This window comes from Athene noctua, chromosome 7, assembly GCF_965140245.1.
Source record: "Athene noctua chromosome 7, bAthNoc1.hap1.1, whole genome shotgun sequence".
Taxonomy (NCBI): Eukaryota; Metazoa; Chordata; class Aves; order Strigiformes; family Strigidae; genus Athene; species Athene noctua.
The window spans coordinates 61,760-637,630 of NC_134043.1; the positions used below are offsets into that span (position 1 = coordinate 61,760).

General features: G+C 42.4%; 8 protein-coding genes and 1 long non-coding RNA gene across 54 annotated transcripts; 4 read left to right on the forward strand and 5 right to left on the reverse strand.

The window, feature by feature from the left end:
• Positions 1-1,595: 1,595 nt before the first annotated feature.
• MARCHF7 (membrane associated ring-CH-type finger 7) lies at positions 1,596-26,009 on the reverse strand. Of its 5 annotated transcripts, none has more exons than XM_074910156.1 (11): positions 25,872-26,009; positions 20,289-20,490; positions 14,946-15,104; positions 13,317-13,488; positions 11,580-11,747; positions 9,473-10,267; positions 9,151-9,304; positions 8,773-8,942; positions 7,465-7,574; positions 6,146-6,259; positions 1,596-2,489 (listed from the first exon to the last, which is right to left on the reverse strand). In XM_074910156.1, the coding sequence occupies exons 2-11, from the start codon at positions 20,433-20,435 to the stop codon at positions 2,253-2,255; spliced, it is 2,226 nt and encodes a 741-aa protein (XP_074766257.1). In that variant the 5' UTR covers positions 20,436-20,490; positions 25,872-26,009; the 3' UTR covers positions 1,596-2,252. The 5 variants fall into 5 exon arrangements, with proteins under 5 accessions (XP_074766257.1, XP_074766255.1, XP_074766254.1 ...); XM_074910155.1 differs by adding an exon at positions 4,329-4,377 and having other exon boundaries at positions 2,322-2,489; positions 9,151-10,267; XM_074910154.1 differs by having other exon boundaries at positions 9,151-10,267; positions 20,289-20,445.
• Positions 26,010-62,024: 36,015 nt separating this feature from the next.
• On the forward strand, positions 62,025-215,160 carry BAZ2B (bromodomain adjacent to zinc finger domain 2B). 17 transcript variants are annotated; one of them, XM_074911482.1, is made up of 37 exons: positions 62,025-62,053; positions 104,163-104,205; positions 140,008-140,163; positions 150,358-150,519; positions 152,094-152,287; positions 158,463-158,669; positions 159,329-159,727; positions 162,017-162,626; positions 163,909-164,205; positions 166,526-166,586; positions 167,132-167,240; positions 167,514-167,615; positions 173,534-173,744; positions 178,646-178,738; positions 178,847-178,908; positions 179,483-179,548; positions 180,280-180,345; positions 180,988-181,032; positions 181,277-181,309; positions 182,496-182,561; positions 187,768-187,908; positions 188,681-188,935; positions 189,708-189,922; positions 191,344-191,418; positions 196,509-196,752; positions 198,485-198,547; positions 199,908-200,052; positions 202,766-203,430; positions 203,989-204,265; positions 204,442-204,597; positions 205,060-205,220; positions 206,102-206,412; positions 206,800-206,935; positions 208,557-208,703; positions 211,292-211,551; positions 212,270-212,413; positions 213,673-215,160. In XM_074911482.1, exons 3-37 carry the CDS (start codon positions 140,010-140,012, stop codon positions 213,824-213,826), a joined length of 6,486 nt encoding a protein of 2,161 aa, XP_074767583.1. In that variant the 5' UTR covers positions 62,025-62,053; positions 104,163-104,205; positions 140,008-140,009; the 3' UTR covers positions 213,827-215,160. The 17 variants fall into 17 exon arrangements, with proteins under 17 accessions (XP_074767583.1, XP_074767587.1, XP_074767584.1 ...); XM_074911483.1 differs by lacking the exon at positions 62,025-62,053 and adding an exon at positions 62,922-63,119 and having other exon boundaries at positions 104,163-104,209; XM_074911480.1 differs by lacking the exon at positions 62,025-62,053 and adding an exon at positions 62,922-63,119.
• Positions 215,161-217,566: 2,406 nt separating this feature from the next.
• Positions 217,567-242,811, forward strand: WDSUB1 (WD repeat, sterile alpha motif and U-box domain containing 1). 9 transcript variants are annotated; one of them, XM_074911417.1, is made up of 11 exons: positions 217,567-217,589; positions 222,216-222,637; positions 225,867-226,051; positions 229,188-229,280; positions 230,100-230,193; positions 232,307-232,340; positions 233,927-233,967; positions 234,055-234,161; positions 235,038-235,217; positions 238,912-239,052; positions 241,543-241,636. In XM_074911417.1, the coding sequence occupies exons 2-11, from the start codon at positions 222,240-222,242 to the stop codon at positions 241,608-241,610; spliced, it is 1,341 nt and encodes a 446-aa protein (XP_074767518.1). In that variant the 5' UTR covers positions 217,567-217,589; positions 222,216-222,239; the 3' UTR covers positions 241,611-241,636. The 9 variants fall into 9 exon arrangements, with proteins under 9 accessions (XP_074767518.1, XP_074767519.1, XP_074767513.1 ...); XM_074911418.1 differs by lacking the exon at positions 241,543-241,636 and adding an exon at positions 240,896-240,998 and having other exon boundaries at positions 217,568-217,589; XM_074911412.1 differs by lacking the exon at positions 241,543-241,636 and adding an exon at positions 240,977-241,450 and having other exon boundaries at positions 217,571-217,589.
• Positions 241,603-326,502, reverse strand: TANC1 (tetratricopeptide repeat, ankyrin repeat and coiled-coil containing 1). Of its 7 annotated transcripts, XM_074911404.1 has the most exons (27): positions 326,067-326,502; positions 323,932-324,054; positions 302,903-302,977; positions 289,584-289,787; positions 281,447-281,548; positions 279,095-279,216; positions 277,984-278,173; positions 273,648-273,905; positions 270,139-270,264; positions 267,898-268,179; positions 266,890-267,041; positions 265,380-265,611; positions 263,966-264,132; positions 261,360-261,967; positions 259,897-260,005; positions 259,561-259,683; positions 258,464-258,700; positions 257,660-257,845; positions 256,753-256,831; positions 252,516-252,649; positions 251,887-252,010; positions 251,591-251,766; positions 249,566-249,698; positions 248,622-248,713; positions 246,413-246,559; positions 244,872-244,972; positions 241,603-244,095 (listed from the first exon to the last, which is right to left on the reverse strand). In XM_074911404.1, the coding sequence occupies exons 3-27, from the start codon at positions 302,961-302,963 to the stop codon at positions 242,820-242,822; spliced, it is 5,421 nt and encodes a 1,806-aa protein (XP_074767505.1). In that variant the 5' UTR covers positions 302,964-302,977; positions 323,932-324,054; positions 326,067-326,502; the 3' UTR covers positions 241,603-242,819. The 7 variants fall into 7 exon arrangements, with proteins under 7 accessions (XP_074767505.1, XP_074767503.1, XP_074767502.1 ...); XM_074911402.1 differs by lacking the exon at positions 323,932-324,054 and having other exon boundaries at positions 289,584-289,784; XM_074911401.1 differs by lacking the exon at positions 323,932-324,054.
• A 927-nt stretch (positions 326,503-327,429) lies between these two features.
• On the reverse strand, positions 327,430-358,208 carry DAPL1 (death associated protein like 1). 4 transcript variants are annotated; one of them, XM_074911424.1, is made up of 6 exons: positions 358,013-358,208; positions 347,485-347,546; positions 345,738-345,874; positions 340,856-340,943; positions 336,888-336,951; positions 327,430-327,687 (listed from the first exon to the last, which is right to left on the reverse strand). In XM_074911424.1, exons 2-6 carry the CDS (start codon positions 347,520-347,522, stop codon positions 327,676-327,678), a joined length of 339 nt encoding a protein of 112 aa, XP_074767525.1. In that variant the 5' UTR covers positions 347,523-347,546; positions 358,013-358,208; the 3' UTR covers positions 327,430-327,675. The 4 variants fall into 4 exon arrangements, with proteins under 4 accessions (XP_074767525.1, XP_074767523.1, XP_074767524.1 ...); XM_074911422.1 differs by lacking the exon at positions 327,430-327,687 and adding an exon at positions 335,081-335,336 and having other exon boundaries at positions 358,013-358,201; XM_074911423.1 differs by lacking the exons at positions 327,430-327,687; positions 347,485-347,546 and adding an exon at positions 335,081-335,336 and having other exon boundaries at positions 358,013-358,198.
• On the forward strand, positions 344,776-356,140 carry LOC141962819 (uncharacterized). The gene is made up of 4 exons (XR_012633990.1): positions 344,776-344,811; positions 345,758-345,843; positions 355,493-355,577; positions 356,082-356,140. It is a non-coding gene; the product is annotated as an uncharacterized LOC141962819 (long non-coding RNA).
• An 11,615-nt stretch (positions 358,209-369,823) lies between the features above and the next one.
• Positions 369,824-454,357, reverse strand: PKP4 (plakophilin 4). Of its 3 annotated transcripts, none has more exons than XM_074911411.1 (22): positions 454,071-454,357; positions 437,832-437,965; positions 425,282-425,394; positions 412,293-412,327; positions 407,581-407,712; positions 407,237-407,427; positions 406,028-406,586; positions 402,981-403,172; positions 401,284-401,422; positions 398,938-399,070; positions 395,599-395,812; positions 382,086-382,269; positions 380,700-380,817; positions 380,038-380,229; positions 379,727-379,900; positions 378,752-378,902; positions 376,491-376,686; positions 374,980-375,064; positions 374,758-374,875; positions 372,285-372,416; positions 372,013-372,086; positions 369,824-371,423 (listed from the first exon to the last, which is right to left on the reverse strand). In XM_074911411.1, exons 1-22 carry the CDS (start codon positions 454,117-454,119, stop codon positions 371,175-371,177), a joined length of 3,564 nt encoding a protein of 1,187 aa, XP_074767512.1. In that variant the 5' UTR covers positions 454,120-454,357; the 3' UTR covers positions 369,824-371,174. The 3 variants fall into 3 exon arrangements, with proteins under 3 accessions (XP_074767512.1, XP_074767511.1, XP_074767510.1); XM_074911410.1 differs by having other exon boundaries at positions 369,825-371,423; positions 398,938-399,066; positions 401,280-401,500; positions 407,587-407,712; XM_074911409.1 differs by having other exon boundaries at positions 369,825-371,423; positions 401,284-401,500; positions 454,071-454,356.
• An 11,986-nt stretch (positions 454,358-466,343) lies between these two features.
• Positions 466,344-541,189, forward strand: CCDC148 (coiled-coil domain containing 148). Of its 7 annotated transcripts, none has more exons than XM_074910411.1 (16): positions 466,344-466,476; positions 481,997-482,038; positions 483,782-483,863; positions 488,703-488,824; positions 493,821-493,924; positions 494,504-494,586; positions 494,675-494,913; positions 495,170-495,265; positions 495,357-495,538; positions 503,089-503,227; positions 505,311-505,517; positions 522,161-522,301; positions 530,289-530,407; positions 536,381-536,498; positions 538,952-539,092; positions 540,951-541,189. In XM_074910411.1, the coding sequence occupies exons 3-16, from the start codon at positions 483,809-483,811 to the stop codon at positions 541,095-541,097; spliced, it is 1,893 nt and encodes a 630-aa protein (XP_074766512.1). In that variant the 5' UTR covers positions 466,344-466,476; positions 481,997-482,038; positions 483,782-483,808; the 3' UTR covers positions 541,098-541,189. The 7 variants fall into 7 exon arrangements, 6 of the variants coding, with proteins under 6 accessions (XP_074766512.1, XP_074766513.1, XP_074766515.1 ...); XM_074910412.1 differs by having other exon boundaries at positions 482,000-482,038; XM_074910414.1 differs by having other exon boundaries at positions 482,000-482,038; positions 488,740-488,824.
• A 3,150-nt stretch (positions 541,190-544,339) lies between these two features.
• Positions 544,340-551,031, reverse strand: UPP2 (uridine phosphorylase 2). Its single transcript, XM_074910415.1, has 7 exons — positions 551,006-551,031; positions 550,279-550,396; positions 549,198-549,356; positions 547,232-547,346; positions 546,402-546,611; positions 545,081-545,227; positions 544,340-544,611 (listed from the first exon to the last, which is right to left on the reverse strand). Exons 1-7 carry the CDS (start codon positions 551,029-551,031, stop codon positions 544,439-544,441), a joined length of 948 nt encoding a protein of 315 aa, XP_074766516.1. The 3' UTR covers positions 544,340-544,438.
• Positions 551,032-575,871: the final 24,840 nt, after the last annotated feature.

A 575,871-nucleotide genomic window follows, 5' to 3' on the forward strand; every position in this document is an offset into this window, starting at 1 on the left:
CAAGGGGTTTTCCCCAATTAGCAGGGACAACTGGCCAGCTGCACCACCCAAGAGTACTACTGCCAAATAGATCAGCTCTGAAGATCCCCTCTGATGAAAAGTTCATAAAGTGAAACTTCCTCGAGAAAGGTTTCTGTTTGGTACAGTCTCTTTCTAACTGATTAATGAAGTCAAGATTACACACTGTAGGGCAGTGGTCCCTGATCGCTCAACTCAGCTTTCAGAGGACCGGGGCTCTGAATCCATCCTCAACAAAAAACACATCAGCTAACCAGGATATTCCTGCAGCTGCCAGGTTTCTCTTCAGGTCCACCTGGGAACAACCCGACACAGCACCAAGCTGTGACCAATCCCTGTGTCCCTAAACCCAGGGCAAGAACCGTGCCAGCCTGAGAGCACCAGCAGACAAGACAAACACGTGCCTGCACAGACCCCGGCATCAGCACGTCTGTGCTTTGTGCTGACACGGACACACACGCACAGACCCACGAGGGCTTGCACAGGAAGATGGTCCCACCGACAGATCTCTCAAGCACAGGCCTATGGAAAACAACAAATCCTGGCTGCTCCCAGCCTCAACCCTTCTGCAAGGCAGAGCTCTCCTCCGTGGAGGCAGCTGTGGGGGGGCAGCAGAATTCTTCTCAACTACTGCATTCAGACCCTCTGCTCCTCACCGCTTCCAGCACGATCCTCCCCATGTCACTCCTTCTGTTGCCCTGGAGCTCCACAGGGCTGCAGGACAAGGCGACAACTCAAACAAACCAAATTTGTGTGTGGAGCTGCAGCTACTTCAACTGCTCACCTCCACGTAATGCTATTTGCTACAAGGACAGAACTTCAAGTCATCAATTTCTTAGGCTATCAAAGCTCACACCTGGAACTCTAAATGTACTGAGCACATATGAAATACTGTCTGCTTCACTGTATGATGTTTTACTAAGCTATACCAACTAACTCAGAAAGGATTACACTTTTTTTTTTTTAAGCCTGAATTCACTTTCTTCAGAAATGAGTTAGAAACTTTTTCACGTATGCCTGGACCTTCACTTGAACATCTGAAAGACAGTTGTATTTCAAGTGATTGCTGGAATGATACTTCTGAGTGTTGGCACTGAATACCCACTGCCTAAGGTTACCAGAGTATGCACAGAAATGTGCAATTTCCTTAGCAATCCATTTTCTTTCCAGTCTTACACATGACAGGGCATCTCATGAAATGCTAGCCACCATAACTCAATCACGTGAGTTCATTTCAGCTGTTAAGGCACATCTTTCTTATAAAAAGTTTTACATACTGTAATAATAAACTAAACTCAAGGTGTAAGATACTACACTCTTTGCAGACACAGAGTTGCTGTAGTAATTAAACATAAATATTTATAGCAAATACAGATCAAATACATGTATGACAATTTATTGTACCACCATTCATATAAAGCATTTCAATCCAAAATGGTCAGAAACAATCTTAAATATCTGCATAAGAATTTACAAACATTAGTAAAGATATAACACGGACTATAGCTTTCTAAGTTTTCAAGTGTAAGTTCTGGTAGAAATCCATGTTTAAATAAAATGGACAATACCAGCAGAGATGCATACCTCTATCGTCTTTATTTATAAAGAAGTGACAACACTAGAAAACACATTGATAGCCAGTGCTCTGAACAGTGAAGGTGGGATCTAAAAAAGTCTGATTAAACTAAACAACCTTAGGTCTTTATCAAGTTGCATATCTGCCGGGAATGCTGAAATGCAAGAGTTTACACCTGCAGTATTCCATAATGGAACAGCCACATAATATCAAATATAATCTCCAATTTCCAAACCAGTACATAAAAAAGCCACCACTAACACTAAGTATCAGAAGACTACTGCAAGTTCTTATTGCTTTTTGAGTTGAATAATCTTCAAATAAACCAAACCCCAAACAATCTCTACAGTATCTTGCTCATCCTCCTGTTCATTCATTAACACTGGAAGCAATCAGTTATTATATGATGCGGCGACAGAGGCATTTAAAAAAACCCAAACAAAACCTATTTAAGTATATTGACATCCCACCCTCCCTGCCCACCCTCACCCTGAAACCCACTATAACCACTTAGTGCCAGTAGAGGAGCAAAACTCGATAGACAAAACCAGAAATCTGACTACAGTGATAAGGAAACAAAGGGAGATACAGCTTCCTTAAGTATTCAAAATCTGATGTCTTTCAAAACAAGGGAAGTTGCTTTAAGTGTATCTAATCTTCACACATGCTGAGTAGTTCTCAAGTCCACTGAGTTCCACTGTGCAGCAGTTAATTTTGAATTCAACAATGCTTCAAAGAGTACAGTAACATTCAACACGCTTTTTACTAAGGAGAAGAAAAACCCAAATGCATGTCGATGTTGTTCTTGCCAGTTCAGCATTTCTGCAGCAATTCCATTTGTCTCTTGCAGTATGAAAGTTCTAACAGCTTCAGTCTTCAGAGTCATCCTCAGAAGCTGTTGGAACAACACAGTATAATCAGATCTGCAAAATTAAGGCACTTCAAGATGAGCAGTGGAAATAAAAGTGATTTTGTAATATTTAATATTACAAACCTTGTGTAATTACAGAGCTTAATTTTTAATGCATCTCATGTCTGAAAAATACAGCATTTTCAAGTCAAAATCTGACATTACAAGATGCAATGTCCTCCTGCTGTTCTTCCTCACAATAAAAGGAAGAAAACTTAATTACGCCAGAGATTCAACTTTTATGTAGTTTTTACAGTGGCTAATTCCAACAGTAGTCAGAGGAGAATATATTCAATCCATGACAGCAGCACGTAAGGAAAAGAAACCACTCACAAAGTTAACAATTTGGAAACTAAAGTATCTAGAAAGGTTCAGCAGTCTAAACAAACAGAAAGACTCTTAGAAAAGTTTCTTTTTATATGTATGTTGCTTAACGCAGTTAAGTCAGGCCTACTTGGAAGCAGCTTGTCTCTCTGTACCCATTCTTTCAGCATATGCAAAATGAACATAAAGCCCACATATGCATAGGATTTTGTTGTTGCAAGGTGAATTAAGAGACAAATACACACTTGTCAACTACGATTAAAAAAGCCAGTATGCACATCTACAATAGGTTAATAAAGTGGTAGCTTGTCCGTAACAGGAATTTCATCTGTCCTCTTAAGCAAACTCTGCAGTCAAAAAAGTATTTACACTCATGCAACTTGTTCCATCTCTCAACACCAAATGAAGCAAGGTCTGTCTCCTCACTTCTCCAGTTTTTAGAAGAGATATATAACTAAGGTAGCATCAATAATAAATCTAAGTATTCCTCACCTGCAAGTTAGATAAAACCTGAACCAAATACAGATTACATTATGGTGTAAAACGGCACTAAGATTTTCACTCTAATAAGAATACACATAACTTAAGAATAATTTGTGAACTCAAGTCCACCCTTGTCCATTCTGAATGCAGAAATCATCGACTGCTCCTTGAACTAGAACTTACATCACCTCCCCAATTCCTTATTGTACCCCCAATATGTTCTATGCACTGAGAATTCATACACAAACTTTGAATGCTGACATTCACATGCCCACTGGGAAAAAGAAAAAAAAAAAAAAAAGGCAGATCAACTACCCTTCTCTGCCTATTCATCATGCCCAGAAATAACACTCAAATTCAGGATACATCTATCAAAAGTCAGCATACAGTTTTGAATGTAAGCAGACTGAAAAAGCCATTAGGTGAAAAGCAGGCTAGTCTTTTGTGAAAATTGTCAACTGTTACATTTCATTCCTGAAGCAGATAGCTCTGATCAAGGAATACACACAACCAGAAAGTGTGTGTGGATAGAAAAAAATGAAAGAGGAGAAGAGGGAAAAAAAGAAGGGGGGGGGGGGGGCAAAAAAAATCCAGAAGAGGGAGAAGAGGAAGTGGCAAGGAAAGTATGGGAACTGAAGTACAGTGAAATTCAACTTTAAATGTTTCTTTTCCACTAGGACTCATGTACAAGGCTACAATCCGAAGGTCACCACCAATTCCTTAACTACCTAGTAGTAGAATTACAACCATCAAACCGTAACTAGTGAGGAATCTTGTTATCACTTGCAGAAAACACTTATGTAGTCTAAATAACTGTGCTGTTGGGAAATTAATCATGGAGAATTAAAACCAGTTCTCCCTTGGAATAATTCTACTGATAATGGAAAAAGCACTGTTGGGTAAAGTAAAATTTTAGGTAATTAAGTTTGGTATTAGGAATCTTGGCAAGGAGGATTGTACTCATTTAACTTTCGAGTTGATCTAATGGGAGGGGAGGGGAAGAGGGGAAGCACCTACTTTCAATATCTTCCATATGTGCCTGAAGAGTTCTTGCAAGGTTAATAAACTAGAAACAAGGCAGAGAGAAAGTAGTTTAAAAGTTGCAAAGTTATCTGCAGAAATTTGCAACACGTTAGCAAAGTTTTCTTCACTTTTTCCATCCCAAAGCTTCATCCCAGATGTCGGTTATCCTAATCCATTTGCCCACCTTACAGAAGTCAATGCAAAATTTAATACAAATCCCCACGTTAGACTTCAAATTGCTATTGCACAGTTATTTCACCTTCCACTCTCTATGTCAAATGTTTCTGGTAGCAGTTTGTGGCATCATCTTCATGTTCTACTGTCTGTAAAACACATGAATTTTGCAAGTAGCACACATAAACAAGTGCCAGTTTCATGAAAACTGTTGCCATAAATGGTAATGCAGAGAAAGATAATCTGTAAGGACTACATTATTTGGGTCCCTTTCATTTACTTCACTTGACAAAACAGAGCCCTCTGAACGAGGTTAATGAAAAAAAATGCATAAATACACTTAAGATTTTAACTGTAAATAAAAAGTTTAAGAGCAGGATTACTATTAGGCACATGGAATCAGAACCAAAAATCCCTAAGAATACAAGTTCCTTAAGCAACTTTGAAAGTCTCAGACAGGTGTTTTTCTCTGGTTCAGTGACAGTCCAAGTACTGAGACACAGCAAATAAAATAAAACAGAAATTTAACGCTACAGTTTCCATACAGTTGTATGCTCGGTATCGATCACACATCAGTGCTCTCACGAGTTGAAAATGTAGTGTCACACAACTGTGTAATGCTGCCTCTGATGAGAAAACAGTAAACACACCTTACTTCTGCAATACACTCAAGCTAATAACCTGTACTGGAAGCTGGCTACTATTCAGTTACATGGTTTTTATTTCTCTACACTTGCAACAGAGAAGACTGGACATTTCATTTGTGCATCATGGAATACAAGCTGTGCATTACATGTGCACTGAAAAGAGGACCACTGTTCTAATATAGTAAGAGATTAGAGCACAGTTCTGCCTCTACCCCAAAGGCCTAGTACCTTCTAGCAACCATTCCAATAACCATTAGACAAGCTTAATATTGACAATTCCTTGTCTATAATTAAACAAAAAAAAAGAGCAGCTTTTCAAAAGCTCAGTTGACAAAGAGCACTAATTCATTATCTAGTATAAAATGAACATGTAGAATAAAGGATTTCTGAATGAGTCACTATGCAGAAATAAAACTTCACATGATGATCTCTTACTGATCAAATGTGTACTTACTGCAGTTCTGAGCCAAGCAATTTAAGTGACAGGAATAAAGTCAAACACAACTAAGAGTTTTGACTAATGCCAGAAAATCATACTATAGCTAGTCAGTGTCCAAACACAATATTCAAGTACATATTTAGGCACAACCCTGCAGACAAGCACTGCAAGGTCTAGACCTCTGCAATGTAGAGTGGCATAATGAGAAAAATTAATTGAATAAAATAGTCCAACTCTCTCAACTGCATGTTTTGTACAGAGGGAGGTTAACCTTCCAGTTTTGCATCAATTCACAATAATCATGACAGCACAAATGCAAAGCAATGAATTACCAAGAACCTTGACAAAAATAATTTTGCAACACAATAGCTCCAATAAAGCAGTACATTCAGTTTCAAATTAAACATGGTGTCACTGCCTTGACAAACCCAGAACATTTTAGACCTAAATTTGTTGAATAAACATGCTTCTTGCTTATGTAGCTCGTAGGTCACTCAAGTTCCAAGCAGTGTGCATGAGCAATTCCTGCCATAATATCACTGCATACTTACTCTGACACGTGTGCTGGCCTCACTTGCGGTTCCTAGCATATCAGAAAAGCGCTGCTCACATAAGTGTAACAACACTACAAGGTAGAGACCGGAGCTGATAAATTCATAGTCTGCCTTAAAGAAGGTTAAAAGAAACATTCAGAATGTCAGTGATGCGTCTGTATATACAATTAAAGAAGCAGAACAAAAATTAAATTTTACTGGAAATATTACATATTTGATCTCTAGTTGTTCCAAGTATTATAGTATTATATATAATAGCGAGTATTATACTGATGGGGAAAATAAAGTTCACTAGTTGCTCTACAGTGGTCCCAGTGCTTTACAGAAAGTTAAAAAAAGGGAAACGTAAGAACTGTCCAATGTTACAAATATTTTGAGATATTTTCTCCTGCTAAGCTAAACTTTCAAAATGCTACTGCTGAAGTGTTCATTTAGAGCCAATTCTTTAGGAGAAAGTTTCAAAGCTCTTATTTCTATCAAAGTACAGTGACAGCAACCAACAATCAGTAGTGCTAAAACGTAAGACAATGGCACTCTTGAGACAGACTTTTCAGAGTCTGGCCCAAGTGACAGGAACTAGAGTACTAGGGTAAGAGCTTACTCTGAATAGTAAGAATATTAGAGGTTGATGTTTGGCTCCCAAACTGGTGTCACTTTGTATTTACTTTCAACTTCTGAGCTAGGCAAATTTCACCTGTCTTTCTATGTTCACAGAATAAGGAAAACCCTCTGAATAAAGCTGATTAAAATAACACCAGCTTTTCGTTATTTATTCATTTTTAGATATGACACAACCCAGCAGTTCTAAAATAATGTATTGTATGTAACACTAATGGGCCTTTACTTATTTTTAATTTAGTAAAGACTTGAAGGAGCAATGGGAAGCTGTTATAAAAGAGTTATTCTATCACTGTAATGACACAAAAGAAGTTTCTAACGGTAGAACAACCACTTTTTTGTGTTAAAAAACAGCTAAAAGCAAAGACCATTCATGACTTAATCTGAAATTCGATCCAATCATACTAATACTCCCACTACACATCTGTGGCAGAGACATGGGACTGCAAAGCTAGATGACAGATCTGCAACTAAGGAAAGATTAAGAGATGTATTACACTTACTGAAAGCTCAGCTATAAGAAGCACAGCAGGAAGATAGAACTTGTCTGAATATTGAGGAGAAAAATTTGTTCCATGTTGACATTAGTTTATGTGCTTAACAGTTCTTCTGAAAAGGAGATGCATTTTCCTTCTCTAAAGGAGAGCGCCCTCCCAGCACTAAACCAACACTTACCAAATTAGGCAAAATATACTAACTTGTTCATTTGCATGTGCCCTATAGAGTTCATGAATGTCAAAGTCTTCCAGATTCAGATGCAACTTCTCCTTGCACAGCTCACAAGTTGTTACTGCTTCCAAAGAAGAACCTGGTGGGGAAAGGCAGAGGCAAGTCAGTTTCAAATTGCAACATCATCGAACACAATTATACAAGCATTGGAAAGTGTAACTAATTCTTGGCTTTACTTTGCAGAGCAAAGTTAGAAGAAAAGAAAGCCTCTAATACAAATGTAGTGACTACCTGCTACTCTCAGAATTTAAATGCTATAGAACATTTATTCTCTATCCAACTCCATGTATTTTGCCTCTCATTCATTCTGGACACCATAGGCCTGTTACTGAAGTTTGGCATAAAAATCACTGCTTGGGCTGTTTGAATTCTACAGTGTAATCCAAATTTATATAACAGTAGTAATAAATATACTGGAATAGCTTGAAGTTATTGCCAGAGTAATATTTTGTCTTAAAGTACCAGGTTTAAAACAAGCTGCTCCATAAGCAAATTTATGGTGGATTTATGTTTTATATAGTTAAATACTGAAAATTAATTTCTGCTAGGGACTGAGGCTTCTAATACATCCCTACTCTGATGTGGCTCCTTCGATACTGAGTAAAAAAGTAAACAGATACTAGCACCTTCCTTTGATAAAAAGTATTCTAGATCTTCGTGCCTTCTACAAAGCCACCTATTTTTAAGCCTTAAAAACACTACAGATAACTTTTCATAAACTGGTCAGTTAATTTATCACAAAACCATTTGTACAGTATGCTACTTCTGAAGCATTTCTTTAAAAAAATTCTGTGTGCACTTTGAAGTAATTTTTTGAATAAGAAGTTTTAAGTGTCCTGAACAGAAATTAGATCTTAAAGAGATTTAAGTATAGTTACAAAAGAAAAATATTTTTGGATTTTCAAATTCCTATCACACTGCTACAGTCAGCCTGGCTATAAATCTCTTATAAACTACAACCACATGCAGAAGGAAGGGTGGGGAACAAACTCAAAGTGGTAGAGTAGGTCTAAAGCTACACTTCAGCAGTGTTACATTTTTATCTATTATCTCAGCAGACAATCCCAAAAACGTAATTCCTTGAATGATAAATACAGTTCTTGGAACTACTTACATAAGAAGCTGCACAGACACACAATACACCTGCAAGTGTCACACTGCTGTTTGTCCCCAGCTGCTTGTTTTTCAAATAAATACCCTAGTATTAGTAAGAGTACTCCTCCCGTTAAGCCTCCCAATGTAACTGGAAGTCTACGTCGGTCTAGAGTCTGCTTTACCTGAATTAATCTTGGACTGCAGCCATTTTTTCATGCACTCCTGGTGAACATACTGCAGACTTCCAGTGCATTTGCATGGCTCTATCAAAAGGTTGTCAGAACTTGCAGAAGACATCTGACAGATTCTGCATAAGTCACCCTCTTCATCTTCAGAATCTTCTAAAAGCAGGCTGCACAGAAAGGAATATCAACAAACACTGACACATTTCATGTAAGACTTTTTATAAAGACAATTCCATTTGAACTGTTCTCAAACCTGTAAGGATTATAACAAGTTTCTTTCTCTGAAGGAAAGTTTCCTTTTAACATCATGGTTACATAAAAACCTCATGTTAAGTCAGGTACATCTTATTATCTCAAAAGAACATACTAATTTACCTCTCTTTAATTTTCTGGAGTCTTTCTGGATCTCTTGAAGGTGGTATTTTAGATTTGCCACTTTCTTGACCATCAGACTGATTCCAGCCAGAGGGAATAATATCTACAGTTATCATAAGATTGTCAGACAGACTGCTTCCTAATGTTGGAGGCACTGCAAAGCGAAAGAGAGAACCAGGCAGAATTCCAGAACTTCTCCTACTGTGGGCTGAATCTGGTGGGGAGGCAGTAGCTGTAGGAATACCAGATACTGCAGGTGTTGGTGGTCTGCCAACAGAAGCCCGAGGAGGGCTATCTGATGCTTCAAGAGAAGTCTCCTCACCTGACTCTCTTCTTCTGAAGACATGTTGTGATCTAGCAGTTGTATCAGAGGTAGAGATCCTTGCGGATTCATCTCTTCCTTCTCTTCTTCTTCTGGAAAAGAGAGGCGTACATCTGTTCCTCAAAGATGATGACAACCAGGATCCTGTGCTCCTACTTTCAGAGTCTGGTCTGTAACTTTCTCCATCCGAATCAGAACTATGATTTTGGGAAACTCCTGATAAACCCCATCTTCGTCTAAGAAAACTAAAGCCCTGAGAAGCTTCAGATGTCTGAAGTCCTGGAACTTCTGGAGTTGCAGCTCCATTACTGCTTGACAGAGTAGAAGCTTGAACTCTTGGGAGCACTGTTGACCCTTCAGAGCCTAATGATCTTGTATGCAAAGAGTCTTGGCTAGACCTTCGAGAGAAAAATGTAGATGACATACTAGATGCTAAACGAGACAGCAGCTGTCTGGTTGTGCGCCTCCCTTCACTGTCAGCTGCAGGCTCATTCAATGACCTCTGAGAAGACAAAACCCTTTCAGAACTACTTGAGGAAGGAGTTTCATCTCTAATGGCAGTAAGAGAAAATGCTGGCTGTGTGCTCCTCTGGGGAGATTCCAATTCACTTCTCCTTTGTCTTGAAGAATAGCTGGATCTTGAAGAGCTCACGTTAGAGTCTCTGTTGAAAAAAGATGGCTGATGATCAGAAGGCAACTGGCGGTTCATGGATGCATTCAGCCTCAAAGTGCTTAACGAGTTCTCTTTTGGTCTTGCTCCCTCTGCATATGAAGAGGCGTGCCTGTCTTGAAGATCTGTTACAGAAAAGCAGAGGAAAGTACTATGACAAGATGTGCTGTAGTTGTTATTTTCCAGATAAATAACTAAAGTGTAAAGGCAGAAGTTCATGATTTCATTATCTTTACCGAAAATTGTTTCAGATTTGGCAGTTAGATCCCAGTACAATACTAAGTTTAAATTTACTCACCAGAACTCTAAAGTTAAACTGAAACCTAGACTGGCTTCAGTCTCGTAAATCCATTTGGAATGTAACACCCCCAAAAGTACAGTTCCCATCTATTACAACAAGCTACTGTTATTCTTCTCATAAGAACATCAAGAGCTGCAGTTACAAACGCTGCTGAAAGGTAGAGTAAGATTACTAACTTTGGGTACCAGAAATTGAATAGTATATAAATTAGGTGTGTATCTTATTACTGTAATGTTTTAAACCAATAATTCAAAAATAAAAAGAATACACTAGAAATACTACTGTTCCACTGCTTCATCCCAAAAGGCTTATTTAGCTATTGTTCCTGCCAAAGAAGAGCAACAACTAATCTAGTTCACGTGTTCAACTATGCAACTGGCTTAAGCATGATCAGACTCAACCATTTTGGTTTAGTGATCTCATCTGTTCTCCCTATTACCTTGATTACCTACAGTAAATTAGATAACTAGCACCACACTTATGTCCTCCCTGCTTTTCAAGTGTACATTTGATCGCTCCATGCTTCCTTCCCAGTGGCCTGCAAGTTGAGGGAGGCGGTTCTTCCTCTCTACTGCTGAGACAGCTGTAAAAGGCTACAACACTGTGAATAGAAAGTGAAAATCACAGTGCAGAAGTCTGTACTAGTCCTAGCAGTTACCATGGAACAAACCTCTCGCCTCATGTAAAGTATGTGTTTATTCATTTTTATTTTCAGTGGTCTAGCAGTTTTCCTTAATAACCACTCCAGAACCCAAATGGAAAGAGAACAATACAATACGGGCACCTCCTTGAAAACCCTTTCCTGAGTGAAATTAACATTATTTCTGTTCCCATACCTAAATACAAATAGATCTTAACAAGAAAAGAGGCTTACTGACTACTCACATAGTCACAGTGGCAGACACCAATACCATTTTCTTACAACTGAATGCACCTACAAGTTAGACCATTCATACATCCATTGATGGTTTAGCCGTTGCATGGCAAGTGCCCAACCAACTTTATTTAAAAGGATACCTTAAAATCAAATACATCTGCTGGCTTTCTGTTTTGAAGAAAATACTAAAAGAACACATGAAGAAACTAACAGACATGCAACCTATGGGTTTACAAGCTTTCAGCTGTACAATACATACATGTTGAAGATGAAAAGTCACTATTTCTGTAGCTGTGATCCACCAGGTTATTAACAGACAGATCTGTTCTTCTTTCTAACTCTGTTCGTTCTCTCACCAGCTCAGTTCCAAGTGAGCCAAGCATCACTGATGAAGATCTAGGGATCCTACTGTACCTCCAAGGGGAATCTAGGAACAAAAGGTAAATAAATCTCTAGTTTTTGTAGTAATTTTAAAATCCATTAAAGCTGGTGTTCATGCATGCATTCTGGTTATAGCACATCATGGGTGAGTTTAACAATACCACTAAGCTGATGAAGTAGCCACCTGCCAACACAAAGCTAAGCACCACTCTGCTGATGTTGGCACTTATTTACTCTTGCCATGAGTTAGTTCTGAAAGCTAAACTGGAAAAAAGTAATAATACTTTTGTGAAGAGTCAGACCCATTAACACTCACTCATACAGAGCAGGATAAGGAAGCATCTTGCTTCCTAATGGTAGCTAGTTATTAAATAAGCTTCACAAAATAGCAAAACAGCAGCTTGAGACTTAGTAAATGCTGCCATTCTAATGATGCTTCTTAAATATTCCTAAAATTCATTTTCCAGAAAGACGGTTAAAGCTTAAATCCAGCTTAGACACAACTTTAAGAACAATGACTAATAATACTGTTCTTGCTCATACTGCAGAGCAAAACAATTCAGTTTAAAAAGGGATCTTGTTTTTTGCTAACAGCTTCAACAACTAGAGGGAACTTCAGCTGTGAACAAAAAAAAAAAAGTGTTCTTCAATGGCTCTGAAAAATCCACCCTGATGTTGTTTTACTGCTAACTTAGAAACCCAAATTTAAGCATTCATTGGTCAGCAGTGTAATGACTAACCAATCTAGAAATGAAAAGACAGACAGTCCTATAACATGAGAAGGGTTAATGGTGGTCGTTTTATTAACAAAGAGCAAGAAAGGATCAACAAGACCAGGTTTTGAGCAAGAATTTATTAACTTTTCTTTGAATGGCTATGTAGTTCCATAGGCAGATATAAAAAGTACACTGATGCACACTCACAAGGGTAATCTGGTTCTAATGGTCTGTTTCAAAACAATACAGAACTATTTTCAATAAAAGTTTTTGACCATTATTTCCTGACCTTTAGACTTCTGTCAGCATACTGCTTCACTGACATTTATTCAAGTATCACATACTTATTAACAGCTTTAATGAAAATCTCCATTCTTCCTGAAAGAGCTCCTAGTAGAGAATGTTTCTTTTTGCCTGGTCTATAGAATGAGTTTAGGCCTTGCTAAGAACTCTTTCTTCACAGAGCTGTAACAACAGTGCTCTAACCAGCCATGACACCGCACTTCTTGGAACACAGAGCTAAGTAACATGAAGATTTCCTTTCTGCTATCCCTGGCGCACACAGGCTCACAAACACAATTTGACTCATGAAATAACAGCAGCTGCACTCATCCTTTCCTTGTAATCTTAACCAATTAAGACATATCTGAGCCATGAAGTTGAGCGTTACTGCAAATGCAACAGGTATAGGCTGGGTTTTCAAAAGACCATGTTAACAGCATTCTCAGTACTTTGGACACTGCTATCAGTGTGAACATACTCTTCTGTTAGGCATAGGTTTTAAATATTTTACAATAATAAAAGCATATTTCAAAACACGTATTTTAAAACTTGATAAAACCTGATCTTACTACTCTGACAATTTTCATGTAACTCACCTCTGTTTATCAACCTCTCACCTGAAAAGGCAGTCAAGCCATTACTTCTCACAGAAGAGGTAGATGTACAAGATAGCTTAGGTCTCTTTGAATCACTATCTCGCTGCTGGCTATGCAGTCTTGAATATGCTCCCTGAGTTCTCTCAGACTCACCATAACACCCAGATGTAAAATGAGAAGAAGATGATGTAGACTGAAATAACATTAAAAGATAATATTAGACACAGTATTTCAGATTTACGTATTCTGAACAAAAGTGTACATAGACTCACAAAAATTGTAAAGAATAACTTTAAGATGCAAAACCTTTTTATTTAAGAATAGAATGTGCTTGTGCTCTTGATCAGTATGCCCATGTTTACTCAAGATAATTCTACCAACAAAAGCTGGTTTCTGTTACAATCACCATTATTTTTCCTTTATACATGTGTGGCTTACAGAGGAAAAGAGATATTCCTGACTTGCAAAATGTTATAAATATGACCAAATATGGCTTTACAGATCTCCAAGGAAACCTAATTTTTCTGTCCAGAAATGGCCCAAACTAATCAGTTTCATTTTATTTAACAGTTTTAACTAATCCAGCTTGTTTTTTACCAACCTAAAAATATACTTAGTTAAGAAGTTAGCTCCAGCTTCTAGTAAGCTGTTTAGACCAGATATATTTTGATTACAATAAACTCAAGTGCAACTCTAAGAGTTCAGAGTAAAGAATAAGTACAAAACAGGTTTTGGAAATTAGTAAAAAAAATATGGAATAGCCTATGAAGTTGTTAGTCTGGTTACTTGCAGACAAGGCATTAATTTTCTATTTGAAATCTTCTGATTTCGTTATTTGATATAAAAATCTTGAGCTCAATCAAAAGACCAACTGAGCTGTCTGTCCACCTAGAAAATATCTACAACCAAGATCCTATAAGGATCAACCAAATTTTAGTAGATGTTATAGTTGTTTTATTTTGTTACATTTTTTACTAAGCTTATGCCACTACTTTTCACTCTTTAAGAAGTATCTAAGTATTTCTCTTATCCCATCATAAAAGTCAGATGGGAAGACACAGAAACTAACATGACAAACCAAATACAAAGCCAGGTTAATTTCCCTCATGAATCATCTGCTTAGCACTTAACTTAGCTTTTAATCATTTGCTCTGATAAGTGGAAGTTTCAGAGTGTCTTCTGCAACGTTCACTTGCATTTGAGCTTAAGAGAAAAAATAACAGGAAAAAAATGTATCATTTTGAAAACTCTACAGCCCAACTTAACTAGGTATGTAGGCCACTTACGACCACAGACTCCATTTGCATTTCAACTATACATTGAGACACCTACCATGACTTGCCCTGAAGGCCAGCAACTCCACTCAAGTTTCTCTCTCTCCACACCACTTACCACAAATACCCAAACATCTTTCAGTTTGAAAGTGAGCAGAATTTTCACTTGTTCATCAAGCATCTACACAGCTTGCTGCTTTCCCCATTGTAATATTTCAACTGCAATTGAAAGTGTTTCCCTCCAACTTAACTTACTAAGATCTACTTATCTAGAACCATTACAGGGAGCCCCTCGTAGCAGCTTTTCAGACTGGGAAGGCTCAAGTAAAATCCTGATTAAAAAACCCATAAAGTATTACACATTAACATTTCTCACCAATCTGCTTCTGCTTCCCAGAAATCTTCCAGAATGTGGATGATCAAGTGTCCCTGAGTAGTGAGTGGGAGAGGATGTCGTAAGCTTCCAAGGAGTTTCATGGGTGTCTCTTTCTCCAATTCCCCAGTCTCTACTGGAACTATTCAATACACTGGATTCCTGAAGAACAACATGCTTATCATACTGAGTTAATTTTGAGTTGCAGGATGTGTATCTGATCTGAATATTGAAAATGCAGGGAAGTGGCAGTACTAACAAATCCGGAAACCCTTCATCAGAAACCTCAAGGGATACCCAAGAAGAAAGGAAACAGGCTTAAGAGAAAAACAGTGACAAAAGGAAAAAAAAATCTAGATTACTTTCTAGCAATTATCAGTTTCTTTATCTGTCCTCTTGTTTGACTGTGGAAAATAAAAAGTTGCAATGTAGGCTTTTGAGGTATTACACTAACTTAAGATACTCCAGCAACAGGGCAGAATTAAGGACCTCACTTTCAAATGATAAGAAAAACCCCACACACAGAAAAAGTCTCCACAACAAAGAAAGTGCCACAGCAAAAGTGGCTTTTCGGTCACTGAAGCCACCTGTCTTGTCCCGGTCAACAGTTTTAATACAGCAAAAAGTAGGTACAAAAAGTGGGGAAAACCAAGAAAAATCATGTTTTGGGCCTACTAACAGATAATTATTTTTACATAAGGAGCATAATCTGTCCTAGTAAAATAAATGAGACAACTGTGATGGTTTGACTCTGGCTAAATGCCAGGTATCCACCAAGTCGCTCTATCACTTCCCCACCCCTTTTCCCCTTGTTTCTCAACCGGGCAAAGAGGGGAAAGAAAGTAAGATAAACCAACCCTTGTGGACAAAACAAAAGCAGTTTTAATATAAGCAAAACGAAGCAAAGGTCCACGTGCGGAAGCAAAACAAAACAGATTTATTCTCTACTTCCCATGAAGAGGCCATGTCGGGCCTTCTCAGGATCAGGGCTCCCATACGCGGAGTGGTTGCCTCGGAGGACCAAGGGTGACCCCACCCCCTTCCTCCTTTCTCCCAGCTTTATCCTGAGCAGACGTCATGTGGTATGGAATATCCCTTTGGTCGGTTCGGATCAGCTGTCCTGGCTGTGTCCCCTCCCAAGATCTTGCCCACCCCGTCCCACTGGGGGAAATGACAGAAAAAACCTTGGTGCCATGTAAGCACTGCTCAGCAGCAGCCACAACACCAGGGTGCTGTCAACACCCTGCCAGCTCCCAGCATAAACCACAGCACCGTGAGGGCTGCTATAGGGGAAACCAATTCCAGCTCAGCCAGACCCAGTACAACAACAAATGTAAACTATGTTATCAAGTTATTATTCCTTAAAAAAATCATCATGCTACTGCAAATTACACAGTATCTTCTCCAAGTCTTAAACACTTCCCTTCTACCACTGGTTAAGTTTTTACGTCTCTGCAGTCTATCCTAATAATCCATCATCATGCTATTGGTAGGGAAGGCTTGCAAATTAGCTATTATTACTTCCAATTGCATTTCATGCAGGCAGCAAAAATACACTTCCATTTGCCACTACAAAATTGAATCTTTTGTGTCTCTAAGTTTCTTATAAATCACCAACACCAAAGGCCATCATAAAACAGTCAACACCACTGTGTACAAAACCACTTTGGGCTTAAAAATTAAGGTAAGTAGTTTTAGTAGCTGATTTCAGACAGTGCAAAAATACTGAATCCACAGTTTGATACCCATAACAAACTATGACTGGCAAAACAGTCCTGCAAATAGATGTTGTTACCTGCATTGCCTCAGAACAAAGTGCTCAAATTATCTGAAGTCTGATGTCTGCAGGGCAATGACTGTAACTGTTCTGTGTTTTCTCTTCCAAGATACTCAGGAGCTCTAATCTTTACCTTTGCTACACAAGCAAGTTTCTAATAATGAAACTGGGTACCATTTAACATACAAATCTGTCTATCTTTAAGAGAACCTAAGGGATCAGGTCCTACACTATTAGTTTCACTGAATTTCAATGAATAGATGATAATTAAGACATTGCAATTTAACTTGCTCCACCAGAGTAATAATTGAAATTAGTAAAATTAATAGAAATGACAGAAATCAAACCATTTTATTACAGCTAAGCAGAGTTTGAGATTTGTCCATCCTCTTTCTATGAGCTATTAATACAACTACAGTAGTTTGTCACTATTTCTTAAAAGTTGTGGTATTAGGATTTAAAAAGCTGAAGAAATATTTGTGCTCATCATTCCCAGAAGCTAAATTAAACTTGAAAACAAAGTATCAGCAGGTAAACTTGCTCAAAGTCTCAGTAGGATTCATCAGGTTTCTAAATTATTTCATGTATGGATAATCTCCCCTTGGGCACAAGACTACAAAACTTTAAGATGAAAGTAAAGCTCTCTCAAAATGTTCTTAGTATAAGCCATACCTGCAGACTTAACTGGTTTTGAAATACTTGCCTTTCCTTTTTTCTAGCTGTTACAGATTCTGAAGATCCGCAAATTTCATCTTACTTTGGGTGTATGGATCACTACAGTAAAGACCTTAATCCAGGAACAACACACACTAGCACAGCACTGACAGTCCATGGAACTACACCATCTACCCTTCTAAAGCCAACACAGATTCTGGTAGCTGTGCCATCATGGCACTGTGCTCATTTCTCTGAAAGATGGCCCAAGGCCAAAATCAAAAGAAAACTAGCCACTTATTGGGTATCAAAAAACTGGCTTTAAGAGAAAGTAGACGATCAGGCACAGTGTCAGGAAAGCTCAACCTAATTGCTGTATCTGAAACTAAAAAACAAAACAAAACAAAACACTGTTTGCTTGCTTTCTTCAGCTCAGTTTAAGGATAGTTAATATCCCTTGTCAGAACTTCACAATTAAAGCATTACAAAAGGTATTCTATTTTTCATGTCTATTTTCAGTAGGAGAAAAATGTAACCAGGAAAACGTTGAAAACAATTTCATACATCCCATTTGACCCTATCTCTCCATTAAAAAAAAAAACCAAACACCCAACAAACTCCCACTTCATTTCTCATGAAATGGTTTACAACATTGTATCGTTAAGCAAAGGAATATTTTTTTCATACCATTACACTAATTTTATTTTTGTAAGTCACTTAGAAACACTATGTCACATACATCAGATTAGTTTACAATTAACCTGCTTGTTACACCTCCTCGTGTAAGCAGAGGCTACTACCCAGACTAGTCTCAAAAGTTTAATCACATCTAAGAATTCATACCTATATAAAAAAATAAAGAAGGGGAAGGACAACAAACCCACCCAAAAGAAACCTTTTTTAGCCCTAGTTGAAACCAAATACTCAAAGTTTGACTGCTCTGCCTCAAAAAGTTTTTGAGTTAAATTATAATCAAGTATGGTCTCTGGCTTCAGAAATGACTTTATATTAAAAAGCCAAGTCTCCAAGTTCTCTTTCCCCTATTTACACCCAAAGCACTACTCAATCATACATCTGTCTCTTATAAATGACAGATCTTTTAAATGATTTGGAACTGAAGCAGCTTTTAATGTTTTAAGGTAGACTTCTTAATAGATTAACAAAGCAAAAAGGCCTGCCCATTCCATTCCTATCTGACTGGACTTAATCTTATTTAGACTATTTGTTTCTTCTTGCCCCAGCCACTTGTAATCTTAACCTGCTAGCAATAATGCAATTTGCTCCTACCATCTCTAAGTACCACAAGTTAGTCAAGAGAGAGTGCTTTCTTATGCTTTTATCCCTAAGCACTAGTCTTGTGTGACAACCTCGCAGACTACCTTCTAGGAAACGGAGTGGAAAGAAGGGATACAACATTGTCTCTATACAATTATTCTCCCCTGCCTTTTAACTGAAACACATTGTAAAGATCACTCCCCAGACAGAAGCACTGTGCTCAACAGGAAGTAGTCAAAAAGATAATATGCAGTACAGTGAACACACTGCATTTCATGTAATAAATGAAATAATGTAAAGTATATAACTTTCTGGTGTTATAATTCCATAAAAGCAGTAACACATCTAACTTCATACCACTAGTTCATCTCAAACTCATCTTCTGATCAACAGCTTTCAGTGTGGTATGCAAACTGTGTAGGTCCATAAATCCGTACAAAAGAGTAAGGCTACCTGATTTGCTTTTGCTGAGCAGCCAGCCAGTGAAAAATGTGTAGGAATCCAAAACCAAAAATGACCGAAGACTACCCTTAGACACTCCCTATAGCCTATATGCTAATGACCACGTGTACACTAGATATGGCAAAATATAACGCATATACATATAATTGTGCTAAATATAATTCATGCTCTATTACTTGTAAAACTGTTTCTGGAAAAGGCATTATATAATACAGTGACCCAGAAAGCTTGTCAGCAGGGACCAAACTCATAACCATTTTACGCAAAAATATGACAGTTAATCACTGAGTTAAGTTTCTGCAATTTCAAAGATCAAGATGGGCTTAAACATTTCTGGGCACAAAATTGAGGTGAGAACTGCTGACAGGAGCAGAAACAAAAGAATAAGAGAACTGAGCCAGTCAGCCACCTGTTATTTCCAAGTGCCCCAAAAAATTTCTGAAGTGGTTTCATCTCTACTTCCCATAACACTCTTCCAAAATGAAAGTACCTGCAGAGTGTGACTTCTTGTTCTTGAGCATGGCTCCCTTCCCCCACAACAGCGATTTGGTTAGTGTAAAATGCTGCAGGGGAAATGTCAAAAGTCCTGTCCACTGCGCACAAAGCCTGCCTGCACTGACATCCTGACACAGTATGGTGTAAGCCTAAAGGTCCGGTTCTACCTTCACAAAATGCAAAGTAGGTGCTGCAGAGCAGTACAGCCTACCGTCAACTCTTAGAATGTCAACATATTCTGTACTTTCTGCATCACCCACACATGAAGATTGTAATGCCCTACACTCCTCAAAACCCAAACAAAAACCTCACTCACCTCCTCTCAGAAGAAAACCCCATTTGCCCAGGTTTAAGACTGCAGTGACTACTGCTGAAAAGAGATCCATAGTACCAGGATGCCCCTCATTCACCAAACAGCTGATTTTTACAAACAAAAGCAAGTAAAGATGGCAAACCTAGAACTACCAGTTCGCACTGCAGAATACCGTCACTGGCCTGGTAATTAAACCCTTCCACTGTAGAATTAATTTCGGGTTTTATTCACAAATGCAAGGCCCTGGGTGGGACTTTTCCTTACATTTCCTTTTTTCTTTCCTTTGTGTGTATCTGGGTTTTAGAGTTTCCCTTGCTGTAACACAGGCATTAAATTAATTTACACTTTACAGAAAGAGACAAAACATTACCTGGTATCCAGGTTCTAATCTCCGTGAAGATTCTCTTGCACTATAGGCACCAGCTAAACTGTTTCCAGTCAACGTTCTAGATCCTAGCGAAGAGCTGGAAGCCTGAACAGATATCCTTCGAGGAATTCTTGAGGGTTTTGACTCCATTCTTTGTATCCTGTGCAAGGACACACTGGTTATTTTTTCTTGTAGAAGCAAGGACCTACAGACAAAACATGCACAAGTAATTCTGAGTGTATCATAAATATGACTCACACATACAAATATTTACACAGCACTTTGGTCTTACTGTGCATCAGTAAGATGGGGAAATGAGTTCTTATCCTAGTTTTTGTAACACCTTATTTACATTTTCTCCCATTCCATTGTAGAGAACTAGAAACATAGCCCCTTTTGCTATTCTTATTATTATATTACAATATATTCTTGCTATAATATTACAAGGGGAACTCTCTCAAGAACTCTGCAGTACTGTATTAACACAAAATCAGCCAGGATTCAGGGAAAGAGTCCTCAGATTTCCTAAATTCATGTATTACATTTTTGTTAATCAAGTACGTCTCAACACTTGCAGAAACTACACTCAGACTTACCCTTCAGGGTCAAAACTATGAAACTTCACCTTCCCATGAAAAAAACACATTTGCAGTCTACCTGCCTCAAAGAAATATTTAACTTGTCCAAAGCTAACTCCCATGAAAATTCATGTATACAGAAGAGGACATGTGGTCTCACAGGTATAAACATAAATCCACCTTTGTGTCACTGAGTGTTTATTTGCTCTTTTGGTATTTCTAGGCATTTCAAAAGAAACATTGGTGCCTTTTCCACTTGAGAAGCAATCCCATAGTCATTCCTGTTCTTGAAAGGATATCTTGGCTTAACGCTGCTCAAAAACTCCAAACAGATGGCTAACTCATTTGCTAACATTCACAGATTCTTCGTCCTCAGGGCGGTACAGACAGAATCAGACCACAAAAGGTAGCTCTTAAAAAAAATTTAAGAGAACTGCAGTATTCTCAGTGGTGTGGTGCAGGAAGAGTAGCACGATAACTAACAACTCTAAAACAGATGGCCGAGACCTCCACTGGTACAGGGTGATTTGCGGAAGCGGTACAATCTAGTTTATTTAACCATTTTTTATTCTGGCTTAACCTTCTGAGAATGGGAATAAACTATACCATAAAAAAAAAAGTCATCATCAGTAAAGCACTTTTTTTCCACACATCAGCCATGCCCATCAGTAACACAAATCAGTGACATGCTGCTGCATCAACCCCTATGTACCTCATGTCTGGCCACAGTTTCAAGTTCACATGCTCCGGACTTTTAATCTTAGCTGAAAGTCACACTGCATTACATATTCTCCTGGTGAAAGCTACCTTGTACAGACCTCTACTGACTGAACAGCTGAGGTTACTTTAATGGAAGGGTTTTTAACCACTGTTCTGGTGTGTTCAGTTGCTAGCTTTACAACGCAGGTCACAACACGATGTAGCCTAAATGCTTTATCTTGCAAGTAAGACTTCTTTTTTTAATTTGGAAAAAAAACCTGTAACATAAAGCATACCAAGTTTAAGTGAATGTTTACTTTCATGTACAAAAGAGCTACCGGGTTGTATTACCAAGAAGCACACCAGCTTCTAAGACCCTGCTTCAGACATTAGCAACCCATTTGCTTTTTCCAGAGATGTCACCAGTTAAACAAAATCGGTTCAGGAATCTGAAATTCTCACTGGTCTGATTTAAGATTAGGAACCTTTAATAACGAACTTGTTAAACCTCCCAGATGACATTTAAACTCCTAAGTAAACACTGAGCAACTGTATGCAATTCTCAAAGTTGTAAATACATCCATATCAGTAAGAATGCTCTAAGCAATGTTCCAAAGTACAGAAGAACACTGTCAACAGTGGAAGTTTAACAGAAATTTGGTAAGGACAAATCTAATAATCTAAACTACACCACTTCAAGTGGATCATTTATGCATAAAATGTAGCAATCATATTTCTTCATATTTGTAACATTAGATAAGACACTGTAATGACGGTTAATTTAAGCTTTAGATTAGTCTGCCATAATGTGCACTGCAAGTCTAGTCCTTGCCTGAAGCTGCACTGGGTAGGAAAAGTAACTATGCAAACTGTGAATCTAAATTAATGTCACAGTAATATAGACTAGGGTGTATGGTAGACTGGACAGCTGTAGGTCTCAATGAGATCTGACATCCAAAGCACTGTTTATCTACATTTTACCCTGATACAAAATATAAGGGACAGACACACAGAATAATGGATGCAATTCTGTGCTATTAAGTTACTTGACAAAGAGCACCAGCATTATCACTTTTGTTATGAATCATTCTGCTTCTAGATCACTTTGCTTCAGACAGGTGTGGAATCAGATTAATTAAATAACAGACACAGACTTATGTACAATATACAGATGTTCTAGAAGAAGGGATGGAAGCTCCTACCAGTAGATATTAATGTCCCCACAAACAAGAGAAGACGACAGAAGTGTAAAAAGTTATGAGAACTTCAAGACTAAATTAGAGATCATCTAACACTTATAAAATTGCTTATGTACCATACAAAGAACAGACAAAATAAGACCATTCAAATAGGAAAGGACAGGGTAGTATATTGTGGCCAGCTATTTCTAGAAGCTGAAATGGAGTCCCAAGATTAGCAAATTGCTTCTACAAACACACATAAAAAGCACAGGACTAATTTTCTCCTCCAACAGTAACCCCAAGAGGGCATTATCAATCAGCTTAATCTTGTAAATTAGCACAGGTTGTGATTTCAACCTGAATATTCCAGGATACTACCTATATAGTATTTTCTTTCTCCAAGTAAAGAAATCTTGCAGAAACTATACACAAAAAGGTGCTAAAACAAGATAAAGGCGGCATGTTTGAAAATTCAAAATTTAGTATGTCAGTTTATGCATACATATGATTAATTTCTTTAATACAACCATACATTTTTTTCTGTAGTCCTGGCCTCAGTCAGCAAACAAGAAGGATCAGCTATAAAGATGAATCAAGAGTTGTGCAAGAACAGGCATTTGATAAGAGCAACCCTGCCTTGTTTGATGCAGAGGTGGAAAGATACTGAAAAAAAGGCCTTAGGTTCTAGGCAAAGAACTGCTCAAGGAAACTGGATTTTATCTTTGCCTTTCAACAAAGATTCAGTGACATGAATCCTGTTATTCAGATTCTTTTTTAAAAAAGCACAAGAGCTCTTCAATTTCTGGGCATTCAAAATAAAATTTAGTTGTAATCCAACTAGCAGAAATCATGAAAGCCTCTATCTGCAACTGAAGTCAATAGAGACATGACTTGAATATATCACAGATAAAACTAGATACTAGGCATCTCAACTTTGGTAATCAACACTAATAAGGAGTCTTCTGGTGTTTTGGGGTTTTTTTGTCCAGAGTTCTTTGAAAACCATTTTAAGCACTGCACCTTGAAATCTGGAGAAGCAACTGTCTTGACAGTTGCCTTTAATACACACAATACATACATAAGGCTTACGTTGATCATGGTAACACAATGAGGTGGTCAAAGTGAACATGCTAAGCTATCACAGAACACAGCACAGAGCAAGACAGAGATCTCACAATTAAAAAAAAAAGTTATTAAAGCCACAATACTTGTCCACAAGGGGAATATTGTGGGTTTATAGGATATTTTAAAATGAGAATGGTTCCCTTTTACAGTATCAGCATCTTAAGGGTTTGGGGGTTTTTTGAATGACTGCAAAGACACCCAAATTAAAATGTAGAACATTTTGTTTACCCACACAGGAATTCAACAAATCCCAAGTGGTAATTAACATGATGTAATGAGTTCCAAAATGACAAAGCAGTCACCTCAATTTACACAGAAGGTAGTGAGGCCAAAAAAATACCTACATGACTTCTGAGGAACAAATAATAATTAAAAAAAAAAATCCAAGTTGCATTGCAGTCTGAACTGATTTAAAAGCCTGCTGTTGCCACAAAGGAAAAGAACACCTTACTCGAATACACCCGCTGTGTCCTTCAAGGAGCAACCTCAACACACTATCCTGGCAAAACACTTCTGGATTTTCCATCATTTTGACACTACTCACACTGGTATCCAACAACAGAGAAACAAGAAAGGGAACAGCAGGCTGAAAAGCCCTCTTTCTCATCAAAGCAACATTTCATCAGCTCATACATGTCACACAGTTTAGCAATCAAAACCTTATGGAGAAATATGGAAACAACTCTTTGTGTCTCCTGAAATACATACAATGTCTCGTGAGACTTGGTAAAAAAAAAGTTCTGAAATCAAACTTCAAAGTTGTACCTCAGAAACAAATGACCAACTTGTAACCAGAGGTGGAGATGAACAGCCTATTTTGAGTACACAGCTCAAATATCCTGCACTTCTTGCTCTGTCATCCCTCCAACTACATTATAAAAGATCAACCAGACCAACAGCCACGGATAGAGATAACAAGAGATAAAAAAATCCAAGAGGTCTTTGCAGGAAAGAAGTGAAATCTCAAAAGCTAAAAATAACACAAAACAACAGATACTTCAAATAAAAACCTCTCAGTCCTCTCTTCTGTCCTGACCCTCTCTACTGAGAAATGAGGGGCAATCTGAGGCAGTCATCCACGCTTCCTATTAACAGCTTAAAGCATTCTTGTACCCTCCATCAGTGAGAAGCACACACTTCACTCCCAGCTCCTAAATTCAAGTTTTTTACCTTGGAACTATGCGATAACACTTCTACCTACGGCTTGAGCTTTTATGCCTCCATGTTTTGGTACGGTTTGATACAAAACAGTGCACAAGACTTCCCCTCGAGCCGCTTGTGATCACGTGTCTTCCTCAGTGTTTACTCACAATCGTGTTTTTCTGACAAACAAGATGGAGATCAGGGGCAATTCTCTCAGTCTGCGCAATTCTTTGTTCGGGGTATTTTCTCAACGTTCGGTCAAAGACTGGCAAAAAACTCGCCAGCCTCTCAGGTGTCCCATGAGCATGAACAATACTTACAACCGCCGACCGCCTGCCCACGCCGAGCAGCTGCCGCCGTGACGCGGGGCCGTTCCCCGGCCTGCAGCCCGCAGGCCCCAGAGCGGGCCCTCCGCAGAGCCGCTGAGGAGGGCGCGCTGCCCTCCCGCCCAGGCGCGAGGGGAGAGGCCCGGCCGGCAAGGCTCAGGCTGCGGCCCGGAGGCTGCGGCCCGGAGCCCGCGGCCGCTCCCCGGCCAACGCCGAGCGGCGGCTGGCGCCAGGCCGACGGCAGCGCCCAGCGCTCTGCCCCAAGCCCGCAGGGCAGGGGCTGCTCGGAGGGAAGGGAGAGTAGAGCAGCGGAGGGCGCCGCGCACCACCGCTGCCGGGGAAGGCGCGGAAGCGGGCGGCCGTTAGAGCTGCTTCGCGGAGAAGAGGGCGGCGGAGCCAGGCGCCAGCTCCGAGACAAAATGGTTCCCCCCAGCCCTGGTGCGGAGCCGCCGGCCCCGGCCCCGCACACGGGCGCCGGCTGGGCCGCACGGGGACACCTTCCCCTCCGCGACACCGCCGGCCACCGGTACTCACCCTCACGGCACAGCCCTCACGACGCGGACATTCAGGAGCCGAGGAGCCAGCCGGGCCAGGCCCAGAGGCGGCCACGCCAAGCCTGCCACCTCTCCCCGCAGCACAATGGCGACAGCGCCGAGACGGCCGGCTGTCAATCACCGCCCGCACCCCGCCCATGCTGGGCTCCCGCGAGAACTGCGGCGGGAGCAGACTGGGGGCGGGGCCGCGGGGCGGGAGGGCGGACGGGCCTGGCCCTAGCCGCGCAATTAGCCCTGCTGCTGGCCCTGGCCCTGGTTCTGGCCTTGGCCCTGGCACCACAACTAGCCCTGCTTCTGGCCCTGGCCCTGGTTCTGGCCCTGGCCCTGGCACCACAACTAGCCCTGCTTCTGGCCCTGGCCCTGGTTCTGGCCCTGGCCCTGGCACCACAACTAGCCCTGCTTCTGGCCCTGGCCCTGGTTCTGGCCCTGGCCCTGGCACCACAACTAGCCCTGCTTCTGGCCCTGGCCCTGGTTCTGGCCCTGGCCCTGACACCACAACTAGCCCTGCTTCTGGCCCTGGCCCTGGTTCTGGCCCTGGCCCTGGCACCACAACTAGCCCTGCTTCTGGCCCTGGCCCTGGTTCTGGCCCTGGCCAGGCAGGGCGGCGTGGCAGGAGCCGGGGGAGCAGCCGCAGGGGGCCTGTGTTTGCACACAGCGAATGGTGCCACAAGGAGACCCAGGGTCGCATTTAGCACTGCTCAATTCAGCCACAAGAGATTAAAATTGTGGCACTCTGCAGAATAAAGGCGATCTGAAAAATCCTCATATTAAAGACACAATTTCTTTTCCTTTTGGGGAGAAACATCCCAAAAGCCACAGTTTGAATCAACTTTCAAGTTAAACTTTCAGCCTTAAAACTGCAAACTGAGGTTTTGTGTTTTCTTCCTATGTTGAATAGCTTCAACGTTATTTTGTAAATAAATCCACCATATCTCATGAACAGCCATACATAGCCTGGATCTGATTTCAGTCCCCTGAAGCACATGGTGGGGTGGGAGTATTGGAGAAAGCCTCAACTGCAAAGTGATGGAAATGCCATTGACCTTATTGTATTCAGACTTCAGTTTTGTCCTCTTGAAAGTAATAGACATTGGCAGACGTTTTTATTGGAGGGGAAGATTTTGCATGACTTATGAAATCAGGAGACAATCTTATCAAATTCTGAAAATGCCAAGCCTTCGCAAAATCTCTATCATAAAGCAGTTACGGTTTCCAGTGTCCCTGCCCACTACAGAATATGGCAGAGATCTGACACTACTGTGTTATCTGAACCAGACTCTTAAGAAGACACGTTGTGTTATTATCATGGAGTCTAGGCTTCTGTCACTGCAGTCACAAGTCTCAGTATTTTAGTGATACAATATCCATCTGTCATCGGTCTACAGCAGGGCTTTCCTGAAGCCCATTACCACAGTGAGTGTCCTAGCTGTTGCAAGTCAGATAAAACGGGTGTGCAATAGTAGCAGGCTAGCCATTCTTTAAGGGAGGAAAAAATTTTTTTAAAAAAAAGAACAATCCAAAACACCAAAAAACACAACCGGTCACCCTGGCACAGGCCTACAACATATACAAATTCAGTGTCTGCATGCCTAATAGCTCTGACAGATCTGGGATGCATGAAAGACCAGCCAGGCTGGTTAGAATTTAGCCAGGTGTAATCTCTAAATTACAGGACAGTCCTATGTTTAGCAATATCCTTGATTCTGTTTCCCATTCATGCTTTTAAGTGTATTTTTCCATAGGTTTGGATTGTGACTGGTTTTGTTCACTGATTCTCTTCCATAGAGAAGTGGTGGACCAAGTACTAGTGAGTTGGAGATGAGGACAAACGGCTGGGAAGTGCTGTACACAGAGAGAGATGCAACGTTCAGATGCAAACTGAGAGAAAGGATGCTGGGTTTTTGCTGATGGGCATGTGGCCTTTCACCAGCATGCCCGAAGCAATGCATATTGGACTTGGAAAAATCTTGACTATAGCAGCCAAAAGCAGGCTGCTGCGCCTGCTAACACCATTTATTTGGCATATGAGTCTCCAGGGAAAGAGGGCAGCTGGGAATGGACTTCATGAGTCATTCCAGCAGTAGCAGCTGCCCTTTTGCCTGGTTAGCTTAACTTAGAGTTAGATCTACATTAAATGTCAATCAATCCTTAGAGGAGGCATTCTGTCTTTTAGTCATGCACAAATCAATTGTAATTCACAGATGGAGTAAAATGACTGTATGAATGTAGAGGACAGAGCATCAGCCCTCCTGCAGCCAGAACAGATCATGGCCACCACTAAGAAAGTCCATTATGCTTTTTTTTTTTTAAAAGCAAGTTAAAAGATAAGCAGGGTACGGTCTGTCCAATAAAAAACTTAAGAGATCTTCAACTCAGTCTCACTATCATCAGAAGAGGATTTACTAAGAAGTGCTAAGAAAGATGTTACACCATTCAGTGCATAAGCCCTGTCCAATGCAATGCACAATTTGTATTACTCGAGGGTTGATGAAATACCCTTTTTATTAGCCATCTATGAGCCATTTGTTGGCCATACTATTGTCACAGCTTTGTTCCTCTTCTTAGAATAAAAAAAAAAATTACACTTACACCTAAGATTATAGGCTTGCAGTTTTTCTTAATCTGCACAATGGATCAAATATCCACCCTGTAGTATTGTAACACTACGTAAGTAAATTAATTACAAATATAGAAAATTGGGAAAGGTTAAGATGTAATGATCAATGTCACCACATTGCACAAAGACTTCTCTACATTGTGAATCATTGCTAAAATGGTACCATCTAATCAGCCTGGAATACAGTTTGGGATTTTTCTTAAGGAAAATGTCAAAATGTTGGGTGACAGGGGCTGAAGTCACAAAAGCCTGTGTAATAATGCGCTTGTAAACAGCAAAGCAGCAGGTTTAGAGTACATCTGCTTCATCATGTTCTTTAACCATATGAAGAATACGGAAATAGGCAGATTCAAGTCAGATAGTTATTAACAGAGTTACTATCCCTGTCCATTCTTATATCCTCTCACAAAAGCTGTTTTTTCACAAATGACTGAACTTTTCATAGAATCTGTCCTTAAGTGGATCATAGTCTGAAATTTTAAGATTATCTGAAATTGCTGTTGTCTAGTTGCCTACTTTTAATCTATCCATGTTAGTAAGTCATTCTTAAGTAAAAAGCACTTCTAATAACCATCTGAAGATAGACACTTCCCAAAGAGTTTTCATAACATTTCTGACCAGACTGCAAGAATTTTATTAGAGAGCACTAGTTTGGGGGGGGGGGTGGGGGGGTGGTGTTGGTGCAGTTTAGATTGTACCTTGAATATTCGTTGTTATGAAGGGCTTCAGGCAATACCCTAAGCATTTTGACCCTCTCCTTTCAGTGAGAAATGCCACCAAAAAGGTCCCAGATCAATAAAAAGTTTTTGGATGTGGCATGTGTTCACATAGATCATCCCAAATATTACAGTAACCATTCATGTTTGTAAAGTTGGGCACAGACAAGACAACACACTTCCATGGATTGCAGATATTGTGTCCCAGAAAGAGGAAAATGCATCCTTGAGTCAAAAGTCAGTCCACTCCACACTTACTGTGAAATACAGTTTTTTGGAATACACCATCTGCTGTGTATGTGTAGCTAGACTGCAGAAGAGGAATAGATTGAAGAACTTGCACACAGACAAAATCAGGGCAATCTCAAAGCATCCTTTTACTGTGTTTTTTCTGCATTGAAGAGTTACTTTAGGTTATATGTGGACTTGGTTGTGGGTTGGTTTATTTTTTTTTATCAGCTAAAACATGTACTATGAAGATAGTCCCTACAGCGGACTCTATACAGACTCCAAGGGCTATCTTCAACTAGTTTAAACCTTGCCTTTTGTGGCTGGACGCTAGGTGCCCCCAAAAGCCACCCTATCTCTCCCCTCCTCAGCTGGACAGGGGGGAGGAAATATAACAAAAGGCTTGTGGGTTGAGATAAGGACTGGGAGAGACCATTCACCAATTACTGTCATGGGCAAAACAGGCTCTATTTGGGGAAAATTAATTTAACTTATTAGCAATCAATTCAAAGAAGGGTAATAAGAAATAAAACCAAACCTTAAAACACCTTCCCCCCATCCCTCCCTTCTTCCCAGGCTTAACTTTACTCCCGATTTCTCTCCCTCCTGCCCCCAGCAGCGCAGGGGGCAGGGATGGGGGCTGTGGTCAGTTCATCACCCCTTGTCTCTGCTGCTCCTTCCTCCTCGGGGGGAGGACTCCTCACACTCGTACCCTGCCCCAGTGTGGGGTCCCTCCATGGAGACAGTCCTACATGAACTTCAGTGTGAGTCCTTCCCATGGGCTGCAGCTCCTCCCGAACTGCTCCAGCATGGGTCCCTTCCATCGGGGGCAGTCCTCCCAGCAACAGACTGCTCCAGTGTGGGTGCCAAGTCCTGCCAGCAAACCTGCCCCAGCGTGGGCTCCTCTTTCCACAGGGCCACAGGTCCTGCCAGGAGCCTGCTCCGGTGCGGGCTTCCCGTGGGGCCACAGCCTGCTCTGGCGTGGGGTCCTCCCTGGGCTGCAGGTGAAGATCTGCTGCACCGTGAACTTCCATGGGCTGCAGGGGACAGCTGCCTCACCATGGTGCAGAAAAACCCAGGTGGCACTTTATTGCTTAACCCAGGGTAGAGCAGTGGAAATTACTCCTTTGAAGATGGAGATGTCTTTGCTTATTGATATTTAGGAAGAAATTTTTGCTACTGAAAACTTACTAAAACTTGGATGGCCTTAAGATACCTTTCTATGTGTCTAAGTTACAAGAATCAAAGAATTGCACAAAACCAACACATACATATACATAAATATAAGGGGTGAAAAAAGTTTTTGAACAAAAATAATAGTAATGTAAGATTTTATTGAAATCTACCTGAGCTCTGTTACTGAGGATAGTATGTAAGTAGGGTGAGGAGTATAATACGTTTTACTCCTGTGTTGATGAGAATGGACTGGAATCCAGAAACAACATAATTATTGTTATTGTGTTATTGTGACTAATTTAGTGTTAAAGGAGAGAAGGAAGTGGGAGGAGCAAAGCATCAGGAATTTTGAATTGCATGGGCACACAATAGGGGATCATTGTGCTTTTCCTGTAATTGAAATACAGGCAATAGAGTTGTCTCTCTCTCTTCCTCTCAAGATAACAACTTGAATTTATTTATTTTCCTTAATTTGTATTATGTCCATCATTTTTACAGGTAGGAACAAATAACTGCAATTAAAACAGAAGACATTTTCAACTCCTGGCAAAACTACACCTCTCTGTTGCTCTTGCTATATGGTTGTGTCCTGGTTCAGCTAGGATAGGGTTAAGTTCTCCCCAGCAGAGAGGGGGAAGGGATCTCCAGCTGGGTTATTCATACCATGCTGATGTTAGGTCTGGGCAGGAGCATGGGAACTTTTTCCTTTGTGGCTTTGGTCATGGGGAGCATGGGGCTGTCTGTATCTATTGCGGTATTTCTCTGTATATCTTTTGTCTTGTTCACTGTTATTGCTGTTTATTGTTGTCATCATTGCCACTGTTGTTGTTCAGATTGCTTATTACACTGTTGTATTAAATTTCTTCTTATTTTAACCGGGGGTTTGTGCCCTACTTGTGTCCGAGGGTGGGGGAGGGACAATGGTAACGTGTTCTCCGGTCCCAGCAGGGCCTGAACCACCACAGGTTGAAAAGATTAATGTCCCTTTCTTGAGGCTCAACTAAGAAAAAGTCAAAATGAACAATTGCATATTGCTGTGCACTTAATAAGGCCAGGGTAAATCTCTTCTTTTTGTGCCTAACACAAATGGGAAAATAAATATCAAGACGATTTTACTTAATAAATCAAGTGTAGAAATAGGAACATAGTCCTGGCTTCTACTGTCACATGTACCAGAAGTGTATTTCACCTGTTGAAAAGCTACTGAACTACTCTCTGGCTGCCTGACTTTCTTCTGCTTTATGGTATAGATGTGTTAGATAAAGGAATGTAACTTTAAAAAATATGTATAATTACTGATCTAAAATGAAAGGGCATGTACATAAATACAACAAAGGCCTAGTTAGAGTTTACCTGATAACAAGTGATTTGCACAAAAAAACAAAACACATTTTCTATTGTGTCCATTTCATACTAGCTTAAGATAAAGAAATTGATGGAGAAAAGGAAAGGATTTTGTTCTGACCAAGGACAGGGAGCCACTGGTCAGCAGAGATGGAAAGGAGAAAGAGAGGTGGTAAAGTCACACTTGTGCTTTTGGTGTGTTTTGGATGTTTTTATCAGGCCTCACAGAGAGAGGATTGGAAATAACAAGAAGACAACTGAACTGCTGGGGTTTCAACCCCAAGCCCCCAATTCAAGTTGACATCTGGGTGATTCCCCCAGCCCTTCCCAAAGGGGGGGGAGTTTCCCTTCAGGCTCCCCCCCAGGGTGGGCCGGCCTGGCAGACAGAGCCATGGGGTAAAGGAGCCCCAGGGGTCCCGCAGTGAGTAACCCAAGGTCAGGTGTCCCACGCAGGGATCACAGCTGGGACCATTGCAGGAGGGGCAGTGTCTGTGTGTGAGGGGGATGCCCTGGGCAGAGTTCCCTGCTGGGGAAGGACCTCCCGCCTCCCTGGGACTGGGCTCCAGGCAGGTCTGGCTTTCGTAAATGCGGGCTCTGTAGAGACTCATGATGTGGCTTCCCTTGGTCTAATGTATTTGGCTTGTTGACCTGGTTGTCTCCCATCCCTTCTCTGGGAGACTCTATTTCACTGTTTATTGCACTCAGTGTTGGTTGTGCAGTGTTGCTGTTGGGATTGATGTTGATTATGTATAACCTGATAGGCCTGTTTGTACCCCCAGCGCTCACCCATGTACTGACCCTTCTGTGTCCAGTACAACCTGGTTATTGGTTCATCTTGATGCTGGCTGTGGCCTTTATGCCAGGCCTGGTAATTGGCAAAACAACAACATAGACAATGCTGGAAACAGATGAGGGAGTTAAGGTGCTCCCTGACTCCATAGGATACTTGGACAGCAGGAGGCATTTTTTTGCCTTTTGTTGAGTTTGTCACTGATGTGCTGATATGCACTATCAGTATTTCCCTGCCTGTGATACTGGACACTCAGTGTTTGTGGGAAGAGACACCACATACCAGGCTCGTAGCCCAGAGCTGATGCTGACACACATCTTCCATCTTAATTTTTATGGTGATTGATTATTTTATCCTCACAGACTGACATTACAAGATATCTTTTCCTTCTCAGGTGCTGTTAAGGGTCAAGCAATATCATAACTGGTTTTAATGCATCATGGGGTTTTTTGAGAATGTGCTATAGGCAAGTCAACTGATGAAGGCTTCTGCATTCATCTAATTTAAATTAATTTGAGGGAACCTCAGACAGCACATGATGATTCTAGCCATGGACTCCTGAGTGCAGTATGCAGTCCCAGTGAGCAGGTCCAGCCTTTCCTTCTGCTCTCTCCTACTCTGTGTGCTGAAACACAAAGTTGTTCTGACCTCCATATAAATGTTCTCATTCATTTTTATGTCTCCCAGTGGAACAGGCTGCCTACAGCACACTGCTATTATATGCTGATTCAGGATCTGCTTTTTGCCAGTGCTTTATGTGAGGTCAATATAATTTGCTTGTATTTGGCAGCAGAAAAAACATGGTTTCACACTAGATAACCCTAAAATATTTTCTTACTTTATAATGTGCCTGTTTTGTGCACTCATCACTTTTTGGAAGAGTGCTCAGCTTTGCTGTTCCTTTCCACAATCCCACTCTCCCTCATCAGAGCCCAAAGCTGCAGGCTGTTGCATGACTGTTAAAAGTAATGCCAGGAAGAGGGAGCTAGGTGTGGGAGTGGGGCTGTGCACGCGCTGGAAAGGACATTTATAAATAAGAGACATGGGTGTTAATATTTATGGTGACTAATGATGGGAAATACTAAGGGGCAGCATACCTATGCAATTGCATTTCACATTGTCTGTTATGACTAGTAAAGCTCAGTACGCTTTGCATGTAAGCAGAGCTATACCTTAATCTGTTTCTAAAAAATGAATATGACTAAAATAAAGACGCGGTGTGTCCTAGCCCCGGCACAATCAGGCATACCATGCTGCAGGGCCAACCTGATAGTTTTGAACAAAACCAGCATCCAGTGTATGTTCCCACAGGTGTACTGTAATAATGGACAGTACCACAGCCTGTCGAAGACCATCATAGGTGCTAGCTTCTGGGTAAGGTTGTGGTCTTATGGAGTGCTGCTGGTCTGTATCAGCACTACCTCTGGATCTCATGTGGCACAAGGATTGCTAGATAACTCTGTCCCACCACTTGCAAGCTTTTGATCCTTTCAATTTAAGTGGAATTCCAAGGATAGAAATGTTGGAGATGACTCTACATCTATTATCATTCCTTTATATTAATGGTGTTCCAGCTGTACTGTTCTTAACAGTTTGTCACTCAGTCACTCTCCTAAGTACATGAAGGAAGCAGTGGTGGTTATTATCTCTGTCTTTACTTAAAAAACAGCATCACTATGAAGCAAAAAATTTAGCTTGCTGATCTTGCAGTTCTTCCAGCGTTATCCCAGTGCAGAACACACAAGGAATTTTGGCACTAATTCCATTAGAGAAACACTTGTAAATACTGCAGTCACATTTCCAACATTTATGTTCTACACCTGTTTTTCTGAGAGAGAGCAAAATGCATATGAGTGTGAATGATGAGAAAAAAGAATTCCTACAAATTGAATATTTGGTTGCTGACACAATTTATTGAATTACTTTTTAAAATATGCAAGTCTTCAAGGGCATATGCAAGAGAAAATAATTTACCAAATACTTTTCTTATTGATTCAGTGTTAATTAAATGTTAGCTGTCAGCTCTATAATATGACTCCACACATATGCCCTCCTCATTTGAAAAAAGGGGAATATAGCCTTGCTGCTCACTCCAAAGATCGTTTGGAGTGTTTCAAATAGAATGAAAAATCCCCTCTGAAATAACAAGTGCAGCAAACTCATAGGGCTGAGACAGAGGTAATTTTCTTCAAAGTAGCTTGTATGGTCCTATGTTTTGGATTTGTAATGTAACGCATGTTAACAGAAATGTTTTATCGCTGAATTGTGCAATCTTTATTCCTCATCCCCACTGCACCACTCATGGGAAAGGAGGTAGGGTCAGAACAAAGGAGTAGAGTCGAGCCTGGGAAGAAGGGGGGTGAGAGGAGGGTGATTTTCGATTTGGCTTTGTTTCTCACTATCCTTCTCAATTTTAAATTGGCAATAAATTAAATTAATCTTCCCCCAGTCAGTTCTGTTTTGCCCCTGATGGTAATTAATAAGTGAACTCCCTGTCTTTATCTCAAGCCACGAGCTTTTTCATCTTATTTTCTCCCCTGAGCTGTTGAGGCTGGGGAGTGGGAGAGCAGCTTAGTGGGCATCTGGCAGCCAGCCAAGGTCAAACCAACATATAGACACTGCTGGAAACAAGATACTGGCTCAGATATGCTCATTTTCTGACCCTGTATAAGCAGACTTGTAAGTAGGAAAGGTGTCAAGCTAAATCTCTTCCAATTAAGTTGGTCCTTTCTTGCAGTGTGAGTTTGATAGTGCTCCTGGCAAGATGGCTCTACATCAACCTGAAGAGAGGTCTCTGAATTAGACTGGATAGTTGCTTGATGAAAAAAGGAGAGTAGAGACAAATGAGACATAGCTGTCACATAGCAAATATCTTTACTGTTCTCACCTTGTCTGAGGTTATATGACTGGAGATTTCAGTACTGCACATAGAAAACACCAAGCTATGGAACAATCTCTTGACATGGTGAACTCAGAATTCCATCTAATTTTGCTCAGGTCGATGTCTAGAAATATGTAGGTGCTGAATTTGAATTTTGTACATCTGGGAGTAGGACTCAAAAGCAGAAACAAAATTTAAAAGGCAGCTAATCTCCTGTGTTTGTCTGTGGGTGACTGTGTTTTTTCTACTGTCATTTTGTAGGCACTTGCTGTTCTGCCACTGTAAGTAGCTAAAGACATGGCCACAGATCTCCAAAGTCTCTTTGCATGCACAAAACAGGCTACTTTAAGTCCTCTAATGATGGAGATTTGATAGCATAACTAGCACACAGACAATACATTCACCACAGAACACATTAGGAATTTAATTCAGTGGGAGAGAGGTAGAAATCTCTACTGCTTACAACATAGCCAAATGATTAGCTAATTTTATTAGTGCAATGCATGTGCCCCTAAATAAATCTGAATCTTATCGCTTGGAAGGTCTGAACCTGAAATCAGAATCTATAGTTAGTGATATATGGCTTTTTCATTTAAGGCAAGCTTGTGTGAAACTTGGTAAGTCTGAAACAAAATCATTAGATTATTTCCTTCCTAATTCTGTATCTAAGACCATTGGGTGTCTTGTATGCAGTGCCTTAGATAAAGAGGGATTCATTTATGATCATACTGCCTTGATCTGGAAAAGGTGAGTTTGTGTTAACTGCTTTGCAGTTATTGTAGTACATCCAGCCCTTATCCACATGCTTAAAGGAAGGGGCAGCTGTTAATACCCTTCCCTTCTTTCTTTCTGTACAGAGTCTCAAAGATCATTTTTGTCCTCTCCTGCATGCCAGGCATGTGTGTGATCTGGCAAGGTTCTGAAAGCTTTGGGCTAGTATCTAAGCAGTGGTGGACAGGGGAGAGGGCTAGGAAGATTACCCAGGATGTGCTCTTGCGAGCGAGGTAGCATGTTCCCACCCTGCAGATAACATTTTCTTGGGTTTTTTTGGCCTAATTCTTAGGAAAAATGCACAGTCTTTACTGAATACAGGGCCTATTGCTCCTATTGTGTTCCATTTAGAGGCCACATGTCAGTGACTGAGGGCTATGTTCTTCATCCTGGAAGTCAGGAGCCAATATTCAGGAATAACTAAATGCAGGCTTCTCCTATTTCACATATATCTTAACTTCATATTTAAAACTTCTTTTTTTAGGAAAAGAAGAATTTCTTTGTCTCCCATAGGTTCATGTGGTTTATTTCTGTTTCTTTCTTCATTTTAAATGTAAAATACAATATAAATGGCTTCCATTTAGAAGTTTTGGGTTTTGGTTTTGTGACTAATAAATTGTTTTTATCCAACCAACCTCTCTAGCCTGAATAACAAATATATAACAACACATTCATCAAATAGAATAAGAAAAATCAGATCTTATATTTTTAAGCATATTCTGAATACAGTTATTTAGCACTTTTTAAGCTTTTCATTATTAAAGCTTATGACTACTAACAAACCTATTGCTTCCTAAAGTAGAGAGGGGAGGGTTTGGCCACAAGCTGTGAAAATAAGAAATCATCACAGCTAGAAGTATCTGCTTTCTTTGTAAATGCTGGGTAGATGGGAACTAAAATGTTAGTGAAACAGAGTGAAACAGTCACATTTTTCAAACCACTGTTCAAATTATTTGTATTGTTAACATCAAAACTGTTAGTGTTTTGACTGCTGATTTAGCTGTACTTGGCAGAAAGTCATAGAAAGAAAATGCATGGCAGACTATTAGCATTTTCACTTCTCACTAAAGATGTTAAAGTCTAAAAATACGGCCAGTAACATTTTATTCATAAAACAACAGAATGTGGGAGAAAAGGCTTTTACAAGAGGAGCAGCTCTTAACATGCTGAATAGCAGCTGGTAGAGGCCTATTTAGAAGACTTTTGTGTGAATACTATGCTGAACAAAATGTAGAATTTCAGCTGTTGTTAAATGCAGATAAAGGTCAGAGATCAGTATCTTCAGAAATGATCATTTGCAGTATTTCTAACTTCCTCTATGCACAGGAGGGATGGGCAATGCAAAAAAACAGACAAGTCACTGCAAAATAAGATTTTCTTGGCAACCTGGAGGTATTTACTGCTCCTATAAAGACCAGCATACAAATGGGTTTGAAGTTTAGACACAATCAGCTGTTGGAAAAGAACTGCAGTATAGTATTTGTCTTGCATCAGCTGGCTGCTAGGGAAATATAATCTGTCATTTTTTTTCTAGGAGGTTTTCCCTTCATTGCTGGAGCTCTTTCTTAAGATTTTATACTTAGAATTTGTCAACTTCATTCTTAGTTATAACCATTTATAGATTTAAATAACGCTACAGAACGTGTAGTTCATACATATTAACAGACCTGTCCCACTTGCTTTTATTATAAAATGTATGTAAACATTCCTACCCATACTGCTGTAGAAAAGGAATTGCACTTATGGTAGTGTATTTACCATCTATTAAAAAATGAACATATGTATTATGTTTTGCATTATTTGTTTGTTTTTTTCATATCCTCCAATGAATCAGATACATGTTTTGGTTTTGACCTGTGCAGATACTGACAACTTATTGTGCTCTTCACATTCTAGTAAAAACGAGTAGTGCATCTAGTATCTGCTAGTGGAGTGATTACTGATATATTGCAATTGGCCCTGCAGACTTCATTCATATAAATAAGCTTTGTATATAAAACTGACAATTTAATATTAAACTTACATTTACAGGTATTACTGATGTCCTCTGTAGGACAGCCTGTGACATCCAGACTTAGATCTCTAGCCTGATTATCAAGCAGCTGCCCTTATATGCCGTGTGGTTTATAGAGCTTATCACAAACCACAGAGGTTAGCATACTCATAAATCTTTGTAATGCTAGAGGTTAAGAGTACCAAAATACTAAATTGCATTGATATGGACATACTGGGTGTACCAGCAGTGTGTTCATAAGTTTGCAATAGGGACTTGGGCTTAGACACTGTTGTGGCATATTAAAATGTATGGTTTATAATTTATTGTAAGCATACTGGTTTTCTCTGGAAAAAGTTTTGGGTAGCTGTTTTCACTGGTTTGAAAATGTAGCCTTGTTTTTACTCACTGATTACTTTGAGATCTTGCCACTCTACTGGACTAATTACAGTAATTTCTTTATCTTGCAAAGACTGAGAAGCCTACAGTCAGGTTGCTTGTATAACATATACTGTGTTTCTCTTTTCCAGTGAGACCTGTGCAAAACTAGAAAGCAGTTTAACTTCCTTTTTTCAAGTGTTAATGTTTTTGTATAAATGCACCAAAGCTTAGTTATAATTAATATCCATCTAGTATACTTATGATCAACAAAAATATAACAAATTATTCCAATCCATCTTAAATATTTTCAAAGAAGCATTTATTCAAAGTTAAACTGCTTAGGATTAACTTATGATTATGATGGTAATTTAAATACATTTTAAAATTGAAAATGTACATCAGAAGCACTTTATGGATATTCATGGAAGTGCTTGCAAATAGTTCTGCGTGTATTGCTTGCCTGCAGAGCACCAAGTAAATCTATCGCTTAGCACGTAACACCAATTACATCTAGGGGTAGCAAAATTACAGTTTATTTTGGGTTTCAGGGAAGACATGATTCCTCATGTAAGCTGTTTCAGAACAGATATGGTTTAGTACAGGGCTATTATACCCTATTTTAATCTATGTTATAGCATTAGAATTCTGTTTCATGTTTCCCTTCAGATGAAGCTCCCTTCAACACAATGGGCTTTGACATGAATCAAAACAGGCAGAAGGAAAGATAATTCTTATTTCCTAAATGTCCACTTTTATCCCAGTGGAGCTTTTCTGGTTTTAAGGCAGCTACACAATAAAAGAATTACAGAATGTAAACTTGTTTTAGCAAACTAGAAATTCACACCCCTCTGAGTTTTCCTTTGGGGTCATTTTCAAGACCCCAAAGACTGGGTGGGGAAGCAAGGGGTGACGCTAAAATACTTTTGCCCTAGAACAAATAGGAAGATCCATCCATGGCAACTGATGCTGTTTGTCTGATCTACCAAATTCCATTTTTACCTGACATGACACTCTTGCAATTCACAGAAGCTTTCTCCTAGATTAATGAGTATCACTGTTGGGACATCTACTTTCTGTAATCTTTCAAACATTTGCCCACATCAAGATCCTTGCAACTTTGACTGAACTGTCTTTCAAACATTTGCCCACATCAAGATCCTTGCAACTTTGACTGGACTGTTTTTGGTATACTGAGATTCAGCATGTTCAGGCAGATAAGGCTTTTGTCCTGGATTTAACTTTGGCCAATCTTTTGGCAACCCAAACTTGAATTTCATTACTAAAACATGCTGAAAAGTGATCGCTTGTTGCATAAAAAAAATGCAGTCTGTTCCCTTTAATCACATCTCCATTCAGTGATCATGGTTTTATTGTTCTTCCCCTCAATTTTGTCTATGTGCATTACTCCTCTCCATCCAAAGGATTAGTTTCATTCGTTTGTTTCATTAGTGAAAGAAGAATTCAGTCTGCTGCTTGTAATAGTTTTGAGACTGAATATCAAAGTGATCTTGGATAGAGGGAGGATTGTTTGCTACCGAAGTTTCTTTCAGAGCTAGATGTGAATTTTGCCATGAGCTAATTTCAAGAGCTATTTTACTTCAGTAAATATTTATGTATTGAGTGGGAAGCAAACAAGATTTAGGTATACAATTGAGAAGGAAGTATCATTGTAATCAGGTCAGAGTCCACATCCCTCTCACTATACTCATTATAATGTCTTTTGCTTTTGTAGCTTGTACTGCTATTTCTAAATGAAGGTAAAAAATTCTCAAAACATACAAAATCTGCAAACATAACATAACTCGATGTTTTATGTCCTCCTCTGTATCCACCTAAGAACAAATCTAAAACCCAATAAAAATGTTATTGCAAAATGTTGATTAATTTCTCTTTCTCCAGAGGCTCAATTTCAAACTAGAGAAGCCATAAAAAATTTACTTGCCAAGCTATTGGCTACTAGCATGTCACTTCTTCCCTGCAATCATAGCACATTCAGAATCCCACGTGGAGTGCATTTGATTATGGCGGTGTGATTGACCTGCTTGCTTATGAATACCACTAAACATCATCTTTCATGCATGCATCTATTCTTCACCTTGATTAAATGCAGAACCTCAGAATACTTTTGGAAACAAATTTATACAAGCTAGCATTTGCTTAATGCAGTGTCAATAGCTTGAAATGTGATTTAACTGACATCATCCTGTAGCTATGGATGTGTTGAACTGTATTCACAAAACAGGAATGCAGTTTTGTTTTGCAGAAACCTTATGACTAACTATAAAAGTGGATTAGGTGCTACAATGTATATTTTTTTATATAGATATGCATATTTCTGCTGAGCTTTTGAAGTAACATATGTTGATGCAAGGTACAAGGTCCTATGCAAACCTGCAGAATAATTTATTGACTTAAACCAGATGAATCTCTTCTAAATAAGAATTTAAATGGTTTTCACCTTTTTGGAGCAAAGACTTAAGACATCTTTACAAAAGGGGGCTGCACAGGAGAAAATTCTCTGAATGTGGTAATGGCAGACACTTTAAAGCACATCTGAATCAAAACAACAGACCATTACAAGAGTTATTATAATTAAATACTTCTCAATTTGTAATACTGGTGCAATGTGTTGCTTGTTATATGTAAGCAGTGGTATAGATGTACAAAAGCAAGAGTTGTGGCAGCTCTGGGATTAAGAGTGTGTTTTAGGGCTACATGAAGTTACAGCAACAGTCACTTTGACATTGCGACCTATGTCCTATTTTAATGTTTCTCAAGACTACACCTGTGCTTGGTCTGAATGCTGGGGGTGGAAGATGTGCAAAGTATTGAGCTAGGACCTACCCACAGGAACAAGTTCTTGGAGCTAAAGAAGGTCCTGCTATTTGGTGAGCTATGTGCACCCTGGCAGAGGGCCCAGTCTTGGACCATGGTAAACATTAGGTGATGTCTCCTAATTTAAGCCTTTTCCCTTTTTCAATGTAAGCCAACTTAACCTCAGGTATGGCTAAGGAGCACTCATGGCTCGTTAGGATTGCTCATCTGATACACAGTTAAATTCCAGTAATTTGAGCTTCCATCTTCTTCCAGGTGTCCTTACGGTGTAGCCCAATGGTACCACAGACTGATCTGTACTAGCATTGGCAGGGTCCTTTCTTCCTGCATAGCCGCAGGCCTGTTCAAAGGCACAAGTACTTGTACAACCTAGTGATGTTCTGGTTCAAGGACCAGATCTGGCCATAAGCTTTTTACTATTTACTGTGTTAACTGTCTATCCTTAGGCTGGTTTCATGGGCAGCTGAGCTCATCTAGCTCATGCCTATCAAAAGGTCATCTCATTGCCTTTTCCCTCTGCCTGTCCTTGCTCATCCCCTTTCCTGCTCCTCCTCAGCTTCTGACTCTCCACTAGTGGATACTCACAGATCATACCCTTCCTTTATACTGATCCTCCTCTGTGATTCTTATGTGTATGAATTTATACCACTAAACTGATGAAAACAATCTATGTTGGCAGGGGCGGGGATTGTTTTCTGTCACTGAAATTGAAGTCAAAGTCACAATACAAGATAAGGGCAAGAGTTAATAGATGGGAGTTGGGAGGAAAATGAGTTGAATCGTATCTCCCTTTTTTCTCTGTAGTTACCTGCTAAATCAGCCTAAGTGTCTAATAGAAACACAGCCTTAAACTTATTTCTGCATTTAAGGTAATAATGTAAAGGGATCAGTGATTAGGTAGTATTGGACTTAATGACAAATGAGATAAAGTATCAGTCAGGTTATAGTAAAATGGATGGATATCTTAAAACAAAGATATTGTATATCTAAGTCAGCCAAAAGACTTAGCATAGGATAGATTATTTCAGTTGGAAGGGACCTGCAAGGATAATCTAGTCCAGCTGCCTGACCAATTCAGGTATGAGCAAGTTAAAGCATGTTATTAAGGGCATTGTCCAAATCCCTCTTCAACACTGACAGGCCAGGGGCATCGACCCTCTCTAGGAAGCCTGTTCCAGTGCTTGACCACGCTTTTGGTAAAGAAATGGTTATGATTGTCAAGTCTGAACCTCCCCTGGAGCAGCTTTGGACCATTCCCAGGCGTCCTGTCCCTGGATCCCGGGGAGCAGAGCTCAGCACCTCCCTCTCCACGTCCCCTCCCCAGGGAGCTGCAGAGAGCAATGACATCACCTCTCAGCCTCCTCTTCAAAGGAGACAAGCCCAGAGTCCTCAGCCACTCCTGACAGGACATTCCTTCCAAGCCCTGTCACCAGCTTTGTTGCCCTCCTATGGATGCATCCAGGGACCTTCACATCCTTCTTAAATTGTGGGGCCCAGAACGATGCACAGTATTGAAGGTGAGGCCACACCAACGCTGACCACAGCAGGATAATCGTCTCTTTGGGCAGGCTGGTGATGCTGTGTTTAACCACCCGAGGACGCAGTTCACCCTCTCAGTGCCAGGGCTGCCGGCTCCCACTGAACTCCTGCCGACCACCAGCAGCATAAGTGCTAGCACCCCCAGTTCATGTAAGACCTTGGTGAACTGCTTTGAAAGCATAACATAGCCATTCATGCTGGAACACAAAAGGGAATTAAGAAAACAAATTCAAATACTCAGAGTCAGAAACCCTGGAAACATGCCATTTAGGCTAAACAGAAGAATGCCAGATCATTCTTAAATAATGTCAAGTCACCAAAAATGCAAACCATGACCTGGATCTATAAGAGGAGTTAAGTATCTAACACAAGGATTGCATCTTTTTGTGGTCAACTGACCCCCTGCCTAGGAGAGGTAGAAATGGAGTTCAGTCTCCTGGGGAAACTTGTATCTGTTATGGAATGTCTTTCCATTGCAGTATTGGCTGGGCTGTGCATATGAGAAAGTGAGGAGGGTGTGTCCTGTCAGTGGAAGCTGTTATGCAGAAAAGGTTAAAAAGAATTCAATATCCATGAAACCAGGAAATAAGATGATGTCTTTTAAAACATTATTGCCTTTTCCACTAGTAATCAACATGTTCACATATGCATAACTGATTTTGTTTTCACAGAAACACATTCTTCTGAATGAAAAGATAACTATTACGTATAGATTTTCACATGGTCTTAACCCCAACAGCATGTAAAATAAGTAGACAGGAAACAGGGCACAATGAGAGCATACTTCTCACAAGATAGACGGGAATCTCAGCAAAAGGTCATCACGTATTTGAAGACTGAATCCTAATCCATATGTACAGGAGACCAGTGTAAATATGGTTAAGATGCAAGTGCTTAAAGACTTCTAAATGCAAGATTCTCTTTATCGGGTTATCCTGGGAAATAAATTGCGCATGTACATTGGCAATTCAGTAGATGGCACCCTTTCCTCTGAGTAACTTAAGTACAAATGTCCTGTGCTGTAATGGGGATAGCATTGTTCTACAGGTGATAGGCTATTTTTTTTCTCAGTTTGGATCTCAAATCAAGATCCTCGGCATTTGTAATTACATATTCTGAATGTGATCATTATTTGCAAGAGCTAAAATATTGATATTGTGTGCTCCATATATTGTCATTTGGGAAGTGTAAGTCCCTGTCTTTTTGCAGTTTCAGATTTAACACTCTTCCTCTTTGTTTTAAATGATCTATAATGTTGCCGTATATTGTTAAATAGATGTTGAGTTCCACTTCAAGTTTCAGTTAGCACTGAGTGACAGGATCCTTATATACAGTTTGCATCTTGGCTTGTTGCAGTTATAAAATATTTTAACTCTTCAGGATGAAAATTGCTAAATATCTGTAAAATAATTACTGCTGTAATAGAGATACTGCAAAGCACGAATACATAAAATGCATTTAGTTTTAAGTGGAGTTTTCAAGTATAAAAATAAGAATATAGCCAGAAACAAATAAGGAGAGTTCTAAACATACAGGCTGTCAACTACATTAAATCAATCGGAAATGTTTAAGACCGCTAGGTGGGGTTGTAAACAATATTGTATTGATGTTTGGTAGATTTGTTAAATTTTCGCTGAAACTACACACTGCCGAAAATGTAATCTCCAGGAAATAAAGAAAGCAGTAGTACACTAGCAAAACAGAAATAAGGCTTTCAAAATATTTTTTTTGCCTTTAAAATACCAAATCCCATATGTAGGTAGAAGAATGTTTCTAAAACACACTCCAGGCTCAGTGACTCTATTGTGTAATCACATAATATCACATTGTGCTTTTTTTCCTCTTTTTGTATCTCAGTATCCATTTTCCTCACCGATGTGGCATGGTTTTTTCCCCTTTGTGGTAATAGTTTATTTGCACCAGTTGACACAGTAACACTGACTGGTGAAATCAGAAACTTTGTGCTGCAGTAAAAATTGACTTTGATGTGCTCTTCCTATTTCTTTTTCCTCTGGTGAGGAAAACCATTCAGATTTCAGTAGGATTTGTTCTGAAAAGCTACACACTGAAGCAATTTTATAACTGCATTCTTATTGATTAACTATATCCCAGAGATGTACGAAGAGGGGCAAGACCACACAGCAAGACAAACTGTACCACCCCAATCCTCATACTCTCAAACTGCTTTTAAATACCCTTTGTAAACTGCTTTGTTGCAAGACATTATGCTGCTTTGTTGTGTAATTTATGCGCACTTTTTGAATGTAATGTGAGAAGGACAAGGTCACTTATTACATTACTGAAAAGGCTGAGTGTATATTCTGGGAATAAGTTATACTCTGTAATTTTTGAGCACAGCCATTGAATCTTCTGATAAATGTACTCCTTTTCTTTATCTCCCTTGTAAATAAGGCTTGCATCCATGTCACTGCGTGCACAAACACGAGTCTTGTTTATATGTTATTATCAATGTTAAAGATTCTTTTTCTAATATATTAGACTTTCTATTCAGCTACAAACATAAAGGTTGAAGTTATTTTCTTTTCGCCTTCTGCGTCTCAGTCAATTAAACATTGGTCAGCTTTGAAATCAGTAATGGATTTTTTAACTGTCTCCTGCTTCATCTTCAAGATCATCTGTCTTCTTAGCTCAGGCTATAATAAGAGTTTAGCATAGTGCTGAACAAGTAATACTATCTGGAATTTAAATAATGTAAGTCCAGTAAGAAAAATATTTGCATTTGAGGAAGAGTGGGTTGAATTATGGATTATTGCTTATCTGTGACATTAAAAACCCTGGATTTGATTCTAGCTCCAGAGAGGAAAAAAAAAGGGTCTGACAAAACGAAAGCTTATATCTTAAATTTTTTATAACATAACTCAGTCTACTTCTATTTACTGTGCAGAATTATAATATTCTTATGCTAATATATACTTGACATAATTAAATTTAGAATGTGTTTTGTTTGGAATGTGTCATTTAGCCTCTGCATTATTGTCACTTAAGATAAAGAACAAATATGGTAAGAAATACTCATAGTTTCTCATAATGTAAGGCACATTCATGGAATTAGTTAAATAACTTAGTATCTTTTATTTGATATCAAAACCATAGGTTCTTTTGTTTGCCTTAATAAATAAGCATGATTGGCAGTTTCATATGAAGAGATAATGCAGGGGAAAAGAGAACACGTGATTTTAGTTCCATCACCAAGCTCTGAGCTGCAAGTGAGAAGTGAAAATACAGTACTCCTTTAAAATAATCAGTCTGCATTTATCAGTGCTAAAATAACTAGTTAAGGGTAATGTTTACTTTATGATTAACAGTCATCCAAGCAGTTACTCAAAACAAATATATGCAATTAACATTGATTATGGTCCTGAATCCAAACAGTTGCTGACCTTAAACAAAATAAAGAAAAAAAATGACCAGAATAGGGAAACTGAGTTTGCATATTACACCCTCCCAGCAATTTTTTCAGAAATCATTTAGGCAGTTCTAGACTTCTAAAAGTCTAGAGCCATCTGAAGATTTTCACAGGATTTTTAAAAGTCCAGAAGAAACTGATGTTCAGAGCCTTGGGCTCATAGGTGCTTATTTGATTGACATAATATTAAGTGCTTTACAAGAATTCAAATTGGTGTTTTCTGTCTTAGACTAAAATAAAGGTTATATTGTGGCTCTCCAAAGATTTGTTTGCTAATAGGCTTGGTGCTTTTCACTGTGTCTTTTCATCAGATGGGTCGTTATCATCCTGGCCTGAGATACTTGTGACAATGATCCCTAGAAGCATCAGTGGGGAGCACTGTGCTCACTGTCACCTGTCATTGCATGGAAGGACACGGCGGGTTTGGCTGATACAGCATTTGGAAAGAAGTCCTGCACTGTGAGGTAAGTCCACTGCCTGTAGAAGGCTAATGCTTATGACAGGATTGCTTCTGAATGATGGAGGAAAAGGTGAAATATGACAAGAGGAAAAATTAACCACTAATACAGTAATTCACTTAATGATAGTCTACTTATTCCACCCAATGTCTGTTGCACATATCTTTCTGAAGTTAGTAGAATTGTTCACTGTGTTCTTTGCTTCCTGTGTTGTGTATATGTAGTGACTGATTTGGGAGTCCTCCAAATATGAAATGGGGTACTTCTTTAACATTATACTTGACCAACTATTTGTTTTACTTTTTTGTCCACTTTTGCCAAATATATGCTTTTTTCCACTGGTACTTTCTGATGAGAAAAAGGAGTATTGTGTTGGAGCCAACAACCCAGGACTCATGAGAAACTGTCATTACTGTCAAAGCACAAAGAACAAACAAACATGAGAAACTTGTATATTTACCTTGTGGAAGCATGTGGTTTGCCTGCCTTCTTCCTTTCTCCTTGTGCACAGCTGCCTCCTGCTGCCTTTCAGGTAAGGTTCACTTTCAGCTCCTCTGTCATCCCTGGTTATCACCTTCTTTTGGACTTGAAAAAGATAGGAATAATTGTGTAAGTCATTTACCGGTTGCTTTTTCTTTCACACCTATCTATCTAATGCAAACATTTAGCATACATAAATTCCAGTGTTTTGTTAGAGACTTTTTGTAAAATCCCAGGAGTAGATGTGCCCAGGCCTGATGGGTAGGGTGTAATGGAGGTGTATTCTCCAAGGCAACAAGTCTGCGTCTCTGCTTACCCTGTAACTGGAGCCACTGTGACCCCTGCATAGGTTACAGTGCTCTCACCAGCATGGTTGGGACACATAATTCTAGCGTGAGGCTCTAGGAAATGAGCCTCATACAAATGCCCTGTCAGCCACATTGTTCAGTATCTTGACCAGTTTCAACCCATTTTGAAAGATAGATAGAAATCTCAGTGATAACTGTTCCTGTTCTGAAAATCAGTGGCTGTACAGAGGCTGCCAAAAGAATAGCAGTCATTTCAGTGATAAACCCAGGGTGCATGGGAGCAGAGAGACTTCTAAATCTGAGCCTGAACAGACAGAGAGACATTGCTTGCTGAGACAGTGGTGCCCAGTGGAGATCCTGGGAGAGCAGTAAAAGCAGACAGCAAGAAAACTTACTGGAGGTATCAGTGGCTGGATTTCTCCAGGCATGAAGGAGAGTAAAATGAATTAACACTTTCAGGAAGGAAAAGAATGGCAGTTGCATATGCTGTATGTTCTGGTTGGAACAAACCCCCTGGCCAGTCAACACTCATATGGATTTGCATTATTATAAAACGTGGGTCTCCTGCCCTGGAAAGGATATCGAAGGGGTCCTGGGATACACTGGACTACAGTGGTAAAAGAGGAGTCAAAGGAGAAAAAAATCCACAGAAATACTGCTTTCTTGATTCTTCTCTTCACTGAAAACTTGTGTTTTGTGCAAACATAAACATTCAGGTGAACAGTTTTGCTTTTAGGAGACCAGTAAACGCAAATTAAAATAGCTCTATGACTAGTGGAACTAGCAAATCTGAGTTTCCTTTCACTCTTCCAGAAGGCCATATTACAGCTTTTTCTGTAGTTAACAAAAGGTTAATATGAGATAAGACATTAAATGAATGCATGGGTTATTACATAGTTTTTAGACTAAAATCTCTATTTTTTTAATTCAATTTCCTTTAACAAGTTGGATTTTTAAGTGAGACATCAGTTTATGGTAAACCAAATGTTTTATTTATGAAGAAAAAAATACTCCTGAAATTAGTGACAAAATAAAATACATTCTCCACCTTTTTCACAAAGTGAGGACTTTGAGAAAATATTTTCAATTTAATATGCCACACTTACAAAGCAATATTAATAAAAATCACCTTTGGATTGAGACGCATGAGTAAAATCATTCTGTCAGAAATGGCAGCATTCTGAGAGCAGGAATCTTTAATGAAAGTACCTCTTCAGTCATAGGTCTCAAATTGCTGCTGTGTAATTTTAGCAATGGCAATACACATCAGATTACAAGGAGATATTTTACACAAGTCTTCATATGTCCATTACTGCATTGACCATAAATCAATTGCCCTGTTTGAAAGCAAGAGAAGTCAAACTACAAAGCCAGATTATGTTGGCAATTGCTTGTGTGTACAAAATGAAGGACAAGAACCTTCTACTTCTTGTACTGAAGAAATGCACACACTAGGAAGGCACATGAGGAATTTATCAAATCAGAGGCAACAAGTAGACTAATGATTTTACAGGTGAAAATTAATCTGGAACAGGTGCAGACATGAATTTAAAGTAGATTCTTTATAATACAGTGATTAGGCCATTCATAAGACCTTGTTTATGTGACAGTTTATTCTGGAATAAGTAGTCCTGACCTGGCATACCAGTTTATATGTATTACATATTATTTTCTCATTTTTCATATGTGGCCTGTTGGCATACCTGTCTGCTAAGTTTGGATGCTCAGATCAAGCACCTGTGTTTTGTGAAGATCTTTGCTCAAATGACAGCTCTAAATTTATGTCAGTTGCAGTTGTGAATACCTTATACTTTCAGAAAACAGGTGGCCAAAGTGCATATTTAGGTAGTGAAGATTAAATATTGACCAGCTCTGAAAATTCAGTTTAAGGAAAAACATTTAGTGTCAGAGGTAGAGATAGAAAGCCTGCTCTCCAGTGTCGTGGTAATTTTCCTTACCTTAAAGACCAACAACTCAGTATTTCATTAATTCTGTGTTCCAACTCCTGCAGCAAATGAACCAGAAATTCAATGGACGACTGCCTTCTTTGTGTGCAGCCTCGATACTCCACTAAACCACACTAAAATAATAATCTCAGGAGCACAAGGAGACCAAATGGATGTCTCACATGCAGCTTTAGTTCTGTTTGTTCTTAACTCAGAGAACTTTTCTTTGCAGTCTTGACAGTATCTTTTTATATAACGGCAAAATGTAAGGCCAGTGAAGAGGTACATGACTATTTCTATAATATATGTACATTTTTGGTCCTTAGGCCTGCTCAGCTCATAGATGATTGACATTTAATAGCTGTCAACTTTGTGGTCCCTGACAGGAAGCTAAATCTGAGATCTCTGTCTATTCAGTTTACTGAAAAATTTAAACCAATAGAATGGGAATAAAAGGTGTCAGTTCTCACTGCTCCCCTCCAAAAGTCTGCTCTTTCGTTCTTCTTTTACAGCTGCCACCCGGGATTTAGGAATCCAGACACTTCCTCCTTGGCCATCCACTGTCTGTTGCACTGGAGTGTTATTACAGGCATACACATCAGTATATAGTTGTCTTTTGTGATGAAGCTCATGTGCATATGAGCAACCCCAGTACTGTCCTCTGGTGTGGATTTTCAAGCATCCATGAAAGAGGAGTATTTGGAATTGTAACTTTCTTAGGTCAAAAAAAAACCCCAAACCAACAGCTCAACAGATGGTGGACAATTGTCCTTACTATTCTGCATGCATTTTAATACATATAAGTATATAAATAAAGCTACAGAATGTGAAGCCAACATAGCTGCACTTAGAATAAATCAGATTGAAAGGGATCTCATGAACACCATCTGTATTCCACTCAAGAACATATGGGCAGGTGTGGAAGAGACAATTTCCAGGGCTGACTGCATCAAGCCAGCTCTTCAAAACCTAAGTTTTTAGTGAAGTGGCTAGTTGTGCTGTGTTTTCAGCCTAGCTTTATCTGAAATCCAACTAGTGTCTGGACTTTAGAGCAAAAACCTCATTTTTCAACTTCCTCAAATGGTATATCAAGCTTAGGCTTGTTAGACCAAGGAACCCACCCCCCAATTTATTTTGATTCTATATACTTCAGTGCACATAGAAGACAAGAAATCTATAAATGCTGATGACTGCAAGAGAGGAGATCAAGGTAAGTCCTGACAACCTTAGAAGGTAACTTAATAGCTAGTAGTAAATACCTGCTGGTGTGCTTATAGAACTCAGACTTGTACAAAGGGACATAGTGTCAATCAATACAATTAATATTATGCAGCAAAAGTAGGGCAAAGAAATCAAAACTCAGATTTTTTTTTTCAATTAATTTGACTTTAGACAAATTGGTGGAAGATAGGATGGCTCAGAGAACTAAACTAAGATCTTTGACACTGGAGAAAATAAAACCCCCTATTTTCATCTGAACTCTTCAGTAGAGGGAATGGAAAAATATTAGTAAAAACCAATGCATAGCTGAAGGTCTTAGAGCAGAAGCATACCCTTTTGTACTGTGTAAGATGGAAAAATAATGCGTGGTAAGAATAGGTTCAGAAATTCAGTGTTTCCTTTGTAAACATGTTTTCTTAATAAATGCCCCATGGAGGAAAAGACAGACTATTGAGGCCTTTCTTAGTGATGGGTTTCAAGTATAGCTACAGGAATTCTTTGCCAGCATCTAGATCTCTTGACAGTAGCACTATAATGATACTATTAAGGTTAGCTATTGAGGTTGTCTGAGACTTACCTTGATCTTCTCTCTTGCAGTCATCAGTATCTATAGATTTCTTGGCTGCCTTCTGTGTGCACTGAAGTATGTGGAACGAGATCATTTGAGGTTAGTCTGCGATGGGAAAATCACCTGTTGTTGGCAATTTGTCCTTACTCTTAAACAATGTTCAAGACTGGACAAACTTGTTGAACTGCCTCTGCTACCAACACTGATTTCTGACAGCAGATAATATGTCTAATAGAGATCAAGCCTTTTTTATAATTCTTTGTCATTGGAATTCTTCATTCAGTTTCCACACTGGTATCTCATAGGAAGAAATATTCCTCTTCTTCTCGATGTATTGAGAGAAAAAGATCCAAAACTAGCTTGGTTTTCTTCCTGTAAAATTTAAGACTTGCACACATGATTAGACCAGAGGCATTATTGTTACCTTTACAAAGACTGTGTTTACATTGACTATGTTAAAGCTCTTGGCTTCATAGTTCAGACTGCATCTACACACAAATACACATCTCTTTTCAAGTTAAAGCTTATATATTTGACCCAAAATGTTAAAAAATGTTTCAAGAGCCTCTTGTTCAGATACCGTTAACAGGAGATTGAGAAGAGTTTCTGCCATTACCTTCAATACTTTTACTGTAGATTTCCATACTAGAGCTATGTCCAGCAGTGAAAAAAGGTTAAAAAATATGCCTTGTCTTGCTTTTAATAGTCCTTTCATAAAAGATATAGTCTGTTAAGAAGCAAGTACACTTACTCACCTGCATGTGCAACTGCTTTGAAAAAGAAAATGAGTCTCTTTTTTTCCATCTAAACTGTGTGTTGATGGCTGCTCCTTTCCTCTGTTGTCTGCCTTGATTCCTGTGTGCACATATGCTTTTACCTACTCTAAACATTCACATATTTTGCATTAAGCATTTCACTTGCTGTTGCCTAACAGTTTTTATGTACATAAATTGACTCGTTCAGAACCACCACCCTATTTGACACCTGCACACATTTTAAGCAAAGGAGCATAAACTGGATTTCACTGTATTTAGAAGAATCCTTGCCCATGAGTGAGATAGGTGAACAAATTGTACAATAAACCACTCCAGCTGAGCATGAGGTCGCCTCCAGTCAATCTTACACTAGCAAAACACAACTTCAAGCTTCAAGTTTAATAACCAAGGTGGGACCAAAGAGTTTTCAGGCACTTAGAGTCTGGTCTGGTAGTGAGAGCACAATGTCTGGAAAAGCGAGGATCAGTTAAGTATGGAGCTGTCTGTCGGTTCTGCCGCCATGCCACACTGTACAAGCAGGAGGCAAGGCCGTGCCTCCCCCCTCACATCCAGGCAAGCTGCTATGGCTGCCCAATTTAAACTCAGGGTGGCCAGTCACCATCGATGTTACTGGATGGCCAGTGAACGTGCAGGCAGCTGCCCCACCACCCTGCTCCCTTGGCAGGGCTCTGTACTGTACCTGGCCGGAGAGGCCCGAGCGTGAGGGTGAGTGGGCAGGCGAGGGCCGCCATGTGAGGGCTGCTGGTGAAGGCCGATGTGCAAGGGCCACCCTGCAGTGCGGGTGTGTGTGAGCCGCACGAGGGGCCGTGGGGCCCTGTCTCCTTGTGTGATGGAACTCACATCGGTTTTTGTGAACTTGCAGTGGGCCTTGTCTGGGTGTGCATGAGTGTAAGGGAAGACGTGGACAGCTGGGAGGCAGCCGGGCCTCAGGGGCAGTGAAGGTACCGAGATGCTCCTCAGCTTGATGCTCCATGTATGCTGGTGTAGGTCCACAGAAACCCAGGCTGGCTCTAGTTTGTGTGCTGTCTTTAACAGCTACAAATCAAAAACATGGTGGAACATGGGCCATGTTTTCTCTGGTAAAATCAGAGGAAAAACTGCAGGATCTAGGAATTAACTCTATTTGCTCTCACTTTTTTTCTTTTAATAGCTGTTTAAAGTTTTTGCTAAACTGCTGAAGGACCACAGAAGAGGAGACTGAATTTAGTATATATAGCTTATGAAAAATGCTGGGGAAAGCATCGAGGTTATTTTTATTTTGTGCATTTTATGAATGTATGCAATCTCTTATATTATCTGTCATGCAGCTGTATTTATATTTGCTGAGTATGATTTAATGTTGAAATTCAAGACCAGACACTTGGAATGTTTGGGTTGGGTTTTTTTGGTGTTTCTCTGTTTATGTTAAAATATAATGACATGCAAAGCATCAAAGGAATCTTTACTGACTTCCTTGATCAAAATGTGATCAGAAAACTAATGTTTAGAAGTTAAAATTTGGATTGACACACCTAATTTGAGAACAGTATCTATTATAGCCATAGAAAGTTCAAACATGCTATACTTTTCCCACTTACGAGAATTCTTATGTGCTTTCACAGAACCACAAATTAGTTGCTTTACCATGCCAGCAAGTGCTTTAGGCAAGGTTTTGTCACAGAGCTTTGCCAAAAGCTCTCTGTAGGAGGTAGTAATGAATTTAAGAATCACAGAATCATAGAACAGTTTGGGTGGGAAGGGGCCTCAAAGCCCATGCAGTGCCACCCCCTGACCCGGGCAGGGCCACCTTCCACCAGCCCAGGTTGCCCAAAGCCCCGTCCAACCTGGCCTTGAGCCCTTCCAGGGAGGGGGCAGCCACAGCTTCTCTGGGCAGCCTGTGCCAGGGCCTCATCCCCCTCACAGGGGAGAATTTCTGCCTTAGATCTAACCTAAATCTCCCCTCTTTCAGGTCAAAACCGTTCCCCCTCGTCCTATCCCTCCCCCTGATGACGAGTCCCTCCCCCCGTTCCCGCAGCCCCTTTCAGCCCTGGGGGCCGCTCTAAGGTCTCCCCGGAGCCTTCTCTCCTCCAGCTGAACCCCCCAACTCTCCCAGCCTGTCCTCACAGGGGGGCTCCAGCCCCCCCAGCATCTCCGTGGCCTCCTCTGGCCCCGCTGGAGCAGGTCCGTGTCCTTCTGCTGTTGGTGCCCCAGAGCTGGACCCAGCCCTGCTGGGGGGTCTCCCAGAGCGGAGCAGAGGGGGAGAATCCCCCCCTCGCCCTGTGCCCACCCTGCTCTGGGTGCAGCCCAGCACACGGGGCCTTTCTGGGTTGCCAGCACAGGTTGCTGGCTCAGTCAGTTTTCCACCCACCAACCCGCCCAAGTCCTCCTCCTCGGGGCTGCTCTCCAGTCCCTCCTCACCCAGCCTGGATTTGTTCTGGGGATCGCTCTGACCCCTGGGCAGGACCTTGCCCTTGGCCTTGTTGAACTTCATGAGGTTTGCACGTTTCCCCCTCTACAGCCTGTTGAGGTCCCTCTGGATGACATCCCTTCCCTCCAGCGTGTTGACTGCACCACACAGCTCGCTGTTTGTGAACTTGCTGAGGGTGCCTCAATCCCACTGTCCATGTCCCTAACAAAGCTGTTACACAGCGCCAGTCCCAACCCTGACCCCTGAGGACGTCGCTCATCACTGCTCTCCACTTGGACATTGAGCTACTGACTGCAACTCTTTGAGTGTGACCACCCAGCCAATTCCTTACCCACCAAGTGGTCCATCTGTCAAATCCATGTCTCTCCAGTTCAGAGGCAAGGATGTCACGTGGGACAGTGTCATAAAACCCCTCCAAATTTATGTAGTTTTAACTTTCAGCAAAGGAAGTTAGTATAACTTGGGGGAAGAGGAGAGGGAAAAAGGTAGCAGGAAGGCTAAGATTGTGAAAGTTTTGAGTTATCAATATGTGTATGCCAACTTTCTACTTTTCTAGTTACAGTAAATAGCTTTTTGTTACAACTGTCTGCATAAGTTCCCCCCAAGTATATAACAATATACCTAGGGCGGTTTAAATTTTCATTAGAAAAGAAAAGGTCCTTTTTATGCTTGCTTCCATATCAAGAAATTTGAGTTATTTGATGTATGAAACAGTATAAAATTTCCTTAATACATGTTTCAATCCTTTCAGAAACACTTTTGAAAAATATTAAAGTTCTGATAGAGGCAATAATAATTTCTAGATCTGTAGTTCAGCACTCTGTAGTTGTGAAAGAAGCCTGATCTGTATTTGGGTTATGTTGTGCCATGCATGGTGATGATGTTCTGAGGGTTCTAAGTGAGTGTGAAGAGTTGAGAAATCAAACTGATGATGCAGAAAATGTGCTCAGATTAAGAAACAGCAGATTAGCAAGAGCTTCTGAAGGCATGAAGATATCTTAAACATTTTTTTTTTAAATGGCAATAGTTAGTATTGCATTCAGGAAGAATACTCCTGAACTCTTCTACAAACTGTATTATTATAAACCAAACTCCTAGAAAACCATGAGTTTCTGGAATGTGTATTTCTTTACCAAAGCACAACTAGACTTAGTACCAAACTTTTTCTAAAAATGTTTTGTCTAGTGTTTGGAAGGTTGCACTTCGTCGGACTTAAAATCACAAGCTTATGATTTCAGCTCTTTGTTCTGTCTACCTCAATCCTTGTCTATAAAAAGGGTATAAGCATTAGCAGTTTTTAGATTTAAGGGTTACTGTTTGTGAGACAATGAAGAAAGAACATGTAACTGAAGGATCATTATATAATTTACCTTTGAATCTAGCTCTCATCTAAAATGGGGATCTAGGGGATATGATATAGGGAAAAATGAAATATACCAACTGGTTGATGCTGTTATGCGAAGGACATTATTTGAACATTACACCCATGTAATCCGTATTTCTTTCACTTAATGATATTGTTGGAAAAGCCATTATGCCAATGGCTGAAGAGATGAGTCAGAGCACTTTGACGTATTGCATACTTTGTCTTAAATTACTTCACCAGTTATTGTATCCACCATGTTTAATCAAATCAATGAAGTTATCTGCAATGATACAGTATCAGATTAAGTTAAATAATTTTCTGGGAAGAAGTAGTTAATAGAGGCTTTTGTAACTGAAAGGTACCAGGAATTAATATGATCAAACATACATGTGTATGCTGGATTAATGTTTTGGGTTTGTTTTTTTTTTTCCTTTGAGAAGATGATTTTGTAAATTCATCCACCTTACCCTCCAGCTTAGCTTTCTTGCACTTATTTTGTTTTATGTATTTTCTATTTTATGGACGAATCACGAAGTTCTTAAAAGATAAAATAGTGTTTATAATGTGTTTAGCAACATTAAGGACAGACTAAGAGAAGAGCTAGAAACCCAAGAATCTGGCGTGCATGACCAAAGGCAGTTTGCACCTCAAAACTAGAGATTTTTGAGGCACCAGAGATTTTAATCAAATAAAATTTGACCAGCATGCATCTCTTTAAAAAAAGAAAATCAAAACACCAAAACCCAACCAACCAACCAATCCACCAGCATCTCTGTTGTGTCACAGTATTGGTGAGTGTGGTAAAGAAATTGTGCATTATTCTCTTTTAATATACTAGAAATCAGCTCAGTGATATGTATAAATTCAATGCAGCTTTAAAGGTAGCCAACTGCATAGTATTTTGTGGACAAAACTATTTAAAGTACACTAAAGGTAGCTTATCTTTAATAGCCCAAGTGCAACTTTAATTTGTTTATACTAACAAAATAATTTGTCATAGCTTCTTTCGGTGCTTACTGTACCATATATGCAGTAGTAATATGCTGTGCTTTCAAATTAAGTTCATGGGCAATTAATGAAGATCTTGCTGATCTTTTTGCAAGAGTTCTTAATCCTTGTGACCTGGCCAGATTCCAAGCTGGCTAATTACATAAGGTTATTTCCTGCTTAGCTATAGTTTAATAAGAGATGCCATCACTTCCTGTCCTAAACCATTGTGTAGTTTTGTCTGCTGTGTAACAGCTGTTGTACTTCGCCCCGAAAGAGCTTCTTCTCACTTGTGGGTGTAATTACTACAGATCCACACTAAATTTTGAGGTGGGCTTTTTTGTATCCTTGTGGTTAAAGAAGTAAAAGGAGGAAGAAAAATCACACTACATCCTTCAATCACAGAAAACACAGCTTTAATTTTGGTCCAGAAAAGAGAGCTTCATAGACATAAACAAAATTAACCAAGCCATTTTATAAGGTATTTTGTAGACTTATGCAGGGAACTGCACTGGATGAATTAAATGGATTTGCAAGTTAGTATTTCCCTGTCTTATTTCTTATAAAAGACTTAGAAAAAAATGATACAAAGCCCCCACTGACTTTTTGGTTTTCATATACCTCTTTTAGTCACTTTATTTTGCAAAGATTTTGATAGAACAGTGTGTGCTCTCATGGTAATAAAAAATTTTCAGTACCTTACCTGATAACATTGCTACTGGTGAGGCTGGTGTTTCTCCTGTCAGATAGAAACAAGTATCCTAAGTCTCTTCTAATGCAGAAGTATTTTATTACCTGGCTGAAAAATTTAAAATGAGCTTATTTTCCATTCATTCCATGGGTCAGAATTACATCCTGGATATCTGGCCAAAAGAACTTGCACTTGAAAGCGCTCTAGTACTTAGAATCAAATGTTGGTTCTGAGTATAAGACAGAGACATATATTTTAATTGTAAAATGGAATAAGAATACCAGTATAGAGGGGACATAGTGAAGAATGTTTTTTTATCTATCTACTTTTAAAGGGTAAATAGTCTAATTGTTTAGAATGAACTGACATTGGTTAATAAAAATACTATTTTTGTTCACATTTGGGGCTTTCAGATGGGAGAAGACATGAAAGAGATGCTGGAGGAGCTACAGGAGGCAAGGCTCGAGTATGAGTGTTAAAATGGGGTTGGCAGAAGAAATCATAGATTTCTTTAGCTTTTAATAAGAGCAGAAGTACCATTTAACAATTGAGGACTGAAGGGAAATAAAATAACTTGTAGCTAATTTTGTCTTTCACAGTGAGATGTGTCATAAGAGGAGTGCCCTGTCCAGTAAGTGTATTTGGTAAGTTGCCTGCCACATAGGCTGATGCAGGAGCTTCTCAGGAAAGATCTTTAAGCTTTGATAGTACATGTGAAGTTGGAGTCTAGAGTCTCTCCTGTCCTCTGGAAGTTCTTATTTTGGCCCTTGATCAGATCATCTGACTTCAAATCTGTATTTTCTGCAAACAGTTATGGCTTTTCTTCTGGAGATTCATTTGCCTCAGCAGCACCTTTGCAAAGCTTTAGAAGAAAAGCTACCTACATGCTGATTTTGAGCAATTAAACATCATTTCTCAGTGGAATCAACTTAATGGGGAATACATCAATCCAGTGGCAAAGCTATTACATTTGTTTCATATTGTTTATAAACTTACTTGTGCTTTTAGAAATTCCTTGGCCTTTTGTACTTCTAAACTCTTTCATTATAGTAAGAAGTGGATCCTCATTTGACCACTCCAGGATAACATCATAAAACCACGAATGTAGGAGCATAAAGCCAGGAGTACTTAGACATGTTAACTTATATAAATAGCCATCAGAGAGTGATAGTATAATCTCAGCAGTGCTGACAAGTACCTGTGATTAGAACAAACCTCCTAAACACAGTAAATTCAGCAAAAAGGCTATGCTTTTAACTAGTTTACGCTGTTACAACTTTTGGACATAATGTTTTAAAGCATAGATTGCACAACAAAATTGAATGACATATTAATTTTTTCATGAAAATCGACCTTAATATTTTTTATTGATAGCATACATTAAATGCTAACTGTTCCTACCCATCATCAGAGTCCTACTAACCTTGCAAAAACTGTGTTATTTTCTCTTTGATGGTAACTTTCGGCTGGTTCTTACAGTGTGTCAAATCCATCTTAATATATTTTATAATAACAAGATACATTCTTTGCAAACACTACTCCAGGACATCTGTTAATGGAAGTTTGGTACCATTTCTAGCCTCTAGCGAATACTGAATACGTAACGTTTTAAAACACTTCCAAAGCCTTTTTGTTTGTTTAGGTGGATAAGAAGGATAAACCACATTACGAGATCAGAGTCTGGATATGTTTGTGTGGGTTTTACCTTTACTCAGTGACCTTAGAGCGTAGCCCCACAAACAGCTACAAATGAAGGGCTGTAAACCTGTGCTGTTAACCTGTGAACAGGGGTGGAGAAGAGAGGAACCTCTTTAACTGGCTTTGCCTTTGGGGAGATCATTACAGTGAACGCCACCTACATAGTCTCATAGGAATTTTAGGCTTGACCTTCCAGACTTTTATGTATGGTATGTAAATGCTCCTAGTGACATCAGTATAATTATTCAAAAGTGTAAGGTTACATGTCTGTAAATGTGGACCTTACTCGATTTTATTTCTGTTTTCTCCCAATTCAGCAATTAAGTTTATGAATGCATTGGTGGGTGCAACTAGTTATAGCGATATTAATGACAGGGTCAATAGGCATCGCAGAAAAGACAGAAGGAACTACAAAACAATACTCTGACATGGTATATTGTGGGGTTTTTTATGGCACTTACACTAGAAACCTGAAAAGAACGCAAAGGCTAGCTATATTTGTAATTAATTCATCACACAAAGCAAGCAAAAGAAACAAGAATCCTATTTTTGTAGTGTACATGCCGCAGTTTGAATTTGCATTTTTCAAAATTGAGAATTACAGCTTTAATATCGCCTGGGGGAGAACAGCCAAATTTGAAAGCTAGGAACCCTTCTGATGTAATAGTTAATCACTTTAAATGCATCAGTAGCATCCACTAACAACAGCTTCTGTTGAATAAGCATATTAAAACAAAGGAATTGTTAATACATTTTTAAAACCTTAGTAAGTTTTGCAGTAGTAAAACTAATTTGTTTGTGACCAAAGGAAAACCAGTAAGCTTTTAAACATTTTTTGGTGCAGACTATAAAATACTATACAGTTACCTAATACTATTTTAAATTATTGACTGAAGGGCAAATTAATATTCAGTGCAATGAGAAAGATATTGTTCCTATTTTGATGTCAAATATATCCCAGTGGTTTAAATTTGGATAGTTGACTGAACTTTGTGAAGAAGTATGCGTTGGGGCCTGTGGTTCTGTATTCAGGTTGATTAAATTCCGTCCTGCCGAGCATTACAGAAAACAAAGATTATGTAACATTGTCCAACCATACATGTCTATTTTTCATAGGATACTATGGTTTGGCTTATTAACAGAAAAAAAAAAAAAAAAAAAAAAAGAATGGTTAATTAGAGTAGTTGTAATAATAATAGATACTAGAATTTATTTTAAATGTTACAAGCAGACATATTAAATATGTACATAACAGCCAATAAATTTGGTAGTGAATTATCTAAATCCACTGTTTGTTTCCCCTTATAAAATCCTGTTATCTCCTCAGTGACAATATTGTTGTCTTGGAAGATGCATGAGTTTTTGATGCATAACATTCTGAGCAAAACAGCTATTTCACAGAAATATTTATTGTACCCATACTCATTCTTATCCCACACTCTCTTTTCAAGACCTTTATTAGTAAATTTTGAGGTTAGAGAGGTACTGACCCAATCAAACATGTACAGAGCTTGGCCTCCGAGTTAATTAAATACGGGTTAATAACATATTATAAGGAAATCATTGTCCTTATTACAGTTATTAGGTAGTTAGTCAAATTATAGCTTCAAAGGAATGCAGAGCATGGAGAACTCAGGACTAAATTATGCATTTGAACCTTAGGCCAGCTTTTACTGTTGAGACCGTTTGCTGCTAAAAGAAATTGTGTGTCATTGAAATTAAATGCCTTTCTGGGGATGGAAGGTTCCAGTTTTTAATGAAATTACTGAGTGTGGTGTAGTGAAATGATTAAAATCTGTATTCCGGGAATGTGGCGGACAAAAAAATCAATAAATCCTAGCAAACCTTTGCTGCTGGATGTGAATCCTGGGAATGAAATAAACTAGCACAAAAATAATAATTAAAAACATATCGGCACATTAATGTATTTAGCATGAGTCTCACGAGACATCATCTTCACTAATTTTTAGCATACATTTTACTGAGTAATGAGCAGCTTTCTCTTCTCATATCCGTATTAGGCAGCATTTTTGCCCTTCCCCCAGTGTTCCTGCATTGCAATCATTGTGCTTGCACTTATTATGTTACAAATGACCGAGGTAAGGCTGACATTCTCATTGCATGCAAAAAGAGCTAGTCTGCCAAGCTTTTTTTTCCTAATGAAGCAGCTTTGTGAAATCTCCCCATGTGCTAATACTAATGAAGATCCCCCAGCACAATTAAAATCACAGCCAGTGGCTGAAGAGGAAACAGAAAACAATGGCATCTTTCTACATATGCATATTTCTTTATGCTGAGATCAGCTTTATCTAGAAATAACGTTGATCTTTAAAACGCTGGTATGTAGCGTTTAACACGGTTAGCCAGCTGTAGATATTCTTGCATTCTGCAAGTACGATTTTTACTAGCTCCTACTGAAACCGCTTGGCTTTTCGTTGCGCCGCGGTGTAACTTTCCATCCCCAGCGCTGGGTTTGCAGGGAGCAGTGCTCCGGCGCCGGAGCGTACTTTAACCCTGCCCGAGCCCGAGGCGCTGCCAGAGGAAGAAGCAAGAGGCGGGTACGTGTGTGCGGCTGGACGGGAGGGCTGCTGGGGGTAGCGGCACGGAGGGAGGAAGGGCTGCTCCGGGGAGGCGCAGCTTTTACTTCTTCACAAATAACCTGTATAGGCTGTTTCAGCCGAGGCGAGAACGCTGGTAAAAGACGTATTTAGAAAAAAAATGTTGTGTCCACGGCTGGTGAATTTTGATACTTCCCTGTAACTTTAATTCCCCTGACCCTTGGTGCCCGTTTTACTTGGATTTTATTTATCTAGTTCTAGAGCATTAAAGTTGGACGTTGCTTCCAGTGCGAATTTCTGATTTGCTAGGCTGCTTTAAAATGTCTCCTCTTTCGGAAATGGGTCGCCTTTCTTTTTTCCCCTTTTCTGTAGACGGCTATTGTTTGTACCGCAGATTCTTTGTTGCTGTGTTTTTGCTTTTTTTTTTTTTTTTTTTTTTTTTAACCTGAGCTTAATCTGTAAGAATTAATTTACGTGCTGAAGGCGGGCAGCCGTGCTTCTCCCCCGACCGATAAAGTCCTCGCTAAAGAATGACCGGACGCGGACTGACATCCTCTCGCCGCCGCTCGGAAGACACGAACTGTCGGTAACTTTTTCTCGAGGAAAGACGGCGGCCGGGCGCGAGCGCGGGGACTGCCCCGCTCCTGGCGGGGGCGGCGCGGAGCCCCCGGCGCCCCCGTCCCCCCGCCTCGCGGCGGCCGCCCGCATTGTCGGGGCGCGGAGCGCGCCGTGACGTCACTCCGGTGGCGGCGGCTGGAGGAGCGCTGAGCAGGGACCGGCTGGGCCCGGCGCGGGGCACTGCGCGCGCCCGCCCCCGCGCGCGCCCCCGCCCCCCCGCGCGCGGCGCTGGGCTGTGAGGAGCGGCGGGAGCGGCCCGGCCCACACCCCGCCCCCGGCCCGGCCCGCCGCCCCCGGAGAGCGGAGCCGCGGCGAGGCGAGGCGCGCTGCCGCACGGCCGAGGTGAGTGCCGGTCGCTCCGCGCCGAGCGGGCAGAGTGGTTCCCTCGAGATGAGCCGCTAGAGCGTCGCCGCGCTCCGGCCCCCCGCTGCGGGCCGCCTCCCCGCCGGTGCGTATCGCCTTTGTTGTGGCGGGCCGGCCGCGGCCCCGGGCGCCGGTACCGCCGCGGGGCCGTGCCCGGGGCGGGGAGGGGGGGGCGGCTCGGGCGGGACGGGCTGGGTTCCGCCGGTTTTAAACTTCGCTCATGGCGGCCGGCCCGTCCCTCGGCCGGGCGGCGCCGGTCACGTCCCCGCCGGCGGCCGCCCGCAGCCGCCGGGGCGGCTCTTTTGTGTGGCGCGGTGCGCTCCGCGTCGGCCCTCCCGCTGCTTCTCCTCCCCCGCCCGCGCTCCCGTGGCCGCCCCGGGGCTGCTCCGCGCTGCCCGCCGGCGGGGGCTGTCAGGCGGGCCGCGGTGCGCCGGCCGGCCGGCCCTGCGCGGGCGCGGAGCGGCGCTCGGCGGGGCCGCGGGGAGCCGGCGGGAGCGTGCGCGGCCTCTCCGCGGGCGCCCCCAGCCCTCCGCGCGCCTTTGCGCGCCCGAGCGCGGAGGGGCAGCGCGGTAGCGGGGGGACGGGCCGGGAGCGGGCGCCGCTCTGCTCACCCGGCTCGCTGCGGGCCCCGCTGCCTTTATCTTTTGTGCGTGTTGCTTCCTTATAAAGAGAAACAAGCAGCTGCAGCCCTGGGCCGAGTTGTTGAAATTTATCCCTTTGTGTATATTACAATATCCTCCATTTTTCTGCCCTCTAAACAACGAGCCTTTCGCCATCTTGGGCAAATTTTTATTCCCAAGTCTGTCCGTCTCTTTTAGGAGGGAATGAGTGGAAATTCTGAAAGTCCTTTTGGATGAGACTCAAAGTTTAGGAAATGTTACAGGGACAGTGACGTCATGTAAAGTTTAAGGGGAATTTTTCCAAGAGTGTGTTCTTTCCCCCGGAATTCCTGATCTCTAACGTGCTGTAAACCGCACTTTAAAGAGAAAGGTTCCTAGTTGAGATTGCACATTCGGGGAACGTGAAGAATATTCTTCTTTATCTGGTGTCAGGTTTTGGGTTATTGTCCGTCCCCCCCCTCCCGTCCCCCCCGCGTTTTTTTTTTTTTTTTTTCATCCTGGCCTTTAGTGTTTAATACGTAATGCTGGCTTAACTGTTTCGTTGTTTAAAAAGAATTTCCAAAGTTCTGATGTTAAATAACGAATCATCTGGATATTTGCAGATTTGTTTTTTTTTGTTTTTGTTTACAGAACGTAGTAATCTGACATTAAGTTTACATGAAACATTGGGTACAGAATCTTCCCTGAGGAATAAACAGTTTCTACTCGGGATGAGGAACATGGAAATAGACAGTTGTTCCATTTTTAAATGACATATTGGAAGCAACAAACTTATTCAGCTATATTGTTAAAAGGTTTCGCTCAGAGACTACCTATCTATATGTTTGGGTTATGTTCCAGATACTATATAATGTAAGTGGCAAAATGTAGTTACCATGCTAAACTCATTTCAAAAAAAAAAAAAAAAAAATCTCTTTACCTCTGGCTATAAGCTCTGTGTCAGCTGTTGTGAAAAGGGAAACAATAAACGGTACTGTTCTGTTAATTTACTTCTCAATTGCGCTTTTGTTTTTTTAAATCTCATAAAAGTTTTTCTGGTCACATGATATTACTTAGTGAAACGGAGGGTGCTTGATAAGGAATAACTATTATAGGTAGAGTTCTGGCTTTCCAGTCTTTTTCCTATACTCGTCTTACTTGCAGCATATTTACAGTCACACTAAGGAGAACATGAAACTGCCTGTATTTAATTTGCATTTTCTTTGTCTTCAGGGTTGGGAAAAACATTGACAACAGTTAACATAGAAAGTAATAGGAATAGGCTGTTAGTACATCAAGACTTTTTTTTCTACCCAAGTCAGTATTGAATGATGGGCCGAAAGCGCCCATGTTATGTTGGAACAAACGTCTGATACTTACCTGGGCGTGTGTGTGGGGGTGGTTGGTTTTTGGTTTTTTTTTAAATGCATCAGAAAGTGTGGTTGTATTGAGTATTTGCCAGCTATGTGAATATTAGGTAGATGAAAATGTTTAAATAGTTGAAAGCGTGTACAACAGATGGTTCTAAATTATACATGCAACAAAGGTCTAGAAGATTTGACAGGTTATAAATGGTGAGCAACAGAGGATAAGTAGTTTCAGAAAATGAGAGTGTATGTGACGTCTCATACCTATAATAAACCACGTACATGTTTTTGTCACAATGCTGCAAAATCAATAAACTACATAATATTAAGAAAATGGCAGCCAAGGTAATTTTTGTAAAGTGTGTATAGAGGAAGCATTAGGAGTTGTTAAGGGATCTCTTTTGATGTTGAAGAAATTTTATGTTTGCTTCAAGAAGGAGATATTTATTTTATCAAGGATAGTACGAATTCCTTGCAAGCAAAGGATTATTAATACCAGGTAGTGATGAAGTTCTTCAAAAATAAAACTGATGGGTAAGAAATGTTTCTTCAGAGGATCAGGCAGTGTTCCCTTTTTACTACTGACCCAAGGTCTGTGTGGAATGGCACAAAATAAAGTTTTGTGACTAATGTATACTGAAAATAAACTAGAATTGTACTGCTGTTTGTCATCCTATTTTTTTTAATTAAAAACCACTGTGCTGTGTTCCTTACAAGTCAGTCTTCTTGGAAAAAGCAATGTTTTTAGGATTCGTTCTCGTAGATTATTGTAGGTTGTCAATAACATTGTAAAATTATTTGAATAGTGTTAGGGGAAAGGTAACTAAATACGTTCGTTTACCTTTTGGTGAGAAGTAGTTGATTTTCATGAACATGTAATAAGATGCTTTGCATTTTCAAAAGACAAATTAGCAATATGTTTGTATTACGGAGAGAAGAAGCATTGGTTGACCACTGCAGTGTATTTGTTTAATCTTTATACTGACCTTATGATAAGAACAAAGTGCAACAAGAATGATTTTTTTTAAAATCATTTTGGGAGACGCTGAAAATGCAAATAAGGAAGTAATGGAAGTCTTTCTTCTTAGGTCCTGTTGCCCTTTTTCTCATTTTCTTTGTTTGCATGTTTATTATAGAACTGCAGTGTAAAGGAGCAGATGTTTTGCAAAACATCCTGATGTGTTGCTTTTTCTTATGGGAGTGCATAACTGTTCCTTCTGATGCATCGACTTGACAGCTGGTTGATTTCATGGAACTGCTAAGAAGCCATTAGTGGTGTCATTGAATTGAAACAGAACAGTCACTCCCAGCTTGAACTGCAATTGTTAATGTCTTTGTTGCTACTTTTCTGTTCCTACACAAGATGTGGAATATCACAGTTGTAAAGAAAAGGAAGTTTGAGCGCTCTGTCTCATCTCACTGAATTAGGGAAAGAAGGCATTAGTACTTGACTGCTTTTAGGTTTATAATGTTCTTATAATGGCATATTTGGGATTAAGAGATTTTAGCTGTTGGGAGGTACATTTAGCACAACCGAAAATGCAATTTGCTGCACACACACCCCCTGATACAGTAAGGGCGTCCCACGGTTCAGATCGCTTCACTGTGATTCTACCCAGTCCCTAGTGCAAGTATCCTTAAATACAACCAAATAATTGTTTTGTTTGTTTGGTTTTGTTTAAATCAGCAAACTTTATTTAATAGAGGATTACAGAAGAGTGGTGCTTTGTGTTTTCATTACTTAGATTTTGGCCCAGTGAAGATTCTCAAAGTCTACCAGTGTTTCTTCCAAGTGTTCAACTTTTGAGTTAATTTTGTTTTACTACAGTACTTTCAGTAAATTATGTCATACCACATTATAAACTAGTTTGTGACTGTAAATTGCCATCAGAAGAAACATTGTGACATAGGTGTCAAGGACAGCAGTGGTTTTTGTGATTGTTGGATAGTTCACAACATCCTGAACATTGACAAAATGTAGTAAATATGTGTTGGTCAGCGTATTTTAAAGAAACTGAAAGTTTGTGGTGAAGATAGCGTAATGCAGAATTCAAAATTTAGGTACAGATGATCTTTCCCACCACATCAAAGGAGGAAATGAAACATCCTCTTTGTGGCTGACATTTATGCTCTTTAAAAATCTTTGGTTATACTGCTGCACCTTAAGACTATTTTTATTGTATTAGTTCTGTGTCATGGTAGAATGGAAGCTGATCTTTGTTTTAAGTGAGTGGTAGGGGTTTGGAGTTCTTCCCAGCTGACTCTTTACTGATGAGGAACAGAAACAAGGATACCGTATTAGTCAGATTAGAGAAAATAGATCCTCCCCCACCCCACTCACCCAATTTTTGCCAGCTTTTTTTTTTTTTTTTTGGGGGGGGGGAAGGAACAAACAAATCACCAAGAAGTCACCAGAAGATTTGCATAAGGGAAATAGTAGGGTCACATTAATATATTTACTTCTGTTTCTTAGTTCTTTTATGAAGGTGAGAATGTGGTAGTTTCACTGTAAAACAAGCTAGGACGCCGGTGCACAGGATTTAGTCTTTTACCAACATCGCTAGAAGTTGATGGTGGAGGTAGAAAGAAAAGCTGTATTCACTGACTCATCTGTAGTGTGCTGGGTAGATGTTTCCTTGAAAACTGAAATGCGTCGGTTGTTATTCTGCAGAGAATAGTTCCACGAGTAGCTACGCTGAGTGCTTAGTCGTTAGAAGAAATTGGAACCCTGTTTTCATCCAGTCGCTGCAGAAGGGCCAACCAAGAGGCAGTAGTATTTTTCTGTTACTTTGTTTCTTAATCGTACAATTTTAAGTTAAAAAAATATGTAGAACATTTAACCCAATTAGCACAGAGTTTCACATACTAGCTGTGTTAGTTCTAGCTTACTCTTTTATCTCTTTATTGCCCTAAATTTACAATTATATAATGCCGTGGTCTTAAGCCATTCCTTAAAAAGAAAAAAAAAAATCAACGTGCTTTTTAAAGTCTGATTCAGAAGTTCCCTTGAGATTTAAAAGGAAATACAACAAATCCTAATTTTACAGTATCATTTCGATTTTTGTTTATTTTTTAGGGGAGGGAGGAGAGAATGTGATTTATTTTATTGTGGTATTGGCATTTAAGAGACCACCAGGTGAAAGAAACACTCGCAGAGAGTGAGGAAGTCTTATGCTTGTTTTGGGTTTTTAATGTAGCAACAAGGAAAAGAAGATACAGGGTTTTTTCCTACTTAGTTTAGCAGAATTAATTTATGCATTTTACAAAATTCCTAATACCAGTTTCTTCTCTTTTTATGTGAATGTTTTTCAGATCTGTGGGGAAAAGACAGATATGAAAGACAGTATACACTTTTAAAGCTTACCTAGTGCCGGATGATCTCTCGGACATAGTCTCCCGAAGTACGGACTTTCAGAAAGCTGTGCTGGGCTTGTCAGCGTCGCGTCCTTTCAGAAGGATGATGCCTGTTGCCATTAATGTGCAATCTCTCCCATTGCCTTCCTGCTCACACCCATCAGGGCCTCCTGAATGTCTTGTTTTCTGTGTCTAAAGGACATAAGACTCTCTTTTCACTTGATGTAGGTCAGGCATTGTAAAGAGCTGAATGGGTTAAGCCTTGGTAGTTTGCGAAAAGAGATTGCAGAGATTTTTCTAGCCCCTGAGGGAGGAATCACACAAAACCTTAAAATTCAAACTACTAAAAATGTAAAGGCACCATCTGAAAAATTGGTCTACCCGATGGACTGTTTACATTAGTAATTGTCCCATTGAAATCAGTGGGAATGCTGAGTATAAAGACTTGTCTCGGGTAATGTTTGCAGTATAAAACCTTGGAAAAGAAGATAGATTTAGAAATAATACAGTGACTGTCAGATGTCTTCTTTTTGGAGCCTCACACAGAACTTACTTCTGCTCTGGATTTGTTGGAAGGGATAATGAAGAAGTTTAATGTTTGAATAATGGAGAAGCGTAGCAGTATTTTCTTGCAAATTACAGGAAGAGTAAACTAGGTTTTCTTCAGAATATTTATTAAAAACGGTGATTTAAAGGCACTAAATACTCTGCCTAGCTGTTCTTGAGCTTGAATCTCAGTCACAAGACTGTTGGACAAGAAGCTAAAGCTTTGAAATCTTCTAGGAAGTATTTTTTTCCTTTGCTTTTAATATGTAGCTAACTTTTTTGGGATCATGACCCTATTTATTAATACATTTGTATTAATGAATTAATGTTTTTCTAACGCTCATTCTTTAGTAAACAACGCATTGCATTTTATCAGATACTTACTTTAGAGCGGTGGTGTGGGGTGTCCAGATATAATCAGCAAAATAACCCCAAAAGAAAACCACTTCGACAAAAATTATTGCAGTGGGCCATCAGATGTGTAGGGATGTAATTGTGTGCATTTTGCCCCATTTTCTGTTCTTAACACTTTTCCACAAGCATGCACTCATTAATCAAAGACAGGGTGCTCCTGCTGAGGGCAGAGAGGTCCATCAAATTGGCAGCCAGTTTGGTGTAAAAAACAGTGTACTAAAGTTCTTAATGTGCTAGGACATAAATAAATCTAAGGTCTTTGTATGCAAACCCTGGAGGTTAATACTGTATAATTCAGTGTCCTGTCTTTGTTTTTATGATTGATGTTTTTAAGGGTTTGAAGCTTGATGCAAGCCTTCAAGCAGGTCAGGGCTGACCCTCTGATTGGCTGAAGCAAAAAAGCCTTAGCTTGGCAGAGGGGCTTTTGTGTCCTCTTGTGGATATATTTTTTTTTTTTAATTTTTATTTTTTGACTGGGAGATCATCGTTGTATTGCCTGAGCTGTTACAGGAAAGTTCTAGAGATTGACAACCCCTGCTGTGATAATGGATTTAGTGCATAAAACGCCAATAGTTTGGTCCTATTTGTCCTGAAGCTTACTGCTATTTGTATCCTTAACAGAACTAACATGTAGAACAAGCGAAAACTACTGGGATTTCCCTGTAGAAATAGTGCTGGGATTTGGCTTTAACATGAATTGGTTGCATATTCATAATTTAAGAACAGCTGGTTACAGCAAGCACATAGTCATTTGCAAGCTATTATAAACCATTCTACTCACACATGGAGTTTGTGCTTGAGCTTTTTTTTTTATTGATCTACCTGCATTTGAAATCTGGTCACTGCAGCCACAGAGGCCTTTCATTTTAGCTGTGCTTGCATCATAGAACAGCCTCAGTATTAAATACTTAATTTTAACTAAATGCTGAATAAAATTATAAACTGAGCTTTGAGGAAACAAAGTGTAAGGGTGAGCAGTGACATACATCTTAAATACAAAATCTTTTTAGTTTTTTAGGCTGCTTTACATAACATCAGCCAACCTTTATAGTCCTTTGGTAGCTTTTGTTGTTCTGAATAAGAAGTCTTTGTTAGATTTACCCAAGGTTACATTGCTAAGACAGTAGTTGCTGAAATCTGTGGTTTTCATGTGTGGTATGCCCAGTGTTTCTGGAGGAAAATCCAGAAGTATAAAATGTGGTTATATTACACAAAATGATGGTGTAGTAAAATAGTCGTAAGCACAGTCTTTCTGAGTATCACATGGAAAAAATAATAGATATATTGGAAATGACTGTACTCTCACATGGCTAAGCTTATCTGTCATTATAATGTGAAAAATGCATACTTAAGAAATATTGGGTATTAATGTACAGTATAAGCTGTGTTAGTAAAGTGGATTTCCCCCTACCCCTCTTCCAGTTTTACTTTCCCAGGTTAGAAATAAAGTGAGGTATTTCCACTAGTTTATACATTCAGTTTGTTAACTTTACTGTATCTTTGCCCTAGTGACTGGAACTTCCGAAAGGAGAACTATAATGGTGACTATGAAAATCAGTTTCCCAAACATCCTTAGTTCCTGTGGGAATAAAAGGGAGCCCAAAATGCCCACGTTCCATGCATCATCTGATCCAGTATGTTGTAAGTTACTACCTCATAACCTGGCATGTAGATAGAAAGTATTATTGAGGAAAGTTGTAAATGAATTCTTACTTCATATGTATGGATCCAGGAAGATGGGAAGCCATTAAGGAAGGTTCCTTACTGTGATAGTCAGTTAAAAATGTCACACATACATGCCTGAACGAGAGTCTAGTTTTTCAAGCTGTATCAGTTGATTTAGTAAAAGATATTATCACTCCCTACAGATGTGGTCTTTTCTAAGTAGTTGCAGCAATTTTAAAAAGTCTTAACCATAAGAAATGTAAACCAGTATTTTTTCCATTGCGGCTCTGATAATTTTTCATCCTTGGAGTTACCCTTAAGCATCTCACTCCTTCTCTTCAATGCTGATGAAAGAGCTAGATCAGAGATAATAGTTGAGACTACAACTGTGTGGTTTAGGAGAAAAGTGAGGCAGTAGAAAAGAGTGCTCCACAGTCAGATCATTTGGGGACCCAACCTCTGCAACAGCTGTAACGCCAGAATCAAGTTCTTTATAGCACAGTTGTAAGAGCTTTCAAAGCAAAGAAAATTCCTCCGTTTTGTCACTTACAAAGTCTGATATTGGAAACAATAGAGTCCCCTTTTGGCTCTTTTGGGAAATTATCTTAAGTGGGACTCTAAAGAAGGAAATGGATGCTTCCCCCTGCTCCCCCCCCCCGTCTATTTAGTAATCATTGATTAATCAGACAACAGCAGACAGTGATTTTTTTTTTTTCCACCATTTTTCCAATATAGACCATGTCAAAAAGCTACTGTCCCAAAGAAAGTCTGAGAAATAGGAAGAAAATTGGGATTCAAAGTCTTGATTAAAGACAACGAAAGGGTGTCGATTATTGGAAAAAACCCCATAGTAATGCGTTCCATCCATTCTTTATCTTTCTGGCAATTTAGTAGGGAAAGCACTCAGATTTGATCATTCCTTGAATGTATTGGAGAAGGGTTTGGAGGATAGGGTTTAAGCAAAGTAGGTGGATGTTATACACAAAACAGGGATGTCCCAAACTGCAGAGTCTTTGGATGGCATACTGGAGGCCTTCTGTTTGCCTTGTTTGTTTTTTGTTTTTAATTTGTCAACAGCTACCAAATAAAGGTTTTATATAGGTTACTTGCTACTTAATGCATGTTGTAAGAGTGTTTGGAGAAGTAAAGTTTAGAAAAGGGAAAAAAAAAAAAAAAGGCTTAAGGAAAGAATATATTCCTAAAATGACAACAGTTACTGAAGGCGCTTTATTGTTTGGCATATAACTGTGATTTTAGCACTGTATTTTTCTGCAGTTGTCATCTTTTCTTTCCTTGAAGTGCTTTTCAAGCCTTGTTCTGCCTCTGCCCCCTCTCCCAAAGCTTAAATGTATAGCAAGTCGTCTTCATTGTACCAAATGTATTTTTGAACAAGACTGGGGAGTATTGATTCCACAGTTGAGCCAGAGGGTTAGTTCTGAAGGTTTTTTGTTTTTTTGACTGCATGAAGAAGCGTGTGCATCATGCAAAGGAGTAGTCAAAGGGCATGTGGGAAAGGAAGGAACTCAATGTAAAAATAAAGTGCACTAGTAAGTGCAATCAGTTATAAAATACCCTTTTTCTCCTAGCTTTAGGAACTAAAAGGAACAGATTATGCTAGGTAATTTTCCTTTTATTTCTATGTATGAAAGATACAGTGCAGTTTGGAATAACTTCCTGGGTTTTTTGAGAGATATTTTCTGTGTGTCAAGCTGTTTCTGATTATCATTGAGGTAAATTTATAATCTTTTTGACTCTTGCAGATGCCAGTAAATTTTCAGTGTTAATAATAATGAAGTTACGGATATACAGCATGTTGCAAAGTTTTTTGTGTTGATATAAGAGGTTTATTCAGAGTAGCGTTTAAATGTAGCCTACAGTCTTTTGCCGTCATGGAAGTATGTATTTTGAGACATATGTTAATAGTGTAAAGACATTATAATAATAGACATGTAGGGGGGACAACCATTTTTCATTTCTTTGCTTCTAAATGCTTAAGTTATATAACTACTGTAGTTTTGGTATCTTGTGATGTGCTTAAATACATAAGGAATCATCTTGTGGAATGATTTGTGTTATATGTTGTAGGAGATATCTGAAATGCAGGTAACTGGAATCTCTAACACACGTGGTAAAGCTGAGTTACTTATTTTTGCTTCATACATTGACCACAACAGAACTGGCCTGCATTCTATTAATTTTATAAAACTTGGACTGAGAGAAAGGTTCATTCTTTAGTGTTTGTTTGTCCCTGTTGCTTCCAGTGGCATAGGCAATAATATAGATAATTTAAGTGCTAAGATAATTAGGTGATGTGTATAAATCTTCATGTTCATTATATTATGTTCTATTTATACACAGAATCATCTTCTTTAGTTTAGCAGCCCCTTAGAAGCATCTGTTTCCATATAGAATTTGAGTGATTCATAACTCAGTAAATAATTTGTACTCTTCTGCAAAAGTTTGCTTAAATTTTAAAGAGCTATTTGAGTGTGAAATTTCAAGTCTGATTCTTTATAATAGTTACTTTAGATTTTTTTTTGAAAAAAAACAACCCTCTAACTTCTGGGGGAGACCCCTGACAGAAAAGGTGATCCAGGAATAGTAAATCAGTATTCTTGGGCTGAAAACAGCACTGCGAGTTTTAATATGTTGTTTAGCAAGAACTGCTGATTGTGGAAAGCAGTGACAAACACTTAAACATATAGGTTTTTCAGAGATGTTTCAGACGAATGTTTGAGGTATATGGTATTTGATTTTTAGAAGCAAAAGTTACATTTTATTATGTTAGGATTTGGTCAGCCTGGAGGTGCACAGTGACCACTGTTTCAGTATAGCATTAGACAGATTGGTAGATACTTCTTGCCAGGCCAAAAGAAATAAAGGAGCAGTTTAGAGAAGTTACCTGTGTTATTTACATATGTTACTTATAATCTCAGAATGTCAAGGGTAGAAATGAAGATTCATGTATCGTTTTTGTATGTACAGTGATCTAGTACTGTGTTGAAAGGTTTCTCTGGCTTGGTAAAAAGGCATAGTTGCTGGTATGACTAATTGGCACCTTTTTTTTTATTCATATTTTTTAATTCTAAAGTTTGTGATGGTATACTTGGAGGAAAAAAAAGTAGGATGACAAGTAAATGACTTGTGAATTGTTTGCCTATGTTATTAGCCATGGAAAGATGTTCACAGAATCAGTTAATGCCTGTTTTTCAGGTCAAAACTGTTCGAACCTAAACTGTTCCCCTGAAAAAAGGCCTTTTATTTTGTCTGTCTTAAATTTCTTGAAAAGACAATTATTTCTTTTGCAGTTGGTGTGGTGATTGGGTCTGTCTAACTCTGTAACCTATCCCATTGCAGTATTATAATGAAGGTTAAGACACTTATTTCTTGGACATGCATGTTAACGTTTAGGTACAGAAAAATGGAAAACTGTCTCTAAAATATTACACTACATAGGAAAAGAGGCATCAGATTGCTTCATGTATATACCCAGTTTTGTAAGATCATTTCACTTTGAGCATGAATTCACCAAATGCTTTATAGATATTTGGTTTACTGAAATTCTGATTTACTGAGTTTTATTCTGGAAAAGAAGCAGCCGTGTGCAGATTAAAAGAAGTTAACACTAGTTAAGATCTTTTGAACTGTGTTTACAAACAACGTACTTTAAATTCATGACACCCATATTTATTTCTGCTACTTAGTAGTTTGTGTTTACAACAAGAGATATCAGATTTTTTGATGGCTTGGTTACAATGCAGGGTATTATTTTTTAATAGGATGTGATTTGAAAGGACCTTATAGGGTCCAGACTGAGTTTATCTGTTAATGAAAAAAAGTTTTATCATTGTGAAAAAAGATCAGACTGAACTGGAAGAATCTCGGGAGACAAAGTGGCTGCATGAAATTAGTCACTGATAAATTTGAAGTAATGTATATGGAGCAGAGGGAAGCAGGGAGAATAACGTGAACTAAACATGCACAGTGATAGGTTTTAAATTCATTACCTGCCATTAGATAAATTGGAGTCATAATGCATAGTTCTGCTAAAAACATTAGTTCAGCAGCAGTCACAATGCAAGTTTGACACAATACTGGGAAGAAAAAAAAAAAAGGACAAACCAGAAAACATCTAGGACATTGTATTAATTCAGGTCACCCTGTCAAGTAGAATAAAGAGCAAATAAAACTGAAAGGAATCATCAGTTTTGGAACGTTTTCCATATGAGATGAGAGTATATAGAAATCTTCAGCTTGGGCTATGACAAGTGCTATAAAGTCATGCTTGGAGTAGTAAAGTAAATAGAAAACAATTTTTTAGCATTTCAGATATGACTGAAATACTGGAATGAAAATAACCCAGTGAAACATAGTTTGTTAATATGAAACAAGAAGTAGTGCTTTTCCCTTGATGCTGGCTTAATTTGTGGAATCATCCTTGGATGCTGCGGAGAGCAAAATTGCAAGACTCTTAGAATGACTAAATGTATTAATGGAATATGTGTTTATCAGTGACTGCTGAACATGGTGATTGAAATTCAGTGTTAGATTTGTCAGAGATTCATACTTCTGGTTTCTGAGAGAAGCATACATACCTTTATTCTTTCTCAAAATGTTTATTACTTGTGTAGGCGGACCTTTATTCTAAGTTAGTTGTTCTTAATTTTGGTTTTGTTGATATTTGATTTTTTTTGTGTCTTTGATAATTTGTGTAGTTGGAATAATAAGGATGCCAAAATATGAAAATTCTTTTAAGATTTAAATTAATATAGAGGTTTCTTCGTTTTGTATGAGAGGGTTTGAAAAGAAATCATCTTTGGTTTGTGACTGCTCACCACAGATTTTTCAGTCATCACTGATTATCCTGTCCTTTGTTCTTGGTTCCTTACAGTGCTCTTTTTGCATTGAGTTTGTTAATGTGAATTCTGCCATTAACATCATGTAATAGAGAATAATTTTATATACTGTAATTTTAAACTTACAGGCTTTTTCTATATACTTTTCCTTCCCTGTCCCTGTGTGTGTATATTTAGTCTTCAGGTATATCAGGGGTGATATTTGTAAATTCAGCCTTTACTACCCCCCCCAAAAAATATTTTTTTACCTTCTCTTCAGCTCTAGGAAATTAATTCTGGGGAAGAGGATATTTTCATTCTCTGTCTTGAATAAATTCTCCTAACACTGTATCTGATAAGATGAACCTCATACATTTCTAAAATAGTCTGGATCTCAAATATTGTCAAAATTGGAAAAGAAGGGTTGAAGATAGCACATTCCATACCTAGTCCCTAGTCCTAATGTATATGTTTTCCATGCATAAGAAACAGTCTTGAACCAACTGCATGTTGCAGTGTTGCTTATATTAAATATATATTGGTGTATGTAATCCTCTTTCAAGTGAACTGGAAACATGGGGGCAAAACAATAAGATCCTCATAGGTTGTAGGCTATAACCTATTGTTAGCTTCAGCAGGGTGAAAAACAAACCAGGAGTTGCAGATCAGAGTTGAAAAGCATTCAGAAGGAAAAACTGTCCAGGAAATGGCAGAGTTAAAGAACAATGTGTAGACCAAAGTAATTGCTCATTTTGCCATGTTTTACTGTCAGAGACATGATTAAAGTTTTGTCCAATCAGCAGCCCATTCTGTTTTCTCTTGAGACAGTGGCCAAGGATAACAGTGACTGGGTAGTACTTACTGAGAATACTTTGGATTTCATCTCTGGTGCTTGTGGCAATTCCGGGCTGAGCTGCACAAAATAAAAAAATGGAAAGAAAACAAGCTATTTCTGTTCTGAAATAAGCCTGGGACAAGCTCATTTGTTATGGTGCCAGATATGCATGAGCAAATAGATGACAAGTGTGTATGGCAGTATATATGTATGCTCTTACATGGGAAGGGGGAAGAAGGATTTTACTGGATGATGAAGAGTTTTCATGCTGTGCAGATTCTTTTATAAATGAAGAGTTTGATGCTTGAGATCATACTTCTGTGGTTATTTTCGCAGACTGTTTTTTGACTTCTAGCACAGGGCCTCTAATGTTGTAATTTATAGTTATCAGCATTTTGGAGTACAGAGATATCTCTTTTTTTTTTTTTTTTTTTTTGTGAAATAGCATTTCTACCCTCAGCTGTTGTTTGTCCTTTTTATTTTATTTGTTTTTCCTGATGCCATATCAGTTGCCATGGGAACAAAAGCAGAACTGGAGAACCAGCAGCCACCAACTGAACTGTCTGACTTAGTTTCTCCTTTTCTTTCCATGGGAACAGATGTTTTAGAGGGGAGGATAAACTACTTAAGTTACTCTGGCAACTTCTGCTTTACCTTTTTGTGACTCATCTGACTTGGAAAAAAAGCACTTGAGAATGGGGATTTTGTTATGGATGTGGCGAGAAGGCCATGAGTAGTCAGATTAATGGGTCGGTAGAAGATAGAATTGAAGAGCTGCTTCATTTTTGGATTTGACAAGTGATTTAGGTGTTTGATACATAATTATGTTGTATCTTAAATTGTGTATGTTTCCATTAAATCCTAAAACGGAACACTTTGGGCTATAGTCCATGTATCCATAAGTGCGTTTGTCACTGATTTAGTAAACGTTTGGTAGATGCAAATAAAATTCCATTCAGACCAAACTGCACAGGTGTCTTGCAAGAAAAATAACAGGTATTTTTGCCAAATAAAGCATTCTGAAAAACAGTGACAAGCCATTAAAACAACTCCTTTGTTTTTGAAACTTTGTGTGAACAAACATTTGGGCTATGGACTGGATTCTTACAGGCCTCAACTGTTAATCCTAGACTAATTTTACTAATTCTTAGAGCATTGACTTCATTGTTCTATTCTAAACTTTAAAAAATATTTTATTTTTAGTTTAAGAGAAGTTTTGAAAGTATAGGCTGTTCAATGCATTTGAATAATTGTTATATTTGAATATTTCTTTTTGATGACTGGAACAAATCCTTTGTCAGTTTTAGAAAATTTAAGCTTTGGATAGGGTGTAGGTGTTTGTGCCTGTGTATTAGCATATGTAAATATTTGGACCACAGAATTACAAAATGCAACATTTTCAGTGTGCATAAGGTGTAACAATTTACATATTTGAAGTAGAAATTAAAGCACATACTAGAAAAATAACAAGAAAATCCAGTTTTGTAAATTTGGAATTCTGAATTTGCCTTTCAAGTGTTAAAGTCCTAAGCCATCTGAAACTGTCAGAGGTGCTGGTATGAGATTTTTACAAGGAAGAGATTTTTGAGCAGAACTTTGCAACAAGTTGTTAGAGTTTTGTTCAAAAAGGGAGTTTTTATTTTTTATGTACAAGAAGCTCTTATTTAAAAACATCTGCATGTCTTGAATATACTTTAAATATGTTTTTATGAACTTTCTGAAAAGGTCTTCAGCATTGAACAGAATTTTAGGAATGGAAATAATGTGAAACTACTAGTAAAAATATATAAGGTGCTTAGAGGTTAGTTACATGGCTAATACAAGTTCTTCCTTTTCACTGGGAAAAAAGTTGTGGTAGCAGTAAACAACAAAACTGCTATGTGAAAAGTACCAATTTCTTACGAGTTATGACCTAAAAAAAAATCCAGGAAGACAAACCACAGTAGCTATCAACTCAGTATGTTGCTAGCATTATATTAAACGGAAATGAAAAATGTCGTATCCTAAAAACTTCACACAACATGGCGAGTAAGTTGCACTTAAGTTTGAGCTAATGTGTTTGGCTGGAGTGATAAATAAAAATGTTGAAACTACTCGTGTGCTGTGGGGCTTACAGTAGCTGAGGCATAGAGTTTGCATCTGGTGAAGGGAAGGCCTGTTGTAACTTGTACATAAAAGAAGGCAGAAAGAGGCCACCTGTGACATACAGTTCTCAGCCTGTTTTCCCTCTGGATCATCTGTGAAAGGAGAACATTAAAAACATATCAGAAACTGTGTAAGGATGTTAGTCTTTCTGTTTGCTTTGTCTTTTTTGAGTGGAGCAGGTATAACCTAGCAGTGCTGTCAATGTGAACGACATGGTACTAATAAAGAGAGCATTTTGGGGGGTAATTGCTCTCTGAAATGCAGCTTTTAAAATAACAGTATCTCAGAATTATACTTGCTAGACATTGCTCCTAATAGAAAACAACATTATTTTTAAATACAGAAGCCTGATCATCATAAATGGTCTTAACTTTAAGTTGGCCATTCTGTACATGAATATACTGCGTTTAACTTTCGTTATACCTCTAAGAGAAATAGCAGTACTAGAAATGTGATAGATGGGTAATTCTGAAGTGTTGAAATAGATTTTGCTCTGGTGCAACAAAGCTTTTAGTTTGTTTGGCTTTGTTTTTTTAGTTACTTATTGAGAGATTTGTAGCTTCAATATCACAATGCTATTTTTAAAGAAACTTTTTGGATCTTACTTTAAAAGTGTCTTCTTTTGGTTATGCTAAATTAAACAAGTGCAGTCTGCTTATGAGCTTAAGTTTGTCTCTAATTCATATATATTGTGAAAATTAAGGTCTCCAGTTTGTCAGATATGATTGTTTTCTGAATGGAATGTGTACAGTTGAAGCAAAACTGTTCTAATGCAGAGGACTGTGAAGTGAAAGTGACCTGATGCAGAGTGCTTATTAAGGCTAATGTACTGGGTTAACATCAGTTGTAAACCTTGATTCAACAAGAAGGTGTGCATTTATTCACAAATTGTATTTCAGTAAAGGATCTAAACCAGGGAAGGCACCCCGCTGGATCTGTTGTTTGTGAACAGAGAAGGACTTGTGGGTGATGTGATGGTTGGAGACTGTCTTGGGAACAGCGATCCTGAAATGATAGTGTTCAGTTCTCAGGGGAGTGAGGAGAGGGGTCAGCAGAACTGCTACCTTGGACTTTTGGAGGGCAGCCTTTGGCCTGTTTAGGAGCCTGGTTGCCAGAATCCCTTGGGAGGCAGCCCTGAAGGGCAGAGGAGTCGGGGAAGGCTGGACATTCTTCAAGAAGGAAATCTTAAAGGCACAGGAGGAAGCTGTCCCCATGTGCTGAAAGAGGAGCTGTCAGGAAGGAAGACTGGCCTGGCTGAACAGAGAGCTTTGGCTGGAATTTAGGGTAAAAAAAGAGAGTTTATGACCTTTGGAAGAAGGGACAGGCAACTTGGGAGGGATATAAAGATGTCCCGAGATGTGCAGGAAGAAAATTAGAAGGGCCAAAGCCCAACTAGAACTTAATGTGGCTACTGCTGTAAAAGACAATAAAAAATGTTTCTATAAATGCATTAGTAACATAGGGAGGGCTAAGGAGACTCTCTATCCTTTATTGGATGCAGGGGAAAACACGGTGACAAAGGATGAGGAAAAGGCTGGGTGTTTAATGCCTTCTTTGCCTCAGTCTTTAATAGTAAGATCAGTTGTTCTCGGGGTACCCAGCCCCGTGAGCTGGAAGGCAGGGATGGAGAGCAGAATGAAGCTCCCGTAACTCAAGGCGAAATGGCTAGTGACCTGCTACACCACTTAAACACACCCAGGTCTATGGAACCACATAGGATCCACCCAGGGGTACTGAGGGAGCTGGTGGAAAAGCTCACCGAGCCACTCTTTGTCATTTATCAGCAGTCCTGGATGACTGAGGAGGACTCAGTTGCCTGGAGGTTAACAAATTTGATGCCCATCTACAGGAAGGGCCAGAAGCAGGATCCAGGGAACTAAAGACCTCTCAGTCTGACCTTTGTGCCAGGGGTGGTTACAGAGCAGATCACCTTGAGTGCCATCACGCAGTGTGTACAGGACGACCAGGTGATCAGGCCCAGTCAGCATGGGTTTATGAAAGGCAGGTCCTGCTTGACAAACCTGATCTCCTTCTGTGACAAGGTGACCTGTTTATTGGATGAGGGAAAAGCTGTGGATGTTGTTTACCTGAACTTTAGTAAAGCCTTTGACACTGTTTCACACAGTATTTTCCTGGAGAGACTGACTGCTTCTGGCTTGGACAGGCGTACTGTTAACTGGGTAAAGAAACAGCCAGAGGCCTGGGCCCAAAGAGTGGTGGTGAATGGAGTTAAATCCAGTTGGCAGCCAGTCACAACTGGTGTTCCCCAGGGCCCAGTACTGGGGCCAGCTCTGTTTAATATCTTTATCAATGATCTGGACAAGGGGATCGAGTGCACCCTCAGTAAATTTGCAGGTGACACCAACTTGGGTGGGAGTGTTGAGCTGCTTGGAGGTAGAAATACTCTACAGAGGGATCTGGACAGGATGGATCAGTGGGCTGAGGCCAATTGTATGAGGTTCAACAAGGCTCAGTGCCGGGTCCTGCACTTGGGTCACAGCAACCCCATGTAACATTACAGGCGTGGGGAAGAGCGGCTGGAAAGTTGCCTGGCAGAAAAGAACCTGGGGGTGCTGGTTGACAGCGGCTGAACATGAGCCAGCAGTGTGCCCAGGTGGCCAAGGCCGCCAGCAGCATCCTGGCTTGCATCAGCAATAGTGTGGCCAGCAGGACTGGGGGCCTGGTCATCCCCCTGTACTCCCCACTGGTGAGGCTGCACCTCAAATACTGGGTTCAGTTTTGGGCCCCTCACTTTACAAGAAAGACATTAAGATTCTGGAGTGTGTTCAGAGAAGGGCAATGAAGCTGGTGAAGGGTCTGGAGACGAAGTCCTGTGAGCAGCGGCTGAGGGAACTGAGGTTGTTTAACCTGGAGAAAAGGAAGCTGGGGTGAGACCTTATCATTCTCTACAATTGCCTAAAAGGAGATCTCTTCTCCCAAGTAACGAGTGATAGGATAAGAGGAAACAGCCTCAAGTTGCACCAGGGGAGTTTTAGATTGGGTATTAGGAGAAATTCCTTCCTCGGAAGGGTTGTCAAGTGCTGGAACAGGCTGCCCAGGGAAGTGGTGGAGTCCCCGTCCCTGGAGGTCTTTAAGACATGTAGATGTGGCACTTAGGGGCATGGTTTAGTGGTGGCCTCAGCAGTGTTAGGTTAATACTTGAACTCTGTGATCTTGTCCTTTCCAGCCTAAATGATTCTATGATTCCATAAAGGTTCTTGTTTAGTTGTAATTGGTATTCCTTGAATTGGGGCCTGAATCTGCTAGAAGAAAACTTAAGCAGTATATAGAACCTCGAGTGACCCCACTACACGAGTTTACCATCAGATGTAGGGCACGTATCATAACTCAGGTGCAGCTAATTAAGTACATCTTAATCCTGAATAGATTTAAGTGTGTGCCTGCGTTCATAAACAGGCGTTGACCTGCTGACACTTAAAGGAGCTAAGCATGTAAAACTGTTTTGCAGAATCTCAGCCTTGAATTACTCAGTGACAGGGCTTTTCATGGTTTCAATAGTAACATTAATGCTTGTTTAGTACCTGTAGTATTTTGGATGTTTCTGTCTTCAGAACATAATAATGTACACTTTTTCTCATCAAAAATTATCTGTCTTCAGAAGGGCTGACTTTGTCTTGTTTAGGCACCTGCTTGAAAGGATCCCCTGGGAGACTCTCCTGAAGGGTACAGGGGCCCAGGAAGGTTGGGCGCTCTTTAAGAAGGAAGTGTTAATGGCTCAGGAGCAGGCGGTCCCCAGGTGCTCTAAGAGGAGCTGACGCCAGAGAAGACCACCCTAGCTGAACAGGGAGCTTTGGCTGCAACTCAGGGAAAAAAGGAGAGTTTACAGCCTTTGGAAGAAGGGGCTAGCTACACACGGTGATTACAGAGAGGCTGTGAGGCAGTGCATGGTGGAAATCAGAAGGGCTGAAGCACAACTGGAAATTAATTTGGCCTCTGCAATCAAGGATAACAAGAAAAGTTTTTATAAGTATGTCAGTAGCAAAAGAAAGTCCAGGGAGAGTCTCCATCCCTGCTAGATGCAGGAGGAAATATGGTAACCAGTGATGAGGAGAAGGCTGAGGTGCTTAATGCCTTCTTTGCCTCAGTCTTTAATAGCAAGGTTAGTTGTACTGATGAAATCCAGCCTCCGCAGCCGGAATACAGAGACTGGGAGAACGACCCCCCTGCAATCCAGGAGACAGACAGTGACCTGCTGCATCACATAGACATACACAAGTCTATGGGACCAGATGGGATACACCTGAGAGTGCTGAAGGAGCTGGCTGCGGTGCTCACCAGGCCACTTTCTATCGTTTACCAGCAGTCCTGGCTGACGGGGAGGTCCCGACTGATTGGAAATTGGCCAATGTGATGCCCATCCATAAGAAGGGTCAGAAGGAGGATCCGGGAAATTACAGGCCTGTCAGCTTGACTTCGGTGCCCAGGAAGCTGATGGAGCACCTCATCCTAAACACCATCATGCAACACATGAGGGACAACCAGATGCTCAGGCCCAGTCAGCATGGGGTTATGAAAGGCAGGTCCTGCCTGACAAACCTGATCTCCTTCTATGACAGAGCGACCTGCTTATTGGGTGAGGGACAGGCTGTGGATATAATTTACCTTGACTTTAGCAAGGCTTTTGACAGCGTTTACCACAGCTTTCTTCTGGCAAAAATGGCTGCTCGAGGTTTGGACAATCGCACACTTCGCTGGGTAAAAAACTACTGACTGGACGACCGGGCCCAGAGAGCTGTGGTGAACGGAGTTAAAGCCAGCTGGTGGCTGGTCACGAGTGATGTCCCCCAGGGCTCAGTTTTGGGGCCACTCCTGTTTAACATCTTTATTGATGATCTGGACGAGGGGATGGAGTGCCCCCTCAGTGAGTTTGCAGAGGACACCAAGTTGGGTGGGAGTGTTGTTCTGCTCGAGGGTGGGGAGGCTCTGCAGAGAGACTTGGATAGACTGGAGCGATGGGCTGAGGCCAGCTGCATGAGCTTCAATAAGGCCAAATGCCGGGGGCTGCACTTGGGCTACAACAACCCCCAGCAGCACTACAGGCTTGGGGAGGAGTGGCTGGAGAGCTGCCAGTCAGAGAGGGATCTGGGGGTGTTGATTGACAGCTGGCTGAATATGAGCCAGCAGTGTGCTCAGGTGGCCAAGAAGGCCAATGGCATCCTGGTTTGTATGAGGATTAGTGTGGCCAGCTGGGACAGGGAAGTGATCTTGCCCCTGTACTTGGCGCTGGTGAGGCCGCACCTTGATTCCTGTGTTCAGTTTTGGGCCCCTCACTACAAAAAGGACACAGAGTTACTTGAACATGTCCAGAGAAGGGCTACAAAGCTGGTCAAGGGTCTGGAACACATGTCCTGTGAGGAGCGGCTGAGGGAACTGGGATTGTTTAGTCTGGAGAAGAGGAGGCTGAGGGGAGACCTTATCACCCTCTACAGCTCCCTGAAAGGAAGCTGCGGAGAGCTGGGTTTGAGCCTCTTTAGCCTAGTAGAAAGCGACAGGACAAGAGGGAATGGCCTCAAGCTGCGCCAGGGAAAGTTCAGACTAGATATTAGGAAGCATTTCTTTCCAGAAGGGGTTGTTAGGCGTTGGAATGGGCTGCCCAGGGAGGTGGTGGAGTCCCCATCCCTGGGAGGGGTTCAAGAGTAGGGTCGATTTGGAGCTTAAGGATATGCTGTAGGTGGGAACTGTGCTAGGTGAACGGTTGGACTAGATGATCTCCAGGGTCCTTTCCAACCTAGATGATTCTGTGATTCTATGATTAGATTTCAACAGTCTTTTAATTTCATTAACTGATACTGTCTTCACTATGAAAAGTGTTTTACGCCACTTACACTGAATCACAGTAGTGAAGAATGTAGGCTCTAAATTCAGGCTGTTTTCTTCTGGGCAGATTCCAAGTTTGAGCATTTTGGTTTTGTGTTTTAAACATAACTATCTTTTCTAGACACAGTCATCAGAGAAAGGAGGAAAGTATCACATGTGGCTGCTGATCCAGTGAATATGATACTGTTTTGAGTATGGTAGTGTCTTGTACTTAAAAGTTTTGTTTTGGTGCATGTACACTATTCACATTGTGATCTTAGTGATGTGAGGTACCATCCCAATTAAAAAGCTGCCTGTGATGCATAGAATGCCATTGGTTAAAAAATGAAACACGCTTTCAAATACTGATTCTACTTAATGTAAATTTTTGAGAATCCTTAGTTACTGTCATGGATCCAGAGCCTTGTTAGCCTTGGAGCTGCAGATTAACTTGTATTTATGCACTTTTATTATACACAGAGATTGAACTCAAATGTTGTTTATGAAATGGAACAAGTAATTTCTGATAAAACTCAACTGCATCTATAATGCTTCTGGTTACTCCTAATTACCCAGGAGGTTCCTTTGTGGCTCTTTTCTCTTCTAAGTACCTGTTGTCAATGCATGTAAAATTTTATGACCACACTGTGTCTGTTCACCTGTTTGTCCATGTGCCTGTCCAGTCCATGCAGTAATTTCTGTTTGCCATTCATTTTCAGCCATAACTGCAAGTAGGCTAGACATTCAAAGGCAGAGTTCTACACTGTTGTGAAAATAGTCACTGTGTTGAAGATGCACAGATTAGACCCTTCAAATGAGGAAATGATAGGCAGCGTTAGTGTTACTTCACCCCTGTGCTGAGCGGTTCTCTGATTCCTCAGCGTGTGCGCGCCATCCACCCAGTACATCTTCACTGTCATCACTGTCCTTGCCGAGTGGGTAGTTGCAGTGGGCTTGTATTCCTTGGAGACAATCTGGTGTTTATGGCAGTAGGAAAACACAAAGGACCATCATAGGAACACTGCTCATAGCAGAGTTTTTTTTTTCTGCCACCTCAAAAGTATCATGCACATAAGGAAACCTGTAGTAAAAAGCTTTTGCGTGGTACCTTCTTATGTGTTCTGTGTGTGATAGAATGTGGATAGTGAAGTTTACTTTTTGGATCAAAATTATGTTTTCAGAATAAATTCAGTGTGATTTCAATTAAAGATGTTGGTCACTTTTAAGTAATGTAAATAGAATAATGTTTATGTATGTAAGTACAAGCAAGAAGCAACCCAGTTATTTCTGTTGGTGAAAATACCTTAGAATCGTTCCCATGTGCACATGTAAGTATTTCTTACTGAGGATGCAGATATGCTAACGCAAGTCATGCTAATTTGTTGTTAATCTTTTCATTCCAGTGTTACATGAGAGAACAAACATTTGCATTGATGTGTGAAACGAAGACTTGCCTTTATGAAATGCATGCACATAATACACAGTTTTCCAGAGCTTTCATTTTAGTTGGGCGTTTTCTGGAACCATAGTCTGTGTGCCTGACAGTGCCCTGTGAAACAGGCTGTGCACATGGTTAGCTGATGGACAGCTGATGGCAGTTTCATCAGTAATAGCCGGATATGCCATATTATTTGGTCAAATGTAAATGAAAACCATAGGGTTTTAAGTAGTACTATTAGTAGTGACTATTTTTTAACGCAACTGAAGGGGTTTTTCCCTATTTTTAAATTTTAATATCGTGGACTGGATTTCAATATTGCAGTAGATCATACCTGATTCACTTCCATACTGTAAGCCAGATTAGCAAGAGTCAGACTTGTTTGTCAGGAATTAAAAAGCCTGCACAAACAGCTGCTTTATTGTAATATAAATCACACTGGTTCATACATGTGGCAATAATTAACTTCTGTTGATGTTAGAAAAGAAGTCATCATATCATTGCTGAAAAACAGGTTTCAGTATGTTTTGACTCAGCTAACAGAAGTTAGGTGCCACCAGACCAGTATAAATCAACTAATTTTGAACAGCAGAAGTGTAAGACAGCATTTTCTTATAGGACTTGAACAGAAGCTTTGCTTTTAAAATAAGACATTTAAGTTCCTTTTTTAAAAAAAATTGAATATTTTGCCTATTGCGACCAATGAAATAATCAGAAATTGCATCTTTTAAAGACTGGGGTCTCAGGATGATTAATTTTCAACTTCCCTGTTGCTTGCTTTCCTGGTTATTTTTTAGGGGCCACCAAGAAGCAGTCAGGGGTCAGGTTACCGAGGGTCTGTAGATCACAAAATGAAAGCAAGCACGTTAAGTTTTACAAGAAATTGATACCTTGACCATCTTTCCTTCTAAATAAACGGTAGTTTCTATTCCAGAGTGGATTATTGCTAATTCATTTTAATATTTTTTGCCTGACATATTCAGATATTGATTGATACTTAGGGCAATATTTGAAAAATGCTTAGCATTTCTATTGATACTTTTGTTAGAGGCGGTTTGGACTCCATTAGTAGGAGAGTTAAATTAGTGCTAAACAGTGGTGGAAGTTTCATTTTTTTAGCTCAAACTTCAGCCTTTAAGAAATGAAGAGACAAGGATATTCTGGTAAAAAACACATGATACATTCAGACTTCACCTGCAGTGGTCCCTTCCACTGAGGTGTTAGTGCCCTTTCTTTATAGTATTTTCTCTTTCAGTCAGTCACTGGGCAGACAACTTTCTTCTACAGGTTCAAAAGTTATCTTGTCAACCTTTGTCATAGCTGAAACCTGAGTCAAAACTGTGTTCTTACCCTGAACCTGAAAACTCACAGACCAGAAGAAAGTACTTGGAAGCTTGTTTTTGCCCAGAAAGAGTAGGGAAGCAGAAGGAAAATAATCTGAAACACAAAGCTATTGTTATTTGCAATAGGTAGCCATTAATAAAGTCCTCAGGCTTCCTGTAATCCATGCTGCTGTTTGCTTATCATCATCAGAGGCCAGACATTTGTTACTGTACTAGAATGATGCTAGGATAATGAATTTAATATATATGAATGGTTTGAAGTAAAAAATTTATGAGTACTATGACACTAGTTCCTTATTTTTAGACTTTATTTTCTGTGTATATAATTCACCTTTTTTTTTTTTTTTTCTTTTTTTTCTTCTCGTGTGTCCAAGATTTATGTCATCACTTCAGCAAGTCTTGGCTCATTGGAAGGGAGAAGGGGAAGTATAGGGAGAAACACTGACACTCCTGGCAGTAGAGTCCACCACTCCTACCTAATTCTCAGTTTTCTTTTAACTACTAAGAGGTTAAATTACTAGCTTGCTTTATACCTCCAGCTTCCAGAGGTGTCTTGTAGTTGGTTGTTTTGGTGCTGCAGCACTGTCAATGTTTTTTCTTCATTAATATCGTGGAACTATGTTTTCCGGTAGTATGGAGAAACATCTGCATGCAGTTTCTGTTTCTTTGAGCCTAGTTATGATGGGTCTTCGTGCCATGAGAGTTATCATAATTCATAAGTTGTTACCGTAATTCTTTATGCCATTTCACTGTTTGACAGCTAAATTCATGCTGGAGGACAGAGGTGAAATGTGTTGGAAGTGCAGAGTTCTGTGTCTGGTTCTGAGGTCATTAATACGGGAGAGTGAGCTACTGAAGAGTCCAGTAAATGGCCATTAAGGTGTTAAAGGGACCGGAGCATCTCTCCTGTGAGGGAGGGCTCAGAGCTGGGACTGCTTAGCCCCGAGAGAAGCCTCAGGGGAGTCTCACCAAGGCATATAAATACCTGGAGAGAGGGTGCAAAGAGGACAGAACCAAGCTCTTTTCAGAGGTGCGCAGTGACTAGACAAGGGTCAGTGGGCACAAACTGGCACACAGAAGGTTCCCTCTGAACGCCAGGAAATACTTGAGGGTGACTGAGCACTGACAGAGTTGCCCAGAGCTGTTGTAAAGTCTTCTCATGGACATAGTCCAAAGTTGTCTGGACACAGTTTTGGGCAACTGACTCTAGGTGACTCTGCTTGAGCAAGGGGGTTTGACAAGATGACCTCCTTTTCAATCTCAACCACTCTTGTGATTCTGTGTGTCACTTGTTTCATATTTTAGGAGGTTTTTGTGAGTTGTTTAGACTAATTGTGTGAGTTAAACTAATTTTGTGAGCTGTTTAAACTAATTTCCTGTCAGCACATGCAGAGTCATATGTCTTGACCAGAAGAGTAGAATATTGCTATGGTCTTGAAGTAACGTATTCTAAAATTCTGAGGTCTTTAAGTTTCATTGAAATAAGATGCATGAGGATTTAAAGTGCAGTCTACTCAATGTGATCTTTAAAAAGATAAATTTCTGTTGTTATTTCTTAGTTCATACTGTTTTGACAGTTAACACATGATGTGGTGAGTGAAGAGGACTGCATGGAAGTGTGCCTTAAGGAAACCGACACATGTGGAAAGTACAAAATGGCTTTTCTTGTCCTGCTGTTGTATCATGTTATGAGAGAATGACGACACAGGTGATCTTAGTAACTTTGTGATAAACTGTGAGAGAGTACAGTGAAACCTGAGCATTATAGGGTTAAACTTCAGTTCTTTGTGTTGCTTTTCCTCACAATAATAAAAATGTTGTACATTGACAGAATGGAGCTACAGACAAGGAAGCTGTTTATTTTGTTTAGGCACAGATAAAGTTGAATGGAAATAATTGTCGGTTTTCAGGGAAAAACAAAGGAGCTAATTTTAATAAAAGAAAAATCAACCCTTTTCCCTCCTCAGATTTTGGGTAAGGGAGAACTTGGCAATGTAAATATATGCAGTAATCCATCAAAGGCAGAACTGAAGAACTTGCTACTAAGTTTATAATAAAATAATTACCAAGTCCAACTAAGGGTAAATCACTTGTACCTGCTTTTTTACCTTAACCAGGCATTACAGAGCCAAGCTATAAATGACACTATTGGCATAAATTAAAACAGTGCTTATCTTCTCTTTGAGAGAAGGAAAATATTTTCCTTTTACTGGGAATATAGTTGTTGCATATCTGTCAGTGCTCCTGTAGTGTGTAAGACTCATCTAGCTGACTCCTCTGTTGTCTGATTACTGGCTTTCTCAGTGCCTACATTTTGCATGCTAGCAGGGAGCAACGTAACTTCTCTATTCCAGAATTTTGTGTGGTAGTCTCAGCTGGAGGGTCTTCCTCAACTTTCAGGTTCAGGGAAATGAACTTTCTGTAGCAGGGCTCTGTGTTTAGGAACAGACTTCACCCACTGATGTAGCTTTTTGTTCAGGTAGCGTCTTACACCTGTACTTACCATGTGATCCGATAGATCAACTAGGTATGCCAGTCATGGCTCACATCATGTGTCTTGACAGTTGAGGGATGACTCAAGATGTCCATGAGTACTATTGTTTTTCTGTGATGCAGACTTCTATATTGCCTTTGATACAATTGTTTGCACATTGACCAATTTGAGGCCATTTATTGTTCCTAAAGTGTAATATGTTACTTCAAGTCACTGTTTTAATTTGATAAAATATGTTAATGAGTTTCATTTTTTTAATGTTTGTAATTCTACCTTTTAATAATCACTCTCCATTTCTGCAAATATGAAGATAGAAAGGGTGGTATGTAAACATACTGTGATTTTGAAAATTAGAAAAACCAGTGTTTCCTTTTGTTCTCTGCCATGCTGAAGTTAGCTTGCCAACTTCAGTGCCATTTTTGGCAAGGTAGTAAACATCAGAAACTACTTTCTTAAAAAAATAAAAATGTCTGTAATAACCAAACCTATTTTTTATATCTTTCGCTGATTGTTTAAAAAAGTAATGCTGTCTTTGCTCTACATAGGAAACGTACTGTATGATCCATTATCTTGTAGTTTTCACTGGTTAATAAGAACAGTGTTCCAATATAAATGTAGTAGAGTGATGTAAACCAATAAAGTTTACGACAAGATTTTTAATTTAAATCAAACGTTTTATTAAACACTATTAAACCAGAATGAAGATGCAATATTTGAATCACAAATGGGGTATTTTATTATCACAGCTGCTTCATATCCTGATATATTTTTCTCACTATCTTATATTACTAGGTATTTGTTAATGGCATCTCCCAGGACAAGGCTATGCAACTAAGATTGAGCATGTGCTGCTTCTGCAATAGTGTAAAAGCAGCAAACTATGTGGTTCTCAAGGACAGAATTGACGAGTATGCATTGTGAAATACAGAAGAGGCAATGTGATATTACTGTCTAAGGACTATGCGATATGTAAAATAAGTGTTACTCTGATCTGTTTGGTATGACAGGTGTCAATGCGGGAGCCTGTGATTGTTATCTTGGAAGAAAAAGCTAGAACTGAAATCTGGAGGTGTTTGGCCTACCGCAGAGCGTGTGTGTGTGTGTTTGAACATTGTATTATGCTGTCTTGGTTTGTGGATAGATGGAAACTGTTGGTCCCTGTAGGCAGAATATTCCAGTGCCTAAAGGTGTTTCACATTTGTGCTTAAAGAAGATAATGTTATTTTGGACAAGAGTGAATTAGAGTTACAATAGATTGTTGTTGTTCCTTCATACATATTTGTAGGTAAAAGCTGTCTCCATTTCTGTAATAGTCATATTGTTAATTGTCTATTTGTGACTTTTGTTTTATGAAAATGCGTTAAATCCCACCTGCTTTGGGTCATTTAATTTATTTAGTCTGAAGATTATTTTTTTTAATATGTATCACACATCAAGAGAACAGTTTCAGGTAACAGTAAAACGCACCTTTGTTTCGGCCTCAAAACCAGTATTTCTGCATTAGGTCTAAATTAACTCTTCAGTGTCACACAGTATGGGTGGTCTTTTTCTCCCACAATACCTCAGGCTCTAAATGGCAGGTGACAGGTAGGGCAGATGTAGATGAGATCTAAGGCAGAAATTGTTTCCTGTGAGGGGGGTGAGGCCCTGGCACAGGCTGCCCAGAGCAGCTGTGGCTGCCCCCTCCCTGGAAGGGCTCAAGGCCAGGTTGGACGGGGCTTTGGGCAACCTGGGCTGGTGGAAGGTGGCCCTGCCCGGGGCAGGGGGTGCCACTGCATGGGCTCTGAGGTCCCTTCCCACCCAAACCAGTCTGGTATTCTATGTACGATTCTGTGAGAGATTGTTTAAGAAAACCATATTCATAAGGATTTATATTTATTTCTCTGTCTGGTTAATACAGATTTTTTTTTTTTCCAATTTGGATTGATTTTTCTAAAAAGCAGGATGACGTCTTTTTCATCAGTGTGAAAATATAGAGACAAGATCTGATGCAAAGGATGTTTAAATGTAGCTATACTTGATAACCAACTAATTTCCAGTTCCATTTGGTTAACCTGCTTTATCTTGCAGCTGCTAATTGCTTTTATTAGAGAAGGTACAGGCTGTTTCTGTTTGTCACATCAGAAGGAGCCCAAATTTCAAATTTTGGAGATCAAACTACTTTATCTGTTAAGGACCTGGGAATAAGAAAGAAGTAGCTTCTTGTTATAGTTGCAGGAACAGGAGTCTTGATATTTACTTGTGTACTTGATAGGTTTCATTCCTAATTAAATTATATGTGTCACACCTCACCTAACCATGTGTTACCAGGAGATTTCAGTGTTGGGAGACTTCAATAAAAGTGACTTAGTGACCTTTTAAATATGATGTCTCAACTTTGTGCTGGCTGTCATAGTAGACACATGTAATAAAGGTACCTATATCAGTGCAGAGAATTTGCAACAATTAAAATTACTTCAAACTGTTGTATTCACAGTTGTAATAACTATAATAATAATAATACTAATGCTGCAACGAATTGTCACTTTGTTCTTGTATGCTTTTTCCTCTTTTTACTTGCACTGTGTTTTTAGTCTTCAATTAAGTAACCTAATTTATTAATTTTAAAAAAAGGCCATTTCCCCTTTCTCATAGGTTTGGGGGTTTTGTTATTTTCTTCCCTTGACTGGCTTTTTAATCCTTGTTTTCTCTCTCTTTTCCCCAGCTGTGTTTGTGTCTGAGCAATTACTGCTTTTTTAATTACTGTGCAGGTTTCCCTGAATCCTGGAAAATGCAGTGAAGTTTTGTTTCTGACCAGGGCTTCTGGCTAATGGAGCAATATGCAAGCCAATTAATGTGTCTTTTCCTCAGACAGGAGCAGCTACTTGAATGCTGCAGGCGCTTCTTCCTGCTCCCTCCTTGTTTGCTGGAGCTTACAACATGGCAGAGCAAATATGCAGTCTCAAGGTAGTGGTCAGTCTCTAAACAGAGGATAAAGTCCCTCTTAATGCACTAGTACTCAGACTGTCTCTTGTTCAGCTCCAAATGAATGTTAAGGGATGAAATGGCGCTTTGCTATAAGAACTTAATTCTTGTCGCATTTTTCTTTCTTCTTCCACTGATGATGATGGCAGGAAGAGGAACAGTATTGTATTTTTACTGACAGTGTTCCTTTCTTCAATTTATACAGGCATGGTAGAGTTGTTAATCAACATGTTCCCACTTGGTTAGAGAATGGCCTTGACATCATTCTTGTTTATCAAATGTATGGAAGTGACACATGGAGGAAGTTATATAGAACAGCCAACACTTTTTTTGTTGTAAGTGTGCTTGCTGATCCCTGTAAGTGCTGAGTCAGAGAAAAATTCTATCGTGTCTGTAGGATGTGGGAGTCGATGAAAACTAATTAAGTGATGCAAACACCTTTCAGCACTTTTCAACAAGCTTTGCCAAGAGATTGGTTTTTCACAAGTTGTGAATCCTGATCAAAATACCTAATCATGATGTAGACCTTCTTGTCATTGCTGACATCATTGGTTTCATCCATCATAACAGTGAAAGGTCCTGATGTGGAAAGGTTCATGGCCTAACAGCGTCTGATGTGCTGACAGAGCTGTGACAATCCATGCAGCTTTTGTTCCTTCCAAAGGGATTTTTTTTACTTAGTAGCTGAGTCTAGGAATCTCACCTTGTCAAGCTGTGTGAAATGGTCAGCCATCTGACTAAAACCAGTATCTCAGCATTCTGAACTTTTTCACTTTTTAGCTTGAATTCTGTTTCGGTGAGAGGATAACAATGCTATAAAACTGGCATGTTTTGCAGACAAACGTTTTACCTGAGAAATGCAAAAAGGACTTACTCTGAATTATTTTTTAATATGACTGAACTAAACAAAGCCTCAGATGAGTAGTTAAGCTTTTGTGGCCTGTTGCACTGAAAGAGAAATAAGCACAGAGGAGGATCCTCTTTGTTCTTCACACAGTGTATATAGAGATTTTGAGCATTTGGAAATCAGCCTCACCACTCCTGGAGGTATTTAAAAGATGTGTATGTGTTGTGCTTAGGGACATGGTTTAGTGGTGGACTTGGCAGTGTTAGGTTTACGGTTGGACTCGATGATCTTAAAGGTCTTTCCAACCTAAATGAGTCTGTGTAAGTGGATCCGTATACCCAGAGAATTGAATATGAGAAGAGTCTCCAGGTGCATAGATCAAATTACTTGAATAAAAGAATACAGAGGGACTGTGGGCTAGAAGGCTCAGTCTTGCCTTTTGGGGCCAATTCATAGTTCCTGTGTGCAGTGTTCTAGCAGACAACCAATGCCTGTATTTTCTCTACAACAGAGAGGAATAGTCTGCCCACTGTTAAAAAAAGCAGGGACTGTAATTGATCAAAGGGTTTGTGTGTCTTCTGCTTTCATAAAGCAGTGCTAGTGTACTCACAACAAAAATGTGGCTTCCTGAGCTTAGGACACTTGTCATAAAAATGGACAGCTCCCATTTTCTGCTGTTCAAAAGATGATTTCTTAGTACAATGATGATTTAGTACAATGATGATTTCTTAGTACAGTGAAACTGAATTAACATTTCTTACCTTCATTCCATTTTTACAAAGTTAAGATGTGTGTAGTTTCTTGCCACTTCTAGAATTTTGTCTAATGTAGGTGAACAGTGGTTAGTTCTCTGAGCAATGATAAAGTAGTAGTGTGAGAAAACTATGTTTGTTTTTCTCCTTTCAAATAATGGAATGAGGGATGTACACTTGCAAATGAGTAAAAGAAACAAGAAGATCTTAGATTTTTGGTCTTAAGCTAAAATTAAGAGACTCAGTAGCAGTTGATACTACTGGAGACAGGTCTGTGGGTTTTTTCACATCCCTGCCTCCAGCTGCATTGTACCTGTTTAGAAGGTACAGCAAGAGCTGTAAAGAACTTAATCAATAAGCAGTTCTGCATGGCAGCGGCTGAGCATGTGACTGCTGTCTGTATTGGCCAGTACTCGAGTGATTGCTGAGGTGAACGTGGCATCTCTGGACGTTAGGCTGCTGGTGCTGTGGCTGTAACAATTCTCTTACATCCTTGTTGCACTGGGAATGCCCTGGTAAGGCCTCATCTGGAATACAGTGTATTTCTGTTTTGTTCCAGAAGGATTATTTGTGTTCAAAATACTTGAAACTATAATAGGTGAGAGCACACACTAGGATTCGATGGTACTTTGGGGAGTTACAGAGGGCTTGAAAGAACTTAGACTGGTTTAGTTAAACAAAATTAAAAACTGAGAGCTTGCATACTCCTGCCCGATGGGCCACAAACTCCAAGAAAAACAGTGTAAAGAACACAAAAATTGTACAATACAAACAAAAGGCATTAAGCTGGTGAAGAACAATTTTAGGCATAAAACCTGAGGAACGTAAAGATGGGAGAAGGACACCGAATTTTAAGATGGCATTTGATCCATTATGAGAAGGATTGCATCGTGTGAGATAGGAAGGAAGTAGATTTGATTCAGGAAGTCTCTTCCAGTCGTGTGCAATTAGTAGACTGATTTATAGAAGGGGGTGGGGGAAGAACTGCAAGCAGGCAAAACCCAACTACGTAAATCTTTTAGAAGAAATTAAATCCAGAACCCAAGCTCTTAGGGAAAGCATTTGATTTCTAGTACTGAAACATTCCTTGTACTGACTGATGCCCAGTCTTTGCTAGCACGGATACGCACATTGCTGAAATCCGTTGCTGAAATACTGAACTCCTGTTGAATTATTGGTTTCTGAAGTCGTAAGGAATAATTTTGCTTTGGCAGATAAAAATTTTCCTGAAACTATATAATATAATATTTGCACAAAGCTTCCATTGTTAAATGTGCTGTCACAGCAGAGATTTTTTTTGGTTGCTCTTTTGTTCTAAATCCGTATTTTGATTATTGGTTCTCCACACATTAGTTCATCAAAGGAGATAAAAGCCTTTAACTAATATTTCTAAAAATATGCGTGGCTTTTTTATCAGCTTACTTTCTTAAAACTGTGTATTTTAGGGCCATGACTTCTCTTTTCTCTTCCTTTCAACTATTCTAGTAGAAGGGTTTTCCAAGAGGCAGGTTGTCATGTGTTAGTCTTTAATAGGTGTTAATGACTTTTCTGCTAAGACTTTTAAAAGTATGAGTAATGGCATATCTCCTCCTGCCAAAGAGAAACTTGCTTAGTTTTTTTCAAATATTTATGTAAGTTTTAGGGGACAAGTGCCCCCATTTTATCAAATGTTCTTTCTGTGAGGTTTTCAAGAAATACTAGTTATAGATGTGAACAGAAGCATGAAACAGTTTGAGGAAGTTTCCTAATCTCACTTCTTCAGTCTTTTATAATGCTGTAACTTTGTTAGCTCTCCCATCGCAGTAAATTTACAGAGCAGGCAAGTCCTGAATTACTAATGAAAACCAGGAACAACGTAACCTGAAAACCCATGTTCTTTCAACCTTTGCAATATAATTAAAAAGGGCACCAAGTCCATTTTTTAAGACAGGCACATCGTTTGCAGTATGTTTGCGCTGGAGAAAGAAGCAAATTGTGGTCAAGAAAATGTCTTGCTTTATGAAAATCGCACAGTTTTTGCCGCATTCTGCAGTGCTTTCGGATTCTAAGTTTTGCATTCATTGAGAAGATGCCATTGCCAGAATGTAAACGAGTTATTCTAGTCTTGCTTAATAAAAACCACCTTGCGAAGTGATAACAGTAACAAAGGTGGGAATTCACCCCGCCCTGTCTTTCCACTTAAGTCAAACTCCAATTAGCGCCATTTATATGGTAATATTCAGCACGGGAAGCTTCCTTTTTCTTTACTTCGTACACAGTAGGGAAATAATGCAGGACAGAAAGATTAGGTTACGTTAGCGTTGATCACGAAATCTGAAAATCTTTCCTGTCCCCGTGAAGTGTCCCATTGCTGCAGCCAGGAGCAGTTGCCCCCCGCGTGTCTGCGGCGCGGGCAGGGGCAGGCTCTGCGCCGCCCTGCCGCGGTGCCGGGGCTCAACCCCGCCGGGCCGCTCAGCCCCGCGCAGCGCGGCGCCCCGCGGCGGGGGCGGCATCGGGCGGGGCCGCCAGAGGCCGCGGAACGGGCAAAGCGACCGCGGGCGTCGAGCGGCCTGTGCCGGGGCGGGCCAGCCGGGCTCCATCACGCCTGACGGGGCCCGGGAACACAGCGTGCCCCGTGCCCCTTCTCTGCGGGAGGCAGAACAGCCCTTGGCTCTGGGTAAGCACTGGCCCGGCAGGAACGAGAAACATCTCCCTGCTCCCAGCACACAGCCCCGTACCAGCCGCTGTGAAGAACATGAACTCTCCCCCAGCCAAAACCAGCACGTATCGGGAAATACAGAAGAAAAAGTATAATCTCCTTTTATACACACCCTACATTTTCTGTTCTTTCAAATATTCAGCTTCCGTCTGTCTCCATTCAGTGTGGAATGTCGGCTGTTTCTGCCCTTTCATTCTCAAATTGCTTTAGGATTTTGTTTGTGTTTAAGGATACTTTGCTTTATGCTTCGTAATAGTGCTAAAAACAACTCTAAAAAATAAATCACAACAAAATGCTTTTCTGTTGGGCTTTGTTAGTGGAATAACTGTGAGTACTAAAAGGGAAAAGAAGAAACTATTTGCAAGGACTTACCTTATTGCATGATTAAGTAGCAAACCCTGAGCTTTCCACGTTCGTGTGTGTGCACAGTTGTGTCAATGAAGAGAATATTTAGTCGGAAAGAATTTTCTTTGGTCCTTTTTATTATTTTTTTTTCAGTTGGATGGAGAAGTGGTCGTGTAACGTCCTTAAGTTCATGCTGAATTATAGCTTTGCTGTTGAGTTTTAGCTTAGTTTTCCACTCAGGATAGTACTTGTATATCTAAGTCACCAGTTTACTCTGCACCTTGGACGCTGGGGCCAAAACCAGTCTGTGTGCTTTTAATCAGGGAGCAGAAAGATACTGAAATATGTAAGGAACATACTGTTTATAAAAGTAGATGCTTCCTTTGTTTTTAGTTTCAAAATTTAAAGCTTCAGATACACATATCTGCAGCAAACCATATGGTTTTTCAAATCTCACAGTCACTTGTCTTAGTCATATTTTCCCTAGTTTTGCCCTATAAAAAAAGTTGGGTCTTTTGTAAATAATGATTTTTGTTGCTGTTTTGTTTGTTTGGGGTGGGGTTTTTTTTGGTTTTTTTTTTTTTTTTTTTTTTTTTAATGAGGTTGGTTTTAGCACCTTCAGTAAATATAGAAATTTGGATTCTTATTCTTATTTGGTCTTGTGCTGAGATGTTGCTGTATGAACAGTTCCACTGCTGTGGCTGCATCCTGCCCCTGTTTTGCACTGGATCGTGGCCTTGCGCAGCTGAGTGAAGGAAGGGTCAGGTGAATTGGTCTGTTGGGAGATGTGTGTGTGTAAGTAGACTAAGGTTGCTTTACCACGGTACATCTCAATCCCTGCTACCATTGGTGTGTCAACAGAAGTGTGACTAAACTGCTGAGCATGCTGCCAGCAGGTTCAGGCTGATTTTGATAGCCTCAGAAAGAGAGGGTTTGTTTAGAAGAAATTCTAACCAGAAGCAACAGGATGAGAAAGAGGAAAAGAGTACATTAAAGTGAAGTACTGTTGGTTAAAATTTATAAGTGGGTAAGGGAATGATTTTGGAAGACAGAGAATCTGGTTTTCCTGAAAACTTGTACAAAACTTCAGGGAGCTACTGTGTTTGCAGTGGAAGCAGTGCACGCAGAATCCTGAACCGTTTGGACTGGCTAACTTAGGTGTTGCTCACGGTGTAGCGACAGTAGTGTGCGGTTTCTGGGGCTGAAGAGAAAAGCATTAAATACTTGAAAATTAACTGCACTGTGTTGTGTGCTGTAAGATGATAGTTGCATTGTTTAGTTGAGTTTAACTTTGGCTGAAAACAAACCATCACAATGGGGATTGCAATGTAGATATATCCTATTTACAGGAGAGTCTTTTGCCTCTGAAAATCTGTCAAGTGGTGTGGTAGATCTGTTTTGTTTTTACCCTTGATTTTATGAGTTAGATGTCTTTCTACAGTTAAATTTCACACAAAGCAGCCTGCACGTTGTGATTTTGATAGCCCAGTTTAAGTTTATAGGGTACAGATGGTGTGGGGTTTGCGGTGCCCACCACTATGTGCATTTCCTATATTGTCTTATTTAATGCTCCTTGTGATATTAAAGTCCTCTATCTGTTCTCCACCACTGACTCGTGTTTGCTTTTAATATGCACCTGTCCAGTAAGGTCTTGGAATGCGAACCAAAAAATTATCTTACTACTGAGTGCAACTTCCTTTTAGGAAGAAATGTGCAACTGTATTTACTTGGAGGGTAAAGAGTAAATGTCTTTTAAGCAAAGCAGGTTTATTATTTAGAGTTTTCCAAGGGAAAGTGTGAAATAATTGGATTGCACCGTTATTGGCTCTCTTAGGAGGACGAAATACAGGGTGCTGGAAAGAGGGGAAAATACTAATTCTGTTTCATATGTAATCTTCAAATACTTTTAAAAGTAAAGTCAAGTTAATTCAGTGTGTGATAAGTGTATGTCTCATGCACAGGTGAAATGTACAGGTGATAGCAAATGTAGAGGTTCCCTGTGCTTAAAATAAATCAATGATTAGAGTTACGAAAGTATCTGTTCTGCAACTGCTGTGAAGCAAGAGGAGCATCATTTTTGTTGACATGTTACAGGGTGGTGAAATGCCATTATTGAAAGGACAGTGTATGGCTGAGATTTGCCAAGGCAACAAAAGGAGGGAGATTGAGAAGTCCTACAGAAACTGAATAGGAACTAAATGAAAAAATGGCACTTGATGGGACAATGGTGACACAGTTTTAAGACATTAATTGTCCTCTCATGTTTAAGAAAATACTGTAACTATTGTGGAATTAGGCATACATTTAAAACCAAAGAGAAGGATTTCGAAGTAGTGGAGTTATGAATGCATTCTATATAACATTGTTTTTGTATTTCTATCACAAGATTAAAACATATTTAAAGCCTAAAGTACACTGTTAAATCCTAGGACTTTGGGTTTTTGACTGGTGCCCATCTTGGTTTTAAAAACAAAAAGTTTTCATAGAATTATTTTAAGAATAAAGTAAATACCTGGGAAGGTTAGCTATGTCTATATAAAAGTGCCATTATCTTTAAGAAAAATTCACAAGGCAGATTCCAATCCATTCCAACACATGAGCTTGTAATATTTCTTTGATGCTGGGGCAGGCAGGGTGTGGTGGGAGGGATGTCTTCAACATGTAACTTGCTTCTCCCTTTCAAAGGAAAAATAATTGCTATGCGTATTTTTGAGCTCTTGGAGCACTGACTGACCGTCTGTGGTGAGTGCTACTAATGTACTGAGGTGGCCTTCTACATACAGCAAGTGAATAAAACTCCAAGAATGAAGCCTTTAGTGTTTGGAAAGGTAGTAAAGGGCCTCAGTATTACAGCCTCAGTAATACAAGACAATGCATTAGATATGCTTTCCTTTACTGATGAAGAAAGGACAGTAGTGTTTGATTAACTTGGTAATTTGCTTATTGCAAATATGTACAGCATATGGGAGAGAGAGCCAGGGCAGTGTGTGATGCATTTTGTATATGTTGCATTGTATTTGCATTTGTTTGTTTACCTGAGTAAGAAATGGGAAGTTAGATTCATTCTTACATAAATGTAATAAACAACCCTGTTTTTGTTCTTCAAAAACTGAACTTATTTGCTTAGGTTTACAGCAGTTGCATCAAAATGCACTATTTTTTTTCCCCTTGGAGAGTATTAGATACAGAGGAGATCTGTCAGTCAATTGTGTGAGATACAAAACGGTGCAACTGAAGTTAGTTTTGGCTTATCAGAAAATAGTAGTTAAGTTTGTACGTATACATCTAGACAGATTTACTTCCTCAATCGCTAGAATTTTTGGATATGGACCATCACTGAAGTCTTGGCTATGTGCAGTTGACAATGTTTGAGGAAGAACACTTGACCACTGAATTAGATTAATTCAAGACTAATACTAGTTTTATTACCTGTAATTTTGAATGTACTGCTAAAATTTTCCTGCGAGTACGGACTTTTTATTTAGCCTAATGAAAGTATGTGATACTCATACGCTCATATATGCTGGATGATCTGCATAGTACCATATAATATTTTAAGGGAGGCTGTGCTCCTGTATTTCCGTTAAGTTTTTCAAGAAAGGGATTAAGAAATGACCCTATCTGCGTACCCTAGCACCTGCTGCTGGTACTGCACAATTGCGTGTTTTCTGCTGCCTTCCTCTCTTGGTTTTTCATTCTCACATCTCTCAAGTTGTTTCCTGATGCCTCTGCTTATCTATCTCGCTCTGATTTCATGTTCAGTCTCTCCTTTCTAAGCTTAGATTTGACAACCCTCCTACCCCACCCCTTCCCTCGGGTAGCTTCATGCCTCAACTGCCTATGAAAAGTACTTGACTTTTAGCTCATGTGAGTACACAGGTATTCAAGGTAGGAATGGACATCGAACATGACCTCTAATAACATGGGTGCCAGAGTATAGAAGGTTGAAAACTCAAGGTGGACTGAAATGTTTATTGCACCATTTAAGATTACAAACTGACTTTAGTAGGTCTTTAGTCAAAGAAAACTTAACAGGAATGTACTTTGTTGAAATACATTTTACATTGCTATCTGGAGTACTGTGTGCAGTATGAAGCTGTGAGAGAGCTCCAGACAGTACGAAGTGATTTTGCTTATGCACGTGGCTAATGTTGAAATTTTTTGCTTTGGGAATAATTCTTAACGCATGCAGACCTTGAAGTATTGGAGCTATTGTAAAGCCTGTTTTTAAAACTGTTACTTGTTTTTACTTGCAGTTGCCTGTTCCAATTGCAGAAACTCCTTTGTTTACAATTTTTTGTGTTTCTAGTAAAGTTATAGAGGGTTTTCCAAGTAGTGACCCTTGTCATGTATTAAGGATAGAGAAAAGATGAAAAAACCTCCTCTCTCTTTCCTCACTCCTTGGTTTACGTACTGCATCCGGTGAGCAGATGAAGTATAGAGAAGGCAGCAGCTGGTAAAGATGTGATGAAGCAACAGATTGTCAGAGAGCATCAGGCTGAGTCTACTACTCAATTTTTTCTCACATTTCTTCTTTTTTGGAGAGTTGTTACCCTGGGGAAACACGTAGACTGCTTTCTGATGTGGTTGGATCCTTAAGGATCTGGGTAACTTTCCTATAGAGAAACTTTTTCATCTAATTGGACTGTGCTGAGGGCTGGGGAAGCTGTGACAGTGCGGTACGCTCTGTGTGCTTCTCAGGTGGTTGGTTCTCATTCCTTGCAAATGGCAAGCTGGAACTTTAAGAGCTGCTTTGACTGTCCTCAACTCCATGAACCTTGTCCCAGGGTCCAGGTTTTGGTGGGCTATTTAATTCCTTCAGGACTCCTGAAACCTAGCAGTGCCACAGGTAAAGATGTAGTCAGAAGTAGAACATTGGTGCAAGATTCTAACAGGCAGCAAGTACTGAGCTAGTGTAGGGAATACCTTGTTTCCAACTTAGAAGAAGAAATACCACTTTGTTATCTACCTTCTGAAGAGACAGTTCAGGGTTCTAGTCAGCCAGCAGCATGGTTGAGAGTAGCAAAATACATACTTTCTGAAGGTTTTTCTCTCTCCAATGCTTTGCTTCCACTTTTAAAATGGTGTAGTTACTGTGTCATATCAATTTCCCTCACTTCTCTTTCTTGTTTCTGGTCTAGTAGGTTGGGGGGTTTTTGGTGTTGTCAAAGCATGGCAGTAGGGTAGAGAAGGGAAACAGTAATGTTTGGTTTCTCCTTGGGAGAACAAACATGATTCCTTTCCTCATAGGTTGATGATGTTGCCACTGGCTGTTATGAGGAACGATTTGTTCCTGGCTGTCCTTTGACAAGGGAGAAAAATACCTGTTGTTTTCCTGGTCAGGCCTGGGAGTGTAATTTGACAGTAGTGGCCATAATAAACAAAAAAGCTATTTTTGGTGTTAATGCCCACACGTTTACAGGTTGTAATTTAAAATGAAATTTTAAAAACTATGGCTGTTGTTGATGTAATTACCTACGTAGATTTAAATTGTTACTTAGCTTACCTAACTGTAAAAGAAGTTCTTGCTCATGCAAATGGCTGAAGTTCTGTTTGTTTAAATTTATGAGTATGTTTTCTTTACAGAGATAGGCCAGCTTTATGCTCCGTTCAGTGTGGTGCTGTAGAAAAAAAAATTCTAGAGTAAAAACATCCATTCTTCTACACAGTTGTTTTTAAAAAAGTGTTCAGTGTAAAATAAAAGCCCCAGACAAACCAACAGCAAAAAAACCCCTGAAATGCCATTTTAGCCTAGCATTTTCTATATGTAGGCAATTATGCGTATTTGCTTAATTAAAATTGTCTTATCAGTGTAGCTGAAGAGAGCATCCACAAGCTTTCTATAGCAAGTACATGTTTGATGCTACACAAGATATTTTTAAAAGATAAAAAATTTCACTGACTCTTTATTAGTCTTCAGTGAAAAGAAAAATAAAAAAAATTAGAAAATCCCAACAGTATCAGATTTCTGCTACTGTCGCAAATAACATTGTCCTGAGATGGTTGTATTCTGTTGCATCTGTTATGCTGTTCTCTATTTCCTATACGGTGTGTATGAACTGTGTGTTTAGAAAAACTTGGATCTATCCAGGGGAAAGAAGTTGGGAAGAAAACAATCCAAATGAGTGTTCAAAAATTATTTTTAAATTTTCATTGAAATACGTGTGGGTTTTGTACTGGCATAGAGATGCTTTTAATTCTTAAAGCATGAGGAGAATTTGAAATCCTCATGCTAGAGAGCATCAGTAACGGAATGAAACTCTGGCTTTGTATAAACAAACCTGAGAATTCCCATTGATTTCTGGGAGACCAGAATTTCTGTTGCATTTTAATAGAAAGATTCATTTGACTTACTGTGTACACCAAAGGAGAACACATTGTACTATATCATTCACAAGTTAGTAAGTGTAAAATGGGTATGTGTATTTAAAGAGCTGGTTGCAAACAAAAGAAGTGTGATTACATTTAAGTATGTGGCTTAAACTGTTCTTGTTTTAGTGGCTTCATATCTGGCTGTGCCAAAGAATTAGTGTTTTCAGTACACTGGAAATACTTCACAGATACGTCTTTTTGAGAAATTTTACTGTTCTATTTGAAGTGTCTTTGTCCTTGTAAAAGTTACTTGATGAAACGATGACTCAGCTGATTATTAATTGTTTTCTGTCTGCAGGTTGCAAAACAGCAATGTCACAGAACTGACCACATTCATCACAGTAAGTAAGCAACAGCAATAAGCATTCTGATAATTTTCTGAGAAGCCTGAATCATCTAGGGAAAAGGAAAATGTTCTATGCTGTATGGCTTAGTGCTAAATTCTGCATCTCGGTCCTGATTTCAGCAAGACATTAGGCACAGGCTTAACTGAGACTTTTAGATTCTTAGTCCACGTGTTGTAACACGTGTGCAATTACTTTTGTGACTTCAGCCTTAACTATGGAGTAGGTCTTTAATAATTAATATCCATAATAAGTTATCATTCTTTCTGCATTTCTTTTCATGTAGGCTTGAAATATAGATATGAGAGAATGTAATTTTAGTGTGTTGCATGTTTTCACTATACCTTGAGTAGTTTTGATGTCTGATGTTATACAGTTAAGGAAATATTTAAAATAAATTGAGAGATTGTACTGAGAATTTTGATTCCAAAATCAATTTTAGCAACTTTGAAAACTATTTTGAATAGCCAGAACATGTGTGATATTTTGCCACGTGATGAACATGAATTATCTTGTTTTATTAATAGTGTACTAGACTATTAGGAAATGAAGAATTTAACATTCACATCAATTTGTGTGGGTTTTTTTGGAATAACTAAAGAAAAAAAAATGTTTGTGTCTTACTCCAGTACTTTGCTTTAGACAAAGTTAACAGTATAAACTAGATAGAGGTTTAAACAGAAAGTCTGACTGGCTCACAGATGCAACTTTCAGGCATGCTTTTTAACTTCTATTGTACTTACTGTCTCAGGTACATAAAGTAAGAGATGAAAATTTGAAATAGATTTGTAATAATTTGTCAAGGTTACTATTTTGGTGCTCCTCACATTAAACATCAATTCTTTATACACTTGTGATAATATACCCTGAAAATAACAAATAACATACTTAAATTTGTGAAAACTTATTGTAAGTTTGTGTCCAGTAATGAGATATGCCTTATTTAGATTCCAGACACGATATTGTGTGATAAAGTGGAGTCTTATGTTTCAGTAGCGACCTTTGTGCCCTCTTCCCAGAGGTAACTTTACAATCAGTAAAGATAAAGTTTGCACTGACAATAGGAAAAAAGAAAGGCTAAGTGAATCATTTTTGCATGCTGGTTACAGTATTTTTTAAGATTAAATTTAAAAGGCTCAGTTTTTAGAAGTACTACTTCTTCAAGTGTACAGTTGCATACTTTCTGTACAGAGAAGCTAATTAAAACCACTACGTGTGACTTACTACAGTATTTACGGGAATGGTAAGAGCACCAACATCTGCTGAATTCAGAGAACAAACAGGTTCCTATGGAGAGAGCAGATCTATTAAATAGGAGGGATCAAGTGAATTAAAGGTCAACAGAGCAGTTTTCTCATGAACACATTGCTTAGCAGGCAGTGATATGAGAGTAGGTAAGGGCGGGAGGTAAGGTAGCCTGCTATTTTAAAGTGAGGAGCAGCAATCTGAACCAGCTGGAAAAAAAAGGCAGAACTAGGAAAGTGATTAAATAATTTGCAGTAATAGACAAAAATAGGAAGACTGTATCTAGGATTTAGAGTTTACTGCAGGCATCAGACATTGTGAGACTTTCTGTAATACAGTAGTGTACTGCCAGATTCTGTAAGGTGAGCCAGTTTTAATGAAAAAGCTTTCTTTTCATAAAAGCTGAACCCTGTTGGTTTTTTGTTAATGAGGTAACTTTTTTTTTTTTTTTTGGGGGGGGGGGGGTGGGGTGTCACAAATGGAAAGTGAAAGACTGCTACCTTCCTGGCCCCCCCTGTGTCTGAAGAGAGACATCGGAACTTCCTAGATGCAGTTTCCAGTTTTGCAGGGTGTAGGGTGTAGTATCTAATTAGAGTTTTAAACATCACCTGTATCTTGGGCTTTAAAAAGGTAAACCTGCTATCTTTCTGACTTGTGAAATCTTGTTTAAAAAAAAAAAAATTTAGTCCTTTTCCTTTGGAAGGAGACACAGTCCTGAGAATACAGGTACATAGAAACATGAAAACACCCATTGCTTAAGTTAAAATTTCCCTCTGTTTTTTAATGAACACTCACGTGTTTTATGAGGATTCCTTCCTCCTTAATATTTTGGGAGTTATTACCCACAAGCAAGTCCAGATCCTGCTTTGAGGGGCAGTTTTCCCCAGACCTACAGCCACAGAATAAGAGCTGCTAGCTGGCTGCAGCTGGCCTGGGTTACTCTGGAACAATCAGGATGGATACTGAACAAAGAAGTACCTTACTAGAATGAGAAGAACGGTCCGTAAATGGTCGAGTTGACATGCATAACTTTTCTTCATTTAAATATGTGATTTGTAGAAGAACAGGGGGAATTCATAGAAAGATACAGCGGTTTTGATCAGTTTTCCCATAGGCCTTAAAAATTCAAGGGAAATAATATCCAGGTTTTTCATCTTTTCTCTCAACAAGCTTAGTTTTTAAGGCTGATGATTTGTACTAACTCAGTGTACCAGTTTATTCTGCTTGTGTGTTTATGGCCCACTGTAAGTTAATCCTTTTGTGAGGGATGAAAAATGTCAAATCTCTGAAAAAGAAACAGAAACATATCCTTAGTCATCGCTAACATTTTTGTGGGTACAGTCAATTCTTTAGCCTACAGAACATACTTTGTTATGAAGCAATAACAACCCTTCCATCCAAACAAAGAAACAGCACTTCAATATGCATTCTGTTGTAACAAATAGGTTGCTCAAGGGAGAGCTTGAAAAGATAAGGAAAAATGGCAAGTAATAATTCCTTGTGAGTTGTGGGTTTTTTACATTTGTTTGTGGGGGGTGGTTTTTTTGGTTGTTTTTTTATGCTGTTGAAGTCATGCAATTTTAGATAAGAGGTTCTCAAGGATACTAATTTCTACTCCTAAATTACAAAATTCTTTTAATCCTTAATGATGGCTCTTTTTTCATTTGTTCCAAAAGGTCATGGTGGTGAATTCTAACAGTAACACTTTACCTGTGGAAGCAGAAATACTGCAGAATGTTGACGGAGAACTTGAAAGTTATGCAGATAATGGTTTCTAAAAATTTTCTATATGGTTGTAACTAAACAGTTTATTAAAGGCTATAATTAAACTTAAGTGATTTAAAAGTAGCAGCTCAGCTGAGCAGAAGACTGAACAAAAAGAGAGTTAAGGTAAAGTTAAGAGAGGCCTCAGAATTCAACCAAAATTGTGATGACAAGTTATGTTTATGAGAGATGTTGCCGTTACAGGAATTCTAGAATTGGTGAATGCTGCAGTTAGCAGAACGATCTTTGTAGGTGACATCTACACTCAAGTTTTTTTCCATTTGTGAGGGGGGCAGGAAAAAAAAAAAAGAGCAAAAAAAAGAGCAAATTAGAAAAAGATGTTAAAGGATTTGTAAATCATGCTTTCTACAGAAAGTAGAAGTAAGGATTTGACGGGTTTTGAAAACCATCCAGTTTATTTTCACAGTGACGAAATATGCATTAGCCTACTTTGAATTGGTGACTAGGAGTGTGAAGGTGAACAACAACAAAAAAATGTGTTGAGCTTTTTTACTGTCAGGCCCAGGAGAAGATACTGTATGTTTGAATTATTGATTCTAAAATATAGAAGCAAATTGCCAGGAAAAGGAATTCCCTTACCTGAAACTGAAGTGTATGTAAATAGTAGCCTGTTTGCAAAGGAAGTAAAAACATAGCAGACTTGCAGAAACATGCAAGTTACGCAAACATCTTGCTTTTTATTTTTTTAAAACCATGTGCTTTATCACTTGTCAGCTGCTACGTCTCAGAACAAAAGAAATTGTACAAAAAATGTGACTGTTCAACTGTAAGTGAAGTTTGATAAGAAGTTTGGGAACTGACAACTAATGAGAAACTATTGATAACAAATGGGAACACAGTGTACAGAGAGGTAAGGGGGAAAGAAAGAAGAAAAATTTGGTGAGTAACAAACATAGTTCCATGCTTTTATGGCAATACAAGTGTATCATTAGCTCCCTCCCTGCAACTGTTCCCATTCTTCTTGTCAGAAGTTAGCTTAAGTATCTAGATACGTAGCTGTATTTGCCTTTTTTCATCATGTAAATACTCAGGTGCACTTGCTTATGGAAAAGGAATCTTTGGGTTTATATTTTCCCCAAACAGTTCTGGGGTCACCAGTACAATGAAGACATGACCTGTTAGAGCAGGTCCAGAGGAGGCCACAACATTGGTCCAAGGGCTGGAACCCCTCTGCTGTGAGGACAGGCTGAGAGAGCTGGGGGGTTCAGCTGGAGAAGAGAAGGCTCCGGGGAGCCCCAACTGCGTCCTCTCAGCGTGTAAAGGGGGAGCATAGGAAAGACGGAGAGAGGCTTTTTACAAGGGCTGGCAGTGACGGGACAAGAGACAGTGGTTTTAAACTGACAGAGGGCAGATTTAGATGAGATCTAAGGCAGAAATTGTTCCCTGTGAGGGGGGTGAGGCCCTGGCACAGGCTGCCCAGAGAAGCTGTGGCTGCCCCCTCCCTGGAAGGGCTCAAGGCCAGGTTGGACAGGGCTTTGGGCAACCTGAGCTGGTGGAAGGTGGCCCTGCCCGGGGCAGGGGGTGGCACTGCATGGGCTTTAAAGATCTCCTCTAAACCGAACCATTCTGTGATTCTATGAAAACATGCTGTTTGTTGCTTGTAGTAATAGTATTTGAAAAGTAGCAGTTGGCTCTTTTGACAGTGTATGTACATTTGGCAAGCTCAGAAAAAATACAAAAGCTTTCAAAGCAGCCCATCCACCAAGAAACATGAGAATTTACTTCCTTCATACATCTGTAACACCTGCAGATTTAATTATATCTTTGCTTCAGTATAATAACAACAATTAACATTGACTAAGAAACTAAAAATAATACGATTTTTACAGTTTTATGTGCTTACAGTAATTATACAGCGTGTAAATAAAAGGCAGAAGGCAATTATGCCTTTTTTCTATTTATTTTTGCATAGTTATTTTTAGAAAATAATGTCATTCAAAATTTGAAATAAAAGTAGTTTATTGCTGTATGTTGCTGATTTGTCTGCAAATATGGTCATTGTGTTTGTACGTGTATATGCTTGTATATGTATGTTTAGATTTATTTATCAAGGCAAATTAACATGCTAGATAAAACAATTATGGCAGTAAAATTACAAAATGACGTGAGGTTTCAAGGTAGGAATTAATAAATGGTACTTTTCCCTGCAGACTACCTAGCTTTATTACAGTTTTTTTCTAAATGAATAGACTACGTTTGTGTTGTATTTTATAGTAGGAAGGCAGTTTTAAAAAACAAAACAAAAAACCTCACTACTGACACAACTGCTGTAACAGTTATTCCCAACTGTTTTAATGCTGCTGCTGCAAACCAGATTTAATAATGATTATTTGCTGAAAGGGTTAAAGAGCAGATTTTGATTATGTATTGTCAATCCATGATTAGCATCTGTTGGGAGGAATAAGTGGTTTATTAAGCTTTACTGTACAGATGGCAACTGGGGGAGCTCGGATGTAAATTGAATTTTTGGTAGTATCACTGTATTGTTAAGACCAGCTGGTTTTATCTTTGTAATAGCAGTGATCTGTTTTCACAAAAAAGTGTTTGTGTTGTTAACAGTTACTTCAGAAGTTTAAAAGTTCAGAAATATATCAAGGCACATGCTTTGGCTTTCTTAAAGAAGTGTTCTTAGCATTTAAATACAAAGCTTTGTCCACTTACGGGAAATGAGAAATCATTTTTTTCTAATTCAATTTCAGAGTCTTAGTATACAGTAGCTCTGTAATTTAGATGCTTAGATTAAGAAGACATTTCTAGTCAACTTTTGAAAAGATAATTTTCCATATCTAAGTTGATGCAACCTTATTGTTTGAATATAAGTTTTCAGGGACTTTTCTGCTAGCTACTCTGAGTATTGTGTTCCTGTTTCAACTAGAAAGCTGATTTTAGTACAACTTCACCAATTCACCACAGTAAAGCTCCAAAAAGTGTGGTCTGGCTAAAGGTTATAAATTCAAGGAGGGAGGTGTGTTGTATGCAGGTTTTTTTATTTGCTGTTACCAGAATTCATAATTACTGTGAATCATTTGATATTTGGTTATATTCTTAAAGTCTTAAAAACCCTTAGGCAAAACTAAATTCAATTTATTTAATTTCTTTTCTGATTTTAAGGTAAGTAGCAAATCCTGTGGTAATAAAGAAAACTTGGAAAAGTGAAATCGAAAGAGTCAAAACTGAGAAGGCAACTGGGATCCTTAGTTAAATAAACAATGAGTGTTCTTTTATTTTTAGCTTGACAACTGGAAGAGCTTAGATGTGTGCTTTGTGAGAAACTGATGTGAAAACAGAACAGCTTAGTAACTGGAAGCAGCATACTGATCAGCGTCTCTCTTCAACCATGTGTGAAAGGCACAAGGCCATGGCTTCTTGATTTGTGGTTGTAGCTCTGTTCTTCTGTTGCTTGTAGCATTGGTAGTCCGTAAACCGTTTACTAATTTGTCTTAACAGTGGGTGGATAAGAATAAAAGATTTGTTTCAGAATTTTTTGCCTAGCTGGATGGGTTGGGGGCAGTAGTAGAAAGGCCCTTGGGGTTCTGGCAAACAGCAAGCTGAATATGAGTCAGCCCTGAACTCTTGCAGCAAAATAGGCCAACTGCATCAGTGGGGTATGTTAGCCAGAGTGTAGGCAGCAGCCTGAGGGAGGTGATTCCCACTGTCCCATCTGCCCTGGAGACCACATCCAGAGTGCTCCCTGTATCCGAGTTTGGGGGTCCCCAGTACAAGGAAGATCGAGACATTCTTCAGTGAGTCCAGTGGTTGGCTGCAAAGATGTACAGGGAACAGGAGTTGCAGGACAGTACATGTGTGTGAGAGAACTGGAATTGTTCAGCCTTGAGGAGGCTCAGGGAAGCTAATGGTTATCTTGAGCTGCCTAGAAGGTATTAGAGAGAAGAAGAGTCAGACTCTTCTTGGAACTGGAAAAAGAGAAGAGGCAAAAGGCACAAATTATGTGGAGGGAAAACTTGTTTAGATAGAAGGGAAAAATTCCTGAGAATGAAAGTTGTTGAACTTCATGAACCGGCACCGTGCGCTGGCAGCCCAGAAATCCAGCCGTGTCCTGGGCTGCATCGAGCACGCGTGGCCAGCGGGGCGAGGGAGGGATTCTGCCCCTCTGCTCCGCTCTGGTCAGAGCCCACGTGCAGCACTGCCTCCAGCTCGGGGGCCCAGCACCAGACAGACGTGGAGCTGTTGGAGTGGGGCCAGAGGAGCCCACGACAGCGACCGGAGGGCTGGGACCCCTCTGCTGGGAAGAAAGGCTGAGAGAGCCGGGGGGTTCAGCTGGAGAAGAGAAGGCTCCGGGGAGCCCCGGCTGCGGCCTCTCGGCGTGTAAAGGGGGAGCAAAAGAGACACAGGGAAAGGCTTTTTACCGGGGCCTGTGGTGACAGGACAAGGGAGAGGGCGGGTGTAGGTTGGGTGTGAGGAAGAACTTTTTCTACCCTGACAGGTTTGCCCAGAGAAGCTGTGGCTGCCCCCTCCCTGGAAGGGCTCAAGGCCAGGTTGGACGGGGCTTTGGGCAACCTGGGCTGGTAGAAGGTGGCCCTGCCTGGGGCAGGGGGGTTGGACTAGATGATCTTTGAGGGTCCCTACCAATCTAAACTATTCTGTGATTCTATGAAACACTAAAATGGGCACTCAGCCTGAAAAATCTGCATCTTGTTTACTGGACAAGGCTCATGGCATCTTGATAGAACTTCAGAGTTAACCATGCTTTGAGCAGGAGATGGGGCCAGATGACTGCTGTAAGATTCTTCCAGTCTAAACAACTTTATGATACTGGCTTAACTAGGAAGTTCTTTATTTTCCTTTTCTTCCTCTTTGTCTCTTTACTCCTAGGATTTTTACGCAAGGAAGGTAAAATTAGAAAGAGGGAGTAGCATCAAGGAATTATTGAGTCAAGTCAGTGCTTCATAGCAGGCAATACATGGTAGAAGACAGCTGCCGTTATGTAAGACTGAGAGGTATTGGATTTCTGACAGTGATTGGTGCTTGGTTTTTCCCCTGGCCTTCCACATCCTCAGTGAAATCTTTCTTAGAGTAGTGCTGTTTCTTAGATGTGTCCATGCCTGAATACCTTATCTTGGTCATCTCCTTAGCTCTGCTGCACTGTAGTACATCCTCTCAAGGATACGTTCCTTTGCTTTTCTGTTGGGCCTGGTTTTCTGCAGTTTGGGAACAGTTGCCTTAAATCTGGATGCAGCATGGTGCCTGTCTTCAGGTCTGACTCTTAGGTGCAAATTGTGAACAATGAAGTGCTGGTCTGTATTTGACTTGAGACAGTATGTGTCATGCAGATGCTCCCTTGTATTCTGTAGTTTGCTGACCTACTTTAACACCACTAAAACCCCAAATTAGCTAGTGGTAAGGAGGAGATGGTTAGGGATAGTTCAATTGCAAATGAGGTAAGCAACAACTGAAATGTCTCTGATAGCAGATGGAAAATTGAACAAGTTTGCTGGGGATTGTTTGTTTGTTTGGTTTTGGTTTTTTTTGGGTGAGAGACATGATATGAGAGTGTCAGGTGAGTACCTGTAAGTCATAAAATAAACATGTTGGATATGCAGCTGTGTATATCTGATCCTACCCTTCTTACGACAAGCACAAAGGTACTGCCTGAACTACTTCAACCTTATGCTGCAGCCTACCCAAGTCCTAGCATGGTTTAGCCAGGGAGATTCTAGGGGGCAATGTATTGTGGAGGATGAAGAGACATTTTTTCCACATGGATTTAGAAAAATCTTCTTGGCCTAAATTATGCTTATGTTCGAAATATTTAAAGCAGCCTGAACAAAGTGAATAATGGGCAGAGAGCACGTAGAACACATTCAATTTATCAAGTGTCTGACAGTATTACTCTGTAACAGGAAGAAGTAAAGACAGACAATGAGAAGAAAGGTTGGGAGGCAAAGTTGAGATTATAAAATATGTACTTTACAGGTTTTACAGAGTACATTTTTGTAAAGTTGTGTCCAAGTTTTGTGTAGTCTTCAAATATTTTGCTTCTATGTATTTAACATATTGAGGGTTTATATGGCAGTAGTTGGACATTTAGCTGTGTGATCATACCTGCTTACGTATATATATGTGTAATACAAAATTATTTCTCCTGTGGTCCAGTTTCACTGTAGAATCAAGCTGCAAGTTTGCATGCTTAAAAATTACTCAAGAATACTAACATCTACCTGAATTTCAAGACTGCAAAAGTTGCTATCAATGAATGCATTCATTAAAGTCATGTTGTGATGAGCCTGATGATGGACTGTATATTCTCAAACTCGGTGGAGAGTGTGTGTATGCGTATACATGTGTGTGGATACATGACTATATATATTAAAAATTGGTTTTATCAGTCCATGTATAATTGCTTTGTCTCAGGACCTAATTATTTAGGTATTCATTCAGTAAGGCAAGATTCTCTTTCCCTTCTTGACCCAGCTCTAACCTGGACTTTTTTTTTTTTTAAATCAGTTTGCATATATGTCAAGAGATGTAGAATTGAATGTAGTTTTGTTGGTTTCAGTGAAGCTGTGATAATTTATTCTGCATGGTGGTCTGTAATAAGGATCCTACTGGACATGTTTATTTGGAAAAGAAAAAATGAATTGATGCTGTGTGCATGCATGTTATGTAAATACAGATTTTTAAATGATCAAATGTTTTCTAACTGTTTTTACACGTTTTGTTGATACTTGAAAGGTTTCTTGTTTAGGTTTTCCAAAGGTAATTTATTTAAAACAAGCACAGCAATGAAAAGGATGTATGTAGAATTTGGAGTTTTGATATTCTTGCACAGTTCAGAGGAGGTAAAGCAATGGTATGTTGGAGCAGAGCTTAAATGCATATCAGTTGAATAAAGCATGGGTTTAGAGCTTGTAGAGGGGTTATATGTATCATCTGTTTTAGATGTATTGCAGAGGTGATGTCAAGGTGAAAGCAGACTTGCAGAATGGTTGGAAATCATTGATATTCTGACTCTGAGGCTGTAAATGGCTCTGTGGCAGATGGAGTCTTTGTCAAGGAAGAAAAATGGCAGCTCTGGAACATCATAGATGTTTTTGCTTAGCAGCTCAGCACATAGGCTGTGACCTTCCAGTGTTCAGGAGTTCCTCCTGTGCTTTAATAAACTGTCCTCCACTTTTATTCCCTAAAAGTAGATAATAGTAGTCATCATAATTCAGTACAATTTGGGGTATTTCAGTATGAAAAAACATAAGCATGTTTTATTGCCAGATTTTTTAAAAGTAAGCCTTGAAGGACACTTGCAATTTCTGCATGAAGTGTCAAAAAATAGCTTTTAACTACGCGTTGTGTGTTACTGAAAATAGTTGTGTGTTTGTGTGCACAGATACGAGTACTAGTGCAGTGCAGTACCAAAACTGTGTATGTGAACTGTTGGTTGTCTGGAATATGATTTTAAACCACAGTTTAACACGGACAGTGTTAATTTTTAGAATATGTTCATACTGTGGCTGTCTATATCTGTGTGATTTATTCCAGCAAAATACAGAATTTTAGTCTGTATATTGAAGAAGCTAATTCTGGTTAGTTCAGAAAAGATCAATATGGTTGATAAATTCACTGTTATTTCTGAATTCATTTTTTTTCTTTGTTGATAAAAATTCAGGTATCTTTTAGCACCTGGCAGCATCTAATTCTGTGTACTGTTGATACAGTTTCATCCGTGTTCTTGTATGAGGTTGAGTCTATATTTACAGAATGAGGGTTCACTTATCTGTAGAGTAACTGGTTTCTGTATTCTCACTGCTATTAACAAATAGTTCTGTAAGTTGTGAACTTTGATGTCCTGTACTTAAGATGTATGCATGGTTGTCTGGTGTCAACAGTTATGTACCAGAATGACATATTTCATGTGTACAGTAGATTTGGATGTCTTAGAGTCTTTCTCATGTAATCGTTTGAATTAGGACTGTGTCCTTTAACAGTTCTCTCTGTTCTTAAGTCCCATATACACTGGTTTGATCCCTAATAAAATCCACTGATGTCAGTTGTAGTATATGGGCTTCAAGAGCCTATAACATCTTGTAGAAGATGCTGAATTGGACAGTTGACCTATATTACAGGGTAATAAGTAATTGTTAAACGTGCAGGCATTTCACAACTATCACCTGCCAGCCATACTCTTTAGCCTACTTGACAATTGTTAGAATTATAGAAAGCAATCGCTGTTCATCACAGAAGAAAATGACCCAGCACTTCCAGGGGTCAAGGTTGTTGCATTAGAGTCTCTTCTTTTCAAACCCTGGAGGTTGTTTGGTCTTTGCTTTTAAAGGTGAGCCCACTATAATCAAATGTGCCTCTACCTGTTCAGTTGCAGTCATTTTACGATGTAACGTGGATGGCTTCTTTGCAGAAGGACAAATGCTTTGTAATTGAAACAGAAGCACTTTTGATGGTGTGTGATTGAAAATACTCTTTTTACATCTTTTTATTAGGACATTGTAATGCACACGAGGGTAAGGCTGCTTCATATGATTTATGCCTGGATGTTTGTGTCATGTAGCCACATATGTTTAAAAGTGAGAGAGGCCATGTGTTACATGGTTTCTGCTTTCAAAGCTCTCAGTGACGTAAGTGCGTGTTAACTTAAAAAGGAAGAATTGGAGCACATATGAAGAGAGTTTATGGAAATTCTTATGCTTTCAATTACTTACCTAGATCATTACGTGCAGTGTCTTGATGGTGTTCTTCCTGGGTTGTATAGTGATGATTTGATATGACTGGCTCCAGGGATGGTTAAGTCCATTTTCAGACATTTCATTATTTTCCTCCTCTGTTTTTCAGTGGTCTCTTATGCCTTCTGTTTCTTTGGTGTTGTGATGGCCATCATAACTTAGAATGACTGAATGACTTCCTTATGCCCTCAAGATAAATGAGAAAATAAATTGCAAATTATTTTTATTTATTCCATAAGAGTTCTGAATGCAATTTTGGTATGCTAAAAGTAACTAACTAATTGGTGGTTTGTCTTCATGGAATTAGAGTTAGTTGAAAAAGAAAGAAGAAAACCAGACCCCACATACAAGCAAAAACCCCAACCCTACCAAACAAGCCAGCAGATGTTTATTTTTCTACTGTTTTGTATTAGGTTTTGATATGACTGTGGAGCTTATCAACAACAACGCTAACTTGATGGTGCCATTATAGTAACAATATCTCATTTATATTATTTCAATTCAAAAACTTCTGTAAAATGAGAACAGTGCAAAAATTTAGTGGGCTGTATGATTATTTTGAATAGTTTGGGGGTGAATTCAAAACATAGGTTTGATAGCTGGGCGTGTAAGTAGGTTGCTTTTTGTCTACCAAGTATAAGGCAGCATATATCCCACAAAACTGAAATATGGTATTAGCATAATGAGAGAAAAATGTCTTTCAAAATACTTTTGTAATGTTTTAGTTTTTATGGTCGGCTCTGAGTAGTAGAATAAATAATCCCATTCAGTATTCATCTGTTGTTCAGTAAAGTGTTTTGCGTAACTGATATGTATGCTGCATGCTTGTACATACTGTTACTGAACTTCCTGGATTGTTCTACTTGGTTTCACGATGATTTTGCATGCAAAGCAATTACACTTCTATTTATGTAATGGTTCTAAATTCTGTTCCTGTTTAATCATTACATAAATAGAGGAAATTTTTTAAAAAAAGATGTTTTTATATTCTTGTACTAATTGGTGTGCAACTTTAGCTGTGAAAGTATGGTTTGTTCCAATTGACACCCAATTTTTAGTAGATATTCCTGCTGTTTTGCAGAGAAATAAAACTCCTTTGTCTCCTTAGCACTCATTGATTTTTTTTTTTATTTTTTTTTCTTTCAAGGCTACGTTAACAATGCTGATAGAACCCATGTAATTAGAATCTATGCTTAGCAATAAGTAGAGAAATAAATTTTGTAAACTAAAAAGTGTTGTACATACAGTGTTAACAAAATATTTTGCAATATTGCTGTACTTGAAGCAGTGAAACCAGAAGGAGGACAAGATGCTGAAAGGTCGAGGAAAAATGAGAGAAAGAACAAACGATGCAAAAAGAAAATGACACTGAGGTCTTGGTTTAATACATATGTATTCCAGGTTGATGGCTGATTTCATTAGCAAATCTCATTGTTATGCAATGTCTGTTCTTCTGCAGCAAAATGAATATTGTATTCTCAGAGGGTCTGTGAGTGTGTGTATGTGTATATTATGATGATAGATAAAGAATATATATTTATAGTTGTTCTAACCTTTTAAAACTTCTGAAAAATCTTTATATTTTCAATATATTTTTATGTTTAAATTTTCCAATAAAATGGTAAATCGATGGTTATTTTTAAGGAAAATAGCAGTTTAACCCTCCTTCTCTGTTCTTTTCTTTGCCGTGTTTGCTACCTATGCAATCTTTTTCCCAAAACATTAAGTTTGACAGAGTAACAGTTAATACTGAACTTACTGTATCAAAAATCAAAATGTAACTATAAGAATATTGGTTTCTAATGCTTTTATAAAGCTGATAGTAACATATATGGAGAACATTGAAACAAACATCATATTGGTCTCAATTCACTATATATTTTAATAGAATATACTGAAAAATATTGAAAAACTTGATTGTAAGATACATCAACTTTATTATTAAATGACATGTTTTGGTACATAGGACAATGGTTCCTTAAGATACTGGTGTGCTTTAGTTTCTTTTGTTTCCAAGTTGCTAGTTAAAACTATGGTTTCTGTAATATTAAGACATTTTGATAAATGCAGTAATGAGAAGGAATGTACAAGATGGCTTTGATGGAGGAAAATTAAAATGCACTGAAATTATTTAAGTCAGGTATTCTTAATGCTCTTTCAGAATTTATTCTATATATAAACTTTGTGGGGTCAAAATCTAGTAGCAAATGTATGAAATGCTACTAAATAAACGGTAATCCGGGATTTTGAATAGTTTTGTGATTAGTTCTAGATAATGAGCCAGTGTGAAGAATCCTTTTGGGCACTGTAATAATGTGAAGAATAAACTAGTTTTTTGGGTTTTCATTTGAGTGACTTTTACATGCCATGAAACAATTCTGTTCTTATTAGGGTTTTGTTAGAGATGTGTTTAATAATAGTAGAATATGGCTGGCTCTTTCTGGGTAATAATTCTGTAGTAGCTCGTGTGTTTATTCCAATTCCAAAATGCTATTTTAAGGATCAAATGGATAGATGAAGTGTCCATGTGTTTGGTAAATAATTCAGTGAGGACCGAAGGGCCTTTAAAGTGAAGCTAAATCATGAGCTGTATGACCAACATATATGACCAGAATATGCAGGAGGTAGAACAAAGAGGAGATTGCAGCCTCTCTTTTCCCCTGGGAAAGGCAGCCTCTTTCCCTTTGCTTTGGTGGGGCTATAACCAGTACAAGGGTGCAGATGACTTAGTGTCACCTGATGGGTTTTGGCAATTGGTTGGTTTAGTTGGTTTTGGTGGCAAGAAACGAATGAAATGAGGTAATCTGTCTCTTGCTGCATCTTAATGTTTTCAAATGAGGAGACCAATTTCAGTATCTGGTGTTATGCTGTGTAGTACTGGAACCCAAGAATGGTCTCTGTGCAGTAGCATACGTGGGGGAAAATGATACCGAGGCTTGTGAATGTTGTCAGTGTCTAATCTATAGGGGCACGAACAGGACTTGCTTTGGTATGCCATTGTGTGAAGGTCTCTCAGGAGTAAAAGGTGCTTGAGACTTTTGGCACAGGCAGAGTATGAGGAGGAAAGTTGGTTGTTTGGTGGGTCCGTGTCTGTCTCCCCCTCTGTAGTTTGTAGTTTAGCTGGAGGTCACTTTTATTAACTTGTTAATTTTTCTGGAGTGAAAAGATGATTTAAAACTTCCAGTGTTGCACCCCAGAAAATCACTTCTGTGAGTAATGAACTCTGTCCCCTTTGTCCCCCCTTCTTACTTGTCCATGTGGCTAGTGTCAGAGGATTCCAGCTAAAGTTTCTAGAAGCAAAAGGTAGAGTAATACTGCATGTGAAACTTTTAGAAATAAATGTGTTGATTGAATGCACTGCTGAGCTGACTGCAGGGAGTTCGTACTCTTGAAAACCGTTGCTGCAGGTTGTATTCACAGATGATGCTGGATTGAGGTGTTGTGTATGTATTCATAAATGTTTCCTGTTTTAAGCAAGTGTTTCTGCTGTGAAGTAATCTGTATTTCTTGTAGCAGTTTTGGTATTTGCATTAAGGCATGATGCAAAATCAAGATCTCTGGCTTTGCAGACATTCGCTAGAGGTTGCATAGAGATTACATGTTCTCAGGTGAGTGTAAGCAACATTCATGGCTTAACTGCTTTTATATTTCTTTATCACAGGATAAAAAATATGAAGTTCTAAATAAAAATTTTTTTTTGTAATAGAGCTTCTCAAATGATACAGGTAGTTCTAGATAGGCTCAAATCTCTCTTGGGGTTGATGCTTGTTTTTTGATGAGATGATTCTTGCACTCTGTAGTGGTATGAGTCTTAACTTTTTGAAATGCCTTTGGCAGGAATCACAGCCCAAACTGTTTGTTTATTTATTTATTTATTTTTAAAAAGCGGTGTTTTCAGGATTTTGCATTTTCCTTGCATAATTCCCCTGGGTGATGTTTGAAATCCCAGTAAAAGAACACTTAAATATTTTACTCACTGTTACTGTATGTATTGTTTTTTAAATAGCTTCAATGTATTTATTTATTTTTCAACCCCAGCATTTATAGCTAGACCCATATTCAATACTCAGAGAGAGAATTTGCTATATAGAAACTGATTATCTTATAAAAAAATAGAAAATAAAAAAATAAAAAAAACCTTCCAGAAAGGCCGTAACTGTGTGGGCTCCAGAGCTTGATGCTGAGCCATTTTATGAGGGCAACTGCTGATGTGTATTTAAGGCATAGCTGGAGTAGTTATTTGTTATATCATATGTTTCAGTATCCTGTTAGGCCTGTTTTATAAACGTATTTTTTTCTTGGAGCTGAGGTGTTGGACAGCTGCATTTTAGTACCCTGTAGAACTTCTGTTTGAGAACATCAGTTTCTGAACCTTTACTTACTCTCTTGCTGACTAACAGGGAGGTAGAGGGTTGTAGTTCAGTCTAGTTAGCTCCTCTAATGGTTGCACTGGTAGAAAACAAATCCCTGTTTTTAATATTTTGTGCAGACTGTTGCTGGGCTAGGGTCTCATTCGACCTGGAGTTCAGAAAGTAACCGTGGACCTTCTGTTTGGCTGTTTCCAGTGTCATCTTTTTGTTTCCCCCTTCTACATTTCTATCTTAATGCAAAACAGCTGTTCTACAGTATTTTTCATGTTGTGAACAGTGTGGATTGAAATAATTTTAGAAAAATCATCACTTATGAGCTAGTGTTTTAACATGTAGAACTATTGTACACGATTCTCCCTGAGTCACCTAAGATGGAAATTCATTGTGGCTGTATTTTAGTGTGCAGATTTTTGGAATTAAGAGTAATTCCCAAATGGAGACCTTAGATCATGGTCTCCTAAACCTTATTGTGAGAACTTGTTTGCAATTACACTACTACCAAATTTATCCTGATTAAGTATAACATACATTGCTTTTTAATACTGTTAAGGGTGCTGTGAAGAGTTCTGCTGATACTCCTTGACTTTGCAGAAGGCTTTTCTCATTTGGTGGTTTGGATTTCTGCTGTTTTAGTCAGAAACATTATATATTGTTTGAGAAGACGGGTTTTTGTAAGATGAGTAACAATAGAAAACCAGATTAATGAAATGCTGAAGTTTAGATGTGGTTTTACTTGAGAGAATGAGTTATATCCAAGTGTTTGATTAGGAAATTGTGGCTGTACTAATAACATCTATAATGAATACAGCTTGCAAAAGAGGGGGGTCAGGTTATTGTTTTGGTTGCAGAGGTCCCTCTTATTCATGTTCTTGTTTTACCTTGTTTGGGGCATTGTGATGGCAGAATAACTCATTGGCACAAGCTGCATCTTGTAGCAGGGTTGCTGTTACAGATACTCTCTTTCATACTTCATGATTTTTCAAGTAAGGCTTTCTGTATTTTTTTTCCTCACAGCTTTCCTTTGTTCCTTTCTTGAGCTTAGTGTGAAAAATGGCTGCGGTGTATTTATAACATCATTATTAGAAACTTCTTTATTGTTCTGTTCCTCGGTTTGTTTCTTCAGAGATGTTACTTTGGTGTATTCCCTGGGTTGTCCTGATTCCTGCATGCTGTGGAGTTTCCGAGAGGGAGAATTAATGGATTGATCCACCCTCTACCCCCACCTTTGCATATTTTCTCTAGTATGCAAATAATCTTTTATCTTAATACATGCTAAAGTTTAAGTCCTTGTGCTGTTGTTTTAGGGCACTGTAGCAGTTTGATTTGCATCAACCTGTTGTGTATTGACGGTTTTTATCCCTTAAAGAAATTCTGTCAGTGGACCAGATGCTTTATTCTAGTTGCTTGGGAGTAGCAAGCGTTTTCTACCACTAGTAAAGGATTTTTTTTTTGTTGGGGAGTTGTTTGTTTGGGTTTTTCATGTTTTTAATTTCCATTTTCATAGTACCTAGGACCCTCCAAGTTCCACTATGAAAATCTGATTTTCAAACTGGAGCTTGTTAAAATTAAATTTTGGAAAGAGTATAGGTAGGAAACACTAGCTTTTCTCACTGGATCACTGTCATGTGTCTAGTCCTTATGTGATTAATTTTTTTGAGGATGAAAAGCGCCGGGCAGCTGGGGGGGGGGGGGGAAGTTTGAATTTTTTTCTTTTAAACATATGTTCAGTAAGTTAATTGTGATCATTTCTGAATATTGTTAGATTTCTTTAATTGTGCTTTTTTGGAAATTGATGCCTAAATTCTGCACACGGTGATTAGCGTTTGTTTTTCTCAGTTTCAGGATTTTGCAGGGTTGATTCAGGTTATTCTCGCATAGCACTTTCTCATACTAAAACAACTTTGTGAGCAGTTTGTTCTGATTGTGTCGGTGTGCACGTAAGCGGCATTGAAAAGAAAACATTTTTCTTGAGCTTGGCTTAAAAGAGAAGAAAACAAAGTATGGCACTGATGGCTATGTAACGCTGTGGAAAAAATGACCTCGGCCGTTGAGTTATTTTCAGGTTTGGTGCCACCTTCTTCCTGACGTCAGTGCCGCACGCCGTGGGGACGGCGCCGGCCCGTGAGCCGAGTGCTCCACCTGCCTCGCGCCTGTTTGCCGGGAACCCGCGGCGCTGCGCCGCAGGAAGTGCTGTTTGACCCGCTCCCCAGTATCCCATTACTGTAATTGCTAATCTCCGAGTCAGACAGCCATGTTCTGGGGGAACCCGGAGGGGGGGGGTGTTCAGATGCGTCCTCGCACACAGCGCCGTAAACGCCTGCTTGAATGCCGTGCGCAGGGCAGCTTCTGACCACAGACGTTTGGCGACCTGTGGGCTCAGCAAAGCTCGGGCATGGTAGCATGTGTTTCTTCTTCCTCCTTGACTGAAACACACCCCCCACCCCCCCCAACCCAACAACAAAACCACGGCTTGTTGTTTTGGAGTGCTGTCAGTGCTCTGTAGCGACAGGATCATGGCTACTTCCTGATTAAACCACTCTCCACAGTAAGCTGTTAATGTTCTCTCTTCTGTAATGCCAAGTGCTCAGTGCTTTTATTTTCCTGTGCCTCCTTCCCTTTCTCCTTCCCTTCCTCTTCCCCAGGTTAATAGTTTGAAATGTTTATAGATTGAAGAAAGAATATATAGAGTTGCAACTCTCGATTTTTTTGATATTGTCAGATAGACAACTACAGCTTTTTTGTAATGCTTATCTGATAGTAGTAATGAGCAAATATATCTGATTTGTATGAGATTTAAAAAACCCCATTAAAATCTATTTAGGTGTTAGACAACTAGTATTTATGAAAAATTGTGAATACTCATTGGACAAATAAAACGACAAAATACTTCAGTTTCACACACATTCTGCATATTGGAATTTCACAGCTTATTTTTATTACTTGTTGAACTGTTTCATGTCGAACATAAACTTAGTTTTCAAATAAAACAAAACAGCCTTTTTGTCAGGTTTTCTTATATGTATAGGAAAAGTTGTGCTGTTTCTATATTTATTATAGTTGATGAGTTATTTTTACTTCAAGTAATTTCTTAGCTCCTGCTGATGAGGACTAGGTGGGTGTGACAGCTGCCATGCAGCACATAGGTCCATTTTTATTTTGCTCAAGAGTACCAGTCTAACAGATTTCACGTTGTAAAGGTATGGTTGAAGTGTGCTTTTGGTCTTACTCTGTTCTGTTAAATGGGTCTACAGTGATTTGGTTTGGTTTTTTTTTTTTTTTTTTGTTTGTTTGTGTTTTTTTTTAGGGTTGGTCCGTTAAGGTTGCTAGTATAAATGGCATAGAATTCGCAGCAGTATTGTACATGCTATGATAAATGGTACTGAAGTTCTATACTAGATAATATCAATGCATGTTTTTTGTTTTGAAAAAGTTTAGAAAGGTGCTAAGTCAAATTTTGCAGTTCCACTATAAATTCCTATTAAAATAATATTGTGCTCTTGGTACCAAAGACGACTTGTCCTTTGTGGTTGGTTTGTTGGGGGTTTTTTGTTTGTTTTTGGTTTTGTTTTTTAAGATAATATGAAACAAACTTGTAGTGAAGTTTGAACCGAAATCGTTGTTGCTTTTTAAAATGTCCACTTTTTCTATTATGTCTTACTATGGAAATAAAATTAAGTACAGTTTCATTTATAACGGGAGGTACCCAGTGTGTTGACAGATACTGGAACGGAAATGGAAATCTGGAGAAAAAATTATTATTTAGTTAAAAGAAACAGATATTTTCATAACACATTTAATAGATATTTTCAAATTAAATAGCCATTATTAAAGAATTTGTGAAGTAGACAGCATATATAAGAAATCTGTGTTTGTTTCTATTATGAGAAAAATGAAGTAGGTGAGGAATAGAGACAGTGTTCCTTCAGCTTGGGGTAGGAGGAGGTTTTTGGAGATGCTTGACCAGTTAGTTCACATTTATATGGAGAGAGAAAAGGATGTGGATGATAGAGTGGCTGGAGTGTGTAGATACAGGTCTATTTTGAGGCAAACAAGCCAGGAAAAATGCCATGGGGAAGAAAAGAAGAGGCATTCAACCTACCTTAATTTGTTTAAGGACTCCTCAGGTGGTGGTGAAGACCTGGTATGTGGAAACTGTTGATCTCCACTGTTTTTTACCCCAAATACCCATGTATTCTGAGGATTACTGAGGAATGAGTGCCTGTCAGCATTCTCTATGAAGCTATGACCTCTTCATGTAGAGAGTATTAACTGCAAAATCAAGGTTCCACGGGGTAGCCGTAGGTACGCCACCTCCTGTACAAGCCCCTTCACACTGGCTGTTTCATTTGGAAGACTGGTGACCTGGAGCACTATTCTGTACTAACCCATTTTACAAAACAAGATTCCATTAATTTTTTTAACATTATATTGAACTGCTCCTACTACAAGATGAAATTATACATAATTTCATGTTCTGAAGAAGTTACAATAATGCTTAATATTGGCAGTGCCTAAGGAATGTCCTGATTTTGGGTGTCAGCAAAATGTACTTGCACTCCCTCCTTCTCTAGCTGGCTTGTTGTACCCCTGGTCACTTTTTCCCAACATCCTACAATCCTGGTGTTTTAAAAATGTTTCTCTTGCTTCTTTTTAAATCTTTTTGCATATTCCATCTCTGTAGAGGTTCTTAAAGTTTGGTCTCTCATCTGAATTCCTTGGCTCAAAGCTTTGGTTTGGCTTCCTTGACAAAACTCCATTCCTGTCGAACAGGAGGGACAGCCCTGATGGGTGCTGCTGGAGCTGCTGGTTTGTGGGCTGCCTTTCAGCTCACGTCACTTCTGTGTCCCACGAGGGGAGCTGCAGTCAGGGGATACAGCTGCTCTTGCAGAGAGGGACAGATCCTAACGCAGGGTGTGGCTGTGGGCCCTTGCTGTGCACGTCTTGTTGCTGTCCTCTTGATGTGAATGGTGTGTGGCAGGAGCTGGGGCTCTGTAGGCTTCCTGCTCCCGCACCCCCAAGGAGAGCTACGGCTTTGTTACTCAGATCATGAGGTACCAGCTTGCCTTTGCAGACCGTCTTCGAATTCTAAAAGTATGGTTTATGGGAACACTGTGTATCATTGTTAATCTTTGAATGATTACCAAGCTTTGTCAAGAAAACAACATCTGATACAGCTAAAATGGACTCCCGTGTTTTAACTAGTATTCTTTAATAATGTAGGAAAATGTCGTGTTTAACATGCGGCTTTGTTGGAAGCCTGAAATCTAGATACGTATTCTGACACGTACTTTTCTTTTTGTAGATGGAAATATGGATGGTTTATTGTTGTCTTTCTCCCAGTATGGGGAAATAAAAATGCAATCTGTCAGGTTTTTTATGTCTAACCACTTCCTTCAAGTGTGTAAATAACAGTGAGATGTCAGATTTGCATCTGCTTGGTTTGTAAGAATAATATTTGTGAATGGAGTCAGCAAGGATAGTCTTCTGACATGGTAATAGCTGCCATGGCTTCTGTTGAGGCTTGGTTTTATGTCTTTGTATCTTAAGAACCCCATTTTTATTCCTTCTAGTTACTCTGTTTACCTAAACTTCAGTGGACTCAGGATTGTTTTGCTTAAGTGTCTTAATTTTTTTAAAGTTCATAATGCCTTAAAACTGGAAAAAACAATGAACAACTAAGCTAAGAAAGGTATTTTGGAAATGAAGGTGGATGCCAATGATGAAGTTGACTTAAATTGATGTCTAGTATGGCACAGAGTACTTCCTTCTAGAACTGGTTCTGCGTTTCGAAACAACTACATGAGTGGAACAACATGAAAATGTGGAAACCATTTTGCTGCCTCAGACTATCAGTGGGAACCATTGCATTCCTGCTAGATGACACCACAAGGTGCTTTAAGAGTTCAGAAACGAGGAGTTAGTTCCTCAGTGATTTCTTTTAGTCAAGGTGCCAAAACTCACTCAATGACATGAGAGGCTGATAGACTTCTTCACTGTGATATGGGCTAAAGCTAGTCTTTGCTGGCTTTGGAGAACTGAATGTACAATTTAGATGCTTGTCTCTTTCTTTTTTTGGTTTAAATGTAAAACAGTATTAATGTTAGAATAATGAGACTGAAGCTTGGTGCTATTCTAAAACAAAATCAGGACCCAGTGCAAAGCCTGAGGCTGGTAGAGGTGCATGTTCAAAAGATTAGTTTCTCCTGAATGGTTTTCTGGAAGTCTGACTTAGTATCCAAGGACTCCATGCTCATCAAGAGTATGCTGGTTGGTTGTTTTAGCAATTGTTAAAGGGGTAAAATAGCATCTTAAATTCTTAGGATGAAAAATCTTAACAAGTAGCAGCTAATGCAGACTCTAGACCATATATTATGGAGTTTCATTAAAATCCTTGCCCCATCTTACTCGTTGGGGTATATGACTATGCTAGTCTGCAAGTTTAGGACTGCAGGGTAGAGGAATCCTTTTCTCTGCGTGTTAGTTCTCTGAAAGTTTTATGGGGGAGTGCCCATGAGCTAGTTTGGGTTGGTTACTTTGACTCCTGTGGAGTTCATACACACAAATAGATTTGTAGTTACTTCTTCCTAAATTATCTTCCCCTTAGCTTATGCTTTTAAAGTTTAACTATTTGGATTGAAATTTTCTCTGCCCACTTATTTTTTTAATGTGCTTTTTTCCACAACATGAAGCTAAATAATACGTTGTTTGTGGTGAGGTTTTTTGACCGTTTTTGTATATGTAAGAACAGATACAACATTCGGTTTCGCAGAGTTAGCCTTCTTTTTAGTGCCTTCTGTCATTCTTTGGCAAAGATGGGTGAGGTTCAGTTATGGAAATATTAACCAGCATGTTGGGCACAAGCACAAATTTTAACACTCTTGAATTTCAGTAAGTCCCAGACAAACCTGTTGCCATCAAAGGTTCAGCAGGGCACTTCCTTTATAAGTTTTTCTCAAGTTCTGTAGGGGCCTGTAATTGGAGCTAAGCCTCGATTTTGAGCTTGAGGAGATGAAGCCTGTCTTTTGGAACCATGGGAAGAGGTGTGCAATACAATGGCTAAACTGGAACTAAGTTTGAGTGACAAAAAGTCAGCAGAAAAGCAGAAACTGTGCTTCTGACAGATTGAAAGTCAGGTTTTAGAAAAGGACAAAAAAAAGGCATTGACTTCAGCTGTCCCAGTTTTGAACTTCTTGGCCACAGTGTGTATTTCTCTTTTGTATTTTATTTGCCATTTAGTTCTGTAATTGCTCTGAGACAGTTCTTAGAGTTAAAATGCTTGAAGTTACTAACTTGTGCAAATGCACCGCTTCATGTTTATTCACAGGAGATGAAGAAGCAGATTCTGAGAGATGAAGAAGGAGATTCTGAGATTGGAAAGAAAAGGTTTCTTGAGCTATTAAGTAGAATTTATTTAAAATAAATACGTAGATAGCCAGAAAGATGGTTGTATGTTCTAGGGATTTTCCTTAATACAAGGGTGAGTTTTAACAGATATTTTAAACACTAAATATCTCTTCAATTAATGTAATGTTTTGAGACCTGCTATTTTCATAAAATACAATGCTCATTAAGAACACAGAAATTGATTAGAAAATTGTAGATGAACCGTATAATGGTCAAGAATACCCAGCTGCTAAGCAACACTGCTTTGTCCTGTTTGACTTAGTAATAAATGCCATTATATAATACTAATGAAAGCTCATGTTGAGGGATACGTACATAAACATTTGATTTCAGAGTGTAACTGTTGATTTAGAATACAGTCTGCACAGATTGCTTTTCTTCTTTTATCTAGTTGATTTGGTGCTAATAATGCAGTTGTTAATGTATTTAAATACAGCTGAATTGGAAGTTTCTTATAATTCCAGGACTTCTACAAATAGTAGAAGAGACAGGTTTTTTTTCTTTCAAACCTGACTCTCATTCATGTTTAATCAAAATAATAAATTTGGGAGTGTCATGGCTGTTTCTCCTCCCCCCCCCCCCCCTACTAGCACCACCCACCTCTTTTGGAGTGTTAGGCTAAAAGGGTTTTTTTCTTGGTGCCGTTTTTTTCAGTTGTAGAGCTGGCAATGGAAAACATTTTACATGATACTAATTACAGTTACGATGACAGGAATTTTTATGAAGTATAAAAGTAAAATGCCAGTAAAATAATTTGGCAATAGGCTTTCAGAACTCATTACAAGAAATCTAATTTTAGTTTCTTGAAGGAGCCCTTAACTTATCTGTTATTTGAACTCCAGTTGAGCATGCAGTGCAAAATTTGGATATTTTCACCTTAATGTGGCATTAGTTTGTTTAGATGGTAGGCTGTTGTATACTGTGCACACAACTTCATAAACACACTGAGCCCAAAATAAGAATTAAAAAATAAAAGTAGTTCACTCAGTAGATCACTTACAGTAGCTAGCTACCTTAGATACTTGTTTCTACTTGTGTTTAAAAATAAAACACTTAAGTTTCAGTCAAGTGTCAATAACATTGAGACTTCAGTGAGTCAATTAGGTGTTTGTTTAAAAATAGCTTATTCTGCTAAAATAGTCAGGTTTAATTAAAAGTGCTTCGCTGAAGGAACACTTGCTTTAATGTCCCAGTCCTTGCACAGCTGCTCTTCTGCTGCATAAATATCGTCGGGTCAAATAGAACAGAACAAAGTGTTGGAGTCTTATTTTATCCTTTTTCCCAAGCTGTTTATCTTGAAAAGCCAGGTACACAATAGCTCCTAGTAATCCTTCCCAGCTGTTCGTATGACAGCGCAGGAAGCTCTCCTTGCTCCTTCAGGCCTGCCTGGCCGCGGTAAGCCGAGCCCGGCGGCGGGGCTGAGCAGGGCTGGCCTGGCCGCGGGGCTCGGGCCTTGGCGCCGGGCCCCCGGGCCCTCTGCGGCCCGCGCTGCCGCCGGCCTGCGCCGCGGGGACGGGACAGGCCTCCCCCTCGGAGCGGGGTGACGGACGGGCGGCTCGGCCTGGGCCTGGGCCTGGGCGGTGGGGACGGGACAGGCCTCCCCCTCGGAGCGGGGTGACGGACGGGCGGCTCGGCCTGGGCCTGGGCCTGGGCCTGGGCGGTGGGGACGGGACAGGCCTCCCCCTTGGAGCGGGGCTCCCAGCACCCACGGTTGCAGGTGGCGGAAGCAGAGGCTCCTGGCGCCAGTCGTGGCTGTCAGCGGGCGGGACACCAGGAGTTCCCCGAAGGTGACTCCTGGAGAAATTTCCTGCTAAAATGCCCTGAAGAAGCGGCCTGGTTTAACGGCTGCAACGATTGCTCTGCCTCTGTCAGCTGCCTTGTTTGCTGCACTGTCGTAGGCAAGGCCAGGAAGCTGTAATATGGTTTATGGAGCTGCATTATGGATGTGGCTTTCGCGTGTTTTCAATTTAATTTTAAAAGAGATTAATTTGTAATCAGTGTTCTTTTCACTGTTATTTAGGATATGTAACTATGGATAAAATAGACTGGCTCTGAGGAAGGATTTCTGTGCAGAAGGGGCTGTTGGGCGTTGGAATGGGCTGCCCAGGGCAGGGGGGAGTCCCCGGGATACCTGGAGGGGTTGAAGAGTCGGGCTGAGCCAGCGCTGAGGGATCTGGGGGAGTTGGGAACGGTCAGGGGGAGGGTCATGGCTGGGCTGGAGGAGCTTCAGGGGCGTTTCCAACTTAGACAATTCTGTGATTCTGTGAAAAAATTATTCTTTATGCCCAACTGAAATACAGTTTTCATTTTTCAAACTTGCTTTTTCCTTCCTTCCTTTTAGGGAAAGATAAGGAGAACAAAATCGGGAGGTGGACATGTAACCAAGTGGCATATATCTAGATATTAACATTAAAAAGATTAGAAAGCGCTGTCCTAAACCCCTGGTATGTCAGGTACTGTTACTTTGTAATAGCTAGAAGTTAATTATGTGCTTTCCTTCTTACCATTCTCAATGGTGATATTTACTAAGCTAAAAAATGTTGACTGCAGGACACTGCTGTGTCATAAATCTTGGAAAAAACTTGACAGAGTTATCCTGTGAGTGACTAGGTTAAAAGTATGATACTGATTCTCGTTTAACTTCATGAGCAGAGACTTAGAAGGAAATAGCATTTCTCACCTGGTTCTTACAGAATAAAGTGTATTTAGACTCATCACTGAAGGGAAAATATCTCAGAAAAAATCAGGATATAGGATATAGAGGGAAGATAAACTTTTTTGTTAGACATCTGTTTAGGTATGTAATTATTGGCGATGAAGGCAATTTTAGGACATGTTAGTGTCACAGGCACTTCAGTGAAATGACTCTATGCAAGCCAAAAGTAAGTTGGAAAAGCCAAATTCAGTTCTTCATATATGTAGAACTTTCCAGCACCTGAATGACCAGAGATTTCAGGCAAATTGGAAAAGGAGGTAGTGTCAAAAATTGTCTGGATCACAATGACTTTAAAGTAGTATTAATTTGGTAAAAGGTACACATCCTAATCTAGAATATGACCCTGTTAAACTGGATTACTTTGCTGGGGAAAAAGTTTTTGGTGCTTTCACCATTCCAACAACTGAGCTGTTTTTTTCATAGCTGGCCTGGCATGTCCTCTGAAAATTAACACCTTGGGGAGCCTCTGTTGGTGTTAATGAAGCAAAAGGCATTTACTGCAAGGCCATGTTCTTCCCTTTATTCCTTATTCTTACTGGACCATGATTTTATTGGACACTTGGAGGGAAAACAGTAACAGAAGAGTTCAGTTAGCTGTTCACACAATTAAAGTACAGAACAACCCATTACTGCAGTTCGTAGCAGCAGGTCCCATGTGTTAGTGGTGTGAGGCCCAGGAACTTTCTCACCCGAAGTTCCCAGTATAGGATATCTGTCTTTTACTATTAGAATGTCTGATGCTTTTAAAGTAATGACAGTGAGAATTTGAGACAGATAAATAAGGAGTAACAGTTTTTATTTCATGCTCCTGATTTTAATGGATTTGTCTGCCACAGGGGTGTTCAGACCTTTCCTCTTCCTTCCTGTTAAAAGTCCAGTCAAAACAATTCTTTGTGTCAGTGGTATTATTTTGGCCCTCAAGTTTTGCTGCTTTAAAGACCTGCTCAAGAAGTGTATCAAAAGAGGCTGTGCTGCTGCACTTCACTGGTCATTCTGGTACCTTAATTTCTAAAATGACATTATCCTTTGTTGTCCCTTCGTGGTAGGTGAGGAAAAGGGTAATAATACGAATGTGCATTGATACTTCATGAGTTCTAAATGCAGTACTTCACCTCTGCGATATTTTGTGCATAAGTAGTAGTGCATAGTTGAATGAAAAGATCAGCTTGATAGACATCAAGTAAAAAGTTCAGATGCCTAATGACTGGTAAGCAAAATAACATGGAGTGTATCACTGGGTAGTTATATTCAGGAGTGCCTGTTTCAGATATAAGTTTTAGATAGGAGCAGGGAAGGTAACCAAGTGATTCTCAGGAAAAGAACCTGAAAAAGTCCAGTTGTTCAGCTTAGGTGAATAGAAGAACAGGATATGAATAACCACAAAAGTAGATGATGGTGCTTACTCTCAGGCGTAGAATGCTAGACTAGGTAGTGGCCAGATAACGTATTACTGACTAGTCCTGTTTCTCTTAATAATGTTTGGGGGCCTGATGCTCATAGTAGTGGGAGCCCTAGCGCATGATCAGGTTTGTCAGACAAAAACAGAGCAAAATTAACTCTTCTCCTTAAACATAAATTATGCTGCCATGTCAAGGAACACATTCTAAGGCCCAACTGTTGTACACCCCTCATTTGAGTTACTTCCTTGAGATTTTCTGTAGGAAGCCTACTTACACATATTCTGGGTTTAATTCAGAGTTTTCTTGATTGTAAGCTGCAATGCAACAGGTGTATTGACAAAGCTGCCAACAGGGAAGCAGTGCATTGTCTGTTTAGCTCAGACTGCAAAATTACCTGATTATCAAATGACTGGATAAACTGGGCATAAGACCATTTTGTAGCTCAAAATTAGAGGAAATAGAATGATTAACACCTTACTTTTTGAATGCAGGCAACAAAAAGTAATATAAAATGGGCTTTCAGGTAACTGAAATACTATGAATAATGTCTACACTTCTTCATCTTCATATTCTGATTATTTTTGCAGTTATCCCTGGAAATGGCGTTTTTGTCTGATAGAGCCAAATAGTAATTTCTGCAAAAAGCATGCTAGTGAAATTGTTTACTTGCAATTTATTTTCTGCAGTCCTTCAACACTTACTGATTTTAAAACTACTACTGGCATAGGATTTCTAATGTGGGTTTCAGTTAGCTGTTTGAGAGCTACACTAAAAAAGAATTTTTGATATATATTTAAAAAAACATATTTAGTATTGGTATGCAAAGATTGAATAATACTTTATGGTTTTAAAAATTAGAAGTAGCTATAGATACAGTTTGGTCAGTGCCCTCTCAAACATAGGTAATAGTATAAAATGCTACCAGTCTTGCTTCTGTAGAGCGAGATGTAGTAGTACTGGAATCTAGTGCAGATGAACCAAGTATCAAAATTTCATAATCGTGATATTAAAAAAAATAATTCTGTGGGGAATGAAAGATTAACTTTTTACACAGAAACTGGAAACATGTTTTAAATCTGTTTAAGATGAACTATCATGCAGAAAAAGAAAATCTTTAAAAACTGCTATTTATCCCAAGTCAGTATAAAATACCGCAGTGATGCATTACAACAACGCCAAGTGCAAAAGAAAGCTGGAGAGGGACTCTTTATCCAGCGGGAGGGATAGGATGAGGAGTAACAGTTTTAAACTGACAGAGGGCAGATTTAGATTAGACATAAGGAACGAATTCTCCCCTGTGAGGGGGTGAGGCCCTGGCACAGGCTGCCCAGAGCAGCTGTGGCTGCCCCCTCCCTGGAAGGGCTCAAGGCCAGGTTGGACGGGGCTTTGGGCAACCTGGGCTGGTGGAAGGTGGCCCTGCCCGGGGCAGGGGGTGGCACTGCATGGGCTCTGAGGTCCCTTCCTACCCAAACCAGTCTGGGATGCTGATTTTTTTTTTTTTTTTTAAATTTATTTTTTTTTCCTCAGAACAGAAAGGTTTGTAGAATGTCAGCTCTGAAGTGATGAAACGTTTGTTTCAGTTTGATGACAGAATCTGGTGGAATTGTCTCTTGTGGGCACTTAACAAACTGATGACAGAGAATTCTTTCATTTGGATGTTCTTCAGATACTTTTATTTCAGCCTCTGCGGTCACGATGGACTCCAGGCTCTGCATCAGTTTTAGGTAGTGCCAATATTTATTTCCCGTTAGAATCTGCTTAGAAGTGTTGGAATACAGACATGTAGTGCTGTTGTCTCCAGCTCATGAGCTATGGCTCTGTGAGACTTAGTGTTGTCTCCACAAATTGCACCCTACCGTTGTCATCCTGTTATCTAAAGTGTGAATCAAGCAGCTCATCTTCTTGAGCTGGACAAATTGCACAGCTTATCCAGTCTCAAAAGTAAATTATATGATAGGGTCCTTTTCTTGGCACCTGATAGAAATTTGCTGTGCTGCAAGGAGTGGCTTGTGCAGATTAATTGTACTAGCAGGCCACTTCTGTAGGGTGAGTATTCCTGATTGAAAGTGTGTAAGAAGCTATCTCCACTGATCTGTTTTCATGTGCTGAGGGTGGTGGTGTCAGCTTTTCCTGTCCTAACTCAACATAGAAGTGAAAATAACAGAAGATGGAGGGGTGCTTACTCGAAGTAAATAGTGACTGCTAAACATATGTGTGTGAAGTTGATAACCCCATAGAAATAATAATAAATAGCTATACCAATAAGAATATAATATACATTAAAAAATTAAGAATTAAAAAATACTACAGATAGATTTGACTTTATTTAAGTCATACTCAGTGTTGATATTCTGGGTTTGAAATGTTTATTTGCAGTAGGTTTGGGTCACTTCCACGTTGACTCCCTGCAGTGCTGTGCTGGCTGGTATGGCTGTTCCCTTTTTGTGGTTCAAATTGGATAGATTGTATTTCTTGTCCTGCATTGTGCCGCTTTCAGGACTGTATTGTGAGATTCATCCAGAAGTGAGGATCATAGAGGATTGTAATTTACCCCGACCTGTGTGCCCCTTTTCCCTCCATGGAGTGTAAAGTAACCGAATTACAGTGCCCTCTGTCATGCATAAGTAATTCTGTCTTTACCATAATCATGAAGATCAGGAAGTGTGTGAATTCAGAAGTATTTGAAGTGAGGCTTATTTCTAACTAAAATTAACAAAATTACTTGTAAAATAGGAGAAAATAAGATTTTGAGTAACAACTTAATTCACGTGTATCGTTTAATGATGAGATTTATCTTGTCGGATGGAGTCAAAACAGATGCGTTTTAAAAAAGTCCTGTTTTATCCTGAGTCTATTTAAAATGGCCACCACGTGTTACCAGATAGTAGAATGGCAACTGGTTCCCTCTTCTCGTTTCCTTTTTTGCCAGGCCAGCCCTGACTCACTTATGCCCAGCCTAAGACTTGGATCTGCTTTTAAGTGGCTTTTAGTAAATCACTTTATGTGGGTAAAGACTGTTAAACATTTGTGGAATAGTGATGTGATATATTTGTGAGTTCATTAATATTTTCACTGCTATGGATTCTGATGCAATAAACAATGAGTTGTTATACCACTGATTGAATCTGGCCTGGTATTAGACCGAGGAGGCTATAAAAGTTCAAAGCCTAATGCAGGAATGTACCGTATCCCTCGCAGAATGTAGCTGACAGTAATGTATTAAGGTTACTTGTGGATAGAAGCGTCTTTGTAGTTGGTATGATACCGAAGAAACATCAGTCAGTCTTGGTGTTGATTTACTAAAAGAAGTTTTATTGTGGTGGTTGGTTTACTAAAAAAAATTTGATTGTGGTGGCTTTTTCTCCTAGAGAGTTTTATGTAAGTCTTGAAAGTGACATAGTTACAGTGAAGTTTTGCAAAACTTGGAAAATTTAGCATTTAGTCTGGTTTTTAAGGCTTGTACAGCATTTGAGACATGTAAAGTGAATCTCATTAATTATGTTGACATTATCTCAGATGCCTAAACCTTGTAGCAGTAGTAGAGGCATGTCTATGTCCAGACCTTGTCACTAGGGAGGGACCATCACCGGGAGCCTCCTGTGTCCGTAGGCGGTCTGTAATGAACTGCACCCCTTCTGGGGGTGCTACACTTCCTACTCCATGAGGTTTAGGTCAGGGTGCTTGCTTGCTTTGTGTATTTTCTGGCACACCGCTGTGTGTACACCTACTCACTCCTCCCTGGTTCTGTGGCCTCTGTGACATCAGGGTGCAGAACCCGTGGATGTCTCTTGGCCTGCTGGGTGCCCCCCAGCACCCGTGCTCTTCATTTGCCTCCTGTGTGCTGACCTTTTGGGGCTTTGCCCTGCTCTGAAGGAGAACAAGTAGAGGTTAAGTTTCACTTCGTAAAATAAAACTGCATTTCAGATTTGTGATGAACTCTGTTGTGCTGGACTGTCTGCTCTGAGAGACAGTGGTGTGCTTCCCTTCAGCAGCTGTAAGATCTTCAGCATTAGAGCGCTCATATTGACTCAAGAAATAGTCATGGACTGGCAATAATATGATACAGTGCGATTAAATGCCTTGCTGTAAGGCAAGAGAACACCAGATGTTGTGGGACTCTTCTCCAGTTGGCTGTCAAATCGTTGTTACAAATTTCCCTTTGTCATTGAAGAAGTGTATTTTTTACCCCTGCACTTTGAACTTCTTTTTCACTGTGTTTAGAGGCAATCATTGAAATAGTGAAGCAATACGTGGGACTGTAGAGTTTAAACTGGAAGTTGGAGGTAAGTCTACTGGTTAGATTTTTTCAAGACCCACTTTATAGTGTTCATGCATCCAAACTAAAATTGGTAGGATGCTGTTACATCCTGCTCCCTGTGAAGGGAGTTGTTAAAACCTGTTTTAAGAGTAATAATTTTTTTTCTATGTTAGCATACATTTCAGCAAAGGTTTGAGCATGGAGTTGGTAATTTAAAAAAATTTCACCTTATTAAATGTGAGAATGATTTGTTTTCTTTAGTAAACCTTTACTTATTTTTAGTGTTCCTATTTTTATTAAAGATTAGTAGTTTTTCCCCCTTTTTTCGGAAGGGACAACATTTTCCTTCTGTAGAGCTGCATGTACTTCCCTTTGTTCCTTTTTAATGAGGGGGGCTGCTTTCTGTTTTCATTGGGTTCAGTTGCATCCATGATTATTACTCACTATGGAAAATTCTGGGAGAATGGGACTTCTTGAGGAATCAAGGGAAGCCTTGAGAGGAGCTGGCAGAAATCACTACACCTGGAAAATAAAAAAATTGTCATTTTTTTTCTAGTTTTACTTACTCAATTTTTCTTACAAACAGAACATTTAAAAGCAGTCATGAAAGTTCATCACGAGTATCAACTGGCAAAATACACTAAAATGGAGCAAATGTCTAATTTATACTTGAGGCTAAAAAGAATATGGATCTGCTGTAACTGGTATGGACTTTTTTAGTCACAGAACGCATTAGGTCTACAGTATAATTATTGCTGATCCTGACTAATGACTGTTTCGGGGATTATCTCTTTTGGAGTCAGCCATCTGCTGTGGTTAGAGTAATTAACTAAACATAATTAAGGGTTGACTTAGTTTGAAAGCAAAACTGTGTATGTCTCTAGGAAAAGAATATAATTTCTTCAGTTCAGAATCATTCAGAAATACCAATATTCCAGTTTGCTATTAATGGCTTCATAAACAAGCAGCTGAATTGAAGGTTGAAAATGCAACCCTCCCCACAAACTTGAACAAAAAGAGTGGAGGGGGGGAGGAAGGAGGGGAGCCTTGAGAGGGCAGTTTATTACTGTTCTCCCAGTTCTTATTTGATGCTGTATTACCAATTCAAACAGATGGCTTATGTCCGTTAAAAGCTTGCAAATATAGCTAAATTTACATTTCTGTATTAAAAAAATACTGATTTATCAAGGATATCTTCCCATTTGTGACAGAAATATGGATTGCTTATCGGTGGTTCTTAACTGTGCTTATTTCTAAAATACATCAGATAGTAGAGACTTACTTTAATGCTGTATTATTACACACAACATGTCAGTAATTTATTTTTTTTTAGGAAGGAGAGTTCTGGATGTTTTTGGCAGGAAACATAAGTAAAATACAAAGTTTCAGTCCTAAATTTTGAATGCAGTGCATTAAAGCTTAGAAATAACTTCCCTTTTACAAGTGATTATTGTAATAATACCATTATAATGTGTTCCTAATTTACCTTTTGCCATCCGTATATACAGTAAATTCATTGTGGCCATACTTAGAACGATGAATACCAAAATAAAACAAAATGATCAGTTTTTGTACAAGGACTACCTGTTGGCCTCACCTAAGTTCAATCTTCAGAGTGTCTTTAAAAAAAATGTGCTTTGTTATATTAATTTATGTCTATTGATCTTGCTATACGTACTAAAGATAGTAATTTTTTTGTAGTGTCAATTCATGTGTTTACAAATGCTACAGACAAATCTGTAGCTACAGATTTAAATCATAATACTAATCTATTAATTAGTAGCACTGGGAATAATTATAAAATTTAATGGACATAATGGAACATTTAAAGTCTAAAGTATATATTGTATTTTCCAGTGACCCGCTTCCACTTAATAGCAGTTTATCTGAATTACATTCACAGATTACTAAAAATCTATGAGGTATTCTTTAACTGTGGATAGAAAATGTTTAATTGGAGAAGAGTGTGTATTTAGGAGTCCTGAATTAAAAATGTAAAATGTTTAATTATATTATGCTTTGATAAATTCTCTGAAGGAAATAGTTTTTGTGATTTCTACCATTGTTCTGAAAGAAAAGTATATAGCTTTCATATGCAGTGTAGTAGTAGATCCTTTTTTGTACCATACCAGTGTAAATAGTTGATTTTTCTTTATTTACAGAAAAAAAATTCTGCATGCATGAAAATACATGTGTTAAATTGGGCTGTAAAGAATAAAAGTAGTGAAGTCTTCTGGTGGTTGCAGTTTGTGTAAAGGATAGGCAGTTCTATATGGTATGCTATAATTCCCTTGCTAGCAGAATATTCACTTCAGGAAAGTAGTATCTCTGGTTCTGCTAGCTAGCCGAATCTAGAGACTTTATCCAGTGCATAGAAATTGCCACACACACAAATTATTAGAGATAAGGAATTAATTATTCAGTTAAAATGGGCACAGTGTATCTTCCAGGTATTTTGTGTGTTTCTCCATGATTTCTGCATTTGTATTTCCTTTGGCTTTTTAAGATTCATTTTTACTGACTGAGAGGAACCAAGGATACTGCATCTTTCTGGAGGAGTAGATAACAGTTTTTATGCTGGCTTCCCAAATGAGTATTTGGGAGGTCGCTGTCTAACATAACTTTGGATCAGAAGTGTTGTTTAACACATTGGTTTTATAAATTGATTCAAACAGAATTTGGAAAAGTGTGTCTCCCTTGTGTACTTGGCATTCTGTTCTACAGAAACTGGGAGTGAGATTTTATAGCAACTGTTTGATGTAGGCTTAGTGCTTGGCCTTTCTTGGTGTTTGGCCTCCTCACATTTCAGCGATAGCTCCGAGAAGGGTGTTGTCTCAGGCTGAAGGAGACTCCAGGACAGGAACCGGTTTCTCAGGAGTTTCCCTGTTGGGAGTTAACTGTGCTTAGTCTCGTTTGCTTTTGAAATAATAAAGGGACTCTGGGAAGATTTCTTCCCCACCTTATTTATACTCTGATCCTGACTCACTCAGTTCTGGCAGATTGAGTCAGATAGTCTTTTGACTCTGCTACCATTATGCTTAGACATCACTTGCTTGGTTGCAATTATTAAGTATTTGAGAAACTACTTCTAAACAAGTAGTAGTTTTAATAATAATGGTACTGTTTTTTCCTTAAAAAACACATGCTTGTTCAGTGAAATAAGTGTGGTAACTTTTGATTTAGGCAATTCATGGCACATACAAAAATACCTTATTTTATATTAAGAGCTCTTCAGGAAAAAAAAAAAAAAGTAGCTAGCAACTTCTAGTAGTTCTTATATTTATACTTTCTCACCATAATTGCTGGGTCTTTCCCTAAATTAAGAGACCAGATACGGACTTTTTGGGATGCATTACAGGTTGTGTAAAGCTGGGGTCTGTCAGGGAGCAGCCAGGGCAGGGCTGCTCTGCAGGGAGGGACGAGCTGGCAGTCGGGGGTGATGCAGGCAGTTCCCGACCCTGGCACAGCCCCGCAGGGTCTGAGCACTGTGCTGGTCACGGGTCCACGGTAGGCAGGCGTCTGCCAGGCTCCGGTCGGGAGATGAGGAGACCCGAGCTGATGCCGGCCTGGCGGGAAGCTGTAACTAACTCCAGCCAGGAGGTGTGGGGCCAGAGCGGGCCCAGAGTGGCTGAAGGTGCCAGCCAGTGTCGAGATGGAGCTCTGGAGCAGAGGGGGTGCGGGGTGGTCCCAGGTGGGGCTGTGGGTATTCCAGTGGAAATGTGACGTAGCTCTCAGCAGCACTGCTGAATTCCCCTGCTGCTGCGGGGGTGCTGGCCTCCCCTGATGGCTGGGTGCTCTTCATGTCCTGGGCCTCGTGTGCAGGTCTCGAGTCGAGGGCAGATCCTGAGACGGGCTCACACAGACGCTCTAGTAGTCCCCTTGTGATTCCATTTCCTGCCATAAAGACACACATTTATCTTCTCTCTTGTAGATATGGAGTCTGGAGAGCGGTTAACATCATCGTCAGCCTCCTCTACTGCAGCTGCTTCTACTCCAGCGTCTTCTACACCATCTGTGGCTTCAGCAGTATCGAAAGGCGGCCTTTCCCCTGGAGCCGCGTCACTGAGTTCCACAATCAACACATGTGGTAAAAAAGACTCAATTATACATTGCAGTGTGATTTTAGTGTTTGTCAACCCTCGTAATTACTACTACAAGTCAAATATGATAAGGTTGTACAGACACATCAAAGAAAAATGTTTGGGGTTTTTTTTGCTAAGCAACATTCATATATGAATACATTTTACATAGTAATTGTTTACTGAAGGAATTAATTTAAAATTGCCTATTTCAAATGTGGAAGAAATTTTCAGTTTGCAGAGCTGCCTTAGAAGCAAGGATCAAGTTAATGATTGATCTGGCAAACTCTGTGCCACTTTCAAATTAAGATCTAATAATCAACTTCTTAAATATACATAATGTTCTCAACATTCAAGCCCAACCCCTACTGTATTTTTTGTATCTGGAGGAATAGTTTATTCTGATGGAACTTGAGATTGAATAGGTGAATTTCAAAATGTCAAAGTCTTAGATAGTCTTGACTGATGTGAAACATCTTGGCTTGAATCAGAAACTTATATCAAAGATTTCTTCATGCAAGAATCTCGTTTTTGTGAATCAAACTCATATTTCAATTGAATGATGCATATGTCATCAACAGAACAAGAAATGTTAAATAACTCTTTCCTGCAGTTTCTTTCTTCACTTTGGAGAACAGATCATACACATATTTTTTTGTTAGCCTGGGTACTACTGATTCTTATAAGATACACAGTAAATAGGAAGTTTTTAATCTTAAATTCATGCTAATCCACTACTTTAAACTTGTTTCTTGCAGTAGAGTGATCCAAGCATATATTCTCCAAAGTGAAAAACTCTTCTGCCCTGATACTATAGGACCAGTAGATTCTGAGTGCCTACTCCAGCCTGTTTGTTCATTTGCAGCTTCCTTGTGAAGAAAAATAGAAACCAGAATGCCCGTTTATTTTAATCACTCTAAAACAATCTAGAAAAGTTCTTAACTAAAACCAGTCTAGAACAAATAACCGTGTGTTTTATTTTTCTGTACCCTGCTATAAATTCAGCTCCAAAATACTTTTATGGCTGTATTCATTAGCCCATGCCAGTTGCAGTGGTTTTCTGTGGTGGTTCCCAGAATGTAGCAGTAGTTCATTTACATATGACTATAAATGTACAGCCCCAAACTGAGGATTTCTGTGACTCATTTACTATCTCTTGCTGCCTTTGCTTTGTTGACATTACAGCGTACAACTTTGTGTCCCCTTGTAACATTGTGTGTATATATAGGAGGCATATTTGGACTAGCAAAATACAGTATGACTAAAACAGATGAATAATGTACTAAAGATACTAAACTGTCAGTTTCTTCATTACAAAATCCAGCTAGTCCTTTTCTTACGTAGTTTTAAAAAATTTTATTCTCAACTTTTTAAAAAAGTTTAATTTCTTTCTGATAGCTAATAGTTACAAAGACTGATAGTAATTCCCAGTATTCATGGGTTGTTTCCTTTAATGGTCAGATCCTTTGCCTGGCTGCATCTGATCTTTAAGAATGTATGTATTTTCTCAAGGACACTTAGTATTCCTAAAACCAAGCTGGAATGTAGTTTACTATCAGTACTGCCTCATCAGTTTTATTTACGAGTATATCCATTTCTCTGCCTGGCACAGTACACTCTGGTTACTTCTTGGATCCACTGTGGAGAGGTATACACTGTGTTAGAGAAACTTCACAGAAGTGTTTATGCTGTCAACCAGCCAAAGAGTGTTTTCCCATGAATGACCTATGGCTGGAAAGGCAATTTCACTGAGTCAAAACTTTCTTGAATTTACAAGATGCTGTGTAGTCAAGACAGACTAGTATCATAGCCTGTTCTCAGCTGAATTGTTCTTCAAAACAAAAAACTAAAAAAAAAAAAAAAAAAACCCTAAAAAAAAAAATTAATGTCTGTCAATCTCAATCTGATATTAATTTATCTTCACATTTTAAAATGAATTTCTCTAGCATCTAATAATTGTTTAAGAATGAACAATTATTCTTAGTGAGAGAAGGTAAAGACATCTTAATATATGCATTAGATTAGAGAGGTTCTTTTTATTCCGATTCACCTATTTATTTTCTTTGCAGCAATCAATAGTCTATTAAGTAGTCTCTGCAATAAACTTGATTGCATACCCTGTCAGGTCCCCATGATGCATGGTGAGTTAGGTCTCGAGTCTGTATGCCTTGCTAGGGAGATTACACTACAAATAAATTATTTTGGCATACTCCCAGGTCAAACAGACAAAGCACCTGTGTGAAACCATTATAGAATATATCACATACTGTTAGTTTAATTGGTTAATGCAGCACTAGTTGCTGAATAATTGAAGCATTCCAATCAAGTAAACAGATACTTTACCTGCTTTCTTCTTACTTACCCATTGCTGAAAATAAGAAGGTGCATTGGAAAAGAAGATTGACTCTGGAAAGAGGTTTAATTCACTCGCTGGAATGTTAGCAACTTTGGAAGAATATAAATCAACAGCCTTTTCTCACATGAGTAAATGATAGGATAATTCAGTGTTTGTGTTTGAGGGGCAGTAGCACCATCATGGGAAACTGTTCAAAGCTAAACAAGGCAATCTTTCTGTTTTGATATTATCAGACCTGGAAGGCTCTTTAATTTCAAAATAAGGATGTTCATTAACTTTTTATAAAAGGATTTTTTTTTTTTTTTTCCCCAAACAGAAGCTGCTTCTATCGGAGCAAAAACCTTCAGTCTTTTTGGAGTCCACTATTTCTCCTTAAATGAGACCCAGAAAAATTTTAAAATTGTGGACATAAATGCACAAAGTCACAGGGATGTTTTAATTGGAAAAGTCTGTAATTTTCCACTTAATTTTTCCAATTTATAGTAACAAAGATTTTATTTTTTTTAACACCAACTATTTCTTTGTCTCAGTCTTTATATAGAAATGACATTGTGGCTCCCAAAATAAATGTTGAGAGAGAGCTGATTTAGTGCCTAAAATGTAAAACTGCATAAACAAATTGTGGTGTTTTTTATAGTCCTTAGTTTTGTCAAAATTTTCATCTGAGGCTTGTAGGTATTTATTGTCTTCTGGAGATTTTAAGGATTCTGAATGCTAAGTGACAATAGCAAAATTGAAATAGATACATGAAAACAAAATGGTGGTTTACGGTTTGTGGAATGTACAACGATTTCAAATGTTGAGGGAGGATGTGATAAGAGTTAAAGCGATGCAGATGTTCAGATTAAGAACAAGGGTGTGAACAATAAATAGTAGAGTACAACTGCCAGTTCTGATACTGACAGAATACCCATAATGTTATACACTCTATGTCACAAGTTCTCAATTTTTAGAAATTATGTTGATAGTCAGTACATCTTAATTTTAGTGTCTTGTGTACATATAATTAAGAAGCAGTCTCTAATTTAATTTTTATCAGTAATTCTTTAAACATGATACCAGCCTTGTTTAGACTTCCTGCTTCATATTACTAACTTTATAGGCCAGAAGCTGATTTCTTTCTCAAGTGTTTTGACTGCACAGTGCAGTGTGATCCAGGTAGGGGCTAAACTTTCTTTGTTAGGGTCAAGACTATGAGAATAATATGTCAGATGTTAAAAAAAAAAAAAAAAAAAAAAAAAAAGTTGAGGTTACTGAAGAACATAAAAGCAGAAATATGGAGAAAGAAGGGGTGGGGAGAGAAAGTACTTTAGTAGGTGTAACTCAAGTACTTACATGTTTTAAAATTTTCTCTCATCTGATATTTCTTTTAAGTACTACACAGCTGAGTGAACAATTTTGAGTATTGTTTGGCCATGGAATTTAGTGTTTATTTGTAAGGAACAGACTTAGTATAACACTGAAACAGAACACTGAGCAACATAGAACAACATTGAAAGACTATTTCAGTGCATTGCTCTTTGGGTGTTAGAGGTTAAAGGAAACCATTGTATTCCAGCACCCAAATAATTTCATTTTAAACCACATTAAGGACTTAAATTAAAGCAAACCTCATTGAGAGTTGCCATGTGATTGATAGTTAAAATATGGCTTAGTAGATCAGTGATCTGTGTATGTTCCTTGTAGTCTTACTCCTCAGAGTTAATAATCTGCTGTGTTTGTGCCCAAATTATGTATCAGCTTTCTCAGTAGAGTGCAGTTCTGTCAATCCCTTTTGAAAATTCCTTCTTTTTTTTAAAAGAAAATTAGTCAAGTCAGCTTCTTTTTAACCTATAATTTATGAAGGAAATTTAAAGGTGTAGTCCTTGTGATTGCATTCAGGTTTGTTACCTGTGTACTTGCTTCTGTGAGAGCATATTCAGAGTTTATTAAAATGCTAATTTTGTGTGTGTGTGTGTTGAAGTGCTTTAATGAGTTAGCTAGTGTTTTGCTCTTCGTTTGAGTTAAGAGGTATCTTTGATGTTTCTCTATTCAGATGAGGGGTTTTGTGGTTCAAACCAACTATAAGAGTGGATGATTATTACTTATGTGTATATATAAACCATTCCCAGCCTTTTCTGTGCCTTTTACACTGAAGGACGTTCACCACTACTATGAAAACACCCATACAAGTAGTTTGGAATCGTGCATATGAGGCGTTTAGATTTAACTCCTGTTGGGAGGCATGTAGAAGGCAAACTTTGCTAGCACTGTAATGATTAATGAACAACACTGAAAGGAGGAAAATACACAGTAATTTCTGTCACCCTAAGCAGTTCTCTAGGTTTGCTGTGTAAGTTGGAACGTCCTTAGCATTGTTTAGCAATGCCATGTTATTTTTGTATTTCTGCTGCTTGGAGCACTGATGCTTTGTATTTTAAGGTATTATTTACATATTTATTCCTTTTTAGCTCTTTTGAAAGCCTTATATTGCACTGTGAAGTTCATTAATATTAACACAGGCATTCACAGTTATCACTCCTTGTTACTAAGAGACCAGTGTTGTTGAAATATATGTTGCCCTTGTGGAGTAATGCTTTCAATCATTTATCTGTGTAGTGGTTAGTAGAATTTCAAAAGCTGTGCTCAGAAATATTTAACCTATTTGAAGTAAGTCAAGACTGTTAAGGAGCGTGTTTAGTATGAAATTTTGCTATGCAGAGCATGTCTACAGTAAGTAACTTGAGCAAACGCTAAAATAAGAAAACTAAAGAAACACTAGAATTGCGAGACAGACTGTTAATGTTTTCATCAAATAAGAAAGAGGAAAAATGTCATTACAGTTCAGTTTATTGGTTCAAGACTTTGCTTTCCTTTTTCCTTTATGTTTTTCTTCTGTGTTTCTACATGCATATTTAAAAATTGATGGATTTTCTTTTCTGGACACACAGGATAATGGCTTAGGTAGCACACAGTGTGTTTTTTTAAAAGACCATAATTGTAAGATACTATAAAGTTACCTACTCTTTTGGGGGTGGGGTGGGGTGTTGTGTGAGGAAGGAAGTTGATAAATCTACCAAGCTCAAAGGATGTTTTAACTTGACCTACCTTCAGGGTGTCGTGAGACACTGCAATGCATTGCTACTCATGAGCACCGTTAAGAATCGCCGCTGTGGTCTGTGAGAAAGAAGCAAGGGTTATTTAAAAAAAAAAAAAAAAACCTTCACAAAAAAGTATTGTGATGTTTCCTAATTGAACTGTGTAGGAGATGGTAACTAAAATTTAGTATTATTACTTGAATATGGACATCAGTTGTGGAAGAAGGTACAGAAATGAGGTTTGGGATTTTTTTTAATGTGATAATTTTCTGAGTGAGGTTAAAGACATTTCAACTAAGTTCAGCAAATACAGAACTGAAATACAGTGTTTTTAAACTCAGATTGAAAGTATAAAGAAATAGTCACTATACACATCACCTGCAATAGTTAGTATCGGTGAAATAATGTGCAAATCCTTTCTTGTTTTGGAGGAGAAAAAAAGGAAAAAAAAAACCCACCTGAACCAGAAATTTGAAATCAACAAGAGGAATTTTCCTGGACTCTCTATGTATTATTTTGCTTTGTAGTTGCTAATAAATGAAAAATCCTAGTGAGTTCCCTGTGTTCATAACACCTAACATGATGAGATACTGCAGTCAGGAGATTGTTCCAAAATTATCCATTATATACACTAACACAATATTAGGAATAAAAAAAACTAAGAGGAATAGAATTAACAAACAAGGTCAAGTAGTGGTTTCAGTGTACAAAGATCTCCAAAAGTGTGGTCAGTTTGCAAAGGCCTTTGATAGTAAAGTGAGTTTCTTGGAAAACAGGGACTGTTTGGTCTTTCTTATGCTTTTGCCTCTTTTTTTCTTCTTTTTTTTTTTTTTTTCTTCTTTTTTTTTTTTTTTTTTAAATGGATATTCCTCCAACAAGAAATATGAAGGTGGCACGATAGAGGTTAACTGTTGCTAGATGAGCCTTTCCTCTAGGATTTCTAGGGGGTTTTTTGAATCACCTTTCGTTCAGTTCATTTCTACAGATAGAATTGCTCGGTGTGTTTTTGCTTGTATTGATGATTTTCTTGGAGAGGTGAAAAATATCTTCCATCTTCTGTTAGTTTGTCATTCCACTTTTGCAGAGGGATGAAGCCATGAAAGTTTTGATATATGAATTTTTAAGGTGAAAGCCTGGCAATGGGATAATGGCATTCTAATAAGAAAAAAACTAATCAACTGTTAATAACCGTAGTCAGATTTTTGAGATAATGATGGAATGTACTCATTGCTTATAGTCTGAAATGTGTGTTTTATCACAGTGGCATGACTGAAGACAGTGTTGAAGGTGGCATAGGTCTTGTGTAATACATTTGTTTCTTTATGGGAATGTGGAATACAAAATGGTTGCTAGGGGATAATGAATTGGATCGGTACCCGCCCTGGAAAGTTTTAAATAAGCACTGTGACTGGACCTGTTGACATTTTCATTGCTGCATGTAAAAATTTCTGTACTTCTGGCAGGAGGTTTGAAAAACAGTGTAAAATTTACTGAAATGATTTCTTCAGAAAACATCTTCTTGCCACTGTGTAGAAGACATTGTGGAACTCACTTGCTGTAGTCCACCTCTGCTGTCATTTGTCATCTAAGCAGCAAGATAATGCTCTCCACTGCCCACCCCCAACAAACAGTGCCTAGAGGGGGGTTATTTTCTGCCCCTCTTCAAGAAACGTGTTTAGAAAAACTCAAGTGGTGCTATTTCTGTGCTAGGGAAAAGAGGTGAGTTGTTAGGTGGGACACTCCTTGCAGTGAGAGACTGTTTACACACGTGAATGAGATTCCCTCCAGTGTGTGTAGGCTGAGTCTTTGTAGTTCAGTAAAACATACCACAGAGAAGGTCAAGCTGGTTAGGCTGTAACAAGTGATATCACTGTGCTGGTGATCCCACAGGTTAATTAATCTGGCTGAGAAGTACAGTAAATTGGCCTTCTGGAGCTTCAGCCTGCATAGCTAGAGTGCTTCTGTCAGAGCCTTGTTTGTTCAGAATTACCCTGGGTCTCTGCATACCTGTAGATGTAGATCATTGAAGAGTTAAGCCTGGAAAGGACTTCAGGGGGTCATCTAGTCCAGCGTCATAATCATAGCAAGGTCAGTGTCTGTCTTGTTTTTGGGACCCCAAACAGTACAGGGTGTTTTAATGCAGTTTGAAGAGCACTGAATTAAGAGGGATCCTGACTGCCCCTGCTCCTGGAGCCTAGGCTGCTGCTGACCACTGCTGCCAGGGCACAGCGCTGGCTAAGGCATGGCTTCGTGTTTGAGTCTCTTCTGCAGAGCTGTTCCCCAGACAGTCAGTCTCCAGCCTCTATTGTTCCAAGGGCTTATTCCTGCCCATGTGCAGGACTTTGCTTTTGTTCTTGTTGAGTTTCAGAAGATTCCTGCCAGTCTGTTCCCTCATCCTGTCTAGGTCCCCCTGGATACCAGCCCTTTCCTCAAGTGGGTTGACTTGTCCCCCCACTTTGATGTCTTCCACAAACTTTGTGAGAAAGCATTCTGTTTCCTACTCTGGGTCATTGATAAAGGTGCTAAACAAGACAGGTCCCAGGATAAAACCCTGCAGTACTACACTTGTGACAGGCATCTGGGTAGAGTAGAGCCCATTAGCCTTTGAGCATCCCACTGTTTTCTTACCCATCTAGTTGTCACTTCATCCAAACCATGCTATCCTAATTTGGATTAAATACTGTTATTGGGAGACAGTATTGAAAGACATGCTTAATTAGAGGTTAATGACATGAACTGTTCTCCTCTTGTCCATAAACCCAGTAATTTTATCATAGAAGGCATTCTGCACATGTCCAGGAATGTGTCCCTGCGTGGTTCGTACAGAGGGCTCACTGCAGCGTTTAGCATAAGTGACTGATTTGTAGTTCCTTTGATCATCCTTTTGGTGCTTTTTGAAGATGGGTGCAGCATTGGCCTTTCTCCAGTTGTTGAACACGTCTCCTAACCCGCATGACCTTTCGAAGATGTTAGAGTGCGACCTTGTCCTTGCACTGGCTGCTTCTGTCCTTGAATCAGATTACAGCAGTGGCTTGATTTGACTAGAAATGGTGACAGGTACATGCCAGTTGTGAGAGTTCATGGTATGTCCACTATATGCAGTCATAATGGGAAATTAATCATCGTGGTATTGCTGTATATATATATATTCATGTGTGTATAGGAATGGAAGGTATACTCACAAATCTGATGAGTTAATCAAAAAAAAGGCAAAAACCCCACAGTGTTTTAACAGCTTTTTTTGTATGAGTCAACTGTACCAAAGCACTTAGCATTGCTACCCTTTAAACACCTTCACAGAGCTGTATGGCCGGTGTAGGACCTGGCCAAGACATAACATTGCTTCCATGACTTGAATTATTTAATGTGCATTTGCTTGTTAAATTTAGGTTTTATGTTTCTAGCCCTTGTCACAATGGCATTTATGTGGTAGGTTTCTGATTCTTCTGCTTCTTTTAATGTGATGTCATTTCTGTTTTGATTGGTGGTGCGTGGGGAGAGTTACTTTTAAGTTTGGAAGAGATTTTTATTTCCTGACAAAATATTGCTGCCCCCCCCCCTTTTTTTTTTTCCAAACACACACATTTTCTCACATAAGATCTTTCAAAAGTTTCTTTCCCTTCAGTGGGATTTGAAAGGTTCTTTAATTACACTTTATGTTTTTTTTTCAGTCGTTGAGTAAATAAATGTGTTACAAAAAGATGTAGCTACTGCAGCAGATACTATAAAAGAAGACTGTGACACTTTTAAGAAATTCCTCTATGCAAAGTTGCACACCATTTCTCTGACAAGAGCAGTGCACTGGATATTTGCCTCTTAACATGGCTGTTTAGGCTCAGCAGTGCCTTATAAAAAAAAATATAGGTAGTTTGATCTTGCAGAGTTTCAAGAATCTGCAGAAAAGGATTACATAAGGGTTGCATAAATGTTCTAAATAATTGCTGCTACAGTAAAGAACTTTAAAAAATGAAAGTTGTAGGAACCTTATCAACTCCTTTGAAGTTCACTGTCCTGGGAAACAGAAGTCAATAACCATTTAAGATTAAAGTTTAAAACAGCAACAAAGCCAAAAAGAGTATTAGATTGTTTTAAAAATAATAAATCTTTATTCCTTGTTCAACCACTTGAATTTATGTAACAAGCAGCACTGAGCAGCCCTGTTTCTGGTTGTGAAACAACCTTTTTTAATAGGGATGTTACAGAAAAAAAGTAGAGACTGCTTTTTTTCCAGTCCAGTATCAAACCTCTTAGAGTGGGTATAGAGTTACTGCAGAGCAGCTAGAGATTAAATAGGCCATTTAATGGGGAACTGCTTCAGGTGTGTTTTTCGATGGGGGGCCTTGGAGTATTCCAAGACTGAGATTGCGGAGGTGACCAAAGCTGTTGTATTTTCTTGTGGTTCTGATGTAGGAGGACTGCTGAGGTAAGCATGAGTGTTCAAGAGTGACCTGTGAATATTGCTCCTGTATATGAGACCAGCAGTTTCATTTTGGGGTGATCACTGTCACATAACTTTCTATTAAGTATTTATTTTCAGAATGCGTTTAAATAAAACTGCGTTAATCTTTACCAGAATGGCTTTAATGAAATAAACCCAGAATTGCTGCAGGAAATTCATGTCATTTATGAAGTTCTGAAGTGTTGTGTTTTCTTCTTACTCCTAGTTTCAGTAAATCTGCTCTAGGTCATGCACAGCAACATGCTTACATAAATGTTTAAATATGTTGTTAGAACAACTGAAGTTTAGTTTTGTTTTCTTTGCGGTGCAGAATGGTGGCGAACAGCGGACACACACTCTCGTCCCGGGGCAGCTTTTTTCCCACCGCTCCTGGGAATTCCACCACTGTTTGCACCTCCTGCACAGAGTCATGATCCTGCTTCATTCCACCCAAGAACTACAGGAAAAAATAGTCGGAGCAGTATAGAAAAAGGTAATGGCTAAGGTTGTAGAGGGAATAATTGTATTGAATTTTTGCACGTGCAGAAAGATGCCGAATTTGAACATTACCTCTCATTGTTTATTCCTAAACAGTTGATTCTGTTAGCTGAGCATGAGACATACATAAGTATGGGCTTTCAATACCCAAATACTCTTTCTACTAATAATTTTCCGTCCCCTCTTTTTCCTTAGATAGTTTGTCTGGGACTGAGTAGTAGGGGAAAGATTTCTTTCAAAGTTTGTGGTTTGATTTAGGAGGCCACCTGCTTCCATAGTGAGTACCGTTCCTCTCTAGACAAGAAGCAGTCACCAGGTAATTATTTGTCGGGGGGGGGGGGGAGGCATGGAGGGAGGGGTGGCTGCAGCTACAGGATCTCAGTGAAAATAGCTCAGTGATGTTGGAACGTTTACTTGCATTTCAAACCAGTATTTAATGCAGCGGTATTGCACACCTTTAGAAGATGTAAAATACATTTGCTTGATGTTGGACACTCGGTCCGTCCAGCTTGGAGGGGAGGAGGCTGAGGGGTGACCTGGGGGCTGTCGATGGCTTCCTCACGGCAGGAAGCAGGGAGAGGTGCTGGTCTCTTCGCTTGGGGGCCCGTGACAGGACGCGAGGGGATGGTGTACAGCAGCATCAGCGGAGGTTCACACGGGGTATTAGGAAGATGTTGTTCACTAAGAGGGTGAACAGACTTGCCAGGGACGTGGTCATGGCCCCAAGTCTGTCTCTGCTCAGCAAGTGTTTGGGTGGTGCTCTTAGATCTGTGATATAAATTTGAAGTTCTCCTGTGTGGAGTCAGGAGTCAGACTTAATGATCCTTGTGGATCCCTTCGTACTCAGGATATTACATTCTATGTTTTACAAAAAAAGCTGCATTTTTTTTTTAAAGAGTTTTGGTAGATTTTAGGACCTGATACGTGTTATAAGACCAATCTAATAACAGTCCTGGGATTGCAGAGTAGCAAGTTTGTGTGGTTAGGGGTATTTTCTTAGGAAACAGTAGTCGTCTTGACCAAGAAATAAGCAAGGTTGAATGTGGATGTTGTTTCAAATGGCCTTCCCACAACTTCCCTCTCTCCCCCCTCAATTTTACACACTGCAAAATGGATAAAATATCTTGGATTTCATGTGGTTTTCTTTGGAGCTGGTTGTTACTTAAAAACGGTAAACAAAGCATTCTGAGAGATATTCACTGGAATGTATATTTTTGTGTCTTCTTTCTTCAGAATCTTTTTTTTCTGCCTCTGAATAAACTCAAGGATAGTTTGGGCTTAAAAATGGACAATTTCAGATTATTTTTTTTTCTCTCCTTACAGTGTTAAATGTGTTTGTCCTTTAAGTCATGGGTGCTCTGGATGTTTTAATTAAAATAACTCCATGAGCAAATTGAAGGGACTCTTTGGTGACAAATCTTTTAGTATATGTTGGGAGTAACTTGTGAGCAGTCTAGTATCTTGTTATGTGTTCATGGAAGCTAGATTAGTGTGACTGGGGCACCTCAAAGGAAGTATCTGCTACTTTGGATGTTTTTCAGTATCACTTTGTAAATCTGTCATCTTAAGGTATAAATGGATCACTGAATGGGAACAGTACCACTGCGGTGTCTGCTATCAGCACATCTGTACTATCCACTAGCATTGCAACATCTGCAGGACAAGTGAAATCTGTAACCCCGGGAGCAGGAGGACGCAAATACAACCCGGAGCAAAACAAAGTTCAGCTTTTGGACACCAGAGCTGACAAAATCAAAGATAAGGTAAATACACAGAAAATACCTTATGATTCAGACAAAAAATTGACATGGTAAGTGTTCTGATTGTGTACACAGCAGCATTTTTAAGTGTTCTCTCCCAGTACAAAATATTGTGCGTTTTTTTTCTTATTATTATTATTAGAGCAAGGTCTGTACCCTTGTCTCTGGATTGTTTTGGGGTTTTTTTGAGTTGTTCTTTTTGTGTTTGTTTTTTCTTTTTTTAATATCTTGGGTTTTTGACATGCTTATGAATGCTTAGAATTACATGCTTAGGAGTCATTCCCTACTGGCAGCCATCTAGACTAAAATACTTCTATTTCTTGATATTTATTTATATTTTTGTCCTGTGAGTGAATTGTGCCTGTTGCTTCCTTTCTTTCTGTTATTGCATTACATTCAGCTCCCAAATATGAGTGTTCCTAGGTGAGAGGTTGGCATTTTCAAAGGACAGTTGGTGTTTGCATGTATCTGCATAAAAGTAGCTGTTAGCACTAAAATGGTTCATTTGTGTAGTGATACGATGTTTAATATATTGACAATTAGGGAAATTATTAACATATTAAAGAACATTTTCCCTCAAAACATTCTTCATGTGTTCAACAGTTGATAACTTTTGAAGGTATCAAGGTAGTTATAAGTATTTGGGAAATCTTAGACTTTTTTTAGGCTTAAATACTAGAAATAGCTCTTTCCTTCCTAATATTCTGCTTTTATCCTGGATATCTATATGCAAAATGTAAGCTTTGTTTCTGTGGTGCAGAGGTAAAGCTTTTTCCAGATAATGTCTCTGTATTTCTGATTTACTGCAGTTACACAGAATACCAAATAAATTACTGTCTTTTAATATCTCCAAATACCTTCCCTAAAAGTCTATATCTTAAGTAAATGAACAGAAGCTTTTCAGTTCACTTTTTGACTCCTTGCCTTATTCAGAAAACTGAGCTGGTATCACTGAAAATTTCACCTCTTTGCTTCTTTTTCAAATTTCAGTCATGATGTTTGTCAGTATTGTTATCTTCTCCTTCATATTATCATTTGTCTTTAAGAATAAGTTCTGTGTCTTGATATTTTCTTTTGATGTGGGTACTGGTTTCAAACTCCAGTCTCAATTTGCTAAATACTGAGTTGCTGTGAAACAATGTACTCAATGAATTAGCATACCTCCTTCCTTAAATTTATTTAGTTTTGTATCTTTACATTTAAATTATCTATCTAATACAGATAAATTTCAGGTTCTCAGCAGTTTTGCTTCGTAAGTTTTTGTAGTAATTTTTCTAATACTTAAGTGGAGTTCGCTCCTGGTCTTACTTGAAACGCTGACGTACTAGACTTCCTTCTAATCCTTATTCTTAACTCCTTTTCCTCTGAAACTTTTTGAGGTAATTGGTATTTGTTAATGTAATGATTTGAACAAGCTTTCCAGTAAAAACATACAAAATACTCTAAATGAGAACTCCCAACATGAGGAGAAGATGGAGAGATAATTTTAAATTTTTTTTAAGAAAAAGCAAAGCTCATACCACGCTGTTTTTACAGTTGGTGAAAATCTAAAGAGTTACTTCTTGTGCGATGTTTTCTTCTGGTTGAACTCTAGTTCTTTTGCCCTACCATCTTAGGGAATCCTAAAGTATAGTCTGAGTGTAATATAAACTTTTTTGCCTGTAATGTGTGGAAAAACAACTTGGAAGTTGATAGAAGCATCTGATCTTCAAAGTTGTAGTAGTTAAAAGTTCTCGTCCAGTTCCTTTTTCTAGGGTGTGTATTTGATCATTCAGAGGGCTCTACATATCAGGCAACGATAAACCCGAATCTTGTCTGAAACCTGAGTTTAATATTGTGTCACATATTCGATCATCACTGTGTATTTGTGGCATATCATGTTATGTCTGTTGAGCATAGATGTCATTGTGATGTTCTGGTATGCTACTCATGACTTGTTTCTTACATACAAAAATTTGGTAGCCGTGTTTCCCTTTTACCTTACTGTGCTGGTCACTGTCGATAACTTGAGCATACTTTGTCTTCCTTTAAGCCTGTCCTGTTTGTGGCCAAGATAAAACTGAGTAAGCAGAAACGCTTTATAAATAATCATTCATCTGAATGTGCTGCTTCAGCCTCACAAAAGAAATGTAAAACTGACTGCCTCTTTATTGATTGCACTAGTGTATTTGTGGGATGAGGAAGGTCAGCAGGATTTGTACATTGGCAGAGCAACAGTCTTCAGGAAAGAAGGCCTAGCTGGTGAACTTGAGTCTCAGCTGGTTTAGAGAGAGTCGCCTGCCATTGTGTGCACTGGTGAGACCAGAATCCACTTCGAGCTCTTGCTTTTGGGCATTTACTTACCTGGATTCCAGAATTGGCATCAGGATGCTGGGTTATTAACTGTAGTCACATCCTTTACCTTTAATATCTTGGCTATTACAATGTTGTGTTTCCTGTATAAAATTCAGTACTTTGAGCTGTGACTAAAATATTTTGAAACTGTCACTTTAGTCACCTTTTTGTGGGACTATCCCATTGAGTCATTAAGGTTGACCTACTTTTCTTGGTACTCTTATTCAGTCTAGATTATTGCTTTCTGAACAATGGTCATTTTCAATTAGCATAACCATCCAGCAGTTTTGCAATAGTCAGTGAACCAAAACAAAGTATGAACTCTATTTTTATTGAACCCACTCCTGCTTCAACTTTTAGGACTATGTTCTTGCCAGTAGAGGAACTAATCGGTGTGAAATTTGCTTTTTTAATATAACAATAATAATAATTTTTTATTGAACATATTTCTTGAGAAGTCTTTTATTATATTTTTCTAAATAATATATTTTTTTTTTATATTCTATAAATACCTGCCTGGTCTTACATGTATCTTTAGAGGTCTAGTACTCTCTTTTTTTTTTTTAATTTCCAGTATATTTCAAATGAAGTAAAAGAGTACTTACTTTTTGGTCTGTACTTTGCCTTCTCTTTTTTGACTATTTTCTTTTGTGTCAGCAAGCTTTTATAATTTCTTTCAAGTATTTTTTGTTGCTCTAAATGTCTTCACAGAGAGAATTTTTCTTTACAATTATCTTTCTCTCTTTCTGACTTACGTGATTTGATTTAGTCCGAATTATTTATTTTCTCTGCAGTTTACTGGCGCTTTTTTTTTCCCCCTCCTAGCTGCTTTACCTTTTATGCTGGATTTGATGGAAACTTCTCTATCAAGATTAATCCTTTAATATCGACTAAATGCATTAGTTTAAATTTTCCCTATTATTACATTTTCTCCAAGCTACTAATTTGCCATCCCTTCTTGTGGAATCCTCCTAATTCAACTTCTTTGTATTGCTTTTAGCTATGTCAAAAGATTCTTTTTATGAAGTAAAAAGTTCCGGGGAAGCGCTTGTGTTTCACAATATAGTTAAGTGCCTAGTTTGTTTTGAAGCATTTTATTACTCACAAGTTATACTAAATTTTGCTTCAAAATTAGCTGTCCTTTTTGTTACTTGAGGTAGTTCTGTGTGAAATGAGACTTCTGTGGTGGATGATGCTTGGCACTTGCCACCTTCTTTTTCACAAAATGTTTCTGACTTCTTTCTTGGTATGGTAATTATGTTCTTGTCTGCAGTATGAAGTGATAGATTTGTAAGATACAGCAGCTGACATGTTTTGTAAAGGTAGATTTAAAGTGTTGATGAGTGAAAGTAGACACTATAAGTAAGCCCATTATGTACTCTCCTTTTTCCAGACTGTTACATGCATCTCTTCAGAAGATGATGTTATGAATATGTATGTCATCAACATTGTGAATAAACTGGATATTTCTGATTTTAGTGTTTTGGATGTTTTCCACATACAGAGATAGGTAGAGAACCGTGAAGGGGAAAAAACTAGAGTAGAATCCTAGACATGTGATTCCAGGAGGCATTGTTACTTTTACTGCTTCAGATCGTGGTCTCGTCCTTCATTTTATGATCTTAACCTTCACGAAAAAATATTCTGCATCTGTGCCAAATATTAAACAGGAAGATACTTAAATGATGTAAAGGACACCAGTAATGAAACACACAGGACCTACCATAGGCCGGCATAGTTATTTAGATCTGTTATTTTTAAGTGTCTACATACATTCATGTTGTTGTCTGTTGTGTAAAGTATCAAGTGACACCTTTCTGAATTGAGTGTGAAACAATAAATCCAAATATATACGCTTAAATTCTTGAGATTTCCCAACAGTGAAACAATGCATGTGACAGTATGTGCTAGGTGTGATGATATGAAGTGTTACTGTGTTCACAGGAATTGATAAAGAGAACCTATCTTAAGAAAAACAATAGATACCAGCCAGTTGACAAATAGATGACAATCTGCATACAGCTTTCACACCTCACAGCTATTTCACAAAGTAAATTGAATCGCATTATTGTGGTTTAACCCTGTCCAGCAGCTGCTCGCTCCCTCCCGTGGGGTGGGGAGAGAATCGAGGGGCAGGAGTGTGAAAACTCATGGGTTGAGGTAAAGGCAGTTGAATGGAGAAAGCAAAAGCTGCAGTGCAGGCCAGGCCAGAGGAGGAATTCATTCCCCGCTCCCTGGGGCTTCGCCATGCGGGACGGTGGCTTGGAAAGGCAAAAGCCTTCACTCGGAACGGCCGCCCGCCCTTCCTCCGCCTTTCCACCAGCTTTTATTGCTGAGCACGATGGTGTGGGGCAGCCCCCGGGTCGGTGGGGTTCCCTGTCCCGGCTGTGCCCCCTCCCCGGGGCTGCTGGCTGGCAGGGCAGGGCGAGGAGCAGAACAGCCCCGAGGCCGGGACCAGCAGAGCCCTGGGGGAGCAGCGCTGCTGCGCTCCCTGATCCCTGCACAGCGCCATCCCAAAACAGTACACACAAATTTATGTTCTCCCAATAATTTAAGTGAATTTCTTCTTCATAAGACAAGAATTTCTGACATAAAATTGTTCTTTCTTTTTAACCTCTTGTTTTATAATACACCTATAATAAAAAACTAGATTTGAACTTTTGGGGAGAGTTTTGTTAAGAAAGCATGTAGTCCTAAAGCACTGTTTCTCTGATGCTCCTGTCTGCATTGTTATCTAGAATTGCTGCAACTTTTTTGCTCTCCAGTCACCTCTATTTTTGCTGTCCATCTGTCTTCCTTTTGACTAATTTTAACCTTACCTTAACCTCAGTGACTCCATGTGCTCTTTTTAGATGCTAGATAACTACTTCTGTGGGCTGACACCTGTAATATTCTTTCACATGTTTCTCTACTTTCCAACATCATTCTGTGAACTCTTATGTAATGATTGAATACACTTCAATGCAGTAATACATGCTTTCATGTCTCTCTCGCATAGCCGCCATCGTAACAGTTCCTTCAGGTTTGTTTTTAAAATACACATGTTAGTTTTAGTTAGCTCCTCAAAAAGCTAACTTTTCTCATCCGTTGCAGCTTAAAATCTGGTCTTGCAGTGTCAGCATTTTGGAGTTCCTTTTTTTTTTTTTTTTCCTTTTTTTTTTTTTTTTCACCTTTCTCTTTCTGCATTCTTATGTGTTGTGTTTTTTTACTTTCCCATTCTGGTCTCTAAATGTGTTCTTCCCAATAATTTCAATATAGTATAGTTGTCACCGTATTTCAGCGGATTTTGGTCCATTTTTCAGAAGAAAATCCCAGAAGCATTTTGATGAGCCTACCCTTTTCAGTCCTCAAAACCTCACATTTCTGAGCAGCGCATACTGTGAAATTAACAACTAACGTAGTTAAATGAACGTGTCACTGAAAGATACTGATGAAATCTAATGTGTATTGTTCTTCCTTTTTTAGCTTGCGACAAAGCTTTTGGTTTAAATTTTTTTTTTTTCGGAAGCAATACATTCTGTGCAAGTTTGCTAGACCTGAATTCTAGGCTGATTTTGTAGGCCTAAATTTGATATATTGCTTTGAAAGGTAGTGATGCCAACTGTTTTGCCAGTGTGGGGAGTCAGAAGAATATTTCAGTGGAACCTTCTGACCAGTTTTTAATTTTCCTCCTCTTGTGAAGCACTTATTTAGTCTTATGCAGAGACAGTTAGTTGTGTTCAAGGATTGCAGATCACTTTACTCCAAAGTCTTACTGCTTTTTATTTTAAAGATTATGTATTATAATATGATGATACAACCGATTAAAGCTGAACCATTAATAGAGCATTTATCTTCCTGGTAGAAGCCCAGAAAAAAAGCGGTGGAAAGCTCTAGTAACAGCGACAGTGATTCAGGCTCTTCTTCAGACACCTCAAGTGAAGGCATAAGTAGTAGTGACTCTGATGATCTAGAGGAGGATGAAGACGAGGAGGAGGACCAGAGTGCTGAAGAGAGTGAAGATTATGAATCTGATTCTGAAAATGAAGCACATCGTAAAAACAAGAACAAGGTATGACACCTCACTCTGCTGCTCAGTCTTGTCACTGAAAGCTGCTTGTGAAGAATTGACCTGTGTGCATTTGTACCAGTGAGCAGTTACTTAACTGCATGATAATGAATGCAAAGAATGCTCTTCTTGAGTTTGCTTCAAGGTTTTCTGGGGATTTTTTGCTTCCTTTGTGTGCATGCATGTGAGTGTTTCATTGTTCTTAATGGTCTAGGTGTTTTAACGGTACGCTGTTAGTTTTGTTATAAAGTGGGAAATACAAAGAAATTTAAGTGCTGTGTGCCAATAGTGAATGGGAAATTCATCTTTCTATGGATGTTCCTTTGGCGGTTGTTTTTTTCCTAGTAGGGTGGTTACTTTTTCTAGTCAAGATTGGAATCTTGGGTATCCTCTTGGGTTTACAGTAAAAAATACATTTAAAACCAACCGTGGTTTAATACTCCTTCTCTACTAAGCATTGTCTTCACATGCTGAAACTATCTGGGGGGAGAAAACCCCTAAACAATAACTATACTACAGGATTGATTATAAAATTATTATTGTTCATCCTCTGCCAAGAATATTGTAATTGTTTCATGGGGACTGATGATGCACCTTTTTTTTCTTTTAAAAAAGGATCTTTAACCGATCTATATCACTAGTCAAAAATACGTATTTTACAGGTGCTAATGCATAGTGGCGTAACAGATATGAAAACTGATGGACAGAAACATGAAAAGTCCCAAGAAAAAAGAACACACCAGCAGATACCTCTTGTTGTGTCTGATTCCCAGACCCACTCATCATTCCAGTCCCAGCAGAAGCAGCCTCAGGTTTTGTCACAGCAGCTTCCGTTTATTTTCCAAAGCTCTCAGGCAAAGGAGGAATCTGTGAACAAACACACAAGTGTAATACAGTCTACGGGATTGGTTCCCAATGTGAAACCTTTGTCTTTGGTACATCAAGCCAAAAAGGAAACCTATTTAAAACTCATAGTTCCTTCCCCTGATCTACTCAAAGCAGGGAATAAAAATACCTCGGAAGAATCTATCTCTTTGACCAGCGATGTAAGATCAAAACGGGTGAGTGAAAAATCACTGTTTTTTTAAATTATTTGTAACCTGCATTGCCTGATTAACAAGATACAACATTGCGCTATCAAGCGCTTTTAAATATAATGTTTAAAAATTATATGTATATTGATTTTCATGTCATGTTTTTTTGACATGTTTTTAGAGTTGTTACGGATTTCTAAATGAGATGCAAATTAACTAAATTGTATAAACTGTGGTGGTGTTTTGTTTGTTTGTTTAAGGGTCCCTGAACTATTCCATAACTTTCTCTTGGAGACAAGTCATCTACTTGGTGGTGTATGTGCACACCCTGATACATACATGATGTAATCTTATACACAACTTACTGTCACATAACGCCAAGCTTGAGCATCGTGCTCTTCACGTAGTGTAAACTTACATCTCTGCTGACAGCACTCGTGTACTGGTGAGAGGACAGTGAAATGGGCACAACGAAAGCAAAGGCTTTTGTCATGCATCTCTTGAGGAAAGTGTGCAGTTAAAATCAACATCAAAATAAGAAAAGTACTCATAGGTAAATTGTGTGGCCTGGAAATTTCTCCTATGCTGCTCCTAGTTTCAGTCAGAACGCTGATAGGGTACTTTCCGGATCTGGTATGGAAGCATGGCTTTGCTTTGTTTCAAGTTGGATAGTTTTATGTCAAGGTAATTAAACTTACTTATTTTAATATTAAATAATGTAGTTGAAAGCCTTTTTAAAAAAAGTGTTTGATTTAATCTTGGGGTTTATTTGCTCTATAAAGACAGGATATTCATGCACTGATAGCTGTTAAAACTCAGTATGGCCATGGCAGTAAATTTGATCTTCCTTTTTACTGGTCAGGACTCTACAACATGTTCACATTGGTCTGTTGGAACAGTTCTGTAGTTTATAAAAATTCTTTGTAGATTCTCAGTTAGTGGTGATTATGGTGACTAGGGATGAATTTTCATAATTTCTCTTCTGTTAGATTTGAATGGGGATTAGAAGAAAATCTAGCATTTTGGAAATGTTGAGGCTTCAGAGATAGATAGATAGATAGATAGATATACACACATATATATAAAATCAATATCTTAAAAAGTACATTTACCAAGGCAGGTTTCATTATTAAAAAAAAAATTTGTTTTAAACTAAGTAGTGTTGGTGAAGAGTAAACTGAACGCTGATTCACAGCTAACTCAGTCCTCAGTGAGGACTGAAAAATATTTCTAATGTCTTTATTCCTAGACCAGAAGAGAAACACTATTTCTCCTCTCACCTCCCAGTTACTTTGTAAAATTCAAATAAGCTAGTCATTTACCTGGAATGGTTAAATAAATTACAATTATGAAAACATACGTCTTTACCATTGGAAGAGGATTCTGCTGTCAAAATTTAGATGATGAGTCATTAGCCATTTAGTGGTTTGATTTCTTTAAAAATTTTACTGAAAACATGCACTGTGTGAATATTTATTTTCTAGGTTCTCATAATTTCATAGTTGGTTTTAAATGTTAGTAACTTCAAGACTGTATTGTATTTGACTTAATATTTAAACATTGATTTAAAATGTACCATCTTTATCCATTCTGTTTATTCCATCAAAGATGATGCATTTTCTTTTATTTTTCCTTGGAAGAATCTCGAGTCTAAAGACAGTGTAAGCTTTACATGCATTTCTGAGTCACTACTGATTTTTACCTGAATAAATTTCAGGTACTACTTTTTCAGAGTTTAAAAACTAGCGTATCATAATACTTCTGAGTTAATTCCTTTTTTTTTCCCATGTTTTTTTTGATAAAAATTTTCTATGCCAAGAGCCTTCTCTTGGTTTTCTGCTACTACTGTAGCCACTGGTGTGTTGTATTTAACCTTGTGCTTTAAAATGAACAAATTACTGCAGCTAGTTTTACATTCACTAATGAGCTTTTTATATGCTGAAATGAGTGAAAAGGGGGTTTTCCTATGCCAGTACATAAGAATAGTCTCTTAAAAAAAATTTTTTTTTCAAGATGCTTAATATCTTTATGAAAATCACTGTCTAGAGTGATGTAGCAAGTGAAAAAGCTTCCCTACATAATTTAGATGTGTTTCATCTTGAGTTCAGTTTGTCTTCTCCTACTTGATTTACGGTGAAAATCATGAAAGAGACTTACATGACTTGCAGTTACTCATCTCTTCTGTTGTAGCTAGCACCTACTTTGGACGTACTAAAAATAGCTTAGCAGATGTTTAAGATTTCATAGAGTTCACCTGCCTGAATACTTTAAGAAAAATAAAAATGCACATTTTATTCCTCTGTCTTATTTCCTTAGGAACAATATAAACAGACATTCCCAGCAGCACAGCTAAAGAAACAGGAATCATCTAAGAACCTGAAGAAGGTTATTGCAGCTTTGTCAAGCCCCAAACCAACATCTAGTTCACCAGCTCATCAAAAACTCACATCCCTGGAAAACAACCATTCTAATCCATTCCTGACAAATGCACTTTTAGGTAATCACCAACCCAATGGAGTTATTCAGAGCGTCATCCAGGAGGCTCCTCTTGCACTTACTATGAAACTGAAATCCCAGAGCAAGATCAATGAAAGCGTAGCCATTTCTAGTAGTGCCCCCTTTTCTTTGCCAGTAAACTTAAGTGCATGTGGGAAAAAACCAACTGGTAACCGGACACCTGTTATGCCCTCTACCTCTCCTGTGTTACCTGGTTCAGGAAAGGATAAACCAGTCAGCAATAATGCAGTAAATGCAGTAAAAACACAACACCGCCTTCATTCTGCAAAACTGGTGGTGGAGCAGTTCAGAGGGGTAGACTCAGATGCCCCCAGCAGTAAGGACTCTGACGACTCAAATGATGATGACGACGACGACGAAGATGAAGATGAGGACGATGAAGATGATGATTCTGATGATAGCCAATCAGGTGGTTTAACCTTTTTAATAGGAAAAGCAGAAACTTTATTTTTTGAGTGTTGAAAATATGCATTTTCCACCATATTTTAAAATAGGGGTAGGAAATTTTGGGGCAGCATGGCCCACACAGTGTCCTACAGATATCCTGGAAAGTAGCATGTGGCTCTTAGTTCCCCATTGTGTCATATCCAAAATCATGGTTTTGGTATTCTGATACTTGGTCACATGGCAAGTGCAGTTTCAGCTGTCCTGGTGAGATGGCTCCTCAGCCTTCCAGATCAGCCACCAGCCTGCAGCTCATGTACTGCTTGGGTGGCAAGGTGCCCAAGGAGGGGTATGGAGAGAATGGGCTGGTTAATGATTAATTATTCTGGCAGGCAGAGCCCATCCGCAGAACAGGCTTCCCCAGCCAGAGAGGAACTAAAAAAAGGCCTTCAGATTGTCAAGAGTGGCCAGAAAAGCATGTTTCTGGGCTTCATTCAGGAGCACAGTAGTCAGTGAACAAGATTAGAGCAAAGTACCAGGGCAGTTATAAGGGCTGCTGTGTTCACAGATAGCGCCCAGACTACTGTTTGAAAAGCTCTAGTGCAATTCAGACAGGCAAGGCCTGTTTAAAGAGTTGATTGTACTCCCAGTCACTCCTTTCTCCCCTGTGTGCTGATATCCCTTCGGTCCAGCTCCACCTTCATTATTCTCTTTCCCCCTCTCATCCACACACCCTGTACTCAATCCTCTTTTTTTTTTTTTTTCCTTCCTCACAGCTGTAGCCTATCTTCAGTTCCTTATCCTGTCTCCCCTTTACTCTAACTCTTTCTTTGCCCAGACTGCCACACTTCAATTCTGACACCGGTCAGCCTGTACCCAGCTCCATTGTTTGCTTCGTCTTCATGTTAGACTTCACAACCTGTGAGGTGCCCTTCCTGGGGTAGAGTTCAACCACTGCCTGGCTCACGGGGCTCATGTACTTAGCTGTAGCTCATTCTAGGATAAACAGTCTCTTAAAATACTGCAGCTTCTGTCTCTCATCTCTTCATGGAAAAACAACTAATTTCATCTGAAACAACAGTGCATTATCATGCAGAATTACTTCATGCTGTCATATTTGTAGTCATTTTAAAGTTTAGGTAGTTAATTATAGCTTTCTATTTATACTCAAGAGATGTTATTAAAAAATTTGAAGTCAGAAAAGCTTATTTAGTAAGACAAAAGACTTTGCAAGCATTAGAACTTAAATGTATTTGCCATTAGTTATCAAGTCATAATGTGCCTATTGCCACACTTTTTTTAAACAGAGTCTGACAGTAATTCTGAGTCAGATACAGAAGGGTCTGAGGATGAAGATGATGAGGATGATAAAGATCAAGATGAATCGGATACAGACACAGAGGGAGAAAAAACTCCACTGAAACTGAATAAAACGTCATCCTCTGTGAAGAGCTCTTCCATTGGTCTTGCAGCTCATTCCACCCCGCTTAATCTTCAAGTAGCAAAGACCCCAAGCTCTGCGCCAGCTGCCTTATGTCCCGAGTCCCAGCCTGCGGTTTTTCTTGGGACAGCACCATCTACTCTTACACCAAGTACACACTGTGGTATCTGAATGTCTTTTGTTATAGTACAGCATAGCATCTAAGTGGCGTGTGTTATAAAAGTAGTTATGACTGGTATCAAGTAATATATTGACAAAAGAAAGAAATTTTTTTGCAGTAAGAGCATTCATTCATGGGAACAACCTCCCCAGAGATGCGGTAGAGTTCCCGTCACTTGAGGTTTTCAGGGTGTGTTTGGACAGGGCGCCAGATAATCTCATCTCGGCTCCCTTTCCCATGAAAGGTTGGACAGGACAATCTTTTACGGTCGCTTCCAGCCTGGGTTGTGTCGTGGTTCTGTGATCTTCTCGTGGGTGTTTGCAGCAGACATTAAAACCAGTCAGCAGAACTGCAAGTTCTCAAGACCTGAACAATACACTTAGTCCAGGACATTTTAGCTCATATAATTGTTGTAAGAAGGTAGGATGAAATAGTCAGAGTTGATATTTATTATATGAAAACTCTTCATTATTTAGTCTTTGTTATTTACCATTTTATTCTAAGCTAGTAATTCTTATTTCCAATTTCTATACATTATACTTTGCATTCTGAATCTTCTTTTTCTGCCCATTTCTCAACAAATTTAATAGCTGTTTAGTTAAAATATAACTTTATTAATAATTCTTTCAAAATTCTCAGTAGAATTTAGGGATTATGAGCAAGGAATTATTTTTAAGAAGTTCAAAGAAAGTACATGTAGTATTTGCTTGATGTTATATAGTTTTATTACAGTCCTTCATTTGGTGACTATAAGATTTAGTAACTACTACTGCTCCAGAAAAGAATGCATTTTTGAAAGTCACACTACTTAATTTGCATGGTAACAATTAAATGAAATTGCATATTTACTACTTTGATATTTAATTAAAATGCAAGTAAGTAGATTTTAAATGGGGACATCCGCTCATAAATTGTTTTTTATATTTGTATTCAGTGGAATAGGAATTTCATTCCATGTCATCAAGCGCATTAACATTGAAGTAGTGTAATGTAATCTACTTCATATTTTTCCCAGAAACAAACCTATTAATTGCACAGTTTATAAAAGATTTCCCATCCATTAGGAGTAATCCAAATTGTTAAAATGCAAAGTTAATTTTTTTTGCTCAGGAATCTGGGTTGATTTATGATGCCTTGAAAATGGTGATAGTGGATTTTTGTCTGTTTATGGAGGTGGGAGGTAGAATAAATTATTTTTGTGTCCTTATTTTTAGGTGTAGTACTTTTTTTCCTAGTAAGAATCACCATAATCCAATCAAAATATTTTTGTGTCCATTTTACCTAAAGCTGGTCAGTCACTGAAGAGGTCTTACTTTTCTTCTCTGTATCTCTTTTTCACTGGACAACTCATTTTTTCAGTTCACTTGTATTTGGACAAGCAGTCTCCCTTCCTCCACTGTGACTATTAGAAGTAACGACTGTGTTACTTAAGAGGGTGGAGGTGTGCCCAGGGGTTTGGTGTCAGGCAGGAGCAGTTCCCCAGTGCTTTCTGTAGAGGCCTGGCACTGCTGCTGGTCACGCAGGAGGTCCGCTGGAGCCCTGTGCCGCTGCACCCTGTGACCCTTGCCTGGCCCTGCAGGTCGGGGGCACATTGCGAGGTTCAGTCTGGTAAAGATGCTCTCTCATGTCTGTTACCATGGGGAAGGGATATGTCATGTTCCTTACGTGACGTCCAAACGACTTTTTTGAGAAATGCATCTTCCAGAAGTTTGTCTGTGAACACAGTCCATGTCCTACAGTGCTCTCAAGGAGGCCTGAGAAAAGTACCAGCCTTTGGCACTCCGTAAAACCCCACATTTGACAATTGTCTCTATCGTATTATTGATCCAGTCTCTTGACTAGCGCCAAACACAACATCTATTTGAACTTTGAAAAGCTGGAATAATACTGAAGATTTTCTGCATTTGGCAGTTGACTGCAATCTATACACAGTGCTCTTTCAAGGCAGAGCCTATTAGAATTATGGGTTTTTAAAGCAGAGTGCTTTTATTTTCATCTCTGTGCTGAAAAAATTTAAGTATGGACTAGTATAGAAGAACAGGTGTGCAAGGCATTATTTTAGCAATATCTCAGAGCACCAAACAAGGCAAGCAGCTGAGTATGGCATAATTTGGTTTGCTTCTGTTTACAAATTTTAGAAGAAGAGGTTAAAGGAAACAGAGGAAAATGTATTTCAAAGGGAGAATAGTTACGTTTATTTTCTTGGTTCTTGAGTTATGTAATGGCTAGAGTGTAAAAATGATATAAGGATAAAAAGTATATTTTAGGAACATGTTTTAATTTCTTAAGTTCTCTGAGGTATTAATCAGAAATTATGTTTTAGGTATTTCAAAAAGACGAAGAGTAACAGATGAACGGGAGCTGCGTGTTCCTCTCGAATACGGGTAGGTTGTGTACAAACTTGATACTCTTGAAAGGGAGATAGTACCTTCAAAAGTCAGTTGTAAAGAAATGACAGTTGAACATTTTTGAGGCTGAATAATTAAGGAAAGGGCTTCAGCAACTTAGATTTCCAACTCCCGGTGACTGTGGATCACTTTAAAAGTGTCTGCATATTTAGTATATTAGTTTCTGTGCATCAAATTTGCTCTTTTGCAAATGATCTATCTCTTAGCAGTTTTGCCACCAGAAATCCCGATGGCTAGATCTGAGCCAGTATAGACTCCACATAACTCCCTGAAATACAATTCTAAGCCATTTAAAATCTGGTAATATGTAAGTAGCTTGATATAAATAAATCCATATATAGTCAGAGTTTGGACAGCCTACATAATAACAATTTCTGGGTTTGCCTATTTGATTTATGATACTCTTGTCAAGTTTTAGATACGTCCTTTTTTCATTTTAGGTAAAAATCTTAGATCGACATTAATTACTTGGTTTTTTTAAAAAGTGTATTGTTGCATGCAACTATTTCATGTTACTCTAGCTGGCAAAGAGAAACCCGAATAAGAAACTTTGGTGGTCGTCTTCAAGGTGAAGTAGCGTATTTTGCACCTTGTGGAAAGAAGCTGAGACAGTATCCTGAAGTAGTAAAGGTACGTTCCTTTTTTAAAATTCTGTGTTCTGATGCTATGAAGCATGCTTGCTCTTAAGAAATGCCATTTTTTCCCTCCAATAAAGATACTTATTTCAAAATATCCTGTGATGTGAGGTGTAATGTATCTCAGTCTGTTGCTGATTTGATCTCCTATAAATGCATATCCCTTTGATAGAATATGCAAAACATTACACTCACAAAGTTAGCTGTACATCAAAGCTGGGTTGTAATTATTTACAAGCTGAAGTGGAAAAATATGTGATTTTTTCAGTATCTCAGCAGAAATGGAATAATGGATATCTCAAGGGACAATTTCAGCTTCAGTGCAAAAATAGGAGTGGGTGACTTCTATGAAGCCAGAGATGGACCGCAGGTATCCACTTTTTAAAAAGTAAAGTCTTTGATCCAAGGAACATTAACTTAAATTTAGGTGAAGTAATTTCTGCTACAGTCTGAAGCATTGCTTGTTTTTAGCTAATTCTTTCTAAAAATTGTGCATATTTCTTAATAGTAGTTATATTTAGATGCTGAGAGCTTGATCCTGGGCAGCGTTGAAAACTGCATCCCTCACTGATTTTATTAGGAAGTTGCAGGAGTTCAGCATGCCTCATGATCGGCTCTGAGCCTGGATTTGTCTAGTACAAAAGAACTGACCTACACCTTTTATCTTTGTCACTGTTCATGTATTTCTGACTAAACTCTATTTCTGCCTTTCCTGTATAAACCTAATATTGATAGCAGTTTGTTTGTGTTAAATCACACACTTTTCATGTGTTCATGTGCATAATATATATAAATGATATGTTTAAATAAAAGTGTTTCTTGTATCAAGAATACTATCTGAGCTTCCTGAAGCGTGAGATTTTTATGGCAAGGAATCCTGAGTTATACCAGTTATACTTTACAGTGGTAGAACTCTTAGACTTTGTGTAGATAAACCACACAAGGATAAGAAAAACTAGAATTTTAAGGAAAAGAATACTGTGTTTGTGTCATACTGTGTTACTGTATTTTCGTCATGTTGCCATTTCTTCAGGATGTGCATGAAAGCTTTTGGGCTTTTGTCAGTGAATATATTTGCTTCTTTAAAAGATAAGTCTCCTGAATATGTTACTGCGGGAATGTGGACAGACATCACGCTCTCAGCAATCTTGAATTCAGGCTCCTAGTTAAGCCTTATGTCCTTCTGATACCCCCTAGAAATACATAATGTTTACATAGTGTAAATTTGAAAGCGATAAAGACTGAGTTCATAGTAAGGAAGTACTTCTAGGTGGTGTTTCCCTATTCCTGGGTTACAGGGTAAAAACGTTGCTAAACCCTCTGCGTGTTTGGCCTTTATAAAACAATTACAAGATCATGTAGTTGTGAACTTCATTATGTACCTGAATGGCTTGATTGAAATAATTCCTTATACTGTGAAGATAATGTAATGTCAGGGTATCTGCTCTCTTCTTACCCTGTCTACCTTTTTAGTGTCTGTTGCCCATATTGCTTCGTTAGACTTGTCCCCTTCTCTAGTTACCTCTTTCTTCTTTTAATTCATGAGATGATTTGCAGATTTTGCCCTTCTTTGATATGATAAGACTTCAGAGTGAAGGTATGGGGAAGGGCAGGTGTCTTTAGGCAAGGCTGGCCGTATGGATATTAAGTGGCTGTACATCTCACTGTAGTTTCTACTTGTCTAGTCTGCAGTAGGTTCATTGCGACTTGGGTAGACAAAAGAAAGAGTTTTCTTGTAAAACAAAAAGGGACCAAGGGCAGCTCTTTCGGATGTGCTAAAACGTATTTGCATTTTGTGCATGAGATTTTGAATGAGAAAGATTATGATGTAGACAGTTGAGCTGCACTCAGGCTGATAATATGCACTTAGTAAACCAGTATGTGATGCTGATACTTTGTGAAGAGAATTTACACCCTTTTTACTGAATTTTTTTGAGTGTCCAGCATCAAACCAGTACGTGATTATTATATCTTCATGGATGTCTGGAGGTAATTCCAGGAATTCTATTTCTGCTTTTGCTGTAATTTCAATTATTCTGAATAGCCTTTCATGGTTACTCTTCCCCTTTCTTCGTTATATATTTGTCATCTATTGAGACATGCAGCATGTATCCAGAGTGATTGGGTAAGTTTCACAAAGCTCAAAGATGGAACAAAATGCAAAGGAAATTATCTAAGGACTAAATCAGTTATATTGAAGAATTGCCTATATCAAGCCAAAAATCCATGGATTACCTGCTTCTGATAGTGCCTGTGTTTCTCATGGTACACAAGCAACCAGAAACTACGGGTTATTCAAAGCAGTGGTTAATTGCTTTGACAGAGAAGCATATCTGACGGAAGTGGGCCATCAAATAGTAGGGTTAGAGGAGTGTTTGAAGTTTGCCAAACGGGGAAGTTCAGTGGCAGAACCTGTAGGCTTTAAACTGCTGTGATTTAGAAAGATGGGTGTGAATGTGATTTGGGGTGAGGGAGAGGACATGGGTCCTTACGAGTTCGAGTAGCATGGATAGGAATGTTGCTTCAAGTAGGAGGTGGAAGAGAGTGTTGTGGAGTGATACTGGCCTGTGCCCTAAGACTGGATCTGGCTGGCTTTGGTTAATATAAAACAGCAAGAGTTTCCATCACAGAATCTCAGAATGGCTGAGGTTGGAAGGGACCCCTGGAGGCCCCTGCTCAGGAAGGGCCACCTGGAGCCAGTTACCCAGGACCATGTCCAGACAGCTGCTGAGAATCTCCATGGTGGGAGACTCCCGTCCCAGTGCTTGGTCACCCTTGTGGTGGTAAAGTGTCTCCTGATGTTCAGGAGGACCCTGCTGTGTTTCTGTCTGTGTCTGTGGCCTCTAGCCCTGGCACTGGGCACCTCTGAAAAGGGCCTGGCTCCGTCCTCTTTGCACCCTCCCTCCAGGTATTGAGACACCTTGGTGAGATCCCCTGGGCCTTCTCCTCTCCGGGCTGAGCAGTCCCAGCTCTCAGCCCTTCCCTTGGCAGCGTCGTTATGTTGTTGGAGAAATGTCGACTCTTCGTGCAGCTCCATTCAGATCCATTTTAGTTGAAGGTGAAATAACAGTAGGGGCAAAATGCAGACTTTTTAACCTGGATATAGCTCTCTGGGACTAATCATAAAGTCATGGTAAACATGGCATGCACTTTTTTCCCCAATATGATTTTGCATAAAGCTGTAAAAATAATGTATTTTTTTTAATTCTTCCAGTGAATGCTTGCCTAGGAAGTCAGCTGGATTCAAGAATGGGCAAGGAGGAAAGTGCTTTAAGTACTTTTCCCCAATCTTCTTAGTGTGATGTAACTCCTGTGTACATTAAGACTTTCTCAGAGCATCTGATTATGGTGCTGCCTCAGAACAAATCCAGTGCATCTTTATAAGGCATGAAGTCTGCCTCTTTTAAGCCAATTCTTAAGCTTACTGTTGTTTACTTGAGAAGTCTAAAATGTTTATTACAGATGCAGTAGAAATATCATACAGTACAGCCAGCTATAAAATCAGTTGTCATACACGTTTGTCATGTAGCAGTAATTACTAGCTTCTGTTTCTAGAAACTGGAATTTAAAATGTTCGTGCTATTCTGAATTCTGCAATTCAATTTAGAAAGCTTTGCTGTTAACTATTTCTCACAAATCTAAACTGCAGTTAATGAAGATGTCTGCTTCTTGCAGAATGCCTATGGTTTTGTTCATTAGTTTGTTTAACAGGCTTTGATCTTGATTCTGCCTCCACACATAGCTATCTGGGGCCTCTTTGGTAAACGTCCTGGCTGCAGTGCAGAATTGCAATAGATGGTAGATGCCTGAAGTGAGAACTTGAATTAAGTTCTTATTTTGATTAGTTTCAACAATAAACCACAAGTTATTTCACAGTGTTGTTCCTGTTTTTTTTCTCTAATGTTTGTGTAGTGAAGCTTAGATTTTATGGAAGCCCCTAATTCTCCCGTGCTGGATCACAACCCCCATATTTTTTCTTTGGAATATCTAAAATCCACAGAATATCAGATTGTACGTGCTTTCAATAGAAATGTACTTTGGGTCAGATTTTAAAGATACTTGAGCACAGAATTTAGGTGGTCCGTTAACTCCTGCTTAACTCTTAATGGATCTGTTCTGGGCTATTTTTGTCTTGTCTTCTCTTAAACCTGTGCAAACTTGTGGCATCCACAGTGTCCTTCGGCAGGACATTAAACATTCTCCTCCCCATTCCTGGAAGTGCCAGCTCCTTTTGCTTTTTGAACCTCTGACTAGCTTCATTTGATGGCCTCTGGTTTCTCTTTTGGGAGTCATTAGGAAAATGTAATATACATCTGTGGTCTCTGTGGCACTAATGATCTTGTAGGCCTCTTATCTTTATTTTCCACATATGTGTTATCCTTAGTATCACTAACGACAGGAAATACAAACACAGAGCAAGAGCAACCTCCACTGCAGGATCTAAGGTACTTCTTCAACTATGGCTGCTCCTCCTCATTTTCTTTGAATTCTATTTTGCCTTTTTTTTTTTCCATTTTCCTCTGGCACTTGCAGTTTATGGGATAAGGTTTCCCAGGTTGGAGGTTGGTGTAGGTGGTAAGTACAGTATTAAACCTAGCTTACATTGCTCAACAGACTCAACCTGTGATAAAATGTAAGTCAGGTACTAAGCAATGAAATGAAAAGAGTACACTTAAGTAATACTCTTGAAGACAGAAAATTTATTAACTTCTCTTTAAATGGTAGAGCTAACTGTTTTGGATTGAAAAGATCTTAGTGGTGCATTGTATCTACAGTGTTACGGTCAAGATTCTGAACAGCTTATTTTTAGGAAAATGACAATAACAAAGCCCTCTGGAGCATCTGTAAACAAAGTGTTAGGTGAACTCTTGGGATGGTCTTAGTGGCAGAGATTCAGACTTCCAAAACAGGTATCGTTGCAGATACCAATAACTTCCTTAGAATCTGAATGTTTCATTAACAAAATGCCATTATTTTGTTGAATCTTGTATTAAAAACTTTCAATTATGAAGAATGCGGAGAAAGAATTAAAAGATAAATTGTCAGAATAAGCAAATAAAAAGTATTTTATGGTACAGCAAATTTCAGTATTTGTATACATATAGAAGTGAAAATGTTGGTGATGCAAATGTATTTTTTCTGAACAGATATTTAATTAACGTGTTTTGTAAGTTATTAACTTTCATTCTTGCTTTAGCAGACAATTTCAAAGTCCTTTACAAACCTATTGAAGGCAAGTTATGGAGTAGTCCTGTAGTCCTGAAGGGTACTTCGCTTACATTCCCCCCCCCCAACTTTTTCAAAAAATGTTACAGTTTGGAAATAGCCATGTTCAGTCAAACCAGATCAGATGCTGTGCTCCTGTTCTGCTCAATGGATGCAATAAGCTCTACTTTTTATCAGTTAAAGTAAAGCTATTTCTATATGAGGACCAACTTGAGTATTTGTATTAACAAAGTATTGCAGTATTTGTTCTTGAGATTGCACAAAAAAAAGTATCAGTAGTGAAAGAAAGGGTTGAATGTATTGCTGAATACTTCGTATAGTTAGAGAATATACTTTTAATTCAGATAGATGGATTCTTGAAAGTTATAAACTTCTATGTGCCAACCTGAAGCAATCAAATTAATTTTCTTGCAATGGGTGAGGGGAGAAATAAATTGTACTAAGTAAAATTTCAAGATTAAAATAAGTCTCTGTTTTTTTCAACCAGTTGTTGAGATCTACAACACCTCAGAAAGCAATATTCGAAAATACATTACTGCATTTGCTTATGTATGTCAGAATTTCTGTAAACACCAACAGTTGGAAGCCATGAGTTGTAGCTTTGATGCATTTTTTTCATTCACGTTGAGCAGTGGATTACGTGAAAGCAGAATAGTTATTTTTGAGTTTACATAATAAGGAAGAATCTACTTCACCTTTTAGAGTCTTGAACAATAAGTGATTTTGTCAGAAATAATTAAAAATAACCTGCTAGGGGGCATACCTGCTAGGTAATAACTGTATGTCACTGAATAGTCTTCAAAATCTTGCATAGTAGTACGATTTACAAAAGTTCACTGTAATAAGCTCTCAATACATAGCTTCTGTGTACCATCAAAACATCGTACTCTACCCCAGTAGTACATCACAGCTCTCATATATTTTATATATATAACTTACTTGGGGAAAAAACCCAAACAGAACAACACTCTTGCTGTTCATGTTCTCAAGTGTATTGGATTTATTTTTCCTTTTTTTATTCTGTGTTTGTAATACCTGTCTGTGAAATGTGTCAATTAAAAGGGTATGCAGTGGTGTCTTCTGAAGGAAGAGGAAGTCATTCCCCGTATCAGAGCTATGGAAGGGCGTAGAGGACGACCTCCAAATCCAGACAGACAGTACTCTAGAGAGGAGTCAAGAATGAGACGACGCAAAGGTCGACCTCCAAATGTTGGTAGCACTGAATTTCTAGACAACACCGATGCAAAGCTTTTAAGAAAGCTGCAGGCTCAAGGTAAGTAGTATGTTACTGTTTTCATGAACAAGAGGGTATTAGTATATAGAGTATATATAATGGTTTTTCTGAAGAGGAGTGATGTGTTTCACTAGGGTATTAGTATACAACATTTTATTTTGGAAATTGTCACATGCTTTTGTTGAAGCCTTCTTCTTTTTCAAGGTTAGTAAATGTACAGGATTCAAAGGAAGAAGTGTGTATATAAATGTGCATGTAAGAGCTTACTCTATAGTTACTTTATTTAGGTTTATAAAATTAAAAAAAGCATTCATCCAATAATGTGGTTACCACTGATGTATTTTTTAAATTCTCAAAAATTAACAGGTTTTTGTTTTCCCCTGTGTCAGCTCAAACAACAGTGGACCTGGAATAGAAATTGAGAACCACTGAAGTTGGCATTTATGTGAAGCTTTTGGCTGTTCCAGGGAAAATACTTTTTTTGTGAAATCCCTGATAGTGACAAGATTTAAATACTCATAAGGTTGCATAGGATCCTATAATAAGTAGTACCAGTGCTGACAGTAGAACTTCCATGGTACCAAGTACTGCTGTATATCAAAAGCATGAGGGCCTGGTTTTAAATAAACATCAGGTATATGACTTCGGAATTTCAGTTCTTTAGTCCATAACCATATCATACTTTCTGAATGCCTCTAATCCAATATGAAAAATTCTTACAGACCGGGAGTCAGGACATTCGTTTTAACTTAAACTTAACTGTTCTTTTATGTGCTGACTGTGGACATGTTTGGGTAGCTACCTTGCGTATGGCATAGTGCCCTTGTGCTAACAGTACATGTGCCTTTCTTTATGTGGTTCTTTGCATCTTTTTCTCTTGTTGCCTGCAAAGACTACTGTTCTGTATAGACATTCTTAGGGTGCTTTGGACACATGGACAGAGAGAAGGCAGTTTTAGAAATACCTTTGTAGGTGGTACGTCTTGTAGTGTTGCACAGCTGTTTTCCCAGGAGACTGTCAACTGCTGAATCACAGAATGGTTTGGGTAGGAAGAGACCTTAAACATCCAGTTTCAAACCCCTGCCACTAGCCCAGGTTGCCCAAAGCCCCGTCCAACCTGGCCTTGAGCCCTTCCAGGGAGGGGGCAGCCACAGCTTCTCTGGGCAGCCTGTGCCAGGGCCTCACCCCCCTCACAGGGGAGAATTTCTGCCTTTAGATCTCATCTACATCTGCCCTCTGTCAGTTTAAACCCGTTCCCCCTCGTCCTATCCCTCCCCCCTTTCCCGCAGCCCCTTTCAGCCCTGGGGGCCGCTCTAAGGTCTCCCCGGAGCCTTCTCTCCTCCAGCTGAACCCCCCAACTCTCCCAGCCTGTCCTCACAGGGGGGCTCCAGCCCCCCAAGCATCTTTGTGGCCTCTTCTGGCCCCGCTTGAGCAAGTCCGTGTCCTTGTGATGTTGATGCCCCTAGAGCTGAATGCGGTACAGCTGAAGCATCATAGCATTTGCTGAAAGATTTTGTACTTATGGTTGAGACACAGTAACTGATTCCAGAAGTCTTTTCTTCTTAGTGGGAAAAGATAAGCCCTAGTCACTAAGCCCTTTTGCTTCACTTTATATTTTCGCTTTCCCTACACTGATCACTGTAAGGGGTAGGGGGGTCTATTTGGGAGCACTCCCCTATGTCTGTTTCCCACCACATAACATTTAATAAAATGAACAAACCCAAATGGCCTGTATATACAAGAAGACTCAGAATGTGCAATATTCAATGTTAATGTTTGTTCATACCTACCTTGCTGCTTTTTTTCCCCTCATGAGGACATAAGAACTGTCTTAGTGGCTCAGCCCAGAGATTCCTCTAGTGCAGGTCTCTGTCTCCAGTAGTGGCTGTAGGAGGTGCTGCTTGGAGAAAGTATGTGAACCTGATCACTTCTCGGTCCATTTATTTCCTCATATATGCACCATGGCATCCTGAGGTGTTTCATGAGTAATGTTGTAGAACGCATTCTTTCTTGTTCCATTTATTTTCAGTTTATGGAACTGTTGCCCATGAATTAGCCTGTTTTTTAACCTCCTGACAATGTTTGATCTAGCAGCCTCCTGTGGCAACAAGTACCAGAAGTCTGCTAACTACTGGACCATTTCAATTTTTGAAAAAAATGTTCTGTTGCTGTCAGTGGGTGTTCCCTAGTTCCATTATTGCGGGGTTTGGAGAATAACACTTCTCCAATTTGTTATCCACCAGCTTCATGATTTTGCAGACCTTGATCCTCGCTGTCATTAGTTGTCTCCTCTCCAAACTAAAGAGCCCAAGTATTTTTAGTCTTTTCTCAGAAGGTAGTTATTCCATCCTTTTGATCCTCTTATGTGTTCTCTTATTTCAATATTTCTTTTCTAGGTGTATTACCTTACATTTATCTGTGATGAAGCTCCTCTGGTACCTTTGCCCACTGTTTTTGCAGGGCTCTTCCAGAAGAGTTCCTTGCTGTCAGCACAGCCTTGGATTGTCTGGAATGCTTAATATTATCTTCACATTTTGGGATTTAACTTTGCAGTCCCCTGTACAGGTTTCATGGATGAAAACAAAGCTGGTTCTAATATTGATCTGTGACAAAACCCTCTACTAACTTTCTTCACAGAAGGTGACTGCTGATCTCTGCTCTTTGCCTGCTGTTGTTTAAAGAACTTTCAGTCTGTGAAGCTTCCTTCAGTGACATAACAGCTTAGTTCTATCAATAATGTTTGACTTAGAACCCAGCCAAATACTTCCTAAAATTCTGAGTATGTTACGTCCATTAGATTCTCTTTATCTCCCTGTTACTGCCACTCTCATTGAAACACAAAATTGGGCAGAATTTCCCTTTGTAGAATCCATGCCAAGCATCTGAATTGATGGTCTTTCATCATGTACTCAGTGAATGTATATATCAGACATAATGCATACAATAAGACTCTACGACCTCAACAGGAAAGGAAAATCAGACTAACTGGTCTGCAGTTCCCAAAACTTCTGCTAGAGCCTCCTTTTTTATTGGTAAGAGACGCCAGTCCTATGACACAGTGCCCGTTGTTAATATGGTAAACACGCAGACCAGTGTCTCTGTGGTTTCATGATAGTATTCCTTCAGATTTCTCAGCTCACTCTGTCCCATCCTGGTGATCTCTTAACATCTGACTTACCTTCTTGATCTAATACTTCTTTTATATTTACCTCAACTCATCTAGCTCTTCTGATCTGCCTGCTGTAGGCAATGCACTGAGTAGGGAAACCTACCCCACATCTTTAGCAGCAGAGACTGGCACAAGGAATTCAGTAACCATTTTTTCTAAGGCTCTTTTTTCTATTCTGCCTATCATTAGGTCCCACTGATTGCATCTCTGGCATCCTCTTGTGATGTATGTAAAGATCTTTTACTGTCTGCACAGGCATCCTTTGCAAGGTGCTCTTCAGAGTTCTTTTTTAGCCTAACGCACTCTGTTTGGCATGTCATAGGCTTTCATGTTCTTATTTGAACAAGCTTTTCAATTTTAGATGCTCACTATTTTCCTATGACGGCCTCCTTTTCTGAAGAGCCACATATGGACTACGTTTTTGCTTTTTTAAATGTGGTTCAGTGTTCCCCTGCACAAGTACACATTTTTTCAACTGCTTCTAGGTTGCTCACTTCAAGTATGCATGCTTGAAAACTGCTTTTGTACAGCTTCTTTTAGGTTTCCACCAAATGGGCTACATAGATATTTCATTTGTTGTTTTTATGCTGTGTGACTTGATAGTGCACTTTGCACAGAAAGCTTGTTTTCTGCCTGTACATCTTATTCTGATATTCCTGTAACATCCGTACCTGGCAACACCATGTATTATTAATTACCCTTCTAATGTGTCTGTGAGACGTCCATTGCATCTGGATAATCATTTGATACCAAGAATTCTAGTTTCCCTAATTTCTTCTTGGATTTTTTGACTTGATTTGGAAGCCCCTAAATTTTGCTCAGTGCAGCACATACTAGTTGAATGGAAATACAGGGGGTCTGATCTGTAGTCCCTTTTTTTTGCAGCATTAGGTGTTTGTTTCTCATCTGTCCTTTTCAAGTGCATGCTGAACATTAACTGCCTTTTCCTCATGGATTGTGTCCATTCAGACTAAGCGTTCTTCTGCATCTGTTGGCCTTTCTGTAGTTCATAGTTTAAGTTCTCTATAATGTAAATTCTAATTTCCAGCTACTGGTTCTGTTTCATTTAAGGCGTAACTTCCTCTTCTGTATGGCTTCTCCTTGGCCCTGAAGGTTTCCCTGTTGTTGTGTACCTGTTTATTTGCCCTTGCTATCTACAGCACCATCTTATCTATACATGGATTTCCTGTATGTCTGTCTGTGTCTTCGTCTTTGCACAAGAAGCTGACAGTATTTTGGAGAATGCTATCAAAGAGGTGCTGGACCTCAGTCCTTTGAATAGCAAGCTGAATTCAACCTCCAGAAAATCCTTCCTGCTGCATTGTTTAACACAATGCATTGTTAAAAAAAGGATTAAATAATTACATGAGGTGATTTATAAGGAAAACAGTAATTCCATGCTTTCTGAATGAAATGTTGATTTAGTACTTCGAGACAAATGTTTTCTGCTTGAAAAAGAAACAAGACATCAGTTTTCAAATGAAGCAGTGTCATTGGCCTGATGCTATCAATAGGTAATTTTTTCCTTCAGAAATAGTATTTTTTTAAAATGTGGGAAGTATCCATGTTCATTTATGCGATTGATGTAGTTACTGATACATGAGATACTACTAAAGGTAGTTGATGGTGAAATGCTGTCAAGATAAGGGTGCAAAGCAAATCCTTTGTTCTCTCTGTATTTACCTCATGCAGATGTCTGGAATGTAAGTTATATCTTTATTGTTGGACAGCACTGATTTTATGAACTTAAATGTTTTCTTCTTCTAAACAGAAATAGCTAGGCAAGCAGCACAAATAAAGCTATTGAGAAAACTCCAGAAGCAGGAGCAAGCTCGAGCTGCCAAAGAAGCGAAAAAACAGCAAGGTAAGTATTACTTGTGAAAGTTTGTGTATGCTAGCAGATTATTTTGAAATGTATTAAGGAAAAGCTTGTTCTGCTGATAGTAATTTTTTGTTTTCTTTTGTTTGTTAGCTATTATGGCAGCTGAAGAAAAGCGAAAGCAAAAGGAGCAGATAAAGATAATGAAGCAGCAGGTAAACTATGTGATGGCTACCTGTGCTCTTTAAATTATGTTTTGAATTATTGAATTAGGGGTATTTTAATTATTTTGTAAGTATGTTGTTTACAAAGTGAATGTTTTAAACCTAGTTTTAAAGAGCACAGAGTGCATATTATTTAAAATCCTAAGCTCTGTAGTTACTGTTCGTGTTGTCAGGACACCCCAATTTTGTCAGTGTTGATTTAAGCCACCCAACATAGGTAATTGCTTACCAATATCAGTAAGAAATTGAAAAACTGATACTAAAGTATAGTGATGCAGTTCTGAGAAAACTGTTATGTCTGTTTCTGTAAATACTGGAGTAGTGTAATTAGCTTCTTCAGTGATTCTGGCTGCCTGTCTGGTTTTAGGTTGTGTGTGAAGGCTTGTATCTCAGTATGCCAGTGGATTAATACATGTTTTTAAATATACAAATTTGTTAAATACTGTCATAGCAAATAACAAAACGTATGTATGTGTAAACTTGGACATTTTTTAAAATGAAAAAGTAAATTTACTTTCTCAGTATTGTTTTTCTGAAAAAAACCCCACCTTTCTTCCCCTTTTAGGAAAAAATAAAGCGAATCCAGCAAATCAGAATGGAGAAAGAACTTCGAGCTCAGCAAATTCTTGAGGTAAAAATAATGGCTCAAATATCATTTTTGTGTTGCTGTTTTAAAGGATGTTATATTTTAGTAGTCACACATGCAGTTAGGAATGTAACTAAGTGTAACAACTCCAACAACCTCCAAAGACCAGTTCAAAAACTTGTCTCAAAATATTTTTCTTAAACTAACTGCCACCTAAACCTTGGAAATGTTCACTTGAGTTCCCAACTTCTGCAGAAATAGTTTTGTATTTTGTAAAGTTAACAGCATAACTATTCCTTTGTAAGAAAACAAATTTGCAGTAATGGGATGTTAAAGCAGTATCATGCTCTGCTCTGTATGAAGTACAGTGGATTTAAAATACTAAGTTTATATACATGGTAGAATACACTGGTATTCTATACTAGCTTGCTAGTATACTAGCAAAGGTAGATTGCTAGCTTTCAAGTCTCCATTCAGGGAAAAATTAATGGTAATCTTGCCATTTATATTTTACTGTTTCTGTGTATACTTACTTTCTCAGTTATAATAGCTGGGTGAATCACTTTTCAGTGGGACTTGAAATTCTGGTGTAATTTTTAAAAAATAAATGAATTTTGAACTGATTGATCATGAAAGCTGCACTGGGGAAGAACTCTGTTGCAGTGTACACGATATGTGATGATGTTTTGAACTTTTAAAGGCATGTAACTTTATTTCTAGTCAGATTATTTTCAAGTTGTGATGGTGCTGTTGTGTGACCTGTTTTGCATGCACAGGCAAAAAAGAAAAAGAAGGAAGAAGCAGCAAATGCCAAATTATTGGAAGCCGAAAAACGAATAAAGGTTAGTTTAGAGGAGCTCCAAGCCCAAGAACTGTGTTACTATGCATAATATATGTTGATGTATAAAAGTGGTACATTGGGAGGAATATTAATTGATAGCGAAACTGTAAATAGGGATGTCATATGAATAAGGTGTGTGTATGTTTATATAAATATGTGAAGCATAGACAGAGAAGTTTGTGTATGTGACACACACATTCATGCATACATACGTGAATATATAGAGTGACTGTAGTTTTTTCTGTGCTGTTACAGTGAGTTTTGCTTACATGACACTTGGTTTGCATAACTTAAAATGCTCCTGCCATAACATTATTCACAATATTCTTTTAAGCCCACTGTATCAGAAAACAAGTGTAGTCTTTTCTAGGCTGTACGTATACAAGACTATAGAACTCTTAAAACAATTTATATATGTACTTCTGTTACTGCTTTGGCTTTCTTGGTGTATTTTAACATGGAACTCCCAACTCAATAGACTTGCTGTCACATACATTGAGTACTTTGGAAGGGGGGGTGTGTGTGACAGGGTTCAGGGAAGTAAGAATTTAATTCAGATATGCTGTTTTAGTGTGGCAAAAATATGAACTTGGTAAGTAAATTTGATAGATATTTTAGATACATTTTTGTTCTTTTGTTTAAGGAAAAAGAGATGCGAAGGCAGCAAGCTGTTCTTCTGAAACACCAGGTTGGTACACATTTAGTTGACCAGACAGACGGAATGCCAGTTGTCAACTACTACTTAAGCTGTATGGGGGGGAATCTTCAAAATATGCCCTTTTTAAATTTCTGGGTTTGATTCCTGCACAAATTTTCTTTCACCTTATGATTTGTTGCTTTGCTTTGGTATTGGGGTCTTTTGGGGGATTATAAAGTGGTTTTATGACTTTGTGATTTCTGTTTCATAATGTTGTGCCAACTCTTTCTACCAGGAGTTGGAGAGGCATAGACTAGATATGGTATGGGTATGTTTATTTTTGTACATCTAACACCGCATTGTGATTTGGTTGTGATATGGTTGTCATAGCAATGCATAAAATGTAGCACTGGCTGCTGTCATATTACATACTGCTGCATGGCTTTACAGCACAGTGCATTGCATACATCTGCTTGTCTTGTCTGTTAAGGAAAAAAGACATGTCTTGAACATGTGTATAAATTGAACATGGCAATAAATAAAGTTTTTAACCAGAAATCTATGATACTGATGTCGCAATAGAAATTGGACTACTGTATAAAATCAAGTATTAATTAATGCAAAATTAATAGGTAGTCACTTGGATAATTTTTGCAGCCTTGTCCCATTCACTGGGAATGAATCCAGACATTTTAAATACAATTTTGAATTAACCTATTTTAGAGATCAGGATGATGTCTTTCCTAAGTTTGTAAGGTACTGAGGAAATTAGCTGTCAGTCAGTGATGAATACATAAGCATACAATGGAACGTTAGACTGTAATCCTAGCCTCGCTGAATTAGATGATAAAATTCCCATAGCCTTTACTGGGGCCAAGATGTACTCTACAGCTCTTAAGGCAAAACCCCTATACTTAATGCTCTAGAATAGCTCTAGAAAAGCTCTTTAATGCATTTGAAGTTACTGACATAATTTATTGAGGGACAGGCATCAGTAAACGCAAGTGTCGTTGCGTATGTATATGCGCCACCACTAGCTTGATTAAAACTGATCTAGAGCTGAGAAAATTAATCATATTAATTTGTTGCTTGGTTACAAAAGTGTTAATATTTGCAATGTTTGAAAATGACCAGTTTAAAATTCCTGCTGAATTGGCTATTGAAGAAATAAATTGCAAGTTCCGTCATAGCAGATGTAAGGTAACTGACCTGTTCCAGCCAACCATTATGCTTTTTGTTCTGCCAGCTTATGAAGGAGCATCACAACTGACCATAAGTAAATCTGTATGCTTCTTTTTTACACTGTCTCCATGTTCATTGCTTTACCTTTTTGCTTTTGATTGTTCTTGTATTTGCTTTCTAAACCTGAACTAAAACATGCACAGACTTGGCCATTCTTGTCCTATATTTAGTATTTACTGTGACTTGTCTATTAATGCTAAATTTGTTACTCAGCTTTTTTACTGATTGGGAAATGTGGATTAGTTTTGTTCTAATCTTACCTGCTTCAATAGGAACGAGAAAGGAGAAGACAACATATGATGCTCATGAAAGCCATGGAAGCACGTAAAAAAGCAGAAGTGAGTATTAACTGCTGAAAGTTCCAAGTTTTGATGGTTTCTCTCTGCAGTGATCTGTAGCACAGTGTCTTTAATGTACCTGTATGTATAATTTCATTTGTATACATGGCAGTGGCAGGACAAGAAGCAATAGGCACAAACTGAAGTACAGGAAATTCTTCTGTTAAACTTAAGAAAACTTTTAAACTTTGAGGGTGATGGTTGAACACTGGCACAGATTGCCCAGGTAGGTTGTGGAGTTGCAGCTGCCTGTAGCTGATACTGCTGGGCGGTGGGGACAGGATATACACGGGGATGAGGACTGGATATTCTCAAGAGGTCCCTTCCATCCTCAGTGCCGATAAACAAGAAGCCAATAATTGCGTAGTCACTTCAAAGTCCTTAGTATTCCCTGGAAAGGAAGTTTTGTTTTCTCTTCTTCATGCTGCTCATAAGAAGAGTAAGGACTTCATCATACTGACTTGTGAGATTTGCTCAACAGGTTTTCCTTCAGTACTTATCCAGGGGTAAAAATAGACATCTCATTTCAGTCCAGGCTTCTTAGAACTTGCAGATTTTGCAGATAATTCTAGATTTGGACCACAACAAAACCATGCTAACAGGATTATTATGCTCTAATAATTTTATTTTTTCTCCTTCAGTAGAAAGTACTGATGCACTCCAGAAAATTTTGTTTCACTAAAAATAGATGTCAATAATTCCGAACCAAGAGGTAGAGAAGCTTCCTAAAGATAAAGTCCTGAAAGTGTATGGGTCATTTAGTGTACAATCATTTTACTTTGTCCATCTCTGAACCTAGTTATTTAACTTGGTTTTGGTTTTAAACACAGTGGCATTAAGCTGATAATAAAAAAGTGATTGATTTCACTTTCTAAAATTTCAGGACCCTTTTGATGCTGATAATCTGAACATCTAGAGTTTTTGTTCTGTTTTGTTTCTGAAAACAAGACTTTCCAAAATAGCTGCCCTTTCCTTTTGATGAGTCCTTCTTATTCTGGTGACTGTTTTCATTTGTATAAATCTAGTATATCACAGAAGGGCCTAATAACGCTTGCTTATTATGAGCATTATAGCTAAAGATTAAATAAACATTCTGTGCTATTAAATTGGGTGTTTGCACAATGAAAATAAAATATTCCTTTTAAAATACTGCAAAATGGAAACGTTTTTCATAATTCAAATGATTACCTTGCTTACAAGCTAAGGAATTCTAGATACTTTACTTGGAGGGGGGAAAAAATATTAAAGAAACAGTGGTAGCTGTCCATATTAGCACAACCTAGTCCAAAATCCATCCATATATTTTAGTATTTTCATTGAGTTGACGAATCACGCTTTTACCTAGTTACATTTTACTCTTAGCCATACTATCGCATGAAAGACACTGAAGTTTCCCTGCTCTTAAGCTAATGTGATAGTGGGTTTGTAATAGTACTTGTTCTTATAACCAGTTGAGAGGTCTCAATTTCATTAGAAGGTTGCAGAAAGAAATGAGGGAAAAGTCTTTAGCTTTGCCTTGAAAAGCAGTTGTAACCGCATTGCTTATGTTCATGACTGAGGTAGCTTGAGAAGTCTCCCCTACAGGAATATCACATCCTGCTTATTCAGCTTACTCTACAGTAAATGAAATGTTAACTAGCTGAAACAACCCAAGCCTTTTTAGCTTCATTGGTTTGAAATAATATAGTAGTTTATGTTGCATTATAGATGGTTAAAAAAAATTATTCAAAATAAAAAGTACATAATGGAATAGCATTGATGATAAAACCAGAGCTGTACAGTATGATTGATGAAACTTTTATTAGACCATGATAAACTAATTTGCATCTTAATCCTGAGGCTGTCTTCAGTTTTAACCCTGATAGTATCTTAAGGGGGACTATCAATGCTACAACAATTTAAGTTAAGTTTTATTTCACTTTTTATATTTTTCTCTATATCTTGAGACATTTTTTTCTCTGTATCCTGAGGGTTTTATAGGTAAAGTATGGATAGCTAAGAGATTGAAGTAAAATAACTGTCATTACAGCTTCTAGTTGTCAAAAGCATTGTTAAAACTTTTCTCTGAGATATGTTAGTAAGTTTAAATGAAAGTGACAAACCAAAAAATTAATAACACTTTGGTGCAAGAATTTCAGGGTTAACTCTTCAGGCAACCAGGAAAGGTGCCCTCCTCGGTTTTTGGTTTGTAAACAGTGTGACTCATGGGCAGAGTGGTGATTGGTGGCTGTCTTGGTCACAGCGACAACGAAACAGTTGAGTTTCAAATTGTGATAGAAGAAAAAATGCCAGCAAAACTTTGACCCTGGGCATGGGGAGAGTAGACTTTGGTCTCCTGAAGAAGCTAGTCAGTAAGGTCCCTTGGGAGTTGCTTTTGAAGCATGGGGTCCATAAATGCTGGTCACTTTTAAGAGCCTCTCATTAAGAGTGGAGGAGTGGAGGAATTCCAAAGTGTGGGAGGTCAAGCAAGCAGGGCAGAAGGCCAGCTTGTCTGAGTAGGGTTCGTCTTCTAGAACTTAGGCAGAAAAGGAAAACGTATGGACATTGGAAGCAAGGACAGGCGACATGAGAGGACTGTTGGGATGCTATTTACCACTGTAGGGAGAAAATTTGTGCAGTCCGTTATCTTTATTAAATTTATTGCCGTCCATTATTTTTCAATGGTCTTGGGAATCTGGAGAGGTGCCACTTGATGGGAAGCTGGCAAACGTCCCAGTTTTCAAGGAGGGTATGAAGGAAGACCCTGGTAATTACAGGCCTGCCAGTCTCACTTCAGTGCCTGGTAAAATTATAGAGAAGTTTATTCCGGGAGATACTGAAAACCATTTGAGAGACAATGCAGTCATTGGTCGTAGCCAGCATGGGTTCATGAGCGGAAAGTCCTGCTTAGCCAATTTAGTTTGCTTTTAAGACAAGGTCACCCATCTAGTTGTCCAAGGGAAGCCAGTAGATATGTTTATTTTTTTTATTTTGGTGAAGTTCTTGATGCTGTCTCTCACAGTATCTTTCTGGACAACATGTCCAGTGTACAGCTAGACAAGTGCATAATGTGTTGGGTGAACAGTTGGCTGAGAGGTTGGGCTCAAAGAGTTTTAATAAATGGGGTCACGTCAGGCTGACAGCCAGTCATCAGGGGGGTCCCCAGGGCTCAATTTTAGGGCCAGTACTCTTTGGTGTTTTTATAAACAATCTGGATTCAGGAGTCAAAGGTACATTAAGTTTGCTGATGATACTAAACTAGGAGGAGCTGCTAACTCTCTTGAGGCTAGAGGGGCCTTACAGAGAGATCTGGGCAGGCTAGAGAGCTGGGTAATCCCCAACTGTATGACATTTAACAAGAGCAAGTGTTGGATTCTCCACCTGGGATGGGGTAGTCCTGGTTATATGTACAAATTGGAGAGCAACCCTGCAGAAAGAGATCTAGGGGTTTGGTTTGTTGGCAAGTTGAATGTGAGTCAGCAGTGTGCCCTGGCAGCCAGAAGGAGCAATCGTATCAAGCACAGCATCGCTGGCTGCTTGAGGCTTGTCCCTCTCGGTGCTGCACTGCTGCAGCCCCTCCTTGAGGACTCTGCAGTTTTGGGCACCTCAGCATAAGTCTTGAGGACAAGACTTATGAGAAGTGGCTGAGGTCACCTGGTTTGTTCAGCTCAGAGAAGAGAAGGCTGAGGGGTGCCCTCATTGCAGCCTGCAGCTTCCGCGAGGGGGGCAGCAGAGCAGAAGGTGCTGATCTCTCTCTGGTGACCACAGTAGAACATGAGGAAATGGAATGACGCTGCATCAGGGGGAGTTCAGATTGGATGTGAGGAAAAGGCTCTTCATTGAGAGCGTGGTTGCTTCCTGGAACAATCTCCCCAAGGAAGTGGTCGCAGCACCAAGCCTGTCAGAGTTCAAGGAGTGTCTGGACGATGCTCTTAGGTATAATTTAATTTTAGTGGTCCAGTGAGGAGCAGGGAGTTGGACTCGATGGTCCTTATTGGGTCCCTTCCAACTCCAGATATTCTGTGACGAAAAGTCGTGGGGCCTGACAGAACTGTACAGCAAAGTCAGCAGTTAATGATGTTCTACAAATGCAGCTGAGTTCTGCCTTGCAGTTATATCCCATACTCTTATTTAATCAAAATTTGATAATGGTAAACTGAAGAGACTGGAGTGACCTCTTAAAGTGACAGAATAATGGGGAGTGATTCTAAATAATATGAATCAGCTTAGCTTGGTTCTTCAGCCCTTCTGTGTCCGCAGGTGAAAAGTGCCTACAGTGTCTTTGCCTTTATATTGTGTCAGGTTCTTAGGTTGTCACACACACACACACACACGTGTTTTTGTATGTGCATGCAGTTCTGTGATCTAAAGGGGTAGCACTGATACATGGCAGATCCCATACATGGCTTCTTACTCACCGTTTGTGTTTGGTGTCCCCTGCACAGAGTGTGCAGCCCGCTGGGGGCAGGCCAGCGTGTCACTGCTGGGCGTGTAGCAGCAGAACCACTGCACTCGGGGATGGGAATGGCAACTGGAGCTCCAGTTCAGAGTCAGTCTTAGCCAGTTAGAGAGTTCATATTCTGTGTGACACCATGTAGAGGGTGTTCAAAGAGAAAAATAGTAGGTGCTTGGTTTCTCCCTTGATTACCTCTGTGTCATACAGAGTAAGATGTTAATGACTGTTCCATTTTCAGGTGGCGTGCTAAGTGCATGGTGCCTCAAGGCCAGAATCTGTGTAGGCTGAAAGGACAAGTTGTGTTTTATAAGCTATTCACATCCAGTTTATGTATTACAGGAATTTTTAAACCCTGTGTTGTCCAGAGAGGTCTTCCCAGCTGCTGCTTTCTTGAGTGGTCTCTGCTCTAGCAGACCCATATTGGTTATAGTGTGTGAAGTCAGATGCCTGGTGTGCATGGCAGTTCTTTGCCATATTTTCACTTGGTTGTCTTGCTGAAATGGTACTCCAGAGAATATCTCAGTGTAAACATACTCAGTACCCATTTCCATGGGGACAGGAGAGAAAAAAAGTGGATCTTAGGTTTGCTCACAAATTCGATGATTTTGTTCTATTTCTGTAGTTTCCCCCTTCCCTTTACTTGAATGCAGGTTCCTTAATTGCTGTGGTAATTATTAAGATTACATAAGTAGTGCTTTTCAAATTCTTAGATTGTTCTATTGTAAGTATAATATGTGGGTTTTATTTTCTACTCTTTGAATTCTATTTAAGGAAAAAGAGAGGTTAAAGCAAGAGAAACGCGATGAAAAAAGGTTAAATAAAGAACGTAAACTGGAACAGCGAAGATTGGAATTAGAAATGGCAAAGGAGCTAAAGAAGCCGAACGAGGATATGTGCTTGGCAGACCAGAAGGTAATCATAGTCATCTAAACTTGTTTTCTTGCCTCTTGTTCTGTATTTTGCCATTGTGACAATAACTTTTTTTTCTTGCAGCCACTCCCAGAGCATTCAAGTTTTGGTCTCGATAATTAGATGGCTGTTTGAAATATATACAAATACAGGTTACTACAAACACTAAAGTAGCATATGTTTAGTTAATTAAAAGCATTTTGTTTAAAAGTGGCTTGCTTCCCAAAAAGCACTTGCATGATTACTTTAAAAAAAATCAATTACTCTTGAGTTATTTTTATAGCAGGAATATGCATCAATCCATAGGCACTAGATAGAGCTTTTCTCACATGTACAACTATGCTAAGCTGTCACTCAAAAAATTTACTCTCCCAGTCTTCTGTGTTCTTAGTTCTAGTCCTTCAGGACTTGACATACCACAGGTTCAAACCCAACCTGTTCCAGAGAATTCCCCTCCTTATGTCCCCGATATTTTTACACCACCTTTTATAGTATTTTGACTCTGAATAAAGCCTGAGACCATCTCCTGGCCAAAAAGTAAGTATTTGTTAATCTCTTGCCTCCTGTATAGCATATGAAAAGGTAAATGTGCTTCAGTTTTAAATTAAATTTACTGGATGGGATGGGGAAGACAGCTTCTCTGTAGCCTTTACCTTCTAGAACTGTCATGCTGTAGGTCATATGGAAGTATCAGCCCATGTCCCTAGGTAGTATCGAAAAAGTTTTCTTTTGAAATATACTACTGAATCTTTCACTGTTTCTTTTTATTTGTCAGCCTTTTCCAGAGTTGCCTCGCATCCCAGGCCTTGTTCTCGATGGAAGCACATTCTCAGATTGTCTCATGGTAGTGCAGTTCCTGCGTAACTTTGGTAAAGTCCTTGGCTTTGATGTGAATGTGGATGTCCCGTCCCTGAGCGTTCTTCAAGAGGGTTTGCTAAACATAGGGGACAGCATGGGAGAAGTACAGGACCTGCTAGTAAAGCTTGTCTCTGCAGCTGTTTGTGATCCAGGACTTGTTACAGGATACAAGGTAAAAAAAAAAAAGAAAAAAGAAATCCAGAGTAAACACCCTGTATTTATGAATGCATTCTTCATACGGCATCTTTGACATCTCTCTGAGATTTCTATTCTTTCATAATTCTTTTCTTCGATGTCACTGTCTAATGTTACTCAAAGACCATCTGTGTCCTGTCTGCCTTCCCATTTTCCAGAAATTATCTATTTTCGATATTTTTCTCATTTCTGGTCCCTTCCCCATTTTTATTTGGACCTCTTGTAGGGCACTATCATATCTGTGGCCATGTTTAACTTTTTTTTGTTTGTTTATTGTTTTTCCCCTTCTATTTTTACCCTCATATTTTATACTCTGTCTCTGCCATTTCTTTCCCCAAAGTCTCCTCCATACTCCTGTATGTCACTTCCATGAAAACTCTGGTTCATTCATGATTCTCTTCCTTATTATCCTTCTTTTTCAAGTCAACATAGCTCTTTTCTACTCTAGAACTTTACACAGCATGATTGTACAAAACAGTATTCATCAAGTTCCGGTTGGACCATGTCTTTCATTTAATCAATTAATATTAACATTATCTCTGCTCTTAAAAACTTAAGAGATTAAGACATTCCAATTTGTTACTCTAGTCAAGATTTACACTTGAATAGTTTTAAAGAAAAATCCTGATTAAAGTCCTTATGTAACAATGCAGACAAACCCACCCCACTGTTATATAAACAAGAGTATAGCCTGCAGAGGAAAATAATATTTTTAAATATGGTGTTCAAAACGTCTTTATTCTTTTTAGGCTAAAACTATTCTTGGGGAACACTTACTGAATGTTGGCATCAATCGAGATAATGTGTCTGAGATTCTGCAGATTTTCATGGAGGCTCACTGTGGGCAGACTGAACTGACAGACAGCTTGAGGACAAAAGCTTTTCAGGCACATAGTCCAGCTCAGAAAGCATCAGTACTCGCTTTTCTTGTCAATGAGTTAGCATGCAGCAAAAGTGTAGTAAGGTAAGATTTTTCTGAAACAGGTCTCTAAAAATACAATTATAAAAATGGTATCCAAAAATGCTGTATACACTGCGTTCTGTTACTGGTGGGTTCTTGGTGTTATAATGAAAGCTGAAATTTGCTGTGTTACTGCTTCTTATGTTTGTGTACTTCTGATGTGATGGAAGAGTAGAACTTTTCCATGTTTGGTCTGTAAGTTCATTTTCAAAGTTTGCACCAAAATTTCTTCCGCTGTTTTTGGAGTAAAACATGAGGTTGATTACAAATAAATTTACTAGGTATTTTAGGGAATAATTTAGAAGAGTTCTGTAAGGCTTCTGCAGCACTCTGTTTCCCCTTTTTTCCTTTTGTTTTTTAAGACCTATTTTGTCCAAATACTTTAACGAGTGTCATGTGATGAGGTGGCAAGCCTGATTTATTATGGTAGTCATTCAAGAAAGTATGTATTTTATTTGTGGTCAGTAATGTATAGCATCTCATAATTACACACCCCACCCCACCCCACCCCCCCCCGTGTTAATATTTTAAAACCCAACAATGTATAAATAAAAACTTGGGAAACACCAATCTTTGGGATCCCTCTACCTCTGCATACTTACTGTGGTAAAGTCTTTTATATGAGTGCTGTTGTGTTTCCTGGTGAATTCTGGTGCTTTTGGTGTACTGTGCTGTATCAGCGAATCAGGGTTGTGTAAGGCAAGAATGAAAGGGGTGCTTCATGTTTTCCAAAGTTGAAAACCAGCAGGAGTGGGCAGTGCAAGTGCTTTGCCTGTACTGTGCAGGAGAGTTCACGTGTATGAATCAAATTCATCGTAGTAAGGACCTTCATCTTACAGCAGGCGATCAACTGTTCAGTTAGATTTGTAGAAAAAATCATTCAGAACTTGGATTTCTGTAGTTTCATCACAGAAGCAACTACAACCTGCTAAATTGTTGAGGCTGGAATGTCTCAGAAGTGGGCTCGCAGAGGGTCACTGACTGAAGCACTTCTTTTTGGTTCTTCAATTTCTGCAGTGAAAAGTGAACGTTGGTGTTTAGATCATGTGGATCCTAGTTAGAATCCCAGAGATGTGCCAGTGATAACTTCGTTTTCAGCACAGGGCTAGATGTTTTGGGGCAAATGCATCCGGAGGCTTGACACTGAATTAGAACTATGGCAAGAGATGTCACATTCTTTGAATGACATGCTTCTTACGGACAGAAAACTGACATGATACTTTAAATCAAGTCTGCCTGCCATAGGTACAGTAGTACGCTACCTGGCGTTCCTAGTATGGGAATTTCCTAGCTTTATTTGTTATTGATTTTGAATTTTAAACATTTCTTCAAGATAGATCTTTGTTACAAAGTATCTGTACATAAATGTCTGTCAGAAGAAGATACGCAAGTTCACAGTTAATGGATTATTTTGTCTTTGACAGTGAAATTGATAAAAACATTGATTATATGTCAAACTTAAGGAGAGATAAATGGATGGTTGAAGGCAAACTTCGGAAGTAAGTTTTGTTTCCTTAAATATTACAATATATTGCTTTTTTGAATTTGCTGCTATATAGGCAATTGGTTCTAAGGACAAAATTAGCTGGTGAAATTACAGTTTCACCAAGAAGTTAGTAACTGAACTGCTTAATTAAGATGGATGTGGATTTAGAATGGTGTAGCACCAGTCTTTTACAGTCTGTTAAAGATGCATGAGATTCAGAGGGTTAGTGTCCCTCAAAATTGGAGCAAAGTCAAATCCATTCTGTATTCTTTGGAAGAAAGTAAAAATTTTGTTATTGCAGTATTACCGGAGCTGTCAAATTGCTATTATCATTATCAAAGTTTATTTGGACCTACCATAATTGCCAATGTTCGTTCTGAAAGGCGTTTTAAGAAGACATGATTTTCATACAACAATTACCAATTGAATTTTGCTATTTTGTATTATGTTGTCTTAGTGTTTCCCATCTGTCAATGTTGCGTTGTTCCCTGTAGCTAGGGATCATATGTAGACTGCAAACTTTGAGATATTTAAAACTACTTTTACTTAAGGTAAAATTGGAACTTTTTAAGGGTTGTCAGTTTCATATCCACTGTTCTCCCATCCTACAAGACAAAATTCCATACAGCAAGCATAACAGCTCCAACTGCCAGGAAGCTAGAAGGCATGGAGTTCATGAATCACAGGGGGTAAAAATACATAGCCAGACTTTACTTTCCTTTTTTTTTTCTTGGTCATCTTTACCTCTTACTAGGAATGGTCAATCCTTTCTTAGTCCTTGCTTTAGGTACTTGTGTTTCTAATCTTATGTCTCCCTTTTTTCCCTTTAATGTATCTCAGAAGGAAGAAGGAAAGAAGTAAAGAAGAAGGACAAGAGGGAGGTAGAGGAAAAAAAATAGACCAATAAAAAGAAATTCTCTACTAACACTGCAGATCACAGTCTTCACAGGGTTAATATATTTTATCTTTTAGGACAATCAAAACACCTTTTTCTGTCTTCATCTGTATCCCCTCTATGTGATATAGTTTAAAAAGTGCCTCTGAAGTTCTGGTATAGCCACATGTCCATTAGCGGAATGGGACCCTTACCTGTCCTTGTCTCCTTAGGCACTGCTCAGTCTTTCTCTCCCTCCATCAAACTGTAAGTACTTGTAGATGTAGGATCCTCCCTTTTCCTCATGATCTCACTTTTCTTCCTTTCAAATAGTGGGCATAATATCCTGAAGTCCCAAGTCCCTCTCTTTCTACAATCATTTCTCTTGTGTTTTCCCCTCGTGTGGATTTCAGGTTCTGGTAGTGCTGTCCCTATTTTTGAGCGTAAGTATTGTGGGAGTGCTCAGAAACACTGTTCTTCCACTTCTTTGAATTCACTGGACTTGATTCATCTTTCTTATCTTTGATTCAGAATCTTTTGATTTTCCACTGTTTTTCTGATGAACTAAGAAGCTTTTTAGAAGAGCCTTCTTTGATCAATTTTAAACAATGCTTTCTTCTTCATTACGTCACTGTTTTTAATGAACTCTTATAACTGTTGCTGGGACTCCTCTGAAGATAAGTCTGTCCATTTCAGTCTTCTGTTTGGTCTTTTTTTCCTGCTTCCAGACTCCATTCTTAGGCATGTCATCTTCCTCATCAGTTTCAAAGGTCAGTCTAGTTTTTAAGCATCCCAGTCCCAAGCAGTTTTGCATAGGAATATCTGGTTTCTTGACTGCTCGCCGTATGATCAGTGGATGTGTACCCCTTTCGTATACCTACAGACCACTGCAGACCCTCAACACGAGCCCGTCGTGCACAGGAAGTGTGTAGTGGTAGAACAACGGACACCGAGGAACCGCTTTAGTTCATCTCAGCCTGGTTTGCCAGTGTCTGTTGTGGTAAAACTTCATAACATTGTGTCCAGGCAGTCTGGAAGTATATCCAAGTGGGAAGAGAAAAGATTCTGCCTCTATCAGATGTTTTCACTAAGTGATTTTTTTGTGCTGACATTCTCACTTTTCATGAGATTAGCAAACAGGATACCGGGGGCAGGGGGAGGGGCCAGAGTAAAAGAAAGAAAATCTGTGTTTGTAAGATCCAAAAAAGGAACATTAAAATACCAGGTTGGGAAAAGTAGTCATTATATAAAAGCCTACAGGGATGCCTTCCCCCCCCCCCTTTCTCTTCCTTCTCTCTTAAGGATATTGAACAGAGTTCCTTGATAAGGATAATATATATGGTTGGAAACTGAGTCTGAGCTGACACTGCTGGGCTGATGGTCAGTGAGAGGTTGCATCTAATTCCTTCTCTATCACATTTAGATGTGGATTTTGATACTAGTCGCCATTTTTGTAAAAGCACGTGTCTAATACAATCAGTTCATCTTTCTTTGTGCTTTCTGTATCACAGAGTCAGAAGACTGTCTCATCTGAGGTGATTCAGCTATTTATTAACAAGATAATAATAATCTCAGCATCTCTTTTTCCATTATATGTCTTCTTCCTGGCATGTCATTTGTAGCTTGATCAATACAAAAAGGAATAAAAATTAAGTACAGCTACTTGAAGGATTAGGTACTATCTGTTTCTTTACAAGACTTCGAATACTGCAGACCAAGGTTTCTCACTGCACCAGTGTTCTTTTTAACGTGCCAGTATTATGGCATACATCTTGTAAGCTAATTTCTTTCCAGTGAGGCCATCTCAACTGTAAATGATGATGGTATATCAAAAGCAATGTTACATGAGGGGAGAAGTTACACTCTGAGTTTGGGCAGGAGGTGGTAATGCTGATTTGGAAAACTTCATTGAGACCCAAGCTGGAGTATGTTAAAAGTGCATTAAAAGTGGGATGTTTAGAATTTCTTTGCCTTGCTACTACTTAATATCTATGTGCAAAAATTATGAGGAGGGCATGAAAATTAAGTCAAAAGGTGAATTTTCTTCACACGATCTAGTAAATGTTACAGTTTAGAGCAAGCTTAAGTCACACATCTGATTATCTGATGGGCCACCCACTCTCTTTATAGGCCAATAGACTTTATAATTCTCTCAACAGTTGCAGGTGTCATTTTGGTATATATCTGAAAGTGAGAGAGCTGAAACAGTTTTCTGAGTGAAGGTTTTCTTCTCTGTGAGCCATGTTTAGGTAGCAGCAGGACAATTATGCTACCTCTTGCACTACCGGAATGTTAAGTTATGCTCTCACTGCTTTCTGCCTCTGCGCTGCTTCAGGAGCAGACTGCTGCCTTCTCATGCTTCTGGTGCTGTTAAAGGAGAGCGTCTTCCATTCGTTCCATCCTTGTCATTTGTAGTGTCATGCAGGCTTCCTTTAGTGCCTGGCAACATTATAGCTCTCTCCTTGCTTTCAGCAAAAGTACCTTTCTTGCTTCTCATTTCTTTTAGGTATATGAAAGAGGTGTTTGCTGGTTGTTGAACTTCCACCTGCCAGCTTTAATCTTGAAGATAATTCAATAATATCTTAGTCTAATTTGTCTCTAAAATTGTCCAGTCACGCAGCAGTCAATCCAGTCATTGGCTAGTGGCTTTGTTTGATAGTTAATTCCTGTGTCTAAGCAGGAATTTCCAGTCCTGTTGAAGAGGATTTGATGGTTTGAAGTTATCCTTGTAAAAAGGAAATTTTTTTTCAAAAAAACTTAACTTGGTGGAAGCCTGAGTAGTATTGATACTCAGTGAGACTAAGGCTTTTTGCACCAGACCTGAAAATGTTACTTGCTTCCAAATTTACTGGGAGGCTTGAGAAATTATTTTTATCCAAAAATATTTTAAATTGCTAAAATAGCTTAGTATTCATTTGTATTGGAAAAATGAAAGTGTAAAACTTTCTTATTTCTCCAGTGGATTAACCACTGCATTAAAAACCCAAAACAAACAAAGAAACCCAAGCACACAAAAAACCCAAAGCCCAACTGCTTCCAGACAAACAGAAGTCCCCTTGATGATTTCTTGCTAACGGTCTTTTAAAAATGTGCTGCTACCAGTTGAGCAGTGATAACAACTTCATTTAAATCTGTACTGTTGAGTGCTGGCTTTGTTGATCAGCGTTTTAGAAGGCTGATACATTTGTCAGTATGCCCAGAAGCCGGTACTTCTACAACACTCATCATACTTGTAGCCACTTGCTGTATGGAATATTGTTTTGTAGGATGGGAAGAGAGAGAAGTGCGACAAGGAAAAATTACGTACTGGTAATTGTGTTTGTCGTTACCGTTCTACTTTTCCCATCCTACCTTCTTCCAGTCATCTCTTACAAAGATCTTTGTCTTTTCTACACGTTTATGAAACTCTTCTAAGTCAGTTGCATTTTTGGTCTGCATTATAAGTGACTGGGTAGGCCTGGCTATTCATACCTCCTGTGATTCAGCATGTTTGCCTGCTAGCTCCCTGATAGGTGGAACTATAATTTTTGCTGTGTGGAATCTTGTCTTATAGGGGTTTTATAGAAGAAGAAGGTCTACTACAACCATAATTACTGGTATGTAAGTTTCCCTTTTCTTTCGTAAAAGGAAAAATGAGGGTTTGAATGAGTAATCTCCTAGTAGTTTAGGTAGCTAAGATTTCTCAGAAAAGAAAGTATGTCCTAGAATAAAAAAATCGGCCAAAGGGACTAAAGTCAAATAATACATAATAAATTAAAAATGCATAAAAATCTGAAATTAAAAAAATAATGTAAACCAACTTTGCTGTTGCCATGCAGATGTGAATAATTTCATACTTCCAACTGAGGATTTTTGGCCCCCCCCCATTCTTAAATGCATTTAAAAAAAAAAAAAAAGTTAAAGAAGTTGAAATGGTTCTTTCTTCTAATTGTCTTTCCTGACTTTTCAAAATCCCTCTTATGTTTCATTTCTTCTTAACAGTTATGCAATAAAATTCACCTGGGAGAAACAGAAATTCTGTTCAGAACTAAATAAGAGGCTTAAGGGGTTTTATAACCTGAATTTTTCTTTTTCACTAAAGGCAATAGATATCAAGAAAATAGTGTTGTATTAGAACAGAAAAGCTAATTTGAATCTAAAATGTATGATTTACTTTCAGTCACACAGGAAGAAAGGTATGTTTATGCTACAGACACATTATGATTTCACCCCTTGTCATGTGTTTCAAGGCTTAGAATCATTCATGCCAAGAAAACTGGCAAAAGAGATGCCACAGGAGGCGGTGAGGTAGGAGAGGAGCAGCACTCTTTGGAAACACCAACACCAGGCCGCAAGCGCAGACGGAAGGGGGGGGACAGCGATTATGATGACGATGACGACGACGACAGTGATGATCAGGCAGATGAGGATGATGAGGATGAAGAGGACAAAGAAGATAAAAAGGGAAAGAAGGCAGACGTTTGTGAGGATGAGGTGGGGCGTTTTAAGTATAGTGGAACTTAATAAGTTAAAACTTGTTTTCCTTCTGTTTCTCTGCAATATGGCACTGCTTCCCCAAAACCTCCCAATGAAAAGGAAGGAAGAATAATTTACCTCCAATATTTTTAAAGATTGGGAATAAGTTTATTTTCCAGAGTATTTTTTTTCTGTTTTGTTAGCTATTACAGTATGGGCTGGTGGTTTTGGTTGGTTGGTTTGGGTTTGTTTGGGCTTTTTTCCCTGCTTACTTGTTTTGATTTAGTCTTAATTGCTCTGAAATTCTGAAAGATTGCACCACATCCAGAGAACTGCAGCTTTGTTAGCAAATGAGTGTAACTGTAGTTTTCTCTTGGAGGAGAATTAAGGTCATTTATTAGTTACAAAACAATGAAGTGTAAAGTTACATTTAACAATATCTATTAGAGTTTGCCTGTGACCTTCCTGTGTATTTTTTTCATAAGTTTTCTAGGGTAGTCACTGCCCCACAGTATTTGATAACAAGATGATAAATTTTACTAGTCAATGTCAGATAAGATACAGGAAGGATCACTGAAACATTTTTAGCTTCTTGAGCTAAATTGTGTCTACAGTAGTCAAAACATTATTTTAACAGAAGTGCCACAGGCCTGTAAGATTCACTGTAGAACTCTGGAATTCTCTACTGGATGAAACCTGATAAAAGAGACAAGCAATACTGAATACTACGTTTTAGCACACTGGGTGTTGCACGCTTTGCCAGAATATGATCCATTTATGCAAGGTTATTGAAGTTCAAAGTAAGGTTCTATGGGTGCTGTGGATATGGCTGCTTGAGCAGTGCATGTACACAACATGATATGTGAACTCAGATCTTTGCAAACACTCTGCTTTAGAAACCAAACTAGTTGCTAGGATAGGAACAGCCCTTTGTGCTACTATTCTGGGTTTATTTCATAATGTGTATGAATTTAAGAGAACTTATGAATTATGAAATAAAGAGAATACCTTAGAGGTGTAGCATGAAGTTCTTACAAATTAATACTTCAGAATTAAAAATAGGTAATATTTAGGTATATAATCTCAAATCCTTTTCCTCTTTAGTACAGTCTCCTATTTTGGTGCACTGGACATTTCATAGTCAACCATCATGTAGCTCCTGTAGAGAGATTTATTTTCTGATAGAACAGAAGTTCCATTGCATTATGTGGTATTTCAGAAGGCTTCACTCTGGTACACTCCTACAGAGCCACGAACTACAAGACCAGTATCTTATGGTGCAGGTGATTGGGAACTCCTAGGATTTTGGTTGTGTTCTTTTGGGAACTTACTGTTAGCACCAAACACTTCCTCTAACTAAATTAAAACACTCTTTATGGAAAAGAGTCTCATTTTTAAAGTATGTCAAGAAGCTTCATGGAAACTGGGATTAAATTCTGTAGTTTTTAAGTGTTCATGCACAAACTCATTTATTTTTTTCCAGTAAAAGAATGTTTTCAGCAAACATTTGGCCATGAGCTTTCTCCTTCATATTCATCTGGGATAGTTGGAAAAGATTCAGGATACATCTTTTGGTTACATTGTTCCTAGTCAAACACATCAAACAAGCACAAAACTTGAACTTTCTTACCCTTAGAATTTGCCTTTCATTTACTGTTACATCTTTTTACTGTAATGTTAGTAAGACATGGTAGTATGATTTTTTTATCCTGAAATAAATTGGGCGTGACAGTATATTTGCTAATTATAGGATGATGGGGACCAGACAGCAAGTGTTGAAGAGCTAGAGAAGCAGATTGAAAAACTGACAAAGGTGAGAAGTCATTTGTCTTTTGATGTACTACAGATTTGATCACTGGATGTCCTGAGTTAGAATGTTAACCATCGTTTTCAATGCTCCAACTTAATATAAATTGAAATAAGGATCAGCTTTTGTTTCATGAAAATAGAAATGATGCTGTTGTTCATGACACCTGCGTTGTGAGTTTAGTCTAGCAGCACTAAGTGGAAATGACTCAAAAGACAGTTAGAAAGCCATTGATAATATATTCACACGTCTCAGAATAAAAAGTAATACAATTTTTATCCAGACCTAATTGATAGACTTCTGTTCATTGATCTTAGAAAGCAATGATAAATCTTGTGTATGAGAAACAATAACTTTTCCATTATACAGATGACTGCAGTTCTCATTCCCTCCTACAGTTCGCTAATTTCTGCAACTGTGTTCTAAGCCAATACAGAAAGATGTGTTTGCCTCAGATTTTGAAAGAAACAGTGGAATAGGAAGAGGAATGTAAATGAGAACGATAGAATGCTGTAGATAGGGGTACTCATGTCTTGTATTTTTATTCTTCATATTAGAAAATCCATCATTTAAGACTTTGTCTCTTGGTTTCTCTCATGTTTTGAATTGCAGTAAATTAGCAGTCCAGAATTACACCTGACTTCCAGCAGTGTCAATTTAGCAGAGCAAGAATTGAATAAACAAACTGAAATACTTGTTGGCCCCCCTCAGAGAACTGTTTGTGTTTGAATACAGAATTTGTTTTCAGACATTATTGTTCTTATTCTTTATGAACCAGTTAAAATATCTCATTAGTTTCCCATCAGGAGCTGCAGTATCAGCTATCTTCAGTGCTCTGTTTCCCATTTGCTGTTACTGTATAATTGATAGGATTTCAGCTGTTCTTGTGCAATGAAATCTTTGATCCTGTTGATCAAAGGATATGGATCCTTTGATCCCCCTCTGCTCTGAGACCCCCCCAGTAGTGCTGTGTCCAGCTCTGAGCCCCCAGCATCAGAAGGACATGATCTTTATGGTTCCTTCCAACCCAAACCAGTCTGTGATTCTGCTGTTCTCTGAGAATCAGTGGTAAAAAGACAGGACCTACAATTGCAGAATGTGTTTTTTAAGGAAGACTGATAAGCTTAAGCTGAACCAGGAAGTGATTGAATTGATTTTTTTTTTTTTTTTTTAAAGGGAGCTCTGTAAGTAAAATTATCAAGGCAGCAGTTGTGAGTAGGATATCACATAACACAGACACAGAATCTCTGAGACCCTCCTCATGTGACCCTTGAACTTTTGTTCAGTCTAACAGCCAGTAGTTGTTTTCTGTTATTATGATTTTTTCCCCCCTATTGAATTACAGTGCTTCCCTTTTTTAAAACAGCAACAAAGCCAGTACAGAAAGAAGTTATTTGAAGCTTCACACTGTTTGCGTTCAATGATGTTTGGTCAAGATCGTTACAGGCGCCGATACTGGATTCTGCCCCAGTGTGGTGGTATTTTTGTAGAAGGCATGGAAAGTGGTGAAGGTAAGAAGTGTAAGGGACTAATGTCACATGAAGGCGTACTATGCCAAGACATCTACTGCCTGTCTCTGTAGGCTCTAATTCTGTGCAGCAAGGTCTTTAGGCTTCACTGACAAGCAGAGACTTGAAGAGGCTGTGTCAGCAGACATCTCTGCTCATAGGGTGCTCTCTGATACTCTCTTTCATGGAATATTTCTGATACTCTCCGATTGTGAAATACCAGTTAATATGTTTCAAAATAAGGATTAATATTTTAGAAATTTTCATTTGTTACAGTTTTATATGCTGTGGTTTTTTGTATTTACTTATATGGGATATTTTTTAGCTCTTTCTGAACTATTTCACATTTCCCTATGGCAGTGAACTTCACATATGAAAACCAGGATGACTGTAGAAAGCAAAAAAATTCTTCTCATCTTCAGTTGTTATATTTTGTGCAAATACACAGATGATTCTGTGCTTGAAGATTTGATATGTGTCTGCAAAAATAGGAAAATTATTTTCCCATCGTAAAGTGCTGTGCTTTCTAATCAAGAATATGATTTAGTCTCTGTATTTTACCAACTGATCTTTCTTCCAATCCAGCAAATGCTGAAGTTATTTTTCCTAAAAATTAAAACGTGGTTTTGTGGTTGTGACAGCTGTCTACTATGATTGAATTTTTCACACACTTCAATATGGACAGATGCATAAAATATGTATTAATCCGACCTTCTTGTGAAGATTAGAATTTTTAAACATAAGCCTTCATTTTGTTCACAGAAAAATACTTTCTGATTCTGATATAGATGAAGCAAAACCCCATTATTCTCACAGTTTTCCCCCAAAAAATAACAAAAAAATCTCTGCTACATATCAGAATTTCATGATCCCTTAAGAATTGCATCATTCTAGAGAGCTATTTAATTAAAATAACTTTTAAGATTACAGCATGATATGAAATCTGAGCCCTGATTTGGTCCCAAAAATAAGGCATGGAATGTTTCCTAAATCTAATCTTGATCTTCAAGTTATCTTTCTAAAATGAGTAGCATAAAAAATCATTTTACTGTGTCTCCTGTTCTGCATTATTTTATGCCGTGTGTTAGGAGCTGTTTTGCACATGAGTAGCTGGATACAGAAGGTAAACTGTCGTATGCTGTATTGCTTGCATTCCTTCTGTTCACTGTATTTTTTGTATGTTAATGACATGAATCCCCAAATGTTTCAGACACTGTTCACAGAGAAAATGGTTGAAATACACCTACCTGTCTGATAGTAAAAACAAACAAAAAACACACAAAAGTTTTAGGCAAGAACCATAAGGCAAACCTGTATTTTTTTAATATATTGTGTTAATGAAAGTTTAATCTCCCAGAGTAGCAAAGTGGACATTTTCTTAAGTTCTCAACTACTCCCTCTTCCACTCAGCTCTTAGTTTGTCCCATTTTAGTAAATTCTACACCTAATTCAACTCCTAATTCCTTTATCTAAACATTGGAAATGTGAGACATAAACTGTTGAATGATCTGTCAATTTAAAATACATTTCTCCTTCCCTCTTTGTGTAGTCATTTTGTTTCTTATGCTGATACTCAAATTGTTTATATTTTGACATACACTGTAACTGTGGAAGCATTTTTAAGTTTTAATGGGAGAGGATATTCTTTTCTTTAATGAAGTATCTTTGTAGGAATTATGGTTTTCCAGAACGAGCAAGTAAACTTTTGTGGATGTTCTGGCCATAAACCATAAGCAAGACCTTCATTTATATGCGATTGCAGTATCTGATGAAAATAATTTGAGAAGTTGGAATGTTAGATTTTCTACCTCCTCCTCCTTTTCCTGACATTCTTCCATCCCATTTTATACTTTTTAAAAGACTTTTAGTCGAAGTTGACAAATCAGCATAAGGGTAGAAGAGAAATGGTTAAGAAAGACTAGGAAGGCAAATAAGACAGAAAAATGTTTTTCCTTTTTATAAAAGATCTTTCACACCTCGTATGTTTGAAGAAACTGGCCGTTGCAATCAGCTTCTGCTTGTTGTACTTTAAATTGCTTAGATGTTACGGTGTCTGATCGCGTCCGTCTGCTTGGCTGTGTGTGGAGTCCCAGTCATGGTGGGTGGCTCTTGAGAGAATTTTAAACTTTGAAGAATGTTGACATTGTTTCACAAAGTTGTTAATGATTTTTATTCAAAGAGGTAAAATATTTAATGTTGTGTTTCAGTATTAGGGGAATGTTTGATTTCACAACAGGAATTTTGGTGTTCCTTTCTGTCCTTGGCTGTGAGTTTAATGAAGTGTTCTTTTGAAAAAACAAGCTTTAAAGCTATAAACTCTGCACCTTCTTGATATAAACAGGGGAGCTTTTCAATAAAGCATGGAGAGTCTTGCAAAAGAAAAGCTGCCAAAAATTTGTCCCTTTCAGAGACTTTGCACTAGCAGACTGCTTCAGACATACATGCATTTTAAGGGAGAATTCTAATTCTGTGTTAGCTATGTTGAGGTTATTTTTCCTCCAGGTGTTCGGCAGGGTTTAAATTTGTGCCCTGAAACTTCTTCTGTGAAGTGTTCTGCAAAATGAGAAGTGATTGCATTTAAAAAAAGAAAAAAGACATTGCTATCTAGCATGTGTTGAGCCAGAAACGAAGTCATTTTTTATTTAATTGTGATGATAAAAATGGTCTAAATTAGTTGGTCTATTATATTTCATGTGTGTTTCTTGTACATTTTTAGGCCTAGAAGAAATTGCAAAAGAAAAAGAGAAGTTAAGAAAGGTAGAAAGCATGCATATCAAAGAAGAAGAATTTGAGACGGAGGAAAAATTACACTGTTTAAGTACAACTCACTGTGAGCAAAAGGAAGATTTGAAAGAAAAGGACAACACAAATTTGTTTTTACAAAAGCCTGGGTCATTTTCAAAACTCAGCAAACTGTTAGAGGTAGCAAAAATGCCACCTGAATCTGACATTATGTCCCCAAAACCTAATGGCAGTGCAGCAAATGGCTGCACGTTATCTTACCCGAGTAACTCAAAAAACTCTCTGTGCAGTCTTCAGCCCACTGTTTCACAAAGCGCCATGGAGAAATCTGATTCTAATAATCTCTTCAGTCCTAACGCAAGTGGGACAGGAAAGTTTTACAGTTCTCCACTAATTCCAAACGATCAGTTGTTAAAGACTCTTACTGAGAAGAGCAGGCAGTGGTTCAGCCTTCTGCCCAGAGTTCCCTGTGATGACATGTCCGTTACCAGCATAGATGCGCCAGCCGCTACCGCGTCACTTACTCCTCAGTCTCATCCACCATCCAAGTCGCCTTCACCCGTTCCATCACCTCTGCTGGGCTCAGTCTCTGCCCAGAGTCCAATGGGATTAAGTCCTTTTGCACTGTCACCACTGCAGGTAAATAAATGAATGCTCTCAATTGGCTGTGCTTACATGGGCAGGATTTCTGTTTAGATAAATTGTTTCACAGAAGTGCTATCCCTATATCTTCATTTCTTTGATTTTTTTTCTGTTTCTGAATGTTACCTAATTCCATGTTACAGATGCTTTACAATACTAAGAAGTTTTTTTATCAAAAAATGATTAAGATAGGTAAAATTAGGTAAGATGCTGTATGATATTTTGTATGGATATTTCAGTAATTTAATTTGGCTTTTAGGAGGTTGGCCACTGGTATTAAATGAAAAGCAAAATAAATAAATAAAAACTAGTTTTCAGAAATGTGACACACCACACCCTCCCCTTAAAAGCTACTAAAGTGTTAACAGGGCCCTAATAAGGAGTATTACACATTAGTGTTACCTTAGTTTTTCTTAAACTAATGAAAGTACTGAGGAAACACCTCCTTTATGCTTTGATTATTGTTTGACAAATACCATTCTAATAATAATTCAGGTTTCTTGGTAATAATTAGTAATGGTAGTTGTGATTGTGTTAACAATATATTCTGTGTAGCAGATGAAGACTGGACTACCTATAATGGGACTTCAGTTCTGTGGATGGCCTACAGGAGTTCTTACTTCAAATGTTCCATTTTCATCGTCTTTACCTGCTCTTGGATCAGGGTTGGGATTATCAGAAGTGAATGGTAACTCATTCTTGGCATCTAGCGTTCCTGCAAGTAAAAGTGAATCACCAGCACTCCAGAATGAAAAAATAGCTTCTGCCCCTTCTACAACAGTTGAAGTAGCCAAACCAGTAGATTATCCTAACCCAAAACCTATACCAGAAGGTAAGTATAATACAGCAATAAGATGGAACTCTGTGAAGGGTAATTTTTATAGTGCCACAACAATGTTACAACTTTTTTTTAATTTGCCTATTGCATTTGCACTAGGTGTTTAATCTGATTGTGTGTGATCACATTAAAAATGCCTGCAAAGTGTTTATATGCTTGTCTTGATTTAGAAATGCAGTATGGGTGGTGGAGGATTACTGATCCAGAGGACCTAAAATCTTTGCTTAAAGTGCTGCATCTCAGGGGAATAAGAGAAAAGGCCTTACAAAAGCAAATACAGAAACACATGGATTATATCACTCTGGCCTGCATCAAAAATAAGGATGGTATGTAACTGATATTTATGTTACACATGGTGTTGGGGCATGAGATGACGGGCATAGAGCTCTGGGAGATGTACTTGGATGCAGAGTTAGTGTAGCGACTGGAGAACAAAGGTAAAGGTCTCATGGTCTGCAGTTGCGTTTTCACCAGCCTTGTTCTGGAAGGTTACAGGATTGGAGAAATCCCATGTAATACAAACTGCTCCAGTGGCAGAAGTGTTGGTAACCTTTTTAAGCTCTTTCCATCTCTGTAATGCTCTAGTTTAGCCTGTTCTTCCCCTTCTTGCCTTTAAATTGCAAGTTTGAAAACCTACGGAATTTGTTGTCCATACTGGGTATCTTAAGAGTACTACTCTTTTACAACAGTTCAACATTGGACTGGAGTGACAGGTAAATCAGCTTGAATTTACTCAAGAGAAGTTATAATACTAATTAAAGTAATAAAAATGTGATTCTCAAATACAGTTGCAATTATTGATATCAGTGAAAATGAAGATAACCAGGTAACTCGAGATGTTGTGGAAAACTGGTCAGTAGAAGAACAAGCAATGGAGATGGATCTTGCCATTCTTCAGCAGGTGGAAGATCTAGAGAGGAGAGTTGCATCAGCTAGTTTACAAGTTAAGGTAAAACCAACTTTTAGTAAAATGTCTCTAATGGTAAGAATTTAAAGCAGATAGTAGCAGTCCTTTTGCTGTTGGTAAGTGCCTTATTCCATCTCTAATTGTCTGCAAATAAATCCACTGTAGCAGTATCGTGGATATTTGTGTTGAAACATTTTACTACAGTTAGATCTTCAGCTGAGGAGGCTCAGAATGGCAGTTCCCGGAGAGTGTTCTCGTGTACAGTGTGCAGTTCCCTGCACATTTTGTTAACCTTCTGTGAATGCAAAGATTTTACTGCATATAGATAGTTTAATTATAGTGGGTTTTGCCACAGTTCTGCCTGGTTTGGGTGATTGCTGCTATAAGTGCTTTCAGAAAAGCCTACAAGTACACCATAATGCTCTGCTTGTGTGTGGTCGTGGAGAAGATGTGGTGATTGTGAGTGTGAAAGAGTTAAGAACTGACTGGCTTCCGTTACAGTTTGGAATTTTTCTAAGGTGGGTGTGAGGATATCAAGTTGCGTGTGCTTGGTTGCAGTTCAGATGTAGTATTGGGATCTAGTTTGTTGCAGGGGTGGATGTTGTTTCTGTGTGGCCAGCTGATACCCTTTCCTGAGCCTGCTGGACAGACAGACCTGTTCTGGTGTTTCGCCCAATAGAACAGGTCTGGCAGGAGCAGATAAGAACGCAGGCTGTTGCAGAAAGGTCCCTTCAGAAAGTCTGGTAATGCTTGTATTTTTTGATTAATTATTTTAGTTCTCTGGATATTTTGGAAACTGTCTCTACAGATGGATTACAAGTAACCAAGATCATCTGGAAACAGCGCTCCAGTTGCTTAGTTTGATTCCTCTGTTTGCACACTAACAGCAACCAGTAAATGCACAAACCTTTCTATTAACATAGGGTTGGCTGTGTCCTGAACCTGCGTCAGAGAGAGACGACTTGGTATATCGTGAACATAAGTCAATTACTAGATTGCACAAGAAGCACGATGGGGATTGTGCTGGAGGCGGAGAAGGCAATACCAGCTCTCTAGAGCGGAAGAGTGACAACCCTCTAGATATAGCTGTAACCAGGCTTGCTGACTTGGAGCGGAACATAGAGCGAAGGTATCTGAAGAGCCCCTTAAGTACCACCATTCAGATCAAACTGGATAATGTGGGCACAGTTACTGTCCCTGCTCCTGCACCATCCATTAGTGGTGATGGTGACGGGTAGGTTATTGAGATTAACTTGAAAAATTATTGTGCTTCTTTGCTAATTGGAGCCTATTTTCTTATTGCCTGTTATCTATGTACTTTCTTGTATGTCTGTGATCCATATGGATCATGTTATTCTGCATGGTGCTTTGTAAAGATATTTTTTTGTTACGTTTGTTGATAATCTTGCAAAGTTATCTTACATTTAACTGGTTGTGACTAAGCTTTGAGGCACGTAGCCACAGTCTGTGCACTACATGAAATTTAGTTGCTTAAACCTTATACTTATTGGCTGTGTACGTTTTGTCATTGCTTGGCTTTCAATGTGATGATGATTGTTCCACGTTTAAACATAAGCAAACACGGATGTGACCTACTTAATTTCTCTGTATTTCAATGCAGAACTGAAGAGGATATTGCTCCGGGGCTAAGGGTATGGAGGAGGGCATTGTCAGAAGCGCGCAGTGCTGCACAGGTAGCTCTGTGCATTCAGCAGTTACAGAAATCAATAGCATGGGAAAAATCTATTATGAAAGTTGTAAGTGGTTTTAATTTTTTTTTAGAAAATACTGTAACCAAACTATTTTTGCTATATCCTATTTTCCAACTTCAGGCATTTTAAGATACCATGGTTAATAATGCATTTCTTACTACTGTGTGTAAAACTTAATACAGTTGAAGTGTACATTGTGCACAGTTAAATACAAGCCTAACAGAAAAGGTTGTCCCTCGCTTGCCAAATTCAGCATCCAGAACTTTCTAAGATAAATATCCCCTGTAACTGGTTGCTTTATTTAAGATAGTAATTACTCTTTGTTGTTAACATTTAAGTAAAAAAAGAGTAATTTCTGGCTCCATCTGATGGAAGATACTCTATCTGGTGGATTATTTCTGATCTCATCCGTGACAAAAGCTTTATGGGGAGGTTCAACATGACACATCCCAATTAAGGACTTTATTTTTCAGAAGGTTGAGATGCTCCAAATGTGTGGCTTCTTTGCATGCGCACTGCTCACAGCTGAACATAGAAACTGGGCAAGTGTGTGAGCAAATAGGCTGACATACCTGTTTCCTTGTACACTTAACAAGTAGATCTGTGTTAACTGTATATACAAAGAAGGCATGCAAAATGCATGTCTCAAAATTTGCATGGACCTTTGAACCTCAAATTTCTGAAAACAAACCTATTACTACAGCAGTAGCGATTATGATATGATTAAGTATGACCGGTGCTATGTAGTGGGTGGCAAAAGTGATTCTTCCATTAGTGGTCTTTTCCATCATTTTTTAATTTCTGTCAGTCCTATATGGTTTTTGATTACATCTGGACAATTAAAGGATGATTTAAATAAAAACTATAGTGTAAGGCTGTACCTTTGAGTTTTTATAGCTGCCAAATTTAAAGGCGTGTATTTAGAGCAAAATGTTTTAAGAATTTAGTAGGAGCACCTGAAAAGGCATTTGAATGTTTCAAGGTGCTGTAATTTATTATCTGGAAGAAATGTGTAGTATCATTCTGAACTTGACTGAAAAGTCCTATGCATTTGATTACACAATGAGCGTAAGTATTTGGTGAAAACACGTGGAGTTAAGTTCCTGACAAGTCCAGATATAGAAGAGTATCAAAAGCACAATACATCAGATATTTTTAAGTTAGTGTGAATTTTAGGAAGTGCTGGGATCACTTGTTTTGCCTTACTGAATTTGTTCATGGTGGCCTTTGGATAAGATCCTTACTGATCATTATTTGAAAGTACTGTTGTAAAACAGAAAATATTTTTCTGAAATAGCAATTTATACATGAAGTATAAGTGAAGAGCAGATTAGTGAGAGAGTATGTGTGGGCCAAGTGATTTTGATAGGTATAAGATACCTTTACTTCTCATAGACATTAATGAAATACAAAAAGTATTCATAGTTTTGTGTGCTGTAGGACACCTGTCTTATAATGTCTTCCCAGATTTAGCCTTTAGATTAGTTCCTCACATACTGCATATATTCTTTTCAAATGTGATCATAAGTAGACTCTGATTGTGGAAAAATGAAAGGAGAATAATTTTGAGAGTTAATTTGTGTTTGGAGGGGCAGGGTGATTTAGGTACCATTCCTGTGTTTTGAGTTTTAAAAATTGAAATAAAGCCATTTTTCATGTATTCTAGTACTGCCAAATTTGTCGAAAGGGAGATAATGAGGAACTGCTGCTCCTTTGTGATGGCTGTGATAAAGGCTGTCACACCTACTGCCACAGACCCAAGATCACCACCATACCAGACGGTGACTGGTTTTGCCCTGCCTGCATAGCAAAGGTAATACTAACTAACCATGAAGTGAAGTGACTCACGGTGACTTCTTTGTAGGTGGTAGAGTTACGGGTCTGCCAGTGGTTTTTTTCAATGAAAATATGTTTTATGTTGGGCTGCCATTAAATAATGAGATTAATATTTTTATTTAAGTTGAATTTTAGTGGCAGTAAAGGCTACAGATTTATTTGGTTTGAACTCTATTTTTTAAATGTAAGTAGGTGCAGACTTTTCTTGCTGATTGAATACTGTAGTTTTTTATTTATCTTTCAGAATATTTTCATTATTTGTCTTTCAAGCTTCATTGTTAAGTGTTGACAGACCAGCATCTTAGATTCTGTTTGAAAAGAAAAATTGGAGAAATGCTTAGTAAATATATTTTGTCATTTTTGTACAGCATACTTTAGTTTTAATTCTTTGATACACAGTACATTAGAGAGAGAGACTATGTATATTTCCTGTGTGAGGTTTGGGCTTTTTTCTCCCTTCCAAGAAAAAAAGTCTAAATAGAAGTCGAGGGTAATTCTATTCAAATGACTGAATTAGCAGTTAAGTTATTGTTTAAAAAGTCCATTACCTGTGAATACTGTAACTGAAGAAGCAGCTTTACAATAAATACTCAGTTTTGCATTTTCTTTGGGTGTTGTCAACGTGATCCTTTTTTCTGTGCATCTTTCACAAAGTAATAAGGAAGACAAATTGGTTTTTAAACCATTATGTGCAACAGAAGTAACAAAAACAGGTTACAGTTGAGAATTGATTGTGTAGTAGTTTATAAGGGGTTAACTCATGCTGTAACTTTTTCTGTCATTATCATGATTATATTACAATTTACCCTGATAGAAAGATAGAAATTATCCTATCATGCTATAATTTACCCCATCACTTCTCATGATATTTCCCTGCCCTCTCCTTGTGTGTTGTGTCCCACTCCTCCATCCCTACCTACTGGGTTTAGTGTAACAAAAAACCTTTTTCCTCAGGTGTTGGTATTTTTTTTTTTCTCCTGCTCCAAATTTGGCTGAAAGCTGGAGATTTAAAGGTGATAGAAATTTAAGGTGAAATTCCAGCAGAACTATAAACATATTGAATATTGATTCAAAATTCAGCAAAACACTGGAACAGTTTTGTTGAAGACTATGTATAAACCATGCGGTCCTAATTTAACTCACATTTTTTTTCCCTTGTCTAAAACAAGAAAAACATAAACATCTGCCATTCCCACCTGCTTAGAATTAATATTCACAGAATGTCTCTCTAAGCCAGGCCTTAGGTGATGACAGTGGGTCTGTTCTCATTCCCTTACATTGTGTTTTTACCCAAATGGCTGAGGATCAACATTCCTCATCAGTTGCTGTGTGAACTGATGGACTTGACTGATTTTCTGTCCTTGGACCAAGAACATAGTTATAATGTTAATAGAGTACAGTTATTTACAAATCTTTCTAGTGTTCTGTGTTAAAAGGAATTCTATACACAACATACATTTTGCCACATTAAAGCATTCATTCATGATCTGATTTGTACAAACGGACTAAATTTTTCACCATGCTAGTTAAAATTAGTGGCAAATGTTTAAGAAAGTTATTTATGACATTTGTGACATAAAGGAATTGTCTAGTAATGGTTTCCAGTAGGTAGCAAAATCTCCATTGTTAACTCTGAAAAAGTACATTTTAAGAATACAGTTCTAGACAACTTTGAAACCAAGTGGTATTTTGAGAGGAGAATACAAAATACGTTATGGTTTAAACTAGAGAGTTCAGACTATCTAATCTAGTTGTAGTAGCAGAGGCAGAGTTTAGTACCTTTGATGCTGGCTTTCTTCCTGAAAATTGTTTTCTGTCTTTTCATTCTTTGGCTGTCAAGTGAGTCTTTTCAGTGGTATCATGTGCTTGACTTCACATTGCAGTGACAGGCAAAGTTCCTGTTCTAATTATCAGAGTGATGAGTTCAAATACTGTGCTGCATTATGATGCTGTCAATACCCATCATAACTAACTTTTAAAATCTTAAATATACCCCTTAGTTTCATCTTACTGTCTATACATAGTCCTGTGTTAAATAATGTTCCTTTTTCCCACTTTGTAGCATTGTATTGTCATGTACCTTTTACATTCCCCTGTAGTTGTCTTGTAGCCAAGCTATTTATATCTTTCATACCTAGCTTTTAATCTTTAAACCAGTTGATTCTGTCCCTGTCTTTTTAAAAATTCTTTTCCAGTTTTCTGTATCTTGCAAATAATATGGTTGCTTGAAAATTAATACACTGTTCCATCTGTGGTTATATCAGTCTTTTAGGAATAGACAAATATTTGTCTAAAACTATGCCAGCCTGGTTTGTAGGAGGTACTGTTCTATCAGTCTGAAGGTCAGGTGCTTTTATATTGTCACAAGTTGAGAACCTACATCACTGGTAACAGGAATTTCTGCAGCCTTACTTGCCTTTAGAGAACAAAAAGTGAATATTTTTTTTAGATTAAACACTTTAATTGTTTTGGTGCTTCTGTCTGATCTTTGCTGCTGTCTATCAGTAATAGCAGAGGCTTCTGTGATTTCTTGCTTATTGCTTATTTCGGTTTTCTCTATTGTAGGCAAGTGGTCAAACTCTAAAAATAAAAAAACTTCAAATCAAAGGGAAAAAAAGTAATGAACAGAAGAGAAGCAGGAAATTAGCAGGAGATACAGAGGATGAAGACTCTGCAACTACAAGCGCCTCCTTAAAAAGAGGAAAAACAGACCCCAGAAAAAGAAAAATGGATGAAAATGTTTCTGTAAGCCAATTAAAGCAAGAAAATTTCACTGCTCCTAAGAAACCTAAAAGAGATGACTCCAAGGACCTGGCTATATGCAGGTAAAGTGACACATTCTAAACTTGGGTAAGTGTTGCTGACACAAGTAGTGCCCGATTCTCTTGATCTGTGTTCTGGGGAACAAGAACCCTCTTCTGTGTCATGTATCCCCACACAGGCTGTGGCGATTGGAGGTATATCTAGAGGATTTAGGGTGTGCATGCTTGGGAGTAACTGCTGTGTTCGGTAATGAAGCCCAGGAGGAAGGTACCCAATGTCAGACAGAACGTGCTCTGTGAAATTCCCTCCCAGAACGGGCAGGAGGGCCCCGCTAGCGGCGGTGCCCATCGCGGTGTCCGGGAGGTGGTGCTGCAGAGGAGGGACAGGAGCAGGAGTGCAGCTGCTTGGCAGCATCCTGGGTCAGTCAGAAGGGACGTAGTTCAGCCTCATCGGGTTTGGAAAGCCAGTATTAGCATCTGTTTTACAAATGGTTTACAGTGAGGTTCGAAGTATTGAAGTTGCAGGGCCATGTTTTTCTTCTAGAATGTCGGTCACTAGAACTTCATCTTACATAGCCTGCCTGGAGAGAACTTAATGCTGTTTTAAACGCTCAGTGAAGATATCTTTAATGACATGTTCTCAGCCTTGCACAGGGTACAGAATAAAGTGCTTTCCTTTTACGAAGGTTGGCAGTACATGACGAATTTGTGGAACAGTGAAAAACCTCTGTGAGTATATGAACAGCTTAAAAATACTGATTTAAACCCTTATTTTATTCAGCATGATTCTCTCAGAATTGGAAACTCATGAAGATGCCTGGCCTTTCTTACTTCCTGTAAACTTGAAACTTGTTCCTGGTTATAAGAAAGTTATTAAAAAACCTATGGACTTTTCCACCATTAGAGACAAGCTAAGTAGTGGACAGTAAGTAAACCTACTGTAAATTTTACTTCACATTTTACAAATATTTAAGCATTTAAATACAGTACATTTAAAAAAAAATAGTCAAATTATTTTGATCTGCCTGTTCTGGCACCTCTGTGATTATTTCTACAGTTAAAATAAAAATGCTTAACTGTATACTTTTGTCTTTGCCATATCTAAGTGAAGTAACATGTCAGGTGGGAGAACGTGTGGAACTGGCTGAAAAACAATAAAACCACTGGGTCAAATGCACAGAATCAATCAACAGGAGAAACTTTTTTTCCTCGTCTCTTCTCAATGAGACATCTTAGTGTTGTGACATGTGAGCAAGCATCAGCTGTGTGGGCTTTAAGCTAATGGAGTCCCTGTAGTGTTGTAGCTGTGGAGTGGTGCCCCCATTGTGGGAAGCCAGGTAACATTCCATTAATGGTGGGTAATCATTTTGTAGTCCTGGAATTAGACTGCACAACTTCTTAAAAAAGAAAAAGGCACTATATGCTTCTGTTCCCCTTCCCTCCCTGTTCTGTCCCTGTGCTCTAATGACTCCCCACCACCATAAAGATCGACCCTCCTCAGCATCTGTCAGCTCCACACAGAGCAGGTTTCCTAGGATAACATAAGGGGCTTTTTAACCTCTTCAGGCTTTCTCTCCCTTGAATCTGAGATTTAAATGCTCCACACTGCTCACTCATATTGGTAGACTTGTAACTTTTACTCTCTCTTTAATAATTCCTGTGAATGCTGGAACTCTATTTGTGCCGTGTATGTTCAGGATAAGAAGAACAAAGAATGTTAGAGATTGATCCAGGCAGTGGCTTTTTTTGTACTGGATTGTCCTCTTTTAGGTAAATGCAGCTGTACTCAGCATTACTTTGAAAGGACTTGAGCCCAAGAGTAGATGAATAAATGGAAAATAGCCACAGCATTTTAACTAGAAAGCTGTTGAAGGGGGAAGTTGATTTTTAAACTGTTTGTTTTCCAGTACAGGCTTGAAATTCTACCTGACAGAGTTTGTGAGGAAAATAGCAAATAAAATGATGGGACAGTACTTCCCTCCACTGATGTTAATTTGCTTGTTAATATTTAAATTGGAACTAAAAAATGAAAAGTATAATTAACATGTAAAGCCTTCATTGAATATTCTGTGGCTGGTTGTAAATTCCCTGATGTGTTAGGGTAGTTCTTTCTCATGTAGTTGAAGTGTTTTTCCCCTGTGATTCTCCATGTTGCAAAAATCATTCACCTTTTTCTTCTTTCAGGTACCCTAATCTTGAAGCATTTTCGCTAGATGTCAGGCTTGTTTTTGACAACTGTGAAACCTTTAATGAAGATGATTCTGACATAGGCAGGGCTGGCCACAACATGAGGAAGTATTTTGAAAAAAAATGGACAGAGATTTTCAAAGTGAGCTGAAGTTACCAGAACACTTTTTTCTTTGTTTGTTTGTTTGTTTGTTCGTTTGTTTTTTTCCATTAAATGAGGACTGATAAGACCAGCAATGTGAACTGTATTTACATGAAAGTGCAAGGCACATGCATAACTAATGACTGTTTGTTTTTTCCTTTAAAACATCACAGAGTTGTGATACTAGTTCTAAAGGCTTCACTCCTACAGCAACCATGGCCCCTCGGTTACTGGTTTGTGTGTTTTAACAAACTAATTTAGGTAGAACAGGGAAGCACACCCAAAGAATTTCAAAGAAAGGGGTGTTATAGTGCAATAGCAATTTAAAATATATCAAAACGCACTGAATATTCAACCACCAGAGCTCTACTTGGGGAAATGGTTCTCTTTTCCCTTTCAATAAATATCTATTTTTCATTTTTTTTTACTTTGTAGTTTATTTTTTAGTGAATGTATTTAATTTTATGAATTATTTATGATTATACAGCATTCAGAATCTTCGTTTTCTGTGAAAAGGAAGAATTAGAAAATTGCTTTAAATCTTGAAAATACAACAAGGAATGTTTTAAAATATAAAACAAAGCCAAGTAAAACTGTTTACACTGATGTGCTGTAAAAGCACTAAAATTTAAACTTTACTGTAGAATTACAAGTACATTTATATATATGTTGCTGCATCACTTGTGTAGTTAAATTGTATTTCAAGACAGTGAAGAAAAATTGAGACATGTATATACTGTTCATTATTGTTTATATTAAGTCTTGTTTTAAATATGTATGATGTGTACATATTGTTTGCAGACATTATTGTTTATGCCTTAGGAGGACGGTAGCATTTTATTTTAGTCTTAAGGTAATTATAGCTATATGGCTTGTACAGTAATTATCCTCTACCAACACTGTGGAGTCTCCTTAATCTTGGTAGTGCCTGCCTTTAAAACAGGGTGTAGGGGATATTAGTTTTCCATTTTTCTATTTTGTTATATAATTTCAAGCCACCACGGCCTCAAATTCAAGTATAATCATTTGTATCCACGTGGAATAAAATTGTGACAATTTCCTACGCACACAGTATTTTTTCATAGAAACATTTCCCTCCATTTGCCTTGCCACAGAAATAACAAAAAAGACATTTGTAACCACTGTGTTTTATCTACTGTGTGTTGTGGTGGCCTGTTGGGGCAGATAGATCAGAATTTTTTTTGTACTAATGTAAGAGTACTTGAAGTTTTATTTAAAAGAAATGTTGTGGAAAGGTAGCATTCTTTTTCTTTTCCTTTTTTAGGAGTGTTATTTTTCACTAGTATGTGTGGCACGGATACAATAAAAGACTGTTTTGCAAACCAGATTTTCTTGGCGATTTTAATACTTCAGATCCTGTGTATACAGGAATTTTTTTAATAATGTCTTGAGAGTCCTGCATTTAACATTCAGTTCTTCTCATGCTGCATCCAACTCTCCTGGCCTTTTAACGGTGATTCAGAAGAAGCAAGTGCAGCTGAATGAGCGTAAATCACGTCAGCTCAGGCCTCCAGGTGTAACGTTGGGCTGCCAGGTGCTGGACCTGTTGCTGCCAGCCCTGTTCACTGTGTGAATGCACATGAGAATGTCTATACATGCCACATGTAATGTTTCTTAAAACCACTGTTCATGGAAGGTTTTGTCCTTTTTTTTTTGGTCTGTAGAAAAGCATGAGTCGTAATTCTTGCTCTGACTGAAGAAAATGGAGGAATTACAAATGAATGCTGTGGAACCCCGATACCTGTAGCTCCCTCATCAAGTAATGTTTTTGGGTTTTTGTGAGGGACAGGTGTTGTTTTTTGATTTTCAGCGAAGCCTGCCATGTTTAATCTTAGAGCCTTGTTTTATATACTCCCTTGTGATTCTTGTCTCTGCTGAGGAAGAACAGTCAGTGCCTGGTTTTTAATAAAATTTTTGTTAACATTGCCCTTCCCAGAACATCTTGTCGAACAATACTTCGCTTTTCTAAAGTCCTCTTGCAAATAATTCATGTTACCTAGAATAAAAAAATCAGGCCGTCTTGCATTCTAACATTAGCTCCACCACTGAGTGCTTCACACCTTTCCTTTTCATCACCTTTGTGAAGACTTCAATAAAAAGGTTTGCTGACGTGTTCCAGAGATTTGAAGATTAATCAGTGTTTTGAACATATGTTGGTAGGCTTATACGAGTGTTTAAGTGTGCTTAGATTATTGGGAAAACTACTTACTTGATGCAAACCAATTTTTTTTCCCCAGGTTCTGTACTGGCTAATGTTTTACCTGCCATACTACATCTAGTATTAGTTTTCTAAGAATTCAGAACAACATTACCAGCTACACTACATCATAGTTGCGTTTTCTGCTTGTACCCTCATTCGGCTGAACAGCTGGGAAGGTTGAGGCAGTAACAGCTACTGCAGCAGTGACAGCGAGACAGCATCACCTCTCCTGACATTACCAGTGTATTGCTTTGCTCACTAGCAGCCAGCGTCTTCATTACTATTTCGGTAAAATTAAGCTTACAGCAATTATTATACTTGAATGGCAAGCTTGAATCATACACATGCCATCATGTATCTCCACAGAAAAGAGCAGGGATTTAACCACTAGAAAAATGTGCATAACTTTTCTTCCTTGCTAACTTCCTCTCCTGTTGATGTTTCTGTCTGTTTTCTTTAAGTGTTCCAGTATGCTCTCTTCCTTTCTAGTGAAGTATGCTGGTCTTAGTTTAGAGAATTTACTGATGAGCTTTCAGACTCTTTATTTTAATGGTGCTCGGCAGGTGTTTTGGTTGTGAGTGGGTTCTCTTTTGTCACATGGCATCTCTTTGAAAAAAATTGGATGATATAAAAGCAGCTGAAAACCAGAAGTTGAAGCTGTCTTGAACAAAATATCTTTAAAAAGAGGTCTAAAGCTTTTTCTTTAATATTTCTGTATCATTTCTATATTTTTCTAATGACAATTAGAAGGGTAGAGGTGCTCTGTTAGCTGAATGGGCACAGACATCTGAGGAACAGTCGTTTCCTGTAATATGCTGAATGGGTGTCCTAGGGCATTTTGTTTATTAAACTTGTATCATTCCTCCTCTTAGATTTCCCAAAACATGCCTGCAAACTGAGGGCTCAAGACTGAAATCAGGAACACCACAATCATGCTGTTTGATTATGATTATGTAACTCTTTTTGAACTAGCTTGAGCTGTAGAACTTCAAAGTTAACCCAAAATTTTTATAGCTGGTATGTATATTGAGAAAAAATGTTACCTTTTACTACTTTTTAAAATTTCTTTTGCTTGTATTGTTCAAATTAACCCTCATTGCTAGAACTGTTAGCTAAATTTCTGGTTATGTTACTGATTCATAATGTATTTTAGCGAGTAATTTCAAGTTTCCCATCCGTAAAACGTTACGGAAAGGTCTTTTAAGTGTATTGGTGTGGTGTTCACAGTCCACGCCATTTTAGGTGTGCAGTATTCACAATCGACTCTCTACCCTGCTCTTTGGTAAGGGAGTCTCTAACAGTTGGTAGCAGGTTAAGGCTATGAGGTGTTTTATTTAGCAATGTACAATCTTACAGCTTGCTGAATCAGTGCAGCACCTGGGGGAGGCTAACAGCCACCGCCTGGGGTTCAGGATTCCTGGGCAGGTACCAGCCCGCGGTCAGGCAGAGGCGGGGAGGCAGCTGCAGATCGCACAGACAGACACGAAGGCAGAGCCCTGACAGAAAAGGGAGAGTGACTCCGGGAAAATGCCTTCGTTTTCCTCCAGAAATGTAGGTGTTTTCCTCCACCTGTATTCTGCATGAGTTCCTAGGTACGCCCCTCTGTGGCTGTGAGAAGGGCGATGGTGAACGTTTCCCGGTACGATGGATTCCTGAGGACGCCGTCGGCCGGGTGGCGGGAGCCGGTGGCTCAGGGTCCGCCCGCATCCCGCCCCGGCCGGCGCAGCCGTGGGGGACAGGGCCCGGCCGCCCCGCGGTGGGGCCCACGGCCGGCGCTGGCCGCAGTCGCTCCCTTGGAGGATCCGGCAGCGCCCGGAGCAACTCGCTGCCGCCCCGCTCCTGCCCGCGGGGCTGCCTCACGCACCCGCCGGCGGCCCCGAGCGGCGGGAGGGGCCTGGGCGAGCGCTGCGGCCGCGGCGGGTAACGGCAGCTCGGCGGGGAGGAGGCGGCGGACGCAGCAACACGCGCCCCCCCCCGGCCCTGGCACGTCCCGGGCCCGGCGGCGCCGCCCGGGCGGTTCCACGGCGAGCGGGCGGGGGGGGGGGCGCTGGGGGAACTGCGCGTGCGCGGCGGCGCGGGCCTGCGCGCGAGCGGCGCCTGAGGGAGCGGCGCGGGGCGGGGGCGCGGGGCGGCGGCCCCAGGCGCGGCGAGTCCCTGTCCCCGCCGCCGCCCGCGCCGCTCCCTCAGCGCCGGACGGGCCTGGCGCGGCCCTTGCGGCCTCCGCGCCCCGGGCAGGGCCCGTCCCGCCCCGCCTGTTGACCGAGGAGCCGCCAGTGGAGTCCGGGTGAGGTGCGGGCCGTCCTGAGCCGCGTCCCGGGCCCCCGGGGCGGAGGCAGGGAAGGGGCTGTCGGCGGTGCCGGCTGTGAGCGGCGGCGGGCGGCCCGCGGGCCGGGAGGGGGCTCTAGCTGCTGCGGGGTGACGCTGTGGAGCTGAACGTCTCTGCCGACAGACGCCAGGCTCGCCTCTGCTTCAGCCTCTTCGAACTGTTGATACCGAGAGCGTACCCTCATTCCTGGGTTTGCTTTTCTCCTGAAAACCTCATAATAGCGAGATTAAGGTGCCTTTTTCAGCCTTATCTTTCTAGATGTCAAACTTTGACTCTTCAACTTTTCATAGTTGAAGGAAGTACGTTAAATTTCTTTCTGCGGATAAAGACGTGTTGACACCACCTAATCTGTTTAATGGTTTTAAAGAGAATAATAATAAAACTGGGAGAATCCTGAAGCTAAAATAGTATTCCAAGATCTGATCTTTCACTAAATTGCTATGCCATATGCTGCCTGAACAGTTATTTTGCCCTTAGATATATCTGTGCCTATATGTATACATATGTCGGTGTGCATGTATGCATACATTTGTACATATTTGTATGCCCATATACACACGAATATTTATACATAAAACCACCTGTGTGTGTGTATATAAAACCACACCTGTTTGTGCTTGCCTCTTAGCTCTGAAATTATTGTTCAGAATGTGGCGCTTAAGTCTGCTGTTTTAGATGAGTTACTATAAATAACATTGCTGCTTTTCTTCAGCATAAGCAACTTTTAAGTTGCAGGCACTTCTTTTAGGCTCTGTGCTGCCTTATTCTCAAGAAGCATGACTGTGATCTACAGCATTGACAGAACTGGTTGGAATGTACCTTTTAGGGGCTTTCCCAGACACCAGCAGTGTAAATCACTTGTTGCATGCTGAGATCTAAACTGGTCGCAGCAGTCTTAAGTGTTGGGAAAATGTCCACGGAGTTCGGCTTTTCTTTTGTTGCTTTACGTAGCAGCAAATGCAATTCCTGGAGAGGTTTAGGTTCTCATCATCCTCTTAATATTCACGTTTTGACTTTGATTTAAATGTGTTAGAGTGTGATGTTTGACTTAGATTAAAATCTGGTCAGATCACTGACTGGCAACACAGACATGTCATTGGTATTACTCGGATGTGCTGCCATCACTAATGTTGCTGCCTACTCTGAAAGCTAGCAGAAGTTTGAATTTGAATAAGGTATTCAGGCCTGGAAAGGAAAAAATTATGTATCTTGGAGTCTGGTCATCAGATCTTAGTGTTCATCTGTGTTAGACCTGCAGGTATGGTTTTATTGCTTAATCTGGTTTTACTCTAAAAAATACATACAATACTGGATTGTACTGTTAACAAGTGCTCTTGACATCTAACTGAAGTTTGCTTTAGCTGTCAGTTGGTATTTTCTGTCAAAACGTTTTTAGTTTTTCTAAGTCTTCTGTAGTACTCTGGTCAGCTCTGTTCCTGCCTGCCCCCTGCTCAGCAGTTTAAGGTTCCCATCTCTCTGTGTGCCTCCTGCTCTCTGTGTCTGGATCCTTGCTTCTCCCTGTGCCTAAAAATTAATTCTGCTTATTTCCTCTTTCACTCGTTACCACCAAGAAAAAAGAAGGGGTGGAGGGTTAGGGAGGACCAGAGTCATGTTCTTTTCCAGTTCTAGTGAAGCAGCAGTGGCTCTGTCCCTGTTCCCTCTGGCAGCCCCGTGGCCTCTGGTGAGGGTCTCCTGCTCCTGACCCGTGCACCGAGAAGTCCAAAGCCTGTGTTTTTGCATTGTTTGCTGTATAAGCAGCAGCCCAGCATTCCTGAGAGAGGGATGTAAATGTTTTTTTTTTAATATTTGGAGGTTGCAGGAATGAGGAAATAAATTGTCTTTTCCTCCCTCTGACAGGGGTCCTGCACTTAGTCACCTAATGAGATCTCTCCAGGAAGAAAAAGTACAACCTGGCCTGTGGTGATGCAGATAAGAAGTTGATGTCACAAGAGTAGGGATGATAATAGAAGTGAAGATGCAGTGGCTCCTTCCCAGCAAATCGGTAGCTGTCACACCCCCAGACCGTGCCTCAAGTTAGCTTTTATTCTTTGCCCTTGCTTACTTCCTATAGCCATCAGTTCAAAGTAGCTGTTAAGTCTTTGGAAGCAAAGATTAAGTGGCATGTCTGTGACTTGTATTTTAGTCCTAGCATACATTTGAGGCCTGCTCCCAGCTGGGGATTTAGCCATCTATTGAGCAATCTCAGGTTATAGGTATGATGAGACGTGCTTCGGCTAATTCCACACTTTCACAAAAAAGTGTGTTGGTGTTGATGGCTTGGGAATGGACATGTGACACTTGCAGTTAGAGAGAGGATGATTTGGAAGCACATACAAGTACACCTGGTAACTTTCATTCTAGATTGGTAGGAAAACTTATCAGACTTTTTTATTTAGATCATATTTAATAAAAATATTGTTATAATAATCTAGTAATTAGAATACCACTAATAATTGGTATAGTAAGGTAGTGGCCTTCTATGATGGAGTAACTGCATCAGTGGACAAGGGAAGAACTACTGATGTCTGCCTGGGCTTCTGTGCTATTTAGTGTCTTCATCAGGGGCATTGAGTGCACCCTCCGCAAGTTTGCAGGTGACACCGAGCCGGGTGATGCAGGGGATTCACTTTGCAGAGGGAAGGGATGCCATCCAGAGGGGCCGTGGCAGGCTGGAGGAGTGGGCCGGCACGAGCCTCAGGAAGTTCAGCAAGGTCAAGTGCAAGGTCCTGCCCGGGGGTCAGGGCAGTGCCCAGTATCGGCAGAGGCTGGGGCCGGCTGGGTTGAGATCAGCCCCGCAGAGAAGCCCTTGGGGATCCCGGTGGACGAAGACTCAGGCGTGAGCCGGCACCGTGCGCTGGCAGCCCAGAAATCCAGCCGTGTCCTGGGCTGCATCGAGCACGCGTGGCCAGCGGGGCGAGGGAGGTATTCTGCCCCTCTGCTCCGCTCTGGTCAGAGCCCACGTGCAGCACTGCCTCCAGCTCGGGGGCCCAGCACCAGGCAGACGTGGAGCTGTTGGAGTGGGGCCAGAGGAGCCCACGACAGCGACCGGAGGGCTGGGACCCCTCTGCTGGGAAGAAAGGCTGAGAGAGCCGGGGGGTTCAGCTGGAGAAGAGAAGGCTCCGGGGAGCCCCGGCTGCGGCCTCTCGGCGTGTAAAGGGGGAGCAAAAGAGACACAGGGAAAGGCTTTTTACCGGGGCCTGCGGTGACAGGACAAGGGAGAGGGCGGGTGTAGGTTGGGTGTGAGGAAGAACTTTTTCTACCCTGACAGGTTTGCCCAGAGCAGCTGTGGCTGCCCCCTCCCTGGAAGGGCTCAAGGCCAGGTTGGACGGGGCTTTGGGCAACCTGGGCTGGTGGAAGGTGGCCCTGCCCGGGGCAGGGGGTGGCACTACATGATCTCTAAATTTCCCTTTGACCCAAAGCATTCTGTGATTCTGTATTCCTGGTGCAACCCTAATTAATGCTTTGACTGTCTCCTGCATTGCCCATTTACTCCACTGTCTCTAGTGCAGGTGCAGATAATAACAAATTTAGACAGTGAACTTCTTAGCGTAAATTAAATAACTAGAATAACTGGTTTTGCCGCTGCTCTAAGACCAAGTAGTTACTGTGTAATCTGCAGAATTGCAGGTTGACATTATAAGTTTAGATATGTTAATTCTAACCAAGTCATAAACCCCTTATCCCATTACAGAGATTAATCGCTGATTTAAGTAGAAGATTAAACAGCGCTTAGATGAAAATTCTGCCTCTGCAAATGAATTGTTTTTTTCCTGGAGAATGTCTCTTTTTAAGGTGGAATGTTTCATTTATGAAATAGGAGAGATAAGTCTAACTGTTGAACTTTTTTTCAGATATTTCTCCTGAAAGTATATAAAATGGCAACATTAATTCACACTTTAGCAGATCATAGTGATGATGTCAACTACTGTGCCTTCTCGTCATCGTGCTTGGCTACTTGTTCCTTGGACAAAACAGTTCGTGTTTATTCTCTCAAGGACTTCACTGAGCTTCCATACTCGCCCCTGCGGGGTCACACATACGCGGTGCACTGCTGCTGCTTCTCTCCGTCAGGACAGCTCTTGGCCTCCTGCTCCACGGACGGCACCACGCTGCTGTGGGGCAGCGGCGACGGGCAGCTGAGGGCCGTGCTGGGCCAGCCCAGCCGCAGCCCTGTCCGCGTCTGCCGCTTCTCCCCCCGCACCACACACCTGCTCGCGGGGGCAGCGGATGGGAGCCTGGCACTCTGGGACACGCAGACCTTGAAACTCTACAGGTGAGTGCCAGGTCTCCTTTGACAGCCTTGTGTGCAATAACAAGAGTGTAATTTCAGTAGTGTGCTGTACTCTGTACAAGACTTGCAGACTTGGGCCACCAGTCGGTATCACAAAGCAATAGGAGTATGATTTAGAAGACAGAAAGATTATCAATAGGAGAGCGAGTGGAAACTGAAGAAGCTTTAATTTTTACTAAGTTATCTTTTCTCTAAAACCTCATTTTTCGTAAGTTCATGGAACTGTTTTCATTGACTCAACATGAAATTAGGATACATTGCGCGCTGCATGCATCTGGTTCCTAAACAGTGGGTCAGCAAACTGTGATACGTAACACACAGTTAGTGGAGCCTGACTCTGCTCTGTGCCTTATATTGCATTATATGTAGTGGTTTTTAATGAAATACTCAATTATAAGGCTGTTTGGAGTCCAGGAAGGTCTTAGAAGCTTGATAGTGATCCAGCAATCAAAGAGTTCAGAGACTACTGACTTATCTTGAAACCACACAGTTTAGCACATGTAAGAGACAGGAGTATTGAGCAGAATGGGTTAAATATGAGAGTCAGAATTTCACACAGGTTTCCAATAAACAAGTGGAACAAAGCAGGTGAGCATTTTTTGTGATGTTGCAGAGTTAAAGGCATGAACCTTAAGGATGATCTGCAAAGTCCTCCCCTACATCTCAGTGTCAGTAAAGAATTCAGGCCAGTTGGAATGTGTACTTAGGCAAGACATTATTTAGGTTTTAAAGCAGCAATTATATAACATCTCTAAAGCTAGGAAAGAAGTTAAGAATTTGAGAGAATTAATGAGATGTTTCACTCGGGATGAGGGAGCAGGCACTTATAAAAGCCAAACTTGTTTGGTTTTGGCAATCCCCTGTCAAGCGTGTTACGGCTCTTGTGGCCACTCTACCTTTGCCTTCCACAGCAGTGATTTATATGGGAGCTGTGGAATTTTTCAGAATGATTGATTATAGTTACCTGAAGTCATGTAAATCTGGAAACCTGTCCATAAACAGAATTCTGATAGTTTTTTGCCACCTATTGTTTGTAATACATACAAACCCACTGAATTGGTTTTTTTTTTGTTGTTTTCAGAGAATCAAGGAGGTATTGATTACATATTGTTTCTTAGTTCTATCTTTAAGAAAAATAGGGAATTTCAACCACTAGTGTTCTGAGGTCTAAGGGTTTATCTGTTTTGAGATATTACTAATGAAGGTGGTGGGTTTTTTTATTCAGAACACTTGTTATTGACAGGGAAAACCCCAGAAATACTAAAAAGTAATCTCTGACAAATATATGCTATTAATATATGCAGTGATGCATATTTTAGACCTACATCCCTAATTTCCTCCTGGTTGAATGGTGACTGTATAATTACCATGTAGAAACTATATTGTTGTTTTAAGCGGAAATTTTTCTAGTTTGGTGTTTCCCTTGTAAAGAAACAAAAACACTTGAACATTCCAATCCTGTCCCCTTCACTTCACTTTGAAAAGTTCCTTTCAGAGTGTTAACATGCCAGCAGTAGTCAGCTTAGCTTTAATTGTATATATTTTGGGATGTGTCTGTATATATATTTTCAGCTGATTTTTTAAATTATTATTATAATTTGTAATTGCAGATTAAAAAGTGCCCCAGTCCTGTTTTCCTAAAGCTGAGATCAGTATTACTTAGGAAATGATCAAGGTACTTAAGTATGTCAGTGGGTTTCAGTTAGCCATCTAATGTCACTCTGTGGTCCACTGATTCTTTTGCAACAGTTGATTCTGTTGATGCTAAAAAATGCCTTTTGTCACACTATTACATCACTTCACTAAACATGCAGATGGTAATTACAACAAACGTATCCAGTCACTCCTTATCAGCTCGGCTGCTGTAATTGACTGTCTGTCCAAATTGTGATGCAAGATGACTCTTTAAATCATCTCTGAGATGGATGTGAACAACGTGAAAGCAAGTTAATTTATCTGTATTTCTTAGTGTTCTCTACTTCCTGTTCAGTAGTTATTATACTGATATCTGGCCTGAAAGTCTTAAATGCATACTCTGAACACGTATAGTACTATTTGTTTTACTGTTATGTTTTCAGAGCAGAATCTGCAGCTTTATGTGTGAAGGAGGGAAAGTTTTAAAAGCTGCACTAAGGAAAAGGAATGGTGCGTATAAAAATGGAAAGCACTGTAGTATATTTGATATTATTCTTAATGATGGAATTAAGGGAGTCAGTGTGTTTTGAAGGTCCTGAGTCTGATTAGAGAGACACTCAAGAAAAGTTTATTGTCTTGTCTTCTGTGGCATTAAGTGTGACACCTCTGGCAGTAAATAAAAACTCTATCAATCAGTAAAAGAGGATGAGCAGCTGTTCTGCAAAATACAATGACAGAGTAAGTGAGACTGACATTTCTTGCCGTTTGACTGTTGCTTATGGCTGTGATTATTTTCTAACACTTAAAGATTCAGCTGTGCATGCTGGGCCAGATCTAGTGGCCATTAAAAGGAGAGAGACATTTCAGTTTACTTTAGGTTGCTCTCAGATAAACTACGGGATGTGAGGTTGAGCCCACTTCCTTCCCAAGGGTCAACCGCACTTCCATATCTGCTAGAAATTTTCTTTTGAGATCAGTTTTACAAAGTGCTTTGGCTCACTTAGTTAAAATATAGATTTTTTTTTTTCACATTGCATTGTTTTGTGCACAAGTAGTCCAAAATTAACCCTATATCATAAATCACCACATATTTGACTTGGCTACAGCTTATGATATGGGTTAGTAGGTGTTCTGTTTTGTCTTTAAAAACAACAGAGAAATTGTGCGAGTCTTTTTCCCCCTTGTTTATGCACATGTGAATCTGTTATGATAGTTGTGTATTTGACTTCTAAAATTTATCGTGCCACAGATTTTTAACAGTGCATTGTGCCTTTCAAATGGTAGGTCCATGCAGATTGTCTTTAGTTTGAGAATTATTTTATTACTCAAATTATTGCCTTGGGGTGCTATCTCACATTTTCCCTCCTGCAGTCAAAGAGCAGGCCCCGGTTCTTGCAGCTGTGCTTATTTTGCATCACCTTCCACAGCTGGTGTGAGTTTCTCTCCCTTCTGTTACCAAATTCCAAAGTGCAAAACTTAGAACAGCGTGTCTTGTTGTATCAGACTGCATTTTAGACATCACTTGTTCAGAACATTATTATTCTAAATTCAAATCCCATGTACTCTTGCTTTTCAGGTCTGGGAATGTTAAAGATGGTTCTTTGGTGGCCTGTGCATTTTCTCCTAATGGAAATTTCTTTGTCACTGGATCATCATGTGGTGATTTAACCATTTGGGATGATAAAATGAGATGCCTGTATAATGAAAAAGCACATGATCTTGGCGTTACCTGCTGTGATATTTCTTCACAGCCAATTTCTGGTTAGTTACTTCACTCGTCAGGGGAGGAACATGGAAAAAAAAGCGTTCTTTTATTTCTCTCTAGCTCTTGTTTTCATATTCTTTTTGTCATCAGTGCTCAAGATGCAAATGACATTGGGAAGAGCTGGTGTTTTAGAATATTCTGAATATTCTTAAGTAAAGTTGCGGTCAGGTTTATGACAAGGAGCATACTAGGTCAACAGACAAGGTGATTAGCATGCTTATGATAACTTTCAGTAGCAAATGACCCTGTCTGGGTTTTGGAAAATGTGTGGGCAGTGAAGCCTATCCCCTGGGGCTGACAAGGGTCTGAGGAGATGCAGTGCTTGATGACCCCTCCCGCTTTACTCTTTCATACTTTGGTTCCCCAAGGAGCAGGACTGGATTAAAGCAATGCAGAAAACCCTAAATGTGATAAGCTGAATGCTTGAGCTGTGGGATGTGAATACATGGACTCTTTTCCTGCACCTGACTTTATCCACTGGAGGAATCTGGGGGAGCAGTGCGCCCAGAATCTCCTGTGTCCCACTAAGATATGGGACTGTTCAAATGTCTTGCTGCTGTTTTAGCTGACCTCATCGTATAAGTTGCATTTCAATTTTGACATTATGTGCTTCTTCACAGTTGTGATGGGCAGGAACTTAGTTTTTTCTTTTGAGAATGAAATCTGATATTCTTGTATATATATATTTGGGTATTGAGATCAGAAAACAAGGCATGCTAGTGTACGCCTTTCTCAGGGCTGTGTTACACATTCAGTTTTCATTCATTTCACATTTGTAAGGCTTTCTGTGGAACTAAAATAAATAGAACCTAGATTTATCTATATGCAAAACAAAAATTGCATATTTAAGCTTCCAGCTATCTCAGGGAAAGCTTTGCATTTGTGTATACAGGCTTTTTGAATTATTGTTTTGGTTTAAGCCCGTGCGGCGGCTCAGCCCCACACAGCCGGTCTCTCCCTCCCGTGGGGTGGGGAGAGAATCGAGGGGCAGGAGTGTGAAAACTCATGGGTTGAGGTAAAGGCAGTTGAATGGAGAAAGCAAAAGCTGCAGTGCAGGCCAGGCCAGAGGAGGAATTCATTCCGCGCTCCCCGGGGCTTCGCCATGCGGGACGGTGGCTTGGAAAGGCAAAAGCCTTCACTCTTCAGAGTTGCATGTTAAGCTCACACAGCTTGTACAGTAAGAAGAAACATTTGCACAAACAAGAACTGGTAGAAGTTGACTGCAGTACAGGGAAGTGTCTTAGCCAAACAACCGAATATTGGCCATTCTGAAATATTCATGAGTCTGAAAAGCTGAAAGGTTAATTTGTATAAATTTTTGTCAGGTAAAAGTGTTTTATAAAGAGTTAGAAAATCACTTGATCATCTGCTTTTGATGGAGGTTGGGAAATTGGACAGAAACCTCATTGTCAAATTTAGGAAGTAAAGCTGTAAGTTGTCTTAATGACCTCTTAGATATACTTTTGTGCTTTCCAGCTCTACTATGGAGACAAAGTGGTCTCCATAAAGATTCTGTTTTCAGAGTACACACGAGTTGCTCTTTCAGAGGTACCAAAAATTATAACTGAGCAGCCACTTGCATCTTTCAGTGCTAAACACAGCAATAAGTTCTGCTGTCTGTGTACCACCTTGTCTAAGAAGGTGGTACAGAGCAGGAAAAAAGCAGAAGCAGCGAGGAAAAAAGGACAGAAGCAGGAGAAAGCTGAGGAAGAAGGATGTGAGCATATACTTCAGTACAGAGAGCTAGTGACTGACAATACCAAATCAGTCAAACGTGTGTCCACTGAAAGGTGCAGGGGCAGGACTAAATTAGTCTGTCACAACAGAAAGGGGATTAATCTCTTAACACCTCTAGATCTTTCTTGGTGAAAATACTATAAAAAAATCCCATTGTGAACCAAGAGCTGCATCCGAGGGCAAAGGAGCACCCTGAAGCTGAAGGAGAGCAGAGTGTGATTTCCACCACTTCATTTGCTGTTGGGATTCTCTTGGTTTAAAAAAGAATGTTACCAACCCTTCAGCCTTCTGCCAAGATAGAAATAGGCAAGAAAGCATTTCCTAGACTGTAGATTTTTTAGCTGATTTATGATCATTCTTGATTTTATTTAAGCCATATGTTATTGAAAGTCAACATTTTTCCTTTTCATGTGTTGCTGTTTAATCACAAAGGATTGAAACTTCTGGGATTATTGGCAGATTTAATACATTACAAAATCCATACAAGTAGTGCTTATCCAGTACAATTAAAGATGGTTTTAGATTGAGACTCTCCTTACCTGCTGAATTCAGAGCAAAAACCAGAGTTTCTGATAGGTTCTTCGTGCTTTAGGCCATTTGTGGCAGATGTTGCTCCTGCCCTTATTAAAGCGGATTCAGTCACAGTTGCACGGAAGTTCATCAGATCTAGAGCAGTTGTCGTGCTGCACGGGCTCTGCCATCCAACTGCAAAATTTCAGTGCTGTCCTCCTCCTGAATAAGTAAACTTCAGTGAAATGTCCTAGTGATACTGCTAAAAAATTGGCAGATCTTGATAAAATTTTCTAGTGATCCTCAGTGGAAGACAGTGTAGTCGTCCTCTGAGTTATCCCAGAGAGCTCTGTGTGTACAACGCTGTAATACCCCATTCATGGGTTGGTAACCTGTAATGTCAGAGTCTGCATCATGACAGAGTTCTCATCCAGACCAGGTTACCAAGTAACATGTTCTTAGTTACCAAGAACCATCTGGTTTTACCGCATGATAGCTGATGCATACTACTTATCTCCCTGTAAGACCCAAATCTTACACTGTAAAATCCTAGCAGAAGTGATGCACTCTGACGCTTTCATGTTTAACAGATTTGAGGTAAGTCCTAAGATCTGCTATAGTCATAGCAGCTCTGATTGTTCCTGTGAACAAACCAGCCTGTGCATACTATAATATATATTTTATTGTGATAACCATATGAAATTAAAATATACTTTATGTGGTAGAAAAAGAACTTCTGTAATTATTTTTATTAACAATTTTTAAAAGTAGTACTGAGATTAAGGAAATTTACCAAATTCCAGTGTAAGAACGCTGATATAGTTTGCTGATATGCTGTTATTTTCAGTGCTTCTGATTCCCATTAATACATTTGAATTTTATTAGATGGTGAACATGGATTCACATACTTCCAGATGGCTTCTTGTGGTCAAGATAATCAGATCAAACTCTGGCTTATTTTGTTTACAGATGTCTTAGGTGGGTATAGTGATGGTTTTTTCATATTCCAGTGTCTTAAGTCTTTAGTGACAATTTACATCTAAGATCAAATTTATACAGCTGTTAATGGATTCACAGCCAAACTAACCACAAGCTGAAAGTTTTCCTTTAATTGTTCAGCAGGCGAGCAGCTAAGGCATGCAGCACTTTGTGACATTGGGCCCTGCGGATTGTTATCTAGTTATCCATTTATTAATAATTGTAAAAGAAAAGATGTCAAAAAAAAGTCCCCTAATTCCCTCAAACTTAATCTTGTGATAAACATTTGGTTTTAATTAGCATGTTTACCTTTTGTTAAGCACTAATGTTTCTATGGTGGCCTTTGAGCAGGTTGATAGGTTGAAACCTCTTAATCTCCCAGGCCAGGGAGAGGTTTCCTTTCAGCTTTTGGTACACCTTGGCCCTTGAGTGAAAGGTGGAGAAATGAAAAGAGTGTTGGCTCCTGTTAAAACTGCAATGTAGGTGTGTGACTGCTGTGTAGAGCCTAGGCAGATGGCCAAAAACATCCTCAGTGGGTATTTTTTGTAATCTCTCTTTTATGGAACTCTGTAAGGATGAGTATTGTGCGCATAAACAGATACACATTTAGTTACATAAAACACTGTTATGCATGCTAAGACTGGAAAGTGAGGAAGTCAGAGAAGTTAAAATCAAGTTGTCTCTGTGATCTTTTATCCCCTTTTTTGTAGACAGTATGTCAGAGTCATCTTTGGTGCTTCTTTATGCTTCTAAAAGCAGCCTGTCTTATACCTTGTCAAATATGTCCATATGTAATAATTTACTTTTTTGTATTTTCAGGTGTTGAATTAAAATATAAATGTACCTTGAGTGGACATTCTGCCCCAGTTCTGGCTTGTGCATTTTCTTATGATGGGCAGATGTTAGTTTCAGGGTAAGCAGTATCTTTTGGTTAAATTTCGTACAGATGGCTGTCCAGGTCCATGCTTCAGTATTATCAAACAGAAAGTTCAAAAGAGTTGAAGGTTTCAAAATATATTTTGAATCATTAAAGAATAATTCTGTGAAAGTGTCTCGCAGGTGATTGAGTTTGAAATCTAGGATGTTGCAGGCTTGGTTCTCTTGAGTATTGTAATGAGATTCATTGTTTCCTGGTTTGGGGGCATTTATGTGGCCTTTCATGTGGATAGTCCAGCATCTATTAAAAATAGACCTCTACATTGCAGTCTTACCATCTCTTTGGGACACCATTTAGGACTTCCATCTCACTCATGCACTTTCGAGAACTTTTTACACAGTTTAGTATCTTGAGATTTTTGTCTTTGATGTGGTCAGAATGAAAAATCTCTTCACTGATCCACACCCAGAGTATGGCAACATAAGCCTTCTTTCCATATAAGTGCATGATTGAGATGACTGTAAGCCTGTGTTTTTGAGTCAGGCCTGTACAGAACAGTGGTTAAGACCCAAGTTAATCATGAACTGTCAGTTAGAGACTAATACTATTACCAGTGTTTGTCAGAGGGTGGAAAGGTAACTGATAATGCCAGTGTCATTGCAGGGTCACTTTTATGTTTGAAAGACCCAGGAGGGTGGAGGTGATGGGAAGATTCCTGGTGACTGGAAAGATGCAAATGTCACACTTGCCTCCAAGAAGGGCAAGGCAGAGGATCCGGGGAGCTACAGGCCCGACAGCTCCCAGACTCCAGTCTCTGGGAAGGTTATGGAGCAAATCCTTCCAGGGGGCTTTGTCGGCCGCTGCTGAGCACAGCATGCCTGGGGAGAGCAGGGCTTGAGCGGGGGCAAACGGCCTGGCCAGTGGCCTGCGTCCGCACCTTGGCGTGAGAGAGGCTTTTGGCTGGTTTCCCAGTGTAGTCTTGCAGCCTCTGGGGAGATACAGACAGAAAAGTTAACTCTGTGTTGTGAAAAAATGAGTGACCGTCAGGCTCAAATTGGTGTTGGTGATCAGCAGCATGGAGATAAACTGGCAGCTGGTTCCTCGTGGCTTTCCTCAGGAATCAAGCTATTGAAAGAGGAAATGATAAATAAGGTAGATAGATAGAATAATTTATGTTTTTATGAATATTAATGACTGTGCTTTTATTCTACACTTCTCATGAGAAGTGCTTAATCACTTCTGAACTGTCTTAAGTGGCAACTTGAAATAACAAAATGGTTCAACTCTAAATTCTGTCTTTTTTACGAAGACTTCATAAACTGAAACAGAAAAACTGATGTCTTGCAAAGGGAAAAGAAAAGACTACAATAGCCAGGAAATAAACTTAAACCTATCCAGACCCCAGGAGACAATACCTTGGTTTGACGTTTTGCTTTGTGTTCTTTTTAAGGGAGTCTTTTCCAGTATTTGAAAATTATTATGAATGTTTGTGATCTGTAGTTATTTTATTTTCCATTAGACATATGGAATATTGGTTTTGCTTATAATGTCATGAGTGTAATGTCTATCCCATAAAGTCTTTCAGGAAACACTGCTGTCATGGTAAATAACTACGCAGTTTGTATTTGATGGCATATTTTATGTATTGGTTGCATTGCACCACTGTGTTTTATGTGTTGCAGTGCACTATTTCCTCTAGCTTCATTTTTGCAAATGAAATGGTTTCAAAAATAAGCGGAATTGCTGAGAGTGGATCATGGACAGACAGATTCTGCACATCTCCTCTACAGAATCTTCTTGCAAAGACATAGATACAGTAGAGACAGGGGGGAGCAGTGGGAGCGAGGGCCAGTTTTCATAAGCACTGGGCAAATCCTCTACATCAGAAATTCTCATAGAAGTGCAGAGTTTTTGTATTTAAGTACTAGTTTTGCATCATGCTGTTGGTACAGCTGATAGTCATTTTAAGGTGGGCATGGGGGGAGCGGATTTAGATAGGTAAGCTTCTCATAAAGTGGTGTAAAGAAATCTGTTTGCTCTCATTTTGTTTGTGGCAGGTTTCTTTCTTCTTCTACTTAATTAAAACCAGTTTCCTTTCCCCTCTCTGCATCATTTTAACATCAGTGTTTTGTTTTGGTTTTTTTTAAAGGTCTGTGGACAAGTGTGTCATAATACACGAAACTGTAAGTATAACGCAGCACGAGAGCGTTAATCGGGTTGTTGTCTTTCAACCAGCACTGCTCCTGCAGTGTCTTACCAACACAGAGAAATACTGAGGAGTAAAAACTGTATAAACCCAAAATATTTACTGTGTCTTTGGGGTAGGTGGAAGGAGTTTGAGGAAGAATGTCTCCTGAGAATTGATCAGTCTTTCTCACTTTTTATTTACATTTCTTTGAGGGATTTGTTATTTGATTTCTCTACAGTAGAGTATTATTCAATGAATTCCATACTTACAAGTTATCCTCATATTGAAGTAGAAGGATTTTTTGTTATCCTAAATTTACCTTAGCTTCCAAAGCAAGAAGGACTATAGCTTTTGATGTAAAATTTGGAATGGTAATTGTAGAAATTCCTTTGTTAATTATATATAAAGTGCACATAAAATAGAAGCATAATAAAGAATTTAGGAAAATGAGTTTATGTTAAATACGATGTCTCTTCTTTAAAACATGTTGTCTAGGTATTTTCTGTAATACTGTTATTAAATCCTTCATGGTTCAGCTGTGTTATTTGCCTTTAGTACTTTTTATAGTATTAAAAATAATAATCATTTTGCTGAAAATGATGAACAAATTCTAAGCTTCTTTCACTTGCTCTGCCCATGCTATTATACTGATACAGTTTTTTAATTAAATTTTTTCACCAAAATCACTAATTTGATACCTTCCCAGTTTTGGGCCCAATTATTTTAGTAGTTTGAAGCTTAGACAGGTATGGAAGAAGTCGCCTCGATTTTTGGAACCCCAGAACATTGAAAGATGCAGAGCACCACAGCACAAGTGTTTCTTAATACTGTTTATTAACTTTTGTGGCCTTAGGTTTTTGCCAAATGGACAATAACTTTATAGCTGTTGAGGAGAAGTGGAGACAATAAACCTTCATGGGACAGAGAGAGGTTTCAGCCTAAAGTAGTACATGTTCCACATCATGGGCAGCTCAGAAAAATGCAGTGCTGATCAATTAGTGATTCAGAATAACTGTGTTCTTCATCTTTCCAATCTATCTGTACCTGTCAAAGAAACAGTATCTTTCCTAAGAAGGAAAATCACATCCTAAGTTAAAACTGTGGAAATTCAGGAATTTGTTTTTTTAAATAGTACCATCTAGTGGCCAAACAGGAGAACCACAGGTGTGATTGGTTGGCCTGATTGAAGGATTGTGGCACGAAGTCTGTTTTGAGTTTCAGCTGCCTCTTCACTTTTGGTCATTTCTAATCTTAGATTTTAGAAGAAATGTTTTTATCCACATAAGCAACCATGCAGTGTGGATGTAATTAATTCAGTTCTGGCCTTGTGCTGACGACTCTGTGCTGGCTGATAGCTGAAGGGGAGTGGTGTTCCAGTGGGTTGAGTAGGGGGCTTCAAGCAGGAGATTCAAGTTGCATTTCCAACTCTGCTGCTGCTGAGATTTGGCAGCCTTTTTCCGAAGGCAACTTCTGTCATCTTCCAAGAAGCAGTAGTATTCCTTATTTTGAAAGAATGTATACAAATGAATGAATATTCTTTTTATTCTTTTAAGATTTAAAATCACAAATATTCTTTCACAGAGTACTGCCAATACCGTTCATACTTTGTCTCAGCATACCAGGTAAGAATTCAGTATGATTACTCTGTTTTACTGTTAATAAATAAATTAAATCCTTATGAATTTTCACACATTTATTTTTATTTGTAGATATGTAACAACTTGTGCTTTTGCACCGTGTAGTCCCTTACTTGCCACAGGTTCAATGGATAAAACTGTGAACATATGGCAGTTGGACCTTAAGCAACCCTGTGCAGGTTAGTGTGGGAAGTATTTGTAATCCATTATTTAAATTTAAAGTACAGTATTGTTGAACACCTTCTGAAGATGCAAAACCCCCACTTTTTCTTACATGCAGTTAGTTTGTAACCTCAGGAGTCTGTGCATGTTACTTATCTTTTCTCCGAATTGATCTTATAAATGTCCTACAGAGGTATTCTCCTTTTGTTTTTTAAAGAAAAGATATATGAGAAGTAATTTAATTGTATTAATCTGCTATATGTTTTTCTCTGATGCTCGCCATTTCTTACTCTCTGGGCAGCATTTAAGAGATCGGTTTTATTCCCAGAGTGGTGAAAGACTTTTTGGACACGTATCATTGGCAATGATTTAAACAGAAAATATGCTAATTGCAAGCATAATTGTCAACAAGAAATACAGTTTACCAGTTGTTATAGGTGAGAAAAATGGGATAATTAATGTTACAGAATATATCAGCACCTAAAGTATGTGAAACGAAGGTACATAGATCTTTGTTCAAAGCACAAGAGCAAGTCTGGGCTTTGCTTTGCTTTTCTGAGGAGGTGTGAGACTTGGTTTCAGTGTCTGCTGATGGTTTTCCATCTTCAAATTTGACAGAAGTGTAGGCATCTGAGAGATTAACTTCCTCAGAACTTTGAAAATTGATGGGTAAAAGACAAACACAAATTACCGCTTCCCACTGAAGTAATGTGTAATAAGCATTTCTGCTGTTAGATGCTGGGGAATGTATAGTACTGAAAACACTTGGAAAGAGCATTCATTACTGCCACTGTTCTTGGAACTGGGGCTTTTTTCATTGCTGGGGTTGGGGGAGGGGGGTGAGGCTGTTGTTTGGAGGTCTTTTAACTGTCTTTTATCTTTTCTTTCCAAAGGAAATACTGTAGAAAATGAATCTAAGGTGGCTGTTGAGGACTGGTCAGAGGACGATGTTTCAGCCTGGCTTTGTGCACAAGACTTAGCAGACTTTGTTGAGCTTTTCAAAATGAATAACATTGATGGCAAACAACTACTGAATCTTACTAAAGAAAGTCTGACTAATGAATTAAAAATTGGTAAGAGTATAGAAATCCCCATAGCTTTTAATCTTTAGAGTACGTGTGAAATGTTGGAATGAATGTTACTTAGGAGTTCCATACATGGATGTTTTTCTCCCTGAAATGCATTTTTATGTCATTTCCAGGGCTGATAAAAACCCCTGATGTCACATTATCCATGATACTCTTTCTTTGTGTGTGTTTGCTTATACCTGGGGACATAAAACGCACTTCCACCAACAATGCTGTGTTAAGTGGTCTTACCTGCTTTTGCTTCTGTTTTCCTTCTTAGATCTTGTGTCATTAAGCTCTGGAAAAGGATTTTTTTCTTTTGTGTATACTTAATGATTCTGACTTTGGTAAATAGGGTAGTCTATAGTTTTTCCTATCAGTCTGCAAAAGTGTCATGTTTATAATACTATGTGGTCAACTACCTGGAGTTTAGCAGTGAAATTCTTCAGAGTACTGTTACCATAATAGAAAAACACAAGGTATGTTTTAGATTTTACTGATCTTGGAGATGAAGCATTTGATGTTGACATTTAGTAAGGATCAAGCAAAGCTTGCCTGGCTCAGAGACTTTATAATTCATCAGGTGTCCTAGTTAATACATTGTCTTCTCACATTATTGCAAAACCGTGATTGCATTTTAGAAGGAATCACAAGGAGGTGCCATATTAGTAATGAGTCCACAGCAGTAGTTCTGAAAAAAGAAATGTAAGGATGGTGAACTACACTGGAACTTTCTGAATATAAGTTCTGTATTCATTTTGATGGCAAGATTTGGGTGTAAATGAGGTGCTGGTATGTTTGCCACAGTGAGATCAAATATAGCAAAAGGCTGAATGAGTTAAGAAACCTTTTAAAAAATACAGTTTTATTTTTAGAAGTTAGTATTCTTCATTGTAGGAAGACTGCTCCCTTTTTTGTTCTGTGCCTGTGTGGCATTGGCCTGTATCAGATCATCGTATCTCTGTGTATCAACTAGTGCTGCTGAATTCTAGAAATCAGCAGAGATACTGGGAATCTGCCAGGAATTGTCATCCATGAAAGACTCTTGGCTTCATCCGTTTCTGCACGCCTTTTCCTTAACATTGGAGTAGCCTAAACCTGTTGCAGCAATCACCAGCAGAGGCTCATCAAATAAAGCTGACTAGAAAGTTGTGTGGGAATTGACTGCAGTGTGACAGATGAGGAGAGTTGACCAGTTGGATTTAGCACGCTCTGCTCTGTGGGGAAAAGGAATCAACAACAGCATGTGTTGCCTGATGGATTTGTCGTGACAATTTCAAACATTCAAAAATTGCTCATAAGAACAATTCAAACTCTGGTTAGACAATCTGAATTGTAAGAGCCCATTGTAAGGCAGGCTTTAAGATGCAAAGGATGGTTGTGGCTTCGGGCAGAGCAGCTCTGGATTACAGGCTGGTTGTTGGTGCTTCCATCTGCTCTAGAAGGATGTAGTGAGGATTGGGTGTACATACAAGCTGAAGTACCTTCACTGTGTTCTTCCCCATTACCAGGTGAAATGCTCATTGCTCTGTCTCTGTTCTCAAGACTTTGGCCTTTTGCCATGCTTTTTCTTCAGTAAGTACTTTAACACTCACGGCAAAATAATAAGATAAGGAGTCAGATTTTCACAGGTATCAGGCAGCCATAAGAAATGTCAGGATTTCTGATTTCAGAAGGTTCAGGATTTCTGATTTTTAACAGACACAATGACACATTCATTTTAATTCTGTGATGCAGCTGAGTCAGAAAACGGAATATGCATCCTCTTCCAATTCAGAATCGAAGGTGGGGTACCTTGTTCCATGCCTGCATGCTTTTTCCTGTCAGGCAAACTGGATGTGTTAATGTAAGGTGACTCATGACTTCAGTTTGTTTGCAGAGGGTGAGCAGGAGGTGAGACTAGCTCTGATTTTTTGGAAAACCACACCTTCAGTTTAGGGATTAGTGCCAGACAAAGTATTTTGTACTGTAATATTACAAATTATAAAGAAGTTAGAGGCATTCCACATATTTTCACTTCTGCAGCATGCTGAGAAGGCTTCTTTTGATGTGACTCAACCCCGATTTAGGTTAGGTATGTAAGGAGAACAGGTTGTCTTAAAGACAGTTCAGTGCTTTCCTCACTTACTGCAGGGTGTCCTTAGAACATAAACCAAGGGTGAATACACATAAACTGAATTTTGAAATCTCAGATCAGGCAGACTTTGTCTTCTCTTCATTAGAAATGTGTTACCAAAAAGATGTGGGGGTTTTGTCTTCCTCTTTTGGTTTTAAGGTTTCACTCTAGGTACATACAGAAAGTGTGAGTAAGTTCTTTCCTGTTTCACATCTTTGTCAACAAACTCTGGGTCAATGAGCTTGTAAACAAAACAAACGTTTTGGAGCAGAATTTGAATCACTTGTGATTCACCATGCCTTACATGTAGGAGGGGTAAACTTTGGGGAAATTGCTCAGTAGAGATTAAACAGAAAATTGCATGTGCTTTGCCTAGATCAACAAAATCTTATTTTAAGTGTTCTTTTATAACTAGTTTTCAAAAGATAATGTGTCATGGATTTAATCAGGAGGTAGTTAATCGAGGTGCAAACTGGATGCAATAATCTTTAATCTGTTTGCATGAGAGGAATTTAGGAAAAATTGCCCATGTGATGAAAGCTGTAGAAGATGCCATCAAAATCTAGTTATAACTACAGAATGATATGGTTCTTTTTTTCTTTTCCCCCCCCCCCCCTTTCTTTTAGTGTTATATTCTTAATATTTCTTGATTGGAAAGTGATCTGGTAGTTTTTTACAAAATTGCCATGCAAGCTCTTCCTAAGAATAAGCATGAAATTTTACTGTGTTTCAATTCTGTATTTAAGTTCTTACATTGTCTTTATCTTTACATACGTCATTACATAATCCTTACTAAGGAAATTTAGGTTAACTTTTGCATATATTTTTCTTACTCTGTGACATCTTTTGTCTTTGCTGATTCAAATGAGTTGTGTTTCCATGTGACTGAGTTTTACCCCGTTGCGCACAGTGCTTGAGGCAGCTGATTTGATTTGAGCAGAGTAAAGCTGGTGTGGGAAGGGCAGGCTGCCTGGCACTCTGCAGCTGGAGTGTTTGTATCAACGCTTATTTTAGTACTGAAGAGGGAAGATTGACCAGAGTAGGATCTAGTATTTACCACTACTAGATGGGAAGAAACAACTGTGACACATTACACCCACAGGTTCTTTGACATAAAACAATTTTTAAAAGGAGGAATGTTTTATGCTGATGCAAGATTACTGATACCTTGGGATGCATTTCCAGTCTTGACAGGTTAAAAGTGTGACAGTTTCTAGATCTATAAAATTACTTTTCTTGTCAGATTTCTGTTTTCCTCGTCTTAGAATTAAGTTGGAAAGTATGGCTGCTGTCTCAAACAGAGACAGGCTCTTTTTTTCCACAGCTGTTGGTATATTCTCAGTAAATAGGTAATAGTAAGTACTCAAATTTTGGATACTTAAATAAACTTGTGTTCCTTCATGGGGGAAGATCTGTGAATCGGTGCTTGTGATGCCTTGCATGATAATGCCCTGCAGATGTCTGTGTTAGTTGGGGGGGTGAGATGGAACTGTGTCTTCTGTAACACAACTGCTAATTAGTGCAAGACCTGACCTCTGCTTTATGTGTCTGTGTTGTCCACTTCATGTACAAATAACTTTTCAGAGTCTCTAGGCCTGCGCAGTAAAGTCCTCCAGAAAATTGAAGAGCTGAGGATGAAGGTGATCTCTGTTCCTCTTGCCATCCCTGACGAGTTCTTATGTCCCATAACAAGAGAGCTTATGAAGGATCCAGTCATTGCAGCAGGTATGTCTTTAAATGACGTTCACGAGGTGTGGAAACATGAAATTGGGCACATCTTATCAGTTGGAGAAAGCTAAACTTTTCTAAATAGCTTCTGCAGCAAAACAGAACGGTGTTAAATGTTTAATTAGCCAAATTAGATGTCTGATAGGAAAAAAATACTGTATCAAGCAATTAGCTTAGTGTCAGCTCTGCTCATGAGGCTATACAGATTTTTTTTTTTTTTTCTTTTTAATGTTCCTTCCTTTATGTACCTTTGCAAAGATCATTACAGGCCTAATTACAGAATTGTCTCAGTAAGTGCAAAATGGAATTGTGCACACAGGGCAAGGGAAACCGAAAACCAGGCTCATTCATTACTACCTTTAGCAGACCAGGTGTATGGCACTGAAAAGTTTGTACAGAATGAGAGTCATTTAAATTCAACAAGACCTTGGAACTGAGATGTACAAGGAGCAGAAGATGTTATGTAGTTCAGACATTTTATGAAGAACCAGTGTCTTATGGTTCTGATGTTGGGGGCAGGGAGGCAGCCTGTGATCATCATGACTGTGTATTTTTTTGATGTTCTGTGACTAACTTCACACAGTTTTGAGGTATCAGGCCAGACTTTTGAGAGTGAAAACATGAAAACATTTGCTAACTGCTAGAGTGGCAAGCACTGCACTCAACAGGGCTGGGCCTTCTAAAGGACAGCAGTAGGAGGACAGCCTTCCATAACCTTTTTTAAATACAATTTTCAAATGAGGCTACATAGTTTTAGAGCAGGATTTTGTTGCTGAAAATTACTGTCAGTTGCTATTCGCATGCATAGTACAAAGTCAAATAGGCATTTTTAAGAGAAATGACCTTTTAGAATGAAGTGTCCACGGTGTGTGTGATCAATTACAGTATTTACTTGGAAATGTTTGCTTAAATTGTGATTGAAATCCGAGTTTTATTAACCAAAGGTGTACAGTAACTTTTAACACCAATATGTAATTTTACATTTTTGCTGAAGCACAGCTTAATTTTTTTTTTTGGCAGGGATTTGTCCCCTCCCTTAAGGACTTTTTAACTAACAGACATGCTGGGTCTGTTACCATCTGTTGCATGTACAGTAATGGTTCCGTGCCCTCTATCTTTGCTCTCTCCTTGTCCTTAACTAACAAACACAAACATTGTGATAGATTTTTGGCAAGTTTTGGGGCGGGGGGCAGTACTTGCAGATGTGTGGTGAGGCTTGACAACAGGGGGTAGTTCTGAAGTACTGCAGAGCCAAGCAACTGCTCTTGCAGGCACCTTGATGAGCATCATCCGCTGGTCTCACAGGGGAGGGAGGCAGCAGCTGGTCACTGTGCTGGGCCCGTGCTTGTCCCTTTTACTCAGACCCGAGAGGCTGCAGCCGCCGGGGCCTGGAGTTGCGCTGACCCCTCCTTTTACATCTGGCTGTTATACTGCTTAACCCCAAATGAGGACAGGGGAAGACTTTGTGTAATTGGGCCCTTTTTCACACTCGTGTGCCTTAGCCACGAGCTCATGCATGAGAGTGGCCTAATCCCCCCTCCTCACCTGAGCTGTCCCTCCCTTGGTGGGGAAGGGGCTCCTCTGGCCAACGCCCCGGCACGTCTCTGCAAGGCAGATCCCCCGGCCAGGTGCTCTCGCTCTCACGCCAGCGGCGAGAGATCCCTGAGAACATGGAGCCTTTTCTAGAGGGATTTAAGAAGTTGAACCAAATTTTGATCTTAATACTGCTTTATAAAGTTTTATTCTAATAACATTTAGAACAAATATCTCTGAGTTTACGGTACAGCTTTCACAGACCATGTAATGCTTCTGTAATAGAGATTCCCTTTACATCCCTTAGAAACTTAAACAGCTAAACCTGTACAGGGTAAGGGTGCCCGTGCAGCTGTAACGTCACCTGCTGATGATGGTCTCTCTGCAGATGGCTACTCCTATGAAAAGGAAGCAGTGGAAAACTGGATCAGCAATAAGAGACGATCTAGTCCCATGACAAATCTTCCTCTCACCTCCCTCATGCTTACACCGAACAGGTCACTGAAAATGGCCATCGCTCGCTGGCTGGAGACTCAGCAGAAATCCAGGGAAACTACTCAGAGTTAACCAAAAGGAAATGACACAGATGAAGGAAGTAATTATATCAGAAACAACTGTGTTTCTGTTCTAATCTGTGTCTCATTTAAATGTTTGTTAGAAAGAAAATCTTCACTGATGGAAGCTCCCAGAAAATGACTGAAAAGGTGTACATTTTGGTAATTTTACTTAGCAGTATTCCTGCTTGAGAAAGGAAATAGTCAGACTCAGTTTTTCAAATACAGTTTCCTTAAAATCTTTACTGTAGTTATAAGTTTTGAGTCTTGATTTTGCCAAGTCAGGCTTTCAGAAGATAAGAAGTAGCAAAGTACATACCCCCTATTTGTTTTTCTAATTTAAAAAACCATAAATTTCTGATTTAAAAAAATGTAAAATGTGTCTTTCTCTGTTCCCTAGTACTGAACATGCAGTTGGAAAAGTTGGGAGAGAGTTTCTGCTGTAACCACAGCCCACAGGTATATTAATAATCTTTATTTTGCATGGAAAAAATACAGTAGCTGTGCAAAAATAGAACTACAGGACAAGACTAATATAGGACTTGTACAAAGTATCAAAGAAACAAACAATAAATAAGCTAAAGCATAATGATGCAAACTCAAAAAGAATTTGTAAAAATGGGTATGGCTGTTTACAACGTACATAAACTTCTGTACACAAACAAGACGTGAAAAATGACTCTGTCATGGTGACCAACCCACCTGCACTCGCAGGAATGGCACAAAACCTCTTTATTTTCAGAACATTCTTACCAAAGTAAAACCTGGTATTTCCTCCGCAAAACTGCACATCGTCCTGTCATGCAGCTGCACATACACTTCTCCTCAAACTTCCATCTTCACTCCATCAGTTTCTTGGGTTTCCCATAAAAACACTTACTAAACATTTCATCGCTGTACCTTTTTCACGAATAAACAATAAATCATCATCTTTGCTTTAAGATAGCACCCAAAGGTGATTAGATAAACTATATAAAGTGCGGTTATTGTTAATATGCCATAATATTGTGTTCTTCAGTGCAATAACCAATATGGTCAAAGCCTTTCAATACACATGCAAATGTCACTGTTTATTTTACTTGTCTAGTTACTAAAAATAGTTATATTTACATGTCAAAACATGGCCACTTATAGTTTGCTCATACACAAATTATTTATGCTTCCTAAATGTACATCATGCAACCCAAATTACATCCCACTAGAAAAGTGATAAAATACTATCTCTGATTTAAAAAAACCCCACATACATATACAGATCTGAGTATTATGCAGGGATCTTTCTTAACACTGTTTTGAGAAGCACTTAAGCGTTATAGAGGCACAAGTATTACGTGAGTGGTGAGATGTCACACAGCCAAAGCCACGAGTAAAGCCCTACGTAAAAGGAAAGTCTTATTTAACGGCAGAATGTGACGGAAAGGATTTCTCTGCTGGAGGCCCTACCTGGGTGGCTCAATGAGCGCCATCGACTCCTCCTACACATGCTGCTGTTCCAGTTACATGACTGTCCCGGGCGGGCAGGAGCAGCTCCGAGTGGTTGGATCTGTTGAGAACCGGCCGCCCTGGGCTGGTTTTCCTGCGGGCTCAGGTGCCCAGCCCAGCAGCGTTCTGGGCAGCACTTACCGCTGCCATGTTACCAGCCAAGTTTTACAACCCGGTCAATACAGAAGGGAGCGTTTACACGTTTGACTTGATGAAGGATCGCTTTGGTTTGGCAGCGGTGGCGTGGCCGAGGGGCCCGTCCCTGCCGCTGTGAGGTGGCAGTGTTGGGGTGGTGTCGGGGGGTGCGTGCGGGGCCTGCTTGGGTGCTCTGCTGTCCTGGCAGCGGCCGGGGGGGGGGCACTGGAGCTCCTCGCGGTCCTTCGCGTGCACCCCATCTCCTGGGGCAGCACTAGGAGAGGAAGTTTTAGTTTGGAAGTGTTTGACAGAGAACAGCTCAAAATTTGCGGGGGGAATGCCCCCAGCAGCAGCGTTAGTGGATGATCCCTCCGCTGCCTGGGGGTGCCACGTGCGGCTGGACGGGGCGTTCTGCTGCAGGGACCTGGCGGTCTTATCCGTGATGCCCATGAAGGGGGTGCTGCGGGGCCGGTGCTCGACGCCGCTCTCCCGGAGCCGCGCGTCCGGGCCCTTGGCGCCCTCTGAGCAGCCCCCGGCTGAGGTGAAGCTGCCGGTGGAGGCGCCGGGCCCAGGCCCCAGCTGCCGGCCCTCGCCGAAGCCCGGGGCAGCAGCAGCTCCCACCCTGTCGGCAGCTTTTGGCTTCGCGGCGGCAGGGGGAGGGCAGGGGGGCTCCTTACGCTGCGGGCGGGGGCAGGGGCTGGGCCCCGGCTGCTCCCCGCCGCGGTCGGAGCCCCCGGGCGGCCCCGGCGCGCCGGTGCCATCGCCGAGCTGCGCCCTGCCGCGCCGCGCCGGCACGGGGCTCTGCGGGAGATGCTGAGGAGGGGGCTGTGGCTTTGCGGGGCACTGACCGCCGCTGCCCGGCTTGGATCCGGGCTGGACGGAGCCCAGGTGCTGGTTGGTTTTGACGATCTGGGCCTGCTTGCTGGGCTGGAGGATGAAGCCCGGCTCTCTCAGGTACTTACTGCCCGTTCTGCCGGGAGGGGACACGGACAGAGCCGCCGGCTGAGCGCCCTCCTGGAGGCTCCGGCTGTGTGATGCAGCAGCCAAGGAACGCTGCAGCCTTTGCGGAGAAGAAACGGGTTCATCAGAGTATGGCAGTTCATCCTCCCTGTCCTGAAGATTAAAACGATCATTCACGCCTTGGGTGACGCCCTCCTCCTCATTATCGGAGTTGTTGACCTGCTGCAGTAGCTGTGGAGACTGACGCTTCTGCTGCTGTGTTCTCTGGAACTGTTTGCATTCCTCCTCCACTCGAGCCAGGAGACGTTTTATCTCTTGATTGCCGGGACAGAGCTGTGTGGCTTCACGTAAGTCAGCAAGCGCAGCAAGTAGCTTTCTGTTTAGGGCAGGGAAAAAGAGTAAACAATAAAAACTTGGGGCAAATCTGAATCCCAGCACTGCTGACTACCAGCCCACCTCCGTCACCTTCAAAGAAATACTGTGATTTGTCATCTCCTGCTGCAGGTGGTGGATGTTCTGCCCAGGAAACTCTTTCCTATGGTCCAGGCACCGGCCCAGCCCTAAACCCGCGCCCTGGACTGCCTGGGCTGAGTCACCCCTTCAGAGGGAGGGACCTGCTGAGTGCTGCTTGCGCCACCGACCACCCCCCTTGGGAAGGACAGTGAATCCAGGAGGCACCTCGCCCTGTACTTCAACTACACCACTGCACTTCGGTATTTTTCCAGCTTTAGGAGATGGTTCCTCCTCTCTCCCCTTGGTTTTACCTTGAACTGCTGCTAATGCCTCAACATACCCTGTCCTAAAAACCCACCCAGTTATTATTGGTAATGAAACCTCAGTCCTGGAGTTTGGTGGCACAGTGCTGTCAACATGGAACATCAGTCCCATCCACTCTACACTTCAAATAATCCCTCTTCATTTCAGTCTGTTACTTTCCGGACTGCCTAATAACTACCAAAATGAATATTCAATATTGCTTTTTGGGGTTGATTGGCTTTAACTGACACACAGACCTAATGAGATGAGAAGTGCACAAGGAAAAGAACTTTTTCTTTGCAAATTCCAAATACAACCATTAGAAAAGAAAGAGGAATTGAAAGTGTTAGGAAGTTAAAAACAGCTGTGCAGACGATGCACAGAATCAAACAATACCTGCTGTTTCTCTTGGCTCTTGCTCTAGCGTAATAGGCTTCATAAGACTTGGGTTTCAGATCCAGGGCTTTGGTGGCAAACTCCTCAGCCATACCGAAGTCCTAATAACATGAACAAACGTGCTCATTACACACTGACAATAAAAGCAATCCGCGTGCTCTTCATTTGTGGCACTGCTGCACAGGTGCAGATAGCTTGTGCAGTACAGAAGTCACCTTTATCAGGTCCCAAGAGCAGGTATTTCTGAAAGGCTGAGAACAGCCCTCATCTTGCTAGCCTTGCCTCTTATGTCTAAGGAAAACAGGCTCCAAGGTAGCTAAAAAGCAATGTTGCTATAGAGAAGATAGGGTTGTTTTCAACCCAAAGATGTTGAAGTGCTAGAAGAGACTTAACGTTTAACAGGGTAAAGGACTACCTCAAAGGCAAGGCTTTAAAATGTGTTTTGAAAAAAACAGCCAGTTAAAGACCTAGAAAAATCAGTAGATGGGTTGGACTAGTCCCGTGCTTTCTTTGATGAGGTACGTGAAATTTTTAGAGCAGAATTGCACTGGACATAATATATTTGGTGTTCATTTAAGAATACAGAGTAAGAGTTTAGTAAACTGATGGTTAAACTGAAGACTGAAATTAATAAAGGGCTGAACTGGGGGCACAGATGACTATGGGGAAAAGAAAGGCAGAAGCAAGTCTAATTTTTGTAACAGCCATGCACAGTGCGGGGTGTTCACAGTGCTGAACTGTACCAAGCACAGTGATACAGGAGGTTGAAAAGTACCAACACCAAAAACCATCCTGAGGTACCACACAAGAGCAGAGTAATGCAATGAACTTGAGCTCTGGGTGCAAGGTGAGGCAGGTCTGTATTAGCAGAAGGTAAATGGTAGTTTATCAGTGGGATACGGTAAGAAACCCACGTGCACACACACACTGTTGGTTGAAAAAGCCAAATCTGATGTCAGACGGTGACGACAGAGGCAGTTCTGTAGCACAGAGAGAAAAGGGTTAGTGCTGCTGTGCAAGGCAGCACCAGAACTGCCTCTGTGAAGTCCTGGACACCTTCGGTTAAAATCCTTCAAACTGCAGCAGATGCCAAGAACAACTCGGAGGATGAGCAGGGAATTAAGAAGTGCAAGGTACGTTCAGAAAATCAGAACTTTTTGCCCTGATGTGCTGGGGAAGGCACAACCAACCAGCACGTATAGCACAGCCACAGCTGCCGGTTGTGCTGTCTGGTAACAAAGGGTAGTAGTGGGGGCATCCTCCATGTAGTCTTTTAGAAGTACCCAAACCACCCAGCAGTTCATCACTCCAAAATAACCAGGTTAGGTTAAGAGCAGCTGTAACAGATCACCCAAGACGACACGACCTCACCTTATGAGCCGTCCCCATTAGTTGACACACCAAGACCCAAGTCAGGATACAGTGAAAAGGATTGTAAACCAGCAAAAATAAGTGTCCAAGTAGAAACTCAGTAATGCAGCAGAACAGAGGTCGAAGCTTCGCAGGGCCAGAGAGGCAACAGATTAACAGCAAGAGCTTACATTTGTTTTTCGGCGACACCGTGACAGATTCAGGTACAATGACACTCTCAGCTCATTGAACGCTTTCATTTCTTCTCCAAATCCTTCCCTTGGAAACTTCCTCAAGGCATACTGGTAGCGCTGCGCTGCTTCCTTCATTTTGCCTTTCTACAAATTTAGGGAACAAGAGGCTTTTCAATAACCCTGAATATTGCAATACTGTTGCAAGAAAGCACATTTATACTTGACATCTACTAAGCAGAAAACACAGAGCCAGATTTAAAAAAAAATAAAATATATAAAGTAGGAATTACGATTACACACAGACACAATGAGAGAACATACACATTAACTAGTGTTTGTTTCTAAACCCTTACCTTTAATGGCATTAACAATTAGTACCTGAAAAAATCATTTATGTACATGTCGTGATTTCTGTCTTTACTTTCTTAAGCAGACCAGTCACGTATGTGGTGATGCAGCTGCTCAAACTCCAAGGCCTAGATGCTCGTGAAGGAGCTGTCCTTGAGGAGGGGCGGGGGGGGCTGGGTGGGCGAGGGTAGCAGCCGTTGTGCCCCAACGGGCCACCCAGTCCCTGCCGAGGCCACGCCACGAGCTGGTCCCTGCTGCCCTGACTGAGGCCCTGGGGCTGCCCAAGGTCCACCCTTGCATGGGAACGTTCGGACTCTCCAAGAGATGCTTTGAGAACGTCTCCATAATAAAATGAAGATTTGAGATGGTTTTGCTAAAAACAACAAAATTCTCCTAGTATGATAAGAAAAGCAAATCTTTTAGTTGCCAGACAAAGAAATTTTTCTCTTTACAGATATTTTACAAGTTAATTTCATAAACACTGAGTGATTTTTATGTTTTAATTCAGCTTAACATTCAAAGTGGTAAAAATTTACTGTTGAAACTGCCAAGGAAAATATTTAAAGTTTATCTTATTTTAGTCATTGGGAGAGCTGGTAAGTGGTTACTGTATACTGTGACCACAGTCAAATCCATATTACTCTGCAAAATCACTGTCCATTTAGAACCTGGGCAAACATCAGCACATCCTGTGAGAAGTTTAAACAGCTAGGTGACATACCACAGCTCTATAAGCCCATTCAAATTACTGTAATAAAATTAAGCTCTCTAAGAATAGATACCAGCAGCAGGGAATTCAACCTCTTGTAACAAACTCTAAAGCACATCAGTACCACGTCCTGCCGTGCTACCTGGTGGTCTCAGAGTCTGGGCAGGGGCCAACCTGTGGAGCAACTCGAGGAGAAAGTGAAGGAGACGAAGTGGTGCTGGTGGCATGAGGGCACCTTCTCCTGGAGCCCCCGGGGAGCCGCACTCCGCGCACCCTGGCGGGACACGGGATCACAGACCTGCCCTGGCAGCTGACATCGGGTATCCTCGAGGCTGAAAGATGTCCCATGCTTAGAGGATGCTCAGAGGATATAAAGTTCTAAACCCGTTTCGGGATCAATAAACTTGATCAACTGTTCAGACTTACTCGTGAGGCTCCTGCACACAACCTGGGAGAACTCGACTCCTGTCGGCGAAGCCTCGAGGGTCTCCCCTCTGCCCTGTGCGGAGCCAGTGGGTACAGAGCCGAGAGCAGAGACACACAGCTGGTACCTGAGGGCCCATATTAAAAGCCCCTACAAGTCTTGTAGCTATAACAGACTTTGAAGGATGCTTACAGAAGCTGCTCAGCACTGTGCTGCACTAGTGAAGTTAACACAGGTGTATCACAGTTCACAAAAGTAATTCCAGTCGCTGAGTAATATATCACCACTAGTAAAAATAATGTATCAAAAGAGCTGTCACTTTCCTCATTATATATTTAAATCGCACGTTAACCTGAAGAAAAGGATAAGCCTGAATGTCACTTAATTCAACAAGGCACTCTCAAACAAGCACCCTAGATTCTGAGGTGCTCTTAAGAAACAACCAACTGCTACAAATGTTCACAGAGCAACTTGCTCAACAGAAGGAAAATGTACTTAAACAAAATCTACCTTGAAATTTTCATGTATTTGTTTATTTTACACGGGAATTTTCAGTGACTCTTTCCCAGAGTTCTCAGGATTTCTTGGTCTCATTTCCAACATAAGAGGATGTGCAGGTACACATCTTGTTTTAACAGAAAATGAGGTAGAAAGAACTTTAATCTACCTTCAAACAGAAGTCCAATTATAAAGTTCTGCTATCAGAAAAAAACCCAACTACTTACTTTGTACAGTATGTTTCCTTCTTCCATCAGTTTCTGCAGCAGAATAAGGAGAATATCGGGTTTTGAAGTGGCCATTGCCCATGCTGCATTTCCTGCAAGTTAAATTTTAAGGCTCTCTGACAAAAGGGAAGAAAGTGCATTTCTGGTGTCTACTCACACTAGAAAGCCTAATCCTACTTCAGCAGATATTCCACCTGTGTGGAATTATCATTATTATTATGAGCAAAAGTATTTAGAATACATATATATCCACACCTGCCCCTGCTGCCCCAGACAGCAGCCAGGTATTAAATGATCCAATTCATTGCACCCCTGGTCCAAAGCCAGTATGGGACAGTATGGAAGTCAGGGTAAAGTTCAGGCCTAAGTAAGGGTCTGTATTTGATCATACTTAGTACCCAAATAATAATAAATGATAATTTAAAGGTACTACAGATTCAATAATTATTGTGTACACATCTGCACAATCTACTTGTCTACTGATTTGGACTTAAATTTTTTGCCCACCCTTTGCAAAAATGTACAATTCTCTAATTTATTAGAAGAATGCTGTTTAAATGTTAACACTTCTTGATCTAACTCATTAAAAGTGTCAGACGAGTACCACTAATAGTGTAGCCATAATTTTCCTGTTTAAGTGTATCACAATAGAGTAACCACGTGAAGACTGACTCCTACAGACCTCCTCATCAACATACACCAAAGAAAGGAACAGAATAAAATAACTCTTGTTTCCTCACTTCTGAAGTGAGTCTTGAGTGTCTGCCTTTAAAAGGAAGGGATTGGTTTCTCTTGAGCAGGCATCTGCAAAGCATAAAACCTGCAAAAATCTAGTGTGTAATTCAAGATTGATGTATTTATCTAATGTACCTCACAGGAACGGCAGCAGCTCTAGCAGAGCAGCCATTCGGCTGTTTCCCTGGTTACAGGGTAGTTTCACTCACCCAGCTTAGCTCCTTTCCTCAGCAGCATGACCACTACTGACGTATTGCGACACCCGATCGCTCTGTCCAGCGGCCGCATGCCGCTGTGGTCAACGTGCTCTATCATTGCTCCTTTCTCTACTAAATACTGCACCTGTGAAGAGAAACAAGACAAGCCTGGTTACTTCACTTCTGGTAAGAGAGGCAGAGCAGCGCAGTGTGTAAGCTACCACCTGCTCTTCCTTGAGGTTTACTGGGTACAGCTCCAGAGTGTGTCCAGGCACTTTAAATCCACTGAAGACAACAGCATGGGAATGCCACCCAACTGCACTGAAGGGGAACTGAAAAAGTAACAACACCCAAATTCCAGCGTAATTGTCCATCAGCAATACTAACTGGAAGTGCAATATATGCAGAGGAAACGACGGCAGGTTTGATGTAAGCAGCAGCTCCCTCCCATAACCACTGCTCGCCCAAACGCGACTGGCAGCAGCCTCGTGAGGGAACAGGCATCAACACCCCTTCCCAGTGCCAGCCCCGACGCTGCCGGCCGGCCGAGCCATCTCTCCATTACTGCTATTCCAGCTGTGTCTGCTGCCCTGGCCCAAGGGTCGGGCCGCTTGGCCACAGGAGCCGCTGATGTGGCCAGTGCCAGGTGAGCTGGCAGTGGGGGCTGCTCCAGCACAACCACCAGCAAAGGCCTGGGCACCCCTCGGCTCCAGGCAGGAACGGTCCCACGCTGTGACTTCTGAAACCTCTTAGAGCCACTACAGGATCTAAGGGCTTATTTCCAATTTCAGGTTACTTCTGACTAAGGCTGTAGCAAGTGGTACTGTGCAGCAGCATTTTTACTCAAGAACTGCTGTTCTGAAAGAGGACACTGTGTACACAAACTCTACAAATAAAGATGCTGGCGAGTCTGAGAGGCTGCAGCGTGCTCTCCCTGCTGGGTCCCGGTGATCTCCTGGCCTGTCTGCAGCACCAGCAGACTCGGGCAGGGCCCTCCGAGCAGGCTGTGGAAGGGGCGTTCCCAGCTGCCCAGGCTTCTGATTCGTGCTTAATTACTGAGTTTTGAAGCATGAGAACAAAAATAGGCAATCACTTAAAAAATCTGTGATTTTAAGATATAGAGGATTTTAAATCACAGACTTTAGACTTATTGTATCTTTTGATATCAGTTACAGGCATGGTCCATTTCAGATTCAGAAAAACTTCACCTAAAACACCTGAAACTTCTGCACTGTAACATTTATTATAGAGGAAGAAGGTAGCATGTGAGAAAGGTACAGGACTGAAAAAGGCACTTGTTGTCCTGTTTCTGAAATGGCCTGTGGAACAAACTGAGAAAAACTGAATTTTCACCTCAGGCCTCGTATTTCCACATGTACAGGCTGGATAGTAACACTGAGACGTGCTCGGTGCCACCTTTGCAAGATGAAAAGCGTGAGGATTTCTAACAGCTCTCTGCCTGTCACACAAAGCGTGTAAGATACCCATCAAAGACAAGTAATGCTGCCTTATGATGGAGAAGCAAAACCTTTCTGCATTTCATCTATTCTGGCAATATTATTCTTCTTCCCACATCTCTCACTTGGGGTCTTTGCTCCACTAAAGCACCCAGCTGACTCGGACCATCTCAGGTTACCTCGATGGGTTTGCAGAGGCTGTAAAAAGGTATTTTCCTTTCATGTCCCACAGGCAGTTTTGGTTTTGTTTTTTTAAATTCCAGTTCATCCAACACAGAAATTGTAAATGCTACTTTTTTACTGAGATTTAACACCCTCACAATGAAGTACAACAGTGTGCTGTAAAACGTAAGAACACAATGCTGGACTTCCACCACCAGTCCTGGGTATAAAGCCCCACACAGAGAATGATCCTCTGGGTGAACACCTGCACTGCAGTCAAGATACCAGCAGTGTAAGCACCTGGGCTACTTCCTCAACCTTTGCTTCTATTTTGGTTGGCAATATTTTTTCCTAAGTTTTGTTTTGTATTATGAAAATTCAATACATGTTTAGTTTTTTTGCTCTTAGCTGTACTTACAATATCAGCATCTCCATAAAAAGCTGCCAGGTCTAGGGGTGTTCGTCCATTTTTGTCTGTCTGATCAGTTGTTGCACCCTTCTCAACTAAATACTGAACCACTTCCCTGTGGCCCTTTAGACAAGCCCAGCTCAAAGCTGTCAGTCCTTCTTTATCCAGAGATGAAATAGTTGCACCTGTAAAATGAAAATTAACTTTTATGAAGATGTCCTGTTTCATAAGCAAAATTACCTGACTCGCACAGATGCAGTCTCTGGTACAGCTGTGCGGCCTTGAACCACTTATTTATTTTCTACCTTCAGAAAGTAGAAATTCCACAGTGCTCAGGTGTCCTTCACAAGAAGCCACCATAAGTGGAGTTCGGCCCTGCTTGTCACTTAAATTCACATCAGACCCGTGCTCCACTAGGAGTTTAGCAATCTGAAAAAGATGACAGCAATTTAAAAATAAATCAGCAGATATAAATTTTAGCCATAACGGCACCAACTTTTAAAGAAGAGGACTCAGATGTTATTTACAGCAATCAGTGAAAATCCTGTGCAACTGAAGTCTTAAGTGTTTGCAGCTCGGGGCCTTCTCCTGACAGGAGTTGGCCAGCATGGGGAGGGCACCTGACTCTAAGGTTCTCTCTCCATTAATACAGAAGCAGCAGAGACGATCTGAAATTGCCTCTGTTCTTGGTCTAGAAAATAAAATATTTAAACCCCCATGTGTTATTCTTCAGGTATATTATAACTAATGCATCCGATGTACTTTTGAATCCTTTGTATCACTTTAAATAACCTCAGGAGTGAGCTGCTGAACACATCCCTTTGAAGCTGATGCAAATTAGAAAAACTACACTCATTTATTACGGACTAGAAATGGGAGGAATTAGGGACCGCTTCCCTGAGGAATCCACTTTTTTCATGGAATTGTGCCAGACCTGCCAGTGCCCCTGCCGTACTGCACAGAGGAGCGGTGGGATCCCCCTCCTGTTAGCTCTCGTCACAACTGCTCCGTGTTCAAGAAGTAATTCGCAGATTTCCAGTTTTCCTCTTCCTGCAGCAGCTGTCAGGGCTAAAGAAAGCATTTTCATCAACATCGGCTCTTGGCTGTTTTATCACATCTTTTGACACATGCACACTACGTGAGTGTTACTGAATTCCCAATTTTTCAACTCAGCTGCTCCACAAAATTTTCATAACTATTTTCAGACTCAAATGGATTAGTCAGAAGCAGGTTAAGTCAGTAAGCCATACACATACTCTGGTAAATAAAAAGGCAATTCTCAACTGTATCATATGTATAGCTCATAGGTTAAAAGGAATCTGTATGAAAATTTTGGATAAACCCACCAGGCTGTTGCAGTTCTAGTTCCTTTTCATTAATAATTTTTTTCATGACAAGAAACCTTCATCTGTTTCCATCAGGCCCTTCTCAAAGGTGAAGATGATAACAGTTCTGGGATTCAACAAAGGGACTGTAACTCAGGTTTCAGGAAGTACTGGTCACTCAATCCCCAGAAGTGATGTATTATTAAACATCTTTACAAGTCCAGGGGACCTGATGAGATGCATCCACGGGTCCTGAGGGAACTGGCAGATGAAGTGGCTCAGCCACTATCCATCATATTTGAGAAGTCGTGGCAGTCCAGTGAAGTTCCCACTGACTGGAAAAGGGGAAACATAACCCCCATTTTTAACAAGGGCAAAAAGGAAGATGTGGGGAACTACAGGCCAGTCTCACCTCTGTGCCCAGCAAGATCATGGAGCAGATCCTCCTGGAAACTGCTGGGGCACACGGGAAATAAGGAGAGACTGGTGACAGCCAACACGGCTTCTCTAAGGGCAAACCGTGCCTGATGGATCCAGTGGGCTTCCAGAATGGGGACTCGATCAGGGGGAGGGACAGGACGAGGGATAACGGGTTTGAACTGACAGAGGGCAGATTTAGATGAGATCTAAGGCAGAAATTCTCCCCTGTGAGGGGGTGAGGCCCTGGCACAGGCTGCCCAGAGCAGCTGTGGCTGCCCCCTCCCTGGAAGGGCTCAAGGCCAGGTTGGACGGGGCTTTGGGCAACCTGGGCTGGTGGAAGGTGGCCCTGCCCGGGGCAGGGGGTGGCACTGCATGGGCTGTAAGGTCCCTTCCCACTCAAATCACTGTATGATATTTAGCTCTCTGCATCTTGGATAATTTAGCTCAATTCTGAAGTAGGTAAAATTGCTTTCCCTGTTTTTCATGGTGAAAACCACAGGAGGTTATCAATTGGTGGTTCTGACTCTTGTGTGTTAACTCTTGCTCTTAACTGTACATTCTCCACCACACGAGACATCAACATTCTAGTTCACCTTAAAAATGTTTTTTGAACCGAACAGCGTATGTTGTCAATAGAGTGCTCCTGACCTCTGCAGCTTTTCAACAGACAGCTGCTCTCCCCGCAGACACCTCCCCAGCCCCGGCTGCAAAGCCCGGAGCAGCCACTGCGCCCAAACCCGCGGCGGGGCAGTCCAACACCACAGAGCAGCACAGTGTCCAGACAGCAATCAGCAACACCCGGGATATGATCTCTACACCCGGGATATGATCTCTACCGTAGAGGTTCATGAGACACACATACTGCACACCTGTGTTCACAGTACACGGCTTTGGTGAAAGCAGGTGATTTCCACACATTTGGCACTAATGTTCTGTGACTCGCAGCACCATGACGCCGAGGCCTTGCTGTAAGGCCATGCAGTTCAACAACTCCCCACCTTCCCCTACAGATTATTATACTCCTTGCTTTTCACTGTGACACTTACTGAAGCTTGAAAATATTTTACTCATCATGATTTTTTCCCCTCTTCCACTTCGCTTGCATTAACTTATTGTGTGTTTTAAATGGAGCTTGAAATTAAAATTTTGTTGTTGTTGTTCTTTGTGTTGAAGCATCATCAGTAACGTTAACACTGTTTAGAAAATGGGTTCACGTGCTAACTTCTGCAAGAATCAGCAAAGGACTTGCACCTCCACTTTCTAAATCCTAACAGTATATTTTCCAATAAGAAGTGGGTCAAATTGTGAATTTCTTTTTATTCATTTTTTATCATTTTGAAACAAGATATAAAGTAGAATTTAAAAAAATTCCAATGGATGATGAAAGTGAATTAAATTACAAACAGTGCAGGAAGTAGTAAGTTCATTATTCTTTGTGAGAACCATACCTAACCCCTTCACTCTTCACTCACTGACACTTCACTGTCACAGTTACATCAACTGTTCAGATCTGAACAACTAGAAGGTAACTGTTACAGATACCAATATTACAGGCAAACCAAACTATCTTGTTTCATTCCATCAGTACCAGCATTTTAGCTCATGGTGTAACTGACATTACAGCCACAATCTAACTATCAGGTATAAAACGACTACACAATTGCTCCAGTCAGCTTAAACAACACCAGGACTAAACCGTGCTCAGGAATTCCAACGATTCCACTCAAGAGGATCACCTCTGACATGCCTAATGGTACTCTGCAGAAGCTGACAGCAGCCAAAGGATGCTATTTTCTATCACTTCTACCAGACAGGAAGTAATGCTCCAAATTAGCTAATCTGTACAGAATGTATGAGGCTGGAAAAACATCTGAGATGTCTTTAACCTAAGATCACCCCTTCCAACTAAGACATAATAATGTGGATTTTGAAAAGGGTAAGCTAAGGAAATTTAGAAAACAGGCTCTAAAGTCTCCTACCCCCTACATCCTCTCATATCATGTGCCACATGATTTTTTAATCTGCTCCACTTTCATTAGCTATTTAACTTTCCCTGAACCTGTACGTCATGTCCTCAGCTCCAGCAGAGGGGACGGCAGCGACGCTCTCTTTTCCTCTGACAGACTCACAGTACCAAATACTTCCAGCAGCCTCCACAAAGAGCAGAACCCACTCAGGCCTCAAGTAGATACCAGCAGTACAAACATGAACTGAAACCAGCTGTTCCTGAGCATGTTAACCATGAAAAGGAACGATCTTTAAGGTTGTTTATGCCATGTCAAGGTGCGATGGATTTTCCCTTTTGATAACAGGCACACACAAAACACACAGCTCCTTGCCCCATCTGCCTCATACTTGTAAGTTTTATCACTATCCAGTTCCATACCACGGTCCCACTTCCAAAGACAGCAAAAACCACGCAGTGCAATGCGAATCTAAGTTCACCCACACAAAGCTGTGGAGACTCCAGCAGCATATAAACTAGCATCCTTTCCAGACAGTTTTTACGTTCAGTGACCGAAGAGTAGTATTTCAGGGAATGCTAATCCTGTGGCTATCCTGACTCACTCTACATGTTTTTCTTGTCCCAAACTTAGTGCTCTGTATGTCAGAGAGCACAAAAGTGCCACAGGGAACTGCTCATAGTTCTCTGGACTCGGACCTTCACCTCCATCAGTTAGGGCTGCATAAGGAAGCACTTACTTTAATGAGTAAAGATTCCCAATACATCAAGCAAGAATTTCAATGCAAAATGCTGGCGAGAAAAAATTAAAGGAAAATTTATTTAGAAACAGATGTATGTTTTTTGGAATTCATTGGATTTGCAACAAGAGTTTTGTATATGCATGGGAATAAAGCACACTTGCTTCTCCAGGCTGTGGAGAGGCTCCTGACAATCATGAAGAGACCGTTTCCCCACCTGCCTGGGCAATCTCAGCTGGTTAAATGATATCAAGATGCTGCTCATATGGCAGAACAGGAAACTTTCAGCTGCCGGCTGCACAGCTTACAGTCTGTCTTTAAGAAAACTTTGGCATTTCCCATACATACAGAGACATGTCTTTTCATCCATAGCCTAATTAGAACAAATGAGGCAACTGTCTAGCATTTCCTGAAAACAAATGACATTTTAAAAAAAGTCCTCAAACAGCTAATCCTATGATCTACACTGAAGCTTGAAGCACTGTATTTCCACAGTTTTCAATTAGAAAGTCAGCATTTTATAATAAATTTAATATAAAATAACTCTCCAATACATAAGTAGATTTAATAAGCTGAAAACTCTATATACTTCTGCTTACAAACAGCATTTTATTAAAGCTGGTATTCTCCCCTGACTTTCATCTCAGAAAATTAAATTTAAAAAAATAAAAATTAAAACCTCTTACTTCTTAAATAAGGGAAAATGAGAAAGGCAATAAATACCTGTTTCTCCCCACAAGGCATCGGTGTCATTGATGTCTACGTCGTGGCCCTTGGCAATTGTCAAGATGTAACAAAGCACCTGCCGAAACCAGCAGAGACGTTGGGAGTCACAAAGACCACCAGCTGTCACTTGCACCAACTTTATAAAGAACAGACTCTTGATCTTATAGCAATTAAAAGATATATTTACAAGAATATTGAAATGGTTTTACTGAAAAGATTTTGGCACATCACTTTTAATACATACACAGGAAATTCCAACAGCCTACTGTGATCTTTATTCAAGTATCTTTACTTACTGATTACTTTTATATCAAGGTTAAGATTTATTTTCCCAATGAACAGAAGACATACTTGTATTACCTAAATATCTAAAGCATTTTGAGTATGTATGTCTTTACTTCTAGTGTTCCTTTTACTGCATAACCGTGTAATACTGACAAGCACTTTTATCATACACGTGCATATGACCCCAAATTTCTGTCTTAAGTGACATTAAGCTGAAGCAAGCTGAAGTCTGTAACCTGACATGTGCATCAGGTTCAAAACTTAAGCATGTACAAGTATGTGCAATATACAATTTGTTATACTATGAAAAAAAAAAATCAACCTGAAGTAGAAACATACTAGGGTGGATCACTGATACAGAATATCATCATTACCAACTTCCAAGAACAGAGAGGAAAAACTAGACAGAAAATTAAATATGAACAAATCCTGAAGCAAATGGTATTATTAGATAATTAACTACAGCATTTAAAATAACTGCTAAGCATTCATACTACTTTAAACATCAGAAGTTTCAACAGTTCTGCTTTCCAAACCTCTTTTAAAAATAGCTGCAATCACTGTTGTACAGTTCTCATAAATTCAAACAGATCTGGGAATATTTGAACTATCGACCTACCTGGCAGTGCCCCATACTGGAAGCAGCTGTTAGAGCTTGCTGCAGTGCCTGGCTTTTTCTTAGTGAATTTTGTTCTTGGGAAGGAGTTACCCAAACAACATTGAGCAAGTATTCAAGGATATCACGATGTCCTCTCAACGCACTATGGACCAAAGCACACTGGCCTTTCTTGTCTACACAGTCAGCCTGCAGTGGGTGAAAAAATAACGTTCAAAGTCAAAAAGTCCACGGAGAGAAGGAAGCTCCTGAGCACCACAAGAAAGCACATGTCACTCCTGTCTTCAAAAAGGAAGATCTGGGGAATTACAGGCCAAACAGCCTCACCTTAGCTGCTGGGAAGGTGATGGAAAAACTAATCCTAGAAACCATTTCCAAACATATGAAGGAGAAGGTGGTGACTGGGAGCAGTCAGCATGGGTTAACGAGGGGAAGCCACGCTTAACCAACCTGAGAGCCCTCTACAACGAGGTGACTGCCTTGGTGGATGAGGGGAGAGCTATGGATGCTGTCTGCCTCAACTTCAGTGAGGCTTCTGGCACCGTCTCCCAGAACAGAGTCACGGACAAGCTGATGGAAGAACAGGTTATGTGAGGGCTTAGGGAGGTGGACCCAAAACTGGCTGAACGGATGGGCCAGAGGGTGGTGATCAGCGGCATGGAAAATCCTGGAAAATTCTGGACTCTCCCACTGCCTCTGCCCCTCTATCTGTGTTAATTATATACTTTCGTAATCAGCAATGGTTTTCTTAGGCCTCTGCATGATTTTCTGGGCTGCAAACATTGTGATCTTTGTGCGTCAGCTTACCTTTGCACCTTTTTTGTACAGCAGTGAGACTATGTTCATGTGACCTGCAGCAGCTGCATAACTAAGTGCTGTCATCCCATTTTCTGAAGTTCCATCAACAGCAGCTCCAAATTCTAGTAAAAGAGTGACCACTTCTTCATGTCCAAGGTGTGACTGAACACACAGCACTGGAGCATTATTTAGTACTTCAGTCCTATAATTCACATTTGCTCCTGCCAAGATCAGCAGCCGACTCACCTAAAATTCCATTTAAACAGATTTGTCTGAGTTTATTAAGAGACTTTGACATTTTGATTCAGGTACTCCTATGTTACTCCCTAATTCTGATGCAGATTTTATTGACAGACAACAACTTTATCACATATATAGCAATAAGAAATCTATTAGGAAACGGATTACTGTATTGCTGAACTATGGACTCCTAATATAAGACTCACCTCTCCTCTGAAACTCACTACTCTCACCACAATTTCATCTGTGTGACTCATTACTACTCTGCAGATTCATGTAACCAACTCCATTAATAGAGAACCAGATTGCATAAAAAGCAACCTCAAAAAAATTATCAGAGAGAGTGTGCGTGTGCATGTACACACAAACTTCCAATCAGAAGGCTCAGTAGGTGGCTAAAATTGCAACTTGTCCACTTGGATTTCCCTGTCCATAATCCAAGGATTCAAATAACAGTGCAAAGTTCCAGCATTTTACATCCTTCCACTCTCACAGTATTTTCCCTTTTACAATTCCCTTGATACTCACCCATACGAGAAAATATGGCTGAAGTCTGCCCAGAAACTCGGGTGGTACATCTGACCCCCTGAAAATGCATCCACACACTTATCTACACTACAGTGAGTGGCCACATCGGAATCAGGGTGAAACCCTTCTTCCCATCAGAACTATCAAGGAAAATTGAACTGGACTTTAATAAGATCTTAAAAAAGCACATGAAGACTTGTTATAAACGAGTTCAGTTACAGATGCACAGTGGTGGGCTTTTAGTTCTAAAGGATTACAAAAATTTTAACATTCATTGACAGAGTTACAGCAACAGTGGCAGACGAAGCACTGATTGTAAAAAATGCTTCCTTTCTTACCTTCACGTTGGGTGTGTAGATGTTTCTCAGAGAAGCCAGGGCTGCAGACAGTCCATCAGTGCTATAACCAATCCACAAGGCTTGAAGATGACTGGAAGAGATTCCAGTCCTTTTACTGAGACCCTAACAGAAATGATATGACAGGAAATCTCTCTATAGGATTAGAAATACTATTTATATCTGCATTTCATCAGTAAAAAGAGAAGTAACAATTTTGTCAGCACTACCAAGTATTTTGCATAAGCTTCTAACAAATTATTAAAGCAAGTCAAAGGAGAATCTCCAAGAGGCATTCATATGAATAAATCATAAACCCTATAAAGCTGCAAGCTTTACCTTAAAAATGTGAGCCTTAAGTATATGATGACCGAGTTCCATAGTTTGCTGGCGGTTTAACTTTCCCTCTTGTCGAGAAAACATGAAAGCCAGTAGAGCATGTCCATTCCTAGTAAAAAGGATTAAGAGAGAACTGCTTTTATAATCATACTTTCAGTAAATAACCCAACACATCTGTACGCCCATCATAACACCTCAACCTTGTCAGACTACTGAAACATACCGTTACATCTAAACAAAATGATTTCCATAACAAAATAATGCAACCAGAAAAAAAGGCAAATTTCAAAGTTGACACACACTGCTAATACCTTTCTACTGCTGCCTCACAAAGGCCCGCCTGAGGAGGACTGGTGCAGCTTTGGACATGGATTTGCATACTGCTCCTCCTTAGTCTTGTTTCATCTCACAGGCAAAAACTGCAGGTACCTCAGATAAAAACCCTTTTAGAAGATCAGAATCCTTTGAAAATTTGAGATAAAATGTGTATGTAGTAATTCTACATCTACACTAGTTGGTGGTCAGTGTTCTGGGAAACACTGGAAATGGCATAACCCTGAGAAAACAGGGTATCATACACTATACATTTATCAGATTATATGCTGGAACTGGACAATTAACCATATGCTAATTAGACTATTCATCTGGAGATGAAGTTGTGGAGGGCTTCTCATCCCATCTTCAGAAATTTCTGAACAGAACTTTCCAAAAATGGAGGGTTTAAGTGAGCCTGGGCAGCACTCCTCAGGCCTCAGGTACTCCCAGGCCTGGGTGCAGCCAGCGGTGCCGCAGAACGGTAATGGCCACGGAGGCTGCAACGTGGGTAATTCCACCCGCTGAGCTGCTCTGGTCACGGCCACTCCGAGCACCGAGGGGTCTGGGGTCAGCGATCATTGCAAATGTCACCATTGTTCGTTCTTTTATAAAAGCAAAAAACTAAACCCCTGAAGAATATGAAAAAAACCTGGAAGATGAAGACTGGGAGAATGTGCGTGTACAGTAGAGCTTACTGTCCCCAATCCAGCTAATTCATGCTCTCTACAACAAAGGAGGTCACATGGAATACCCTGAAACAATGCCATGAGGATATAATTATAGAAGTGTCTTAGTATTTTACTTTTAAAAGAGCCCAAATGATGTTCTTTCTATTCCTGCACTCTAAATAGACAAGGCGGTGCTGCACATAATTCTTAGCAACTAATTAATAACACCACAGTACTCTCGTTTCTCCACGAAGGTAGCAAAATTAAATGCAAATCTGCAAATTCTCCACAGTAAAGTATGCACTGTAACCTCTGACACTTCTGGTCAAGTCTATTTCTAAACATCTACGTTTTCATTTTGGAAAAAATTAGGTGTGCTTTGTGTTTTAACATTACTATTTCCTCTCACCAACTGTTGCAACCAATTACATAAAACATAACTGCATTATTTGAACATGATGTGCTGCAGGTTTCACTTACCTTGGCTCACATAAGAAGTCAGCATTTTCACCGTCTGCTCTCCAAACAAGCCACTCCCTGAAGGAAGGATGGCAGAACATACGTGTTTTGTCACGTCTTTTTATCAGAAAACTTGAAAGGGCTTCCATCCTTTGGCTGAAGTCTTCCCATTGCTGTTCACCATTTATCTGGCCTGCATTAATAGCCTGGAAAATCTGGTCATCTGTCATGGGATGGAGGGATGCCAGTGCCACGTTCAGTATTGGCAGGGCTCGCTCAAATGCAGAGTTTGTCATGAACTTCATATTGCACTGAAGTAAGTACAGTTCTGAGAGAGACACTGGAACAACCTTGTAGCTTGCACTTTTGATTACTAAGTGACCTTTTTGGAAAAGATCCAGAGTGAGTTTCAAATAGAGATAAGATCCCAGGCTTCTCATGATCAGGTGGTTACTCACTTTCCCAATAATAGCTGCATCAGCTTTTCCATTTAAAGAGATGTTGTTTATAATTTCCTGGCTGTTATTAATTCTGTACTGAATATAAGCATTCAAATCATCATTAATTTCTTTGTTGTCTGGAAAATTGTCCAAGGATATTGTGATAAAAGGCAGTGCACCTACTACTTCCTATGAGTGGAGAGGGGAAAAAAAAAGAAAAAATAAAACCACACAGGTATTAACAGTATTCCAGATTCCAGCACTGAAAATTCAACAATGCATCTTTGCTATATTTCTCTTCTGCAATAGTATCAGATTAAAAAGAAATTCAGTATCTCTGTGGTGGCTTTACAACTACTGTCCCCTGATAACAGTCGGAACAGTATTTCTGCATTTAATTGTTTTTCATAGGAAGGTCTCAAAAATTTTACTACCAAGCTCAGCGGGGCACCTGAAGACGGTGAGCTTCAGAAATGATCGCTTCAAAATTAAGGGAACAGAAATCAGTTACCAGAATTGGACCCTAAGACAGCCCCAGGGAAGGGTGTGTGTGTGTGGGGGGGGTGTGTAGAAGGAGGATTTATTAAAAAGTATCACAAATTACAAGAAAGATTCTCCTCATTGTTACACCTTCCAGTGACAATGCCCAGAAAGTACCACCCACACATACACAGCCCCACTATTTAAGGCAAGTACCAAGTGTGGCACACTCAGACACTCCAACAGGTTTACCTCAACATGTTTTGTGTTTATGTAACACAGAACACATTTATGTTTATGTAAATAAAGACCCAAGAGACCTAAAACTTCTTACAGAGAGACATATATCAGAAGGGTTTAACAAACTTCTCAACACTTCCACAACACAAAAAGGAACTTTTTATTATACTTTAGTTACGTGATTTCAAAAAAACGAACTTTCAGGCTAGTGGGATATTTTGACCACAGATGCACATTTCTCCAGAGAGGAAACAGTCCCTACTACAGAAATCCCTTGTTAAAAATGAAGATGTAGTTGAGAACTAAACTCACCTGGAAGTTAAATGCCTAGAGCCTCATGGCAAGAAGGCAGATACCAACTAAACTCCCAGGAGGCCGTACTGCAGCACACCTGCACCCTACCACTGTCAAACCAGACCTGGAATCGCAGAACAGGCTGGGTTGGACGGGACCTCCAGAGCCCACGTAGCCCAACCCCATCACACATCCGACTTCCCTCCCTGCACCCTGTCAGTGCGGGCACAGGGCAGCCCTGGGGACACCTGCCCCCCGCCCATACACCCGCAGTGCACCAGGGAAGAGCGACTGCAGGGCTGGGCTGGGTCCGCCTCCTCCTCCTCCTCCTCCTCCAGGTCTCCTCCGGCAGCCGGGGCCCCTGGTGAGGCAGCAGCCCAGGGCTCGGAGGCCTGCGGGCAGTGCTGCACCCCGAGCACAGGGCGCTTGGGTATGGACACACCTTATTCTTAAAACTGAAGTGAAGGAGACGATCTTAAAACAGCCTGGCTAGTGCTGGAAACAAAACCAAGACTTTGTTCAGAACATTGCTATCCAGTGCAGAAAAACAGGAATTCTGCATGGCCTCACTTCAACACCCTTGGGATTTCTGCAAGTATCTCTTAGCTGCTTAATGCTGATAAAATGCTTCAACCAGAAGTTTTGAGGCTGGGTTTTTTCAGGGGCAGCAAACAGGTCAAGAGATGCAGAGAGATCAATGGTAATAAGGCCAGAAAGCAATTTCATCAACACAGAGAGTGGAATGGTGGCTTATCCCTTCCTAAAAAGTGAAAATCCAGAGTTTAACACTATCAGAAATACACTCCAACAAGTAAACATGGCAGGGAAAATCACTGTGGGCTTCTAATTGCTTTTATTTTTTTTTTTAACCTTTCAAACATTCATTTACCCATTTCACTCTTGAAGGCCAAGGAAACAGACTCTGATTTCACCACTCCTTACATTATCAATTCTACTAGCATACTCCAGAAAGTGATTCAAAACAAAAAAGGCCTCCAATATCATACTTGTGCACTGTAAATAAACATGCAACAATAAAAGGAAGGAAGGGGAAAAAACCCAAGAGACTTTACTTTGAATTCCTCTCAAACCAGTATTTTCCATAATAATGCAGCTGCACCAAGACAAACAATCACTTAGTCTTTGAGGGTAAGAAAAAAAAGGTGTTTTTACCTGGAAGTTAGTTCTTACAGTCACAATGAGCTTCAGCCAGGGAGGAAACTTAGAGATTATGCTTGTGATAAATGAAGAAAGTGTGTCACCATAATCAGGTTTATGAAATTCAGCATCATTTAAACCATCTACCAAAATTATGTAGTCTTCCTCAGGAATTTTCTGCTCTGAAATACAAAAACAGAAAAACGAAAGGATGAATACAAATTCTCCTACTGATGTATTTTATCCCCAAACTCTGAACATCAAGAAATAAAAATGTACCTTTATGCACAGCAATACATCTTATGGTATTTAAGTATTATTTAGGAGATTAAGAACAACATTAGGAGATATAAAACAACACCGCCATAAAATGACAAAAAGGAGAAGCAATCACAATGATGTTTTTTACTGTGCTATTATTATGGATCTATTTTACAACTGATTTTAAAAGTGTTAAAGGATTAAACAAAGCTGTAAATATAAGAGATGGGTGGACAGGGGAAGAAGGCGTATGTAGGCTGTTTAAGCAGTTAGTTAACACTACTTTTACTTATTAGCTATTTTCTTAAAACTTATCCTTTATTTGACTTACCAAACAAAAATAGTTTAAAATTTGCACAAATCATAGAGACATTGGTTTATGCTTTCAGTTCTGAGGAGAAAGGTTACTCTGCAACAGCTTGAGAAACTAGCAATATCCATTTTGAGCACTTCTTAAGGATGCAAATCCCAGGGAAATCCCAGGACTAAAGATAAGATTTGCCAATGGATTTCACAGGAATTTTGTTGACTGTCAACAGAATGCAAGAACTGCAAACCAGTTGTCATAGGAATGACACATGCTGGGCTCACACACAGGCAAGTCTGCTGCCCTGACCTGCCACACATCCAGTGCCTCCTCCAGCTGGGACCCACAGCCAAGCCAGCTCTTATCAAGGGGGAGATGGCGAAGGTTTTTTTTAAATACAAAATTCACGTTGTTACACACTTTCTTGGAAAACTGCTGTACCAATTTTAAAAGGAAGCAAAAGCCACACCCTCTTTGCAGGTGTTTAGGCACAGAAAATTACAAAACAAAGAAGTGTGACAAAAATCAAATGCATCTGAAAACAAAATCTTTTAATGCAAATGTACCAGCCTTAACTTCAAGCTACAAGGTCATCCTTGCGTTTTTTAGGAAAAAAAAAAAAAGAGTAGAGTTTCCATGACCTTTAATAAATTTCATAGAATTTTATTTTAAAGCATGAAACAACTGTTCAAAATCTACCTATTAATGTTACAAAGAACTACCACAATTAAGGAATCTCTTTCTCTGGGAATGTTCTCTTTTATTTGTTTCTCTTAGAGCATTACAATACATATTCTTAGATTGTTTTCTCTTTTTATGTCATTTAGATTCAGTTTCCACATCACTTCCTGCTTAACCTACCTCTCCTGAGGCTTGAAAGTGGTTCCAACACTCCCCTTTTAAAAGCTGCTGCTGGATCCTGGACACAAGATCTCAGGCTAAGCATGCTTTGTAAGTGAGGTTCTTTTATTAGAAGATCTCTGTATGCTGTTAATTGATTTGAACGACAAAGTAAAGCTGCAATACTGTGCACAAATTCTGGGACAAGACATGTGTATGTGTTGTCAGCCTGACAGTAGTGATAAGCAACGACCTGGAGAATCAAAAAAAAAAAAAGTGTTACCCCTTCAATATTTAAGTTGGTTACTAGTTAGTGCAGTTATGATCAAGTGGTACTAAATTTCTCTTTCAACTTCAGAATATTTTTCAGCGTTATATAAAATAATTATCCTGCTCTGCAGCTGGTCTCATATGGCCTGTGTCAGAGACACAGAGAGGAAGACACTGAATTAGATTTTGACCTTGTAGGGCGTGCAAAGAGAAAGAAATCACAAAGAAATCACAGTGTCAGATTCCAGCAGGAACACACAGTAATTTGAGTTCAGGCCATTTGGATACAGTGGGTAAACAGCTGAGTAACTAAGCAGTACCAGAAAAATAACTTGAGACTCTAAGTGACCTATTAGCTGTAATTTAACAACATTGAGTCACACACTGTAACGACCCAAGGACTAATTTAATCATCATCAGGCAAAAGTAAATGACAGACAGCTATTAAGGACATCTTCATATAGCAAAGAGAAAGGGGACAACTGCCTTTATTCTGATTATTCCAGAGGTGTGCATTAATTAAGAATAAAACATAACATAGGCCATATTTCTTGGGGGGGGGGGGGGGGGGGGGGGAAATCAAACCACAAGTAAAACACAGTGTTCATAGTAAATACAAAGTTTGCACTTCAGTGGCTTTCATAACATTGTTTCCAAAGAACAGGCATCACCCTGAAGACTGCAACAACAGCCTCATGTTATCCCACAACTATTTGCATACAATTCAGACATTAATTACTTCTACTACTTAGTCAAAAAAATTAAACACTTATCATAACAATCTAATGCAAAAATAACTGCTAATGGCTTCCTTCAGACTCTCAGAGTATGGAAAACAGACTACATTCAGACTCAGCCTGTACCACAGAATACAGATGGATTACACAGAGACCAAACATTTTATTTTTTCTTCCCCCCCCCCCCCCCCCCCCCGGATTTTACTTTTGGAAAGCATCTACCTGTAGAGAACACACAGTCCCTTTTGGAAGTAAAGGATCCCAACCTCCCATACACACATGAAATAGATGTGAAATTTTAAATGTTAACTCTTTCTATGACAAAGCAGAGTTCAAATAACTTGGAAGGTAGAAAGGTGGGTATTTGGTTTCACCATGCTGAAACGGACCCACCTGTTAGGAGTGTCCAAGGTTATGGCCTGTTCTCCATGCTGGCACACCCGGGAGGTCTGCAAAGCAGGCTGCCTCCCCCAGGCTAGAGGTTTTCTAACATGCTGAAAATCTGTTAGCAAGTGGAAACTCACCCTTGAAGCAAGACGTCTCACAGAATCACCTACTGGATTTTGGTATTCAGGAGCAGGAGAAAAATTCAATGTCTTCATTGTACTGGAACCACTTGCTGGAGAAGCAGACAGGGGTAACTGACTTAAAGGAATCTCCTGACAGGGGTCACCACCTATTTTTAAAAGGCAACAAATACAAGAGACTAAAATTGCTGACAGCAGATTGTTTTATAGGAAAACATCACAGAAGACCTTTACCACTGAAGTAAAAGTTAAAACTGAAGAACAGCAATAAAAGAAGCCTAAACTAGTCTGATAAATACAGGCACATATTTGCAACTTAACAATTTTAAAACAATTCAACTGACTTTTAGATCAAAACTATAGAATTAATGAAAGCAAAACCATGCTGATGTGAAGTTTCCTTACGAACATTACATATGCAATGACTCATTATTTAAACTGATAGTTATTGCATGACTGAACTCTTGGGAAAGATAAGCAATTTATCACTGTTGTTATTAATATGATTATTTGGAGCGTCAGGAGGGGAAGTAGCAGCGAGAAGCCACACCATCCTCCAGTTACGGCAGGCAGTGGCCAGGCCAGGTGACTGACTGATGGATCCAGCAGGGGACGTGGGTTTCTCCACAGCTTTACTCTCGCCTCCCCTGCAGCTCTGTGGGACATGGGTGGGCACGCTGGGAAGGAAATGTGTCACTGCTCTCCAAACTCAGGGGAGAAGGAGCCACTGCAGCCACCCCGCAGCAGAGCTCAGAGCACGCTCTGCCGACGGCGGGAAGGGAGCCTGCACCCCGTCTCCTTTTCACCTTCTCCTCTGACGGGCTGAGCCCACGCTGCATTACGTGGGAGGTGTTTGTCAAAGCATACCATTGTAACAGCTTCCTTTCCTCACTGGAGGAAACAAATACTTGCTGGGGAGTTGATGAGGCCTGACTACCTTAAGCCAAAAAAGCAAACAGCATTCGATTCTGGTTATCAGTACAATTACTCAGACAAGGAACATACTTTTAGGGGATGAATTAGGGCTATTTGAAGCTATTTGTCTCATGCGACTTCCGTGGCAGCTAAGTGCCACCAGCCGAGAAATAATTGCAGTCTTCCCAAATCCCACATTTCCAGTAATGACTGCTCCCCTGTTCTCTGCTGGATCAGTATTCTTCAATTTTTCTTCAATCGCTTGAAACAGCCACTCTCTTCCAACAAACACCGAGTCTGTAGTTATACTTGGCACTTCAAACAACAGCGGCTTCAGCAAAATGTCTTGAGGTTTATAGGGGATGAAATGACCTGAGAAAAGGTGGCAGGGAGAGAACTGTATGAGAAGAAACTTGACATGCAATAAACCAGCACTGTTTCAGAAGATAATTTTATTCGGTGACCTTGTTAATAGCGTTCATAATCAGACTTCTTAGAGCTTTCATCATGAAAATGATAAAGACTGATTTGCTCAGTTCAGGTCACCTCCATAATTCCTACGTGAATTATACTCTAGAGAAGAAAAGTTACAAGTATAATTTGAGGATTTTTTTTACAATTGACCTTGAGTTAATAAGTTGCAGAATCTGAAAGTTTTCTTAAAAATGCATTAATAATTCTATCTATAAATGGGGAAGTGTCAAACGTTTTTCAGTTTAGAGTGAACTACACTGCTGAGCACATCAGTGTTGGGTCTTCAGATCTATAAAGCCATTTACAGAGAAACAGAAAAAGGTACAGAGAATAAATCAATTTTTCTGGTTTAAAACCCTACATATTTTTAAAGTAACGTAAAAAAAAATTGCTGCCTGTTTTTTTGTACTTACGAAGCTACAAGAACAGGAACTACATAGCACAGCTGAAAGTAGTCATGTTTGATTACTGTGATCTACACATTTGTCAAACACCTGACAAGACTTAGAAGAATTTGGGTTTGGTCACATAAAGTGCATAAAAATTTACCAAAATAATAATAATGTTCACTAATATAATGCTCTAAAGGAATCATTAACCAAACCTCCTGTTACACAAATGCTGTTTCAGCATTTCTCTCTGACTAAAAAAACATAAATGACAGAGGACAGCATAGCATCTATATATGATCTCAAGATCAGTTTTACCAGGAATTTGCTCTAGTTTTTCTTCTTTTATCTGCTATTGGTTGCGACATGCTCCTGAATCCTTGACCAAACTCAGGCTCCAGAGGAGGAAAGGGCCTGAGCCGTGCCCCTCCAAGGCCCTCCCTCCCCACGTGTGCTGAGGGCAGGAGCAGTGGCGGCTCCTCGACAGCGCCACGAGAGCTGTGGGCACCAGGCGCCGCACGCGGCTTCGCCACAAGCCAACCCCCTTATTCCATCCAGAGGGCAGCTGGTGAACTGGGTGCCCCCCTCACACTGGAACACCCTTGTGGCTGCTCCTCGGGCAGAGCCCCCTCAGTGCAGAGCTTCAGGGAGTGACCCACACTGCAGGTAAGCTGGTGTGACCGTGCCCTCAGACCTCCTCTGGGTAACTCTGAATCCTTGTTACATTCTTAGTGCCTCAGTGACAGAGTGACCCTTGCCATCAAACTGCGTGAAGCCACACTTTTACAACATGGTATTTCAATAAAAGCACTTTCGCTGGTACCTTAGGCAGTGGCTCTTTGAGCAGACTGACTCACCCACCCGTGACACTGGTCAGTTAACAGGGCCTGCAGACGGCTGTGTTACGTAAGAGGAGAACACAAAAACATCGCATACATCACTTGCATTTAACATTAACCTGCTATTTTGTGACTCAACGGCCAGAGATACCAAGGTATGCATTACTCATAAATAAGTCTAATAGTTTTAGATCAGTTTTCTCCCTAAAACAGCTTCCTGAAGATTTTAAATTCAGCATAGCATCTCTTACAGTACACTCGTATCCAAATGCCACATGACAAAACCTGGCAGCCAAGAAAATGTTAAGTGCAGTTCCCCAACACTGGTATTACACAACTTTGGTCTGGAGATCCACGTGACGTGCGCTGCCCTGCCCAGGCACACTCCGATACACAATGCACTGATTTCTTATTATAAGCCATACATTCAATTTCTGAACAGCATTATGCAGCAAAAAGAGTAAGCGAGCATTGTATTTTCAGACATGCTGAGTGACCTGTCAGAAGAACCCTAAAATAACACTTTGTGGGATGGGGGTGTTCACAAATATCACAGCACATCCCTGTTACAAAACCACTGAGGAACTGCATGACTGGGCCAAGACAGATGTGGGTGTAAATATATGTACCTTTACTTTCCTGCTGCACTCTTCCACCAGCAGTGTTGTGCCAAGGTAAGCGGATTGAAGTGCGTAAAGGAGCATTTCTCTGTCCGTCCAAATAATTCAGATCTTCCAGTTTGGTTGAACTTGTTGCTAGAGTATTAAAGGATTGAAGCTTATTTTTCTCTCAGCATAAGTTACAAAGATCATTATCATTTATTACAGTTCTTTCCTCAACATAGTACTTACAGGTAAGTTCTTCTAGACCATGGCAGCAGTTAAGTCATAAGATTTACAAAATGCTTTTCAGACAAGTTCACTAAAGATTTAGCTGGATTTTTGCCCCTTTCAGATGGCCCTCACATCTGCCTGAACCTCCCCACGTGGTAAACAGTTCTCATGTTAATACAGTTCCCTTTTTCACTATGACAACAACTGTATCAGTGAGGTCAGAAGTCTTAGGAGCAGGTTCTGATTCTAGCTGCCAGTACACTGTGAGGAAAAATTTCTATTCTTTTTTTATCAAATGCTACAGAATTATGGATAACATTTTCAATTTTCTTCAATTTTTAAACCAAAACAATAGCTACACAAAAGAACTGAAAATCCAGAGAACACATGTGTCGAGTTGTATCAGAGATATGTATTTTTTTCACCAGAAATAAGCCAAATGAATATTCACATTAAAAAAAAGCAGTTTTCAAAATTGGTAACAAATCAAAAATCTTCCATCTGTTGGGAAGACAACACAGCAGGGCACAAGCAGTTCAGATTTCTGGAGTGCACTGACAACAACTTTCTGAAGCAGGTGACTGAGGAGCCACAAAGTAAAGAGGCTCAGGACCCGACAGAAGCAGGGAAGACGACACTGGACCAGAAACCTCCAGGGGCCCCTGACAACCCACTGCAGTCTGTGCTTCTCTAACACTCGCAAAACTCAGGTATTCTAAGTCTACAAGAATCCAAAGCTAAAATCCGGGGATCAGTATTTCAGACAGCTGTAACAATAAAAGGGCACTTACTGCAGTCCTCTTTGGCAACAAAGCCATTTAGTTCAGAGTGAAATTCCCCAAAATTTATGCAGTAGTGCTATAATACCCACGAAAATAAGGTGTTTGCTGCTTCCTCCTGTCATGTCCTAGAGTCAGCAAAAGTAGTGTCCCTCTCCAAAAGGCACTAATTTTAAACGGACATGCAGATCAAGTACGTTGAAAAAAACATGAATCACACACACAAGCAGTACAGTTGCTCCCAATGATAATCAAGCGCAGAACACATGAGCCTGACATATAATGCAGAGTTGGAATATCACCTGCATCACATTCATGAACTAGGGAGTTTTCTTCAGGAAGAGAATAACATAAGGCAGAAGGAAAAGCAGGACCCCAGTTTGGTTACGGTCCATCTCAGAACTTGAAAAGAGGAAGTGAGATGTAATAAAAGGGGAAGCAGGAACAGCAAAACATAAATCAGTGATTCCTAAAACAACACTCCTGCTTTTCTAGCAGGTACTAGAGGTGTGACAACTTCCAATCCCACACTCATCCAGGAAAAATTTCTTCAGACACCCTTATCTACAGGGGCACTGAAGGTTAATTAGTTAATTTTCTGCACGTGTAGCACAAAATACCCAGTTTTTAAAGAGAGGTATTTAGCACTGGCACTGAAAAGCCAGAAAACAGTAATTTACAGCTTAAAAGCACACTAGATTTCACAAAAATCTGTAGGCAAAATCTCTGCACTATCAGATACTGGAACACGTAAGATCGGGATATGGCATTTCCTTTGACATGGAACGATCTGCACAGAGCATTAACTTTTTGCTGTTATAAAACTACAGCTCAGCTCATTCAGCAGGAAAATTGCAGATAAATCAAGCTGTTCTCAAAGCAGACTCAGAAGTTGTTTATAACATTTCTAATTCTATAACTATGTAAAATAGCTACAGACATGCAAACTCATGACGCTTGCTTGCTGCTGTTCACTGTAAGACATTCACTTCTGTCCACAGGATGATTCTAACGAACAAACACAGCAGAAGGCTGGAAACCTTTGTTCTGTGGTAACAGCGCTCTGATGGAGAACTGTGGACTCCCTCTCCCCCTGTGAAACTGGGCATTAGTGTTTCATATCGTCATACGGTGCCGCAAAATAATCCTTCGGCTGTGGAAGTTTGAAACAATGTGATAATAACAACTTTCATGGTATTTTAGAACCTCAATTACCTTTCTAAGAATGCAGTCTGTGTTTTAGTATCTTTCCTGACACTTCATGAAACATTCTAAATGTACGATGGTTTTTAAAGCATTGGATTTTGGCTATTACTGACAAGTCTTAAGCTCCTGATAACATTTACTGAGCTGCTTATTAGCATCTTTTTCTGTTATAATTACAATATATTAAAATTTGTTTCACTTTTCTGGAATAAACACATTATGTATTTCCTTTGAAAATGAAATGGCGAGTTTTTCCTTTTTTTTTTTTTCCCCCCCAGCTGAACCAACATGTTTGTGCCTTCACAATGAAAACAGAACTAGTGCTCATACTACCATCTATACTCCTTCAAAATGTAAAGTGGTATTGTCAGAACTTAAAGGAGTCTCATAAAAATTGCTAGCACGTTCTTTCCCAAAATTTTGCCACTGACAATCACAAAAGTTGGTTTACTAGTAATAATTCCCCTATACATCTTACCATACTAAGCAAATTCCATGCATCAATTTTTGTTTCATCTTTTATACTAAAAATTCTCCCTTTGACAGTATTTTCTAGCTGGAATGAAGTGTAATATCCTTCCTCTTCCTTCTAGGAATCAGCAGCTCCCAAGCCCTAACCTCGTTAGTGAAGTTTTCTGCAGTTAGTAAGTTTTTTAACTCTGAATTTTCAGTTAGTTAAACCTACCACTGCAAATATGGTGCCCACACTTCTGAACAACATCAGAACGTTTCTCTTGCAGGGTTATATTTACGTAAGCAAATTGCCAATTACTGTTAGAATTTGATGGGCTCTACTATTAGATTTCAAGTCAGAAATGCTTTCTGCAGAGATTTGTCTATTTTACACTTCCAAAAGTAATGGTAAGGTCATGTACATATCTACCACAGCTGAACAGACTCACGTTTTCTGAAGGAATGGTTCAACTAGAAGGCAGAATTTCATACAGTTCTTTAAAGAATACACATGTCACTTGTTCAACAGAGATCAAAGTCTTAGCCAGATTTACTGATCTAGCAAATGTGAGCATACACCAAAACCAACCACCTCAAGGGTTAGTTGACACCAGATACAGTCCTAGAATAACTGATGGACTTTTAAAGTGTTCCAGAAGCCCTGACCTAACCAATACCTACTAAAAGGCATGGTATGAGCCCTCTATATGACAATGGTAAACAGCTTAGGTAATGCTCATCTATTCAGTTTAGAACCTATGCTTTTCTCTTTTGTCCTGTAAAAATACTTGCATACCAACAACATGACTTCAACAGGAAGATTCACCCCATCTTTAAGAACAACCTTTCTTCTGCCTCAGGACTTACCTGCAACAGAGTTTGGACGAGGCATTATTAAAGAGCCAGAACTTTGAGCATAAAGAATGGGACCCTCTCCTGTTGGCACCACTTTGGGCAAATTCTCAGCAGATCCAACAGCTTCCTCTTCTGCAACTGGTGAACAATTGTCTGTTCTTCGATCATGACTAATCCCTTGATGTTTTCCAGCCCTGAGACTCCCATCCTTGCTCCATTCCAAACTGGATCCACTACGATCATCATTTTCTGATGAACTTGTTATAGTTGCTGAAAAAGAGAGAAAACCCCCCCCACAACGAAAGTGCACATCAGAGGAAAATGGCACACTTGCATTAACATGCATCATAATTTTCATAATCAAAGGGCATTTCGGGCCAACAAATATTGAAGTATTTCTTCACTGGTCATTTTGTTAAATCTAAGGAATACTATTTACCTAAAAGAGAGGAATAACACAGCTTATCAGAATGGGAAAAACACCTAAGAAAGGGGCAAGAAAATGTTCTGAAGAATCCAGGTGTATCTTTAGATCTATGTAATTTGTGCTGAGGGGGAAAAACACCCAAACCAACCACCGTTTATGACCTTATATGAAGAATCTACTGCTACACCCAAACGTCTCAGCTCCTTTTAAAAATTAAAATTCTGTAACGTATCTTGCAAATTTTCAAACCCTTCTGCAAACATGGAGAGAACAAAAGCTCTACAGCCCTCCCCAGGCAGATCCCTGCTCCTCTGCGACCCCAGGGGGTACAGGGGGGCTCTGCTCCGCCAGCTCCCCCCTTCCTCCTCCTTCCTTCCCCACTGACCTCGGTGTTGGCAGAGGGGTCCTCCTCCTACCTCCCCCCCAGCAGCCCCCTCCTCCTCCCAGTCCCTTCCCGCAGCCGTTACCCCAGAGGCAGCCCCGTCGCCCACTGCCCGGCCTTGGCCAGAGGCGGCTCCGACGCGGAGCTGGGGGAGCTGAGGAGCTTCTCACGGGGCCACCGCTGCAGCCCCCTCCCCTGCTACCAAACACCTGCCACACACACAGACCCAGCGCAGCCACTAACGAAGTGCAAACGCACAGACTGCTCCTGGGAACTCTGGGCCTTGGCCACTCAGAAGCACCAACTGTTCTTCTTCCACACCAAGCGTGCTGCAGGTCCAGCCCTGCGGGACGAGGAGGTGCTCACGCAGCTCTGCACTCTTCAGCTTAGCCTCACACACACCAGAACTTTAAGATCTGATGCTTAAATTCAAGAGCTCGTATTCTAAGAAATACCAGTAATAAAACACACACCTTAGAGGCAATAGAAGAAAAAGCCTTTCAGGCATTCCATTAACCTTTGCACACAGCTTAAGACTGTACTTCTGTATGACAAATTTATTTCGTTTTTATGGTTGTGTCAAAAAAATCTGGCTCCTCCTGAAGTATGAAATACTTAAAACTATGATTCCTCCTGGAGTGAAACGTAGCATCAGGAAATCTTGCGGCTCAAGATTTCGACACTGAAACAGTGGCAAGTATCCAGAAAAGCCTATGTTTTGGCCAGTAGCCCAGTCTGTTCTCCTACTTAGCTCATTGCTGGAGGTTAAAACTTGCCTCCACTACTATTATGTCAAACTCAACAGAAGCAAAAAGGAATTCAACTACAGCAGTAAAACATTAGAAAACTATAAGAAACCTGAACCGTAAGTAAAAAAGAGTGGAAGAGAGAAAAAACAGATTTCCCATCAGTCTGCTGGCCCAGAAAACACCATGGGAGTGGAAATACAATGGAAGCCCACATAAGTAGCGTGAAAGAGCAAGCTATTCTCCTGGTTGGATGAACTCTGTCAAAGACATTAGAAAACATATACTTGCTAAACATCATTCAAAATGCACATTTACTACTAATAACAAGTTTGAATATACATTTGTATTTAAAATACAGAGCCACGGGCCATTTCTTAGAGAGGGGCCTCTTACTCCCTTCTTGGTTTGTGTGCCTCCACAGACGTAAGGGGTGCTGCACTGGGTTGCCAAGGGACAACGGGTGTTCCAATTCTCCCTGGATTTGAGACATGAATGACAGCTCCACAGCACTGCAGCAGATGATTTTCATACAGTCCCAGGATCATGAACCATGTATACTTGGCTGAAGGAGCTCCCTCTCAACCTCCCATCTCCTCTAGGGTTCTTGCCCTCTGCTCTCACACTCATACGCTTCATAACTCGACCATCCTCTCTCCTCTCTGTACAACAAAGCATGTATTTTCATGTTTCTCCTATTTTTGAATTAGTTCAATAAGCAACTTTTATCACCGGGTTCAAAAATCTTTTCTTAAAAACATTAGTACTTACAAGGTTATACAATGGATAATGTAGTTGGCATGGTAATGTACTATTTTAAAACAAACATAAGACTAGTTCTGACCTCATTCAGAACACAGACTTGTAGAATATTTCAAGTTTGCCAAGCATGGGTAATAGGTTCGTATCAGTATCTACATTTGTCCCGGTGAGACAGGAATCTCTCACTTAAGAACAGGTTTTAAAGATGGTCAAAGAACAGAGCTCCAGCCTGTTATCCTGTCTTTCCTGAAGGAGAGAATGAACCCACTCCACAACCAACAGCTGCTTCTATAGTCTTGGATGAACTGAGCATTACTATATTACTGCATTCCATGATACTGTAAATGTCTTTATTCCAAGACTTCATAAAGTATCTGCATAAGAAATACCTCTTCTTTGACATTAAACTGCAAAGACAAAAGATGTCACATCCCTCCCTGAGCTGCAGTACCTCACTGAAGAGCTCAGTCTGTACCTAACAGAGAAACAGGAACCTTCTTCCTCCTCTATATCATGTACCAGAAAAGCAGTTTAGGGTATTAGTAATGCTAATTTTGATATTCACATTGATGCTACCCTCACTAATATTTAAAAACAAACAAAAAAGCATGCAAACCAACGTGCAGTCCTTAATATTTTTTGCAAAGTCAAGGAAGTTTTTCAGTGCAGTACTCCTTTAAACCAATGAACAAACACATTGGTTTAATCTCCAAAATTAAGTACTGCAAACCAACATGTCTCCTCTTTTTGTAAAAGGCAAGCACTCACCACTTAGAGAAGCCTTAAAGGTCCAAAGTTTTTAAGAAACTGCCTAAGTTAAGAAGTTAAGTCCCTAGTAGTCAGCCTACACATCAGTTACAGAGCTAGTAAAAGCTTAAGCATATGCATTTATGAAGGTAGAAGGATCTTTGTAACCACAACCTATTTGGGAAGCCTATTTTGTTCTACTGGCACAAGTCTCCTAGATCCTGTGTCATTCAGAGACCTGATTTAAACTATTAAAAAAGCAAAACCCCTATAAAACATTTTAAACAGGGAGATGACTAAGGTATACTGACAGATAAATATATTTTGTAACAAAAGGCATTACTGTTTCTTCTAGTCATACTCTACTGTATATTTACACCAATGTACTCACTTTTACAACCATTTCTGTTTGTTTTATACTTGCTTGAGCATAATCAAGACAGGAAACCCTAAATTCTGACAAAACCTGCAACTAATTCACTCTATTCTCAAGTCAGCCAACGACTGAAATCTGAGCACCCAAGAGCAACAGTTCCAATATACCCTTCCCTTTGTATCGAAACGCTGATGCCATCTCAAAACTAGATCTTGCACAAAACTGACCATGAACAATGTTTTTGTATGGAAAGAGTTCACAAAGTTATTTTCTAAAACTGAAGTAAAGTGTTACACAGATGAGTCTTTTGACCCATGAGGAACATCTCTTTTAGGGTAACCTATCATTAAAAATAATGTTATGTCATAACTTATAACTATTAATTACTTCATAATAAAATGCAAGAACATCTATAAAGTCAGAGTAAAGTGTTGTCAACTGTGTTATGAAAACATGTATTATCACTACTTCTTGGCAAGTACTATACCAATTATCTCGATGGTAGTATTCACAATGGCAGGCAGAGACCACTTTCACTTGGAATTCCTTCTATAAACAACAGTTGTCAGTGACAAAGTACTAAGCTCACAGTCAAAGACGATGACACAACTTGGGTTTACTTTGTCAAATCTAGGCATTTAAGATTAAGAATTGCTTCTCTTTTTCAGCCTCTCTAAATTTAGACCTGTACCAGGAAAACAAAGTAAGCAAAAGGCACACCCAACAACAGCAACTTTTCTAACCAAAGAAAAGGTTTCAAAAAAAAGATTTCAGTCTCTCAAGTACGGAGGATTTAAAATGGGATCAGTGGGCAGCCTAAAATCGAACAGAACAACACGGAGCAGCTCTTCAGATTTGTACTGTTAAGATTAATTTCTACTAATTGCATTACCAGTTAAGATGCTTACCTATAATTCCACTGTCCTTGCTCTCCAGGGTGGAGCTCGGGCTGCTGATGGTTCCACAGGGACTACCTTTGGTAGCTGCCATCTTGCCAACGCAGCTATTGAGAGTTGAGCAGGGACTATCGGTGCTGGGAGAGGTAGTGCTGCTTGTGAGGGTGGAGCAGGGGCTCACACCTTGGCTGGCTGCTGTACACTGCAACAGGAGGGAAACAAAGAGGTACTGCACAGGAGGGAGCACGCTACTGCGCTGAACATCACAAACATCAGCAGAACAAAGCAGAGAGCCCACTTTCCAAGAAAAACTTCAAGAAGTGGAAGCTTTATCTTGATTTGGAACCTTAATGATGTGCTTTCAGATAAAAAGTGACTTTTGAGGTAAAAAGGGAATTTCATAGTTCAGTTGAAGAGTTGCAGTGAGACAGACCTCTATTAAATGTCTTACTGGATACTCCTCCCATCCAGCTCCAATGTTCATTCTTTGGGATAAAAGCACCAGAACTGCAGTCTTATTCACATTTCACCACCAATGAAACCCAAATTGATGCACTAAGATTTATGAGGCCTGGGACTAAAAGTGGGGAGAGGAAGGGGAAGAAAGATTGGTAGTTGGTGAGCAGTTTTGGTTAGCAGATGAGTTTCATACAGGTAGTGGCTGCTTGCTTCTCCACAGTTCCTCTACCCCCAAATGGCTGAGAAAGGCTGTCAACTGGAAATGAACTTCTCAGGAAAAACAAACACATGCCCCCCAAAGGCACACTCCTAATTTTAACAAAGCACTGACATTTTCCAGTCACATAAATCACTGAGAATAGAAGGAAAAAAGATCCTCCTAAATACTAAAATAAGGCAGAGAGAACCCTAGAAGCTATTCACATTCATAGAAGATTAAACTTAAACAAATGAGTCTTTTTTTTTTTTAAGAGTGCAAGATCAACTCACCATTTCAAAACAAACACACACGATATACTTAATCTACAATCCTATTACCATATGTCTATTAAAATGGATTGTATTTAGTAAGTATCAAGTAACCGCAACTAGCAAACAGAGGAAATAACATCAGTCTTCTCAGAAACAGGATGAACATTAAATTTATTATTTTCCATTGTCTTACCATGATTTCATTTTTCTCTTCTATATGTGCAGAAGTTGGGATCCCTTCTCCCAGTAAAAAGCCCAATCTTGTCATCAATTCTTGTGCTGCAGGAGAACAGCTCGAGTCTTTATCAGGCTTTGCTTTGGAGTGGGGGGAAAAAAGGTGATGAAGATTAGAATCTTGTGTTTGGAAACTGTTACAAGAGGTAGAAAAAGTACAATCAAATGTAAACACCAGTTCTTCTGTCAGTAAGATATTTAACAGAGAAGCTAATGCCATCTAAGCTTTTTATCCATTAGACTTTACACTGTTGCTGGGTCTTGGATGCTCTGCATATCTGCACGCATCTCGGGGAGAAAAAAACCACCTGCCAGTCAAACCAGAAATGACTAAGCGCAACCAGTTCATCACTGGACTGATGAACGACATCATTATTCACCCAACAACAGCATTAAACTCAACGCTGTCAAAGCTCAGCAGCAGACTGAAATTCTGTTTCAGTAATTTTTTGGTAAAGTTTTCTGTAATGTTAAAAACATGAAAAGTAGAGGTTAATAATACAGGTGGTTTTTAATCTCCAGTTAACACTACAACTAATACCGTATGTTTTTGTGGTGCTTGCTGTGCAAAGGATGTGACACCAGTTCTAAAAGTCTCAGCTTTTCTGAGTCCTGTTTGCAAAAACATTTAATTTTATCAGCACAGTGCTTTAAGATGCCTTCTGGTGTCCAACAGATACAATGAGACAAAGTTCAAATGGAGGCAGTCTCCAACAAACCCCGCCCATCAGAGATCTGCCCAGGGGAAACACCAGCTGTGAATGAGTCCCACAGACCAGCACCTTCTGCCACTCTTCTCCTTTGATGCCAACGCTTTGGCATCACCTACCAACCTGTAACGCTCTCCCCTAGCAGAAACATTTATATAGGATTTATTTCTTTTGTCTATTAAAAAAAGAATAATATGTAGGCCTGCCTCGTGCTCAGGTATAGTCAATTAATTAAGGAACATAATCTCTCAGAATCAGGATTCTCAGCTACGGAACTGCTGGCACCTGACCTGGCAAAGGGGCAAGAGGCAGGAGCACCCGTACAGCAACTTCTCCACCAGCACTTCTGGACATCATCCCCACACAAGGGGAAGACAGTAGGGACATCCAAACGGGTTTATCAGATTAAAACTTGGAGACTTCACACAACAGAAGCTCATAATTGATACGAAGTGTGTCAGAGGAAGAAAGGGAGAGAGATGTAGGTGCACAGACTTACTGATGAAGTTCAAAAGAGGACACACCAGCCTCTCAGACCAGTCTGAGCAAATGTCAGGCATAGTACCAAGTTCAGCTCAGCAACAGAGACAGAAGTCAAGAGTCTAAGATGTTCAACACAGCAACCACTGCTTAATCCTTAAACACTAGTGTTTAATTTTCACCTTCAGTAGTCTCACTGTCACGGTGTACAACTTAGAGGAGGAGGATCATGGCGAGATGGTCCCCCTTCAGACGCAGGGGATGAGGACCACACGATTTCCCAGCTGGACATAAAACCTGAATGCCAGCACTGAGATGGCTGTGAAGATGGAGGCCCAAGAGGGACCAGGGTAACTACAACATATTAAATAGGGCATACAGAAGATGATGGTGAAAACAATTGCGATGAGTTTTGTTTTCACTAGTAAGTATTAAAAACAAGGGGCTTTTTTTAAAAAAGAAAACACTGACTTTTAAAACTGTAGTTTCCTTTAAAACTGAAGCAAAAGGAAAACAAAAGTTGTTCAGTTGGAGCCTCGTCGGTTACATGCAATGACTCTAATGAGTCTGACTGAAAAATTAATTTAGCAATGCAAGGCATACGAAATCAGCACATACAGCCACATACTAACATATGGGTCATTCTGCTCTGACCATGACATTTAATGTCAAAGCCACACTCTGTTATGCACTAGTCAAATTTAACAAACATGAATCTTCCTACAACTAACCAATTAACTCTAGGGAGGTAGCTTTTCCCAAGCTCTGCCAGCACAGGAGTCTACTGTTACCGCCTTCTTATGGAGCAAGCTTTTACAGAATTCTAAAACGAAGAATTGTACCCAGTCCAGAATTACACACTTGGAATCAATTTACATTAAAAACAAGTCAGAAAAAATTCTAGTAGGCCTTTAGCAAATGTAGCAATCAACCACCCCTGGACACCATTCTGCCTGCAAGAACTGAGAGTTGAAAAGATCACATACCACAAGTGTGTTAAATCTGCACAACACCCTTACAGATAAAGAATCAGACTTCCTTACTTTGCAGGCTCTTCTGTATCACTCTGGCTGAAATGAACAGCTTTTCTACCACATAAAGCATCACCAACAGACTCTTACCGTTCTGACTGGGTTCTCCTTGCTCCAGTCCCTTCCTCAGCGGTAGAGCCGCCTCCCCTGGCACTCTGGGACTTTCCACATACTTGGGCTTCCTGATCGGACCTGCAACGGGAATGAGCTGAGCAGATCTCACTTTTTCCAGATGGACTGCAAGTTTGGCATGTGCGGCGTCTATCCTTGTGATGCAAAGGAAGTAGAGGAATTTATTTCTTACGTGCACAGCTGCCACCGTAAAGACCGGTGAGGTGCTGCACTCCTGCCCCGGTGAGGAACACCCCCCTCTTCGGGCTGTCTGTAACACAACCCTGCCTGAAAACAAACCCATCTGCGTGCTGCCACAGACCTGGAAAAGTTTCCTGTGTATGTGAAGTGAGTGACACATTTGAACTCAGACAACTTCCACTGGGCCCTCGGTTCAGAGCTTTTATCTTCCATTATAACAGGAAGATAATTTTGTAATCAGCATCTCTGAAGCTAGGAGAAAAAAAGGGTACAGGCAGACCACAACATCAACACACTAAATAATTCAAACCCCAGAAGCTTTGTATTACCGTGCACTTTCTCCACTCTGACACTGCCCTGATGGCAGGGAATGGTGGAGGTGAGCTCATACAACAAAAGAAACATTAGTGGCTCCTAATGGTTTCATTACACAGCAGCATTCCCAGTTCACCTACATACTCAGTGCAAACATACTACCTTCAGTATTTAGAAGAACTGTGTATTCACACGTGCACACTTTTCAAATATTAAATCGATTCACTCTTTACTCTCACTTTTAGCTTCATGCTTTGTTCCAGACTCTTCACGATTCTATTTTTTGCTAAATACGGTTTAGTAGCAACCACAGGAAATGTTAACTACACAACCTACCTAACAGAAAGGGAACGATGCTGCCCTCTAAAGGCTACCCAAAAAAAGTATATTGGTAGTGTTGACTCAGAAAACTTCTGCTGGCATCACAAACACGGGGCAAAATTCTGATCTTAATTCAGCAACTGACAGTACTGGCAGGCAGACTGCTATGCTCATGCACAATGTATCATAGAACTAAACCACCACCACCCTATATTTATCCACATCCTGAAAAATATGTCAACAAAATTTTATATCAATAAAGGCATTTGCAACACTAAGAATTTTGGAAAAACATGAGCAGGGAACCCTGCAAAGGTACACACTGGAAAGTTAAGATATTTAAATGGCATGGGGAATGGAAACGTCATCATCAGTGGTACTGAAAACTCAAACCCAAATTTTTGCCCTGAATTTTCATTAAGACAATCCCAATTTTTGTAATGTGTGTTAACAAAGCCACTTGAAACTTTCAGTTTTAGTGAGCCTGAGGGGATTCCAACATTTGATCCAGAAAAACCTAAGGATTAGCTGGAAGTCCCTAGAAACACAGTCAGTTGCTGGCCTTAACAAAATACTAAACCAGAGGTATTGCTGTGGATTTCCCCAGCTTTGGCAATAGACAGTGATTTTCCCTTATTTAAATACAACCTCTAGTTAATTACAGAGCTACAATCTCAGGTTCTCACTGTCATGTAACATCACTGTAGGAGCAAGAAAGGAAGTTTCCTCACTTGAAAATATGTCCAACATGCTTCAGCCAGCTGAATTTTAAATATGTACATTAGGCCACAGTGACAAAGCAGAAGAGAAAACCATTCTAGCAGCAGCATTCCGCTTTTGCATCTTACATGTTTGTGTATTACTCTTACTATTTTATTCACATTAATAATAAAGTCAGTCTCGAAAGCAAGCATGCAGAGCTTGGCATATTTCATGAAGAGTATTTCTTGTGACACTCCGCAAAATCCTGACCTTAAGAGTTACATGGTCACTTTTTTAAAAAAAATAAATATCAAAGAACCTCAAAGCTGAATTCTAGTTGGATCTAGATGATCTTTAATGTTCCTTACAACTCAAACCATTCAATGAAAACTATTCATTTTAGTGTAATTAAACATCATGTAAGCACTAAAAATGGAATCTTTAACAGTTTGAAATATTGGCTGCCAGCAGAGGAAGGACTGGCTGTTAGAACTGCTGCACCCTCTGGTGAAGCTGTTCCAGATCCTGGCACGAAAGGCTTCCCTGCACACTTCCCTTCCACCCTGCCCATTCCCAAGTGTCCTTACAGGAACCCGGGTGCCAGCCCAAGGCTCTCTGTCACCACTGTACCTCCTCACATAATCTCGGTGCAGCTTGATTCCCAGGCCAGGTTCAGTTTCTCTTACTTCTCTCCTCTCACTTTCCTACCACATCCCACTCTTGCTCTCCCAGTACATTTCACTCTGCTGTCTCTGTAGAAAAGACACAGAGTAGGGTCTTGGTCTTCATCAGGAGCCTCTAAGCAGTACTAAAATTCTTAGGCACTAACAACTATCAGCACTACGCTATACAAGCTTTGTTTCACAAATCCTTCTCAAATGCATTACAGCTTCCGAGTTACGTATCTTGCTTGTAACCCAGAATTCAGAAGGCATGCCAAAGTTCTCTGGGACATCCCACCCTGTTCGAAACCCACCGTATACCTAGGCTCTGACACCTGCAGTCATACGAAGCGTCCCATCCCTCCCGCTGGCAGCAGTCCCAGGTGCCAGTGTACTCTGACCACCACACAGACCCACTGTTCGTTTTCATGAGTACTTCCAGGCTGACGACCGCTTTTACAGCCGTGCTGCAGCTCTGGGTTCTGTCCTCGGGCTCCCCGGGCACACCCTGCCCTGCACCCTCGCCTTGGAGAGGGGCGCCCAGGCCTCTCCCCACGGCACCACCCGCCCTTCCGGATCTTCCCCTCTCAGCCCAACATGGGAACGTGGCGATAACCTGATTTCTTACCTGAGAAATACTGGGCAAGGAACGCAAGTCATACATGGGCAGATGTTTGTATCTACCTTGAGACTGCGACATGATGACATTCTTTAGCGATCTAAAAGATCGTTTCGTTACCAACCATCACCAGAGGGTGCTCTTTCAATGCTGTTTCCTAACAGAAATAGGGAGCATTGGCCCTGGTGAAAAAGCAGCTAAAAATACATTCCTTTGAAACAAAATTCCATTCTTGAAGGGGACAATAGTCCAAATCTATAATTTGTAAGCATTTATAATTAGATGTATCAAGGTTGAACAACAAAAAGCAACCTTTCTAAAAGGCCCAGGGCACCATGTAGCAGCGGTGTAAAAGATCAGAGTGGAAATACCTTCAGGATGTTGGTTGTGTTTTGTTTGGTTTTTTTTTTTAACATTCACGCTTTAAGCTGTGGAGGAAACCCCTGTATTGAATTTTCTTCCTCGCAAACTAATGCGGAAGTGACTTACAGTCCTTGTAAATCTGATACACAACATTGCAATTACGAGGAAAATTCATGGTGAATTTATTTTCATGCACTAATCTAGAATAGGACACATGAATTAATCCATGGATGAAAAAGGACCCACTTAATCATGAACTGTATCTGCACAGTTGAAGCTCTTTTCCAAAAGCGTAAAATGGCTGAATCAGGTCTGATGAAAGGTTCATCTGGGACAGGATTTTATCAGCAGCAAGCAGCAGAGAAGATAGGGACAACACACCTCCCCTGCACACTCTTCCCGACTTGTGTTAAGTGGCTTATTGCTTCTGGAGCCAGAACTGTTAACTTTCTATTTGAGAGTTCTAGATGGATTTTCCTTCCAAGAGTTTATCCTGGCCTTTCTTTACACAACGTGCACCATCCACAAGTTCCCCCAACACTGCATGAAGCCGCAATCATACTGTCTCTTTTTCCCACCGTTTGTCTTTCTTCCAGGCAGAAAAAGACCAGCCAGATTTATTTAAATAACTTCTCCTTCAGAGCCATTCCACACCTCTAGTCATGCCTGCAGCCCTTCTCTAGCTCCTTCCTAGCTCTACTGTAGATTTTTAAAGTTGGTATCACCAGAGGGACACCAGTACCTTCCTGAGGGAGATGAACTACAGATTTATACAGTTCCATAATGATACTTGTTTTTGTTTGTATCTACTGATTTCCTATTAATTTAGAATGCTTTTTTTGACCGCAGAAGAGCTGATTTTGCACAGGATTATGTAAGTTGTGCCCTCTGACCTGGCCCTCCCTCCCAGCAGCGTTAGCTGAACGTGCACCCGCAGTGCCCCCGGGCCCGGCGCAGGACCCTGCACTCGGCAGGTGATCGCCAGCCAGAGGAACTGCTTCCCGGTGCTCCCACAGCGCTGCGCAGAACCGACGCCTCAGGTGAAACCAGTTCTCTTACCTGGTCTAGTCTCAAGTATCAAGTATGCTGATTAATTAAAAGTTTTAATTAAAGCTTAATTTAAAGACTAACTAAAAGTTCTATTGCACGTTTATGGAAGACTCTCCCAGCAGCCACCTCTGGCACTCAGTGAGGTCTTTACAAGGAAAGCTGCTTCCCTTCTCTGTTCAAGCATGATGGTATCAATAATTTAAACCAGTAAGCTTTTACCTCAAGGGCAGCAGCAGTATCTTTCCTTCACACCTTGAACTCCAACAACCAATTTTTGGGAACCTCCTTTATAAATCAGTATTTCATTCTTTTAGTTGACCCTCTTAAATCAGAGTACAATCAATTATTATCCCTTTAAGAACACCAATACTGGTTTAGCTGCACACCTGTAAGATTACCAATTCAAGCAATGTTCATTCTAAGCTTTACAGTAGAAGAAACTCAACTTACTGTGGCAGTTTTTAATTTACTGCTCCCCTTCCCAGAGTTGTCTTGCTGACAACTTTTTCCTTGTTCTGTTTGTTTCTGCTCTTTTATGTACCTCCTCCCCAATGAACTATTTCATTAAGCTTTTGACTCCAAATGAACTTGGCACTTGAGTTCTGCCAATGATTTTAAGCTCCTCAGTAATTTAAGATATAGTTTCTCTCTTCCCTCCTTTTATAGTTACAGTTGAGGACTGAACTGGGGCCAGAAACACTGGTACTCTTCCAAGCTCTTCTCCCAAAGAAGCTCCCCCACCTCCTATGGAAATAATTAAGCCACAACGTCAGTCACACTCGATTCTGTGAACGGGACTGTGCAGCTTGCCGTGCTCCAGGCAAAGCTCAGCTTGCTCTCCCGTGGTCTTGCCTGCCTGTGTCTTATGAGGTTCTGGTGGCCGACCCACTTGCGGATGGATGGGCAGAAAAGCAGCTATGGCCCCATGTGCTCTGCAGCAAAGACGCCCTGTGGGTCGCTGTGCCTGTCCACTGCGACACGACCACAACCAGCTCACAGCACTGACTGGTCGCCCAGCACACAGCACGGATCAGGTCAGTCTCACGCCTGAAACCCCACCTAGAGGGGCAGCGGACGAGAGAAATGGAACAGAATGAAAGAGGGGATGCCCGAGTTCAGGACAGCAGTTTCAAAGAGCTACCAAAACAAACAAGTCCTGTGCTGGTCCAGTGGGTCCCCAGACTGGCCATTGCCAAATCTGTTCTGAACAGACTCTAACTTGCTAAATACTAAGGTATCTAAGTGCTTTTCTCAGTGAGATGACTCCAAACCTGAGACCTGATAATTACATTATTCATGAAACAAATATGCCTACGATGGAACAAAACCTTTTAGTCTAAAGGGACAGAACAAAGCCACCACACTCCCCACGGTACCTCTGCGGCCAAGCCATATACTGGCAAAAGCATCCTATTTTCTGAGTCATCTGGAGTACAAAACTACAGAGGTACACAATATTCATAGGGAAAATCATTTCAAGCATAACACCCTTTTCCTATCATTGCATTTTTAATTTTTAAAAAAATTATATAAACTCAAAAAAACCCCTGAAGCAACCTAGAAGGTAAAACAACGTTCAAAATTAGCAAATGTTCACACAAGTAAGAACATGCCTGACGAGAAGGGGGGGGGGGAAGCACTTTTCCATTATTTTAAATTATAAACTGTTTCTGTTTGGATTTATACATTGCTTGAATGTAAATTTATAAACTGGCCTTATTTTTTGTTGTTGTTGTTGCTGGTTCTCATCCGGTACTACTGCCAAATGATATGGCAAATTACCAAAATTTACTAATGTTCAAAATGTCTGCAATATCTCAGTGCAAATAACTATGGGTTAACTACAACTTTCATTTTTAAATTTGTAACTCTGAAACACATTGTCAGGAAAATCTGACTGTTTTTAATTTACTAACCAGAATTTTAAACTGAAACTACGCAGACTCAATAAAAAGTTAGGAAAAACTCTTCATTAAAAGCTGGGCAGCATTTACTGAATATACTCTTCAATCATCACCACTAAGTATACGTGCAGTATGGTAGACACTAAATAGAATTTTATTTCAAGGAAGTTATGCAAGTGTATCACTTTATATCTATGACCATCAACATGCCTGGGTTACACAGCCAGAACTACAGGACAGAAACAAAGGCAGAACAAGTGACGGCATGTCAAGGGGCAGTCTCTTCCTCTGCTCTATGACACCGTTTCAAAGACTTTAAAAAATATTAATGATATGATTTACCCTGAAAAATACATCTCATAAGTAGTTGCTTTGCCTTCATCTGTAAATTGAGGACTGAAATTAGAATTTTGTTAGATAACCTCATACCCATATCTTAATTTCAGAATACTACTTTAACTTTCCCTGCAATCCTTTCTTCTTTCACCCACGGTGTCCTAAAAATCTTTAGCCTATTTGTAAGCTACTAAATCACAGTATTTTGAAATGAGCACATTAGCATATTCTCTCTTTTTACTACTCCTGCCCCAGGTGCTAGACAGATAATTTATATATACTGGTACAGAGATGCCAATGCATTCACAGCAGAGCATAATCTTAAGAAATCTTTTTCTTTGGCTATGTATCACACTGGAATGACCTTGGAGTCATTGTGAATATAGCTTTTCATTCAAAATTTAGCAAGTGTTACACAGCTTCTGCAAGCGAAAACAGTTAGCAGCCTACCCTGCCTATAAAAACGTGTCACTAAACTGAATCACGGAGCGGGCAGGTCAGTAAGGTATTACCTCAAAGGTACCTACAACGCAGGGAAGTCTTCCCAACGGTAACAAAACAGAGTTAGATCCTGACTTTCACTTAGGACTTGAGAAAAAGGTCCCATTTCCTTCTCCATTACAAGGACTTCACCCTATCTTTTAAAGTTGTTTAGCACACAAATCGCAGGTATTAAGTGACAAAACAACAAAATGCCATTCTGTGGCTCAGAATTTTTACGTGAACTGTCAAAACCAACCCAAAATTATTTAAACATGAAGTGAGATTATTATTTTTAAATTTTGAAAGGAAGAAGTACACACTGATAGGCAACTTAAACCAAGAATACTTTTTACAAATTGTATTTACAATCCCACTGCAATTCTCTGAGCAACATTTTTTCTTTAATTTTATGTAACATGGGTCACTAACCAAGACATTTGTCAGTGCTGACAAAAATGAACTTTTGACACGCTGTGTTCCTAGATCTTATAAACTTTACAACAAAGAACCTCAAAACTGTTCAGTGTCTCCAGAAGTAATCGGAATATGGACAATTTCACTCAACGCTCAGGGTCTGCCCTGAACAACCCCAAGTGATGCTAGAGTGTTGGAATGATTTATATGTACAGAATGCTGATAAAAGGGAACCAGATGGAGCACCTTATTTAGTGAGGCTCATGTACAAGTATGTGGTCATTATGAAGGACACAACCACTCCAAATTAATAGGTTTCTTGTCACAATTTCAGCAGCAATTTATCTATTAATACATTCATTTACGTAGATACAAGTAAACGAATTGTAAAAGCCACAAACAACATTTATTCTTACGCAGTCACTAACATATGCATAAACTAATGTTTATGCAGCTGTATTCCACCCAACGGATATATTAATCATTAATAACCAGGTTTAAACATACTGACATTTCAATAGAGGTATTTACAACACCAATTAGAATAATTCTTTGCCACATGAGGTAATATATTCTACTCAATCACCAATTACCTTTTTTGCTGGGACCACGCAAAAAGCATTATCTGCTTGTGTTCTTATTTCAAAAGATTAACGTCATTTTACTGTGTTTCTTTTCTGTAAAGCGTATCAAAAACTGAGTGAGAGGTCTAGGAAGGTTTTAGTTGCTCATGGCTTTCGTTTTACCTGGAGACTTTTTGTTTGACCTTGACTGCATCAGATAGGACTGGCGCGGCAGCAGAGGTGAAGACGGCAGCGACATTGAGACCCCTTTGGCCAAGTTCATTCTGTACGTGTCCTCAGAGCCTGGCTGAGTGCCAGGGGGAAGATCTGCATTCTGGCCAGATGTTGCTATAACCTGCAAGGCATTCTCTGCGGAGGAGTCACCTGCTAAAAATAAAATGTTGTCATCCGTTATGGGATACAGCACAATAAAGAGCACAGAGTTGCATTGAAATACAAGTATTTAACACAGGAAAACATCTTTGCCAGCAACAATTCAGTATAGCTTGTATCCCTGTGCACCTTCCACTGCAGAATCCAGACAGTGACTAGAAAAATTTAAATGCACAAGTAAACGAGATTTTATTTCACTGTAATAGAGACAGCAAGGGGAAGAAAAACCTCACTTTCAACAGAATGTTTTTCAGATTTCATCCTTAAGAGACAAAACCAAGCTTCCTACAAAGATAAAAGTACTTTTACAGCTGAAAAGGTATTTTGGGATCACTGTGATATCCGGAAAGTCAAGACCATCTGAAAATACTGTTTACTGAGCTAGTTAAAGGAGGAATTTAATCGGGTTATCCCTTACATTCACACAGAAGGTGGAGCACTAAAAGGTACATTCATAGATGTCCAGTCTAAACTTTATTTTTCTGTTCTAAAACTGAGAGGTCCAGTCATTTTGCAATTTGACAGCAGCAGTGATTTTCTGATCCATGGAAAAAACAAGCTATTGGTTCACACCGCACTAAGTGGCACATCAAAACAGGGAAATACACTCAAAACAGGGAAATTTCTTGCTAGTGCAAGACATGCAAATTTCAGCCAAATCAAGAATACAATTTCAAAACAATAGAAAAATATATTGCTCACAGTAATGTTTCAAAGACAGCAGAAATACATATTGAAAGTGCTAGGTTTTCCTAGTCAGATGACAGAGACAGAACTGAAAAACAAAGGTTAACAACTAACTACAGCTTTTTTCATAACCAAGTTAGGGTATTGCTCGATAATTTACCTGAACTGTTGAAATTGAATTAATGGGACCAGAGACAAAAAACTGTAAACCAAAACTGATGCAGAGAGGAAAGAGAATACCAGAACATTTCAGACAAGTCCATGTGCAGCAAGCAGCATGGCTGAAGTGCTGGGACCCGAAGTACATCTAGAAGGAGGAGTAATGTCTTTCCAAATGTGAATCCCTCACGCCAGGCTTATTTTCTTACAGTAAGGAAACACTTCAGCTAAATGTGGCTCTACAAGATCCACATTTCTTGGTCATTCTGCTGTCATCCAGTTGTTGCCTTCAATTTTGAACAGCTGTTCTCCTACCACATTCCCCTGCAGGCAGCATTAACTGCATGCAATGAACTTCCACACTGTGTCAGAGGAACAAACCCAACCCTTTGAGAAAGTAAGAATATTTTTGTCAATTTAACTACCTCTCTCTTTTTTTAGAAGCGTGCATGGAAGGTAAGAACACCAAACACGCCTGGATGTTAAAGTCTAATTCCCTATTTCCACAGATGTATGTATTTAAGATTATTTAGGGAGGTTTTCTACTCATACTCCTCTCCTCACAAGAACCACACAAGGTCTATGTGTGATAAATCACCTTGAATGCTAAACTAGATTCAAACTCTTCTTAGCCTCTCATAACTGTAAACTTGTTCCTCAGAAACTGAACTACCACCTTTCAAAAGTTCTCTCTATTAAAACAAAATTCATAGTAACGAGTAATGATTTTAAGGAAAAAACTCTAGTTTCATCAAGTCAAAATGGAAATAAATGCTAAATAATTGTAACTTTGTATTAGTTTCGGAAGTCCACTGTAGCTAGTATAGGAGTATAAGTATTGGTTTAAAATCCTGAGAACTAGAAAAGCAACTTCAATGTTTTAGCAAGTCAGCTGAAACACACCATTCTTAAAAAGAAAGTACAGCCTAATTATATATTTAAAATAAAAAGACTGAGTATTTTAGGCACTATAATCACATATATGAGATTTATTTGAAACACCAAGATTATCTAAATTACTGAGTTTCTATTCGCTTTCAGTGGAAATCAAGAGGCTAAGGATTTCTTCTGTTCTTTTAGAAATTAAACTTCAACAATAGCTGTTTTTAAACACAGATTTAAGATTAGGTATATTATTATTTATTATTCAGTACAGTACATGTGAGTTTGCTTTGTCAACTGGTGAAGAACACAGAGTGACTTATGATATTCCATTTTTTCCTTTGAACATAAGCAAAAAGCACGGGAGTAGCAAGGGAGTAGCACGGTAACACAGCTAACTACAATTAGAAAATACCGGCGTTCTTGTTAAGAGTATTTTACTAGATATGTTGCCACGGTTGTAATTTGGAATTTGTGTTAAGTACTGCAGCTGGGATGACAGTGAGGGGGAGCAAAAGACAAGAGTACAACAAATTACCTCCTCCCCCCTTCACAGCTAATAAGTGCACCCACAGTTCCTTAATACCTGTACTACGACACAATCAATCAGTGTTTAATTCATTGTCGTCTTAGTAGAATTCTGAATTCATTTTAATTTACCCTCCTCTGTTGTGTATGAAACGTTACACCATGAAAGAGAGCTAGATGGGGCTAAATACACTGGCATAACTCTAATCAATAAATTTAGATTATTTGATCATGACAGTAACTTGAAAGGTATTTTACAGTCTATATATATACCACTGTACGTTAGGAATTTTTGTTACAGCAGTAGTCTGATTTTTCTTATTATATTTCCTGGCAGCACCACAGATCCTGCTGGGAGAGGTACAAAGATCAGGATTTCATGATGCGGATTCTAAGAGCAGTATGACTTCAAAAACAAAAATCCATAACGTATACTATAGAAATTCTCCTTTTCAATCAATTATTTTCCTAATTTTACAACATGCTTTTGCTTATTGTCACTCTCATGCCCATGCTGTTAAGATACAACAGCTCTTTTGTAAAACCACCTTGAGAAAATCCAGCGAGAGGGGCTTCAGCCTCTGTGGGCATGGTGCCCTCAGGCTGAGGGCGATGCGCAGGCACTAAGGGATGCTACGGAAGCAGAAGCAGCACGTTACAAGCCAAAGGTGGTTAGGGTGCTACAGAACAGCAGAGAGCTGACAGACACAAATCATCCCAGGCAAGCAGAAGGTGCCCAGTGGCTCATCCAGGACAGTTCCAGCACAGGAGTAACTGGAGGCGGCACTGGCCAACAGACCAGCCCCACGTGCCCCTGCACCGCAGGATCGAGGTGATCAACAGCACCTACACACCTTGTCCCTCCCTCACACCCCAGCCACAGGCACAAACACGGCCTTCTGTCACCCCAGAGTCACAGGAGAAAATCAGAGGCAGAGGCCCTCCATCCCCTGGTCCTACGGGCTCTCCACACGGACCTACAAAACGTGTTATTCTTGCAGCGCGGCGGGAAGGGCGGTTCTGCATCCGCAGGAGCGATGTCATTTAGGGTGGGCTGCAGTTACATGGCACACGTGACGCTGTGGGATGGCAAGCTTCATTTTATATGCTTGTATCAGCCTTTCCTAAGTCTCTGAATCTATCCTGGACATTTAATTTATCCCACTCCTGCATTTTCTGTTTTGTATAAATTGGGCTGATGACCAAATCTACACTCTTCATCCAACTTACAGCAAAATTCCAATAAGATACTTGGTTCTACATATGTAACAAGACAGACACAAAATTAACGAGCTTGTGGGATCCACAAGGTAATACCATTATGCTTTCCACACAACAACTTGGTATTGGGAAAACTATTAATACTCGAAAAAATGCGTAATAGCTGTCAAAATACAATCTGTTACAATGCCCAAACATAACCAGATGCAACACAGCGATGCAAACAGAAAACCAAATTTGTTACTAACTTAAAGATTAGTAATTTCACGTATTTTAGCTACCAGAACAATACTTAAAATTTACATTACATTTCTTGGTCTCTACCCCAATGTAAACCAGACAACCACCAGTTCTGGAATATGAGGAAGATGACGTCTCATAAGTTTTTTAATAACATCAAACTAAAACATAAGGAAAGGTCCTGTGAAGTCCCACTTTCTTATTTTTGAAACCTCCGAGTTGTACATTTTCCACTGCCAAGTAGCCTCTGGACAAAAAAGTTTCATAAGCATCAATCAACACCAGAGTTCTTATTCAGTGGTCAAAGTAACCATGGAAACAACTTAATAGCTTTAAAAACCACACACAAAAAGCTTTGAGAATGGAAATCAAATCCGAGTTTAGCTGCACCTAGGGATGCACTGAAAGGCATAATCTGATTAACAAAGTACTATTTTTTTTTCCCCTTAAGACACAAAAAGATACAAGGATGGCTGACCAAAATAATGATTTTGTAGAGCCTAATAACCTAAAAGAGAACTTGAACTTTAAGATTAAACTAATCCTTCTATTGAATAGAGAGAGTAACTGAAATGAAAACCCTTACAGTGTATCTGTCAGTATTCAACATAATAAAACACATCTAATTCTTCATTCAGTGTAAGTTGCTTAGAAACCAGAAGAATACTAACTACTTCACCAAAAGATGTGTGAACTGCAGTCTGGTGCAGATGTTGGAATTCAGATTATTTTAACATAAATTGCCAGGTAACAGTTGCAAACTTTGCCCTTTGTAAACTCTGCACACATTTGGGGCAGGAGGCCAGAGGGTTGCAGAAACCTGGGTCCCACGGCCTATGGTTCTACCACGGCCCCTGCCAGCTTCTGCTGACAGTCCTCAGAGAGCAACAGGCGGTGCAGATGTGAAAGAAACCCCTCCTCTACAGAGGGAGCACAACCAGCATAAGCCTGGCACTGGCTCAGTCTCAGCCTGCACACAACTGCTCTGTCTGCAACTGCCCCGACAGTTCTGTCAGCACAGAGCAACACTGACTGTCAGTCACCCGCGTCTCGCTGTTACCAAAGGCGGCCCAGGGAGGCTGCAGAGTCTCCATCTCTGAAGCCTCTCAAAGGCGGGCGGACGCTGGCCTGGGTTGTGTGGTAACTCCTGCAGTGACGGCCACCGCTGAACTCCGCAAAGCAATGTGGAGTCTTTACCAGGAAAGGCTTAAAAGGCGAGCTTCAGAGGTGTAATTCCTTTGCTGTTTTAGAGCAAGCATAACCGTCTGAGTTGAGATGGAATTAAATCACGATGACATGGGGAGCCGGCCAGAGACTGCAACGACAGTAACTACTGCCTGAATATTCTGTTAGCTGCTTCACACGAGGCTTCTGCTCTCTTCACGCCAAGTGCCCCACCATACCTCTGTGAAAACCGCTGAGTTTTGAAAAGCAGCACACTGTAAACTATATGTATGTATGTATGTCAACTACATATATGTATATAAATACAGCAAACTGTACCAACCTACACGCACAGAGCACTGAACAGACTGTCTCTGCAAACAGGAACATCCAACAGCCAGATGTGCTTACACGTTACTACTGACAGTCCCACTAAACTCTACTCTGCTTCGCAGCATGTATTTTGGCCTAGCAAACATTAAGAAAAGATGAGAATTTACAGACAAATTCAGAAGGAAATTATGAGTGGGGAAAAAGAAATTAGTTACATGGCATGAGGACAGCCATACAGCTGGAAAGCCCTTTCCAGAACAAGGCATCACTACATCTAAGTAGTAAGAAACTGTTTAAGGATTACCAACAGCAGTGGGCTTGGTATTTTAAAAACCACTTTTCTTCTATGTTCCATTCCCATCCTATTTTTCAACAGAATTGACAGACAACTGTAAACAAAACTCTGTAGCATGGTTCAGTGACTGCGTATAAGTGCTTTATTTTAATTACAAAACACTAATAATTGCCCTTTAAAGGACCTGTGTCTTTCAAAATTAAAATGCTTCCATGTGTGCGTGTAGACAGGCAGCCCAACCTGGTGAGAAGGCAGTCCAGGAGGAGCCAAGTACCCGGCTCTTCCAGTCAGGATGGCCACTCACACTACCACCAACGCCGAGCAGGAGCTGACGCAAAACTGACGTTCAGCGATGTAGTTCACCAGCCAGCCTTCAGGGATAAGGAAACAGGCCTCTGCCGTGTAAAATACATGCATTAGGGAACATCAACATTTAATTCTTTTCCTCTCGGGACTCTGGAGAGACCAGAAAAAGGGAGAAGCTAGCCTGGAATGGAAAACTCATTATGGCCCGAGTGACAGAAGTAGTGAAGTGCATTGAGTCAGAAACAAACCAAGTAAAGATCAGAATAAAAGCTCCAAATGGGCAGTCTTTGCCAACTATGCTCGTATTTGACATTTTTTGCTCACTTTCTGGCATTTATTTCTGAACTCTGGATTACTCTTTTAGTACACAAAATACTAGTGTTCTCTTGTAGCACTTACTTAAAAAACCAACCAATTTTTAAAGAAAACAGTGATAAATAGAGGCTATTAGGACCACTGAAGTAATTTCTATTCATGTGTTTCAAGGGCAGGATCTTTCTTTTTTTTTTTCATTTATATGTACATGGGATATATCACTAGAACTAGCTTCTGGGAAAAGACATTCAACCACATTAACTACTCCCTGCTCAGCAAAAAAAAAAGTTTAACATCTTAAATAACTGTCAACAGCCACAGAAAGTGGGCAAAGCAACACAGAATAATCAAAAACAGCTCCATATTTTAAGCATGAAACAATGCTTCTTCTGTTGCAAGATATTTTTAGAGTAACAAGACAAAGTCACACTGAAGCTTGGAAGTACTCTAGCACAAGTTCAATGCTCTAGCTAGTGGATGTGTACTTTGTGCACCACAAAGTCCCTTTGCACTTAAAATTCAAAGCCTAATATCATAAAGAGCTTGGACAGAAAAAGCCAGCTTAATTTGCACATTTAGTTTTAATATGCAAACTTATTTTACTTAATGATTTCAAGCCTTTCAATTTGGCAGAAGGGTATCTAAAGCCCCTGATGCTCTCAGCTTGGTTACAAGTGTATTACTCAGAAACGTTTAACAAGACATAATGGAAGAAGGGTGGGGGTCAAATATGTATTTAACTAAACAATGGCAGCTGAGAGTCGAACCTTTACAGCTACAGGGAAGTAACTCCAAAAACACCTAATATTAAAATAATGATCAAGTAGTGGGTCCCAATAGAAGATCAGGCCTTCTTGCATAGCAACTTCACTTTTATCTTAAAATAGAAATTTAGTTGCCATTAGCCAAAAAAAAAAAAAAAATCGTGTCAGTGAATTTAAGCTGCTTATCAGAGTGCTGTGCTAGTGCTAATAGTAAAAGGAGAAAGAAAAACTAGAATGGCACAACATCATACAAGTGATCACAGCTCATGCCTTTGAAAACCATTTTCAAAAAGAATACTAAGTATAATCTCAATCTTAATTGTATCTGTATAAAATGTTGATAAAGAGCAAGGCATACAGCTAAGAGTACGGCAATCTACAGCAGAACATAATGCAGAACTAAAAGCATCCACTCTATCCTAGCATTCAAAAGCTTTTTACACTCCTATTTAGGTCAAAGCTACTTATATAGATACTGGAACACAAGAAGAAGGAAAACCAAAGGAAACTAAGTCTCAAAATAGTACTGCAAAAAATTAAGTCTGATCTACAGAAGAATCAAACAAGATCCAAGAAGGACTTATTAATATGGAACTTTTTTGTAGCCCAAATTAAAAAAATCTGAATATGAAGACAATCACTCAAAGTACAATGCACATGAATACATAAGCACTTCAATGCCTTTTATTTCATCATCCACAAATCAAAATCACTGATCTCATTTCTCCAGATTCTCTACCTTTAAAGCACTATAGTATTACATTCTAAACATTATGGTTTTTGTTGACATAATAATTTATTCCTTGTTATTTGAGCACTACATGAATGTCTAACAAGCCTCTAAGCTGGAAAACCTAAAAGTCCCAACTACTTACCACATTCATTTCTACTGCAATCAATGAAGTTTTCATGCATACTGTGTACTACATTTCATGTTAAACTTCTGATGGGATTTAGTGCAGGAAGAACACTGCAAACTAAGCACAATACTTCCATTATTCGTGTTCCTTCAGGCCTGATATTGGGTCAACAGAACGACAATGCTCGTGCTACTAAAAAGCCATCTGAAATAACTGAGCATGTTCTGTAGAAATTTAAGATACAGGATTTTCTTTTCTTTTCAAGTTGAAATACATTACAAGTATTTTATATTGAATGGTCTTTTGCTTAGTAAGTTAAAAAAAAAAAAGCAGATAAGCAGATTCCCAGAACGCAAGCAAGTTGCTGGCTTTAGGATAGCTAAAGAAAACAAACATAATTATATGCTGCAAAGCAGCTGGCAGCATATAAAACCAACAGGAAATACTAATACAAATCTATCTCTGAAGCATTTTTAAGCATTTATGAACGAGTAGCTGAGTAGAACTTCTACTAAACCAATCATAATTAAAAAGTATTTTTAATGTATATTCTGAAGTTTATTATTTATATTATTTACACTATCACCTCATTACAAACACAGACAAGACTTGTAGGTAACCCTGCAGAACTTGAGTTTGAACAACCATCTTCTGGCTCTGATTTTTTGAACTGTGACACCAAGATACCAAGTTCCAATGCTGTACTAAAGTGAAAAAGGTCAGATCCTTCCAAGAGAGGCCAGTGGCTACAGAAGTGATTTTAAGAGCCTCAACAAAAGAAACTGGAAAACATACAATCCACAATCAACAATGAAAACAACACAGGAGAGCAGAAAGAAATTTCCAAGGCAGTTAGAAACACAGGGTAGAAATAAAGACAAAGAGACATGATTATCTTAAATCTAGAAAATAAAGTCCATTAACAAAACAAAGGCAAAAGTCAAAGAAAAGAAAATGTGTGCCCTCAGCAGAAGTCGTGAGGACTAGCGAGAGCTACACTAGCAGATTCCCAACCAAAAAGACTAGATCTGCTGCTTCCTACTAAAAAGACACCTAAGGAATCTCTAAAGGACTTGGAACTCCTTCAGAGTTTAAGGAGGTAATATTTATTTGATGACAATAACCCGACAAAGAGGAGAAAACACCAAATCTTTACTTTGCTTCTAAGACTGAATGAAAACCTTGAGAAAGAAAGGGGAACTGAGAGAGCAACTGCTGTGCATTTCCAGATCAGTGTATGTGGGTGATATAAAACCACAGATTACTTTCCAGGACACAAAAATTAATGTTCCTATTTGCACTCTTCCTGATTGGTTCCAAACATTCAAAAAATAGCTTTCTGTTACTTTGATGTGACAGGTGCAGACTAGACTGTGGGCTTTTCCCCTCAAGTTCTGTCCTTTACCAAGTATGTAGGCCACTTTAATGGAAGGAAGGGCGACAAGACAAAACAAAATCAACTCACAGATACTTACTTCCATACAACAGAAATAACTATGTCTGAGGGGGTGCAAAGACAGGTTTGCTTCATATTGCAGAAGACCTGAAAAAAAGGCTGGATGGAGAAAAAGTTGGATGCCTGGGTCAAAAAACTGGCTTGTTTGAAATTCTGTTCTTTGGCACATCAGTTTACCTAAATACAATAGCAACTACCTTGTCTTCAGATCCACATTTAGAAGTAAGTTTTGTAAGTTTGGGAAAGTTGTTCTATGCCTGAACATATGTCAGCTCTCATGCATCTTCAGGTGTGTTTGCACATACTGATACACAATCATGGACCTAATTACATATGTGTGTGCTTAAACACACAAATTTTGCTGCATATAGGTTTTGCCCAATCCTACAACAGCCACCTACCTATCAGTGTCTCCCAGCCACATCTAAACAAACCCATTTTAGTAACACAATTGCAGAAGAAGGAATTATTACTGCAGTGACTGCAGGATGTGAGCCCAGCTGCGTATCACTAGCATACTGCTACTGGAGTGGCTGGACATGCTGTTTTTTCCAGCCAAAAGTGAGATTCCCACACGACAGTCTTCCCCCTGATCAGGGCAGAAGTTATATAAAGACCTTCAACCAGTTTTTAGCACAGCACTTCAGTCTCTCTCCCAAAAGTATCAACACTAGTTCCTGCAATCTTCAAAACAAGCCTGAATAAAAAAAGTTATTAAAAATTGTATTTATCATATTCAGCAGCTAGATTTCAAAAATCTAGCTTCAGCTCTTATGTCAGGGCAAATGTGCAAGTTCTAACATTAAAATCCACACAAGCTATTTTTAAAACAACAGTCCTAATTTCTTTTTGTTCTTTAACCCTTTTACAGACTTTTTAATACTACAGTTGTGCCTTCAATCAATGCAGGAGCAAAAAACCCCATTCCCCTGGTTCCACAAGACAACAGATGTAAAACCAATAAGATATAGTTAATGCACAAACAGGAAGTTCTGTTCAGTAGAACAGGAATCATCCCACTCAGATTTGAATTACACAGACTTCCAGGCGTTCCTTTTATGCACAAGGAAACCCGTGGGACAGCGGGGTTACTTCAGTTTAGGAATAAGCTACTGCAGTCTGCCCTAAACCTCTTCCACTCTTGACTTCAGCCAGAGAGAGACAATCACAAGTGGCCACAGGAGCTCCGTGCAGGCGTTGCTGCTGCCAGCTGCAATTCAACACCTCGGCGTCCCTCTGCCCCCCGGGGAGGCAGTGTGACAGATTTATCAGGCACCTTCCCACCGCCAGCTCTGACATGGCTGTGGCAGCTGAAGAGTTTACTACCTGCTAGCTGTTCAGCATTAATCCTCAGCTGGGTCGGTATTAAAAACAGATCACAGAAGTCTTCCTGATGGGCTTCAGTTTGGCACTACTGAGCTGTGCTCTCTCGTCTACTTCCTGCTACATCCTGAAGCTCTGAAAAACCTGAAAACTTTTTCAAAACTTTGTCAGCAAAAAAGTTGAATCTATGTGCCGACAAAGCGGAAAGAAGCATCTACATTTACTACTGCACTACTCTCATAAATGCTGGCCAGAAGGATGGGTGTGTTCACACTGTCTCTCAGGTCAGCTTCCATCATCAGCATGCATTTTCACTCCTTCATAGTTCTTTAGAGAGTAGTAAATTTTAAGAGCTGCTGTTGTTATTAAGGACCTGAAGGGCCATGAAATGGGACAACTCTACAATTAAAAGAATTTCCATTTCTCATTGTCTCATTAAGGACCAGGGACAGGAGCGAACAAAAAATAAGCTCTACAAAGACCAATGTTCTTTGCCTTGCTTCACATCTTCTCTAAAAGCTGAGAAACACCTTACAAGCTCAAAGAACTCAAAGGTCTTTCGGAACAAAAAAGAAAACTATTAAACTGAACACAACTTTATAGGAAGACCTGAATGTAACACAGAATGGAATGCACACATTTCTTTTCAGACTTTTCACAACATCTTCAAATACAAAATAAGCTAAAATCTCTGGAATCCACTGTATGAATTAAGTACTTCCTTTTAAAAAGCAGTTCCTGCACTCCTCCTCACTCTATCTTTCACCAGCCAGGCATTTATCACCAATTTTTCCCAAAACTAGGTTTCCATAACATTCAATTCATACATGAAACTCTAGAGCTTTGCTTAAAAGACAAAACAAAAAATTCCAAACCAATAAAACCCCAACACTCCAACACTACCCTTGGTGTTCAGAAATACAGCAGCATTGTATTTGTAAAAACAAAGGGAGAAAATCCCTTTTTTGCACACATTAATCCAGACAGATGTGATGAGATCCAAAAATAAAAAAAATATGTGTTTTCTGACCTAAAGGAAAAAGGCTTTTCAAGCTTCAGATTTTAATCAAAGCCTGGTCAAAGCTCCATTCCAAACAGCCTGATTTTCCTTTTGAGCTTAAACCAATTTCCATCTAGCATTTTAAGGAAAAATGTACCACTGAAAGCCTCACCACAGGAATCTTTAGCCCCTATGTTTAAACAACTCCAGCTGGTAACTTCAAGTCAGCAGTACATACAAAATTAACAGGATGCCTTTCGTCTTGCTCTGTGATCACTTCTGGGCACCTTTGATCTAGTGTCAATGTTTTTTCTTTCCAAATAGCTCTCATCGTTCAGTCACTTGGAAAGAAACTGTGGCAGAGTGCAAACTTCAGAAGGCCACAAGAATTTCCTGAAGAACATGCTACCTGCCAGACGAACACAGAACTGCTTTTTGCAGGAGAACACTTAAAACACCCTCTCTTGGAGGACTCAGTATAACTCAGTACAGCTTTAAAAGCTGTGATGCAAGACACGTGTGTAACTGGCTTGTCAAAATAAGACTGCATTGTTCTAAAGGTTCTGACAAATGTGAATGCAGCAGTCTATACTACATTCTGTACTTAATACATTAAAGGAATATTTGGGTTTTCTTTTTTTTTATTCTGGAAGTAATAAATTTGTGTTGCCAAAGAGCATAAATTTACAGATAAATTAGGATCTAACTCATCATAAAATCAGATGTGTCAGTCTACATTAACAGTCTGAAGTTTAAAATTTAACTGTGAAGAAAAGGCAACTGTCACTCAGGTCCATCAGCTTTCTGGGCAGGGTAGGCACGGGTAACACTCGGCCCCAACACCTGCACCTCTGTAACTATCACCCCTTCCCAAGGGCACTGCTGGGCCTTCTCTGCCCTCAAAAAAGGCAGTTAGAGTTCTTAGTTAGCCTTCTTCCTGAAAGGTAACACAGGTGAGTAGTGGCCTACTAAATTTATGATTAATAGTAAAATAAGCTGTATTTTTTGAAAGTAAAATTTGATTAATTTTACCTTCAAAAATCTCTGTAGTTAAAGCAAAAAGAAGAACATGTTTGATAACCATCTTAAAAACTTTTCACTAAATTTAATATTTTTTTTCTAAATACATTAATAATAGAAATGCTATCACCTGTAACACATAATGGATTTTTAAAAAATAAGTATTTTAAAGTCTATTTCTATAGTTCGGGATTCTGACCCTCTGGTCTCGGCCGTGTTTAGACTGGCAGGACAACACCCGCAGCCTGCTCTCAGCATTTCTAGGGCAGGAACCAAGAGCAAGCTGCCTCATCCGTCCTTCCCAGCAGCCATTCTGGACCAGGGTGCTGGATGCACCCTCCAGGAAGCTGCAAACCCTCTACTGGTGGTACTGGTGCCCTGCTGGTCAGCAGAGGGGGGGCTGGTGGCCTGCAGACCTCCCTGCAGCTGGCCACAGCAACAGAAGGCACCCACTGCCCTGAAGGTGGGCATCTCTGCTGCAACAGAATACATTTAATTGCTGGATTTATCATGCACAACTCATCTACATTTCAAAATATTTTATTAATAGTCATACCTGAGTCTTTCTTGTTCCCTTTTCCACTCTCTCGGCTCTTTTTTAAAACTGCCTTTAACATTTTAAATGGTGCTCCTAAAGGATAACAGAAAGAAACAAAAATAAATGCCACATTAATAATGTCCATTCACACAAATCCAAACACAATAAAGACAGGCTCAATACAAATAAAACAGTGAGGTAATCAGAAGAAACTTTCTGATAGTTACATTTATTTTTTACAACATAGCTTAGTTAAGCAAAGTGCTGATGCACAAGGAATATTTTAATACTTGAACTAAGCAATTAAGAGTTCACTGTCTTCTTATGCAGAAAAATAATACAGCATTCTCCACATTCCACCTATAATTAAGGTTGTAAGGCTAAGCCCGTCTAAGTTACAGGTTGCCCAAGCAGGCTGCAGTCTCCCTCCCCGGAAGCAGCCAAGAGCCCTCTGGGCCGGTCCTGCGCAGCCAGCTCTGGATAACACCTCCTGAGCTGCGGGGCTGGACAAGGTGACTTCCCGTGGTCCCTCCCGACCTCAGCCACTCTGTGATTAATGAAGGTGCTGAGCCGGACGAGAGTCAGTACTGAGCCCTGGGCACCCCGCTAGTTACCGGCCTTCAGCCGGAGCTGGTGCCGCTGCCCGGGCGCGCCACACCGTGCCAGCGGTGCGACGCTGCTCTGTCTGCCCGTCCCGCAGGCCGAGGCGTGGCAGATGCTGCTTTTAGGGGGTAACCCCCACTCAGGAGAGAAATTCATCCCACGTCCTGAGGGGGAGTGATGGCAACAGCAGGAAACACCACCGTCAGCCTCTTAGGTTGGTTCCCGTACGTTCCCTTTCTCCAGCACGTCTCGCCTCGGGTCAGGCAGGACTAGAGAGGCAGTAAGCAGGCAGCTCAAGGGGCTCTTTCTGTCCCTGAAGAAAACCTCAGGCACAGACCATAATAAAAACACCACGGAAGGGAGCTGCGCTGTAGTAGAAAGTGCATTCTAACTCACTCACTCTTCCTTTAAATGGCATATGCCTCCCAGTACTACAAGAGCTAAAAATTCTAATTGTCAGATTCCAAAAGGAAAAACAACTCTAAGCATTTTTTTCTAAATACATTGTCAAACATACTCTCCCAGATAACCCTCTAAGCTAAGGCAGTGAAGAGAATAGAAGTCCCAATGTATTTATTACGCTTTTTAAATAAAAAGATTTTTTTCTTTTCCATACAAAACATGTATGTCATGTTAGAAAGTCTGCATTATGCCATGGTAGGATCTGGAGCTGTAATGGATTTCAGAATCTGAGAATGATATTCTACATATATAGCTAGAACAGAGTGGCAATTAAAAAAAACCCAAGAACACTTGAAAACCTGTGTAATATGTTTAACTTTCTTCTTATTTTTCAAACATGACAAGTATAAATTTTTGATTAACCAGAACAGAAAGGCTTGATATGGAACTGAAATTTTACAGCATATGTCATCCCTATTCTTAGGATATAAGTAGGGGGTAATACGAGATCAAATAAAAGGAATCAAGGACAATTCCACCCTAGATTTTCTCTTTTTGGAATTGAGGCCAACTTCCCTGCTGTGCATCCAGTTCTTCCAGGATCTATTCTGATACAGAACAGAAATGGTACATGAGACAGTTGCTTATTCAGACACATTAAGTGTAGATAGAAAAGTTGCCTATTGCCTGGAAGCAAAGGCCATTTTCTTCCTCCTCCCTTACAAAATGATATGCAAAAATGAAAGATAACTGCTTTCAAAGAAATTCACCTTTCGATATCTCAATTATACTCCAGGAGAGACCTAACCAATAAAGGTTCTGAACAGAAGAGCAAACAGTGACAGTTATTGTTCATTTGCAAGCTGAAAGGTGCAAAAAAAGAAAAACTCTTCTGAAATAATTTGAAAGCCAACACTTCAGTCACTTTACAACATCATTCAAATTCCACAAAGGTGTGTAGTTGAGCTGTTTAAGAAATGAACCAAACACTTCAGCTTAGAAATACTGATTAGAAATAAACTGTGTTATTTTTAAAAAACCACTGTATATACTGTGAAGCTTCCTAACACATATCCAAAAGCATTTCAGCTTCAGCTAAAAAATTTCTTCACATCCATCTTCCACACATCAAGAGTGATCAAACTGAACAGCAGTGCTGTACATCTGTATTTCTCCATCCCTTGAAACAGACCTGGGATACTGGATCTTCTTTTGTTTTAAAGACACTTGTATTAATAGGGTATTTTCCAGTAATGCTGGCATCTTGTCTTTTCTAAGTACATTGTACTTCCTTGTTCTCCACAACTGAGCTTATATCAAATCATTCACTGACCAAGATTTCGGAAACATTTTCAGCTACTGCAGTTCTTTTGCTTTGGTAAACAATTCAGGTTTAGATTTTCTTGGTTCCAATTTTTCAATTCTGACCTGAAACCACCTGTTTGTTGTTTGGCCGGGTTTGTTTGGTTTTTAAAAAGATTTGAAGGTCTTTTAAAAACTTTACCATTTCAGTTTTTAAAACAGATACCAGATGTGGACTTGTGATCCGAGGCTTGATATTAATAATGTCAAATATAAAGAAGAATACCTCTACACTCTTTTGCTATCAAAGATCATGTTAGCCACGTACAAAACTGGATCCCCCACCCCAGCTCATGTCGAATACATGGATGCTACCCTCCCACCAGTTCAACTGTTTGTCTTTAGGTACACAAGAATTTCCTAAAATTGCCTCATGCTCAGAGCATGAAGGGAAGGGACGGAAAGTCCCTTGATTTAAGAATTTGTAACATCAGCTTTTTTCAGAAATGATGGCCTCCAAAGCAAGATCAGGTTTATAAACACAAATGCTTGGTTATGTAAGGAGTTCAGAGCACAGACAGACACCACAGGTTACTTCATTCCTAATCTTTTACTATTAAATACTTCACTACCTAGGGAATTCCCTCTGAAAAGCAAAAAAAAAAATCTCTCCACATTCTCACTCTGCCTGTGAGTCTCCCTTAAAACTCAGCGACTTTCCTGCATGAGAGTATTTCCCTGCTATAGCTACGGCAGACAGATTCTAAGAGCAGTCACAGGATGCCTCACCGCTTCTGTCCGCATTCCTAACTCCCGTTCCACCTTCCCACAGGTCTGCAGCAGGCACGTTCATACCTTACCTGTCAGAGTGGGTTATTTTCAGAGATCCATCCACAACAGTTCATCTCTTCTGCAGAGGTCAAACAAACTAATCCTACCTGGCATGTAACCACCTGAGTCAATGCCCCTGAACTCCACATTTACCTGCTTCCCAAGTTGTGTTGTTCACTCCCTCCGTATTTAAATCCCAAGAAACAGTTAGCATATATGTGCAAAGAGAGAAAGGGTGGAACATCTTAGCCATTCTACCATTTGCACAGCAGTACTTAAGGACTTAACCACCTTTCAGTGTAGGATTTTAATGTATACCTCAAAACAGCTGCTGCATTTTAAAAGTGCATCTTGTATTCTGTAAATATTCCAAGATTCAGTCCCCTAAAGTCTGCAGAAACATTTAGTTAAAACTGCCTTCATTGCCTTTAAATAAACTAAGAACTTCACTGTTTACACAGAGAAAAGTTTCAACATTTCCCTTTTCTGGCAAATTCAAATTCCTTTAGCTTAACTGTAGTTTTCAAATGAGAAAAACAACAACAAAAATACTTAAAGCAGCAAGGTGCTACTTATGTAACAGAAATCAAGATGAGACAGTAAGTAAAAAAATCCTTTAAAATTAATACATTTTGAGTCATCACTGTCTAACATTTTATAATAAAGAGGGAATGTTCCCAGATCGAAGAGACTCCTAATTCAAGAATGAACAAAAACATCTGAAAACAAGAGAATGGTGGTTTTTACTTTTTTTTTTAAGGTACAACTTCTGATGAGATATATTTGCTTTATTATTCAAATGCATGAATGAAAATGATAAAACAGATACACTGAAGAGGTCTGTCTCAGACTTCATACAATAAAAAAGTAAATGGCAGATACGATGTTTCCAACAGGCTATATTTAGCCAAATCTACACAAACTCACAGAAGTTAAACAGTTATTATTGAAATATTTTTCTGCAATACCATACCCTAAACAATTATGATCTTTACTCTTTGTAGGTATTTCTCATGCAGAAAGATTAACAGGTGCAGGAAACCGACCAGCTATACTGCATTTGTTTCATTTGTTGTTCACTCAGTAACCTATTATTTATCTTACCTATGAGATATGCCACAATCCCCCCAATCTTACCTGACACCCCTGAAAGATAAGCATCAATTTAATAGGAGACTGCAAAAGAACACTGAGGTTTCCAATTTGCTGCTCACTTCTAAATAGTGGAATTATGCCTTAAAGCACTATTAAAATACAGTGAAAGAGGTGAAAGATGAGGAAGCACAAGAAAAACCTCATTATCACGTTAGCTATTAGAATGTGCTTTTGCAGTAGCTTTTTCCCACCAGTCTGGTTCTAGATTTGACTTCCCAGATGTCACAGACGTGCCTACTCCATCCTCCAGTCACCCCGTTTTCTGCTACGCTACTCTTTTACCCTGCTGCTGCTTCTTTTGGCCAGTGCCTCTGAGGACTGCCAACACAGGGCAGAAAACTGTCTCGTCACTTGACTGCTGTCCAACAGTTGTTGGCAGACACTGCAGAAATGACTGTTTATCAGTTTTAAAGATGACTGTTCCCCAGCTACCTGTTACTACCCCAAAGCACTGAAGAAACTGATCTTGCACGGAGGCAGATGAGCACTCACAAGTCAGAAATATTAACTTCAAAGCACCTGTTTGAACTAACCTGAGCAATTCTGCAATGATGTGGATAAGAATCATCAGTTGAGCCATTTGCCTGTCTACACTGGGGAAAGGGAACAGTAGTTGTCAACAGAGAAGCCATAAAATCTTTAAGATTTGCAGCTGTTTCTCATATGAAAAGTATCTGACCACAGAGAAGGTGTAGACAACTTTATTTTTCCTTTTCTCTTCCCACTCTGCTGAGTCCCTCCAGAGAAAACGCCAAGACCATAGCCTTCTACTGTTTTTACAGAACTTTCCCTTTCTTCAGTTATGATTTAGAAAAAAAAAACAAACCCAAAACAAACAAAACCCAAAAATCCCAACAACTCCCCTCTGCTTCTCATCCCTACTGAATTATCTAATTTATCCTTGCCATTTAGGCTTCCATCTGAACCTCACCCCTCTAGCTCTTGTCATTTACAAGACAACACCAAATTCTTCAAAGGATCAAAAGATCCACTGTGCTCTCCTAGTCTTGTCTCAGTTAGCCCACCTCCACTTTCACCAGGACTGTCTTCTCACTTCAATTTTATCTTTAGGTATCGCAGAAGTAAATTACCCTCTATCATGCTGTTGCCTTTTATTTCTAAATTCAATTAATTACCGCTCCTCCGGATTTGCAAGACAGGGATCAGTGTACACAGATTATGCCGAAAAATAAGTTTTTGCTTCAGGGGTAAAAAGAAGGTGGGTGGGTGTGGTGAGAGCAGGATAATGAAGGGTGGGGAAGGGGAAGACTGCTTGCTACTTGTCTTCAGCAGTAATCCTCACCTCAATAAAAAGGTTTCAGGGAAAAAAAAAAAAAGTTGGCCCTCCTCCAAGTGGAAGGTCACTATTTGGAGAGGCATTCTACAATGAAGTAAGGTCACAAGGTTTAGAAAAAACAGTCCTGAGGAAACACCATTATGAGCATTCCAGACAGCAACCCTTAGGAACCAGTGGATGTCACAGACAGCGTCTGCACTGAGGCAGGAGTGAGCAAAGGAAAATTAAATATAACCGCAGATCTATTTTCCTTGCCTTTGTCATAATGGCCACTTGCAACCCATCTTCCTCCATCCTCCCATGTGAAACACAGAAAAAGTGACAAGCCCCCCACTTTAAAATCAATTATGAAAGGGTCAAAACAGTAGGCAAGGAAACTCATCACTTTCCAGCTAGCAGAAGCAACACCCTGCACACACTATGTCAGCAGAAAATCAGGAGCCTAAAATTAGATCAAAACTAGGTCAGAAACTGCCATTTCAGCTTTACTAGCACACAGAAAATGAAAGGAAGACAGGGATCGTTCTAACCAAAATCTTGACCCAACTCACAGTAAGCAAGTCTTATCTGACCGAATTGTTGCATGCTTAGGCTACAACAGCACTGCCCTCTCCAGAAAGCACAGATGAGGAATACAGAAATAAAACACATCTCCAGTTTCTCAGCTGTCCTAGATACAGCCCTGATTTCTAGATGATCAACAAGCTGCTTGTAAAACAACACAATCCTTCACTCCAAACAGCCAGGAGTAAATGCAACGCCAAGTTCATCCATCTTACTTCATCCTGGCTGCAGTTCAAGCAGCTTTGCAGGCAAACCCCCTTTCCTTCAGCCCACCACTCCACTTGGGTTTAAACCTGCTTCCTCCACACTGCTGCAATTCCAGACACTGCTTCATGGCCCATCAAACAGAGAACAGGATCGATCTAGCAAAGCGAGAATGGGGACAGACAGCACGTTGGTATCGACATTAAGCAACCCCAACACTAACAGACTGGTCCTCTGGACTGTCCAGGCATCACTGCAGGTTCCAGTATACCCAGAAGAGTTGTGGGTTCCCCTATGACTGAAGCTAGGCTCAACAGGCAGCCTGTGTGGGTTAGTCTTTGCAATCTGTATTTAAGAAAGCTGCTTCTGCTCCTGTTCAACTACAAGTACTATTAAGGAATCACCACGGTCTAAAAAGTTAAGTGGGGGAAGACGCAGAAGAAACCAATCTAGATGCAACAAGTATTTTTAGTGCTAAATCCAAGCAACAGCCAGAAGTAATACCTACTTTGCAAAAAATCCATCACAACACTACAGGCTACAAACTTCATATAACAGTACGAAACCAGCTGGCCACACGTCAAATCTGTAATAATTCTGGGCAGGATTTTCAAAGGGCTACAACACCTACTTCTGATCAGGGATCCTCTCTTCTTTGTGCTGCAGCAATGGGAAAAATACCGTTTCTCCCACAGCACTGGGAGCGATGTCTTCACCACATGAGAATTCTGAGCCCAATGACAGCTCATTTCACGTCTGCATGGCAATGTAATCCTACCAGCTGATGGAGAACCACTACCTGGCATACAGGATCCATTACACTTTCACTCTCACGTGGCTGCCTCCTCCAGCTGCCTGTTCAATTTTTACGCTCTCCTCCATAGGAGAAATGACCAAATTTCACTTAGCAGACAGCAAAATGACATCATGACGGTTGAATTATTATCAACTTTTGCTGTAGGTCATTCTTTTAAGATGGTCAGTGCTTCCTCATCAGATAGCAGAGACAAAATTTGTCTACAACCATAATCCATGACAGAACTGGCTTAACCAAAACTCGATTTTGTTTAAGTCACACCATTTCTACTCAGACTCCCCTCAAAGGATGGACAAGTTCTCCAGTCACACAATGGGTGAGTAGCCAAGGGCTACATTTACCTCATGTCACTGCTGAGAAGATTATAAGGTCCACCCAGTGAGGTTGAACAGTAATGACTTAACCCTTCTAGGCTTACTAAATATCACTAAAATCCATAAGCCTAGCAAATGAACTACTGCAGCTGAGACAGGCAAACTACCATCTGCTTGTTGATTGTAGTTTTTTGGCTACAGCTTACATAGAGAAACACGTAAATTACTGTTTATTTCAACCGCCTTAAAACTTCAAGGGAAGGAAGTGATCCCATGTGAAGGGATTTAATATCATAAAATACTTTATAGAAGGAAACATAAACCAATAGCAAGGGGGATAAAGTTATTGTTTCACTTTCAACTTGCTTAACGCTTTCAACTTGCCAAACACTGCAGATGAGAAATCCTTTATGTAAAAAAATAGTACATAACCTATCCAGTTATGTGCCTGCATGGAGTATTGTCTTCAGATTTAAGATGTTTATTCGTCATTCAGATCTTGCAGAGGAGCCACTTTTGTCCCTTTTCAGTCCAATGAACACCAAACAAGCTCTTATCAGCCTCTATATAAAAAAGGAAAAAACAGAGTACAGAAACAAGAGAAAAAGGAGAAAAAACAAATCACAGATTATCTTTTCCAAAATTAGACCTGACCAAAATGAGTAACATCTTGAGAATTTCAGTGGAGTACCCTGGGCAGCTCTCAAAACAGTACTCTAGGCAATATCAAAAAAAATGAGACGTCAAAGTGATCTAACACCACAGGTCTCTTCTGGACATATTAAAATACCATGTGGTCCAACACACACATTAATTTCCAGATTTGTTTCTTTTGTCTACAAAGCTACACATAACAAACCAGCAAACCAAAACAAGAACAAAGGAAAAAAAAAAAACCACATTAGGCAGCTCCAGATTTGAGAAACTTTGCTGTACCTCAAAATGAGAGGATTCTACCACCAGCCTACACAGAAACACACAACGTGACTGTCCTCAGTCATGTTTTTAAAAAGGGGATGTTTTTGTACACCTAAATTGCACCTGCCGCATCCAGTCTGAAAGTGGTACCACTTTGTACATGGAAAAAAAACCCAAACCACTGATTTCCAAAGACTTTAACAGTCACTGATGACCTTTTCAGAAAGGAAAACAAATTCCCTCCAAATGCTCAATGACATTATTTGACACCCAGGCCAAGTAGCACCAGTGAAACCTGCCTGCACGTGACCAGCAGATGCACACAACTCAAGGGCAACACTGTGGGACCTCGTAGGAAACAGATGCTTCGTGTCTAGAAGCCAAGGCTTCTTCCACCATTTCTTTCACCCACTGGGAAGCGAACTCGCAGTGAGCATGGGCAGTTTTCCTCACAGAACTCCTCTGTGTGACGAGCTGAAGCAGCGCCATGTTTAGGGAGCGCGGGCGCTGACCCGCACTGCACATGCCTGCCAGAAGCAACTGCCCAGAAGCCATCGCCCCACCATCCTCTTCCCCTCGGAGCCTTCAGCCCTGTCTCTGGTAGCTCGTGACTCAGCAGGGCGGATCATTGAAGGGGCTAAGAGGATCTCTCCAAAGAGGAAAAATGTTGACACAGTCGACAGTCACTCTAGGAAGGGATTTGAACTTGGAGGACCACAGTGAAATGACTCTGCAGAGGAGGGGGCAGCAGCACAGCTCCTTCAGCTTCCCCCCGCGGGCACATCACCACGGCCCCCGCCGCTGCCCCTGAACTCTCACTGCTCTCCAGAAACCACGGCTGGGTCTGCTCCTGGGCACTCGCACTGGTACACGAAGGCCACCACACCTGCACGGCCACCGCTCGAGCAGGCCCGCGGGCGCAGGACCGGGCCGTGCCCGCCCCGGAGCCAGGCTGCTCCTGCCCCGAGCTCCTTCCCCGCCGGCTGTGGGGGTGCCACCCGCTGTGACCTGTCCCCCCCACCCGCCCTGACCACGGAGCCCTCCACGAAACCCAGCAGCAGGCAAGGCAAGCTGTCGAAGGCACTGTGATGTCCAGAACACAGAAAAGGTGGCTTTCTCATCACCACAGCGACTGCTCAAGTTTCCAATGAATCCGGTATGCCTGAGATTTTTTTTTTTTAAAAAGAAGTCACGCTAATAAGACAGCTGTATTTTCTTGAATGACGGGACAATGGTGCTGATAAAACTCAAAGCTTTTTTCTGTTTCAGTTTCTTACTATACCTTGTTCCAGGTCTTCTATACTCTCTATCTGTCCTACCAGGTTATTTCCAGGATTTTATTCTCTGCTTTTTCATGGAATTCTCCCTTTCAAAACACAAGAATGGTCCCTCTCCTCCAGTTTTACTAATAATTTTCTCCTAACACTATGCGTCTCTATTTTAGACATTGATGTCCAATACAGGTGCATGTTCTAATTTTTTTCCCCATGTCAGCTATCCTTAGAAATTCTGGGACAGTATGTTTTCTATAATCCCTAGTCATAAAACGCCTGATCCTGAAATGCCTGGGAATCACAGCCACTCACTTTTGCCAGCAACCAAATGCAGAGCTCCATCCCAGCTCTGTATACAGAGGACACATTATATACTTCATGCTGCTTCACAGGCCTAAAACCAGAACTGAACATAGCTATTATTAAGTAAGCACTTTTTTAGGTTTTAATGTGACTTTTAAAATACATTACTTTGGTTTCAAATTGATGTTGATATCTTCATTAGGATATCTATCTTCTAGCCTCAATTACCAGAGGTAGAGTGGTATGTGTGCAACAGCAGCTTGAAATATTCATGATGACAGACAGTAACCACCCTCATTAAGACTTCTTTGATTAGGGTAGAGTTACAGAATGTCTGAGGTTGGAAGGGACCTCTGGAGGTCACCTGGTCCAGTCCCCCCGCTCAAGCAGGGCAAGTCATACAAGAAAATCTTGGAAATCTGTATTAAAAATGCAATGCATACAGAGTTACTTCCTTCAAAGAATGCAACTGCCTAAGTGGATCTGTTAACAAACACATCCACTAGAATAAAAAAACAGGGAGCAAGATGCAAGTCCTAAGTGACCCTCAAACGCAGAAATAAGCAGGAGCACAAGGCTGAAACACATGAAACATACAGGGACTGTTATTGTTGTCCGGGACACGTTGGCACAACTCCACATATGCACACACAAAAAGAAGGGTATGAAGTGGCAATTTAAGGGGATAAAATAAATTAGCAAACCTGGGAATGTAACATTAACATTCCTGAGGCTGCCTAGAGACCAGACATTTAAGTTACATAATCTAGAAGGTACGTGAATCAGAATGTATCTGCAGTGTACTGCCTCTGCTTCCTGAGAGCATCCCCAACCGTACTGCAGCTCGGAACACCCTGCAGGGAGGGCAGTGGCCTTATTTCCCTTTTACTTAAGGGGAGCAAAACCCAGTTTGCTCACAGTCATAACAGGCAGGTCTTTACCCGCTGGCCAAAGGGGTCAGCTGTGTATTCCTGCAGCACTGTGCCAGCACTGAGGCATTTTTCCCTGTTTACTGAACTGCACTGCAGAGTCTTACGAGCAAGAGATGACAGGGAAGAGAGCAGGATCTCATGGCAGGTACAGAAGGAAGCAAAAACCACTCTCTTGAATCACAACAAACTATTATATTGGCTCAATTATCTCCTGAAATCTCACCCATAGGAATGTGGCAAAGTAGAAACATTATCCTCCCTACTCCCATCTCAGTCCTGGGATGCTACCTTTTACTAAGTCCTGTGAAAGGCAAACCTGACATTTCTAATGCCTTGATTATGCTATTTTATGAACAGGCATTCTTCCATAGCGTATGCTACAAGGAAACACTCTCAATGTCCATATTCTTCATGTTTCTTTACCCTTAACACACTTCTCATTTTAATGTACAATGTTCCAGTGCTAGAATAAGCTCTGTTTGCACATTTACAACGGGCAGTATCTACTCCAAGGGGCTCACAAGCAAGCCCTCCAATCCTGCCATAACCCAGCACGTGTGCGAGCTCCCTTTACACAAGCAGACCACCAAAATCAGTGATTCTTCCCATGAACTAGATACATGCTTTAGCTATTACTCCTTGTCAGCCACAAGCCCACTGCAGAGCTCAAACATGGGACTAGAACAGACATGGAACATCCCAGGGTTTGCTCTTGAAGAAAAATTAAAGGCTTGTCTATACAAGGGGAAAAGTGTTTCACATTCACACCCTGCCTCATTCTGCAATAACTCCCTGGTGTAGACAAGATCTTACATGCTCTTACCAAAAATATGAAATACCTGGCAAGCCTGTATTTATTAAAATTTTACAGTTGTCCTATTGCTTACAGTAATTAAACAGCAAAGCACCACTAAAGTCTCTAATTCAGATGCCAAAAAGCATTCCCACCACAGGCAAGTATCCAAAAAAAAGATTTTAATCCTCAAAACCAGAATTTAACTAGTAGAAGAATACAAACTTGTACCCTTCACAAAAAAAAAAAAAAAAAATTATTCATTAAAATCTTCGGTCTGTGTAAGTCTTTACAAGTTTGCCAAGACAGTATATAATGCCTCACCTTAACCTGTTAATGGGATGCCTGCACATCCCACGTAAATCAAACGAGCCGAGTTCACCGATTTATGAAGAATAGATGTAACACCAACAAGAACTCACTTAGCTCAAAATCCTGTGAACAGAAGAAAAACTGCAAAGAAACAAAATTCAATTTTCCTCCTGAGGAAAACTAAGAATTGAAGAAAGGGGGCTCAAGCAAGGCCCACTAAGGAGAAAAACATTTGGTTTTCCTATTAGCAGACACAATGAAAATAGGAAGAAAGGAATCTTGTTTCTACCAGATTGAGGGACAGTGTTAGATTTCTCAGACACCCGTTACCCAAGTTCTTGGAACACTTCACTGATCAGATGAGCTCTCTCAAGAAGCCCGTTTCTTCAATGTGATCCAAGACACAACTCTGGCGGCATCCACTGCTGCAGAGGAGGAAAGAGCTTTGGAAGAATCCTCTGTGCAGGCATGGGGAGGCGGGAAGGAAAAGAGAAGAAAAAACTCCTCTCTACCAAACCATTCAGTATATTCCTCTGGTGCAGACTTTTACAAAGCTTTTGACTTTAGCAGAACAAAGTAACTTAATGTCACTTTTGCCCTCCTTTCTGTATTGTCTTTTAAAGACAAAGTGCAGCATTTGGGGGGAAAAGACCCAAACAACATTAATCAGATCTTTTCTTCCCAAACTCTCAAAATATACCTAATACCTCTGAAGGAATGTAGAACTTTGCAAAGTGCTCCTGTCACTCACTGACTGACTTACTGCAAACTTACAGAAAATACATCTGGTAATGGACCACAGTGGTGCAAAAAATAGCTTAGGGAATAAACAAAAACTCTATACACACCAGCTCCATATCCCCAGACTTTTAAATACACCAATGAATTCTGGAACTCTACATCAGTTTGGTACATGATGCTACAAGGTGCAACGTTCCTATACATCTGAGGACAAAGCGAAGTCTCCCCAATGCCTGTTGTCACTTGGAACTTGTCAAAGCAATTCTTGCATGCACACACAGGCTCTGTATCAGCACTTGGGAAATGCTGAAAATTTTACTTTGTCATAGAAAATCATGTCTACTCTCTGTGGCAGTAATATTCCTCCCGCTTCTCTTCAAACTTTCACTTTCTGGAAAATACTGTATAAAAATCCAGGAACTCAGTCCTTACTAACACAAAAAAATCCCCTTGTGACCTCAATGGGAATTTAGCCCAGTGTAGAACAGACCTTGAAGCATATTAACTAAATAATCAACTCAACTCAAAGTTGGCATAAAACGCATTCTCCCTCTAAAATTCACATTAAGAATATTTTGGTTTTTTGCTATTCTTGTTCAAAAACAACAACTACAAAAAAACACACACACACAAAAACGCAAAAAACCAAGCCTGAACCAAAAACAACCCACACATTAAACTCTCTACCAACTTCCATCTCATTTAAGTTTCAAAAAACAAAGGTCACATTTTGCTTCTATTCATTCTTACTTATATATTGTTCAAATCCTAACTTGTTCAAGTATGGTCAGAAATATAGATTCTAAGGAAAGGGTATCTGTTTGGAAAGAAATGGCTTTATTTCACTGTAAACAACTAAATGAAGAAAAGCACAATCTTTAGACTACCCAAATTCTAATATTTTTCCAGAACAAACAAAGCTGAAGCACTTTAATCTGGACTGTCTTTTCAGCAATTAAACACCTCAGCTATTTTAAGTGCAATAGCTTTGAATTTGACTTAAAACTACCAGCTTTTGACAAGTCATAGAGATTTAATAATTAATACTTAACTATATTAAGTACATGGCAGCAAAGTTCCACCAGAACTTAACACAGCGTTTAAAGATGCAAAACTGCTCTAAACCAAACCGAGCTCCCCACAGCCTAACTCCAGCCATATAGCTGCCTAGTTCTCATTTACACACAAATATACACATCAAAAACTTTCTTTCGGGGCGTTTCCTGTGTTGCTAACAAGATCCAGCTTCTCTCCTGCTGGATCCAAATATAACCAAGATCGAGTCTTAAAAAAAAAAAAAAAAAAAGCGCAACAAACCAAACAAAAACCACCACCAACAAAGCAAAAACAAAACATAAAACCCAACCCCCCACCCTATACATAACTTCAATGCAACGCAGTGAACATTTTACTGGCACCTTTGCTTTAAAGCTCTTAATTATCAAATACATGGCACATGCAGCAAACAAGCAGCACCCCTGAGCCTTTCGCCCCGCGCGTTTCTGAAGCTCCCAGGTACAGCTAACACTGGCACGGCGGACACTGCTGTGCTCCCCTACGCGGGCCCAGCGACCTCCCCAGAGGCAGCAGAGGTTGGGCCAGCAGCCCAGGCCCCCCCACAGCCCGGAGGGCTTCGCCAGCTGAATCAGAGGACTGGCCACAGCGGGAGCCTGGATTAAGCCGAAAAGACTCCTTACAAAGTCTTCAGACTTTGTGACAAACACGCTAATTCTTGGAATATTTTGATTACAGATTTGTCTGAGCTAGATAGGGGGAACAGGCAGGTAGAAGGGAAAGGGTAAGCCACAACTGGAAGGGAAGGGGGTCCAGCGCCCACGCTTCAGACCCCAGCTGTGCCCTCACCCCTTCGGGCACCGCCGCCGGCCCAAGGGGCACTTGCCAACGCGGCTCCTCCTCGGGGCTGCCACCGGCCCTTCCTACGCCACCAGCACGGCCACGGCACTCCCCACGCCACGCCGGACGCGGCACACGCTCACCCTCCACGCTTGGATAGGTTAATTCTTACAAATCTGCAACATGACGTGTCTTTTTTTGAAGAAAGGTGTCAAATTTGAGTAATACTTGGATCACTAATCAGAAGGGAAATTCTACTGCGTGCTGAAATGAGACTGTGAACAATTCTGCTTTTGGCTATGGAGTTTTTTTTCTTTTAACACCACCCTGTTTTAGAAATCTAAAACATAGAAATCTGCATTTATTGATAATTCACAAGTTCTAACTTTAAAGCAACACCATGAATTTAAGGCAGCTGATAAAAAATGCAGAGAGAGATTCAAAATACGTATCTGTAGCTTCGTACCTTCTGTGGTTACAATATCTAAGATCACTAAATTTAGAAGTTGCATCTAATTTTCCAGTTTCATACACGTCTAGATATAGCTGAATTCACCACAATAAACGAGGAAGAACTAAATCACTTAAAGATCAGCCCTATTCTTAAAATCATTTTGGTCATCTGGATTGCAGAAGTGCCCAAAAGCACTTCACAAAGTAACACTTCACCAAGTAAGTCACCACACAAACACTAAAAAACCATAACCCCTACACCTATTGACACAGAGTGTTTACAGAAAAAGGTCAAACGTGCAGTAATTTATTGAACATTGCCACCAACTGCAACAACACTGAGATCCTAAAAGCAGCTCTTGATTTATCAGACCTCAAAGACGTTCACATTTCTGCTAGCGGCTGTGCCAGGAACTCATTTACTGATACCACTGAGCTGATCCCTGTTTAAGACCCAGCGAGATTCTCAAGCATCGTATTGCCTACAAAGCCTAGCCCTGTTCTCTGCGAACACTTAATAACTGACATCCCACGCAACAAGACACCAACGAGGAGACACTTCAAATCTGGCAAGCTGGCTGACCTGCAAGGCGTTTCATCCAACAACCTAGCAGAACTCCTGCTTTCAAATTGGCACCCTTATTAAGAGATTATTATTCCAGATCTAGAAGAGAAAATAAGTGAAATACTAAACTGGAGATGACACTACCTCAGGAAATAAAGCACGTCTTCCAGCAACTACTCCCAGTCACACAACGGAGAGATAACTCTAACAGACCCTTTTTGTTACCTGGCCTTCTGCTTCCAGACCCCTGTGAACCTTACTCAGGCACAGGAGCGTCTCCACACGCTCGCTCTATGGGGAGGCCAAGCACTGAAGTCAAGATACTACAAAGCTTAATATTCCAGAACCAAAGTGCTTTGCAGATTAAGCCTGTAGCTTAACGGGCCTCCACTCAGTGGGTGGAGGCACCAAAGCCAGAATCGCCAACACACGGCAAGAGAAACAGGACTTTAAAAAGTTAAAGCTGTCACATTAACATGAACTGCAACGCACAGATTTCAAGAGGCAAGAGTGACGAGGATGGATGAAGAAGTCTGTACAGTGACAATCTCCTACACAGCACAGAAACCTGAAATAACTACAGAGCAAACTCTGCAAGATTAGTCTCCTTACACAGCTGGAAGACGGGGCGCAGGAGGGGGAAGGCGCAGGAGGGGGAAGCCGCAGGGCGTTCAGCTGTGATGAGGAGGTCGAAGACATGCTCTTTTGCTGGAGCACAAACCTGGGCGGCACAAAACCCGTGTTCCAGTGCAGATTCTCCGTACTTAAAACTGTCTCTGTCCCAGGTAAGCAGGAAAGGAACACTTTAAAGGTGCATGCTGAGGCACTCAAAGGTGTATGGTGAGGCTAAATACAGAACAGGAAGGCTCTCACGATTTCTGTAGTGTATTTTATATTTAGATAAATGACCTAATCGGGTATCAGATGCTGAAACACCCTTACAGAATTCCCTAAATACAATGAATACTAAAGGATTTATTCAGTCCTGCTAAACAGTGAATTTTAAAAGGAGAAGGTAGTAAGAGACAGCATAGGAAGTCGACACATGAATATTAGGCCACACAATAGATATTTTTCATTACTGAGCAACTGATCCCTTTACTGACTTCCCTTCAGGACAAGATCAGAGAGTTTAAGGCTCCACCAAAACTTTTTTTTTTTTTCTTTAACAGACAAGGCACTTTTCAAACTAAAGTTAAATACAAACCCAAATACAGTCAGGATCACGGACTGTTTCAGCGCTTGCTTTTGGGTTTGTTTTCACTTTGGTGTTACATTATGTCTTACTTATTCAGTTTTCCAACAGCAGTGCCTCCTATACACATATTTTTTAAAAATAAGACCTTATATATATTTTTAGGCCACATGCTTTTTTCATTTTCTATCACCATACCTTTGTGATAAATAAACTCTCCAACCTCCATGTTAAGTCTTGGGAGCTGAAAGCAACCAAAAGACATGAATGAACTAACCCAGTTTTCTCAAACCTTACCCACACACAAACCCCAAAGCTGATCTTTCTCTGTTTTTCTGGAAAACATGAAGATCTAGCTCCTGGTAGAGCTTGAAATACCGATTTTTAGTCAGAGCCACATCTCTACAGAAAAATCTTAATTTTAAAACCATTAATATAAATTTCAACTTACAGATGTTTATGGGTGTCACTACAAATAACCAACAGATCAGGTTGATGTTCTTACACAGAGAAGAGTTTGAAGGCTTGCTGATTAATCTTTCATCTTCAAAGAAAGGTTTAATCTTGATGACAGTAAGAAGTTCAGCTAAAGAAAAACAGAACACCTCTGCTAAGGCTGCTTAGCTGTCTTCATAAGTACATACTCAGATCACAAAGTTGCTATGGCATCAACTTTAGGGCTGTGGTTAGACACGGAAAATGTCTTTTTCCTACAGACTGTTATGGGAAGCTGAGCAATTCTGGCCATGAACCAAATATGTTTTGGCTCTAAAGTAGACATAACTCATCACCATTTGGACATTCCGATGGTTAGCTAAACTGAGAAAGCAAGACAACCAGCACTTCAGCAGATCCGTGTAAACGAAGCTCTAAATACGCTGCGCTGGCAATAACGAAAAGAAACTGTTTGTGCTTACCTGGTTTACTAGCATGATTTAATAAAGTAATACTATTTTTGCAGCACTTAGCTGTCACGAGAACAAATGGGAAAGGTTCATTTTTGGCAACTGTGTATCAAACTACAGCGGGAGGAAATTCCGTAGGGTTCCAGGTATCACACTGATTTCCCTCCTTCCTTGGCATTTTCAGTTTTATAAGCATCAGGCTATTTTTAAGCAACAGCTATCAAAAATACGAGCTAACACAGGACTTTTGCATGTACTGAATAATCCTGCAAAACTCTCAAGCAGCCAGGATGCGTAAAACATTTACCATACCCTAAACCTGCACACCTCTTGTAAACTGTTTCACGCCCCGCAATGACAGAAGCCCAAAGCAAACCTCCCACATCCCCAACTGTTCGCTCTCCAACGGTAAAGCGGCGTTTGCTTCATCAGTTCGAAAATGCGACCCCTGAGGCAAACCAGACAAGTGCCACTTCCACACTGCCACGGAGGCGGAGAAGGCGGTGGGTACAGAGCAGATAGCAGGGCTGCAAGGACCCACTCGGTATCACCCTGAGGCAGATCGAAACCCCCTTTTTCCCCCCAGGGCTCAACCTCACAGAAGGATGTCACCGGTTACATTCTGGTTTTGAAAACAATCGTTTAGAGCCCAATTTTCTCTCTGCCCAATAAATATGAATCTAGGGCAAACAAATAATTGAAATAACACTACTGAAAAATCAGAAAGCTTTGGAGAGTGTGCTATAAAAAGCCCGGTTACTATATGTTATTAGTAACGCACATATGAAAAGACAAATTATCCTTTTATCGTTTTCTTCTTGAGGTCACAGAAGGCAACACTGATGACCACCAAGGGCAGGACCTTCCATTTTAGTCGCCAAAACAAGGTCATTCCCAGTCTGCAAAGGGAAACAGCTGAACATCTCCCTCCGTGCCCGCTTCTCGCAGCTCTGCCGCCCGACCCGCCCGCGCCCGGCCCCGCCAGCCCTGCCGGGGCACTCCGGCTGCACACCGCCGGCTCTCGGCAGGCTCTGCCTCACATTTTACTATCGAAAACACGTAACCGCAATGAAAGCAAGTTTTCCTGGAAGCAGGATTTTTTTTTTTTTCCAGAATCTCTGCTGATAAAGGAATGGAACCGGCACTAGTCACAGAAACGTGAAACTATGTGCCGGGGAGGCGGAAATCCCGGCGGCGCAGGCAGCGCCAGGCCTCGCCCCTGCGGGAGCGCCCGGGGAGCGCCTCCTGCAGCCCGGCCCGGGCCCGGCCGGACCCCGCCGGCCGCGCCCTTCCGCGCTCCTGCCGGCCCTGCCCGCGCTGTGCCGGCCACGGCCACGGCCACGGCCACGGGGACGGGCACGGGCCAGGCCCCGCCGCGCCGGCACGGGGGCAGGCGCCGCCTCCCGCCCGCCGCGGCCCCCTCGGCCCCGGCCCGGCGTGCCCGTACACGCTCCTCGGTCAGAAAGTTTCAGTGGCGCCCCCGCCGGGCCCCGCGCAGCCCCCGGAGAGGCCGGGCGGAGGGAGCGCACCGGGGAGCGGAGGAGGGGGGGAAGGAAGGACTCACCGCGGGGCGCGGCGCCCCGGCCCAGGGGCTCGTGCGGCGCAGCCCGCGCAGCGCTCGGCTCCTGGCGGCCGGGCCGGCGCCGGGGCGGGATGAGCTCAGCGGGAGCGGGCGGCCGCGGCCCCGCCCCGCGCACCCCTGCACAGCGCCGGCTCGGCTCGGGGCGGAGCGGGGCCGCGGCCGCGCAGCGCGGGCCCCGGCGGGGTCCGCCCTCCGCGGCCTGCGGGGGCACCGCCGGGAGCGGCCGCGCTGCGCCGCCGGACAGTCTCACCGGGAGAAAACTTGGTGGGGACGCGCGGAAGCGTCCTCGGCCGCCGCGGCTCCGCGAAGCGGGGCCTGCGCCCGCGCCCCCGCTCCGCAGCCGCTTACCGATATCGGCCGCCCCAAACGGCGTTGTGGAAACGCACAAGGCGGGTCCCCCCCCGGCCCGGCCCGCAGGTGCGCGCATCGCACCGCCCCGCCAGCAATTCAGCCTTTTTTATCGGTCACTCGAAAATAATTACGTTGTTGCTTCTAAGACCCGCCAAGGACAAACCGATGAGTGGAACTGAAATAACAATGGCAGAAGATCCCCCGGAGGGATCCAAAGTACCTGCCAGACTGGGCCAGGCGGGGCAGTTCCGGCAGCCAGGCTGGGAATCGCTCCTTCGGGAACAGGGAACTGCCCCGCTCCGTCCTGGAAAGCAGCACCCCTGCGAGGCCCGGGCTGTAACGGCGCTGCGCCCCGTGCCCGCACAAGCGGGATCAGCGAGCACGGGCAGAGGTGGCACTGCTGCGCGAGGCAGCTCGGGGAGAACCGGCCCTGGGACACCGTGTCCAGTCCCTCTACTCCTGTCTTCCAAGATCCTGAAAAATCGGGGTGCAGAAAAGAACCACAGAAATGATCGGAAGGCTGAAAAGGATGCCTAGCAGTAAGGGCTTCAGAATACTTAGTCCCCCAAAAAGACGGCTCAAAAGGGGGCTTACGACAAAGAAAATGAGGTACTGACACGGTTCCTGTAGCACACCTGATGCCTACGCACAGTAACCCCGATGGGCTGCATCAAAGTAGCCACTACAAAGCATTATCTCTAGCTGGGTTTTTTTATATTTAGATAACTGGCTCACATCAATGGGTTTAGTGTTAAAGTGGTTGGGTTTTGAGTATTGAGACATGGTTTTAGCAGTGATGGTTTCAATGCCGTCATTATGAGCACAACAGTTGATGGTGTTAGCAGAAATACTCATCTGATGCTTTTTCTCTCCCAACCTCAAACTGCTTGCGTTTTCTACCCCAGATGTCCAATGCTCCAGCTATTCCCCACATATGTGCTCAGCTTCCCTACATGTAACTTCTACAACACAGTTTCATGTAATTAATTAAAAAATGAATCCTCACATCGAAAAAATGAAAATGTAGGGACAATCCAATATAACTAATGGTAAGAGTTTCATATATAATTCATTGTGAAAAACTAAACCTGAATTTAACTGCAAAGTAATGCCAGAGTGTTCTAGAACATCTACGCTCTGTATGTATTTCACAGAGCATCTTCCAATGTATCTGCTCAGGGTACAAGAGAATCCATTTATCTGCTCAGAAACGAGTTACAGGCTTGTGTGCAGGAGCAGCATCCTCTCAAGGACGTGCCGTGATTGCCTTGTGTGGTGTCAGAGGAGCAGAGCACATGGAGACAAAGCCTCTCAGGGTTACAGCAGCGCAGCATTTTGTTATTTTACACTTCCTTCATTGTGACTTCAGCACCTTGGTACCTGATGGCTTGTCCCAAAACAAGGGTCGGGTGCTGTGTGCGACTCAGCCAGCAGCTTTTCTTTCTTCCAGTGGAGAATCCTCTTCAACACTTCCCTCCGTTTTGCCTATGTGATGAGGCATGTCTGGAAAGAAAGGAATTTTCTCTCTTGGAGGAAATGTCTTAGTTCTGGCAGCCTTTTATGATTTTGTCCTAAGAGACAGAGCAGTGTGGGCAGCAGGGCAAATTCTCCCCCTCTGCTCCGCTCTGTGAGACCCCCCTGCAGGGCTGGGTCCAGCTCTGGGGGCACCAACAGCAGAAGGACACGGACCTGCTCCAGCGGGGCCAGAGGAGGCCACGGAGATGCTGGGGGGGCTGGAGCCCCCCTGTGAGGACAGGCTGGGAGAGTTGGGGGGTTCAGCTGGAGGAGAGAAGGCTCCGGGGAGACCTTAGAGCGGCCCCCCAGGGCTGAAAGGGGCTGCGGGAAAGGGGGGAGGGACTCGTCATCAGGGGGAGGGATAGGACGAGGGGGAACGGTTTTGACCCGAAAGAGGGGAGATTTAGGTTAGATCTAAGGCAGAAATTCTCCCCTGTGAGGGGGTGAGGCCCTGGCACAGGCTGCCCAGAGCAGCTGTGGCTGCCCCCTCCCTGGAAGGGCTCAAGGCCAGGTTGGACGGGGCTTTGGGCAACCTGGGCTGGTGGAAGGTGGCCCTGCCCGGGCTGTAAGGTCCCTTCCCACCCAAACCAGTCTGGGATTCTATGATACCAGCAACATAACTATTTCTGCTCTCATCAGTAGCTTTCTTTTAGGATTAATTTAGCCCACAGCTGGTTTTCTACTTTAACTGTTCTGCCCTCTGCTCCTTCCACTCATTTGTTCAGATGATTTCTCCATTCCCAGCCCCTGAAATTCTTCAGCTCTTCCTTTTTTTTCTTCTCACAAAGGTTATGGCTGTCCTCAGAGTCTCACAGTTATGATATAAGCTTCTAGTAGTTTTAAAACCCTTTTTTGGGGTTTTTTTTGAGAACAGGAACCTTAGACCAAGCTGAACTACAATGACAGCAGCATTCACTGTAATGCTGTGGACTGGAGAAATAAGAAATCAGACTTCATTTTTTCTGCTCAGCTTCAGTGTTGTTTATGTTAGCTTGGGCTTCTCATCTTAACCTATTTCATTTCTTGGTTTTGGAGGGCTCCTTCAAAGAAGATGATTTTGTAAATTTTACGAGCTTTCTTTCAACACAGCTGCTTTTATCCTGTCAGATAGATTCATTCTCATGCAAAATAATCATTTGGTAGAAAATTCTCAATTTACTGATTTTAAAAAAGCCAGCTCATTTGTAACTAGTAGAATCAACACCCCTTATACTCAGTAGCTTTGTGACCATTGGGTTGCAGATGCACACCGGAGGTCGAAGTTCTGCTCTGGTTTTGTCTGCAGAAGCAGCACGCACAGTGCCTGTCCAGCAGCTGCCTGATGTCTCGGTCTGCTTTCTGTGAAGCCACCTCTGTGCAGCAGGACAGCAGGAGCCAGTCTCATCAGGGCAACCCGTTCTCAACTGATACCACTTCAGTGAAGTATTACACAGTTAATTCAGGGAAAGGAACCAGTAGCTGTGCACACAGGTGTTCATATAGGCCCATTTTCCCTATGAAACCAGCCAGAAGTTGGTCACACGGCTCCACAGCCCAAAACAAAAGGGAAGCTTAATAGCAAGTAACAACCACCACCTGTGTCAGACCACCTTATGGTCACTACATGCACCAGCTTAGGTCTTGCTGTTGCTGTCCACAGCAGATTCTAGACAGAGCCTCATAATTTCACTGATAACACATCAGAACTTACCTATCTGTGATGTTTAATTTCTCATGATACTTGTTTGTCAACAGCTCCCATGGATGTAAATGCTACTTTGTAAAAGTGTTAATAGGATAAATAGTAAAAAATAATAATCAGTGGTATCAACTAAAATATTCCAAGTGCCACTACATTTATTGCAAGTGCTTCCATTAATAATTTGTTCCCCATGCTCTTTCTTTGAGCATTTTCCAGCTCAATTTCAATTATTGTCCTTCCCTATGCTTTGCTGCCATTCTGTCTACCTACTCCCAACTCCTTCCATTATGTACTTTAAAAAAAAAAATCAGAAACTGACCTCTGTGTATGGTCTGGTCTTGCAGACACCAGCCTGGAGAATTCGGCATTAGCATGTGCTGGTTCCTCGTCTGTCTGTCAGGAGCACCCTTCTGAGAGGGGCAGGGAGGTAGGACGGCAGATAAGCCTTATCACTCACTCATCAGAGGAACTGCTGTTCTAACATCACAGTGAAAGGGGCAGGGACTTATTCTGTGAATATATTCTTACAGCAGAATGATCTTCTGTTTAAGTATGACTTTTTAGCCAGAATCCACATAGCTTCATTACACAAAACCAAATGCTGCTTAGAAAAGGAAGAAAAAGATACGTAGTACATCTCCTACCTCTCTACAGAAGCTGGACTGGCAATGAACACAGAAGGCTAAAGTGATTTTAACTGGTAAAGCATTGCAAGAGTAGATCTAAGTTACCCAACTAGTTTTCTATTTCATGTGCAGATAAGCATTAATTCCTTAACTTTTGCATGATTTCTTGGAGGCTGTGTGGGAGATTGTGTCTGTTCTGCTGCTCCAGTGAATCGGAAAAACAGCAAGAGATGAGTAGTAAACTTTGTCTGGAATAAGCAATGTTGTTATTCGATCCGTGCAGGTGTAATGATCCATAAACACATACAGGGGCTGCTCAGAAGGCAGCCAGCTGCATACAGGCAGCATGAGGAACAACACCCAGGCTACCTCTCTCCAGACGTGTCTTTATGCCAGTAATCCACAGCCACGGGAACTGAGAGGGGGAATTACAGGAGAAACAGAAAAGCTGAACAGCGTACTGCAGGTCCCAACAATGGTAGCAGGTAATTAAGATTAATGCCGAGGTAATTAAGATTGATGCCAAAAGCAGGTCTTGTACATTAAGAACAAGCAGAATTTGGACTGTAGCCTTGCTTCTACAGGTGATCTGCAGCACGGTCACACCTCTGAACTCCTAGGCAGCCACTGCTATTTGAAATATTAGTATGGGCTACTACTTAGGAAAATCATATTTGTAAGACATTCTGTAACACTTTCAGTAACAGAACTAATATCAGGGAATCTTTTAAGGGAACATAACAGACTGAGTATTAAAAAAATTACTTGGGTTACAGGAAACAGCAACAACAAAAAGCAGCAATACAATTTAGTAAAAAATGTAGGGCAGAAATTTGAGTGCACTTTATGTAGCCTCCTCCTTGAAATCCAAGAAACCACAGGACAAATCCCTACACTTATGAGAACCCTTGTGCATTCGGAACTTCTCCTGTAGCCCTCATCTAACGTACACAGCTCTGAAGGCAGGTACTGAAATGAGTGAGCAGTTACTCCTTGCCTATGCACAGAAATATGTAGATGCCAGGAATTAGAACTAATGATCTGAAACATTTAAAGGTCTGAACTAGGCAATCTTTTACATGATACACATGGACTGCCTATGAATTGTATGTGCCAAAATTAGCTTTTTATATCTATATATAAAATACATATATAAATCACTTAACAAGTGAAAACTATATACACTTATCTGAAAGAAGAATTGGGTCCAATGACTTTTTATCTCCTTAGGTTTTCCTGTCTCTCTGCTCCTTCTGTGACAATTCATCTATGATCTACTGACACACACGCATTCCAATTTCTTTATAGAGTCATCTGAAGAAAAAAAATACAGTATGATGACAGAATATAATGGTGGAAGCAAAACTGCTGCAAAAGGTGGTAGCAGGAAGAAGACATCAGATAACATGTCCTAGAGACCAGTCTGAGACAAGCTGGAATTTCTTCTTTGCCCTTTAGGCTCCCTCCATTTCCTTCCCTGTACCAAAATAGCTAATATAAATGATGCAAAGGGCAAGGTTTGAGTTTGTTTGGGGTTTTTTAGTCTTTTTTTATTACTTGCTTTTTTACCTTAAGCGTATTTATTTAGCATAAAGCAAGAGTTCAGAAAATGTACTTCAGAAAATGGAAAAAAGTTTTCAACTCATGGAGAATCTTACTGTATATGAATTATGTGCTCCAACCTATGGTCAAATCGTAGGGTAAGAGACACACATGCTTTATTTCAAAGAACTACTGATAGCATTTGTCTGGAAATGAATCCTTATGTAGAAAATCTTGAATGCAGTAGTTTCAATGGAAAAAAAGATTTTGATTTTTAGGAAATAATGCCTTATAACACCCTATACTTTGGCAATCCCTAGGAAGTAACAAAAAAAAATTTGAAACAATAACCAATTAATGTCCTGAAAAGCTGGAAGAAGCACTAGAAACATCCATCTGGTGAAAACCATCATGGGAGCCAGGAGAGCTGTGCATATGGCTGGTCATTTGTGCTGCTTCATCAGTCTACTCTTTCTTCATACTTCCACGGCAGTAGGTCCGACAGACAGTACTAATTTGTTTCTGAGGATTCCCTCGAGAAGGACTGCCTCAGAAGAGACCTCCCGGAGCTCTTTGGTGATGCCAGTTCAGCACTGTAAGCCCGCTGCTGGAACTGTCAGTGCCACTGAGCTCCTTCTCAGGCAGAGGGATTTTTTTGCCCCACCAAGCTGGAACCAAAACATAGTGAAAACAGTGTTCTTTCATGGTTTTGTAACAAATATTAGGGACTGTTCTTTAAAATGAGAATTGGTTTTTAATCAGTGAGGCATGAAAGCAGGTGGCTTCGTGCCTCACGGGCAGTGTCTGAAGGCGCAGTGCATACACCAGGCTACTGAAAAGTTGTACGTGAGCTGGGGAACATACCAGAGGCCACTAGTCCTTGGTCACCTTTTGAAAGGAAAATTAGGGTTGATTAAAAATAAAAATTCTGAGTCCACCCCTACTAGCTTCAGACTTAAGGTTCCTCAATTTGTGAAGTGCGAGCTTCCCAGTTTAGAACAGTATCTGTGTTTAAAACAGCAGCTGCTGCAGTATATCTAATTTTGCCAGCCAAATTCCTAAATTCCTTTCAGCCAAGGTCTGCAGAGCTTGGGGACATTCTGCCACCCTCTCCTCTCCCATTTTTTTCTTTTTATTCATTACAATTCAAGGTAGCAAGGCCAGCTTTAGGCTGCTACTAAAGGACTAGCAGCTAGTTTTCAACATAATTGGAGGGCTCTTTGTAACGGATTTTAAAGTTCTGTCTTTAGAAGCCTCAGACGACTCTTGTACAGAGGAGTTCAAACGCACATGCACTGCAAACAGGCAATTCTATACCTGCCCGTCTGGGTGGCACCTGTGAGCAGCTCCAACAAAATCATCTCATCCTACAGCTGGCTTTTTGACTTGTTTTACTTATTAAGGCTGAGATTCATAGGATAAACCAAGTTTAAAATTTTCAATTACAGCTGTTTAAGAGATAATCACGCTTATCATTGTTTTTGAAGTTTCTTGGTAGTAACATATAAGTAACAAATATTTCAGGCTTGTGCAGCTTAGATAGCTCAGAGTTTGAAAAAAACATACCAAATATGGAAAATTTAAACTAGAAAGAATTTAAGAAAGTTATGAACAATGAAAGCAGAAGGTTGGATTTAAATTTTGAAATCAATCTTCATTTTAGTGACTGTTCTATTTCAGTATACAGTAAATGCATATTGTGCAACTAAAATGATGGCTATTATATAAAATATTTTTTATAATAGCTTTGGAAAAGCCTTAATCATTCCTTTATATTAAAGTAATTTCTGAATTTACCACCAGAAGTAAACCCAAAATACAAAAGTTCTATGTATAAATGAAGTCAGTCTCAGAAATGTCACCCCTTCCTACCTAACTGTGGGATATGAAAGGCTGTGTACCATTTTTCAGTGTCACTTGGTTCATGAAGCAATGAATTTGTTCTGAAGTGACCACATTTAGAAAAAGCACCTATGAAACCAGTAAATCTTAACTGTGCCAATTCACCCGGCAGCAGCGGAGCATGCGCTTCGCCTTGCCCTTGTCCCAGGTTCCATGTGCAGCTGCCCGGGCTGAGCACCCAGGGCACACAGGAAGGGTAAGGGATTCCACTTTTTACCATCAAGTTAAGCCCTTTGTATCTTTACAGCTTCTAGGGATTCATGTCCCGCGTGAAAATCCAAATGATGCTTTCATAAACTAATCTCTTCTTTTTTTTTGAAACTTTTCCAGCTGATTAAAATGTACTTCCTTGTAAGAAAGGTGTTTGCCGAGGCGAGCTCGGGGGCAGCACCCGAGGGAGCCGCAGGCGCGCAGCAGCCCCTTGTGGCAAAAGCGCTGAGCACATCATTAAGAGCTATCGACATTTCTCAAGCTGCTCTCTATATGAGTCATAAACGTCTATAAAATCTTAAGTGTTATCACACAACTGGAGAGTTGGAGACTTTGTTAGTTGGAGAGTCCCTCTTAGCTGGAAAATCAGCCATAGTCAGACTTCAGAACAGTAACAGTCCCCTTCAGTTGAAGAAAGAACTAAACGTTGGTAGCCTGCTGTAAGTGAAGTGCCAGACTGAAATTTCCGTTAATAAAATTATCTGGAAGTTTCTCATTAAAGTCCAGCAAGAGTGGAATAATGGCCAGAAGTAGAATCTGTGGCCAGGTCTGGCAAAAGCAATAAACATGCTGTTGTGTTGAGTCACTGTTCTCTGCGTGGCTTTGCAGAATAAAGAGAAGACCATGACTGGCTTCACCTGGGAAGTCAAAGTACCTCTGGAGCTGACAGTCGCCGGGCAGGACTGAAAGCAGCGGGGTACGTGCCCTGTCTGACAGCCTGCTCTGCAGAGGGTGGCCCAGCAGCAGCCCCTCGCTGGCAGTGGCGAGGACAAGCAACGGCCAGACAGCGCGACAGACCCGGAAGGTGGAACAAATCCAACCCTGGGAGCTGCCTCTGCCAGCCCTGTGACACAGACCCTCTTCAGAAAGATTTAACTCACAAATGGCCCAAGGCGCATCGTGCACACTCCTCCTCCTGGGCAGCTGTGAGAGGACGGTCTAGAGGATGCAGGGGAGGAAGAGGAGGATTGGCAGCACGCCAAAGGGCTGCTCCGCAGGACAGCGAGGCTGCCAAACAGAGGTGCTCCACGGGGAACCCCTAAGGGGGGGGTCAGGCACAACACCTGCAATCACAGATGACACTGGTTCGACCAAGGAATCTTTTTCTAGATTCTAGAAATATACTCCTCTACCACCAAAACTAAAGACGAGCTCAGGAGACGCTTGGGCTTATGTGTGTATGTCACCAGAGCTCCAGGGTTTTGCACACCAGGGAGAGGTTACTGTGCTTGAAATGATCTGCAGACTGTGTGTACTACCTGGAGAGGAACAGGCCGAACAAGTACATCGTGGGAGGGATAGAGGTTAATATTTATGAATTAAATACTGCGAGTTCCCAGATTTGCCCTGTGTAATCTCTTTGCTGTTTCATCTGCGGCCACCTCGCGCAGGAGTTGGCAATCACCGCCTCTCGCCCAGCGCTGCCTGTCTGCAAGAGCAGCCCCCACGGCTCCTTCCAGAGCCACGAGCGCACAGTGCCCAGCTCCCAGAGAGCTGCTGCGCCAGCCCGACCCGCAGCCTCACGTGCTTCGAGGCAGAGACTCTTCCTCACCCAAAGGAAGCTCATCCCTGCAGCGCCCAGCAAAACCTGTCTGTGTGACTGGGGCTGTCAGACAGAACGGGGCATTCCCGAGTTCACCCGCTTGTTGAACCCATCATCCTTTACTGAAATCAGTCATTCCCATCGCTGTAAGGCGTTTTGGGTCTACACACAGAAACAATGGTATACTAATGATGAAATAAAGAGTGACAGAAGAAATAACCTCCAGAAATCATGCCATTCTTGTCGAATGGCTGCATCATCTGTAATAACCTTCAAGAAGCCTGAGAATAGGCTTCCTGCAAGGTTTTGATTGTTCTAGCAAGTCAGCTGTAGTTGTTCCTTAAGTTCTGAATTTAGCTGTCCGTATTTAAATAATGAAAGCAAAGTACTAAATTAAGACTTGAACTAGACAAAACAAACTCCCTAGAATAGAAGACACAACTGATTCATCACAGTGTCATCGATGATGGTGCAAAATACAAACTAAAACGACACACACCAACAGGATGAAAAACTAAGTTGTCTATTATTTAGAAGTTCAAAATATGGTTTTAGTTTCCTGTCTAGCTCCTGTCTAGGAGTGCTACTGTAAGCAGGACACCTTAATAAATAGAAATAAATTAGAGAAAATAATGCATCTGACGGTGTACCTGTCAAAATACAACAGGTAAGAGGCTGACTTGTTTGAAAAGGGAGTGCTGTTAATTACAAAATATATTGAAGCAGAAGAGTTTAGTTATCTATACAAATTCAGATTCCCTCCACAGACTAGGAAGGGCCACTGACAAAAAATGCAAGCAAGAAGGCTCCTTGTATCACCACCACAGGGGACAACAACCTACAGAGGCAAGATGTGCACTAGATCAGCTGCCAGGATTGCTTGCACCTGTTTTACATTTAGTCAAACCATGAAACTGAGTTTATCAAAATCAGACCTCCTGACTCCTTGGCAAGTCCTCTTTTGACACCCGAAAACTGTACACGGGTAGGACATGGAAGAGCATCTCCATTTCTGCTCGGCTGTTTGCATCTGCTGTGCCGTGCCCCCAGACACGCTCTGGACACGCACAGGCCCCAGTACTGCCGCAGTACACGCGGGTTCACCTGGCCAGGGCTGGTGCTTCTCAGAGGCCCCTCGGAAGCGTGTGCTGAGTCTGTGCTGCTAATGCTACAGCGACACTCTATCCCCCAGAGCCTACAGACACTATTGTAACCCCAGAACTCGACTTACTGGAGAAACTTCATTCATCCACAGCACGGAACTGGCTCGGGACGCAGCCCCAAGGAGTGTGCGGGGCCTCCTCAACAGGCCAGTCACACCCACAGGAGCGTACGGCACTGAGTTATGTCACAAGTCACTCCCCACAGCTGCCTTCCACGCTGAGCATGCCTTCCCTACCCTGAACATGCTACTTTAATCTGTTTAAACATTCACTTAGAAAACCAAACCAAAGCACCCCAAGCTGCAAAACCAAGTCAGGAGCCAATGGCAGGGCAGTCTGATCCCTTCCAAATGCCGTACCTACAACTTAACTATCCATAAAGTATATTGCTGCTGTTGTCCAGGGAAACAGTGACAATATTATACAAGTAACTACCAGTCAGTTACAGAACACGGGAGAAGAACCAGTCTTCTTCATAGGAGCAGCACTATTTTAATTCTTCCTACTTATCCAAGGTGTAACCAAATTATTTATTGCACATACCACTAATCACCACCTCCTGCAATCATGGTTTAATCTTTAATCAACATAGACAATTATTTACACAGATGGACGGATGAGATGAAGCAGACATTCCTGTGAAGTGGTGACACTCATTCTGGGTAGCCCACCTGTGATCCCTCTCGCCAGAGGGAGTGTGTTTCCTACATCTGCACTAGGTGCGCACTGTGGCCATGAGGAAAGCACACTATGAAAGGAAGCCTCATTGACAACACAAACGTTTTTGAGCAACACCTTTCCTATTAAGTCCATTTGGACTCCTTCACTACAATTTTAGCAGCACACTCCTCTGCAATCACTACCTCAACACCCATCCCAGCAGGATTCAGCTCAGGGCAGGAAGCCAAGCTGTTGCCTTTTGCCGACAGCATAAGCAAAGCTCAGGGACACCTCCTGTACCTGTATTTACAACTGCTACTGCCCATTACTAAGCCTGGCCCCTCAGGACTCTACTCCTCCCAGTTCCTGCTCTGTCTCATCACTTCCAAGCCTCATATCGTGTTCTACCAACTTCAACCCCGTACTCGCAGCCCTGCAGCCTCTCACCTTCCCGCCCGCAGCCCCGGGGCAGCTCCAGCTCAGGCACCTCCTGCGCTCACCTACACCCAGGTGCAGCTCCAGCTCTGGCACCTCCTGCGCTCACCTACACCCAGGTGCAGCTCCAGCTCAGGCACCTCCTGCGCTCACCTACACCCAGGTGCAGCTCCAGCTCAGGCACCTCCTGCGCTCACCTACACCCAGGTGCAGCTCCAGCTCAGGCACCTCCTTCGCTCACCTACACCCAGGTGCAGCTCCAGCTCAGGCACCTCCTTCGCTCACCTACACCCAGGTGCAGCTCCAGCTCAGGCACCTCCTTCGCTCACCTACACCCAGGTGCAGCTCCAGCTCAGGCACCTCCTTCGCTCACCTACACCCAGGTGCAGCTCCAGCTCAGGCACCTCCTGCGCTCACCTACACCCAGGTGCAGCTCCAGCTCAGGCACCTCCTGCGCTCACCTACACCCAGGTGCAGCTCCAGCTCAGGCACCTCCTTCGCTCACCTACACCCAGGTGCAGCTCCAGCTCAGGCACCTCCTGCGCTCACCTACACCCAGGTGCAGCTCCAGCTTTGGCACCTCCTGCGCTCACCTACACCCAGGCGCAGCTCCAGCTCAGGCACCTCCTGCGCTCACCTACACCCAGGTGCAGCTCCAGCTCAGGCACCTCCTGCGCTCACCTACACCCAGGTGCAGCTCCAGCTCAGGCACCTCCTGCGCTCACCTACACCCAGGTGCAGCTCCAGCTCAGGCACCTCCTTCGCTCAGCCTCCCCAGCCCTGGGGGTTCACACACAGACTGCTGCTGCTCAGCTCCTCCTGCTCGTGGGAGCCCAGCAGAGGCATCTCTGCAGAGGAGATACTATTTCCTTACAGAGACAAAAGCAAGAAAAAAATTTTTCCCAGTGCATGGAAATCTCTCCCAGGACTTGCTGAAGTTTCTCATTATGCAGTAAGCCTAAGGCATACATTCAGCATGGAACACCTCAGCCTAAATTAAAACAAAAAACATGCCTTTCAGTGGTGACCTGCTTTCTTAACATCACATTCACTTCAGCTTTGCTATCATTAAATTAAAAAAAAGAAAAGAAAAGACAGTTGACAGTTTCCAGTACTTCAGTCCAAATTCAGACAGGAGTGAAGCTGCAGGCTTCTTAGCATTGACTACTTACTGTACACAAGTAAAACCAGGTGAGCAGAAGCTGTGACATTTTAATAAATCCTGAGTACATTCAGTAACTCTTCTTGTAAAGAATTTTATTGTCAGTAACAGAAATACAGTAGAATACAAGGCACACAGGTTTTGATCATTTTACCACAGGGTGCTAAGTGCTATTTAGAACAGAAACTCAACTTTCAAGCAAACATGAGGATTTTAAAGAGTATCTTTAACACTTCCGTGGCTGTTGAATAATGTAAATTCTTTTAGGCAGTATGAACTTCTCCAAGGCAGGCTGTGGCTTTTCATGAGCCACTTGCAATGCTGCTGCATGAATTTTGTGGCTCATCTGTAACATTAAAGGGGGGGGAAAGTTGCAATAAATACAGCTTTTCTGCTGTTCTCTTCCTAAATTCCATCATATGAAAGTAGTTTAAAAACAGTAGTAAACCTAACTTCACAAAAGTTGAAATAATCAATACACAACATTCGTGGTGACCCTGTACATTTAATTGTAATTTTTGTTTTCAAAGTGACATTAGCCTGACTACCTTCAGTGAACTCTTGATTTTTTTTTGCCTCCCCTTTTTTAGTAGTTCATCAAATGAGTTGTCAAGATGAGGAAAGCAGAGCAAATAATCAGTATGCCAGAGTCAACAGTTAGTTGCTTCAAATTCTTATTTTCCCAGATTCAAATCATCATCATTACAGTATCTAATTATCACGCTCTAAATTACTGAGGAAGCTTCAGGCGTGAGAGTTTGGAAACCAACAGGAAAAGGAAATAGTAGGCTAGAACAGAAGAGATGGGGACAAGCAGAAGAAAAAGAGGACAAGTTGTATCTGCTGTCCTTAAACAAGCGTAAGCAAAAGTTGAAGATCTAATACTAAAGCTACAATCACATCTGCTGATGAAAGGTGGCTTATGCTGAAATGCTGCAGCTGATGTTTTACCAAGCTCTGTGGATGAGGAACTCCTGTATGCTGCAGAACCTAAGGACTGCAAGTGTAGGAAAAATAGATGGTAACTGTCAGGTCTTCAGCTTAGCAGGCCAATTAACCAGCTGCCTGTTCAATCAGCTCTTGCAAAGCACAGGTGTAAGAGTCTGCAGCCACAGCCCAGAAGAGATACTGGACAGTGGCTGTAACGATAACTAGTAACCAGTAGCACCACGATGACCAGAAGGGTCCATCAAGAGCTTTGCGGCACAAAATTTTAAACGATCTTGTAGTATTTCCAAGGGAGAAGTCAAGAAGATGCCTGACTGACGCCAGGCCTCAGGTGAAACAGCTGCACAGGTGGCAACAGCAGGAGACACTGTGGCCGTTGCCTGGAAGTGGGGCGGGGGGGCTCACAGGCGTCTGGCATTACCGCAGGGCCCCTCAGCCAGCACTGCCTGTCAGCGACACCACCCGCCTGCCCCGGGCAGCTCCCCCAGGCTGTGCCCTGGCAGCAGGGAAGGAGGTTTCCACAGGCGGGTGAAGAACTGAAGGCTGGGCTCTGTTCTGAGCTGTGATCCCAGCTCTGCCACAAACTCACTGTGTCCCTGAGAACTGCTGCCCCCATTCCAGCAACCCTAAATCAACATACCACTTTAAGAGGACACACTCTAATATCTTGCAGCACTTTTCTGTAACAGATATACATAACTATCCTGGGGCTGCTTAGTGTTAAATAGGACTGGAATCAAACACAGCAGAGGAAAGGCGAGTTAGTTTTTAGCCACCTGGCACTTCAGCCACACAACCGCTAGAAAAATACATCATCTTGAGGGTATTTAGATGACCAACCTAAACTGCTGTCACCTGGCATTTGTAAGGAATATTCTCCTCTTTTTCATGTTAAGTTTTATGGAGAAGCCCTGACAAACACGTATCTTGTTCTTCCAAATGTACTTACTTTGCTCAGCACTTCTGCTAGCAAGACACCCGTGTTCTGAGTTTTTGAAAAACCAGCAACAGCACTGTAAAGCAAAAGAAAAAAGTATTCAACATTTCCATCTCACAGAAACACTTGTCACTCTCGTTTACCAGACTCAATACAAAACATTTTGCAATAGAAATTTAGGTTTTGGAGCTAAATCCTTTAATCACATTAAAGGCTGTATGCTATTAAAAAAAAGATATGCTGCCTCAGAGTAGAACAATGCAAATTCTGTGTTGCAGGCTGTTTTATTTCAATAAACAAAACTCCTTCTATAAAATATCCTTAAATATCTCAAAAGGGGTTTTTTTTGTACACTGTCAAGTAGCTTCATGGAAGCTGAGCACCAATATCCAGAACTACAAAATTTTACTTCACAATTTTCTTGATTCCAATCTAGACCCATAAAAAAAAAAAAAAAAATCACCCTCTGCTTTTCAGGAGTGTTTGCTTTGACAGAGCAATTTCTCAAGCAAGAACATTTTGCACAAGATTATCCCATTAACTTCTTCATATTCCAACAAAGAACAGCCATGTTACCAATATTCCACAAATAATCTGTGGATATGAATAATTTAGTTCAGCAACAGGAAGAACTGTGGATTGCACATTCTTCTGATACCATTATTTGCAGAGACACTCTGTATCTTAAAATGGAGTTGAGAAAAATAATTATTACCCCTACACATGGAACCAGGCACCTTAAATCTGACTCTTGAAACAGCAGATACTGCTTTAGTTAAGTTAATGATTCTGCGGATCAGCCAAGACACATTTCCTACCAGAATGTCCATGTAGCAATCAATACAGTTTGCCACACTGACAAAATGTAAGTTAGTCAAGACCTGTCTATGCCATCAGATTACTATGACTATGGAAAAGACAGCAGCAAAACTGCCCCCAGACAACTGGCAATCAGTGAAAATAAAAACCTTCCAACTCCAGAAAAAACACGAATCAAAACCACACCCCCAAGTTATTAAAGCACAAAGCCCCAAGACACACCAGGCTTTGAATCAGTAATGAGGTACAGCCAAACGTGCTGTCAGAAAGCTGTCAGGCAGGCATATAGTTATCATCATATGCATTACATCCCATTAGCCCGTGTATTGCACAGCAACTTCACAGCAAGCATGTTTTTTTCAGAACGAAGTCTCAAAGCTCAGATCCTGCCAAGACCAGCCTCAGCTCTGAGTAGCCACTTTAAGCTATAACGGTGACTTTGAGCCTCTCAGATAAGCTCATCTGAATCAGAAACTTAGAGGCAAGGAGTCTGTACACGACAGCTACTAAACTACAAAGTCTTCTGTGATTGCAACCTGACCATGAAATCTGCCATCCCAACCAGGCAGGGGCACGATACTGAGTAATCACTGATTCTGGTGCGGAGAACTAGTAAACAGTAAAGAAGTTTGCATTACTGGCCCAGCTTTGGTCCAAAACTTGTATTTGAGGTTAGCATCCTCCAAGCCAGTGAGGAGAAAAGCATGCAGACAAAAAGCTGAGGTGGTGATTTCTGTAGCCTGCCGTGAAATAGCTTCAGTATGGCAGTGTTAAGTATGGCTGTGCCCAGTTAATTTAAAAGTTACCTTGCTGATTGCAAGAGTTGAGAGGTAAAATACAAAACTACATCTTAGCCCAAAAACTGCGTTCAGCTGTCAGTCTAGTCACAGCTCTCCCTTTAATTCCTGGCAAAATAATGTATTTCATAACGACATTACTAGATTACAGTGCTTTGTAGCACCTGTCAGACACTCTGATACAATGACTGCAGCGTACACCCAGACATTCAACTAAGGAAGCCTTCTGACAGCAGCTAAAGGTGTTCAGAATCACCAGAGGTCAATCTGTTTATCAAAAGTAACACTGAGAACTTAAATCTCAGTCTGGAAAAAAATTGGGAATCAGAACAAAGTCACCCAGACTACTTACCTATCCTGCTTAGACCAGGCTTTTTAAATAGTTACCTGGCTACTACAGACACTCCAGAGCACAGGTGGCTCCTTTCTTACAAGTAAGAAATAAGTGATACCCCTAAATCCCCAGCAGCAGCAGGAGTCATTCACAGCCTTCAGGATAAGTCCAAGACAGGCTTTAATAAAGGCATGATTCTAGAGCTGCTCCCCATTTGGACAGGCCTCTTCAGTAAGCCCGGAGCAAGTGATCATGAGGACAGTGCAAAGACTGATTGAAGGAGTTCTGTTCTCAAGAGATACAACAGAATATTTAATCTTCTTTTATTTCAGTTTAGTTTTATGCATAAAACTAGTCCCAAATTGGGACTACAGGAGAGGCATCTACATATAAACAGAAATCAGAGCCCACTCCTACAGGTAACAATACAAGAGCTTACATGTGCTTTTTCATATCAAGATGATAAAGTCACTTTTAAAGCAACAACATCTCTATTTCCTATGTGTACCTAATAAAGTAATGCTCAGCAGCTTCCAAGGGAAGAATGAATTCCAGGCTGCCTCACTCTAAAGGGAACAAAACTCCTGCTCTCAAGTCTAAAAGATCAGACTGTGCTCTCTTCTGGAGATGGGCCCCCGAGCAGCCAAACTTTAATGTGTTAGAGGGCTAGAGGAAAGTGTACACTAGGTGCAGGAGCACCTCTTATGAAGGATCTCCAAATTCCAGCCTCAACTTACACATTATTTTGAACACTGACAAAGGGATAAAGTTATTAAATGCACAAGTTACAATGCTGAGCGAAGTTTTAAATACACCTCCCCGAACACACTACTTTAAGCATTACATTTTGTCTTACCACCACAAACCTCAAGTCTTCTCTTATGAAGTCTTTTTCTATGAGTCTTTTTTCTACAAAACCTCAACAGGAAGCCTCTAGCTCAGCACTGGAGGCAAGTGACACAAACACCCTAATCATCACACGGAGGAGGAGATGTACACCATCTCCCTGCACAGCAAGGTCACAGCTACCAGGACACAATAGATTTGTTCCAACAGCAAATCACTGATCAGGCCCTTGGAACACAACCTCCGTGTCACACCGACTGGTTTCTGAATGTCACGGCAATTACGAAGGGTGCTCGGTACCCTGCAGTAACCACGCAGTTCCAGATACTCCCTAAAAGAACTGCAAGCTCTTAAAGATAACTTTTTGTGCAAAATAGAAGGTATGTGCTGAGATAAGGAGCATCCAAACTGGGAGGCTGCTGAAAAAGTTTAAAATCTCAATAGAAGCAAAAACCCGAGTGTCTAAATCCTATTTATCACTTAGGATTTAGACTCTAACGCAATTTCAGGAACACCACAAGTCATCAAAATTTTACCCTCTTATCCCTGTATCAACCAAATTTTTGTTAAGTGATATTTAAGAAAAGTGCATTTACTTTGGAAAAATAGTCTTCATTTGAAAAAGCTGTAAGAAAATATTTATTTTGATGACCACTTCACCCAGTCACTACCTTATTCAAAAGCAGAAGCATGCTTGGGGCAAAATAGCTTGAGTAACCTTATGAAGTCGAAAACAGAAAAGCCAAATTAGATTTCAGATTGAAATAAGGCATACAGCCTATACACAGGAGATAACCCTGTGGGGGGTGGGAGATGTGGGTTTAATTTCCTTCAGAACGAGGACAGCCTAACGTTCATCCCTATCTCACTGGAAACTGCTTGACCATTACTTTATTAGGTACAGACAGGCACCACATTATTTTACTTTCTGTTCCATAACACATGACAACAGAGAAGAAAGAGATTCAGCCTTTGTCTTTCATTGCAAGGCACTGTCCTTAGGTTTGGAAGTCAGGGTTTTTTGGTTAGTTTTTTAAGTCGATGATTACCTCGAAGTTGCCTTTTATCTATAAACTGTACAAGTTAATTTAAGAACTAAACTCTTCAGAGGTTGGAAGCTGCCTTTGTTTCAACCTTCAGCCCACTACCTATGAACTTCAACTACAAGCCCTGCAGTGCAATACCTTGTCTTTTCTTTTCCTGGAGCTTTAGCATTTTTCTCAACAGGTCCGCTTTCTTGCTTTTTAGACACTCTCATACCTCCAGCTTTGACTGCAAGAAGAAAATACAGTTTATGTAGAAATATCTACAAGATTACATACTACAATTAGATACACTTAGAGAAGAAAAAAATACTTACACCCCAGATATTTATTAGTATGAAATCATCTTTCAGTATTTATGCTTCACTCCTAAACACACACACACAGAAGTAAGCCCAAGAGATTCAACACAGACTTCAAACTTCAGTGCCAGGGCATGCTCAGATCCAAGTCAGAGGGGTTTTGGTCACTGCTAACTACATCGAATCTTAACACCTTGTTATGTTAATATACATTCTTCCTCCATAAATCTCAGATGTAATAGTTTCCATTTTAAATTTTAAAAAGCAAAACAACCAACCCAATCAATCACTTTGAGGTTTTTGAACATTGTCACTAAAAGCAATAAAAGTTTCATGATTTGCTCAAGGTATTCTGCAATAAACCTAACAATGCAGATAAGAACCAGCTGCATATTTATCTTATACTTGTGTTCTAACATGTTTAATTATATTTAAGACATCTGTCAATCACAAACCAATTAGCCCTCATTACACTACAGAAGACCTTACAATAACAATTTAAATTCTGAGGCATCAGAAAATTCAATTCTGAACAAAGATCACGTAAAGTTATCTAAAACGTCACATTGAAAGAAATACTTTCCCCCTGTTCATGAGGGTATTTTGCATTTTAGAACTGTGAGAGTCAGGAAGAATAAACTTAGTGTGTATTTCTCACTATTTTAAAGAAGTTCCTTCATCTTACAGCAAGGTTCCTAGTCTTACCATGAATATCAATAATAGAGAGTTTTCATACTCAATTATTTGGGGGTGGGAGTAAATAACAGATTCAAGAATTACTCCGCTAAATAGCATGAAAAATATATTTGGCCATTTTCGGGGGAGCAGATGTGTCCATCTGTAACACCCATTTTCTACAAAATCGGACTACTCACCTTGTACTTCCTGGTTGCAGGTTTAGTTATAGAGACAAGAATTCTCCTTCAGCCATGTCCAAAGCAGCCTCACAGTGTTCTGCAATATCTAGACTTGGCTTTGCTTTTCTTTTCAAAGTCACATACGTACAGTTAATTGTACTGCTGTATAAGCAGCAAATGAATTGCCTAGCCATCTCACAGCTGCAAATACACTAGAGATCTGACTGAACCAAATTCTTTTGGCAATCTAAGTGCAAAGCAAAAAGTCTCCTCTGAAATGGAAGTGTCAGCCATTTCCAATTATCTACCAGCAAAAAGAATCAAGATGCTGAATACTTCAGCTCACAAGGTGTGAAACTCTAGTCCCTGTAAGCAGGAGATCAACATGAGAGGCATCTTTAAACAATGACAAAGGATTTAAAACAAAACAAAAAACAGCCACCACCACAAAAAAAAACCCTGAAATATTTCAAGATCTCAGACTGATGTCTTTTTGCCATCATGTTCCCTTTATAACAAGCTCATCCAGAACATCGGTGCAAGTTATCCCAAGTATTCCTCCACAGTTTGTTAGGCGCTTTGATTTTATGGCTTTTTAGGATTGAGCCAAACCACAAACAGTAATTCAAGTAAAATTCTGGAAGTCGATAAAAAACCGTATCTGAACCTAGATCCATGATTTTTGGTTGTGACCTTCACTAAGCACACACGTGCAGGATTGGTGATTTCTACATATAAGCATCTTTTACATCTTTAATTTATCCGGGTGCAGAAATCCAGGCACAGGGAGGCAAAGGCATTTCAACACTAGGAACCTTTACAAAAAGCACGAGGCGGGGCTGGGGTGTTCGGGGGAAGAGAGATACCCAGAAGGAGAAAAGAGATCTAAACATTAAGTGGCCAATCAGGAATTGTGTCTACTATCAACAAGCCCAGGGAGAAATTTATTTATACTGATTAGAAGTAATTCAGGACTTCCTTCAAACTTCCCACTGACCTGGAGATAGCTGCTAGTAGCAGCTGGCAAAGCCTGCTCATACTGATCCGTGGCAGTGAAAAAGTTAAACATGCATGCTTCTGGAACATGCCAGAACGCTGTTTTGTAATTTGTTTTTTCAAAGTAATTAAGAGAGATCTCAAAGTTTTAACACAGAGTTCGATTTTTGGATTAAGTGCCCTGTAAACCACAAAATCTAACAGTGAAGAACTAAGTACCAAAAGCTTTACTAATTTCCATATTTAAAACACCATATATTTTTAAAGAAAGAAAGGAGGAACATCCCCCCTTCTTCCCCTCCCCTCAAAAACTAAACCCCAAGCCCAGACTGAGAACAGATGCACTGAGGTCTGTTGAACCCCAAGACTACTTACGGATATTATGGTGAGAATAAAGGTGTCCACCCCCAATCTGCTTTGTTCACTACCTGTGTAGCTGAAACAACTTACTCTGCCAACCCTACCCCCCCGCCAGGCCGACAGCGGAGCCTCACCACCCCGCATTTACTGTCATGCAAATTAAGAAAAACAAGTATCTACTCTAGGTCACTGGCTGCAGTGGCTTATAGGCCCTCTCAGGTGCAACTCACCCAAGACACAAGAATTCAGGGAAGGAGCAGAGACAAGTGAAGCTGAAAAAACAACATCATAAATTCATGTAAAAGCATGCTGAAGAAAACCCCCATCACTTTCAAGAAAACAAAACAGATTTTAGGGGTATGACGACACACACACAAGTTATGCCTTCTGCTCTTCAGGCAACAACTGCTCCTAATGAACAGGGGCCAGGCGGGGAGCCCTCAGGGGCTCAGACCAAGCGACTGCAGGACAGTTCTAAAGGCTGAGCCTACAAAAACTCTGTATGTGTCCCAGCTCACAAGGGACTCAAAACCAGTGCCAGTGCTAACTCCGACTGGAGACAACAGCTCCACACAGTTAATTAACAGCGAGCACTGGAGCTCATCACTGTCCGAGTGCATTTACACATTCTCCAACAAAGCCAGGCACGCATTTAATCACCAGGTAGTTCATTCTACAGATGCCCCGTCCCGCGGGGCAGCGATGGGGTACGGCTGAACGCTCACCAGCCTCTGCGCAGAGGCAGCGTTTAGTCTGATGAAGAACGCTGGGGGGAGGGTGGAAGTTTTTCCTGTTATGACGGGGGTGAGAAATCAGACTGAAGCACTAAAAAAGTGTTTCGCTACTACATTAACACCTCGTGCTCTCCCCATTACTCGACAACGCCCTCCTGATCCGGAGGGCAGCAGGACCTGACGCCACCCGCTCCACGGCCGAGCAGCTCACGCCTAAACGCAGTGGTGCGGGGTCGGCGTCACGGGCGGCGCCCCTGGGGGAGGCGGCCGGGCTCAGCGCAGCACTCGCCTTCTCGCGGTACGCCCGGCCGAGCCCAGGTTGCGCGGAGGCCTCGGCAGACTCCTCCCGCCGGGGGACCGGCCCCGAGCCCCGCCACAGCGCGACGGGCCGGACCCGTCCTGGCGAGCCCTCGCTGCCGGCACCGACCCACGGCCCCTCACAGCCCCCCTCGGTCCCGGGGCAGCGGCCGCCAGGCGCTACTAGGAGCCGCGGCTGCCGCGGGCGGCTGCACCTCCGCTCCCCCTCAGCGACCCGCCAAGCCGCCCGCGGCGCCGCCCGCCCTCCCTCTGCTCGCGGCGGGGCCGCGGCCCAGCGAGCGCCCAGCACAGCGGGAGCGTCCCCCCGCCGCCGCCCCGCGCAGGGAGCCTGGCCCCGGCCCCATCCCCGGTGCCCACCTGCGGGCGGGAGGCGCCTCCTCCGCGCCATGGCGGGCTGAGGGGCCGCGGCACAGGGACACCGGCCCGCGCGGCAGCGCCTGAGTGCGGGCGGGGCGGGGCGGGGCGGGAGCGGCGGGGCTGGGGCGACCCCTGTGGGCGGGGAGGGACCGTGAGGGAGCGCCAGGGCGGCGGTGAGGGAGCGCCAGGGGGGGCGAGGGGCGATGAGAGGGGACGAGGGGCGATGAGAGGGGGCGAGGGGCGATGAGAGGGGACGAGGGGCGATGAGGGGGGGCGAGGGGCGATGAGGGGGGGCGAGGGGCGATGAGGGGGGACGAGGGGCCATGAGGGAGGACGAGGGGCGATGAGGGGGGGCGAGGGGCGATGAGGGGGGACGAGGGGCGATGAGGGGGGACGAGGGGCCATGAGGGAGGACGAGGGGCGATGAGGGGGGGCGAGGGGCGATGAGGGGGGACGAGGGGCGATGAGGGGGGACGAGGGGCCATGAGGGGGGGCGAGGGGCGATGAGAGGGGACGAGGGGCGATGAGGGGGGGCGAGGGGCGATGAGGGGGGGCGAGGGGCGATGAGGGGGGGCGAGGGGCGATGAGAGGGGACGAGGGGCGATGAGGGGGGACGAGGGGCGATGAGGGGGGGCGAGGGGCGATGAGGGGGGGCGAGGGGCGATGAGGGGGGGCGAGGGGCGATGAGAGGGGACGAGGGGCGATGAGGGGGGACGAGGGGCGATGAGAGGGGACGAGGGGCGATGAGGGGGGACGAGGGGCCATGAGGGGGGGCGAGGGGCGATGAGGGGGGACGAGGGGCGATGAGGGGGGACGAGGGGCCATGAGGGGGGGCGAGGGGCGATGAGAGGGGGCGAGGGGCGATGAGAGGGGACGAGGGGCCATGAGGGGGGGCGAGGGGCCATGAGGGGGGGCGAGGGGCCATGAGAGGGGACGAGGGGCCATGAGAGGTGGCTCAGCATCGGCTGAGAGGGAGCGAGGGGCAGCGGTGAGGGACGGGCGGGCGGCTGAGCGGGCGCGAGGAATGGCGCTGAGGGGCGGGAAGCGCGCGTAGGGCCGCGCCGAGGAGAGTTGTGGTGACGGGGCTGTCGCGACTAACCGGGTGTCGTCTCCCAGCAGGTGATCGCATCGGTGAACCCCCGCAACTCCGGAGCGAGGAGGCAGCGCTGAAACGGGGACTGTGCCGCGGCAGCAGGAGGCATCGGGTGAGTTGGGTGTAAAGGAGGAAGGGGGTGACTAAAGGAAGAAAATTGTGAAGGGTTAGTACTAGAGTGACTGCTGGAAATCCCCACCACCTCACTCAGCCCTCATCCAGCTCACCCTCTCTATTCCTTTTTCTTTGTCATGGCTCAACACAGACTTTTTAAAGTACTTCTGCAGACTTTTTCTTCAGATTATTCTACTTTCCATCGTATTTCACTTAGAATGTTTCTCCCTTGTACATGTCTCAAGTTTTTTATTGTTGTTTTTTAGAATTTTATCATTGCTTTTGTTGATTTTTTGTTGATTTTTTTAGGTGGGTTTCCCACAGAATCCAAGGCTAAACATTCAGCTCGTGTGTTTTGATGTTTTAACTTCTTGTGACTGAGAACTTTTGAACCCCTGGGGTTGTGTTGGCCACATTTGACAGAGGGCTAGAGACTGCAGGTATACTTCTGTGCTCTGAATTTAGTGAAAAATCAGTTTCTGGGTAGAGAAGTACCTCAGCTGTGGGAAGGGCTGTAGCAGGAGTTCAGACCTTGGAAGACAGCAGAGGCTGTGCTACAGGACATCTCACCTGGAGCTCATGTTCCCTCAGAACCAGTCACTTAGGGGCTGTGTGTCCCACGGAAACATCCTCTAATACGTAGGTTGGTCAAGGAAAGGTCTCTTTTAGTCAATGGAGTTAACACTGACACGTGGTGCGGAAGGAAAATGTCATTTATAGCACCAGGTGTTGTATTACAGCATCTCATTTTTTGCTACCTTAGCGATAATAGGTATTTCACATCTGTGTTTTACGGTGCTATTCTGCTGTGCCTGCTACCTGCTTCTAATAAAACAAATGTCGTTGGGGTGAATTTGGGTATGACTTTGTATCCTGGCTGAAGGAAGCATTCTCTTCTGGGACCAAAATTTGTCATCAGTTTCTCTTGGAGTTTTTAAGTGGTACTGCAGCAGAACTTGGTTTTAACCATCAATGATGTGAAGTTCAACTACGGATCTGTGGCCCAAATTTTAAGATTGATGTCTAATGTTGTAATAGTTATGAACAACCTCCATACTGCTGGGTGAATACACGGAACACTGCATTTGTCTACTAGATTTCTATGACCAAAGTCTGGGCAAAAAGCTGCTAAATTATACATTTTAGCTCCCTAGGGAAGGCTTGAAGGCTTTTTGTTCCACTGATCAGGAGATGCACAAATATTTGAGGAAAACTTTATAGTTAATCCTTATTTGTTGGGGGAAGCTGTAGTGAAATACAGAAGCTTTGCAGGAATGATTGGAGACATTTTTTAGTCACTTTTTTCCATCCAACTTTATACAAATATTTTAGCAGTAAGGCTACAGATAGAGCATTAAACAACTATGTGGTCTTTTTTTATTTCAAGCAAAAGACTGTAGAACTTGATTTAGTGAGGTAAATCTTACTCCCTTCAATCATTAATACGTCCTTGAGACAGAAGTGAAATGTTGACTTCACATGCCTTTTTTAAACAACACTCAGGACCTTAATGTAAACATTCATGTTTTACACAGCAGAGACAATTAAAAATTGTTTTTTTCTATCCATTTTAAAGCCCAGACATGTCATCATGACCCATTTAAGCTTTCTGTTCATTGCATTCTAACACAAGCCCTACCTTTTTCTGTCAGCTATCAAGATGATCCTCCCTTCCATTTTTCTTAAGAACCTGTGAAAAACCTGAAAACATTAAAACCACCTCAAAATACCTCTTATTTCTGCATTATTTTATGATTTTACCATCTTTTATTACTAATGCCTTACTGATATAATTTACATTAGAAGATCTTTGTCTTGAAGAGTTAGTTAGTCTGTTCCTGCAGCCCTGAAATTGCGTTTTTGTCTGAAGATACAATAACTGACACGTGAATAAACTAGCACATCACAAATACTGGGGAGCAGCATCAGCAGTAAGGACGTAAGTTCCAGGAAAGGACAGCAGCAAAGCTGCTGGGAGGAGCCACATTATGAAAAGTAATCTCTTGTTGTCCATAGGTTTTCCAAATCCTTCAGAGAAGGAAGGCTGAACTTTGTCAGCTTAAAGAAGACATTTGAAAGATTCTAATAATTTTTATAAAATCAAGTCACCCAGTTAACTTGGAAACAAGCTGGTAACAGACTGTTCACCAGATGTCTAGAGCAGTGGTCTTCAAAGTGCAGTGTGCGCAGCCAGGGTTTGTGCAAGACAGAGCTGTTGGTGTGCATAAAGAAAATTTCAGAACTCCTATTTGTATTTATTATCTTTAAAAAAGAAAAAAAAAAAAGGTGCTTTAGTGATATTTAATACACAGCTCAGCACTGGTGCCCTGGCCTGGTCTGTATGTTGGCGGGTCCCACGTGGTTTGTGGTGCTCACAGCGCTGGGGGCTTCGCATCATCTTTACCTCATCCTTTAATTTCTACTTTTGTGTATGTTTTATAATGTACTTCATTAGTACAGTAGTGGATGTCTATAACTTACAAAATAATACACATATATTGAGGATGTGGGCTCAAAGTTTTTTTGCTGATAGGTGTGCGCAATCAAAAAATTCTGGAGAGCACCATTACAGGGGTCAGATTTTAATTTTCTATTTGAATTGCAATCCTCTGGACATAACTGACTTTGTATTGCAGAGCTTTTAAATGGACAGTTTTGCCAAATACCAGGCCTGGCATAAAGGCCACAGCCAGCATCAAGATGACCCAATAACCAGGTTGTACTGGACACAGAAGGGTCAGTACATGGGTGAGCGCTGGGGGTACAAACAGGCCTATCAGGTTATACATAATCAACATCAATCCCGATGATCCCAACAACGCCACCACACAACCAACAACGGGTGGGATAAACCGTGAAATAGAGTCTCCCAGAGAAGGGATGGGAGCAACCAGGTCAACAAGCCAAACACATCAGACCAAGGAAGCCACACACTGAATCCCTACAGAGCCCGCGTTTACAAAGGCCAGACCTGCCTGGAGCCCAGTCCCAGGGAGGCGGGAGGTCCTTCCCCAGCAGGGAACTCTGCCCAGGGCATCCCCCTCACACACAGACACCGCCCCTCCTGCAATGGTCCCAGCTGTGATCCCTGCGTGGGACACCTGACCTTGGGTTACTCACTGCGGGACCCCTGGGGCTCCTTTACCCCATGGCTCTGTCTGCCAGGCCGGCCCACCCTGGGGGGGAGCCTGAAGGGAAACTCACCCCCCTTTGGGAAGGGCTGGGGCAGTCACCCACATGTCAGCCTGAATTTGGGGTTGGGGCTGAAACCCCAGCAGTTCAACAGTCCAGCAAGCACGTTGCTGAAATGCACCCTCAGTTTGAGAAAAAGAAGCTGGAGTGTTAAGAAATGTGACTGCAGCCCCTTTATCCAGATGACTTTGTTATCCTTGCCCAGAATGGCCACAGGGGAGTCCAGGCAGGTCTGTCCAGCCGCTCCCTGCCCTGTCCCCCCCTGCCCCGCAGAGCAGAGCGGGGTTCTGCCTCTCAGCATGGCCTCAGGAGTTGTTCCGAGCCAGCAGCCGGCCTGTCAGCAAGGTCAGAAGCAGCCTGTTCAGCTGAAAAACACCACAGTCCACTTTTGGAAGCCTAAATATGCTTTAACTAAATGGGGCTTTAGCACTAAAGCAGCAAAGCCTGTAATCCCCGAGTAATCTAAGCACCCCCCCGCGGGTCAGCACACAACCTGCTGCAGCAGTCACTGGTGCCCTGCGTGCCTAAAGACAAAACTGCCTATGTGGGCAGCAGTACAAACTGGGTGTGGTGAGACTCACAAGCTTTTATTCTTGATGCATGAGAAAGAATCCATTAAAATCACAGACTGTTTCAAAATGCTCTGAACACTTTGGATGCATAGTACCCAAAACACACATGGAGCATATCAGGGGGTTACTTGTACTCTGAAATTGAGCCTGGAAGACTGTTAGCTGCTCGATACAGAAATTTGCTCTCTGGTGTGAGTTTTATATATATGTGTGTGTGTGTGTGTGTGTGTCCAAAAAAAAGTTTCAAATAAATCCTTTTCTTTCCAGGTCTGGTATAACTTACTGTCACACTTCAAACATACAGCAATGCAGCCTTTAACAAACTCTTCTAAATTATCTAATGCACAGTAATAAGAGCGAGCTATACTACTTAACCTGCATAAAAGTTTCACAGTTTATTAAAAATACCCACCTGTCATAATGTTTAAATTATGGAGTTTTTCATCACTTCAGCCAAAAGATCCAATTTTGTCATTCAGAAAATCTAGCCTGAATTTCATTTGCTCTTTGAAAAGCTGTAGTATGAAATTAAATCTCTGGCCAAAATGAAGTCTCTTTGCCTTCAGTAGCACCATGGTTTCACCCTTAATTAATACAGAATGTCCATAAAGTGACAGTGGCATTGGTGTTAAACAGATATATTTTCAAAGCAGTAACATTAGTGATAAAATTTTATACCAATGAAAATGACATTCAAAAACTGCAGTGAACTAAGAACATCCATTATTTTTCTTTGTTGCTTAATATATTAAGTATATGTAATTAGTCATAGTAGGCTTCAGTTAAAATTTTTCCAGCACTGGATGGCACAAGAAGATTTTTCATGTGTGATTTTACATCATTTCCCATGTATAGTTCATTGTAATTATTTTCCTTCTTAAACAAGAAACCAGCAACTAGGTGAGAGACTGTTAATGAAATATGGTACATTCTGTTTAAATGCTGTCACTGACAATGAAGACACCTAAACTGGTAGCACATTTTCTTAAACTGTTCTTATTGCCTCACATCAGTATCAAGGCTACTGGAACACCCTGCAAAAGCTGAAGTACTTGCTGGAAACAACAACGGAGCTGCTTTCAAAGTTTGTGTTCATTAATCTTTTTTCTTACTATGTATGAAGCTTTTGTGTGATTAATACCTAATTCTAAAATTACTGTGAACTATTAGTCAGATTTTCTGAATCCTGACTGATTTTTACCATTCCAGAGTTCTGTTAGTTAATCCTCCTTCATCCTGTTTGGAAATAGCATTGTCCAAAATAGATGTCCTAGGTAGGAACAGCATCACCCAAGATCAATGTCTAATTGATAATCTTACAATGAAATATAAGAAATGGAACTAGATATAGATAATCTGGAATTATTTATCTGATAAACTTCCATTTCGTTTTCAGTATTTAAGATGAAAAATTCCATTAAGGAATCATCTTTTACTGCTTACTATCTATGTTGTAAAACATGTTGTGGATGAAGAAGTCTTCTTCACAAATTTTGGCACCTTCCTGAATCTGTCAGTGATTATAGTCTTTTGCATTAAGATAAAGGCACCTTCGGGTCCCCAGGCATCACCTAAGATGCCGGATGGGTAGAGTAGAAGGTAGTTCCTACTCCATTCTCACTCTGTCCCTAACCAGACAAGTCAGAAAAGGTGTTTGTGTGCCCCTGTGTGCTGGGGAGGGAGAACAGAGCAGTACCAACACTTGCTATTCGACTGTGTTGCAGTACTCGGAGGCTTGGAAAGACAGCGATGAAAGCATTGCTGACAGTTCCCTGACTCATCCAGGAATAATCCCTGCCCGAGTCAGAGAGCAAAATCTGCATCTATTGTGATGAGACACTGTTAATTTTATCTGCAAGCAGTTGCTGAAATCACAACGCATAATGCCAGAGATTTTTCTAAAATGCTGTAAACATGTTCTGCTTTGCTGTGTGAAAGCATTTCATCACAAAAATTAGCTCTTTGAGGGATTCTGAAAGCAAAACATGAAAGAAGAAAAATTCGTTAATCTCATGATTTATTTGGGATTGTCTCATTCTTGGATCTCAACAATTCAAAAGGAGAGAGGGAATGTAAAAATAGGATGTGGTGAAGTGGAATCAGAAGAAGGGGGAAATGAAGTGGAAAAAGTGGAAGAGAACATGGAATAAGGAACCAGTAGGGATTTACAGCATGACAGCTACCATATGGATGACTCCTGTTGGCTTGGATTTTTAGAGCAGAAAAAGTTAAAGGACATCCCGGTCTAAACCTGGTCTGTTTGATATTTTAGTTCTGTGTGTATGAGGCAGGAAATGGCTTTGAAATGCAGCAATTTCCTCCCTAGAAAAGCAAATTACTTTGCAAATATTAAGTCAATAGTACTGCATGTGTCTGCCAATAAGTAGCTTGAAATGGATGATGACAATTTTGATAGGGGAAGGAAATTCTTTGAGGTGAAACGATCTGAAGGAGAGGTAACAAAAGAAACTTCTTCAGAAGTATTTGTTTTTTTCATATTAATGTTACTCTGCCTCAACAGAAAAATACTGATTTTTCAGTTTATTTACATGAACTTGGGTATGGTCTCCTCCTCCTGTCAGAGCTGGATGCTTTGGGAGCTTTTCCTTAAGATAATACAGGAATTATTGTCTCTGCGTCTGCTAACAGCAATGACAGATGAACCAAAGGCAGTATCTCTTTTTGCTGGTTAGGTATTAGGAGTTTCTTTTCCCTGTTTGCATGTTAATCACTATTAGATCTCATCCAGGGGTTTCAGTCCTAGAAGCTGAAGCACGCAATCGCAAACCGATGGAATCCTTACATCATCGCTGCCTCTCCCAGCAGCAGCCCAGTGCTCAGGCAGACAAACTTACACGTTTTATTATAGACATATTTTGGAAAGTTGTGGTGATTCCCATCCATGGTGCTCTCATTTCAAATTTAAGGCCCCATATGATCTTATCTACTCAGGTCAGACATAACCCTCACCAGTGGATACTTTTTTGTCAATAGCTGTTATTTTTTGCTGACAAGCCTACTTTACTTTTTTGGAGTGGACCTTGGATTCACACAGGCAGATGAGGTGTCTTGGAGATGCTGCTGAATCTGCTAGCAGGGTAAAGAAGAAATAGCTGTGAAGAAAAGCAAGAGTGAGAAAATTGAAATAAGTAAAGCACAGAGAGCAGAAAAATCTGGAAAACTCCCATACTCTGTTCCCTCGGTACCTTCAGTTCAGACTTGGAGTTTGCAGTTGAACTGTTGGGATTCTTTTGGTATTGTGACAACTAATAATTATACATATTGGCTCCATGTTTCTGCTTAAAATACTGTGCTAGTGAGGTAGGCATCTCTACCTGTTTTCTACAAGCATACTTCAGTATCAAAACCTAGTCACAGAATCACAGAATCAACTAGTCCTTCTTGGCTTTAGTGAAAAACAAACCAATATTCCTTCTAAGGCATAAAAGCCATAGCAGTTCTCATCCATGCTTCTTGCAGTAACTTTCACAACCTCTGTAAAACTAATTGAAAGGAGGCAATTCTGAACAGGTTTGGATTTGTACCCGTTGGTTTGAATGTTTACACTTGGATTTGCAGAGAGCTGCCTAAAAGACAACTCCTCTGCCTTTCAAATCCTGACCTCAGGTCATCCAGACAGTCTGTGCTTTGAGTGCTAAAACTGCAGCGGCAAAGGGAGCCACGGACCCACGCTAAGGTAGTCCCAGAGTGAGGAAATGTAAGTGCAAAAAGGAAAGCCACATTGTGCAATCTGGTAACGAGTGTGAATCGTGAAATACGTGGAACATTAAAGAAACTGGTTTTTACGTCGCAGATTGGAGAGGTGATGGTTCATAACTCACCACATAAGGCCGCACGTCACATGGATTTGGTGTGCTGCCTGAAGCAGGAACAGTAAAGTGCCTTTTACATCTATTCCAGGAATTCTTGTGAAAATCGTGGGAACTTGGTTTAAACAAGAAGTAGTAAGTTGATGTTGTGGATTTCTTATGATATTAAATATAATTCACCATTTCTTTTTTGTTTTTCTTCCACCCTCTTTCTCCTTACTTCACTCCCCCTGTCACTGGTTATATATTTAACCAGAAGCTGCTGTGAATCGTATCTGCATCGTACTTACCAGAGCACCTTGTTCTTGACAGGTAGACCTTGGCACTATTAGAATATTACAGCATCAGCATGGATGTGAAAATCTGATTTTATTTAATGCTTTAATTTATTTATTTATTTTCTGTTGGAAATTATTTGGCTGTTTTTTCTGGGGGGAGGAATGAGGTACATGATCACTCTTCTGTGACCATGGGACAGTGCAGTTGAAATCTCTTCCTGCTATTCTCAGTCCTATATAAATATCAGATTTCAGAGATGTTCATCTGATTCTGGGGACAGATTTCTTTTGATGGCAGTAGTCTGTGAATGACCAAATTAGGAATGGAATTGATATTGTAATGGTTCTGTGTATTTTTGGAATGTGGAGGTTATTTCAAAACAGAGGCAGATGTGGGAAAGCCTGGGGGCAGGCACAGAATTCTAACTGCCATAGTCATAGGAAATTTTGAGCGGTGCTCTCGGTGCTCTGGAACTCTTTCACCTTCCATGGCAATTACTCCTTTAGAACCTACATTCTACAGGCAAGTTACTACCTGACTGCAAAGTTTGAAAAGTCACTTGGAAGAATCAGGAATCAACATGTTTCCAAGCAGACTGACTGATTACTTGATGTAACCTAGCTAATAGCTATTAGCATAATTATACACCAGGCACAGTCGACATCTAAAACAAGTGCTTCGGCACACAGGCATATGGAATATCTTCCTCACGTATCAGGTTTTAATTCATGTCTCTGTGTTGTTAAATCTATTGCTCGTGGCTCTGCAGTATTTTCACTTCCACCTTATCTCCAGTATTGCTTATTTTCAAATATCAGAATTACTAATTTGTGGTCACTAATACAAACTGATACTGTTTTTACATCTGGTAACTGAATGGTGAAATACTATTGCTGGTTTTTAAGCTCAATTACAGATAGGCAACACATTTTTCGATTGACTCAATATAGCTATTTTTGGCTGCTGCAGGAGCATGATGGAGACAACAAATATTCTGCTGCAGGCATATGACTTATTTTTTATTAATACATGCTTTAATTTTTTTTTTCCTCTGCCCTGGCTTTTTATTGTCTGTTTATAGTAGTTGAGCATAAAGTTAATAATGTTGCAAAGAACATTAGTGTTAAATTTCTAAGGCATGGAGAAGACCAATTAGCGAAGGCAGCCATATGTTCAGTGATTTTTACGTTGATATAACCACTCACTAGTACATATATTATGCATCTGACAAGATCTGTAGGAAGTCTGGCTTCACATCTGTAAAGCTGACCTGTTTCTTCTGGGAAACCTGAGAAGTTCAAGTGCTGGTTCTGATCTGGATGCCAGTTGTCTCAGAGAGTACAGGAGGGTCCAGGCACTGTATGATAGTAATTCAAGGTAAAGGGTAATATTGTTAAGGAGAAGATACACCTTACTGGATAATTTTTTTATATAAATACAAACTTTTTTTACAGAATGACTAGAAAGATATACCTTTGTTCTCATGTGTTTTCTTCACCTAAGTGTCCCTGTTAAAAACAAAATATTACTGGGTAGTGGAATAAGTCAATCAATTCTAAAGAATTAAATTGAAACCTACTGAGCTGTATGGAAGCCCTTACACAGATTTCACTATTCCTGTCATATCAGCACAGCAACGCTTGTTTCCTCGAAGGATAAACACCAGAATTCACTGGGTTTTGTTGCTGTGCTCGTGGCTTTGCACCTTCACCCTCAGAAAAGAGCTTATTGGTGGGAAGCAAAGGAAAGCAAATTATTTTTTGGTGTCTTGCAGGTTTTCCTTGTCACGTGATACTGAACTTCTTGGAGCTAGCCAACTGCAAATTACCTGTCTGTCATCCATGGATCTTTCCGAACAGGTATGCCAAAGCAGCTTTTTGTATTAGAGTGAGTGGCCACTAGAGGGCACGTGATATCCAGTAATTGACTGGGAACTCTTCATCAGACATAACTTTGTATTGGACCCAGCTGTAAACAAAAAATGTATCTTTTTCATGGTGAGTAGAAACCAATTCCAATTCTGCAGTAATTGCCCTTGGAACAGCAGCTTTCTGTAACAGTAGTGACTGTGAGATAGTCCTTGGAAGCACATCAGTAAGCTGGAAAATGGAGGGAGAGAGTTGCCCCTGCTCTTGTTTGGCTGGTTATCATTTATAGCAGGGTTGGAATAACACTGTAGTAGTATGGAGCCAAAATCTAATTGCTGTATTTACACAGAGGAATAAAAGTGGAAGTTAAAACAAGAGGAAAATGTTATAATTGATAGTCTTTGCAGAACGTCAAACATTATACAAAGGTGCTAAAACTGAATAATCAGAATTAGTTTTAGTATACCCATTTTTCTTCCATTTGTATTGCTACAGTAGTTACGGGGAGATTCCTCTTGTGAGCTGGACTACAGCCCTTCCCTGTTCGAGTGCATGGGTCAAGGCTGAGGGTAAGTAACCTGGGAGTCTCCTCTCCAGCTGCTACCCAGTCAGCTTTTTCAAAGGCAGTGTTGTGCAGGCAGAGTGGATCAGTCCTGCTGCCTTGTGAGGTGCCAGTCACCCCAGAGAAAGTGAGGAGGAAAGAGAGGCACAAGGATTCCTCTCTTCCCCCATCAGACTACAGGACAGGATTGGCACGTATGGGGCAGTAACACATACTGTGCCATGTAAACAACAGGTGTGCCAGGCCTTGGAAACACAAGTCTGGGGAAGCCCATCCTCCTTGTTTACGTGCTGCTTGGGAAGTGCAGGAGGTGGTTTGTCTGCACTGTGTTGACGACGAAACAGAAGTGTTTCACGTTCTGGTGACACAACTACAGACACAGGTGGTGGTGAGGAAGCAGAGGGGTTTGGCACAGGTGGGCCCAGCAGAGCTGGCAGGCTGAAAGGAGCCTTCCCACCCCCTCCTAACACAGTCTTGGTCAGCTACACAGTTTATAGCCCTGTGCCTCCCTAGGACAGGTCCGTGCTCTTTGCCCGCAGGAGGACGGCAGCTGCAGTGCCCTGGGGGAGGTTGTCCCTCCGGCCACGGCAGGGCAGCGCTGCCTGGACCCAGCAGGCTCTGCCTGCCTGGTAACTGCCACCCCACTGAGCACGGTGGTTTAAAACCACTTGGCACCGGGAAGATAATCACTGAGGCAGAGAAAACCGCATGGCACTAGATCTGCAAGAAAGACACGGAGACACCAAGTGAGCACTTCCAGAGCAACTTGGTGGTCTGGGTGGTTTGTCAAGTCGGTAGGCTCTGCTGAAGACTCTATTCTTAGGTTTCAAGTTTGGTTTCAAATATAGGTAATTTTCAAATTTCTTCAAACAAATGTACTTACAAGCTTACTTGAGTTACATGGGAAAATTTTTTTAAAAAGCTGATAGTGGGTTTTGCTTTTGTTAGTCTTTTTTTACAAGCTTCATTGTCAAAATTCATAACTGGTAAACAGTCAAACAGGAGAGATGCTGCAGAGAGTTACAGTCCTGTGAAAGGAGTAGGGTTATAACAGAATTTCTTTAGCATGTCAGGCACAAGCAGGGGTTAACATACCTGTAGAATTTAAAACATTTTCTTTTTTGTTTCCATTGTTTGAATATTTAGGAATATCAGCAAACTAGACAAGCTAAATGCCTTTTTGACAAATGCTGAGTGGCCTTATCCCTGTTTCTTTGTGTGGGTCTGCAGTTGTGTGCAATACTTGAAATGAGATAAATCTTTCTCTCAGACAACATAGTAACCTCTCTGGATGAGTGGCTGCTTTAAATAGGACCTGGATCAATAGGAGCGCTGGAGAATTTACAGCCAGACTGAAGGAATGTATATTTTGTTCCCTTATTAAGCACTCGTATACAAGGATTGATTTTTGGGCAGAGGGGGAATTGTCAACAGTAGTAATTCAGCATTTTATGGGATGTGATGATCTCGGTTTCCTGTATCTCTCTGGCCATTCTGGGGATGCACTGGCAGATTTGGGATTTACTTAACTTTTTGAATAATTTTAGGACATAGTCAAATGAACTGTGCTACCATGCAGTGACTTGATTATAAACCCTCTGTAATGAGCTGGAGGCCTTCTGCATTCAGTCCTAATGGGGATCAATCTCTCCTCACGGTGTGTGATTACTTTGTGCTGATGGACAGGTGGATAATTCATTTCACATTCTTCCTAGTCAAGAAAAATGAACCCACCTGTGGCTTTAAGAACTAGCTGGAAATGACACCATTAAATATCCCATTGCACGTGTTATTCTTTTATACACGTAGTTCATAAAAAGTAGAACAGACTACAAAGTGATATTTAGTATTAAAAAATACTCACGGCCTCTCATCCCGCTCTAGAGCTGGCTTACAGGTGTGATTAATTCATCAATTTTCTTTTCCAACTGCACTCTCCATCTGTGGGTTTTTTAAACTCGCTGGGCTCCACAGACAAGGGGAACTCCTCTGAAGTGCCAGAGCGCCGCGGTTTGAACCCGCCGCCCCGCCCCGGAAACAGGGCAGGGACAGAAAGGAAAAACTTGTAGGTTCAACTAAGAAAACAGCTCAGCGGCGGCAACAAAACGCTGCTGACCACGGGAGCCCCGCGGGTAACGGGCACGGCACAACGCGCCGCCCGCCCCAGGGAGGGGAGCCACGTCCCGCCTGCGCACTGAGCGCCGCGGCCCGCGAGATGGACTACGGCACTGGCCAATCCGGGCGCGGCACGCCAGCTCCGCCCGCCCCCTCCAGCACATTAACTCTGCTGGGTGAAGCCGGGGCCGGGCCGGCGGCTCCGCTCCCTCCCAGCTCGGGGAAACCAACTCTCCCAGCCGGAGCGTGGGCAAGAGCCAACGTGGCACGGCAGGTTCCGTGTGCGCATCCCTGTATTCTGTGGCAAGGTATCTTAGCGCAGGCCACCACCATCATCATTCTCTGAATTACTAAATCCTTTTGCTATGGGGAAAGAGCCTATTTTAAAATATTTACAGCACCAGACTTCACAGCGGGAGAGCCAATGTTGAGCTCTCTGCTCTGTGTGTAGGCTTAGCCCTACTCCTAACAGTTCCACTGATGGAGCCACCGTGCCCTCCGTCCCGTTCCTCAGGTGACGCTGCTCCTGTGGCCGCAGGTTTCCACCGTCCCTCTGGAAGCCTTCCCCGAGAGGCCCACGGCTCCCAGTGCCCGCCCGCCCGCTGCCGCGCTGCGCCTCCGCATCCACAGCTCTCCCGTGGCACTCTTTCCCAGCTTACCTCCAATGACTGATGAAAAAAAATCCCTTGTACGGAAGTACAGCGGGACTCATTTCAGTAGAAACAGGGATAAAAAACAATCTTTTTGTCCACGATATTACTTTTAAATTGTTTTCTAACACTCGCATGAAGTTTTGTATAAACGCGTGTTGCTGTCTGAGGGCATGTATGTCCCATCTAGGATATACAGGAGTTGCCTTTAAATTTGCTAGTGTGAGCACATCTAGGAATAACAAGAAGCTCAGTTAACAACGTATTTACCCAGCTCCTTGGACAGACTTTGCAGCCTCCACTGAGCTCCATACTCTTGAAGCTACACATTTAACAATAATCAGACTAAAGCTTTCGTTCCCAAACTGTGCCACTTGGGCCTTTGGGGTTACTGAATTCATATTAAGTGTTTTAGAGAAGTGTGTTGTCACTACAGGGTTTCCAGTTACACATCTGGAGACAGACTGACGTGCGATACAGGTTACCAACACGTAAGTGTAACCCATTTCCTTCCTTCCAAGACACACGTACAACAACCCGATGTAACTGTTACCAGTCTGTTGTTTTCAAGTCTCCTTTGTATTCTGTAAGCTCCTCTGGCCAGACAGTTGCTTTCCTGAGTGAAAGGTGAAACATACTGGTATCATTAGATAAATGAAATCAATGTAAATTGCGAGTTAGCCTGAACTGGATGTTGTTGTCCAATACGCTTTTTCTGTCTCTCATGAGCTGTAATTATTCTCTTGTGTGGAATATACGATTAATTCCCCCATTTTGCAGTTCTCCGCTGACCTTTGTCAAGTCTTGACCTTTGTCAAGAAACAAGTCAGCTCTTCCACATTTTCCACTGTGGTGGGCAGCCGTACATGTCGAGGACCAGGCGGAGCAAAGCAGAATGCCAGAGCGCTGACAGGTCCTGAAGGCTGCAACAAACTGAGTCCTTCGACTTGCTGGCGTTAGAACAGTGTTTTGTTTCTCAGGCACACATCCTCAGCCTTGCACACTATGCTTCTGACTCTTGCTTATTTTCCAGTGTTTATACCTGAGTTATTTTCATTTTACCTTCTGCTTTTGAAGGATAAGTATGACTAGTATAAATGAGGCCCAATTTTGCCTAACAAAGTGAAATGTAGAGAAATTATAGATGGGTTGTGTTAGGTTGGAGTATGTAACACATAGAACCTTCTTTCATAGCTTTTGTTTCTTCAGTTATTTAAATTTATTTTTATATGAATTGGGTTTGGCAGAGCCTGCTGTTCTCCGTTCTAGGGGGATACTTGGATATATATATATACATGTATATATAGTGTGTTGTCTATCTGATGTACTTTTGTATGTGTAGGATGGATGGTGTATTATCATGAACGTACCTTTCCTTACCTTCATTTTAATAACAAAACAACTGATACTAAAACTTGGTCTCAACAGCACAAGGCTTATTTACTGCAATACTCTATTGCAGGCTTTGCATTGAAGCAGAGGGTATAGTGCAGAAGTAGAAAGTCAATTTAAGGCAGAAGGTGGCACCCTGCTGTTACATAAGAGACATTGATATCAGCCAATGCTTTTTATAGAATAAATAATGTTTTCTAGTTGAGTTTGCTGATAGAGTACAAATTCTTATTTCCTATGTCCATTTTTTTTAGAAAGTGATGCATCCATATGGAACTCTGCAGTTGGTCCCAGTCCAGATGCGAGCCACTGCATGGGAAATGTGAGCATTCAGTGTGCTCTGAGCTATAGAAGAATAAAAAAATATACTTTCCCCGTTTTTTTTTTCTCTTTTCACCAGAAAGTTATACAGAGGATATAATTGTTCCGTAAGAGGGAGTAAAATTAAATTATGTTAAAATCCCACAAAGCATTAGGTTACTTTTTGAGTAAACTTATTAAACATATGCAGAACCTAGAAAAATGTAATTAATCCTTTCCCTTCAAACACTCTCCTTGACAACATGCAAGGTTAAGGGGAAAATAAAGTAGGACCGTTCTTCTGTATTTCAGCTCTTCGTCTGTAGGTGGTTTACTTTCTAAAGACTTAAAGATCTGGCTTCCTTCATTGGAAGAATGCGTGCTATTGCTTTTCGCCTACCACGTATGCTCTAGCTGCTGAAATAGCTGATGGAAATCTTGGAGATGTGGTGCTATGGGTGCTTTGTTTCCCTGTTTTGGCACTGCCCATTTTAAAATGCTGCCATAAATGAAATTGTGTTTATGGCAGACTGAAATTAAGGTACACAAGTCTTGGAGAAGTCTCTGTATTCTCAAAATTGAGAACACAGGCTTCTGACAACGTTCACTCTGGGAAATAATCTATTCCTGATGTTCTACTGAAACTTGTACTGGGTTTGGGGAGACACAAACAGTCCCACACAGGTTTGAGGAGGGGCTTAATGAAGCAAAGTCCCAGTGCAGTAGTTGAGTAGCTGGTACGTGCTCTAAGTCTGTGTTACTTCAGTTCTGTTTATTTGGTTGGCTGGTTTTAGCAGCATGGTTTCAGAATAGATGTCTGGTGTGGAAAGCTCTGTAGCTGGTGATGGATTTGACTGTCCTACACCATGTTCACGAAACCCCACCAGAACTGTTTTTCTGGGGTTAATCTGAAAGCCCGCTAGAATGTTCCAGCTGCACGTTTGAAGCATACTTGATTAGGTTTTACAAAAATAGCACATCTAGGATGATTACACTAGCATGTCTAATTATGATGCAATTATCAACTCTACCATTAATTAAAATGCCATAAAGAAAGTTAAGTAAATATTAAAAAAAATTTTGATAGCCTGAAAAACCTAGTAAGAGCCAAAAGAAAACTCCCTATTTTTTGAAAATACATGCACTTTAAACTGATGAATGCCCTGTAAATTGTATGCATCTAAATATAAAATATTTAGAATCTCTAATGATGTAACGATATCTTTGGGTAGGGTAACTCACAAAATGCCACTTTGATGCTAATTGTGAGCGAATGAAGAACCTTGCTGCTGACTTCTGCCTGCCTTCGCAGACTGTGACTTCTCCTACCTGTGTTACGTGTTTGGAGAGATGTATCTCTCCATGTGCCCCAACAGAATGCTCTGAACATTACCCTGCTCCTGATTTAGGCTTCTCTGAAGTAAAACATCAAGGTCCTCTCCTTAACAAGAAGTAATTACGTACTACAAACAGTGCTTTATGTACACCAGTCTTGCATCATGTTTTCATGTTAAGGGTTTGGCTGGGAAAGAAATTAGATTGCTGGCTGTTCTCCTGTCTTACATTTCCCAGACTTGGTGACTATCTGTTTATTTCAAATCTGTCTTGATGATTAGAAGTGCTAATCTTTTAAGAACCTGAGTCTGGATCCAGACTCTACAGTATTCAAATCCGAAGCTAACAGTGGGGTGCTCAGAGAATACAGCCAGCAGCATCCTTCAGGTCAGAACGTCCTGCAAGTTCATGGCTGTGTTTATTCAAGACTTCTTCCCCCATGACCACCCCACAGAAAGCAGACACATCTGCTTCTGAGAATGTGGCAGAAAAAAAAAAAAAAAGGAATGATTTTATGGTCAGATGGTACAGGATGCACAATGCAGTATGTGTGTTGGCTTCACACTGAGCTGGAGGCATGTTTTAGCTTTGGAAAGTGCTGTTACGTGTGTCATAGAAAAAGGCTGTGATAGGCAGGGAATGTTGCTCAGGACTACAGCAGGGCCTGAGGTCTCTGCAACCGATTCCTCTGAAAAAGCTGCTCTAAAAGGTGTGGGAGCTTTGCGGTGGGTCTAACCTGACAAAAGCCAGCCTTTCCAGGCCCCTTTGTGCAGTGCAGTTGCGTGCTTACACGTTGCTTGGCAAGATGGGGCAGCGTACCCCCCGCGCGCTGCCCTTTGGCAGGCTCCTCTGCTGGCACTCAGGAGGGCGCTGACGATTGTCCGATGTCGTCCCTGCCAGGCTTCCCCTTCAAACCAGCAGTGCAGGAGGGGGCTGTGGCTGGGAGCTGTTCATGACCAGACTGGCAGAAACGCAGCTTTCCGAGTGGTTCCTCATACTAACAGCCCTTGCCATGCAGTGACAAATTCAGCTGAATGAGCTTTGCCATAGGTGAGCAGTTCAGGCAGGCAAGGCTTATGGCTGTGATGCCGTGGCTATCGTCTCATCTGGCACAGGCCTTCGGGGTAACGCGTGGCGTTTCCCTCGCCAGCGGATCAGTTTGAAAATGTTCTCTCCTGAAGCAGCATGGCATAGCTTTTGGGATTACTGCAGCTCTCCCTGGACGAGAGGAGGTATGGTGTGGCATGGCATGGCGTGGTGAGGTGTGGTATGGCATGGCATGGCATGGCATGGCGTGGTGTGGCGTGGCGTGGCTGGCTGTAGAGAGCTGCACGTGGGTAGAGCAGAGAGAATCTACTAACTGAATTGCTTGAGATGCTGCTGGTCACACACATCAGGTGTCAACCTTACAGAAGTTGTCAGAACTCCCCTGCACTTTAGGGCGTACATCAGTGTTGGAATCCAGCGGAGCTGGGGCACTTCTCTTTGGAATGGTCGTACTCTGATACAGTTTGTCTTTTGTCAAAGTTGAGTGTTGAATGGCAAATCAGTGAGAGGATTAAAGTCTCCTGATTCGTGGTCCCTTTTAGCTAGAGGAAGAGGATGATGCTTAGAAGAACTGAGATGAATGTAAGTTAATAATAAAAAGCATTTACACTGTACAAAGAAGAAACTGGTTATCTCAGCTTTAACAAAAAATAAGGCTGATGTGGCATCTAAGATATGAGATCATGTAAGAATCAGTATGGCAAACCCACAGCTTGTAAATCCTGTTTAATTCTCTCATTACTCTTTTGTGGTGTAAATATGAGATGGTTTTATAGATCATCTGGAAGAAATTTAAGATCAGACAAGTTCTTTCACTGACTTGAAACATGTACATTTTTTAAAGGGGGAAAATCATATTTACTCTGAAATTATACCTATGCTGTGGCCTGGCCTCTTTTGAGCCAAAATGGGCAATAGAAAGAGTGTACATTCTCCGATTTTTTGACAGCTAGTGAACATACATACTTACCAGATTGTGCTGTGCTAACCATATCCATTTCCATCATGTTTCAGCTCCTGTGGGGAAGGGCTTAGCTAAAATTAACATACAGTCATTAACATGTCACTGCTGTATTTCCTTGTCATCTTAAGAACAGGCCCATTAATTGTATCTGTCAAGATACTCAGAACACACAGACTACTTTGTTGTAAAATCCAACCCTGAAATACAAGTTTTGACAGTCTTTTTATATCCAGCAGTACAAATCCAGTAGATTCAATTCAGTTTCTTCCCTTTATTTGACCTTGTACCACCCAAGATACTTTTTATGTGGTCAGGTCTGGAGGTTCACATCCCATTTGATACACCTGTGTTGAATATCATCCCTGTTCTATTTATTTATCAGAGGAAAACCATGTAAAAATATATTGTCTGATCTTCAAACAACAATAAATAGAGAAGCATGCATGAATGTAAATATCCCCACATTAGGTGTGTAAAACACACGTGCCTCAGGAACTGGAGAGACCACCTTCTATAGAGATACTGGGCTTGTATTTACCTTCCAGTTCTTTCCTAAAGATGATAAATGTCGTTGCTGTTCTGATGTTTTCTGAAAAACAAACAGCTTTGCAAATAGTAACGATCGCAACAAAGCAAGAAAATGAGAAGTGATTTACATCGATGTCCAGGTACTTACCATCATCATGGCCACTCCCTACCGAGAGTTTCAATAATTAATCTGCTAAATGACTCTAAATTTAACTAGTTTTCCATAAAGAGTAAATCTCAATAAGAATCTCAAAATATTTGTTTTTCCATCTCCTGATGTTTTTAAGCTTTCCTGCTCTCCAGTAACTCCGCGGTTCCACTTCAGCTCATTAATCTAGGCACTAAGGCACTCATTTGCCCTCTTCATCATCTTCACTCCTGAAGGTTAATGACAGAATGCACAAAGCTTTTGAAGAGACAGGCAGACTTCAGAGGTAGATTTTAATAGCTGTTTTAAATGTAGTATAGTAGCACATGGACAGATGAAATATTGAAGCTGTGGAGTGAAGGCAGTACATCTCGGGATGCAGCGCCCAGCAGGGACAGTCACGGCCGTTTGCACGAAGCCAGTTGGACAAGCACAATGCAGGCAATTCAAGGACCAGCTGTGGTGCCTTTTCCCTGTCTCCCTGGTGAGCCTTGCCAACACAGATGAGCTGCTGGCTCAAACCTAACAGAAGAAACAGTTCAGGGCCTTCACTAATGAGCTAGATAATAGTCATAATCAGTAAGGCCTAACTATGGCCGTGCTCACCACGCAAGCGTACGGGTAATTCACGCCACATTCTCGGCAGTGCCCTCTGCAGGGAGGTGCTTTAAGACCTTTCCCTGTCCTCGGTGAGATTTTTAGAACTCTTGAGGGTGGGGTTTATGGCTGAAGGGTGTGTTCACTGCCGTGTCTTGGCAGTAGATGGCTGTGCAGGCTCAAAGGCAGGGTGGGTGTCCTGCGGACCAGTCTGAAGAGTGTGTAAAAAAATGCTCAGTCCCTGCTTGCTGCTGTCTGTTTGGTAGCAGCTACAAGTTGCCTGGGCAAGAAATGCACCTTTTGTCTGGAGGAAGGTGCTCTGTGTCAGTGGTAGCAATAATCTCTGCAAACAAGCTGTTAAAATGCTTCATTCTGGCTCCATGTAAAGGTGTAAGTTGATGAAATACTAGGTCTGGGGAGTCTAAATTCCTTGTTGTGGAAATAAATCTAGAGTAGCCTTAGTTTAATCCATACAGCAGTCAGACACGGAGTTAAACTTTGTTGTGCAAGGTGATGATCATAATTAAAAAATCCCCAACTTCGTAACAATCCCCCAAATCCGAACATAATAGGAAAAAGGGTTATTCCACATGATGTATCTATTCCATGACACTGGAGCAAGGTTTCTATTTTTTCAGAATGTTTGGAAAGTTCTATTGGGAATAGGCTGGTGGTGAATTGTGCAGACATGGACAAGTCCAGGTGTCGTTGTGCTCTGCTTGGTCATAGTTCTCCCTGTTGTGAGGTCTGGCTGTGTGGGATTTGGTGTGAGGATGTGCTGCACGCTGAGCAAAACCCCTGTAAATGGGTCTGTCTGTCAACCCAGACTTTTAGAAGTCAAAAGTCCAATTCAGCAGCTTATTTCCCCCCCAGTAACTCACTAAAAATAATGTTTTCTGTATTTTTGATCATCAGAAATGCTGTTGTCCACCTTAAATCTAGCAAGAGCTTTACCCTGTCAGATAAAAGGCCTGAGCACGTTGCTCTGACGGTGACCTGCTGGGCTTGGCTAGGGCATGGCACAGGGCAGGGGGATGAAACTCCCTGCCTGCGGGGACTGTGGTCATGAATACAAGAAGGATTCACCCAGTAATTTTTCAGTGTACGTGACATTTTAATATCCATACTACTGCATTATCCTGGGGCAAGGATTCCTTTGCTTCACAAACATCCCTTTCATAGTTCTTTTAAAATATTTTTTTACAAACTTTCAGTTTTTATGTAGTCACCATTTTAAATTTAAGCACCATAATAATAGCTTTCTGGCTTTTCTGTAGCTTTGTTTAAAAAAATCAAAATGGAGTAGTGAACAGGACAGTTCCTGAGTGCTAGTCCTGACTCACTGCAGTCACTGTTTGTGCCATTTCAGTTTCATCATCTTGGAGCAGGATCTGGCTGTTTAGGAGCAAGTCAAGAGTTACTTCTCCTCTGATGGAGAAGTTATGGAGAACTCTTTTATTTTTTAGGGAGAGGTTGCTCCCCCCTCCCAGTGGCAGTCTGTTTTGGTATGTAAAGAATTAGTTTGGGCATTGCACCATAATGTGGCATTTTCCATCTAATGGAGGTAATTGAGATCTCCCATCATCACTGCGTTTATTGAACTTGCTGTCCTAAGGCCCTTCCTCGACCTGTTCCATTGCTCGTTGCCTTCCCTGTTTGGCAGTCAGGGATGCAGCTCTAACACCTGTGTCCTGTTAGGCCCGGAGATCTCCTTTAAGAGAAATAAGCATTCTCATCCAACCAGGCTTCTTGGAAGTCTGCATGCCTGTCATCTTGTCAATTTTTTGGTAACCCTTTAAATTAGAAATAGGCTTTTTCCCTCCTTCTTCAGACTGTTACTCACCATTTGCTGTCTGACTTTTTGCCAACTTGTCTTATTCTTTTCCTGAAGACATCAAGCTTTTCTGCTTTGCTTCAAAGGCTGTCTCATTCAGGGCTGTGTGGTCTTCTGAGCCTGTTGTACTTCCCTAGACTTTGATTTATAAAAAAAGTTTTAAAACATGTCAAACGAAGTCAATGGTATTTGTCAGAGAACTTTAGCTCATCTTTGAAAGCAAGGTTTTAACCTACAAGAATCACCTAAAGATTCTCATTTAGTTATATGGAGCTAATGTGACTGCACCATACTCAACTTCTGCCGACCTGCCCGAGGTTTTGAGGAGATACAAGTATCAGATATATCAGAAGAGGTGTAGTATCAGGCTCAAAACTTAGTCACAGAAATTGGCAATAAAAAAGTCAACTCAGCATTTGTTTTCATAGCTCATAAATACAATCGTTACTCTATCACCATTAGCATTACAAGTTACGACCTTGGTGGTATTTCACTGATCTTACATAAACATGAGCTGCTATCAGATGTAAACACAGTGAAAAATCATCCATGGTAGAAAATGAATAGATGCCATGGCTTCTTTCTGATGAACTGCTGATTTCATACGTAGCAATGTGCAGTGTTAGGGGCTATTGCATGAGTCACGTATCGGCTGGAGACTTGTTTCCGAAAAAAGACACAGAAAAAATAACCCAGTTTACATGGGTTTCACAAGGTGCAGCACCTTCGCCTGGCTTATGGTGGATCAGCTTAAACACTACCCGACTTACCATTTCCCCTCACGGATGAGTCTGTAATAGGGATCACATTACAGTGTGAAAGTTTCTTAATACCTATTCACAGGATTTTTCTGCTGTGTAATTTTAGTAGTTGGCCTAACCACTTTTTCATTCCTAATCTGTTGTTAACAGGCTATGACACACTGTGACAACTGTGTATTTGAAGTACCTAAAGAATTTTGCTGCTCTTTCCATTTTATAGGCTGCATAGCAATTTGTCCCCGTGCAGTTTAGCCCTGTGTACCTGAGGCTTTTGGAAGCCTAACGCTGCTGAGTTTATGCTGATACTCAGCTCAAGCACAGCCTGCAGAGAACTGAGGTTTGCTTGGAAGACAGGGGCATCCCTGCCCACAGGCTCCTTCTTCTGAAGTGCTGTTGTGTGGAAAAGGGGCCGTTTCTTTGAGGATGACTAGTAGATCTTTTCAGACCCACAAGACTGACATCTCACTAGATGCTGATGGTTGTTAGGAAGGCAGCACTGTGCACAAAAGCATCAGACAGTCTTAAACCTCAGCAGTAATTGTCGAGTTCCCAGGACTGACGGGGTGAAGCGAGTGGTGCAGCCAGGAACGAGTCCTCGGCTCGTTCTGCTGCAGAGCCAGAGGAATCCTCACACCTTTGTGCCTCGGCCGGTGAAGGCTCCTCCAGTCTCTTCTACCCAGCCTCACCTACGAGAAATTCCACCGTTGGTCTCAAAACAACAGCTTTCCTTCTAGGCCCTTTATCTACTGTTGGTGACAGCTGCAGTAATTTACCCATGGCCACAAAGTCATGCTTTGGTTTGTTTTTAAAAGCTGATTAATGTTTACATTGGTACCTTTTACGAGCGTTAGTCTTTCAAACCGTAACTCGAACACGGAGTGCATGTGACTGGTGTCATGACAAAGGTGTTTTCCCTTCAGTTAAACTCCTGTTAGCTCTGATAGGCTAAACTTTGTCTTTTTCCAGTGTTCACAACCCTTCTTATAGCCAAATCTTGTTTTTCTGTGTAACTCACCTGTGTTCCTACCAGGCTCATCCATGTCCCTCTCCTTGGCTGCCCTGTGAGGTTGGGGTTGGCCGTGAAGGTTCCGTTTCCCCTGGCAGTTCACCCCTGCTTGTCAGGCCTGTTCTGACTTGGCAGAGCTGTGTCACACCACAGCTGGGTGTTCTCACTGGAGCCATACACCTATTTTACACGTTTTAGGCTGTACCCCAGATCTGAACACTGAAATGGAATTGTGCCCTATTTCTTCCCCGCTTCCGCACATTGAGTCTGAAACTGCACATAAAGGGAAATTAGCCAACAAATACACTGTACAGATAATTTTAATCAGTATAGCACCAAGACACAATGTGTAAAAATACATAAATAAACGAGACCAGTAAAAACAAAACAAACATAATGAGCTATATATATATTCTACAGCATGAAAGATCCAAATTGGGGATGCTGTCCTGAGTCTGCTGAAACCTGATCTTGATGAAACTGCCTCAGATGAGAAGCAAAAATCATTCCATCGTACCACTGTTGTGTTGAAATGCCTCCCTCCCTCCTTTAGAGAGTTACTAGCAGATTCAAAGCAGCAAATAGTAACAGACTGTGAGCCCTTTCAGCCTATTATTTTGTTACCTGAAGCTGACTGAAATCTTCCTGGGGCAATGAAACGCCCAGTAAACGTTTGGCTCGGAGCTCACCGCCTCCGGGAGGTTACAGGCACCAAAGCTCGCGCGTGGCTGAAGGGAGGTAGAACGAGGAAAGATCAGTTGCAGAATTATTGTTACAAGAAACAAACTCAAGTAAATGGAAACTATTTTCTATCCTAAAAGGAAGTCTTCTAGGACAGAGAAGGCACCACCTGCACATACTGTCCCCGCAGGAGCGGCGGCACTGCAGCCAGCGGGGCTGTGGTCAGAGCTCAGCCTGGTCACCACTCGCACCCCGCTCGCCTCCCCCTCCCCTCTTCTCCCCTTTGCAGTCGGGGCTGGAGTAGCCCAACCAATGGAGGAAGAGTGAATTTGCCTTATCATCTAAACTCGAGTAATTCCGCTTACCTTTTCCGCTTTCACTGATGCACTCGGGGTATTTGGAAACACCAAAAACTGAAGAAAAGTGCGATGATGGGGAACAATAATTATGGTTACAGATGTGTAAAGTTAACAGACTCTATGGCGTGTGGAAAGTAGGTGATTTAGTTACTTAAAATAATCCAAGATTTTTATTGTAAATAGTTCCAAGCAGAATGTAGTCAAAATGGAGACTGTAATTTCTATGAAAACAAGATCATCTTATTTTTCTTAGGGAGAGCCAGGGGAGGAGTCAAGCAATGATGGGAAGAAAACAGGATAAGAGTTCTGAAATCCCCTGGGTCGCCCATCTCAAAAGTAAAAATACTAGCCTAGGGGAGAACGGGAGGAAAGTGCGTGACTTCACACTTTGGTCTGCCAGCCTGAAAATTCAGAATCTATGCGGTGAAGAAAGCTGGGAAGAACTGGCCCAAATGTTTTGATATGCTCAACCTGCTTAAAAACATGCAATTAGAGTTCATGGTATTTGTTTCCGAATATCACACACAGAAAAAAAAAAATATATATATAAAAAAAAGAACAGGGAACAGCTTTCCATGGATGAGACTTCCATATTTATTGTTACTCCATGTGCATAGAAAATGGCAGTGAAGTTTCTTATGAAATAGGCAGGGAATGGGAGAGGTGTAGATATACTGGACTGGACTTTGTGCTTCAAAATTACACTATTCATTTTTAAAAGTGTTTTTGTTTTCTTTTAAAATTTATAACATTTTCTTGGAATATTTTTTGTGCATGATGTTTCAAGTTCCTTTTAAAATGACACACTGCATTACAAATGGATGGCACTTTAAACCAACGTGGCAGTTCCATATTTACACCAACAAAAAATTTACAAGACGTAATAGCATACAATCCTGACATTTAGTAATAGCAATAAAACAAGGGCATCCATTTTATTTTTTCTGTACAAACTATCAGAACAAGACTTTTATTCACATAATAATAAAAAAAAAAAATCAGCTTTAATTTGCTCTGACCTACACTCTTTCCAAATTCATTTTACTCAATTCTCAAACCTTTCATCACATCGCCCACACCCTCACCAGACTACAGGAGCTACAAGTAATTATACCTAACATCTAAACAGAGCAAAAAACCATCCCTTCCAGTTTTTCTTCCTGACAATTCTTCACTCAAAAAAAAAAAAAATCTTCCTTGTTCCTTCTTTTATTTCACTTTCACATTTCATAACCAAAACAACAAATGAGGCCATTCCATTTCTTCTCAAGCAAGATGAGAAATACACTGTTGGTTTTTCTCTTTGATGCTACACCCAGGAGTCAGGTGAACCTGGGTACTGTTCTGCTCTATAAGAAGATCGTCTGGTGGAATAAAAGTCTACATAATTCGTGGTTGATTTCAGTCCATATTGTGTTGTGTAATCTGAAGTCGCAGGGAAGTGAACTCGATCATCAAAATATGGGTCTTCATAGCTATGTGGGGACTGCAAGTATAACCTGTATGCATCATAGTTTTTTCTGTTGGTATCTTCTTGACTGTAGTACAACTGCTGATGCTGTTGACAAAATGATAGAAACATAAGCTTTCAAATATAATTAGCAGAGAAAATACTTGTTTCTCAAACTTACAGACATTATGCAGAACCTTTCCCTAAAAAAGTGAAGTGCAGCTCTAGCAATGACGACAGTAACACAGGTTGTGAGAGGTATGATCACAACGTAGGTTTCAAACCTCCATGAAATGTATCTAACCTTTAAATTAAACTAAATACAGGAAAAGCCTCTAAGTCTCCCTGAATGTCTCCTCCTGCATTCACTGGGGAGCCTGTAACTCCAAATGTCATACTTTGAGAGTGTAGTAGAAAGTACAGAACCTGACCACACCTACCAAAAACCCCAGTGAAGTCGCAGGAGTGGTCTCAGGCCCCACCAGAAGAACAACACACTAAAATATGTGAATATGAAAGGGAAACACAAAGGTAACAGGAGTGGGTAAGCAGCTGCCAGTTAAGCACACTGATGCCCAACAACTAACTACGCTAGAGATACTCTGTAAAAAAGCACTCTAATACAAAGTGCATCTGTTAAACACTCTGTGCTGAGTCTTGTTACCAGTGTGATTTCAAAATACAATTTTGGAGTCACCTGTAGTCGTCTGTTTTGTTCTCTTGCTGGTGAGGAGTAGGAACTGATGTAAATCGGTGAAGGTTTGCTGGAACCTGTGAGAAAACAGTTTATGGCATAAATGTCAGGTTTTATTCTTTTCTCTATAAATCTATTTGCTCTGTTTTACCTAGAAGAAATGATGTAGCACCCAAACAATTAACTCTGCAGATTTTAGTATCCAGTGATAACACCAGAGCACAGGCAGGTTTTTCCCCCCAGCAGTACTGGCTAATGCCCGGGTGGTCTCTCACCAGTGTACATGTCTTTGTGGGTGATGACATCGCCTTGGTTGTTGTAATAGTGCACAGACGGCTGCGTTCGGTCGTATTCGGAGCGGGGCTCTCTAATGCCCAGCAAAGCCGGCGACGAGGACGTGCTGCCAACTGATGGAGAGGAGGAGGGTCAGTACGTACCACAAAGCCTTTCCCGTGCCAAACGTCACCCCCTCCTCACCCCTTCCTCCCCCCAGCATTGCCCCGAGAGATGCGGGCAAGGGGCAGAACTAGCACGTCATTCTTCCTGGACGAAGAGCCCCAGTGACAAAAGACACCAACAACGTACCATGAGATTACACCTCAGTGGTGAGTTCCTGCTCTCTAATGCCTGCAGCTGACACCACAGGCCCTACCCGTTTCAGTTTGCATATGACATCATTTGTCTGCATTCAGAAGATGATACTGGTGCTAGCACTTGTGATCTTCTCTAAGTTACACTGAAATAGAAGCTTTAAGTCCATCCTATCACCTGGGACAGGACAGAAGAACGTAGAGTCTGCCTGGCTGAGGCGATCCATGTGCAGGCCTGTGCTGCAGCTCTCGTGGACACCATGCTCCAGCTGGCTGACAGCCCTTGTCCCCTCACAGCCACGGGTGACTGACTGTGCTCTTACAGCCAACAGCTGAACCTCTACTGTAGTGGTACAATGTCTGTTCTGCTAAGTCATCCCTGGCTTACAGGCCACTCAGGTTTTGTTGGTTTAGAAAGACTCCAGTAACACAGGAGAAAACAACTTTAAAATAATTTCTAGAGATTTTGCTTACAAATATTCATCAATGATATCTTCTTCCATTAGCTGTGTCCATTACATCACATCTCACAATTCTGTGTGATTATGGGTAGTTTAATTACCGATATTATCCGGACATATTAATGGCTAAAACCCCTAGATTTGGAGTTGTCATTAAAATTCTGACATGGGTCATCACAATGTGTGTGTTAATAACTGAGTGACCGAGAGAAGAACAACGGCTAGAGGCCGAGTGTAGCTGCTCCAGCACGCAGCAGGGCCGCCACGGCTCCCTCCCTGGACGTGCTCTACGCTCCAAACTCCACCTGACCAGTCTAAGCTTGTCCACGCTCTGGAACAGAAAAGCAGATGCTTCCTGTTTGGATTTTTTACAGTACAACAGCCTCTCAATACCATGGTAGAGCTGCCCATCTTACTTCCTACTGGTAGTTCAGAGAAGTGGAGTAAGGCAGTTGTTCTGCTGGCGTATCTTGGGAGAGGAAGCACCGAGGTAAGAGTCTGACAGCAGGTACTGGAAAATCCTTTCACACTCTGGTGGAACCCGGCCAGCCCCCTGGGCCTAAGCCGTGTTCACTTCCTTGCCACTGCTTGTTTTGAGAAGGTGTGTTTGGCTCTGGCAGCAGGTGCAGAGCTACACCAGGCTGTGAATCACGGAGGTGTTTCGATGCCAGCATGTGCAACCTGGCGCCCGGGTGTACGAGGGCAAACTGCCTCCAGGATCGCGTGGTGAGAGCAACGGAGACGCCCGGCCAGGACACTGCTCCAGAACCGCGGGGGGCTGGGAGAGACCTGCACGTGGGCCACGGTTGAGGTCGGCCTAACAAAACCCTCCAGAGCTGTGAGTGCAGCCTGCTGTGGGGAACCCGGCGCAGCAGCCGTGCGCTCCCTTCCCCGGGCACCTCTCGCAGGGAAACGGAGCCCTGCCTGGGCCCTCGTGCGGTGAGTAACTGCTCACCAAGGAATGCCTGAGGGCTGGTTTATGTAAAGTAATTAAACAAGAGTATTGTAGGAACTGGTCACTCATTATAGCAGTCACAGGAGACAGGTATTTCTCAGTATTAACAGAGATCTATTCATGTAAAACCAGAAGAGTAAATGGGATAAAACAAAACACTGAATGAAGACAATATACAGGGTTTCAAGTAGGTTTTGTGTCAGGCCCCTCATGAAGATCTAATTTCTAGCACTGAAGATGATGAAGGAACAAAGGTGAGAAATAAGTGGAGTCAGAAAAGTAAGATTTCTGTAATTGTCTTGCTCATCCCAAGGGGACGTTACACAACTGGGAATGAAGACGGGTCCCTCGCTACTGCTCTGGTCCTCCCGATGCTGCCCAGGGCCCGCGGCCCATCAGGCTGCACCTGCAGCGCAGGGTCGGAAGGGGGCGGCTCTGCAGGGGATCAGTCAGAAACAATGTCGGGTGTGACTGAGGATTTCACCCGGCACCGCCCAGCCCGGCCGTGGTACGGCCCCGAGCACCCTTATCCCCACCAGAAGGCTGATGCAGAGACCCCCACAAAGCCTGCGAGTCAGCTGGGGCAACAGCCAGAGCACGAGGCGCTTCTGTCGAAATGCAGAGGAGAGACAGTGTGACCTCCATGTTCTAGGCGAAGGACTGGTAAACTGAGAGGCTGTTTGGTTTAAAAAATGGGATATCGGGTACCCCCTACAGTGAATCTTTACATTTCTTGGCTGACCTGACTGTATGACAGGAGACATCTGCTGATTTGCTGTTGATAGTGAAGGATGCGATTTGAATCTCTCTCGCTCCAGTGTTGATACTGGTGTAATAAAATGACTTTGATTCCATCCATCCTGTCAAGTGGCAAAAAGAAAGAGATGTCAAAAGAAATCGCTTTTCATTAAATTAGGAGTTTTTGTAGAACTGTTTCCCAGCGTAGGCTAATTTTGTCGTTTACCTTTTTATAAATGCTGCGGAGATCTCGGTATTGCCATAATGTATTCAGTACCTGGGCAGCTGCCTTGACAACTTTCAGTGATGATCTAAGGAAGTAGAGCATTACATTATGAGAAAGCCACTTGATTCCACTTAAAAAGAACAACGTTCCTGAGCTACAGAAAAGCCTAATACTTGTTGCTGTGAAGCGAGTCAGGTCACCCCTCCAGGCCCCCACAGGGTGTGAAGAGCCGCCTCAGCAGAGGCTGGTGCAGAGTCACCTCCTGCTCCAGCCCAGACAGCTGCTCAGGTCACTCACGTGAGGATACAGTGGCCACCTGCACTGTCTGCCAGAACTAAAAATCATGAAAAGCAGCATTCCATTTAGTGCATTTCATGAGAACGGAGGCTACAAACTTCCAGTCGTTGTACAAAATTCCTAACCATTGAAAAAGAACAAACAAATACAGGAGAGCTGGTATTGAAAGTCTCCAGACATCCTCATAGTGAGACTTTGTTCTTTGGGAAAACACTTTTCTGCTCACAAGATCAAGGCCAGGAAAACTGCTCTAGCTGTTAATAAAAATAAAATCATGCTGTCTTTTTAAAGAGAAATGGTAGTAAGCTGGTAGTGGCACTGAAGTAGCGACTGACCATTAAGTGCCATCCGTGTTAAACATGGGCCGCCTTCTGTCACTGTGAAGAGTCACCCAAACAGTTTTTGAAAGAAAAGACTGAAAGAAATTGCAGCTGTTGGTGTGAATCAATGAGCAGATACTCTTTAATATGTTCACAAGATTTAAAATTTGTTTAGTGTACCCTGTTGCCTCATAAACGTAAGTACAGCTGCAACTGCACACGTCATCTCCACAGAGCGGTGAAGTCATGGAAAGCATCGGGGCACTCAGGCCTGCAGCGGGAACGAGCCCGTGTCCCTTGGGACACCCCAAGAGTTACAACCCATGGATATCCAGGTTACAGCTTCCTCTGGAGACTGACTGTGCCAGGGGCGGTACACTGAGCTCCCACCGGCTCCCCAGGGCCTGACCCCGGGGCCGTGGCCCCACCTCGCCCCTGAGCTGGGCTTTGCCAGGCGCCCGCCCCAGCCCAGCGCCCACGGGCAGCTCCCGCAGGCCGGGGTCTCCCCGGGGCACCCCAGGTGTAACAGCTGCTGCGGTACGGCCTGACAGCGGCGCCCGCAAATTCTGACTTTGGAAAGCGCTCAATATTCTATTAATTTGTAGGTGTTTAAGAGGGAATGATTTTTTTTCATACCATTCAACCCGAGTAGGCCCCATTGCCGTGACTCCCGCGTGCAGGGTAGGAGCCTCTGAAAGCCTGAGGTAGAGAAAACACTGCAAGGGGTGGCCCCGGCTGCCGCCTCCCTCCCAGTGTGAGCAGGCTCTGCTAACCACTCCCGTCAGGATCGCAAAAGCAGATTCCCTCTTTTACTCAAAAAACACTTCCCACATTCTTAAGCATTTTTGAGGGAACAGAGACCCAGTTTCGGTGTGAACTTGGTTGCCTACTTGCCTGTCCCCTCGTCCCTTCGTTATGTTCACCAGCTTTTCTATTCCGCCGGTATCAGCCAGGGCTTTGGCATTCTCCATGTTCTTACTGGTGACCTCGTGCAGAGCGCAGCAGATTGCTGCCACCGTCTCATCCGACAGTATGCTGGTCCCGTTGCCTCCTGGGAGCCGATTCACCAGATCCCGCATAGCGTATTTACCTACAAAAACCCATCAACAGGACCAAGTGAAAAAACACATTTTGGTGCTTAAGGTTTGAAACTGTAGGACTCATCACAAAACTGCATCTGAAAGCAATAAAAACAAACACAGGATCAAAACCATGGAAACCTTCCAAGAATTCATATTTTACACAGAGCCAAGAGAGACTAGATATCAATTTTTGTTTTCCTTTTACCTTAAAAATGTGAGAATTTGCATTTTCGCATTAAAATAGGAGCATCTGTAAATGGGAATTATTTGGGGAAAGCAGAATAATTCCAGGGGAAGCGTTCCGCTGTTTGTCACGACTGAAGGAGAGGTGCACACACCTGGGCTTCATTTGGGGCAGGGTTAAAGAAATCCTTACAGCAACTCGGAATTTCCTTCTTCCAGACATCTTGTTCACCTTATTTGTAACCCAAACGAGAGGGGATCTCAGTTCCTTCAGATTTCAGTTACTGACTGATGCCCAGGAATAATCACACTGCAGACACAGGAAATTAGCTAAAGCTAAGGTAATTTTTTTTCCCCCTGTTTAGGCTGTGCTTTTAATTGAATGATTAATTGATTTTACTGAAGACGGGCATTTATACGGAACAGTGAATGAGTAAGTTTACACAGTGCCATTAGCCATCTATTTTCATACTGTGCCCGAGAGAAAAAAATATCCCCCAAGCAATTCTGCAAGCAAAAGGAACAAGTTTTCATACGCGGTGTTAAAGCCTCCCCAGCAGGGCTGTGTCCCGCAGCTCCCCCCACTGCCCATCTCCCCTGAGCTCCTGGCAGCGCTGGCACACACCAGCTGGCAGCCCCAGGCTCCTCCTCCCTTCCCAGCTCAGACCACGGACACCCATTAGTCCTGCCCCTACCAACGGCAGTAAAGTTCCGTAAAACAGATGGAGTGGGGTAATTTATGGCTCACTTAAGGTCTCAAAATCTTTTATAAAAGGTTTGTTTAGAGTGTACCTGGAAAGCCAGTCATTACGTCACAGTTAAGGCTTTGACAAGGGGAGGGAACAGGGCGAAGTGCATTCCTGACCTGAAAAGTTCTGCCAGAGAGGGGAAAAAAAAAAAATCCTCAAAAGAGAATATCATGTGTGTATGACCTGTGCGTGGGAGGTGCTATGGAACAGAACCTTCTTTTTACTGATTCCTCCTGTGTGCAACACTGTGAGAAAGCACGTTCTGAACACCCGCGATGGAGGAGCTTCAGAGAGAGGTAATGAAGTTCTGTTCACCTGCATTTATCTTTTTGAGAATAATAATAATCTTATATGTATAAACAGCTGTTACATACTTATCCCACTAGTCTGCAACACCAAAAATGCTTCCATAACAAAAATGAACCTTTTTTACATTGTGACAGGTTTGCAGGGTCTGCCCAGGCCACAGCAGCCTGCAGCTGAGGGTGAGGCATGTTCAACACTCGCCACAATAGACTGAGGTTCCTAATCAGGGCAGGAAAAACGTTGTTTGTTTTTTTTAAATGCTAGGTAAGAAGGGTAGAGATGAATGCTTGAAGTATTAAATATGCAAACTGACAAAAGGGAAGTGGTAGATGTTCCTAGGCAGTCCCCTGCCGAGGGCTTTGCCCCGCAGACATGTGTGTGCTACGCGGTTCCTGCCTGCCGGCGGGCGCCTCTTACTGGGGGGGGGTTGCTGCCCTCCCCCGTCCCATCCCATTAAACACTGCAGCCGCCGAGGCCCGGGCCGCAGAGCTCTCCTGTCCTGTCCTCTCACAACACGTAAGGGACCTTGGAACCCCCCGAGAAGGTTCCTGCCTCGCTCCTGTTCTCCATCAGACTTCGTGCTGAGGGTTTCCTGTCCCGTTTGGGTTCTGCCCCTCCCCAAGGGATGGCCATGCCAGGTGGCCAATGGCAAGCTACAACCTCCGCATGACTCTGAAAAGCTGCTGCTGTCACAGGGATTGATTTCTGCGACACGCCTGGTGATCCAGCCCCAGCAAGTGTGCCGTTCTACTGGCAGAACCTGAGCCTGGTGCTTTCCCGGCTGGGGCTCTGACCCACGGGGACGGTGCTCCCCGCAGCGCCGCCCCGGACTCACCGATGAGCTCCTTGTTGCGGACGTCCAGGGCCATGTTCCTCAGGGCCGTCGCCACAGATGAAACAACTCGGTCGTTATCCATCCTCAGCAGCTCCACAAGGATTGGCAGCCCCTTTTCTTTTCTTACGGCAGCTCGGATGTACGCTGCAAACTGCAGAAAAGCTCCAGTTACTCCCAATCTGCTACAACATCCTGACTGAAAGGATCTCTTACTAGACTGTAATTTGTAACTATGTTGGGGGACACTGTCCGAAGAGAAGGTGATGACAAATGCCTACCTCTTCTGTTATGATAAAGGATCAGCACTTGGTAGTTTTGCACTCGTGCCTCTTACAAAGCAGTGTTTAAAAGAAGTGGTCTAACAGGCAAAGCATCTTAATAGATGACAAATTACTGAAAAGGGAACAGGGTTTTGGTTTCTTAAAGACCCAATTTTATACTGGTCAAAAAATGAAAAAGCCTTTGCTGTTTCTCTACAAGCAAAGCAAGCAATTAGGGTTTTTTTACTCTCTCCATGACAAATACATAACATTAATAAAGTGTTCTCGCGTGGTACTTCTGTGACATACTGTATGCAAGAGCCACAAGCAAAAATGTACGGAAATAAAAAAAAAAAATCAAATACAAACAGTTTATTTATGCCAGTCTTATTCTGACAGCACACTCCCACCAGAACTCAGAGCTAGAAATGCTAGAAGATTATTTTTACCTAATATGCACTGAAAGAAAGCTGCTTCTGTTTATTTAAAATAAACGGTGGCCGCTTCAAGGCCAGTTTCCATACTCTGCCTACCGTCTGTCATCGCTTTTCGCCGTGAGGACCTTGCTGCAGCACAGGAGCACTAACGACAGACGCTCGAGGGAAACGCGCAGACGCACACCAGAGTGACACCATCCTTCCACACACACTCCAGTGTCCTGTTAGAACACCCGGCTGGAACACAAGGGCAGGAGGAGGGCTGGGAACTCACGTACCTTCCAGTTGCCCGCAGAAAGGTTCTGGAGGGATCCCGCAGAGCCCTCCAGAGTAGCGGGGTTGGAGCTTTCTGCCAGAAGCGTGAGGTACGGCTTTACCACAGATGGGTGCCACAACATTTCCACCCCCTTAGGAGACTTGGAAAATCCTGGTATAGGGCCGACTCCATCCCACTGAGGAATGAACAGGTGTTTGTAACGACATCAAACCTCTAGATTTTCATTTGACATATGATAGTTCTTCAAGGTACATACTCCCCCCATCATTAGCTGAACTACAGTTGACAGATAATAGGAGGAAAACAGCAAACCTGATCCTCCTGTGAAGTTTTTTTTTTCTTCTTCTTTTTTTTCCCCCAGCAACTCGGCTCCGAATCTTTGCTAGGTGATTCCTTTCCTAGCAAGTCATCCAATTCATTGATTCCCAGCAGACGGGCCTGAGGTACCTCCAGTTCCAGACGGTAAGACAGGTTTCTCAAGGTACACACACAGTTTTCCACTGTCTGGAGCCAAACCAGAAAGATGTTGTGTAATTAGTGACTTTCTTACATCGTGATGGAGCAACCCAGACAAAGTAACTAGAGGTGAAAAGGCATCTGGAGTACAAGCACTGAATTCAAATTCTGGGCCCTGGGCATTGCTTTGTTTCTCTGAGAAAACTGCAATCTCTCTCCTGATATCCTCAGACATGGAAATACCTCGAACAGTAAGCTCTACTCTAGTGACTTTTTAGTATTCTAAAAGTGAAAAGCACAAGAGCTTATGACTGTTTTACTCAAGGATGAATACTTCAGCACTGCTGGCAAGCACAGACCAAGTTCTGCTGCATTACGTGACAGGATGTGTCCGTGCATCAGCAAAGGGGCTGGGAGAGCAGACGGCGGCGCATGCACGTCGCTGGCTGTTACAGGACACGGCCCCGAGATCCTGGCGGGGGGTCCAGCACTGCGGGGCTGCCACCGAGCGCACACACCTTGCTGTCGTAGTCAGAGGTGTTCACACACGTGTGGATCACGTGCAGCAGCGAGTCCACCAGCCCCTCGCAGGATCGCATCTGCTTCCGGGCCTCTTCGCCAGCAGAGCTCAGGTTCCTGCAGGAGAAGGGAGCACAGTGTATTCACACACACACACACTCACTTCATTCCTGCAAAAGCTTTTAACCAGCAGACTGGTAACACAGAAGTTAAAAGCAAACGCACCATTTTGTGCAGCTGCTCACCCCCAATTCTTATAAAAGGTAAATAGGATTCAAAGCTGTAATTTCAAGATAGCATCGACCTGCTGACAAAAGAGCTGTAAGCACAACCCCCTTCCCAGACTTCCCCATCCCACATCTATGGCTCAGAAGTAGAACAGAGTGCTGAGCTGGCCTGTGCTGGGAACACCTTCTGTCTGCCCCTTCCGCGGCCCGTTCCGTGGTGCAGCCTCACGGACGTTTGTGACAGTGCTAGCCAGAGAGTATAAATATATGAATGTGTAGGTTAGGGTGTAGGAAAGGAAAAGGCTGCACTGTGCTTTGGGATAAGCCAAGGACGTAGACCAGTATTTCCTGGCAGACGGCGTGTCACAGAACCCGCCGCTGGCTGCGCCCCGCAAGCGGCACCGCCCGGCCCCAGAGCTGCCCGGCGTGGGCACTGCCTGCGCCCCTACGGCCCGGGCTCCTCCTTGTCTGCCCAAACCACCCAGTGAGCAACAACAGAGTAGTTTATGCAAATATGCTGAGGTCTAGAAGGGTGACCAGCAAATAAAAAGCAATTCCAGTTCTGTTTAAACAGAATGGCCTTACCCCGCTGTTTAATGGAACACAATCTGAAATCCAATAAATTATAAACAAACCTACAAATGAACAGAAATAGCTCATACGCTACCCCTGGCCCTTGAAAGCTCTTTTCAGTTATTTTAGTTTTGCCTTGTATTGCTCTGAATACTTTTTTCTTCTTACTTCTGTTTAAGAAATCCACAAAGGGAAGAGTCAAACACTTTACTGATACACATGTGTATACAACATAATTATTTAGATGTATACAATAATCGCCAAATGCACAATTTTTCCCCTAAATAATATTAATAAGCCCTAGACATAATAAAAATTTGCAGTAATTAGCTGGGGAAAGTGATCATAGCTTCTTAAAAAAACAACCAAAATGTAACCACTTGCCATTATAGTTATCACCTCTTTGTGGCTTTGTACTTTTCATCTAATATGGAAAAAAAACACAGTAAAGCTGCCTGAATGCAGAAACTGTATGTGATTTATAGAATGCAACAGCTCTTCTGTCTTAAAAATTACAGTACAGAAAGGACCTGTTGGATAACACGATTACTCTGTAAAAGAGAGTCTTCTAGAACAGCAGATTACCTCAAGCATCCTGTAGTATTGCGCAGAACTAGGGAAGTCTGAAATTTAGTTTTATGATCATCATCAAAGGAAGAGCTGTTCCATCCGGAATGCGGCACTATCACAGTGTTTGTCAGGGTTGACAGAGCATCCTTAATGATTGTCATCTTTACTGCATCACATGAAGACAAGTTCCAGAGAACCCCTTAAGGAGAGATTTCCATTGCAGCATAGTCAGAAAAGACTTGGCAGACAAATATAAAGCAACATTAACAACTTGAAAGACATCACTTTAAACAGGAGAGAGAATTTGCTTACTCAAGACCAAAAGACACATAATTAGTCTGCAGTGTAACTTGAATATTATTCCAAGACTGTTGGTCAGTGAGTGGTCAGCAGAGCTGCCATGGAGAGATTCACTTTACAGACTGAAATCAATATTCCTAGACTTCAGCCTAGCGTACTCAGCAGCACCTCAGGAGCCAGCTGGCAGCTGCGGCAGCTCTTGGGTGGAAGTGCTGGGATGCGAGATGATCCTCAGGATAACCCTAACAGGTCGGCACCTGCTGTGCCTACTGCCGTCTCCAGAACGGTCCCTACGAGCACACGCTTGTTTGTGAAACACCCTTCCCTCTTCCCGAAACGTGCCTCGAGCTCCCTGTCCCTCTCTCTCCTGATATCCTCAGACATGGAAATATCTAGAACAACACCCTTTCAGGTATCTAAAAGATCAACCCCACACCACAGACCAATCCGTCTCTTTGCAGCATGCCAGGCACCGGGCCAAACTGGGGCGAGCGGTACCAGCACGCCGCAGAGACGCTTCTGTTCCCACAGAGGTCACTGGGATTTGCCAGGTGGATCCGCACAAAGCTTCACATGAAACAAAGAACGGAAGCGTTTGGCCACTGACTAGCGACTGGTTTTACTGAAGTCTGTCACCTCTGCGCACAGCGGCAGGCGCGCGCCCTCCCTGCAGCTGGAGCGGCACTGGCACCGCCGCCACCACCTGGTTCCTCTGAGAGGAGGAGGCAAGGTGTGAACGCTGACACGAACAGAAAACGTCTCTCGGAAGCGAGCAGCTGCCGCAGCCGTTCCCCAGGGAGGGACCAGCCGGGGGTGACGATGGCAGGAAGCTCCCGCCTGGCCGAGGTTCCGCAGAGCAGGTGGCTGGGTGGGTAATGAACGCGTCGGGCCTTGCGCCTCGGTGGGAGGGCAACCGGGCTCCGAAATGCAAACGCTCCTCACGGCTGGCACCGACACCACGCGGCCCCGAGAGGAGCCGCCTCCTCCCCGGCAGCACCTGCACCCGCTGCCCCGCTGCGCTCGCCGGCGGCAGCCTGAGGTGAGCGGGGTTATTCATCAATCAGAAGGGATAAGGGACCCTTCATCCTACTCAGAGACTACTCAACCTACTCAATCTGGCCTCCAGAGGGTGGGTCCTCAACAACCCTGTAAGAGGTTTGGGTGAGGGAAGAAACAGATCACTATCTTGATTTATGTGAAACTTGGAGATTAGTTATAAGCTACTTCTTAAAAAGACACATGGAAGAGATCTGGCAATATTCTGGGAGAGAGGTTGTCTACACTGGAAATCTCTACACCTCTGCAGGCAGAAGTTTACAGCTAAAAGCAATGTCATGAGAACACAAGAGTAAAAATGAAGCGAGAAGAAACCAAATCTACAGGTGTCACGGCTGAAAGACCAGCAGTGTTTTTGCAAACGTGAGGTCTCGTGAAATAATTTCTGAAAAAGTGACAAAGAAGGTAGTGGCAGGTGGGTGGTAAGCCACTAAGGAGTTTTCAGTAAAGCTGATTTGAGATCAGGCAGAACCTAGAAAGCCAGTATCCAAAAAGGAGGAAAGCAGAACGGAGGGCAGATATGGGTTTGGTTTGGGTTTTTTTCCAGGTGAAATGTGGGAAGAACGTCCTGCACTGACACTGCTGCATTCTTGCCCTGCACGCCTGGGGCACTCAGCACAGAGCTGAGACAAGAGCTTCTGCAGAAACGCGACAGAAACTTTGATCCCAGCAACTGCAGGAAGCAGGGCAGTGTTGCACAGGCACCTATCAGCCAAATGCAAGGCCACTGACCTTCCGTCCACAGGCAGGGTTCTGCAGTTCCCCACCCTGCAGAGTCTTCTGACATTCAGACACAGAAGTATGAGATCTGATAAAGACTACCAGCACAACTGTATATGCAAGTAGTAAGCTAAACATGGCATTTAATAATCTTTTTCATCATAAAACACAGTTTAAAAGTTCATCTAAATTCTCACCAGGTACTCATCTTACTCTAAATATTTTCCTCACATACAGTATTTTACTAATTGTAAAGTAGTATAGCTGTGTACACTCAGCAAAACACGTTAAACAGCATTTCCACAAAAGCCCAATAAAATTGTGACTATAAACCATACGGTTTTCAGTTTTGCTAGATCTTCAACATTCAGTTTCCTCAGAAGTAAATTATGGGGGGACAAGGCAGTAAATGTTACAAGAGTTAACAACAAAAAAGTTTGTAAGACAGCAAAAGTTCTTAATACAGCCCCACAAAAATAAGAAAGAAAAATCTTTCAATGAAGCATCCTTTTTCTCTTCAGTAAGACAAGGGGCTCTGTGGGGGAACAGTACACGAGGGGATCTGTGACCGTCCTGCCCTCAGCCGTGACACGGCCGCCCGTGTACGTGCGTGTCACACAGGGACGCCCATGCCAGAGGCTCCTGCGTCCGCGGTTGAGCCCGCACACGGAGACGCCGCCGAGGGCTGGATGGGGACTGTGGCTGCTGACCGTGCTGTCCCCAAACGACGCTGCTCTCCTCACCGCTCACCCACCCAGGGAACAGGCTGCCTGGCCCTCAGGCAAGGATTGTGCAGTGAACCCTCGTAAGGGCCAAAACCCCCTCGCAAACCTTCCCACTGCCTTTTCTAAGCCCAAGGCTTGCTTACCCGACAGCAGTTCCTTCAACAGAAAGCAGAAGGAGCCCAAGCTCTGAGATGGGACCGATCTGATCCTCTCCTTACGCTGGCTTCCCCAGAGAGTGCTAAACACTGCCTAAAGTCAGAAGTCTCATTTTGTTGGGATCTAAACTAGGATATCTATCTTTCTGAATGCAAAGAAACCATGCAATGATGGGGTTAAACAGTTTTGCTGGGACCCTCATGCCTTCCTCTGCCTGCTGCATCTCGCCATCAACAGCCTCCTCCCCATCAAGCCTCCCGAAAATGGACTGGACATGCAGCCATGAACAAATGAACCAAACCTGCTGATGGCCTCAACAGAAACTTCTGAAGCTTGCAAAGAACACATGACCAGCTGCTCATCTTTTCTGGACTCTCCACACCAGCTGTCTTGGTGCTCAGTATCCTCCTCCCACAGTTCCTCACCCTCACCACATGGTGACAGAAAGCTGACAGAAATCTTAAGAGTTGTTCTTTTCCCCCTCCCAGCTCGACTCTTACATTTAACTTCTTCCAGCCTGGCACGAGATGGCAAACCCCCCTCCCTCGCTAGATTTGTTTCTCCCGCTCTTCGGCCCGTGCTGTGCTCTCACAGGCGCGAGGGAGTCTGCTCCAGCACAGCAGCACTTGCTTTTACCAGTGAGAGTTCACCTCCTGACAAACCTCCCAGTGGTTTTGGCCCCTCCTGGGGATTTCCCGTCAGGAGCCCCGAGGCCGCAGGCGGGAGCAGGTACAGCCAGCCCTGCTGCAGCAGGTCACAAACCCTCCACCACAGCCTTCACCCTCCTGGAACCCGCCGCACCTCACCGCTTCCTGCCTGACAGAACACCCGCTTCAGTCTTCTGCTTACAGCAAACTTCCTACTTGTACCCACTGTCTGGTTACTTTTTAAATCACCTGCTGTTTCACAGAAATCATGAAAATCATACATTTCCTTCCAGTAGTTTGACATGGAACCAAATAATAAACTAATTTATAAACAGCAAAAAGCAGACTGTCCCATTCACAGTCTGATAATTCTGAGGGACTAAAAATCTACAGCAATGGATACTTAATGTTAAAGTGTTCACAGATTCTTGACGCTTTTAATACCATCACAGACCCATTTCACTATTATTTATGACTTTTAACTCCAGTTCCCGTACAGCAAGATTTCCAGTTACAAAAGAAAATTTAATTCAAACTGGGAAATAAAAGAAAATAATTAAAAAAAAATACTCTTAAGTTATTGTGTATGTTTTTTTCATAAAAGTTTTGAGTGATTCTCAAAAATTGTTTATGGCTGCACCAAACTTTGTATTGCATTACTTTTACACACTCAAAATAAGCTGAATATTACTTATTCTTCAGGTTTAACAGCCCGATTACATAAAGCAAGCTATTTCCATTACAGATCCAATTTCATACTATAAATCTCTTCTGTGACTGTGTGCCCTCGCTACAGGAAAGTACTTCATGTGTAACTAACGTGAGAAATCTAAACGCCTCACTGGCCTATAGCTTTAAGGTTCTGAAACTGTATTTCATGCAATTTGTGATGCAAACTAGAAATTAGATCTCACCTAAACCTCCTCCCCACCCCCCAAACATTTGTTGTTAAAGCACGTTATGCAAGAGAAAAATTCTATTTTGAGTCTGAGACTTCCATGAGTTACCTAACGCATCCGGGCAAATCACAGGCCCAGTTCCGAGTGACCCAGCCCCGGAGACGTGAGGAACTGGTTCCTCACACCGCGGGCAGCCCCGGCCCCGCCAACCCTCAACCCCGACCCGCTGGCCAGCCCCTGGGCGAGAGGCCGCAGCCGCCGGTGCCGCTCCAGCCGCCCGGGCGACAGCCGAGGACACGCGCGGTGCCCGGGCACTGCCCCAGCCCTCGGGGCAGCACCAGCCCGGGCTCCCCACGGAACTGGGGGCGCAGCCCTACGTGGGCACAACGGCGCAGCCCGAGGAGCCCCTTAAACGCCCGCAAGCATTAACTCGTCCCTGAGGATTAGCCTGGGACCGTTGGAAGAGCAAATCGCTGCAGTTCCACTGAGTAACCGTGTCAAAACTTGCCCAGAAGTTGGACTCTCAAGGGAGAAGCCTGATTAAATGGTTAATGATTTATTACCCTCGTGTTCATTAGGTGAAGGCAAATTTCTGAATTTGGGAGAAGTCCTCAGCTATTTATTTTACAAAGTAGAACTGTGTATCACACAGCCCCTCAGCCTGCATGCTCAAAACGAGAACACAGTCTGATTATTTGTAGAGAACTTATTCTGAGATAATTGGGCCCAAATTTAGTGCTCATTAGAAATAAACCCCGAAGGCAAAGGCAGTTATAGTTTGGGAAGTTTCCATTCAAAGGTAAGGAAAACAGTGGGAGGAGCTGGCACAATGCTGCACAGCTAAGGTAAGGTCTAGGAGGCTTCTGGGATTACAGTCTAATTTCCTATGTCACTTAAATAACAGTGCCTTTTTATTCCTCATTGCTGTGGAGGTACACAAGTATTTATATACTGAAGTATTTAACTGTTACAGGATCATCTGCCAAAGTCCAAAGAGACAGTTTGAAACTGTAGGCAGAGGACGAATTTCCAAAAAATTATTTTCTAACAGCTATTAGTTGCAATTTTTATCATTCTGGAAGAGTGGAGAACATCCCATTCACAAACAAGCTGTAGCAAAAACCTTAAAAATCAGTAAATCAGCTTTGCAGGAAAGTTTAAAATGCCATATGAAAAAGTGTCCACAGTTCTAATTAGAAGTGGGTCTTTTTGCTTTCTTTTTTTGGTTGGGGATTGCCTGTTCTATTTTTGCCTGAAGTTCTGACCCTTACAGCTCTCGGAGATGACCACACTAAAACAACATTTCTGTGAACACTGTCTAAAATAATCCTACTCAGGAAATTAAAGTAAGTAGCATGATCAAGTTGAGAGCCTTATCTACAGACAAATTTGCAGCTGCTATCACTCACAAAGCTGCTTTGGTATTAACAACAGTTGGGCATTTTTGTCATTAATTTTTTGTAGACAAGACAGACTTTACCGTGCTATTTGCATCTGAAGTGACAGGGGACACAAATCTTTAACAAACGCAAATACCCATCTCACTTTGGTCAGCCATTTAAATTGATTTGATCATAAGAAGATGCAAACAATATTTAAGGACTATGTCTCCCTTCTTCAAAACAAAAGAAACTTTCCAGGTCATATTTAATATTATGTAGTATAGAAAAAAGCCAGATATCTGGCTCTTGAATGAAATATTCTAGCTTAAGTATTAAAAAATAATGAAAGCATGTAACCCTGATTTAACTGTAGATAAAATGCTTTTAAATAGCCGAGATGTATGTACGACATATAATAAAGTACAAGCACTCATATCAAGCTATGGAAACTACTTTTGAGGAGCCAGAATATATTTTCCTCTAAAGAGGCTGAACGGGAGAGAAAAAAAAATAGTTCAAGGTCACATGGAAAGATAAAAGCAGAATATAAATGCTCAACAGGTTATTCAGAGATATAGTTTAAGTTTAAAGATGTAGATATACATCTTCTGTAACAAAAATAAAAATCCTAATAGCTTTAATAAAAAAATCTTGATGGAAAGTGTGTAGGTTTATGCACCAGATCTTTAAATCAGCAGAATTCAAGGCCCATCCCTTGGAGTACTGACAGTTGGATGAGTGCTCTGAGCCCGCTGACAGAAGTGACTCACCAAAGGTATCTCAGAGCCCACTCACCTCTCTCCTATCCCATCCTGAAACAATCTGTAGCATTTACATAACATCATGAGTCAGGGCGGTAGACAAACATTTGTCCCAGAGGTAAAAGGTGGTCCTGGGCACTCTGCTCTGTGGCCCTGCTGATGGGGGGGGGCTGGCCAAGGGCACCCCCAGAGGTCCCTTCCAACCTCAACCACTCTGTCACTCTGTGGAGAGAGAAGCCCCAAGGGCTGCACCAGAGGACTCTCACAGAAGAAACACTCAAGCAGTCCCCAACACGGAACTGAGGAGCCTCCTGAGGCAGATCAGAGGGACTGTTCTCGGAGCCCACCCGCCACCTCCCTCGACAGGGCAGCACTGATGGCAGCGCGAGCAGCTGGCACTTACAGGGCTCTGAACTTGCTCTGCACCTCACATAAACTAACAGAAGATGGAACAAGGGACAGGACCAGCTAGTGACAGCTGATAAAGTGTGTGGAAGTAATGATAGCCCTGTAAACGGGAGGCAACAACAAACCAGAACCTCCAAACGCGATGCCGCAGGTGAAGCCGAGCCGTGCCCACGTAAGGATGGGCTGCCCGGGTCTGCCCGGGGATGCAGGGCAGAGTGCTGCTTCAACAGCTCCACCGCCGCAACACAGCCGGGCTCTCAAGTGAACGGGGCACACAGGGCGAGGAAAGCCAGGGTACTCTACAGAGTTGCCATCTCCAAAAATGATGGCAACTAGAAATAGTACTGGTAGGTGTTTTGAGGGTATTTTCCACATATATTTGGGACATACATTAATACTTGCAAATGAAAAAAAAAAAAAAAGCCTTGCCCATAAACTTATGTTCTAGACTGAATACTCTCCTTAGAAAATAAAAGAGAGAATAAATCTTAAATAATTTAGATTCCATCCTTGAACCCAACAAGCTGTGGTTAAAGCCAAATAATCTTGACTATCTAATATAAACTCTGGTCCAGATAAACCAAAACAGGATCATCCGGCAGACTTTTCTGAGGAACTGACTGTAGAAGCGAGTGCTTAAGAGGAGCAGAGATGAACCCAACTGAAGGAACACACATACGTAATAGTGCAGCAGAGAGAGTTTGGTTTAACAGTTTTCTCCTGAAAATTTGAAAGAATTGGCTTTTTGTTCTAAAGGTCCTGGCTCTCTGGCTCCAAGATGCTGGTCAAAGTCTCCCAGTACACCTTTAATATTAGAAAAGTATTTTAACTGATGATGTTCTTCCTCATATAGAAGACACTTTAAAAGCACTTGAAATTTCTACAAACTGTAACAGAGCAGACTCAGAGACACAAATCTAAACCACTACGTTTCAAGTCTTTGAGGATTTTGGGGGTTGTTTTCATTTCTTTTTTTCTTTTCCCCCTAAGGATTCAAAAAAATATTTAGGGAATAATGGAGAAAAGGACAGTTCCCAAGAAAGAAATCACTGTTGAACAGAAAAAGGACAAGGCTCTGGAACAAGACAGTGCTTTTTTCAGTTTTTGTATCACTATACTCAGAACACAACTGGAGGTTCAGAGACGTGTGATGAGGAAACGTCTGCCAGAAGGATCCAGAGATCCACCTTCACGTGCTGGCTACGACACTCCCTGTAACACCTGCGGACACTGATACAGCTGTATGCAGAGAAGACAGCTTGGGTGGACTTCTGTGAGGATGACAGGTGCTTGAATTAACTCACACAATGTACCAAAAAATTACAGAGAAACAAAAGGGGACCTTCAAGACTTTGGCAGCAAGGATCAAATTTTGTCCTGGCAAGGTGATATGAAGTGCAATGAAAAAAAAAAAAAAAAAATCCAGAACTGAAACATGTTGTGAAAACAGGTAGTTTGGAATCTATAAAGACAAACTTAATGTTCCTGCATTTAGGGTATTGCAATTGTTTTTAATCAAATCCTGATGCACGTAGGTAGGCCAGAGAAATACTGAAGAAATCCACTGAATTTTCATCATTTTCCATTGGGTACTTTCAACTGGGGAGAAATTATTTAAAAAGGAGTGTTTTTCCACAGAGTGGGTAGTGCCAGTCTGTTTCTGCGTGCTCCTGCCACAGTGCTGCGGGGGGACGGGGGGCAGTGATGTGTGGCGGCCGCGGGCCCAGGGTCACGCCGTGTGTCACCGCCCCAGGGCCTGGCCACGGGGTCTGGAGCTGCCGGCCCATCGCCGGCTGTAGGGCCCGAAGGGAAAAGCAGGGCTCTGTGCTCTTGGGACACCCACCTGCTGCCAGCGGGGCCCGGCCTGGCCGTCTGCCCCCGGCACGGCCCTGCCTGGGGGAGCTCAGCACCCGCCTGCTCCCAGCACTGGCGGGGTGGGCTGAGGGGAAGAACCCCCTGTATACCAAGTAAATCTGACTGTTCAAACACATTGGTGTCACACACCTCTCAAGAAAAATACATGGACATCTCCTTTTGATACTTTTAGCATTTCTTCTGCTAGTCCTGTTCTAAAACCGGTATCTTTAGGCAAACAATTGAAAAGAATCATCAGACAATTTGATGTCTTTTCAATTGAGATTATAAACCCTGAAATAAAAGATTATCTGATTACCTAAATATATGCTTTTTAGTAACAAGTTTAAGCCATCTCAGATGTGCAGTTAAATGTGACTTTGACAGCAGGCATCAACTAAGACTGAAACTGAGACCCAAAATATCCTCAGGTAAAAAAAAACCAAAACAGGCAATCTGATTTATCAGCTTGTATAAGGAAACAAATAAAAGTTTCTATCTAAATTTTCCAAATACAATAAAGCACTAGAACTAGTGTAAATACGGAAAAAACAGCACCATGATTTTTTAACACTGCCCACCGCCTTCAAAAAAAAGTTCTCTCTAAAATTACTGGAAATTACTCAGGAGCAGCATATTCAAGCATTCAAACTGACGGCCTTCTACATAATTACACTAAATTATATTTAAAACTCCACTGACAGATGAATGCAGTAAGCTTCATCTCCTGCACTAAGGTACGGGAAACGCTGTAACAGCACAAGCACAGCGCTCTGTCATGGACTTTAAAATGGCGGCGTCAGCCGAGAACTAACAGCAAAGCACACAGTGTACTGTGCATTACATACCCGAACGGGTTAATTAAGAGTCCTTCAGCTGCTGCACCAGCCTGGGGGTCCCTGCTGAACATGGATAATCACCTCCTGCCTCTGCAGGTTTTACACAGCTGATCACAAAGCACTCGTACAGAGCAGCACTGAGGTAAATATGACAGTAACATGGAAGTTGTGAAAAGAAACTATACCCATTTCACAGAATGCTTTGTTTGCAAAACTGTGTGGGTCTGACAGCAACTTCTGTACCTTTCTGGGAGTTACCTCAGGCTGCCTGGAACTGCAGAATGCTGTGTCCTTCCTCCAAAAATACACAAGCAACAATGCATGGTGTCACCTGCTGCAAGAAGGCAGCCCCTCACAAGGACAGCACTGTGTGCACAGAAGATTGTGCTGCGGGACAGAGAACAGCCTTTCTCAGCTGAACTGGCTGAGGTGGTACGAATTTGAGGAAAAAAACCTATGAAGAACTGCCACAACCATCAGCAGGGGCCCCTTCCCCATTTCAGGGCAGAGCTGTAGGGTACAGCTACACTAGTGATTAACCGTTGCTGGAATCCGTGCTCACTCCTCCTTCCTCCCAGCTCTAAAACCGTGCAGCTCCCCCAGGCTCAGCACTGTCACTCTCTTGGGACAGGAGGAGCCTGAGAGGACCTGGCTGCTCCAAGGAGGGCCCCAGGTCCTCCTGGAGGGAGGGCAGGGTTTGCCCTGAACATCTGAGGGGAATCGAGGAGCTCCTCTGTTAAGGCAGGCCTCTGACTTGCCTTCTCTGGAAAACTTGCAGCACACCAATGGTTCTTACATGTTAACATAGGAAAGGGCTGCTTCTGAGGGTCTCTTGAAAGTAGACTCAATTGTTAGAAACTGCACCTGGGGTCAAGAACAGGCGTGTTTTGATTTCTCCCTCACAGACAGTCTCTGCTGTGTAAGCCTTCCCAGAGACCCTGACGTGCAGAGCCTGATCCCAGGTGTGCTGGCGGCGCAGGCAGCACTGACCCTGCGCTCCCCTCGCACCACCCGCTCAGGAACGGGGCTCTGGGACACAGCGAGGCCCAGCAACGCTTCTGCTGCCTGACCCGTGCTGGAGTGGGAGAGCCAGAGGCCTCCAGGAAGTGCTGCTGCTGAAATCTAATGAAATGAGCTGCAGTTACTGAAAAAAAAAAAAAAAAAGAGTGGTTTCCCTGCTAAGGGCTCTGAGAGCAGAGCACAGGCCAGCACAGGGGCTGCCACGGGTCGGCAGCGATGGAGACCACACGCAGCTGGAGAAGCTCAGTCAGGAGTCATCCTCTTCCAATGCATTCCAACTTTTGAAGACTTAAAAAAAAGTATTACTTCATTTTCACATAATGACTATGAAAACTGACTTTGCACATTTTATTTTCTGAATAATCTATAGCCATTAAAAAGATAACTTGCTTCCCTCTTAAAACATTTTTTTGAGGTTTTGCAATTACGCTTTCTGTATTTTTAATGTAAGTTTCTATTCAGTTCCCACTTCTTTATCTCTGTGCATTTCAATCTTGTCATTTCAGTTACTGTTCATTACATACAGACCCCAGTATTCCTACAGTCTAATTCCTCTAAAACATGTTTGTGCAATTAAACCCTCCCCCAGTACACCAGCTTTTCAAACTTGTCATAGTTAATCTTTAGGACATGTTCCCAAATAATTTCTGAGGTTAAAAGACTGCTTTTGACTAAAGAATTCCTCACAAGTTTTATATAAATGAATTCACATGAAAAATACCTATACAGATGGCAAGAAGTCTGTTATTCTCATTTCACTTAACCGTGATAATGAAGTTTTCATCTGTTCAACTGCGTATTAATGTAAACTGGATGAATTTCACTTGCCATGACCCCAGATACACCTGTTGTCTTTCAAAGGGAATTGGTACTGCTAATAATGAAAGTATAATTCATTTAGTAAGGAAGAAAGACCACCCTGAGGAAAAAGGAAAACATTGTACTTCACTAAGAAATGTTACACTGGGAAATCCAGGGTATGATGGATGAAATATAGGAAACCATGAATAGAGTAGGGCCGTAATGAACAGTGCTAATTCTACACTGGAAATCAGACAGACAGTGTTTCCAGTGGTGCAGATTGATACTAATTTCTCTGTACTTACATTATGTTAATCTGGGAACACAGTAAACTGGGTGTGGCTGGCCAGTTTTAGTTCTGACATAGGTGGAGGCTTTTAATTATTAAACAAATAACTATTGGATCTTTTCCAACTTCTTTTCTTTATATTGCTATTTATAGAAAGCATTTGAAAATGCCTAAGCTCTGAAGTCTGCTGGGGTTTCTTCTCAAGCGTTCAGCATTGGTCTGACTCTAGCAGAAGTCAATGCCATAGGTTTAACCCAACAACAATCAGGTCAAAACTTTCCATTTTGTTGTATCTCATTAACAAATATTAAAATATGTGTGATAAAAAGTGTCAATTTTCCTGAAGTAGTCATATTTAATTATAATTAAAATTAAACACCATATTTATTTGAAAAATCTTTTTACATACAGATGATGTGCTGTACCTTTTGAAAGATAACCATGGAGGTTTGTTTTTTTAATAGTGACTAAATACCTCCTATACTGAAGAACTTGACTTTGGCTTCATCTGTGGAGTTACCCCTAACATCTTCAAAGCACAAGTAATTTAGATGCATAAAACAGACACAGCAGCTAATGAGTAATTCTAGTTTCAAGTATTCCATTTACATGATTTAAGGAAAAAACTGTATCCTTCTAGAGGACAGGAAAGCTGCAGGTTATCTTAATGCTTGCTTATGTGGAAAATACTTAAGAAAAATAGCCTACATGTGAACTGAAATGCTCTGGATACATTCTGTACAGTCCTTTCTCTGCGTAACAGCTTCTTTAAACAAGGAAATAACTTGGAAAGTCTCCCAGCAGGACACCTCTGTTACTTCTACCTAGAGCGCTGTTGTGCGTCTTTGCTTAGAAGGTCAGTAGTTAAGCTTAACAAAATCAAATGAGGGAGCTACTAAAATTTGAAAGAGGAACTATCTAAAGGAAGTGAAAATCCTGCTTTTTTCTATCCTCTCATATTTTTCAATCCCCTAAAACCTTTGTAAACAAATCGCTCCCATATTAAGAGATAGAAGATGTATGCAGCACCCAGCAAATCCACCTCGTTTTGATGGAAATGGAGTTCTTTCACGCGTTAGAACTGCAAATCATTTCTTATTTCTGTACTTTGTGTCTGCACCAAGTGCCAAGTAGGTCCATGGGTTATAAGCTAAATCTGCTACCTTGTACTTGAGAAACCAGGAGTGTGGACAGAGTCACTTGCCAGGACTCTGCTAGCAGGCCAGGCACTGACATGCTTCTGCAATTTGCATACTTGCAATTTTCTGTCTGCACTTTAACCCACATCTGCACAGTTTGAGACCATCTTACAAATTCTGCAAGATCTTACTTAAAACTGTTCTCAGCACATGATAAAAAAAAAGCCTGTAATAAATGCTAAGAGCCAATAAAGAAACACCTACCCAAGACCTAGCCGTGTGTGTAGGAGAATCATAGGGGGGGAAATTTACTCCAAGTGGAGCTTCAGTGCAACTACCCCAAGATTCACTTCTTCCAGTGAATCTCTACTTCTGTGCTAATACTTTAACTGTCTGTAACCAAAATAAGGGATTTTGTATTCACCAGAAATACCAACGCACAAATAAAAATCCAGCTGATACACTCAATTCCAGTCACTTATCAGTCTAGTCTTGTGTTAAAGTTCCCTGCTTGTTTCTATGCAAAACTTACCTGTTACAAGCTCTTTTACTTCAGCATCAACAGATTTTCTCAACAACCGTAAAAGGGCAAGTATCCCACCAACATTCTTCATTGCTATTTTGTTTTCATCAGTAGATTTCCCATAAACAAGGTTTCTCAGTGCACCGCACGCGTTCTTCTGAACTTCCAGGACCCTGTGATCCAAGAGATCAACCAGGTGCTTGATTCCTCCCAGCCTACACACCTGGAAAACAGAACAGTGGAGCATCAGCACCCACCGAGGTCACCCACCTACAAGTGGCTCTACAAGTTTTAAACCAGTACATTCCATTCTACTTCAAGAAGAAATATTTTAGTAAATCCTAATAACTTTCTCATTACCCTGTACTGAAAATTCCTCTGAACCACTCACAACCTTGCTGAAAAGGCTGATGGACATTTTCAGTCATTTGCTGTGCTCAGAGAAGAACTGTTGCTGCTAAAGTTTTGTTTCCCAGTAATGAAGCTTTTAAAGTAATTTCCTAGACCGCAGCATATCTTTTTAGGGAGTATTAGACAGAAAGAAGTTGCAAAGATTTAAACAGCAAATTTTACACTTTGCTACATGCACAAATCAGTTCAAAATAGCATATATCCAGTCTTGTTGGCATATCTGAAGCTCTTTTTAAGAGGAAGGTCTACTCTGCACAAATTTCATAAAGCAAAAAGAAATTTTTACATTGTTTGTCTTAAGCAGGTTAGCTGCATTAATTATTTCTTATGTGTTTTTTAAAAAAAATTAACATTGTGTTTTGAGATCTCATTTCCCTGTAGTGCTTTGTTCAAAATAACCTGCAGAAATACAGATTAAAGTATTTTAGAATTCTGTAATATTCACTAAATAAAAAGTATTTTAAAGACATTACTAAGTAGTACTACAAGACTAGCATCAATTTTAAATTAAAAATCACCATCAAAAGGCTATCACAATATTCTTTATGAACTGTTTTAAAAAATGTGAGCTATTTTGCAATACAAGATTGGTGTACTATCCATAGAATATGCCTAATGAAGTTGGCAAGGATCTCTTTGAAACTCTCACCTAAAGCTTATTTATTTGATACAGACTACACTGAGTAAGCATATACTGCAGGGTGCTATAAAAAAAACCTAAAGTTATTTTTTTCAAGGCAAACAATTCTTATTTCTGTTACTAAATAATGAAGCAACAAATAACAATTCATACTTTTCAGTTAAATCTCCTCCCTCTTGTACGTCAGGACAGCAAAAACACTACATCTACACATCCACTCACAGATACAAGTTATGAAGAACAAAACAGCTTTTTTCAATCTGTACTCAAAACTGGATGAGATACAGTTTTTGTGTATACAACTCAAAATAAAACTGGAGTAGAAATCCATTCTTAAGATTTGTATTTTGCTGAGCAATTATTTTAAAAGGTAGCAGCTGTTGCTAGTTTGAATGGGCATTTCAGTTACTAAAATAAAAAAAGAAAATCCGAATTCTTGTAGAAGGCTACATGACCGAACCGATGCATCAGTACTGTGTGTATTTACAGATAGATACGGCTTACATGGAAGTGTAAGTTATCACTCTGCAGTTTCATAGCTAATCTCAGCAGTAGGATTCCCCCGGCAAGGAGGGGTTTCTTACACTCACCATCAGGTTTTAGCCACGCATTCTAGTTCACTTTGCCAAGTTTTTAATACCCTTCAGAGTCTAGCAAATGAATCCGTTCTTTACCGCAGCAATAAAACAATACGTTTAAATAATGAAAGAAAATACAAAAGCAGTCCTCAAGTAGTGCCAGATTCAGTAGAGCCTTAAAATATTTATGACCCTTTCCCACTCCAAATAGTTCCTGGTGGTGCTCTGAAGGGAAGATGAAGCGCCACAGACACCATCAGGGTTCCCAAACGTGTGAGGGGGTGCTGCCTCCCCTCCCCACGGGGGGCAGCTCCTCGGAAGCACGGCCGGCCGCCTGCCCCAAAGGCACGGGACAGCCTCTTCTCCTAGAAGCCAGACAATCGCATTCTTTCTGTCACAGGATTCTAAGAATTTCTAACACATGATTATTCCCACTCAAAAGAGATAACTGCCAGTACATAAATCTTCTCGGTTTGAAAAGGAGAAATTTTCTGTTCCAAAATTCCACACACTAAGTGGCTACATTTACAGTTGTGTCTCTGACTACTGTAAATCATCTTGTCCCCTAAATCAAAAAGACAACCTTTTTCTTTGGATAAGGTTTTATGAGCCTGATTGTACCATATAATATGTCTGTAATCCTTTATACCTAAACTGATTCAAAAACATATCAAATGTGTCTAATGCTAAGCAGGGTAAACCGTTGAGACACCGCTTCATGTGTGACATACAAGTTACCACCACATTCAAATTCTGCTTAAACTCTGGCATATTTCTTCTAGTTTTGTGTACTTTTGAAAAAAATTAAAGCAGATGTTCCCTAATTTAAAAAAAAAGTATCTGTAATAATGAAAATGGAAAGAGCAAAGAAACACAAAATCTCCTGTAGATGAACATGTGCAGACAAATAATACCCCAAGAATTCCTAAATAAGCTGTCATATCCCTTCTAAAACAGCCAGACTACCTTATAAATCTGTCTACATCTGATTATCGCTGCGATCTTTACAGAACATCAAAACCACCACCATCTTTTCATCTGCCTTCCAGCAACAGTGAGTTATGTTGGGCTATCTTCTTATAAAAGTTGCACCCGTTTGCTAACGTAAGTAATATTTATACTGAAAATAACAGGTAACACACACTTGAACGAAAAAGAAAATTCCTTCGGATCAATAGCTCATAGCCGCTCTGCAAAAAGAGCAGCTCTTCAAATGCAAGCAGTTTCTAGACATTTCAGCAGTAATCTGAATTTTCACTCAGACGTATCCTCCCTCCACATCACATTGACACAAATACTATTCTCTATATATTTCATTTTCTTCGCTTTGCTGACAGCTCACTTGTTCCCTACGATGCCTTAAAACAGCTTGATCAAAACCAGGGGAAGGCCTTCCAGAGTTGTTGTTCTTAGTTTCCAGTCATCAACAGATGACACAAAACCAGGCTCCGGTAAACATACCTTACAGTGCTGCTGGATTACACAACGTGAACGCAAAATATTTTTATACAATTTCCATGCATCCCCTTATGACAGGACAAATCTGTGTGTGTGTAATGACACACCCCGAGGTCATTCAGTATTACCATACATCTAGTACAAACAGAAACACAGAAGGGTCCAAACCACTGCGTTATGATGGAAACCCCCCAAAGAGGCGAGCGGCCTGTTTTCCCTTTTACAGGCTCCCCAGGAGCAGCGCGGCAGCGAGCAGAGTACCTCGGTTTTGACTTTGTTGTCTCCGAAGCACAGGTGCTGAAGGTAGGCAGCGGCATTCGCCTGCACTGACGGGAACTGGTGCTGCAGCATGTGAATGACCTCGGGCAGTTCTGGGTCGCGCCACGCAAACTCCCTTCGTTAGACAAACACATTCAGAGAAGGCATTAGTTATAAACGTATGTTTGTTTGATAAGTAGAATTACTAGAGCATCTTAAGTGTTTTTCAACAATTCTTGTTTGTTCTGGAGTATCAGGACTAGGAGGAAAAACGGGCATATTAGAGTAATCGAGTCACATCACCTTTTAGTCTTCCCATTGGAAAAGGGACTTTATATCCTTATGGTCTTAGTTTGCTTGTCGCTGACCACTCAAATATCTACCTAGTAAAATTATATCAACTCAAACACTACAACCTACATAAATCTCCCCAAACATAAATACATAATGCAACAGACGCCCGCTTATCAAAGCTGCTCAGGGGCATCTCTTCCACACAACTTTTTTTTTTTTTCAGTGCTCAATGTTCTTCCTAGCCTGAAGTTAATTATACTTCAACAAAGCTGCACAGCCTGAAATTTCATCATCATGATCAGATGTAGGAAGTTTGCATAATTTGAGTTATTCAGGGACTGTAAACTTAAAATCATTAAAATCAGGTCTCCTTCATTAAATAAAATTATTTTGTGCAGACGAATCCTGGAAAAGTCATTAAACATACCCATGCCCAATTCACAGATTTAGAAATATACTCATTAGTATTTACTGGGCTATTTTCCTTCTGTAAAGGAAGATGGTGGTGGTGGGAGAAGTAGAATTAAAGTTTTCCCATGCTCAAAAATCCAAGTAAATTTAAAGAAGAGCATCTGGGGGCCTCTTCAAAGGCTAATGCTCACCTGGCCAGTCGGGTCTCCCCAGGATCCCTTCAGTCACCGGCCAGGTGATTCAGTTCAGTTCAGTTATGGGCCTACTTTCAACTGCTCAACAACATCGCGGTTTAGTTCTCCATGCCAACGACAGGAAGACCCTAGGGAAAACTGCCTTTCTCATAAAGCGAGCAGATTTCTGCATGCTTCCTCACTCTTATTTTAGAGTGAAGCTTTCAAATAGCCCAGTCTGAGGCTGCAGTAACACACTCACCTGGCCGCTGCAATAGCACAACATGCACATCAGGAACTAAAACATTAAAATGTAAGGTAAAAGCTATCCCGCCGTGAAATTACAAGATAAGAAGGTGTATCAGCAATGAAAACTGAGTCAGAATTTCTTTGAAGTTCCTTGTTATGAATGTGAAGCACCCCTATTATAAGCAAGCCGTGCCAGACCAGGCTGGCAGCAGCAGGCAGCCAGCAAGCATTAGTACTTGGAGGTAAGGCTCCCTATTAACATTGTTTGGGTGGATGTACCATTCAGTTAAACTGAATTGATCCAGTCTCCCAATATCTCTTAAAAAAAGAAACGTTGATTTCCACTAATAAACAGAACAACAAAATCTATTAAGAGACTGAAGGATAGGGCCAAACTAGAACATACCTGAGTCACACTGCGAGCCTTCTGTAAGGCAGGAAACCTTAAGGTTCTCTGTGCAAGACTGGTCTGACCACAGCTGCCGCGCTGGGCTGGCAGTCTGAGGCAGGCTGGAGGTTCCAGCAATCACACACCCACACAGAGGATAAACACCACCATAAATCCCTCCAAGCTTTGCATGGGCTGGGCTTTGATACTCCCATTTTAAAACACAAGGTTTTAATGAATAACATCTCTAATAAAAATGATATTACACTTGTCACATGCCCAAACTGTGTACATACATTTACAACATTCAACAACAGTATTTTAGAAATACGAATGTGTATTTGCCTTCAAAATGGTACATTTATATATAATTTTTAAACTTATATTGTTTTGAAATTTAAGCAGGCTGCTCATGTAAAATTCATTCAAATACATTAGGTATGTACTTTCTGATTTTCAAACCCTGAATCCCATTCCCATAAAGAGAAAACACTGCAATATTATAGGTTGCTCTGTAGAGTTACTCACAGATATTTGGAATAATCCAGTCAGTTCTCATCAAAGTTGTAATTATTTCCTATAATACCTTCTATGTGAAAATAAACATGGAAGGAAAATGTAATAGTAACTAAATGCATCAAAGTTGCTCTTCCTGTAACAAGTAGACTGTGTTTATTACTTCGGCTATAGAGGTGTAGGTCTTAATGAGTCATGGTTGTTTAAACAATACAAATCTGGAATAAGCACCACAGAGCACCATATTCATTCAAGGAATGTATTAAAGATCTTACTGCAGCAAATACGTCTGATTCTTGAAGGCACAAGGGGACTTGCCTGGGGTCTTTCTGGATGCTGTCAATGGACGGAGAGCGCGTGGTCCCGTCCTCGGCGGGCGCCGCGTGCTGCAGCCGGCTGTAGCTGGACTCTGACAGCCGGTACTGCACCGACCGGTAGGGCTCCGCGTAGGGACCTGCTGTGTTCAGAGCGTAATTATTTCTTTGGTATGTGAGTGTGCTTCGCTGACTGGATGATCTTTGCAGGTTGCCGACTCCTAGAATAAAATCAGTATTAAAACAAACTAGGTAACAAATGGCTATTGAAGAGAAGAGGCAATACGTGGTTCCAAGAGCAAGCAAAAACCACCCCGGCTAAAACCAGTCTTAAAAACACATACCATGCTCAGTGTTGAAAGTTATCACCAGACTGAAGGGAGCAATTACTTAGTGTCCCGGGGAAGACAGAGGGGTTAGTTACAGAACTAACGGTTTGGGGGAATGGGGCTTACACCTCAGCTGGCCTCAACAGGTATTGAAAGAAAGAAATGCATCTTGGGCCATCACGCAGAAATCGGGATGCAGAGTGCTTTCAAGGTTTATAATAAAATTCAGTTACTAACAGCAGTGTCATTTGCCAACTGTACCAAAAAGGAAAAATAAGTAAACAAAAATTTATATGGTATTTTCCTTTTAGCAATTTCATGCACATTTTCCCTGACAAAAAGCTAACAAGAGGATGATTTCAAAGTTTAAGCTGATCCTTTCAAAACCAGGAACATGCATCTCTGACTTCACAGAGCTGCTGTGGTAGCTTTAGTTCTTCAAGGTAAGTGATATTAGGTAGACAAGTGAACAGAGAATTCCGATCTCTAGTTGTGTTTCCCCCACTGGCACATCCTGACAAACTTAATTTGTTTACTCTGGGTTGCAGAAGAGAGAATTGCAAAAACTGCTGCCTCCTTAAGCATTCCACATGCTTAGTATTTCAGTTACATTAAAAAATATTAAAAAGCAATTTTCAATTGTGTGAAAACATGACACACAAATTGGACACTTCTCTGTAAATATTTCTACAGTTACTTAGTTAAATCACTCTAATACTTTGAGAGTTTTTGCAAATTACTCCACTACACAAATTAATAATCAGCCTTACAGAACAAATTGCACTGCGATATGTGTTACATTTCTCTTTACAGAAAATCAGTTCTAATACAAATCTAGTGCCTATGCACTTCATAATAGTTGGAATCCTATGAAATCCTATAGATATATTTCAGTCTCCACACACAATCTTCAGATATAGTATTTGAACATTATTGTTCGCTGAGAAGTTGGGTAAACCCAGTATTGTTACTGTGAAAGCTGTAGGTAATTTAAGTGCTCAAGCTATCATTTTACTGTACTGATGAATAAAAAAATATGAACAAACTCAATTTGTAAGAGAATGATGCACAGAGAATGCAAGACGAAGCAATACATTTTTTATGTCACAAAAGACACTTTGCTGTGATGTACCTGAGCGTGTGATACCAAACAGACAATACTCTGACCCTAAGCTGACACTGATACATAACCCTGAGCATTTCCTGCTGGCTATTTTAAGCCCTTCAAACCTAGTTTCTATCTCTGTTAATTTATAGCATCTAGTTTTTCTGTTTAAACCGGCATTACGAATCTCATCTATGCCGCAGGTCCCAGAAGAACTCTGGCGAGTACACGAGGTGTGAGCGGTGGGTGCAGGAGCCCGCTGCCCACCTGAGCCTGTCCGGTACAGCACTGACTGGGATCCCTGGTGGAGCTCCACCGTCCCGTGGTTTGGGCTGCGGTACACCGGGCTGTAGTAGGTTCTGCCCTCATAGATGGGGGTGATGTGCAAGTCAGGAGAGACAGCTGATCGCAGCTCTTGTCCCAGCTGGCTGTGCTGACTAGCGTATGAACTCCTCAGGCCTAGAACCAAGAAGAGGGAAGTAGGTACATGGCCTATAGCGATTAAAAACAGTAGAGCTCTCATGCTTGAATCTGTCTTCTTTCAGCCAAGAAAAGGTGTTAGTTATATCTACAGTTATAAAGATTTATCCATTAAGCCATTATTAAATGATCCATACTAGAAGATTCACTGACGAAGTAGCATTTCTTTGATGAAAAGTTTTGTCCATACAGTGACAACTTTAGTTTTCCAACTCAATTTTTTTGGCAGCATTGATAGTTGAAAGTCTAAAACATACAGAGTAAAAGCTAAGTCAGCATGTGCAGTTCACAGATTCAGCCACGAGAAGGTAAGCTGTGAACTGACAGAAATCCAGCTGTGAAATAGGGCACAGCCTAAAGGGGGCCATAAACCTCAAAGTGAGACAATATGTAGCAGTAAGAGCAAAAGTCTTCTTGGTAGTGGCAGCAGAGATATAAGCATGTGGAGAAAAGTCGTTATGAAGGTTTAAATAGCCCATGATGGGTGTGTGCGTATATATATATATATATATAGCTATGCTGCAGCTGTAGGAGAATCTTTTTTCACGCAGCCTTTCAGCTGTCCCTCGAGTTCCCTGTACCAGATCTCTGCCTCGTTTAACTTCACTCCTCGGCAGTGGACCTCCTGCTACCACTTCTGCAGCGCTAGATCCAAGCACATTACAGGCAGAGGTGCAGAACAGCTTTTCAGCAACAGCATTTTGAACAGCACTGCACCAGGTCAGACCTGCTTCTCCTGTGCAGGTTCCCCCTCTGTCTGCTCCATGAAAACTTCTGTCACGTTGCGTACAACTCTTCCCCGCCTTGCAGTGCATTGCTGTACTTCCGTCACCAGCACGGATGTATCTTTCCCTTTGCTGTGTTGCTAACTGACTTAACAGACGATCTCCACTTATGTTCACTGTTGCCATCCTGATTAGGTCAGTGGTATAATCTTAATCCTGTATTTCTTCATTTTCAGCCCTGGAACACTTTTTGACGTGTAGCACCACCCTCCCACCGACTATCTAACGCGCGCTTTGCGCATACTTCATGTCCTGGTATTGGCGGCGTGCTAACTAGCTACCCTCCACCAACCCTATCAGCTATTTTTAATGCTTTCATTTAAAGCATCCTAGTTCCCCTCTTTGATAAATTAGACTTCCAGAGTCTACAGAGAAGCACTAATATACTAATCTGGGTAGTGGGAAAATAGTTAGAAATCAGTTAATTCTGAGAGTTCACCATTTCCAACTTGAGTTTTGTCAGCTTCTGTCCTGCTCTTACAAGTGAGGTACAGAGCTTTTGCAACTAACAGGATGCAAAGCCAACGGAAAAATCTCTTCTGCACTCATCAGCTTCTCCCCTACCCCTACTCTCAAAACCATTCTTCTGGAAGCATGTCAGAACTGCTGTATTTCAGTACTCCCCTCTCATCTCCCACACTTCCCTATCACCTGTTTCACTGCCTTACACACTCTGACAGGCTCCCTGGCTGAACAGTTAGCTAGTTGAGTGCTAAACAAGCCTCAGATGCCCATGTCTAATAAACTGTAAGCCAAACCCATATTTATTTTCAAACTTAGTTTACTTATATACTATATAATTGCCACATAACACTTTTACCACCTACATCACCTTGGTTTTTGAATACTACACTACCAGCAAAATTATTTTTAATTTTTAAAAGCTTGTATTTTTAACATCTGCATTCCAGTCTTTTGAATTTTTACTTGTGAAGCAATTACACAATACTTCTCCTTCTGCCTCTGAGATTAACCTTGCCATGGGGTCCCCTTCCACTCTCTGACTTTTTTTTACTGCATTGGATGGCCTAATCTCCCCTTCACCCCTTTGGAACTCACTCCAGTTCCTTCTGTCTTGCAATTCATTGATTCTGTGATTTCATCAGTTTTGTTCTTTTAATTAAATTCTTCAGAGTAAAGATGACTAAATATACTTCCCATTGTACTACAGTAAGCGTGGCAATCACACACATCCCACTTGGTCTCAGCCCAGCATTCCTCATGCTTCCCTTCCTAGGCTGCTAACTTAACTTTATCAATCTTATCATAATTGTCATCTTTCTTACCTAGAAGTATATGCAAAGTTTATCTGCAACATTTACTCACTACATCAAATCTTAAATCATTAACAGAGTTAGAAAAAAGTTAACAAATAAGTATGCAACATATGAGTGGTATACCCAAGGCAAACACATTTTTAAATGCTTAGTCATCCACAAATTCAAGTACGGCATAAAACCAGCACAATTTTTGGTTTTAAAAGATATTTTAAATACTATTTCATAAAATTAATACCCTTTAGCATTACCATTGTAGGTACTAAAGCTTTAGCAGCTACCAAAGCAATAGAATATGCTATGTGAACTATGAAAAGGTAATGAAAAGATGGAGATCACAGAACAACTTCAAGATAAAACTAAGTAGTGATGTGTAACCAACTGTATCCTGCATTTGAATATTCCTCCCCTCCCCGAATCACAGAGCTGCAAGGAAACCTTTGGGGATCTCACAGGTCATCGCTAAGATGACACATCTATAGGTGGTGAAGACAGAGGGACTTGGAGGACTCAGAATTTCACTCAGCTACTCAAAACATATGGTTTAACTTAATGCATGGCTATCAATCTAGTAATTGAAGAGAAGGACAGTATTCACCGGGAACTTGTGGTAGGATCGATAGGCAGCATCTGACATCAGTATTCACAACTGATCTGACAGATCCACCACAACAGCGTCTCAGCGCTACATGGAATGACTACTGCATGACAGGTTTTCTACAGCTGTAGGTTTGTACCGAATTTTAAGCTGTGTCTTTACCTTTTTACTAACCTGTAAGGCTATCGGGACGCGGGGGGACCATCCTCTCATATATATCATACTGCTGTCCGTACTGTTCAATGTCATGAATTGTCCTCTGCAGAGTTGTTCCCAAATGCTGCGGAACTGCCGTCATGCCAGAACGCTTCGGGGAAGAGGATCCCAGCTGAGTTTGGGATGGAGAAGCTACTCTGGTTTGTACATCAGCAAGGGCGAGAGGCGAGCCCAGTCTGGCTGATGTTTGGTACTGGGAGGTCCCGCCGTTGGGATTCGCCGTGTGCCGGGAGGTGACGGAGCCGACGCGCCGCACGGCCGTGGGGGAGGCGGGTCTCTGCGCGGCGTACGGGGAGGCTGCGCGCTGGGCAGGCAGAGTCGTGGAGGAATAGGCGTGGGAAGGAAGGGACCTGTGCTCCGTCACCGATGGGGAACCGTACCCGCTGCCCAGAGAGGTTCGCAGCGAGCCCCGGGAAGGGGAGACGCTGGTGCTGACCATGTAGGAGGGAGACTGGGCTCTGGATGGGACTGAGCTGACGCGTCTCATGACTCGGTTGGTGCCAATATTTACTGAAGGCTGTTTAAAACCAAAAACATTTATTAGATTTATCATTTAGACCATGTAGTGGATACTCTTCTCTCGCAAGACAGAGAAGTCCACAAGAAATGTACACAATCTAACAATACATAAAAGCAGCTGAAGAGCAGCTTTTACCCTAAACACAGTTCCTTCAAGTTTTCCTGTAACTTTTTTCTAACTGATATATCTTAATATACAAAATGGCAATTTAACATTAAAAACCCATCCTTTTGGCTTTCTATGTCAAGATGCACCTACTCTTCCTTTCCTCACTACTCTACCACTTTGGAAATTCAGGAACAGTAATGCAAAGAGTGCCAGTACAAGCTGATAAAGTTTTGTCAATTAGTGTCTCACTGTCATTCTGATTAATGAAAAAGAGGAGAAAAGCCAGAAACAGTAGAAGGTACAGGAACACAAATACCATCTTCCTGAACCAGATCACATGCATGCTCATTTCAGCAAACAAGTCTGTCTGCTGCAAGCCATTTCTGCTTTTTAACCAGTGAAGGTGTTAAATAAAAGTGTAATTTAATGATGTTACTTCTAACCTAAACAAAGGTAGATCCAGCTATACAACTACTGTCTTTAAAACTGCGTTACAGACAGAGTACAGGCAGAGATGGAGTGCACTGCTCTGAGCATACCTGGACTGATGTCTGCCCTTCAGCTCGTGAGCTTCTCACCAAATGGTTATTAGTGGTTCCAATAAGGGAATGCTGCTGTCTGTTTTCTGATTTGCTCAAGTTTTGGCTGTTATGGAAACTGCTTACTTCCTGGTAACCACTGTCAGAGTAAGAATTCATTTGTGTTGAACTTCTTGAGTTACCTACAGACCCTGTAGATATGAGGCCAGCATAAGAATAAAAGCTTCGAACAACTTCATAAAAATATTATATAATTTTGTTACTTGTTGCATTCATAATTGTATTACATTTTTATACAGTCAATACAGAAAGATATTCTAATATTTAAAATGCACACAACAGACCCTCACTTTCATGGAGAGATGTCTGTTCGGGTGAGTAGAGGTTCCCTTGTTCTGGTTCTGTCCTAATGTCATAGGCATTGGTATGAACACTCTCTGACACTTGGGGTTTATTTACACTGGTGGTCGGAGGATCTGAAAGAACAAATTAATTAGATAAACCCAATGTTTCATATGTAAGTTTCCTGCAAACTCAATCATAATTATTTTCTCACACACACTAACGAAGAATGACCTTTCAACATAAACAGGGTCTACTGGTAGACAAGGACCAGCTACTTGAAAATAACGTGAATACTAATGTCTGACAATCTCGTTTCCTGGAGTTTTGATGTAGTTCTACAATCTAGTTTTTCAAATGTACATTCCAACCTATTTTAATGAAAAAAATCATAATTACCTAGTACGTATACTTTGCAGAGCAGGAACATTGTGCAGCTGTGTTGTAGTGCATAGAGGACAGCTACCACTTGTCTTAAGGTCCTATAACCTCAAGGGCTTCATAAGGAAAAGGCCGAGTTGAATTTCGTCCCTCTTTGTGTACCATCAACAGAAGCTGCTGCCAATTTTATACATTTTTTACTTCATATACTACCACCCAGATGTTTACTTTTTAAGGATTCTTAAGCTAACTTCAATTCTAAGAATATGAGCTGAACTTTACAGGCAGCAAAGTGTCATCACATGCAAGAGAAAGCAAAGGAGACATCACAGCACTATTATGAAGAAAGGAAAATGTTAAACACAGATCTGGAAAAAAAGGACAAAGGTGAGGACACAAAACAACAAGAAAAAACAAGAATTGTTTTGACAGAAACATTAAGCATTCAATTGCCATCATGCTACACTTATGGGTGCAGAACAGGTGTCAGGGATGCAGTATAGAATCACAGAGCCACTGAGGCTGGAATGACCCTGCACATGGCCGAGCCCAACCGTTACCCCAGCACTGCCCAGGCCACCACTAAACCACGTCCCCGAGTGCCACCTCTACACGTCTTTTAGACACCTCCAGGGACGGGGACTCCACCGCTTCCCCGGGCAGCCTGTTCCAGCGCTTGACAACCCTTCTGGGGAAGAAACTGTTCCTAATATCCAGACTAAACCTCGCATGAGGAAGGGGGGTAGGAAATGGGGGTTACATTTAAAGGTAACCCCAGGTATGTAAATTCTCACTGAAGAAAGAGACGAGTGAGCCTAGAGGGAAAACCAAAAGGAACACGCTAAGAAGCGACAGTCTAGTAAAAACTTCTGTGACTGCTTCATGTCAAAAGTTGTGAGTTGTGGACAGAGAAGCCTGCTAAGTGCTCCTTGACAATGAATGTAACAGCACGTTACAGAATGAGGCAAAACTGTTGTGAGCTTGCAGAAATTAGATGCTAGGAGAAGACAGAAGAAAGAGCTGAAATGATTTCTATGCAATAGCTAACAAAAACTCTGTCAAACTGTCAAAGAATACCCGGATATAAAATCTAGTGGCACTCACAGAAAAAAATCCCCCACAAAACCAACAAAACACAAACCAGAAAACCCTGACAGATGAGCTATTGGAAATTCTTTATAACAGTTGTTATTACAGTATACTGCAAAAGAGAAATTTTAAATGGAGTACTTGTACCTATCAAGCTATAAAGAAGTACTCGTAATTTTTACCAACAGCTGTGCACAAAATACCAATGTCTCACTGACATTCATACTAAAAATGTTACTCATTAATTGCTATTATGAGGAATGTTTGAACACTAGTCAACTACCAGATTAAAAAAAAATATTTAAAAAATCAGTATGTTTTAGAAATTACAGGCAGTCAGCACAGTTATTTATCAGTAGTGCTTTCTTAGGTCAAAACCAACTAGCAAAATTTGATGCTAATTTTTTACTAGAATACGAGCATCATGACCAAATTTAATTAAGACTTAATAAGAACTGTTACTATACTTCCATGAATTTAACCACCCATATGCCCATAAATGATACAGAGAACCAACACTGAAATAACTCACCTCCACAGCTCCTGTTACATTAACTTGGTAACAGGCCATAGCAGACACCAGTGGGTACTACATATTCTTTAGAATAAAATACTTGCAGGGACTGGGACATCTAAATTAAAATTGTATTCAACTTCAATATTTTAATCTTATATATCTTTTGTTTAAATAATACAAGGCCCTGTTATTTTAGTTACTTGATCTTACATGATACTAAGTCAATGTCAAACTGACAAATCATCAATTTTGGGAGAAACACATTGGAAGAATAAAGTTCAATTGTGCAGTGCTGTACAGATGTTCCAAAGACAGAGGCCTGAACCCAAACCTCGCTTCCATCACACATTTGCCACCAAGCAAATGCTTTCACAATGCTAAAAAATAAAGATTGTTTAGGCTCTCTAACAAAGGCAAGAATGCACAATAAAGTGAATTGTTGTCTTTCTATCTCTCTCTGCTACCATAAATCATGAGGAGAGTGGCCTGAATAAAATAATAGCCTTTTTATAAATGGCTGCTGATCTAATATTCTATTTATAAGCATCTGCAAAACAACACTATTTTATATTTCTGTTAAAAATTGTGTATAATTCTACTGATGCAAAAAGCAATTACAGCTGCCGTCACATCTTATCACAACATCTACTGATGGTTTTTGATAAAAACTACTATCTGCAGTGAGGAAAAAAAGGTGATTTAAGGGAGCCTTTCAATCATCTTTAATGTCCGTATTTTACCAATTGCAGTTGGTAAAGCATCATCTAGTGATGCTTCTTCAAAACAAAGCTCAGGGGTGAAGCTGTAAGTAAAACCCACAATCATGCTACAACAACCACCTAAATGTAAACATTAAATGAAACGTGTATCAGAAAACTCTAAGCAAAAAATAATTTTTTCAAACATGCCCACTTCTAAGCAATTACTCCAGAAAAGCCTTACTTTAGATACACAGAGATGTGAGAAATATACATCTAGATTTCTATTAACGCATACAGTATTTAAACAGAAGTATGATCTTCTGCCACATGTTAAGTGACTTCTTAGCAGGGATGCGCACAGGAGATCTCTAAAGAAAAGAAACACACAATTGGGAGGAGATAAGTAGAATATAAAATAAAAACATGAGCTGGATAGATGACAGAAGGAGAGGAACTAACAGAAAGTCAAGGAGAAAAACAAACAATAGACCAAGAATAAGTTACAGGAAAAACTGAGGAGGAAATAAATGAAATGCAATTGCATGAGATGAATCAGTAAAACTATGACCAAGATCTGTCAGAAGGTATCATTACCAGTTGTGAACCATCACTGGAACATTACAGAACCAGAGGAAATAATGTGATTTAAAAAACCCCCAAAAAACAACACAAAAATAAGTTTCACCTTGAAGGAATAATTAAAACTAATTTATTCAGTTACTTGAAAAAACAAATTTGACTTTGGTTAAAAGCATTGCTAAAAGAATACCTGAAAAGCACCACCATGACTAGCAAAATTTAAATGCCAAGGAAAGTAGGCTGTTGGGAATATTAGCTTTAAAAGAAAGGAAAAAAGCTAGTGTGTGCCTCATCTCAGCTGAGGTGATACCGTGATGGCAGCTGAAACCGTGCAAATACAATTGTACACAATTTTAAGAGCTTAGTCTCTGAATAAAATAGAAAACAGGAAGGGGAAGGAAAAGTAGATAGTTTGAGATACTTATTTACCTAAAATAGTCATAATTATCATAATTATGAATACCCTTGAGTAAACAAGTGGATAACCACAATGTGCTACTCTGTCCATCAGAAACCAGATAGCTTAAAGCTGCAGGTATCCTTACACAAGGCTATGGTATCAAGACTGCGCAGAGCTATCTACAGTGCGGATTGCACTCTGAGTACGTTAGACCAGTGCTGCTCAACATGCCACCCGCCAGGAGTACCCAGCTGAAGGAGAGAGGCAGGGCCTAGCGCCCAGGGGCACCCGCCGCTGGGGCGGTCTGGCGCGGGGGCTGCTGCACAGCCCCCCGCTCAGGGGACCGGCCCTGCCCGAGGGACGACTCATCAACAGTCCGTGTTTTAACTGATGCAAAAACCTAACTAGCTAAAAGCTCTCATCTGTGAAGGGCAGACTGGATTATTTCAACAGACACCTGAACGTCACTTTGAAGATACGGTGCCATCCATTCCAACCAATATACTCAAGAGTAGATGCACAAGTACTGCAGGACAAATGTTTCTTGTTTTAGAAAGAAAGTTCAAGCTATCCTGAGACACAAAAATAGAAAAAACATTCTCAGGAAAACCTTCACTTATTGGAGATTTGCTCAGTTGAGTAAGAATATCTGTAAAAAGAAAACCAGTTTTCCAGCTTAAATAAACATACAGTATTTTTTCATAAGCCTTACCCGTCAAGGGGAAGACTCTAACGTATTTCTGAGTTAACTGCAAAGGAGACTTTTGTTATGGTCACATATCACACAAAAATGCCAAGGCACAAAAAGGTGCAGGAAAAGTACCTGCAACTACTTCTAAGCCAAAGCAACCTTTTACAATAACAGAGGAACACACAAGTCTCTTCATGTGTGAGAAAGAGGATATTAATGTCATACTTCAGAAAAGATACTTGAAAAATATACATAGCGTTGCTGCTAATGTTCAGTTCACTTCAAAACAAGCAATGAATGCCAAGGAAATAAAGTTTTTTGGGCTTAAACCAAAATGTACACATAAAAGATAATACCTGATGATCTCCAAGGAAATGACTTCTCAGTAGAGCTGCAGAGAGAAAAAAGAAAAAAAAAAAAAAATCACAGAAATGAACCATTTGACTAGGTTTTTTGTTTTGTTTTGTTTTTTAACCAAAGCATACAGAATTATATAAAAAAGCCCAGCAGATAGAAGTTTCAATAGTCCATGTAAATAACACTCTGCAGAACTTTACACCTGACAACTAAATTGTTGGTTACTGATTTTAATTCCGTATTATTCGGAGGGAATTCCCTGTAACTTTCTGTATGGCAAATTATCAAGCAGCGTAACCTCTCTGCACCAGGACAGGTAAGAGCACGATTTGTGATACACACCTCCTATTTAAGTTGTAATGATGTAAATAAAATAGTACAGCAAGTGCTCACAGTCAGAGCTGTATGATTGGCCATAAACAAGCCACTTCAAAGACAGAAGCATTCGCTGCTCACGGGAGGGTCTAGGCAAAGGAAGTTTGGGAATCACAATTCCAGAGCATTTTGCTTCTACATGTAAAGCAGTTTGAAAAAAAATAACAGAAACAAACCTACAACTTTTATTGTTATTTCACTTTCCAGTTTTCCAGAGAGAATTCTGATCCTTTGCATACAATGAGAAGTGGAACCACTGGACATACCAGAACATGTACACCTCTAAGTGTAAACAGGTAACAGATTTTACACTGCCAAGGTTAAAGAGATGCCTTAAGAAACAACTATTTCACAAGATCAAGCAAGGTGTTTATCATCAGTGGAAACCCCTACTTCTCTTGTATTTTTCCAATAACTATTTTATATCAAACTATCTTAACCATTTTGTCTTTTCTACAAAGCAATGTTCTTACACGTGGTGATAACAGTATTGATGCACGACTACCTCTGCAGACAAATGCAAAATTCATCCATGTATTATAGATACATTTTTCCATAAAAATATCTAGAGTATTTCCTCACTCTACAGATGAGCTATCAAACTTTGAATACTAAATTACTTTTGCAATGATTATAAGCTGCTATTTTCCAAACAAAAAGCTATCTAAAAAAAAAATAAAAATAGGCAAGTCCATCAGATTTTATGATATATAAGTATCAGCATGAACCTGTGATTTTTGCATAGAATGTACCTATTTCTAAATTAGTATTATTTATTCTACTTCTTTCTACCATGGCTATCAATTACAAAAACTTTAGCACAGCAACATGAACAATACTAGATATGTATTTTCTAAAATGTACACAATCATTTAGGAGCCTTTTTTGGAAACAAAGCATTTATATATAAAAGAGTGCTAAACTTGCATACCAGCTCAAACTAAACCACAATTGCAATTAAATTTAAAGAAAAAGGATTCAAATGCAGGCTTCAAGTGTCTGAAAGCCAACTTCCTATCTAGTAGTCATAGAATTTTTACTACTTATCAGTGATTCTTTCCCTCAGTCTACAACTTTAGTTTTGAAATCTTTAGGGGTGGTACTGTAATTTTTCCTTTAGAACATACATAAAGTGGACCAGGAGAGAAGGGTGCTCAGACACAGACTCCATCAAATTCAGATGCACGCCTGAACTTTCACAGATATTTTCTCTTTCCTGAGGAACCATCTTGTCCAAGCCCAGAAGCACAACTATCTTAAGTGCAGACAAAGAAGTAGGCAGTCAGTAGTACTGGAACTGAAAGCCCAATGTCAGAACCACTGAGTGAGTACATAAACAAAATCAAACTACATGCCACAACAGGATAAGCAACTTTTCAACTGACTGTCCTCCTGTGGGTTTCACCAGGATAGTTTAGGAACTTACCCCACAACAACCAGCAGCTACCTTCCCAACCTCAGGTGCTGTGACATGTGAGTTCTGTCATTCCACCCGAGCGCAAAGTCAGGCGGATTAGTTTAAACTACCTTTAGTGGTACAGTTTAAACTGGGATTTAAACAAACCCAGATTCTGCATGACAGAACCTGCTAAAGCATTTCAGGCAAGAAGGTAATAGCCTCCAGCTAACAGGAGATCATGAACGGCTACAGATGGTTATTTCTTAAAACATTACAGCTTTTTCCACAGAAGAACAGCCGAAGTGAACATGGTGCACGAGCTGGACAGCTCTGTGAAAAGCTGCAAGTACCTAGAGACAGGTGGAATGTGGCAGCAGAGGAACTGTACTACCAGCACCTGGCCATTCCAGAGCCATACGCACTGCCAAGACCACCAAGCCTCGGTGTCTGCACAGCCCTGGGCTAAGCTTCATTCAATTTAAATAAAAAGGTAAAAACATTTCTAATTTCTCGTATGCTCCCACTGACTCCAGCTAGTGCATTAACTCCAAGAGGTTTCTTTGGCATATGTTGGGGATTGTAACTACATATTAAAGTAAATTCTGTGCAACTTTACTGTGGTTTTGCTTGCAAATTGAACCTTGTACTATTTTGATGAAACCTTTAAAAATATTTCTGTTGTTAAAAATTAATGAGGAAATCTGTACTGAAACTGGTGTGGAATTCAAACGAATCTGTACAAAATGGAGTGAATTTTAACTATTGAAAGTTGAGTTCTGAATGTTAGTTAATCTACATAAATTCTTTACATAGTATATTCTTTACTCTTCACTGAGCAAACTTGGATATAATGGGTTCTTTAATCAGTTACTGTTAGCCTATTCATTAATGCTTTGCTCCACTGAAATGAAGAAATATGAAGATTATTTGACAGATACTGTGAACACTGGGCCCAGAATTCTCATGCTACCTGAACATCAAGTTTTACACTCTTAACCTTTACTTTATTCCTTAAATTTTCTGGAAACTCAATTCCTTATAATGAGATTACATTGTTCTGTGGTGCTAGCAAAGTTAACAAGTGCAAAGCATACAGACATGCTTTACTCTGACAGACACAAGATGACCAAAAACACCAAATGTATCTCTACCCAACACATCTGGCTGACTGAGCTTTCTTTACATGTACAGGGACTTGCAAACAACAAAGGCTGCTCTGAATACGGGTCACAAGTAGAAAGCTACTTCATGAACAGCTAAACTGCTTAAGAATTTAACTTGATTCTTATTACATTATTTAGCAAAAGTCCCGCATCTATCACCCACTGACTTAATCATCTGGTTTTGTCACCTTACAGATTAAATGTTTTGAAGTTACTAAGTCTTTCAGCTTTGGTAAGTAAGCCTAATGCATTTTATTCCACTGTTTAAAAAACAAGTGTGGCCCAATACTGACTGCACCACCAGTGAGAAGCTGCTGCCCACAACCAGCCATTACGCTGCCTCTTCCCAGTATGAACATGTGATACAGCTAGAGAGCCCATATGTGGTGCACTGCACTGCTAAAAATACTTCATTTTAGCCCATGATTACCCTCGGAAAAAAATTAGGTTAGTAGGGTAGACATGCAGAAATTATATTTTTCTTTCAGAACAGTTTGGTATGATGCACATAATTTTGAGTTAAAGAAGTTAGAGATAAATATTATTATAGCATAGCAGCTATTTTTAAATGCTATGGAAGGAAAGCACAGAGAAGCTATCACATACAGTCATGTACATGAAAAGAATTTTCTCTTCCCTTCTCAATCTGCTTCACAAGAGCACAAAGAATAAGTGAAATAAAACATAATTCTACACTAAATGCATATAACACACATACACTTAAGCACTACATTTTAGCCAGTAATGTTAACTGAAGACTAAGGATGCATACAAACTGCTGAAGTCAATCTATTCACCCTTTTTTCTTTTTTTTGATACTTCGTTTTTTTTCTCTTATATTTCCTATGTATCTGGATTTTTTTGTTTTCTTTGTTTTGTTCCCCCCCCGCCCCGCCTTTGTTTGGTTTATCCCTTTCTTAATTTCACACCTTCACCATCTTAAACCTTTAGTCTTAGACACAAAACTGAACCAGCTGCTGATCTGGAAAAAAAAAATAAAAATCATATCACAGACTGGTTGGGGTGGGAAGGGACCTCAGAGCCCATGCAGTGCCACCCCCTGCCCCGGGCAGGGCCACCTTCCACCAGCCCAGGTTGCCCAAAGCCCCGTCCGACCTGGCCTTGAGCCCTTCCAGGGAGGGGGCAGCCACAGCTGCTCTGGGCAGCCTGTGCCAGGGCCTCACCCCCTCACAGGGGAGAATTTCTGCCTTAGATCTGACCTAAATCTCCTCTGTCAGTTTAAATCTATTACCCCACATCTTATGCCTCTCCCCCCTGATGACGAGTCCCTCCCCCTGTTCCTGCAGCCCCTTTCAGCCCTGGGGGCCGCTCTAAGGTCTCCCCGGAGCCTTCTCTTCTCCAGCTGAACCCCCCAACTCTCCCAGCCTGTCCTCACAGGGGGGCTCCAGCCCCCCCAGCATCTCCGTGGCCTCCTCTGGCCCCGCTGGAGCAGGTCCGTGTCCTTCTGCTGTTGGTGCCCCAGAGCTGGAGCCAGCCCTGCAGGGGGGTCTCACAGAGAGGAGCAGAGGGGGAGAATCCCCCCCTCGCCCTGTGCCCACCCTGCTCTGGGTGCAGCCCAGCCCAGGTTGTTGGCTCACAGGCAGTTTTCCATCCCCCAAGCGCCCCAAGTCCTTCCCCTGGGGGCTGCTCTCATCCCCTCCTCGCCCAGCCTGGGTTTGTGCTTGGGGTTACATCTGATCAGTGGAAAACGTTTCGTATGAAGTGATTCAGAGACAAAACATACAAAGCATCACTAGTACCATTTTACATTCTTCAGCTGACAGCTCTCAAATAAACACTTTCCAGCTTTGGATTTCCAAGTTAGAAGAGGATGTCAGGATTTGTCTCAGTCAAATGGCTACAGCAGCTCAGGGACTGGGCCAGGCTCTGATGGCAGAACTGGCCAGTCGAGGTCACGGCCGGGTCTCTGGCAGTGCCTGTGTGTGGGATAGCAAGGCTACAGGAACAGTATTAAAATTTGCAAAACCTGCAGATTTCTGATTTTTGTTAAGATGTCTTTAGCATAGTGGTATTTTTTAAAAATTATGTAAACATAACTATGATCTGCAGTTTCTAGACTGGACAGCTAACTTAAATTCTTGGTCTACACATACATGTCTTTTGCAGGTATTATATGACATGAAACAGCCTAAGCCTATTATCTTAGCAAGCACTCCATAAGATGAAAAGTGTTTCTGATTTAAACAGTACCACTTGAGAGAAAAGTAGTGATTAGAGAAAAATAGTGCCTATCTTAACTGCTTGAATAAACCGTTGTTGTAATCAAAAACAGGCAACAGCTGAAAAAATTAAGTATTATTTATTAAATATTTCTAAAATGGTGAAAAGCTGTAGAAAGCTAAATATATAATTCTGTTGAAAATGTATGTATTTCACACATATTTCTTTAGTATTTTAGTTTACTGCTCGGCTACGCTTTCCTCACTGGAATACATCTGTTCTGTCAGGCACCCAGTAGCAAATGGTTTATTGACAGGGATTCGTGCTTGCTGCTCAGGCAGAGCTGCCAGCCAGAACTTAAGCGCCTAAGACTGAATGTATTGTTCTGCTTGCCCTTTATTTTCCCCTTTAAATATCTACATCAAGAACACAGTTACAATTATACACAGTATGAAGACTTACTGCTTTGTATAACTAAATTTTTGGTACAGGGGGATTTTTCTAATAAAATGGCATATATTAAACTCCATAAACTTCTAATACACATTACAAGCAACTGGCAGCTATCAGAATCCATGCAAGGAGATTTCACATTTTTGCTTTTCTTGTTGATACAGGTTAGCGGAAGTTTTCACAAATGTTTTAACTAAATGAGGCAATTTTCAGTCTTCAACTTCTCTAACAGCTGTCTTCCTGATTTCACGACAGGCCTAACTCCTGTACCACTCCGCTGGACGCTGCACGAAGCACCACAGCCACCTTATGTCCCACACAGAGAAACCAAACGGCTCTGCCCCACGAGCAAGTGGTGCTCCGGCTCACTAGAGGTTTCCAGCTGGCACTGGCAGGCGCTAATGCGCTGGGTAGGACTTGAGAGAGCTCCACCTGCAATACTAGACTCGATGGGGTCACTCCTACTGAAGGATGCCATTTGAAACTGAGGGCTGAGGAGAGACAGACCCCCGCAGCAGAGCCACGCAGAACGGTGGGGCATGGCAACACCCACCCCAGGGCCCGCCGAACCCCTGCGGTCCTGCGCCGCCCGGCAGTGGTCACCGCTGCGAGGGGGCACCGCCCGCCACCGGCCTCCTCCACCGCTCCCACGGAGCGGCCGCTCAGGATGCGGGCGCGTGGCACGGTTGGCTATCTTCGGAAAGAGCTGACAGCCCTGCCAGTGTTATTGTAGCTCATGGTGCACCACAGGAACCCCCGCGGCACTCACTGCCCTTCCAGCACTTCAGGCGCCTTCAGCGGGTGACAGGTACCACCTGCCCCGACACAACCCCTGACCTTGGGTCACCCTGCAGGAGCACTGGCAGGAGCAGCTGCCATAACCCAGCGGGCACCCACAGCTGCTCACCCTAGAAAGAACAATCCTATTTCGTAGCCCAGTCTGCTGTTGGGCAAGAGAAGAAGTATTTACATATGCAGCTGAAGTCAGTATTAAATCATCACTCTTCAATTTATCACCAGAACAACTCATCAGTAAGCTACTTTTTTCCTATCTGAACATCAACAAACAGCATAAAACCCCCCAAATTCCTCCATTCTACTGGCACTCAAAAGCTTTGACAGAATTTCAGAAAGGCTTACAGTCTGGGTAAACAGAAAAATGAACACTGGAGCTATAACAAGAAACTTTTACAAGTTTCACTCATCTTTGATGTGTACAAGCAAAAAATAAGCATTTCTAAATTTCTGTGGACTCAAGACAAATGATAGCACACCCTGTCGTCTCAAACGAAGCTGATGCTGCCTGAGTGGCACAGCTGAAGTGCCAAAGGAGAGCCATAGCATGCAGCATCAGACCTGGAATGACCTTCTGCAGCTCAGGGTTAAGTGCTTTTGATCCGTCACTTACCAAGGTAAACATTTTCAACAGCCTTATTAAATGATGGATAGACTGGTGACTCTCGAGGCTCTAAGAGTTGGAGTAGGGACCCTATAATGCTTCCTGAAGTCATGTGATAAAACTACAACCTAGGAAATACCCAACACATACTGCATACACCTCAGAGGTTGCATGCCCACCTTAGTCACCAATGAAACTACCTAGAAGCAGGATTCTTACTATATTTACATTCCTGGGACTGCCCAAAGACTGAAGCAAGCAAGCAAGCAACTATATAAACCAGGAGACACATCAATGGATACTTCTGTCTAACACGTGGGTACAGTCAAAAGAGCAAACTCAAACCAGGCTGTGAAGAAAACATGGAAAAATCCTGGAAATTCACTAACATTACACAGACCAATGGTTCTATTTTTGGTTTTCTGGTTTGGTGTTTATTTGTTTGTTTTTCCCCCTTACTAGGAAATTAGCAGAAATAAAAGATAAGAAAAAAGAAGTTGATTTCCCAAGACAATTCTGAAGTAAGGGCATTTCAAAGTTCAACCAAATAGTAAAGACTGAGGAAGAGACACTCAATGAGACTGTTTCAAAAAACAGGAGAACAAACCTAACACAGTTCACTCTCAAGGTCTGAAATTAGTGCCACAAGGTATTATTACAGTCTAAAACATAACAAAATAAACCCCAAATCTTTACATATGATTATTGGTAATATCGAGAACAGAATCTCTACAGCTAGATTAAGGATTTATAATACACTCAGTAAGAACTGTAACGCCTAAAACAATCATAGTACGGACCAATTTCTAACAGAAGGAGATTCCTACATTCTGCAAGGGAGACAGGGACCTGCCTCAAATGTTTGGCATCAGCAGCTGTCAGGTGACCTGATAACCAGTTATCTTACCTAACACGGCAAGTAGCTCCTAGTGAGCTACTAACAATGGATGTAATTGTTTTCTTCTAAATCGTTAGGATAAATGGACTATTCGTATCTGGTCCAAAACACTCTTCCAACCTCTATGATGATCAGCTTGGAGACCTTGATTTAAAATTATTCATTACTCAGCTGAATTCCCTCAAATACATTTTAGCCCTCCTTTTAGTGTACACCGAAGCTCTGCAAAAGAAACTGAGTATATCTTTTCTTAATGAATTTTAAATTTAATGTAAGCCTCTGATTTGTTTTCCAATTTCAGTAAGTGTAATATTAGTGTAAATAAATAAGCGAATAAATAGCTTAAATTACTGTGATTCCTTCCCTTTTCCTGCCCCAAAAGCAAATACTGATTCTAAAGGTAATTTTTATGGAGCTTATAATTTGTCATGAAAGTTTGATGACATCATATAATGCAATATATGTGGGCAATTTCAAATACACCTTTTGAAAACACCGAAATATTTGATACGTCATAGGAACAAAATTAAACTAGTCTCTGTAACGGTAATTACACCCAGACCAGGTCCCTGTGAACAGCCTTGCCAGGACGAACTTGCTGCCGCACGCCGCGGAACGCCCCGAGCGTGGGGGGGGCGCGCGCTGCGGAGGCGTCTCGCACGTTACTGCTCCTCAAGTGGAACAAAAGTTACACGGCTCCACGCGACCGCAGGCCGGCGCTCAGGCAGAACTACTTGCTCTGTTTACACTCTGTAAACATTCTCCCATTGTAGGAGAAAAAAAATGCATGACCATGAAATGCAATACATATTCAGCTCACAGGAAATTTACAGTGTGCAATCACGGAGAGCATTATTTTACTGAATCACTTTGGAGTATATTCTACTATTACAGAAAGTGCACAGCTGGGAAAAAAACAAAAAAATAAACCTTCCTAGTAGCTAAGAAATACATTTACTTGTACAAAACTCAGAAAACTGCAGGTAGCCACATTATTACTCAGACTGACCATTCAGTACTTGAAGTGTTATTTTTTTCATCATTTACTGTACTGCCAAAAGGGTGTGCATTCTGATGAAGCCTAGTGTGCCATTTATGTACTTTTGTTAAAGTGTTTCTGACAAGCTGTTATTATGAGTGCAGTATTTTACAACTAAATTACTAAGTACAAGCCTTCTGGCTCCCGACACCACTCAGTTTTCACAAGTTACACAGAAGAGATGACTCACAAAAAGCACCAGTTGCCTGCGAGTCCTGCAGCCAGCTCCCACCTGAGCGGTTTTATAAAGCGAGTCTGACCACCGACCCCTGACAGACTGATTTCTCCCCGCGACAGCACATGCTCCAACACGCCTGGCAGCCCGGAACTGAATCCAACTGAACCAGTAACGCTGCGGACGCCGAGTTAGCTGCAGCACGGTTTGTATGGGAGGCTGAACTGCCAGTGGCTTCTTCACAGAAACCTGTGCATGTTATAGCATGAAACAAAAGAAGATACAGCTGAAACCTCACATTGTTTTTCCCAGTCTCTCATTCTCCGATCTTGTAGTGTATAACATGGGTAAAAATATTTAATACTTCTACGTAACACTAATCATGATTCATTTCAGGCTCTTAGGTGTTTTGAAGGTGTATGGGATGCCATGAAATATCTTAGAAGTGCTGAGCACAACACCCATTTATAAAAATAATTATGGAAAGAATTTCAACAGGCAAGTCACCTACAGGTACACAAAAATAAAGCTGTATGGGAATCCAGGGCTGCAGCTGATCCAGTGCTTCCTTCTCCACCCATTACACTACAGGCACTCAGGATCTGCAGATCTGCTCTTGTTCTCACCCCCCACACTCCTCTGAAGAGAGCAAGACAGCCACTCCTGTGCTGCCTGCACTTACAGCAGAGCTGGACTAGAGGTGGGCCACAACCCAAACCGCAAGTGCCTCCTGTTTGCTTGGCTTTGTTCATCTCTACAAAGCAGCACACGCTTCTCTGCAGGGCTAGCAGCAGCAGAAGAGCCACGCTTCTGGAACGGGGTCCCTCAGGGCGCGCCCGAGGCGGTGACAGCTGAAGGCAGAGGTGGCCTTTCCCCCTCCCTCAGCAGCCGTTCCCACAGCCTCCCCTGGGCGACTTGCTGTGACCGACACACGGGACAGCTTGCAGCCCCTTCCTTTTACCTGTCTACAAAACACCAAAATTATCTTCCTAAGGACTGATTGTTAAATTCTCACCTCAGTCAAAGGCTAAGCTGCAGCACCGGATTTACAGATCCATTTCTGCACAAAGTTTCATGGTTCGGAAGCTGCTTTGTAAGACAATTTCCTGAGAGCAGAATGGGTGAGCCATTTACCCATGGCATGTTCTCCACAGCCTCTGTCCTCCTTGAAACTGAAAGCTTGAGAGCCAAATTACAGCCTGTGGACAGGCGTATGCTGCCCCCAAAGCACCCGTGACTCATGTCAGCATCTGCACTGCAAAGCAGCACCTCCTCCAGGCCAACGCTGGCTTGCAGGAATCCAGTTTAGAAGTGGGTAAATCAGAGGCCCTGCCACAAGCACTGAGGTCAACAAAACTTCACAGCCCGACTTCTGAAATGAAACACTCCCGAATGTTTTACCACATTAAAGGAGATTAAAGCACTATCTTTGAAACAAAGCTTCATTCATTTCCTCAGGGACGGAAAACTTAAACAAAGGATAAAAATAAAAAGGTGTATAGATCCTATGCTTTAGTTCTGCTTGCTTTTTAAAATTTTGTGTCATTGTTTTGGTTAGTGCTTTTTAATACAAGATTCTGTTGGGCAATTCTTACACCTGTCCAGGAGAAACACCACGTTGCTCTCCCAGTGCTCAACCTCTCTGTGTTCCTGGGAGCAGGCTGTTAGCTGCCCAGGGCCAATCTCTCAACACCGCAGTGTTTCCATGCCCTCTTTGTGTTTGTTTAATGCCTTGTCAGCCTTAGCAAAACATTTACATCACCCAGATGGGGAAACACGGGTACCTTTTTGTGGCTGTAAGTTTTGCTGCTGTATTTGTGTCTGCTGTGATACTGCTCTAAGAGATTGGTTTACCCTGATTTTTTCAACAACTCTTCTAACTACACTGGAAGCAGCTGGTTGTGAAGAAATGAAATAATCTAATTCAAATATAGATTTACTCTTTTTCTTTCCAGCTTGTCACACATCTCTTAAAAGAGATATCCACATTAAAGAGTAAGTAAAAAGGTTAACCAAGGACACACACATCTCAGAACATATTGTCTAAACCAAGTTTAAATCCCATGTCCCTCAGTAAAAAGCAATGTAGCACAGCATTCTCATCTATACAGGACCAGACTCAACTGGGATAAGAAAATTTAGAAAAATAAGAACAGTGGTCAGACTAGAGAGGTGTCTGTAAGAAATAAGAATATAATTAGGTTTTTATTTTACATGTGTAAAATATTTTATTAATAACTATGGAAAATTTATGGCCCAGAAAACAAGGGCTTGATGAGTTTATCCAGATACACAAATGTACCAAAGTATACTACAAATCAACTTAGCTGCTATTATTTTCTCCCCCTAAACTTTCATCACCTTTGGTTTTTTATACAAATAAACATCATTTAAACATAAGGAAGCAACCAAAAGAAGAAATTACTCCATGACTGCAAATTTTGTTTTCCATCTTGGTAAATGATAGTATTTGACAGAAGTACAGGAGCCAACTTATTGTGTAGATACTAGTAATTGTATATTTTTTCAAAAACTACACAATATTATTTGAGGGATAACCTAACTCTGGCATTCCTTGTACACGAAATTCTGTGGACTTGGGATGTAGAAGAACCTTTTCCTTTATATTACTCAGGCAAATTAGCTGACAATGGACATTCAAGACTGGATGAAAGATGGTTGGAGGCATAAAATAACTGAAGCTTTTTAGTTATTCTTCCTCAGGAATGTAAGTTTTTTAGCTTTGAAAACAAAATCTGAGCAACAGCTGGAGAAATACATGAATCTAGAGGGAAGACAGGCAACTATGAAGAGTATAAAATGGTCATCTTGTCCCAGGAATATTTCTGAATATTTCGAATTTTCTTACACAAAAGTTCTCATGCTAGTAACAATACTGCCAAATGACAACTCAGGTCAAGTGGTCTGAAGTATAAAAACAACTGAATTAGCTGGTACACTGAATTTTCTTAGATTTATTTTTTAAAAATCACCTCCTGTTTCTTAAGTTTTTATAGGAACAACTTTCTATTTAACTTGCAAAAATATTTATTATGGCCACAGGAGGAAACATTTCAGAATGATACCCAAGTTTATTGCTGAAAGAATATAGAAACAAGCAGTACTTAAGGCACGAAATAATAATGTTCAGAGCATACTCTCCACGTACATGCCAACACAAAGTTTGCTGTAACCCGAAATGCAGGTATCATAAACATTTTGTAGGAGAACACATTGTTATCAAGGCTTTCAGATTCAAGAGCTACCAATCATTTGATATACTTGAGATGAATGAGTGCCTCAATACATTTAGAGTTAAAAAGTTTGCTAAGGAATTTAAAAAACCATAAATATTCAGAATACTAGTTACAGCTGAAATATGAACAAAATGCTTTGTTAGAGCTATTGTCACTGTATGTGAAATATATTAGGTATGTTTCAGGCTACTTAAATATGCCAACAATACACTTATATCAAGAGGTTCCCTGAAAACAAATGTAACAACAGTATTTCAGAAAAGCTGGATGAAACTAGAGAGTTAATTCCGGGAAAAAAAAAAAAAACAAACCCGAAATTGGATTATTGCATTTAACTAGCACTGTTACTTTGATGCAAATACGTGTTAAGTCTACCACATTCCTCTGGATGAATCTTAAAAGTAAAATTGAACATATCTAAAGAAAAATTAAAGCTTCACATAAACTCTATTGAAAATGCAGTCAATTATTAGAGGCCTCTTCAAACTGTCCCGTAACTCTGCACAGTAAATCTGCATTTTTTTTATACTTCACATATTAATGGAAGGTGAACGGCTATCAGTGAAAATATACGTATGTAGGACATAAGCACCACTAAAAAGCCCTTTAATTTATGGGACATATGAAAGTAAGTCATCAGGACTTGTACCTTGTGCTGGCGATACTTGGTGATTCTGCTCCAAGCCTACATCTTTCTAGCTGATTAGCCACAATTTGCCTTTCCACTTCCAGTTCTCTGGTAAGTCTTTGAAATTGGAGCTCCTGAAATTTCAAAATAAAAAGAAAAGCATTCTTGATGTTAAAAAACGGGTGTGGATTAATTCTGAAACAATCACTGTTTCATCACAATCATGTTTCTTATTTTGACTCTTTCTTAGTGGAATAAACTATCAGAAGATTAAAGTGGGAATTTAATGGTTCTTTAAATCAGTGATTCATGCAAATATTGATTTATCACCTGTTACAAAATGAAAAACATGTATAAGCATTTGTGGATTTTATTCCTCCTGCAATTAAAATTTATGTGTCCACTTATATTGCCACAATCTAACAAAATCAGTGCCTATAAAGTCAGTCTTCAGTTTCATCTATAAACAAGGTAGACTGGAAAATACCGTATCCTAACCTTTCTACCCGCAGAACTGCAAATCCTAAGCTATGCTGTTCTGACTTCTGTATTCAGAAACCTAAAGTTTATCATGTCAAACCGGCTGAGGGTAGAGATGTGCTATTTCACCTTCCCTGATTTCAGTCTTTGTTATATTTCTTGGTCAAAGGTACCAAACCTCAGCCTTTGTAAAAGGTTTTTGGAACATAATGCTCAGATAACGACATGGGAAATACAGGTGCTGCACACAATGTGTGTTATTAAAATCTGGAAACATTTTCTAAAAAGACGATACTCTGAAATCTATCCTATGTCACCATGGGACAGTATAGCAGTGATGTTTGCATCCACAGTTAGCTTTTTGTTAATGATAGAAAAGGATTCTATTGAGCAACTGTATTATTTTTCAAACTGATAGTCTACATCCCCTGAAGTCTAAGTAAACTGTTCAATACTATTTAAAAACAGATGAACACCGATATTCAATAATCTGGTTAAGCAAGTCTCATATGTAAGTCAAATACAGCACGGAAGCATTCCTTTAATTTTAAAGTGCTAATTACTCATAAGGGGTTTTTCTTCTGAACGTAAATCATGTATTATACAGTAGTTGCATGCCTTGCCACATTACAAAAGTGCCCTTCCCTCACAGATTATAGTTAATGCAAACTATCCTTTCACACCTTACATTACATGGAACGAGGCTGAAACACTTTACTTTCATTAATGGTCCGTGAAAGAGCTCTCTGCTTCTTGCAGTTTGTGCAATGTTCCGGTAAGGAAAAGCTCGGTTCACAATGCCCCCCGGCCTCCAGCAGCCTGCAAACACCTCTGCACCTCCCACGGCGCCACTCCTGGGGGGCTTCACCGCAGTGCCACAGGCAGGTCTGAGCAACAGCACAGTCCAAAACCAAGATTTACCTCGCAGAAGTAGGGATAAAGTTTTTTCTACCGACAACACAATGAGAACCTGCAGAAGGCCAATTAACACTGATTGCATTAGGAAGCCAGCGAAGTCAAACAGCAGCACTGCCCCAAATGACTCTATATATTGATGACACACACACAAAAAAAGCTACTTCTGAAAGTCTGCTCCCAGCTCCATACAACAAACCGGCCTTTTAGAGATACACCACACAAGCTACTGCCCCTCCCAGATGATACAAGGAATTGTAGACACTTTCAAACATTTCTCAGAGCTCACAAACTGAACAAGCACACCCCAACATTCCAAACGCTGGCCAGCTGAAGTGTTTGTCTCCAGGACACGGATCTCGCCCGCTACTGCCACAGGACACAAGCACCCACACAACATGACTGCATTTTTCTACTATTGATCTACTACGAAGAGTTCACCAGAACAGAGTAAATACTCTGTAGCTCTGTTAAAAAGAAATATGCAACCCAGGGGAGCAGCAGGAGGGGGATGTGGTCCCCAGCTTCCCCCAGGACACCGTTTCCATTAGGTCAGCATTTACTGTCAAGCTTCAGCATGAGAAAAGCTCAGCGCAGTCTGCGCTCAGTCATGAAAGAGCATCTTGGGACGTATGTCCTAAACTTGGATTTTATTAAAACCTGCCCTTAGACAGAATTCTAAAGCTAAATCCTTTTAATCCGGAGACCTGATATGAAAAGCCTCACAAACACGATAACCTGCGGACCACAGCAAATCCTGTGGGCCTGTCCATGGACTAGAACGTAGGGGTAATGTCAGAAGGTTTGTAGGACGTGTCACTGCACCAAGGAGCACAGCCTGATACCAGGTCTCGGCAGGATTCACCTTCATGTTACACCAAAGAGGTGCACATGCAACCAGCCACTTCCTTGGACAGTTTGTCTTTTGGAGGGAAAACACTAAGAAGTGTATTAAGCAAAAAAAAATCAAATTTAGACATGAGAATTTATTTTCCAATTCTAAGTCTGAATATAGATAACACATCCATGCAGAAGCTGGTTCACGAGCCAGTCGTTAACATGCTAGTGGAGAACGCTGTGATTTTTACAAACCATTGGGATGCTGAAGCTCTAAGTTTTGAAGCAAATGTCAGCAAGACAAGCTTTTCCCCAAGTCAGCTGTGATGTATTATACAGCACGTAACAAACACAAATCTTTAAAATAAACACTACTGTATTGCTTGTTTGCAGAAATAATATAAAACATTTACCCTATGTGTAAAGCTGTTTCCTGTTCTTTACTTTTAAATCAATATTTAAATACCAGTGTCATTGACACAAACGATGAATCTGATCACAAGACTCAAGTTGCTTATTGTTATTTACCGATTTTTTAATTAGATGAATAAAACCAAAACATACGCTCGCCATTATTTGCTTCCATTCAACCAATCTCTATTAATTTGCCTCTTCATTACAGGCAGAGACTTTACTGAAAATAACATTATTGCAGAAAACATTCTCGCAATCCATGCCATGAATGCACACTGCTCTGACTCTCGCCTCCCTTGGCGGCATCCTCCCGCACTCTAACGCTGTCCTTTACACCAGCTCTCACCTATAAGACAAATGTTATCACAAGGCAACTTTTGCCATTTGCGTTCCAGGAGGAAAAAAATTTCAGTAAATTACCAAATTCTACAAAAAGGCTGACACTGTCTAGAAAGCCTTTTTACATAAAGTAAATCAATTAAAAAGGGGCATGTAACAAAGGGAACAGGACAAAGCTCCAGTTCCAACAGTTTCAATGGCAAAAATCAGATACACAAGAGGGAAAATAAACCTGGGCTTGGCAACCAAGCTTGCATCTACAGGATCACAGCTTTTTAAACTAATTTGTCACACACTTCTGTCCTAAAGGTGTTTAGGAGATGAACCACTTAATTGGGATCATCAGAAAAATCAATAACGATTTCCATTTTACAAGTGTAAAACAATTACAGGTTTAAAAGACAAAAAAGCCCCACTGAAAAGAATGACTGATGCAGGAGAAGTCTTCTCTAAAACACTACAAAAATCTAACAGCTACAGAAAATACTATTTTTTTGCAGCTCAGAAAAGGGATCAAGATTAAATACAGCATGAGGAAGTGGAAGTTGTGCTGTATTTCTTTCATTTCACCGTGTACTTTCTTCATAGAGTATTAATATGTATACAGTTTCCTTCCCAGCCTCCCCGAAAACTCCTCAGAGTATATTCAAATGCTTCATCTGGAAAATAAAGGTCTGCCCAATTCCAATAATCACCTCAGATTTTTGAAGATTTCAGGCAAATAAAAAAAAATATAGGACAACCAAGGTTTTGAGTTATAGCATGATTTGGGTGGGAAGGGACCTCAAAGCCCATGCAGTGCCACCCCCTGCCCCGGGCAGGGCCACCTTCCACCAGCCCAGGTTGCCCAAAGCCCCGTCCAACCTGGCCTTGAGCCCTTCCAGGGAGGGGGCAGCCACAGCTGCTCTGGGCAAACCTGTCAGGGTAGAAAAAGTTCTTCCTCACACCCAACCTACACCCGCCCTCTCCCTTGTCCTGTCACCGCAGGCCCCGGTAAAAAGCCTTTCCCTGTGTCTCTTTTGCTCCCCCTTTACACGCCGAGAGGCCGCAGCCGGGGCTCCCCGGAGCCTTCTCTTCTCCAGCTGAACCCCCCGGCTCTCTCAGCCTTTCTTCCCAGCAGAGGGGTCCCAGCCCTCCGGTCGCTGTCGTGGGCTCCTCTGGCCCCACTCCAACAGCTCCACGTCTGCCTGGTGCTGGGCCCCCGAGCTGGAGGCAGTGCTGCACGTGGGCTCTGACCAGAGCGGAGCAGAGGGGCAGAATCCCTCCCTCGCCCCGCTGGCCACGCGTGCTCGATGCAGCCCAGGACACGGCTGGATTTCTGGGCTGCCAGCGCACGGTGCCGGCTCACGCCTGAGTCTTCGTCCACCGGGATCCCCAAGGGCTTCTCTGCGGGGCTGATCTCAACCCAGCCGGCCCCAGCCTCTGCCGATACTGGGCACTGCCCTGACCCCCGGGCAGGACCTTGCACTTGACCTTGCTGAACTTCCTGAGGCTCGTGCCGGCCCACTCCTCCAGCCTGCCACGGCCCCTCTGGATGGCATCCCTTCCCTCTGCAAAGTGAATCCCCTGCATCACCCGGCTCGGTGTCACCTGCAAACTTGCAGAGGGTGCACTCAATCCCCCTGTCTATGTCGCTGATGATACAGTAAATAGTACTGGTCCCAGTACAGACACTGGAGGGACACCACTCGTTACCAGTTTCTACTTAGACATTGAGCCATACAGCCAGTTCCTCCACCCATCTCACAGTCCATCCAACAAACCTGCCATTCTACAATTCAGTAGCAAGAATGCCTACATAAATACATAAGAGGGACAACTTTAGTGGTACCATCTTCTTTACAGCTGGAATACCTCCTGTGTTACTCCTTTCATTTGTCATCTTAGATCGTATTATTATAGAAAACAAAGTCCTAATCAATTCTAAATAAGAGCATTGATCACCTTCACATTTTACGCTTCATCATAATGACATCTGACACCACTCTGAACAGATGCCTACCACCACCACGTTTACCTGTCAGGCAGCATACTGTTTATTGGGGGAATCTATCTGAATCTGCCTCTGTGAAAGCAACAGGAGATTACGCTCCCCAAACAGGATGCTCCCATGCAATGCTGGCTGCCAGTGACACACAGAACCTGCTGCCCTAGGCAAAAAATCACAATTAACTGGCTTTTATATTACTGGCTTCTGACAAAATGACATGAGTCAAATAAAACAATTAATAAGCCTGTTTTCATTTGCAGAAGAACATCTATACTAAAATTATAGATGTAGATTATAGAATACACTGCCATAGTGCATCAAAAGGACCAACCAAATCTTCTGAAACATACGCACCACAGTGCCTTAGCCAGAGCTACTGCTTTTTTTTCAAAATTATCAAATATACATCAAGGGGAAAAAAAGTCCCAAAATTCTATTCACCTATTTCTATTCAAAATTCTATTAGCATTAACTACTTAATCACCTTCTAAAACGACAGTTTTTGTTTTCCTAACCTAAATTCCACTGGAAAACCACAGACTGTATTTCTTAACACAAAACTACAAAAGATGCTGGCTTTAAATAGTTACATATAAGGAACAGGAAGCACATATGTGATTCAAGAAAGAGAAGAAAGCAATCATACAGACAGCAGGCAGACAACCCTCCTCAAGTGACAACCAAAACCCATCAGCTCTCAGAGCTGGGCAATTCTCTTTTGGAGGCTGAGGTTTCTCGGGGGGGTGGTGACACACACACAAACCCCACACAGGGTGTCAACGCTGTAGTGTACACCCCAGGTGACCACCAACAGCTCTTACTTGGCCAGTTCTGTGGGTCACTGGTCTGCAACAAGGTTGGGATCTCACTCCAAGGCCTTCACTGCCGTGAGATACAGATGAGACAAGTTATACCAACCCTGAAAACAAAACACTCTCTTCATCTGAAAGCGGAGAGAGTACCTCCAGCTGGTTTGTGGCTCCCTGGCAACTGAAAATAACTGCCAGCACACTGTGCTGGGCTATTAACAGGAAATATTTGAAAACAGGTAAGTAATGGGAATGTAATTTGTATGGCTGACCATGAAGACTGTCATTGTCCCGTTGCAGGCTTTGGATAATAAAAGAAGGTTCAGAGGTAACTGTGCTTTCTGTCTGCACCCCATTAAGACACCACGTTGCAGAGATCCAACATTTTAATTTTTGTTAACAAGGAACTTTTATCCCTCAGTAACACGGATGAGAATGAGGAATCGACATTCACAAAACTGAAAAATAAAAACTACTTTCTTCCTGTCCTGTTGTGATTTGAAAACCCCTGGCAAAACACAGATAACTCAAAACATTAAACAAACAGTGATCGGTTTGGCTAACTGAAGGTTTTCTGGTGACAACTACACAAGAATCAGCAGCAATGGCACAAGCAGTGAAGACAACTCACAAGCTCTTCTGGACTGGTAGATGCCTGGCTAATCAGACCAGGACCAGGCAGCCGGGACATCCGAGAGAAGCGCCGCCACTGAGAGATGCACCTGCCAGTGCCCAGGGGTCGCTGCGGGAAGACAGGGCCAGGCTGGGATGGTGTTTCCAGTTGTAGCAGCACCAAGATAGGCTACGCTGCTTTGATTGCCAAACTCCCTGTCTTTGTGAAACTTTAAGAAGGTAATTGTAAACTGAACTATAAAATGTCTTCCTAATCATTAAAATGTTCCCCATTGAACAATTCAGCTGAGCCTCTTCCAGTTGTTCGAGATGATCTAAGACAGTGTAGCCTACATTTGAGAGAAGTACTTTCACCTTGCATTTACTATGTCTCATTCAACTGCAACAGACAGCGCAGAGCCACATTGTCTGGGAAAGTTCAAACAGTGCTAAAGAAAAGGCAGTTACGTTTTGGACATCTTTATGATACAAATGTGCAACAAAAGTGAACAAACAAAATTAAGTTCGTTTATACCTTCACATTAACCTCCTGCGCCGATGTGTGCAGAGATCTGCATCTTTCCACTTGCTGTAATTCAGAGCTAGATCAAGCAATTGACTACTTAAAACCACACTGAATACCATATTCTTCCAACATGACTGTCACCATGTAGTGACCTAATACTTGAATTCTCTACCAGGATCTACTGAGAAGAAAAACCCTGTACTTTTAACTAACCATATTAGATCAACCTTAACAATTTCTGTAAAAATAAAGTTTACTCACGCACACAACTGCATTTGCATGCTTTCAGTATCTCAGTATCTTCCAAAATAGAAGACAAAAGATAAAAAATTGGACAGAGTAAAGAGAATCACAGATTACAGGATGTGAAATGACACAGCTACAATTATTGGCTGATCTCACTTACTCTGTATTCAACAGCAGCAGACCATTAAAGCCCTTAATACTTTTATGCCTGCATTGTTCACTAGTCTGGTGCGACAGTTTAGTGCTGCTCTGGCTGATGGGGGATCAAAATTTAAGCACTTGATAGAAAGCTTACTCTTAGTCAGTGGTGGAAAGGAAGAATGCCACCTGAGGTATTCACTGACTACATCTGAGCAGCGTCCTCTTTGGAAAGCATCTGTTACAATGCTCTGGTTTTTAAATGGGTGCTGGAGCTAAGGACACTGTTCTGCCAGCAGTGGATTAGAGTTCAGCTGCTGCTGAGTAGATTGGCTAGTCATCTAAATATAAAAGTGTTACAAAAGGTAGAAATACCCCAATATATTTCAGGGGTACCCACACAGTTCTAGGCAGGCTCTTTTTCAAGTGGAGTTTCTCCTAAGAAGCCTAACACTACATGCTAAAAAGAAAAATTAATTTCTAGATCTTCACATGAATAAAGGAGTACACAGACTTTTGCTTAAGGAAAGGAGTTAGTTGTTTCATCTGAGACAGGAGTGGCCTATATTTTGTCCTAGAATGAGAGCCTCGGGAAGTGGACTTCTCAGACTTGATTCACCAAAACTGGAAATACTTGTAAACAGCAGAAACAGTAAACTTCAAAGTTCTGGGATTAAATAGGGAGGAATGACCTATGCAACTGAACACAACATTAAGAGTTGGAAACAAAACCAGTTCTTCCAGTCATTCAGAAAATGTTGACAAAGATTTTTGTTTCACTCACACAAAGCTTGGAAGTCCACTCAATAAAAAGTACTGCCTTCATTTCAGAACTGAGGCACATTTATCCACCTAGCTGATCACTAGATGCATGCAAATCAGAATTTCAAAGTAAGACCATTCAATGTTTGTGCCTAATTACTGAAAGTGCATTTAGTAAGTCTTTTTTTCAGGTATCTTGTTGAAGTGACATGCCCACACAGCCAGAGTACTTGATATAAAGTACTACCTATTGAACTGGTAGCAAAATCTCCCAAACTTAGGATCAAAATACTCTCATTCTAGTAAAGATGCATTCAAACATGCAATAATGAAATGTTTGATGCATGGAGAATACATATTTCTTACATTTCCTTCTGAAAAATTTAGGGTTTTGCCTCCCCCCCCCCCTCAAATCTCAAGAATTATGTAAAGAATTTTGTACTTAAACAATAAAGACAGGAAAAAAGTAAAGTGCCCACTTTCTAAGTACATGATATGGTTCAATGCAGTTATACAAAATGAAAAGATTTTGCTGAAGTGTTGAACAAAAGTGAACTCTTCTAGGAAAACACTTAAGAAAACCCAAGGGATTTACAATTATTCATCCAAAAGCATATCCAATCATTCTTACTCTATTTCACCTATTTACAAAAGAAAAGGTGAAAAGTTGTCCATCTTTAGGCATCAAAAACAGCTAGACCAAAGAAACTAAAAAAAACCTGCCAGTGCTGCAAGTGCTCCTCTTTTAGCAAAGAAATTAAACCCAGCATATTCGTGTTACTTTTGAAAACTGGATCAATGGGTAATTTTTCTTGTGAAACCTTTTCTCTCTGCCCAATCACCGAAAAGGAAAACTAACATGCTAAGCAGGAAATTCACAATTCCAAATGATCCCATTTAATCTTGCCAGTTCAGCAGCAATTCATTCCAAATGCAGCAGTGTAGGGCTCGCACATGTAAAGGAGCAGCGATTCTACAAATCTATCTGGAGTAGTTGGCAACTCGCTGTCCCTACATTTCAACACTCCTCCCACCCCCAAGTTACTGCTATGATGCTGCCCCTTGCAATTTTAGTAGGAAAATATTCAATTTACTTTTAATATGAATAAGAGACTCCCTACAGAACTCAACTAAACTTTCATCCAAATACTGCCTAGGATTAAGAAATATAGACATGTATATTTTAATGCTCTAAGTTTTACTTAAAACTTGCTTTAGCATTTCCTAAAATACCTCAAGCCATTATAGCATGGAAACGTCATAACATTTTAGAAGTGAAACACATACTTTGAAAAGACAAAACAAAATCCAACTAAAAACTCCCTCCAAAAGAAGCACATAGAAAACAAGCCCCTCCCCAAATAAAAAAACCACAACCCATCATCAAATCCACTGACAGAAAAAACAGAAAAGGCCAAGATACATTTCAGCTTCATTACAGCTAGCCTTCGGACTTCCCTGCATTCAGAAAGGATTTCCTCTCCTCAAGATGCAACTTCTACCAGTAAGAGTCAGTCACTGCCTCGATTTTAATTTAAAAGTGTATCCACAAAGAGAATAAGCTAACCTGGCAAAAGAACTATGCTCCCTACCCCAGCCAAAGCCAGTGGTAGTTGTGGTGCTGGTCTCATAATTTGTACTAATTAGAGCTGTGTTTTCACATTAAAACAAAACTTAAGCTTTGTCAGAAAAGCACAAAGCTGCGGTAATCTAAACTTCTTCACAGATTACACTTGTTCTGCACATACTATTTTCTAACACTAAAAGCAAATTGAAATGTTTCTTTCCTAAAATGTAATCAAGGGAGATTTACACAGCTCTGACAATTTTTGTCTCAACGAGAGACCGTTCAGAGTTCAGGGGACACAGTCTCTTTTGGTAAAAAAGTTGCTTTAAACTGATTTGGGGTCATAGGAAAAAGAAGCAAATTTATTTAGGGTGGCTTGTAGGGTTCACAGACTAATTAGTGCAACTTTCTATATAATCTTATCTATGCCACTGTGGTAGAAAGCTTAAAAAAGTCATTCAATAAATTTATCTACCTATTTCAGAACTACTGTAGTGATTTTGAAAGTTTTTATTAAGCTAGAATCTTGCACAATTGACAAGTAATAATAAAAGCTTTTCTGGATTGCGTTTCCACTGTCCTAAGCGTTTCTGAAGTAATGAAGTTAAGGTGTGGCAACTATTTTACAAACACAGACTTACTGCAAATAAAGCGAGATTCCTGTGTCAAAGGAAGTCAGGCCACAGCAAACAGCATCGTAATTTCTGTTCAAGCTTAATAAAGTAAATAACTACACTGGAAAATATTCTGTTCTGGGCCTTCTGCCATACAGGAAGGGTGTTCAGTATGTCAGTGTCCATAATTATTATCAACAGAAAAAATACCAGAAGGCAACAGTTCAGCTCTTAATTCTTCCACATTATCACTTCCAAGAGTGAAGTACAATTCACATCTTCCTCCCCCTTGCATTCATTCCAGCGTGCCTGTACATTTCAAAGTTAGGCCACAGCTCTGCAGTTTGTGTTTCACTGTTAAACACAGTTTTAATTTTACTTTTTCCTTTCATCAGATTTGAGTTACTTAATAGTCCACATATTTAACAGTCTTTTAGGAATGGAAAGGGGAAAAGGTTTTAACCTCTTTTTCAAAATGAAGAAATATTCTGCTAATACTTTTTCTCTGAGAATAAGAAAGATAAAAACATTTCTTGGGTAGGAAAGGGAATGTTAACAAATGCCTTTTCACTGTATACTTTGGTATTAATCTATTATCGACAATGGTGCCACAACTGTGTTCAGTTCAGCCATCGCTCTCACACCAGAACTGCACAGGAGCCACTCTGGGCAGCGACCCCAGCACCCGGCTGTTCTCAGACCCCGGCACCCACAGCGACAGCATGCCAGCTCGCCCGGCGCTGCTCATCAGCTGAGCCACCTTCACCAGCATGTTCTGTGAACTGCAAAATAAACCAGACCAACTCCGAACTGACACAGGGAAGATGTAGATGAGATCTAAGGCAGAAATTCTCCCCTGTGAGGGGGGTGAGGCCCTGGCACAGGCTGCCCAGAGCAGCTGTGGCTGCCCCCTCCCTGGAAGGGCTCAAGGCCAGGTTGGACGGGGCTTTGGGCAACCTGGGCTGGTGGAAGGTGGCCCTGCCCGGCACAGGGGGCGGCACTGCATGGGCTCTGAGGTCTCTTCCCACCCAAACCACTCTGGGATTCTGTGAACTTAAAACCACCACAAATGCACTTCAAGCAAATGAGTTCTAATTAACATTTGGGACAAGCTAAGACAGCACAAGGCAAACTACTGTCTCAGACAATGAGAAGTGACTTAAGATCACTGTAGCTCAGATGATTGTGATTACTCATATCTCAGTAGCCTCCAGCACTAACATCCTTCGTATTGACATATTTAATATTAGTTTTAATATCACTAAGAAATTATTAGTGTTGCTACTGTCATCTTAAAATACTTTTGCAACTATTACTTTAGTCATGAAAACAATGATGCAAATTTCATCATGCTGCAGAAAATTTTCGCTGCAGAATGGAGGTTCTATGGGTACAAAATCTGTTGATATCAAGACAATATAATCTAATTCTCACCCTTTAAAAAAAAATATTAACATGGGACAATGTAAGAACACATACATCAAATGTCTGCATTCAGAGTTAATATCTTGGATCAAGTACTGATTTATCTAAAAGAAGTTCTGAAACAGAGACAGCAAAGCAGATTTGTTCTCAAGTTCAGATGCTATAATTTAGGTACTAAGCCAAGAAAGATGATGATTATTTCTAGTTCTCACAATGAAAGCCAAACTATCACTTCTCTCTTTGTGTTCTTTTTTTAAAAAAACCAAAAGAAATAAAAAAACTTTAGCTAGAATGTTTCTTTGTAAAACTGCAATTCCCCCCCCCCCGGTTTTTACAAATTAAGGTTGAACTTGATTTCAAACACAATTTTATTTTCCCTGTAGAGACTATCACTAAGATACACATCCATAAATGTGTTGCAGTTTTAAAATATATCACCACCTTGGTACTGACAACTGAAACCAAACTAAAAGTTTAAAAGCCATTCTTTAACAAAATACAATTAATCATACCAAATCTTTATGTGTAAATTTCTGTAACGCTGCACACAACTTTGCAGAATGTACAGAAAGGACTGGTTTTCAATGTTGTATCAGTTCTATGCTAGCTTTTCTTTTTTCAACAACAAACCTGCATTTCAAGTCTGATTTACAACAGCACATACATTCCAAGGGACACAGAATACCATAATGATGCTTCTGTTCCGTCCAATCAAATGAACCCTTCATATTCAGATTCTCACATTCTGATATACAAAATATAGTAGTAGTAATGTTAGTAATGCTAGGCAACACATTTTAGAAACAATTATGTGTTTTCCTGGCAATGCTGTAAGAAACAATGGTTAACTCCACACCGCACACTGGATTGCTGAATTGCTGAAAACAAGGCATGTACCTGTTCCTTTACAGAAGCTAAAATGGTAGTGGCAGTGGTCTCTGGTTCCATGCCTGGGCCTGTGGAAGTTTCCTGCGTTGTCTGCGGCAGCCCCTCCTCCACCATTGGGGTCTGCTCAGGGGCTGGCATTTTGCCTGCAATAACAATATTTTAAAATAGTTTACATTTTGAGCCAGTGACACTTAAAATTCAAGTTTTCAGGATTATAAATTCTCGTCTTTTTTCTAAAACCTCTCCAAACTTAACCAAATTAGCAGAGAACTTCGTACTATTAATATCAACCGATGTTGCGATTACAAATTGAGATGAGAATTACATACAGAACGTGAGGGCCTGGCAGAGGCAAGCAGGCAGCATGATGTTTAAAGACCATTTCTAAAACACTGTTTTGTGGTGGTTACTAAAAGTAGCAAAATCCAAGATGCATGAAAAATACTAGGGTTAAACACTAAGAACACCCAGGATCAGTAAAAGTGTGCCACATGTGTGGTTTGTAGCATAGAAGAATGACACGTAACAGCAAAATGCCTCACTGTTAGGAACAAACCATAGAACAGACTAATTATGCTAATAAAAAGTTAATGGGAATAATGGTTCTAGTGTTCTTTTTGCAAAAGAGGAAATTAAAACACTAGAGTTAAACCAATTGCCTTGAGCTATGGGTAGTGTGGAAAGGACTGACAGGATTAGTGTTCAAGAATCCCAAGCTTCATTATCATGGAGGCAGCACACTAACAATTCCAGCACATGTAGAAAAAGCAATTAATTTGTTTAACTACAGAAGTCACTATTAACTAATACTATAGTTATGAAGTGTGTTTAATACTTTGAAAATAGCAAGTAGGTGGTTTTCATGTAGCTTCTGCACATACACCACACTTTCATTTCCTTCAGAAAGGAGAAAATAAAGCTTGTGAGGTCTAGTGTTAAAAGTAGTCAATATTTCAGGTTCTCAGAACAAATTCACTCAATATTCCCAGAGGACACAAATATGAACAGCAGCTTCCTTCCCTTCATTTCATGAAGAGCAAGGAGCAGTTTACACCACAAACAGGCTCCAAGGCCAGGAACAGACCTGTAAGACCTCAGTCCTGACCTGTTTTAACCACAACCACCCCTTCACCACCTGCCTTTTAAATGCTGAGCCAGCACGAAGCCGGGCACACGCCATCCTAAAGTAACAACTACAAGGCCGGTGGCACTGCTGCAATGCTGCGCGAGTCTGCTTTGGCTGCCAGAGCAGCTGAGTTGGCCCTCAAGGGATTGCTTCTGCAATCGCCGTGCGGGACCACCCGCCCTCTCACAGAATCATCGAGGTTGGAAAAGCCCCTGAAGCTCCTCCAGCCCAACCATGACCCTCCCCGTGACCGTTCCCAACTCCCCCAGATCCCTCAGCGCTGGCTCAGCCCGACTCTTCAACCCCTCCAGGGATCCCGGGGACTCCCCCCTGCCCTGGGCAGCCCATTCCAACGCCCAACAGCCCCTTCTGCACAGAAATCCTTCCTCAGAGCCAGCCTGACCCTGCCCTGGGCAGCTTGAGGCCATTCCCTCGGGGCCTGGCGCTGGGGCCTTGGCTCCAGAGACTCATCCCCCCTCTCTGCCCCCTCCTGGCAGGGAGTTGCAGAGGGCCAGGAGGTCTCCCCTCAGCCTCCTCTTCTCCAGACTGAACCCCCCCAGTTCCCCCAGCCGCTCCCCAGCAGACCTGTGCTCCAGACCCTGCCCCAGCTCCGTTGCCCTTCTCTGGCCACGCTCGAGTCATTCAATGGCCTTTTTGGAGCGAGGGACCCACTCTCCGGACACTTTCTGCACTGGTGCCTGCAGGCAGAGGCCGAGTACAGACAGCACGCTGTGTTGTCAGAGGACCTCAACACTACTACAGGCAGCCTCAGGCAGAAGAGTGAAGTCCAGAAGAGAGATGATGTAAGAAAAAGTACTTTTGTCCCGCTTCACGCGCAGCGGCGTGCACGCCATGAGGGATGACTGCTGCTCAGGCCCATGAGCTGCTTCAAGTGCATGAGCAGGTGGTCTCCAGTTCCACCCTCCTGAAATAACATGGTCCATGTGCAGTTTCACTGAGAGGATCAAACACCTTCAGAGAAACTGAAGCGATGGGAGGCAGCGAGTCGTCATGGCAGTGACTGGGTGCAGGAGCCTGGTCACCCGCCTGCCTCCACCCCGCGGGGGAAGGAGCACATTAGAGCAGGGACCTAGCTCGGGGAAGGGCCTCTCCTGCCCGCAGCGACTGCCCCGTAAGGCGGGCCGAGCCTGGCTCAACAGCCCGTCCTCAGCTTTCGTTCATACCGCCTCCACCTTCTGGGACAAGGAAAAAGAAACTGCCCAGCCCCGCGCTGCCAGCGCTCTGGCGCCAGGACTGTGGCGGGAAATGCGAGCACGGAGGCCGGCGGTGCGAAGAGCAGCGCCTTCGCCTCCTCCCCTCGCCTTCTGACGGGACCGAACCACAAACATGGAAAAACAACGACTCCGCCGCTCTGTCCTGATCTCGAGAGATTTCAGCCCGCGGGTGTTTCTCCCTTCCCGCCCCGCTGCCAGCCTGGCCCCGGGGGCTGCTCTGCACACCCCCCCCGGCTGCACCACCGCGTCCTACCTCTGCCCGAGAGACCAGAAGACAAGTTGACTTTTTAACAACAAAAAAAGAAAAAAAAAAAAGAAAAAAGTAACAGCCATCCCTTCCACTGTGACTGTGTCATCCCCAAGAGACCTCAGCCTGCGCTGAAATGCCCGCGGGTGTGCAGCTCTGAAGGAGCCCAAGGTGGGCCTCCTGCAACTGCAGCAGAACTTACTCTGGGAGAACAAAGTGATGCTACATGCTGCTTTCGCCGTCCAAAGTACCACCAAATGAACAGCCAGCCCTACCTAGCTATTTTTGAAACAACATTTTTATTCATTTCAAGCTTGCAAATACAAAGGCTGCCAACACTGAGATTTTTCTAAGACAGCTGCAAGCCTGGCATACACCTAAAGCTTCAAGAACCCTTGTTTCTACAAGAACCAGCTAAATAGCATTCAGGGAAGCGAATAAAAACCATGCTCTCATAGTTACATGACAAGATTTTGAAAAGTCAAAGATGTAACTTTAAGGTCTTAGAAAATAAAAATATATTAAAGTTTTACTTGTAAAAAATCAACTCTATCATCAAGCTGTAACCACCCAAAGAATCACAGAATATGTGTTACAATTCCCTGGCTCATACGTGGGGTTTTTTTAAATCACTTTCCACAGTTCTTTTATGACTACAACTCAGTGTTTTCAGGTTTCTAAATGGACTGTTAAATTTGCAAGTATATCATGAAGTAATAAAACTACTCAGTCAAGTTCTTCATTTAGGAATCTTCGCTAAGTAATCAAAAGGCCAAATCTCAAAAACTCTCACAATTTACACATGAGCTTCTTCAGAAACGGGTGGCTTTCCTGTCCCTACATCCCAGTACTTCTTCACCTGCACAGTAACCAGGGGAGTGTCCATTCTGCTCTGGGACTTCCAGGTGGGAAGCATAAAATACAGTACAGTAATAAACAAAGCCAATCTTTAAATAAAAAAGGCAGCACTGAATTCTCAATTATGCAGAATTAGGCATGTCTGTGGCTTTAAAGCAAGTCAATGTTTAGCTGTGCTGTGGTTTAAGCCCGTGCGGCGGCTCAGCCCCACACAGCCGGTCTCTCCCTCCCGTGGGGTGGGGAGAGAATCGAGGGGCAGGAGTGTGAAAACTCATGGGTTGAGGTAAAGGCAGTTGAATGGAGAAAGCAAAAGCTGCAGTGCAGGCCAGGCCAGAGGAGGAATTCATTCCCCGCTCCCTGGGGCTTCGCCATGCGGGACGGTGGCTTGGAAAGGCAAAAGCCTTCACTCGGAACAGCCGCCCGCCCTTCCTCCGCCTTTCCACCAGCTTTTATTGCTGAGCACGATGGTGTGGGGCAGCCCCCGGGTCGGTGGGGTTCCCTGTCCCGGCTGTGCCCCCTCCCCGGGGCTGCTGGCTGGCAGGGCAGGGCGAGGAGCAGAACAGCCCCGAGGCCGGGACTAGCAGAGCCCTGGGGGAGCAGCGCTGCTGCGCTCCCTGATCCCTGCACAGCGCCCTGCGAGCTACTATGGAAAAGAATTAAACTCTATCCCAGCCCAAACCAGTACAACATGCCATCATGGTCATACCTCTACATTTCCAGTTCTTTCCAAAGGTTTAACTACAGTTTACAAATGATAAGTTATGAGATACCTTAAAACACAAAAATCAGTGCAATATTTATTCCATCAAGCAAAGGAGACTTCTTAATTTTCTTTCCTTTAAGACCTGCCAGGAAGAGAAGCACAGCTTTTGTTTTGGGTTTTTTTTTTTTACTTAGTTCAAAAAAAACACTTGGTTTTTTGAAGCTTCCATCTATGATGTTCCACAAAAGTACTATAAAAATGTACTTCTAAGTGATGACTTTCAAAGTATATTGTCTAAATGAATGTTTAAAACTGGACCAGTTAAAAACCTCTACAAAAATACGATAATGATCACAGATGTCAAGACAATCTCAGTTTGTCCTTTCCATAATTTTATCTGTCACTCTCTTCTCACCTCAACACTGTGAAATAACTCTTCATCCTATTTGTAGTAAATTTCTGAACAAACCAGTCAGGAAAAATGTACATCTGAACTAGTTGGAAAGTATGGTAATTTGCTTGAACAGAAAATATGCTGAATGCTGAGTCTCTAATAATACCACTCAGATGAAAACCAATCAAATTAATTATTAATGAAGATGTCAGTGTTAAATGTGTATCTCGGTGTTAAGAGGTGTAATTAGAGAGCTGTACCTTTACACACAGGCAGTTGTTTTAACTGCTGTTCTTCCAATTAACACACTTCTTGGCAAAGTTACTGATGTTCTAATCTCGATCTCAAGATTAGACAACTGTTGGCTTTGATCCTACACACACTTACGTAGGTACTTCAGGTAACGCAAACGCGCAGGCTCGTTGTGGCCGGGAAGCAGTGAGGCGCAGAGCCGGGCTGACGCTGTGCAGCTGAGGACAGGACGGGCCCAGCCTTGCCGAGGACCCCGGCCCCACCACCACGCCCCTGTCCAGGCACACTGTTTGAGGACAGGAACTCACAAAGTCAGTTTAGAGTCTCATATTCACCTTACGGGAACAGGAAACATCAAATGCAGGATTCAAGAGCGCCTTAAAATCAGGTGCAGGTAAAAGTAGTTCATAAGAAAACCTCTTTCTTCCTTAGGCAAGACTGGGATTAACTGGGTGAAGATACTCCCTGAACTTAGTTGTGTTACTCGCTCCTTTGGGTATGGATAACTGATTCACTGTTGGAAAACAAACCACTAGACTTCATCTCTCAAAAAAAAAAAATTAAGTTTGTCATTATTTTGCTGCCTCTTGCGTCATGGCCCAGCAGTTAGATGTCACCCAGAATGGGAGACATTGGTCCTACATCTTTCCCCACTGGTCCAAATCCTCATCTCCTACAACCCTTCGGTGCCGTATCACAGCAGCTAAACCCCAGTCAGGGTGAGTGTGGGGCTGCTCTCTACAAACCTTCCGCACTGATGAACCAGGCAATGCACGCTGGGACCACTTACAGAGGCACCTCAAGGCTTCCTGTATTCCAGCTCTTTCCATTCTTAAATTGCTTCTGCACATTAAAGATACCGTCATCTGTGTAACCACAATGACAACTCAGAAAACATACTTTACTGTTCTACTGCTCTGTGCAATGCATTTCAACACACCTTATTCACATCTCAAAATTTCTGAATATGAGAGAAAAGTACACAGATTTAATTTCTCTGCTATAGCAAACAATGCATGAGAACTGAAAGATTTAAATGTTTTGAGATGATTTTTTGGTGGATGTTGCAGAATTACAGATTTGTGAATGGTGTAAATGGTTCTAGTATAGCTCAACAGTGCAGTGAGACCCTTGGAAACTTCTGGGGCAGATTAACAGCAGATGAGGAGAACAGTAAGAATTTGCTACCATTTTCTGTGGATTTCAGTCTCCGATAAAGAGAATGTATATTTAATCATTTAAATATTTTTTTCAGAAAAATTTTTAAATGCTTCGTCTTGTAGAATACATCGAGAAAATTCTTAACTTTTATTCTGAATTGCAAAATTCTCTCTATAAAAGCAAAGGCCAAAAGAGCAGAAGCAGCGACAATCTAGCTCTAGGCTGGCCTGCATCTGCATTTCCAAACTAGACACAAACGTGCAAGGAAAATGAATCTGTTCAATTTGATGCCTCTGGTCTGAAATACCCTACAATAATTCTGGAAACAGCGGCTTTTCCATCCCCTCTACAGTGGCGGCTCACTCAAACGGTTTCATGCAGTAAGTGGGATCAGAGCAAACGGAGCCATCAAAGAGCGAGCTGCCAGTGCAACACGGCGGCGGCACGGCCCAGCTCTCGAGGCGACGGCGGGGATTTGCCCGAGTAAACCACTGCAGAGGCCACTTGAACTGCCTCTGCAGAGGCCACCTACTGCCTCCACCACACACAATTTGCTTGTTTTCATCTAGCATGCAAAAGCCCCGCCTCCTAAAATCCTCCCAGATGTTCTCCCTTTGCACAAAGGCAGCAGACTTCTTGGCACCCCAGCACTGATGATGGGGCAGATTCACCAGTTTTCTTTGGCGGCTGCCAACCCTGGCTTTGGTACTGGGCCTCTAAGCATGCAGTGAGCTGCAGGTTGCCAAAACGGGTAATGCTTTCTTTTGTGTCTGATCAAATGGTCAAACAGCTGCAAAGCAAATCCCTTCAGTGAGTTCATCTGACACAAAGCTAGGCTTTTTTGGGGGGAGGTGGGGGTGTATTTTTCTGAACCAGCCAATCTTGCAGCCATATAATCACCCATGCAAGGAAGGAACAAGAACACACAGTTGAGAAGGAGAGAAGAAATATGAGAAATCACTAAACTGAAGGTAGGAAACCATGCTTTAAACTCTTTATTCTTGTTAGTCTCTACTCCCCACCTTCTCCTGCTATTTTCTTAGAGATACCCAGGCAGTTTTGCCAGCACCGAGCAATCTCTCTCCCGTAGCACAGGCCCAGGGAGAAGCCAGACCTCTCCAGGCTGCCTGCGAGACAGAAAAAGCAGCGTGTTTCACAGCTTCCTACTCCCTTCCCCTTGTATTCCACTCACATTCCTTACACAGGTGTAAGGAGGTGAGTGGAAGGAGTAATTTCTCCCAAATTTTCTCCATACCCATGTTCCCCGTTTCTGAACCTCTCATCACTGACCTGAAGCCAGTAAAAAGTCCCCAGAGTAATTCGTGCTGAAGAGGCAATGCAATTCCTACCTGCACTGTCAGCTAGGATAGGAGAGACTGCATCGAGTTCAGGAGGGAAACACCAGAAAATCAGCAAGCAAGACGTCATCACTAAAAACCCTGGTATTTATCTAGCTACAAGATTAACTCCAATGACAGGAGTAAATCACCAAGGACATCAGAGAGATACTCATTAGGACAAAAGAAAAAAGCTCCAATAAACTAAAATCAGCTGGCTGGGACCCTGACATGTTATTTATTATACAACTAGGTTATTCTTATAAATCTACACTTAAACAACAAGGCACATCTTGGCTCTCAGCCAAAGACTCTTATTTTTCATCCTTTACAGTATATGTGATAGTCAAAACCAAAACAAGACTTACTACCTTTCTACTGTTTTCAGATGAAGACATGATTAAAATTTATCTGATTTTTGAGTTACTTCACAGACATGTCAGTACACTTCTAGGTAAGAGCAGTTACCATTAGCTCCATCCTGCTGCAAGGACGGAGTGTTGCTCACCTGCAAACTAGGCAGCAACTGACCTCCTCAAGCTTGGTGTAACCAAGTGACTGAACTACGACAAACTCTGTATTATGTCTACTAGCTTATAGTCATGTAAAAGACAGCAGATGACAACTCATCCACTTGTGAAGATGATGCAAGCAATAAAAAATTAATTATGTAAAAGATGGCTCAAACATTTACATGAAAAATAGGTTTTAAATTTTCCAGATGCAGTAGGTCAAGATACTTCAAATATCACACTATAGGCTAAACTTTCTGTTAAGATAGCACTTTTCTTTATGGACATTAGTAGTGCAGAAGTTGTGTTCACATGGACTCAAGGATGAAACCAGGGAAGTAAATACATTATCTGATGAAAACGTGGAAGAAACAGACTTCTGTAATGACAGGATTAAAAAAAAATAAAATCTCCCTGCACAACTGTTCAGACTGATTCCCACAGTAACAAAAGAAACCTCCATGCAACTGAGATGCTGCCTGAGAAATGAGGGAGATGCCTTCTGCTGTTCTGCTGCTACAGTTAGTGTCGTCCTCACCCCTTTCTCTTTTCAGGATACGTTTTTCCCCTCTCTAATTTTAAAATGTTTTCAATTTAAATACATGCAGGTTCTAAAGCCATTTGGTGCTATGTCCTTTTTAGAATGTTAAAAATTATTGCCCCAGCTTTTGGATAAATGTATCTTTGTTACAGCTTCTAGTAAAAAACAGACTTTTTTTTTTTGCCGATGGCTACATACTTTAACTCCGCTCTAGTAAGTAGGCAAGATTCTACATCCGCAAATATCCAGTTGCAACACGCTCACAAGATTAATATTTTTTATAGCTTTCAAACCAAGCATTCACCAGAAGAGATCAGGCAGGTATAGCAAGACGACCATTTTGAATAAAGTCATATTTATGATCATATCCTTCAAGGCCCGAGGCACCATTTGTGGCTCACCTTAAAAAAGGAGAATCTTTGTCAGCCGAAGGCTGCCTGGAGAGTGTTCACGCTTCACAAATGTATGAAGCACTTGGCAACAAATAAAGATTTCAGTGGTTTAAGTCAACAAGGCTCCGTGCCTCAAAGACAAGCCAAACGACAGACCCCGCCTCTGGACCCTTCCCTTGGACCATCCCAAGCCTGCCTTGCTCTGGTGTGCTGATGCATGCGAAGCCACGGCCATTCAGAACACCCGCACCAGAGCCAGGGCTCAACACCAGCTCGGCAGATCTGTGGAGGGATAAAGCCCAGGCGTACCCTGGTGCAGACGGAGGGGCAGGAGGGGTATGTACCATCACAGAAGGATTTTACATTTTCCAAACAGACTGTCAAGTGACAAAGAAATTCATCAGTTAAGCATTCAACCATTCATAGAAGGATAACTTCTTAGTTTGGTGTTGGAAAACTCTCAGTTTGGGGTACGACATCATTCAGACCAAACGTGCCTGAACACCACAAGAACTGCAGCAGGCGGGGGGTGGCAGTGCCCGGTGCTGTGCAGTGCCGCTCCCACCGCCCGGGACCTGCAGGAGCTCCAGGCTGAGCCGTCTTCCCCCTCGCACCTGAAAACGCCTATGAACAGGCCAACAGGAGCTAAATGAGAATAGCTGTACGTAAAGATACAAACACTACCAAGCAGAACAAGACCTGCAGCTGCTATTCAATTTCCACTTACATCTTCTCCTAGCCCTGTAAAATTATTACTGAAGTATTACTCTACACATTATTGCGAGATACTATGCACACTAACTGTAGGCAGATGTATTTCAACTGGAAGCATTATAAAACCAGATTTATTTTGTGTGTCTTTACAAACACATGCATCTCGATTTTGTCATATAATCTACTAGAAAAAAATTATATAAACAATTTTCCCAAAAATAAAGATTAACAGCTACAACCACAGCTTTGAAAGACAGCTGAAGAGCTGCAGACTTCCATAGCTCCCTCTGTTTTGCCAGTGCAAGTTTTTGCGGGATGTGGTGTAACTTGTACTGCTGCGGCTGTCTGGAACTAGGCACTCCCAGCCCCCTGTCACATCCTGCCTTTAAAAACCAGTCGCACTCACAACACAGACACCCGTATTTTTACTGACACAGCAGTCTCCATCTCTGCACTGAGAACTGGGGTTCAGCAACGAGCGACCAATGGGCAGCAGCTTAAATTAGGTTTAGCAGGGAGAAAAATCCAACTATGCCCTTGCAAAATTTAGAAACTGATGATGTTGAAACTTCTGCTTTTACTCGGGACACCTTTATAAGTTCTTTAATGAAACCTGGGGTTGTTCCTGCTCTAATGACTACTACAAAAATGTCCAATTCTTGCACACCATAGATTGGGGATTACCACTGTTCTCTAATAAACATGGCTATGGATTAGCAAAAGGTTTAAACTAAAATGAAATTTTATCAGTTACTAAACTGTAGTTTACTCTTCGTTTTGCTCTGACACTGAACCGCACAGGAAAACTCAGTTTGCTGCTAAGAATGTTCTACATGCAAACTTCTTATTTAAGCAAATGGAGCACTCTCTTCTGTTCTCCAAGCCAGAAGCTAAGAAAAGCTGCATGTAGTAGCAAACTCTACATGAACTAGATAACAAACATCTGGCTTTTAAGGCCAAAATTACCAATACTTCAAACAGTTCTCCAATCTCCCAAACAAAGAAGTATCATTGGTATTATTTTCCTGCGGTATATTTGAGCTCGTTTGCCCCTAAAAACTTTAAATACTATTAGTAGGATTACACATAACTCTTGTATATAGAATTTAGTATTTCTACTAATACTTTAGAAAGAGATGAGGAGCTGCAAAGCACCAAAATTTACAAGTGACATTATGATTAGAGGAGATCAAAGACAGCTGAGTAGCTTGATGAAAACTGTCAAGCAAAGTGAATGAGCTTATGCTGATAAACACAAAATCATGTGAACTGTTCCTATCAAAGTGATCCATATGCCTTCCCATAGAAGGGGGTGGATGGTAGCAGCCAAACTATAAAGCTAGACACACTTAGGTTAAAACGTTTGGTACATTAAATGATGTCAATAATTTTAACCACACTCTGAAATAGATGCCCACAGTGCAAAACATAGAGAATTCAGTATACAGCAACAAGAAAACTCAGAGGGATAGAAAACTATATACTGAAGCAATGAAGATTAAGTGTGGAAATGGTCAAAAAGGGAAACAAATACTGAATGATGGCAAATGGTTCAGGTATTTTACTGATGCTCAGTTAAAACAAGCAGCTCTCAGGTGGGTATTCACAGGCTTCCTGCTGTGTGGAAGTACTGTGCCATGATGATGCCAAAATGCCATTTTCTTCTCTCAGTGATAAACATTTCTTCCTATAAAATCTGCAGGCGTACAGTTTTGATATAAACCATTGCCATTTCATGACAAAGTTTACCAGTTGGAGACGCAATTTAGATAGCTATCCTGCCTCCGTTCCTGGATGACTGGAAATATGACTCAAATGTATTTTAAAAGCTCAAATTCAAAGTTTCAAAAGAATCTCAAATACCAGTGACATCATCATCATTCTTATTTGTAACTCCCTGCCCCATATTCTAGTCTAATACTAATTTCTGAGCAGGGAAAATTAACCATACCAAAACCTGTAACAGGCACTAGAACTTCAAGTGTTAAGAAACAGTGTGGATTTGTCAACAGGAGATTATATCAAATCTACCTAATTTTGGTCTATGACAAGAGCATTAGAAGAAATAGATCCTGAATGTAAAGCTTCTGACACTGCACGTGGCCTTCTGACAAGCAGCTGAAATAGCACAGGGGAAAAGAGGTAAGCAGTCCGAGTTGTTAGGGAGCTGCAGTCCAAGCAGCAGTGCGCAGTTCACTCGCATCGGAAGGAGGCCTGAGACGGGGCTGTGACGGGTCCTGCCCGGACAGGGCCACCGGGGACACAGGGAACACCAGCACCACTGCGAGGGCTGGGGCAGGGCAGGGAACACACCCGCCCTGAGTGGCCACACCAGCCTTCAGAGATCGCCAGCTGGAGGAGAACCTACCGAGAAACAAACGCCACGCTCGGGGCATCTGATCCCAACTCAAACGGAAGGCTGGAGCTGGCCTGTCCGTCCCAGCAGTACCCCCTGGCTTCGTGTTACCTCCACACACACCATCCTGCCCGCCCGTGTTCACGCTCACCAGAGCTACAAAGACCATCAAGTCCCCCGCTGAAGCAGGAACAAACACCGTGCAGAGGACAACTAACACGACAAGGCTCTGTGGGAAACATGAAGTTGGGGTGCCGGCAATCAAAGCACACTTTCCTGTGACAAAGAAGGAGGGGAGAGCTACCTCCTTTATCACTCCTGCTCATTTTCCATTGCCCGTTGCACTGAAATGCACAATCTTCCCAGGCTGCTTAGCGAAAAAGGATATCCAGCCCTGTGCACCCAATTCACGCTGGATCCGTTGAAAAGCCAGAAGAGAGCAGCCAAAGCTGTGCAAGTTTTATGTGGGAGTTGCCTGTGTTTGGATATGAAACAGAGGCTATGGGGAAAAGTGATAACAGCTGAAATACTGAAGTCACTGCAGGAAAGACAAAAACAAGAATCAAGGATAACATTTAAAAGTGCCTGCTATCTTCTGGTCAGGTGTCATACAATAACTGTCCATTATTTAAGTGTTACTGTCTCTTCTAAATGGGATACTGGGGTGCTCTTCCCCCCTTCCAAATTCAAACAAACTTTGTTTTTTAGATATTTTCATAACTACAGATAATGGAAAAAATTAAAAAATTAAATGCTCACAGTTATCATTTAGGTATGCCTGACAACTAATACTGAGATATTTAAACAAGCAACCCTATGACCAGAGAAGTTACAAACTCAATCAGTTATTTTCACCGTGCTTCAACATAAAGCTCAAAATGAGGGGTTTAAAACAGCTATCAAAAGCAAATCCTCTCAATAACATGAAGTAGTTGAAAAATTACACAATTTTAAGTCTTAAAAAACACAAGAATTAATTACTGGTTTAGGGGATTTCCACTTTCAAAACAGAGAAAGCCTGCTCTTGCTTGCACCATGCAAGTCCAGGAAAACGTCGATGTAATAACTCAGGAAATACACTCATGGATGACAACAGCAGAAAAGAATGCACTTCCAGAACTTGCAAGATTGCTATTTCATATAACGCTTAAGCAATAATTGTAGTTAGAAGCATGTCTTTCCATTTTTAGAATGTCTTACTTAAGCTTCACAGCAATATATATGATTTCAGATAGGTGATATCGAACTGAACTTTCTGAGCACTGGAAAGTAAGGAAGAGGAAGCAGCTGAGCGCCGGGCAGGAAAGCACCCAGAGCCAAACACAGCCCGAGCACCATCAGCAGAATAAAGTACTAAACCCAGTCCTATTTGAAAGGGAGGACTCAACAAGAAACACCCGTATTATCATACTGCTGGAATTGAAAATACGTTACACACATCACTTATGCTATCTAAAAATGCAACGCTTCGGCAAGGTGCTTTAAGTCAGTTGCTAGTCACCTTTTCAGTATCACAGACAGCAGGATAAAATACAGATGTTAACAGGATATCTATCACCTAACTGCATTCTGACGTTCCCTTTGTGAAAGACCACTTCAAATCCAAAAATTTTAAAATGGAGCTTTTCAGCAAAGGCACTAAAGAGGTTCCACAGAGTGTTCAACGTGTTTTTTCGTTCTCTTTTAAAGCTCACCTAGTACATTCTCTATTAGCTCAGTTCTCATATGACCAGACAGGTAAAGCTGCAAATACCAGAGCAAATGTTAACATGCCCAGCAAAGGAGGGGCAAAAACAGGCTCAAAAAATCTACATTACATTTCTCTTGTTTAAGGGAAGTGTGTAACACTCCACTTCTTTTGTCAAACAAAAGCACAATAAAAACTTAATGAAAAATGCCTGCATTACACAGCGTGCATATAATTATTTCTTAAAATAACACTTTTAAAGAAGTTGCTTCCTTACAATGGCAAGCAGAGTCTGTAATTTGTTTTTCTACAGTAATGCTGCTGGTTAACTCCAAGTGACTCTCCACACACCTTCTGATGAACATTAAAATCTTTTTCTATAGGTTTTAAAAATAGACTTCAGTGAGGCTATTAATGCAGACTTCAGGACAACATGTCCAAATAAAGCAGGTAAACACACACACTCACATACTACCTTGTCCCACTTTCATCCAGTTTTAAAACTGCTGCTGTTGTTGCTTGTCAACATCCTCCTGTCGAGCCACAGGAAGGATATGCCCAGCAATTTTGTCAGATACATGGAATAAGCCAGAAGTCCCTTAACCTGTTGTTTGCGGTCACCCTAAAAGGTAACACTGACTTGCAAGGGAACCGATGGAGTAACACACCCGTGCTGCTGGGGAGCTCCTGCCCTCGGCGGCGTGCAGCAGTGCGCAGGGATCCGAGTGACGCTGGCGTTCGACACGGGCCAGCCGCCGCCAGACAAAGCAGTGGTGCAGAGAAATGCAGACACAGAGCCACCACTGTGAGCCCAGGACAACCACTCTGCCCGGGGACGGCGGGAGGGCCGGGGCACGGCATGCTGCGCTTCAGGGGTCGGGCACGGCCACGGGGCTGAGGCCCACGCCAGGGAGACAGCCCTCCGCTCCGAGGAGCCAGCTCTAATTCTTTCCAAGCCAAGGTCACCACCATCACTGCTCCTGTCCTCAACAGGAATTAGGAATATAAAGCATTTAAATGAAGGAGAATGTAGTAAAGCTGAGACTGGACAAAGCTCTGATACGAGGTTGGTTACTTGTTCCCCACTTGTCACCAGGAAACACCTCACAGGGGTGGGCCAAGTCTTTAGGCCTCATTATCCCCAAGTAAGTCTTCATGAAAGTGAATTCACACTTTATTTACTGGAATGGCAATGCGAACTTCAGGTTTCACACTGAATTGTAAAGATCTGATGATTTAACCCCCCTAATGACCTATTTGCAAAAGATGGACAGACATGCATCCATGCCAAGCATACCACACTCAAAGCTACAAACTCTCAACACCCACCAAAAAAATAAACTGTTGATTTAGCGTCTTCACAACAGACATTTCTGGTATTTCCTATTTATTAGTTATACAAATGTAATCCATTGGTGAATTGTAAGACCCACTGACCAAAGCAAAATTCAAAAGATAGGAATAGTCATGTTACCAGCTTTCAACTTCAGAGAGAGGTCACGTCTCTGGAGCCTATTCATTTCCGTAACTGGTGCTCCTTCACATGAAAAAGGCCAGAGTTTAAAGCATAACCATTAATGCTTTTGGTGCATCTCCAACAGCAGAGAAGAGATAGCTGCTGGCAGTGGCCACTCAAACTTTGGGGTGGAAGCTCCATTAGAAACAAATATGGCTAGAATCTTGGTCCTGTAAGACCCAGCTCTGCTAGACACTGATTGATGCATGAACAATCATCACAATGGTGGGCCACAGGTATTAATTTCATGCCTGACAAACAAGCAATTAAACCAACAAAAATGTTTATTTACTCAGCAAACCCAAACCTAAAAGACAAGAATAAAAAAAAAAGCCACTTGCTGAAACAGCCATGGACCACATTGCTGCGGACCGATTTAAATTTTACATGGAAGGATAATTTAAGTAGTCAGACCTAACAGCAGCCATCGATTGGAGAAGAACAAATCTTATGAAACAATGTGGTGATATCAACCAGCTGAGATCAGCAGGGCTGCCTGATGGCAGTGCTACCAGACGAACATGTGCCTACCCAAAGGGGTGGAAGGGCTGACAGAGACAAGCACACAGCCTACATCTAAGCCAGAGAAGAATTACTTCTCTGGGAAGCACACCTGCTCTGAGAGACACAAGTGAAAAAGCTGAGCACCCTAAGGGGAGAGGAGAAATCTACACATCCATTTATTTTGAGAACTGTTGTTTTCCAAGTCAAATAAAAGTGAAATTACGTGAAAGTTACAGACAATCAAGCCAAACAAGACTTGGCTAAAGGAGCAAAGAAATTACAAAAATAACGAAAACATTTGTCTGAAGAGAAAACACAGTCAGGTAATACCCAAGACAGACAGACAAAGCTAAACATGGTCTCTCTTTTCAAATGATCATGATTATGGGTTCAGCCTCTTTATGGGAAGGAAGAAAAAAAAGTAGTGTTAATGAAAAGCTCCATCTGGAAAGAAGTTTCTCCACTAGGAATTCCCTTGTAATTGATCGTGTCTAACACTGCCAAAACAATGGGCCTTCACACGTCCTGCAAAGCCGTGGGGGTCTGGTAGGTAGGAAGGGCTCGGGGCACTAAGCACCCACGTTCCTATGGAAGACCTCCAGCAGTGAATCTTGCTGCTGCTCTTTACCCAAGCCACAGGTGGTGACCAGCGACTTTCTGTAACAGGCAATAAGGTCGTCACAAACAAGTGACTGGTGAGAATATGGACTCACTAGTTATTCCTGTGAGATGGCTACAGGCACATGCTGCTGTAGAATACATCAAAATTACACTTCCAGCAGAGATTCTAAACTGCTGCTTCTATTGTAATGAAATGCAAGTTAACTTGGTGCCTGGCACTGGTCTTGTTTCTCACATTTGCAGCTGGTTGTGCAGGTCTGACAGAATTCAAAGGCTGTCATGATGACAAAAGGACCAAACCCTCCTTTTTGACAGGCAGAAACCCTGCAAAACAGAGACCAGGGAGGGATCACTCACCAATTACTGTCACAGGCAAAACAAACTCCACTGGGGGAAATTAGTTTAATTTATTACCAATCAAATCAGAGTAGGGCAAAAATAAAACCAAACCTTAAAACACCTTCCCCCCATCCCTCCCTTCTTCCCAGGCTTAACTTTACTCCCGACTTCTCTCCCTCCTGCCCCCAGCAGCGCAGGGGGCAGGGATGGGGGCTGTGGTCAGTTCATCACCCCTTGTCTCTGCTGCTCCTTCCTCCTCGGGGGGAGGACTCCTCACACTCGTCCCCTGCGTCTACAAATTCTATGAGTACTTGGGGGAAAAACGAGGATAAGGAGACATCCGAGAAAATGCCAAATAAGTCTTAAGTGACCATAAAGAAATTTATCTCTGTAACTATAAATTAGAAAATTTCTCAGTGTAACAAACATAATGGAAATGTGAAAAAAATGTACAGGATATATCACTTGAGAACAGAATTACTGGTGGCTATTTTCTTCACTGTTGTAACTGCACTGTTAGGATCCTCAGAGTGGATTCCTATCATATTGGCATACTCAATTTATTTTTTATTTATACAAATAAAATCATATCTACCATAAGGGAATTCAAACTACTTCAATCACACAGTTAAACCAGCAAGAAGTAGCCAGCTCCTCTGGGATGTGTTTATAATCAGTTTTGCTTTGATTCATATCCTGCTGGCATCTCTGCAACTGGAAAATGTTAAGGTCAAATCAAGGTGATTTGCTTGCTTTCCTTCTGTGGTAGGGCCATTTCAATTAGGGCTCTTGTAGAAAATATGCACAAATATCTCCATGCAGTAGCTGAACTTATTAATAATCAAAGCTATTACTACATTTAGCATCCACCCGTGGCACTCTAACGCCCAGCACATCTGGACATCCACGGGATTTTCAGAACCAGGCATTCAGGTTCCACCACGTTTAACAGTACAAACTGGCATCTGAAAACAATTAGTTCAGGCCACTGCGACCCCGCCTGCTAGTTTTATGGGAAGACTTCATGTTCTGGTCTAAGTTCACCTGGGATTAAACGGGGATCTGATCCTGTCCGTTCAGCTGAGAGCTGGTCAAGGCCGTAGCTGCTCTACCAATCCCCAGCGAGCAGCACGGGAAAAATCTGCACAGTTGTAGTTGTGTCATGATAAATAACTTACTTGGGGGAGGTGCTGAACGTCCCCTACCCAAGTAAATCACCATTCTGTTTGAAGATAACACACAAACCTACACATAAATCCTACACTGCGGCAAGTTTGACAGACACATACTCTTTCATCTAGATGAAGAAATGCTCTTGACGTTGGCCAGGGGAGAGGCAGCCACTGCATCTCCCAATACCTGCTTGGAGGTAAAAAAGGCAAAACGGAAATAAAGTCAGGCATTAGCACCACATCATCCCATCTTACTAGGTCCATGTTCAGTGTACCGGACAAGATTAATTACACTGGACACTAGCTCTACCGTCAAGGAAAAGCTGAGGGGAAAGCTAATGTGCACTTAAAACCAAAAAGGTGGCTTGTGTTTGTACACCTACGAAGTCGTACATTTACAAATTTAACATCCCGAGTCAACATCACACCAGACTGCTTCACATTCATATTAAAAAAATACACTGGCAAGAAGTCTCAACTGTCCATCAGTAAGGTCTTTGAAAGGCAAACTAGGTCACCAATACTACTGCAAAGATAGCTGCTCCTCCACACATGATACAGGAGACCATGAAATGCATTAAAAATGAGAAAGCATTACATTTCAAAAAATAGCATAACCTCAATTATCAGCACTGCCTTCAGCTTGGACTGTCCTGTTTCAAACAGAGACTGAAAAAGTACAAATATCCGATGTGTGCAGCAAATCCAGCTACCCCTAAGAACTTCAGCAAAGCGACTGCATCAGACTAGAGATCCATCCAGCACGATGACCCCGGCTGACCATGGCCTGGAGCAGATGCCTGAGGAGAAGGGCCCGCAGCTCTGCATCCCCGGGCTTCTCGCCCAGGCACCACGAGGAAACAGGCCAGCTCTACAAACAAGACCCCTTCCAATCCTGAATGACTAGATTCAGCTGAATTACAGGAATTTAATGGTAAAGCAGATAAGAAGTCCCAACTTACACTATCTTATAAAAAGCTGTATAAAATGAAGGAGAAATACTCTGAAGAAACACAGAATATTAGCTGTTTCCCAGGGTTTTTTTCCCCATATTCTGTAAAGAACCTTATTTTAAAACCTTTAAATACTAATGCCAGATTCTTGCAACAACATATGCTGAAGAACAGTAGTTATCCATCTGTTGTCTGGAACCAAAACTTGACTCTGAAATACAGGCCAAGCAAGCTTAAGAGTTCTGAATTTCAACAAACTGTACTCTTCCAAAAGGATTTTCACTGATGCCTTAGCTTAAGAAATTATAAAAGCCACTGACAAGGGTAAATATAAAAGACAGTAGCATGATGGCAAGCTTGAGAAAATAAAAGTTGTAAAAATTAAGAAAGTTAAGAAGATTGTGTAGTTATCACAGCTACATCTTCGCTCTCCTTGTTTGAGGCCGTTCTAAATTGCCAGAGCAGAGGCTCTGCAGTTGGTTGTTAATCAGTTAATGAACGTTAGTAGGATGACATTGCAGAGGTTTCACGCACTCAGTATTTATTCTTACGGGAGGCAAAAGGACACACCACACTTGGATTTCTACAATTAGAAGGCATTTTTGCACCAAGATAAAAATCTGTAGCCTGGCTGTAATTCTGTACTACATGCAAATTATTTGAGTCAGCTACAGGCTATTTTTAAGTTTGGGGACCAAAGGGAAGGCAGCCTCCCTGAGATACCAGGCAAGGAGGGAAAGAGTGGGGATGGAGCTTGTGCAGCAGCATACCCTGTCCCTCCTTCCTCCAACATGTTTAACTTTGCCCATCTAAAGACTTGGAAGTGAGACAGACACGTCAAATATTTTGAAAGAGAAGCCTAAGCAGGCAGGCGGCTGTTTGCCACGCAGAGACAGTAACATGCTGTTACCAGCTGCCTCTTTCCAGTGAACCTGGGGAAGAAGTCTGCTTCGGATCATACAGAACCAATTATTAGCTCCAAGAGAAGCATGGAATACCGAAGCAGCTACCTGCTCAGTGTTGGTAGCTCTTGGTTTTGTAAGAAAAAAATTCCATACAAGTAAAAGAACGCATTCAACTGTTGGACTGTAAGGTGAAGTATTTCTGAGCTGCTCCTCTGATCACCAAACGTGACCGAAGGAGGTGCTGTTAGAAGTTTTCACCCACTGACATTCCTCTGAAGCATGATCAATCTCAGCTGCCACTCACAGGAAAAGATAACGCTTATGCCTCCAAATGCAGAAAGCATCTGCACAGCAAGGTACTTTGTTTTCACAATACTCAATCATAACACACAAGTTTGAGAACAATCAATGTAGAAAGACATTACTCAGTAAATACCAGGGAAGAAAAGCCCCAACAAACACGGAGAAGTTGAGGACTCATGGGTGTTCTTTAAAGCAACCAAGCCAGCAACTTAAAAACAACCCACTGCAGACCGCAGCAGAAACATTTCTATTGGTGACAATACAGTATTTTTACTGCTTGTATTGATGCATCCTGACGTTAAAATTGCACACAAATTAACTAGTCTGGCAACCTGGTATTTTTCCATTGACTGTTTTAATCTACAGAGATAGGCACACAGGACTAAGCAACTGATAAACCAGATTTAATCAGATGGTCTTAATGAAACTGTTAAAATTGGAACGTGTGAAAACCACATCACACAGCCATGCTTTACACAAAGCATTATTTTCAACTTTCTGTAATAAAAACTATATGGAATAGTAAAATATTTTTGTTTCGTTGTAACAGTATGCCTGTGATGCTTTGAGATGAAGGGAAAACGAGGAAAACTCTGGAAAAATTGCAATAACTTATCTTTTCTATCTACAACAAAAACATAATTGTATCTCCCTTTTCTATTTCAAATTTCAGTGGCTCCTGAAATATATTAATATTTATATTATAGAATAAATCAATATACTAGTAATACAGCACAATTTAGTAATACAATATAAAATAATACAATGAACTATCACTAAAACAGCTTTTGCTCAAATTCAAGTAAGGCAGGGCTTTCCAAACCTGATGGGACTACACGCTTCCTGAAAGCAGGCCAGCTGTGATTTAAGGTATCTTCTTTTACATCTATTACAGTAAAAAAGATATTTTAAAAAATCTACTCATTATGAATACCAAAAAATATATTAAGTTTAATAAAAAATGTTATCTTCCTGCACTGTGCCAGTAAATTTTCAGACTTTATTAGTGCAAGAGGAATTGACTAAAGAACAGTCTTCCTGCTCCTTCCTAAGCATTCGGGGCTAGCTAAAACAAAACCCAGTAGCTCCTCAGACAGACTAATTCCTGTACTCAGTCTGTCTTGCTTATTTTATTTTAAGTTACTGAATGTCTCTGGGGTGGGGTTTTTTTTTTGTTTGGCTTGGGTTTTTCAGCTGTCGTCATTTTTGGTTTTGTTTTTTCGATATTTTATTTTACTGTCAGTAGGAGACTTGGTTAACTTTTTGTGTTGCTTAAAAATAAGCTGTGTGTTCCACAACAATATTAAAAAACTCAGTACTGGAAGACACATCAGTCTGAACAAAAAAGCATCTCACAACAGGCAGTGTTTTCTACCAGAACTTTGGAACCTCCTTAAAAAACTTCAAGTCTTTGAACCCCAGTAAGTTTTTATGTCAGTCTTTCTAATCTGTAAAGAATTCTAAACAATGATTTTTAGAAGTATCTTCTGGAAAAGAATGTTTAATTACAGTGAAATCTCACAATTCTCAGTGTATGATGTTGCTGTGACATGCTAAGAAACAATGGCAAAACTAAGGAAACTTAGCAATTTTATTTCTTTATTAGATAGACCCAAGAGCATGGAGCAAATGGACACATCTCACAGATCTGCAAGCCCATCTGAAATTTCTGGGTTCAATGTTTTTTTTCTCTCTTTTTTGAAATACAAATGCTCTCCCAGAAACAAGTGATGTATTGTATCAATCATCTCACATGCCAATACTTTCAGCTAAAATAAGGCACTGGTTATTTTCTTTACATTAGTTCTGAGCACAAAGCTCGATATGAAGGATACAGAGCAACAACAGATGGCAAATTCTGCCAGCATACTTTTGATTAATCATGGAATAGTCTGGGTGGGAAGGGACCTCAGAGCCCATGCAGTGCCACCCCCTGCCCCGGGCAGGGCCACCTTCCACCAGCCCAGGTTGCCCAAAGCCCCGTCCAACCTGGCCTTGAGCCCTTCCAGGGAGGGGGCAGCCACAGCTGCTCTGGGCAGCCTGTGCCAGGGCCTCACCCCCCTCACAGGGGAGAATTTCTGCCTTAGATCTGATCTAAATCTTCCCTCTTTCAGTTTAAACCTGTTCCCTCTCGTCCTATCCCTCCCCCTGATGACGAGTCCCTCCCCCTGTTCCTGCAGCCCCTTTCAGCCCTGGGGGCCGCTCTAAGGTCTCCCCGGAGCCTTCTCTCCTCCAGCTGAACCCCCCAACTCTCCCAGCCTGTCCTCACAGGGGGGCTCCAGCCCCCCCAGCATCTCCGTGGCCTCCTCTGGCCCCGCTGGAGCAGGTCCGTGTCCTTCTGCTGTTGGTGCCCCAGAGCTGGAGCCAGCCCTGCAGGGGGGTCTCCCAGAGCAGAGCAGAGGGGGGAATCCCCCCCTCGCCCTGTGCCCACCCTGCTCTGGGTGCAGCCCAGCCCAGGTTGTTGGCTCACAGGCAGTTTTCCATCCCCCAAGCGCCCCAAGTCCTTCCCCTGGGCGCTGCTCTCATCCCCTCCTCGCCCAGCCTGCTCACTTACTACATTCCCGACTCACCACAAGCTTTCAAAAACTGTACTCCACAGGGACAGTAACAAGTCTTCACCGATCATATTTACCTTCGTGATAACAAATGCACAAATACTCAATTCATGTGTTACACAATAACAGAAAATTCTGCCAATACAAGACGACGAAGGCCATGTTTTTGGAACTGAAGAGATTTGCTTCAGGACGCGTTGCTGAACGCGCCTGTCTGGGCAGGAGGGGGACAGAAATCCACAGCTAACTGGAAAGTCTCCTGTTCGCATTGTATTTCTAGCAGAGATGGCGTAAGTGAAATCAGTTAAAGCAAATGAAGATATGGATTAGGTGCTTTCTATTTGGACACGTGTAATGCAAATGCTTCTGAGTACATTTATTAAAAAATGTAAGAAGTGTAGCACAGGTTATAGCCTAAGGCTTTCCACACCGCATACATACCACAGTGAGGTTTTGTTAAGAAGGTGAAGAGAGGAAAAGTTTTTGGCACCCATGTAAACAGAAATGCAGAGTTTTTCTAAGGCTTCTTCCCTGTTCACTTACAGCTGAACCCCATTTGAGAAAAGGCACGTCTGGCACCGCACGCTCCAGCTCCTCCTTCCCCCCACTTGCTCCCCAGGTTCCTGCTGCTGCTTACCTGTCTGGCACTACAGCAACTGCTCCTACCTCCTCCTCCTCAGCCCCCTCATCTCCTCCTGGGACATTCTGCCTCCTGCTGCCCCTGGAGAGGGCTCCAGCCAAGCCAAGGACACGTACTGGGCCGAGGGCTGTGTGGAGCCGCCCGTGCTGCATCTCCTCCTGCTGCCAGCTCCCACCAGGACCCTCCAGACGAGCGACCCCCCCAGCCTTCCACCTAACGCTCCCAGAGGTACCTCACTCCTCAGGGGCAGGGGGCCCGGCACCCAAACGCCTCTTATGAACCCAACCAACAATAAAGGCCAGCTCATCATACAACCTACACGCTATCCAGGAGCCATCTGCTTTGCAGATCCAACAGCTCAAGGGTAATTTTACTCACTGCCCACAATTACCACCCCACTGTGGCATAAACAGTAAATACCTTGAAAATCCCCCCGCTGAGCTGTGATGCAGAAAGCAAGTTTCAGCTTGTGCACCTTCAAAGGATTTACAAGAGATTCCTTTTTTCTCTTTAATAATGAAGTAATCACAATACCAATCAGAGTATTAATTAGCTATAATGTTGATTTAAGGTTCACAAAACCCCACTACATTTCAATTAGAACACAAGTCTTTTATAAGCAAAAGGCCCCACTACGTGGGGGGGGAAGAAGTCTGAATTTTAATTATTCCTTGAAGAATGGATCAATCACTCTCAAATGAAGTAATAACTCACAGTTGTATTTTCTCCACTAAAATAAAAGGCATGGTTAAAATTATTTTTCAAAGCCATTAAACAAGAGGTTGACTGGTCTTTGATTTCCAGTGCTAAGTAAGAAATTTGTAAAATGCTATGCAAGTTAAAAAAGGAAGGGGGGGAGATACCTAAGAGATGGCCATGGAGACATTTTTCAGGTAAGATATTTTGTAACCACAATAACTTAAAATTGCAATAATAGAAGGAAAACACATCTATATTAAAAGTATGCCTCACCTCAAAAAAAAATTTCTGTTAAAAGGACATCTTGTTTAAAAATACTGAGACCCCAAGAACTGATTTTCCCTAACTTCTCCCAAAGTGACGTTGTCTCTGTTTGCCTGTAAGAGCAGGGTGTAATGAAAAGGACTAGAAAGTTAACAACAGCCACAGAAATTGTCCGTGGCTCACTAATCGAGGCTGGTGCCCTCGCTGCTCACTGCTGACTCAAGGGGAGGCGAGGCGAGGCAAGGCAAGCAGCACGTGGGCCGGGCGGGCTCACGGAGCTGGGCTCTGCCAGCCACAAGGCCAGACACTGCTCTTGAGGAAGCGCAGGGCTGACTCACAAAGCCGAGCCTGGGAGGAGGACAAGCCTGTGCTGGAGTCCCCCCCTGACCCGGTGACACATGCCTGCTCACCGCAGAGCGCGGCCGGACTGGAAGGGCATGTCCTCCTGCTGCCTTTGCGTGGCTCAGAGAGCAGTTGCACCTCTGCAGGACAACCAGAGAGCCTTCTCCTTCAGCCTTTCCTTTTAATGACAGTGTTGGGGATTTCATTACTAAAAAATAAATTAATCTGCTGCGACACTGAAGGAGTCCTTCCTTCTTCCCGAGATGCACGTGTGTCTCCTCCACCTTGGAAGAAGGAGTGAGGTGGTCAGGGCAGAGAGGGAAAGAGGCAGCGAGTGGGGAAGGAACAAAGGTCTGAAGGCTAGTGCCAGCTGCAGAGATTTTAACTGACAAGAAGCTGCGATTTTCTTCCACGGAAGCAAAAGCTTTGGGAAGGTCACCAGAGGAAGCTTTTGGCTGTCCTTGTCCACCTCCTCCCTCCCTCTGCAAACCTCCCCCGAGGAGAAGAGGTGAGGATTCCGTTTGGGGAAGAAGAACATGAAAAGTTATTTAGTGCACTCGGACACGTCACAGGCCCCCGGAAAAGCAGGCGAGGCTCACGAAGCGGCCCGAGGCGCACCCAGCCCCACAGCCCCTCCGCAGGCGGGTTTGGGGGGTTCTGCTGCAGGGCCCGACGTGGCCGCTCCCCCGGGCCCGGGGTCTGCGCCGGCCCCTGTGCCGGGCGTGCTCCTTCCTCATCCTCACTGCTGCCCAAGCTGCCGCGCTCCCGGCAGCGTCTGCGCACAAGGTAGGAACAGGAGCCAGCAACATTTACAAGCCGTGCCCAAAACTCCAGCTTCAGGTCTAGCTTTCTATTCCCTTGTGCATAAAGCTACACTAGCTCAATTATTACTTTTTTTTTTACTAATGAGAGAAGAAAAGTTTGAACCAGTCTAGTTTACCTTTTGGAGTGATGGTACATGCCATCTTCATAATGATTTGTGATCTCACTTTCACTAGAGAAGAACATCCCCTCCCCAAACCTGACCAAACCCTCTGAAAACGTCAAAATTTTGCTCCACAGCAACCTGAGTTACTCAGGAGATGTACACGAGATGGCAAGAGACATTCCTCCAGCCACAACCCTCGCAGGCTGTTTCCCACCAAACCCTGGCAGATGGGTCCCTCCCGCCCTGAATGCCGAGGCCAGGCACAGAGGGGGGCTCTGGGCTGTGGCCAGGGCTTCCCTGCCACAAGCCCACAGGCTGTAAAAGCCCTCTGCCTGTGGCCCTGCTCTGCTCAGCCAGGCTCTGAAGTGCCTCAAAGGAGCACAGCTTCTCCTACAGAGGAACCCGGTTCTAACCCAGACACAAGGGTTTGACTGAAAACAATAAGAGAGTAAATGAGAGCAACACAAAATACGTCTGGTAAGAGGCTCATAGGCATTTTCTTCCAGACACCTACCACGAGTTCTGCTTGCTCGTTAGGAGCCTTTTCTACACCGCATTACAATAACCACGCTCTTGTAATAAACCCAATTAGTCTTGATTACACTTGTGACAACATTGTTAAGGTCACCAAGATCCCCGAGCTGGTCAGCGCCTTCCTACACCAAGAAATAATCAGATAAACGCTTGCAGAACTTGCTCGTTTTCAGCATCACAATTAAGAAAATAACCTCAACGAAATTAAGACAGTACTTGCAGTCCCATCTTTGGAATCGCTTTAGCCTTTCATCTGTTATAAATTTATTTAAATAATCTGCATAAGTGAAGCAGAAGCACATAAAGTTGTTGTTTCCTGTTTTGTTAATACACAGACCGCGTCTTCCACTGAGACTTCTCTCACAGTGCGTGCAGATTTCCCATACTAACCACCAGACACAGCTTACTAATTAAGGTTACTATTATTTTTACATAGCACATGCTACCATTCAATATAAAAAAAATACCCCCAAATGCATTATAGGTTTTATTTTGCTAGTACATGAAGCTGCTATGAAGAAATAACATATCCTAGCACTTTTCTTGTTTACTTTGTGTGACCGAATTAATCTGTTCATTCTAAAAGGATCCTGTATTACTATTAAAAAAGCAAACACCAAAAAGTATGTTGTATTACTGATATTTTAAGAAAAATCAGAACAAATTCTCCCCTCCTGTAGAGGACTACTCTCACCAAACTTGCTCTACTATTCATCCTTAATATCTAACAAGGAAAAGAGCCGTAATTTTTACTGAAAAAGGCCCATCAGCTGTTCTACATTAACTGAAAATATTAATAGCAACTCATTTCAGTAGGGAGACAGCACTTTACAAGCAATTTAAACCAAAGGAGAAAGTTGCTGCGATCTGTCTTTTCACAGCCAGGTTACGTTTGCACATCACACTGTAATATTTAACCGAGACGCCTCAGCACATCAGTGCCAACGATAAGCTGCTTTCTGCCCCCAAAACACACTCCTCCCAGTTTAAATGTGATAGACACGACCAAACTAGTGTATCTCCATAAACTGAGCAAGTAGATTGAGTACGTTACCATATTATTTGGCGTTTACCTCAAAAGCACAGTTATTAAAGCGGAAAATGTTACCATCCCTGCCTTCTCCTAATCTCTAGACTGCAAGTGATCAGGAACTGAGAATGTTGAGAAAACTGAGAAGGTACTTGAGGAGACATTACTACTGCAAGTCCAACCACGCCTTTTCCTTCAAACAGGCAAATCCTGAAGCAATGACTAATGTAAAATTATCACGGAGCAGAAGGTTATTTAAGAAGTACAAAGGTCTCCGGGGCAAGCGGGCCCTTCAGCCCCCCCGAGCCGCTCCCGGCGAGCCCCCGGCGCGGCAGCGGGGAGGGGGAGAGGCCCAGCGGCGGCTCCGCGGCGACGGCTCCCGGGGGCGTTCGCCATTTCCCCCCTCACCCGTCAGGGCCCCCCGGCACCTCCGTCCTGCCGCAGCCCCCGGGCGCGGGGTCTGGCCGAACCTGCTCTCCCGAGACTCCGTTTCCCAGCGGCCCGGCCCAGGCGCGGAGCGGCGCTCACGGCCTCCTGCCCGCAGGTACGCGCCGGAGTTCGGCCCGGGCTGGGAGCGACCCGGGGGCACGGGCAGCCCCGGGACCCGCCGCCGAGCCACCGCCGCCGCGGGCCGCAGCGCTCCCCCAGCGCCCTCAGCCCGGGCTGCTCCGCGGCGGGCTTCCGATCGGAAAAGGGGCGCAAAAAACTGCAGAAAGTTACGGCGTCAGTAGCGGCTGCCGCTGCGCGCCCCGCGGAGCCCCCGCCCGCTCCCGAAGCCGCGCGGCGCCAAGTTCCGCGGCCGCGCAAAGGTTAAAGCGCGCTCGCACGCTGAAGCCGGGCTCAGGGCGGGCGCCCGCCGGGCAGCCCCGCAGCGCGGCCGCGCCCCGCCGACCCCCGAAGTTCCCGCCGCGCCCCCACCCCGCGGCTGCGCGCTCCCGCGGGCGCGGTGCGGTACGCGCTCCGGCGAGGCGGCCCTGCCCGCTGCGGCTCCCGCGCCCGCAGCGCCGCGCACCGCCCCGCGGCGGCCGCCGGCCGCGCATCCGCCGCTCGCTCGCCCCGCGGCCGCGGAAGGCGGCGGGCCCCGGGCTCCGCGACCCCGGCCCGCCCCCGACCCGCGGCGCCCGCCCCCGGGCTCCCGCGCCGGGAGGGGGCCCCTCCGCCCGCAAGGGCCGGCGCGGCGCGGGCAGGCAGCGCGCAGGGCACGCCACGCTCCGCCGGCGCGGGAGGGCAGCGGCGCAGGCGGAGGACGGCGGCGCCGCCGCGGGTCCGCCCGAGGCGGCGTCTCCTCGGCCCCGCTGCCCCGGGCCGCCGGCGGGCTCCGCCGCGCCGCGCCCCCCCGCCCCGCCCCGCGGCCCCACACTCACCGCGCGGGGGGCGGCGGCGGGGCCGGCCCCGCTCAGCGCCGCGGCGGGCCCCGGCCCGGGGTCTCCATGGTGGCGCCGGCGCCGCCGAGCCCCGCCGCCCGCTCCGCCTGCCCGCGCCCCGCCCCTGCCGCGACGTCACGCAGCGCCCTGCCCTGCGCGCGCGCTCATTGGCCCGGCGCGGCGCAGGGCGGCGCCCCATTGGCTCCCGTCCCGCGCGGGGCCCGCCAATGGGGGCGCGACTTGAGGTTGCTGTGGTTACCGATGCCGTGAGGCGGCGCGGGGAAGGCGCCGCCGTCCCTCAGCGCGGCGCCGGGCGGGGGTCGCGGCCGGGCGGGACGGGGCGGGGCGGGAAGCGGCGGCCCCGCACCCAGCGTGGCCGGGGGGGTCGCCCGCCCGCCCGCCCGGGACGAGGCCGCCGAGGCGCGGGAGGCTCCTCCGGCGCCACCGCGGATCCCGCCGGCCGCCTCGCGGTGAGTGTCCGTGCGCGGCGCGGGAGCGGGCGGGGCGCAGGTGGCTGGAGCAACTGGTTGCAAGATGGCGGCCGCGGCGGTACCGCGGAGGCCGCTGCCGGCCGTGCCCGTCCCCCGCCGCCGGCCGGGCTGTCCCGGCGGGGCTGGCCGCCGCGGGTGGCTGCCTCCCCTCGGGGGTGCCTCCTGCCCCGCCTCCGGTCGCCGTGGGAGGCCCCGCGGGCGCGGTAGCGGAGCTGCGTTCGGTGAGGCTCGGCCGGGGCTCCCGGCGGGCTGGAGAGAGCCGAGAGCGGGGACCCGCAGCGCTGGTGTCCCGGCGGGACGCACCGCCCTGAGCCCTGCTCAGACTGGTGGGTGAAGTCAAGGCGTTTGTGTAAGGCGGGAGAAACACTTCGTGTAGCGTCCTAAAATCTCCCCGGTTTGAAGGCTCTGGTACTTGCCCAACTGTGTTTATGGCACAGAGTTAGACATGGAGAAAAGAAAAGCTTGGTCGCCTTTTTGACTTATATGACTCCCCGAACACAAAACCCCACAGTTTCTGGGGGGTTTCTGACCGATGGTGTTTTCTCTCCCCCCAGTCTGCTGCTGTTACAGCTGCAGCAGGGGACTGGCCACTTCACTGACTGATCTGGTGATGACACTGTAAACGGCTAAACCAAGCCAAAACCAAATCGCCACGTGAATCTTCCCAGCAATGCATGCACTCTAATTTTATTTGGTTATGCTTTTGTCTTTTATCTTTTCCTAATACTTTCTAGTGTGCCAAGAAGGCTCCGGACATTCTCCTGTAGGCACACCTGTATTTGGGGTGTGATTCACTGCTCTCTTAACAGGTTGTCTTATTCAACCCCTTCCCCTGTTGCATTGATGCAGACTGTGCAGGAATCCCACTGAAAAATAACCATGGAAATGGTACGTGCATTTATACCGGTGTCTTTTTTTTCCGTCCAGATTAGTTCTCCAGTTTAGTGTGCAGTGGGATGCGCCATATTTTTGTCTTGGCATAAGGACACCTGACAACTCTGACGTGTTTTATTCCGTGCTGATACCTCAGGTAGAAGTGTGCCTTTACCCTGTGTTCAGAAAAGAACTGCAGGTAAAAAGTGGGAGTAGCTGAACGTGGAGAGTCACCTATAAACTCAGAATTCATATAGTCCCTTCTCTTAATTTCTCACTTGGAATGTAATCTGCTATGCTGAAAACCATGTGGTCTACTGGCATAATTTTTAATATCTGTGATATTAGTTGCCCTTTGTACGGATTAATACAGTAGAAACTTCTACAGTATGTTCATATGCCAAAGGGAAAATACTTGGCAGATGTAAACAGGGGTCTTGATTCCTCACTGCCCTGAAAATCTTACGATTCACACTCTGTTAAACAGATATAAAATGTTACTCAGCCAGAGTGGTGGCCTCCTCCTAGGAAACAGGAGTTCAGAGGAATAATAGCAGAAACTTAGTAAAAGAGAGTAACAAGGGTGAAATAAGATAAGCAGTGGAAGGGTCAAATGAGGGTGGAGAGCAAGAGAAAAGAAAAATAGAATGTGAAATCTGAATAAGCAGCTCTAGAATAAAGGGAGGAGAAAGCACAGAAGCTGTGAGAGCACTTTCATTAGTTGCAAGGTTGCTTCTGCCAAAGGTGTACTGGCTTAATTAAATCAACTTCAGATCACTCCCAACTGGTTTTACCCTGTAATCTGCATATTGTTACACTGAGCTAGCTTCCACAGATAACGGCTTTGCAAGGATGAAGCAGCTGGCTTGCCTGCCCTGCTAAATGGAGCCGTTTCTGGGGGTTGCTGTTGTGGCTGTGGAAGGCCCAGCCTGCGGGCAGGGGGTGAAGGGTGGCACGCTGCTGTCTCTAGGCCTCCCGGGCGCTGGGTGCGTCCAGGTGGCCCCCTGTGACCCTCAGCACCCTCAGGAACGGGCTGTTCCAAGCGCGCTGTAGCCCTGCAGAGCCAGGCATTGCCAGGGCTCTCTCTATTTTAGAGTTTGCCTCTTGGGCAAGATGGACGACGGTAAGAAATAATGGCGAGAAGGACAAAGTGATCTTGAGGCAGTTTGTTTTGGCACAACAGGAGTATAAAGAATTAAAAATAATATTTTGATGTCCTGTCAGATTTGCAAATACACTGAATGACTATCAGTGAAGAACAGCAATTTCATTCTATCTGGTATTAGTCATACGGTTACAGCTTTTGCATTTGCTCTGGCACCCTGAGCAGCCAATACATTATCTAATTTGACTGCTGCGTATCACAGGCCATCAGTTCCCACCCGTTTGTCACTACTGAGCCCAGTAGAGACTGAATATGTTGTAACTTTCCCATGCAAAGAGCTGCACGGTGTAGTGATTCTTCTGATTTTTTTATTCTGTTAGTTGATAGCAGTCTTTGTCAAATACATGTTTAAACTCTTATATCAATTTTAGTATCAGAAACAAACAAGTACTGTTTCTTTTTATTCACCTTCCTTGGGACATGACTTGAAAGTAAGTCGATCCTTCTTTCTTGTTCTCAGCGTCTTTTGGAAAGCACTGATTCCATTATGTTTGCAAATCTTATAAAAATCTAATGGCATGTTTTCCTTTTGAACCTTACTGGTTTCTCATCAGCCTTAAATCTGATCTCATAAAGTGATTGTGCTTGTTTTCCAGATTTGTAGACGAGCAGTTTAGTTAACAGGTATTTGCTGGTTGTTTTGCTGCTCTTGTGCTCCTTCAGTATTTCGAGTCATTCATACATTTTTCTTCTTCGGTTAGTCTATTCTGAAATTAATCCAAGTTGGAGTCTTTTTTTAATTTTTTTTTTTATATTCCACAGATGTTCACAGTCCTTGCAGAACACTGGCATGCCTGTCTTGAGTGATTATTTTGGTATTTGCAAGATTACCTAGGTTTTCTTATTTGTTGGAAGTGCGTAGGCAGAGGCTAGAAAGTGAGAATTGTCAGCACAGAATGCTCGGTCCTTGGAAATGTGGGGTTAGGAAGATAAATATCAGTCACAAAAACAGTGTTGCCTTTGTTTCTCTTTTTTTTTTTCTGGAAACTACTTAGTGCTACCTGTTTTATCTGTAATCTCTTACAGGTACTGAAATTACAAAGCTTAGGAACAAAGTAACTGGTGAAGAGAATGATGCTCATAGCAGGCTAACTGAACAAATAAGCAGCTGTGCAGCATTCACAGGGGAAATTATTTAGATGTGTAGGCTTTTTCCCCTCATTAAACCCTACAATTTGATTTCAAAAGTTATTGCTAGCCATTGTGTTGATGTCACAGCAACTCAGTCAATCATCATACAGTTGACTTTTGGTAATTTGGAAACTGTAATTTCATTTGGTTTAAAAAGCAGTAAATGTTCTCCTGCTTTTTTATTGTGGAACTGGGCAGGTGTGACACCTGATAGGTGTATTTTCGAAGTAGTAGGGGACTGACATTTTGCTATTTCAGCGAGGTGTTTTACAGAAATTTTAAGTTTCAGATGGTGGCGTTCAAAATGACCGCTCTGTCATGGGTATAGATTTCTCCCTCCCTGCGGGAAACCAAATATTGAAGAAAAGTATTTGGATACTGCCAAGCAGTTTGCATTTTCATCATATTTTTTTCTCCCATAGCTTTGAAGCATCAGGTATGAATATTTAATTCTAGATCCTGCAAAGTACTCAGCACGATCCCCAAGCTTCTGCTTACACAGCCGCTTTAATCTGGCCCCAGCCCAGCTGCAGTGGAAATGGGACAATGCTGCCCTGTCATGATATCCCTCCAGCTCTCCTGTGCCAGCAAACGTGACCGTGCAGCTGTGCGGTGAGCTAGATTACAAAATTGATCCAGTCTGCCCAGAAACCTCCCCGCAACATACACCCGTTTGGTGGGATCGTTGTCCCACTAAAAAAACCCCAAGGCACAAAACACCTCCCTCTGCCCCCCAACCCCACAAACAAATGAAAAACCCAGCTCTGAAGAATGCAGAGCTGCTTATATCTGCTCAAGGACAGGTGAAGGCCTGCTAAAATCCTGTGCAGTTCCTACTGGCTGCCACAATTCTCAAGCTGAACAAAATGCTACCCATCTTCTTACTAGGCCATATTTGAGGCCTGGAAAAAACGTTGAGAAATTTACCAAATTGTAACCTTTCTTATTAGACTAGGGATACAGAATTTCAAAGTGAAATCTAGACATTTTTATGATTAAGGAGGCAACAAAGAAAATGGATATGCAGAAAGAAGACTGATTCTGATTTATGGACAGTACGTTTCCAATTGCTGTAAATAAGAGGCTTCAGACAAGCATGGTGTAGTTTTGTAGTGGGATATTGGACAGCATTATGCATTCATTTAAAGTGAAGGTGTGCCAAATGCTTCCTTACACATAACTGCAGATTTGGCCTAGCAGAACTGGCAAAAGCTGTACAAAATGACACTGATACTCCTGACAAAATAACCGGCAGTGGCTTCTAAATCATATGAATTTTCTATCCCTCTTCCTTGCTATCTCACAGGCTGCAGATGTTCTTCTCTGACTCCAGCTATGCTACCATCAGACTAAAATCAGCTAGGCTAGCTTAAGATACGGTGACACAGTCTTTGGTGTCAGCACTAACTCATAGGTGCTGCTTCCCCAGGTTCCTCTCCCCGCCCCCCCCAATAACTCTTAGCCCTGTTTGTGTGTCTTCACCTTAAGCTCCGTTTGTGAAACAATCTGTTGAACTCTGAGCAGATTGATGCAGAATTGCTTTTAAGTATAACCCTAAATGTGCAAATCACTGCAACTGAGGAAGTCATAGCTTCTCCTAGGGTATAATAATAGGAAAAGGAGCTTGGCTTAAGGATAAATTGGACTTAGTCAGAGTAATATGTTCCTGAAGCACTGATCAAGAAAAACTGTACCCCCATACAGCATAAAGTAAGCCAGCTGACTTCGGGCAGAAGTTCATTAAGGAATGCTTACATAAATCCTTCTGGCAGCAGAGCTGTGGGGAGGCGGCCTCCAGCAGCGGGGCACTGAACCTTTCCATACAGGTTTGGTTTTTTAAAGAACAAAACCATCAGTAACAAAGCTAGCATAAAAATAGGGTAGGTGGAAATCCCTTAATTTAAAATACTACACAGAAGGCAAGAGCAAAGACAGGAGCGTGCACAAAAGGTGAGGACAGCTTAAAATCACCTGTTTCGTTCTGTAAAACAAAGAACTGGGCTTCTCTTTCTCTTCCTGCTTTGAGAAAATCTGAGCTTTAGCTAGTTAAAGAAAACAAAACTTTCATGACTCTGAAAACTGTATTTCCAATTGTTCATCTTGCAGCGCTAGAAACAAAATCACATCAGTGGGTTTATCTGAAGAGCAGTGGGGCTGTGATTTATCAACAGTAATCCAGATATGTTGTGCAGAATTTTTAAGCCCAGTCCTTGGTAGGTAATTAGGTTTTTTTAGAGTGACTTGATGACTTCTGCGTACTCTGAGCGTCTGTAGTTGTCTTCCACTGAACTTCGGCCACTACTTAGTTCTGGTTATTTTAGTATCTGTTGGTTTAGTAGACGTGATGCCTCTCGTAGGACTCCCGGTTCCGCTGCAGCTTCTTTAAAGTTTTATCTCCTGCCCAAAAATTCACATCCTATTCCACTGGCCCTGCATTATTATACATGGAATCCAGGTTTGACATTTCTGTGGTCCAGCGTGAATCCTGCCTCTTGATAAGAAGTGACTGCCGTTGAATCCTTGCCTACTGCAAAGGCATGACTTGTTAGCAGCAAAAGGGAGGCCTGTGTGTGTTTTGGGTGAGCAGATTGCCTGTGACCCCTGGCACCTGGACCCTCGCTGAGGAGACAGTGCCTGCTCGGTCCGGCGAGGTCACAGGCCATCAGGCGCTCTGTGTCGAAGGGTAGAGATGTTTATACCTCCACTGCAAAGGCGCTTCTTTACAGAAACATGTGGCGAGTCCTTCCCCCATCAGGGTGGTGGCAGGAGGCCGTTGTTTGTCCCTCAGCAGCGCCTTCCAGCGTGAGAGCCGGCCCTGCTGCTCGGGCTGCGTCACCCTGCGGGCTGGTGAGTCCTGCACTGTCGGCTCCCTCTCCTCCTCAGCTTCTCCTGCCCTTCAGTCCCTCTTAGTCCCCTCGTCTGGGCTGAAGTATTTTCTACTCTTACGCCAGTTCTCTCCTCCTTGCTGTTCTTACACCTTTAGCAACACGTTCTCTTTTCTTAGTTAAGCCCTCCCTGCGATGAAAAGATGCTTCTTTTGTAAAACCTCACAGCTTTTAGATTATCGGAAGTTAGATGTTGGCTGATGATATTAGGCCTTGAAATCTTTCTTTCTGGTTACTTACAGAGTTTTGGTGATTTTTAATTTTCTTTGCTTAACGTATGCTAGTTCTTTTAGAAAGACAGTAATTTACTTCATCTTGTGTATTTGCATAGTATGAAGAATATTTAAAACTGACACAGACTTTACAAAATACTTTGGTGTGTTTAAGCTTACGTGTGCGGTTATGTGCCGTGTCAGATCTAGACTAGAATGGCCATGACCTTGCAGAACAGAGTCTCGGGAGGACTAAGTACATGGGAAGAAGAATGGCACCAAAACTTTTCTATGGAAGTAAAAACCCAGGCAGATATTTTTTTCTTACACAATTTGGAATGATATGAATGGATAATATGAGTTGTTCTGAAATATATTTTTAAATGGTGAAAAAAATTCAGTGGTTTTTAATTTACATATGGGTTCAATTTGAAGTGCTGTGCCTTGTACAGCTCTGGGTGCCACTTATTAGAGAAAGAATGCATTTTCTGAAGTTACCAAGGTGATAGTTTTATTTCTTTCTTTTTTACTGTGAAGTTAAATGTTCTATTTATATACAAGCAAGAAGAATTTATTTGATTTGTTTCAGCAGTTAGAAGGCAGGTCAAATTTTGGACCAGGACCATCATTTCATTGGTGCTATTACTCCTCCCCGTACTTTTCTGCCCTGTTAGGTCTAGTGTCTTGTTCATGTGAATCTGATCTTTTTGTTTAAAAGAGAAGAAAGAGTCTATCGCTTTTAGATGGGTGACTGAAATGCTTGGTTCCAAAACTTGCGGGCCTTAAGAGGTAACGAAATTGCAGTATTTTGTTCCACTACTACCAATCTTTCTATAGAGTCTCAAGCTACTGCTTTGGCTTTGTTTTTCATTAACAGAGAAAAAAGAGAGTCAAGGCAAAGCCCAGATACTCTGTTGTAATGCAGGGAGCGTTGATCCCATGGCAGCTCTCTGTTACAGCATCCGTACTTCTGCTCTGCTGAAAGAGCAATGTAGATTTAACAATTTTATGTGATGGATGCCAGAGCAGCAGAGTGGTAAGTTGCTCACTGCACTGTTACAAATACCCTGCTTTCCGCACAGGCTGCCGAATAAGCAGGTACACTTTATGAGACAGACAGTTAAAGGTCAATTTAACTATGCACTTGTTATTTCTTAATAATGGAGAAAATTATAGGGTGCTGTAGTGGGTAACTCAGACTCACATCTTCCAGTAAATCTTTTAATGAACATGTTGAAGCATATTGTTTCATTTGTAATTTTTTGTTATACGTAGAGGTAATAAATAGGAAGCTAGATGGAACATTAATAAAAAAGTATATAATAAAACTCTGCAAATTTCTTGCATTCAAATCCAGAAGTCTGTTAATGATGCCTCAGGATTTCTGCCTTTAGCTCAGCAAAGCAGGATTTTGTCCAGGATTGCCCCGCCACATGCCAGGGATTGCTCAGAGCAGCTGTGGCTGCCCCCTCCCTGGAAGGGCTCAAGGCCAGGTTGGACGGGGCTTTGGGCAACCTGGGCTGGTGGAAGGTGGCCCTGCCCGGGGCAGGGGGTGGCACTGCATGGGCTGTAAGGTCCCTTCCCACCCAAACCAGTCTGTGGTAATTAACTACTGAAAGCGTCAGAGCATTTTCTCGTTTCACCCTCTCTTTCAGTTGAGCTTTGAAATTGCCAGGTGTGCTGTGTGCTGCTGGCCAAGTGGGTGCGTTTGGCCAGTGGAAATGGCTTGTGCCTGTTGTGATCCAGACAACGGAACAAAATGCCAGCTGGCTCCCTCCATTCAGGCTTGTGTGGTGGACACGGGTGGCTTGTTTTCCTACCCTTTTCATGTCAACTTGTCAACTTTTAAAAAAATTGCTTCCTTTCTTTTATTTGCTTGTTGCCATTTTTTTCTCTGTATGAAGTGGGTTTAGAGTTTATTTTATCCTGGATTTGCTACTTAGACTATTCAAAGAATAGAGAGGGAACAGTAGTTCTCTTGCAAGGCACAGATACTCGGAGAGCAGATATTTACCCCCCACCTTGTAGTGACAGAGCACTCCATGAAGCTGATGGTTTTAACTGTTACTCAAATTGATCTTCCTGCTTTGGATTAAGTTTTACTTAACGAGGAAGTAATGAGATTATCGTAGACAAAAAGGACTAGGTCTCTTTTGGGAACATACGATTTCTGATACTTGACTTTGTTTCAAACAGATCCATAATTCTTTCTGTAGGGAATGCAAAATGAAATGATAAGTCAAACGATGGACTTCTCCAGCAACTGTTTTGACACTGAATGATAAAAGTATCCTATGGTGTATTTTCTTCCTGGGGAAAGGATTGACTGAACGTTCTGGGTGGGTGCCTTTTTCAGGTAGTTAGTTCAACAAGGAGAACAGATCTAATTAAAGGCTAAAGCTGGTTATTTGTTTGTTGGTTTTACTCCGTGCTGTACAATGGGAGTGATTCTCTGCCTCTTCCCTAACTATAATTAGGATCAGAAGGTTCCAACAACTGCATGTTATTATTCCTCTTCTTTGAATGGAAACAGGCAGTAACTAAGCAATTAACATTTCCTTTAAACTTTAAAACCTAGGAAAAAACCTCACACGAAATATTTTAGAAATCTCCAGATATTCAAAAGAGCGCTGGAAATAAGGGACTTCTATGTTTGGTGTTTTTCTTCTTGAGTTTGGATGTTTTAAGGAAACATCTGGCCTAATCTACAATCAAAGTTCCTACTGATGTTGTATTCAAAGTTTTCAGTGAAGCCCGTGGTCTATTTCTGGTGTTTCATTGTGGATGCCCACTGGGTACTTCACGTGAACCACTGACAGGTGTTTAACTCCCGCGCTTGCAGAATTAAGCAACCTTCATTTGCACAAAATGTGAGTAGCTGTTAAACTGCCATCGATTATGCTGTTAAATTATATTTTGTGTATATTATTGATTTTACATTTAATAATTCAAATTATTTAAAACCTACACAACAAGTTTTGTTTTAAACAGCATGTCCAGATCATTAAATGCTGTGCCTCCCCACCCAGTAATTTTGCCCTCTGATTAGCAGCAGTTCAGTTGAGAGGAAAAAAATTCCACTCATGACTCAAATCTGCAAAGATTTATGTATGAAAATGACTTGTTGAATTGAGGCAGTGAAATCTAGGCTCCTTCAGAGGTAATGGTTAAACTCACTGGGAGAACTCCTGCTCCTGGAACTGGGACCTGAACTGGGCATGAATCATCACCAGCAGCAACACGTGGTGGGGTGTGATCGCAGTCTGCAGGCCTTGCTTGCTCCAGAAATGCTGACTGACACTTGTAGAGTTTAATTTCTATTTAAATGAAAGGGGGTAGGGTCTTGCCTTAATATTTGGTGTTCCCATATTGAAGAATATACCTGAGTCATATACCTTGGGCATAAGCAAGAGTTTACATTAGGAATGCACTGCAGTGTTTCATTGAATTGGAAGCATCATCTTTTAAGAGGTCATATTAGTTATTACCTAAACCAGCTCTGAATTGTAGTGAAATACTAAATTGTCAACAGGAGGAGAAAGAGAGGATTGGTAAACTAAACATTGTGCTTTTTACTGTTCCTACAAGATCTAGTCGTGGCTGGTTGTAGACATAGCTGATTTAGCATTCTTGGGGAAGAGTTTTCTATGTCCTGAAGGTTTCTGTTCCGTGGCTTTTCATCTTCTGTGCTTTGTCTTTCAAAGCTGCATCGAGTCTTCCAACCTAGAGCCTCTACTGAAGTGTGACCAAAACCTTGAAGTGGGGTATCTGAACACAGGCTTAGATGAACTTTTATAATACTGAAGGGGTTCTTAGATACATCAGCATTAAAGCAGAAATAAATTTAACTTGCATTGGTTTTATCATTTTGATTGGTATATTTTCAGGTTACTGAAGATAAAATACAGGTTTGTACAGATCTTGCCCTTAATGTTCATTTTCAGTGGTTTAGTGAAGTCATAATGTTGAATTTGTGCTAACAGAAAAAAAATATCCATTAAAAGGCTGAGATCAAATACAAATGTATGACATCATTGCAGAAGAGAGATATGGGTAGGCTGGAAGGGAACAAACACTTATTTAATCAAAGACGGGAGCCCTAAAAGAAAATGGCCAGTAAGTTGTTTTCTGCATCAGTTGTGTTCCTGCAGATGTACTCTTGCTTTCTTTTCAAAGGAGATGAAGCTAAGGCGAATACGTGAAGTTCTGTTAAAATACTGATATTGTATCAGAAGCATGTCAGTAGAAAGAAGAGATACTAACCATTTGCCAAAAGGATGAATAAATAAACTGGAGGTGCAGCTCTGCTGCTGCTGAGCTTACCAGTACCCATAGTTATTTTTCAGAAAGGACAGTGTTTCTCGTGCTGGAAGAAGCTTGTTATTTAAAGCTGGCCAGATGGACCCAGATTAGGATGATGGTTCCCAAAATGTGTAATACAGGAGAATGATGCTCATGTGGCAGCTGGGCAGAAAACAGTCATAAAAGGGGGTTGTAGAGAGAAGTGTGTGCGATGGATCCAGTTGTCTTAAAGCTTTCCAGTACTCCCAGTTTTTCATCAGTAAGTTATTTTTGCCTTCATATAGGGTTAGAAGAGAGTTGCTGTGTAGAGCTTGCTTCCCAAGTTTATCTGTATCAGGAGTGCTCGGATGCCCAGAAACCAAGAGAAGCAGGCAGGAGGAAGGCTGGCTGGCTGTAGCAGAGGAGTAGAATTTCTTTTAGGCTTGTGAGAGGCTAGATTGTTAGCTACCTGTGTAGCATTTTACTAAAGACAGATGTTTTGTCTGGCCTTTACTCATAATTTTGAAATTCAGCCCAATTTATTTCATTTAACCTAATAAAATCTTAACCCTGCTAAAGGTTTGATGCAGCAATGAAGCTGTCAGGTGGTATCCCTTTTCTCTATTTCCAGCTGAAGTTCCTGAACCTGACCTGGTTTTCTTTTAATTTACTTTTAAATCCTGTGCTGTTCTGCTTTGACCACGTACACCAGAGCCGGAACAGGTACTGTAGGCTGATGGACAAGGCAGGAGAATAACCAGAAGCCAGCTTGGATATAACCCTGGGGATGAGAAGTATGGGTTTGTCTGTGCGAGAGACTGCTCGTTCTGTCAAACTGGGATACGGATTGCTGATTCTTACAGGAGAGTTTGCACCCTCCCATGCAATTGTACAGCACGTAGTACTTATTGGCAGAGCTCCCTAATGCAGTTTTTTTTCTTCTTTTAGAGCTTTCCTCCAAATCTGCTGAGTTGTCTGGTGCTTAGTTCTCCAGCTCAAATGCTCCTTTGCCCTTCCCCTGCTGCTAGGGCTGCAGGCTGGGGCTCCGTGGTGGCAGTACCTAGTGGACATGTCAGCCGGTTTGTCGTGGCATGGGTGGAGAGAGAAGCACTTCCCTGTTGGAGAAGTTAATCTGATTTAGCTGTTAAGACAGCTCCTGACTGGTCCTGGCCCTCCCTCTCTAGTGGCTGCTCTCGGGTACTTGACCCGCTCTGTTCCAGCCTGGCCTGCCTGTTCTTGAGAACAAATCCGAGCTTAGGCTTCGCTGCACCTCGGGCATTTGGAGACAAGCTTGCCCTCACCCCTGGCTTTGCCGCAGTGAGCCGGGGGAGGCCTCAGCTCCTGCTGCTGGTGCCGTGGCCTGGAGCTTCCCCCTGGGGACGGGCAGTGGCGAGCTCCCGCGGGCTGGGGCTGGCGGCCACCCCGTGCTCGGGTGAGACACAAAGCTGCACGGCTCACGGAGCGCAGCGGGCCGGCCTCGCGCGCCGGACCAGAGCCGGGTGGGCACCCCGGGCAGGGCAGAGCCTCCTTCTGCCTTAGTCTGACACGCCGGGGCAGGGCCAAGAAGGGGAACTCCACGGAGTTTGGCTTATTTTAAACTTTTTGAGTTACTGGATAAAGTGTGTTGGGTTAAACACTCAGATGACTTGATACTTCGTTTGGGTTTAGGATGTTTGGATGTGAAGTGTATGCACTGTTCAAAAACCTGTGGAGTAGATTATCCCTTAATATGCGTGGAGAAGAAAACCACCCAGTATGTGGGAATCCTGGTGGTGCCAGTGCTTAGGAGACCCTTCAGAAAGGGCACTAGAAGCCCAAGTTCTCCTCCTTCATGCCCCATTGTCCCTAGCCGCTGGAGTACAATGTTTTAGGGAAGGGAAGGTACCCAGATTTCCTTGTGGCTTAAGTCTAAAGAGTATTTTAAAAGTTTAAATGCTGTCAACCTCCTTGAATTTTCCTTAATCTTTCTAGTCACAAATATTAAATGGATTGACCAAGTTTCTGGATAGTGTGTTTGGTTCAAGCTGCGTTTTATGGATGTTAATAAACCAATTGCTAAAAAAGCCTGCAGAAACAAACACATTCCCACTAAAAATATATGACAGAGCAAGAGAAGTGAAGTTACTCTTGTTCTAAGGAGTGCTGCTTAGGGGATAATCTTCCTTTACAAAAGAAGTACGTGAATGAAAGTTGTTCTGTGGTAATCTGCGAAGGTGAAAAGACTTTTAAGGCAGTGAACTTACTGAAATTGATACTTCTACACTAAGTATTTTAACTTCAAGCCCACATAGGTATATGGAAAAAGTCATTAGCTGTAACTCATTAGCTCTGTTCAGGCAGCTGCGAGCTTTTAAAGATTAATGGTTTTCATAATGAAATGTAAAGTCTGGGTTGTAGCTGTAGTACATTCAGTGCAAAATTTCAGTTGAAGCAGATGGGGGGGGGGGGCTTGCAGGGCAGAGGTTGAGCACCCACCACCACCCACCACTGTCGGTTAAATTTGTTGTCTTTAAACCTACAAATAATTCAGTCTCTGTAGAGTGTCATTATGATGTAAATACACCAAGCCTCACCCTAAACTGATTTCCCTTTTAATCCAGATTCCACAACAAGGAGAAATACTATCAGATCTCAGAATTTAATGAGAGCAGTGACATAGTGGAAATTACTCTCTTAAGGTTATCAAATGCAAACATTCCAATGGTCTCTTCAAGAGCAAAAGGATGAAGGTGCTTAAAAGCACTGCCAGGTGTATTGAGATGCAAAATCCAGTGGCTCTTGTTAAAAACTAGAATACCCCCGAAATATTTGCATTACTTGTCATGAACTAGGGTGGCAATGTAAGAGGAAGTAAATAAGATTCTGCTACATATGATTTTTCCATGCATTATGCTTGTAAGAATGAAAAATGGAAGTAGATTTTATGCTCTTTGAAACTGCTGAATCACAGTTCTTCCACTCGGCCTGGGGAGATGGAGATCAGCGGGGATTTCCTCAGAGTGCTGATGCAAAGCCTGTGCTCTGAGAACACTGCCTGACAGCAGCTCGCCCCTATCAGTGGAAAATATCTCTACTGTAATGCTGGTTTGAATGAGTAGGGACTGCAGAACTGATGATGGAGGCTTAAATGCCCTTTCAAAGGACTAACCTTGTGAAAAGAGCAGAGTCAGAGAATCTTTTGAGGTAGATTGCCCCTCTAACTGAAACACGGGGAAATTGGGTGCCAATTCTGATGTCTCACTCTGCAGTCAGGACTATCCCAGGTTGTGTTTTCCTTTGTAGGTGTATTTTCCTGCTTTTAATTTGAGGAATTCTGGTAACTGGTCAAAGTTGCTGCCTGTCTCTGGGCTGTTACAAAACTAAAAAGTCCAAATGGTTCCACGAGGTGCGTGCAGACAATCCGCCTCAAGTCTACCGCAGATAGCTTTATTTCTGTTTGCAGCCTCTCGGAATGTGGTAGCCTTTCTGGTATCTCTGCTAAGGAAAAGAAACATTGCTGTGTAAATATTAACCGTAGCACACAAACCCCCTCAAGAGACCTGCTGCTGTTTATAAGCCATGCTGCTGGTCTGTGGGGCTGCAGTGGCTCCACTGCAGAACGGTCACGCGCGGTCAGAATCCTCGTGTTGGTTCCTCCCCTTGTTTTCTTGGCCATGGGAAATACAGGTTGGGCCTGATGCTCTGAGGAGAGACTTGGTGCAGTTCTTCACTCCTCCGTTAGTAAGAATATCAGTAGGTTTACAGAAACATCAAGCCACAGTTGACTATTCACATCTTCCTGCGTGAGGCTAGGAACTGTGATGACTTACGACCTGAGAAGGAGATGTATGAAGGTCTGGTTTAGACTGGTCAGTCAAAAGGGATTTAAAATAAAGAATTTCAATATATTGTGATTCTTTCCCTTTTCTCTAAATTCAGGTATGTGGTTGATTTACACTTCAAGGGAAGGGCAAAATTCAGGAAAGGGGGGAGGGAAGCCTGGTTTTGTTTCTTTGTGAAGAAATAATTGAGAAGTAGTACTAAACAAATATTTTGAGTTTTCTTACAGTTTTTTTCCTACTTTTTCAGCTTTTGTTATTAGTGTTTTAAGTTTTCCTGTTTAACCTTAATTGACTGATTCAGTGGAAGGTTATGTCACATAATTGTACTGGAGTTTCCAGGAAGTGCTGCATATTGTAGAATTCCATGGGAAATTATGCCAGTTTGCAGCATTTCACTTTTTTTTTAAAAAAAAAAGATTCCCCTTCTGGGCCCTTTTTTAATTATGGAATTTCCAGATATGTCTACTTCCCACACCTCCTGGGAAGATTTTGGAGGATGGAAATCTAAAGAATTATGACACTAGGGATACTAAACTAAACCTAATTTACAGACTTGTAAACAACCTGAATAAATAGAATTTTCTTTAAATGTCTTTTTAAATTGATCAGACCATAGCTTAAAGATTTGTATGTTGGTGATTGAGCATTTCTTGTTCCAGTTATTTTCAGTGATTTCTCCAAGAAATAGAGAAAGACAAGCCATAGCTGACTTTTCTAAGAAGCAGCAGAAAAATATATTTTGACTTTAGGGGGAAAAGAAACAACATTTAAATTGTCTTTGTGCATCTTGAAGAAGTAAGGTAAATCCCATACTTTGCTGTGTTGTGTAAATCCCTACTTTAAGGCTTTATATATATAGTTAATTTGATTTTTAAAAAATATCTGTTCCAACAGAAGCATATATGCAATTAGAAAATTATATGTAGATAAACTGATGTATAGATAAAATATTACCATGACAGATAGGCCAAAGTTGTTTCTGATGTGGAGAATTGCGTCATTTGGATGAATTTGGCAGTGTTATATGGTTATATGTTGAAACCAAATAGTTACTTTAAGTGGAGAAAAATGGAATCAAGGGTATGAATGTGCTAACCTTTTTCTTCCTTTCTTTTTCGCTTGTCTTTCGAGGAGTGTGCAGACTTTGGAATCGAACTGCAAATTTATTTCCAGGTGACTCTTAGATTGTTGAGAGGAATGAACTCCCTCATGTATTGTCATATTTTTTTGCCTGTGTATCTTTAATTTCAGTCTTTGTGATCAAATGATGATGTTCAGTGTAACTTCGGACAATTGATACTGTCAGTTACTGTCAGAACAGATCTGAAAAGGTCCCTGTATTGTTAAGGGATGGTCACTCTTGGGTGAAGACAGATGACGTTTAGACTTTGATAGTTTTGGTTTAGTGCAAGGGACAGTTTTATAGCGTTGTTAAATAACACTGAAGAATACGCTGAAAGAACCACTGAGAAATATCACACTTTATCAATGAGCGTTCACCATTTTCTGCTCGGTTTGGTCATGGAATATTCACTGTACAGAGCCTGGTGGTCATGAATTTTCTTTGCCTGGTGACTTGCACAGTTAACAGGTACAGAATTAATACCAAACCGAGCCTCAGGAGAAGTGGGGTGTGTGTATGTGTGCTGTCTGGCTGTGATTTCAACTGCACTTACCATTTGTTTGCAGCAGTAGTGGAAGCTCCTTCATGAAGCTGCTGTCTGTCTAGGTCAGATGTTTACACTTTAGCAGGTTTTGATGCTTCTGCAATGCAGAATGTTGTTGTGAAGAAACACAGCTCATAGGGAAGTACAGTGTGAAGTATCTTTGGTTGCAGTCTCACGTTTTTATTTGACCGAAATGAATAGCTCTGTCACGGTAGTTCCTTTTGTATTGCTGCTGCTGCTCTTCCCTCCTTGTTGCATTGTGCCATCCTTGGAATTTGTATGGATAAACTGGTTCAGCCCACTGGAACAGCAGAGAAATAACTCCACAATACACAAATTAAGAGATTTTGCTTGTCTACTATTTATGGTGTTGCTGCTTGCTGTGAGACCAGACAAACACCAAAGGTGTGATCAAGCGGACAGAATTTTGTGTGTAGGGGACTTTGGTAGGGTAGAGCTGGGTTTGAGGGAGAGGGTTTGTGGGGAGCCTGGTTGGCTGTAACCTCCTCCTCCTCCTGCCATTATTTAGCTGAAACCCCCCTCAGCCATTCAGTTCAGCTGAAACCCCCTGTTTTGATCTATTGCTTTTCTTTGTGGGAGCGGGGAAGGTGCCCATGCATGTGTAATGAAGGTGAAAGTAAGGTTTGTAAGACATCGAAGTTTTTTACTATGTTGTATATCTTATTGCATCTTAAATGTCAAGCTTATCCCAAGATGCTGTGACTACTTGCTACATGCTGCCTGTCGTGGTTGCTCATCAGGAACGAAGCCTCTGCTGAAGCAGCTGACTTGGGTTGACAAGTGTTAGTACAGAGACACTTAAAGGGGGTGTATGGGGATCTATGCATAAACCACAGTCTCTAAAGATAAGAAAAGACTGATCTTTTCAGGCTTGATTTCTAAAAAGCAAAGAACACCTCAGAAACTTACCTTGCGTTTGGGTCAATAGGATTGTTATATTTTGAACAGCACAAAGTAAAAAATAGATCCATTAAAGGATAAATCCATCTGTGTGACAGCATTACAGATTCACAAAGGAAATCATATTTTGTTTTCTTTTTCTTAGCTGCTAAGTGATATGAGGCACATGAAATCTCTCTTAAAATGAAAGATGAACTTGTGAAATTTCTGTCTAATTACATTTTTAGTGAGATGTGCCCTCAGAAAACAATACATATTTTTTTGAATGTCTTTTTAGATTGCATCCACAATGTTGGTATTCTCAAAACATCTGTTTGCTTCTCAACAGGTATAAAAAAATACATTAAAAATAAAAATGAGTGAACCGGACCATGGAACATTCTTTACAACTCGGAGGATTAGTGGTGTGGGTATGTATGCTATCATGTTCAATTTAATTGTTTTATCACAATCTAGAATAAAACTACTTATGAAATACTCTGTGCAATTAATAACTGCATCTGGAAGCTTCTATAGCATTCTCATCACAGAATCCCAGACTAGTTTGGGTGGGAAGGGACCTCAAAGCCCATGCAGTGCCACCCCCTGCCCCGGGCAGGGCCACCTTCCACCAGCCCAGGTTGCCCAAAGCCCCGTCCAACCTGGCCTTGAGCCCTTCCAGGGAGGGGGCAGCCACAGCTGCTCTGGGCAAACCTGTCAGGGTAGAAAAAGTTCTTCCTCACACCCAACCTACACCCGCCCTCTCCCTTGTCCTGTCACCGCAGGCCCCGGTAAAAAGCCTTTCCCTGTGTCTCTTTTGCTCCCCCTTTACACGCCGAGAGGCCGCAGCCGGGGCTCCCCGGAGCCTTCTCTTCTCCAGCTGAACCCCCCGGCTCTCTCAGCCTTTCTTCCCAGCAGAGGGGTCCCAGCCCTCCGGTCGCTGTCGTGGGCTCCTCTGGCCCCACTCCAACAGCTCCACGTCTGCCTGGTGCTGGGCCCCCGAGCTGGAGGCAGTGCTGCACGTGGGCTCTGACCAGAGCGGAGCAGAGGGGCAGAATCCCTCCCTCGCCCCGCTGGCCACGCGTGCTCGATGCAGCCCAGGACACGGCTGGATTTCTGGGCTGCCAGCGCACGGTGCCGGCTCACGCCTGAGTCTTCGTCCACCGGGATCCCCAAGGGCTTCTCTGCGGGGCTGATCTCAACCCAGCCGGCCCCAGCCTCTGCCGATACTGGGCACATGTGCTGGTGCTTGACTTAAAAAAGTCTCCCCACAATGAGTCATGTTGTCAAACTCTGTAGGCCTGTGGCAAATGACAATCCTTGGGGGAGACTTGAAGGAGGATCATGGGATTACAGGATTTACCTTAACATTTACCATGGGGCCCCTCACACTTAATAGTGAAAGGGAAAAGTCTGCTAATACCTAATGGCAAGTTTCACTACCACAGGAACCTACAAAAGAGGTTGGAGAGAAAAGGCCCATTCCTTATCCCTATAAGCTTCCCAGCTTATGTAAAGTTACTGAGGATCTGGTTGCTAAATCTTTACACTACTGGGGCAAAAGTTCAAGTATTTTCATTTACCAGTATAATTGTATTTCAGACTTTAGCAAATATTTGTTATAGAAAATTGTGAAAAGGCATTTTAAAATCTGAAAATTTAATATTTTATATTTTCATCCGTGTATGTATGTGTGTATATTTTTGAGTGTGTACACACATATAAAAATATATATAATTTATTTTCTTTGTAAAATATAAGACACATCCATTACATTTGCATCCTCTATGCCAAGACCCTGATTCTGGAGTTAATCTCACATGGGTAGACCCTATTGACTTCAGAAAATTCCTCAGAGCAAAGTCCTCAGTAGAAGAAGAAACTGGTGGAGATGAGTAATAGAGACTCATAAGGTTCAGATATACAGGCTAAAGGAAAAAGCATATTGAAAGCAAAGATAAAATCAAATTATTTGGGGTTAGAGGTTTGAAAATTGAACCTGTCTTTCACTCCTCGTCATTCTTTTCTTAGATGTGAGGGACATTATTAAGTTGGTGAAGATGAGCTAGTTACCTGAGGGAGTACCTCAGGTGCCTACTTTCTCTTACAGTGGTTCTATATGTAGCTATGCGTATTTGTATGTTTTAGATAAAACTTCAAGTGTGTAGAAAATATCAAATTATGTTGCTAAATTAAATTTGGGACTTTCAAAGAAAACTCTAAAGCTTCCAAATGTTGCTGCAAGCTTTTTTTTGTTTAGAAACCTGACATAATAACAACTTTTTTTATCCAGGTACCACCAAGTTTAACCTTTTAAAGTAAATGGATTCTCTCTGCTTATTCTCTGTTCTCTGATAAGTTTTTCTGTGGTTAGAAGAGATTAAGACAACCCGACCAAAGAAAAACAGTGCTTCTCCCAGTTATTTTGTAGCATTCCTTGTTCTCTCCATCTATTCATTCAGTGAGATGGTTCATGATGGTTCATTCTCCCTTCCTATTTTTTTTCTTCACTGTATTATTTTTTATTATTATTTCTATTATTAGTTATTGCTTCCTGTACATCAGTACACACTTTTACATTTTTCATCCTTTTTTTCCACGCTTTTTGTTGTCAACCCTCTTCTCTTATTTTATATTTTAAGAAAGAAAAGGTGTAAAAAAAAATTACAGGGATTTGGTTTTTGATCATGTCTCTTATCCTTCCCCTTACTCCAGTGTCCTGAGGACTAAAGGTGGCACAGAGAATGCAGGGTTTCCAAAGCTGGTGGTGAGTGAGCGCTGTCAGTCGGGGACAGCAAACAGTCATTTCCTGGGGTAGTTTGAGGAGATGACAGTGCTGATGTAGCCCACAGCAAATGGGTCAGGGTATTGCAGTTTAGAGTGCCATACCCAGGTGGGGTTCCGACCCCTGGGTACCTGTGCCACAACTCGGAGCCAGTGGTGTGGGAGATCCGCGGCAGTGCAAAGGTTGAGGAGCTCCGCGGGGCCAGGAGTCGCAGGCTGGCAGCTGCCTGCAGCCCGAGGCGTTGCTGGTGCCCGCACTGACACGTGGGCAGGATGCGTGTGGAGCATTCCCCACCCGCTGACACGAGGGCCTTACCGAGGCCTCTGCGGGGAGGGGTTGGGAGCTTCATCTCCCCTGGCGTTGTCCTGACGCTTCCCTGTGGCGTGGTGAGCTGCCCTGGAGTTCTCCGAGGGTCTCTGATGCTGGAACACCTCATGTCATGCTTTTCCAAGGTCATGAGATGCACGAGCACCATACCAAGGAGGTGGAGTTAATGGCTTCTAGCAGTAGTTAACATCCTTTGGTAGTACTAGTAGTGGTTACTAGTTCTTTTCCAATAACCAGGACAGGATACACCTGCTAACTCACCTGCCAGGCATTTGCCTGCTGGGAGCCTGATGGAGAGATGCTGCATAATTGCTCCCAAGGTCCTGCCCTGCTCAGACACGGGCGTCCTGCCCACAGCGATCCTGCCGGTCGAGGGGTGGCTGCGAGCCCTCGGGAGCAGCAACGAAGGAGTCCTGGGCTCGGGAGGAAGAACGGGACGGGTGGCTCCCCAGGGGTTTGGCGACAGAACTTTTGCTATGTGGAATTGTGGAATGATGTTCCATGATCTCTGCTGGACAGTGTTGTCAGCAGTCTCAGAAAGAAGGAAAAGAAAATTTTCACATAAAATCTTGCTGACTTAGGGATGATAACTTTAAATTTGGATTGGTGGGAAGAAAAGCCCACAGATGAACAGAGCTACCTAAAGGGCTAAAACCTGGGAGAAAGGAGATTATTCATACTAAGCTCATAGGAGGGATAAAATGGAAGGAATCAGTGGATCAAACTACCGAATGTTTTGTGTGTAAGGTATATAGAGGATAAAGAAGTACTCATAATACGAGATCAAAGCTATAACCTGGTTAGCATAACACTGATCTGGTGGAATAATTCGCGTGTTGAGAAGATTAGTGGCGAAGAAAGCAGGATTGGCAAGCAGGAGGAGAGGAGGAAGCCTCCCTCTGTGTAGGTGGTGTATCCTCTCAAGTTCAGAGCGCAGAGGCTGCCTGCGGGAGCGGTGGGCGATGATTAGAGGGGAGGAAGGACGTGGTTCTGTTCTGATGGCGCAGGCCAATAAGCCAGGAATACCTGTGATTAATAGTCAGCAGCTCTGTGTCCGAGGTTACCTTGAGGGGGCTTCTCTTTGGCTGTTGACAAACCTTGTTCAGACAGGGTTTGCAGTCCGGGTTGTCTCGATTTGTTCTGATAGGGCTGCTGGTCTCGGTCCGTGTCTCCCCCAGTTTTAAGAGCATACATAGTATGTTTTGGGGTAAAGTGGCTGTGAAATGGTGAAGGTTCTCACTCTTGGGAGGGTGGCGAGGGGGAAGAGAGATAAAGGGAGCGGATTTTAGAACGTGAAGGTAAGCTCAAAGGAGAGCTCCGTGGTAAGCTCGAGGTAGCTGTTGTTGGGGAATAGGCAGTCCCTCGGTGCCGCCTCCTGGAGACATCGCTGTAAGTTGGCCTCACCGTGTGGTCAGACCTTGATTGACTTCAAATGCTTTCTCAGCAGAACTACTTCCTCTGGGGTTTTTTGGACAACAGTCGTTCAATACAGTCATGGTCTTTCAAATATTGATGGCAGGACTGCAGGAAGTGGACATTGTAATCCATACTGCACGCAGCAGAAACCAAGTATGATGTTTTCCTTGCAGTTCTGTGCCTTTCTGGCTTTTTAAGAAAGTCCACTGCTTTCCCAGGGGCCTGCAGAGCTTTAACAGAGAGATGATGCTGTTCTTATGGCTGGAGATTCAATGGGAAACAGAACTGCAACTCATTCTATTTACACAGAATTGGTAGTTTATGTACCTTTTAGAAAAAAATTACTCCTATTGCTCAATCTGTAGATTATGGTAAATATTGAGATAGGTTTCCAATTTGTGAGGTAAGACTGCATATATTGAAATTTGTGTATTTCTGTATTAGAACTTACTAAAAATCCAGTAAACACAGTTTAAAGTTAATTATTCTTTAAATTCACATATAAAAAACCCTTTTAAAATAAGCTTTTTTAAAACTGATAAATGGTTAATATTTCTTATATAATTCCTACTATTTTATATTTATTTCAAATTCTTACCAACTAACAATCTCTTTGTTACAGAAACTTTTAATGTTTAAAATATACTGTTTCTAATTTCTATCTGTAATGTTTTCACTTTATGACTCATGCTATAATGCTCCAGAATTTGAAATGACTATATGTGTTTTATGTGATAACTAGAAAATCTGGTGATTCCAATGAGAAATGGTCTTTGCAGCCAGAAGTATAAACCTGTTGACTACAAACATTTACATGAACTTGCTGCGGCAGAAAAAATGGCATCTGCAAAAATTCAATTAAAGGTATGATTTTTATATTATTTGGAATGTGAATGATTTTTAAATTCAACAATCATATTTTGTTTCACCGCCCCAAGGAATCTGAGAATGAATAGGGATAACAAATTGCTGTAATGGTGTTCAGCAAAACAGGGTAAAAGATGAGAGTTTATTAGTTAGCATTATTGTGATTTGGAGACTTTAATGTCAAAGCATGGAATTTTTTTGAATCAGAGATGCAAAATACGTGTGGGTTCTGTTTCCCAAAAAGACGGGAAGAGTTTGTGTTTGAGTGCTTTGAGGAAATTAATCCAGATTCATTACATAAACTACTCAAAATACTGGGAGTAATGAAGAATTTATGGGAATAAATGGGAAGGGGAGGATGATCCAGAAAGGAAAAACCAAAAAACAGATATGAAGTGAGGATTTCCAAAAGACAAGCTGAAGTAGATCTTGAAAAGAAGATTAAAAGGGTTTTATAGCCATAAAATGTAAATGTAGAGCTGGGACAGTTAGGAGGGTATAAATAGCTGCAGCATGGCCCAGAGGGTAAATACGAAGGCAGTCTGTTCGATACTGGTAAAGTTTAAATCATCATTTTAATCAAAGCAGAGGTGGTTTTCGTTGTGGTGTGTGGAGGAAGCGGGGTCAGTAGCAGAACTGCAGAAGCAGCAGGAGTCGGGCTGCTGCGCTGGTTGGAGCACAAGTGCCCGGTTTTGCCCCGTGAGGCCGGTTCCCGCGGGCGGACAGGCTGTCCCGGCGCCTCGCCTTGGGCCGGGCCGGTCCTTGGGTCCAGCTGCACAAACCGAGCCGAGGCGAGCGTCTGGGAGCGGGCCGAGCCTTGGGGCACGCGAGGGCTCCGCTCCGGGTGCTGTTGGGTGCCGGCGTGGAGCCCTCGGGGGGCCCCCGTGGCACGTCCCTGGACCTGGGGTGATTTTGGCGCCGTGGGCCTGGGCCGGCGGCTGCTGCCTGGTTGTGCTGCAGGTTCTGGGGGGGCTGTCCGGCTGCTGTGTGACCCCGTGCAGCTCCCTGTTGAGCGAGGGGGTGTGAGGGCTGAGGCCTACAGCCGCGGGGAGATGGGAGAGGGGCGTTGGTCCAGCCCGGCCTCGCTGGGCAGAGCCCGTCCGCTGAAGCTGAGGCAGCTTTTACAGGAAAACATGCTTGAGCGTCTTCGCATCCTGCTTCCAGTGTGGCCTCTATCAATACGTATGGCCTGGCTTCTCACTCTGTTACATACATCATTGGACAGCTGATGAATATTTTTTTTTCTTAAACTTTGTGCCATTCTGACGGGGTGGTTCTGATGGCTTCCAACATTACCTACAAGCCAACAGGGAAAACTTGGAATATTTTTGTGAACAAGCTCCTTAAACAGCAAACCCAAATGTATGAGAAGACTGCGACTCGTCGTAGCTCTCATCCAGCTGTACACTAAACAGTTTGTTCAGGATTTTGCAGTGGGCAGAAAATAAAATATTTTAATCTCAACACATTTGTCCTTGAGAGAAGAAATTCTTCGACACCTATTTATGAATTTAGGTCTTTTCCATACAGCTTATCATCGTGCTGTGGTGATTAAGCCACAACAGAATCTGAAGTGTTGCACTTCTTATTTTTAATGGGATCGCCAAGATGTGGATATTCTTTCACACTGGATTGTGTGTGAGTGCTGGTGTATTGCCACTGCAATTTGTATTTTTAAGAATTTCACTTTAAAAAATTGTGCTTTCCCTGAAGGAGAGCGTATGTCAAACTGCCAGAAATGCAGATGTCCAAGAAGTCTCCAGCCTCTCTGGAGCATGTGTTGCTGCTGCCTCTGGATGTTTTCCTTTTCAGTTGTGTGGAAATAGTGTAAAACATTGATCCAGAAACACTGTGGAGTGGTAAATCCTTGTGAGGGTGGAACTGCTTTTAGTGTAAACCTGTTTCACTGATGACTGTTACATGTTTAAAAAAAATTAAAATCAAATTTGCTGAAATAAGTGATTTCTGAAGTAATCGACACTGATACACATTCAGCTGAAATCATTCCTTTAGGCTGAGAAACAGAAGAGGAAAAAAAAAATCAGTTTCAAACAGACCCCTCCAGCAGTAATGTTCTTTGAATGCTTTTTCAGAAAACTGCAAATCCAGTCTAAGGGTAACACAGTTTTGTATGCTGAACCTGTGCTACCACGGCAATTTCTTGTCTCTCCAGTCCTTGGCCATTCCTCTGAACAGTTGCAATTTTGTGGATGGCCTTTGAAAGGAAAAGCTTTGCTGACATATAGAAACTGCGCAGAACGCGGTGACGGAAGTTTCCTTGTGTAGGTGACTGAGGGACAGGATCAGATGATGTCTTTGGCATGCAGAAAATATAATTCAGTCTTCATTCAGATGGAATTCAAAGGGGAATTTGCTGAGGAAATATGGGATTATGATAAAATTTAAAAAAAATTCCTTTAATGTCAAATATTTAGAAGTTCTTTGAACAGAAGTTATTAAATGAAATATATTGGTTAGTGACATAACCGTGTACTTTTTGTGTTCTGATGCTGTTTCTTATATCTTAGTAAACGGAATATATACAGTACCAACAAGCATAATTTGCTACTTCATGCTACTATCCTGAAGGCCTTGCAACAAAAAAGGGGGTTGGTGGTGCAGCTTCTCTCTTTGTATTTAAAATAGAAAAGGGTGCCAGGAAATGAGAGGAAAAAAGCATACTTTATAGTATTGCTTCTTTTAATGCATGTAAGTGTAATATATCAAGAGCTCTGGCAGATAGTTCTTTGTGAATTGGCAATACAAAATTCTACTGAATTCATTCAAGCTTTAAACTGATTCTTCATCATCTGTCTTTTGGTATTTCACCTTTTCAAGTGTTTTCCAACTGAGTAGGTAGTAAAATAGATGTGCTGAAAGCTCCACAGAGAATAGCATGTGTTCCCACCTGCTGCTGCTTTGTTGCTGATTCAGGCTATCCAGATTTTGAAGTGCTGGGTTACTCCTCCCTTGAGGTGGAGCCAAGGAAGCAAATGGTAAATCAATTGTTGACCATTTAAGAAGGAAAAATACAGCACATATAGAAAAAAATTAATATTGCAGCATTTATACATTTGCTGTAGCTGTAGAATAATTTCAAGATCATATGAAACTGTATGAACAGATCTACTTCAACTTTTGTTTCACCTCAGCCTTAGAATTGATTTGAAGATGTGTGTATTTTTAAATTACTTTACATACAGTGTTCTGTTGGTTGAAGCCTGGTTTTACACACTTGATGATAATCAAGAGGAAGCTATAAGTAACTTCATAAATATAAAAATTTGATTTTAAAAAATGTAAGCGTAAGATGAGGGGACATTACCTTTGATTCAAAAGCCTTGTAACGCACTGATTGAAAGCATAAACCAGTGTTTTCAGACTCTTACAGCAGAGTCCCACCTGCAGGTTCCCGTGAACCCCTCGCTGCTCGTTCACAGTTACATCATCTCTCCCTGGTGCCTGTTGCAGGTTCTTACCCCAGAGTACCAGTACAGCGGGTTTGCTGCCAAACCACAGTGGATTAACCACGCTCGAGCTGTGGTGCTCCCTTATGTGACTGTCCAGACACTGGGTATATTCAACCAGATCCATTGAACTCTGACTCGTTTGAGAGGTGCAAATGTTTCTGGTATTTGTTTATTTGTAAGGCTGTAGCTTTGGTGGTGGGTGAATGAGAGGCTGTGATTCGAGAAGTGATGGGCTTGTTGCTTACCTGTGGGTGAGTGCTGCCCAGGAGGGCTCGGCCACTGCCGTCCCCACTGTCACCTGCCCGTGTCACCTGCCCAGCTGGCGCGGGGAGCAGGATGTCCCCAAGGGGCGTGGGGAGCTCAAGGGGCTCTTGTGAAGGCAGAGGGCTCACACCTGGCTTTGTCCAGCTTTCCCTGGGCAGGGAAGCTGACTAGGTGTTTTAAAGAGAGCAGATTACTTCTACCTGAGCCAAGTGGAAAACCAGCATTTTTGACTCGGAATGTCATTTCTTTCCTGAACTAGATGTGGACTGAGATCTTCAGTCATTTCTCCCTGTTATGAACTAGGACAAGAGTTACCAAATTTTATTTTCTTCTCTTGCTACCATTCTGCAGTAGAATAATGTACCTGCATGAAAGAAGATCTGGGGAGGTAAAAAAAAAGGGGAATGTGTGTGCGTTGCAGGAGACTCTGGAATGAGGAGGTGCTTTGCAACTGGAAGAAGTTGGCTGGGGTAGGGCTGGGGTCGGCTGTCCTGGAGGAGGACAGCAAAGAGAGAAGGAGCAGGAGAGGAGCTGGTTCTGTTCTGAAATGCTGCTCTGTCCTGAGTATCGCTGAGAGGCCAGAAGACAGTTGTGATGGCAGGAGGATGAGAAAAAACTGACTTCTCAGGAGCTTCTGGCAGCCACACACAACTTCTGATCCTTTTTTGTTTCGTTGTTGGTTGACCAGAATCATCTGGCTACCACTTCATTGGCCTTGCCCTGACGGCTGTTCCTCTGGTTTAAGCAGCAACTCCATCTCCAAAGCATGTATTTCTATTTTCTCTGAAGTTGGAAGTAATGTTTTTGTGAAGCCCTCAGACTGTTTCAGAGCCTCTTTAATTGGATAGATTTCAAAAAAGCAGTCTTTGTTAGTAATCAATTTTTGAAATTCTTTTTTTTTTGAAAGACACACTTGCACTCTTTCATCTTCCCCCCTGTGAGAAAGTATATTTTTCTTTTCTTCTGCTCATCTTTCCCCCTTCACCTCCTGGGAAATAGGGAAGAAAAGGAGAAAAAGGGAAAGAAGAAAATGGGCTGCATTTTTTTCACTTTCTCTTCTCATTTAATTGTGATTTGAAATGGAATAAATTTTTTCATGAGAATTGGTTACATCTGAATCCATTGTTCTTTCAAAAAACAGTTTTGTAAAAAGCTTTTAGGTTCACCATTCTGTAGTTAAAAGTTTCCATATGTGAAGGCATTTGATAAAGCTATTGAACAGATTCAGAGTACTTACAAGCTTTGTTTTTTTCCTGCAGATTAAAAAAGCAGAGCAAGTTTCAAAAATTAGCAAAGATCAAATGCTGCTGAAACAGCATCAGCAAGTGTGGTGGCAAGAGCATAAAAGACTGAGGGAGAACAGGTAAGAGCTGAGGAATCTCAACTAGCCATTATTAAAGAAATACTTCAGTAGACAGATTCTGGTATGACGTACTTGATTCAAGGGACATTAAGAGGAAAAGATTGAAATACCTGAACTGAAGATAACTTCATTCAGGAGTTTCGGTGATCCCCAGTGAAAGGGGTCTGTAGATGTGAAGAGAACCCCTAAAGGGAGGGGGGAGGATGCACTTCTCCATTACGATCTCAGAGCTGTTCAGCTGGCCTATCAACAGCTGAAGAACAGGTTTTTGTAGGAGCACCAGAAGTTTTCAGATAGTTCTTCATTCCTCCTCTGTCTCTGGAGGTGCATGCTGATTCACACGACAGCAGGGACCCTGAGCTTGCGTGCTGGTTATGCAGCAGATCAAGGGGAGCAGTCTGGGCTCAGAGGAGGGTGGCTTCCATACCACCTTCCTGACAAGTCCTGCTCTTCCTAACCTTCCCAGAAGAAGAATCCCCCCTTTTACTTCATTATTAGAGTATTTGAGGCTTATCATTCTTGAAAACTTAATGAATAAAAACTTAAAACTTCTGTAGAACTCATATTCATACTTTCCAGGGAAAAAGCAGAAGCAGAAATAAAGACTTTTCTTGATGAAGAAAGCCATAAGCACAACTTTTTTTTGGATATGAGAGACTTGGGTAAGAGTTTTTTTCATTTCTTGATTATTTATTATCATCAGAATTATCTTGTTTATTTGTCTGAGTTTTTAAATCTCTGCCTTGACAGGTTTAGATTTAGAAAGCACAGTGCTGTGTAATATTTTGTGTGCTTTAGAAAGCTTTATGTTTCATTTGGATGTAGAGCATAAATTATCAAAGGAGCGGGATACATACCAAACAAATACTGTAGTTCCGATCTGGCAACTGAAAGAGAATTTGAAACTCAGGCTGTCTGAGATGCAGTGTCACCTCTCAGAAGAATCTTGTCTGAAATCTAAGATCAATCCAGCTGAGATGTTACAGCAGGTTGGTATTTTAACTTTATTTTGACAATTTATTATCACTGTCTTTTTAGCATTTTCATTTATTTTTATGTAATACTTTTGTGAATATAACTCACATTCAGAGCATACAGTAACTTCTGCACTTGCCGTAGTGTAAATCTGCCTCACTAAAATCCGTAAAAGCATAGCAGTGTAGAACTGGAAATCAAGCTCTTTGTTTCTAAATAAGATCTTTTTTATTATAACAAGATAAAGAAGTAACATATTTCATGAAATAGGTCCAATTTGTGAAGAAGCAACAGAAGGCAAATTTGGAATTCCTTATCCTTGAAAGTCTGGCTTTGGAAAGAGAGCTTGGAGACTATAAAACCAAAGTAAGCTTTTCCTTATAAGCTTAATTAGCAATTTCTTGAGAGCGAAAATATAACGCAGAGTAGTCCTCTGAGTGGCATTTCTTCATCACAGGCTCTAGCACATTCTTCTGAAGAGAAAAATGGACTTTTCCTTGAAGTTCCTTCAGCACTGCTGTCTTTGGAGTGCCCCTACCCTGATCTGAAGAGCTTGGTTATCGATGAATACCGACGGCTCGCGAGGGGGTACTTGTCGAGGCTGCAAGAGCTTGATCGGCAGCTGGAAGTTTTGTCTAGGTAATGGCCTCAGTTTCTGGATTTCATCTGTTGGGTATAAAACAAATCACTCTAATGTATTGTGTGATCTGTAGATCCTGCAGCTGCCTTTACCACCAGAGGTGGTTGTGTTTCTGTAGAGCAGAGGTCATCGAGGTGCCGCCCAGCTCTCTGGGTTAAATAGTCGGTCGCTGTTTGCACAGCTGAGAGAGCTGAGGCAGCCCTCTGCGAAGCTTCATCTGAAATGAGAAGCAAAATGTTTTGTGGATTAAAGAACCAACAATCTGGTGTGCATCGAATGTGCTCTTCACATGCTTTTGCATGAATAGAAATTATTCTTTCTGTGTGGTAATTACACTATCAGGTTTATGCCAGAAAAGTACAGTCTTTCTGAGAGCGATCTAGAATTATTTATCTGTAAAGCAGATAAATAGGTCCAATCTCTTCACAAATTTTGGATCACTGCAGTAATTCTCATCACAAAGGAATGTAAAAAAATGTATGTAGCTCTGATTCATAATAACTGAAAGGAGAAATTTTTCTGTAAATGGAAGAGTTTATAGAGAGAACACAAATACTGATAATTATCTAGAAATGGAACATACCTATATATATTAATAGTGTGAAGCTTAGCTTCTCCACTGAGGCTAACTTGAGTCCAGAAGGCACTGAGCTGCTGGTATTGGACCAGCCTTGACTTCTTTTTGCCACCTACTGCTATTCCTCTGGCTCAGAATGTCATCAGGTTTTAAGAAGACTGAGAATAGGAAGGTCAGTGGGTTCGTTTGAAGCCTGGGCAGAAGAACTGGGGAGAGCAGGAAAGTCCCCAGATTTCTTCAGTAAAACAATTACATGCTGCTTCTAAATACCCCTCTTTGTCTATATACACATGTAGTGCAGCACTTAAATCTTCTGCCACTGCTGCTGAATTAGTTTGGGGGTGCTGAAACAGATTTCAGATGTTGGATCCTGTAAAAACTGATGTTATCATCTACTCACATCTTGTGTAATTGTACAGATAGATAGTCTGTAGGTGGTTCTTCTGAACCTGTATATTATTACTGTAATGTCCTAGCCATTTTAACATCATCCTTATTAAAAATTCTTCCCATCTTTCCCATACTTATAACATTTGTTAAGTGGCAAGTGGCAAATTTACAGCAGTTCCTTTGCTGCTGTCTGATATTTTGTTACAGTTGCTCTTATGGAAGAAGTTTTAACAACCTTCATGAGAAAATCTGTGCCAAATACTAAATCATTAAATATGTACAAAGTCTTTCTAATGGTTTTAATTAAAATTGTGTTGAAGTTTATGATCAACACAATTTTGATGAAAATTCATAAATTAAAATCCCTCAATCCAAAGAGCATATGTGCTACTGAATAGTAGACAAATACCAATGTAGACAACAGAATCTATGACAATGGTTGGAAAATCCACCGTGGCATTTTCATTGATCATATGCCAGGTTCAAATTTAGGTCTTGAGCTAATTTTCACTGATAATTAAGTAACATCTAGACTTAAAGAAAAGATACCATATTTGTAAGAGAAAGAAATTCAGTTGTAGGGCATGAAGACACGTGCAGTGGTACGTGGAAGGAGTTAAGTTATGCTATCTAGATGGGAGAAGAGAGGCAGGTGCAGCTGGAGGAGGTGCTGGTGGCCGCGACGGCAGCGTGCGGGTGGGACAGAAGGGTAACCTGGGCAATTCACCCAGCATGGACCAGCGGGTGCCAGTGCTGCTGGCTGGGAACCTATGAAAACCGTAAATGAACCATCAGCAATTATCTTATTTAAAGCTAGATCTTGGTCCTTTTTTGTTTGCCTTCTGGTCTCCAAATCTGGCTCGCTTATGTTTCTATGATTCTATCCACAACAACGTTAAAAATGTGTTTTCAGTAAAAAAAAGCAAGGCTTTGTTCTTGCAGGATTGCTTACTCCCCAGATCTGGGTTTTATAGAAGAGACAACACTTTATCACTTCTTACATTTATATTGGCTAATTTGCATGAAAGTGTTTTATGAGTTTGCAAAGATACAGCCTTGTGATTTAAGGATTCTATAATTCATCAAGCCATCTTTGATCCAGCTAACACAGATAATGCTGTCAAAACTTGAGTGACAGATTTTTGACCTTGGTACGTATCCACTGTACTCTACAGATTAATATAGCCTTAATGAAGCCTTTGCAATTACTGTCATTGCTCTGTACCCAAAGACACCAAACACTCTTCTGCAATTCATTTTTTTTCTCATTTTTCTAATTTGAGAAGTCGCTCAGTAGAGCAGTATGATTACATGATAAGTTAGTCACTTCATCAGAGGATTACTTCTCCGTCATTCCTCCTCTCTCATCATATGCTTGAATGTAGAGAAACTGAAAGTTAATGCTACTCTTCTGGTGGTACACATCTCCTTGTTAACTGTTCAGAGTGTCTGGAACAGAAAATTTAGAAAATGTGCATAGAATTTCCAAAGAAGAAAAATCAGAAGAGAATATTCTGGTCTGCAATATTCTTTGTGTACTCTTCAGTCCTACTAGAATGCTCATTACTGTTTATTGCTTTTAGAAACTGAAGAAGAATTTGGGTTTTTTTCAAGCATAATACAGAATGTTTTATAACCTAAATTCACTTCTTTGACTGCTGCTAAAATACAAATTTTTGTGTTTGGAAAATGCCCACGTCCTGAGTTACCCACAAACTGTAGACTTGGAAGTGATGCGTGTGTTCTAGCTGATGGCTCTCTGAGCACTGTTGCCTATTTCCCACAATGTCCGAGGAGGTCTGAGTTACTTGAGCCGCGAAGGATGAACGGGGTATCGCGTGTTCAGCACCGCTTCCTCTGCAGCGTCCTTTCACCTGAATGGGATGTTAGGACTAAGTCAAGTAAATTTAGTTCCTCCTTTCAGGCCTGTTGCTGGGGGGTTCTGATACAACAGTCGGCAGGGACATAATTAGCAGTGGGGGAGGTTCGCCGCTCCCTCGGTGGTATCCTTGCAGCCCGTGTGCTGCAGATGCAGAGACAGCAGCGTGCCTCGGGTGCACGCTGCTATTGCAACGGGTCGGGGGGGGCAGGGTGGCTTCCCCTCCGAGCTGCTGATAGCCTTTAGGAGGTGTAAAGCCAGGGATTAGCCCTGGGTAAATCCGTTTCAAAGGACGCAGCTGCCGCAGGGTTGGTGAATATAAGACTATCGCTGTGTTTCCGTTCTGAAACAGGATAAAGATTGTACTGTCTTTTAGTAGAATGGTACATACAGGGAAGGCAAGTGCTACATTTAAAATGTAGGTCATGCATTCAGCCTTGTAAAAGTTTGTCAGTATCTCGACACTGAAGAAGCCTGATATTAGCGTAAATACTAATGTCAAATGTGTTGGCACTTTTCAAACTCGATTTAGATGAGATCTCCCTTTCTGGAATTCTACAAAAGTGTAAATGAAGTGACATCTTGAATTCAATCAGGCAGGCTATTTTGAAATTCTCCATGCCTTCAATGCTTACGAACACACTGGGCTGGATCATGCTGCTTTTTTTTTTTTTTTTTTTTTTTTTTGGCTATTTGTCTACACACAGCTGACAAGATCTCAGCACAGCTGACAAGTTTTGGCACAGCTGACAAACCAAGGCATTGGCAGTCAGTTTGTCCCTACTTACAATAAACTACTTGTAGCTATAGCTACAGCTGAGTGCTCCTGAGTATCTTCCATGAACCTTAATTTCTCCACCTTGAGTAGTGTAGAGATCTGTTGTGAGCTGGCCCGTGGAGGAACATGCAAGTTGGAGGGAACCTCGAGAGCTGTGTGAGGTGTTGGAGGCAGAAGCTGAGGCAGCAGCTGGTGTGTCTGTCCCTGTGCGCTGGAGGCAGAGGAGAGGGCTCACAGAATCTGTGCTCTTCCCTGCTCTCAAGTTCAGGGTGTAATGTTTCCTGGCCATAATGTATCTTACTCTGCCTTACTCTTCTTGTAGACAGAAGACCTGTATTTGTTCACAAACCTGTGTGATCCAAAATATCTAAGGTGGATTGTTCCAAAAGAGAATGTCAGCTCTTAGAGCTGTCTCATTACTAAAATAACATGCTCAAATGGCACCATACCAAGGACTTGCAGAAGAGGATTAGTGATTTCTCTTAGAAATTACAAGAGGTAGTTCAAAATCCAACCTGTAAGCTAGAGAACACTCTCTTAGGATGGCTGGTACTCCCTCCCGAGTGAAGGCTAGCAGGGTTTTATGGTGGTTCTTCTAAGAAATGAGTAAGTAAAGTATTAGGGCTGGAAAGACAAGAATGCTAGGTGTTCCTGTAAGAAAAAAAAAATTTTGTACTTAGTTCAGCATCAGTAGGAACAGTGGAAGTGGAAGAGATTTAAACATAATAAAGAATAATTAATTTGTTCATTAAAATTATTCTTCAGAAAGCCTATACCTCAGAATATCAAATTATGACACAGAAATTCTAAAATTAATAAATGAACTGATTTCATAGAAAAGCTCCCTCTAGAGAGAAGGGAGGAGTTTCAAACATTAATTTCTGAGGAGCAGTTGCAAGACGTTTAGGTGTTGCAGAAGTAGCACATCTCCCCAGTACCCCTCTGTGCCAAAGCTCGGGGACTCAGGTCTCTGGAGAACTGGGTCTGCTGATCAGGACCTGCAGCGTGAAGGTGATATTACTGCAGCCCTTCCCTCTTTGAAGGATTCCTTAGCCCCATTTCTCTTTCTGGGGCACTCTTTCTTCTTTATACTTGGTGTATGAAAAAGCCCCCACCTCAGACACCTGTACTCATTGTCTGGCATGGGGGGTGTAAGCAATCACCCATACAGAAACACTTCCCTTGCTGTTCTGCTTTTGCTAACGTGATTTCACTTTTTATGTTGCCTCCAACATTTGCTCGGTAGTTGCAAATAAACTTTTTCCGGGAGCTAGAGCTTTTCTCTCCTCCGTTTCAAAGCCACCTCCATCTCTTTTCATGATGGCTGGATTTAATAGCAAACAGCTGGGTCCTAGAAATAGTTTGCCAAATATTTCATGCAGTTAATGAGAAAGGGAAATAGGTGGAAGGTATGAATATTGCATGTCTATCTCGTGTAAGCTGGTGGAGGGGCAGCTGTCTCCTTCCACAACTTCATTAATTTTCACCCACTAACGAGTCCCCAGGTTGGGATTAGGCCTATAGTATTCCTAGTCCTGAACCTGTACCTGCACTGTGGTGAGGAGCTTTGCTGCCTGAGCTTGCGCTGCAACACATGGCCCCCCTGTGTGACGAGTGGCCTCGAGGAGGGGCAGGTCCGTGCCCCGTGCCCGCACGGTCCGTGCCCCGCCGCCGGCCAGCTGGCTCCTTGCCGCGCTTTGTGCCACAAGTTGGGATGCTGTTGAATTCTCGTTTTTATTGGCTACGTTTTGTGAATTATTCTAGAGCTGCCAACAAATGCAGGTTGTGAACCTTTCTCTTGTGTGGAAAAGCAAGGACTAAAGTGTCAGTATATGTTCTTTGCCCTGTGGCGTGATACTGCTACCTGTGGACACTTCAGTCTTTTTAAAGATAATTTTCCGCATGTCGCTTTCATTTTACTCCACTGATAGATAGATAGATAAGCTACTCAAAAGCACTACCACAGTGTGCCAACTAAGAGTAAGTGCTTCATCTTTTCCTACAAAAAACATTTTGTGACCGGAATCTCTGTGTATGCAATACAAACGTCATTACTGCAGAGCTCCCTGTTCTGCTGTGTTTGGAGCACTAATGGACATGACAACGTTACTGGGGTTTACTGAAGGAGGGGGGGTGTGATTTCTCCATACCTGACCATCTTCATTGTGATCCTGTCTGCATAAAAGAGTAACTTTTAACATTGATTCAAATAAAAACAAAATACAGAAAAGGTAGAGTGCAGGAAACAAGGTGTTGATGACTAAGGAATAGTAATTTTAGTTGTTTCCTCATATTTGGTTACCATTGGGTTGCCACCATTCTGATCCTGGAATAACGATTCTGTGCTGAAAATGTTATAGTAAGCTAAGAATCATTTTTGTTTCATGAAAGTCAGAGGATGAAGAATTGAAGCGGGTAGGAAAGAACCTCTGATCACTAGCTGTCTCCAGAAAGATGGGTGAAGGTTAAATCTTTCTTAAGACCATAAGGGTAAGAATAAAGCCCATTAATCTGCCTGAAGAAAACTGTAAAATAGATGCCTTTAGGTAAGGGAAGGTTAGTGAAGCTCAGTGCAGATCTTTGCCAGCTCTGCAGCAAAGCATGCAGCAGCAGAAAGTGCTGGTAGAGAGGGAAAAGGTGAAATGGGTGTGATCAAGGGATTGGGTTCCCCTGCCTGACAGGATATTACTGCCACGGCGGTTTGTTGAAAGGGGATATTGTGTCTTTGCGTTCTTGAGAGATGTCTGTAGGTGAGGCTTTCCATTTCTAGGGATATGTTCTTGTTCCCTCCTTCGGTGTCCCACAATATTGTACAGTGGTGGTAATACACCGCGGCTTCACTGCACAATGGGTTTTAAAAAGAGCTGTGCTAAACTGGATCACATAGATGTATTTATTAATACTTGTGTCCACTGTGCTGTCTTTAGAGATAATGCTAGATCTTATCATAAAATCTAGTTTAATATTAATTGCATATAAGCATCTCACAAAACTCCTTTTTTAAATAGCTGGTATTTCTGCCTGGGCAAGGATGAAGTTGTGCTAACGTCCTGCTGAGCACAGTGCTGTTAAATACCAGGACACCGCTGCTGGCTCAGGAGGTCGGAGGGCTGCAAACAGCTGGGGGCTGCAGGAATTTGTTGGGGGGTAGACTCATGTGATTGCTGCCTTTTAATTTTCCCTGGGCTTTTAGTCACTTTTGAAAACAGGTCACTGGGCTGGAGAGACCTTGTGGTGTGGCTCTGCTGCAGCGCGTAACCAATGCTGACAGTAAAAGCCTGATGTTAATCCCTTCAAGGCCAAGAGTGCAGGTTGAGGGTAAAATCCAATCTACAAAATCTAAACCTGTGGTGCTCTGCTGTAGTTTTGTTACTTCTTGGTACTCTAGTTTTCTGAAATACATGGATGCATACTGACTATTGCACCTCCTGTTTTAAAAAATTGTGTGTCTTAGGCCTTGCTGGTGAGGTTGTGGCTGTCAGAAGTTTGTTTTTAAGCTAGTTCTGCATTTAGCTACATACAAGTGTTATCACTTCATGCATTTCATTTTGATCATTTATTTAGTCAGTGATAGAGACTGTTCATCATCTTCCTTTTTCACATTGTATTTTCTCTGTGATGTGGCTATTCATCAATGTAACATATTTGAGAAAAACAATGTCATTCCCTGGTAAAAAAACAGGTTAGTGAAGAAACAACTCACTCGAATGATGGCACAATAAATGGTCACATTAGAAAGGCAATAGAGGTTTGCTTTGTTTCATTAAAATGAATCTAAGTTTCTCAGCTCTGATCCAACATCGAGTTTACAGGTTGAGGATTGTGGGCCCACGGAGAGGTTGGGTCTTTATAAATAAACTAGAACCAAACTCCTCCTCTTCAGGTATTAAGTTATACTGGAGATGACTGTCTTGCATTTCTGTAGGAACATTGAATGGAAGGAAGAAGATCAGTGGGTTTTTCAGACTGTTACCAGTCAGTACCCAAGGGATCTTCAGAGGAGGAGGACTTTGTACCTCGACGTGCTGCAGAGATACCTTCCTCACAAGTCCAGGCGTGATCTGGTCAGTGGTGTTTTAAACATTAGGTCACTTCTATAAATTCTTACATAAATCCTGTAGTGAACATTTGTATTAAAGAATGTTTATAAAAGATTTTTTATTTTAAAATTTCTTAATTATAAATTTTATTCTGCACAGTGAAGAAGAGATGTCCCTGTCCTCGAAATGCACAAACTTGAAAACCTGTCACTTCCTCACAATAACACTGTGGGGATTTTATCGTTCCACATACTCTTACAGCCAGATTCACAAAATGAGTTTGTTAGCATTGCTTTTGCTGTACAGTTTCACAGTTATATCATGCTATTCTGCTTCTCTTGGTATTTTTATTTTTTATGAGGATGGATAGCATTGTCACACTGTCTAGGAATAGTTATTTTAATTGGTCTGTGGCACAAACATAGCAGGAAGAGTGGAAAGTTATCTCCTGCTCTCAGGGAGAGGCTATTTTTACATGTGTAATGCCTTTCAAATTGATTGCTGATTCCTCTTACACTCCACAGTGAATAAGCACATAGCAGCTAATAGAGAAACCCATTTCAAGGCCAGAACACTTTGCGATGTCATAAGTAAAGTAGGAGTCTTTTTTTATCCCTGTATGTATTTTTAGACCATCTATGTGCTTGTGTTTGAGGAGTGCCTAGTGCAAAGGAGTGACAGTGAAATGATACTGATAATTAGCATAGTTTCACCAAAAATAAAGTTCTTATGGATTTCAGAACTTTTGCCTGTGAGAGCTGGGCTAAATAATTACATGCTTTGTACAATGTAGGTATATTTTAAGCAGAGCTGTTACTAATGGGTATCAGTGGGTATCCCTAATTCTTAGAAGGTTTGTTTTAGATTTAAAAGTTCTGCATTTAAAAATCACAATTGTGCATTGAATTGCCATCCCTTAGTATGCATATTAGTGTGACAAATACAGAAATACTAAAACACCACTAAGAATCTATTCTTCAAGCATCCGTGTCCCGTTAGAGTACTGAACTCTGACCTCCTCTGCCTCCTTCCCTCCGAGGGATGGATCAGTGGGCAAGCACTGCGTGGCTCATCAGAGAGGGCTGGGCACAGAGCTGCAAACTTTCCACCCTATTTCTTGTTTCTGAGTGTCCCAGCTTCAGGGGCTTGCTGGCGAGGCTCACCTGGGTTTGTGGCAGCAGCCAAGGTGCTGTGAACTGCAGATGCAGTGGCCTACGTGCGTTTGGCCAAAGAGAAACTCCAGAGGTTTTGGTGCCACTTTATCTTCCTCCAGCTACGAGGGGATGGCAATATCTGTGGGCTAGGCACCAGGCGAGTCAGCATCCCCCGTCCCCTGCCAGAAGCCTGGAAATCAGCACCAAGAGTGGTCACCTTGACACCCGTGAGCAGCCAGCCATCTCTAGAACATCCTTCGTCCTTGTAACCTGTGTTTTTGGGGATTTAAGACAGGCCCAAGACTCTACTGCCTCAGCCTGTGCAGCCTTACCTGTTACTGCTCTGCCAGAGCTGCAAGCCCCAATATCCTGGGGGACCTCACTGAACGGGGCCAAAGAAGGTGTGTGTAGGTGTAAACACTGATCGTTTTTGTTAGGTGGTGACATTGGTGGTGGCAATATGCTGCCTGGCAAGCTAAAAATCCATATCCAGACTTCCTGCTAGGAAAGAAAAAAGTGAAGCTACTTCTGATCTGTAGTGAGTTCCTACAGCTGCTGGAGCTGTAGATCTTCATTTGCTACGAAGAGCCTCATGTTGCTGAAAGTGCTCGATTTCTCTGAGGATGTACTGAAGGGACCTGCTTGTGCTGGGTGCTTGAGGGCAGGAAGGAGCCGTTGCGTTTGATTCATTCACACGGCAGAAGCGTTGCTCAGAGCAGAACGGTGGGACGGCAGGATGGCACAGCTGGGGGAGGGCTGGGCTGGTGCCACCGCCTGCCGCCGCGGGAGAGCACGGCGCTCCTGGCGCCTGGCAGGTTCCTGCCGGGCCCTGAGCTCTAAGATACTGGCAATACAAGAACTACATCAGTTACATTCAAGGTTGGCAGAAATGTCTAGAATTATTTTATTAACGCATAGTTTTTAAACCTTTTTGAAACGCTTTACTTTTTTAGGTTCTTCATGAGAAAGCTTGGGATCGTTACCACTTCATTAGGAGCCAGCGCAGAGCCTTGATATTAGATTGGGCCCAAGCTAAGAAAACCTTTTTGGTAAAGGGAGCGATGACTGTTGCTGAAGCGTCTGCTGCTCATGAGGCAGAAGTACTGTTGGCTAATACCAGACAGAAGCAGCAGGAGATCTGTGCGGATCTGAAAGCAAAGGTAGGTTCAGTTATAAATCTACCACATGCAAGTCTGGTTTTTACTGGTAAATTCAAAATGAAGTTACAGTGTTTAAGTGAAGAAAAACTAACTGAAGCTAGTTGTCATAATCCTGGTTTTACTGGCCTGATTGAATTGTTTGAGGCAGTTGGGGGAAAAAAAGCAAACTGTAATCTGTTGGCAGGGTTCAGGATGGTTGTGAAGCTCGGCTTGCAAATGGCTTTTCAGATACTTGGTTTCATTACCAATAAGGATTCGTGTTAGTGCTACAACCAGCTCTTGAATTTCGTTTGTCGTTTCTTGGTTAAGAATTTGATTACCTAGCACACTTTAGACCTTACTATGAGTTTCATACTGTGGTTATAATCTCTGTAGAAACGGCAGTCACCTTTATTTTGATGGATTTTGAGCACCTTTGAAGAGTTTGAACTGTATTTCAGTGCTGGAAGAACAAGATTTGTTCTGCAGTTTATAATATGAGAGACTGTAAGCAAGCTACAGGAGTAAAAGTCTGGCACCAAATTCCTTGGGTTCCTTTGTAACACTGGCAAATCACAAAAGTGTGTCCCTCAGAAAAGTGGGATTGATATCTCTGCTGTCTGAGAGTCAGTTCATAATTGCTTTTAGCACTAGAATCCCCAGAAGTGCAAGTGAAGTGTTCCATTCATTATCACCACCACCAGATTTTTAGATTAATGCCAGTCTGTTCTCAGAGAAACAATGAATCGTAGGATCCCAGAGTGGTCTGGGTGGGAAGGGACCTCAGAGCCCATGCAGTGCCACCCCCTGCCCCGGGCAGGGCCACCTTCCACCAGCCCAGGTTGCCCAAAGCCCCGTCCAACCTGGCCTTGAGCCCTTCCAGGGAGGGGGCAGCCACAGCTGCTCTGGGCAGCCTGTGCCAGGGCCTCACCCCCCTCACAGGGGAGAATTTCTGCCTTAGATCTGACCTAAATCTCCCCTCTTTCAGGTTAACCCCGTTCCCCCTCGTCCTATCCCTCCTCCTGATGACGAGTCCCCCCCCCTTTCCCGCAGCCCCTTTCAGCCCTGGGGGGCCGCTCTAAGGTCTCCCCGGAGCCTTCTCTCCTCCAGCTGAACCCCCCAACTCTCCCAGCCTGTCCTCACAGGGGGGCTCCAGCCCCCCCAGCATCTCCGTGGCCTCCTCTGGCCCTGCTCGAGCAGGTCCTATCTTCCCTTCTGTGTATTTTTAAGAATGCTTTCTAAGACCTCAAAAAATGGATCTCATAACTTGTTTGCCCTTGTCATGGAGGTTTCACAATATTCCGAAAGGTGATTCACTGTGTTAATAAGTGAAAAAAGATAATAACACCTGGGTTTTTTTTGGTAAGAGAATAGAATAAAATGTGAGGAGCCCAGACACAAGAAAAAGGTGCTACGATGTTGCTGCCTAATGCATTTGTAAGGGAACTACATTTCTGGGCGTGACAGACATGTTAAGGTTTGTTTAATCTGCTCTCTGAATTTCCACTTGCACAGAACTCCTGAGAGCATACATGGTGGATTATTCTCACTTTACCAGCATTACCTCTGTTGAACCCTTACTTTTCAGCAAAATACTAAACTCTTGCTTTTGGTTTTCTGTAAGTAGAAAAACACAGTAAAACCTGTACTGTGTTGAAGATTTTTGATGTTGGTGCTAGTTTTTCACTATAGTACTAATACCAGAAACCTTCTGTCTCCTGTTCCTGGAGCCATCTGTCATCAAAGGGTTTTAATCTAAATACTTTAGGGTTAGAAACTGTCTGGGCTTCCCACGGTGGGGAGTAGGCGACTACCCTATTTTAACTGCTCTGGGGGCTTCCCTGGAGCCAGGTGGAGTAGGCAGCGGTTCTCCAGAGTTGGGACAGTTGTTTGGTTTGTTTGGGGTTTTTTTTACGTAGACCTGCCTTTCTGGAATTGGTGTGTCTCTCTTCTCTGCACAGTTAGAGGTGGAAGGGCCATTTATTCCAAAACTGTGAATTTATGACTCAGTCTTTTTTTTTTTCCTTTTTTCTTACTTTTTGTGGGGAAGAAAAAACCCCAAGCAAGTGTTGGAGTACTTATGTTGCCTCCATGTAGCTTAAGAATCTCACTAATTCATTGAACGTTGTCTGAAAGTTTTTTGGGTTCTGACCTCCTGTTTCCAGCAATGTGGAACTGTTTGAAACTTAAACCTATTAGGCCTGCACTTTTCAAAAGGTGGCTTTGTTAAATTGTTGAACGTTTGAACAAAACCCATTCACCTGTTTCCCAGAAAAAAAGGAATGAAAAGGTACATTTTTTTTCATTAAATGAGGATATCATAGTGACCTTGTTTTGATCAGCTCTGCAGCTGAAAGGGCTAGAGGACAGAAGTTGAAATTGGGCAAGGAGCTAGCTGTTTTTCAAAGAAATTATTCTGACTGTATCCATGGTTTTTGTTTGGATTTGATGGGTATATGCATTTGAAAACTCGTACTTTACCCAGTTACAGTTCATTTTACAGACTTGCCTTTCTGCACGTCTGAAGCGTGCGGCTCCCCAGTGTGGGCAGGGGCTGGGGGTAGAAGGGACCCTCGGCCTCGGGAGTTTGCTCATGGAGAACACTCAGCCTGGCCAGGGCCCGGAACACGCCGTGAAAAGGGAACCTCTCTGAGTGTCTGAGTGTGGAGCTGGGGGTCGGGGATGAGGGCTATTCTCCCACTTTTTCTTTTTGGCCATTAATTGACTTGGTTTTTTGCATTTCAGTAAGTTTAGCCCCAGCGGGTTTCAGGGGAAGTCATAGCGTTTCTGTGCTGACTTATATCAGCTGCTAATCAAGGTTGGGACACAGACACTAAGCTATGTAAGCAGTTCTAGAAATGCAAAGGGTCACTAGATCCATTCTGCAGACCAAATATGCAGAAACACATTAAAATCAAAGTGGATTGTTTAAGCAGCTGTTAATGGTAGAGTGGGAGAAGAGGAAAGCTGAATATGACACCTTTCATTCAACTTCCAGTCAGTAAACCGTTTAGCCTGTTCTACTCGGTTTAAAAGGGATACCTGTCTGTATTCTAGGCTTCTTTGAGTTTGTGGGGTTTTTCAAAAGAGTTTTTCTTTGTGTGTGAAAATCAGTTTGTTCCTAATTGTAGTACAGATTGAGCAATGGAAAAGAGAAAGAAGATATTCATATGTGACAGGCTATGCATTTTTTAATTACTGCAGTAACCACATGATCTCACCTACCTTTTCTATAGTTCTTTTAATCTCTCAACAGCAAACCAAAGGCACAGCAAACAGACTAAGGGATACATTATTTAGAGCTGGTTTAAATGCACTAGAAGCAACTATGCCATCAGTGAGACTCTAGGCCTTGTGGCTGATAAGAGGTGATAACAATTAAGAAGTAAAGCAGCAGAGAAGTTAATGTTTATAGCAGTTTTTATTTGGGGAATGGACTGTCAGATTCTTGTTCCATGTCACAGAAGATGTCCTTAACAGAATTCAGTCTCTAAGGAGGACTTTGAAACAACTCAAGAAGCTCAGGTGAAATAAATCACGAGGGCCATATGGTAGTCATCAGAATGAAATAAAGTGTGAAATGCATAATACTAGTGAGGATATATTGTACGTTCTTACAGAGGAAATGTTTCTGGTACATATCTTTAACCTCTGTTTGCTGGGCGGGGGGAAAAAACCCAAAACCATGGGGAAGTGGGTGGGGGTGTTACACTCTGAACGAGCGATCAGGAATCACTAAGATTTGATATTCTTTATACTGTGTGGATTTAACACTGTCAGGGTTCTGTAGTAGATGCTGTGCAAAAAAATTATCTTTCTGTGTAAAATGCCTCATTCTAAACAACATAGAGAAGCAAATTCTTCTATTGTCACAAGGTAGATAGGTAATGAAGCGAGAGCACCATCTTTTCAGAGGGTTAGTAGGGTGCTGCTTCACAGCTGGGGTTTGAAGGGTTGAAGTACTTGCTGTAATAAATTTAGAAATCTGGTCAAGGTATTTGCATGCATTTTAAACATTATTTTTCTAATGAATTTATCTTAAAATGTTTATAATCCAGTACTTTCCATCTTCATATAAAACAATTTTAAAAGGATGCTCAAGGGAAGACCTACAGCAGTAGACAAAAGGACAGTTGAATCCCCTGCGTATGAAGCATAGGGTGGGCTTCCTTAGCATAAAGCTATGTGCCTGCCTGCGCTGAAATCTTGTCTCTTTTTATGTTCCAGGATTAATCCCCACTCCAGTGCTAAAATCTCTTGCAACACACTGTGAATTTTTGGAGAGCAACTCTCGCACTCCTTATCCTGGCAGAAACTAAGATAAATTAATTTCAAAAGGAAAAGAGTTAGGTGGAATTAACTGGGATGTTGGAAATCATATAAAGCATGTTGCAGGTTGCCTTCCTTCTCTCTTCCCGTATAATGAGAAGGAAGTGTCAGTAAACTCAGGGGGGAAAAAGTTGCATCTCCCTATTCAGCACATAGACAAGGAAGTCCCTGATTTGAATTATTTGGCTGCCATAGGAGATCAGCATTGAAATACTACAACTGAATGTTAAAAAAAAAGGTAAGCCTGGATAGGTATCAAATGTAGTACTTTGACTATGGTCTGATCATTTTGCAGGAAACTTTTTCAAAAATAAATATTTAAATAGTGTGATATTTAAAAGAAGAGTTGTCTTTTTCAAGGCATTGTCTATTGAGCGCTGAGGTGACCCATTTGTTTGTTGGATATGAGGAATACAAGGAAGTTTTAATAACCTAAATTTACAATGCAGGTACTTGTTCAGGAAGTATGTGGTGAACTTGAGTTGTCGGATGCTGTAGTATTTCTCTAAGGTGGATGTGAACACATAACTAGGATTTTAAAATTCACCAAAGATGAGCCAAATCTGAATCAGTAGTATGTTTTTAATCCAGAGTTAATAAAGCTGGTTGTATTGGTTTGAGGTCAGCACAGCCCTGATGAGTTACGTGGCTTTGGGGTCAGATGAAGCTCATACGCAGAGGTGGTCTCTGCGAATTTTCCTTGCTTTTCCCTTCACCCCTCCTTTTCCCCCCCGTTTTCCTATACCACATATGTTTTATCACATGATATTATTTCTGAATCTATCAGCCTCTTTACTGAAATCTTCTCTCAGTATATTACCTAATATTTTGTCTGAGGACATGGCAGATTTAAAGTGTTACTGTCCCAAATATTTTTCTTACCTCCTGGTGCAGTTCACAGCAGTTTGTTATGGTGATGCAACTCTTGGGCCACAATAGAAGGTTGAAATGTTCTTATAACTTCACTCTTTTTCAATATATGCACACACCAGAGGGGTTGATAAACAAATTTATGGGGTGTGTAAAAAACAGCAGACATTCTCTACGTTTTAAGCTACAAATGAAAAAATAATTGTCCTCTTGGTTAATTAAGAAAAAGTCATTAGCAGAATACAAAGATCAATAACCAGATGCTCATTATGTTAACTAGATCCAGGGCTGTATTCCAGAGGGGTTCAGTAGATACTGACTGGGAGGAGTGGCAGTCCAGGCTTTAGCTGTGCCGGTTCCGTGAGCCGTGCTTGCCGGGTGCTTGGCAGCCGGGGTTGTCTCACGGTGATGGTAGTGGGCCACTGCGATTGTGGGCCACTGCCAGCCTCAGCCCAGCCCCGAGCGGCCCTGCTCTGCGCCCGTGGGTGCAGGGGGGGCGCTTCCACCTGCCTTCCTGGTTCGCTCCAGCACAGTAACGAGAGCTCGCGGTAGATGAGACGGCGTAGGAGCTTGGAAACGCTTCCTTCGGTGTCTGGCTGCTGAGGGGTCTGGGGAGGAGCGGAGCACCCGCAGCACCACACCCTCGGGTTGTTGAACCGCGGTGACTCCCTTGGGGTGCAGGACGCTGTCGGCTGCGTGCTCACCGGGAGCCCCTGGGCCTTGGCAACGGGGGCTGCAGGGCCACCTGCACAGGAGGAGACCGTGCACTGACTTGGCAGCTCCGACATCCCTTTGAATAACGCATTGCGCCCCAAAGCTTCAGCCGGTCAGAGGAGACATGGTGCCTCAGCCTGAGACGTATCTTGCTCCTTACACCTGGCTGCTAGCTCTGTCAAAGCTTGGAGGATCTTTAGTATGAGACGTACATTTATCTGTCAAACTGAGTTTTAATTGTCCAGTGATCCCCAAAATTACTTGAGGATGGACAAGCAGACAGCTTGCATTAATTTTTTGGGAGAATTATCTTCCTTTTTGAGCTAGAAAAGTGGCACCTCAGGCAAGCAAAATAATTTACATTAAAATTTTGCAGAAGTAGTAAAGGATCAAAGGAGCTCTTTGTACGACTGCAGAAGGAACTAGGAGAGATAGTGCTGGATATAACAGGAAAACAGTTTCAGCTAAGGAGATGTAAATAGAGATGTGGCTTACTTAAGGTTATGTGTGTGTGAATATTTAAGCCTGTGTAATAGTTAAACATGTTAATGAACTGTTAATGCTCCCATTGTCAAGAACAGAGGGATGTTCTGAATAATGCTGGCAGGGAAGAGAGGGGAATACAAGGACAAGCTGTGAAAGAGTGGAGCAAGATGATGTGATGTGCTTTCAGCTCCAGGGAACCAAAACTGGTCCTGTACTGGATCACAAGTTTTACAGGTACCAATCCTAGACCTTGTGGATGAGTTTCCGAACTGAGAGCAACGTATCTTTTTACTTTTCAGATTATGACTGAGGATTATGCTCAAAGACTTTTCTATCATATCCCTTTTTCAAATCTAAACACTTTTATAGCTGAAGAAAATATCTACAGTTCTGTTAATGGTCAAAACAGTGACTTTTAACAGCTTCCTGATTTTCAAATTAAAATTTTTTTAGAGGTGGATTTTTTAAATTATTTTTTTAATGTAACAAAATTAATCCTAGCACCAGTAGCCTTGCTTCTCTCCATTATTTCTTGCAGAGCTCTTAGAGGTAGCCTGTGGAGCACAAGCTGCTCAAGAGCACCAGACAAAAATCCACTAGGGATGTGAACTTATCGCAGCCAAAACAAGATTATCTTCCGAGATCAACAAACAAACTTGCAAGTGTATTATTTCTTAATTATTCCACTGCCACGTGCTCTAATACTGGACTTCTCATGGGTCTGTGTGAGTCGGGAGCAGAGTACTGTTAGCTTGTACCATTTGCTGTTTTGCCATTCGAGACCCTGTGGAGTCTGGGTGAGATTCCAGGTGCTGCTCAGAAGTTTTCAGGGTAGAAGAATCCCCAGGCTAGAGAAGGAGGAACAGGTTTTGAGAGTTGGAAGTTGCTGGAGCCTTCATCCCGCCACCTGTTAATTGCAGCAGTTGATGCTGCTGGTGTACCTGTCGATGTCGTGGGTGACTTCACGGGTTCACTGGTGCCCGCGGGTGAGTGTCCTGGGGGAGGTCGGTGTCCTCCTCGCTGCTGGGCTGCGCCGTGCCCGGGGAGATGTCGGCTGCCCTCCAGCTGCTTGTCACGGGGCTGTTTTTTTGTGTAGGCAGGAGGTGTTGGTGGGGGGGTTGAGTGCTGGGGTTTGGCGCGAAGCTGAGGGTGGGCAGCGCGAGGCGTGGTACGGCAGGGCGCGGGGAGGCGTCCCCGGGCGTGGGGCTGCTGCCCCCCCTGGCCTCCCCCCACGGCCTGCCCCCCACGGCAGCAGCACTTGCAACTAGAGCATCTTTAGGGTCCCCTCCAACCCAGCCCATTCTGTGGTTTCAACTTGACTGGGATATTTCATGTGGAGCCCCCCTTGGAAATCTGAACTTCCATGTCAGTCCGTAAGGTTACTGGCACACAAGAAAGGGAAAGCAGTAGGTGTGATGCTTATAAAAAAGGACTTTCTGGGACTTCTTAAATTTAAGTGTGATGGCTTTTTCACATTGCTTTGACAAACTCCCCTCTCCCCCATAATACTTTTGACTCCAGGGAACTGTTCTTAGTACACATCTGAATTTTTTCTCTTCTATAAGCTCTTGTATTCACACCCTGAGGCACCCGTCTCATTATCTTTCCATTTAGGAACATAAGCATACACTTTCTATTCTTATTTTATTTCCGAGAATAACACTGTTAATATTTTATATTTCAATGTGTGGTGGGTTTGATTAGTGCAAGGTATTTTTTTATTTTCAGTTGTCACAAGTATACATCAGTAGCAGGTCTATACACCGTTGTTTCCTTGGAGGTGTCATCTTTGTTGGGGCAGAATTTACCTGTGAATTTCAAAGTCCTGGCAAACAAGTCGTTAACTAACAGTCTAGAAATCCATGAGATGCCCCTTGCGCAAGCGTAAATCTGCTCTCCAGTACCTGTGCTGCGAGTTCTGCGTGTCTGAAAGCTGCTGAAACTACTGCACACTGGCACATGTTACCAGCAGGTCCAGCATTTTCTAGATTTCACACTTTTCATGTGTGCCCAAACCATCTACAAAGAGCGTATCCAGCCATTGCTTGCCAGGGGTGTGGGGCTGCTGTGCAGACACTGCGGAGGCTGACGTGTTTGTGTGAGAAAAGCTGTGGCAATTCTGTCCTGGAAATGCAGATGTTTTACAACAGGCATTTGTTTCCTTCTCCCTGGTCCCCAGCAAAAAGTCTTAGGGTTTGTGATGAGAAATTGTGGGTGAATGCAAGTAAGTTTGAAAACTCTTTCTTTTCTTTAAATGAAATGCACTACTTCGCAGTACTCAGAACTACAGAACCATCTAGGTTGGAAAAGACCTTGAAGATCATCTAGTTCAACCATTACCCCAAGTCCTCTGACAGCAGACTCAAACTCAGGATCTTTACTAGTAATGGAGAGCTTTACCGATAGCTTTACCACTAATGTCATCTGCCAAGGAAGTACTTTTTGTTACGTGTTCTAAAATATATATTAACCTGATTGCTTATTCCTTACCAACTTCATAAAACAGCAGCTCTAAAGAAGACCAGCAATACAGGAGCTTTTGACCTTTGCAACTTGCTTACAGGACCCAAATCTGAGAGACAGCATCGCTGCATTGAGAAATCACACATCAAGGTTTCCGGTAGCTTCAACAGTAGTGGCTTAAAAAAAAGTTTTACTTTTGTAACACAGGCTTCTATTGTCCTGTTCCATTTATAAAATATTTAAGTCTAAGGGATTTATTATCCCATTAACCCAAGTGGAATTTATGTCCTTAACTTCTATTAATGGTAATAGAAATTACCATGGTGAATCCTTGTTCTTCTATGGGAAACTATGTCTTTAATTTTTTATTTTCCTCTACATTCCCCTCCCCCTTTCCTTAAAATATCTTTCCTTTTTTCCACCTTAGAATGGAAGGGAGTTGCTCAGGCAAGAGACATAGATCAGCAGGCACTGCTTTATCTGAAGTATTAACGACTGGGCTGCATTGCAAGTGAAGAGGATGTACTGCTGGTAACAAAAGTCACCTTTTAATGAGTTTTCCATGTTAATCTTCTAGTGATCTCCGTTGGACTGTGCTCTTTGCCAGTAGTAGATAAAAAGTAATGACCTTCTCTTGTGTGGGGAAATAAGAAGTTTGCCAAATTTATTAAATCATCTTCATCGATTGGATGATGTGTCCATTAGGAACTGAACTGAGAAGAATATTCTTACTGAATACCTGATGTTACAGTCCTGTAATTCCTTTAGCCCATAACTTTTTATCACTTAATCACCTTTTACATCTGTTTTGCTTAATTCTGTTTTCAGGATGCACTAGAAATCCCTAGTTCTAAACCGGCCTTTTCTCTGTAAACAGAATTCCTTCGGTCACCAGCTCATTCTGAGGTGCAGTCCTTATCTTAAAAACGCAAAGGAAAAATGTCATGGTGACGTGGTTTGAATCCAAACTTGCAGTTAAGAGGCATTTTCCCCCTGTGCCTTGTGGGTCCCTCCGGAGCAGTGCGGCGGTGTCTGACCCACCGTGGCAGGGCCGGCTCCAGGTTCTGCCTGGCGAGAAGCAGGACAGGAGCCCTGGGCAGGGGCAGGCCATGGCGCCCACGGGCTGGAAGGAGGGAGAGGAGCAGCAGATCAGCCCGCTTCCCGGAGCTGGGACGCTCCTTGCTGCACTCCCAGCTGCCTCTTCCTCTGGAGCTCCCTGGGCGCGGTGCCCGAGCTGTGGGGGACCCTCGGGTGGCCTCCGGGGCTGTGGCGGAGGGTCCTGCGGCGGGGAGCGGGCAGTCCCCGGGCGACGCGGCGCTCGTCCTCTCCAGGGCTGATTGCCTGGTTCCAAACGACCGCTCGGGCTCTATCTGGACAAGCTCAGAAAGCTGCTGAGCTTCTGCTCTGTCTTCCTTAAAGCCTGACACGGAGCTTTTACCACGCAACAGGAATTTTATTGCGACCTATGTGATTTTTGGCAGAGCTGATGTGCGCAGCGTAGCCCTGCGCTGGGGTTGGTCTGTGCTATCCCAGGTGTGAAACACGAAATACCACCTCAGGGCTCTTGTTGGGATTTCCCGCCCGCTTTGTGGAGCGACCAGCGAGAGCCCTGGCACAGGTGTGTGCAGATGCACTCCGTGATTCCTTGATTTAGAATTCCCTTCGTATTGCATTCCTTTAATTAGTCTTTGAATCGCCGGTCATCTTGCAATCCCATTGCAACATCTCCGACTGTGCAGCCCTGATTGCTGCAGCTCTCTTGCTTTCACTTGCACGGTGATGCCACCATGAGAACGCTGCTTCTCTCAGCAGCGTGGAGCAGCTTCCTGCGGCGTGCTCCCTCAACTCACTCGTTCAGATTTTGCAGTACTACTTGCGATACGTAGCATCGTCATCTGTGAAGTTATTTTTCTTGAAGAGACTCTTAATTATTTTTTTTCCCGGGCATTTTTAGAATCAGTTGTGAACAGTTTGAAGAAGAAAAAAAACCTACATAAGGAAAGGTGTGCAGAAATGTTTCAGAGATGAATAAAGTTCTGGGAGATTCTGAACGTGTACTGGGATCAGGTCATTTCGTAAGGTTGAAAGTGAGCAAGAGAGAATCAGGGTGGGGCTATCACAGGGTTTTCTCTTCATGCCTTTAATTATGACCAACAGCACTGACTTTATCACACAGCTATTAGGAATTCTTGCTTAGAGTTTGAATTCTAGCAGCTGCTTATACCTGTGTAGCACAGCGTAGCCTGTGAGAACACTGCTCTGGAGCGCTGTGTAGCCGTTTGGTGACACTGTTTCTCCTGCCACTGTACATCCTCTTGGTCTGCAGCGTGTTTCCCCGGGGTTATGAAGGCTGGTTTTACTCCCTGCGTGACCCTCTCCCTTCTCCCGTGTTCCTGTTCCCCGAGCTGCCAGTCTGCCTGCCGGCAGGAGCTTGATGCCAGCTCCCGTGTGTCACCCCTAGGCAGCTTCACCGCCTGTTTGCAACGTACGTCAGCGTGGCTTAGGGAGAAAACCTGATGTGGTGCTCTGTTACCGTGTGCTAATTCAATGGGGATTCTCAAGGAAAGTCTCTCAAAACTTGTTTTGTCATTAAAAGAGATGTATCTGTAACATTAAGTACGTGGTAAATACATTATTACCATTCAGATGTTAGAGTGAAAGAACTAATTTATTACTTTAATTACTTTGTAGTATACTTTATGTTACTGTAATATGTGATATTGAAATAATGAACTGACAGTAGGTAGGTATGTGTTCTGTTCAGCACAGCAATTTAATAATTCACTTGGCAAAAGCGCCACTAGTAGTACACGGGCTGTGAAATGCACTTGCAATGCCAGTTGTAATTAAAAACTTTCAGAACTTAATTTGGCAGTGCTTACTGCTCAAATGTAAGCTTCTTTGTGAAACAGGCAATAGGGGATCCAATTCTTAGTGTATTTTCAATATTAGTTTCACTACTATGATTTTTTAAATATTTAAACAGTGCATTTACTGTTGACACAGTAAACTCTACCTTTCTGATTTTCTACTCATAGGAATGAAAAAATGCAATCAAGCACACATTAATTTTTTTTGTGCATTCTGTGGTCCCTGATTACTGCCTCAGTGAATCAGAATTATTGTTCAGGATTTTTTGGAGAGGTCTCTTCAGATCTGCATGATCCTACCTCTGGAGGCAAATCGTGATGAATCCAGTGGGATTCTTGAAAAGCTGGAGTGGTGGGACTGCTGGAAACAGCACCAGGCAGTGCCTGCCCGTGGCCAGGTGCCCTGCAGCAGCACCGGGGGCTCCCTGGGCTGGCACCCGGCGCCGTGCGCTCGCCCGGGTCAGTCCAGCCGCAGGCCGGGGTCTGTCCGCCCCTGAGTTACAAGAGTCTCTCTCCTGATCCTTGAACCCCGGGCGGTGCCAACAGGGGGCTCCGTGTCCTGTGGGCAGTGCTGCCCCGAGAGACGCCCCCTCCAGGCGGGCCGGCCCACAGAAGTGGGGCTGCGGGACTAGAACTTCTCTCTTGGAGAGATGCTTTCGTGTTCAGATGTGGTTTTAAAAAATGGAGTATATTGACAATTTGAATCAGCTGTTTAATTCCTAAATTTTGGTATTTCTTGCATAATAAAACACTAATTTAGCTCAGCTCTGTTAAGAACATCTTACCCTGTATGACTTTAACTCTTTGTGTGGGGAAAGCGTGGCCTAATGCCAACCTACTGAATCACATTTTATAAATATTTTGCAAACATGGCTCTTCTGGTTTTTACCAATTTTTCCTTTTTTGTTGCAACTATGAATAATTTTTTTAAAGGAAGTGACTCCTCTTTTGCCTTAATGAAAAGGCATAGATTAGTTCTAAGTGGGAGGGGAAGGGATAATGTAAACTAGCTTCATACGCTGCCTACAGAAAGCAGCAGTGCGTATTGCGGGCAAGGGAACAATGAAACTGTCCCTCCTTCTGTCATTCTTATCACCTGTTTTCTTGATAGGCAATGAGCTCATGCATTCAGAAGAACTAACCAGATAAAAATGGAAGGCAGAATCTACTCACTGAGTAAAAATAGGTGTGTTTAGTAGCGATTGAGGGCAGTGTAGAGACCATTGTGGAAGGTAGTGGAGATATGCACTGAATTATTGACACGTCAGCTTTGCCTGGGGAACCTCACTGCATGATTAATGTTTTGTTGGCTGAGTGAAGTTACATATTTGATGCTTGGTTACGCTCGCTTGTTTGTATGAAACCTGTTGAAAATCTAGATTGTGCCCCAGCATTGATTTCTGACTTGAATCAAAAGGGCTTTCACAGAAGAGCTGTATGAAGACAACTAGGGGAAGTGATTGTGGCCTGGCATGAGGCTGGTGTGTAACATGTGCCATGCTATTCACCAACTGCTAATCAGAATGGTTTGAGGTGATTTTACACTAGATTAGTGTCTGTGTCTGCTTGCTGCTTTGTTGGTGTTTTCTTTCCTTTGACCAATTCTCATCTTGACAGACTCTGCTGGGCCAATTCTATTCTCAACATTCAGTTCCAGTCAGTAGGTCCCCTGAAGTATCAGTTAACTGCAGCTTTTATTGAGACCAATTTAATGGACTCACCATGCAAATGAATGGCTGCAATCAAACAATTAAGATCCCTGGTTAATATGTAAATTAGTATCTAGAGGAGACCAGTAAAGGATCAAAAGGGTTCTCAGAGGTGGGGGAGAGCTGAGGCTGCATCGTGTCATGAGCCTGCTTACACTGGCATATATCTCATTATTGAAGAGAGTTTGAAAGGAGTGTGATGCAGGATGTAGGAAAATGCAAACTTTAAAAAAGCAATTTTTGTGTTACATAGTTTGGCTGTTACCTCATTTCAGTTCAGAAAATCTCAGTGATGTTATTACAGAAGTTTAAAGTTCCTTCGAATGCTTCTGCAGTTTATTCTAGTTCCAGTCTTTTAGCAGATTTCGTGTTTTGTTTGTTGTTAGATTTTAAAGCTTCATGTCTATGTGTTTACTTCAGTCTGTTTCAAAAGTGAGGTAGAAATGATTGCATGCTCTTCCACATTCACTTTCAAAACATTCGAGTTTATTAGTGTAGCAAGTGAAGGGTAACTGAAACAATTTAGCATTTTATTTTAGATTCTTAAACTGCTAAAATGCATGAGCAGACTGCTGTCAAAATTGCTAAATAAAAATTTCTATTTAGACAAAGACCTTATGTTCCCAGTTTTGCAGTGTGTGGGAGGTTTCTCTCAGGTAAGCTCCAGAAAATAGGGTCTTACAAAAACTGACACCTTCCCTCTAGAAGTCTCTTAGCTGCTAGTGTGGTCATCTCATCTCATTCTCGTTCTATTTTTATTGTTGTTCCATATTTCCATTTAGATGGATGGTTGGAAATTGTAATGGGCTGTTTCCATTAAGTGTGGTACATGTTCTTCTGCTGACGCTTCCCTCGGAACTCACTTGCCACAGCGTGTGGAGCTGCTAGGGGTTTCTTTACCCACATATGCTCATTCTTGTACAGCTTAGAACCAGTCAGTTTGTCACTCCCTCTGCATGAGACAGGCCCAAACCCGCTGGCTTCCTCTGTAGAATCCATCTAACAAACCTCTGCTACGTAGCCATTTTTTGCCTAAGTCCTTACTTACCTGTTTTCACTCTTTCAGGCTCAGCCAGCTGTCCTGCTGAACTGGTCATCACTGTCAGAACTATAGAAAACCCTGAAATAAGGGGCTGAATCCCTCTCGGTCCTCACACTCGCCTGTTCCTCACCTTCGGTGGCTGTTGTCAGAACTTGGGAGAGTTCAGACAACTCTCCCAGGAAAGCGTGTCAGGTCCAGCCCTCTTACCTGCTGCTTTTCTGCCTTTTTGGTAGTGTCCCTACGCTGAACTCCGTCACAAGAATCCTTGCTTTGCATATTCCTCAAGAAGATGCATTTCTGTTACGCCTAAAACCATAGCTAAATGCCTGATTCTTTTTCTTGGAACTTGTTTAAATCTTACAGCATCTGCTCGTCGACTTGGTGTTTTTAACTTAGGAAGCAACTTGCAGAAATAAGATCTTAGATGACAGGAGGGAAGGCTTGAGTCCCAGAGCTAAGTATGGGAACTGGCAAGGGAGAGTTATGTGAGGACTGAACTAGGGAGGGGATGTGTTCCTGTCTCCACCTGGGTCATTCCTTGGCACTAATGAACAGCCAGTGGACAGCAGAGAAGACGTTCCCTGGAAGAGAGAAGCTCTTCTGCTTCTTGGTGATTTTCAAGTGGAACAGCGACAGTGTCAGGGAGTGAGAAGACCCTGGTTCAAGCTAGCCTAGAATTGAGGATGTTCTTTGTAATTTTGAGGACAACTGGGTACAGGTCCCTGCCTCAAAAAGTGTTTCATTATTTCTTTCTTACTGGTGTGAGTCCAGTGAAGGACCATTAAGATGAAGGGTGTGGGGCACCTCTTCTATGAGGGAAGGCAGAGAGAGCTGGGACTGCTCAGCCAGAGAAGAGGAGGCTTGGGGGATCTCATCGAGGTGGATAAATACCTGGAGGGAGGGTGCGAAGAGGCCAGACCCAGGCTCTTCTGTAAAATATCTAATTGGTGAAGATGGCTGCTTCCTAGCTTTTTGTTTTTCCCCTAGAAAGGAGAGAAAGGACATTTCAGAAGGTGAAACTCAGTTATGAGCAGGCCTTTGCTGAGAATTAGTTAGAAAAAGGGAAGAAAAGAGGTTAAAAAGCATTTAATGTTCAGCTAAATCATAATTTTTAACTTTGGGGATGGAATTGAAGCTGGGAAAAGTTGGATGTGCTCTGGGCAAATAGTAGTGTAAATGAATGTTGCTTGAAAAACCCCAAAACTCCGTCCTTTTTATTAAAACATGGCAACACACCAGTTAGCGCTCATGCTTGGGTATGGTAGCAAACTGCATTGAACTTTCAAAGATAAACTCAGGTTGCAGGAGACAAAAGTAACTGTTGGTTAGTCTTGTACACATGGCAGAGTATTTCTTTAACAAGCTATTTTAAAATCTTTTAAGAAAGAGAGAGTTTAATTTTACAACCACTGTAAAATTTCATGTTATTTTCATGCTTTGCCTGCACTATGTGAAAAGTCACAGAGGTGTTTAGTCTATTGGGACACTCTGCAGAAGAAACTCTGTTATCTAAGCAGAGAAGTGAGGCAAACAGGGCATCACTCAGAGATGCAGCTCCCTGAGAACCTCAGGCCACGGGGAGTGCTGGGTTTCTGAACAGAAATCTTTCACGAGTGCAGAACAGAAGAATGAATCGAGTCTGTGCACATAGCTAATGAAATGCAGTACATGGGAAAAACCTATAAATATTTTAATATCTTTGTAATAACGTACTCGCTGTAGCATAGAATGCAGATGAAAACTGGTGGAAATGCTTGTTCCTTTGAGGAGTAGAGGGGTCTGTCAGCACTGGGCCAAGCCGCTGCAGGTGCTGCTGACTCCCCGGAGCACGGCTCTGCCCAGGCCCGGGCCGGCCCCCGCCCCGGCTGAGCGCTCCCGGTGAGCCGTGCCCCGGGGCTGGTTCCTGAGGACGTGTTGCCTTGTTAGAGCAACGCGGGGTGTCGGGAAGGTGTCAGGAGGTCCGTGTCCTCCTGCGTGATTTCCCTGCGCACGCCAGTCGCTTGTGGGTCGCACGTTCACATGCACGAAGGTGGCGCTTACTGAACGGTCTGGCATTGCCGAGGAGGGTATAAATGCGGGTCTGTAAATGGATTACACGGGTTTCCTTCCCAGCCCAGGCTGGCAGGGCCACAATATTACCCAAGCCTGCTGCGGGAATGACTTTTCAACCATTCCTTCCAGGTTCTACAGTGGAAAGCACAGCAGGAAGAGGCTGCGAAACTAGAAGCTGCCATAGCTGCCAGAAGAAAGGAGAAGAAAGATGAGGAAGAAAGGCTACAGAAAGAACAGGAGGTGATTCGTAGAGCTCAGGAGAAAGAGAAAGTATGAGAAACTTTTATACATTTTTGCATTTGTTAATGTGTACAATTGCCTTTAAAATCTCTAACCCTTCTCAACTGTGTGTTCTCCTAAAGTCTGGAGAATTAGTATGGAGGCGAGCAGATGGTTAGTTGAGTCTTGCTGCTGTCCATCTTAGCTTTCACGCTGCCTGCTCCTGAACACCAGTTGTGCTACTTCATTACATTTCTTTAAAAAGCATTCACAAGTAACTGTACGTGACTCCGTGTCACGAACAATCAGTGCCGAGGCACTACTGGATTGCCAGTTCTTATAGATTTGTGCTTTTTAGCGATGTGGCACAGGCTCTGGCAGCTGCCCGTGCTGCAGTGGGGTGCAGTGCAGCACAGACCCCGTGTCCCTCGTCCCCTTGTCCCGTGGCAGCACGCTGTGCCTGGCACACGGGCCCTGGAGCGGGCCGGGGCTCCGCCGCCGCCTGCGCCACCCCGACAGCGGGCGTCTGCGCCACGGCTGACCCTGGGGGAGGGGCTCTGATGCCTATTTGATGTCTAAACTGCAACTTATTAGAAAATCAGAAATCCCCTACCGTGAACATAATGCTTTGGGAAAACCAGGCTGTGTCATGTATGTGTTTGTGTTGACCTTTTAATTTCAGTGGTACGGCGAAAATCCCGGACGTTGTCTTATTAGAACTTCACCTCTTTTTTCTGGTTATGTTTTACACTGAAATCTGTCATGCTCCCAGTCCAGCTCTCCTGTAGCGTGTTTCTGTGGCATATTTATTTCTGGAAAAAAGTAAGTTGGAGAATGTCATAGATTCTTGCTGCTTTGTCTTTCAAACGCTGATGAGTTGTCACTCTTACGGGACTACTCATGCTAACACATTTGCAGGAAGGGTCGCTAAAAGCTCGGCTGTTACAACATGCCAGTTAAAAGCAGAGTTAAGAAAACAAGGCTAAACTCTTCCAAATAGAGTATTTTCATGATGCATGTGAAGGCTTTAGTGACATCAGTATGTGTCACACTGCAGAAAACTTGTGCAAAAGAAGGAAGAAAACAAAATCTATATACATTACCATGTTTTCTCATTAGATTTTACCTTCTTGTCTTTATCTGCCACGTTTCTGTGTAATGTATCTTACTGGGAGCCAGTGTTTACTGATGGGACTACAACATGGCCAGTTAGACGCCCTGGGATGTGATGGATTCTCCTGTTGGTAGAGATGTCTATTGCAGTGATATTCCTTGCAGAGAAAAAACCCACAAAACTATCCATACTTACAGCAATTTGATTAAGTTGTACTGAAGCTATTTACACCTACTAAAAGCAGAAAAGAAATTATAGCAAAGCAAAATAAATTACCTGCAGGCAGGTGAAACTGGCTGCCTTGGCAGGAGAATGAAAATGAAGTGCTACACTACTTGGAATTTCCCTGTTTTTATAGCATCAGATATCTCTTCCTTGTTTTTTCCAGAGAAACGTGTCTTCCTGCCATGTTGAACAGGTCAAGAGCAGAAGCTCTTGCAGCTCATTGTACTCCTGGTGTTAGCTTGCATGACCGCTGAGTTTGGTTATATCAGCAGTTCTGCAGAGAAGCACTTGATGAAAGTGCTGCCTGGAGAAGAGAAGCTGAAGCTGCTGAAGCCTTCTCGTCTCCAGGCAGGGGCTGTTACCTCTCGTTGGTTCTCGCTGCAAGGCCCAGAGCCAGCGTTTGAAAAGCCGCCGAATTTCAGATTGATTTTATTATATTTGGTCATGACTGTGTTTGCACATTGCAGGTATCCAGTTTCTTCTCTAGCTGAAGAAGTCTCTGCTTACGTTGGTCACCTGGTTTTATTCTTTTTCTGCCATTTATCTTAAAGATGAATTATAGATTCTTGGCAAAGCACAATCCTTCTGCTAACCTATGCCAAATCATATAGTTAGCGAAATTGCAACTAATTGTCCACAAGTCAGTTTCAAGAGATGTTTCTCCTTCAAAATGCACAGAATACTCTCACTTTTCATAGGAATCAGAGATTTTCATAGGAATCGGGAAAGTTATTGGAAGGGACCTCAAGAGGTGTCTAGTCCAATCTCCTGCTCAGTTACGGGGTCTGACCAGGTGACGCATGACTTTATCCTCATTTTAATTTGTCCTATTTTTCCTTAAATTTATCTCCAGTATTTGACACTGTCATTTCAAAATGTCACGTTCAGAAGTTGAGACAAGACATATTTATGTGTTTGCAAACCATGCACTTCCACAGAAATTCTGGCTCAGTTTAAATCAATATTAGTTTTACCTTTACCCTTAATTGCCTCACTGCAGATATCCTCAGTGAACTTTTTAGAGGTAAACCTCTATAAAAAGACACGGGAATTTTTCAAGATTGTGTGTATGTGCATTAGTGTTACAAAGCTTTATTGTATGTGTGGTTTCTTTGTTTTCACACTGAGGTGTGTCCTGGTTATTTGTTCTTGACTGATACGTTGTTATGGTTCTTACATGCTGGATTTAAAGTTATAAAATAACAAATTTAGGCAGAACATCTACTTTGGTGTGTGCATTCATCTTGTGTAGAAGAGTTTTCTGGATGAGATGTGACGAGATTTTGTCTGGTGTGGATAATGTGGAAGTTGTCTCGGTTGGCGCGTGTGATTGTGAGAGTTTGTGGTTTCTGCACCAGCCTGGGAACGGAGGTGCAGAGAGGGGGGCTGCCTGTGTTTAATGATGGTTTGCTGCTTTGGTTATGAGAAACTTTGCTGCTGCTTTTTCTTACAGCTGTTCTGCTTATTTGTCTTTACTCAGGCTGTTTTTGTAGTGGCAGGTGACTCTGAAACCGCAGGGAAGGGAAGAGGCGTGGGGCGGCTGCGCTGGCCCCGCCGCCAGCAATGTTCATTTTACGGGTAAATGTTTTGATTGTGCAAACTTTCCACTTTTCTCTGGCCCACATGTAATGTCTATAGAGAGCATCCTCTGCCTGTGCACAGATGGAATACAGCTGTCTGAGGGCAGCAGTCATGTGTTTCATTTGAGTATTGTACATCCGAGATCCTTAAACAGGGCTGCTAACCTGCCACTGCTTCGCTGGTGGACGTCTGTGGCAGCAAGAGGAACATGTGAAACGTCCGTGGTCGGTGTGAAAGGAATGCCCACTCTGCCCAATTCGGAACCAAGGCTGGGTATGACAAGCACTTCCCAACCTGAGAATGGGTAAAACGACGCTGGATCTTAAATCCCAATGCTACATTTGCTCTATTGGACTGCAGATCAGATTTTTTCCTATATGTCTGACATTCCACATTCAGACATATCCACTGGCCCCTAATTAGAGTTTATAAAAAACCCTCCAGGCAACATAGAATACAGAAAGGGGAATAATTACAAAAGAGAGACTTTTATTTCATAAATATAAGTATTCCAAACAGTATTAAACAAAAGCCTTCTAAGAAGTATGGCTATAGCCATCCTTGTTTTTATGTAGTTCATATATAAAAAATGGCCTATATAAAGAAACGAGTGGCTTACAGCTTGGGAATTGTGAAATACAAGCACTCTTTGGAAGACCCGTTTTATTCTGAATCATGATAGTTAAAGTTTTTTCTGCACAAAGTCAGTCATCTAAAGAGGATGGTATTTTGCCTGCCATTTCAACTGAAATCTCCAAGAGAGGCTTAAATTCAATACAGTTCCGAGGATGATACAGAAGTTATTTTTATTGCCATTTTATGGAGCTTTTCCTATGTGAGATGATTCCATAAGTAAATTTCATTGTCAGAAATTACCTGTGTTTTGGGAGGTAGGATAAGGTCTCAGACCTTCACAGGAGCTTTATGCATTTAATCATCAAATCAACAGATTATTGTGGTATAATTTCAACTGCTTTTTGTAATTCATTTTATAACTAACACTTTCTTAGGTTATTAAAATTCCTAAGATTTTCTTAGATTTTTGCATCTTTTTCTAAAGATTCTTTTCTGTATTTTTCTAGCTGTATTTTAAATTTTAGAAACACAATGCTGTTTTGTCAGTGAATTACAACTTGGCAGCATTGTCATATGCTCCTGTCATCATCAATAGTCTCTTCAAAAACTCAGTCTTGATTTTCAAGGTAAACACTATCTTTGTTTTGCTGGAAGCAGTAATTTTTAGTTAATTTTTTATCTTTTCTCTTTCTATTTGTCATAGCAATTGCTAAGAAGTCTGTTAGGTCTAAGGAATTAAGGGGTTTCTCAGTCAGCCCTGAGGTGGTACAAAGCACTGGCTATTGTTTTGGTTTCTCATTTGGCAGTGCATCATGGTATGTCAGTATTTCTCTTCTCATCCCAGCTTGACTTTCTCTTCTGGTACCTGCACGTGGAATGGAAAAAAAACGTGGAAATGAGAGTGAAAAGTACAACAAAGAGAAACTGCAGGAGCACCAGCGCTTGTAGATCTACCAGGTCATGCTGACTCTTCTCGCCAGGATAGCAGAGTGTAAGGCAGAGAAGGGAACGTGTGCTACCTGTTGGAGGTGACGTGTAACCAAGTGCAGGATTGTGTGCTGCTGTTAATAGCTGGGACAGGCAGGACGGGTCGGCTTAGCGGCCGCTGGGGCAGGGGGCTGCAAGATCAGGAAACGGGGGGGTCTTATGGCAAGGTGTGCTGGGGTTTGCCATGGGCAAAGGGGCGCAGGAGAGGGCTGGGGCGTCACAGGACACATAACGGACACCTCTCTCAGGCTGAGTTCAGAAGTTATGTTCATATCCAGTCACGCAGGCTGAGCTGTTTCATATTAATAACATAATAAACAGGAGCGTAGTGCCCTGAATACACTCCTCTCTCTTCAAGCTTATGTTCACAGCCAGGTTCCTATCTAGAGATGTCTAAACTCTTCCCGAAAATTAGTTGCTGAAAGTAGGTGAACTAAAGGGTTTTTTGTCCTAATATATAATTTGTCTATCAGTGCTTACTAAAAAATCTTACTTATGATTTTATGTGCCTTCCTGCTGGGTCTGTGTGTGTGGCAGGTGTTTGGTAGCAGGGGAGGGGGCTGCAGCGGTGGCCCCGTGAGAAGCTCCTCAGCTCCCCCAGCTCCGCGTCGGAGCCGCCTCTGGCCAAGGCCGGGCAGTGGGCGACGGGGCTGCCTCTGGGGTAACGGCTGCGGGAAGGGACTGGGAGGAGGAGGGGGCTGCTGGGGGGGAGGTAGGAGGAGGACCCCTCTGCCAACACCGAGGTCAGTGGGGAAGGAAGGAGGAGGAAGGGGGGAGCTGGCGGAGCAGAGCCCCCCTGTACCCCCTGGGGTCGCAGAGGAGCAGGGATCTGCCTGGGGAGGGCTGTAGAGCTTTTGTTCTCTCCATGTTTGCAGAAGGGTTTGAAAATTTGCAAGATACGTTACAGAATTTTAATTTTTAAAAGGAGCTGAGACGTTTGGGTGTAGCAGTAGATTCTTCATATAAGGTCATAAATGGTGGTTGGTTTGGGTGTTTTTCCCCCTCAGCACAAATTACATAGATCTAAAGATACACCTGGATTCTTCAGAACATTTTCTTGCCCCTGTCTTAGGTGTTTTTCCCATTCTGATAAGCTGTGTTATTCCTCTCTTTTAGGTAAATAGTATTCCTTAGATTTAACAAAATGACCTCTTTTTTCCTGTTCTTTCTGTACCATGACAGTAGCCACTGATTCTCCTGTCGGCTGGGGTGTCCCGGGGGGTAGTGCTGGCTCGGCTGTGCCGCCCGGGTGCTCTGTGTGTTCTGTTCCCGGGGGTTCCTCGGCCGGCCTGGCGGTTGCTCCGTGCCGGCGGCGGCTCCAACAGGGGCTGTGGGCGCCGGTTCCAAAAGCCGGGCTCGGTGTCAGCCCTAGCCGGGCTCGGTGTCGGCCCTGGGCCCTCGGCCGCACGCGCATCACCAGGAGACGTTGCTGCCCGGCTCTGGGATTGTGGAGCGAGAGGTACAGGAGGCTGCTCCCTGCACTTTGCTCTGCAAGCAGAAGGGCCTTTTTCTGTTACAGGACAGGAATTGGAAGTTCTGTGCCCCTGCCGGGTGTCCGAAGTGAGAGAGGCTTCTCTCTGACAGTCACAGGCAGCAGCTGCTTGTAAACGGAGCTGGACAATCAAAGGGCTGGCGAGTCGTCTGTGCTGCAGTCGCTGCTGGCCTTGTACCACACCACACATCTTGTACCTCATGCCTAGCTGATGGCTTGTTAGGAGCAGTCTAACTGTGGCAGTTGGGACTTGGTGAAAATTAATAGTAATAGGTATCTCAGAAGCAAAGTAAATACATTTGTATTTCAGGGACGTCTTACCTAGACGGGAATGATTTAATTGGTGCTGATCATGCTGTGGGGTTAGATGACCTGAGAGCCCTACAAACCCTCCGCTGAGGTGGCTCCAGCACTTGTGACCTGAGCGGGCTCACCTGATGCTAGCTTAGGAATGCAGTGTTGGAGTCATGCTCTGGAATTTCAGTGTAATTCGGGTGTTCTTGAAAATTATATTAAAAAAACCAACCGTGAAGTCAGCACTTCAAAGATGAGAAGGTGATTCTTGTTCTTGTGTCTAAGAAAACCTGCTCTATCAGCTTTCCCAGCAAGGTGGGGGCTTGTGAGATCAGTTGTGAGTCACCATTTGAAACTTTGGGAAGTGTAACCCCTGCAGCAGTTTCCTTCTTAAGGGAGCTTTAAGGTGTTGGTCGAGCACCAGCTGAATGTGAGCCAGCAGTGTGCCCAGGTGGCCAAGAAGGCCAACAGCACCCTGGCTTGTACCAGCAATAGTGTGGGCAGCAGGACTGGGGGCCTGGTCATCCCCCTGGACTCCCCACTGGTGAGGCTGCCCCTCGGTGAGTGGGTTCAGTGTTGGGCCCCTCACCCCAAAAAGGCCATTGAATGACTCGAGCGTGGCCAGAGAAGGGCAACGGAGCTGGGGCAGGGTCTGGAGCACAGGTCTGCTGGGGAGCGGCTGGGGGAACTGGGGGGGTTCAGTCTGGAGCAGAGGAGGCTGAGGGGAGACCTCCTGGCCCTCTGCAACTCCCTGCCAGGAGGGGGCAGAGAGGGGGGATGAGTCTCTGGAGCCAAGGCCCCAGCGCCAGGCCCCGAGGGAATGGCCTCAAGTTGCACCAGGCGAGGTTTAGTCTGGATATTAGGAACAGTTTCTTCCCCAGAAGGGTTGTCAAGCGCTGGAACAGGCTGCCCGGGGAAGCGGTGGAGTCCCCGTCCCTGGAGGTGTCTAAAAGACGTGTAGAGGTGGCACTCGGGGACGTGGTTTAGTGGTGGCCTGGGCAGTGCTGGGGTAACGGTTGGGCTTGACCATGTGCAGGGTCATTCCAGCCTCAGTGGCTCTGTGCTGTGATTTGTAACCTGCGTCACAGCAAGGCGGGAATTACAAGCTTGATGCAAATTCTTTGTCTTTGAAGAACTGCCCTGATTTTATGAACAGAATCCTGTAGAATTTGTTCAAATGAAGAATTCATCGTTTCACTTCAGCAATATTTTACTTTAAATCCCAATTCCTCATTTTGCACCCAAAAGCCTTATCTTTCCAGATAAGCTTCCCTGCTCAGGTTTCACCGTCTTGCTTCAGGCCTGCCTTTCTCCCTCAGCTTTGGAAAAGCTTCACGTGTCCAAGAGGACCGAGGGTCGCTCCTACACTGCTTCCAGCCACTCTGCGGGCTCTGGGCTGGCGCAGATCCAGCCCCTGGAGCTGCCCTCGGGCATTTTACCTCGAGGAACATCCACTCACTTGAGCAGCATCGTGGAAGGTTTTCATGGCAGAGTAGGAAAGCAAGGAGCAAAATGAAAGTGGTGTTCTTTCCTTTGCAGCTGAAGATTATATGCTGTGTCCACAGTCTGACTGTACTATTTTGCTGTGGGGGCTGCACACCCTCTTATTCTCCTAGTAAATCTGTTGTTAGCCCATACGATATAAATTTTATTCTAAAAATATCAAAACTGGATTTTCTTTGACTTACTACTTCTCTTACTTTATTTGTTCTCACTACCCTGGCTTGTGAATTATTCTTATTCTGTTTTCTGTATTGTTCAAACTTTAGGTGAAAAAGTACTGGGCTGAGAAACAGCTCAAGTGGCAAGAACAGGAAGAGAAAGATCTACAACGTCTGGAGGAATTAAGAAAATTAATGGCTGAACAAGCAGTTAAAGACAGAGAAAGGTAAAAGAAATTAAATGTGAATACCTATAGTACCACTAAGAACTTCTTACAATCTAATTTGCTTTGATCTCCCAACTTTCTAAATCAGAATAAATTGAGATAAGTAATTTTTTTGTCGTCCTGTTTGGCAGGAAGGTTGCATCATGATTGTACCTGGATGCAATTTATTTCTTAGTTTGAATCAATTCATATCCATGAAAGTCTTAGACCTCTGTAAGCACTGAACTGTTGTAATCCTGATAGGGTACACCCATTAAAACCAGCTCCCTTTGAGATTTTTTTAATTGTAGTGGGTAATAAGATCTTCTGCATTCCAACCTTGCAAAATTATTTATAATCAGGTTTGTTTCGTGTGAGAGGAGCACATCAGGCACTTCACAGCCTCAAATATAATTATTATTCTTTTAGAGGGTCTTAAACTGTGCATCTAGTTGTAGATGCTCTTCACCTGTTTGATGTAATTTAGGACTTCAGCCCGTTAACAGCTGAACCCTTGCCCAGTCCTCATTGCAGGGGATGGCCTTTAACGACCTGTGGGGAAATACCTGATTTCATAGAGCAGTTCCTCTGTCACAGAGCACGCAGTCTGCTTATGATTGCTCTCAAATCACAGGCATGCTTTTTTTACGTAGAGGGAGCCACCAAATTGCATGGACCAGAAATGTAATTAAAATAGGGTTAAAGTGCCAGTGGCATTAGAATATTAAATTTGGTCTTAAGCATTTCACCGGAAATGCTACTTTGACCTTATTTTGTTACAATACCTGCTGACAGCTAAATTTAAATGTCCGTATGCTTATGCTACAAATATATCTATGCCTTTCCTTAAACATACCTGCAATGATTTTAGCTCATAGCAAAAGAGACACACATACTTGAATTACTGAGTTTTCAGCAGAACTGATGAGGAAAAAATGACTTTTCTTTAAAGCTGTGCACTGTGCTATGCCATAGAGTTAGGGAATGTTCTTTTCTTATGCTAATAAACCTTGCAGAATAAAATACAAGGAAATGGCACAGTTCATTGAGGAATGCAGGAATGAAATAATCACACCTTTGGGCTATTATGAATCAAAAGTTGGTAAATGCTTAACATTGTGTGTCCCAGAATTGGCGCACTGTACCAAATAAAACAGCTTAAAGGAAAATGCTTACTGTTTGTGGAGATTAATAATTCTCTGAAATTACTTAGTGCTTTTCATCTTCAAAGCCTTCCGAAACATTAATCAAAGAAGGGCAGAGAGATGTTACTGTCATTAGGTACTGTAGTGCTACAGGTATGGTATAAGGCATTTTAAGGTAGGTCTGAAGGGAGGCAGACACACCGGCATGGTCACGTCAGAGCGCAGAACTGCAGTCCTGAAGAAACTCACAGTACTCTTACATGTTTCACCTGTTGCAGCACACAAATTGGTTTTGAGTCTTTGCAGAACTGATTGTGAAAGGTGGCCCAGGCCAGTGCCACAGTTCAGATCTGACACCTTTACAGGCTTTTCTGGGAAAGGAAAAGACTTACAGGTCATGAGCTGACTGACTATCCCAAGTACAAGATATGGCCTGGATAGTGCATAGAGTTTCTAATAGGTACAATAAGACATTAAAAATGGTTTGCTGTTATCTTGAATTGCTTTTAAAATTAATTTAAAATTAAGTAATCAGGTTTATAAAAAGGAAAATTATTATCACAGAGTCACTGTGGTGCTCTGTTTATTCAGGTCTTGCTTGGTACTTGCAAGATGCTGAATAGCCAGACCTGTGACCAGATCAGAGAAGAGCATTAAAGGCACCTGAAGCTGGATGTAGAATTCCAAGTGACTAAGTCCACATTTGCTTTCTACAACTCCTCTGCTCCGTGACTGTCTGACAGTGGAGACATTTAATGGATTGGAGATTTTATTTTTTGGCCTGGAAGTTCCTAGGTAGCTGCAGCTTTATGTTGCGTGTGTGTCTTAGAACTGTTGTCTTCAGAGCAGCTGGCTACCCAGCACGTGCCTAAACCCCAGTGGGTTTAAGTTTATGTAAGTTCCCGTAGATGTTGATCGAGTACAAGATGGTGACAGTAGCAAGTGCCACACAAAATCAAATCTAACAAGCAATGCCATCTGCATTCAGAAATACAGGAGAGGAGAAGAGGATTGTGCTGTGATCTCTGTTCCAAGCACAATATCTGTTCTGTATTCATTTTTTTATCCAACAGTCATTTCATACAAAATTTTAAAACAGTCTTTAAAAAAATCACAGGGACTGGGGTAAGAACCTGGGTCTGCCCAGATCACATCAAAGGTCCCCAAAGTAGGTGAAAATTGTACTCCTCTTGTGCTTCCTTCTACTGCCACACATTTCATGTTGTTTGCTGGTAGGGGTCCAGCTGCAGGAACGTGGTGGGGGTGCCCTTACCTGGGCTGCTGTGCGCTCTCGCTGCTCTGATCCTGCTGATGATGCAGAAAATGCAGATTTGAGCTCCTTCAGGCTAAGAACCTGAGACCAAAACTGTCTGGAAAAGAGCTCTGATTGCTGGTGTGCATCAGAAGAGGTCTGGGCTGGCCACGTTTGAAAAGGAAAGCAGACAGTTCTGATCTTTTTTTTTAGTAAAAATTAAAGGTTTAGCAGCTGACAGCTCCAGAGAGGAGCGCTCCCGCAGCGCAGCAGGCACTGGGTGAACGGGGGGTGTTCTCCTTAGGGGCGTTCAGCAGCGCTCTGGGGGGAGAAGGGAGTGGGGGCAGGAGGCGGTCGCAGGGGTGGGCTGGCAGCAGAGGTGTAGCTGTGGGCCTGTCTGCTGCTGTGGCACCACACGTCCAGCTCTCCTGAACGCCCCGTGAGCTCTGTGGGGCCGTGGCTTTAGGACACGGAATTATAGGTGCCCTTTTAATGCGGTATCGAGAACTACAAACTGCATTTGGGTCTTACTCCACCTTGGGAATCAGCATCCAGAAGGGCAGATGTTTGCTGCCAACAGTCCGCATCCCCCTCTGTTAATCCATGCAGTGAATTTCAGTCAGGTCCTCCATCAAGTCCCTCGGGTATGGAAGGGTTGAATATACATAAGCTATTCTAAAAGAACATTCTCCCCCCCAAAGCAATAGGTTTTGCATTAATGCTGCAGGGTGAGAATTAATTTGGCATAAAATTGTGCAAATATTTTCACTCCCTACCTATGGGGAGTAGATTGGCCTAGCCCCGCTCTGCAGCCAGGCAGCACGTGGGAAACATGTGCAGGTGTTTTAACCCGGCACCAGTCCTGCTGCCAGTCCTGGCCGCCAGTCCCGAGGGCAGGGGGGCCGAGCGGGGGGGAAGGGTTGAAGGGGTGCTCTTTGCAGGGCCTGGACCTGACTAACCCCCGGCAGCAGCGGCGGCAGCTGCCTGTGGTGCAGCTCTGGCAGCCGGGGGTGCAGGCGCAGCTCTCCCCTCCCGTGTGCCCCCTGCAGCAGTTCCCTGCCTGTGCCCTCCCCTCGCACAGCTCCAGGCTTGCCCCGTCCTGAAGCCCGCTCTCGCCAGCTCCCGGCAGCCCTCCCGCTCTCCCCTCGGGGCTCTGCGTCGGGGGGACACAGAGCCCAGAGAATCCAGAAAACCTGGGGGCAAATAACTGGGTGTTGAAGGCGTTCCTAAAGGTGGGCAGACGGGAGGGCTGTGGGTGAGTCGCTGCTCGGGGCAGCTCTGCTTCGGGCTGCGAGCGAGTCCCCAGAGCCAAGGGCTGGGACGTGGCCACGGCGCTGTCACGGCCTCTGCAGCCTAAGGCAGCAACGTTCTGGCTCGGAACCGGGGGCTGCGTCCCAAACGGTGGAATTAGCGTGTAAAACGCTTCCTGTCCCCGCTGCCTCGGGCCCTGGTGACACGGGGCATCGGTTCCGTCACGGGGAAACAGGCAGATCTTCTTCACTGCTAAAATAACACTTTCTGCTGCTTCTGTGAGACTGCTTCAGCTGACCACAGTGAACAGGATACGTTGTGATGTGGGGCAAAAAAAAGTTTTGCTAAAGCTTTCATAATAAACATAGTTGTTCGTTGTTTCCTAGTGAAGATTTATGAGACAGTGTCTGAAAGCAGAGTTTTAATGAAATTACGCTTATCAAAAATTACATAAGTGTGTACCCACAGTACTTCAGAAAGGTAGCTTTACTGAAACTAATCAGCTAAGCTCATTTTTCAGCCGGTGATTTATTAAAGTTATTACTTACTGTGGTACTTAAAGTCAAAATTGAGTATTAAGACATTTTAATTTTAAGCTTTTCTATAAAATTAAGTTTACTTTGAACAAGCAGTAGCTAAAATATTACTACGCATAATAGAGTGAAAGAGAATTAGCAACTTTATTTGGATGTGGACCCTGTGAAATCAAAGCTCAAGTAAACATTTAAAGCCAAGTATAAAAAGTATTGGAAGAATGTTCCAAATTAGGAATGCAGTGTACGGTTGAGTATGTATTTACAAAGTTCTCTGCCTTCCCTGAGTGTTGATTTCAAAGCACTGCCACTGCCCTCTGACAGTGAAACTTAAATCTCTGTTAATACTGGCCTTGGTCTCTCCAGCGTGAGCAGGGTGATGATCTCCTGAGGGTGCTGTAGTCGTGAAAACATGAACCTTCCCAGGAGCAACAAGAGCCACGGCAGGATGCGAAGCCCTTGCTGTGCCCCGGCCCGTTGCCCTCTGGCAATGCTTTACGTTGCCGTGGGCATCAGATCTTCCGCAGCAGAGACCAAGGATGGAAGCCAGACCTGGAGGAGTGCCCCTCGCTTGTCCAGGGCACTGAGGGCACTGAATCTCGTATTGATAATGCTGGAGTTTTTCAGAACATGTATCAGTAGGCAGCTCGAGCAGAGGGAAGGGTTGTCAGTATCATCTTTGTCATTTTCAGGAAAATATTAGTATCTGCTTTTTATTAAATTTTCTTCATATGAAAATATTTGGCTTTCTCACTGGAGCAAGATTATGGCTGAAGATTACTGTTGTAGGCATCCACCTGCCCAAAGAGGGAGGAACTGAAAGTCTCTCTGGGGCACCCGCAGGCATCTGCGCCCCGCTCCCCTGGGACAGATCCGTGTGTCCTGGCCATTGTCACCGGGTCACTGATGCCCTGGTCTTTTCTGGCTACTAACGTAACTGCACGTTTAGTTCTGATTTTTTTAGCTCATTTCACAAGTTCTAAACTCCTTTGAGCTTACTAGAATTTTGAGAGTAAGAAAACAAAAATACATGTTTTGTTGCAGTTGAAGCAGCTCACGCTTCTCCATTTCTCTAAAGGCAAGTTAAAATTTGAAGGGCAAAGAAGGCTAAATGTCTGAATGCCAAGCGTGGCAGTGGCCAGTCCTGCGTAAGAGAATGCCCTGCAGCTCCACGAGAACTGGAGCTCAGCAGCACACCGAGGGCTCTCGGGAAATACGGTCGCAGTGGTGCTGCCGGGGCTGTAAGAACCTATTGTGAAAAGCTGACCAGCAAAAATCATGCCATAGGTAAAGTTTCAGGATTATTTGTGCTAACCTCCAGTTTTTTCCTTTTGAAGAAGGAGTTCATTCTCAAATTTTCTTGCTTCTTCCAGTAACAAGATTGGAGCGATGTGTTTCTTTTAATGGAAAGGGTTATAAGAAAGAGTTCTTCTGCCATACACAGATGTCAGAGAACATTTCTTCTTGGCAAAGAAAATGGGGAAAGGAAGAGTAACAGGGCTATATAAAGCGTGCTAGAGAAAATCTGCCTTCTAGAAATGCAATCTGAATGGTTAGCCAAGTTGTTTAAAACAAACAAACAAAACCCCCAAAACAAATAAAAAATTCAACTCCCCAAACCAAAAAACTCCCAGCAAAAATAACACATTCAAATGAAAAAGCATTTTCTGCATTTTTCAGGTGTTTTGATGAATCACCGTATTAGGTGGATATAGAGAACATCAGACTAGTTTTCATACTGAAATATCATAACAGAAATTTAAAATCCCCCTTGACCAGTGTTTTCTCCATTTGTACGTATGCTGTTTCGCAGGGTGAAATTCAGACAAGCGTTACTAGAAAAACGGTTGCTGGAGAAAAAGGAGCTGGCCCTTCGAGCAGCACGTGAAGAGGAGGAAAGAGAGAAATGCCTTGAAGCACTCCGGCAACAGGTGGTTTTATTTCCCGTATATTGTATTTTCATATACAGTAATGATAAACACATACTGTCATATTACGTGAAAGATAAAAAGGATGATCTATCAAAAGCAAATAAATGAAGAAGTTAAAATGCGCTTTTGGTCTGACTTTAACAGTAATTCTGTCATGTTATAAATCCTGAGTGCTTTGTAACTCTGACAACAGGAACATTATGATGTTAAATTGCACTGTAGAAGCTGTTGATATCTGAAAATAGGTAGGTACTATTTTTTCTGGGTTGGATATGATTTCTCTTTTGATTTATTTTTTTTTTTAATAATCTTAAGTCTGCCTTGAGTCTTAGGCAAGATTTATGAGTCATTTAAATTCTTTTTAAATTCTGAAAACTTACAGACCTTGGATGACTTTTCTTCAGAGAGAGATTTAACTTTCTGTGAAACTTTTTCATGTTAAGGACAGCCCAGAAAATGCTTGCTGATGTTTCTTATAGTAAATGTAGTGTTACTTTTTTTCCCTACTGATGACTTTTGAAGGAGTGATTTTACCTTCATTTATATTTTTGTATCTAATTTCCTTGGTTTTCCTCCAAAGATTAGAAGGAAAAATCTGGAGTTCACATTCTTTACAGCCCAGGACCTGCAGCTTAAATGTGCAACCAAAGGAAAATAAGGGAGGGAGAAAAGGTGCTCTTCAAACCCTTTTGATTTCGGATGATGTAAACAGGAGCAATGCAGCAGCTTTCTCCCCGGGTTAAACCTACGGTATTTGGTGCAGCCGCGGCCTCACGTTCAGCATGTCCCTTGGCTTCAGGATTAACCATCCCAGTGCAGCGCACACCCCAGTGAAATTCTGCCTTAGTCCCTCGGGGGCTGTTTGTGGCCTTATAAGTGCTTTCATGTCAGCAGCTGGGTGCGCAAAGTCAAGGAGAAAGAAAAATATAACAGAGGTCAAATCTTCTGTGGGAGAGCTGAGCACAACAGGGACAAACAAACCTGTTTATTTTTTTAATATTAAGGGATCATTGGTCTGTTATTTCAGTCATTTTTTGAGACTGTTGAACTGGGGCTCATTTCTAGTCAAAAACGTTGTATTTTCAATAATCTGATTTGATTAAATATTTTGCAGTATTAACAGTGTTATTTTAGGTTGTCAATGCATTTTTAATAATAACTCTCATGTCTTTTCTAAGTTACGCGCTGAATTGTGTTGTCTTTTGTGTCAGCTTTTGCAAGAGGCTGGGAGAGAGTCAGGATCTGTCCATCTCTTCTGACTGGCCCGATTCTCTTACCAAAGCAGAAAATGTTTCTAGAACGGCTTTTCACCAGGATGGTAGAGTTCCCAATTCATTACATTTTTATAACCAATATTTATTTTCTGTATTTCACACTAATGAAATACTGCTTCATAAAATATACCCTTTGGTTGTATGTGGGGAAAAAACCAAGGTCTTCAGTAAAGAGCATCCAGTCTGTGTATTTTGACAGCCTGTAAATACAAAGATGACATTTTATCAAAGGGATGGAAAAAAAAGAATCATACACAATTTTAAATATTTTTTCTGGTTTTGGCCATTCAGATGGTGCTCTGACTTGGATTATTTTGCTCCTGCATCTTTCTGTATTTTCCAAAGTAGCATTAGCCTATATCTGCATATTTTAACACAAAGAAAATAAGCAATGAAAAAGGCTGCACACAATCTTGGATACTGACCTACCCACAAGAAATGAAACAGTTAAGATGGACACACTTAAGAAAAAGCCCAAAGAATTTCATTATTTGTGGCATATCACTCAGGGTTGTTGCCCGTGACTCAGTAAAAACTGTGATCTGCTGATCTGAACACCTTTGTTTCCATCTGAAGAGAAAGCAGAAAGTTTGGACTTGCAGGAACTGTGGGTATTTCTAAATTATGAGTCATCTGGTTCCTTTGGGTTGCTGGTGTTGAGGGTCAGAGCTCACATTGCTCTCTGCTGGAGCTGGGGCTGTTCCTGCCCCTCTCTTGTGGCCAAGGCTGCCCCGTGGCTGGGGCCACGCGGGGCCACACGCCTCGGGATGGTGCAAAGACCCATCTTCTGTAGCCTAAAGCTCAGCGTAAGCATGTGATGAGGTGGCAGCATCAGCTCTCTCTTCATGGCAATGCCGTCCAGCTCTCAAGTTTGTGTTTTCAAGGACAGATGTTCACAGCTTGTGGTTGTTCTGGGTGAAGTCCAGCCAATTAAATTGTCTCTGTTGGGAAACGGGCAAAAAACCCTCACTATTATTCTCTGTCAAAGTGGTTTTACTTTGGGTTCAAGTTTTAAGCTTTGCAACTTTTACATATGGATACAAAGTGGTTTAAGAACAACTTCTGAAATTTTTAAACCAGGTAACTAATCCTGTTCTCAAAGGATGTGTTACTGATAATAACCCTTTCTCACCTCGTGTCTACACAGACTGATTGTTATTTTCATATCCTGTATTTTAGGTCGCCGTTGTTGCAAAACTGGATCCAGCCAGAGTAGTGGCTGATACGGTGGCATCTAAAGCTCGGATGGGCGTTGGAACCAATGAAGAGTTTGACCTCCAGAAGCCGCTGTTTCAGCTGCATACGTACAGTGAGCTGCAGGTGGGGGTCTGGAGGCACGCTCCAGGTTATTGCATGTACATGGACCCTCACAGTGATAGATGGTGGCGATGTTAATAATATATCCTAAACAGCAGTATTAACAGCAGAGTAGAGAATATAATGTGCATGAAAATAAGGACATTAGGAGTAATAGGCAGGGTGATCTCTCTGACCTAGTGTAGTGCTGGAGGAGCACAAGAGTTGGCCCCAAAGGGCTGTTTGGGTCCGGCATGGGGCTCCTGGGGCTCCCTGAGGAGCAGCCCCCGTCGCCGCCCCTGCGGAGAGGAAACGCCCGAGAGGACCACTGGGTGGTTCCCGTGTCCGTGGGGCCTTTTGACTGATCTGTTTGCTACTTTTTAATTTCAAAACTGCATTTTTATGGATTTACTTGAAAGAATGCCTCCTCTCCACCCGCTCCAGTTAGCATTGTACTAAGTATCTGAAGGAACTGACTCAGCATAAAAGTTCTCCTGACTGTACGGGAGAGCTATGTCACAGGTAACTTCATTATGGGGAATTCTTTTTTCTTAGAAGATTATGCACAGCTCAAATCTCTTCATAAGCTGAAAACTAGTATCTTGACCATATTTACACCATTTCTGGATTGAAGATCAGGTGGGATGTGATATGCAAGTGCTAAAGGAGAGGAAGCCAGTGAGGTCTAAATGAAGCAGGAGACTGAAGTAACTACTCCTTGGGTCACCCAGATTGCTGAGGACACTGCTCGCTCAGTTTCAAACGGAATTAAGCAACACAGGGGAGGATTTTTTGATTCCCTTACTGTTCCCCATCTGCTCAGTCTATGCGCTTGAAATTATTCCCACTCTGGAATTTGAAAAATACATTTACAGAAAAAGAACTGCTATGGTATAATTCTATGGCATAAAAGCTTTCTTTTAGCACTGAATAAGTGGAAATTTAACCACTTCTATAACTAAGCTTGTCCAGCATTTCCCATCTTAAGATGTTTTAAAGCTTCTTAGTTTGGTAAAGTAGAGACATGGTACAAGAGATGTAGTTTTTGTCTGGCTATTAAAGTTTACCCAAACCTGACTGAGGTGTGGGGCTCTGAAAAGCCTTAGCCTAAAAATCCTGTCAACATGCGTATTTGGGATTGATACCTGAATGCTCAGAATATTCTTCCCGTTTGGCCTCAGTGGGTTTTGGTAGTGCTCAGGCTGTGGTTCCTGCCCAGCATGTCAGCATGGCCTGGCCTGAGCTGGGGGGGGACGGTGATGTCCCAGCAGCCCTGGGCAGGGCGCTGTGATGCTCTCCTGTGCTCTCAGTGCTCCCCTGCCACAGCCCGTGGCAGGAGGATTTGGAAGAGGCTTTCAAACTTTGTCAGACAACCTTTTGACAAATTTTAGAAGTAATTTCCGTGGGCATTAATTATTGCTCTGGAAAATGGAAGCGGTACTGCCATGCAGTCGCAAGGCAGTGCTGAGAGAAAACTCATAACTGCTCGTGAAGCGCTCGGGTTCCACAGGAACAAACAGGAGGGATTAAGTCTTGTGCTGAAAGCAAGGGCTGCACTGATGGTGAACACTGGAGAATTAAAAAGTCACTGTTTCACATCTACCCTTTGCGTTTTGCTGAGGAATGACAACCAGGGCTCTTTGTTAGAATAGTTTGTGATCGTTAATTTTAAAAAGGCTAATATCAAGGTGCGTGCAGTGGGGTAATGCTTGTTCACTACAGAGCTGCTCTGCTTTTGAACGCTTAACTTTATGACCTTAATTTTCTGTCTGTCTTTTAAAACTTTTTAGATATGTACATTCACAGATGACCTGTAAGATATATGCCATGAGGAAAGTATTGTTTTGTTTCTATTTATCATTGCTGTGGTTTATTTTAACAGATCATTTCTGACCCCAGACTTCGTGTTGAGCTAGCTCTTCGAGAAGCTGGACTTCATAAAACACTTTATGCAAAAGAGATTTTACCAAAAATTCCTCCATTGAAGCTCCCAAGAAGAGATATGGAATCTACAGCTTTTAAAACGTAGAGCGCCTCTCGTACCAGGAGTGGAGAAGCTTCAGGGGTGTTGTCTTGCTTATAATGTGAACACTTTAAATAAATTTCCCTTAGGCTGTGTCACAGACCTCAGTGCGTGCCATCATCCAAAGAACCAGCGTGCCTTTCTCAAGCCGTGCTCCGCGGTTCCACGCCTGCCCTGGGGGAGGTTCTCTCGAGGTTTGGTGGGTGTAGGCTGTTGGATAATTTCCCGTGTCCCTTTTCTGGCAGACGGGACACCTGAACGCGAAAGACTCCGGCAGACTGTGCGGGCCAATCTGAGTGAGGCATCTGGAGTAGGAGCTCTGGGTTTTAATTGGCAGGAGAAATCCAAAATAGCTTTGCAGAACAGTCACTCTAGATTATGATACATAAATACAGCCCACAGTTTTCATTCCAGGCTTCTTGAGAATTTGATTATTTTAATTATAAAATCTTCATTATCATGATGTTTCTATTATTCCTTGATTATTATAAGAAACTTAACCTTTGTCTATATTTAGAAACCAATTTGCTGCATCATATTTACTGCAAAGCAGTCATGCAATTTCATGTTGCAGATCAGTCTTTCAGTATAAATTAGAAATTAGAAATAACATTCAGATCTGGGATCTTTATTTCAGAGCTGACACTACTGAATATGATTCTATTAAATGAAAGGGAAATTGATGTTATTTCATTTTGTAATTTACGATGTTTTCAAGCCTTACCTAAGAGAAGTGTAAAAGCTGTGTAAACAAGTCAGAATTAGCAGTTTAACCAAAAGTTTCAAAGGAAGATGAGTCTCAGAGAGATCGGAACACTCCCTGTAGTGTCTCCAGATACTTAGGGGACCTTCACTGGTGCCTTGTAATGCCTTGGGGGTGCTGATGGATCCCACACCTGTGGTGCCTTGTGGAACGGAGGAATTCCCCTGTCGAGGGAGGGATGGAGGGTGGGGGGCTGAGAGCCCGCGGCACGGGGCCGGCAGATGCCAAGTTTGGCTGGTAGCCACTGTGCGCCGGCTCCCTGCCCGGCACAGGCAGCGGCCCCTCTCCGCCCGGCATCTCCAGCGGCTCCACACCAAATGTTTTGCCATCAGAGACAAGCGACGCAAAGTTTTCACACCCCAAACCGGCAGTAACATTGGCAAACTCTTCAGCGCGAGCCTGATCTGCGCAGGTGTCTGAGCCCCCGGGGGGTGGCTCCGGCCGGGGTGCTCCCGGGGTGCAAAGGCAGAAGCAGACGGAGGCTCCAGGAAAGGTGCCAGCACCGGGGGGAGCTGGTGCGACAGACTCCCGAGGGCGAGCGGAGCTGAAGGCCGGGAGCAACACGAGTGCTGGAGCTGAGGTATTGTAATGGGGAGAGAAACACTACAGAGACTGCCCGAAAGCCGTGGGAGCTGTGTGTCTTCTGGGCTTAGCTTTTGCATGTGTGTGCTAAAATTACAGTTCTGGGTATATTTGTGCATTTTATTTTGGTATCTCCTTTGGGGTAACTTATTATTTTTAAAACACACTTGGCCAGCTTCACAAGTTGTTAGATGTTCCTGCAGGGGAGACCAGTGATGCTTTTCTTCTCTTTCGGAGACCAGATTGGCTGCTAGACTGCTTTCCAGAAACAGAAGATCCCAAACTTAAGGCACTTGGTTTTATTATTTTTTCCTTTGCCTTTAAAAGCAGATCTATAAGATAATTTCAGTGGTACAAGATCTTTTCGGGTTACAGTTGTCATCTTTTATAAATACCGAGACATTAATGAGAAAAGGAAGTTCATGTGAAGGAGACATTTGTGTTTGCAATAAAGGGCACTGATTTTTAGGCAGCGTCTTGTGATTGTCTTCACATCTGTTGTTTCTCAGGGAACAGACCGAGCAGGAATCCATCCACTTACATCGAGGAGTCTGTGCCAGCGCCCTGCAACCATGAACTGGGGCTCGTTACTGATACGGTGAGGCCAGAATGAGGATTTTTAGAGGGATTTTCATGTAACAGTGGAGCCTGGAAAACGTGCAGGTCAGTGAAACTGGGTTCAGGGATTTTGCTCCGCACAGCCGGAGGCTGCTCTTGCCAGGACAGCTCCTGCAGACCGCCCCGGCCTGGCCAAGCGCCGGTGGGACGGGGGTGGATGTTCCACCTCGCTCTGGCCACGGGGCATGATCAGAACCCTAGGTCAGTGTTGGGAAGTTGTTGGAGCAGCTGAGGGGGACGGTGGCAGTGGGGTCCCGTTGGGGGAGCAACCTGGATGGCCTCACTCACTCACCGGAGGGATGCCGAGAGAAACCCCCACATGTAGGAGGCAAGTCGAGCTGAGCCCCAGTGTGTGGAAATCTGGGACTAGAGGAGCCCAAGGCTGCTGCTGAAGGAGGCTTTAGGAGAACAAGTACCTCAGGGACAGCCCCTCCGCATGTCTGTCAGGATCTTTAGACTTAATGTGTTTCATGCTCTTAATGTCATTAATATCTTAAGACTCTCCCAGGTTTTCTGATATGTTCAAATTCTGTTTACCAGAAGTCTTAAATCCTGGAAGTTACTGTTCCAAAGATGTCAAAATTAATTTGGAAGCAAGCTTGTCGGTGAACCTGAAGAACTGGAAGGGATTTTAGTGGGAAATGCTGCAGGCTGTAGGTGACCCTCCATGAAAAACCCCTCCACTCGACCCAGGTGCAGCGTAGTGTCCTACAGCCTGTGGAGACACTTAAAGATGATTTTCTGGATCGTTGGTGTGTTGGTTGGCAGCTGAGGGTGAAAGGCGCAGTCCCTGGCAGGGACGTGGGCTCGGGTCGAGGTTGTACCAGTAACGTGTGCTCCATCCCCCTCAAGGGTTCCCGAGCGCCCTGTGCCCAACCCCACCGGGGCCGAAGGTGCCGGGCCGGGCCGTGGGCGCGAGGGGCTGCCGGCACCCCCGCTCCGCTGCAGAGCTCTGCTGCGCCCCAGCCTCGGGCGCATCTTTACATAGCGCGTGACTGAAGTCTGGACGGCCCTCGTAACAGCGAAGGATGGCAATAATGGCCACAAGTGCGGGTGAATTTTGCATGTCATTTACTTAGGCTTTGGCTTTATGCCGAATGTGGAGGGGTCTCCTTCCCAGGCGATCGCTGGGGACCGGAGTGACCCCGGCGGGACGGTCCCTTCCAGCCACGGGCTGGGGGGCAGGAGCGTGCGGGTCCGTCCCGATCCCTGTGCCGAGTCTGGCCGGAGCCGCCCGGGGTGCGCAGGGCCGTGGGTGCGGCTGAAGCCGGTCAGAGCTCGGCGGCGTTCGGCGGCTCCACTTCCCGCCTGCGCCGCGGAGGGCACCGGCCCGCGGGTTCGCCCTGGCCCCGGCTCTGGTCCCGGCCTGGCAGCAGCGGGGCCATCACTCGGCGGGGCACAGCCCGGTCCCCGCCGGCGGGCGCAGCCCCAGGCGCTTCCGAATGAAGGCGGCGATCAGGCGCTGGGGCCGGTGCTGGAACTCCCGCAGCACCTCGCGCGGCGCCCGGATCTGGTCGCCCTCCAGGCGGTCCAGGAGCACCACGCAGACCACGGCGGCTGCGGGACAGCCGGGGGGTGCCTGACCTCGCGCCCAGGGCAGGCACCCCCTGGCCTGCGGACACTGCCCCGAGGGCAGGAGAGGAGCCCGGTCCCGCTGCCCGCCCCGGGGGACGCGCCCGAGGGGCCCAAGTGGAGGGACGTGGGGACCGGGCACCTCCCGCTCGCCCCCTCCTTCTCCAGCAGAACAGGGGGAGGCCGCTGGGCCGCTGCGCCAGGGCTCCTTCTAAGGCCAGGAGAGGGAGGAGCAAGGCCTCACTTTGGCTGTGCCTAACATGCGCTCAGGCCTTCTAAAACAAACTTGTGTTTTATTGAGGCACAAAATTTGTTTTAGTGCATTCTATAGTTAAAACCGTTAGAAATGTGTTTTTGGCCCTCGGGCTGTCTGATTCTCGGGCAAACCCAGCTCCCAGGCCGGGGCAAGGCGGGGGGGCACGGGACGAGGCGCACACGGCCGGGGGCGACTCACCTCTCAAGCCACACAGCCTGCACAGGGCCGCGAACGCCGTGGACTCCATCTCAATGTTCCTCACGCCGGCGTCGTAAGCTCTTTTTAAGTACTCTAACTTTTTTTCACTGGAAAAAGAGCACAATGCTCCATCTAATCTTCCCTGACCTTGAAAGGAAGCAGAGAAGCGTCACTGCTGGCCCCGCGCGGGTTTGCGGTCACGGTGAGCGGGGGTTTGGATGGGAAGCGCGGCAGTGCCTGCATGTTGTCTGAAGCCGACTGATAGTTACTTAACTCCTGTTAACCTCAGTGTTTACAGCAGGGCACTGTGCCTCTGCCCGGATGAGGAAATTGCACAGGTTTTAACATCTGTAAAAAGGAGGAGCAAGCCCGCAGGTGTGGAGCACGGGGGGGGTGTTTTGCCCCTACAGGGGCAGCCCATCGCAGCTCCTCCGAGGTCGGTGGCGTAGGCCCACCCTGGAGGTCTGCCAGGCTAAATCCCCAGAACGCCACGCAGCTGTGGAAGAGGTGCAGCAGGCTGGGCAGAAACGGAACACTGGGGAGAGGAAAACACCCTTCGTTTCGGTCTCATTTTTCTTCAGGGGCTGCCCTGGCTGGCAGGCGGCTGGAGCTGCTTGTGCGCAGCGTTCCCTGCCCAGTGCCATCGGCACTGGCGGGAGCGGGGTCCCGGGGTGCTCGTGCTCCCCCCGCTCCCCCCTCGGTCCCATCCCAGCCCCCTCCTCAAACTCCACGGGTGGCTCTGGCTGTCCCAGAGCCGTGCCCGGTGCAGCCGCTCCTCTCGCACAGGATGGAAAGTCCTTGATGCGTCGGACGTACCTGCGGCTGCGCTAACCTGGGCAGAGCACTTCGCTTTATTGCTGTTCCCATTGTTAATCCTCTCAAATAGCTTTTTTGTTTAAATAAAACATGGCCTTGAGCAACACACAGATGGTTGCATCTGCGAGCAGATCCGAAGGTTTATAAATAGTCCTCAGGTTATTAATTCTTCATTTATTACATTTCATCTACTCTGCAATCAGCACTTAATTTTGCAAAGGAAACGGTTCCAGAGTAACCCAAGTCTGTTTACGTAAATGTCACAGGCTTCCTGACATTTTTCTAGTGTTTGGTAGTTCTGAGGTTACAGCCTCGTAGGAAACAACTCAGCCCACCCCAGCTGCCAGGCCTGTGCAGGACTGTGGGCCAGGGGCTGTTTTCTTTGCAGGGCTGGCCTGGCCAAGGGCCGAAATGGGGGTTGCATGTTCTGGCAGTTTTGCCTCCACCAGAACGTGAAGACTTGGCACTATCCGGGAGAAGGAAGGACAGTTGAAGAACATTTTACCTTCATAGAAGTCGTAGGTGCACATGGTGTGGCCGATGAGCGTGGGGAGGTCGGGAATCTCCTTGCTGCAGGTGAGGAGCTCCGCCACCAGGTCCCTGTCGAGCTCCGTGCTCCGCACCACCACGTCATCCAGCACCACCTGCTCAAACCGCGGCTGGAAGGAAGAGTCCACCGCCATGTCCGTGATCACAATGGACCCGGCCTCGACCCCTGTCAAAATGAGGGCTGAGGCTAAGCCAGAGCTCATAACACTTGTGACCTGCTGCAGAGCTTCAGCATGACAGGAGAACCTCTACAGATACACGTGTGACTGCAGGATTATTCTTTTTAGTGAGTAAAACAGATGTGAGAGAATAATTGAAATTCATGTGGTAGCACAGATGTACAAGTAAAATGCACAGAATCAGCACATGATGAGTGATTGTGGGACTGTGCTGAGCAACAGCGATTTAATTGCGTCTGCCTTGCAGAGATCATGCCCCCCCAGCCTGTGCAGGCAGCAGCACTGCCCCAGCCGGGGACCCCCAGCGCAGGGGACTGCAGGCACCAGGACAGCCGGGGGGATCCCGCAGCACGAGGGTGGCTTCCAGTCAAGTGTTTTCTGCTTGAATTGTGGCACCCGGTTGTTGTGAAGTCAGAGCCTTTGTTCGTTACATAGACATAGACACTCTGTGAAGCCATTCACTGGGTTTTAACCCAAAACAAAATAACACCTTGTTTGGTATTTGGGGACCTGACAAAATGCTAAAGCTTATCATTGCGTGACCTATTGCTGAGGATTTTATTTTTTTTTTATTAATAGCTCTCAAGAAAGACCATGGATAGCTTACCTAAGCCTCCGGAAGTACCGATGCGTATAATAGTGACGTCTCGGCACTTTGCGTGGTGGAGCAGTTTGATTAGCTCGTGGAGCATGATGGAGATGGAAGGGATGCCCATCCCATGCTGTCGGGAGGAGAGAAAGGAAAAGTGTCATTCGCTGTGGGGCTGTGGCAGGTATGTGATGGCAGCAAGCTTGGGGTTCTGCTGTGGCCTCTTGCTGCTTCTGAGGCCAACAGCCATTTTTTGAGGGGGGAGAGATATCTGAGTAGTGTTGCAGCCTGCCCAGGTGAAGCACCTCACCTTCTTCTCCTCCCCTTGATGCCTTTAAGGCTGTTCTCATCTCATCCCCTCCAGTGCCTCCCGGCCCGTCTGCCCCACACTGAGCTCCAGGTGCGCCAGGCATGTTCGTGCCCCTCGGTGAGGGCCGGTTTCGGGGCCAGGCCTTTGCCACTGAAGCCTCGTGCCTCGCAGGCCACCAGTCCTGCTCCCTGGCTCGTGTCCCCTGTCCCCAGGGCCTGCCCAGCATCTTGCGGGCTCCCCCCTGCCCCGGGACCGGCCTCTGCCCTGGTGCCGCTGCCGCTCCTTGGGGCTGGCAGACGCTTGGCAGATCACGAGCTGTTGAGGCTGCCTCTGCTTTCCCCAGGGCTCCCTCACATGATCATCTCGGTTTTCTGCTCCATCGCTCAACCAACATCCTTTTCTCGGCTTTACCTCTAAAAACAAAACCCATTTGGTGGTGCGAGGTTTGTTTGTTCCCATGAGAAATGCCTCACGTTTTTTTGATTTTGCTATCGTGCTCAAAAACCTGAAGGAAGCACACGTGAAGGAGCAGAGTTAATTTAACGTATGCAGGCAGTTCTCGTACTGCTTTGTCTCTTTTCATTTGGTGAGACTGATGGTCTGTAGGCTTGTATCGTGTTTTAAATACAAAAACTTCTGCATGTTGTTATTCCAGAACATCAGCCTGACTTATTTGCCAATGCCTAAAAAATTTATTCTCATTGTAAATATTCAAAGCAGGAAACTGTGTCCCTGCCTCTGGTATGTTTGAGTTAATTTGTGTTTCTAAGCAACTTGCAAAAATGCGATGTTGGCAGCTGCTCTGCACGAAGCGTTTTTGGGGGAGGCTCTGTGCGTGCTCTGCCCCGCGTCCCCTCGCAGGGACCAGCCGGGGGGTCGATGGCTTCTGCGCTGGCCCAGGAGTGGCGCGTGGCCAAGAGCCCAGCGTGGGCTTTTCGTCTGGGCGCCTCACGGCTGCTGCCAGGCCGGGCAACAGCAACACTGGTTGCTGGTTCTGTCAGATTGATTCCCTCAGGCTTCTCCGTCAGTCAGGTTTGGTTTGGTTTGGTTTGGTCAGAGGTACCGAGCGTGAGCTCTGTCACGTGGGTGATGCTGTCTCCTGTAAATCAGACTAAGCTTGTGCCTGAAGAAATGACAGCAGGACCCAGCCCTGGGGTGCGGGCACTCACCAGCACAGCCCGTATTTGCCTTTTCTCTGTGCAGTACCAAAAATTCTGCTCTTAAAGAATAATTAAGCAAGGTTTTTACTTCAGAGCTCATGTCAGTGTAATAGTTCCAGCAATGTTTCATAGTTCATGCGTGGTGGGAAGTGGGCTTTGCCTCTCAGATTGCCAGGCTGCTGAGCTGAGCAAAACATGTGCATGTTCATTTTTAATACAAAGCTTTTTAAACCAAACATGTGGGGTGCCGAGAAATATCATTCAAAGAGAAGCAGCTTTACCACGGCTGAAAGGCTGTGCTGGTGGCAACAGCTGAAAACTGAACAGAGGAAAAAAAATCTGCCGGCGGGGCTGCGGGAGGGAGAGGTTGTGCTGGCCGCCCTCTCTGCCACCGGGGCAGATGGGCGCCGTGCCGGCAGCAGCTCAGACCCTGGGGCAGGGGCCGCCCTGAGCACCCGTGGTGGAAAACGCGTGCGGTGTGGTGCAGCATGGCACGGCACGGCGCGGTACTCACGCTGACGGAGAGCACGGGCCCAGCCCGGTACATGGCGTATCGGTCCGTCCCCGCGCAGATGTCTGCCAGGTCCTTCCCGTCACCCACCAGTCCCAGCTCCTTGTGCATGAACTGGGCAAACGCCCTCATCCTGTTGGGGCTGCCCCCAACGCAGACAAACTGGGAGTAACATAGGAACATGTCAGTGCTTTGTAGCTAAAACCGGTACCAAGAGTCGGTCTCAGTGCGGCAGCGGGGGGCTGCGCCAGGCACGTCTCCCCGAGCGCGCTGTGGGATGCCGCTCCCTCGCAGGCATCAGGGGACTTCAGAACAACTGAGGGTCTCTGAGCCAGGAGTTAACACTAAAACCAAGCAAGGTCCAGACAGCTGCACGGCTGCACACACTCGGTGTCAGTCCCAAGCCAAGACAATCTCAAATAATTCAGCAAATCTAAGCTATTAGTATTCCTACTGACAGCAAAGCAAAACCAGATGTTAGAGGAGCTCGTCATTTAATTTATTCTATCAACAGTGCCGACTGCAATTAGCGAGCACTGCTGATGACACAGAGGCCATAAAGTCAGGAAGCAAAAAGGACAAATTTTACATATTGAAGGAAAAAATGCTCCCTGAACGTAGGAGGGTGACCAGTGTGTGGCTGCAAGGACAGCGCTGCTGATCTGGCTGCCAGTGGTGCAGGGGAGCGGGACCCTGCCCGTGGCTCGGCCCCAGGACCCCGGCTCTGGGGGTAAAGGCTCCGGTTCCAAGCGGAGGAGGATGCGGATCATGACAGGCTGGCTTCGGCAGTAGGTCTCAGCCAAAAATACTACATCCCCCTTCCCTTGTCTCCAGTAGCTGATGATTAGATGCTTTGGACAAATGCTTCCTCCGTCTGTCCTCCAACACGGGGACAATATAAAATTAGGTTTTACGGAACTACAGGTTTTTAAAAGGGTAATTTTCTGTTGGGATTTCTGCCCAAAACAAGCAAGGCTGGCTGACCTCCCTGCGCAGGCTGCAGCCGGCCCCTGCCCCGGCGGGAGCGTGGGACAGCAGAGCTGCGGGCGGGAGCTCCTGCCTCCCTCGGGCACCTCCTGTTTACCTTGACATCCCCAAACATCGCCGGCAGGTTGTGCGTCTTTGTTCCCAAGTCCAAGTGATACAGCACGTCCTCCTCCATCGAGTCCAAGTGTGGGTTTTTAACGTGGACTAGCCCACTGCTGTGGGGAGACGGGGCAGAGGGGGGTCAGGGGCCCCGGGCCCTGGTGTGGGAGTGCGGAGAGGGCAGGATGGGGCAGGGGTGGCTGGGAGCCCCCCAGGGGCCACACGTGGCCCCGGTGTCAGGGGAGGGATGGGACAGGGGCACGGCTGCCTTTGTCAGAGCCCCACTGTCACAGGAGCTCCTCGTCCAGCACTATTGGTGACCCTCTGACATCGCCGTTATTGTGGCTGCCTCTTCGGCAAAAAGCATTTCTCAGTGTTTATCATCAATTTTGTCAATGGCAACCTTAGCTCTTCCTTTCACATAATTCTGACAGAAATATCTAGCGGGTAATGTACTGTGCTGTTTTGTATGTGACAGCTTATTAAGCTCTTAGCAAATCAGGATTTTATATTTATATTGTCCCAAATAACTGCCTGGCAGCACAAGCAGAAATTCAAATTCAGATTCTGCAGGCAGCGGGAGGCCAGTTTGCCTTCCCCTTCCACCTGCTTTAATAGGAGGAAAGCCACTTACTAACAATAGAGGTCAATTTTATAAAGTCTTAAAACCCAGAGAACGTTTTTCTTGTCTTACTAAAACAAATTCAAACCCTCCGGTTACTCACCCGGAGTAGTCTGTTGTTTCGGTCATAGCAGCTTTCCCGGAGTCAGCTGAAAGCGATACTCTGCGGCGGAGGCAAGGCAAACACCCCGCTATTTCTTCAGCTGTTGGGTTTGGGAGCTCAGGACAGGTCTGAAGGGTCTCTGCGGGGGGTTAAATACGCTTCCTCGCTTTGTGCGGCTCCCAAGATCAACAGTGGCACCGCGGTCCCCCCCCACCCGCCCCCCCTTTGCCCCGTCAGGTGCGAGAGGTTCCTCCTCGGCCGGCGCCGCGGTTTCTCCCAGATTGGCTGTTTTTGCAGGTGTGTCACCGTTAACCTCGGCTTGCCTTCCGCGGGGCCGCTGACCCGCTGGCCCTCTGCCCGCCGGGCCGTGTGGCCGGCACACGTGCACACCGGGGCGCTGGCCCGCCCGTCGCTGGCTGCAGCTTCGTGCCAAGGGCTTGTCGGGTTCACCGCCGCGTCACGGGGCCCCGGGGATTGGGAGGGCGCTCCCGCCCCACACACCGGCTTCAGGCCCTGCCTTCCCCGGCCCACCCGCTGCAAATTCAAACCCAGCTGCGTTTCTCTGGGGTGCACAGAGAAGGAGTTAATGTTGTAGCAAAGCTCCACAGGCAGCGGTGGGTCCCTGTGCGGGTGCCATCAGCCTGTGCCCGGTGCTGGCAGCCCCAGGTTGTGTCAGTGCTTGAGGGGACGCGCTCCCCGGGGCTGGGGCTGGCTCCAGGGCCAGGGCTGGGTGTGCTTGGCTTCGCCCCAGCCAGCCCGTCTGAGCGTGGGGTCGCTGGAGGCCAGGATGGCTGCTACGTTTCGAAGTGTCGTGGTCCTCCTGGGCGGCCCAGGAAACTGTCTGAGAGGGCTGATGCTCCCCAGGTGAGCGTTGGAAGGCAGACGTGCCCGTCCGTCCCCACCAATCCCCGGCTTCACCTCCTGGCTCTTAACCCTGACAAGTGACTTGCAGTGGATTTGCCTCTCTCGTTGGCTGCAGTGCCCAGGTGCAGCGACGGCAGAGGCTGCGCCGTTCCCAAACTGATCGCAAAGCAACTCGTCCTGGCCTGCAGAGGCCGATTTTCTTTCTCGGCAGTGCCCAGGCAGTGGTGCTTGTTCTGTCTGCACCCACCTCCGGCTCAGCCCTGGGGTGCTGGACGGCCTCTGGGGAGCAGGCGGCAGCGCTGGGGTGGCCACACAGCCCCGCCCGCGGCTCGGAGCCGAGGGCAGCACGGAGGCCGCGCTGCAGCCAGGGCGGCCCCCCGGGCGCAGGAGGCCGAGCTGCGGGCGCTGGGTTGATGCTTGGCACCTCCCGGGTGCGTCTGCCAGCAGCGAGCTGAGCCGCGGTTCGAGGCAGAGTGCACAAGGAGAGGGCTGGGGACACTGGTCCTGCTGCCTGTCCTGGCATGGCTGAGACGGTGCCCTGGAAGATATTTTAGGCAGCGACTGGAGGGGCAGAATCTGGCTTTTGCTGTTGGTCTGGGAATGATAGATGAAAGCTCTGGTTAAGCAGATAAGTGCTAGGTAATTAATTACCATGGTGACCGAACCAATAAACACCTCTGATTTCAGTGCAGATTTTGCCAGCTGATGCTTTTGATCTCGGATCACTTCTCTGTGATTTATGTGATTGCTGTTGCAGGTCCTGGCTGTTATGGCAAACGCTTGTCCTAGCAGTGAATGCAGAGAAGCAAGAAGAGTCTGCAGGAGCAGCCAGTGGGCTCGTTGCAGCCCCTGGGCAACCTTAATTGCCTACAGAGGTTTTTATTATTTTCTTTTTTAGCTTTGACAACTTTTGTAATTGGAGCCACATGAACGTGGCTGGGCCCGGCCGGCCGTGGGCTTTGGTGGCTGGATCTGGGCTGGGGGGCAGGCATCCCCTGGGTGCTGGTGGGTTCCTGCACCCAGGACCCCGGCCTGACCCCCCGAGGACAGCTGGAATTGCCTCCCCCAGACTTGCTGCTGGTCCCCATGCCCCCAGTTCGGTAGCTGGTCCCTGCTGGGCTCACTGCCCCGTTCCTGCCCGCCTGCTGCCCGTGCACCCCCCATCTTCTGGGCTGGTACCTAATGATGGCTTTGGCTTCTTTCAGAGGGATTTGCAAGGCCCCCTCCTTCCAGATGCCTTCACCCCTCATGCATGGTGGTTTTCTTCTTTGCCATTTAGCTGGTTAATAAGCACTAAAAATAAATGAAAGACAATCAGTGCACAGTTGCTGTCCGTTCAAAGCTGCAGCCCTAGTTAGAAACCTTCTGTGTGTGGCCTGCCTGCAGCCGTAATGAGGCCCCGTTCCACTAACGAGGCAGGGAAGGTAATTGCTGTAACTGAGGCAGCCTTTTGCTGGGCAAATACACCTCCAAACCCTTAAAATTACAAAACACCGTCTAACTGCAAATAAGCGTTAGAAACCAGAGGCATAGAAAAGTGTCAGCTGGGTGTCTCGCCCCAGAGAGGGTCAGGCTGGATCTGAGGAGGGATGGGAGCAGAGCAGAGCCCTGGCAGGTATTTCAGGCTTGCTGGAGTTGTACCAAAGCCAGGCTGGAATGATTTCTCTGCTCTGATGAAGTTCTCCCCTCCCTGGATGCTGTTAACATTTGCCTGCCAAGGATGAGTTATTACTGACGCTCCACAGCACTCCTGAAGAATAAGGATCTGGAGCCTCTTTTTCCTTTCAGACCGCACCAGATTGCACCATGAGGTGCACAGAAAAAGTTTCCTCGGGGCCGCGCACATCTTCCTCCTGCAGCCGTGAAGCGCCTGTCGCGTGCGACTGCTGTGCTTTTCAGCACAATCGCCAGTGTTCCAGGCACGTTGCAGTTAATGTGCAGGCGGATCGTTGCAGTTCTGTCCAATTAGCATTACCTGCGTTGGAGAACACAACAGGAAGGTTTGCTGTTTGCCAATGGCAGCTGTCAGCATGCTGGGGAGGTGACACCTCGGTTTAGGCCTCCCCTGCCCCGGGCTGGGGGGAGCCAGGGCAGTTCCCCAGCTTTTGCCGAGAGGCTGATTTGGCACACGGGGCCCGTGTTGTTGTTGATGCCCGAAGGAGAAGGAACAGCTTGCGCATTGAGTCCAGATGAGTCCGTGGGATGAGTGGGTGCAAAAATCACCTGCTGCAAAGGGAGCGCAGCTGAGAGTGACGGAGCGGCACACGGACTTGCCCCGCTCCATCACCTTCCAGCAGCTCCAACGCCTGTGGGCTTCGGAGAAAGGACTTTGGCCCGTGAAACACCAGCACTGCAGTGGCTGAGCCCCCCACGGGCACCGGGCATGGCTGGGCAGGGGCTGCACTGAGCAGGCGGCCGGTGGTGCCGGAGGGAAAGGCAGCACCTGGCAGCACGTCGTGGCGAGGCGGGAGCGGTGCGGCCCTGCACTCCCCTGGGCAGAGGTCAGCGCCTGGGTCTGCTGAACGCAGCGCTCCCGCCTCTCTCCCTTCCCCACCTTTCCTGGCAGAGCGTTTGTGGGCACGCCTGGCAAGGTCTGCACCTGCACGGCTCAACCATCTCAGGACAAAACAATTTCCTGGAGCACATGGACAACTTCGTCAGTTAAATATTTACTTATGAACTAAAAATAACATTCCAGCACTCCCAGCTGCCATCCCTGATGTCCTTGCCTGGTGGTCAGTGAGGCTCCAGCTCTGCTCCCTGCATGCCCAGTCCCACGGGAGACCCCTGCACCCTGTGTGTGGCAGAGGGGTGAGAGCTTGGGGGGAGCGCTGCTGAGTGAGCAGGGACGGAACCTCCCCAAGCCACAGCTCTGCCTGGACGGGCAGGCTGAGAAATCGCCAGTAAGCAATGTTCCTGGTGGTGTTTGCCCCTGCCATGTTCAAGGGAACAGGGACAAGCATGTTCTTTTTAAGTAAACACGACTGCACCAGGGGAAACAGTTGACTCGTGCTTTTGGCTTCCCAGAACTGACGTTGAAGGGAAGGGGCAGCACCCGCTGCTGCTTCCCAGGTTTTGGCACCTGCCCCTGTGCTGGTCAGCTCGCTGCCTGGCCTGTGCAAACGGTCTCTCACGTTTGGTTCCCTCCTTTGTGATTATTTTGCTCGTGCTTGTTCTCCTTCAGGATGGCTTTAAGTCTATCCCAGGCTGAGGTGAGGCAGTGCTGCTCTCACTGACTGTGGGGCAGCTTGTGCGTCTCAGGCACTGTTTGCCCTCCCGCTTGCCACAGCAGAGGCTGCAGGAATGGAATGGAATGGAATGGTATGAGAAATATTTTCAGTTGAAAGGGACCTACAACGCTCATCTGGTCCAATTGCTTGACTGTTTTCTTCTTCTGCGAGGCAGGGTGGGGAAGTGGGGATGGTGCGAAGGGGAGCTCATTGCCCCAAGCGAGTGTTTGTTTGTGACTGATTCAGAGCTAAATTCAGACTTTCCAAGTGCCAGGCAGCAGAGCTGTTCGCACATGTGCTAAGGGATGACAAATAAAGCATGATGAAGTATACGGCAGAGTAACATATGGCAATCTAGACAGGCTCTCAGCAAGAGAAGAGCTCGGGAGAGCCAGTGCTCCTGCGCCCATCCGACACCTCATGTTCAGTGCTATTTTCGCACAGGCAGTCGCCCGTCGGCCCTTGCGCGGCGGCGCCGTCCCCCCGCCGCGGCCTGCCCGAGCTGCTCCGTCTGCTCCCAGCAAGCCCGGGCAGTTCCTTCTCGTGTCGGCCCGTTCCTGACTCCTCTCCCCAGGTCCCTCGGTGCCAGTGCTCTGCTCCCCGACGCTGCTGCTGAACGAGATGTTCCAGCGTTTGGGGAGTAGCCCCGTCCCCAGCAAGGGCAGCGGCCCCGGCAGCCCCGCGGGGCTGGGGCTGGGCAGGAGGGGACGGGTTGTGCCCCTTCCGCTGCCCTCGCAGCGAGCCCCGGCTCACACAGTGTGTTAGTGTCAGCTTTTAAATTAGCAGTTCTGGTTCGTTAGCAGAGAGCTTATGAAAATTCACAATCTGAGAGATGTCTGGTGTATTCCTCTAGTAATGATGCCTGGCAGTCGGCATGAAGGAGCAGAGGAAGCACTGGGGAGAGTTTTCACCTGACAGAAACAGGGCTGTGTGCCAACCACACGGAGCTTCCCCCCTCCCTGCCCCTGCCCTCCCCCTGTGCAGATCCAGGATAGCAAACAAGGTGGGCAAAATGTAGATTTTTATCGACTGTTTGCTCTGGCTCTTTGGTTTGTCTTGTTTATTATTGGTATAAATCTGTTCCTGGCTTCAGAAGAAGTCAGTAAAACTCTCTCAGAAGAAACCAGGCACCACAAATCCTCAGGGCATGCGAGTAACAGCAGCTTGTCGGGACATGTTTTCCCCTGAGGTGAAACACTGTCACAAACCCATTTATTTCAGGCAGAAATCAGCCGCCTGACGTGTGTAGCTGTTGGAGGAGCTGCTGATCCACCCGTCCTTGCGTTTGCTGTGCTGGAGGAACTGAGCACTGCTGCTGCCTTGCAGGGAAGTTTCTTGGAGTTGTGGACAAGGTTGTGTTGCTTTTCCCTGCGTACCCATTCTGCAGCCTTGAGCACTGCGGCCCGCTCCTGGAGACGGGCGGGAGTCTGCCTGCTCTGCAGACACCTTTCTGCTCGAACCCTGCCCAGGCAGAGGGGGGCCGTGCCCACACAGCTGCCCGCGAGGTGCCGGTGCCAGGGCAGTGGCCTCGCACGCTCAGTGAGCACCAGCCTGGCCCCTCATGCGCTGCAGGAAAAGCCGCTCCAGTTGGGTTTAAACCTGCCAGTTTCTGGCCAGAGCCGGCAGTGGCTCCGCTGCAGGAGCTCAGGGTGCTGCCCCAGCCCGGCCCAGTCCCAGCGGCTCCGTGTGGCGTTTCCCCCCGTGCCCTGCTGGGTCTGCCCGTCGCTCTCTGTGCCGGCGGCAGCGGGAGAGTTTATTGCGGTTATCGCCGCTGCCCAGCGGTGCCCTTCCTGGGCAGCTTCCTTCCCTGGCCCAGCACCGAGGATCAGCTTCAAGAGCAAATGTTGTTTCTGGCGTGTCACTTCTCCAGAGGCAGAGCTCCTCTGGCACCTTCGCGCCGGATGGAGATTCACGGGAGAGGAAAGCTCAGCAGTGGGGACCCCTCGCCCAGGCCGGGTTAGGTTTCACCTCGCCTTCCTTTAAACTGCTCTTTATTTCCGCTCACTGCAGCCCCAAAATGGGCTTTGCGAGCGCAAGGGCAGTGGTGCGAGAGGAGCTCGCAGGGGCGACACAGCAGTGCTGTGGCCTGGCTGGAGGCTGCTCCTCCACTGGCAGGGCCGAGGGGCCGGGACACGATTGTTGCAGGAGGGGCCCTTAGTGCATCCGCCAGAGCAAACGTTCCCCATGGCGGGGCAGAAACCCGCAGCCTGGAGGTGGCTCACGGAAACGCTCCCCCCAGCTCTGTTGGTGACTGCTCCCGACCAGCCGTGTCCCGGCAGGAGCCGGTGCCACCGTGCAGCCCCATCGCCAACCTTTGCCACCAGCTCCCAGCCAGGCTGGATCCTAGTGCTGCCAGCACACCCGCGACATCCAGGCTCTGCTGGTGGCTGGATCCTGCCGGAATTTTGTGTCAAAGCTGGGCTAATTCCTGTCTTTTTTACTGCCCATGGATTAATCAGAGTCACTAGAGACCGCGGGAATTTGTCTGGCTCCTGCCCGGCCTCTGCCGTCGCCCCGTGGGTCGTTTGTTGTCCTGTCCCTGCCTCAGCCGGCAGCGCATGGACCCAGCATGCTCTGCCCCTTGCTGCCCCACACAGACGATTTTCCAAGCGTGGGTAAACGCGGCAGTGGGGGCGCGGTGCTGTTTGGTTGTCACTGCCGTTGGTCTCCATGCTGAGGCTGGGATCCCACGCCGACGGGCACAGAGTGCTTGGGTCCGATCCTCCCCTCGTCCCGACCCGCCTCATGCCCTCCTGTGCCAGCGCGGCTCCTGCCCTGGACGAGCCCGGCGGCTGCGGGGCCTCCGCGAGGGGAGCGGGGGCGCGAGGAGGCTGAGCCGTGGCGGGTGGAGAGTCCCCGCTCTGGGGGACGTCCTCTGCGCCTGCCGTGGGCTCTGCGCAGACACGGCGCGGCTGGGGCAAATGCGAGTTACCTCGGTTCCAGGCGCTTGATGCTGGCGATGCCAAAGCCGGGGGGGCGGCAGAGCCCTCCCAGCCTGCCCCTTCTTCAGCCCTCAGAGCAGGAGCCCTGCTGCAGGGTCAGGTGTGAGACCTCTTGTCCTTCCAAAAGCACAGATGCTTGGAGATAACAGAATGATGGTTTGTATGCAGAGGAACAACCTCAGGATTAGTTTTGTTAACTGGCCAAGGCGCCAGCTCTGTCAGGGTCCTGGCCTTGCTTAGAAATCACCTTGGATGAAGTGACTAAGGCCGGGGCTGTTCGGGGATTGGTGTCGTGGCAGTGCCAGGGCACATTCCCCCGGGCACACAGGGCTGGCACATCCCCCTGGGAGCTGGGCACTGGGTGGTGGCTGTCCCCAGGCACGTGCCCCGGGCACGCAGGGCTGGCACGGCCCCGCTGGGAGCTGGGCACCGGCACCGGGATGGGGGCTGGTGGCAGCTACAGCCGCAGGCAGCAGAAAGCCAAGGATCAGCTGAAGAGCTGAGGCTTCTGGACGGAGGGTGGGCACTTCTGGAGGCAACGCTAGGGATGAAAGGAGACATTTTCATTCTGGGCAAGAAAACTGCTTCCTGCAGTATGTGCAGAAAATAAAACAATTTTGATATGTTAATTTTTTAAATTAAGAGATTGCAACAAATGAATGTGTGACTTCATTATGAATTTCCAGTCTTAACAGGAACAATCCACAAGATCCTCAATAAGGGCCGTATTTAACCCAACCCTGAAACAAGAAACAATGTCCAGGATATTCTCAGCTTGTTGGTGTTTTCTGTGTTGCTCTGCACTCTGTCTTGCTGATGGAGAGTACGTCTGCCCAGGTTTGTGTTGTTTATGCACCATTCAGTGTCACGGAGAGGGTGGTCCTGGGGACGGTGTGTCGGGAGCTGGCGATGGGGACGCTCCTGTGGCCGAGGGAGGGCTGGCTGGAGGCATTTGCCACAGGGACAGAGCTTGCCGTGCCCCAGGACGGCTGTGAGACGTGTCGGGGAGCACCAAGGGCCCAGGACCACCAGGTCTCTCCCGGCCCACCTGTGTTTGCTTGGCCTGTGCCCGCCGTCAGGCTCAGCCCTTTCCTCTTGCCCTGTGCTCGCCTGTAGTCCTGCACAGGGGCTTTAGGAAGAGCCCGGACCAGCTGTCCCGGGATGGGGCACGGCGTGCTGTGACGGCTGAGTTTCACACATCTCCACAGCCCCTCCAACCACCCCTGAACCCTTACCCGTGCTCCAGCCACCGTCTCTACCCTATGTGACAAGAAATTAAGGCAAGGCTTTGTCATTAAGCTGCCTGCTCCCCTGAGCCTCTGTAGCAGAGTCAGCTGCTCCAGTCCTCCATTGACTGCGGGATGTCATCACCAGCAAGTCCTCGGCACGCTTTGTCCCCTTGGGAGCCACCATCAGCCCCTTCCTGGGGGCTGCCCACCTCCGGCAGAGCCCCCAGCCCTTCCTATCGGCCCCGCGGCCCCTGGTCATCTCAAGACCCTCCACAGGGGCTGAGGAAAAACATGGAGGAAAGAAACACTGCCTGGTTTGCTGAGGGGAGCGGGCAGAGCGGCTCACCCTCACCTGAGGGCACAGCGGGGCCTGGCAGTGTGCCCCGACTCCAGCACCGTCAACTGTGCTCCTCTGCTTGCTCCCTCCCTGCTCCCCCAGCTCGGAATCCAGATTGTGCCTGGGTTGTTGATTTTTTTTCTTCTTTTTTCTTTTTTCCATGGGTATTTTTATCCTTTCGTCCTTCCCTCTCTAGGCTTGTGGGTGCATGTTGCAGACGCCGGTGCCTGTGGGTGCAGGCAGAAGGAGGGAGGGCTGGGTGGAGGTTTGGACCACAATCAGGCAAATGACGTGGGGCCCAAGTGCAGTTCGTATTGCTGCTGTGCTCATCGAGCCCAATCACAGCTCAAAAACAGGATGAGAAACAGTTTTTCTTCAGGCAACAAGTAGGAGTTTACCTGCCTCGTCCCCTCCAACGCTGCCTGCGCTGACGGCCCGTGGCTGGCACGGGGCTGGGCTGGGCCCGGGCAGCATGGCAGGGCTTGGTGGCAGCTGCAGCATCGCTTCGTGTGCTGGATTTGTTAGGATCTGCAGTTTCTCTCTGCACGGCTGGGCCGGCAGTTTCCTACACCCCATGGAGGGTTCAGGGCTGCCAGGCAGTGACAAGCCGACACTGGCTCCATTAGTTTAAAATGAGGGGTGCAGACTGGACCTCACCCGAGTTTACTGAGATGGAGACGCAGGAAGGGAATCAATACTGCTGTCAGAGGAGGCATCCCAGTGCTGGCTCTGTGTTTCAGTGCCTTGTGGACATACCTGCAGGAGCACTGCTAAGCCATCCCTGCCTTTCCCCCCTCTTCCCTGCACCCAGCTCAGCCAAGCGGGCTTGATATGTGTATTTTTTTCTTTTTCAGACAGTTCATTTCCTTTTCTCTATATTTAGAATAATTTACCTCTTTTTACACATCTCCCTTCTCATCCTTGGCCATGTGTCCCTGTGGCCTTCCCCGTTCTCCTCCACCGAGGCTGCAGAAAAAAGCTCTGCTCTGTGTTCCCCCCAACCCACTGTCCCACTCCACGGGCCTGGGAGCCCAAGCCCGTGGGCACTGTGCCTGCACCAGGCAGGCGGCAACCACGGATCTGGAGAGAGGTAAGAGAAGCATGAGAGGGGTTAAAAATGACAACATGAACATCAGACTGGTTTCTTGCAGCCTTCAGGACACACCCCTGCCTTTCTCTGCAGCTCTGAGGACCAAGGACCTTCATGCAAGTAAGTGATCTTGCAGCTTTACCGGGTTTTTAAGGTTTAAAACCACCAGACATTGCAAGGCTTCTGCTGAACTCTCGTGGTCCACGAAGGCGGGGATTTAGCAAGCCCCAGGCTAAGACTGGAGGCTGGAAGGGGGGAGAAATAAATGGTGATGGGGCCTTAAGGGTCTCCACAGCCACGTGAGCTGAGTTTGGAAGATGCAGGTGAAAGGGGTGCTGGGGTGGGCCTGGGTGCCACACAGAGGAGGGCTGCCTGGGAATGGGGCTGCTGGCCACACTGCCGGAGCTGGTGCCGAGGAAGGGCCTCCTGGTGCCGGCACCGACTGGCGGGTCCCGACAGTGCCCAACAGGCTCCGTGCGGGTGGCGAGGAGCCGCAGGATGGCCCTGCTCCTTTCTTGCCCTGCGAACAGGGCTCAAAGATTTCTCATCAGTGCCACGCCTCTGCACAGGCCCACATTCCCTACAGATTGGAGTAAAGGGGCCAGATGACCCGAAGATCCCTTTGGTGTCCGGCCCGGCAGGGCTGCTGGCTGCCGGCCGAAGCACCGGCCATGCCTTGTTCGCACGCTGAGACACGGGATTTCTGCACTGACGGCGTCTCTGGTGCTGTGGGAGATGTGGGGCCGAAGGGCAAGTGGTTTTAGTCACTCAGGAAGTGCAATAACCCGTGGAAAGTACACTTCGGTCACGTCCCATTTAATTTTTTGAGTGTTTGTGCCAAGCATTTGCTGGATGCAGATGAAAAGTGTGCAGTAAAGCATATAAATATCCCAGGAGAATCACAGTTTATCTTAACACTCTTCCAGACTGCCTAAGCGTTTATGACGGAGCAGCCACCTCGCAGCCCCCGGGGCGTGACGTTCATCTGACGTTCAGTTCGGGGAGGAGCCCCGTTCAGCACCCTGAGCATCATCCCCAACACTGAACTACCAGGTTTTTCTCTTTTTTAGCCTAAGGTAGGAAAACCTTTATGGTTTTCTGTTCTTGTCCCAGACAGGGCAAGCTAGAAGTGCTTGAAACTGTCTGTTTTTATAAAACTAAGCATTTTAAACAGATGAGGCACTTAGCTATTCAAACTAGAAATTAATTAGAAAACTAAATAAACAGCACATGAAGTCAGGGCAGAGAGAAGTGGGTTAATAATTTGCCCTGGACAACTCAGAAAAATAGGTCATATATTTTCATATGACTGATAGCTGAGAGCTCTATGACTTTGACTCGTTCTCAGCCTGCACACGATGTGCCTGGATGGGTAAGACAGAGGCTTTAGAAGAAAACAGAAAAAAAGCCAGCAGAAGGGTCCCGGCGGCGGGCGGAGCAGCCGTGGCGCAGTGATGGTGCTGCGCTGCGGGGTCAGATGCAGCTGCAGTGACTGCTCGTGGTGGGAATCGGGGGCCCTTGTGCGGCGCCGCTGGGAGTCAGTGAGCAGCCCGGGATGGGGGACAGGGGAATGCGGGACAGGGCCCCTCCTGCCAGCCCGGACGGTAGGCGGCGGCGGGAGAGGGGGTCTGAACCCCCACGTCCAGGGACGGCACCGGGAGGTTTGTGCCAGGATCTCGCTGCAGGGCTGTAGCAGCGCCCCACAGCACAGGCTCTGCGCGATGCTGAGCCAGGCTGGGAGGACCGAGGAGGTCGCCCGGGGCCAGCCCCGTCTGAATCGGGGCTATCGTGTGAGGTCAGAGCTCGCCTGCAGTCTCGGGCAAACTGCACCGTGGATGTATATTTGTATATTGAAATACTTCGGCGATTCGACTGAGTGCCATCATTCCAGCTGTTCTGCAAATGTGCATGGTAGTTAAATATGCATAAGCCATCAGGGAAACTCAGCACCTCCACAGGCTGCCATGTGCCAGGAGAAAAGACAGTTTTAGCTGCAGGAAGAGCACTCTGCTGTGAATTTCTTCATGCTATATGCAAATCCATTTGCAGAGCAAGAGTTCTGTTTCCTGCAACTCGGGAACATGAGAATTCACTGTACGGCAGCGGTAGCGTTTGGTAAGTATTGGCGTGATTTTTCTGATGATTTGGAAATGGGAGCATTATATGGTAGCTACATTGGATGAGGTGGGAATTCTGTTAAGTTACTTCTCAGACCCAGAACCAGCCCTCACGTGGGTTTAAATCTGAACTGGTTCAGCTGAAGGACATGCAGTTCCCCTGTGGTAATGTCCTGCCAGTGCTGGTGAGATCTGAAAGGGACCTTCAGAGCTCTGTGTGCTGAAGCCGTGCATCACAGGCCACGCCAGCCCTGAAACCTCGGCGCCGGGAGCAAGGCAGAGCACAGAGCGCTCGCGGCGACGCTTGCCCTGGGCCCAGCCTGAGCTCGGGCTCCCGTCCGCACGCCTGGAAGCGCAGGAGCTGCCCCCAGGCCCACCGGTGAGTCGTGGGACAACGGCAGCGGGCGGAGGCAGCGCTGGGCCGGAGCGCGCCCACCCCGCGGCACCGCGGCAGCCAGGCTCTCGCAGCACGCCAGCAGCGTGCAGGGCTCACCCTTAACCTCGAAACAAGGGGCGCCCCGGCGTCTTCAAAGCAGAGGTCTCTGGGGTTCCGTGGGAGCCCGGGAGCTGGTGAAATGGCGCGGGCACTGGGTGAGCGGCGCATTTAGGAGGGAAGAAGAGGCGCGAGAGCACCCTCTCAGACAGGGCTGCTGGCAGTTTTCACACAGACCATTTTTGCACTGTAAAAGGCCAATTCGTCACAAGCAAATACATTTCAGTGAAGACAATCCGTTTTGATGAATTCCCATGTCAGCAAAATACCCAAACGAAAAATGATTCATTAATGTCAGCCCAAGCTGACAATTGCAGAACATGGTGTCCAGATTGCCATGTAGGACCTTCATTCCTTTGAAATATATTTCCTTTTCTATTAGAAAAGGCCATTTTTTAAAAGCCAAAATTGGAGCACAGTGCTTTGATACACTAAAAAATCTACTCCTACCCCAACCCGGCTCTGATTTTAGGAGAAATACTGAAAATGTAACTGCCAGTTAGTATCAGGATAAACATTAACTGTCAGGAATGGCATTTTGTACTTGGGGCTGTGGGTGCCCAGGGTTTTGGGTGCCCTGGCCCAGAGTGCTGTGTCCCTCCCTGGTGCTGCCCAGCACAGCTCTGCTAGTGGATGGTTCCCAGCTGGTGCTGGGTCAGCTCCAAGGACGGCACCCAGTGTCTGGTGCCCAGTCCCAGCCCTTCAAGGAGGTATTTGCTGCATTTCAAGAGAAGTCTGAGGAATAGGAAGCATCTGTCTGTACACGGAGCCTCCTCGCCAAAGCCACAAGCCCTGATCCTTAGTTTCTCACAGAAAAGATGACAGAGGCACTATCTTTGTAATTCCTTCATAACTCTTCTGCTCTCTGAAGTCCGCTGACCTAGATGGATGCTGCACAGAATGAAGTCCCAGGCTTTACCAGCCGCGGGACCGGCTCCAGCACGGCTCTGGGATGGACCCAGGGCTGTCGGACTCAGGCACTGAACTCCTCGCCCAGCGCCATCTGGGCGTCTCAGCCAGGCCACTGTGGTGTCACCCTCTCACTGCATGATGCAAGAGGCTATTTCTAGCTACACTATTTCTAATATACAATGATATTTTGCATTTTCTTTATGTGGAAAGGTCAGGAGCAAAAGCAAAATCCCGCAGTGGCAGGCAGGCCTCTTCAGCCTCCCGCATTTGACTGCAAAAGCACGTCATACATCAGCAGAGCTACAACCGGTCTGCACTGTGTATGAGAACACTCTAAAACACCTTAACTGTGATTTAAAGTTATAGGCACAGAACATGAAGCTGTATCAGCTGAAGCGCAGGGCAGATCTGCTGGGAGCACATACACCTCTGCCCATCTGCAGCAGGAGGTGCAGGGCCTGGGGGCCGGGGTGTCCCCAGCCTGGCTCGGGCAGCCAGGGCGCTGGGCAGGGCTCCCCTCTGGCTCGCGGGACCGTCCCTGAGCCTTGGGAGGCTCTGGGTGAAAGTCTGCCTGTGCCGAGGCCGGGCACTGGGAGCTGGCTCAGCTCCCGTCAGCGCCTCCGTCCTGCTGGCTCCTCGCCGCTGAACACCAGTTTGATCACGGCAAAATTTACTTCTGCTCCTGATTGTTAGTGCCTAGGAAAAAACCAATCGCTGATGAATGAATTAATGACGAATTATGCATCCTCTTTGCTCAGAGTTAATTTTCAGAGAGTATTTTCAGGTTTCTTTTAGCTTCTCTGGAGCGAGGCAAGAAGGGAAGGAGACAGGTGCCACCTTGTGTGGAAACGTTTCTTCATGCAGTAGGCACAGAGAGAGAATTTTTCTTTTTCATTTCGGTCTTATCTTTGATAACTCTTCACTTCTGACTGAATGCTGCCAGCTCTTTATTAGATGGTGCTAGCTATTTAAAAATGCACAGTGGCACAGAATCACTTTCCCAGAGACAATGGTGAAAGATGCAGCTTGCATTTCAAAGCATTTCTCTTCATTTCTCCACTTGCTGGGGTATTCCTTCCCTCGCCTAGCCCTCCTCCCTGCCACGTTTCCCTGCTCCAGGCTGGGCAGTCTGAAGGCACCGGGGGGTCAGTGGGCTGTCCTGGGGGGACCCGCCTGCGTGTGGGCTGTACCCACAGAGCCCCCCCAGGCATGCCGCAGGGCTCTGCAGCGTCTGGGTGCACCCCTGTCCTGCCGCCACCTCCCCTTCATCTCCACTCCCAGCTTGCAGCGTTGCCTGCCCAGTTACAGCCAGAAAACCAAGCGGGGAGAGACATGTGAGATGGGGATGTCTGCAGGGTTAACTGAAGCTGCCACGTTTTTCATCAGATGTTTCTGCCTGAAGTAAAATCAGCCCCGTGGTGGCTTTCTGCGAGCAGCTGCAGGTGTCGGAGCAGAATCATTTTTGGAGCAGACAGGCTCTATCTGCGGTGAGGAGCCCAGAGCTGCCCGGGGCCAGGCCATCCCCCTGCGCTGTGCAGCCCTGTGAAACGGAGGCTGCCCTTGGCACTGGGCACTCCCGCCTGACTGCACGGGGGACACGCGTGTTTTCATGCATCTGGGGTCCCCGGGGACACAGGGGACAGGCAGTCCCATCCCTCAGGTGCCAGGGCATCGCCTGGCTCTGTGGCCAGCGCAGGCTCCTTGCGGCTGTGGACACGGTGGCCTCGGGGCGAAGGCAGGAACACAAACAAACAGTAAAAGCAAATCAGTGACTGTGCTGAAGAAAAGCAGCAGAGCGAAGGGGCTGGAGACCGTCTGTCACAAACCACCCCAGAAACATAACGTAACGGTGAGGAAAGCGGAGCCCTTCGGTTCTGGCTTGAGCTTGAGCAGGAGCAGGCCGTCCTCCCCAGCACTGTGCAGCTGAACACGAAGCCAACGGACCAAACCGGGACAGATCCTGAAGGATGGAAGAGGACAGTGTCAGCACTTCTGCCTTTTGCAGCGCTGCCGGGAGGGAAGAGCACGTGGACGAGCCGGAGGGAGGACGACGGGTCCCTCTCCCCAGCCCATGTGCCCGGCTGGGCGACTCGGGGCTCTGGCAGAGCCGAGAGCGCAGCACTGCGCTCCGTCTGACCTTCCTGCTGTTCGGCTGCTGCGGATAGTAATTACTTGTCCCACCATTGCCGCAAGGCTTACGTGAGTGACCTCGGGGCCTCTCTGTGCTACGGTGCCTTCGCATGGTAACAGCCACGGCTGCTCTGAAAGCCCTCCCCTTGTTTGTGCTGCAGGCGCTGCACAGACTCTCTCTGTAAAACCAAATCCAGCTCCCATGTAATTATTTATGCACTGGCCAGCAGAGCTGGCAGGCCGCGCTGGCGTGCTGATGACACGTCAGTCCTCACCCGAGCTGGCACTGCATCTCCAGACCTGCACACAGACCCTCGAATAAATATTTACATTCCTGCGCTCACCTCCAGCTGTAGCAGTAATTATTTTATCAAGGCGATAAAAATAGCAGCCGTTAAGACAGCACTAGCAGTTGACTCTGAGCTGTGTATCCCAAGCCTTTATGAAAACCTCATCTGACAGTCGCAGTGCTCAGACTGGAGGTGCGGGTCGCCCCGGCCCCCCGAGAGCAGCCCACTCTGCGCTGCCAGAACCCGGGGGCTGCTGGAGGAGGGAGCGCAGCTCCCGGCCGCTGGAGCTCAGCTGAAACGCGCAGAGGGCAGTGGGCGCTGCGCCACCTCCCTCTCCCTCCACTGGCCCTGCTCAGCCCTGTTTCCCTGCGACAGCTAAATCCAGAGATGCCACTGCCCAAACACCAGCGGAAGGTGCACGCACCAACCGGCGTTTGAGTGCTTCATCCCAGAGTCAAGGGCAGGTTTTGTTAGCCCGGTGCTGTGAAATGGACGGAGAGCCTGAGAGCAGAGCTGGGCCCCAGCAGCAAAATCGGGCAGCCTGGAGCTTGATTTCTGTAAGTCTGAAGGAGGGTCATGCACAGGCAGCTCAGGCCACCTTGGTCGTGCAGGCAGCCTGCGGGAAGGCTCCTCAAGCAGAGGTAAAACCAGGGCCGGGGGGAGTTCTCCAGTGCCAAGCGCCGGTCCTGGCCTGGACGGGTGTGCTGGGCAGGGGGCTGGGGCAGGAGGTGCTGGGGCGGGCAGGGCTGGGGTGCTCAGAGGCTGGGGAGGGGAGCGGCGCGGGGGCAGGCAGCATGCCGGAGGTGCCCAGCTTGGGGAGAGATGTCATTTTTGGCATTTTGACCCCTTGAGGGCCACTTGTGGTCTCTTGGTACTCCAGACCCACTCATCCAAGAGCAGGCAGGTGCGTTCCCGGCAGCCAAGCAAAAGCACAGCTGGAGCTTCCTTCCTACCATGTTTCCAGCTCTCGTGCCTGCGGACTGGGCCTGAAAGGCCACAGGTGTCACCAGGCAGGGACACAACTCGCCGGGGTGCGACGCTGCTGGGCACAGAGGGTCTGCGCGTGGGCATCTTTGGGGGCCCACGGAGGAAACCCAGCAAAAATCCTGAGTGCTGCAGAGAGGTCCTGCCCCGCAGCCTGGCCATAATCACATCCAGGCCACTGTCATTGCTTCGGGCAGTAACTCACAGTTTTAAATGCCAGTGCTGCTAAATTTGTGTCTGTGTAGCATGGTGGCTCCGGTGTCTTTCTCATGGAGGAGACAAAGCAAAGAGGCAGCTTGGTGCAGGGGCCTGTCCTGCCCACTCGATGACACTAGCAAAGGAGAGGCACAGTGGCCTCCCCGCCACCCCCCTGCACCTGGTACCACTCTGCTGGCTCATCCCCCCTCTCAGGTAATGAGAGAAAGGCAATTAATTAATTGAGTATGCCAGGGCAGACAGCCTACCAGTCGATCCGTGGAGGAGCCTGGTTTCAGTGCTCACAACTTCGGGACAATTTATATGTGAGCTGTGAACTCCGCTCAGACATCCAGCCGTGCAGGGTTACAGTGTGGCCAGAGCCAGGTGGCCATGCAGTGTATTTTCTGTGTAGCTGCTCTTTTTTTTTTCCACATACCTCTCACTTTGCTGAATTATGAATGCACTTCCGTTATTCAGCCAGCAGTTGTGATTCTGTCATTCAGATGAGTCTCAGATTATCACCAAATCTAGAGTTTCCTTATTGCTTTGCAAAAAGAAGCCTAAAGCAAATAAATTGCCAGTAGGGCAGAGCATCCTTTTTACAGTGATGGCCTGGCTTTATTTCTTACTTCATGCTGGCTCCCTGTCCCCTACCCCAGCCCACCCCAGCGCTGTCTGCATCTCTGCGATGACCCACCATGGATTTCAGCTGGGTTTCACCCCGCACGCAACGACTACGCTCCCCGGCCAGGGCCTTGCAGGGTAGCGGCCAGCTGGGTGGCCCTGAGCTCATCCACGAGAGGAGGACGTGAGCCAGGCTGCAGTCTCATCCATGTCAGTCATAGAAGATCTGAAGAAATCTGGGACCTTTCAAAGTGTTTTGTTTAAAATATAATGGTATCTCACAGCACACACTGCCCTTCTCTGCATTCGGCTGTCTGCCCTCTGATATACTGCCGGGTTATTTCTGTCACATCCAATATTAACAGCCATTCTCCCTCTTTCCCTTTCCAGCTGTTCACAAGCGTCACCGCAAGCAGACTTTGGTTCCTCGTCCTGAGCCAGACGATGAATTACACGTCTTCCCTTCACCAGCTACTTAATCAGCTGTTGGAGAGGAAAATAAAAATGGTGCCTGGCTTTATGAGAATTGATTTATGAGAACTATCTTCAGACTGAGACTGCCGTCCCTTTTAGCCTTCACTTCAGAGGAGCTGCTGAGAACCTGCCCTTTGCTGCGCTGATCTCATGCCCTGTGCGTTGGAGGCATTGGAATCGCAGGCTCTGCTTGGCCGGTGTGAAAGGGTGGGCCAAGCCCTCGCACCCAGTGCCGCCTCTCACTCCTAGGTCTTGATTTGGTGACTGCAGTCCACTTCTCTTTCCCATGTCTGCTCTTCAAACAGAAAAGCACATGGCAAGAGCTGCTCTGAAATACTTGGTGTGGTTTTCCAGCACAGAGCCTGGCTATGACCTCCAGGCAGAAGGCTGAAGAACTCTGCCACAGAGTGGGTCTTTCAGGGGTGGTGTGGGCAACGAGACCTTGGAGGGATTCCTCAGCCGCAGTGAGGTGGGAAGTCCTGTGAAAGGCAAGTGGGAGAAGAGGACATGGGAGGCCAAGACGGCTGGTGGCTGCCTGCTTTGCTCCTGCAGAGGTGAGGGCTCCCTCAACTCCACCCGAGGGCTTCGGACTGTAAGGAGACAGAGCTGGAGACTGCCTCAAAAATCTGGAGGCTTAAAAATGGGGTTTTTACTTTATTGTCTGACTGAGCTTTTCAGGTTCCCGTCTCAAGCTCCCTGCTGTGACCATAAGGACCAGAAGCCGCTCTTCTTATTCTTCACCACCCCTGAGGTGTCCAGGACCTGTGGCTTTGGGACAACCCCAAATCATGGCCAGGATGGGCTGGTGAGCGGTGGCCAGGAGCCACCAGCATCCCTCGTCCCAGGCGCAGCCTGGTCACTCCCAGCTTTGGAGGCTCGGAGGTTGTCCGAAGTCAGGAGCGGGAAGAAGAGTCTCTTTGGTAATGTCTGGTGTTGCTTTAGGCTTTTTCATAGTGCCTGGAACATCTTTATTAGACAACTGCGGGAGTGAGCACCACTTTCTGGTGGCCTCAGCACGGCTGCCCAGCTCCCCTCCGGCGCTGCTGTGGTGCGGGGGAGGCAGGAGCATGCTGGGGGGCAGCGGGGCACTGCGGGCTCACGAAGCGAGGGGGGGGCCACATGACAGCTCCACAGGTGCAGACCGGGCCACGTGTCTGCTCTCTCCACCTGCCCTTCCCAGGTGGTGTTTGCAGACCCGGGCTGCAGCGGGAGCATTTAAACACACGCCCTGGCACACAAATTACGCAATAAGGCACTTTAAACCACTTTCTCTCGTTAATTGGTTGTGGCAGGCTGCTGACGGCTGCCTGTCCTTCTCCCGTTCCCCTCTCTGCCACATCGCCTGGACCCAGCTGACCGGCCCTACCTCGCCGGCCGTGTGCCGGCGCTCTCTGGGCACAGCCAGCTCCTGGAGCTGGCCCAGCAGCGAGCCTGGCCCTGGCTGGGGATGGAGGTGACACAGCCGTCACCCCTCTGAGCCTGCCACCACCTCCTGCCCAGCTGGTGTTTCAGGGTTCCCCTCCCTCCGGGCACTGCCAGCACGGCCAGGGCTCCAGCACCACTGCGGGGTGTGCCAGTGGCCACACCGGTCACCCCCGGCAGCTCCCGCTGTCCCCCACCGCGCAGCCAGGGGCGACGTCCGCTCACTGGCACGGACCCGACGCAAGTGCAGAGGAGGGTTTGGGGAGCCTTCAGCTGGGCTTGGCAACGCGACATTAATAACATGTGTTACAAGTCCTGGAACTTAAATATTTTGCTGCTATAAATGTTAGCAACGAGAGATCTCGTTACATTTAAATGCCAGATGACAGAAGCAGAGGCCAAAAAAAGCACCGGGCCCAGCCAAGCGGGAAGAGAAGGGGGCGACCGTGCCAGCAGGGCCGTGGAGCCACAGGGCCGGCACTGGCCACGCTGGGGACACCCACACCGGGCAGGAGCATGGCCCGGCCGCGGTGCCTGGGGCTCCAGGGAGGAAAGGGCTGGTGCAGCAAAACCAGGCTGAGCAGGGCGCTGAGCGGGTCCTGGGGACACGCTGTCAGCCGCAGGGGCCAGCTCGCCTGTGTGACGGCCTCGGCGTTTGAAATGGTGACGAGCTTTGCCGGCTTTCTCAGCCCAGCCGCGTGCCCCGTGACGCCGGTGCCAGAGTTCTCATGGGCTGAGGCTTGGCACGCAAGGCTTCCCACCCAGCTGGGGAGCAGTTTTAGTCATTTATTTTTTTGGACATAATTTCAATAGATTCCAGTTGGCTGTTCCTAAATAACACCCAGAGCAGAAAGAAGCTGCGGAGCCGCCTGAAATGAATCTTCGCAATTAGAGAACTTGAACACTTTTTGGTGGGTGTTTTGGTAAAAACAAAATGTTGCATGTGATCGGTTTGGAAAGCAAAGAGGACTAATTACAAGTGCTATTTTACAAAATGGAATGAAAATGAGTTATGCTGCTAATGTTCAGATGCAAGAACATGGTTTGCTTAATTTAATAATACTGTGTAATTTGTATAAAACTGAATTAGTAGCAATTATATGTTATTGTTAATCACTGAGAGCTGGGTTCTCCCCTCCGTGCTCACACTGAATCACACCTGGTGCTGATGTCACCGTGGGATTTACAGCATAAAGGCATGCGTGCAATGTGAGGAGGAACGAGGAGAAACGAAGAAGGTACTCAGGGTCGGGCCCTTCCCAGAGCTGCTGCGACAGCGCGGATGTCCTCTGTCCTGTCCTCACGCTAATTAAATCTCCTCAGAGGAATTAATGGGAGTTTTGCACGCATGCACTGGAACTGTTAGGACAGGCCTTGCCGGCTGTCTTCAGCAGCCCGAGCGAGGCTCCTTTTGTGACTCACGCGCCTGACTCACAGACGCCTGATGAAATACATGTACTCTCAGTCAAATTTATCACAGCTAAATATTAAAACAAGATCTTTAATTTCAAATCCAAGTACTTCCTGGGGTTTTTTCAGCAGCTGTACTCCAAACCATACCGTGCTGTATGCTTGGGAAGGGGCAGTGATGTAACTGTCGCTACATTACAACTGAAAGATTTGCTTATTTGCATGTATATATATATATATATTTTTTTTTAGAAGTTTCCCCAAGGCAAAAGAAAATAATTCATGACAAGCAGCAGCTTGGAAGGTCATCTGGGTTATTATTTCTGTACTGCAGCTCACCTCCAGCCCATAAGCAAAGTCTTTATGCACTGATTTTAATAATGCTAAAAGAGTTTAAAACCTTAGCACTACTCCAAGTAATTAGTGGGTAGGCTTTTTCACGTACGGCCTCATTTCATGTACTTTAACACAAGTATCTTTTACTGTCTGTTTCAGAAGGAATAATAGTGTTGGTTTGGGGTTTTTTTTTGCTGAAGAGGCCTCTCTGGCAACGTGCTGACCCTGAGCCTCCCACTGTGCTTCTGCTGGCAGCGGTGCCCGCCCAACAGCCCGGGCCGGGGCAGGCGCCTCCAGCCCTGCCTGCTCCATCCCCGTGGCGGGGGCACGGTGCTCCTTGCAGCCCCCCACGCTGACCACGGCGCCATGGAGCCCCCCACACCCGCCCGCGGGGTCGCACCGAGCGAAACTGCCCCCGGAGTTCCTGAAGCAGAGAGAGGCTGAGAGTGCCGGGAACGCTGCGTGTGCCGCGCCAGGCCGCGCTCCGGAGAGCAGCCAACCTCCTGCTCAGCCAAGGAGACATCGGGGGCTACAGGGAGATCACTTTACTAAATGAGGTGACAGGTCTGGGGTCCAACAACTCCTCAGTCTTCCAGAAATTTCCTTTATGTCATCTTTAAACTGTGCGAGCTGTTTCTACACTCCCAAAGCGTTGCAGAGTGGTCTTACTTGAAATTTCATCTGCTCCAGAGAGAGGCAGAATTTATAAAGTACAACGGGGTTTCAAGTTACCATGGTAATAAGTTCAAAACAGAGAAGCCTGATTTTGCTATACTTGCTGTCTTGTTGGGAGAGTTTCTATGGAAGGATCACAGGGTGAACCTGCTCTGCAGCAAAGGCCTGCTCTGCCTGCAGTTGTTTTCTGGGGCCCAGGTACTTGTAAAGAGCACAACATTTGCATTAACATTAATGGCTTTACTCTAACATCTGTGCGTGGCAATTTATGTGCATAGTGCTCCTTTCACGTGGACATATCATTATTACACCTTGATTAATACAAACATTATCTGGGAAAAAGTTACAAGCCGTACACTGGCAGGAAGGCGCGGCTACACGAGGTACTCTGCCGTGAAGTGGAAGGCCCCAGATTTAATGGTGCTCTGCTCCTCGTATGGCTGTGCCAGGCCAGCTGTGTACGAGTGCACTCATGAAATCCAGAGCAACCTTCCTCGGGGGGCTGTGAAATACCTGCAGGAGCTGGGTGTTTCGCTGCCCTCCCTGGGCCATCCCAGCAAGGGGCACAGAGAGACGGCCACGGGGACCCTCCCCAAGCCACCGGTCCGCGGCAGAACCAGCCATCCCGATGCTGAGACAGCCCGGCCGGCCATTAAATGGAACACCTCGTCACAATACTCAGACTTCAGCCCCGTTTTTATCCCCAAATGATACTATTACAGATAAAATTCTACCTACAGCTAGAATTTCTTGTCAACACTTAGGATACTGATAGAAAAGATAATTGAAAAAACCCTGTCCTTTTGGAAAGCAAGTTTATATGTAAGGATGTTTATGATTATGAGTAAGAAGAGGTATTCAAAAGGACAGAAAAAAGAATCCTTTTTACATTTTTACAGATTATGCAGAGATTACTTCACTACTAACCTAATTCTTCCCTCATCTTCACTATTAATTCAAAATCAGCTGCAGGTAAACTGGAGGTGATCCAGTACGTGAGGCTGCAGGCAGGGGTTGCGGAGCCCTAATTTCAGTTTCTAGCACTGGTTCCTTCTGCGGCTTTGAACGAGCACTTAGCAACAGCCGTCCCTTAGCAAGCCCTGTGTGGGCTACTTAGAAAATGAGTCTCCAAAACTCATGTTGTTCTACCAAAAGTAAAGCAGAAACTTTTCCATGCAAAGTGTTTCTAACCCATGCAGTTTCTCATGTCACCTGAAAGCCTGCAGCCTGTCATTAGCTAGAGATGGCTTTTAATCCAACAATGTTGCCCTTTGTTAGGAGCGCTATTAACTGTGTGGGCTACTATTTTCAAAAGTGCTTCAGGCTGCAAATAAGCAGCTAGATTTTCAGAAGTGCTGGCTGTCAGCACCACCTGTGGAGCCTCAAACGAAGCTTGGCATTTCTGGAAATGTAGATGTTTACTTCGATTCCGTAAAGTCATATTTAGATACCCAACCTTTAGTCTTCTCTTTTGGAATATGGTCCTTGTTAAAACTGTATTTTCTCCTGAGGAACACCTACACATGAGCTACTTGAATGTCACATTCAGTTATTTGGCAGTACGCTGTGGAAAATTACTGGCCTTGTACTGTTGAGCCAAATGCAGACCTATCTGTATTTTTAAGGGAATTAGTATTCTCTTCTCTGCTTAAAACATTCCTATTACTCATAATGAGTCAAATCCTGGCCCTGTTCGGGGAGAGTGGTGCCGAAACGGGCCGTACGCACAAAGCAGCTTCTGAGAGCACACTTCCCAAACCCTCGGCGCATCTGCCTTTTCCCAAGGGATCCAGCATTCACTTCCCACCCCGACACCACCGCTGCGATTGCCACCCTCATCGTCCCAGCCTGACTCACGCTATGTCTCCATGTCTTCTGTTTTCACTCCTCTTAGTCCCTCACCTCCTGTCTCACAGATGCTCATGTCACTGCTTGGAAAGTGCCGTATGTGTTGAGAAAAAGAACAAAATACATCCCCTGTCATATAGGAGAAATGGCACGGGGCGCAGCATGCCTCTTCTCTGGCCTGAAATCTTCCCCTGCCGCCTCCACAGCCCCAGGCGGCGGTTCAGCTGGCCTCAGGGGCTCGTGACTGTTGCAAGGACACGGCCTGCTGTTGTCCTTGCGCAGACCTTTGGTGTTGGCCTCCCCTGAATTGGGAAGGAAACCTCTGCGGTTCACCTGCTGGCATGGGTGGTGGGCTGTTAAAGCCCGCCGGGCTCCACGTCCGCCCGCGGCAGGGCTGTGCACGGCAGGGTGTCCTGGGGAAACAAACACGGCCTCGCTGAGCCATAAGCGCAGAAGGACGCTCCCGGGCGGGTGAGAGGTACCGTGGGGTGATGGCGGCAGCCCCGCATCGATCGCAGAGGGACATGTAATAGCTGGTACAGGCTGAAGTCTTTGGGAACAAAGCTAACGTATCAGAGAGGGATTGACAGATGAGACCTGGCAGAAGGGTTTCACACAGCCCGAGCTGCTGGTGTGGTGGGACGGGCCCTTGCTGCCTGCTGAGCGCCCTGCCATCGCACTGCTGTCTCCAGGAAACACGGAGCACCACGGGGAAGCCCTGTGCCACGGGGCTGGAGTCAGGAAGGTATGCGGAGCACCCGAAGGTCAATATTATCTGGGAATTAATGATGTAGTCCGTCTGCTCAGAATTGTTCAGGCTTGTTTAAAATTTTTTCATGTCCTTAATTCATCACGTGATAACTGAAGTGCTTTGTTGTGAGTAATTAGATGCAACTATTCTGGAAATCTGCTTCATTACTCCCCTTAGAAGGAAACCTGTGCCTTTTCAGGAACTTCCAGCGCCGTTTACTTAGTGCAAGCGGCGCAGTGGCCGCGGCCCCTCGGTGCCAGGGAAGATGGCTGCCCTGCGGCCCTGCGCCCCGCCAGCGGCTCCTCCACGTTCCTCCAGACGCCGCGGACCTCCCGGACCCCGTCCAGCCGAAACGCCCTTCCCCAGGCCCCGGCACAAGGCGCGGGCGTCCGGCCCCTCAGGCCCGGCCCATGGCCATCCCGTTACTTGGTGAGGGAGCCCCGAGGGAAGGCCGCGGGGCGCTCCCAGGGCCCGGGGTCCCAGCGCGGGCGCCGCCCTGCCGCGGGCACC

What these genes read in the sequence shown, in the direction of transcription:
- MARCHF7 (XM_074910157.1), bottom strand. Translation starts at nt 20,435, where the DNA reads ATGGAGTCAAAACCCTCAAGAATTCCTCGAAGGATATCTGTTCAGGCT. An exon ending in GGGCACATGCAAATGAACAA is followed by an intron (nt 6,260 to 7,464) that starts GTTAGTATATTT and finishes ACCTTCTTTAAG; the next exon opens with GCAGACTATGAATTTATCAG. An exon ending in AGGCCAGCACACGTGTCAGA is followed by an intron (nt 2,490 to 6,145) that starts GTAAGTATGCAG and finishes TTGTTCCAACAG; the next exon opens with CTTCTGAGGATGACTCTGAA.
- PKP4 (XM_074911409.1), bottom strand. Translation starts at nt 454,119, where the DNA reads ATGTATTCTACAGCAGCATGTGCCTGTAGCCATCTCACAGGAATAACT. An exon ending in CCAAGTATCGCCAGCACAAG is followed by an intron (nt 412,328 to 425,281) that starts GTACAAGTCCTG and finishes TTCTCTCTGCAG; the next exon opens with CTCTACTGAGAAGTCATTTC. An exon ending in ACAACAAAGTCAAAACCGAG is followed by an intron (nt 395,813 to 398,937) that starts GTACTCTGCTCG and finishes TCTGTTTTCCAG; the next exon opens with GTGTGTAGGCTGGGAGGAAT.
- WDSUB1 (XM_074911412.1), top strand. Translation starts at nt 222,240, where the DNA reads ATGGCAACATTAATTCACACTTTAGCAGATCATAGTGATGATGTCAAC. An exon ending in TTCTTCACAGCCAATTTCTG is followed by an intron (nt 226,052 to 229,187) that starts GTTAGTTACTTC and finishes GAATTTTATTAG; the next exon opens with ATGGTGAACATGGATTCACA. An exon ending in GGATCCAGTCATTGCAGCAG is followed by an intron (nt 239,053 to 240,976) that starts GTATGTCTTTAA and finishes GTCTCTCTGCAG; the next exon opens with ATGGCTACTCCTATGAAAAG.
- DAPL1 (XM_074911422.1), bottom strand. Translation starts at nt 347,522, where the DNA reads ATGGAAGGGAGGATCATCTTGATAGCTGACAGAAAAAG. An exon ending in TTGATAGCTGACAGAAAAAG is followed by an intron (nt 345,875 to 347,484) that starts GTAGGGCTTGTG and finishes TTCTTCCTTTAG; the next exon opens with TCACCCCCTTCCTCCTTTAC. An exon ending in TAGCAGAAGTGCTGAGCAAA is followed by an intron (nt 335,337 to 336,887) that starts GTAAGTACATTT and finishes TTAATGTTACAG; the next exon opens with ATGAGCCACAAAATTCATGC.
- UPP2 (XM_074910415.1), bottom strand. Translation starts at nt 551,031, where the DNA reads ATGACCGAAACAACAGACTACTCCGG. An exon ending in GAAACAACAGACTACTCCGG is followed by an intron (nt 550,397 to 551,005) that starts GTGAGTAACCGG and finishes GTCTCCCCACAG; the next exon opens with CAGTGGGCTAGTCCACGTTA. An exon ending in CACCTACGACTTCTATGAAG is followed by an intron (nt 545,228 to 546,401) that starts GTAAAATGTTCT and finishes CTTCCTTTCAAG; the next exon opens with GTCAGGGAAGATTAGATGGA.
- TANC1 (XM_074911401.1), bottom strand. Translation starts at nt 326,121, where the DNA reads ATGCTAATGCCGAATTCTCCAGGCTGGTGTCTGCAAGACCAGACCATA. An exon ending in TTAAGGCTCACATTTTTAAG is followed by an intron (nt 259,684 to 259,896) that starts GTAAAGCTTGCA and finishes CATTTCTGTTAG; the next exon opens with GGTCTCAGTAAAAGGACTGG. An exon ending in TCTACACACCCAACGTGAAG is followed by an intron (nt 258,701 to 259,560) that starts GTAAGAAAGGAA and finishes ATGGAATTTTAG; the next exon opens with GTGAGTCGGCTGCTGATCTT.
- CCDC148 (XM_074910411.1), top strand. Translation starts at nt 483,809, where the DNA reads ATGAGTGAACCGGACCATGGAACATTCTTTACAACTCGGAGGATTAGT. An exon ending in TCGGAGGATTAGTGGTGTGG is followed by an intron (nt 483,864 to 488,702) that starts GTATGTATGCTA and finishes TGTGATAACTAG; the next exon opens with AAAATCTGGTGATTCCAATG. An exon ending in CAGCTGAGATGTTACAGCAG is followed by an intron (nt 494,914 to 495,169) that starts GTTGGTATTTTA and finishes TTCATGAAATAG; the next exon opens with GTCCAATTTGTGAAGAAGCA.
- BAZ2B (XM_074911482.1), top strand. Translation starts at nt 140,010, where the DNA reads ATGGAGTCTGGAGAGCGGTTAACATCATCGTCAGCCTCCTCTACTGCA. An exon ending in CGTGTTCCTCTCGAATACGG is followed by an intron (nt 166,587 to 167,131) that starts GTAGGTTGTGTA and finishes ATGTTACTCTAG; the next exon opens with CTGGCAAAGAGAAACCCGAA. An exon ending in TTGCACTGTCACCACTGCAG is followed by an intron (nt 203,431 to 203,988) that starts GTAAATAAATGA and finishes TATTCTGTGTAG; the next exon opens with CAGATGAAGACTGGACTACC.